The sequence below is a fragment of the Calypte anna genome, chromosome 9 (assembly GCF_003957555.1).
Source record: "Calypte anna isolate BGI_N300 chromosome 9, bCalAnn1_v1.p, whole genome shotgun sequence".
NCBI classification, from domain to species: Eukaryota; Metazoa; Chordata; class Aves; order Apodiformes; family Trochilidae; genus Calypte; species Calypte anna.
Genome location: NC_044255.1, coordinates 19,728,425 through 20,239,674, shown reverse-complemented (window position 1 = coordinate 20,239,674; position 511,250 = coordinate 19,728,425). Strand labels below are relative to the sequence as shown.

At 38.4% G+C, this 511,250-nt stretch overlaps 1 protein-coding gene across 7 annotated transcripts; it reads left to right on the top strand.

Moving 5' to 3' along the window:
• The first annotated feature begins 137,314 nt into the window (after nucleotides 1–137,314).
• Nucleotides 137,315–403,764, top strand: NLGN1 (neuroligin 1). Of its 7 annotated transcripts, none has more exons than XM_030456072.1 (7): nucleotides 137,315–137,807; nucleotides 138,246–138,305; nucleotides 229,562–229,621; nucleotides 238,804–238,956; nucleotides 394,638–394,823; nucleotides 399,373–400,162; nucleotides 401,116–403,764. In XM_030456072.1, the coding sequence occupies exons 1-7, from the start codon at nucleotides 137,315–137,317 to the stop codon at nucleotides 401,936–401,938; spliced, it is 2,565 nt and encodes an 854-aa protein (XP_030311932.1). In that variant the 3' UTR covers nucleotides 401,939–403,764. The 7 variants fall into 7 exon arrangements, with proteins under 7 accessions (XP_030311932.1, XP_030311931.1, XP_030311933.1 ...); XM_030456071.1 differs by having other exon boundaries at nucleotides 394,638–394,850; XM_030456073.1 differs by lacking the exon at nucleotides 138,246–138,305 and having other exon boundaries at nucleotides 394,638–394,850.
• Nucleotides 403,765–511,250: the final 107,486 nt, after the last annotated feature.

The following is a 511,250-nucleotide window of genomic DNA, read 5'->3' as shown; positions in this document are numbered from 1 at the left end:
ACATTCTAGGTGTCCTTAGATACCACACGTCCTGGTGTCCCACACCACCCCGTGTCCTCACCACCCTGTGCTGTTCCCTACAACCCTGGTGCTCTCTCTTGTGCCACCACCTATTGTCCCCCATGTCCCCAGCATCTCCACATGCCCAACACTCTTCATCCCTGGCCACCACCCTCTCTGCCACCACTCCTCTACCTGCATGTTGAGTTCCCAAGCTTGGTCATGACTCAGTGCCTGGAAACAGTGGCAAAACTGTGCTGTAAATGCAATGCAGTGTCACGAAAATGGAAATCCCAGGCCAAGCAGCAATACCATGGTGACAACTCTACATGGGGTAGCAAATCTGAAGTTTATTGGGTTGACATTACTGTTCTAAACTACCTGGTTGCCAATCAAGATCTGAACTTTCTTTTAAAATCATTTGTCTCAGTGTGCATCTTAGTATAACAGAAACTTTAAAAAGAAGCAAGAATTACCAAGGGGGAAGCAGGACTCTTCTAGACGTTGTCAGGTTGCTCAAGTCCCCTGATTTGTGTTAAAAAAAAAAAAAGGAAAAAAAAGTGCTAGTGCAGATAGATTGCTCAGGAGATGTATTCAAAGTTTCTAGTCCAAACAGCATAATTTTTAAGGCTAAGCATTCCCTATGCAGCAATATTTGAACCAAATGCTTTTTATGGATGCGATTAGTTCTTACAGTTGTGTGATTATGCACATGGGATCTGATTCACAGGATTGCTTCTTTCTTCCTTGACAATGAGTAGACGCAAGAAAAAAAGCCTAAAAAGGTTTCTGCTGGTTAAAAATATTCATGAAAAGTAAAACTTCAGGCTTAGAAAAGCCACATCAGGAGAAAAAATGGAGTTTCCAAATTTTTAAATTTCTGCTGTGCAAAGAGTAGTAGTGTTTAGGGCTCATAAAATAGATTAAGAGTCCAGTGTTTGGCTGTATATCAATAGGTTTTCTAGGCAGAAGAAAAGTCTTGCTGACTACATCAAGGATTCCTTTCTAGTAACAGACCTTAAAAAAAACCAAACCAAAACTAAAAAGCAGACCTACCTGAGAGATGTTCCTCAGGTATTTTTTAGTGGAGGTTGCTTTTTTTCTTCACTAAAAATATGCACCCCCAGAAAATATCTTTCTTTGGCTGAAAAATAAACAAGAAAATAAAGCAGTTGTGTTTGATTAAAATGTGACTGATCTGAGAAGCAGATTGTATTGGTCTCTGTGATACATGGTACAAGCAGAGACTTGAAATAAATAAAGCACAAGGACCTGGAGAGTTGAGACCATTCCTATCATGAGACCATGAAACAAAATTCTCAAATCCAAATGCTTCGTTTTTCATTTCCATAATACCTTGGCTCACAGACTTCCATGAAACATGTTTTTTATAGTTCTAGGGTGACTACCTGGCTCTTCCACCTTTGAAGAGACACAACACAACATTCATGTGCTCAAAGAAATTGCAGTGGGCCATGGGAGAAATCTGTGTCCTGGGAACTTCAGAGGAGATGTACAAGGGGTGTCACAGATGTTTCCTACCAATCTATGTAGGGTATGGTATGGTATGTTATATATTTATGGTATGGTATGGTGTGATATGTTATATATGTTATACCAAATGTGGTATCTTCTATAAATAAAAACTTCATTTTTTTATTTATAACTGGGCATTTCTTTTTTGGTTTGGTGATTTCCATACAGGTATCTGGTGAGTCTGTGTGGTGGTGAGGTTGGAGCTAGGGAGGTTCCCAAGGGCTGGACTCCCCTCTGGCCAAGGCTGAGCCCATCAGAGATGTTGGACGTGGGATGTGTTGGCATGTTAGTCTAAAAATCAGGATAAGGCAGGAGGGAGGATAAAATGAGGATCATCACATTTGGGCCAGTGCTGGGGAACAGGAAGCCCAAGGAAAACCAGCAGCTTCTGTCTCTGTAGCTGCTTAAGAAATAATGATAAAAAAGACCAGCAGAATGTTGGAAGAATTTAGTTCCTAATGCTGCCTGGCTCCTACTCCTCCCCTCCCTGCTATTTTTAAAGAAATTACTTTTAATATTACCCAGACATTAATGTTTGAGATTGGGTACTACTCATGCTCTATAACTGCTTTTCATAAAGGTTTTAATGGGTCCAGGCCCAATTCCACAGAGGTCAATTAGAAGATTCCAAATAAATCCTTCATTCCCTTACTTGCATTACCATGAAGATTGTGAGAGGGCTGACATTGGCCTGTACTTTTATCTCAAAATAATCCAAAAGAAGATTTTCCTATGGGGAGAACTATTGCTACATAATTTGTGGGTGGTACTTAAAGGGATGTTGCCCAGGCAAAACCACTTATCTTTAATTTAGGGCCCAATTTTCAGGCATGTTGAACACAATTCTACCTGAAGTTAAATACAGGCTTTGATAGTCAATACCTCTTAAAACCAAAACCATGATTTTAATGGGTGTCATTTTGTTTCAGGCTGGTTTTGTCCAGAATTGGAATTAAAGTAGTTTGAGAGTGCATGAGATCTGTATTTCTGCACAAATTTCAACAAAACAAAGCGATACATTACAATAAAATATGTTCTGTTTTATTTATATCATAAATTCATGCCTGTATCTGACTTTAGTGAAATTACTTTTAAAATGGACCTCAAATGTTTAAGTAACTAAAGCATCTTTCTTCATTAAAAACCAATTGGTCTGGTATGCCACTAAAAAAATTGGGAAATTCTGAATTCTTTTTTTGTTTGTTTGTTCATATTATGGATGGTTAACTGGGTAAATACTACTATGCTTCGGTGCAGAAAACTGAGTTAAAATTTTTCCTGTGTTTCTGAACAGTGGAATGGTCTGGAACAAATAATTTACTGAATTATTTTTACTGAATTTACTGAAGGCCCTAAGCCTTTGTGCTGTAAATGCCTGAGTCTCTGAACCCCCAAAGTCTAGCTTTAATCATAACTGCTTTGAGAATACTCCTTTAGTCTTCTTCAGATGCAATTTTTATAAGTACTTTTTGGCATACATTAACTGCAGAGGCACCCATTTGTCTTAAGAAATCTGAAAGGATTTCTGGTGTTTGAAACCATGCTTGAAATTGTGCTGAAAACACAGTTCTCCCAGAGACTTTTCAGCTGAATTAACTCCAATACAATCAAGCTGTGGCATGTGGGACAAGAAACATCTGGTGCTAACCTTGGCTGATCTTGCTGTAGATTGCATTCATGAGTCTGAGTGGTTTTCTGGACATATTGATGTAGCCATTCTGCACTTTTTTCAATTTATGCACTTGTGATAGCTTTGGCCATCTTGACAGCAAACCCCAGCATGCTCAGGTCAAGGACTCTGGAATGGTTAAATTTCAGTGAGAAATTACTTGTGGGCTCATTATATGTTTATTGTCTGAGGCTCCTTGTAATAGGAAATCTGTTTTGTGCATTAGCAGTGTACATCATTAGCTTTGTATATTCCAACTGGAACTATTAGAAACACATCTTCAGCAATTCAACAAAAGAAATAAGAAACCAAGCTGTGCCAGTCTTTTCATTGTCTTCCAGTTATATTATTTGTTTATGCATATATTTACTGAGCAAATGTAATGGCTAAATAGCTTCAAGATAATTCTAGTTTTTTAATTTAGAGAGAAAATCATCACTCTGTGAAGCTGAACCGACCATACAGCACTGGGGAAAAAAAAATAAAAATCCCCATCTGCCCAATACATAGCTATATATATATTTTTGTTTGTTTTTAGCTGCCCTGTGTATCTGGTATCCCCCTGTAATCTGGCAGTGCCAGATTTGTCCACTCTGATGAGAAGGATGGGAAAAATGCTGACAAAAGAAAGCCAAGCTGCTGTGATGTTGATGTCTTCTGAGTGCCAAAATACTTCTGGTATTCTAAATTTTAGAAACATAACTCTCAGCCCCCAGTGCAGAATGGGTTCACTGAGTGTGTGGTTTGACAGCTGACCTGCAACACTTATTTTTCTTCCTTGACACTAAAGCTGGGGTTCTGCAGAAGCACCAGTTTGGATGGAATTGGTTATAAAAGACTTTAACAAATATTACTATCTGTTTACAATAGGTGGCACTCAGCATGTTCTTTGAGCTTTCCAGAGGCAATTAATTAGAAGGGAGTGGTCTTGTCTTTGTATAGAAAATCTAGAGAAATGTTTTCTGCTAAAGAATTCTTTTTTCTTACATCTTCAAGTCTTAAACTTGTGTATACCAGATTTATGATGCTCTCCATTGTATTTATTGTAAATTATAAGAGTTTTTCTTAGTTGCAGGTAGCTACAGGGTTTTAAGAATCTGTAGAATTTAATGACAGAATCACTGTTTAAATAAGGAAAAAAACCAGTCTATAAAATCCTTTTGACCTTCACTGTATCCACAAGTACAGCAAACTTGTTTTACATTACATTTTAGAGAAGCTCAGTGCGTATACATTTTAAATTATGCAGTCAGTCCAGGAGAAAAACTGGTTTTCCCTTCACATCAGATACATCCAGGCATGTATTAAGCATCTTCTGAACCTATAAAGAAACATTTCTATTATGCTTAATAAATGTGGGCCTGATTCTCTTCTTTCACTGTTGTAATTTCACTGACCACCTGCATCATACCTGTGAATATGATAAATCCAGCACTTTTGTTGATCACAGTATGCAGCCTAGAGATGAGAGGGAGACTTAAACTTCTCATGGCAGTTGCATTAAATTGTGGTCCAAAACTGAAAGTTAACATTCTAAAAAATGTCTATTATAAATAGTTTATGAAGAACATTTTTTCTCTTTCAGCTATTGCTATTCAAGACTTCATTTGATTTGTGATAGTCAACATATAATTCCCAAATATGGTGTTAATGTTTCCCTGGGGATTTTATGTATTTATGTATCTGCATCCTGCTTTCTTGTGCTGTATTTGAAAACTATTTCACAATGCAATGAGGTCCTCATTTTTACAGCCAATCAAGGCTGTGACTTTCATGTAATCAACTCTCTGCTTGGATGGCAGAAGAAAGCAATGATCTATGAAAAATTAAGTTGTATTTATTTTTTAATATAGCACTCAGTATATTAGGTATATGAATCACATAAACCAGTCTAATTAAATTATCAGTCCCCACAGCAAGTCCTGTATCTTCTACAAATACATCTGAAACTGTATTAATCACATCCCTGCTTATGAATTCCCCAAGCTAAAGCTTTTGATGTTGCCTGCTAAATTCTTAACAGAAACTAAGAAAATCCAAACACTAACAGGGCAGCAGAAACCACTGTTTTTTCAGTGATAAATTCTGACTCGTGAAGTTGTCAGACTTTAAATTCTTTTAAATTCTGACTCGTGAAGTCCTGTTTGACTACCAAGAGGTATTTGCAAGCAAGTGAGGCTTTTCTTCTCTGACTGGGCTCATGTCTGGCACAAAACTCTGCAGCAACAGGGAACAAGCTAATTAAAAACCCATCCAGATTTTTCTGTGTATGTCAGCCTGCATCTTTCCCCTAGGCCAGCGGGACTCACTGTTAAAAAGGTGTGTTTGGGAACTGAAGAGCTGCTTCTCCAGCCTCATTAATCACAGCTGGAGGTGTAACAGGTATCTCACACCACCTCATCCAGGCTGCTGTCTAGCAGAGGAGGTGCAGGCTGTCTCCTGACCTGCTGCTCTCAGCTGGCAGACAGCATCTCCACTTGGACTTTCCTTCTGGATCTTGCCTGTTATCCAGGAGAATTTAATGCAGTCAAACCTGCATTATGTCAGACCTGGTACCCTTCTGGCACCATCCCAGTTAAGCCTAGCTGGAGAGGAAAAGTGTCTTCTGAAGCAATTTCCAGAAGTCTTTTCCAACCTCTATCACTCTATGATTCTATGATCAGAGGGCTGGAGCCCTTTTCTTAGGAAAAGATGCTGAGAGAGTTAAGGTGGTTAAGCCTGAAGGAAATGCTGGGAAGATCTTATAGCAGCCTTCCAGTACCTGAAGAGATCCTACAGGAAAGCTGGAGAGGGACTTTTTACATGGGTGTGTAGCAATAAGGGGTAGTGAACTGGTGAGGGTAGATTTAAGTTGGACATTAGGAAGAAATTCTTCACTGTGATGGTGCTGAGAAACTGGAGCAGGTTGCCCAAGGAAGCTGTGGGTGCTGCAGCTCTGGAATTGTTCAAGGCCAGGTTGGAAGGGGCTTGGAGCAACCTGGACTGGTGGGAGGTGTCCCTGATCATGCAGGGGGGTTGGAACTGGATGAGCTTTAAGGTCATTTCCAACCCAGACTATTCTATGATGATGATGATGAATTGTTTTCTTGTTTTCCTCCTAATATACCTCACACCAAGGTACAACAGTTTCCAGTGTGGTCTAAATCTACTGCTCAGCTTTGGAATTTGTTTCCCTTGCAATGTTGAGCCCATGTCAGGAGAGGACAGCTGCAGGAGAAAAGAATTTCTTCATGTGGTTTAAATTCTTGAAATCATTCCTTTGTTATACAGATCAAAATTCTGTACATAGAGTACATTACACTCTCAGATATAACCTGAAGAGAAAAGCTAGTGACTAACATCAGCAAATATCTCTCAGATATGTCATGGCTGGTCATGCCTATACAATAAGTGATGCTGAAATTCAGTATCCCATGGACACACCCAAAAGAAACTTCACTTTTTAAAATTCAACATGTAAGTGTACTTTGTCTTGTGACCAAAAATGACAAAAATTTGGGGTGTTCTTCCCTCCTTCCATTCATCTTAATATAAGAAAAATTAAGCTGCTTTTAAGAAACTACCTGCTTTGATAGGGCATTTGCAGTTCTCAGGGTATTGTGTACCTGAACACACAGGTTCTGAGAAGCACACAAATACAGTGGGAGATAAAGTGCTACAAATGATAAACTGAAGGCCAAGCTGATTAAAGTTATGATCAAGTTCTGATAAATGATGCTGACATACTGAATTACTTGTGTTTCTCTAACAGAGAGAAACCAGTTGTAGTTCTGCCTCTACTCTGGATCATGATCATTTGAACACACCTTCAGAGAGCCTTGTTTTGCTGCAAAGATAGTTTGGGTTGTAATTCAAGGGCTGCTCCAAATAATGTTCTGTCTGCTGGCAAAACTTTGACTATGGGTATGCTGCTGCTGTTAATTTGATGGTTTCTCAGAGGCTGTGAACTAGAGGTGAACTTACTGTTACTCATCAGTGGCTAACTCAACCACTTGACAACAAATAGACTAACTCCATTTGAGTGCCTTTAAGCATTTCCTTTGTGTATGCAGAAAGGACAGGCAAATTATCTCAAAATTAAATGTGTAGAATGACCCACTTTATTGCAGCTTAAATAACTATGGAACACACCTTTGGGAGATCCCAGATCCATGGAAAAATACATTACCTGCAAGGGTGTAATAATGCTGCGGGGTGGGGTGTTTTTCATAAGGCAGTCTAATTCAAGAGAAGTGAGTGCAGCTGACTTGTGATCTCTCTGGAGTATAATGGAGCCTCATCTGCCTCTGGTCACACAAAAAGTCTGTAATGGGGCATGAAAGTAGCTTAGTCCCTCTGTAGTATAGTAACCAATGAAAAGGGCAAGCCAGCAAAACAATAGAGCAGAGAAAGCAAGTAGAGAAAAAAAGAACTTCCTCCCTAGTTAGCTCCTCACTTTGTATTTTTATGTCGTCTGTGTTTTGAAGTCCTGGAAAAATTTTTTTCCTTTGTAGCATAATTATCTTCAACACAAAATAATCTGATATCCTGCTTAAATACAATTTTAGAAGGTTTTTGTGCACCACATTCATATCTAGCAATTGTTGGAATGATGACTTTATCAGCTGCCAATATTTGCTCATTCAATATGCGACAGAAAGGAATCTTAGCTCAAAGAGTTTTTAAAAATATTTTCTATGGAAGTTAATGCCTGAAATACATGAAACAAAGTTTTGTATAATTAATATAGTAAAAGTCTCAGTCACCAAAAGGAAATTGCAGGATGTGGGTGTCATGCAGCTACCTGTTGCCTAGCAATGTTGCATACGTGTGGCACAAGATTGATGGATATCACCCACTCAGATCGCTGGATTCAGACCTTCACCACTGAGTTGTCAGATGGAAAAACTGCCAAGAATCAGAGAGAGAAATAACAGATGGGAGGAGAACTATCACAGAGGAACTTGGTCTCAGTGTCCAGCACTGTACTACCCCCAAAAACGGGGATGTTAAATTTCATTGAGTCTGTTTTTCCAAAGGTCTGTGTCGGTATCTATGTGTATATAATATACATATAAGAAAACTTGCTTCCTAGCTAGGTATATCTGAGTAGTGCAAGTTGAGATAATGCTATCCTGAAATTAAAATGGCAATTCAGTTTCATAATTTTTAGTGACTCACACTACATTACCTCTAAGTAGGATGAACAGAAAATTCTCTGATATTATAGATAATTATAATGTTATTATAGCATTCCTGATAGCAAATGCTAAAGTTAAGATGCAACGCAGCGTTTTAAGCAACTCATACTTTCTCAAAATATACTTTTTGCTAAAATTTTCCATGATCCACTTGGCTTCAAAGTCAGCTTTTTTTCTGAGAAATCTTTCTATGGAATTAGTTCTGCCATTTTTGAACTGAGCCGAGGAGCCTCCATATGTTCTATTTTAAATTCTGGACTTGCATAATTTCATAAAATGACTAAAGATAGAAGCCTCAGACCTGACAGGTTTTATAATTCTCATTAGAGGAAGAAAATAATCTTGGTTTCAAGAAAAATTAATTAAATGTTTAAAAATAATGCCATCCAAAACAGTTTCCTGTGCAGTCTGAAGATGTTTTTTCAAGCCAAAATTGGTTTAACTACTGTTACATTAGGAGGCATGGTCTTAACTGTTTAAAGTCTTTACACTTGAGGAAAGCCCTGTTTGTTTAGCCCCATTTATTAATAAGGATTCATTAAAATAATACAAAGCACCAGAAAAATCTAATTATAAAAAGACCAAACAATCAATCCAATAGAGCATGAACTGAACAGCCATCTGTTGAACAGTCCCACTTGCAAAGATTTCAACATCCATCTTAGTCATGGAAAACAGAGGAACTAACAACACAAAAGCCAAGGAAAGCTCTCAGTAAATAATAATGAGTAAGACAAGCAAAATAAATGGGCATTACAGTTGATCCTCGTGCCCATGAAGAGTGTAGATTGCTTTTTTTTGCAAACACAACAGCAGATGGAAGAGAACAAGGGTACCAGTCCAGACTGGGAAAATTTTGCAGGTAATGGAGATAGGGATGTGGTGGCATGGAGCACAGAGGGCTGCTCTCATCAGTGTCAGACCTGCCCCAGCTCCAGTGCCAAGCCTGGACTCTGTGCCTCTAGATGACTGTTCTGCAGCTCATTTTAAGGTGGAAACACTTCCCTAATAACCCACCCAGGAAAGGGCTTTTTTGTGTTCGAAAGGAGAATCTTAATTGCATTCCCATTTTGCTGACATTTGGTGTTGTTCAAAGCATTTCTGTAAGATTTTCACAAGTATCAGATGACTTCAAACCTACAAGGAGCAGCAAGCACTGCTGCCTCCCAGGCAGTTCCTGAAACCCCCACGCAGCAGTTGCTGCTCACTACAGCCAACTCCCACCCTGAGTTTGGGACTTGGGGTCTCTTACACAGAGCCTAAGACCCAAGCAAGACAGGTGCATGAAAAGCTGTTTAGAGCCAATTAACAGAGAATGCTAAAAGGGAAGTGCTGGGGGCCTCCACTTTTCTGCAAGATTGGGCCAGCTGGGATGGTGAACTGGCACCTCTCCTCCTGAGGATCAGAAGCCCAGCTCTGCTGTTGCAGGTAGGAACCTTCTCTGTGGTTTTGAAAGAAGCAAATAGATATTTCTTTATTTCTTTTAAGATCTAACAAAGGGAAGCACTCGTAGGGTTATTCCCATTTGTGTAATCTTCTGGAGGTAGAGTGGCTGAAAAATGAAAGATTTCAGTTGTTTGCATGTGTCCTGAGTGGTTCAAAATTGTCCCTTTGAGCATGTTTTTTGACTGCGAGGAAAAATAAGGAAAGTTTGTATTTTTTGGTGAGATTCACAAGCTTTGTGGCAGGGAATGAAAACTCACAGAGAGAGCACTCAGGAGAGTCAGGAAGCTGAAGAGGAATCATTGTATCCCCTGCTCCCTTTTTAGCTAATCCTGATGTAATGCAAAATGTTTTCAATGGTCTTGAGTGGTTTTACAAACAGTAAAGCACAGAAGTACAAAAAAAGAAGAGAAAGAGGGCTTGGGGCTCTAATGAGAGGATTTTGCTGACTTTTCTGCACTGTTTCTTGACCTCAATGTGACACTTGTCTTTTTTTTTTTTAATCATTAATATGCATGCTCTTGGCAGCTGGTGATACAAAGAGATGGCTTTTATCTCCATGTAGGAGAAAATATTTCTTTGTATTTATAGCTAAGGAGCAAGGCAGGGAGCCTTGTCTTCTTCTCATAGTCATGTGGGCATCCTGAGGAAGATGTGAGCTGGAGGCACAGAAAGAATGTGTGCCATTACTCCTCATCTTCTTGTGGGTCTTCGGGTATTACTGGACTGAATTCCAGTTTGGCATTTATATCCCCCTCAAATGTTGTGGTAACATTTACTCTGAAAAAGACCAAAGTCAAGTAATGGACTAGTTCAATCTTGCTTAAGCTTGTTTAAAGACACAGACCTTTCCAGCTTGAGGAGTGTAATATTTTTGCTTCATTTTGACTAGAAGGAAGTTTTTTCTCAACTAAGAGAGTGGAAGGGTGCCAAGAGGAGCCCTGTTATTTGGCAGGCAGGAGGTAACCTTACAGTAAACAGCTGTCAACTTCACAGTCTAGCTGAATTTTAATAGCTCAAAGACTAAAGAGAGTTATGATTTTTCTTGAACCCTTGGGGTCTGGGCTGAATTACTCAGGGCTACATTTAAGCTGTCACGTTAGGGTCATGTGGCTTGTCTATATAAATTCCTCAAAGGTTCCATTAAAATGTCAGTTCTTAACTTATCTAGAACTATAAACCACTTCAGCACAGTTTAAATCTCTGACCTAGTATCAGACAATCAAAACAGAATAAAAGGAACATTTTGTGGTTGGAGGCAGTCGCTTTTAGCCATGTGCAGGTGTGTGCTGTTGCTCCCCATCGTTCCCCTCATTTTTGGTTACTCTTATTCTTTGTGAAATGGAGAGTCAGGTCTAGCCTGGATAAAACAACATTCTTGTTTACTAGGAGGATTAGAGAATTTGGCCTTACAATTTAGGTTCAGTTTGTAAATATCAAGGCCTTTTTTTCTTTTTTCCTTCAGTGTCCATAAAAGTATAAAAGGGATATAATTACCTAATGAGGTCCCTCCACTTTTAGAGAGAGACTTATTCTGATTATTAGCAGTCTCAGAATGTGGTTAGGGATTGGAAATCAGAAAGAACCATAAAAACTTTTGAATTAGGCCAGTGGCAAGTACCCTGTGAATCACAATATGGAAAAGAAAAAAGAAAAAAAGAAAATTCCCACAATTTGGAGAAGATTGTGCTGAAGCAGTGATTTATGGCCATTTCTTATGCCTAATGAAAGAACATTTAAATCTGCACTAAGGCAAGTACCTTCAGGTTACTGCTGTGGACTAGGCACACATACTTGCCTATCTGTCAGTGACAGCAGACAATTAAAGCAGTAATTTAATTGGGGATTCTGGAGCAAAGAGTGCTGGGATGAATATTGATACCTTAATGAAGGATCAAGCTGTGGTAATGTGCAGGATGATGAGCCAGGGTTTTGATTCGAGGGAAGTTAAATAGAGATGCAAAGCTACTAGTCAGTGGAAAACTCTAAATTACAGGTGCCTAGCTACGTGCAGAGTCAGAATCAGGCATGTTTGCCTGCACCTGGTATGCCTCCTGAATATACACCTGCATGATATTGGCATTTTTCTTGGCAGTTTGGATAAGCTCATGTATTTTCTAACTGTGGTTGTATACCAAAGCACTGTCTGTTACGGAAGGTGAGGGCAAATATTCTTTGTTATGCTTATGTTTTAAGCTGTGATATTTATATTATTCTGTTACTCCTACTCCATAGGAGTCAGAAATCCTGCAGCACTGCTCCAAGAATTACACGGCAGTGCTGATGAGCGTATCTTCAAAATGGACATTGTTTGGAAGATAAACTTGTGCCCTGCAGAGAAGATAAAGTGTAGATTTATTGAAGCAAACAACAACAAAGAGCTCTAAATTGGATTTTGAGTTCTTTTTATTTTAGGGTCTATAAGATCAGTCTTATTGCCCTTTATGTTGCAAGTCAAGCAGGAACAACAGGTGAAAGTTTTCCTGATCAGCCATCTTTCCTGTCCCTTGTAATCAAGCATATACTAAATTCCAGAGTGATGTGGAAAGAAATCCCATATTTCTTCACTAAAAACAAAGTAGAGAAATAACCTTGCTCCTAATGCCTTATCAGAAACAGTTTTATTTTGATACAAATGCAAGTTCATTTTCTTGATACCTCACCAAAGACTAAGAGGCACTTTCACTGCATTCAAGTTGTTTTCCAAAGACTTGAGCCTCTTCACTTAGGACTGGATTTATTGCCCCTGTTGAAATGCAGGTAAAACAGGCTTTATGCTGAAGAAAAAAGTGAAGTGGGAGGATTGGGTAGAGGTGCCTGGGGAAGGAATACACAGGAATATCTCCTCCAGGTCTGCTCCTCAATCCCTTAGCTGAAAGCAGAAGCTGTTGTGGTTGTTTTCCCATATATTCAAGTATGGCACTGCTGCTTTCAAGGAGTTACTTATGCTTCATGTGTCCTTGTTCCTTTCCCAGCTGGATCCAAGTTCTCCATTGTGCTGCCCTTTGTGGAGCTGGGATGAGCCTCAGTGTTGGGTGGTGTTTGTTGTGTTAAAGTGGATACAATAAATTGGAATTGATGCACAACACTGAATTGTCAAGGGGTAGTTGGAAGTTCAAATATCAAGAGCTAAGCTTACTGATTGCCATGGCAATCACTATTAAAAATATTTTTAGCTTATACAAAAGGTATAAAACAGAAGGGAAAGCAAAAGGCATTTGGAATGTGAAGTAAAAAGGCTTTCATTTTAAAATACATTCCATATCTCTTCAGTGAGGGAACATTTTATAAGGGAACTCTGGCTCTGATTATCTCAGATGATTAAACTTGAGATTGATAAACTTAGTATTAAGTATCTTCTCTGGGACAAAAAAAGGTGAGTGCAGGTAGGATGGTGCTGGTGTCATTTATAGTCTGATCTTCTTTTTATGGAACAAGTGGTCATGGCCTAAGCATCATGCATTATCTCTTCCTGGAATAAATCTCTTCCCCTTGCTGTCTCCTCCTGTCTCTAATGCACAGAAGGTAGCAATAGACATTTTAACTCACTCTGGACTTTAAATAATAGTTCTTTATAGGGAAATCTAACAATATTTGTCATTAATTTGCTACCAGACATTGCACTTTCACAAAGTTCATGATTGATTTCAATATATAAAAATAATAACAAAAATGTTCCAAGACAGAAAATCAAACATATTCAGGGCTTTTGCACTCCACTTCTAGGGGAAATGACAGTGCCTATTGTTGCTGTCTGTGTTGTGAAGGAGTAATTCTGTTGATAAGGAGGCATCAGCCTCTGCCAAAAAAAACATTAGAGCACATCCTTATACAGAAGTAGCAGAACTGTCCAGCTGGTTCTGCTCAGACCGTTTCTCTTTGAATTCTGGTCTGGGATAACTGGAAAAACTACAGGTGGAGTCAGAATATCCTGGCTGAGAAACACAACTTTACTTGCTACTTCCATTAATCACAATATGTTTAGACTAAACAGCTTGACCATGACTCAAGTGTGTGGGGGAGTTTCTTAGAATCATGTAAGATTAGTATGTGGTTCCTTCATTTCAGCTAGTGCCATGTTCATGCTGGATTACACAGCAACAATATAATGCTTTTCATTTATAAGAGAGTCTCTGACTCTCATAATTAAGTGTTTAGAAAGAGTGGGGGGAAAAAAACTCCAAAGGATATCTCACCCACACAGAATTTGCTCGTTAGCTTTTGGTTTTTGCATCATGAAGTGAGAACCCACAAAACCTCAACATGAGCCATTTTGTGGTAACTGTAGAACTGCAGCATTTCCTCTTTTAAAGACCTGAAACCAAGTTGGAACCATTTCTGGTAATGAGACTGGAAAGGGAAAAGTTATCTTGGCTGAATGGTTCTCCTCTGTGTTGGACTTTTATAAAGTCTCCCTGGAAGGTGGTGATTTTGGACAAAAGAATGAATTGAGTTAATAATCCCAGCAGTGAGGTAAAATGGTAGTTTACAATTATAACCAGTGTGAAAACTCTATTGTTTCTAAAAAAACTAAGGTATTGACTGAGGTTAGACTACTATAAATCTTCCTGCAAGAAATCTGTACGTATGCAAGCCTGGAAATGAAATCTACTCTGTTATGATTGAGACAGAAAAAGACCTAACTCTCAGGACTTCACTGGTCTGTAAAATAACAAAAAACATTTGGCAGGAAGGAGAAACATAGTGTGATTTGATACTCATTTTTAAAAAGGGTATTGAAGACATAGTTCCATTTAATTGAGACATTAATCCTAGAAAATTGGCTGTAACACATAACCTGAAACCTACATCATATTATTCTCCTTGTTTTCTGATACCACCAATTGAAAGCATGCCACAGAAAATAAATCCATTTTTTTTTGTCCAAAATATGAACAATTTCCAGGGAAAACCCTGAGCTGAAGAGAAATAAGGAAGGTAAAAATAAAAAACAACAAACCAGCAGCAACCACAAGAGCTAAATAAAATGACTACCTCGAACTAATAAACTGGGAACCTGAGTACTGTGTTTGACAATAATATAGGAACTATGATTTGGCTCTCAGACCTCTCAAGAAGCAGTGAAAACTGTTATGTCTTTTGTTGATGAGAAGCTGGGCATGTTGACCTCCTCATTCTCTGATGTTTCATCTCTGGATATTCAGAGCACATGGCACTTCCACTGAAATCTCTTGTTCTGGTTGCTGAAGTGTTATATAGCTATTTTCTTGTACAACTGAAGCACTGCAGAAACCAAAGCATAGATCTCAGCCATGCAGCCATAAAGGGTCCTGGGGAAACATTCAGCTAATAAAATGTACACTGAAAATCCTGAATGCTGCAGTGAAAAGTGGTCAGACTTCCTTCTGTCAATGCTCCACAGACTCTCTGTAAATGGGAATTATGGACTGCCTGTCCAATGGTTACTTCACTAACTAGTGGGGTATCCCACCAGACCATGCTGCTGGGCTAGCAGGTGACATTTGATGCCTGCATGCATAAAAACAGAGTTTTTATGTAGATTTGTAATTGCAGTGTACTCTTGCATGCAGGTATACTTCTGCATGCAGAGGCTTTTCTCCTAAAAATACATCCAAAGGACAGAGACAGTGCCAAGCCAGTCATTGCAATACCTGGATTTTAGGGCTGAGAGTCAGAGATTTAGGTACTCCAGGCAGAGTTATAGATTGCAAACTTCGAGGATGCTGCTGCTTAGCAATGCTGTGGAATTGCACCCTGGGGTTGGTGTGGCTGGCAGGAGTGTCAGCTGTGGAAGGAAACTTTGTGGTGATGCTGGAAACAAAGCTGATTCTTTCATTCCATGATAATGAATTAGATAATTTGGCTTGGCACGTGGTTTACCTCTGATCATCCAGTTGCTCATGATCTTGGCCCAGTTCTCAGCTCTTCTCTTTGTCTCCTGTGACTTTGATTCTTCTTCACTATTTCTCACAGGCAAGGAATGGATTTCTTTCCTGGACACTTAATACTGAAAAGTATTCAGGCACCTAAAATTACAGAGAGATTAAATGTGTTTACAAGTCTGGCACCTAGATTTTTAAACTGTATAAAACTGGAAAAAATGGCTTAATTTTGCTAAAATTTGTTGTCTGCCTTTCAGGAGAAGACAGCTGCTTTGATTTCTGTTGTTGGCTGAGGTCATTTAATTGACACCAAAGAAAAAGTGCATTTACTTAATTTGCATGCTGTGAACTGCCCCAAGTTTTCAGGATCACAGCTTTAGCCTAGAGACATCAGGGAAATTTTCTGTATGTTCCAAAGAAGCCATGACAATTTTTATCAACAGAAGATTTGATCTTTAATTTTTTTCATAATGGACTATCTGATCTGAATCTAAAGGACTGTAAATGACATCCTCAGGTTGGGGCAGGCTGTCCAAAGACATCGGAATCCTCCTTTCCTGTCTATATCCTTATGCAGAAGTATTTCACTAAACATTTCTCTAAATCTGCATGGAAAAATTGAGCAGCACATAGAATCTGTAGTGGGAAGACAGTTGTGTATTTTCATGCAGAATTGATGACTAGTTAGGGGAGGCAGAATTACCAACTCTAGAGAACACAGATGTTAACTGGCATAATGCCCTCTTGATGCAAATAAATACATTAGATGCTATAAAAGATTTTAAAACAGGAGAGCTCGTCTTGGCAGGAGATATATTTGCTGGATTTGTGCTATTCATTTTGTTTTATAGAATTGCTGTGGAATTGGAATAGAGTATTTGAGGAGCTTCTATATGCACTAGTGGAATGAGACTTTAAATTCATTTTATTTCTGATGTTTTTAAAGGCAAAGAAAAGTGCTTAAGCTGTGCATAGCACTTCACCTCCCTTAGTGCCCAAAGGGCCTGAACTACATCTCTAGTACACTAAACAGTGACATTCTCACCAAGTGATGAAAGGCTGGACAAATCCCCATAAGTGAGGAATTGTATGTGTCTGGAGCACTACAGATGGGAACTTCCCATTCAGAAGTTGATATTTGCATTCTTCCTTCCTCCATCATAAATATTCCTTATGATCCAAGTCTCACAGTTATCTCCACCAACTTTTCTCCTCCTGCTACTCTCCTCAAACCCTTCTTTTTACTGTGGTTATCTGAATTTCATCCCAGTTAAACCTGACAAAATGTAGTGTGACTGGTCTCCTCCCCTTCTCCTCCTACAGATCTTCTCCTGTTGCTGTCACAAAAATACTGAACATCTTGTGGGTACATCTTTACATTCTTCTATAATCAGAGGGACACAAGCATCTATTTAGGGTAATGGATTTTAAGGTCAAAACCCTGTTGATGTGGCCTGGGAAGTGTTGACAGCATGGTTTAAGGTAAAGTTGTACCCAGCTCTTTGCACCAGCTTTTTGTTCCCCAATTCTTTTTATTAAGGCAGTGGAAGGGACCCACACCTCAGCCCCTCACTTCAGTACCAGGACACAAGCACAAGTCCAAGCAGAGAGGACTTGAAGCGTGATGGAGGGGGTGGACACTGCTCTGATTTTTACAGCATTTCATATCTTTAAGTCTTGCCATTACTTTGTGACTTTCATTAGTAAGAGTGTAGAGTGAAGAGTAGGAGGAAAACGTGAGCCTTAGGTTCTTGCCTCTCTCCTAGGTGGCTGTCACATGCCCCAGCAGCTGCTTTTGTATCTTGCAGTCATCGTTTTCCCCATACGTGTCCCTTTTAACTTTCTGATCTCATTTTTCAAGTGTTTTGAAGCATTTTACCACCCCCCTTCATCCCTCCTGTTTTCCCTGATGCCAAGATGCTGGAGTTTTATGAAGCCATTGTCTCCTTAACCTCCTCTCTGTCTCCTCTACACCCTTAGCCAGCTCCCTTCACCAGTGTCTGCATTTCTGCGTCACATCAATCTCGCAACCTGACAGATGCAGCCTCTAAAATAACCTGTGCATGAGGCACACAACCTGAAAATAAACATTTATTTCAGTGGTAGGTGCGTCAGACCTGCAAATAACCTCATTTATCTAGACACGTTTATTTTAATGCTTATTGTATAAATACCACTATCTCCAAATACTCTACAATACCATCTGCCACTTGCTCTTGTATTATGCATAATTTAATGTAGCCCTATGTTACTCCAGTTTTTTTTTTATGTTGCCAAGTTCATACCTAGCTACATATTTTGACAAGGATACAAGTGTGTTATAAAGATTACAGAAAATACAACACTGAGGTTTGAAGCTTTTGGGCTAGAGGATGTTAATTCAGATAAGGTATCTGACAGTAGCACTTGTACAATGTGGATTGGTGCAGTATTTTTTCTGTACTTGTTTTGAATTTTATCAATAACTTTAATACCCAAAGGTAAAATGACAGAATTGAATGATAAGGAATAAAAGTGTAGCCCACTCACTCAGTGATTTGAGTTTTCAGTTCTCCTCAGGCTAGAGAAAACTCAATTCATGCATTTAAGTGAATCAACTTGTAACTTGCTGGACTGCTGGAGTGTTTCCGTGGACCATTACCATTGATGGGATACTGAAATGGCTGTACTTGATCAGTGTTACTGTCTTGGTTCTTGAAAAAGCCAATACACACATGAAGGAGATGGAACAAGTCCTGCTGTAAGCTGCCATGCTACCAGCATTAGTTTCTCCTGATTCCATGGGTTAATTCAATTTGTGGAGTCTGAGGTAAATTTTACCTTTGTTTCACTTTCCAGGACATACTCGGGTATTTCCATTAGTTCAGTTGTTTATAGCATGATTATTATATATAAATGCTTTGAAAACATCAACATTTGCAACAGCTGAAACTTGGTGCATTCAGTAGCACAAGTCTGGTCTCTATTTGTGAGCTGTTTTGCTGCTTGTGTTCCCTCTGGGATATCATCTCTCTTCCCTAAGTTCCCAAAGACAGTTGTTAGAGGCTGGGAAGGTGGTGTCAGGCAGGCCCTGAGGACTGAAAATAAGAAAAAAGAAATCCATTCCTGCTGACCAGAACACCCCCTGGCTCTGTGCAAGACAGGGGATTGGGCTTTTCAGCAAAATATTTATGCAAAGCCACTCTCCATCAATTCTAAACCAATCTGGGCTGGATGGCTGGTACTTTTTCATATTTAGGATAGAACAGTTCTCATTAACCCCATTTTGTGATCACAAATCCTTTTTTGGTCTGAGTGATTCTAGAGGAATTTGAGAACATCGGATCCAATAATAATGAAAAAGGAAAAAAAAAGCACAAAATATTTCAGAGTTAAAGCAGTGGGGGGAAACTATTCCTGTTGTAGACACAGAAAAGACTGGGTACAAATAAAATCCCCTCTTCTGTGGAACTAGGGAACAGGGATTCAATGTTCCCACCCTCACTGACTTTGGTAAGGTTTACACTTGCAAGAATATTTGGTACCTATCAGTTGAAAAGAAAAATTTTAGTAAATACAGTGCCAGGTAGGCAGTAGGTAGGTTTGGCTTATTTCAGAACCCTGATCTTATTAAAGTTTTATATATTGAGCAGATTTTTTGGAGCAGAGCATGAAAACTCTGTCTATTAAGGTGGTTGATTGCAAATTACAGATGGCTCTGGTGTTGCTGTCCCTAAATGTCTATTTTTTGTTGTGGTCCAGGGCACTCTGTTGCTCTTCACACTCCACCTCAGATCTATGATGGGTTCAGAAAGGAGAGGTACTAAAAATATGTAAAATTAAATTATGGCATATGTAATGTCACTGGGATGCAGTGTTTCAGCCCAGCTGTTTAAAAGGGGTATTTCTCAAGGAACCTGATTTACCCTTAAGATATGGAACAGTAATAACTGTAGTTTAACTGGGACAATATTAGCAAAAATATACACAGAACAAAACAGCCTAATGCTGGCTACAAGAGATGCTGAACACATCTGACCCCTTTGGTGTTTAGTTGTGGGGTTTGGACATGGTGTATAGTTTTTCAAAGAAAGAAATAAACCACCCTGTTTTTAGAAACAGAGCTAAAAGTTCTCATCTTTTAAGACTCTACATTATTCTGTACACTGTTAATGAAAAGTGAAGAGAGCATTGTATCTATAATGAAGTATCAGAAATTATTCATAGAAGTAAAATGAACAGCAAACTAAGATTCCAGACTGGTTTATTCCCTCAATTTTCTTTCTGAATTTTGCACTCGAAATAAAATCGAGGTGAACCCCAAAAGGAAAAATTTAAAAAAATCATAAGTACAAGGATTATTGATGAACTGTGATAGAGAGTCCTTTCTTGGGTCTATAATGTCCATTCCTGTCACATTTGCTATCAAGTTCTTGTATCACCTCTTCTTGACCATTGCACTTCCCATAGTACAGAAAAAAGGGAAAATTAGAACAACATTTCCAGTTTGTTTTTTGATGATGTGTCCTGATAAGCCCTCTCTCATTTGGAAGTGAGTGTAATTTAAGGTGAAGGCAGTTGAATTTATGTTCTCATTTTAGGTTAGATAACTATGGTACAGGAGCTTGGCTATGGCATTCAGCACCACGTTCCTCCTGCTCTTTCTGGTGACAGAGAGGAGGGTGTGAGTGATGTGTGTTGCAGGGGTCATCACACCAACAAGTTTTGCAGAGTGAAAAGCAGGCTGTCACTGAATTTGGCCAATAATGATGAATATTTACAAATTTCAAAACCTGGAATTGAGTCTGGTTTTGGTAATCATCTTAATTGGAGGTTGCTGCCTGCTTTCTACAGAGGAAATAATCTCATTTTACTTAAAATAGAAAGAAATTTGTTCTGCTGTTTTTGATAGGCTGCTTGACTACTCTATAACCCTTGTGGGAAAATATTTCACTTAAGTTCTATTTTTACCTCCTGTTTGTTTATTTTTAATTACTACTTCAGTACTCCGGGATTTACCATCGATCTTCGTCTGCCTACACAATCATACTTAGCTTGCTGAAGGGTTTGTTTATTTTTTAAGTTATATGTGCTCTTTTAACACTTCCTATCTGTGTGTCTAATTATTTGTAACAGGAGAAATTCTCCTTACTGGGAGGAAAGGTGGATTAATATTGCTGGTGTTAAGAGGGTGAGATGTCTGAACACTATTGCTGTGTTGGGGTGATGGTGTTTGTAACAGCATCTCAGGGGGATGCATGCCATGGGGTGAGGTGTTTCTGCCCCAAGGTTACCTAGGGAACACTGTAACATAAAATGCAGGAGGTTAATGTCTTTAGAAGTGTTTTAAATGCACCGAAGTTCCTTGCAAAGCAAATCCTACCAGCTTGAGAAATATCTGTTCTCTCTTCACCGAGAGAGACAGCTTCTCATAGTACTGGAGGATCTGTTCTCTGTGTAGGTTTTGCATTATCATTTAAATATGAATTCCACTATTTTGTTTTAAGTTGATGAAGTCTTACCTCCAATCAGTGTAATTCAACTGACACAATCTAAGATTGTGTCCTAAAATTCATTTTTCTCCATCTTGGAAGAAATTGCCTTTTCCCTATAAGAAAATGGGGCAAACATTTTCTGCCCTAATTAAAACAATAGTGGCAGCAAAACTGCCAACTTCTCTTCAACTCTGAATGTGTTTGAGATTGAATCTGTTGAAGATTTCTGAAGTGTGAACTGTAAATCCTTCTCTTTGAACCACACCATGAGGTTCTCCCTGATGGCCAATGCCATTCTCCTTGAGATCATGCTTGCCCTTTATTTACCAGAAGAAAATTTGTCTATGACTGTCACCTTTTGGACATTATATAGTAATAAATAGTAATTTTTGGTTTGTTATTAGTCCAAAAGCTGCTTTGACTGCCTCGCATTTACTTCTTTCCAATATTATGGGCTGAAAAATTTCTAAGGAAAGGTCTAAAGCAGGCTGATCATTGAATTATTCTGTGACTCTCAAGAGAGAACTGTAATTATAAACAGTAGAGAAAATCTATAGACAGGAGATAATTTCCCATTAAATGCAGAGGGGTAGTTGTTAGCTTATATAAATTGGTGACTTTATTGACTTCAGTGGAATCTGCTTACAGAATATGAGGATTTAGCCCTACCAGTTTTGGAAGCAAGGTCTGTAGAAGCCAATTTTATTTCAATAGCTTTAATGTTTATTCCATTGACTAATTATTACTGTTCCTTCTTTGATAATGGACCAAAAGGCTCTTCTAAGAACCTTCTGCTGAAATCACTCAGTAAGGAGAATAATGAGCTGTGACAGATCTTGTAGTTTATCACTGAGGACCAAGGAATTTTGGTCTTCTGAAAGGTATTTGGATGTACTGGAAAACTCAAGTCCCTGTTAGTCTAACCCTGAACTTGGTTCTCCTGCCTCACTGTATTTATGTATTGCCACAGAGTTAAAGTCTCACTGGAGGCTACAAAAGGTCAGCATGCTGTGCAATTAATCTAAATTACATGCACATTTCAGAACATGCCACATTGCATCATTTTGTCCATCATACAACAATTACTGTAGTTCAGGTAGAGTTCACTTTAAAAGTTTCCATTGGCCTGAAGTAAAGAGCCTTTATTTTTCCAAGAGAAGTGGTTTAAACCCCTGTATTTTCTCTAGCATGTCAAGTCTTAAACAATTACAGCTTACCCTGTGAGTCCATTTTCCCTCATACTCTGAAGTTCTCAGATTTTCTTACGTTCCCCTGACTCAGGAAAAATATTCTTTAGGAGAAGCACGTACAGTTCCCCGAACTCTACCAATTTTGAATTGCTGAACTTGGTGGCTGGTTTGCTTCTGCAGGGCTTGTAGGGAAATTTTTAAGGAAAAATCAACAGCTGATCGTACGATTTACCCAGGTTTTCATCCTAACTAAGAAAAAACCCAACAAAAACCAGTGTCTATCTTAATCCCCTTCTCCAAGATATTATCTGGGGTAAGGTGCTTTCAGCCCCATGCATGTACTACATTGGACTGCTCTGAGCAGTGCTGGTAGCAGAAGGACAGCTTCAAAATGTTGTAACCTGCACTGAGCTTCAATCCCACAGCAGCCTTTCTGCATTACAGTGCTTAAGTGTATTTCCCACCTTTTCTACTCAAAAATGTATATATATAATATACACAATATATATGTGTATATATATGTATAAAATGCATATATGTAATATATATAATATACATAATATATGTATGTTCTCTTCCACTCTAGGAGAATTTCCCTTCCATTTCAGTTAGAACTATTTTACAGGTGGAAAAAATGAAGATGGAGAACCTGGTGCTAGAAGGTGACAGCTACACTCGTGCTAGAGCTGACTTTGCATTTGCAAAGACCCCATAAAGCAGATTTCACCCTGGCCCTTGATAGATAACACCTCCCATAGAAGGCACTTGGATGGAGCTATGGAGTGACTGGTTCAGGGCATGCAGCACAGATGTTGAGATGCATGACCACAGCAGCCTGTGGTACCAGGGTTGTTGGATTTGTTGTGAGATGTACAGAGGACAGGGTCTGAGTTGTTCTTTTTCAAGCCCCATGCTGTGTTAATGGCAGTGAACAGCTGAACTCCTGTGTTGCTGTTGTAATTCCTTCCTGAGCACTACTTCCCCATTGCTTTACCTCTATTCTGTGTGTATCAACCTTTAATAGATGTCCTTCTTTCCATCAAGTCACATCCTTAAACCAAAAGGCACAGAAAAGGTTTGTTTTTCCCTCTGTGGGAGACAGAGTGTCCTTCCCTCTCCCCCAAAACACAGATCCTCAAACTCCAGCAGTTAAACTGTAATCCAGACCACTAATATTTGGGTTTGGAAGCCTCTCACAAGCACAGATGGAGCTCCACAAGGTGCAAAGCAGTGAAGAATGTTATAAATTGTTGAGTCAGGTTAAATTTAAAAAGCTAAAAGGGGAGGAAAAAGAATGAAAGGGAAGGAGGGGAAGAAGAGGCTCCAGATGGGGGTCAAATGGGATCTGACTGTGTTCCAATGTTTCTTCAAGACAAGTGGAGGAAAGTCAAGTCTTGAGGAAATATTTTAGGGCAGTACTGGACGTGATGATTTAGGGACAGGGTGTTACAGAGGCACCCATGGGAATCATCTGTCAGGGGGAGCTGGAGCCCCATCACTCCGATTCTCCTTCATGCCTGCATGCCACTGATGAGACAGGTGAATGCTGGCTTGCATCCCAGCCTCCAAAAAGGGAAAGGATGGTACCCAGGGAAGGGAGGGATGCTGCCAGGGCCTGTATCCTATGCTGTCCTACCTGGGGCTATGGTTATCAAGACTCAAGTGACTCTCCTTTGCTCCCCATTGAAGGGGTGTGGGCCAGCACTCCTGGCATGGGCTCATTTTGTGGGGACTGAGAAGGTTCCAGCCTGCCCTTCAAACTGAGGGAACTGAGGCTTGCCAAGCCACCTCTTGCTTTTTCCACAGCTCTGTGTCCCAAGTGAAGTTGTTAAATAATTGGCAGTCTGTCCTTTGTATTTCATTTGAATACCACAGTAATTCCATTTTAGACAAGCTGTGTACTTTCATCTTCCTCAATGATCTCAAATAAGCTTTTAATTTTCAGAAAAACCTCCCCATATCACCTTTCAGATCAGGGTGGGAGCTCATTTCTGTGGAATACCTGAGAGATGGCTCAGGGAGAAAGGGTTTGGAATGGTCTTAGAAGCTTCAGGGAAGCCTCCTCACATCCTGGTGTACAAGCAAGGTCCATAGCACAAACCATGGTGGAAAACACAGCTCCACCAAAACAGCAAATTCAGAAACTACTAAAACACAATTGTAAATAAGAAATATTGTCAGACAAAGAAGGACCAATTGGCCATGTCAAGGACCCTGTTTTCCTCTCAAGCTGAGAATACTCAGTGGACTTGTCTAGTTTCATGCTTGCAGTGAAGAACAAAGTTGTTTCTCCTTTTCTTTCTGGTGTTGCATCAGTGTCTCATACTGGCACAGTGTGAAATCAGAGGTTTCCTCAGCTCAGTTTATGGTATCTGTTGGTGGGAGCAATGCTGAAGCCCTGCAGTGGGGGTTTTGTGGTCTGGAAGGAGCCTGAACCTCAGCATCCATCTCAAGAGTCAGTCTAGGGTAGTAAGAAATGTAAATAGGAAAGGAATCGGGAAGCTATCAGAGAGATGGGAAGTTGGGATAAGATGACAAAACCACCACTACCAAAAACCTCAATATCAAAAGAACCCCACAACCCAAGCAAAAAGAAAACCTGAAAGAAAGTTCCAAAACCATTTTGGTTTATGATGTACATGGGTAAGAGAAGGCATGATAAGCTGCTGTGATTCAGATAACAGAAGAGGCAAGAATTAGGTAGAGCAGAGTTTAAGTTGGCAAAATGCAATTGAGTTAAGAGGAAGAAAAATTTAGGCTGCATCTCCTGAGAAAACAGACTAATTGTGAAATCCTCTACCACACTTAGATCTGGCCCCCCTGGGAAATAATGGGAAAGAATTTTTCTCAGCACAGAGAAGCCCCCAGCACTTCAGGAAGAGGTGAAGGGAACTGCAATATAGTTCAGCACCAGCAACTCCATTTCTGCACCAACAGGAAAGAATTACCTGATTTATTAGTAACAAATTTTTGTGTATCTCTGTTTCCCATATGCTGAGGACACTGAGATTGTTGGTGAAGGTTTCTGGTTACAGAGGTGATGTTACAAAGTGAGAGTTTATCAAATGGGAACAGGTCTAAAACTAATGGTTCATTCTGCATAGGCTGCCCAGCAGCCAGCAGACTGTGAGAGCTTCTTTGCCTCTCCTCTTAGCTTACGTTAGATTTCAACTACTAAATTAAAGACAGAATAAAGCTTAAGGTATTTCTTTAAGCTGTTTGCTCCCCCTGGGAAGGATTTGTGAATGTGCTTGTATTTATCACCATAGAAGTTTTCCTGTTGCTTAAAAAAGATCTATTTTCTTATCAAAAAGAGACTTAGCGTTTTCCATTGTGCACTGTAACTTATTTTCAAAACAAAAGACAATATGCACTTAAAAAGCAAATAAAATACCTGTTCACAGCATTGTCTGGCAAACTTCAAAATGCATCTAAGGCTTAAAATAATAATAATTAAAAAAAAGAAAAATAATGATATGCAACTGGATGCAATTTCTCAATTCAACATTGTGTTTCAAACTCATCTGTAGATACTGCCATTTCTATACATTTATTTAAAGTAAGTGACAGAGCTCAGATCTTGGCTCAGTGGCTTCCTGTACCTTCCACTGTGGGTAAATATGGGTTGGCTTTACCCTCAGTGTTAGCTGAAACACTTTATGCCCTCAAAAGATCAAGGGAAGGGCTGTTTCTCCAAGCTTGCTGTGTTTGACATTGGCTTTTAGTCTGGATTGAGCTGGAACTTTTCTTAATGCTCTTTATCTCAGGTTTCCATCAGTGACATTTCAAAGTTGTTGCATAAGCTGAAGCCAATCTTGCTGCAGCTAAAGGGAATATTCCATTTTCTTCTCCACCTCCATTCCTCCACCCTTGCTCTCAGGGCTTATCTGCACAGCTGATGTCAGCTGCAGCTTTTATCTCTACCTTTCCTTGAGTTGCTTCAACCTACTAAGCAAAAGAAAAAAAAAAAAAAAACACCTTAGAAAAAGAGGGATAACTTTCTGCTGGGTTTGCAAGTGAAATCAAGAAGACAAACCAGACCAAATGATGCCAGACCTGGTGCTTGGCAAGATCTGAGCAGGATGAGTGTAGAGGAAAGATAGGGACCAAGACCTCCTTCTCCCAGCAGCAAAGAATCAGGGAGCAATTAGTGCTGGGTTAACTGCTGGACTTGATGATATGAAAGGCCTTTTCCAACCAGAAAAATTTTTATGATTTAGTTACCTTGTCTCAGTCTTTCTGGCTCACTCTTTTGAGCTAAACAGACTTATTTACCTGACAGGGCTGCTGTGAAGATAAATTGCTACAGGTTCAGGGGGAGTTTAGCCAATGACTATAGAGACACTTCTACCAAAAATGAAGATGTTTTCTTGGGCTTTTCTTACTAAATACACTTCCTCTCAATTTAAGCATTTTAATGCTAAATTTCATGTCCTTGTACACATTTGGCAATTGCACTGCTGACAAAGGAGGTCTATACCTTAAGCAGATGGCTAAATGTACAGAATTCTGATCTCTAATTTTGGTCAAGGAGCTGTTTATACAGAAATAGAGAAGAATTACAGCAAGTACATAGAGACTTGTCTCTGAATTAACATTCAAATACACATATTATATTCACATCAAATAAATGAAATAATATTTCACGTAAGGCACTTTTTTTTCTGTAGGATTCTTACCCATAGTACAAACTGAACAGGATATTTGCATTTGCAGCAGTCAAATGGAAAACAAGTAGCAACTGCCTTTTACTGCATACTACATTTTAATGCATTGCCTAGTGTATATTTTCTAATTTATGTCCATTTCACACCATTGCAGTTATGCTTGTAATATGTTAAAACTAAGTGTAATTCTCCCAATAATTTATATTTAACATATTTTCATCAATTCAAAAAACAACCACAAAACAAAGCTATAGCAAGATGTAAGGTGTGAAAAGAAATGTTAAAACGTTGCTCTTTCTGTCTAGAATTCATTATTTGTTTATTTTCCATAGGGAAATAGCTGGAAGAACAGGGAAAGGAGACAGAAATGGCATGCTGCCCTTTCTTTTACCTCTAAAACTATTAATCAATTTGAAGCAGCTGAACTGGCAAAGTTGACTGAAACATTCTTGTCCATATTTTGCTCAAATTATATGCAATAAAAATGTATTAAATTTGTGAATGTCCACTCAGGTAGATAGTCCACCTCTGGTTTGACCACACAGTGTCAGCTCAGCTCCCAAAATAACACCAGCTCAGTAGTTTCAATAGCTCTGCAGGTGATGTCTACATTCCAAGAGTTCCCTCAGTGGAGGAGGGATAACATAACAGAGTTTCATTGGAGAAGCAAATCAAACTTGTTGTCTATTTGATTCAAAGCCTATTGGAGCTCTTGGTAACTTTTCACCTGATTTTCTTACTTCTCTGTGTAATTTGTTACTGGGAAGGAATCAAACCTGGCTCATTCAAGCTTAAGAAACTTGAGTTACAAAAATTAGCAACATAAGAAACAAGTTGGTAAGATGGTACAGGTTTCCCCTGGAAAACATCTACCTGACAGCCTTGAAAAATTGTGTGATTTTTTTTTTTTTTTTTTTTGTGTGCATGTGTGTGTGCCTGACTTTCATAGAATCATAGAATTGGCTGCGTTGGAAGGGACCTCAGAGATCATCGAGTCCAACCCATGAACCACCGTTGCGGTTGCTAGACCATGGCACTGAGTGCCACATCCAGTCTCTTTTTAAATATCTCCAGGGATGGAGAATCTACTACTTCCCTGGGCAGCCCATTCCAATGCTTGATCACTCTCTCCGTAAAGAAATTCTTTCTAATATATAACCTAAACTTCCCCTGGCACAACTTAAGACCATGCCCTCTTGTCTTGTTGAAAGTCGTCTGGCAAAAGAGACCGACCCCCACCTGGCTACACCCTCCTTTCAGGGAGTTGTAGAGAGTGATGAGGTCTCCCCTGAGCCGCCTCTTCTTTAGGCTGAACAGCCCCAGCTCTCTCAGCCTCTCCTCATAGGGTCTGTGCTCGAGTCCCTTCACCAGCCTAGTTGCCCTCCTTTGGACCTGCTCCAGGACCTCGATATCCTTCCTGAACTGAGGGGCCCAGAACTGGACACAGGACTCAAGCTGTGGCCTCACCAGCACTGAGTACAGGGGCAGAATCCCTTCCCTGGACCTGCTGGTGACACTGTTCCTGATCCAGCCCAGGATGCCATTGGCTTTCTTGGCCACCTGGGCACACTGCTGGCTCATGTTCAGCTTCCTGTCAATCCAGACTCCCAGGTCCCTTTCTGCCTGGCTGCTCTCCAGCCACTCTGTCCCTAGTCTGTAGCGCTCCTTGGGGTTGTTGTGGCCAAAGTGCAGGACCCGGCACTTGGCCGTGTTGAACCTCATCCCATTGGGATCATCCCAACTCTCCAATCTGTCCAGGTCCCTCTGCAGAGCCCTCCTGCCTTCCAGCTGATCGACACTCCCCCCCAGCTTAGAGTTGTCTGTGAATTTGCTGATGATGGACTCAATCCCCTCATCAAAATCATCAATGAAGATATTAAACAGCACTGGGCCCAACACTGATCCCTGGGGGACACCACTAGTGACCGGCCGCCATTTTGATGCAGCCCCGTTCAGCACCACTCTCTGGGCCCGGCCCTCCAGCCAGTTCCTAACCCAGCACTCTAAAAAGTGGCAATAAACAGTTTTCAACAATGTTGTTTCTAGAGCCCTTTTTCAGAGGAGACTCCTGTTTCAAAACACTTTAGGTTTAACATTTTGCTCAGTATCAGTAAAATTTACTGTACAAATGCTTAACCTGGCTTCTAATATAGTATAAGCACTATACTAAGTGCTTGCAGACAGTAAATGAGCCCTTTCCTGAATGACTTCTCACTTCTTGTGCAACATGAGTTTTACATTGGAAGCTTAGCTAAGGCTCATCCTCATGGGGGGTTCCAATCAACTGGTTAAAAGCTAAAGTTAATGCCTAGTTTCTCAGTGACAAATTTTTTCAGATTCATCCTGATCTGTTAAATATTATGCATTTTAATATGCAAGAAACATTAAAAATTTTGAGCAATAGCAAGCAATATTTATGGATTAATTTGTTTTTATAGGAATGTGAGTACAGGAGAGCTGTATATATAAACAGTTACTTCATTCTAGAAATATCTGGATAACCTTGGATGAAGTAACTCTTGAGAGTGGACTGTAAGAATGCAAATTATTTAAAAACAATTTTCAAGCAAGTGATTTCTTCCATCTCAGTTCATTCTAATAATATTTTTTCAAGTATTAGAAAGTGAATTCATCTTAATTTTAGATTGTTATTAGATTTAGTGTTGATGGCTGGGGATAGAATGGCTTTTACTGTCTCTAGAGTGTCACAGTAGATTGTAACAGTCTTAGATTTGAAATGTTTTTATGCTATTAAATGACTATACTAAGGTAGCATGGAAAATGAGGAATTAATTAATTGTAATCTTTAATATTCTTTGAGCTGTTCTTCTTGTTAAGTGTTTTAAAGTGAGAAATGGGAATAAAAATCACTGATGTTAATAAAAAACACTGATGTTTACTTCACAGTTATATAGAGAAGCCTCTTAACTATGGCTAACAAAACCTGGCTTCCTTTTTTCTTAATGCATTTGCATTTCTTTGTCCCAGAAAGCCAGCATAATCTGTACAGTGTAGTTCTGTGTTTGCTCCTGTAAATATTTGAATATCAGCCTTTCTGTAGGCAGTCCTTTACATATGTCTGTCAAACACAATTGGTGTTCTGCTCACATCTAGGTCTTGACTTATGTCCCATTTATTCATCATGTGCATCCTTCTGGCTTTGCAGCCCACGTATAAATTACAAGCAATTATTGACTATTTGATGCTTTTGGTCATATGTTTGTAGGCTGAAGAACCTCTGTCTAAACTCAGAACCTTTAAATGCTGCAATTAGCTTCCAGGAGCAGGGAGTACCTGTTCAGCTTTTCCATGTTTCTTATGTTCTGCTTTAGATCTCTCTTATTTAATTATTTTTTGCCATGCAGTACACAGCTGGGCTAAGATTCACCTCCCTGCCCTCCTGTGTGGTGCAGGGCAAAGCACAGGTCTGTGTTCTGAGCATCTTCAATCGGATCCACAGCCTCCTCTGTGCCTTTATTTAGGGAGCAATGCAACCAGAGTCTCCTTTCCTACTGAAAGAAAATCAATCCTCTGGACATGAAAACAGTTAGTAATGGTCTTACTTGAGTTTAATCTATACTGAATTATTCATGGTTGAGTTATCCAGGGAGAATATTACCTTTGCAGCAGGCTGCTTGAATTGCCTCTCTTGTTTATTTTCATTGGGGTGATTTACTTGAATAAGAACTTCAAGACCAGTTCCTGTATTTGCTGGATGTGAGAGCATTACATACAAGATAATCCACCATGTCAGGGGATTTTTCTTGGCTTTTGTTTTGTTTTGTTTTGTTTTTGGGGGGGTGGGGCTGGGTTGTGTGTGTCTTTTTTTTTTTTTTTTTTTCTTTTTTTACCCATTGTTGTTTGTTGTGGGTTTTTTTTTGTTTAGGGTCCCAGCATGGAGCCCCAGAGTGGATGCTAATGTGTTTGAATCTCCATGGTTCCCTGTGTGCATGCCATCTGCAGATGCTCATGTAGAGTGTTTTAAGCAGCAAACACCTGGGGTGCTATATTAAAAAATGCTCAGCATTTAAAAATCCACAGTGATGGAGTGAAATATGCTCTTGGTGTGCCATTGCTGTTAGAGCTATGAGCTAGATCCTGCAAAGTCCTAATGCTTCCTGTTGAAGTGACTGATAGCAGAGGATATTTGGGGTATGAGAGATACATGACTTACAGGTATCTTAAAAGGAGTTTAACTTTGTATTCTTCTATTTAGACATAGTCCTTCTTGGTTAATCTTCTCTTCTGTCTCTTTGAAGGACTACAGAGCAATACCCCTAGAGCAGTGGGATGAGCAATAGTTGCTACCTTTAGCCTCATGTGATGTTCCTTATTTTAGCAATAGGAGTTTGCAAACGTTCAATTCTTGTCCTCTTATGGTGCCTAGAGGTTTCAGCAAAACTCAGTTTTTGATGGATATATTCTGCAGTGGTAAGACAAGAGGAGAAGCTACAAAGAGCTGTAAGAGTGTAGTGTGTGTGTGCAACAAGGAATACAATTGCTGACTTGAATTTTACAATATTCTGTTTAATGGCCAAACATTATAAAGACAAAATCAGTAAATATTGAGCTAATTTTCACATGGATTCAGTGAGAAGTAGAATTCAAGTCCTGTTGCTTTTGATGACCCGAAAACCCTATTCAGCTTAGCACTGTGGGTTTTAAAGATCTCCCATGTCTTTGTTGATGTATTATTGATCATGGTTAGTCAGCAGTTCAGCTCTTGTTGTTCAAGGCTGCCTAAGGCAGTAAGATCACTTGTTATTAGCAGATTATATTGTTCAAGTACTTTCAGTGCCAGGCTTCCAGGCTTTTGTTTAGGAATTTGGTTGTGTGTGAGAGAGGGAAGAACTTTGAATTAGTTAATATTGCTGGTTAGCCTTTGCTACATGATGGTATGGCACAGTCTTCATAAAATGTTTGAACAGTAACACAGTGAATCTCTTTCTATATTTAGTTTATGTGACTAACAGATTAGGAAGCAAAATTCTTCTTTCTGGAATATGAGCCATCTAAATTCAGAGGTACCTTCTTGCAGAAAGCAATATCCTGGTATTGGGCTGGTCAATAAAAAACATTTAAAAAATTAAGACAGCATTCTGATACACTTTACAGTCAGAGGATCCAAGTAATTCATTTTCAGGGAGGAAGTAATTTGTATAGATATTAGTTATTACAGAGCTCAACACATTAATTATTTGGTGTTAATGATCTGTATTAATGATTGAAGAGTGTGCTTGAAGCTCAGACATGTTTTTATATTAGCCTTGAGAAAGGAGCAGTTTTGAGGCACACAGGTAAATCAGTGTTTCCAGACTTATTCCTCTTTATTTCACCTTTTTTGCTATAGCTGGGCTTAGCATGTTCCTCCTTCAGCCCCTAGAAAATGATGAATTGCCTGTCTCTTTACTCTTGGCAAACAAATGTGCATAAATATATTACTGTTATTTGCTAGAAAGTGTCTTTGTCCTGGTTTTTAGGCACATCTAATGTTCATCACGTACAGAAAGTAAATTTCATCTGCTTCACAGTTTAACTGGGAGGGAACGTAGTGGACACAGGTTTACATCCTAAACACATAAAGTTTTGCTTTGAGCGTGATGAAGTATTGAGAATGCAGCTTTGGAGACTGATGCAAAATGTATCAGATCTCTAACTTTTAGGGGAATATTGCAACTGTAACGTTGATGTGGATTTAAAAATAAAAATGGTGCAAGTAATGGGAACATTTCTTGAGGTGTGTGTGGGGGGTTTGTCTCTTTTGTTTGTTTTGGCTTTGGTTTTATTTTTGTAAATTGGTTTTCTTTAAGTTTCTGATTTAGATATCTTGGCTGGCTCTTTGCTCCTTATAACTTTACTGCTCTTGGCTTGTGCAGCTTTTTTTTTTTTTTTTTTTTTTTTTATCCAAGTGTTCCCTTTAATGAGGCTTGGGTGGTCTCTGTTCTATTATTGGAGCACTAATGAACTTTCTGAGAGTTTCCAGCTATTTACAGGGGTGGCATTTGGGTTTTTTCTTCAAAAAAAACATGCTCTGAGTAACATAAAACAGCAAAATTGCATGCACTGAAGTCACATAACCCTTTTACAGCAGGAAATTAAGCAGTTGTTGTCCCTTAACTGAGGAACTCCAGGGGTAAATACAACCCCTGAAATCTGAGCAGCCTCCCATAGCCAACTGTGGCGTAAACAATGGGTGCAGGTAGCAAAGGAGTGGGTAGAAAATCCATGATAATATATGCAGAATTCTTCTTATTCTTTTATAAATCACGATATAAGCACTTGGATAACATGGTATCTCAGCAACAACTTGACAAGAGACGAATAATACGCCCGCGGAGAATGGAAAAAATATCATTTGTCTCCAGAAAAGGTGTTTGGCATTCTGAACCTCTGTTAACATAAATTAATTTGCAGTTATACTAGCACTGTTTTTACATATGTATTTTTCATTTGCATCAAAGTGCTTCCCAGTCTTCAGGAGCACTTGCTGCTTTTCTGAGTCTTAACTGTGGAGAATGTGAGTGCAGGTTAATGTGCTGTATGCCTTAGGATCAGCCCTGGTTTCTCTCTTACATAGCATATTTAGTCTTCAGAGGAATAAACATGTTCTGAACCAGATGAAAATGAATATTTATTAAATATTGTGTTAGGATATACTTATTCACACAGGAAATGCAGCATATTATTTGAACAGTACATGGGAGTCTGAGAAGCTCAGGCAAGACTTCAGTAGAAATTGTGTATTTGTGTAGTTATTTAGCTGTTGATGACTTGGGTGTGCACTTGAAAATAGGTACAATGGAAGAAAGTGTGGTCCAGGTCCAAAGGAGGGAAACCAGGCTGGTGAAGGGACTCGAGCACAGACCCTATGAGGAGAGGCTGAGAGAGTTGGGGATGTTCAGCCTGGAGAAGAGGAGGCTCAGGGGAGACCTCATCGCTGTCTACAACTCCCTGAAAGGAGGTTGTAACCGGGTGGATGTTGGTCTCTTTTGCCAGACAACTTTCAACAAGACAAGAGGGCATGGTCTTAAGTTGTGCCAGGGGAAGTTTAGGTTGGGTATTAGAATGAATTTCTTTATGGAGAGAGTGATCCGGCATTGGAATGGGCTGCCCAGGGAAGTAGTGGATTCTCCGTGTCTGGAGATATTTAAAAAGAGACTGGATGTGGCACTCAGTGCCATGGTCTAGCAACCGCAACGGTGGTAAAAGGGTTGGACGCGATGATCTCTGAGGTCCCTTCCAACCCAGCCAATTCTATGATTCTATGATTCTAAGAGAAACAGATTTCTAAATAGTCATCTTTCTCAATAGATGTGAGATTTATAAGCAAGAAGCTGCACACTTGGTTCCCAAATGGTCTTGGTTATGTGGCAGGTAAAGATACAGTACCAGGCAATTCTTTCAGCCTGTTAGATGATCACAACATAACAAAGAAGAACTTTTTGGGAAAAACATGAAAAGAAAGGAAGAGCTATATGCTATTTTTAGCATTCATGGCTTGTGCAATAATGATTGATCATTACTGAGTATTGTTTCTAAAGCATTGTGAAAATGAAAAATGCTAGGTCTGGTGGATTGATCAATAACATGTAAACATTTACAACAATAAAATTCTATTGTTTTCTCACATCTGGAGCAGTATTTATAACATTGCACAGGGTTTTAGGAGGGAAAAAAAAATAGGCCAAGTCCCAGACATTTTTTTGCCGGTTTTCTATATACATTTTTGGTACCTAAAAGAGAGTATGGCAATAAGGGACATGTTTCAAGAAAAGCACAGAGCCTGACTCTCCATTAAAGCTATACCCACTGTTAACCTCAGTGCTGCTTCAGATAAAATAGTTTTAGTGTGATTCTACAGCCAACTTACCTGTATTACTTTCAAGCTGTGTCACCAGTATTTCAGTAGATCATCACAAACTAACATCTTCCTTTTTAATTATAACCTCCTCTAACTTTCCAAGTGTTTACATTGGTTGTGTGGCCTTGTGAAAGAAGTGGCAACACTAAAGCAAATCTCTGAGAGTAAGAAGCAGGGAGCTATAATAAACACACTTGTCAAGCATATGCAGACAGAAATGAGAACACGCTGGTGGGGTATATATGACCTGCTATAACTCTTTGTCTGAATGTGGCATATTTATCGTGATAGAGAATAAAACTTGCCCACTAAAGATGCAGGGAATAGTGTCTCAAAAGAGGCTGTTACTCTCCAGCATGACTGACCTGGATGCCTGCCTCCCAGGGATGATGGGGTGCAGCCGAAGTGGGAAGGTTCAAGCAGTTTCACTGCTGTGGTTTGTACATCTCACACTTTTGGATGTGTAGAAGATAATCCTGGCTGAGGTGCATTTCCAGCCTCTTTCTTGTATGGCTTTATGTTAACAAGACACAAACTTTACTGTAGGTGAAGTCTTTGCCTATGGTAGCTGAAGGCAGTCAACATTGCTGTCACAGCCAATGGGCTAGTAGAAGGGTTAAATCTAGACCTGGCAAGGAAAATTTGGTAGTTGCTCTAACTCATCCTGTCCTGAGTCCAACTACACACTCCTCTCTCCCTTGTCTCTCTTGACTATGAAGGGAAAAGGACTGCTGGGAGTCTTCCTTTTGAGTACATCCTTTGCTTGCTGTTTCTGTAGGGGCAGCTCAGGAGGTAATAAAACCAATGAACGAGATCAATCAAAACTTTAAAAAGCATTGCTAGAGGATAGATGTGACTGTGGAATGCACATGGGGTGTGTTGTCACTCTACATGTCCCTTGGGATGTGGTAGGGATTGCATGGAATGCTGGGCGATGCTACACAGAGCTCTCCTCCTTTCAAATCCTCCTGCAGTAGACATGCAAGTGAAATTTCAATAATAAAGAAAAGTGAAGATGTCATTCAAGTGTTATGCAAATAAATGGTTGTAAGGGAATCATATTAGAATTGTATCCTCATTTGGTTTATATGATTGAAAAGAAAAGAGATGATCCTTTGTGGAGCCTAGTACAAGGTTTGGGATAGATCCCAGCTTCTTGAGATACCTCCCTGCTTCAGCTTACCTAGGATTTGAGTTGGGTCTTTCCTCTGGTTTGAAAAGAGAGGTCTGAGTTTAGTAGGCTTCTAATTTAGGGTTTTTGTTTAGGTGGCTAAAGCTAAGAATAAACAGTAAATTCCTTCTCCAGAGCCTGGCTTGGGCCACTGCTGGAGCATCAGCCACACTTGGAAACAGCATCAACAGATTGAAGGGGTTTGGCCTTCAAAACTGCAACAGATTGAAGGAGTTTGGCTGGGGAAAGTAGTAGGAACAGGAGCAGCAGTTTGTGAGACAGCCTGGCTTATGCAAATGTAGAAATGGCAGCAGCAGTTTCTGATGGGATGTGTTGCTGGTGTATCTCCAAAAATTTTTAAACTGGCTGCTCATGTAATACCAGGGCCCTATCACCTATATGCTCAATTTATCACTGTGTCTTGGAACTGTTCCACCAGAGTAGTGGAAAACAAATGTTATCCTGCTATATAAGAAAGAGAAAGCAACCCCACTCAGCTTATTATTTACAGACCTATCTCCCTGCTTCCGACTCTATCCATAATAGATAATGAATAAATTGGTTCACAAGCAACTGTTTAAGTACTTGGAGTTAAACAACATACTGAATGATGCTCAGTCAGGATTTCATTCTCATTATTTCACTGTCATTGCTCTAAGAAATTGTTGGAGACGTTTTCCCTCCTCGTGTATCAAAGTCTATTTATAGGTGCAGCATTTATTACCCTGTCCAAGTCCCATTTGACATGACTGGCTACTCTCACGTACCAAAATTCATTTTAAATCGGTTCAAATAAAAGCAGACAATTGTTTTCAGTCACATTTGCCTTCCAGAAACCAGATGGGTTTCATTAGCAATGAACTGTCATGTATGCAATATAATACTAAGAAGTCTTGTAACTGGGCACCATATTGGCTGTTATATGTTCACTGAAAGCTGTTGTGCATGTTAATAGGAAGATAAAGTTCTTCATGCTTAAAACACATATAGTGGGGCCAAATCTCTATTAAAATTGAAAGCAAGCCTGAAATCAGAGCTTTCTCTCTTACAAACACAGCATCTCATCCTGATTTCCCCATATGCTTCTCAAGATATTTAAACACACTGAGACATCCGGGAGCAGCATCAGTGCAAGAAAGCAAAAAATTAGAAGGAAGGAGAGGTTTGAGCAAGGATGAGGTACCCTAGAGTGACCTTAATAGAACCTCTCGCTCTCAGCAGTATATTAAACTACTAAATGTCCCAAGGAGTTTTGCCACAAGCAAAGCAAAGAGGATTGTCTTTTATTTGATCACGGGTGTAAAGCTCACAGAGCAAAGGACAAATTGTGCAGTTCTGAGGCTCAGCCCGTGCTGCAGCAGGAACATTCAGCCCCACCACCATTTTCTGAATATGTAGTCGTGTCATCATTTTCTACAAAAAGTGTCCTTTTTGTGGAAAACCCCTGCTGTAGCAGGCCTCTCCACAAGGAAAACATCCATGTGGTTTTCACCTGGTTACATTTTTAAAACTTTTAATTTCTATGTGATAAAAGAACTTGGCCACTATGATTTAAGTTCTGGTTTTGTTCAGTACTAGTACTGATTCAGTTAAATTTGCTTTAGGTCAATAATGGCCAATTAGGAACCATAAGCTCTTTTGAATGGGCTCCATGTAGGAGGTTTAGTATCACTTATGCCTATCTCAATGACATCACTTCAGTAAATTCCCTAAATCCTGTAGAGGAGAGCAGCTGCTGTGCTGCGGTGAGAAAATGGGAATGAGGGGGTCTGAAGAGAGGATGTCTGAAGTCTTTTGGGTCTCTTCCCTCTGCCAGTAAATCTGTACATAGGAAATGCAGATATCAAAATGATCATGGGCAGATCTATCCACATTAAGGTCCATCAGAGTGACTGACTCAGGCTCGAGCAGTATCAGCACAGAAATCAACACCAGGCAAGGACTGGAAATGAAGATATGGCAAGTCCTGTCCTCTCAGAGGGTCTGATGGAGCTAGTAAGGGGAAAAAGCCCATCATGGTGCTGGAGAAAAGCAGGGAAGGAGCAGCTTTGGTGTGAGGTTGTTTGCTGGGTGGTAGCAGTGAATTGCTGTGCCAGCAGATGAGATCTGGGGGAGACTATTTTTAGTCTAATTGTTTTCTGAGCCATTACCCAGAAACATTTTTGAGTTGAATCATACTTAATAAGGCTTCAGCAGAACAACTTGAGTGTAGTCTTAGTCTGAATGAATTCTGGGTTTGGTGTGACTCAGGCAGGCTGTGAAGTGATACTGAAATACACTCCAGAAATGTAGACTGAGTGGCTGGAGGTTCAAGTGATATCAAGTTTCTATTAAACTCAGGAACAAACTGTGCCCTATGTTTTTCTTTTCTTATAAAGGTTACAAGTTTATGAAAATCTAATTCTGTTTTGGACCTATAGGCTGGTATTTCCTATTGTCTGGCTACCCTCATGCACATCTGTCCAGATGCAAAGTAGGGATGCAAGCTAGGCTGGTGGAGAGTATGAGAGGAATCTTGACTCTGTCTCTCCTCCTTCTGAACAAAATATATGATTCTGTCCCAAGAAAAAAAAATTTCTAATACAAAGCAACAACAAATCACTGTAGCCAGGCACAGAAGGCAGAAGTGAAGGGAAAAGTGTCTCTGAAGAGCAGTGTTTCTTGGGATTGTGATGTGTTGTATTTCTTAGGACTGCTCTTGCAGGTGAAGTTGGCAGCTCTCCCTTCTCAAGGCTGCTGGATAGAGTTACAACTGAGCCATGGGAGAGATCAGGCTGCCACAGCCCAGCCAGGGACAGGCCTGCAGAAAAGCTACATGTCCCTTCAGAACCACCAGAAGCTTGGCCTGAATAAAGCATTTGGGACTGGGTCTCTGTATCTGAATAATTTGTGCTGGTTGGGTTTTAGTTCTTTGGTTCTTGCTTTCTGTAATTTTTTATTTTTCAAAATTTATCTATGATGAGTTTGAACCAAGAGAATCCATATAGGTATGTTCCTGATAAAGGAAAAAGGGTCAGAACTGACCAGTAAGGATACAAGGCTGATATAAATTCATGTATTTAATTTACTGATGGAAATCAGCAGTACCTGGTGGCTTGGAGTCTAGAACAAAAATGGAGACATTTGTTGAGATGTCTTCTTGGTGTCCCTTATGGACTGTGGTGATATTAAAAGGGACAAATTAAGAGATAAGTTTTGGCTTTTTACTTCACTTTTTCCCTTTTGAATTCTCAGACTATATCAATAATGCCTGATGTGATTTGCAGGTTTGTGATTTTCTCCACTGATATTTTTTTTTGGCTGTCACTGAAATACATATGCACCTGTAATGGGTTTCCATATCTTAGATGTACCAGACCTCTTTGTGGTTTTATTTAACTGCTTGTCTAATAAGGCACCTCCTAGCAAAGATTTCTTCTTTCACACATCTGTTTGTTCTCTGAGATTCCATAATGAATCTCATTTGTACTATCTAAAAATAATATGAATTTTTAGACAGGCTTTGCTGGCTCTTCCTATTTACCTCCCCTGCAGTTGTGATGGTTTGCCTTTGATGACATAAATGTCATAAGCTGAAACATCTTAAAAAATCATTCCAGGGAGTTTCAGTTGAATGCTTATATCTTCTGTATTTTTATCCAAGTTACAGAGTTAGCTGTGTGATTTATCTTTATAGCAAGTTCTGTACTTGTATTCTCTCTCCAGTGTACTTGAAAGGAGAGTCTTTGTATCTCAGCAATTAATTAATGGCAAAGTGTTAAGCTTTTAATTTATGTGAAGTATTTCTATCAGGGATGCAGATGGGATCAAGCATGCAGAAGTGTCTAAATGTTTACTCAAAATCTATTCTGAAAAATGGATTCCTTTGTTCTGCTGAATCCCCATGCAGGGCTCTACAGAGGGCAAAAAAATGTCAAGGGAGATTTGGCATGGAGGCTTTCACATGCCATGGATGGGTCAGCAGGAATGACAGAACCAAAGAGTGGACCAGAAACCATGCAGAAGTGAATGAGTGGCCATGCTGTAACTCAGAACCCTTTGTTGGGCCACAGATTCTCTTTTAGGTAAAGAGAAGCTGCTTTGTCTTTATAGATTGACATCCTATGTACCAGACATCACTGAATTTCATGCAGTAATTTTTCAGTAAAAGGAATGATTCTTCTCTGCCAGCTGAAGGAGGGCTCTGTGTATCTTTTCTTTCTGCAGCTTTCCATGCTTTAAGCAGCACAGCTTTGCTCTGCCATCTTCCTCCTTGCTAAAAAGTCTGGTCAATAAGGAACATGTGTTCTCCAAGCAGATTCTGAAATATGATAGCAGGGCAACAAAAAAGAGGAAAAAAATGGAGAAATACAAATTGGTTGTGAAGGATCTTTTGATTTTGACAAAGTGGAAGGCCTCTTCCAGCAGGAGCAGAAGATGGACATGGAATATGATATATTTTTGTGTCTAATAGGATGCTTCACAGTTCCTCAGGAAATGGCTTTCTCAAGAATAGTGTAACCCCACTGCACATTCCAGTGTCTATACAAGGCTGTATTTCTGCTTCAGGATGAATTTTTTTTTTCCTTCATTGTCCATGCCTTAAAAGCTCACCCTTCTCCTTTTTCCAGACTGTACTTTTTGCATACAGAAATTAAAAAACAAGGACAGAGGGCCAAAGTAATACTGCTTCAGTGGAACCTTCTAATTTTTATGCCTAGAAGAAAACTAGAGCTTGGAAAGACACCTGGAATTTTCATATAATGCTGCTGAAATTTGATTTAAGACTTTAGGAAAACCATCCAGACCATACCTTTTTCCTTTCAATATTATCAATTCCTTTGTATACATATACATGTTATCTGTCTCAGCTTGTGAAAAATTTAAAAGGTTTGTGGAATGGGCTTTGGGAATCATTTCTTCACAGAACAAGTCAATGCAAGGATATTTCAAATTTCTGTACGACCTCCTGCCCCTTGAAAACCGGATAAAAATATACATAGGACCAAACTTAAGAGAAAGGGAAAATCTTATTCTGCTTTTATGTTAACATTTGAGCTATATTATTAAATATGCATGAACTCCCTGAATATAAACCATCTGCTGAAGGAAGGATGGCAAGTCAAAGTTCTGACTCTCATCTTCCAGAATTTCTTCCCAGGCAAGGTTTTTAGGGAGAAGTAAGAAACTTTTTGCTAGCCTAAATTAAATAGTTGAAAATGAGATTTTTGGCATATGAAACCTCATGCACAGCATGTAAAATAAATATGCTGCAAAGAAACAACACAGGACTTGGAAATTTGTAGATTTTTAATCTCCAATTTCAGATTACTACAAAGGCAGCCAAAAGAGAAACAAGGCAGAAGGAATTGCATGGGCTCCTCCTGCATCCCCCAAAAGAAATCAGCTCCTCCTGGCCATGTGTTGCTGCAGGACTTAGCATAGTGACATCTTCTCAACATGGTTTCAGCTCCCTCCTTTGCTTGGAAGCATGTAGCAATATAGGGAAGACAAGATACATAAATCAATTAATGATTAGTTGTTAATAACATAGATTTCCCCTCTGGAACAAAAGCACTTGGGGCGTTAATAGAGGTATTCTCTGATGTGGGTTTTAAAGGGAGGTTATTTCACATTCAGAATAAAGGTTAAACCTCAGAAATCCAGCAAATTAAACCACTGGATAATATTAAATATTTTTTATACTGTAGTTCTAAATATTGAAGGGAAGAGGTGTTTTTCCTGTTTCTTTCCTCTCTGGTCCCACAGATAAAGAGACTATATAGAAACAATTATACAGCTGTTTTAGTTTTGCCATTGATTCCAGTGGAAGGAACACTGGCTTTTTTGACAGGGAATAGACTTTAAATCTTGCAAGCAACCATATCAACAGTTACCTTTCCAAGTGGAAAAATACAGCTTTTCTCATGTAGCAGAAACAACCACAGGGAGTAGGTTATGTTTTATTTCTTTGATTCCAGATATCAAACAAACTGAAGCTGACTTTAACAACTCCATCCCCAATGCTTGTTCTTCATTTATGAAGGAGATACTTTCCTGTGTTAAGCTCCTGTCAATTACTGTTTCTTTTTTTTTTTTTAAATGAGGGAAAACACTTGGTAGCCCACACATACATGGTCATCAAATAGCTGAGGTAACTAAGGTAAAAAGTGTGTAAAACTAAGAATATATGCTCATTTACTTTTTTATATGGCTATAGATTGAAGAATAATTTATAGTGACTTGCTTTTCCCACTGCCTCATATTTTTAAAGATTATAAATAAGCTGTGGCTGTAGAAGTAAATTAAGTGTTCAGATGCACTGAATTTAAAATGTATTTATGGAATTAACTTTCTCTTTGATAAACATGTGCTGGTGTGTTATGGACTAGTAGGCAGTTCACCACCCTACACGTCTCTGAGATGATGACCTTCAATCTTGTAAGTTTATTTCCTTCACAAAGTCTTCCTTCTGGATAGTTGCTGTGAGATTATCCATATAAACCCGTATAGTTTTCACCTGGATTTTCCTCTCTGTAAGGCTAGAGGGAAGAAGATGTAGATTTTTTTTTTTTTTTTTTTTTTTTTTACCTTGTTGTAATCTGCAGAGTTGATTGTTGGTGAAGATAATGCTGGTTACTGCTGGTGATTTTTGTGAAGGAGAATGCTTTTCCTTTTTAAACCCATTTGATGGTGGTATCTGTTCAGCATAAAATTGCTTGATTTCCTAGAAGCTCAATTGCAGCAAAAGCAGAACCTGTGTAGTAGATGGTTATGTGGCATGATGTGCTGTGATGCTTTGCTGTGCAGGCTACACAAGGAGAAAGGTAATGAACAAATCCCTGCATAGATCCATCAGCACTTCCCTCCAAACAAGGAGGCTGCCACTTGCTATCCTCTTATTTTAAGAAAAATAGAAGGAAAAGAGAGAGAATTCCTCAGCCACAGCTGCCACTGCCTTCTGCATCATCCACCACAGCTTGCTCCAGCTTTGATGCTCCCCACCCTGAACCTGGGAACATGATTTATTTAAACTTTTAAAGAAAGATAATAGCAATATAAATAAATTTTACAGTAACCCATAATGCTTTTAATAGCATGAACGTTGATAGTGTTTTCCTAGGAAGCCTCTAGGCAATTTACAGCTCTGCTCTTAAAAAAGGAAAAGGCATAATACAGAGGCTGTGAAGGGAAAAATTTACCCCAATGCTGTGTGGATCTCTGGAGTGTAGGTCAGGTCTTATTCACTACTGGCTTCTGTTTAATTTTCTAAACATATGCATTGCATAAAATAGTTATTGTTGCCTTTGTGGATGTGGGCTAGAACTTTAAATCAAATTTATTAATCATTAACAGTCTCTTGTATGGGAACTATTAAGTAGACAGTGATTCATCATGAATGATTTCATAAATCTTCAATGCAGAGTTTGAAAGAAAACTGAAACAAAAGCCAAAGTTTGAGTAACCTTTTGCGTGGCACAAGTGGCACAGGGTATCTGCTCTTCTTGGCTCTGAGTACAACTGCATTTTTATGCTGACACAGGATCCTGCACATCTCTAGGCACAGAATACAACAAACACTGTCCCTGTATCTATTTGGTGAAAATCCTCCTCTGGCCAGAGCTGTGAAACATGACAAAGTCATTCCAGTTTTCTATGGGTATGAGATACTTGGTTCCTTTTCACTGTCCTTAATAAAAACTCCACATTTTCCTAAGGTTTTCCTCTCAACCTCTGCTTTTTTATTCCTCATCTGATCTAGCCATTCCTGTATTATTGCCTAAATATCAGATTTGGATGCCTGCACAAGATCAATCCACAGAATTTTTAATACTAACCAAGATTCTGACTTAATGGAGCAGAGTCTTGATGGGATGTGCTGGAATAATGATAGAAATGGGATAAACCTTCTTCAGGAAGGTCAGGCAAAAAAAGTGTGAACTCCATCATTTGGTAGCTGCAATCTTTGGAAAAGGAGGGAAGGAGAGAAGCAGAAATTTAATAAATTTAAGAGATTAGAGCCCTTTGGATCAGCTGACACTGCTTAACTGCAGTCAAGGACAGCAAACAAATTGTCTGTAGCAAGGTTCTGAGCCATTAGTCACCATGTCTAACAAACTAGCAGAAGGTTTATGAGGTACCAGAAAACACTTAAAAAAAATAATATGGTGCCTGTGTACAAAAGTGACACAGCTTAGCTTCAACTCTTGGGGAAAAGAAAAATAAAACAATTTAAAACATTCATTATCAGCTCTAAAGTAACAAGGAAACACATAACTGCTTCTACATGGGTTTACTGAGAATACATCACACTGAATGAGTCCAATTTGGGTTTTGTGGCCAGGCAGGAAGCTGTGGGTGTTATGCAGTGTCAGAGCTTTGCTGAGGCCTGGCTGTTTTCCTGGGAAAAGCCAGAGAGGGAAATGCTGGAGCTATGGCTGCTGGTGTGCAAGAAGAGCTGCACTTAATGCAGGATATGTAACAAATGACCAAATGACACAAAGCAAAAGAGGTTCAGAGGATGGAGGAAAGGAAAACCAAATGGGGAAACTTCTGAAAACTTCAGGCTCTTGTAGGAAAAGAGGGTCTAAGCTGGTTTCTATATTACAGGTAGTAGGCCAGCTTGCAAGCATAAGCTGCAGTAAAAAAAGATTCAGACTAGACATTAAAAAAAACCCCACAACCTGCTGCAAATTTTCTAATGATACAGATTTTTCTAGGGTGGCTGTGAAGTGTCTGTAGAGATCTTTAAGGATTGAATTAGACAAACTTGTGTCAGATGCAGCATAAGTATATTTGAGCCTTCCTTAAGGCACAGAGATATACATGATGACCTTTCTTTGTCCATCTTTCCCTATTTTCCTGTGATTCTATTAATTACATTAGGAGATCATAGTGTACTAATGTCATTTTACTCACATTTTGCTGAGGACTGGTAGCAAATCTTTCAATTCATCGTTGCTACCCTGAGAGCTCACATTGCTATCTCCCTGCTAAAGCATTTACGAAATGCAAAATGAATAAATAGTCTTGTAATGAAATGTATCCATGAAATGTAGGCCATTTCCTCTCAGAATTGAATCAGACATTACAAGTGATCAATAACTAGATTTCTGTATCTACTGAAAAGCACTGCTCTAGAGTTAAACAAATAGTCCAGAGTAAGAGAACATGGCTGATATTTTATCACTGTAACTCTCTAAAAACATTCAAATCCAGTTGGCTGTCTTAAAAGATTTGTGACTAGATAGATGGATCCTGTCTTTCAGCTGGAGGTCACTGGGTGAAATTTAGCTTAACCCCTGAATTATGAGTAATGCCTACTACCACATGCTGTCAGAGACCTCTGCAAAAGCTAATCAATCTTTTTCAGATTTCTGTGGATCTGGCAAGTATTTATGATCATCCTTTTTACAGAATAACAAAAGCACCAAGTCCAAATCCGCAGGAATATTGGCCCCTAATTCAATATTTCAGCCCACAAGCCCCCTGGGACTTCAAGTCTTCACCCAAAGTGGATTAAAACACTTAGTTGTGGGGATGTGTTAAGTGATGGTGCTGCTCCTTGTTCTGTGATACCCTTTCTACACATGAGAATCACTCTGTAGTTGCCTGGTGCTGCTCACAAGTGTCAGAGTAACACCTGGAAGTAAATGTGCCCGACCAGGGAATGGGAGTGAATGATTTTCTCTGGCTTGTCAGTCCTGGGCCAAGTGTTGTCAGCTGGGACTGCTGTGGCAGGAGGTTCAGTGTTCTGCTAAGCAAATGAATCTGTACAAATGGACATTTGGTGGTCTGATACATATGCCTGATGTTAGTCCTCTACACAGGAATCCATTCATATTTATCACTAATTGCATGTCATACAAATGGAATTTGACACGAGCAATAAGCTTTTAAAAAAAGATCAATCCACCCTTTCCAGTTTGAGGGTAGATGCTGTGTGTCATAAATGGAAATATTTCCTTTTTGAAAGCATTCCATTTAATCAGATGGAGCTTTTAAAGGTTACTTATTTCAGCTTTGTAGAAAGTTATTAATTGTGAGTCAGAAATCTGTCTGCTATTAATATGATGGGATCCAGTAATGTGACCATCAAAAAAAAGACATGCCTCCTTTTTTTAGATTGTATATGCTCTTAAATTTTCAAACTCCATTCTGGGAGTGTTGTCCAGATTTTAACATTTAAGCAAAACTCATTGGCCTCCTTTTCAGCCTTTAATTCTAATGAGGCTTATGTTTCACTGTGTGAACTGGCTCTGTTTCATCTACTGTCATTTCTGTGTTTGTTTCCATCTTGCTCTTACTGCTCTCAGAGTGATTGCTCACTGTGCTAAGGGTCCCCATCCCAGTCCCTCCCCAGTGCTTACCCTTGTGCTCACACCCCTCCTGCTTTTTTCCAAGATTAGGTCAGAGTCCCTTGGTGAGGAAAGATAAAGCAAGGTTGTTCAGAACCAGGATCTGGTTCAGCTTTCTAAAACCTCTGGACAATGTGACAGTGGACAGTTTAAAACTTGGAATTGCTTTCTTCCTTAAACACAGCTTCAGATAACTTCACCTTCTCATCCCCTCCCTCCCCCAGTGAACAGGACTGAGCTCTCCAAATCTTTTCTTATCTGCCTGAGAGCACTCCAGGCCACTCAGTTTTCCAGCTTTTTGTTCTTTGTTTCCATCTGACCTTTGCAGTTGTCTTTTCAATTGTTTAATGGTGTATACTAATGTCTTTTAAGCTACCTGACTATTAAGGACTGTCTGTATTTTACCACAATGCTTCTCATTTTCATTTTTGTTTTGTCGCCGTTCTAGCTGGAAGCCTTAATTAACCACAGACTTCACATGTGTTACCTGTTACCAAGGCAATATTGTCTTTAAATCTGAGGAGGTGGATTTGCTTTCTTTTTTATCCCAAATGCTCTCTTCTCATTTCAGATCTGCACCCCCTTAGCAACACAAAGACACGTGCTCGAGGGGATAGCTGTGACCTCAGCTTAAAAGTACAGTATTAGCAGTAGCCCAATCTGCTATAGCAATAGTCATGCCAACATGGTATGATAATTAATCTTCAGTTGGCAAATTTTTTCTTTCTTTTAAAAAAACCACCTTCATTATTATGGATACAAAGCAGTAGGGTAGGCCTGTGCATGGAGTAATCAAAACAAATTATGATTTGTGGTTAATGGGGTGATATACAGGTATACACTGCAGTATGTGCTCTATTAGAAATAACCAACCTTCCTGCTATGGTTCAAGTGGCTGGAACCTGCAATGGATTTTGCCTGGTGGAGTGTAAAGGAAAGGCAAACATGCCTCTTACCTCACCCCCAATATTTATTTATTTATTAGTGTAAGAAGACTCCTTCTTCCTTCTCAGTGGCTCTGTGTCTGTCTGCTATTTGGTGCCATCAGCTGATCCCAGCACATCCACAGTTATACCAAATAAGATGCCCTCCACCTTACCTTCTGCTGAAGAACTATTCTGACTTCTCCAGTTTTCCACCTTGAGGTCTTTAGTTAAAGTCTTGTGTGGTGGGGAGAAATTCTGCACAGATGAAAAGCAGACTGTAGAAGGACATAATAATTATACTAGCAGAAAAATGTCAGCAGCCTGACGTCCCCTATAGGGGTTTGAATCATCTTATGAAAATTGAAGCCATTAAGTAATACAAAATGTTAGAGTTTTTGTTGGGAGTGACAGAAGCAGCCAAATGTTCTTCCTGCTGTATCTTTGACATTCTGTAGTTTTTGGCTGAGTAAGAACAGCAGGCTATCTTTCTTAGTTAGCAGAGCTCAAATGCATATAAAGGTTTCTAAAGATGGTGAGATGGGGAGAAGATGTGAACCATGCTCTGGCAAAAGTACTTATCTGGTATTTTATTGTAAATTGTTTAAAAATAAATTAAAATAATAAATCTGCAGGCAAGTCCTTGGAAACAAATGAGTTCAGAGGCACTGCATTAGCTTGTCACTATCACGTGGGTTTTGCCTTTTGAATTCAGACTCAATTACAAACCCAGAATTACAAGGGCAACCTATGCAGTTTTGCTAATGGAAAAAAAAATAAAATCGAGTGCTAGAAAAATACTTAGTGAGGTGTGACCTCACTTAATTCTTATAGAATTAATACTCAGGATTTGCATAGGTTTATTGAAACGTATTGTTTATAGCTCTTTACTATGGAGTCTTTTGAAACACTGTAGACATTGCTTGCGTTTCATTGATGGGGAAATGGAGGCTCTGCTCACAGAATTTCTGTGAACTGGTTCTTGTTATTGTGAGAGGAAAAGACATTCTTTGACAAGTGTGCAAAGGAATAAAAAAATCTGCCTGTGAGTGGGAGTCCAGTTTTCCACCCTCTATCTCACTGAAAGACTGTAGGAAAAGATTGTTGCATTACATCAACGTCAAACGACATGAGAATTTTCTTTAAGTTACTTCTGAAGCTTGCACCCAGGAGACTCTTGTTCATGCAGAAGATATTTTTAGCTTTTCAAAGAAAAGACAGAGTGTAACTTCTGTTTCATTCTCACAGTCCCTTTCTACTATGTCCCATCTTTGTTGGGTCCAATGTTCTTACAGGTGAGCCCTTTCTGTCTCATTTTTCCAAACATAGCATTAATTCACTGATAAATGGGTCTTTGATGCAGAGGTCTATATAGGACACCTGTTTCTTCACCCTGTACCAGGTGCCATCAACTCCAGAGAACAGCAAAATCCCTGAAGCATCAGGGATGAAACCCCGAGGCCTGGGTTGAAACTTCTGGTTGACCCTCTAAATGATGTTTTTTATGGGCTCTTAAATCAAAGCTATTAATGGCAAAGATGTAAAAACTCTTCAAGCACCAAAAGTGTCAGGATCTCTTCCACTTACCATAGTAATAAAGAACTGCTTGTTAGGTCAGTCTGCTACTACAGAGCCAAATATTATTGTAGCTGCAAATAAACAGTGGCTGCAAGAGCAGGAGATGGTAGGGGATGGATTATGAATGATCAACATAAGGTGGGGGCAGGTCTGTCCTCCCACACTGAAGGAAAGCCTTTATTCTGAGTCTATAGGATTAGGAATTCCAGAATAAGAAGATCCAGTGGCCATGTCTGTGGAAAACACAGCCTCCTTTGTCCTTGGAGGTTGCCTCTGGATGTGTGGTTGGCCTCGGAGATTGCTTTATTTTTGTGTGTGTTGTATCCTACTGGTAGAACCAGTAAGGCCTGGGCAAAGAAAACCAAGTTCCCTTCTGGTTTAGCTAACAGTACTTTAGGTTACAAGTCCAGTGCTTTCTCAGATCTTATCTGCAGCATGAGGCTGTTTTCTGCATACTGAGCTAAGGATGTTTAGAGCTGCAACATCTTTATTGGTGGTGACTGATGCACAAGGCAGAAAGAACCATTTGGTCTGCAGATCCCAGAACCAGCCACAGACCAATCTCAGCCATGCTTATGCCATCCAGTACAATTCCAGTCAAGCAAATGGCCTTACTCTGGGTATAACGTGATGTAAATGAAATCAGACTCTGTCTCAAAGTGTACTGTTCTGACATAAAAATACCACAACCAACCAAACCAACACATTTTTAAACTAAGAGAAAGATGTAACATGGGTAACAGCTACAATGCACACCAGGCCCTCAATGACAGAAGATGACATTTTCAAGCAAACCTTAGTGTTTTAACAGACCTAAATCTGCAGACTTTGCAACAAGACAAACCCAAAACCCAGCACCTTGGAGGGATGCTATTTGTTCTTTATTTTAAAGGAAGGTTTAAATGACAAAGACCCTGTGGTTTTGCTTGCCTGCTCAGAGACAGCCTCAAGTATCCTTCTGTTCCTATAGAAATAAATGACAATAATATGCATGGTGTTGAAATGCATGGTGCTGTGCAACATAAAAATGGTCTGCCTCAGCTGCACAAGCAACAGAAATGCAGAAGTGAACCAAAACAGATCTTCCTATGCATGGACTCTGTCAGAATATAATGCTGGTCCAGCAATTAACTGAATGATAGATGCTCTCTATTAATCCCTACCCTGCTAAAGAAAGGAGAGAGAATAAGGGAGAGAGACTTATGGGTTGGAAACTAAACAGTTTTAATGAAACAGTAATGATAGCAGGAAGAAAAAATTAAATACATACAAATATACAGAAAAATTATACCCAAATGATGTTCCTCTCCTCCTCCCCCCCAGTGACTCTCACGTCACCATGGAGGCTGCAGGGCAGACCTGGGAAAGTCCAGGCTGGAATTTTGGAGCCAGCAGCACTTGGGAGCTGGAGTCAGGAATGGACTCAGGGTGGTCTGGATCAGGACCGCAGGCAGACAAAGGAATTGAATCCTCCCAGGATGCTGAAGCAGACAGATGAAGAAGAGGCAGGGAAGGGGTTTGATGCCCCAAATTTATACAGAGTAGGATGCATAGGGGATGGAATACTCTGGTCAATTTTGGTCATTTATCTTGTCTGCTCCTCCCTAAAGGAAGGTTGCAGGTGTGACCTTTTTACTCCTTCTCTCTTTCCAGACACAAGATGTTCCTCAGAACTGAGCAGTGTCCTTGGTTCTGCACACCATGCTCCATCCATAACTATAAACATGGAGCATTCTCTGTCCTAGAAGCAGACACTGACTGAGAAACTTGCTGATAATTTCAGCAAGTGCAGCTACTTACAAAAGACTGAAAGCAAAATTAGAAGACAGAAAATTACCTCTATCCTGGCCCAAACCAGGACAGAGTGAAAGGTATTCCAACTGCAAAGTACATTTAGCAGAATGCAGCTAAATAACAAGTGCCTACATCACATTCTGCAGATAGATATCTTCCGGAAGCCCTTTAAACCAAAAAGCCTTTACAGTTCTAAAAAACACATCTGTCTGTCAAAGCTGTCATTGTGCTGCAGCAGGTAAAGAAACCAAAGCTTAATTTGTAATGAAAGTTGCCCTGGCTGAAATCACAACTCTTCCCCACCATGGTTTAAGCCTCTGCTCACAATGGCAGCTGACTCTCCAACTCCTGAGAAAATGCTTTGCATTTCCTTTTGAATCACATGAATTTAATTTTATGGCAAACCCTCTCTGTTTTCTGAAACACACAGAAGAAATATAATTACTGCTGGGTGAAAGGGAATTGGAAGTAAATTGAACACATTGCTGTTGGGCACTGGTGCTGGGAAGATTTCAGCCACCGAAGCAAAAAATATCTTTAAAATCTCATTAATTATAAATGCAAAGTTTTGTAGTATTGTTCCAAGAGCGGAAGGAGACAGCAATGTCCTACTACCAAAAATAAATTTAAAAAATCCAGCATATTTTGCAGCATATGATCTCTTTGGTAAATAAGCCACTCTCTGATTTTCTGTGGTACATAACCAAAGAAACGTTCTTTGCTTTTAATTTTCAAATATTTTGAAGTGACAAAGTGATATTTTAGGAAGTTTAGCTTTGACCTCATTCTGTTCCTACAGAATTTGTTTGTCAAAGGCACAATCTGCTGGAGCTGAAACAACGTGTTAGGAATTCTTACTCAAAGTTGTGGTCCTCCCATCAGAGTCCCATATTTCTTCCCTTGAGTCAGTCTCCTCCAGTCCATTCAGCTGTACCCATTTGTTCAGAGGCAACATGTTGCTCAGCACTGAAATATTTACTCTGCTTCCATTTCTTGTGTAGACGAAGTGTTTTTTAATTTATTTGTTTGCCTTCTGATGTGCAATTGTTTTCAATTACTTTGGATACAAGTGGCACTACAGGCAAGGGAGGCTGGCAGGATCTGGTCCTTACTGCAAGCATTTCACAGTTGTAATCATCTAAATTGCCTTGTGAAATTGTTCATTAGATAAAAATTAATAAATTCTATAAATGAAATCCAACGCACTGTTAGGCTGTTGACATTAAATCTGGCATAAATATGTGGTTGTAAATTAAGTCTCTGATATACACATTGATTTGGGGCCAAATCTTGAGGTTCCTTGAACAGTTTGCAAACTGATGTTTACTCTGGCAAGTCTAATAAATGGGAGTAAAAACAGTGGCCTAAGTTGGAGCTTTGAGAGCTGTTTGTGAACATTGGATTTCTTTATGCCTGTTTCCCACCTGCTGCACACAGCAGGTGGGGAGAGAGCTCAGGGGCTTGCTGAGGACAAACTTCTCCTTTTCCCTCTTTCCAATGACCCAAAGAAATCAATGTGTAAAAAAAGTACCATTATAATGACTTCTGTCCAGAGCTGTGTGTCTGAGGCTTTGCAGTCTTGGTGGGTGGGGAGGTGATGTGACACTGGAGCTGGCAGATAACCCCAGATTAATGGCTAGCACCCAGCATTGTAATTCTTTCTTTCTTGCTCTCCTGTCTGGGCATCCCAGAGGATTTAGGCTCACAGTGCAGATCATGGCTGTCTGTGGTTTTCCTCACTGAATATTGCAACTTTTAATGTATATATACCTAGTGATGCTGTAGTAGACCCTTGCCTCAAGTTGTAGTTTGGTGAGAAAGACAGAAAGCTGAACTTAAAGCATATATTTCAGTTAAATGGCAGCAAGAAGATTATTTTATAATTTGTTACAGCATGAAACCAAAAGAACTCTTCTCAGATCAATGAGGCTTCTTCACAATTATATCAACAGCTCTGAAAACCAAGCTGAGCCTAAGGTTTGGGGGTTTTGTAGTCTCTTTAGGAAAAAAAAAAAAAAAGGTTATGAGTTGTCTTGGATGCATTAAAAAAAGGTTATAAAATGAGTGATTCTGTAAATGCAATTTTAGTCTATCGACAGATGGGGAAAATGGAGAACAGGTTGTAAAAGTAAGCTAAAACATTATTAATATTGTACTGTTACTGAGCCAACTTAGAGAGGAACTGGAAAAACACCCTATTGGTTAAGTAATCGCTACACATATGCTTTTGGAGATTAATACTTTGAATTTTCAAAGCTTTTATATAAGTCAGTCCTGCTAAAAGGATGAGCCTGCAAAAAATGCACTGGTAGCAAGTTTAAAGCATTAATAGCAATGTCAGATTCGCTCTGAGGATAATCACAACTCCTTTATATCCAGCAGATCTAGTATTCTCAGATATGGAAATAAGAATTTTGCCAATGAAAAAATGTTCAAGGAAGTGAGTAAAGGCCAAAGAATGTTGTATAATATTTTGAACCTGGGTGGTTTGTTCATGCCTTGGATTTTAGCACTATATTCTGTGCTATACATAGACCACACTGGTGATCTTTCAAAGTGACTGCATAATCATTATTCTTTCCTCCCTTTCTTGTAATGGTAACTGGATTTTTAGAGACTTTTTGTTAAGTATTAATGCTGCTTTATTCCAGGAGAGTATTAAGATATTTCAAGTATTGGGAATAGGTGTACCCTATAGTCCTCCAACTACCTACCTGGAAGTCATGTCAAAATCATATTGAGGAATAACAACATTGATTGAGAATTGGTCTACATCTGCATGATAAAAATATGTATTCAATGCTAGATAGTTTGGCTGTCTGACAAGAAATGCAGACAGGACATCAAAGTCTTCTATCCATGAGCCCTTGTATAGTTTTAGAACATCTTTATTTCATAGGATATTTACTGATATTTACTGCTCAACTTGTTAATCATTAGTGGAAAAAGGGAAAAAGTTTAGCTACTGGTCAATTTTAATTTTATGATATATGATTTCTAAACATGATGCAAGAGATGAATTTTGAGTGAGCTCAAATTTCACCTTGATTTGAGCTTCAAGTTTTTTTATCAACAAACTGCTGGGTCCTTTGTGAGAACCAGACAGGTAACTCATGGTGTTGAGCTGTGCTTGTAGAGACGTACGAGGTAAAAATGTATTTAGCTATATCACTACATCTAAACATAACAAAATATATTCCTAAAAATCTAGGGTCTTATTCTGATCTTTTGATTAATGATCATCACTGCTTGCTGGGACTGCTCATAAAGCTGTGTCTGGTGTAAGAAATGTTGTTGGTCATAGTGACAGAAACTCTTTATTAAAAAGTCCAAAAATCCCATGAAAACTATTAACCTTTGAGGGTTGTTTCTGGACACCAGGTTTCAACACATGAAACCTACGAGACTCCAGACTCCTGCTTACATAGGAGAAAAATCAGGCCCTAAAGAGGTTCCTCTTAAGTTTTTTCTCTGAGGTTGTGTTTTCTGTCTTATAAGGAAATTTAACTTTGGCACACAGCTGCCATAAGGACAGTGCTGCTGTTTAATATTATGGGTTGCACAAGTCTAAAGAGAGGACGTATATATCATGTGTGAATGTGTCATCTTTTGAATCCTAATACTAACATGGGGAATAAAAGCATCCTGCTGGATCAATGAAATAAGGTGGAAAAGACAGATTGTTTCAGGGTATCACAGTATCCCAGAATATTTATCTGTTCTTTATTTTAATGTTTTCATTTGGTCTTTTCTTGGTATTCAATGGAGGCACCTTCACACCTAAGAAGGGAGAAAATATCCTCACCCTGTTGAAAGAGAAAGCACAAAGTGCAGGAATGTGCTCTGATAGTGTGTCTTATGTATTATTATTGTATTTATAGACCATATTTATAGCAATGCTTCAGTGACTATTTGAGGTAAATTTGCTCAAGATGCTAATTTAACTCTTGAGAACATCTGCTACGATTATTACAAATAATCAAAGAATGCATTAGAATAATTCAAATAAGCTTTTTAATTTTCCTCACTGGTAATATATACATTTCCTTGAAATTTCAACACCTTCATTTCCATCATGCTGTTAATCCAGACTGGTTTTTGGTTGTGCTCAAGGAAATAACTCTGGATCTCTTTGGAACCACACCTCTGTTTCTATTAGAGTCCTTACAAGATTTCTCCTAGATGTTGTGGATTGCTTAGGAAGATGAAATAAATATTTATAGGCAAAAGAAAGGGAAAATGAAAACTGGAGTTTAAGTGTAAGCATTTCAAGAAATTGTTGAGCATTGGTTTGAGATAAAGATGTCCCTCAGGATGCCAGGAGTCTTCAGCTGCCCAGCACCCCTGAAAAGCAAGCCATTTTTATAAAGTCTGAGGTTTAAAGTTGCACTCCCTATTATAAATTTTCCAATGAGTTATCATTGATATTTCATAATATTTCATGTATAATTGTATTTACCTTACCAATGCAACTCCTCCAGGTACAAAACTTTTAAGCTACAATCATAGAATGAGTGGGTAACAGGCAGAGAAAGAAAGTATAAAGGTCTTATCTGTCTCCAAACTCCTGGACATCTGTGTTCTGATTTTTGTCTGAAGAGTGTGCATGAGGGTGTGAATTTGGGAGCTAAGCAAGCTGACAATTTCTGTTCAAAGTCATCCTTGTTGCAATTCATTTTCAGCCTTCTCAGTCTCCCTTGGACAGTTCCAAAAGACAGCTTTATTATGCAGCTTTCTTTCTCCTATTTTTGCACACATCATTTTCTGTTTGTCATGTTTAGGGCACCTTCATTTTCTGTCTCACAGAAGCAGAGATGATTGCAATTAAGTGTGGAAATCTCCTCTCTTTACTCTTCGACAGTAAAACTTGTAAATATTTTCTATTCTTCATAAATTTTAGTGGGGTTTTTCTGGTTGAGTGCTAATGTGTCAAGACCCACATGGTAACACAGAGCTACAATTAGAAGCTGGGGAAGGCTCAACTTGTATTAATAAAGTGACTTCATGTTGTCCTTGTGAGATGTATTAGCTACAAGCTGCATTACAGAATCTTCTCTTCTATATAAATCCCCAAGAAAAGATGTAAGAGCTGGAAAGAGCTGGAAGATATCTGCAGTCCTGTTTAATCACCAGAAGTAAAGGGGGAAGGTATTAGAAATACCCCTGGGGCTAATCCTGACAAATCACCTTTATTCTGAAAGGTAGAACTGATAATGTGCAACCATATTCCATCTGAGCCTCCATCCCCAGGAAAACCTGAGTGAGTCTGAAGCTGTCAGCCTTCCTCCCAGCCTTTGGGAGCTAGGTCAGCTGGATGCCCAGTTTAAAGCTCTTCAGGTATTCAGGCATTAGAGTGGTGAGGATTATTTAGATAACTTACTGGCTAGAAGGTTAAATCTGCTTCTCAGGTTGGCAACACCGAATTAATGATCACTTCAAAAATGTATGTGACTTATCTTCCAGACATGCAGAGCTCTCCCCTCCATCTCTCTGCTTCTCCCCTCCATGTCTGCTCCAACACTGAGCCTCCCTTGCTGCCCAGAGTGCTTTCTCTAGAGGGACTGAAGGGCTGATGTCCCATTTTCCAAAGCTGAAACAGCAGCACAGACTTCCAGCTGAAAACTGCATCCTGTGGAAGGCACCATGCTGTAAAGAACAGCTGCTCCCCAGCTCTGTCCTTTCCTCTCTGTAGGTCCCTTCTCTCAAAATGGCTATTGCCTGAACCAAATGGTGAATAAGTGTGTGCACACAGAAGTTCTTTTGGTACAGCAGCATGGGAGAGGTGTGTGGGGAGGGAACTGCCTTTCCCAGAGACCCTCAGAGGTGTAGCAGAGAGGGAGCATCTGTCAACCCATTTTTTGGGACACTGGCTTCTTCTCTTCCACCCAGTGCAAAGTAGCAGATGGGAGCACCTGCCTTTGCTTTTGTAGCCATCAGAACAGTGAGTAAAGATGAGATTGCATATTCCAAAATCACAAATGTTGCTCCAGAGCATAAATCAAGAGTTTGTTTTATTTGGAAACAGAAGACAAACCACATATTTTTGGGCAGTGCATTTCTCAGTTTCGAGACAAGTGTTCTGGGTCAGAACTCTGTTTGTCACACTGACTTGAGGACTTAAAAATTGCCTTGTGTTTCACAGACAGGGGCTGCCTTTGGAATCTCTACAGGACTTTCAGATTGCTCTACATCCAACACTGCCATTAAGGAATAAAACTCTTCTTCCACTTGTACCAATTTCTCAGGAGTGGAATTTTGGTTTTGCTGTAAAAACATCTGTCTGATACAAGAATTGTGAATAATCATTCCTGGTCTCAGCCTTAGATTAATCTCTGCTTTTTTCTTCATCTTCTTTGGTCATCTTCATCTTCATCTTGGTGTTGAGAGTGTAATGCCCTTCACCTTCAATCCTCAAAATTCACCTAGGAGGTACCCAATTGCTGGGACAGGATTTGGATTTGTTCACTGAAAAATACTGTGAGAAACAGTTCTCAAGGACATTTTCCAGACGAGGAAGCCCTAAAGAGTTTATTTCCAGCCTGTTTGTTCTCTTCCCACCCTTGCTCTTTGCCTACAAAGACCTCCCTGCACCTTCTGCCTCCTCCTCTCCATGTCTCTTCCTTCTCTGTAGCCATGTTAAAGACCTGCTTTGAATCTCATATTTCCCTTTGGAATTCTTCTACATCCATTTGCTTGCAGATCCCTGATCACCTCTTCCAAGAACCTTATGAGGGTTACAAGCTGTACCATACACTACCTGTATGATACAAGTATGACCAAGCTCACTCAGTGTGAGCCAGATCTGCTTTCCTTGGTCTTTTCCTGCCTTACCTGGATGGACCTTTATTTTGTCTCTTCCATGGGGTTTCATTTTCTATTTAGCAGTTTGTCAAGAAGAACACCACTGACAAAAATCTCCTTCCATTGGGTTAAATATACGAGGTGACTCTAAAATACTACTAGTTGAGAGTTGCAGAGTTATTATTTTCCCTCAGTACTCTAACTGGAAGCTGGTAAGGACTCACAGGGAAAGTTGTTATGGTGGTGTGAGCGGGGAGCTTGCTCTAGTAACCTGGTAATCTACTGAGAGCTCTCACAGAATCTATTTTTAAATAATTAAAAAAATAAATAAATCACAGCCTAACTTTTCTAGAAAAGTCCTGGAAAACAAGACTGAATAATGCTCTTGTAGCTTTTTTAATGGCTTCACTTTGTAACTTGCTCCTTATCTAGCCCTTGCTGTTTACATCTGCACACCTTATATTGATGTTTGCGTAATGAAACGCTGCTCTGGAAGATTTATGGCTGTACATTAATAGAATAATTAAAGGTTGTTGAAAGTCTCAGATGAAATGTATCTCAGGTCAGGGAAAAAAAGATTTGGAAGTGAGTGGTGGGAGGGGATGTCTCTGCACTTATGGCCTCTTCGAGCTGAAAGGATGCAGGGTGATGTAGAGGTGATGGAGATGCAGGTCCACCAGCCCTGCCCACGGTAGAGATGTGGGGGTGGGTGGGTAGAGGGTTGTACCCACGAACTGTCCCTGGGCACCACCCACAATGCGCAGCATCCCTCCCTTCCCGTACCCCCTTTCCCACCGCTGGGCTGCCCTGGGTATCCCGGGGGGTGGGAGCGATGGGCGGGGGGAGCAAAGATCCCTCCCCCAGCCTGGGGACGGACCGGCCCCGCGTCCTGCTTGGGGCAGGGAGAGGAGAGAAATCCCCGAACCTTAACCCGGTTCCGCTCGGTTTTGGGGTGGGGGTGCGCGCGCAGGTTCGGTGGGGGGGTGGGGGGGTGGGAGGAAAGGGGGGGCCGAGCATCCGAGCATCTCTCCCGCAGCGGCGGCGCGGGAGGCGGCTGCTGCTCACTTTGCTGACGGATGGATGGCTGGGAAAGATCCCGCCATCCCATTTGTGCTCTCCCTTCATACGTCTCTTCTCCTCTCTGCTGCCTTTTTTTTTTTTTTTTTTCCTTCCAAATGTCCCTGGGATTTTTGTATTTTGCATCTTTTTCTCTCTCGCTTTCCTTCCTGCTGAGGATACCTTTTTTTGGCTTGCCAAGTTTGTAGTGACACAGCTCAGATTCCCCCGCTCCCCGTTTTTTTGGATCTGTTACAGTGCCCGTTTGTATATAGACGTACCGTATTTTTTTCCCCCCTTTTTATTTTTTTTCAAGAAAATTGGAATTCTTTGGGAAGCTAATGGATACTGAGGAGGAGCCTAAAAATCTCTTTTGTGAATCTGTAAAAGAGGCGTAAGAAGAAATTCTTAAATTCAGCCAGCAATTTAGATTCCTATTAAGCACCTCGAAGTATTTATGATTGCAGAGCAGGTGCAAGCGAGGATTAGTACGAAGGTAAGGGAGCGATTTCCATCTTTAAGGCAGCAGCATTTGCTCAGGGTTGTCAGCAGCTTCTCTTTTTTTCACAGAATGCGGGCTGATTTATTTGCATTTTCGGTGCTCTTCTCCCGTTCTTCCGAGTCTCTTCTACTACGCCTGCTTGCTTTTCATCACTAAAATATACATTCCCTCTCCCTGCCTGCTCTCTGTTTGGGAGTTTCTTTGCTGTGCACATGTTTGGGCTATTATTTCCTAGCTGTTTAAAACCACCGACCTTGTGATGAAAGCGATTTCTTACCTTGCTCTTTACCCACCCAGCAGGAGTCTCGAAAAGCCCTGTAGAAAACTACCAACACAAAAGCTTTTTTTTTTTTCCCTTTCATTTTCATTTAAAAAAGGAGAGAGGAGTAGTTAAAATTGCCCCAGGGAGTAACTGGGAAGAGGTTGGAGGGGGTGGTGTGTTGGGGGGGTGTTAGCAATGAGATTCTCCCCCACCCCGAATTTGGGGCTGATTTCTGGGTCGTAGCACCCAGGTCTAGTCCGGGGGTGGAAGAAAGATCCTCGGCCTCCATCCCTCCTTCCCAAAGTTTCTGCTCCACCCCCCCGGCGCCCTTTGGCTCTGGGTGAGCAGGTGAACCCCCCCTGGGGTGAATTTCAAAGGCTGCAAGGGGCTGAGGCATTCAGAGGGATTGGGATGTGGGGGGATGTAATTCCTTCAAGGTGGCTGGGAAAGAGGGAAAGGATGCCCCGGCTTCCTTCTGGAGTGTTGCAGGCTCTTGCTTTCCATCAGCGTGCTTTACTAATTTTTGTTTTATCAGCTCCATTTAGTGATATAAATGGTAGGAGCAAGGATATCAATTACCAGCTAACTGCAGCAGTAGCCCGTGTTTTATGGGATTTAATGATTTCTCTTGTTTTGAAAAAGCTCTTGTGACGCTACCAATAAAGAACTCCATACATCATCTAAATGACTTGTGTTCCTGTAAAGGCAATTTTTAGTCTTTTGCTGCGTGTCTCCTCGTCCTGGTAATTAATGGCACTATGGGTTGTGAACATGTTTGTGGTAATCAAGGTGCCATTACTAAGAAACAGCTTTCTTGAGATGGGTTCCCTGTTTACTGACCCCCCACGGTGTGCCCTAGGGTGTCCTCTCAAACCCCAGGAAGAGATGAGATGGCTGAGTAGTGAGCATGGTACCTGAACATAACCTGTCCAGGGAAGTGACCCCATTCCTCTGCACTGAAAAGTGTGAGACCCTCTTTATTGGGCTGCTTCAGTGGTAGCAGGAGGTAATTATCATTTAGGCCTCCTGATTACATGTTTGGCTTAAAAGGTGCAGAAAACTTTTTGTCATCTCAGTAACTGTATCTTTAGCTTTTTAAATCCTCTTAATTATGAGCAGGAGCTGTGAAGTTCTGTCCCTCTGCAGAATACAGCAGTGCTCCTGCAGTGCTGTGAGGAAAGCTCCTCTTTCATCTTATTCTTTTCTGGTGCTTTATTTCCACCTTCTTCTGTATTCATGATTGTATTTTTTGATCCATTATTTACAGTCAGGAGGTACTGAAAAGGCTGGAATAAAATATTGCTGCTCTTACAGAGGGGAGCATGCTATGAGGAGAGGAATCAAGTTGGGTTATTTTAAGAGAATTTTTAAGCCACAGGGTTTACATTTACTGGAGTTTGCTTTCCACTGCCCTTGACAATCTTTAACATGATCTGGTGATGTAATATATATCTATCTGAATGTATATTATCTGCCTAGCACACTCTGTGTTCAGCTGGAGCCCACTTAATGCTGCTGGCAAACCTACCTCTGTGCAAAAAACATTAATCAGCTATTGAACAGGAGCAGGCTCAGTTCATTCAGTTCACTTGGGGGCCTGTAGTTGCCAAACATAATATAATTATATAGACATGCTGAGTCCTTCAAAAATTTGCTACCATGTATTGTTTGTTTTTTTGTTTGTTTGGAAAATAGCCATATGCAAAATCTGTCAAGAGTGAATTCCTTGTGGCCATCGAGTAGGCATTTGAGTGAGGTTAATGGAATCCAGATCTAAGAAGTTACTTCATGAAATGTGTATAGATTTTAGTCCTTTCTCTGAGCCCCTCTGAATAGAGTGTTTTATTCGCATGAAATCTCTCAGAGATGCAGAATTCAATCCTACTGTCCCCGTTCAAAGAAGAATTTCCATAAACTTCATGACTCTATATGTACAGGTGTTTCCAATGAGAATTTCTTACTGCAAACAGACAATTTAGATGGGAACTTTGATGCCAGTAGTATATATTTGGAGTTAATTTGTTAAAGTTTATCTCCATAAACTGGGAAGGGTGAAAGGGTTTTTCCTGTTGCCTCATCAGTATGGCCCCAGCCATTCCCTCTTTTCCAAGGCACCTTTAGTCAACAAGGACAGACTTGGATTTGAGCTTGTAAAATGCCTTTCCTCTGAATGGCAAGAACATTTAGAAAACTGAACTGGTGACTCACTGGAATAGTTGTCTGTATCTCTTTTTACCATTCATTATCTTTTATATGCTGTGTACATTTTAGCATAATCTAGTTCTTGAAGTGACTGGTTGTTGTTTGGATGCATTATTTACTTATTTGTTGCTATTTCATTGAGCAATAGAGTATCTTAAGTTGCAAGGGACCAATAAGGACAACTGAGTCCAAATCTATTTGAACGTGGTTGTCCCCACATGCTGTAATCATCATAATTCCTTAATCAACGGTGAGCTGCAAGCAAATGCTTGAGTTCATGAGTCAATGTAATGATTCATGATGGGAGAGAGAATATTGCTGATTGAGTTGTATGGCAAATTAAACTTCCAACTATAATTTCTGATAGAGGTACAAGACATTTCCTATTTAGTTCTTGTTGTTAAATTAGCACTGGGTGTTGTTTCAGCTAAAACAGTATCACAGAATTCTCCTAATATCATATACAGGATGGGGGGTTAGACTTTTGCAGTGGAAAACCATGGATATAGTCTTATAGTTACTAATATGACCTCTGATTCCTTTTCAACTTTAACTTGAAATCTCATGGTACTTTTCAGTACTGAGCAGCTATCAATACCATAATTTTTACTGATGGGAAAAGTACCTGGAGTGGATGACTAAACTGAGATTATGCAGGAAGTCAATAGGAGGCATAAATAACAGACCTGGGGCTTTTGTTGTTGAGTTCCAGGCCATAGCCACGAGATGAGTATAAAAATTTGCAGGAGTTGCAAGCATTTTTGAGGAAGAATGAAGGTGAATACCTAATCAAAATGTTTGCCATCTGGCAGAAATGAATTTAACTGAAAGAGTGGAGTGGATAAAAACCTTTGCCTACTTTTGATAGCAGTTTAGTACAGTGCAGCACATCAAATGTACATTTATTGCCCAGGGGCATGCTGGGGCCAGCAATCTGGCCTCAGCAAGAGACATCCAGGTGATAACCCTTCCTCTAACCTGCCCAGTGTTAGACCCTTCAGACTTGGTGTCCTGCTGGCTGTGAGGTCCATGCTGCATCTCCATCTTCCCACAAGATGCAAGAACCTGGAGACTGAGAGCATCCCAGTGCAATATGTTGGCTAGGTTATTTTTATTCTCCTACAGCTTCATCACAGTCAGCAGGATGAGCTCAATTTAGTACACTGAAGGTATGACTGTTTAAAATGATATTCATCTTTGTTTAGAAATGTCAGAACTAAAGCAAGTTGCTTTCTCAAAGATTTCTGTCTTGTGGAGTGAAACTTTTCCACAGCTGAATCACTGAGGAGAGCTCTTTTTCCTACCAGGTACATTTCCTGTGCCTGGGGATGGATTGCAGTATTTCTTTTGAGGCTTGAGGGGAGTTTTTAGAGTCTCACAGAGTTTCTCATATCATTTTTCCCACATATTTCCGAAGAATTTCCATGCTCCAAAGATAAGTTGAAATCACCAACTGATGATAAGGTTGGCATAAGTGCACACAAAGTATGGTTGTGTAGATCCCATTGCTTTAGAAGACCAGACTAAAAGCTCAGCCTTGTATAGGTGATGTATTTCCTTATGCAATGGGTTGTTAAACTTGATATCTCACTTCATTGCTTTTCAGTGCAAAAAGGAAGAGTTTATTGCTGCTGGCAGCTGGTGAGGCTTCTCCTTGGCCCAATGTATTGCAGGTCCAAACTTCAAGTGTGAACATTTGACTGTAGAGGTCCATGCAGAGGAGAGGAGTAATTGCCAGAAACCTGCTCAGCATCCCAATGGTTAAGTCTGTGCTTTTGTCATAAATAGGAGTAAGTTTTCACAAGAGAACAGTTTTAGTTATTAAAATGGTCATATTGTTGTGATACCACGTGTTGGGTTGATGCCTACACCAGGAAATGGCAATACTTGCCCATGAGTCTTACGTGGGTTGGAGAACTTTTTGCAAAGCCAGAAAAAAATAATGATTTGAAGCCTTTTTTAGCTTTTAAATATGCATCTACCTCAAGGTGTATTTTCAGGATGAAATTTTGAAGTAGTTTCATCAAGATGAAGACATTGAAAAGCGTTCTTGACAATGTGCTCTTTTTTTCTTCAGCAAAGAAAAAAAGGATCGTGCTTCAGATTCTCTGGGACCTGTTCTGGGGGAAGGTTTTCAGATACCTTTCCTCTATGAAGGAAGAGGCTAGATCCAGCCACCTGCATGGTAGGAAGAGTACAGGAAAGATGAGGGGACTGAAAGCATGAGGAATGAATCTAGAAAGAAGACATCTATCAGAAAGTGTCTTGAACTTAGTGATGATAAATTGCTACTAACTGAGCATAGTAAATGTCTTGTTCTGGGTTTCAAGCAGAAGCAGCCGTGATCACTCCTGAAATGTCTCTGTGAAAATGCAGTCCCACGTTGGCCTGATTGTGTCCATTTCAGTGGTGCTGCACTATTTTACAACAGGGCTGAAGCAGTGGAGAACTGAGATTTCACTTTTTAGTTGTCTTCATTTCTGATGAGCTGAGAAGGTAGGACTTCATAATGTGAGTTTATGTTACGTGAGAAGAAAGCAGGAATGGATCAACTACATTGATAATCAGCTTGCTACCTCCATATGCAATGAGAGGACTAGCCTCATGTTCTATAAAGAGGGGAGAAATGCTGGAAAATAAAGCACTTCTATTTGTGCGTTTCAGTAAAATAATATAAAACCAGCTATAAGATGTTTTCCAGAGCTATGTTTTTAACAGGATAGCAATTAGCATAAAATTTCCAAGGACTGGGATAAATAAATAGCAGATGCACTTATTTTTTTTATTTAGATTTTGATCTGTTTCCTATTGAGGGGAACTTTATTATACAGAGAACAGAAAAGGGGAGGGTGTGCTAAGGTACTAAGCTTTCAGCTGATAATATATTTGAGCTGCAGTTTTGCAATCCCACATTAATTCAGAAAATATTTTAAAAATGCAAGGTGATTCTTCCTCAAAGCAGTGGGAAATGTGTAAATGATAGCAACAAGTCCTGTCTTAGCTTTGCTTATCTGTGAATGTGATGTGATGATAACATGTTGTGCTTTCAGAGCTCTCTCTCTAAAGTAGATTTCACTGATTAACTCAATCATAGGTATGAAAAGAAATTATTTTATAGACTACCAAGCCCAGTCTTGTATAATACTGAGTTTCCATAATCGAGTCCTAAAATTCAATAGAGAGCAAGGTCTGGAAAACCTCGACAAGAGGATTGGTGTCAGCACCAGAGGGAGCTGCTTGCCCAGCTCTTGGCCATGGAACAAACAGCTCAAAGGCTGGAAGCGACCAGCAGAAAGGACAAAATGGCAGGGGAAAAAATCTTTTAAAGGTGAAAGTATGTTTGGTGCGTTGATTTCTTGGCCAAACCTGACATTTTTCTTATACTGTATGATTTGGATTTATAACATTCAAATTCTAATCTAGCCATGGTTTTCTAGACTGTTGTCATATCAATATATTGCATCTTACAAAGAAGGTATTTATAAATAATAATTTCGATTGGAACTATAATTTTGGATCCTCTATTTGCTATCGTAATGTAAATATATTCTATCCTTATGTATTGGACCATTAAATTGATATTCTTAGTTGGTGCAGTGTGATAGCTGGTAGGAATACTGATAATGCTAATTATTCTTTTCTTTGACTACCAACTTCCCCCCCTCTATTTTTGTCCTCTTAGTAATCCCATATAAAATATGACATTAATGTGTATTCCATTACGTTATTGAGGACTGAGTGAAATAGAATGATTTTTGACTCCTTCATTCAAGTATAGTTATTTAAGTATCTTTATGCCAGTGGAGTTCATAGCTTGCAAAGTGAAGTCAAGGCTGAGCCATGCAGAATGATGCTGTCTTTACCCATTGTAAAAAATCCAGAGTAACATCCACCTGCCCCTTTCCCCCATTCACCTTCTAGGCACTGGTGTAAAGCATTTGTACTCCATGTGCTAGGACAGACAAAAGAGGAGAGAAAGGAAATATTGCACTTTGAACAAAAGATGACTTAAGCATTTGCTTAACTGCTTCTGCAAGTTGTCCAGGGACACAGAAGTAGCCTCTGGCAGAGTGAAGAATTGAACCTGAGCCTCTGAAGCCCCAGTCTAGCACCTTGTTCATAAGATATTCCCTCTTCTCTTAACCTCCCTGGCATAAAAAGTGATCTCTCTACACTGAAGATAATAGTTTTAAAACTAGATTTGTGTCTTCTACTACTGCTGTGGTAAAATTCATTTATTTACAGGCACGCACATGCAGACACACGCACACACACAAATCCTTTCCTTAGACAGGGCTTTGCTGATAAGGCACTATAACAGTACTAAAATCAATTCATGTGGAGCTGCAAAGTTTTTAAGCTGTAGCAATTTAAGTGTATTCAATCTGTCTGCTTAAGAGATTTCCAGGACAGGTGCCTACTCGCAGAGGTGTAGGTAGAGAGTATGTGTACTCATGCACAGATATTTTTCTGCAGTGTATGTATATGTATATGCATATATGTGCAATTAGTTATTTCAAAGTCAAAATTGGAAACTAAGTTTGGTTTAGACTTTGTTAGAAATGGAGAAGCTGAGAAATGTCAGTACTCATAGAGTAGCCTGGTTATCTTTTACTTGCTAAGAAGGATCAGAAAAGCCCAATTTATTTGCTGCTAGGTCCTGTTTTAATGCACCTGCTTCCCAAATTCACATCGAAACTACATCTACTAACAAAATTCTTCTACAGTTTAATATTTTACAAGTTATGTTACCAGAATCAAGTAGCAAGCTGAGTTAGTTTTAAAGTTCCTTCTTTGAAAGCATAGAAAACATAAGTTTGGTTCAACGCTGCATTTTCCCCTTATTGCATCCTGAAATTTCTCCTTTATTAAATGGTTTGCAGATGTGTGTAACTGATAACTCAACCAGCTTGACTTATAAATCAGGAATAGGGTGGTATAATGGTCTTAGCCTGAAATGCTGAAGCTCAGTGGTTGAGTGGTAGGTATCTGTCCATGCTTCAGGTGAATAGAAGACCAGGGGATGCTGATAATGAGAGGTATTTGGGTCTCAGGGACACCTTGATTTTTAACTCAGGTAATCATATAATCATAGAATTGGCTGGGTTGGAAGGGACCTCAGAGATCATCGAGTCCAACCCATGAACCACCGTTGCGGTTGCTAGACCATGGCACTGAGTGCCACATCCAGTCTCTTTTTAAATATCTCTAGGGATGGAGAATCCACCACTTCAGTGGGCAGCCCATTCCAATGCTTGATCACTCTCTCCGTAAAGAAATTCTTTCTAATATCCAACCTAAACCTCCCCTGGCACAACTTAAGTCCATGCCCTCTTGTCTTGTTGAAAGTCGTTTGGTGAAAGAGCCCAACCCCCACCTGGCTACACCCTCCTTTCAGGTAGTTGTAGAGAGCGATGAGGTCTCCCCTGAAATGAAGAAGATGATAATGAAGTCCTTCAGTGATCTGACAAAGAAGAACTGTCCTGAGGCACCACTGAAACCAACCAGCTGGTTCCCTTTCTCTCCTAGAAGGGTTGTATATGTGTCAGTATAACTTTCCTTGTTGCTGCATCAGCAACATTGAGATAAGTAATGGAGGATCTGTAGATTTCAGTGCCTTTTCCATCTTTTATCAAATTGCAAGAACTAAATTTTTTTGCACTTTGAAACTAAAGCAAGATGTAGTGCTTGACAGTCTGTAAAAAAAAAAAGAAAAAGTGAGTCATAACCTGAAATTTTGCCATTAGGTCTTTCAGAACTATTCTTATGCTCTGCTTGCAGTCCTAAAAGGTTGTCAGAAGTTAACCAAATGCTTTTGCAAATATGTTCCCTGAGTGAGGCTATTTATCCAAGAGTCCTTTCTCAGCCAAGCGTTGAGAAAACAGTAGCTGTTGTTTGCATCTTGAAGGAAATTATTTATTACCAAGACAAAATGAGTCGTCACTAACTGAGTTCTCTGTGCAGGGTGATGTATTAAAACCCGGAGGACGATGGAAAAAAAAATCCAGGTGGAATAACTGAGCAGCAGAATGGTATTTGCAATCCAATCTAATTGTAAATTGATGCACACTGGTGGAAATACTTTCTACTATGAGAATGTCTGGTTTGTGGGTTGTCTGGGGGAAAAATCTCCCAGGATGTTATGATCTGCTCACCCTAATTTAAACAGGACTTTAAAACTACAACTAAAACTAGGCAGTGTGATTTAGCTCAACTGAGGCTTAGCCTAAAACCCATTGAAACCCGTGGAAAATTTGCCACTGATGTCAGTTGTGTTTGGATAACTCTTCAGTAGCTCTGCCAGTGTTACACTTTCCACTAAATAATGCATTCTAATGAAAAATTTTACATCCCTGTCTGTAGTGTTTCTGGAAAGAAACATTTTTCATTGCTTCCCTTTAAAAAGGTGTCCTGGGAAGCTGAATGCTCAGTTATTCATCTGGAGCTCTGCTGAACCTTCTTACCTACAATGCAGTCCTGAAGCTCAAATGGACTCTTCTCAAAGGGCAAAACACATACAAAGAGGTTGGGCTTTGTAAGCACATCCTGTGATATGAATGAATACAAATGACCGTGTGATAACTTGTCGATTAAACAGAAGAAACATTCTAGAATTTGCAACATTTGGAGGTCATTAAATCAAACTTTCAAGCTAGGTTTGTTGGTTGTTTTTTTTTCTTTTAAAGGCTGGATGATTTTATGGCCCTTAATAATATTTGTAGCTCCAGTATGCAAAGCAAGATAAGAATAATCAAATATCATGCTTCAGAGCCTAAGCTAATCACCTGCTGCGTGTGGCATAATTGCTTTAGTGCATTATGCTAGGAAAGGAGGTTCAGTTTCCCTGAAGCTTTGAGCCCCAGCTACCCCTCAGCAAAAGCACTTAAAGTTTAGTTTCCTGGCCCCTTTTGGCAGCTCTTTTGTCCATAAAATGATGCATAACTAGGGTCAGTGTTAGAACCTTGGGTTTGGATTTTCTGATTTCAAGTCATGTTAGGAGGAGTTACTGCACTTTATGTGATGGAGGATCCACGTATGTATTTTAGGGCTGGGTGCTTTTTTGGCCACTCTTTCAAAAGTGGGAAGTGCCAAATAATGGAAGAGCCAGACTTTGGGATAAATTGTTGAATTGTCTGCACACACAGAAACACAGACGTACACACATTAATTCCTATGTTCAATTACAGAGTAATCATTTTATCTATCTCTCCCAGTATCTGGATATGGAAATTGATGTGCTGCTTATATAAATAACTTGGAAAGGTTTGCAGTGCCTTGCAGGCCCCAAATTAGGCAAGTAATAAGTTATAATAGCTTTTTGATTAACTTCTTGGCAGTAGAAGTTGGATTTACCTGATACGGAGCCTGCTTCTGGCAGTGGATTAACCAGAAACCACCTGGTCAAAAGGATTAATTCTGTAATTGAATCTGTTCCTTTTAGTAACTGTGTTTTGTTTTCTTAGGCCCAGTTTGTGATGGATTCTGGCATGTGGGTATGGAGCAGGGAAAAATAAACAATTTTCCCTTCCAGTCCCTTCAGTGGAAGCTGAGTGTGCCTGCAGCTTCTGCACTCCAGTGAAGAAAAAGACCATTCCAGGAGTAGTGTCTTCTAAAAGAAAAAGAAATCCCATAAGCCTTAGGAAAAGCAAATATAAAAGTAACAGGCAGTAAGATACCCTCCCCTAAATTCTCAAGGATGCTTAAAAAACCCCAAACTAATAAGATTAAATTCCATTGATTTCAGAGTAGTTTCTGTTGAACTTCATTTGGTTTTCACTCTTAAATTAGCTTTGGGTTTTCCCAGAGCATGTGATGTGTTCTTGGAAGGCTGTTTGCCCTGCAGCTCTACCACTACATGAGATGACAAAATTGTGTTGGGTTGCTTAATGCTTTCACAGTTTGATAGGCAGCAGCCTTAGCTCCTTCTAATAGTTGCATTTAGCTGGACTTTTTCTTCTAAGAATTCATTCTGATCACCATCTGTGGTTTTTTTTTCCCCAGACAAATGAGTTTCAACTGAAAATCAGGGGCTGGTTTTCAGTATTTAGTGTAAGTGAATAAAATTTAATACTCTCATAATGTGTACCCTAGAGATCTGGAGAGAGAAGTTACAAGGAATTACAGGAGTTACAGGACTTCTGAAAGCCTGATGCAAAGCATATTCCTTGAAAGCCTCAGAAATATTTTTTTTTTTTTAAATTTTCTTCTACATTTATGTGCACTTTACATAAGTTTTTTTTTCCTTTTTTGTTTGTTTGTTTTTAAGCTGGGAAAGAGAAAAGTAGAATAATGTGTTGGAATTTTCCACTGTTCTTGAAGGGGAGAAGGGACTGGGGCTAATGAAACATCTGGAACCTCCTTAGTGCCCCACTTCAACCTGAGTAAATCTATACCCATCACTGGCTGGAGTTTTGAACTCAAGCACAGGAGTGGTATTAAATCTTCTGTTCCTTTATTATTATTATTATTATTATTAGGCTTCTTTATTTTGCATTCAAGTCAAGTTGCTGGCTCATACATGGGTAACCAAGGAAATAGTCTTCTCTCCAGAAATGAACAACAAACACATGCAAGTTCATTGTCCATGTGCAAGCCTGCAGGAAAACCTGTAACACTGCTGAAATATATGTGGCAGTTTTTTTTTTTTTTTCCCCCAGATGAATACTTTTAATAAAGCAGTTTCATAATTTCCATACAGTGGTAATCATTTTATAGCTTTCCTTTATCTGTACCTATTACTGTTCATAGACGAGCTGCTCAGTTCTGATAACCTTGTGGAAATGCATTCCAAATGTAACTCAAGATTTGTAGAATTTCATAAAATTCTCTGAATTTCCACTTCAAAGTGCTCTGGCAGAGTTTGCTATAGCTGTTAAAAGGGTATTTCTCATTTTAGTATCTTGATCTGGAAACATTTAGTTTCCTGGTGATTTCTGTTTCTCTTTTCAAGTAATATAGAGTTTTCAGAGTTATCAGTCCATAATGAAGATTTTACAATTAGCTGGCCCATCACCATAGTAGCAAAATATTGGTCTGTGGGATTACAGAGAACAGCACTGAATAAAAAAAATCAGCCTTGCAGACCTAAATCCAACTGCACAGGCAAGATTTTGCTCAGTATTTCCACACAAGAAGCCATTAACAAATCACATCTGAATAACTTTTGAAAGCAAAACCCAACCAGCACAGGAATGTGTTTATCTGCAGGCATGCTTGCTCTGGTTTTTATCCAAACTTTGTCTTTATTTCATCAACCAATCCTTTACACAGAGCCTTTAGTTTCAAAACTGGGGTTTTTTACCCTCTTGAGGTGCAGCAGTCACAAAAGAAGGTATCTGAAATGTGTGGAAGTGATAAACACTTAGGATTCCCACTGGTCCTCACTGATCTTTCCAGCTGTTCCCAAGACCCCGTCTTGTGTTGAAAGGAGTTCATTGTGTACATCTTCAGAAGTCAAACACTTGAAAAGTACAGTTTAATTTATAAAAATGTGCTTGTACTTGAATCTAAAGCAGGCTGTTAATGATTGTAATGGTAGAGTTTCTTGACAATAAATCCCAGAATAAAGTGTTTTCTTGAGCTGGCTGTTCTCAGAATATCTTTTTTGAAAGCCTTTTGGTCTCTTCTCAGGAGCTCTCTGTTGCCTTAGAGATACTCTTATATATTGTATAGATGAAATAAACCTAACAAAATTGCCTAGGGATTCTGCCACAGGCAGTAAAATAACACTCGGGTCCCACTACAAATGGTTCCAACCCCTGGTGGTTTGCCAGCCTGGTTTTGATATGCTACCTTGTAGATAAACAGAGGCATTTATTCTCTATTTTGGAAAAGTTAAAGTATTAGGTATTTATTTGGATCCAAATATGAACAGATGGATATTGCTGGTCTACAGATTTTTATTTTTTTTCCCAAGGTTACATTTGCTTTGCTCGGGTGCTAGGAGATATTTTGTACTTGCCTATCTTTTTGGTACTTTGGATGGAAAATTTTCATAGTTCATGCAGCCATAGAAATCCCCAAAGCATAAAGATACTGCCAGGATGTGAGAAATAATTTGTAATTTTTCTTCATTTTGTTTGTTTACACTAAAGCTGCTTTTAAGAGAAAAAAAACACCCTTGTAATCTGAATCAAAACCCCACTATATTCTCACTGTGCAACTTAACTGACTGATGGCACTGCCTGAGTGCATTTGAACACAGTGCTCAGCAACCCTACTTATTTTAGCCATCCTCTGGGGTGGGTTTCTGACTATCAGACAGGATTGTGCATCTCTCCCCTCATGGTTTGTGGCTTAAAGCTCACATCAATATCTGCCTTTCATCCTTAAAATCTGGAAGTGCTCTACAGAGCAGCACATATTCTTAGAATCATGGTTTCTAGGTGTGGAAACTAAGATGCAGGGAATGAGAACAACTACTCAAAGTCCCAGAAAAGGATAATATCCAGCATCACCAAGAACAGATCTACCTACAGGGATGCATTAACTTCTCAACCCACACTTGGTTTCATGCAGCTTCAGTCCAAACTTTGCCTTTCTGAGAAATTAAAAGTGAAGCCTGACTTTGCAGAAGAGCCTTGCATTCTCACAGAGTTCCTCCCTAAAGTATGAGATGCTAAAACTTACTAGAAAGAGGAATATAAACTCTCCTCTTTGAAGGATTTTTGTTTAGGGTGCTCCCAAAGAGGTAATGATGTGTATAAGCTTTCTCTGACTATATTACTAGGAATTTAAGTCTCTGAAACACTTATTAAACACTTATTAAAGGTCTTCTATTGATCAAATATGGAATAAAGTGGAGGGTTTTTTTGTCAATTACAAAACAGGTTGGAAGTCTTCAAATGCAATAGCACTAGGGTGTGATTCTGAAAGGAATCAAGTATCCTCAGTCCTTGTATTTTCAGGAAATACAAAGATTTTTACTATTTTATGGAAGACTTTAGTTTCGCAAGGGGCTATTTCTGGTGTCTATAGGATTTATTCCTTATAAATATTTAAGGACTTTTTCATAATGGGCATGTTATTCAATAGAAGTACAAAGCTTTTAATACATAATTAGTCAAGTTGTAGTCCATGTTAGATATGGGGTACATAAGAGTCTAAATACTGAGCAGCTAGAGTCAATCTGATTCTAATATAAGTAGCTGCTTTAGTTCTTCCAGGAGAAATCTGTTCTTTATCTCTCTCTGGTCTTGCATGGGTTTTTTTGTTTTGGTTTGGTTTTTTGTTTTGGGTTTTGATTTGGGTTTGGTTTTTTTTTTGAGTGAACAGTGTGTATGAGAACCTAATTCTCTGGGTGCACATGTATAATTTAATTTTTGCAAAGAAATCTCTCTCCTTCTGGCTCAAAGTTAAATGTATGCCTTAGATTACTATCAGAAAGTTTCAGTAGTAGGTGGGCTCTGCAATGAGTTTTAATCTATCCCTTTTTTTTTTTTCTCTCACATTTATTTTGATGCAATGAAATATTTTAGACTTTAAGCAGGCTTGCACTGGAAGTATCCAATTCCTACATTATTTCTCACTGCATTCATTACAGGAACTGCAGAGGATCTGGTGAGACATCTGTGTATTGTAGCAATATTTAACTCTAAAAAGCCCCTAGAAACTAGAATAAAAATGGTGACACATAAATATAAAACCTTAGCATCCCACATATATACACTACATTAATTCATTGTTGATTTCTGAAGGGAATTAGCCATCCAGCTCTTTTCACAGTCCTGTATGGAACAAGCATGAAAGAGGATTATTTTAGTGTACTGTGCTTCCTAAACCAGTCCATTATATTGGATGGTGTTAGCACTGGAGTTTTCAATCCTAGAGTATAAGTGGTTATAGCCACAAACAAAGTTCTTGGGCCCAAGAAAGTGTCTTCCAATGAGCAAAATACACAAATCTACCTAAAAAACCCCCAAAACTCAGACTCTTGGAGTGATTCTCCAAGCTGCTAGCTCAATCGACCTGTTCCTCTGTTACAAAGTGACCTCTCCAGAACTATAAATTTGTGCTAGTAACCTGCATGGGTATGGAATTTGTCCCTGCAGAGATGTGATTTTAATCTGTCATCAAGAAGGTATTTGTAGCCAGCTTTTGTGCAGTGGATTATTGATAGTGCCTCTTCCTTTATGTTTAGGATGCCCAGTGAGTGAGGGGAGCTGTAAAGAATTTCAATGGCCTGGCTCAGACCTCCCTGAAATGGCAAATAAACTGCAGAGTGGGTTGGATTCTCATCTATTTTGTAAATGCTACAGCAGCAAATAAATCCTCAGAGATACCAAGTGTGTAAGCTTCACTGAAACATGGACACTCTTCCAAAATTGCAATGAAGAGCCATCCTTTGGATTTGAAGGTGTCAAGTTGCAGGGATGGAGTGTGAATTGAGGTTGTCTGAGATGGGCTTCAGGATGGCTATTTCCAGACTTCTCATGTTGGGATGGTATGAGTGAAGCTCTAAGGCTGTGCACTGTGTACAAATGACAGCACCTTGGGCAGAACATGACAGATTTTAGCAAACAGATTAAAGGAAAGTTGAAGTGACTTTCTGCTCTTTTTGATTACTTTTCAGTGTGGGGACTTGTGCTGTTGTAACACGTGTGGAAATCTGTTGGTGCCTCAGAACCTCTGGGCTGGAAATGGAAAGGAGAAAAATAAGTGTAGAGGGTTGTTTTTTCTAATATGGAAATTGCTGAAAGATCTGAGATCTGCTGGTGGTGATGCTCTGATCACTTTGTCCTCTGCCTTAGCAGTAGTGTTGAATAAGGCTGGAAATAGTGCTTCAGTTTAAGCAGAGAAAAAGGCAAGAGCAGAACCAGCAAAGCAGCAGTAAGGAGGTGATCCAGTTGCCCACACAGTGATGTCCAGGACCACTTGAGGTGCCTCAGAACATCTAGGATGTTCTCACAGTGCTGCTTGGTGTGATGAACAGCTGGAGAACCACAGATGTCTTGGTGTTAGGAGCTATGGGCTGGCTAATGCAGCACTACAGACCTTTGTCCAGGGTGTGGGGTCCTCTCCTGATCATTTCTATTCCCAGGAAAGAAACACTGACTCTGGTGTGCTGACCAAGCCTGGTAATTGTTTCCCTCTGGGTACATTTGTTTTAGGATATATGGAGAGCATTTGTCTGGCAATCCAGATTACAAGCCATTACAGCTAGCTGTAACCCTAGACAGATGTAAATACATATATTTTTTTAATTTATTTTTATTTACAAAATTATTTTGCAAACATTCTTTGCATTATTCCTAGAAGGCATTGTGAGGATTAAGCCTCAGGTGCAGATACAACAGAAATTTCATCCTGTTGCTGCTTGTAATCAAGAGAGAGTGGAATTTAATATTGGTTCACCAGCAAACAATTTCTCTATAATGTCAAGAGTGCAAATAAAGAAGCCATTCATTTATGGTTTGTGGTTGAAACATGGATATCACTAAAGTGGAAAATGGTCAGGCATCAGCAAGTTCATTTCCTCATATCCCCAAGCAGTTAATGGGAACACTATCATTCATTATTTACCCTTTCTCTATTTAATCTGTGACCTAGAGGAAATGTGCTTTATAATCAGGAGGCAGGTTTTTGACCCATTTAATCCCAGCTGAATCCATTTATACTCAATTTAAAATATTTAGGGTTTTTTTTACTCATTAGTAGTGTCGTTCTACAGCTACGTTAAAATTGCTAGCAGCCAATTCAAGAGGATTAAGTTTTTTCAAAATAATGACATAATTTCTTAATATGAAGATGAGATTTTATGATTTCAGTCTACTATTATTTCACCTCACTAGTGATATTCATATTTTAAACTTCTGTTGCTCTGAAAAAGAAAAAAAAAAAAGGAAACTACAGCAGGTGCAGTACCTCCAGAAATTAATAAAGGATCACAGGCATTTATTTCAAGGTGGCATATGCTTTTGATAGCTCTTTTAGCAATTTTCCTGAGCTGGAACACATTGGTTTTGCTAGTCCTGAGAAGAAGTTTGCAGTATGATGGATAATGCATCATGAATAATTAGACAATGCCAGGCTGTAAATCCCGACAGAAACAATGCATCTCCAGGATTAGTTGTTTCTCCTGCAAAGGGCAGTGCACAATGATGGAGCAGAGCCATTCATTTTAGATACATTCCATTTGCAAGTAATCTTTCATGTGAAAGGCAAACAAGATGTATGATAGTTTACATGTCAATTAAAGCATGTTGGGAATGAAAGAGCGTTTTCAGAAGGCTGAAAACAAAGTTGTTGGGTTTTTTGTTGGGTTTTTTTTTTTTTTCAGATGAAGAATTAGCTCTTGGCTAGAGACTAATACCTGTGCAAAAATTAACAGTGGCCTCATTATGAACAGGCATTCCTTGGAGCCTTGCAATTAACAATGAAAATGAATGGGAAGGACTTGTCTTGTAATTAGTGCAGGTTGGGACATCTGAACTGTCCCAGCAAGAGCATCTGAACTTTCCCAGTGAAGTGAAAGAAAACTTCAAAGAAGTCATTATTCTTTCAGTCCTCTTGGCTGATTGGTTGATGGGGTTGGGATTTTTTAAAGGATTAGCTCCCTGCTGTGGCAAATAAGTACTGAAATGCTGGAAATACTGATTTTCAGAAAGACTGTTCAGAATGAAAGCTGCTTTTTCTCTCTATTAATCTTTTTCCCATGTGTCACTAGAATGTAGAAGGTGGGGAATTTGGGGAGGAATCTGCATCGTGCTAGGGGTGTGCTTTGACCTTCTGCTGATTCTGCTTCTCCTTTGTTGAACTGTGGAGTTCTCAATCCTAGAATGTCAGTCAGTTTTCTTAAATTCATGGGTCTTTAAAATTATTGGAATGGATGAAAATGCACCATTTAGAATGATATTATGGAACAGGAGGAGGCTATATTCACAAGTAGGAAGTTCTTGTCTCTCAAAAAACCTGAGAGAAAACCTGTTGTTTCAGGTCTTTTGAAAGCCCTTCTTCTCCCCTTCCTGTCCAGAGAAATAATTTCCTATAAGCATCTCCAGGTTTTTCCTTTACTCACAAGGACATGCATGCTGCATTTTTCAGTGCTGGTGCCATGCCAATAAACTAATCACAGTGTGTTCTTCTTAATGAGGTGGCAGTTTTCCTACCTCTGAAAATGAAGAATGTCAGTCTGCAGCAATTTGGCATGAGGTAGCTCTGCCCATATCACTCTCTTCCAGTAGCAATGAGAACAAAATGCTGTTATTATCCATAAGCCCAGATCGAACTTGAAGTTCTGTGTGTAATATATCTCTAGCTTATCCCCTAATCAGCAGTCTTCCTACAGAAGCCAGAAAGACCTTCTCATGAGTATTTTTGCCCAATATCAAAGAGCTGGTATACAGGAGAGGGAAGGAGTAGGTGAGAAATAAAAGGTTAATCCCTGCCCTTCTGCAGCTTGGATATCTTTGAATAATATGCACATTATTGTGTAAGCAAAATGGAAGAGAACAAGTTATGAATGTGAAAAATGAAATCAACCTTTACATAGAATTACTTGCACTTCTAGACTAATAAGCCTCAGAAAATGCAGGATGCTGCAAAATGCAGTGTAACCGTGCCAAGAATTTTCCATAGAGCTCAAGTGCTTTCCCTGGCAAAACACTCCTTGAGTTAGGGCTGCAAATGCTGTGGCAAGTGGAAAAAAAATATTGTTATTCTAAAAAATGTGTGTGATCAGAAAAGAGACTGCAAGAAATGACAGTAGTTCTATGTTCTCTGTATTTCCAGTCTCTGCTGACTCCTCTGGAAGAATAAGTGTGTGCTAACACCAATAACGGGTGCTTCCCACCAGTCAGCCTCACAGAGCCAACACATCCCTGGGAAGCAATGAGCTGAATTCTGACCTGGTTGTATTAATGAAGTTCCCAAATATAGCCTCTTTATTACGGATGATGATCCATGGTCCATAAACAGCCCAACTTGATGTTCAGATCTCGGGCAGGGTTTTAGTGGTGGAAATGAGAAAACCTTGTAAGTCAAGTGAATCTCATCAGGAGTCACAACAATGAACATTGAACTCACTGACACCACTTATAGCCTCATTTTTCAGCATATAATTGCATTTTAACAGAAATTTGCTTTGGTCCTTGTCCTTGAAGTCATCGTTGGTCATCTATAAAGCAGATACCCTTTGAGCAATGGGGAGACCAGCTCAACTCAAAGATAACATCAATGCTTCAGTAACCACGTTATTTCCAGCCTCCTCTTCCCTACAGATTGGTTCTGACACAAGGGAGAGAAACTTTCCTTTCTTTTTCATAGCACATTTTGCCTTCTTTCCTCCTTCTGTGTTTATTCCTCTCTTCCTGGATATTTGAGGAGCTCAGATTTGGGAAAATGTTTTAAGGATGTGGGACTCTTTCTGAGGACACTGGGAAATTACTGTGTGATTAAAAACTGTGCATTTACAGTTTTCTCCACTGATAACGTTTAACTTTAAAGCAATTTCCTTCCTGTTAAGGGCTGCTTTAATTTTAACAGCTGGCAATATTTTTCACCATCAAAACCATAAACCTTTTTGTAATTTGCTTAAATCTAATTTGTATTTATTTCCTTGTAGGTTCTTAATTTTTTGAATGTAACAGCTCTCAGTGGTTTCTGCCATGTACTGCTGCACTGTGCCAAATATTCAGCATTGATTTCCATTTTGACTTACATCAATGGTGCCATTAGCGTGAAATGGATGGGAAACACATCAAAAGTGATATTCTGAATGTTTTCATTCTTCAATCTGATTTTAATTAATCAGAATGCATTTAACAGGGACTACACATGGAAATCTCTGCCAGGTTTGAAAATAAGCCCTTGTGACTACGTTGGTTATGTGTTGGCTTATTAACTGTAATTTTTCTGTCCCTCTGCCATGTGTATTCCCACCTTCTGGCTTGTCCAAAGCATTGCTGCAAAAGTCTGTCCTACTTAACCCCATGATTCATTAAACTAAATCACTCCAGGTCCCTGATGATGCACTTGTATAATCTCAAATGATTCCTACTTGGTCTTGTTCTAGCAATTACCTTCTGTTCTAGAAGAAAGCAGCCAGGACTTTTCACAGCAAACTTATTCCACACGAGGCAGCAAATCTCCTGTTGTCTGCAGCCCTCCTGTGAGGCAGATGGGAAATACTGTGACAGCTTCGGTTAAGTTGAAAATGGAAGGTTTGGATGAATTCCATAGGAAGGTGAAACCCAGACTGAAATAGTGGCTCCTCAGTTTTTGTTTCCATCTTAGCTTGGGCTGGGTTTCCACAGGTTTCATATTACAGTTCAGTTGTGTCAATTGTACTCAGCTTGTGTTTTCCTGCTGCCCTACCCTACTCACTGTTGATAAGAAATGGTTATCAAATACATGTATTAGTGCTCAAACACAAGCTGCAGCTAACTCTAAAATCCATCCCTACCTTGCAGACCTTTCCAGGTATCTCACCTCACTGTTATTTTTCTCTGGCTCAGATCCACATGGGTTTAATCATTGCTTGTTACACATAGTTCTGTGTTCATCTCCTTCCATTTCCGTGTTTGGTTTGGTTTTTTTTTTCTCAAAATGTAGTTCTGCCAGAAATCTTTCCATCTTAGCTGAAGGTGCCAGTAATCACTCATCATTCAACATGTTCTGACTGCCTTCTCTCATGTTTTCTCTCAAGTTGCTTCTTCTCATCTCCTTTAGCATCCAGGCACTTCCTGACAGCAGGTTATATCATTCCATATTGGTAAAACACTATGTGAATATATAAACTGATCTGCATTATTTTTAAGAATCACGCAGCTCTGAAGAAGAGATATTTTTAAGTTCTCTAGAACTGATTTCAGTTTGGCATGTGGTGACTTCTGCTGAAATTGCAAATGTGGTTTCTCAGTTGGTTGCTGCTTGAGTCCCTCAGCTGGTTCACATCCAGCAAAGAACAGGATGAGGCAAGGTTCAGCTGATGAGTATTTGGGACAGAGAGGTGTGAATATATTCAGCTGTATAGATAACACAAGAAAATTATATTATGCTGGTTGGTTTTGCCTTAAATGTTAGGTTACAGCTCTACACTGACCTAACTTCTTCAGAGCATTTTTGTACATTTGCTCTTAAGCCTGTCTTGATGGATTTCAGATGTGTTTTGTCTGCATCTATTTGAAGAGCCCACAATCTCCTGCTTTACCTCAACAGTACTGTAAGGTTTTTCTTTCCATGTTGCATATTTGTTAAGGCAGCAAGTGTGTTGGAGTTAAGTGGACATTGTCAGATTTCTGTACAGTTTATTTGTATTCCTTGTAGAAGATGGTAAGCAAAGCTTTACAGCCTCTTTTTGAGACTTATCCTTTTTCTCTTGTTCTTTTTCCCACCTGTTGGGTTTTTTGTTTCGTTTGGTTTTTTGGGTTTTTTTGTTTGATTGGGTTTTTTTGTTCTTTGGTTTTTTGCTAGGACTTCATATTAATGTTTTTTTGTTAACTTCTCTGCTTGTGCCTCAATACCAGAGGTGATATTGGTGCTGTTCCAGGAATTGGAGTATTATTGCTACAGAGCCAGTATATTGGCAAAGAAGAGTTTTTCTTCTCTTCTCTGCCCTGGAGGATATCCATGAGCACTGCCATGCTTATAATGGGATTTTTTTTTTTTTTACACTAGCAATGTCTTTAGATCAACATATCCATGCATGGTAAAGTCCATTGGTTATCCAGTCACATGACGGTGATCATAGAATCATAGAATCGACTGGGTTGGAAGGGACCTCAGAGATCATCAAGTCCAACCCTTTCTCCACTCCCCCCGTGGTTCCCAGCCCATGGCACTCAGTGCCACATCCAGGCTCTTTTTGAAATAACTCCAGACACGGAGAATCCACTACTTCCCTGGGCAGCCCATTCCAATGTCTGATCGCCCTCTCCATAAAGAATTTCTTTCTAATATCCAACCTAAACCTCCCCTGGCACAACTTAAGACCGTGTCCTCTTGTCTTGCTGAGAGTTGCCTGGCAGAAGAGACCAACCCCCACCTGGCTCCAACCTCCTTTCAGGGAGTTGTAGAGAGTGATGAGGTCTCCCCTGAGCCTCCTCTTCTCCAGCCTCAAAACCCCCAGCTCCCTCAGCCTCTCCTCATAGGGTGTGTGCTCGAGTCCCTTCACCAGCCTGGTTGCCCTCCTTTGGACCTGCTCCAGGACCTCAATATCCTTCTTAAACTGAGGGGCCCAGAACTGGACACAGTACTCGAGGTGTGGCCTCACCAGCGCTGAGTACAGGGGCAGAATCACTTCCTTGGAGCTGCTGGCCACGCTGCTCCTGAGCCAGGCCAGGATGCCATTGGCCTTCTTGGCTACCTGGGCACACTGCTGGCTAATGTTCAGCTTCCTGTCAATCCAGACTCCAAGGTCCCTCTCTGCCTGGCTGCTCTCCAACCACTCTGTCCCCAGCCTGTAGCACTGCATGGGGTTGTTGTGGCCAAAGTGCAGGACCCGGCACTTGACCGTGTTAAACCTCATCCCATTGGAATCAGCCCAACTCTCCAGTCTGTCCAGGTCCCTCTACAGAGCCCTCCTGCCTTCCAGCTGATCCACACTCCCCCCCAGCTTAGTGTCATCTGTGAATTTGCTGTTGATGGACTCAATCCCCTCATCTAGATCATCAATGAAGATATTGAACAGAACTGGGCCCAACACTGACCCCTGGGGGACACCACTAGTGACCGGCCGCCATTTTGATGCAGCCCCGTTCAGCACCACTCTCTGGGCCCGGCCCTCCAGCCAGTTCCTAACCCAGCACAGGGTGCTCCTGTCCAAGCTGTGGGCTGACAGTTTTTTCAGGAGTATGCTGTGGGAGACGGTGTCAAAGGCTTTGCTGAAGTCCAGGTAGACCTCATCCACAGCCTTCCCCTCATCCACTATACGGGTCACCTGATGACAAAAGGAGCTCAGGTTGGTCAGGCAGGACCTGCCCTTCTTAAACCCATGCTGGCTGGGTCTGATCCCTTGTCCATCCTGCAGGTGCTGTGTGATTGCCCCCAGGATGATCTGCTCCATAACCTTGCCAGGCACTGAGGTCAGGCTGACGGGCCTGTAGTTTCCCGGGTCCTCCTTCCGGCAACATTTAGTGTAGAGATTCCTGAAACTGGGGTTTGTGTTTTGGGATTTGGTTTTGGTTTGGTTAAGTTTGGGTTTTTTTAGAGCTGGTTATAATACCAGAAACAGGCCAGCTCTGCCAGTGTGGACCTGTACAAAATGTAAGTTATCCTGTTAAGGTGTGAGAAATGCAGTGCTACAAAAAGCTGGATCTACAAAATATTTTATGTATAGTCTTGAATTCTAGAAAAGCTGGGGATATGAGCTTTTTATGAGGTGCTTAGCTTTTCTGAAAATCAAGCCTTTTTAACAACTTTAATCAGATAGATTTATTTATGTTTATTCCAGCCTCAACTTCTCATTGGGCCACTTTGAATTGGTTGAAACACAGATCCAGTTACTTCAACAAGTAGTCTTCTAAGAAAAAAAATCAAGTCGAAATCTGCTGCTTATTAGACACAGTTAAATAGTTTGAGTCTCAGCTGAACATTTCTAATTTTGTTCCACGTTTTTTCTGATAGCAGATTATTTAGGTGCCAGTTGTAATCTAACCTTCAGAAATAAGGAGGCTGGTAAGCATGGTATATTTTGGTTTTGTAAATTGTAGTATCATATTAATGTGTTGAGATGCTGTCTATTTATGATGAAAACAGCTTTCCATCATGTGTGCTTTGCCTGACTGGTTTTGTTTTCCATTGTGCAGTGCCATGTAGCACGGTGTAGAGCTGAGTATTTACTTTTTTGACAGGGTAATACAGAACATTTTCTAACTTATCTCCAGAAAATCTCCTAGAGATCTGACAAGATAATAGCTTTTACCTGTGTCCCCTGCCTTTTCCAGTTCAGTTATTAAGCCTCTTATCTGGTGCTGTGAGCTCCTTAGATAAGTGTTACTTGATTGTTTAATAACTAAGGTGCTTTTCATAATGCCTATCATGCTGCCAGAAACCACACTGTTTATCTCATTCATGTTCTGATCAATTGGGTATTAAGTAATTAGTATTTTGGGCAATCTCCAAAGGCTCTGTGCCTCTGCAGTGCCCTCCATTATGGAGAGGATGTATTCTGGCACTCAGCTGGGTTGAGGTGTGTTGTAACTAATTACTGGAGAGCAGCAACAAATACATTTCTTGGTCCATGGGACCCAAGTTGTGTGGCTTGCCAGCCATGCTGAGCCATGGAAATGAAAGTGTTCCATAGATATCAAGAATCATTTTGTTTTTCTTATGCTGAATGGGGTATAATTCTCTTGAAAATATTTAGTTGGGTGCCCTAAGCCCAAAGAGCTTCACCAGACATGTTGTTAGAGGCTATCCAAATGGCCAAGCACTCATTAAGGGTGGAGAGCACTTGGTCTGCAGCTGCAGAAGAGCAAAGGGTTTGGTGCTGAATTCCCTCTCACCAGCTGGAGCAATGCAAACCCTCCCAGCCTGCAGCAAGTGGGGGAGATCAGGGGATTTGCTGCAAAATTGCTCTGCTGCTCGGAGCAAAAATGTGAATATAAAGCCGGCCTTTGTGCCTGGATCTCTGCTGTCTCTTCTTCCCTCTCTTTGTGTGACTTAAAGAACAGACAGATCTAAGAGAGAGGAGGCTTTGTGATGATGTGGTTGGGTTGTTGGTTGGTTATGACGAACTCCCACGGTAGAATTGGCTCTGAGGGAGTCTTATATCTCATCTTCTAAAGCATATTCTCTCCTTCTGCTTGTTATAAAAGAGCTGGAAGACAAAAAAGCCCATACAATTGCACCTAATCCTCAGTCATGCTACATAACTGCAAGAGGGAACTGTAACCACAAACTTTTTTAATAAATATTTGTCCTGAGAGAGGAGGAGTGGTAATAAAAGTAAGTAACAGGTTGAGACCACTGTAAAGGCAACCAGGGCATGCTTTTATTGACAAGGAATGTGCCTGCAGCTACCATGGAGATAGATTTATATTAACAACCAAGATCATAAAAGAGATGTTGAAAAGCAAGCCCCAGACCCTGCACCTCATTAACACAGTAATGACAGAAATCTTAATAGAAGTGTGAAATACTTTGAATTTACTTGGTTTTCTTTACAGAAAAATGTAGTTATCTTCTTCCAGGCAGTTCCTACAGAGGCTGCTAAGAAAAGAGTAACAGGGGATGATTTACATTATCACCAAATTCAATCTTGAAACCAGTAATTTTGGTGTCAACCTACAGTTCCAGACAATCACTGCCATCCCTCTCCTGTGGTATTCTGTTACTGCTTACAGTGTGTACTTACCCAATGCACAGCACTGATTGGACTTGTGCTGTAATTAGTACCAATATTTTCTTCAGTAATTAGTAGTATTTTCTTCAGGATATAACGTTGCTTCTGCAGAAAGCTAAAGATAGATGAAAGATTTTCTGGTTACAAGAGGTGATAAAATTCTCTTATTTTGGTGCTTTATCTGCTTTCCAGTTGCCCAGTAGAAAGCTTGTGTGTACCAGCTTCTGACATGAGAAGGTTAAAAGTTTTTTCTTGCTATTAGAGGCACAAACAGCCCCGAGAAACCCCATCAGAGCATTCTACCTGGTTTGCAAAATTCTGGAAGATTTTTTTGAGAAAGAAGCACTGCATAGGAGCTGGAATCCCTAAGCCACATTTGACAATGGTTTTTAGCCAGCTAGGAACTGGGATGAGCAGCAGAGGCACCAGCACCCACCACAGCTGTTGGCAGCTGGAGCAGCTCCTGGCTTTGCTCTGGGGAGTGTCTGGGAGCTGCTGCCATCCCACCAGGAGAGAGGGGGGGGTCACAGTGGTTCTTGACATGGCAGCTGCCAGATTTCAGGTTGCGGTGTGCTCAGGGATCTGTCCTTCTCTTTCTGTGCCCAAGCATTGGATTCTTTTGCTATTTAATCTTTTAAAATGCTTTTTTAGCAAAGGTAATTAATTGAGTTTCAGTATTACTGAGCTGTAGAATGACATTTCTTTCATTCTTTGCAAAAGCCTGAATCAGTTAAAAGTGGATTCCTGTTACTCTTGGACTATGGAGTGTCACCTCAGCTTAAAGAAAGGGCTTTTTCTCTTCTGGCTTTGTGAACTTCTGAAAACCCAACCAGAAAATTTACTGAATAGCTGGTGCTCCACAGTGACCATAGATTTGTTTGTTTGCTTTGCTAGGAACACAGCAGATTTTAGCAACAGTTTTCTCTTGCATCCTGCAAAGGCCCCAGTCAGACACGTGTGTCCAGGGGGCTCCTTGTGCCCAGAGCCCATGGTGCAGCATCCTGGAGGCTTTTCAACCCTCCTGAATCCCTCAGAGAAATAACACTGACATGTTCATCATCTGGATTGTGTCACTAAGGGAACTACACTGATTATCATGCTGAGGCTGAAATGAGGCTGAGAAAATCTTAAACACTCCATATTGGCAAGTTGGGAAAGCTCAACTGCTTTCCTGTGAATCATTGCAGTGCTTGGTTTTAAAAAAACCCTGGCAGCAGTTCCAGTCTTCCCTTGGCTGTATGTGTTGGAGTGGAGTGTTTGGAGAAGTGAGAAAAGAAGAAGATGCAGGTTTTAGGCTTTTCAGTGTAACAGCTTACAGACAATATTGAAGTTCCTGACAATTACTGAGAGTTCTTCTGAGTGAAGCTTTTGATCATGATATTTTCATAAGGATGGCTGACTTTGTGATGAACACAGATCTTTGTGAATTCTTGGTGTTACAGTGCTGGGTTTTATACAAAAAAAAAAAATAAAAATCCAACCTTTTGCATAAATTCTCTGTAAATCCTTCTCATTAGGCAAATTGTGTTTAATTCGTTCAACCCATCTACTTGTGTGATATGGCAGTCACTTCATTAAACATCTAGATGAGAATAAACAGAAAGCAAGCTGTCTTGCAAAAAACAAGATCTCAGATAATGTTTTAAACTATATTAATTATTCCATTTTTTCTATATTAAAATAATTAAAATATAATTAGTGCTCGTAGCATAAAAATTATGGCATACAAAAACTGAAAACATTTTTAGAGCAGGCACACACAGAGATACACACACTTCATCCTTGCACAGTGACTAAAACCCAGTCACATATCAGCTGATATCCTCACATAATTTCCTCTTATATAGATTCTCATCTTTCTTACCCAAATCTGCACCTCATAAGTTATTTAGTGTAGCACGGTGAAACTGGGACCATACAGCATAAATTTAGGTGGAAGAAATATAATCTTGTAGTCAAAGCACAGCACTCTTCAGGGAGCTCTTCCTACCTAGAAGTCTGGGGGAGGGAAAGCCAAACTCCAGGGAATTTTGCACCATGTCACTGCTGGGAATGAGGCCAACATACTCCAGGTAGTAACTGCTCAGAGGAGTAGGGTTTCTGCACTCTCTCAGTCAGAAATGGGTGTCCACTGGGTTTTGCCCCAGGCAGTTTGTCTGGTTGGTCCATCATACCTTGCAGAGAGAGCTGTGACTCTCTGTAGGATACATTACTGCTCAGAACCTTGGTTTTCTTTATTTTAACCTGCAGGTCTCATGAGTCTTTGCCTAATGAGGGAAGAGTAGGAACAATGTCAAGTCAGGGGAATTCAGCCCTTCAGGCAGAAAATAATCTGAAAACAGGTGAAATGACTTTACTGCAACTACTTGGTTGTGAAAACATTAGGATTCTAAACATTAAGGTTCTAAAACATTATTTTGTAATTTGTGTGGGATGCTCATACCTTACCACCCAGGTAGCCACCTGTGCTGTAATGCTCACCACAACCCTTAATCCCTTTTCTACTGTTTCAAAGCTGAGAAGACATTTGAGCTTGCTCTTTGATAACACATAATGCTCCTCCTGACTGCATTTAAGGCTGCTATGAATATATAAATATACAAATGAAGTTGTAAGCATGATGGTCTTGCATTGGGCCAAGATGCATTCTATTCTGGCTGTTCTGTAGCTATAATATTTTCAGGTATTGCCAAACTCTTAGCTACTAAAAGTGCTTACTGGTTTAGTGAGCACTTTTACTTTGATCTTGATCTTGTCACCCCTGAAAGGTTGTTCTCAGATATTGATGAATAATGTTCTGTAAGTATCTGTGGTTTGATGCAGAGCAGGTACTATATGGAGAAGGCTGAGAGCATCTCATCCCCTGGGACATGAGCAAGGCATTGCTGAAGAGCTGCAAAGCAGTGAAAAGATAAAAGGAGCTTAATGTATTACTGCTTAAAAAAAATAGTTGTCCTTATTCTTCACCTACACAGACCCCATCCAGGCTATTGTGTTACTGCTGCTTAATTCTAGGAAAAATTCTTTGTTCTTGTGTTTTTGCTGCTTTGGTTTGGTTTGGCTTTTGTTTGGGTTTTTTTTTTGTTGGGTTTAATTTTCAGGCTTTTTTTGAGTGAGGAGGAGGGAGTAGAGTTAGGGAGAGATAAAGAATGCCTGTTAGGTATATAAATATATCATTAGAACAGAAAATCCCACAAAGAGAACTGTACTTTGCTTTCCTTTCCTGAAAGGTGTGTTGTTTTTGTTGTTTTTTTTCCCCTACCATTGCCATAGAAAAAGCAAAGTGTTAGCAACTCTTCCTAAACACTGGCCTGACTTATACTGGATGATACATTTCAGGATTTCATCTGATCAGGGCATGGAATAACAGGAAGCCTGAAAAATCATCTCCCAGAACAGAATCAAATTATCATTCCTTTTATCTCTTCAATCCCATTCAACTTTTCAGCACAGTTCCAGTTGATAGAGAGACCTTTTTTGGCTGTAAATGAAGGCAGCTGTTGGCTCATGATACCAGGCTCTAGCCAGAATTATCAGTTTGGCAGTTTAATGAGCACTGATAGTCACCTTAAACTTTTAAAAAGGCATAGAGATGTGTAATAGTTATACAGAAAATAAAAAATATATTCCCTAATTAATGGGAATAGCACTAGAATCAGAAACCTTGACAAGTTTGGGTGAGTTTCTGTATCCAAGCTTTTGAACATCTGCTTTTATCACAAAATAAGCAGAAATACTGAGGGCCCAGCAAGCAGTATGTGTTGTCATCTAGGGATTTAAAAGGAAAAGGAAAAAATGTTGACACAGTAAATGTAGGAAACACAGCATGCATAATATATATGCACATAACAACACACTAAATGTTTGGCTATTTTTTTGTTAAGATTTTTTTTTTTTTGGCAAGAGGGTGTGCCAGAAGCATGAGGGAAGCTCTGCTGAATGAAATTTGCTTTTTAGTAATAAGCATTATTTTGTCTTTTTAAAATTAGATGGAGCCACACTTTAAGTGGAAACATCCCATCTTATTTGGCTTACCTGCTCTCCAGGTACTGGAGAGCAAAACAAAACCAGGGCAGTGCATTGCCACAGAAAGAATTCTGAGTATTGTAAAGCTGGAGCAAGTACTCTTTGGTAGTTTTTAAGTGATTTGTGGAGATTAAGTGAAGTTTTTAAGTGATTGTGGCTTAAGTGGTGCACAATACATTAATGAATAAGAGCCAGGTAGCTTAAGAGGCACATCCATGCCAGATGGAGCCACAGACCTTCTTGGTCAACTGAGCAGAATTCCAATAAGAGAAATGAGGATAATTAACTTAGCCACTTGTAGCTTCACAGTGACTTGTTGTGTATGCTCACAGTGTCAGGATGAATTTTGCAGTGTTAAAGACCTACCTAAATGTGAGCAAATTCAAAATTGTGGCTAGATGTGATCTTGACAGAGAATGAACTGATTAAAGCAGCCCTTGAAAAAATGAGCATAAACAATCTGTAGATCTATACTGTATTGAACTTGACAAAACCAGGAAGATTAGAGTTTATTAAAAAAAGTCATTATACAATTTGCACTTTGCTTACTTTGAAAAGTATAAGATTGAGCAATTTTACATGAGTGAATATTAAAAATATTGGAGAGACAGGCACAGGACTGTACGGTCCTGAAATCTTTCAGCTGGGATATTTCCCATCCCAGTAAACTGAAGTATGCAACTAATTTCACCACCCCCATTATGTGCCAGTTCTCCTCAATCTGTCTCTTTTGTCTGTCATTGAAAGGAGAACATATGTTCTCTGGTAGGTTCTTTGTCACTTACCTGGTGTGATATAAGGAAAAAAAAAAAATGATGAAGCCCTGCCCAGCAAATTAACAGTATTTGTTCCTGCAGATCTGGTTTGTCAGCCCCAAATGGCTGCTCCCTCAGCTCCTGTGATAAATCCCCCATCTGTAGAAGCCCAATGTGGTGGGGCTAAGAGCCTTGCTTAGGCTTCCAGCATGCTGCTGAAATATGAATTATTTGTTAGAATAGGGTTTGGTTCTGGCAGGAGGCAAGGGGAAATTTCAAACCCTGTTTCAGAGAAAGGAGTAACGTCTCTTTGGTGTGTTAGCCAAAGTCCATCAGGTTGATAAGAAAAAAGTTTTTCCTTTATTCCAAGACAACAGATGAAATATTACTGCAGCAGTAATAGCAGCAATTTAATTATACAGGCACTTTATTAACAGACTGTGGGATAATTTACACAGCTTTCTAAGATATTTTGCATATGGAAAAAGGTCTATGACTTATGATAGCTATTTATTTAGGTCCTTTGGTGGAGTGGTTTCCATTGATGTTGATTTATTTCTTTATGTTCCTATGGCTGGATAAGTTACTAAAGAAGTGTAAAGTTAGTTTTCTAACTTGCCAACCTCATAGATGCCAACCCTTAGTAAATCCCTTCAGCTCCTGAGAACATCTCTTGCCAACCACAAGGACTACCCACGTTCTCCATTTGAAACAATAGTGTTTTAAATAATCAGATAAGTAGTTATTTTGGTGGGATTTTTTTTGCATATTTTAAGGTTGAAATGTTAATGGGTCACAGTTAATTAATTCTTTCCATCCTGACAAATGATTGCCTCCAGCAGAGCTACTCTCATGGATATAGAAATCAGAGGGTCTGCTCTCATATTATTTGGACAAGTAACTTGACCTGTCAGTCTTGTTTAATTATTACAGCTGCCATGAAGAGGCAAATGTTAAATGTCAGAAGATAATAGCCCCCTAAAATGCCATGTGAAGTGCTTTATTTATGTGGAACCTTTCCTCTGTGTGAAAGCTGTATTAATGTATACTATTTGAAAATTAATCTTGCAGATTACATCAAACAATTAGAAGGATTTGAACCCTTTTCCTCCCCATTAGCTTTTTCCAAATCTAATCTAAGCTCAGTGTCCCAGTCTGATGGGTGTCAATGGCAATAGGATGATTTCCATGTTCAGCTGATTACTTTTGAGAGTGTGTGCTTAATATAATGAGCGTGCATCACATTTTAATTAAAGGCAGTGTAAAAGGGAGTGCAGCCTCATTTCCTTTGCTAAAGTAGGAAGAGATCTTCCTCCCTCTGCTCTGATTCTGTGCAAGCCTTGTTTCTGTTCTTTTCTCCCTTCCTCTCTCTGTCGTTGTAGTTTATCTCCTCCAATAGCCTGCTGGGTCAGAACATGTCTTGGTGTTTTGTTAACTGAGTGATGCTGACATGGTGCAAGTGCTGTGAAGGGTGTGAGAAGAAGCTTGCATTTCCAAGTTTTGGGACACTTGGGAGCCATCAGTGACTGTGCTGGCACCCTGAGCTGGTGCACAAGCCTTGGGTAGCTCAAGGGGGAATGGAAGAAAATCAGGTGGATGGACCAAAGCAATGTGTCACCAGGAAGGAAAATTCTCAGGAAGGCTGAGCTTGTGTCTGTGTCTTGCAACATGGCTCTAGCACGCACTTTAAAAGCTCATTGTTTTTAGAGAATTTTACTGTGCTGCTCACCAACACAATGCCATTTCTGTGTCAGTGAAACTTCAACACAGGCAGGACTTGAGGTTACATATCTGCTCACAAAGCCCTGCCAAATAAATAATAATAATAAAATATTAGTAATCGGTTTATTGTCTGGGAGATTTCCCTGAGGGAAGGATAGGCTGCTTCTTCCAAGCTGTTTCTTTTCTCTAACACTATGAACAGATTATGAGTGAGTGTACCTTATACTTATTCATAATAGATTTGTGTCAACACAGATAATACATGTATATATCTCCTTTCATTTACAAGGGCTCAGTAGAGCATGGATCTCATTTGGGAAAGCATAATACCCTGGAACTGGGGAAAACAAGCAGCATGCACTGGATGGCTGCCCTGATCAGGGAGTTTGGAGCATCCCTTTGCTTCTTTTTCTGAGCCATGTTTATATCCCCAGCTTACACTCAAGTTCTGAGCCTCTGAGGTACTGACCAAGCCTCATCTGCAGATGTTTCCAGCAAGCATCATCATGGGATCAGTGCCTTGAAAGCCACAATGAAGTTTTCAGGCAGTGGGAATTCTCCATGCTTTAAAACTCTTCATCATCTGAAGGCAAGAGAGCAAAGGCCATGGCCATGCTGCTGCCAAAGTGTGGGCTTTGCCCTGGGTTTTCTCCTGGTAGGGTGGAGGATGCCAAGTTTTACCAATTCACAAAGCTACACAGTCTATATTCTATATTTGAATATTTTTTACCATCTGCTAGTGTTCTGATACACCTAAAAATACAACAAAATAAAAATATACCTAAAAATAATAATACACCTATACTAAAAATACTAATATACCTAAAAATACTACAAAAATTTTAGTATTACAGTATCTGTTCAGTATTTTTTTAGTATTAAACTCAACTGAGACTGCAGTATTAGTTTAGTATTTTAGTATTTGTTATATTACAAGAGAAAACACCAACACACTTAATATCAATTATGATTATACCCTCGTTTTTGATACCTCTGTGATACTTACTGTAGATGAGGAATTAATCCTGGGAATTTTCTGTCAGTTCAAGTGACTATTTTTTATTTTCTTTTTTCTTGAAGAAGTCATATGTAGTTGCCTTCTGTACAATAAGCATTTCAGTATCTCCAGGCAGTTTTATTACCCCACTGTGTTTTTAGTACAGAGCCATGACCCTGCACTGGGACAGAAGCCAAAGGATGAGCAGCATGAGATATTATAATTTGGTTTTATTTGAGACCTTTTTAACAATATAGTAATTTATGATAGCAAGCTTTCCTTTGGGAAATAGTATAGAAATGCAATTTTATCTTAAACTTCTTAACAAAAATATGGATTTGGACTAAATAATTGTTTCCTTAGGTGATATGTTTGTAGGCAGCATAGCTAATTATTCCAGACATCCTCAGTTTGTGGCATTTAGCTATAAATTAAGTTCTGTATCTGATAGCAGGGATGGTCTATGTTGAGTGCTTTGTTTAGAAAAATGTTTGAGTCAGCAGAGTCCTCTGAGATGTTGTCTCAGTGCATCTGCAATATTCAGGTGCTAAGAACCTATTTTGCTGAATCTAATTGATTCACACATTCCTCTCTGAAATTGTTTTATGTATCACATACCCGAAGATAGCAACTTTTACACATCATTTCATTTAAAATGTAGGATTCTGGGTTGTACTTGATAAACCAGGATGCTGGGAAGCACTGCATATTCATGAGTAATACCTGGAATGCCTGAAACATTTTTCTAAACAGTTAACATATATATATATATTTATATATATGTTTAATTGGAGCAATTTAATTTCTGTGCACACCATGAAAATTACATTTTGTGACCTGAAGGTTCCAAGAGGTGGCTTTTCATTTGCTTCAAAATAGGACTCCATCCTGCTGATGGGTTACAGACAGTTGTCTCCTATTTCTGAAGATTTATTTCAGCTTTTGGTGTTGTAAATGGAAATTAAAGTCAACCTTGAAAGTCATCATCTAACTTGAGCATGCACTGGGTTCTTAGTGTTATACTGTCTCTAAATAAACTGATGTCTTTCAGGCCTGTTCTCAACAGAGTTTCAAATTTAAATGTCCTTTAGAGAAGAGGGTGTCAACAAGTCTTGGTTTCTTTCTCTTTACAGAAGTTTGAGGCAATTGTTAATCAGTGGCCTTAGCCAGAAATGTCTTATTTTTATAGCCAGCTGTATTCACCTGTGATTTCTGAATTTGTAGATTTGGCATATTTCAGTGGATTTAACATGATTTTTTATAATGCTGCTGATCCTTCAGAAAACTATTTCTATAATATTAAAGGTAAATAAATAGCTTCAAAAGACCAACAGATAATTTTGTTAGCTGATATAATTTTCTAGAATTGCAGTGCTATCATATTTGAATGAATCTGCTATGAGATTTCTGGTAATTTCTGTGTCTTGGCTGACATAAGTAGATGTGGGCTTTGGCCACTAAGGTTCCATCTGATTCCAGTCCCAGCGTTACCTTCTGTTACCATCTCAAGGAAAGGGGAGAGGTATTTAATTTAAAAAACTGTATCCCATAGCACTGGTTGCACAATACATTTATCAGAGCGAGCATTTTTTAGGTTGTTCTTGTACTAAAGTATTCTTACTAAATATTAATTAAGATTATATTCAAAGTCTGAGATCTATGTTGCTTGTTCCATGGTATGAATCTGCTACCTTGTTTGAAGGTAGGTACTAAGAAGGAGATGGTAAAAGTCAGATTTTCTGCGTGTACCATTCTATCATTATACTCTGAGTATTTCCATCCCCAGAGCTTGCTGGTACTGCAGGAAAATGTCTCATTTACTGCAGATGGGCAGGCTGTGGGCGTGGAAAAGTAAACCAAACCTTTTAAAAATTGACACAGCTTGCCAGAAAGGTAGAAGGATTAGTCTCAGAAGAGCACAAGTAATAGCAAAATGAAAGAGGCCACTGAACAGAGCTGATATGCAACCCAGTTATTTCTTCCTCCTTGTAAGGCCAGAGATGCTCTGCACGGAGCCGTAAGGATCCTTAAACAGCACTGCAGCAGTGCTTACAAACCAGGAGGGATCCTTCCTCCTGGAAACATTGCAAATTCCAAGGAGCAGACAGATCCTCAGCTCAAGTGTAGTTTCCCACCAAAGCAGATAAGCATCCAAGTGCACTGATTATTCCTTTTCCTTCTGATTATTCCTTTATTCCTTTAAAACGTGAGTTTATGGGGCTCATCCTCAGCTGCTCTATTCTGTTATTCCAGCAATGATGTTAAGGAAGCTCTGGCAGTTTTTATCAGTGACATTTTGCTCCCATAGGTACTGGAACTTTCTTTTCTTTAGTCAAAGTGCAGCTGAAAGGAAAAAAAAATTCAGCTAAAGTGGAATCACACAGCTGCATATTGGAAATGGAGCATATTAATTGGATCTGTAGGAAATGAAAATTGCCTTACAGAGAAACAGAAATCAAACCTACTATTTCTCAAGTATTAGTATTATTTTTTTTTTCATTTTATTTCTTCTTTAGTCATAATCAGAGACATCTTTTTTTTTTTTTCTTTTTTCCTGTAAAAAGCAGGAATCAGTGTTTGGAGTTCCTGAGTGAAAACATGCCTATCTTTTAATGTGGGTTGTTAAACTGAGCCCTGAATGGCCTATTTATTTGCTGCTTTGTTTAAGGGGAGACTGAGTCTAATCTGTATGTACACCAAGGGCTCTCCCTCCCTCCATTTCCCTGAAAAACTGCAATTAAATCTGAGCCATAATAAGATTAAAGCATTATATTGCATATGACATAACATTTCTCTGCAGAATTATTGAGTTATATATTCTCACTGATTCTTTTACTTGAATATAGATATTAAAAAGATGACTTAATTCATCTGGTGTATCTCTTTCAGGATCATCTCTCTGTCTTAGGCTACTTATTATGCTTTTCCCAGTTTCATTTTAAACCTACCATTTCCTTGGAAGAGTATTTCACAGCCTGTTAGACCTTACTGTTAGGTGCTTTTTATATAGGCAGTTTTCTAATATTTTTAAAACACAGAAGGCAGCAATTTTTAAATCCATCTTGACCACACGAATCAGAGTAAAAGTGGTAGTGAGGCACCAAATTTCACCAAAAAATTAAGCACAATTAGAAAATGGATATTGCATGTGAGAGAATACATTCATTAGCTTTGATTTTTTTGAAATTAGTAGCAAATACCTGGGGAAATAGTTGCTTTCTTTAGAAGCACTGTTTTCTCTGCAGCTTCTCCCTGTTTCCCCTCCCAGTTTCTCTCCCATACTGTGTTAGTGAAAAGAAAGGCCACCTTTATTTGGGAAATGTAGTAAATAAAGAGGATTTTTTTCTTTTTTTAGCCCCATAAGTATGTATACAGAATGGGATAGTAAAAATGCCCTGGATTTTGGGCTAACATGCCAGAACTGCCTTTATTTACCCAGCCAGGATGTATATATGCAGCATAGACTGCAGAGACTGGAGCAGCAGAATGAAATCCCACACCACACCGACCCCATGGATTCCCTGGATCAAAAGATCCATCCTCATGATCTTTTTCACACAGGTCACACAACTTGGAATATTCCTGGAAGGCCTCCTTTAGGAATAACAACCACATCTCATGGAAAGGGCAGGCTTATTCAAGTATTTTATGTACTTTCATCATGTTCCAAACACCCATTTTCAACACAGTGTTATTCAAAGCTTTCAGTTTTACTTTCCTGACAGGAAATTCTGGCCCATGTAATATCTGAATGGTGAAATTATGGGCAGAGTTTTCCAGTGGTTGCCAAATGCAAAAGACCTATTGAAATTAAAGTGATTTAAAACTCTGGGATTTAAGTTGAAAATAATATGCAAATAAAATAAAAGTTAATACAAATGGAAAACTTCAGTTGCAATATTTAGAATTTAAATTTCTGAAAGACTTGTCATTAATTAGAACAACAATAAAGGGTGATTTTTTTTCCCAAAACCTCCATCTTTTATTAAATATGGAATTCAGTTTTGCTTAAGTAGGAATCTGTACTGTGCATACAGTTACTTGTATGTAACCTAACATGCACTTACTCAGGATGCAACTTTTTAGATTGTTAATTTATGTTATTTAAAGGTGTTAAAAATAGTTAATAGCCTGTCTTAATTCAGCAGGTTAGTTTCTTACTTTGGCTCTGTCATGCCACGTGTGAATGGAAGTTTAGTTTTGGTGATATCCTACAAAATGTAATTCTAATGAGTTGCATGAAGCTATCCCAAGAGTGCTGAGATGAAATAAGAATAGGAAAAAAAAAAAAAAAAAGAAAAAAAAAAGAGGAAAAAAAAAGGATATTTTGCTATTTAGAAATGGACATGGATGCATAGTGCAGTTGTCAGAGAAGACAAATTAGAATAAATCAGCTGGAACTGAACTCTTCAAAGGCTGCACACCTAAGGAGTACAGCAGGAACCCTACCTAACTACTTGATATTCTTGATTCACTTCAAAATTCTTGAATTAATAGATCACATATTTTTCCTACTGGTTTCTTGTCACAGATTGAAAGAGGAAGCCTGCTGGCTTTTCAGCTCCGAGCCATTTTTCCACCATTCAAGGAATTAATCGAAATGGGAAGATATTCCTCAACTCATTAAGATTTGTGAGGCACTATTGGCTCGGTAGATTTTAAACTGAACATTTAAAGGATTTTAATAGATGATCAGACTTTGATATTTTCACGTTTTATTCCAGCATTGCTAATCAGAGCATCACACAGAAATTTAAACGTAATCATTTTGAAAACAGAAGGTGCTGTCCTCTAAATTAAGTAGCTGTGATTCCAAACTGATTTGAAGTGAATCAGGAAAGAAAATAAACACCTAAACTCTGCATTCATCCTATCCAGGTCCTTCAGTCCACATCCAGCAGCACTAAAACCACATTTATGTGGTGCATCTATAATGCTGTATAATGCAAGTTCAGTAAGATAACTGCCTCCTCATTACAGTGATGCACATGGTAATGAAGCATTGCATGGTGTAATTCTAACTTCTCTCCAGGGACATTGTGCTCATTTTGAAGTCTCTTCTCACAACCTCTCTCCTGGCTGAAAAATGTGCAGAGATGAGGTGGTTTTGCTGTTCTCTGGCCTCCCTGTGAACATTCCCAAGAGATCCCCTGGCTTTGATGTCGCAGAATTTAGGGGAGAGGCAAAGAGGTGATATTTATGCCAATATTATACCTGGTATATGTCTGCATTTTGTATTTGGGTCACTGATGTCTATTAAGTGGATTTTTACAAGGGTTTACAAAGGTGTTTTCATACAGTCAGAGAGTCCAGGTGGGTGGTGGTACTGTGTGAGCTAATCTCCTAGAAGTACAGGTTAAGCAATCCCATAATTTGTGTGCTTTACAATCATCCAGCTGAGAAACTCATCCAGGAGCATGAAAGAACCCTGATGAGTAAAAGATAAGCAACATATGTAAGTACAGTCTTAGAACAGAGCCTTTAATGTTAATAGGATGTTTTGTAGGAATCTCATTAGACTGTAACTAGAATTTACATACTGAACAATACCAAGCTAAATCTTTCCTTAAGGGGTAAAAATTAAATGGAAACCTGGCTTCTTCCAGGCTTAAAATAGTAACAGAAAATAATTTTCTTCTTTGTCTTAGAGAATAGCCACAAAATTCAATGATTCTACTGCCCTGGCTCAGTGTTTTTGAGGCACTGAACCCATAATCCTTTGACCATTTTCAATATAGTCCTCTGTGATTCAATGTATAAAATTCCATCCAGTTTTGGTTTTCTGTCATCCAAAAGATTTAATTTCCTTTCCTGTTGCATTTTTTTTTGGCCAGTCGTTCAATCCTTGTTGGTTTTTTGTCACTGGAAATCACTGCTTTCTAGTAAGTGCTGGAAAATAAAGAGCTATGTCACCAGAGGAGGGAGAAAAGATTTTAAATAATAATTATAAAAAGAGTTGGGGTGTTTAAGGAACGTAAGTGAAGCTCCAAAGTCCACACAAGACTGCATATGAGTTTCAGTGAACAGGAAATCAATTTTATAGTTACATTTCCAGAGTTTGCAGCCATCTCATGTATTACACTCACTGAATGCTCCATTTCTTTCAACTATCAAGGTTACTGAACTTCAGATACACTTCTCCTACTGCGTTTACAAATCAATTAAGTCAAAAGAACAAAGCTGTTTTCACATCCTAGAGAAGCAATGCTCATTAAATTTTGGATAAGATGCAAAGACAATTACTTCTAAAAATGGATGAAATTAATTGCACTCTTGGTTTCTTTTGATCTTCTGTGGCTTACATGATGCTTGTTGGTTTTCTTCCCCCTCTCTTAAATGTAGTGATATTCCAGAGGCAGTCATAGGTTAGTGTTTAAAGGAATATTTTTATGAATAAATTTGCATGTGCTCTCCTTTAAACATCATAAGGCTGCATAAAAGAAAGCTGTCTGAGGCTTGGTGAGTCCTTGCTTGCTGCCCATCATCACTGTTGCCTTAAGCACAGTATTGTTCAGTGGGGTCAGGCTGGGATTTTGGGTGGCTGGTAATCTATCCTTGGCTATTCCTCAGCTTAAATTTGCCTTTTGTTTGGAGTATTTGGACACAAACATATTGGAAATATATTGGAAATGGGAAGGATGGAGATTTTGGTGATATTCCTACAAAATGGGGCCAGGCAGCAAAGACTACCTGAACTATGTTCATCTCTTGTCTTGTGTAGATTCTTGGTCATTATCTGGCAGGCTGGATGCTAGAAGAGAGTCTGGGAACAGAGTGTGCTTTGACACCTCCTCTTACACCTGTCTGCCCTAAGGCAGTCCCAACATAGTTTCCAAATCTTAATTTCTCTTCCTGTAAAGGAATGGTGCTGCATCCAACTGGTGGCTGTGGTGTCCTCCCAGGGGTCAGTGTTGGGCCCAGTTCTGTTTAATATCTTTATAGATGATTTAGATGAGGGGATTGAGTCCATCATCAGCAAATTTGCAGATGACACTAAGCTGGGGGGGGAGTGTGGATCAGCTGGAAGGCAGGAGGGCTCTGCAGAGGGACCTGGACAGACTGGAGAGTTGGGCTGATTCCAATGAGATGAGGTTTAACACGGCCAAGTGCCGGGTCCTGCACTTTGGCCACAACAACCCCAAGGGGAACTCCAGGCTGGGGACAGAGTGGTTGGAGAACAGCCAGGCAGAGAGGGACCTTGGAGTCTGAATTGACAGGAACCTGAACGTGAGCCAGCAGTGTGCCCAGGTAGCCAAGAAGGCCAATGGCATCCTGGCCTGTATGAGGAAAAATGTTGCCAGCAGCTCCAAGGAAGTGATTCTGCCTCTGTACTCAGCGCTGGTGAGGACACCTCGAGTCCTGTGTCCAGTTCTGGGCCCCTCAGCTCAGGAAGGAGATTGAGGTGCTGGAGCAGGTCCAGAGAAGAGCAAGGAGGCTGTGAAGGGATCCAGCACAAGTCCTGTGAGGAAGGGCTGAGGGAGCTGGGGGTGTTGAGGCTGGAGAAGAGGAGGCTCAGGGGAGACCTCATCACTCTCTACAACTCCCTGAAAGGAGGTTGGAGCCAGGGGGGGGTTGGGCTCTTTTCCCAGGCAACTCTCAGCAAGACAAGAGGGCAGGGTCTCAAGTTGTGCCAGGGGAGGTTTAGGTTGGATATTAGGAAGAAATTCTTTACAGAGGGGTGATCAGGCATGGGAATGGGCTGGCCAGGGAGGTGATGGATTCTTTATCCCTGGAGGTTTTTAGAAAGAGATTGAATGTGGCACTCAGTGCCATGGGCTGGGAACCACAGTGGCAGTGGATTAAGGGTTGGACTTGATGGTCTCAGAAGCCCTTTCTGACCCAGATGATTTTGTGATTCTGTAATATCCCTTTATTTTTTTTTTTCAGGAAAAATAGTGAGGCTCAATTAGCGTTTTGAGTTCCTGGTACTCATGCAAGTACTAATTAGTGCTGCAGATATACTACAGTCACCTCAGGATGAAGTTCTACAGAAGTGACATCCACAAGTACTGCTTGTTTAAATTTTTTCATCTCCCAGTTGATGAGTGTTTCTTCTGAGCTAGGTAACAATCTAGTGATTTGCTTTTTATGGAAGAGTCTGTTTGGTTGTTATTGTTATATGCCAACTTAAAACAAATTCCTTTTGAAAACAGCCACTCTTCTCACTAATTTTCCCCCACTGTTTAAGCATGGGGAAGTGGACACTTCTCAGCATGTAATTTTGAAAAATCATGATAATAAGCATATAATTATACACAATAAGTGTGGAGTAATAACAGAAGACCTATTGCTTAGAAGATAAACATTTTACTGGAAGTGGCTGCATGTTGGACTATTCCTGCAGTGAGTCCCAGGCTTGACTGAGCAAGTTACCTGTGGTCAGTAGAAATGTTGGCTGAGAACTGGTAATAGGATTGTGCTTTTGGTTCAAATATATGTAGGTAACATGTAGATTTCTGTGGATATCTAGATATAGTCAAGAAAAATCAAGGAAAAAAAAAAAGAAAGTCAAGGAAAGTTGCATATTGTCCTCTCTGTATATAGATGATGAGTAGCAGGAACAGGAAGACCTGGGTGGATGTTGAATGGGATGGAGGGAGGCAACAGGTCACACTGAAAGCATTTTTTATCCTGAGTATTTGCCTGCTCAGGGAGTTTTGAGGGCCAAAGCTGTTAGGACCACTGAATCAGAGACCAAAGTTCTAGAAAAGAGGACAGTCCTTCATCCCTCAGACTTTCTCCAAGGGTAATCTGTCACTCCCATAATATAAACTGCTTGGAGATATTTTATGTATATATATATTGCATCATTATAAACATCATAAAAATATATATATATTTTTACATTTATTTCCTTCCCTGTCATGCAAGGTGCATAAAAGGAAGGGGAAAAGAAACTAATTTTTTTTCCAAAGAAACCCCATTTTTTTTTCTTTTACATAGAAATAAGAACTTTTCACAATTAAGTTATTTTATTTATGAAGTTTTAATTCAGACTACTGCTGGGAATGGAACTTTTTGCATTTATCTCAGAAACCCTTCATCTGCCAAATGTGTTATAGAGGTTAATTGCTACAATCCTAAAAAACTGTAGAATCATCCCAGTCATTCTTTCTTTTGAAGGGGAAACATAAGGAAAAGTGACTCTCCCAAGGGGAGACATGGTTTAGGAGCAATAAAGCAATTGTAAAATCAGAGTACTCTTGGGTCTGAGCCAAAAGATTGTGTTTTATAACTGTGTTTGTGGTAAGGAGCTATCTATAGGGCAAGAACTGAACTCTTCTAATGGAGTTATTAATCATAAAGGGCCAAAGACCATGGATCACTTTACCAAATGTTTTCCCTAGGCAGGTGTATTAGCTGAGTAGGAGGCAAATGCCTGTTGAATAAGGGCTGAGCTTGGAGTTCAACTCTTCATCACCATGTTCTTTTGCTGGATGATTGATGAAGCTCAACTCTAATTAAATTTAAAGCCACAGATTTGGCAAAGAACAGTATCCATTAGCTGGACTGATGTCATTTCATGCCATGTGATTCATTAACAAGTAGCAGTGTATGTTTCCTGCAGTTTACCTGATGTCCTAGGACCTTAGAAGTAAAGAACAGGTTTCTTTGGTTTCTTGATATCATAGAAGCTGTCAGCTTAGGTTTTCCTAAATTTTGGGTGTTCACAGAAGGGAAATAATGTTCTTAGAAGGTTTAGTATTCTGTTTATGATTGTTTAACATTCAACATCAATGATTTTATTGCACAGACGCTGGCATTTTACTTGTTATCACTTTGGTTTTCTTGCCAGGTTCTTGCAAGGAGTGTGTTTTATGCCAGGTGCCAAATAACCTTTTGTCATCTTGCTGAATGAGGCACTGCTTTTGTTCTACAGGAAAAAAATTACATCCAGATCTTATGAGCATTAAACATACCTGTCTTCTGCCTTGTCCTCTGAAAGACACAAAATTTTGCAAGGACTAACAGTCCATCAGAATCTATACATTCCACTCAGAGAGAGGAGATACATGCCCTGAATTTCTTTAGACCACCTCAGGCCAATTAAAGATTTGTGCATATTAATAGATTTTTCTGATTTGTCCTACTCTAAGGATGGCAGCCAGGCTCTAGGGCCACGATGGGTACATAAGACAAAATGTGTCAATCTTGCCACTTGAGAAGGTCCCAAACTGTTGGAAATTTTACCTATAAATGGCTTTCTGCACTAATACCACCCATATGGCTACTTGTGCCAAATATATGTAGGATGATCATTCTGAGTCATGCTTTTCAAAAGAAAAGCCAGCTGAAAGAACACAACACAAACCTGTAAATCCTTTAATTAATTCAAGATATATTTTTTTTATTTTAAATTATCATCTATTTGCAGGATTACACATCTGCATTTTCCTTAACAGACTCAGCTGTTTTAAACCTAGCGACTAATTCCTAATTTGCTTTCACATATTCTTTGAAAAGGCAAGGAAAAGCTTAAGAATTCTTATGTAAACCAGATCATTCCAGTGAAATAATTTTATTACTGCAATCCGTTACAAACCACTTTGGTGATAAAAGAGCACATCTTGGAAAAGCAAATCTTGGAGTTTTTCAAGTGTTGTGGGAGGACGTTGTTTTGGTTTAATGCTGTTCTATTAATTCCCCTTTTCACTGGGTTTTATTCTAAATAAAATTAAGTGGAAAAAAACTCTACATGTATAAATCAACATACTCCTTCTCTCTAATACAGCCAGAGAAATGACTTGAATACTCTTCTATAGTATTTTACCAGATTACAAGAAAAACAATGTTTTGTGGTGCAAATACCACATTTTCTTTCTGTAATAAACATGTAATGGGATTTGGGTTATTCACGTGCCCTTTTAAGAAAAGTAATAATAATAATAATAATAATAATAAAAATAGTCAGAAGACCCTAGCACAGAATGCAAGCCTGATTCATTACAAATTACACATTGCTGTTTCTTAGCAGTTGAACTGAGCTTAGGAAAACCTCTCATCAAATCCGACTGCATCTGAAAGAAAGGAAGCAAGAGGTTTGGTTTCTGTAAACTGCTTTACTTAGTGGAAATCAAAGGAATTCCATAAACTGACCCCAGATGAAAGTCTGGCCATTCTACCTTCATTAGACAGTGCTGTGTCTTACTTTCATCTCCCATCTTTGCCAGTGGGGAAGTATTTGAAACTTCTTTCAAATTCAACTACTTATTCTGCAATTCTTTGGTATATATTTCCCCAAGAACAATAACAGTGCAATCCTAGAGAGTGTTTCAATGATACATGTCCAGCTTCCTCAACTCTATCTTTTCAAACAGTACTTTTTCACAGTTCCAGTGTGACTTGTTGTCACATGAAGTCATTATCCATATATCTACAAGGCACATTAACCCTGATATAGAACTATTAACTCCTAGATATTAGTTAGAATCTATATGGAAGTCCTGTGCACAATTATCCAAAATAATGTCTCACTTTTGCATGCTGTGGAGGGAATGCTGCAATTCCTCTAGCAGGAATTAAGGATCCAGCAAATATTTTAAGCAGATGCACAGTTCTGTTGAACCTAAGGCTATTTTTTGGGTTTTTTTGCTCATTCTCTACTGATCTTTCCTGGGCAGGGTTTATCTTTGCCAGATCCCTTGCTTAGCACCCATTTTCCTTGGTCCCCATCCCCTGAAGGCACAGGTTCTCCAGGCTGTCTCTAGCACTGTGTCTCCCTCCTTCCCCTTCTCCTCTTCCCCCTGGCCAGTTCACAGCACATCTCCCTCCTTCTTCTCCCCACAGCCCTACACCAGCTCCTTGTAAAACATTTGGCAGCTTGGCTGGGAAGAACTTTGTTGTGCAGCATTGGATCAGGAGGGCAGGGAGGAGGGGGGTGCCCAAAGGTTGGTCAAACCCCAGGCTGATGCTCACTGTGTGGAGGTGGCAGAGGCCACAGGCAGGGAGTATGTGGCTGCTCTTTTTTTTTTATTATTTTTCCTTGTATTTTCTGTTCCACTGACACTCCTGTCTGCATAGCAGCACGACTCCTGCATGGCCCCTCACCCTACAACTTCACAATTGCTGTGTGGGAATAAGGAATAAGACAAGGAAGGGCACAGCAAAAGGACCACTGCCACTGTGCTTTTTCCATCACGCAGCCCCAGGAGCAGCTTCTGCACAAGGCAGGTGATGCCTTGGAGTTCTCCAGGAGGATTTGCCTTCCTGGGGCTGTGAAAAAAATCAGGGAAGGAATTTAAATATCCTTAATTGTGGTGATCATGCAGATACTCCTGCCTAAAAGCCTTTCGTGAAGATGAAAATAGGTTTTCTGCTTGGTAACTGAATGAAGTCCTTTTTGTGGATGTCTGCAGCAATATAGCAAAAAGAGACGGAGCCAACAGGGGTTAGCAGCACCCAAAGGTGCAAACAGTCCTCATTTAGCTCAGTCTAAAATTTTTTGTCTTGCAGAACAAGCAGACCTTTCTTATCCTGTTGTCCAGAGGGCAGCTGCCCTCATCTTCCTGTGAGGCATTCTCTGGGCCAGTGGCTGGTGCTGGGAGAGGGTCAGGATGAGTCTCCATCCAAGTAGACAGAGCAGGTGTGACTTACTGCTGGGACAGTGGAAAACCCAATCTGAATTCCTTCCCTGCAGGACCACTGTTATCCCCAGGGTCCTCTTCTCACCTCTGCATCTGGGTCCTAACTAATTGGATCCACTTGTCAAGATGATGCAGCTCTAATTACCCTGTGTCTAAATTGCCCTGGAGGTGCCTTGGCAGAAGAGCTCTTCACCCCTGTGGGGCACATCCCACCTGTAACCTTTTAGCCATTCCTGCTTTAGTGTTGCTTTGCCTTTGCCTGCTCTTTCATTGGTTTCCAACAACTTCAACCCTGCAGTCTAATAACCAAATTTTAGAACTGCTGCCACATTAAAGCTTCTTGTCTGTTACTTTTTAACACTGGTAAGTTCCTCCTAGGTGGGGAGGTTTGTCAAATGTTTTCTGACAGTCTAAATAACCAACATCTCTGACATTTACTGCACCTCTTTGCCAGGCTTGGAGGCAAGAGGCTCAATGAAATCTGAGTTACTGAGGCATGACCTGAAACAATATTAGCTGTCCTTGATTATGCTTTGAATTTTCATGTTTCCCTCCTCCCCAGCCCCAGTGTGATCCTTTTAATGGTTGTCTTAGACTTGCTCGACAACTAATGGAAAATGAACTGACTGGTAATTTCTTGCTGTGTGTCTGCTTGGCCTGATGCCATTCTCTTCAAATGATGGCACTAAAGATGAATTTTCATTACACCTTCCTTGATTTCTCTGCTTACTTCATGTAGGACTTTTAGATGAGCATTGTTCAGCTCTGGTCTCTTACCGGGTTTAAGAAACACAATTCAGTTAATTGACAGTTTGAGTATTATCACCTTTTCTTTTAATTCCTCACTGTCATTTCTATGTGTTGAGTCTTAGGCAAATGTCTGCCCTCTTCAGCTTTAAAGATAGGTACAGGAATAATTACTGTATAGCCTTCCCATTCCTCTACATCACCTTTTTCTCCTGTCAGTTGCTTGGTGTATAATTAATCTTAAAATATCTTTCAGTATTAGTTGAGATGCTTTGCACTATTTGATGCTCATTTTTCAATTTGGCTTTCTCAAGTATTTTTGATTGCCTCAGGCTCTTGTTATAATTCATATAATCCTCTTGTATTCTAGATTCTTTATACCTTTTAACGTTGTCATTTTTATCCTTGATACTTTTTTCCCTACCTTTTGCTTCTGCACACCAGCTCCTGCTCGCGTTTGTCACACATCCTGTAGATGTTTTATTGGAACAAGCACAGCTCTTAATGTCATTCCTTTACTACACTTGGTTTTCTGGGCTCTATTTAATTCACACCAATTTTATTAAACTCGTTTCTCTGAATTCTCCCTTTTGTAAAGTCCATTATTTTTGCATTTTTATCTTCAACACAATCTAATGAATACTTTGGGTATGGATGCATCTCTTGTTTTCTAAATCCACAACAGCCTTTAAGGAAATGCTCTCTCTTCTCAACAGTTCATTTTTATTCCAGAAAACAAAGTAAAACGGGTGGCACATTAAGCTCTCCTGCTGTCTTAAATCATGAAATAATGTTTGCTGCATGTGAACTGCAGCTGAAATTGCAGTCGTCACCTAAGGCAACACTGGCTGATTTTAAAGCTTGGTAATGATAAATAAAAAGCACAGTGTTACAGTAAGCAGGTTTATTCTTTATTGCAATCAGAATTCACTCATAGAAGGACAATTTTTATACAGCTTTTGGGATCAGATTAGCCACTGTCGTTCATGAAATGTAGAAGATTTTGTTAATGCCAAGTGGGTGTGGAGATTTCCCAGCCTGATGGGAGAGCAGCCTACACCCATTTCAATAAAACTTTGCCATGGGTTTTGGCTTCACAAGGCTCAGAGCAGTGGTGAACCTGCTCCCAACTCTCAGAACCAGACCAACTTTAGTTGTAAAATAGATAATTTAAAGTAAAATCTATTGAATTAAAAGCCCAGCTCATGTGAAAGCACTGATGTTTCTTTCCCTAATTTCGTATTGCCTTTTTGCTGTGGGTGTTCTGGAGGATCTTCATGAAATTATAAAGGCCAAAATTACATTGATGTCACCAATGATCTGGGCTTTTCTGTGGTCTGCTGCACTCCATGGCATGTCATCAAATGTGTTTTGAGATTTGTATCCGAAATATATTTGTATCTGCTCTCTACAACTCCCTGAAAGGAGGGTGTAGCCAGGTGGGGGTTGGGCTCTTTTGCCAGACGACTTTCAACAAGACAAGAGGGCATGGTCTTAAGTTGTGCCAGGGGAAGTTTAGGTTGGATATTAGAAAGAATTTCTTTACGGAGAGAGTGATCAGGCATTGGAATGGGCTGCCCAGGGAAGCAGTAGATTCTCCATCCCTGGAGCTATTTAAAAAGAGACTGGATGTGGCACTCAGTGCCATGGTCTAGCAACCGCAACGGTGGTTCAAGGGTTGGACTTGATGATCTCTGAGGTCCCTTCCAACCCAGCCAGTTCTATGATTCTATGAAATCTCTTCAGAGATTACCTGGATTTTATTGTTTAGTCTTGTATAATACCATGTGCACAATCCAAAGATTTTAACCAACTGTGTGAAATCCTGTAAACATTTTTAAAAAAAAAGACCTCTTGGAATTTGAAGTTATCGTTCAATTAACAGCTTTGATGTCTTTGCAGAAGAACATTAACAGCTCTAATGCTGGAGACAGATTTCCTCTCTTGCTCAGTGACACTTTATGTTACTGCAGTTTGATGGTTTCTGGTGCTCTTACTTTCCTTAAATATGCTATTTTTAGGTGGGTTTTTTTATCCCCACAAAAATGAACTCTTTGGTGTAAGACAAAACAAAGAACAACTCTAAAGAGAATATAGGAAGCTTGATGTGGTTTTTTTTTTAGTGACAAAAGCAAAAGGCAAAGCAGGTACTTCAGTCATGCATTGTTTGGTAGAGCAGTGTTTGTAGTAGCAACTTCCAAAATAATGAGGTGTCACAATGCTACTGTTGGTATGAGAGATGGGCAAGCTTTGTGTTCTTTCTGTGAAAAGAAATCAAACATTCTCTGCCTTCCTATACTTTGTGAGTTGGTTTGTTATTTTTTTATTGTTTGGTTGGTTTGTTTTGGCTCTCCAAAACAATTCTGTGCCTCCAAATAATTGTTCTAAGTTATTGTCTGGGGGGGTTTATTTTTATCCCACTCACCTATTTCTGTAGCCTGGAAAGTGTATTAAGCTCTCATCACTTGCCTATCTTCTCCTTCCTATAATACCATCTCAGCTTTAAACCATCTTTGGTTTAAGTCATATGGTTTTGCTCATTAATGGCTTAGATAGCCAAGGATTTAATCACTTCATTCTCAGTAGATCAAGGATTCTATCAATGAGCTGTGAAATAACTGGTTATGTGCTTTTCTTAATTTCCTTTTCTTTCTTTGGAAAACACATCTTATTAACAGGAAAGTCAAGTGCAACTTTGCATACCTGAAGTGCCAGAAAATGAGCTTTCTAATAATTTCTTCTTTGCTTTCTCAGTTTTGGACATGTACTTCTAGGAAAGAGTTTTAGTATCTACACCAGTGGTTGATAACATTTGAGCAGGAAGATTGATAACTTGATCAGGAAGATGAATTTTTCTATGCCACCAACAGTTCAATTTTAGAGCAATATGGTATTAGACATTCCATGTGTCTTTATGTCTACAATATCTAGGTTTTTTTTTTTTACATCCTCCTAAGCTATTAGACTCAGTATTTTACAATGGAAGAATGTTCCACAATTTAATTACACATTTAGTACAAAATATTTCCATTTAACAGTTCCAAGCTGTCTCTTCTCTTTGAGTATAACCATTTTGGCTCAGCTCCCATCCCTAACAATGGGAGTGTCACACACAGTCCTTCAGTGTTAGAAAATGCTTTTCTTTAGTCTCCATTTATAAAGTGTCATTTCCACCTCTTATTATGCACACACTGTTTTAATTTTCATTTCTGGAATAGCCTCTACCAGTCTTATCACAGCAAGAACAATGTAACCAACAACTCCAGGGCTTTCCTAAGGAGTGTCCTTGCTTTCCAAGCATGGTTTACAAATCCCAGCATCCTAACTTTTATTTTTGCCCATTCTAATTTAGTTCATTAGGCCAGATTAGGAGATTTTATTCCTGGTAGCCATCCATAAATGTTTTGTTGCAGAAGGCTGATTTGAAAGTAATTCTTCATCCTGAGGGGGGTGGAAATTAGGTAGCTAACAGTAAAGATGTCACTAAGAATGATGATACAGCTGACTCTGATCTCATGAGTTTTGGAGATAGAAACTGGGAAGAGTCAACCTTCTATTAGACAACTCCAATACCTCCACTAGAAGAGCTGTGGGTGCAAAAAAGAAAAAGAAAAAAACCAAAAAGGCCATCTCCCCGTGTAACCAAGAAAGGAACATATCCTAGAGAATTTGAATTATTTGTCCTCATGCATTTCATCCCAAATTCAGCAGGAATTCAACCTAGATAAGCAGAGAAAACCTCAGGATTTCTGTTCAGCATGGTCATCCTGTTCTGACTGCAGGTCACAGAGTTGGGGTGATGTCCCTTTGCATCCAGAGCATGTTGCATTTCCTTCATCTTGGCTTATTGCTCTGAAGGAGAGCTGCCTTGGCAAATCAGAATACTAAGGCAATATTATGCTGTTGCTAGGCAATAACTAGGCAGTTTTTGTGCAATTTTCTACCTTCTGATGGGTGATGTAACTGGTCTAGATTCGTTATCTCATTGAAGTCCTTATCTGGACAATAGGTGGCAAAAGACAAGGCTGGTGAGATAACAGAAGTGGTGTAATTAGTATTAATTAACACAATACATCAGCAATACATGGCTTACATTGTTTATTTGACAAATCCTGGCTTCTTGTTCCAGAATTAAAATGTAAACAATTCAAAATATCACACTGCTTCTGGGAGGAAACAATGGCTCAATCTCAGATGCTAAAAAAGAAAATACTAAGCTGGGTGGGAGGAAAATAGTAATGCAAGGAGGAGTGAGATAAATCTGTGAAAATGTTTAAACAATCATATGGATATTTATTTGTTTGTTTTTAAAATATATTTAACTTTTTCCCAGGTATTGACAATATAAAGTCCTCTATAATTTGGTATTACCACATGTTGAGCTATGTCACTCTGACCCCATTCTTAGTATATATTCAGCCCAGGATGTGCTATTTACCTTCTGCAAAAATAGCATTATTCCAGTTATTACATTTGCTGATGCAGGACTACAAAGTTTATTGAGTAAAATGGAAGTGATTCCAAGGACTGCAGAGTTACTGTAGCCAGAGGCAGACACAGTGCGAGTGCAGCTTGGTTTAAATATTTTTTGTTATTATTTGATCCAAAGGACTCGTTTCAACTTTGACATCAGATAACCAGAGGGATTTTCTTCCAGAGCAGTCATGTCTGAAGGGCTTCATAAATAGAGCCTGGCACTCAGTTCAATGGTTTGGAGATAGGAAACTTTCCCTTCTGATGCCAACTCTCCTCTTCCTGCCACCCTGCTCTGCCTTCTGAGTCTCGTTTTTTTTCAGGAGGTCAAGAGATTGAAGCCTTAAATGAAGCAGGCTGTAGCAGACATAGATTTTCATCACCAATGGGATCGTGACCTTGCAGTGTATATTGAATTTAAGTTTAATACTGTAATGGATGGGCCTTGTAATAAAAATTGCTAGATGTTTTGTGGATGAGTAATAAAGAGGAGATCAAAGTACAGGACTTCAGGAATCCTGAGTGCCAAAGAATTTCAAACAATCCTGAATTCATGCTATCTTTTGGCATAGTTATTGTGGTTTGGAGAGCTTATAATAAAATTCAGGCCTTGTCCATTATTTAATTACTTTGCTACATTTTTTGGCACTTTCTTAGTGGCTTAATAGGAAGGTTGCATAAAGTGCTGCTACTGTTAAAGATCTGTGCAGCTAGGAACACAGTATTATTCCTTCTGTCCTCATGTATCACTTAAATGGAGATAAAATAGTGATTACACTTACTCTTTAAGACCATAGACTTGGATTTACTCTTAGGTCTTGCTACATATGTAACAATTTTGGCAGCCTCATTTGAGTTTGCTGAGGATACCAGGACTTGCTGCTTGGGTAACTCTGACTTGAGGTGGAGTTTTCTTTTGTTGTTACCCTGCTCATCTTTCAGCAGCAGTAAATAGTTATTCCAACAGTTAAAATAAAATAAAATAAATAAAAAAGAATAAGAAAAGTTTGAAGCCTAGAGAAGGATGTTCCCTGCTGTATGGCATTTTTTGGTGGTTGTGATTACTGACGTGGAGGATCTCTCTACTTTTTCAAAGCCTGAAGGTCAAGCAGCAGACCCATTGCATTTCTGGGTTTGTGGGGATGTATCTGCTGCTTTCACCTTTTTTTGAGAGAAGTCTAAAACTGCCTGACACAGTTGGGGTTGAGAGCAGAGTCATCCTGACGGATGCAAAATTTCTTTCCAGATGAGAGATGGCCCGGTGCAGTTTTGGAGAAGGATGTTGTGGGTTGTGAGGGTTCAGGGATACCATTCCTTGGCTGAGAAACTCACTGTATTTATTTTCCTACTACCTACTCTCATATTGCCAGCTGCCAAGACTCTCTTCCATGAGACTCCCAGGAAAGTCATGGTGAGATCGATGAGTAAGTTGGCCTTAAAGGGATTGGTAAAAAAAGGATTTCAATTACTGACTGGCCTGGCTTAAGACTGCCAATAACGCCTTCAAAATGGCAGAGAGAAAAGAATTAAAACATTTATATGGAAATAAAGGTTCTGCAGACATCAAAGTTCCATTGCTTAAAGGAGGTTTCCTAGCATTCTGACTAAATCCTGCTAAAAACCAGCAAGTTCTCCTAAAATAGATGCAACTTCCTTGTACTTTATGGACTGATATGTCCCTTGTTGTTATTTTTGTTATTAATATTAACATTTTGCTGTGTTCTGCACCGTATTTCATGTCAGCAGTCACACTAATTTAAAGCCTGGAGTAAAAGATGAGTAATTATTACAATAATACATTACATCTTAAATGTACATAATTCTCAAATAGTAAGAGCAAGCCCAGGAATGTTAGTAACTGGCTTAAAAATGGAACAGAATGAGAAAAGACAACGATGCATTAAGATCATCAAGGAAGAGGGGGAAGAAGATTGAAGTTTTCAGTGTAAACTGGAGTAACCTTGACCTTTAAAAGTTTTCAGAAATGTGTCTGCTCTCAGAACAGCCATCCTGTGAGTTTTTTATTCCACTTCTCCTTTCTCACCCTCCATCCATATACCTGTTCATCTCTCAAAAACGCCAATATAAATGTGCTGTGAATTGTGTGTGCCACATAAACGTTCCTTTTCTTTTAATCTTTCATTAGGACACAGATTTATAATGAGCAGCTGCTCCTTACCCTGTCAGTTAGAGCAGAATGGTGGCATTAGTCTTGGGAGTGCTGCATAGGGCAGATACTGGCAATGCAAAATACATTTTTCTTGGCAAATCTTGCTGAAGAATAACTATGTCCTCCTTTGAGAATATCAGCAAGGGTGAAGGGAGAACTTCTGAAGCTCTCCATTCAGTGCTGTGGTATTCCAGTCAAAAATAGGTTGTAGACTTCATTGAGATAAAACTGTGGCTAGAGAAGGGAAAGGTTTGGAAAAGGAAAAAGAGAATTTACTAGGAAGACATCCTGTGGAAAGATGCTAAAGCACTCCTGGAAAGGGATCTTCTGGTCTTTATGCTCTGTAAGAAGCAGATTTAATGTAAGCCCCTCTCCTGGAAAGAGCTGTGTTATTAGCAGTGCAAGGCATTTATACTTCTCCAGAGTAAAGCCATGATGTGTTTGTACATGCAGTGCATTAAATGAAGTTTTCTTGCATTTTGGGTTGAAAGGGAGAAGTTGCTGCAAGCCAGTTACACGGGTGGAGTTTCAGAGCAGCTGCTTCCTACTCCAGAAACAGAGTCTGGAAGGTGAGGACCTCTGCCATCTGGCAGCAGCATCACACAGCTCCCCCCTGAAACCAAAGATGAGGCACAGAATTCTGCTCTCAGGAATCTAATCTTGCTTTTCAAAAGCTAGCTCTGTGGCTGTCATGTTTTGATGGTAATGAATTTAGATGGAAATCAGTACCTTGGTCAAAAAAGGGACAAAAATGTTGAGAGGAGCCAGCTCTGATGGATGCTGCCTGAAAGATGGGAAAGGTCTGAAGCCATTAGTGATGGCTGATGCTGGAGGAGAAGCATATAAATGATGTACTGAAGCAATACATTAGGGCACAAGATGAAGCCCCTCTAGTCCTGAGAAATATATGACCAATCAAATTTCTTCTGAAGGTTTTTGCTTTCACCTAGCAAGGAGGGCTTGATGGGAATCTCTGTCAAGTATCCACTTGATATACAGTCCTTAAATGCTGCCGGATGTTTTAATTTGCAGACATTAGCAGCCCAGGAGTGGTCATGTTTTGGCTGCTAATGGAAAGAAAACTTGTTATTGATACTGGGGTTTTTTTAGTTGGGAGCATAGGTTGCTTTGCTTTGCTTTGCTTTGCTTTAGAAGAATAGTTCTCAGATATTTAGAGAAGCCCAACACAAGGTCGAGATCAATTTCAACACAATTATTTCATGATTTAAGACAGCAGGAAAGCCTAATGAGCAACCCAGTTTACTTTGTTTTCTTGAATAAAAATGAACTGTTGAGAAGCACAGGCTGAAGTTTCTGATGAATCCTGTAAATGAGCTGAGCTGTCAATTGTACACAACAGCTTCCAAAGGAGAATATCAGGTGTCTTTTGCACTTGTTTTATTATTAAAATAAAGTCCTTCAGGTCCTGAGTGGAACCTGTTGTGAAGCAGTTCTGTGCCTTTATATGACTCGGTCATCACCTGGGCTGCCTTGTTGGGTGGATTTAGAACCAGGAGAAAGGAATTATTTATTTTCTCTTGATTTGATATCCTGGTTGGCTGGGGACGTGTGGACTTCTGTAGCCCAACCAACAACCTTGATGCAGTCAGTGGGGCATCTTCACTGGCCAGACGTGTCCCTCAGTGCTTGGGAAGTGTTGTCAGAGGGTCACTGCACCCAACTTTTGAGGTCACTGTGGAATCCAGATCCTGTGCAACATTTTTCAGATTCCTGTCATACGCTATAGCAGTCATTTCGTGTCTGCCTTCCTGTTCACATCAGAAGTTCTCCCCTTCTTGATGCATTCTCTGGTTTTAGCAGTGAATGTAGATCAATCCTAGCATTACACTGCCAGCAGCAGCCATTTATTGCCTTTTCTACCTTAGATTTATGAGGGTTTTTTTGTGGGCTAGTGTGTTCCAGGCTATATTTGGACATCTTGAGTACCTATGCATTAACACATAGTGACCAAAGATTACTTGGGTTCTTTTTGTGTATTTGTGTGTTGTATTATTTAGCTGATAAGTTTCACTCTATCTGCCTGTTTCAGCCTGCATTAGTTTTTATTGCATTAATTCCACTGCCTTTCACAGAATCAGATGAAGCTGATCTCTTATTTTAGGTCTGTAGCATAATTAAGTCCATTTAAGAAATGGATACAATACATAAAGCTGTGTCTTATGCACAAATAACATACAGCAGAAAATGAGGTGCAATTTTGGTACACAGGTCCTAAATTATTTACTTTTCTATAAAAAGGAAGGCAGGAAAATCCTACTTCTAACTTCTTCCTCTGAGTTTACAATCCTTCTATCTGCCTCCCATTTTGCATGCCTTATTCAATTGGAATATTCAAATATTAAATCTGGAGGAGAGTAAGGGTTTATATCTTTCATTATTGCTCCCTTAATATTTTCATTTCCTGTCCTTTCAAACCAAGTGTTATCTTTAAAGAGCTGTGCTGTAGATGGGTTAAGGCATCAGTAAAGACATTGGGGCATAATTTGAGCAAAAATGTGTTTTCAGTTAGGTCAATCCATCACTACAGAGCTGATAGAAGTTTGGGCTATGATTCAATGAACTCAATTTTTAACAGGAAAAAATAAAATACAAAAGCTGTTCTTGTCTTAGTAGATGTCTTCTTTTCAGTAGGAGCCATAAACCTCCAGCTGTCCTCTGGCCTCAATTTTATTTACACCCAAAAACTGTTTGAGAACCATGTGTTGACTGCACGGCAATCAACATTCTGGTCAGAATGCCTTAAACCTGATTTTATGTGGGGTTTTATGCCCCTAAAAATTTAGTTACAGATACATTTCTGTTTAGCAACTCATAGCATAGGAGTTTGGATCCTCTTTCAGAAACAGTGAAACTCGTGCATTTCTTGAACCCACCATTCACTGCTAATGGCCCATAGTTCACTAAAGAAATAACATGAAACTGATGGGTTTTGGGGGAAAGAAGCCTTTTTTTTAGAGAAATCTTGTTATTGTTGTTGCTTTTTTTTGTTTTGTTTTTAATTCTGGCCTCAAACCTGCTGTGAGTAGCAAGAAGTTTAATCTAGGAGCTGGTTTGCTCTTTTTAATATAAATTACTTGCTTCGGGGTTGTTTCAGAACACAGATGTGAGATTGAGAGTAATGTATCCATGTTCCTTAACGTTGGTTTAATTTTTTTTTTCTTGATTGCATAATTTATGTGACTAGTTTTTCCTTTTATTAACAGCTTCCAATTTTTTTTTTTCTTTCTCATGTAGTCTAGGTAATATCACATCTGTATAAATCAATATAATTATGACATTATGTATGTATATTATTATTTAACCATTGCTCTCTAGGGCATAGTTATGTCACTCAGATTTTATAGAGAGTTTCTGTAGATAGTTATAATCATTGCAATCTGTTCTGTGGAAAAAGCCTGCAAATCAACATTGTCTTGGTATTTCAAGTAATAATGGTGTTGGATAGGTAAATAGCAACAGAAGCTCTGAATAAGGTGATCCTATAAGCATTGCAGGAAATAATTCACAAAAAAAAGTAACTAAAATATTGAATAATCTTCACAGAAGATGTTATTGCAAAGACTTTTTCAAGTCACCTAATGTGAGAGCCACCTGTGAATATATGACTGCAAACACAAACATATTAATATTCACTGTTGTGTATATTAATGTATGTATGCACAGGTGTCTTAGGGAGCCTGTCCAATGCACATTTTGTGCTGCCTTGAATTATTTTCTGTGTATACAGGCATGAAATTGTGTTTAAATTAAAGAGAAAGGATTGCTGGTTTGGGAGCCTTTTTTTCTGAGAAGTGACCAAAAAGTAATAATCACTTTTTGCTTTTGCACATGCTAGTTGCAGTTTTATAGTTAAACTGTGAGGAAAAGATGAGGGTAAAATCTCAATCAGGTATAGTTCACCAGCAGAATAGTTTAAAAATACCTGTGCATCACATTTTCTTCTTGTTTTTAGAATATTTATTTAGTGGGTTGACCACTACATATCAAATGAGGGTGTTGTTTTCACAAAGCTGAGACAGCACAACTGAGAATCTGTCCCTCCTCAATACTTAGGATTAAGTATTTTATTCCCTCAGGTGCCTCAATACTAGTTACAGAAGGAGCATTGCTAATGAGCAAATCCATATTTATGTGCATTTGAGTTACACAGTTTGTTGGTTTTTTTTTTTAAATAAATGCATGAAGTACCAGATGTAGATGATATAATACGGGTTTTTAATTGTTATTCATAACTGTGTAGTCTGTGGGGGTCTGAGAAGATTCTATGATGTTCATGTCAGGTTTTAACCATGTTTATGGAGAAGTGAGAAGAGTATTTGATAAATTGTCAGGGACAGAGATGCTCAAGATAGAATTCTTTTGATGCTTCTTTCACCAGCAAAGTGTAAAATGCAAACGATAGAATAGATTCTGCCCACAACTTACACCAGGCTGAATAGTATGGACCTAAGTAGAGAGGATATCTTGGGTTGTCAGGGGGAGAAGAAGAAAGCAAGACTAAGGAGATGGAATGGGAGCGAGTTGAACAGATGGAATTTAATATATTTCTCTAGGAAATGCTGATTATCAAATTATATGAAGGAATTTCCTCTTTTACTTGGAAGACAATTTGTCTTGACAAGCCTTTTTACAGAGAGCATGTTAGAAGCACAAGGGAACTGACCCACTAAGGAAGGATACTCTATGTGAGGGAATCTATGAGTTGCTTAATATGTCTCCAGTGTGTTCAGTCTGTGTTGTTTCTCTCTCTCTCTCCATTGGTCATAAGAAATATCCTCAGAATCTTCAGAGAATGGGACTGTAACTGCAGTTATTCACCAATGCAAACAACAAGTGATTTAGCTTTGCATCCTGTAGCTAAGTTTTCTTCCAAGTACTTTCTTATGGCTTCTTCCAAATATTCTGTTTCTGAGCTGTTTGTGTAAGGCCCTAAGAGGAGTCATAACAAGATAATGAGGATGATACCAGGATGCTGGGTTTTTAATAAAATTTTAAGTGAATCCTGCTTCTTCCATCCAGATCAAGGGCTCCATTTCAGCATCTCACAGCACAAAGCTGTTTCACATGGGCTGATCACTGCTGTACTTTTGGGTGTTTTTCTGGTGTTTATCATAAAATGAAAGGGCTGATGAGAATGTTTGGTATAGATGTGGAGCTGCCAACTTGAAACGTTGAAAAGCCATGGTTGTCAGCAATGAGCTTTAGTTACCTCCCTTAGGATAATCCCACACATCAGACTGACAGGACATATCTGCTGATGCTCAGACTACATATTAATGTGCTGCCCTTACTTCTTTTCATACCTCCTTTTGGTACCCTACATTACTCCTGGGTGGCTATAGCTTTTGAATACATGCACTGCTGCTGTTTTCCATTCTTATGACTTCATTCCTTTGTTGAGCAGCCTTCTGCTGTAGGGAGAAGGTCCAAAAGATTCAATATTTGCTAAACCAAATGTTTTCAAAGCTGGGTCTAGAACATCTGTGGCCTTACAGCCAGCAAATGTCCACACCCAAAACTCCTGCACCATCTGGTCTACAAAAAAAAAAACCAACAATGGAACACATGGTAGCGAGGTTAAGGGCTATAAAAACATGTAGAAAGTAGCCTCATCTTTTAACCTTAATTTTTTAATAAGGTACAGGACTTTTTTTGCACCTCTTGGTATATCTTAATTAGTTTCCTAATTCAAAGATAAAAATTGGAATAACCATGATGAGTTCTGGATTGTTATATACAATATGACCTTTTTTTCATTATCTAACATTGCCTCTGTGTGCGTTCTATGTTCCATATTTGCAAAAAATTCCTGTCATAAAGATGCCTATCTTTGGATATGTGTAGTTGCGTGAGTCAGTAAATTGTTTATTTACTCGGCGGGAGTTCACTCAGGACATTGAGGAGCTATTTCCTCCTAATTAGTTCCCCAGATTCCTCTTATAAAAAACAAAACCTTCAGCTTCAAGGAGTCTGTTTGGGGTCATTATTTTCATGATAAATGTACTCACCACCAGTCCAAATCTCCCAGAAGGGAGACTGCAGGGTAGAAGGATGCTGTGTTGCACGTTATATTCCATGATTGGTTCCAATTACTCAATTTACTCAGTATTTTCAAAAAACAATCTTAAATCATCAGTCAGACGCATCCTACTTCCAGTGCTGATGCCAGGCAGTCATTTTCCCTCAGAGCATCATTGAACATGAGCTCTCCTCAGCCTGTTTCATACTTTGATGAACTAGATGGCTGCAGGGACTGTACTGAGATTTGAGACATTTCATTTGAGATGTTGCCAGTTGTTTCCATCGCTGATAGATCTCTAGGATAGAAGTGGGCAACACTGATTTTACACCTACTCAGCACAGACTATTGACTTGTAAAACCTGCCATCATATGTTACCAAACCACTGTGACATGTCATCTTGTCAGATAGAGATGGTAATGCAAGGTGCTTTATCTTGTCTTTTAAATGGAACCCGCAGTCAAACCTAAGATAATTCTGAGAGGTTGTAATTTATTTAGAGCCTGCTAATGGGAGAAGCACCATTGGTTTTGGTCTCCAGCTCAAGAAATATTTCCTCAAAAAGAAAAATCCTTTATTTTAGACTCAAATTTTATCTCCACCTTGCATAAAAGTCTTCCTTTTCACCTGTCACAAACCCTTTCATGCTGTGTATCTTGTGATTCTTGCATCATGTTCAGCCTTTGATAACTGTTCATCTCTACCATTCAGGATGGTTAGGCACAGCTTTGTACATTCATTCATTCTCTGGCTGCTGATCTTGATCTAACAGAGTTCTTGAAGCACTGGGTTTGGGTTCCCACAGCCCAAATCCCTCCTAAATCCCAGTGATCATTTGGCTCTCCCTGACACCGAGACAGCCGGGGTAGACCAGGCACAGCAAGTTAAGCAGAATTACAGATATGAAACCCTGGACTGCTGATGTGTTCAAATGCTTCTGCAGGTACAGACTTAGCCCTGTGCCAACCTTACTGCAAAACTTTCACAAAAAAGGCTTCCAAGTGCTGCAGGTCTGACAGCACAACAGCAGTGCCCACCACAGCCCCATCACCCAGGACTGTTAATCCCCAAGTGGCAAATACTACCGAGAGATAATTCCCCCTTCAACAGGGCCTGCTGCAACATCCCCTTTGCAAGCAAATGTTTCTTAACCTCTCTTTAATTTATGTCATCTTGAAATGCAAATATTCCCAGTGTAAGAGAAATACAATTTTTGTCTATCGCAGTGGAACTTTGCCTGACTGATGCCTCGTTAAAACTTGAAAATATAATAGAAATCAGGTTGCCTACTGAAAGGAAATGCACCATTTTTAATCTTGTGATTATGAAAATATCTTGCAGACGTGCCCATTACATTTGCAATCGTAAGAGGTGTGAGCTTGCAAGTCTTTCGGGCAGTCTCTGAATTGGGTATGTGCAACACAAGCCCTGCATTATTATGAGCACTGAGAACAGTTGTGGAGAAAGAAAAGGAGAAGCTTAGAAAAACAGATGCCCTGCACTTTGAACATATTCTTTTGCAAAAAGCTGCACCCATAATGTAACGTTAGATGCCTTATTATATTTGCTCACTTCTTGAAACAAGCAGAAGCTGGAGCCTGCTCAGGCATGTAGGAAATGCAGCCACACTGACTGCACCCTCTCCTGGCTGATGTGCAGACCACAGATGGGTTTGACTGATTTTTTTTTTTTTTTCCTCAACTATCTGAATAATTTTCTCAGCCTGGAATAATATTTGCCAGCAATTTTTTTATAGTATCATTATTAAAAATAATAGGAAATTTGTTCTGTGCCTCTGCAATAGGAAAAAAAGTGAAAGGTCCAAGAGCTATAAAATGAATGAATCCCTTTGTCTTGATGGAGAAACTATCTGTTGAGAACCACTGCACTCACTTTGTGGCAAGGGAAGGTCAAAGTCTGCCCCACAGAAAGAGATTAAGGTGTATTATGCCTGTTCTGAATGCTGGTGATGTTGTTCATTAAGTTCTGTAAATGCCAGATGTGTAAAAAAAAAAAAAAAAAAGGTGTTCTGAAACCAAGACCTTCTAGGAATTTGAAAATCAAAGTGAAAGTCTTGTCTTTCTGGGTTGTGGGACTCAGTTTAGCCACACATAGGTATTGGGAAATACTTGTGTAGATTTAACTTTCAGATTCTAGCAGGTCTTCTATAAATGGCAACTGAGATTTCAGAGGCCATGTGGAGTGCAAGCTGTAGCACGACCACAGCATCCAAAGGTTGAAATATACTCCTGGGTTATGACATCAATTAAGAACCTTCTATTGCCATATCTTTCTCTTTTAATTTTTCCTTTTCCCTCCTTGTCTGACTACAAGGATGCCAGCGAAGGCTTCTTGAGGTTGTGTTTTTCTGTCATATCTGCAGATATTTTACACAGAGTAGTGGTGCTGTTTGTGTCTCCAGTGGGACATGACAGCCAGGTGCTGTAGATCTGGTACTGTGTGTGCATCTGGAATGCTTGTGTGTGCAGCCAGAGCTGTAAATACATGTCATCTAACATGCCCCCATTACACAGCTAGAATGACAAATTTTGGTTGTCTTACTCTGCTATTAAATCACCAGAACAAGTAGATTTTACAGGAGTAATATTAATGAGCTCAGCTACACTACAGTGAGATTTTTCAGAAATCACAATTGATTTGATCTGTCTTCAATTTACTTTCTTTAAAGTAATCTTGTGTTCCAAGGGACTAATGCCCTGCCACCACCTGTTAAAGATGACATCTCTTCAGGCCCCTCAGTTTAGGACATCTTTAGGTGTCTCTGCTTTGGAAATTCTTGATAATTTCTGTACTCCTTGCTTTGTCTGTGCATGTCTGTATTGTGTGGTTTGTGTTTGCACAGTGAATCAGATTTGCAGACATCATAAGCTTTAAAACAGCCTCAGATAAGCAGGTGAATGTATTGCTCCTTGTACGATGGAATTTTTACATTGATCCTATCTCCTGGATTCCCCATCATTATTGTGGCTGATTAATGCCTGCAGAACACAGGAATGTTGCTTTTACCAAGTGCTTTTCTGTTGGCTCGTTATTTTCTCGTGCTTATTGTAGCAGAATTCCATAAGCACATCCCATCGACCTCTCGGCAGCACCAGTTTGTCCCACACAGCTCTTCCCCTTCTTTCAGAGATCTGGGAATGTTCTGGAGCAAGTCGGCCCTGAGGCTGCACCTGCGAACGGCAGCGCCCGGCGGTGCCAAACAGCTGGGGCTGGCAGAGACTCTGCCTCTGGCTCCAACACTGCCTCTCCACCTCCCTTCTCCTCCTCTCTTTGGGAATCCCCAGCCTCCCCTTCCTCCTTGGGACAGGAAGATTGTATCTGCCCTAGTGGTGGACAAATCCAGATGGATTAGGTGGGACTTGGCCATAGGAAAGATGGAGTAGGATGCTCGAGGTCTCCACCCGGTTGCTGGTGAAGCAAGAACTGGGGCCTGCTCCTGAGTACCCAGTACCCAAACCCCAGCCCACTCCATTCTCATTCCAATGCAGCTCATCCAAATCAGGTTGGAAGTGTTTTGTTTTGGGTCTTTGTTTGTTTGGGGTTTTTTGGTGGGTTTTTTTTTGTCCAAGTCACATCACTTTGAGTTGTCAGGAATGAGGCTGCGTGTGTTTCAATTAATGGATCATGTTATTTGGTGCATCTGGAAAGCAATTTTAATAAACATCCTTGGCACTTTTGGCCAGTAGCCATTGTGACAGCCAGGCTAATTATATCAGTCACCAGGTTATCAGAGCAATTGTAACTGGAGGCAAACAGATGCCAAGAAAAGCTGCTAGTAAAATCATGATATATTTCACAATCATCTTATTACTCATTGATTTAAATAAGGACCTAAAATGCTTTATCAGTACTGACTGTCAAGGTTTCAGTGAGTCTTCATTCACAGAAGTTGGAGCTTTCCTTCCTAATGGAAACTGGCTGGTGAAACAACAAAAACTATTCCTCAGTAAATGCATGCAGAAAACAACTTACTGTTTTCACTTGGTAATGCTAACAGTCCAGCTTACATGTGCATTTTTCTCTTGAGGTTAGATATTAGGGAGCAATCAAAGTTCTCTGATGGGGTTCCTCTTACTTCCATTTTGTTATATCAGAGATGAAGTTGGCCCATGGTTCCCTGTCATTTGCTTTCTGGTTCTAAAAGTATAAAGTGCATTTAATACTAAACCAAAGCAACAGCTGCCACAAGAAACATCCTTGTGTACTCCAAAATTCAGTACATCATCAATAGTATATAGTCTTTTCAACTATGAGTTTAAACTAATTTAATAAAAAAAACCCTAGACATTTATTTGCTTTCACATAGTGTAAAGAAAAAACTCTTTGTATAAATGCTTTTCATGACTTTTTTTTAAAAAAAGCTCAAGCCCCATAATTTTCTGTATTTGGTAATTACAAACCAAGGTACTGGTAGATTCTGACTTCAAAGAATAACTGAATTTTGGGAAAGAACAAAGTCATAAAACTCTTCTGGAACTAAAAGTATTCACAGCCACATAAACAAGGAAATGGATTTTATAATTAATTCAGAGCTCCCTGGCAAGCACAAGTGTTGTAATGTGTTGTAATCTACTGATTAAGTTCCAGTAAGAACACTGGCAATGGCTTTCTTTATCAATATCAGTCCCTTAAAAGCACCTGAAAGAGCCTGAAATTCTGTGTCTCGGAATAGCCATGGGTGTCTGAGCATCCAGGAAAGATGGGGCAACACTGAGAGAGGGGGGAGTCTGTAGGAACAGGCTTTGTGTCTTCATTCTCAGGTCCTGCTTGTTTCCTCTCCCCAGGCAATGTGGTTTAGAAACAATACTTGAAAGAAAATCACCTTTGATAAGTATAGGCTGAATGGGCGTTTGAAACCTTCCAGCAAAGCTTTTAATCCAGTAGGATTCTACTTCACAGAACGCTTTGCCATCTATCAGGACATTGGTCATGGCTGTTAATTAAATGAAAATGCAAAATAAATCTATAGTGCAGAGATACAACATAGCCAATTAAATAGCCCAGTACAAGGTGCTAATGATAAAAAGCCAATGTCACCCAGGACAAGCTGTGTGATGTCAGAATACAGATCTTACCAGGTGACAACATGTGTGATTCCCATCACGGGCTGGGAGGAAGAAACCAGCTGCCCCTGACCACTGAGATCAGGAGTGGCAAAGGAGGGGGTGGTAAGGTCACCCAGGGTGAGAGGGACATCTGGGGACAAGTTTCTGTTGAAATACTTTGACTACATGCATCTTATCTTCCTTGACTCTTGATATGTAAAAGTCTGCCCATGCCTGAGTGAGTTCTTTGCTGTGCAAGCAAAGCATTGTGGTGTTTGTAAGTGTGGTTGTTTTAGTATAAAAGCACAATATTAAAGAAAGCAAATGATAAGGCAGTAATGATGAGGTTTTGAGGTGACTTGAGGGACTGTCAGTCCCCTGTAGCTTTGTGAAGAGCTTTAATGGCTGCTCTGTGGAGAGGGACAGTTTCTCTAAGTGTCTCTCTTCTTGGCAAGGTTAAACCAAATGAATGGCAGGAACTAAGCAGTGGCAGCTAACTAAAGGAGCTTATAGACAGGCATTATAATTTCATTAAAGATTTGACAATCAGGGGCAATCTAAAGAAAATGAATGGACAGAGGTGAGTTACCTTTAACACATTCCGTGAAATCAAAGAAAATACTTAATGAAGATACTTGCAAGAAAAAATTTAATGAGATATCCTGAGACAAGCAAATTTATGAATATTTAGCAGCTTACATATGCAAACAATTCCATGTTTTCTACCTTTTAGAAAGGTTAATCTTTTTTTCATGAGAAATACAGTCTGATAAAATGTAACTCGAAAGAAAAATATATTGCTTTCTTAAGTTGGATCTTTTAATACCTCCTGCAACTTGTGTCACACAAAAAACTTTCTTACTATTAATGCTTCAGGTGCACACTTTGGGTACCTCAGGCATGTATTTTGGTTTTGATTGCTAGTTAGTAACTATTTTCTTCTTCTTAGGTTTTGAGTGCATGTTTTGTTCTTTTAGGAAGACAGGTGCCTAGGTGGGGGTTGTATGAAAGGCTTCATGTTCTTAAAATGGAAAAAATGGAGCAGAGTTAAATTTGAGAATATTGCAGAGTTCTTGAACTTCTCCATGGATTTCCAATCTGTGAGAATTTACCTCTCTGTCTTTCCTTATTTTAATAAGTGCAAAGAACACATCTCTGTCAAGACTCAGTTGAACTAAATATTAACTAGTGCCATCCTTCAAACTAGTTTGAAGATAACCCCCAAAGTTAAAACTACTCTAGAGTTTTAGGCAGATGAAGAATGGCAGAACAGCTCAGCTGGTGTTGGCCTCTTCAGAAGTAGATTTGAGTCTGTCAGTTGCTCTGTGCCTGGTGGCAAGTGCTTGATATTCATATGCTGATTTTCTTCCTAGTTTTAAAACTTTTTCTCCCCTGTGGGGTTCCCTGGTAAGAACATGTGCAGGATTGTTCTGTTAGCAGAGTATACTCTGCCTTTTCTTCCCATATGCTTTTGGTGGCAGCAAAAGAGTTAAATTGCAGGGTACTGAAGGATGGCAGAAAATTTATCATAGACTATAATAATTATTGATACATACCAGGTGAAAAATATGCCCAGGGCACAATTACTCCAGTATACAAGAGTTTCACAGGATGAACTGCTGCTGTGGCCTGTCATTCCTGCCATGGACACCTAGATACAGCTCCTCAGGGGGACTAAGAGATATAAAGAGCCCAGTGTGGCTGGGACTGGCCTTGGTTCCACTGGGATGTGCTCCCAGGTGAGGGGTGTAAAAGCTTACAAAATTATGGGGCACCTTCAGACCTTGCCTGAGGCTGTGTGCTTGGAAATGTGAGTGGGTGTGCTGTGCTTGATTAGTGTCAATATTTTAAAACTGGGTGGATGTTAACCCAACAAAATACAGATTTTTAACACGTTGTGAGGGGTAGTCTGTCCTAAAATAACAGGAGATGTTAATGAGCTCTCTACAAGAGGCTTAACACAGGATGCTTATAATCTTTTAGTGTGCGATTGTGGCTGCTCTTAAAGAATGAATAGGCCTTTCAGAATTCAGAGGACTATTTTCCTTTTCCCTTCTGATCTGGCCTTCCTTTCTCCCCCCATACCTCGAGCTGTCAACTTTCATTCTCTACCGTGACCCTAAAAAAACATGAAGGCCGGGATGGGAGAATACTTTTTTTTTTTTTCTCCATTGAAAACAGAAAGTAGGCAATGAAAAATAATTAAAAAAGATTCAGAGCAACAGCAGGGGAAAAAAAAAAAAAAAGGAGCCACACATATCACGTGTGCAGACAGCGACAGCCTAAGTCAGTCATGGCTCCTTACTAAATTATACCCCTCGGAAATGTTTGAGTACTGCATACAGGTAGCATTTAGTGAGCAGCATCCTCCTGCACGCCCGCAGGTGTGCGCACCCTTTTTATCCCACCGGGGCACCACCTCGTCCCCCCACCACCACCCCCGACACCCCAGGGTGCCTGTGCCACCACCGGCGGGGCACCCCCCAAACCCTGCTGCCCTGCCTCTCCACGCCGCTCCGGGGGGGTTCCCCGGGGGTCGGGGCGGTGCGGGGCCGGGGTTTACCCGCGCTGTTCGCCGCGCCGCCGCTGGGGGTATCTTTGTACCATTTTTCATCCAGCAGCAATTTGGAGTGGAAACGTGTAATAGGGGAGGAAAAAAAAAAAAAAAAAAAAAAAAAAGCCAAGCAGGGTTCTCGGTGGTTTACAGCGAACCGTGCATCCAGGAGCCAAAAAAGATTCACACACCCCCATATCACAACCCCCCCCTCCTACCCCCTTCCCGCACGCACACACGCACCCCTCGGGGCACCGTCGCGGCTCCGAGATCACCCGCCGGACATCAAGCGAAAGGGATTCGTCTGGAGGGCAATTTCGGATGGGGGGAGATCTATTGGATGAGTAGGATTATCTGGTTGCAGACGGAGAGAAGTAGCGTTTGATCATTTCTATTGCCTGCCTGATGGTCGGATTTAAATGGAGGTGGCTCGGCACGGATGAGGCTGAATTCCGGAGGGGGGATTTCCAACCCCCCTTCCCCTCGCCCCGATCCCAGGAAAGGGGAGAAAAATCTATAAAAATCGGTATAATTCGAAAGTGTCCGGGGCACGATTGAGAAACCTCCAGCTCACAGCGGCTGGGAGAGAGCCGGAGGAGGCGAATCCGGTGAATTACAGTTTCAGCTGCGATTGCAGAAAAGCGGCCGTGAACTGGTAAATACTTTGATGCTCTCGGCGTGCGGGGCGAGCCCCAAACCGGGCTGGAGAGAGGGGCGGCCGGGCCGGGTCGGGTCGGGCCAGGCTCAGGACAAGGTTGGGCTGGGGGGACTGCGGGGCCGGGGCTGAGCCCGTTTGGGGTGTGGGGTTTGCAGTGCCGGGTTCCCAGCCGTGTGTGTGTGCGTGTCCGCGGGCAGGGAGATGGCATTTAAGCTGCTGCAACTCGGGGTGCGGGGCTGCGCGGAGGCTGCGGCGGTCACCCCGAGCCGTGCCGCTGGTGAGGGGGTTGCGTGGAGGCAGAAGCCTCTGCGGGGATGGGTGGGTGAGTGGGTGGGGTATTTGTGGGGGTATTTCCACCCCCTCCCCTCATCCTCCGCACCTGCCCCCTGCGCGGTTCGCCCGCCGGTTTCTGCCCCCGCCGAACTTTTCCTGCCCCGCTGCCCCGGGGGGGCCGGGGCTGAGCAGGGACGGGCACGGAGCGGCCGTGCAGCCCCCGGGGCTCGGCCACTGCCTCCGCACACCGCCGCGTCCCTCCCCGGGGCTGCCATGCCTGATGGAGGGATTTTTATTATTTTTTTTTTTTTCCCCCTCCCTCCTCCTCCTCCTTCTTCTTCTTCAGACATCTTCTCGCTCGGGTGTTAAGTACCGGGTTTTCTCACCCCCCCCTCTCCCCTCCCCGTTCCTCTTTTCCTGACGGTCGCACTAAAGCCTCGCCTTCACTTGCAGAAGGAAAATCAATTTTCAGCAGGTTTAATTAAAATTAATCAGTCAAATTACTTAATATTAATTGACTTATAATTAAAGGCAGAAAGTTACCTTGGAATCAGGAGAAAGGATATTATCTAGATTCATTTTAAGGATTCATATGATTCCAGAGCAATTACTTGATAATAATTGTTCAAATAAAGCAAAATAGAGCTTGATTAAAGTGTTGCGTTCTTGATGCTGCAGGTGACAGGAGCTGGCCAAGCTATTTTCTTCTGTAAATTTGCTGACCTTTTTAAGGCATATCATTGTAGTTTGACACTGGGTCTGCTTTCTGCAAGGCCAGTTTGGTTTAGCTCTAACAACTGTGGCATTAAAAATCCCCTGTAAAATGGGAATATATCTTATAGAAGCTATAAATATCAAAGTGAATGTTTTTAGCACATTTAGATGTTCTGTGAATTTGAAATGAAGCAGGTTCAGCGTGGTTTTTTGGTTTTGTTTTTTCCCCAGTATAAGTGTAAGAAATTGTTCAGGAAATCTTTTTTTTTTTTTTTTTTTTTTTTTTTCCCCAGTACTGCCTTCCACTGTGGCAATATTGCATTTATCCAGAGTCTTAATGGGACCAGACTGTCCATGGTAAATTCATGGACATCATTCATATCTGAAAACATGGATCTGTGGCAATGCTTAAAATAACTTTGCCAGGCTCTCTTAAAACCTATGGTGTTTTTTCAGTTTGTTTGGGTTTTCCTTTAGCATCATTGTTGGTGCATCTACAAACCATTGTTACTGGGGAGCAACACTGTGAGCCTTGGGACCTTTTCTTCTACTTTTTTTTTTTGGGGGGGTGGGGTGGGTATTGTTGGGAGGGCTGGCTTAATTGAAGCAAAGGATACTTAGGACATTTGCATGTACTTTATTATAGGCACCTGACTAATGAAGGCACCGTGTGTGATATAAATGAACATTTGAAGATAAATCCATTATTCAGGGCCCTGATTTTCAAAGATACTGATTCCCATTGACTGCACAGAGACTTGTGTGGGCTCAACAGCTGTAACACACAGCCCACTTTTGCATCTTGGAAATTAGATTTGCAGATGGGGAGCTAAAAGCTAAGTAGCCATGTTTAGATATACTGATTGTGAGGGGGGTGGTTTACTGGATTTTTTTTGTTGTTGTTTTTCTGTTTGTTTGGGGTTTTTTTCCTGGTGCACGGTGCTGGGTAGATTGCTTCTTAGCTACTTCTGATAAATAGCCCTGATTTTCTTAACTGCACCAACGTTGCAAAAGCAGTTTTGCAGTAAATGATTAGGAGGGGCACCCTCGGATACATATAAAGAGATCCCATTTATTCTGTATATTTCATGTGAATCATATGCAGGCTGTGAGGAGAAAAATGAGGCTGATGATAATCATGCTAAGTGTGCTGGGAAGCAGCGTTTGACTGAACACCTCTGTTTTGTGATTAACTGAAGTAGCAAGGAAAACCATCAGAGAGTGCTTAGGCTGTTCAAGGCAGTAAGTTGTGTAGAAGTGAGGAGAAGAGCTGTCCTCCTGATCCAGTTTGGGTTATTCTACCCCTTTTCTTGCTAGGGTAGGGTAGGAAGATAACATCCTAGCTGTTGATACTTAAACATCCTGAACAAAGTGGGTTTGCTCTGGATTATTTGGCTGGAGGTGGAGCAGTCTGCTGAGGAGGGTTATTTAAAGACTGGGACAGAGCTGTAGGCAGATAAATTGATTTGCAAATGAATGGAGGATTTGAACATGGTAATGGTGGTAGTTTTATTTTTTTATCAGTTTGCATTTTTAATATCCACTGGCATAGACACAAGCATAAACCACTCTAATTGTTCAAATGGAGTCTGGGGAAAAGAGAAGAAAGCAGAGGCTTAGATGTGGTCTCAGTTCATAATGGATTGTCTTGCCTTTCTTTATTAAAAGCAAATATACATTCTTTCCTAATAGAGATGTGGAGCTGTATTACAGATCCTTGGCTAGCTTTGAATTATTTGTTTGATGTCATATTTATTATGTTTTTTTAATCACATGAAAAAGAAACTAGTTAAAAATTAAATAGTGAAAAAGAAGGGCAAAAGAGACTGACATTCTTTGAAAACAAATAATGAAAAGAGAACATTTTGCCAGAGATTCAGTGGAAACCTTTGTGAATTATTTTTAATAAAGGATGTGTGGTAATCAATCTGATCTAGTCAGCAGCATAATTTCTGATTAGTCCCAGATATCCACCCCTGGTAAGTATAACAGGTAGTGATGAAAAATGGATCCTCAACTGATGAATAAATGCTGCTCTTAAAGCATAGTTCCATTACTGTAGCCCTGTTCCTGAGCCCTGCATTATGCAGGAATATCTGCACTCAGAGGGGATGCCTGCCCTGCTACCCAGCCATGGCAAAAGGCTTTGGAGGGTAGAGAGGGAGGGGATGGAAAAAGAAGCAGCTGATGGGGAAACTTCATAGTGTATTGCATCTTGAAAGCACATCCTGTGGTTTTAATGAGAAATTATGATATTGCATTCCCCAGAATGACTTCTGAATTATCACAGTTACAAGGGGAAATTGTGTTGACTTCTTGGTGACTCAGCTCCACGTTTCCAGCTGCCTCTCCAACTGCCCCACGGTTTTCAACAGACTTTGTTTTCATAATTATCAGTTGCCAGTTAATGATGTGCTGTGTATTATCCAGAGATGAGAAGTGACTGGTTGGCTACCTAGTACCACATTCAAGTTTTTTCTGTGAGCTCACTCTGCCCTGACACTTTTCACTAAAAACTAAAAGGTGTGCAAAGGGGCACAGGGTGTGTCAGACCATGGGGCACAATGTCTACTGGAAATACCCTTAAGGCAATCAGAATATGTAAAAATCTGGGCTGCAAACATCAATGTAATATGGTTTTTTTTTTGCTACTGTGGGCATCAGTCTAAACGTTTCTTCTTTTTTTTTTTTTTTTTCACTACTGTGGGCAAATAAAAGAAGCAACCATCAAAAGAGAAGCAATTAGAGTTCTTTTCCCCCCATTTGTTGGATTCTTCTGTTTTTCTTGTAATATTTCCTGCATACCCAATTTTAGTGCTGCCTTTGGGTAGTCTGTTACTTTCTACTGATGCTTGGTTAGGTCTTTTGCATCATAGTAAGAGAGAAGGTAATATTGGAAATTAGCAACATGTGACTGTAAAATCATAAAAGCAATCAAGGACACTTTACAAATACTGTATTTCAAGTGACTCATAGTCCTTTAACCAAGCAGAGAACCTAAGTGGCAATTTAAAAATGTATTTTCTACATCTCTTCTCTCACATCCTGCCTAGAGATGCCACTAACCAACTTGTTGAACTGGTTCTGGGAATTTAAGAAGGAGAATACATTTATGTTGCATTTTATACTTTTATTTAATTGCATCTAGTCTGAACTTTTTAACTTCAATATCTGAACTTAACAATTCTTTAAGTTCTGTTTATTTTTAGTTTCCAAAAAAGGTACTTGAAAGGAGTTAAATGTTATATAGACACATAGGGTTAGAAATACTTGCAAGGAGGAAACAACTTATTTAGGAGAAACCTTACTATAGAGATATGCTGATGTTTTGATAGCCTCAAACCTGTGGAAAATAGGCACTGTGGGATGGAAGATGGGTTGTTTCTGCAGAGATTTGGGGCCCTGAAGTAGTTGCCATGAGACCCTGATGCTGGGTTAGGAAATAGTCCTGTCACGGTCAGTATGACCAGGACATGATCAGGGGGAGAGCTGAGACTGCTTGCTCTTAAATAAGGATCTTTCTCCCTGATAGTGGTAGAAAATGAAAACAGGACAAGGAGTTGAATAATGGGAGCTACACATGAAGTCAGATGGAAAGAGTAAATCATCGTGGGCATGTAATGGTGTTATATTCTAAGCTTTTGGGAAATTTTATTTGAAATTTTTTTACAACAGTAAATATAGTCTGTGCTATATCCTATTTCTATTTCATGTGAGAGAAAAATTCCCCATCTATGGCACAACACTTTACTGCTGCCATTACTGCAGACTTTATAGATCAGAGATGTGTCAGCATGTTAGCTTTAGCTGTAATGCTTTTTTTGTGTGAAACCTTATGGGCCTTGCAGCCACTTTCTCATACTGACAATCATAAAACGTTCAAGTTCTCATATTTATTATTTAATTTGCTTCTTATATAAAGCAACAGTGCTTTTCAATACATGAATGTGAAGCCAAAAGTGAGAGGCAGGCATGAATGGGACTAATGAGTTTTAATAATGCACATATTAGAAACTGCTAAAGGAAGTTTAATTAAGAAAAACAAGTTAAGCATGAAATTCATCTTGGAACAAATACAAGTCAAGTCACAGATGTACAGAATGCTACATCACAGGAAATGGACTCTCAAGTTGATAGAATCCCTCTAATGCCAGAATTGCACTCGAAATATAGTGGGCACTCTGAAGTTCTGGGAAGCATGGTAACACCATTCAAGAGCACTTTCACAGCAGAGTTAGAGATGTCAGGTTTGTGATTTACAAATTATATTTATACCACTGTGGATTTTATGATGGGTTGGAATTTGATCTCAATTACCCTTGATGAAATTGAGACCAGAATGCCATCAAGTAGGAAAAGCATTTGCTCTTTTTTTTTTTTTCTGTGCCACAAAGAACTTCATTGGTTTTGGTTTTGTTTTAAATTCATTCTATTGAAGAGCTTCTTATTGATCTAACTCCACAACAAGGGTATTATATGCTTTGGAGCTTTTATTGTGTGGTATCCAGCTAGAAGAACAATGTATACACAAATCCGAGTTCATTCAAGCGTCTTTGTTTTCAGAGTTCTCTCTCAAGAAATGGTGGTAGCTGTATCTTAGCTGTTTTAAATCTTAAATCTTAAATAAAAAGATGGTATCCTTCTTAGGAATCTGATATGAAAGCTTGTCTTAGCTGATAAACTAGCATTGAAGATATTAGTGTTGGTATTATAATCATATTAAAGGTAGCGAACAAAATCCATTCACTTTTCTCATATGATTAACCCCAGTGAACCAAGGGTTGGCCCCAAATATATCAGGTAATGATCTTCCTTACTGATTCTACAGCTTAATGTTTCATCAGGAAGTGACAATGAAAGAACACTAAGTTTCAGGCACCTCTGGGTATGTTCTAGGATGCTCTGTTAGTGATGGGAAGCATGTGACGTTTTCTGAAGTGTTAATCAAAGAATGTTAATCCACTTGACTTTGTGATACCCAATATGTGGATTCAATACTGAAGATCAAGGATGAGAAACATCTGGGAAATACTTTTCTCTTGTGTGACCTCTGGTTAACACGAGTTCAGCTGAATTTCTACAGTAGGTCAAAACATCTTCATGTCCTCAAGCACACTACTGCCATCAACAGAATGGCCATCTGATCATTCAGCTGAGTAGTTACAGGACTCAAAAGTGAGTGTAATATGTGGTCCACTTAAGGGTTAACTGTAAGCTGCTAAAAGGAATAAAGGTTCACTTCAGTGCCCATTATATTCTAAGCCAGTGCATCTGTCATTTTTAATTTAAATCTGTATTACTTAGCTGTCTAAAACTTTACACATAAGCGACAGAGTTACCCATTCTTTCTGTTATGGGTAAAATCACCATTTCGTTACCTACTTACTGTGCAAAATGTCAGACAGCTGTAGTCTGCAGTAAAATCAGTGGCCAACCCCTGGTAACATAAACAATTACTTTAGCTAAGGAGCAGAACTATTTTAAGGAAATCATTTATTGATAGGAGTAAATGGAAGATAATAAGACTTAAGCAACTCTCTTCTTCTCATAGGTTTAATTTGTCTAATTCAAAAACAGCTTAATAGGAAATTATGATCAGAAGTCTTCCTATTTTGGCAAGCTAAATTGCAGAATTTATTAAAAGGGATCTTTTGATCAGGAAAATACTAATTAATAATTAGTTAGCACTAGTGAATATTCTCTCTAATGGGGAAGAGCAAAAATATAGTGAAGCTGAAAAATGCATGACAGTTTCAACAAGCCTTACAAGATCTACTGAGCTGAATTTGACTTTTCACTAAGTTGTGCTACACTGCACTGAATTCTGTGTGTGAATATTGTACTTTTTACTAAATTGAGGTCTCGTGTACAAAACATAACATTAAATAGAGGTAAATGTGAGGAATTAACCTCTCTGACCTGGGAGTAATACATTCACACAGCTTTGAGCTTTTGCAAATGCTTAGCATTGGGTTGTCTGCAGTCCTGTGTAGCCTAACTCTGGTCATCTCATACTTGTGTGGGGTTGGGACTGTGAATAATATCTGGTTTCTACCTTGGTCTGTGCATCCCAGGAGAGCTGGATTTGCAGCTGTTTTCTGAAGCCTCCAGGTGTGTGGCTGCTCTCAGGTGGGAAAGGGTTTTGGCACCTGGGAGCTAAGCAAACCCCACCAGAACAGGACTCTTCTGAGGTGTGTGTTTGTATTCAGGATTTCAGTCCTCTCTGGAATCATTTCATACACCTGTTTTTAAAATGCACATTAGTTAATTTCTTGAAATAAATACATGTAAATCCTTTCCCTTCACCAAGTATTTATGGAAATACCCAAGAGCATGGTCACTTTTTGAAATCCTTACTACTGCACAGAGAGAAAATATGCTGTGTTTGTTTCCCTTTGCTAACTTGAAAAGTGAAAGAAGAGATGGGAAATTCTAGGATGCCTCTCTTGAGGATCTGCCTGATCATGTTTGCAGTTGATGTGTCACACCAACCCAGTGTTCACCCTGGGTCAGGAGTCTTTTGTATAAAAGCTTCTGTTTTGCTGGGCAGGTTGCTGTTTGGCTTTGTAGCCTATTTTAGAACACAAGTTTCTTTTTAAAGACATGAAGCATCTTTGGCCTCTTAGTTCTAAGTAGAGATTGTGTAAGTAAAAATGGATGTAAATGTAGCTGGTTCTGCAAAATAGGAAGAATTAATGCTTCGAAATGGAGGGGCATTGTGTGGTGTTCAGAATTCTTACAATCCCTGAATATTTGTGCAGTTGGGATTTAGCAAAATTGAGGTGGAAAGGAATTTTGCAGCTTGAATGTCAAATCACAGAGTATACCTCTAGCTAAAAAGAGAACAGCCCATGCTGTAAGGATACAATAACTATGCCTTTACCTGTCCTGAAGGTATGGAAGCTGCAAGCCAGAAGCCTTGGGTGCCACCAAAGGTTCAACGAATCCATTGGTGCTTTAGACAGGTGGTGCAGTTCAAGACATCCCTTAAGCAGTTCAAGACATCCCTTAGGATCTGAAGCTCTGTGCAGAGGTAACACAGAGGAGTTCAACTGCTGCGTTTGCAGCTGATGTAGCCTGTTGTGGGATGCCCTGTGTCGTTGGAAATACAAAGATGCTCTGAAGTTATCTTGGAGTGTTTTCTTCTTGGCATGCTAAATGGCTCTCTAAAGAATTTCAGAATCTGAGCTATAAAGTAATTTAATTCAGAAACGAAGATAATAAAATAATGGATGAAAGGAAAAAAGCACTCTTCTGGTATAGATTGTTCTGAGAACCATGAAAGGCTTTATCAAATACCCCTTACAGTAGAATTCATTTGCGTTACCACAGGGAACAATTGTGATCCTCACATCTAGACAATAAAAAAATCTGAAAATGCTTCTCCTCCTCCTCAGACCCACAGTGTCCCAATGCTGAAGCTTTATGTCTTGCCTCCAATTGATCATCATTCCTCTTCAGTTTATTCTCCTGCCCATCTCTCTGATCATTCCTGCTCTTATTTATTGCTTCTCTCTCCACTGATACCTGTTCAAACACTTCAAATCCAGACCCCAAGGGAAAGTCCCATGTAGATCATCTGCTGGAAGACCAAAGAAAATTTTGTCCAGCATTGGCTCTGAAAAAGTAAGATGTGCTCTGGGCTGGTTTCCCTGCTTGCCTTTCCAGCTAGTGCTGGAAATAATATTTTGGCATAACAGTCTCAAAAGATTTGAGTTATATCAATCCTTTTATTTGCATGAGTTTGTGTTTTTTAATGGTACAACTTCAGGAGAGTCAGCGGCAGGCTTGAGTGTTTGACCTCTCTGAGTCACAAAAATAAATGTTTATTTAGGCCTTTAAAAAGAAAGGAAAAAATAAACAATCAAATCCAAAATTCAGTGAAAATCTGTGGATTCCAATTCTGTTTTATAATTTACTACCCTATGTAGCAAATAAATCTATTCACTGAAGTTAGCTACTACCCAATAGTTAATTAATCAGAATAGCCAAAGATATTCTTACAATTTTTGCCTCCTGTCTCTGTCTTCCAATAAAAATTTGTCCATAAGAGGCAAAACAGAGCTTTCAATCACAGAAGAGCCATTCACTGCAATGACTGAACAGATGCTGGACAAGCTTAACAATATAGCCCAGCCCTAGGATTTGCTTTGAATTGGCATTTATATTAATTTAGCATTTTGGGCATCAAAAGTTTTCTTAGATCTGAAAACAGCTCAAAGACTCTTAGAGTTAAATTAAGAAATTAATTATTATCTTGCACACTGAACCAACTCAGCAGCTTGACATGAAGAAGGATGCTCTTGTTTGGTGATGCTTTCCTGGATTCAGTTTGTCCTCAGCTCCTCCCTAGACCATGTAAATGAGAGCTACTGAGGTTAAGTTTCTGCTATTTGCAAACTGAGAAACCTCAGTGTTTCAGAAAGAACACGGGGTACATAATTCCCCTCCTCACAGAAATTTAAAAACCCTGTAGATTTTAAGACTTATGAAAAAGATTTAAATTTGTGGAGTGTTTGAATAACATTAAGGAATAAGCTTCTCTCTTTCCATGACCTTCTGTACAGTGCAGCAACGTTGTAGTAGGTGCCTTCTGCTCTGACCCCTGTCTTTGTACTCTGTCTTTACTACTTCTCAAGCCATATCCTACTACCTTCAAAGTTTGAAATGCAAAAAAGCAACAATCTTCCAAGAGGCACCTGTGGCCATATTGTTCTGTCTGAGTTCATTAAACTAAATGTAAATACGTGCATCAACTTCGGAGCATTATTTTCTGCAGCTAAATTGATGAGTTTCCAGAAAATGCTGAGAATTTGAAGCTGGAGAATGATGGCTACAAGTCTGTTTGTTAATTCAGTTTCACACTGAAGGTGTTAGAATTAGCAGAGAAAGAAAAGGAGAGGGAAAATTGTGGAAAAGCTTCGTCTATCTCCTTATTGCCTCCTGAGATAGATTGTTCAGAGCTAAAGGAACACTAGACGTGAACCAAATCTCCTGCTGTCCTATATAGCTTTTACAATCTCCTTTTTAATAACCCAAACTGCAGGGTAGTCTGACTATTAGACAAGCCATTCTTTTGAATTCTCTCCACAGTCTGTATAGACATGATAAAAAAAAAAAAAAACAATTCTCATTAAAGCTGCCAAAGCTGTTTCAAAAGCAGGTGGTTTAAAATGTTTCCTATACAAAGCAAACCACATTTCTTGTGCATTCCACATGCTTAATAGGGAGTGTAAGATTACACTGCTATGTTGTATATAACACTGCATTTTAAATAATAGGATATTGTAAGTCATGTTGGAAATATGTTTAGCATGGATATGGAGGATGTAATGATATGCAGTGAGCAATTTTCAGAAGTGCTGGAACACAGCCTTGTGTGACAACCTCTGAGCTAAAGTAGTTGAAAATAGAATCTGGAACTGAGATTATAGAGTCTCTGATCCTAACTGATTATTTTTCTAGGATACTGTGCAGTCAGCGTGTGGGCCTATGAAAGTTAAGATTTCTACTGTCCTGTGGGGACATTTATTGTTTATATTGTAAGTTATAGGTGTAGGGATTGAGTGCATTCATCATGCATTTCATTTTTCACACAAGTCAGTACTTTGAATTGGTCTGAAGTAAAAATTCAAATAGATAGCTCCATCCCTACCCTGACTGTTCATATTGATTTCCAAAACAGTTCTGAAAAAACCCACTAAAGTCCAGTAGTACTTTGGGGCAAATTCAGAGCTTGCCATTCACTTCAGTGGGAACAGATTTTAGTCCTTTATTGATGTGAACCTTTCACTCTGTAGGTGTTTTTTCATCAGCTCTCAGAAACTTCTGGATTAAGAAAACTACACCAAGTATGGTAATTCAGGTTATCATGGATAAGCACAGTAGATCATGTTATCTTTACAACTATATTCCAGTTGCCTCAATGTTTTAATCACAACTTGTATTTTTAGATGAACAGAAAATGTTTGTATGTCTTATAATCTGCTTTACTGGGACAAAATGCATTTGTCTATTCAGTATCTTAATTTCACTATCTTCTGCTTCAAGAAAGTCATTTTGACAAGTTAACTTGTGTAAACAAGGTGAAAATTGATTATCAGCTGGTTAAGTTAAATGAAATATTAGCATAAACACTTATGTAGCTTTGCAGCGCATTGCTTACTCTTTAAAAAATCAATTTTTAAACTGTGTATTCTGTGAATGCTTTTTTTCTTCTGAAAAATCTCTGCAAATTCAACAGGTGATGTTATAGATAATCCAGTAATCAGTGTTTCAGCCGCCATTTTGTGGAGCCATAAACCACTGAAAAGTTACTTACATGGTTCTAGCAACTATTAATGAATGTACATAATGTGTGAAACATCTAGTTATCACTCTGCTCATATTAGCTCCTTCATACTAATGATTTATTTTCATTTTCTCCAGGATATAGACCTGCGGCTAACTGGATTTGATTTATAAGAGGGGATTCTGCAGTAAATGGCTGCTCTCTTCATATTGCTGCTATGGAAAACAGAATTGTCAATAGGATGTAGTCTGATAAATAGTGCTGAGTGAAGATGCAGCTTCAATAAGTGTGAAATCAATGGAAGATACTTACGGCATGAAAAGCCTTTTGAGATTTTTCTGACAAGGCACCTATTTAGGAAACTCAGGCTGTTTCCTTCGGTCGCCCTGTTTTTACACCAGTGGATACAAATCAGATTGCAGCATTGTAGTGACACAACTGATGTGGGACCATGGCCTTTCCAAGATCCACGTGGCTGAACTGTGTCTGGAGAGCGACGACAGCCCGCCTGCTACACCTGGGATTGGACGCCACTTTTGCTTTTTCTATACTGGGATTTTTGCTCCATGCTGCAGCTGTGTCCTCCCAAAAATTGGATGATACCAACCCGGTGGTGACCACCAACTTTGGCAAGATAAGAGGGGTTAAGAAGGAACTTAATAATGAAATTTTGGGGCCTGTTATCCAGTTCCTTGGGGTTCCGTACGCTGCGCCTCCGACGGGGGAGCGCCGCTTCCAACCTCCTGAGCCTCCCTCTCCCTGGGCAGATATCAAAAACACCACCCAGTTTGCTCCAGTGTGTCCCCAGAACATTATAGAAGGCAGGTTGCCTGAAGTCATGCTTCCTGTGTGGTTTACTAATAACTTGGATGTAGTTTCCACTTATGTACAAGACCAGAACGAAGACTGCCTCTACTTAAATATCTACGTCCCAACGGAGGATGGTGAGTTAATAGCAGGCAAAAACAGGGAGATGTTTTTATTTTCCTGTTCTACGTTCTAACAATATTAATTCACCTGTACTGGTAGCACGCATGGCTTCCTTTGTTTGCATGCCAGTGTATTACATGTCTGCATGCTGCTTCTCTGTGTTTGCATCCGTCCTTGGTTTATGGTTTTGGTTTTCTTTCTTTCTGTCTACACTCATTTTTTTCCTCCCACAGCACGTGTAATTTTAGGCCAAAGTTGGTACCTAATTCTCATTGCCACCCGCTGACTTCTGGGAAGATGCATCAACATCTTATCCATTGCATGTGCAGGCACAACAAGTTGAGAGTCACCTAATCAAGCAGGTCATATTTGAGTTAGATAGTGGTGTTGCATGCTCCTACTGTCTGTGATGGAGCTCCATGTTATTTTCTAGTCTTCTATTCATTTTTCAGTCAAAAGAATATCCAAGGAATGTGCCAGAAAGCCCGGCAAGAAAATTTGTAGAAAAGGAGGTATGTATAAAGTGGACAAAAAACAAAAAACCAAACACCAACAAGCGGGGGAAGGATCAAAACCTTGCAAAGGAAGAACAAGTAATAGAGTTGAAAGAGGCTGATTTGCTGATGCTGTAAACTGTTAGGGACTGTTCAAATGTGGCCAGAAAGGTATTTAAAGGGAGGACTGTTTACAGCAGAGGAGAAGATAACATTTGTAGAGCCTGAACTTGGTTTCACCTGATCGTCTCTCTTGCAATATCTCATGGTGACCTTATTGGCAGGTTCTTTGTCTTGGTCTGTTGGTTTGGAGGAGTGTTGGGCACTTGTAAGTAGTTACAGTGTGTTGTATATGTGTGCACAGGAGGCAGCTCATACGCCCGGGGCCTGCTCCTATTGCCAGTGAAGTTGCTGGCACAGCTCCACACCTCTCTATCCCAGTGGTGTAGCATAATGGCTGTGATGTATTACAGCAAAGTGAAGCTGAAAATCTGCATTGAGTTACTGCATGATATGCCTTCCTTTCTTGGAACAGTGTTAATTTTCCTGAAAGGTAGATGTGAAACACTTTTCTTCTTTTGCACGCCTCTAAAAGTGAGCGTTGATTTCCTTTGCTCCGTGATTACAGCTCTCTTTGTAAAACCAGAAAGCTCTTAATAGGGGTGTAAGGAGATGTTAAAATATTGTGACATGGTACTCTGGAAACTAGGCTGCTTTTGGAAGCTTTGGAAACTTGGCTACTTCCTTTCTGTGTTAGATAGTAGGGGAGAATTTGCAGATTTCATTGTGAACTTTTGCAGATTCCTGAAGCAATTGGTGTGGGAGATAGAAGGAATATTTTGGTGCTGATTTAAAGTAGGTATTTGGTGCTACTTTAAAGTACTCATTTTATACTGGTTTACATATATTATTTTTCTTTGTTGTTTTCATAAAAATAATGTGTTATTTAATAGCTGGACTATGTTTGAATCTAGGATATTTCTTAGGTTAACAAGGAGCAATGTGGACATAGATAAGGGTTTTAAGCCCTATTTTTCATAGCAGTTGTCCCCATTATTCCAGAACAAATACATTTTAGGAAAGTGCCATAGCAGGAATTTGTTCAGAGTTGGGCAAAGTTCAACTCTGTATTAGATTCTTTTAAGACACATCTAGGCCTCTAAATGAAGGTGGTCTTATTTTCCAAGGTTTTTGGTGTTACAGCTCCTACTGACTGTTAGTTAATTATTGTTAATTGCAGCTGTTCAATGTATGCTTTTTTGATGTATAAATACACTTTCAGTGACTGAAGGCAAATTATTTTTTAATTGCCAGCCTTGGAGGCAACTTGTAATGTTTTCTATTGGGGAATTTTTACTCAATGCAGTAAAAAAGACAATTGTTTAAGCTGGATTCCCAAAAAACAAAGACAAACAGGGCACTGTGAGCAACATCACTTCTTCACACATCATTCAAGTCAGAATAAGTGCTGTCATTTATATGCCTTCAATTAATGTGCAGTGCTGCAGCACTTATCAGGCAGTTCATCAAGCGTGTGTGATTAGCTGAGCAACTTTCACTTCCTATCACCCAGACACTGATTCACAAAGTCATAAATAAAGATGCAGATCTTCATCATTGTTTTGAGAAAGCATCTTTTCCTAGGAGAGAATATTAAAACAAAAAGAAGCAGGAAAATAGCAAAAATAAAGAGTGGGGGAGCCCAGTAGATGAGAAAATTGTGTTTATTGTCCTGTGAGCCTGGAGGAGAATAGAGAGAGAGTTATTTGAAATTCAGTAGGAACCTTTCCAGATAAATTCACTGCACGCACAGCAGAATAAAAAGCAGCAGAAACCTACCTTTTCTTGTTGACAAGAGCAGAGAACTCCTGAATACCTTCAGCCTGGCAGTTGCCATAGCTGTAGTAATCTTTGTTCCCTGAATAACTCACACTCTGCTTCACCTGTGTGTAACCTAAGATTCTCCTTGGCTTGGACTATCTCCATACCTAGTAGCAAAAGGAATCAGGCTGCAGAATAAGTTGCAGCAGTCACTGCATCTTCGCAGTAACAGGAGCTTGGAAATAGCATTCATTTTGTTTGAGAAAGAAAGAAGAAAGGCTCAATATTGTCTCCCTTGCTGGGTTTTCAGGTTGCAGCAATTTCACTACATTTAGTGATGAAAATTACTGAAAAGAGGAAACATGAAAGTAGGAGGCAGACTTACACATAATCTTTTTAATCAGTAAAGAATACATAAATTAAAAGTGACTGAACCAACAACCATATGCGATCGTATATTTTGTTTGATTCTTATTGCATGAAACAGACTGAATTAGATAACTCAATTAGTATCTATACTTAATTGTCAGCTGAGGGACTGGAGAGAATTCAAACTTTTAAAGAACAGGGAGTAATCTGATGAAGATAGATGCAGAAATGAGAGGAATTCTATCCATGGGTGATGCCAGAGATGGTAATCACATGTAAGTGTTACCAGCCTTTGGTGGGATTGATGTGCACACCCCAGAGGGTACAGTCTGAGAGTCTGGAGCTGGGTGAAAAGGAGATAAAGGATATAGCAGACTTTTTTTGACATATAGGTGGGTATAATTCGATGTACTTCATTTTCAGTTTATTGATTCAGTACATAAAGATGATCTGCTTTCATTGTTTTCTTGGTGCATGTGTAGGTCAGCGGTTGTAACACTGTTTTGGGTAGGCATGCAAGCAGAAATGTCCCTGTTTGCTAGGGCTGGTTTTAGAAACTCTTCATAAAAGCATCTGATTAGTTTTGTGGTGTTTTACTATAAGCCACACTCCCTAATTCAATGTTTTAATAGAACCTAAGTTATATTGTAGGTAATGCCATTGTATGGACCGATATTAATTCTTTTGTTGGTATTTTCTGGGTTTCCTGACAAACTTTTGCTTTTTTTTTTTTTCTAGGAAATACCTGAAGAGTTTTGCACTCTCTGGTATTTCAGATCTCTGTTTCACTTTATAGTTAAAACATGAAAATTTTACATGGGATCCAGAATGTCAGGGTGACTCTTTATCTCTTAGGAGGACTGAACATCCTGCTTTAGCTGCATGCCTGTGTTTTTTAAGTACTGTGTAGCCATTTCTCTGCACTATGCCCCATGTGTTTCCTACTTTAATGACAGCTATATAAAGAAAGCTTGAAAATCATCACTACTATGACCACTAAAAGAAAGCACAGGTATTGTGTGTTGTGCACACAAATGTGCTCTTTGTTATGTAAAATCTTTGCATTGCCTGGAAATACCTGAACGTGAAAATGTGGGAGTGGAGTTTTTGTAGGGAATATGATGTATACTCAGTGTCGTGGAAGTAGGTGCAAGCAGTTTTGGGTACATTTAGTACTTGTAGGAGAATCAGGAGTGGAATAAGTAAAGAAATCACTTGATCCTTAGTTTTCTGTTTAGGAATTGTCAGTGGCTCAGAGCCCGCCCAACAGCAGTGACTTCTTCACACGTGGATTCTGTTTCTTCTGCAAGTCCCTGCAGTGAATAAATTTTAAATGCAAAGAATCATGATCTGAACTACCTCATTTGAGAGTGTAGGATTAGACAGCTCTATTAATATTTATGCCTCCTAACGGGCTACTTGATTTTCAGAGCAAAGCTCCCAACACCATACTTTCTGGGTTATGGCTGTGGTTACTATGGTCGCGGAGGAACATATATACATACAAATATATTCTTGGAAATGAAACACAACTCACAGTGCCAGAATCTCATCCTGCCTTGATCACTTATTTTTTTAAAGGAAATAATAGGTTGCATCAGTCGTGATTCACAAATGCACTGATAACTTTGAGGCTTTTAAGCTTAGCAGTATGAAATATGTTTTACAAATTGCAGAAGAAAGGAAAAGAGCCCAATTTAGCTTGTTAGTCTGTGTTCCTGTTGGGTGTTTGTTCCAATACTCCATGTAACTAGCCTAAAGCTGTTTACTTATCATCAAATCTTGGAAAAAAGGAATTAATGCAACATGTGTGGCTCCTATGGACTAATTGAATTAACTAATTTCTGTATAAGTGTTTCAGCTCTGAAATCAACCAGTAAAGGATGAGCTGAGACCCATTTAAATGTGTATTTTCACAGGCAAAATTTGTCAATTCATTAGCAGAGTCTTTTTTTCTAAATAGCTGATGTAGAAAGTAATATCAAAGTAATGGACTTGTCAGTGGCATGTTGTCAAAAATGATTGAAATACTATTTCTCCATGGTCTTATGAATGCCAAGCATGAAGTCTATGGTGTGAGCTTCCATCACTGTAGGCTTAGGTACACCAAAATACATTGCATTGCCAGTGGGCAAACCATCCATTTGCAGATCATTACCAGGAGCTCTCAGTGACTTGAGAGTGAGTGACAAAGCCCACACAGCTACCTTAGTGCATAGTTTGGTGTATATCAGCCATTACAAAGGGTATATATCTTCATTTAGTCCAATTTGAAACTTCCTAATGAATTGTTTGCCTGTTGTCTTTTTGTGTCTGGAGTTGTCTGTACCCCTTGGAAGTTTTGCCCCCCTCATCCTTGCTGGCTCCTGGGTGAAAAGCCCTCGTGCTGGCCTCATGAGCCCAAAATTATTGTTATTATTATTGCCCCAGCAACATCCACAGGCAGAAATGTAGTCCACAATCCTCAACCCTGATGCTATGCACTGAGACACCAAGATTGTTCTGTTTTTCTGTTCCTTTTTGAAGCTCTTTATTGCTGTTTTTCATTCCTCAGATGGCACAGCAGCATTGCTTATTGTACTAGTAATACATGGAAGAAGATAATGAAGCAAACATTATCTTGTACAGACCTTTTCATCCTTTCACAATCTGAAGCTGTTAGTGTCAGTTAGCAGCATTTTTCAAAGATGTGCAGTAGGTTCGTGTCATATTTGAAATAAAATACTTAAACTCTGATGTACTTTCTACAGTCCTCATTCTGGGTGAGCCAGTGCTTGACAATAGAAGACTTTGCAGGCTGCATTTTAAGACTCCAGTCATCTTGATTCCATCAACTGGTGAAAAAGTCCTGGAAATGTCTGGTTGTTGAGGCTCTGAGGTCTTGCTGACCACACAGTCACCGTGCTGTCATTGCTTTGTTCATATACCTTGACAGTGCTTATAGTTCTAACAAGTCTTAAGTTCTGATTTAATTCCAGTCCTTGTCCATTATTTTGCTTGCTGGCTTTTCATTTTCTACCTCCTCCCACGCACAGGCTCTAAAATAGTTCCCTTGCCCTGATAACACTAAATCAGATAAAAGTGGCTGGTGCTTCCTTCTTCCCCTGGGCTTTCTTGGCTTGGACCAGTTGTATTCAGTAAGCAACTGTGACAGGGTTTTCCTTTCAAGCTGCTGTTCTCTAATTTAAGGGCAGCATGGATAAATATTCTAAAAAATAGCTAAACAATTATACATTTTCAGGAGGAACACTTGAGTAACTAATACAGCTTCTGGACAGCTATTATTTTCTGCTGGCTTATGTTTTTTTCCTTGTATTATTTCTTTTCTCTGCACTCATGCTCTTAATTTCTTTGTTTCCTTACAATACTTACAGACACAAATAGTTTTAGTATTCTTTGCTTTTTTTTTTAAGCTTGAAACATGATGCCTACATGTGTCAAACCATTCTTAGGGATCATCTCAATTAGAATGTTAATAATCTGCTTATAACTTGGATATTGCTCTTGTATAATTTCTTCTTTTTTTTCAAACTCTTTTCACTTATAATTCTTTAACCCTCTTCAGTTTTACCTACTTTATGTTGTCAGATTTACATGTCTTCTCTACTTTAATATGTATAGTATTATTAATTATACTCTGCATTCAGAACCCAGCTGCTTTAATGAGCTTAATGTAAATGAGATTTGTTTTTAGGATATCTTCTGTTTTAAAGTCAATATCTCCCATTTTACTTTCTCATGCTTGTAATAATGAAGATTTATCCTGAAAAGAAGTAGCACTGAACAATACAAGGCTAAAGGAAGTGGGACAAAGCTGACTTTAAGCCATATTTGCACACATCTCCTACAAGATTGCCAAGCCCAGAGAGGGCTCCGACCAGAGCCAGGGCTGCTCTGAGTGACTGCAGAGACTGCAGGACACGTGGGACTGGCACAGTGCAGGTGCTGCAGCTGATTTTCCCTTCCAGAATTTTGCCAAAGTGTTTTGAAACACTTCAGCAGCAACTATAAATCCTATTGCTAATTCCTCTGCTGTGGGAATTCTTTTAACATCCCTTTATGCTACCTGAGCAGTAATCAGAATCTGTCTTGGTAGAGGTTTCTATATGCTTTTTATTGAGGGTGGCATTTGCCTTTCCTTTTCATATTAGTAGTGCAGTAAATACACACTAAATTTAGTGTAGGGATGTGTGTGAAGGAAAGGAGAAATTATCTGGCTGAAAAATATCTGGTTCTTCAGCTGATAAAGCTCTGGAAGAAGCATTTACTGAAACACTATTGCCTTGTCAAATGTTTGTCCACCAGGTGGGACAAAGGAAAAATAAATCCTCTGCAGGGTTTCTGTATTAGCAGGGGTATAGTCAGTAGTGTTCAGCAAAAAGACACATTTTGGGAGGAGATGGTGGCCAGGATGACTGCTGGGCTTCTGCTGGAGCACTGAGCCCTGGAGGAAAGATTGCAGCCACACAGCACCTCTCCAGGACTGCTCTGCACATGCATCCCAAATATTTCATGGTGATTCAGGATCTCTAAGATGGACAGAGACTCATAAAGCAGTTTGTATGCTGGTGTGGGTGCCAGTTACACCTTTGTTCTTTCAATGGTCACTTACAATTCAGTGTTGTGAGATGCTGATTTAGCACATGGGATTATTGGGCTTGGGCCACATTAATGTCAGTGGCTTTGATCAGACCTTACAGGGGTGAAGTACTGAGGTGTCTCAGTGTGATTACATATTTGTTTACATTTTTAAAATCTTTGTTATATTATAATGTCTGGAAAATCACACATATAGTACAAATAGAGATAATCTAGTAAGGGAAAATCTGTAGAAGAGATACAGTCACTTGGTATTTGTATTTGTTTTCTAGAAAGCTTCATTCGTTAAATTTCATGGGTTTTGTAAAGGCCTTCTTTAATTATTAGCTGAAAATCAGGTATTTATGTAATTACCATAATTATATCTACACATCTAGTGTACTTGCAATTATTTCATTAAAAATTGTAATTATTATACAATTATAGGGGATAATGACATCCTTGTAATATGTTGCAGAAGCCCTAATTAAATGGTGGCATAAATGAATTGGAAGTGATTTTGAAGTTTTGAATATTATTTTATCAGAAATGATTCATCCACATTATGAACTGGCAGTAAAACCTCTCCAAAATTGTTTTGAGAAAAGATTTCCCAGAGTTCATGGGAAAGGATATGCACCTCTGTCTTTACTTTCTGTTCTCTATGTTCTTACACCTAAAAACTGTCTGTAGGTTTTTAATGGTGTCATACATTGTTTAAAGAGAAGATTGCAGTGCTTGCTGAATCTTTCTAGAAGGCTCAGGTGAAGTCTGTACCCCAGCATCTTTCTATACAGAGGGCAAAACCTACCCAACACTTGGTTCAAGATGATGAAAAAGCTCCACTAAATATAAGGTTTTCATTATGTGCTGAGTTTTGATGGTCTGCTTATATATGGAATCTCCAAATAGTGCAGCTCCACGTGGTGGGGGAAGAGAAAAAAAAATTCTCTTGTAGCACAGCCCCGTGTGATGCTGCAAGCACAGGAGGTGGGCTAAGCAGCAGGGATACAGAGAATCCCCATGGAGCATCTCCCTTTCTCTGTTGCAGAGTGTGTGGGGAGTGACAGGCAGGGAGGGATAACATATGCCAGAATCTCCTAAAACCTCAGGATCACAGATTTCTCATCCTCTTTCACGTCAGCCTTCTGTGGTGTGCAGATGATCCCTCTTCTGGCCCTTCAGTTAATTTTAAAAGTCATCGAAAATGGCAGCGAGGCATATGTAATTGTTAAGCTTATTTTATCTTTCTGTTCTTTTGCAATCTAATAGGGTGTGTTCTGCAGTGACAGGTGGGTGCCAGCATACCTATGGAAACCATGCAGACACCCTCACCATGACAGCATCCCACTGCCAGGCTGCAGCTCTGGGTAGGCTGGAGCTGGGTACAAACCAGGATGAGGGGACCTCTCATCTCTCCTGCACCCACTGCCCTCCTCCCAGCTCCCAGCTGGGGCTCCTCCTCCAGCCTTTTCTCCCAGTTGCAGATGGGGAATGACTCATGCCCATTCTTCCCAGTCACTTCAGATGCATTCAGGCAGGTCAGACAAACCTTCTGTTTAATTCACTTCATGCACGTCAGCTCTTTTTTGCTCAAGCCTGATTGAGGAAGGTTTTGTAGGATCTACTCTAATGCAGAATTTTAATGTCCCACAAAAGGATGAGAACAAGGCTCTGAGAGGCAGGAGAGACTGGAGGTAGCAATAATGTCTTATTGTGCCCCAAACTGGGGAAGCACCCTCCATCCATGGTCTGGAGAAGAGCTTCCTGGTCCTACCATCTTGTGTTGAGGTCCCTTGCTGAGAAAGTCATCACAAGAACTGACCTGCTCATATGGTTGTGGTGGGTTTTCTAAGGGCTTCAAGCAGAAGCTCAGCATCACCATTGCTATCAAGTTGCCTTCCAGTGTCCTGCAGAGGTTTAGTTTCTGCCAGTGCTGTCTTTTGCTATTCAGTTTTTAATATATTAGTATTACCACAGTGAAGAGGCAAAACAGAACATAGCATGCAGCAGCTGTATATAGCTGAACCAATGAGAATTTAGTCTCTGAAAATCCTCATGCCCAAAGCAATAGTTTCAATGAGATAGACCCAGTGGCGAGGGAATAAGAAACATCCATTTATCTGTGTATGTGTGTGTATATAAATATATACAGGCATAAACAGATTTGAAAGCTCAAAAGAAAGCCAGTACAATTTGTCTTACTTGATTACAAAATTGATATTGATTCATATTTATTTTCAAGTGCCAAAAAGAATGTGGGGGTGGTTTTTTTAATCTGAATTTAGTTGCTGAAGGCCAGATCTAAGGTACTTACATGAGCCAAGTGAGCCAAGAATATTTTGCATATTTACCTACTCCAAGACTGCTTTCATTAATGATATAGTTCCCCATGATCTGGATAGCACTTGGGATCCAAGGAATATTGCTGTGTATGGCGTTGTAGAGGCAGGTTTACTTCAGGAAGCTTCACAAGAAACCATCAGGCTGTAAAACTAGATTTAAAAATTTTAGTCCTTTCCGTATTTCTCAAGGATGCTACACCCCGATTAAAGAACTCCTCTGTCTGAATCAAACACCTGCTGTGCTGTCTGGAACAGGAAAGAGAATCACCTTTGTTTTCTACACTTTTCAGTCATTCATTACTTACTTTTGCTGGAAACAATAACTTCTGAAACAAAAAAATAGCTGCTATATTGAAATGCTGGAGCACCTGCAGTCTCTTTTATATGAAGTCTCCCCAGATGAAGTCCTCACATAAAGGAAGAAACAAATAACGCATTGATTGTCTTTAGTTTGAAGTGCCATGAAGCCCTTGATTAACTGGCAATTCTTGCAATGTGGCAGCTGAAATTCTTGAAGCACTGAAGGGATTACCTGGCCAGGAGCACATTATGATACCAGCTCGTGGGAAACGGGTGCTGGAATTTTATAGAGACACGGATGACTGCTGAAGAGGTCACAGTAAAATTCCCCTCCCTCCCTCTGAATCTGTGAGAAGAAATCCCTGGCATCCCCTTCTGTGTGTGTTACACTCTCAGTTGGCCACGTGTGAAAGAGAACATTGCCCCTTGGGCTGTGAAGCAGCTGAGTGGTTGTGAGAGGCTGACAGCGTTTCTCTTCCTGACCCCTCTGAAAGGTGGCTGCAAAATGTGGTGCATGGGAGGGATTTGAGCTCACAGGGGTGAACTGAGAGGCAGATGAGCTGAAAGGAGCAGAATAGGGGATTTGAGAGTAAAGACACCTCCTGACACCCAGGTGGAAGCAGGTGGACACTGCCAGGGAGCGTGCAAACCAAGCAGAGAAATAGGATTAAAAGGCTCTTTCCCCTTAGGCAAAAGGAGACCAAGAAGAAGGCAGTGCACAATTCCACCATGCAGTTTTAAGTGGCAGAAACTATTTTTCTCTTCAGAGTTTGCTAACGTATATTAATTGCTCTTTTTCTGCCCGGAGTTTTGACATGCTCAACTACAAGCTAGTTTGGCTGAGCATCAGCACAATGAACAAGCAGCAGTCAAAGGTGGGAGAAAGAACCAAACGATTTACCAGAAACGCTCCATATCCTCTTCCATCCTTGACATCTGTACTGTTCAAGTGGCTGAGCTGTCACCCCGTGTCCCATACCTGGGCAGGTGTTAGAGGATGTGTCACAAAAGGTTTGACCTGAGGCAGGGAAAAAGCTTGCCCTTAATATTGCTTGATTAAAAATAGATCAACTCAGCGGGAAGTCTGAATGCTGTCGCTTCCTTAAAGAAGTACAGTGGTTTCTTTTGAATTTTAAGTGACTTTGGATTGAAATTCTGTGTGAGTGATTATCTGGCTCAGTGAATACTGTTGTTATTACTAGCAATTTGGGGTGTTAACCTCTTCACTGCTGCAATCTCTTTAAGTGCAGTGTGCCACTGTACCAGCACTCAGGAACTCCAAAGGTTAAGAAGCCATTGAAACCCACTCAGGAAATGCCATCATTTTCAGGCTGATGAAGTGCTAGCCTGGAAGAGAACAAAGAAACAATTATAATAATTACATTTACTTTATGCTTGCAACAAAGACAGTTTGAAGGAGAGCAGGCCACGGACAGCAGCTCGTTTTTGGTTCTGCCCCCATTAGTTATGTCACATCCCTGCTTTTCTTCTGTAACCCCAGAATTGTGCTGTTTAAATGGAGCACGGCTGCAGAGGGATGATTTGACACAGTGCCAAATACCCCTTGCCAGTCAGTCTGGATCCCAACTAGCTTTTCCATTCCCTCCCTCCTCCCCTGGCTAAGCAGCATCTGGCCCTCTCCCTCTGGTGAACTTGTGTGACTCTATTTCAAGTATAGATTTAGTTATTAAATCTGCAGATAAAGTATGGATCTGTTCCCCTAATCAGATAGTATGGTGATTAGAGCCATAGAAGTACTTGGAGAGATCAATTAGATTAGATTATCAAATCATTATAAGCAAACTCTTAAAGAAAAAGCAATAGAAAGTAATCCTGTGTCACTGTATTTCTTTGGAGAATATTTATGCTTCCATACTGTTTGTTTGTCTCAGTTTCCTCTACATGTGGTAGGACTGCAGTGGTGCTGAGCCTTATACTCAGAACTGGGCTGGAGGTTGGAATAAACCGATTTTGGGAGTCAAACTCTCTCTGTGATGCTGGTCATAGGGTAAAACCCATTGTTGCTTGTAGGTGAGGTGATAAAAAGATGCTCGTGGAAATCTTCCTTTATAAAGGAATTGGGCAGCTTCTTAGGGCAGCTCATGTCAGAGCTCTGGGGTTAGGCCAGAAACCTTCTGCTCTCTCACCAGCCTTTTATTCTCTCTCTTATCTCATTCTGTATTTATTATTTTGCCTGCCTAATCTTATTTCGACTACTTTTATTGCATAAGCCCGGAGTTATGAACCAACCCCAAGCTAATTCAGATAAAGCTTTGTGATTTGTTCCTTAAGAGTTTATTTTTGGTGCTCCTGTAAAAATAATTTTCCAGTGTTTACTAGCCATTTGTGTCAGTCCTAAGCCTGGAAGTTGTGTTTTCTACAGCCTGCAGTGTTGCTTCATATATAAATATGTGATATTTTCTTTATTAATATATATTTTGGTAAGTAGTCTAGTTAATGCTAATGTAATGTTTTCATGAGAGAACTGGCAGAGTAGTATACATCAAAGGCAACAATTAGTATATTTTCATTTGACTTTTTCAGCCTATTAGGTTGTTAAATTTTGCATAGAAAATCATTAGCATGTTTAATTTGGGAAGGGAGCTCTTGGAAGAGGAGTTGTGGACATAAATCACTCATTGAGGAGGCTCTCAGCAGCCAGAACTCTAAAATATCATGAAATGTTTTCCCATATCATTAACTATAGATGCAGAAAGGTGAAAAAACTGCAGGATTATCAATGTCTTAGCAGTTAACCAGTTTCTGATGGCTTTGTCTAATAAAATATAGAGCAGGATTGTATCATATTCTTTTCTTACTGAGCACTGACCTATCAGGTTGGCAGTTTTATGCCTGCTCTTCTATCAGTGAAGGTGAAGGACATTTGAATCAGGCCTGATATAGCAGGGTTCATGGTTTGGTTTGGTTTTTTCTTTCTCTAAAACTCATTCAAAACCTGTTTGCTTTGCAAGTGGTTTTGCAACTCTTGTGAATGTAGCTTCCTACTTCAGAATGAAGTTGAAGAAGTGATGGAAAAACCCTATCAAGTGCCTTTTTATCCAATCTTTATCAGGACCATGTGACCTGACATTCTGGCAATTTAGAAATAGTTACTTGGTATTAAATACATTCAGAAAGATTTGGATTTTGGCCAATTAAAGCCAAAGAGGAAAGGTCAGAAATCAACACCAAAATAGAATAAATATTAACTAAAGATTCTACCAAAGAGCAGCTAATCAGGGCTTTTGTGTGTCCTGCTGTGCCAGTATCTATTCAGGAGCTACTCATTATGTCTCTGTTCTAAAAAAAACCTAATTTTGAAGACTTCACTGCACTAAAATCAAGTAATTTACTGCCCTTTTTTTGCTGTGATTTTTATGATGTTTTGCCTGAATAAGCATTCAGTGTGAGACATGGTGGCTTCTGGTTTTATCCCTGCACTTTTTGAGCTGAAATTTCTTTGAGTAGTTTCTGTTCTTTGGTGCCAAAGTACTTGATTGCCTTCATAAACTTAGGGTATTTAGCAGCAAAACTGACATAAGTGTTAGGATTACATTATTGATTATTTTGAAGGCACAAAAATCCATAAATTCCTTTCCTTTGTGCTTCAGCTGAAAGCACCTGTACCTGTTTGCACTCCCTGGGTAAATTCTTGGCTTTATAAAAGTCAGTCATGAAATTAAAATCAAGTTTTACAAGACCAGGCCCCAATTTCCATATCTAAAAGATGAACAATCACAAACTGAGAGGGAGATACAGTGGATTTAAATCTTTTGTAGGCTTCTGAATATTGTACCTGAGACATGTAAATCACTGTTCCCTTTCTTTGTACTTTTTTCCTTATTTCCTCAAAATAATTTTGTACCTATCTTAAGTGACAGCCTTTCTTGTAATAACAAATCTTTTTTACTTTATTCTGCACTTTTTCTGTGTTTCTGGATGTCATAGTCATTATTCTTTCTGATTTGTCTTTATTTCATGTTTTCACTGCCATTTTTTTTTCATTTTACAAACATTTGCTACATTTTTAGGGCCACAAAATCATGAAGTATTCATTTGCCACTATAAGCTGTATTTTTTTTTCCCTTTATCCTGAAGATGGAGGGACTAGGACAAAGGAGTGGACTTTGCAGTCACACATAGAGACGGAAAGAACCTGCATATCATTATGAAGCTCAAAGTAAAGCACCCTGTTCTTTTTATCACATTTATTTTTTTGATCCAGGCTGTTTATGATGCTTCTGTGCTGCTTTTACAGTTCATGTAGCTGAAGAAATGCTTCCTGTCTTTTAATTCCTGCACAACTTAATCCCAGTCTTCCCTAAATGTGAGGATTTGTCAGCCAGTTACCCCCCACAGGGGTGAGAAGCATATCTTATCTTAGCCCATGAAATATTATTCATCTGCCTCTCACTTGTCTAGATGCCTTGCAGCCTCCAAATAGGTAAAAAGAAAGGGTTGCTGCAGCTTTTATTAATTATTTACATCCTGTTATCAAACATTCCTAGAGCGCCATAAATTTACAGGCTTTAGTACAGACTTGGAGAAAACAAGTTCCCTGCTGGAGAGAATTTACAGCAAAGAAAAGACAACAAGAGGTGAAGATATAAAGCCAGTGGATGTAGTAAAGTAGTGCAGGATACAAGAGTTTTGATAAGAAGGGATTGCTATAATACATGGTGTGAAGAGGGAGAGCAAGAGAGCTTGGATGTGTGCACAGAGCACCCGAAGAGGAGAAAGAGGCAGCAGTAAAAGCCAGTAAAAAATAACGTGCAGGGATTACAAGGAAAGCAAAAGGATTGACCTGATTTGTGTGTTTACCACTCAGCATCTTAGTGGTGCTCTTTCAGCTCTGGAATATAATCATTTAACTCAATGGGTGGCAGAGGCAAGAGCATGTTTGGAATGGAGGCAGACGTGGTGGGATGGGTCTCACTCTGCACTGGTTTTGAACTAGATCCCTAAAATCATGTAGAACCATTATAATTTTATCCTTTTTTTGGTTTTTTTCTAATATAATTTTAGTTTTAGATGTAAGGAAGCACAAGCACTAAGAGTTCAAGTGTAGGTAAAGAACCCAGAGCAAGAAGAGGTGAATAGACAAGATGTAGCTTACAGAAATCCCTGGATGGTGTTGGTTAAAGGTTGGACTGGATGATCTGGGAGGTCTCTTCCCACCTAAACCAAAACATTCTGATGTTGACATTATTTCCCAGTGACTTCATTCTGGTATTATGTGCTGTGTGGCAGTGTCTCCCTTGCAGTCTGCAATTGTCTCAGGTGGTACAACAGATTCCATGGAGACCACCTGGAAGAATGGAGTATTCAGTGGCACCATGGTTGATATTCAGCCATAGCATCAAAGGTTAGACATCAGGAAAAGCTTTTTCACCCAGAAAGTAGTCAAGCAATGAAACAAGGGATGTGGTCACAGCCCCAAGCTTGCCTGAGTTCAAGAAGCATTTGGATGATGCTTTCAGTCTCATGGTGTGATCCTTGGAGTACCCTACCCAGGGACAGGAGTTGAACTGGATGATCCTGATGGGTCCCTTCCAACTCAGCATATTATGATTCTATGAAATTATCACCTAGAAAAAAAACTGTGTCCCATCTTGTTCTCCTGGTTAAAAAGGGCTGCTCTAAATCCCTTCTGACCATTACTGGGGCATCACTTCTTTTCTGATCAGACGCTGTTTGTTGTGCTGAAGAGCTGTGGAGAATACTCAGAGAGTCCACTGGCATGTATTTAACATCCTGTCTTAGGAGTGCTCCTTATTTTAAGCAGAAGAGCAGGTGTTTGGGTCTGGGGATTACCCAGGGGTAGTTCAAGGTAGCCATTAATTTCAAGACTTGCCTGGTGCCATCCACTCTTATGGGGGCAGCATCTCTCCCATAGATTGCTGAAAATAGAAGGATGACTCCTACGGATTATAAAGCCCCAGGACATTACTTTGGCAGTTTAAAGTGGTTGTAAAATGTCTGTAAGTCTGGTTATAATATTCTTTGAAAATTGACATAGTGTAGTCACTGTATGAATTCTGAGCAAGACCAATATTTGTATGGTTACATACTTTCCCCCTGAGCTCAGGAGACATTACTGTTGGCCTTCTCTACTTTTAAAGATGCCTTTATTTTCTTATTTATTGTCACTTTCTGTTCACTGACTTGAAGAGGGAATATTTTAAGGTACAAGAGTGGAGGACGTGTCTAACTCTGTAGACAAAGAGATCAGCCAAAAGCTATACACGGGCATGAATACATAATCAGCAACCTTGTACCTGCCTGTTATAACAAAATAGCTTTAAAGAACAGAACATTTGACTGTGATGTAAGTTGCAGTTACTTCCCCGCCAGGGCAGCAATCCTCTCGAGGCTGTCATCTCTTGCAACTTGAGCGGTGGCTAATTGCTTTTATGAAAGCTCTAACTTCAATTATATTTTTCCTGTGTCACTTGTACAGCTTCATATTTGCATGTGGTTAGAAAGGCACTCATGCAACTCTGAAAATCTGAGGGAACCAACCCACAAAATTTAGGCTCACGTTGGAATCGTGGCGTTAAACGCACCCAAGCCACGGAACCAGCTGTATTGTGCCTCTCTCACTGTATTGTGTCTGTCACGTTTTCAGTTTGCACAGGTGGGAAAAATGCAGTGTTTTGCTAACTGTGAACACTGCCCACACCTCCTTTTGATCTGGGCTTGCACCTGGCACTGCTGAAATGCTGTTCCAATACACACCAAGTGCTTATTATTTGTTAGCTCCACTTGGTGTGAGACTTCACAGCTCCGGCACCGTGCCCAAGATGCTGACTGCTCAGGTAGATGTTAAGTGCTTGGCATTTTTTATAGGAAGAGTTGATGTCCCTGATAACTGACTTGACTGAAAGAAGAGAGGGCCTTGATATCACACCTGGGGTTCACCTTGAGCTTTGCAGAAATTCAGATTTAGATCCAGACTGTCTGGCTTGAGCCAATGCCTCCTTCGAAGAAGAGATAATTAAAACGACTTTTATGTCTTTCTTGGAGTCACCATGTCATTTGCTCTGGCAGCAGACACAAGAAAATTACTGCACTTATTGTAAATTTTCTATGTTATCTTAATGGCCCAGAAAAAAATTTAAAAGAGGTTCACATTGTGTGGAACACAGTGACAACTGCATTAATGCCAATGTTTCCATGAGCGTGGCTTTTCAATATCCAGACTCATTTTATGGTCTGAGATAGGCAGGGATGAACTACTTTATTGTTTTGCTCTCTTTCAGTGAATCAGAATACTTTTGCACAGTAATAAAACAGAGACCTGAATTAGCAAAAATCGGATCCCTAATTGACCTTGCTGCCAGTCTGATGCAATCCAGATTCTGATGTGATCTTGTCCTCCTTCTTTTGAGTAGTGAAAGAACATTCACTCTCATTCATGAAAAGCATTAGTTTTTTGAAAAAAACCAACCAAACAACAGTAAAGATATTTTCTACTTTGGGACTGTGGTGGTGTTGTAGGCGGATCTACATTTTCTTTCTCTCTTCTCTTTTTTTTTTTTTTCCCCCCTCTTTTCCCTTTTTCCTTTTCTTAAGCAGATTATCCTGTATTTTTAACAACATGATATGCTGATTAAATGGTATAACACAGAGTTGTAGTAAACTCATGATTCTGTGCTTGGTGGCTATCCTTGTAGTAGCTGAAATCATCAGCAAAATGGTGAGAGAAAATGCAAGTTGTATTTCAAAAAAACTGTTGCTAGATGAAACTAAGATGAATTTTTAGGTCTTGTAAATCAAAGTTAATTTAAAATAAAGGCAAAGAGTACATTTCATGGATTTTCAATCCTATTAATGTTTATTAAACTACAGTTCTTTAGATTTCTGTATCTCTGATACTCTGTCATACAATAACATAGGATTTTCTGAGATGAAAATTAACTTGTAACCAACTGAAATAAAAGTGAACCAATTTTTAAATTTTCCTTCCTCAGACTGAAAAGAAATTCATAAAGTAGGAAAGTCAGAAAAACATAATTATTAGTTTTGAAAAGTCCTTGCTGCTTTATACATCATGGGTAGTTTTAGGAATAAAGACGTGCCAAGGTCTCAGAAAAAGAAAAGAAAAACCCTTTAATTTTATCATCCAGCAGAGATTCCTACGGAGAGAGCTGCTTTACCCCTTTGTATGTTTTTTCTTAGTTTCTCTTAATTGAAGTTAGAACAGTCAAAATGCTGGTATCAGCTCAGGCTGAATGTGGGGAGAAAATCTCAGTGAAAACCTTGTTGCTGTTTGCCATGAACAGGTTGAAATGCTCTATTTTATCTCTGTACCCTTGTTGGATGGAGAACCTGTGCTCCCCCTTTTCCCAGGCAGACGTGGGGTAGGTGTGAGGCTGTAATTATAGACTCCAGACTGTTTCATAAGGCATTTGCATAAGAAGCCAAATTAGATTAGTTTAACATAATTCTGGTGGTTCCTAACCTCCCAGTCTTTGACTCAGCAACCTTAATGTTCTTTTAATATAGTTTGTGGAGATTAATACAGACAAAAAGTCCCCATAGGTCCTATAAATCTGATAATCACATGGAAGGAGACGCTTCTGAAAAAGAGCAGCAGAATGCGTGTTCATATGGAAATGAGAGGTTTCTTGATGGTGGCTTTCAGAAAGAACTCCTGTAAACTACCGCAAAAAGAGGGTGAAATCTTCATCCCTTTGAAATCAAAGGGATTTGCTTGAGAGTTTATGTGATTAGCACAGAAAAGAAGAGAGCTGCTGCAGAAGAGGAAAAAGGATTTATTTTTTTTTTAAGAAGCCGTTAAAGCGACATAATAAATACTGAGTTCTGTTGGTATCTCTAGTAATGTTCTGTAGGATCCTATCATGTTTCTCACAGCAGAAAATACACTTTTAGAACCATACTTATTTGCATTATTTATCATTCAAAGATAAAACTCAGAGTATTCTTTTAAAGCAAAGATTTATCATTTTTTCTCTGCTGGTTGTTGCCTCACTAGTACTGTGTGTTCCCTTGAATTCTGGGATGGCCTATGGGAAGAAAGGTAGTTACATTTCCTTACAGATTATATTAAAATTGGATTAAGAAGGCCACAATAAGAATTATCTACTTGATCTTCCACAATTAAGAATTAGTCTGGTTTAAAGCTTTAAGGTGTAAGACAGTACAGCAGTGCAAGTTCTAATTAGCATCACAGCTAATACATGTATTGGTGCCCATGTGAAATAAACGTGCCAAAGAGCATAATACATGTATTATTTTAATGCTTGGGGGGGGTTCATTGTGATGTTAATTATAGATTGGGATGAAGAAAAAAGTTGTGGGGATGTTCTCCATATTAATTAAAGCAAAATACATTAATAGATTGATTTTTTTTTCCTCCTCTATATAAATAGAGAGTCAGAAATGTCTTGCTGCCATCACCTTGCCTCCTGTTTTCTTGAAATTACAAAAAAAAATACTCTGAGTTACTTAAATTTGCCTTCTTCTTCCTAAATATTTGGCTGTACCTTTTAAGGCATTTTCAGCAATCCCAAGGCTTAGAATTATCTTAGCTGAAACTTTCACGTAGCCTTTGGCTTCAAAAGGCTTTAAGAATGACACCAAATATGGTGAAGTTTGTGATTTACAAACAAATACAGGTGAGTGTTAGTGAGAGAGTAGTGATCTGCCCCAGCCCCCACTTCTGAACCCACGATGCCCCTCAGGTTTCATCTATTTTTTTCTTGGAAAAACACAGAAGGAAAGATGCATGTACTTTTACTCCAGTTTGTTGATTTTTTTTTTTAAATGGGTTGTTACATCATCAAGAGGCTTTGGGATGGAGTGGGAACTTCCTCCCCATGTCAGGCAGGCAGTGAGCACCTCCTTGGTACCTCCTCACCTGCCCAGGCTGAGTACCTGAAGGGGCTACAAGAAAGCTGGGGAGGGACTTCTAAAAAGGGCACAGAGTGATCAGACATGGGGTAATGGTTTTAAACTGGGAGAGGGGAGATTTATTTAGACATTAGGAAGGAATTCTTTCCTGCTAAGGTGGTGAGACACTGGCCCAGGTCCCAGAGAAACCAACCAACCCATCCCATTATGATTCTATGAGAGGTTTACTGCAGTGAATACTGCTCTCTCACTTAGCCAGGGAAAGAGTTGCTTATTTTGTGGGTTATATTAGATAAGCATCTCCCTTTGGCTGCAAAATCTCCGTTGTTTCCTCCTCTAAGTCCATTTCTTCCCTTTCTCTCCCCCCCAAAAAAAACCCCCCACAAAACATAGTATGGCAGCAGAACCAGCAGCAGGGTCTCAACTACAGAGAGAGCAAAGGAAAAAAAGAGGTTAAAAGCCCTTAAAATGGCATGTCTTGGCTTAAGAAGAAGTACGTAGCAACCTCCACAGGGATGCAGCATGCTTTTCTGAAGCATTTCTTTCCCAAATACTTTTTTATGATTTTTCCATCCCAGACACCCAGTGAGTGAATGTAACCAGATTATGTAATGTGCCCCTTTGGTAAATGTGGCAGTGATGAGTTTGATAAAAGAGGAGGCAGCAACCTAACCACAGACAAAAAGTGCTCTAAGGACTACGTAGAAATTAAAAGCAGGTGCCATTTAAGGTATTGCTGTAGATCCTGCTGATACTGTTTAGTTCCCTGCTGAGGTAGAAATTTTTCTCTGCTAAAAGCCTGCACAGGAGCACTGAGGATCTCCCTGTGCAGCAGTATTACAGGACAGACATTTTAGAGGTAAACTGTTAAAGCCACCCCTTAGCTTTATTGAATTATTACAGCTCTGAGAAAAAAAAATATACTTTAGGAAAAAGCCAACTGTTAAACGGAGCACTTTTGGAGGGAATGTGTTTGCTGCAGTGTGGCATTTCATAGGTATTTATCCCAAAGTCGACTAGCAAAAGCTACAGCACGGGATGTAAGGAACAGAATTACAGGTCTGGGTTACTTCTCCTGCAAGAGCTGGCATTGAGGGCACTTTGTACAGAGCTGAGAGAGTGGCTGGAGTTGAGTCTGTGAGCAGTTGGGCTGGGGAGAGGCCAGGGGAGCTCTGTGGTGGGACCTACCAAGCTGGCCAAGGTTGAAGGAATGCTGCTGGAGCACCAGGCTCAAATTAAATCATGGCTTAGAGATGGCTGAGAAGCAAATTTCCATCTCTTCTCCACCTCATCCTTTCCCTCCCTCTCCTGCTCTCCTTTCCCTCCCTCTCCTCTTCCTCTGAAGTATAATTTACTGAATTATAGGCAGCATCCTGGAGCCTTGAGCATCCTGTGGTACTTTGTGGAGCACTGCAACAATTTATTTTGCTTTTATTACAGGGGAAAAAAAGGACTCCCATTTCCCTACACTCTGTCTGTATGCAGCTTCTGTTCCTCAGGATACAAAGGTAGAAAATGGAATGTGCTCCTGTAAAAAGTAGGTAGGAATTTGAGCCATTGTCTAGAAGCCCTGACGATAACATGAGTGCCATGGCAGGTGAATAATGAGCCACTATGCTGGGCTTCCAGCTAAATGGGGCTTTGTCCTGTCTACACAGCCAAGGCATCCAGAAGAATGCAGAGCAGTTTTCCAGTACACAATGAATCACTCAGTGAGGCCAAGTGACACTCTCTGAGCATTCGTCCCAGATATTACAGCTGTTGAAGGAAGCTTCTCATGAAACAAGGGTGGGCTCAGTCACTTTGTGACCTTACAGCTCCTGCTCTGGAGGAAACATTTGGGCTAGCTTTCTGCATTGCTTTACAACCCATAAAGCTCTGAAAATGAAATTACTGGAGTGTTAGGAAGCTATGACTTTGGGAGCTGAGCTGGTAGGATGGATGCTGACAAACCATTCGGGTAAAGTGAAAAGTTCAGGAGAGAGAAGGGTAGGAATACCAGGAAACAGGAGCTTGGTCTCTCCTGAGCCAGGAAACATATCACAGTTCTAACATACTTGGTGAAATGGACTTTTCCTTGTGTGCTCAGCTCCTGCCACAGAGGGAGCTGTGTCAGTATTTATGTAGGTGTGAACTTAGGAAGTTCTGTGAACCAAAACAGATCGTTTAAATGGTATGGATCTAAAAATAATCTTCTCGCTGGCTTTACTCTGTGGAAGAGTTCTTGGTGTTGTTGCAGTGACCTCTGTAGTGTGGTGAAATACTGTAATCTAGCTGTTAGCCCTGCTTTTGCTACTCCTAGGATCAGTAGCATAATCTGTATTTTATATTGCCCTGTATAAGCCCTCAGAATGGTCTGTGAGCAGTGACAGGTGCTCATGCATTGGCACCATGGGAATATATTATTTACAAACTATACTGGCCTTCAATTTCCATCCATTTTTCACTTGAAAATTTCATTTTGAGACAATTTCTCAGCAGTAGGTAGCCTTAGGTAAAACCATATTCCAGCTAAAGATGGAAAAAATGTTTAATTTGAACACGTATCCACTGCTGCACCATTTTCCTTACTCCAAGGATAATCAGTTTCTTAGTGCTGATAATATATGTTATTGAACATCACTTTCATTTTAATGAATTTCTGTTACGAGAGATTATGCCCCAGTAATTCACAATATTTATATACCTGCATAAATCCAAAACCAGAAGATTGCCATCAAGGGAATTATCCTTGTCCACAGCCTTTATTATGAAGAACTCTTTACCTGTAAAGCCATGTGAATATATAATTCCTATGCAGACACTTTGGGATATAAACCACATGAATGGCATAAGCATAGGATCACTTGTTAGGTCTGTGCTAATCACATGTGAGGAGCTTCTGATAATTAGAAATCATTGTGTGTGTCAGCAGCTGAGTGAGGTCTTGCACTTTGTTTCTGCCCTCAGGGTTTAAACCTAGTGTAGCCAGCAATCTTTTCCCTTGTCTATGCTTTAGTTATCATCTGTCACAGAACAGTTTTATTTCTTTTTTTTTTCCCTTTCTTTTCTTAAGATACAAATTTGGTGCAATCCTGAGGCCAAACTGTGATAAATCACATATGCATTCACAAGTTAAACAAAGATCAAGATGGTGTTAACTGGGAAAAATATAAATGCATACACATGCAAACAACAAACTGTTGTATCTTACTTACTCCAGTGTGTAAATCTGTGCCAATTTAATGGCCTATTACTGCGTGCAATAAAATATGAAATGATGCTTGGGTTACCTAACGTCAACCCTGGAGGTCTGGGCTGTTCTGCTGACCTCCTGGCTGCTCTCCAGAGGGACACAGATCTCCCCGAGGTCCTGTGCCCTCTGCCACTTTCTGCCAATGTGCTGCATGCCCTTCAGTGTCTTAACAGGGTGCAAGATGTTCCTGTTTCATCAGTGAATCCATTGCAGGACCCTCTCCAGGATCCAGGTATTTCTTGAGCTGAGGGGCCTGGCACTGAACCATTCATTTGTTCTTCCCTCAAAGCAGTGACACAGGGACAGCATTGCATTTGAAACTGGGAGATTTTTTTTTTTTTTTTTTTTTTTGTCTCCTGTATCTCGATCCCCTCCTGTGCAGCAATCAGGATCCTTCAGAGGCATTTCAGGTTGACTCGGTTGCTCTTTTAGCACTGTATGGGAATAGCTTCATTACAGTCAGTGGAACTATTCCACTGAGTAACTTATTCAGCAGGGTGAGAAAGAAGCTCACAATATGTCCCTAATAAAAGGCCAATTTTGTCTTCTTTAAATGCACGAAATTCCCATTGACTTCAGCGTAAAAGGAAACTGGGATAGCAGGTCTAATGCTAACTATAATTCTACCTGACACATTTGCCCTTTATTTTTAGCATAATTTCACTTTTAAAGGAAAGTATAGAAATACAGAGGCATTTTTCTTTTTATGTAGGGGAAAAGTGACATCACTTGTCCTTCTGTCTGGGTGCTGGAGCATTATAATGTGCCTGCCAAACCCTATGTGTAGCTTGGCCTTCATGCTAGACAGCAAAGCCTTAAGTGAATAAAAGACACAACAAAAGCCTTGTTTGAAGTAGAGCAGGAGAATGTCAGGGGCTGCAATTATGGTTGAGGATATCAGACTCTTTATTTGTCTTTTAAGTCACATTTAAAAATATTCGGATGGGACAGAGTTAAATCTGGGCCTGAAATGAACAAGGTCATCTGTAATTTATTTTTTTTTTTAGGACAGGGCAGGTACTGTTCTATGAATTTGCAATGTCCATGAGTTGGTACTGGACTGACTCCAAGTTTCATTTTGCCTAGACTTAAAGCAACAGTTTGCAACTCTTGTTCTGTGATTCCACCCTTCCCCCCTCCCCCCTCATTTAGCTGAATGAAAAAATACATGAAATGAAAATCGAGCTGTGGAGACTGCTCCCCTTTTTACAGTGCAATGTAAAAATGTAACAGCAGATGGCACCCAGGAGCATCACTGAGGGCTCCAACCTCAGCCTGCCGTGAAAATGGTGCTGGAATTGGTTTAAAACAAAAAAAACCCCAAACAAACCAGAAATCGCTTCTTCTTGCTAATGGTGAGCATGTTTAGTCCCGAGATCTCTCTTACTTCACTTGTTTAGTGCAGTCTTTGAAGCCTTCTGGAAGACGCTTGGATGCTTTTCAAATAATTGTCCTCAGTATTATAAAAAGCCCCTATACATCTGATCTCATAACTATACAAAAATCAATGAACTTCTATTAAAAATGCCAAGATACAAAGTGAAAGAGTGTGGGCACAAACCCAGTGACTTCCTTGGCACTGCAGTTTATTTCTTTTGAAAACAACTTGAGTCAGGCTTGGGATGGGGCACTTCCATTCAGTGACACTTGTTCAGCTACTACCAACATCCTGTCCAGCTGCAGGGACGTGATTAATAGATTAGTCATGTCATAAAAATAGGTCTAGAATGGTATCTTTGTATTTTAAAAATCTAATACCTTTCCCTCTTGATTGTTGCTGCTTCACAGAGACCATAAGGGCTAAGCCTGACATCCCTCTGCAGTGCCTTGCAACATGCTAAACTCTATTAATGAAAAATGCATTTTAAAAACGTGATGTATTGTTTGAAAAAAAAATTACTTTTAATTTGAAGTCCTTCTAAAAAGTAAACTATAAACCAAAATTTTCACTGCAAGGTTTATAAATGCATTTTTTTCACAATCATAATGCAGTTTTCATATGCCCTCCACTTTATATCCTGATTCCCACATTTATCTCATTTAATATGTTGGCATATTTCACTGGAATAACCAAACCCATTACTTTTGTGTTTGACAGGCAGGAAAAGAGAGGATGGAAACTTTTAAACTAATTTAGAATATGGGTTCTGTTCTTGAATTACAGATATAAACTACAATAGCTGAATGTGTTTTGGTGCACATTTGAGGAGAAATCAAACCTCCAATAATGCATTCGATGCCAGCTCAGATCCTGCTTTTGCACAGATTCTGAGTGTTGACAGAAAATGGGACCTGGATCTAAACTCCTACCCCTGTACCCCAGCTTGATCCATATTTAAAAAGAAAAGAGATCTGTAATTCAAAAGACATCACTGATAACAGATAATATACATAAATTGCATGCTGCTATGCATAAATTTACATCTTTTCATAGAGTGTTCAAAACCATTGGCCATGTATCAGCTAAAAATGTCCACTCTGATCAGCATCTTTTCACCACAGCCAGTTTTTCAAGACCTGTGTACTATGACTTCCATTGTATGAGGTCTGATTTTCTTTTGCCAGGGCAGAAAGCATGTAATATGTGTCATTTTTGGTTTCTGGCAGTTCATGACAGCTGTTATTGAATCCCAAAAAGCATAACCTGTGACTCCTAGGTGCAGGGGAGAGCCATGTGGAGCTGGACTCGAACACGATGCTTTCTTCCTGAAAACGTAAGGGCTGAATTCTTCTGGGATCAATTTGGAGTGACTCAAGATGCATTTGAATGCATCTGAGACAACATTTCACCCCTGGAACAGCGTGTTGTTGCCAGGAGAACATTAATACACCAGGCTTGTGGTTCAAATCAGGACACTCAGTCAATAGGTGGGGCCTCTGAGTTCAGCTTAAATCTCAGTACCGTTCCCATTTCCCAGTGCTTTTGATCCACTTTGTGACTTTTGGAAGGTCGTTTTTAATCTCTGTTTCTCCTACCTCTTTGCAAGTTCAAACACTTTGTAAAAATCTGCTGGGGAAATGTGATGTTTATGCAGTGTGGAGTCTATCTTAGCGTGGCATAATAATTATACTGCCAGCATTTTAGCTAACAATATGTGCTGAATGCCACCCCACTGTGAGTGATTGTAGTTTGCATTGTTGTCTTATTAAATCAGCCTGTAGTTTGTACCAGAGCTAACACATGACCCAGTTTACCTTCAAGAAAATAAAAAAGCTTCTTAGAGTTTTTTGGAGGAAAGCATCAGATCTATGGAATAACCTCTTGTTACTCCGCTAATGGGAAAACAATCACTTGACCTAGGAGAGAGGTCAATATAGGCATTATATAGAAGCTCTTAAATTAATTGGGTTAGAACTTGTGTTCTATACCTAATTTAGTAGTTGCCAATAGTATTGGCCTGAGCCTCTCACGTTCTTTGTGAACCTTCATGGCAAAATAGCAGTGACAGTTCCTTCACTCTGTCCTCGACAGTATTCACCTCCAAGGATTTTTTTCATTATTGTGTCTTTATCTTTTTATTAAAACACTCACGGTATTGCTTTTTTCTATGGTGTTTTCTTTTTGACAAAGACATCTATCAAATACAAAGCAGCTTCAGGCCACCTTCCTGTTTTGTACAAAGCATTGGATAGCCCCAGTGGTATCCACAATAAATCACTGCAAATACCACTGCAAAGTCTCGATCCACCTTTTTGCCTAATGACTGTATTGCTTGAAAGGACTTGGATAGAAAATAGTTTGCTTTTACTCAAAATAAGGCTGAAGTAATTAGATGTTCTAAGTTGTGTGAATGGTGCAAGCACCATTAGGCTCTTTTGGCACATGAAAGCAGAGCAATGGGAAAGCTACTTTAGCAAATCACATCTAAAATGGATTCAGAAGTTATTTTTGAAAGGTGTAGCAAAAAAGCATACTTTTTCTACATTGAAGTAATAAGTAGTTCAGCAAATCCTTTGCAAACTTGTCAAAATGTCATATCCAGGTGCTGGATTGGAAAATTAGTAACTGCTGAAGTGTGTGAGTGTTTAAAGGTGTCACTGTGTGTGGCAGGCTGGCGGGTTTTAGCTGCTGGCTTTAAGGAGAGATGTTAATCATTATGGCTGATATTTAAAATGTCAGAAGACCTTAGCATGAAGATAAAGGATTTAATATGAGACTCTGCTGTGTCATGTTTCCTCACAGAAAAGAAGAACAGCAGCACCTGTTCTGTTTTTTGGTTGTTTTGTTTTTTTTTTTAATTCAGTGGCACTATGATAGCTGCAGCAGCATCCCCAAAGCACAGGAGCTAACAGAGTGTGGAGCTGGGAGGTAGAGAAAAGGATGAAAAGGATGGCTTAGCTGTTCCTTGCTCTTTGGTCTGGCTCCCTTTCCTTCCATTTCTGTATATAGTTCCCACTCAGGTTAATTCTGCTCATCTTAGGAACATTTAGAAAGCCATATGTGAGTTTCTCTGCTTTGATGTTTGCTTGGAGAGCTGCTGCACTGGGACCCCTGAAGGACAGGATTTGTTAAACACAGCACAGATACAAAATGATCCATAACTGCTGAATAACCTGACTGTTCAGCCTGTTCAGAAAGCAGTTAGGCATTTTATTTAAACAAAATTATTGTGTTGGTTTAAGTATTTTAGTTAGGGATGTGGTTTTTTCCTCCCAAATTGAGTCAACAGTAAGAGCTTAGCTATCACCAGATAAAGTTATACAAAGTCATATAAATTTTTCATTTTTAAAGATGACAGAGTTCAGAGAAAGTGTTTTGTGTACTGAATAGCATTTCATATGCTAGGAAATAGACAAAAAGACAAGATTTTTGCTTATGGCAAGGTAACATAGAGACATTGTGGTTGGTGTTTCAGCTTGAAAAAGAGAATGGAAGAAAACTGCTGTCTTGATGAATATTAATTGACACTTTTTCACAATTTTTCTGTGAAACAAGCTGTTTCTTAAAACCAGTAATGAATTTCAGGACTGTTATCTTGGTACCATTATAAAGAACATTTGAGTCTCAGTGTTTTAACAGTATTTCCAGGAAGCTGTGTGCTTTCATAAAAAGTAAAATCACTTCGGATAGGGAGCAAGCCACAGATTTGGCATCTGAGTTCACAAGTTAAATTCCCTCTGATTGCTAACCTAGGAGTTTCTGATGGCCTGTGAAGTAAGTGGAAGGTCAGCTTTGTTCTCTTTGTGTTTGTGCTCCCCACTTAGCCAAGTCTGCAGCTGAAAGTGTTGTTAATGACTTTATTGACAGCTGCAGTGAAGAGAAAATGGACAATCCCAGGATGCAGTCTCTGAATATCAGCGTTAAGTTCAGACACATCAAGTATTTCTTTCTGAACTTAAGCAATATCCCAGAAGCTCAGCACCCTGGTATTTTTATCAGAAAATGCCCTTGTGTTTCTTATACCCAGAAGAAGCAGGTGCATTCCTGCAAGGGGATTTTCAGGTATGTTTCAAGCCTACCCCACTTGACCCTAAAAAAAGGGTCACTTCTGGTGCCTTCAGCTCAGTGGTGCTTCCCGTTAACTTTCCCCATTCCCTCTCAGAAAGCAGATCCTTTTCTTTTGTTGCAAGTGGGGTTTTTTCACACCCTCCCCTCTCTCAAGTCTCACCTCCATCACCTCCCATAAGCTGTCACAGTCCTCTGGAGCTGTGGAGCGTGGCTGAGCACCCAGGGCTCCTTCCCCAGGGGCTGCGTGCGAGCGCTGCGCGGCGCCTGCCAAGCACCCACCATCTGAGGCATCACTGCCAGCAGCATCCTGCCCCTGACACGCAGGGTGAGACTGAAACCTGGGGTTACTTTCAAGCCCAGGTCTGGCTGACAGATTTCATGTGCTGTGCTCACAGCTACTGTCTCTCTGTAAGGCGTTTTATTATATCCGTATGGATGGAGATGAGGGGTTGGTTGGTTTGTTTGTTTGCTTGCTTTCTCTCAAGATGATGCAAAGGAGATCAAAGGCATACATTTCATTACAGAATGCTTCACTTCCAGCAGTGGTTTAATGCCCAACCTTATAAAATTATATTTAAATGTGTTTAGCTTTTCTTCTGCATGCAGATGTGTTGCTTCCCAGGCTAAAAAAGAAATCTGATGCTCTCTCTCTCCTGATAATGTGGTACCTATTTACTTTCCCTCACTGTCTTCATTCCTCATAGCCTCTTCTTATTTTGTTCTCCCACTCATGCACTGGCATTTACTGCCCACTAGCTGAAAATCAGGGGGTTCCAAAACAGAAGATACAATACGTATGCTATAAAATTATTTTTACCATAAAATTTAATGGAAAATCTAGGTAAACCTTCACAAGCTCCCACACACTGGAAAATAGAACACAGTGCTAAAAAAGGAATAAACCTTTGGTAAAGTACTTAGCACATGGTGCTCAATACATTGGTAGCAAAGAGTTTTTATCCCTATGTGGAAAAAAATGTTGAATAATTAGCAACATAAGAAAGACAAACAATGCTTTTCCTTCTCTCAGTGATGACAGTGGATACTCTGGGTATGAGTTGTATTTCTATAAGACAAGAAGATTAAGTAAAGGCAATTTCTGCATGAGCATCATCAGGATCAAAACATTGTCAATAATTTCTTAGTGTCTAAGGCAGTTTTGACAAGTATAAACCTGACAGTCAGTGGTCAGAACACATTTAATGCATCTTTCATGTGCTGAAGTTAGTGGGGCTAAGGTCTCCCTGGGGCAATATGATGTAAAAGATGTTCATGGCATTAATTTACTCACAGACCATTAGCTCTCTGTGGATCCTAGACTTTAAAGACCTGTGTGCAAGGCACATACTCTTCAGATACCCATATTATACTGCAATCCTTCATTTTCTTAATGCAATTTCCTGGAGCTGTCCTGTTGGTCATACGATGTGCAGTGAAGAGTAGACCTCGGAAAGTCATAACTCTGAATAATAGGTCTTCCTATTTTGCACTAAATATTTTGAGTGTTTCATTCCTTAAGCAAAGAGGGGAGATGTAATTTGAAATATAAAAATGATTTGTTGTAGTCAGTTTTGACAAACAGTATCCTCTAGTGTTTCGGTGTTTTAAAGAAATTGGCACAGAAATATGAAAAGCTCATGATCGTTAAGCAGCTTTTTTTTTATGGTCTTTCTGCCTCTGTTTTCCAATTTTAATAAGGTACCTATAAAAAATGAATAATGAAGCCATATATAAACAACATTATGTAGACAGCCTTTTCTCATTAGGTTGAACACCCCAGTATTTTACAGGTAGACTTTTTTTTTAATGTTCTGAAGATAAGTTTGGGATGAAATGCCAAGAATCTATAGAAGGATACATAATGATGAAGAATTAATGTCACATACTGAATTGTGTTGCCATTTGAATGTTATATCATGCAGTTCCATGCCAGCAGATTTAACAAGTGTGTCAGCCATGGCTGTTAGAGCATCCAAAGGGTCATCTTTCTATCTGGGCAGGGTAGTCTTAATTGCTTGCAGTCAGCACATAATAAAAGATATTGTGTGGGATCTCTGGTGATCTTTTTGATCGAGAATCAGTTAAAATGAGTTGTTGTTCCTCTGACATGAGATGCAGACAAAATGAGACACACTTGACAGTTACTAATTACAGCAGGCAGCCAAAAGAGCTCTGTAGAGATACGAGGACAGAAATGGCTAAATCAGTAAACTGTGTTGACACACTCACTGAATATTTTTTAATATGCAAGGATAGCCTATTCCCAGTTCCAGTGAACCTGACAGGTGTGACTTACTGACGTGTTATGAAAATGAAGCAGAGAATATGATCTTTTTTTTTTTTTTTTTACAATTAGACTAGCTCAAAACTAATTATTCCAGCAAATTGGCATGAGCAAGCTGTCCCAGCAGGGGAAACTTGCACTTGTCTCTGTTGCTGCCTGAGTTCAAAAGCATCCTCTCACTAGATGCTTTTTAACCTCAGGATATCACCAAGAAAATGTTTCTGTTCCTTAAAACAAATGGATGCTGACTTCTGTCCCACTCCCTCACTCCTTGTGGTGCCCAGTGGGATTTCTACATCACCTTGCTTTAGAGGTGAAATTAGGGAAATGTACATCTGGGATAATTGTGCCCTCCTGTAACTCCCTTGCAGAGCTCCAAGCTCCCTCAGCATATTCCCTTCTTTGGGACAGTGGCCAAGAACAGCCCTGGTCAGATGCCTGGGGTGGAGGCAGGGAACTTGACTTGGTTGTTTTGTTTTGTTTTGATTTTTCCTTCTCTTTTGATCTCTTGTGAAAAGTGCCAAATGATCTTGTTGTGTTCTGGGTGATTCTGTGTGTGATTCATTCAGAAATGTGTCTGCCCATGGGAGGTTCCCTGGTGCCTTTTTAAGATGGATCCTGATAAAAACCTCACCCAACTGCTCCACTGTTCTGAAACTAAATCCTGAATGAGAATTCCAGGCTGTCCTTTCTTCTGGTTTGCCAGAATATTGGTGAATACTATTTAAAATAACTCTCAGATTTTACATGCCTGAACTTGTTATCCTTTACCACATCATAAAAGTTTTCCCTACAATTTCTTAGCAAGCATATTTTACTGCCTTGGACTTCTAATTGGGAAAATTGGGACTTCTTTAATGCCAGTGCTGTATTTCAGCTAATGGAAGAACCTGACACATCACTGAGACCAGCACTTTCTAGCATGCTTATCACTCTATTTTCAACCTCAGGTTGTGCTTAAGTCTTTTTCTTTTTTTCCTGTGGTCATACTTGCCAAATCACATCTGCTTTTATCTTTAGAACCTCTCTGGAATCTGACCGTGCCTCACTTTCATCTTCTGGGCACTTCATGCTTCTCACAGTGAGATAAACCTCTGTTTATTCATTATCTTGACCTTCACCTCCCCTTGTCTGTAAGCTTATTTCTGGTTTCTTTGGGCACTGTTGCACCCAGGTGTCCCCAGGATGGGACCCTCAGTGTGCACACACAGACCAGTTACATCCCTTCCCTGCCTGTATCTTTGCTTTCTCTCTGTCTGCTGTGTGAACTCCCAGGCTTGTGATTTTATCCTGTTTTTTTGGTAGTGTATACTACTCCACCATGCTGTGTGAATGGAGAGTATCATGGGACTAACACATTTTTTCTGTCCTCTAAAGAACAGCTAAAGTTACTGTGAGGTTTCTCACAAACTGCCTGCCTCTGCCTGAAGTCATACATTTCATCAGGTTTTGTATCTCTAAATTATTGACTGAATGCTACCTTACCAAAATGTGCAGGAATTAGGATCACAGCTGTATTTAGTTCAGCACTGCATAGGCTCTTCAAAAGTCTTTCTTCTGTACTAAGGTAACTTCTGAAAAACTCTGCACCGCTTTTCCTTGGTGCAATTACTCTGCTTGTAGAGGAGGTTCACCAAAAAGCAGGGAAAATGTGGATCAGTACAGTTAATAAAAATATAAATGTTTTTCAGGCAAACATCATGTGCTAACCAAAGCTGAGAGCTGAATCACAGATTCACGCTGTAAAAGATCAGAAGGAAACATCATAATCCCATTTGATTTCCTGTCCACAGACCTTTGCCCAATCAATTCTGTGATATGAAGCTGCTGTTTCTAACACAGATTAACTCAAGGCTGCATTGCTGTAGCAGAGTGAAGACTGTTTTTTTCCTGTTCTAGAAAAGGATTGTATAATTTCAGAGGAAATAGAAAATATTTCACTGGGTGATTGTTGAGCTGTTCAACAAATTGAACGTGCTATGAGCCTGGAACATGAGATACCACAGGAGAAGTTGGTGAAGGTGGAATGCAGATGGCAGTAGTACAAACTGGATAGGAATTTACCTTTTTCACTTAGACTGAGCCAAAAGCAAACTGAAAATCTCTGCACGTGCTGTGATTTCTGCATTAAAGATGAGTCTGAGAAACTTCTATTTCTCCCAAATGGGAGAAATTCCTTTTGCTTTCTATTTTGATGTAAATATCTCTTGCTATGTGTTTCATTTTTCATAGCAATACAAGATAATCTCTCCATCTCCTGAAGTTTGCATTTTTGTGGGGTTCAGGGACAGTTTTTGCATACAAATCTGTCCCTTTCTATTGAGTCAGCTATGACAGTGGTGTTCTCTGACATTTTCCTCTTACCTTAGACTGTTCTGTAGCTTTTAAAGGCAGTGAGCCATTCTGGGACTGATGTGACAAGACATGACAGGAAATTCCACTGAATAAAACAGATTATACACTAGAGATGTGCTGAACTGGCTGAAAACAATTTGGACACCAGGGGCTATGGAAGGTGCTGAGAAGATCGAGAGCAATGACATTTTCTTTTAGCTTTTATTTAAAGTGTTTTGATGCACAACTTGGTGTAAATCAGTGAGCCTGGGTTCTTCTTTGGGTTGTCCCCTTCAGATTCCTTTCTCCAAAGGGTGTGCACACGTGTGTGAGTGAACTGAGGCAGTGAGCTTCTTGTAGTTGATAATGACTCATTATGGTTTTGACTCATATTGGAAAATTTATGTCCTCAGATTTTCCAATTTGTGTTTTTCTGATAATAGTTTCACTGAATAGAAATGGGTGATGTATGTGCCCAGGTTTTAATTCATGGCTGTAATCAAGCAGTCACATACTCGAGTTGCAGAACAAATTTGCAGTCAAATGCATGCTTAGACAATCAATGGAAAGATTTTGTTGAAGCTAATTGTACTTTATGCAGTGATAAAGTATTTCTTGCAAATTAAATGCAACAATGGGAAACACAGTTGATGTGAGAAAGTATTGAAATATACCCAGAGGAAAGATGAAGAAATCCAGTAAATGAGCTGAGGATTCTTTATCAGCCATGTCCCCCAACTTTGACAATAAAGAAATTTGATTCAATTCTTCTTTTACTTCTGTCACTTTCAAATCATTGTACCTCAGCTTCTCTTCTGAGATACTTCTGATTTGGAAGTGAGATGAAGGTAGTGAATTATTGCCAATAAACTAGAATTGCCATTTTGCCCATTCAGTAACAAAACATCAATTTTATTTAACATGCCTTTAAGAATGTGAGCTGAGTGGATACATATAGTGCAGTCGTGATTCACATCATCAGGATGAGGATCCTTTTGTCTCATCTCATGGCATAAATATTTGAAAAAGCACAGAGCAGATAATATGGCAATCTGGCAGCAGTCTGCACTAAGGTCTGGGAGTCAAAGGGTTCTGCATAAGAGGAGGACATTTCTGTGAGGAGTCTGCATTCCCTGACACCATTGGGATGACAGACGTGGGAGCATCGCTGCCTTTGTGGAGCCAGGCAATCTTCCACCCACTGGCAATTGGTCAATACTATTGGGAAAAGCAGTGGAAAGCAGGGGATGATGATATTTTACACTTTATTTGATGCATTTTCCAGCAATGTATCCCTGGAATAATTTTTTTTTTTTTTTTTTTTTTTTTTTGTCAAGTAACACTCAAAGAGCGTTATTGGAGCTTTATGTTGACACTTGTTCAAATGAAAACTTCAGTAAAGGATTTAGGCAACAGCAGCTCTGCCTTTGAGATTTGGAAGAACTGAAGCTGAGCTGAATTAATATACTTGAGATCTCTGCCTTTCCTTGGTAGAAATCAGCAATGCCCATCAGCCAGTCTGTAGATTTTCTCCTTTAAAGTCAGATTGGAATATTGTAATTGTTCCTACTGACAATTTCCTGGGCCCATTGGCAAGAAACTGTCCCTAGTAATGCTCGATATACACCAGGATGTGACCTGCCAATCTTACTGGGGTTGCTGAGTTTGCTGACAGGAATCCTGTTTTGGAGGCTCTGTCAGCATCATTCCAGGTTACCTCCTACTACCTGTTAATTCTGTGCTTCGGCATAGATTGCAGTACTTGTTACAGTGTTTCTGTAGCAGGAAATTCAGTAAAACCTACAGACTGGAATACACTATCAGGCTGCAGTAATATACAGATTTTAATTGCATTTCTCAGAAAAAGTACTAAAATACTTGTCTTGAGAGAAATATAAAGTAGTTTGCAACCCGGAATGAACCCCAAAGCAGATGAATAGAAGATGTTCCTGAAAAATACAGAAATGCTGTTGTTTATTTATAGTGGGCATCTCAGCATATGTGCATTGTGCTGGTAGTACCCAGTAGCTCCAATTATTATATTTCTAGCCAGATTTTCAAAGGCACATCCGTGGTGCTGAAGGACCCAGGGAAGGGAACACAGTGGTCTCTTGCTGTGGTCAGTACCAGATGCCTCATGGCACAGCCCAGTTTTTTATACTTGGCTGGCACTGGTGGATCAGGCAAATCCATGGCTCACACATGACTAAACTTCACACCCTCATTTATGATAACAAGCCATTGTCATCCAGCCAGCCATGGAAAGGAGGTTTTTTTTTCTTATAAGAAGTATCTGTTTCTCTATCTCAGCAGCAATTTTCTATGGGGAGTAGAGAGAGACTCAGATTCCCCAAACACAGTGATTCATTTTGATTAAACTGGTCCTGTTTCAGGCTTTACTTGCAGTCGGAGAGAATCAGATTTTGTGAAGTTGGTAAAAATAATTCTGCCCCTGTGTGTGGTGTTTTCACAGTGCTGGGCAGGTTTTCTCTCCCACACAGCATTCTGTGAAACGATCTGGTGGTAGTGAGAAAAATTATCAGCTTTTGCAAATTAGAAACCAGATCTAGCCATCCATGAAGGACAGAGAGATTTCTGAAGATCTTTTAACAGGGAAGAGACAAAGAGAGAGTTTATTGAGCTCTGTATTCATGGGGTGTGCAGGATGTGCATATATCAAGCTGAGAACATTGTTCTAAGGAGGTGTTTGCATACTTCTCTAGTGGCTTGAAATGCCAGACTCAGAGCACTAAGTGGGGATATATTTTTTATGCCACAAAAGCAATCTATGCTAGCAACTGCATAATAATCTGTTAGGGTATATATGACTGATTTTATAAGTGCATGTGGTAAGGATTTTCATTACTGTAAATGAGATATTAAAAATATTTTCTTCACAGACTAAAATGTTTTCTCCCTCTCCTGTAATTCTCATTAGTTTAATAATTCAGTTATGGATATTTCTTGTGTTGTTTTAACAGAAAGGATTTGTTTAATGTGTTCTCCGAGACTAAAAGATAAAAATATATATTGAAAAGAAAATGACAGAATGGAAGATATGTATCCATATCCATAGCTGGTGCAGTTCCAAGTACTCTGTATATAGGCAATGTTCAACACTGTTGTTGCCATTACAGTTATTTACTTCAAGATTAAATTATATTTTTCTGTTTTCTGATCATTATGCATATCAATTATAATCCTAGCAAATATAATCCTACTTGTTCTTGGTATTGCTAAGAGCTGGCCCATGTCAGGTACTTAATTCATCCTCCTGAAGCACTTGATTCTCTTGCCCTAGGTTTGCTTGGTACCATGCACTGCTGGATTTTCATTTATGGTAGCTGTGTATACAGTTTATATTTAAGGCTTTCTAAAATAGCAAACTGCCCACAAAATATTGCTCTCAAGCTCTTCAGAATGGCTTTAAAAATAAAAGGAATAACCCTAAATGCCAATATTGATTCACAGTGCAGTTTAGCACCCAATACTACATATTCAGTTCTAATAGTGAATGTATAGAGACAGCATCATATTTTGTAGTATAAGTACTTCTAAGTAGCAAAGGGTCTTTCAATGTAATTAGTGGAGAATATTGAGCCCAACCAGAAATATAGGATTCATCATTAAATTCAGAAGCTTCTTTATCTCTGTGAGTCTAATCATGTGTGCAGAAGACTAATTGTTAATGGCATAGGCTTTATAGCTTTAAGCTTCCCTGTATTGTAAGTGGAATGGTCTGCTTTGTGGGAAATAATTAGGTTTTATTGTTCCACCTGTATCGAGTCCTGTTGATAATCTTATGGTTTTACCAATCCAGATTTAGAGAGCAATTAGTGGTAGTGATGATGTTTCATTTTAAATCACAAAGTACTCTTATTTTTCCTCCTTTTCCCTTTATGTTCTTTTTTCTTCTCTTGTGACAATAATAGATGTAATATCTCTAACTTTTACTAGGAGAATGTCAGTAGTTAACAAGTGAAAACCATTTGGGTTTGCAAGATGCAGATCTGAGAACATAGCTGCTTCTTCTGGCCCGGGCTTTTATGATTTGTAGGGCACCTCACCTGTGCCTTTGCAATCAGAAAATGTAAAGCCTGAAGGCAATGACAGGGTATTACATAATCATATACATTTTTCAGTGATTTACAAACTCATTGTTTGACCTTGCTGGTTTGGTTGGGTGACTTACGATGATGCTTAAGGATTAATTAGCCTTCTGGGAGTTGCTTATTCTGTCCTGAAGTCTCTGGAGCAACCCCTCTCATGGTTTTCAGTTTTAGGAAATCTCACAATTAATATAAGCTGAAGTTTTATATGAATCCAAGGGACTGTGTGTCAGGGACACTTAACAGATTTGTTGCTCGTAGCTCCAAAGGCGGGATCTCAGCACTTTTGGCATAAGTTCCAAGTCTCTTGTTGACTAATATATTTCAGAGTGAGATTCTTGCCCTGAATGCTCAGTGGGGAAAATAAACAAAATGACTTAGAATTCACTATGAGATGCATTTCACTGTGTACAGAATGGAAGATTATGTACCTTTTGTTCAGGTCTTCATTTCACATTTCTAAACATGTTCCACACAATTTCCCAAGGGTGTTGGCACTGCAGTGTGCACCCTCCACTTGCAGAGACCTCTTGCTAGGATAGTTCTAAAAAAGCAGGAAGATACTGAATTTTTTTTTTCTTTCTTGCATGAAGACAGATTATTCAAGAATTTTTAATCTTTTACCCTGTAGGTCCTGATGTTGATCTAACAATACCTAAAATATGGTTACTGACTCTTGGATATATTTTAATTTAGTTTTATTTTTATTTTCATCCTAAAGACAGACTAGTACAAATATTTGTGGGAGTTATTTAAGAGCTCCAAAGGGGGTTGTTCATTTGCAGGACTCAAGGGAAGATTTTCCCTGTGTTCATCATCGTACTATAAATCAGACACTGATGCTACTAAGGATGTAACTTTCATTAAATTACAACTTTCCCAGGAAGATGGGGAAAATGAAAACATCACAACTAGAGCTGTGGGTTCAATCATCTGAAGTGGGGAATCTATAAAATGCAGGACTAGAAGTGCATAGGTATAGGCTTGAAAACCCCTTTCCCAGCATGAATGGACTTGTATTTATTTTTCTTGTAAAGTCCCTGTGTTCCTAAAGTGCTGCTTTCTTTATGACACAGGTTCACCACAAACCCAAGGTCCTTTGGGATCCTGAGGAAAAGTGATGCTTTGTCCACATCTCCCTTGCAGTCTCATTCAGCTGAAGCTGAGCGTGGTCAATCTGATGACTGCACGGAATATAATGGCTAAATCAGGGCTTCTGAAATTTAGACAATATTTCAGTAGATAGAGCACTAATCCAGGCTTGCAAGACTGAAACTCCAGGCTCCTTGTAGCCTCAGGGAGATCAAATTCCTACCTTTCATTTCCCATTAAAGTGCCGTAGGTATTCAGCATGGAGGCCATTGTCAATTCCTGTTACATCTCTCATTCTGGAAAAAAAAAAAAAAAAAAGAAAAAAAAGCCCTCCAGGTTCTTGGACTGAACAGACACAGTATGTCTGTGGCTCAGTTACTCAGGCAGCTGTCTGGGTCAGCAGAGATCTTGGTCCAGTTCTTAATCCAGCTATGGTTTAAACAGCCACTGGGCAAAATCCTCCATGTAAAATTTATGAAGCATCCAGTAGAGAGATCAGCACCCAACCCCCTCTCTCTTGCTTCCTGGAAATGGATGTTCTAACTCCCAGATTACAGATCCTCCTGCCCCTCTTTGGTTCCAGCTGATTTATCATTGAGATGTTTTCCACAGAGCTGTGGATTGTAGAGAGTATTTCTGGTAGAGAGCAGGTGGCTGGAGCACTACAGAAAGGGACATTTGGGAACATTTACTTCTTTTACTGCATCCTTTCATCCTTTTATGCTTTTTTTTTTCTTTTTTTTCTTTGTTTTTTCTTTCCAATAGGAATGATCTTTGTTAATTTTTATTTTTAAGGGAATATTTAAGGACTGACTGTTGCATTCTTACCTTTTCCCTGCCAGCAGTCCCCACCTCCAAATCTGACATTCTGCTCCTTGTTGATCCAGAGCCAGCCAGGTTAGCCTGAAGCTAACTTTGACTTGTTAGTGAACTGGTCTTGTGTTGGCTGTCATCAGTCCCTCCCAGAATACTGAATTTTGCCACTTGTGCTACCAGAAGACACCTCTTAAAATGCCACGGGTCAGGTGCTTAAAAGTTAGGTACTGCCTGACTGGTGTAGAGGTGCCTTCTATGTTCAGATCCTTGTGGTTTTTTCTCTCTTTTACTACATTTATCATACAGGATTTGGTGAAAAAACAATGAGGATGAAAAACAAGACCAATGAAACAGGGTTGCTCTATCCCAACAATATGATAGAACAGTTAAATTAATGGCTAAATCTAATTAGGGAATGAAAAATTACAGCTTGTCTGCTGCCAATACTAAAGCAAATGAACTGTGAGATAGAGCTATGGTTACACTCCAAAATTATTTCACTATTGTTGAATCTTAAGGTGGTTTTGCTCCCTGCACTTGGAAGTAAAATAATCCTAGCAATTATGGTTTGTAATTTATGAGTGGTTTGAAATGTAGTGGCTTTTACTATAATAAATGGATTATTGTGTGTTGACAAAGTACAAGTTTAATTAACAGTGACAGATAAAGCTCTTGCATTTAGAAGCTGTTTATATTAAAAATTACCTTATAAAATGATTTTTTTTAAGCATTATAAGTACTCAGTTATGCATTACCACCTTGATATGCTACCATATGTATTCATCATTGCATGGATGTTGCTTGGAGTCACATTAAGTTTTTCTGAGACATTAGACTGTCATAATAACTGATAGATCAATGGCTTGATTTACATATTTATTATGGAGAAACCCCATGTTTTCATCAACAGAGCCTGAATTTATGCATCCTTTGTCTAAAGTTAATTTGAAAATATTAATTTTCCAGTGACAGCTCAGTCTTCTTCCTGTTTAATCACTTAATTTCCCTTTTACCTAAGAATGACATTCAGTGAAGTGAATGAGAAATTATAACTTCAGGATGTCATTGTCCCTGCTAAGAGCAAATAGCCCAAGAGTGGTGTGAGTAGCTGTTCAAAACATATCTGTCACAAAAGCAAAAGTTAATTTCTTTAATTTTTTTACTTCCCATAAAAAACTTTAAAAAATACATTCTTGCTTAGTTTATTCATTTTCTTAATGTCTAAAAATGTATATTTTATAGAAAAAATCATCCTAAAAAGAAAAAAAAGGCACCATCTGTCAGAACTAGAAATGCCATTTTACTCTGCACATTTTGTTTTCAGCATCATCTGGATCACAGTGTCTTAATCCTTCAATGCTAGGAATTTACAAGGAGAAATTCTTAATGAATCCCTGGGAATGCAGTCACTGAAGTGTTTGCATGAATAAAAAAGAGTTGTCATTTCTCTTTTTTGTTAATTCCCTGCTTTTCATTAATTTGATCCATTACCACAGTTAGTGCAGTAAAGATGTCCAAAGGGATACAAATAGGTTGAGAGGAAGAAAATTGATGAAAAAGCAGTGGCTTACAGATTTCTGTGTTGTTGCACTTTTAGGATGTAGCTGAATGGAGAAGGCAGGGAGGAAAAAAGAGGTATTAAATTGAGGAGACTGAGACATTGAAGAGTGTAAAAGGCAAGAGATGAATGGGCAAGAACAAAAGCAGGGAACATGCAAAATGGACAGGAGTCCTGGTGATTTTAGTAGTTCAGCTGTTAGAGGTGTTAGAAGGTACTTAACCCCTTGGTAGCATACTCAGACCTTTTAGAAACTAGAAAAGTTTTGTAAAGCCATCGTGGATTTCCACTGCTGTTTTTGTCCTTATGGATTCCTTCCATCAAGGCTTTTTCTCACTGTTTTCTGGTCTTTCTTTAAAATAAAGTCATTATCTGCCCATTGCAGACTGGAAGCCCAGCCTATTGCCTAAGGGTATCTCCATCAAGAGCTCCTACCTTCTTCTTGGGAAACTCCATGTGCTTTGTAAAGCTGTAAAGCAGCTAGGGAGGATTTTGCTGCTGTGAACTGAATACCTAGTTTGTCTGGTAAATAGAGTTTAAAATGGAAATGAGATTTTTGTTTGGCTTTGTTTTCATATGCCATCAGTTTAGTACATACATCAGATGTATGCTGATAGGGACAGTGGACATGATTTTAGCCTCCAGCCTGTTACTAACTTTAGTTTGTTAGAAGTTCAATCTAGTTCACTTATTTGGCTTGTTTCTGTTGCATGACTAAAGATCTAAGGGAAAAATGCTTAGAGTCCCAGCATCTGTTAATTTATTTAAAGTGCAAACAAATCAGAAGAGAGACTTCTAAACCATTTCTTAGAGGGCTTCCTCCATCCACTCCCTCCATCCACATCCATGCTTGCCTCTGTATTAGAAGTGGTTGAAATTATTTTAGATTAATGCTAACTTATAAATCAGTCATTAGAAAATTATTTTAAGTCATCAATTGTTATAACTCCTATAGCACAGTAATGTGAAAACATTCAATGCTGAGCTTAGAAATGCTTGGGTGGTATCTGTCCTCCTGTTAAACAAAAACCTGGTGGCTGTTTAAAATTGTTTGATATCATGGATGCTATCCAGGAAGCTGAAGTCTCCACAAAAATATACCACCTCTGGAGTTTGCAGGCACTACAGGAAATTTAATTGAAGCAGTTATGGTGGTGTTATAGGACATTAAACCAGAGATGTTGCTTACTCTTATTACATACCTAAAAATATTTTCCTGAAGTGCTCCCTAATAGTTTCTTATAATTTTGCCTTGGTTTTAAAAAACAATGTATTTGAGTTAAAATAGATGAAAAAATCCCTTGGTAACTCGGGTGATTACAGAGATTTTCAATTATGAATGTACACATTCACTGCCTTTTCATTTATAGTTTTCTTTTTAAATTAAGCTGTATTAAAAGATGAAGAGATGCATCTTCTCTTTTGGTTTCTCTTCATGTTCTTAAGAATTTGTTGTTCCTTTAGGTGCTTTTGCTGTTGTCTCTCTGCTATTTTTTTTTGTTTTGTTTTATTGTTCCATACTGTGAGAACAATAATACAGGACACAATTGCATTCCCCTTATCCTAAGCCTACTCACTGTCTTTCACCAAGTATGTATGTGTTATGAATGTTTCTTTTTATTTTGGGTGAGAAAATGTCTTTTATTTGACTGTGTATTCATAAACAGACACTCAAAAATAGGCATATACATTCTGGTTTCATGTCTACACAAAACTGTAACCTTGTACATTTTGCAGGAGTAGAAAGAGATGACAACATCCTCTACAGTATGTTAATGTAAGCTGAAGAAGCAACTGCAAGAGGCTTTTTTACACTTTCCAAACCACTGTTATGAAGTTGTGTGTATTTGGTAAATATTTTGTAATAACAGGAATTCCACATGAAGCCAAAAGAAGTGATTATGAAAATTGGAGGAGAAAAGAAACGTGAAATCTGCAGTGTTGCCAAACTGTTGCTGCTGATAGAAAACTGAAAATGCTGGGGGCTCAGTTCAGTGCCTGTGTGAATAACACCTTGTTATAGTCCAATCTCTTCCAAATTTACTAATGCACTTTCAATTAGCTGAATATCACAGCTGCATCTGGCACATCAGGGAGTCAGGTTTAGCTCAGCTGCCCTGCTGAGAGGCCAGAGGGCTTTCCTGCAGAAGGGAAACCAACAGGAAGCTTTAAGGTGAGGTAGTGGATTGTTATTTTTGTTTCCTACCCTTCTTCCTTCTTTTTGGATGTGCAAATGACACCAGTTTCCAGTAAGATGTATGGAGATAATTCTGACTTGTATTCACGTCACCCTTAAATGTGACCCTGTGTGATTTACAGTTGCAGTTTTAATCTTGAATTAATGTGGCTGATAGCAATTATTTGTCTTTTTAATTGAACGAAAGTAGGCAGGAGAGGTTTCCTCAATTGGTGGCTCCTGCACAAGTGTTTCTCCATTTGTTTTGAAGTGAACATCTCAGGATGGTGAGAGGAATTGAAAGACAGAGCAGTGGTGGAATTGCAGAGTTTGTTATGGACTTGGAAGACTAGGAGAGGGCAAGGCCCTGGAAAAAAAAATATGGCTTTCTACCCATGTTGCAGAAAAAGAATTTGTACAAACTATTGAATATAGTATTTTTGTAGCAAAATTATTAAGTCATCCTTGCTTTGCTTCTTTTGCAGAGGTACAGAGCACCTATTTTTATTTTACTGTATTTACAGTGGGCTGTTATGATGGTCTTTAAAAAGCTGTGGGGTGTGAAATAGGAATATATATATTTTTTACATTAAAGTTTTCAGAACTGCTTTTCCTGAGGAAACTGTCAGTGATGCCAAAAAATATCCAAGTCAGTGTGAAGCCCTTGTGCTAAAAACTCATTTTCCATTCATTTTTTCTGGCTCAGTATTTGAAATCATGATAAAGGTTGAAAGTTTAGAGGTGCCTGATACAATTATGAATGCAGGGACTGGTTAATTGGCAATACTCTGAAGGTACCATTTATAAATTATTCATTGATACATATTTCATGATTAATAGGTGGAGCTCAGTTCTTCAGCTCATTGAAAAGCAGATTCAGATTGTTTTAGTAAATTCCTAACAGATGCTGCTCCCAACAAATTCTTACAAAGCACATTATAATGTGTATAACTGAAATAACACATAGAACTTCACTGTTATTCAGTGTCACTGTTTTCTTATATGGTTTCTCACATCAGTATAACACTGAATAAAGTAGGTTTTTTTTCCTAATGAATAGAATGGTGAATAAAACCATATCCTATTTGTGAAATGCCATCTCCATTAAAATAATTGGAGAAATTTCCACAATGATCACCATATCCAAATTTCAGTGTTCAAAATTTGTATGGGTGCCTGGATATCACTCTGGAAGCAGGTTTATAGTTTGAACAATAATATTGTAGTTAATGTATATTAAAGTTACTTCATTCCTTCTCCCAAACCACTCTCAGGGAGGAAGAATTTGTTTTCAGTAGAAGTTTAAGCCTGAGTTGTGTTCATTCAATCCCTCTGCCTACACATGAAATAATTTCCTATGAAGAAGCATCCTTTGTGAGTCTCTGAAGTCCCTACAGGCTTTTGAATTTCCTTTCTTGTTGCTCCTCCATCCATGAGGGTGATGGTGGGCAATATTTTCTGCTATTGTCCATCTCCATCCTTTGTCTTACAGTCACTCAAATTCATTTTTGTTCTCTCTTAGGGGGTCTCTAATCCTGCACACATGTGCATCATGCTCTCTTGCAGTCTGCCACAGTGTCATTCAGTGAGTAGATGTTCACATCTACATTACCCATGGGTGACAGGACTGAGGTCTTGGTTTGGAAAGTGTCATTGCTGCAGTTAAAATGTCTGAACATGCTAAAAATCCAGCAGTCAGTGTGAGCTATTTTAGATTTTCACATGAATATTCAGCTATTAAAGGCACTGAGTTTACCTCCTGCGACCCTGAGAAAGTGAAAATGTTGCAATTCAAGCAGTTATGCCAAGTCCATAGATATATTTTATCTTCTCAAGGGTCCCACAGGTTATTGACACCCACATCTAGAGAATTCAGGAAAACAGATGATCAGGATTCACAGGAGGGACTAACCCAAGGTGATCAGGACATCAAAAATGTGATACAAAATTCAAGTTGCCCATGGAAACAATCATGTGGAGCAGGGGGAGAAAAAAATGTCCGTGTGCCATCAAACCAAAAGCATAGCCCCTTGCTGTGGTTTGGGGGTGGTTGCTCATTTTGGGGGTGTAGGTGCATGGATGTGTAACCTCACTGCTGAACACCTCCACGTTTACTGTCAGGAAATCTGTGCCTTAAGCTTCACAACAAACAAGGGAATTTACCCAAGAGAACTCTTCCAGAACAGCCTATGCAAGAAGCACCATGCTTTGAATTCCCAGAATTTTATTTTGTGCTTTTGCAATGTGTTATCAGCTTGGTAAACTCATCATTACAAGCAAACTTGCAGAGGGCCATGAGGCACCAAAAGAAGAGAGCTCTTGCAGAGCAATGCGTGGAAAATTTGCAAATGCATTTCCACCACTGCTCTAAGAAATGTTCTCACAACACAAGCATCAAAATTCATGGATTCTCTCTTTGTCTAAATCAGAATGCAACATATTTCATCCAGTGCATCGAATGTCCTCAAAGACACTGTGGATGAAAAGAATCCCTGGGCATTGAAATGAATTCACTCAGACAATTGGTGAAAAAATATGAAAATCATATTTTTCCCAAGACAACCACTCTATTTCCAGCTGCTCTTACAAATCTTTAGAGAAGGTCTAAAAAATACCTTCAAGAGGCTATGTTAGGAGAATAATTCATATCTATTGGACTCTAAAACCAGGGACTCAATAGAGGTTTTATTGCACACTATAATTCTGATTTCCATTAATTTCTTGTATTCCAGAGGCAACAATTTCCTGTCTCTTTCCCGTGTTGTTGGAGTAAATTTCTGATAATTTTCTTTTAGTCCCTACTGTGAATGCTGAACATCTCTTTTCTCAAGTTCTTTAAATGACTTAGTTGAACATGAACCATTTGTCTTAGCCATGTTTTCTTGAAGGTTCCTGCTCCTACACCAAAACTGAAGACAAGCTTTTATGCAAGTCTTATGTTTTTCTACTAAAATCTTCCTTGCAGACCTTACTTCAAGTCTATCCTCAGATGGTCTTGTAGTGAAATGAGGCAACCAGGTGCCACTAATTGCCAGGGAGTGAGCATGAGCTTGTGTCAGGCCCACCTGTGCCTAATTAGGATTGGCCCCCTGGTCCTGCTCATGTGCAGGGGGGGCCCACCCTAATTAGGCACAGGTGGGCTTGACACAAGCTCATGCTCACTCCCTGGCAATTAGTGGCACCTGGTTGCCTCATTTCACTACATGGTCTCATCTAAAGCAACAATAATAATGCATCCTGGGGAAGAGGACAGTTGAGCTGTTTTCAGTTTTTATGGCATTTTGCTCACCTGTGCATATGCACATGCAGCTGTATATATATATATTTTTGGTAGCCAAGTGGAAATGCAGGTGCTTCTGCAAGTCTAGCTCTCATCTCTGGTTTTTGTTTGGCTTTTGTGAGTGCATTGGTATGGCACGTGGTCAAATACAAGTAATTTTAAAACTTTTTGTTCAGATGTGGGAAAAGAGTGGCCAGCAAAAGGCTGGTGCTGTGTGGTTTTGAGTAGTGAAGGTTTTGCTCTTCTCCAAATGCTACAGCTGCTCCTGAAAATCTCGGGGCATCTGTGCTGTGACTCAGCAGCTCTGTTTTACATTTTTTAATTTCTAAAATGGTGTTGATAACTCTTTCAAATAAGGGTTGGTTTCACAACAATCTGGTGACTTTTCCAACACACCAGCTAAATGCAAATTGTTAAAATGTAAGGGAAACCTTGTTCAATCATTTATGGTGTTAAATAATGAGCCTTCATAGGGAATGCTTGGCAAGAATTTTTTAGGAGCAATAGGACAGAAATCCCCTTGGAATATTCAGATGCCTGAACACAGCAATTTTTGAAATTATATTTATTTTAAAATATAACAACTTGTTGTTTCTTAAGAACAAAGGCTCATACAGTAATATAAAAGATAATGGGAATATGGCTCACTGGAGACCTTCTTTGAACACATGTAAGTAAGTAATACTTGAAAGATAGTAGGTGTATAGCAAATTTAGCCTCCAAAGCATTAAATTTTTTCTTCAACAATCTTAGGAGACTGTTTAAGAAAGTGATCTTTTATTTGGGAGGACAGGTTGCATATGGGTAGGAAGCTTCCTAAATTACTTAAGCATCTCTCTGAAGTAATCCACTGGCTTTAATTTAAAAAAAGGTTTGTTGGCAAGGGGCTGTGAAACAACAGCTCCATGAGGTTTGACTTTTCAGTGCAGATTTCCACTGCCCTCTTTACAAGTAAAAATGTGGTGGTTTTTTTTCACCAAAAGCTTACAAGGGATTCAAAGTAATGTAGGTCTCTTGCATAATCAATGAGAATAAACTTCCTAGAGCCTAAATGGTGTCATGACTGTTGCCTTGGCCTCACTGTTACCCTCAGCTGACAGCTGGTGGGCATTAATTCAGGTGTTAGAGCACAAATAAATGGATTTGCAGAAGGAAAGTTGGTTTGCTTGATGCCAGCAGGAACTAGAGCTGGGAGCCCAGTCTTGTGCAGCCCAGTTTCCCCGGAGCTGACCAGTCTTCAGCCTGTTGGCAGGGCAGAGGAGAGGAGGAGGATGCTGGGCAGGTTGGTAGCTGCATCCAGGGTTTGGTAAGCACTGGTAAGAGCTGGTTGGAATGATGTTTAATGGCAGGAGGGATGGCACCTAAGGGAGAGGAGTGGAAGGGGAAATTTATGCCTGTTTTCAGCAGTTTCTAGGGATGTCTGTGCTCTAGTACTCTAAAATAACAGCCCTGGGCTTTTCACCATCTGTGCAAAATGTGGCTCCACCTCCACTCCTTTAATGCTTCCCAGACTCTGTGTCTGCTGGAAATACTCAGCCCTGGCTCATCAGGGGACTGGGACATTGTTATGGTAATGGGGCACAGTAAGAATTTCACTGTCAGTAGGTGCATAGGTTTTCTAAGAGCTTTTCAGTAAAGGCACAATAATAATTCAGTTCAGGTTATTTGTTAATCATCTTCTTTAATTAGGATTTTTTGCCTTTTCTGTCCTTTGCCTGCCTGCAACTCTGGGATGAGTAATTGCCACACATCTTCAGAAGGATCTCATAGCAACCAAAACTTGGTGAAGACAATAAATGAGAAGGTCTACAGACCAGCAGTTTATTTTAGCAGATGTTAATCAATGGAAGTGCAGCTCCCATTGCAGAGCTTGAATTCATTTCTTATATTTGATTTTCCCTCCAGCTACCATTACAATTTCCTTTCTATTAAATGACTTCTGATGAACAGATGACTTTAAGCTTTTCTCAGTCCTTTACTGCACTATTGTGGACTGTAGATTAAACAAAACTTACCCTGGAAGAAGTAAATTTAAGCAATGTAGTTTTATGTTGTGTTGCCAGGGTATCTCTTAGTTACCACGGATTTTTATTCATCAGCTGAACTTGATGTAATTTACTCTGAAGTGTTAATTTTATCCTTTTATGGACCTATAAAATGTTTCTAGGAAAGCGAAAAATATCACTAGCAACGAAAAAAGCAATCAAAGTCTTTTTCCAGGACTGAGGAGCACAATTTTGCAATCTCTGATATTCTCTTCCCTGCCATTCTTCTCAAAGGAATTGTATCTCTTGCCTCATATGTTTCAGGGAGCCACAAGCTTGCAGAAATAGTCATCTGGGGCTGTATTATTTGTGTTAGCTGATCAAATTTCCAAGTAACCTGACACTTTGAGGTGGTTCTCCTAATTCTTTCACTAGATGAACTGCCAACGAGATATTTTTTTATCCCAGTGCAAGGTGACTAATAAAAGCACTCTCTACATGGAGCTGATAAGAAACGAATAATCTCGCAGACAAAATACACACTCTTTGCAAGAGACAAGATTATCTCTTGTGTGATGTAGTAATACTGGGGAGTGCAATCAATTGAGAAGACATTTGTGAGACAGCAGTAGGTAGCATGTGGGGTTCTTCTAGCCTGAACCTGCTAAAAGCAGGGTGCTTTTAGGAGGTGAAGAACATAAGGAAAATGTAGGTCTTGGATAGTCTTGTTAGGAGTGTTTCTGCTGGCACAGACAGGACATGCTCTCTGTTGTACAGCTCTATTTCTGTTGTAGAAATTTCAGGCCTCATTATGAGTCATGTTGCTCCTTCTTTTCTGCTTTCTTGGATGTAAAATCTCATTCCATTTGGGAGAAATGTCCTTTCTATGGATAACTTTGTGCTATATCTATATATATTTTTTTTTTCATTCTTTCTCAACACCTTCTTCACCTGTAGGACATCCCTAGAAAACAAAAGCAATGAACAGTAACAATTTGACACAGTAACTTTGTAAGCAAAGTCAATAACATAGCTTCTAGAACTTATATTTTAAAACTTAGATTTAGTCAAATGCTCATATTGGTAGTAATACATTGGTAGATATTTTTCTTTATCAAGGGGGCATTTTTTATTTGAATACCATTTACATTAGGATTTCTAGAGTCATTTTAGAGTTTGTACAGGCTGTCCAGCTGTATTATACTTTACTCCCTGCTTTCAAACCAACTTAGAAAAAAGACACCTGCTGTAGTCAAAGCACCATCATCATTATAAAAACGTATGCAACACACATTTACTGAAAAATTGAGAGGTAGCTTGCAGTAAGAATACGTTTTTCATTAACTAGGAGAAGAATAATAGTATTAGAACTACACTATGTTCCATAAAATCCATTTATTTGCTTTGTATTGGCTATAAGATGCAATGAAACTTCAAAGAATAAGCATCTAACATATAATAGCAGAAGACATAAGATTTATTGCATAGATCAGGCTCCTCCTCTTTGCTTCTTTAAAGAAGAAAACAAGTTTTCTAAATGTGCCAATGTAACTTGTAAGTTCTTTTAAAAATAAACCCATTTCCTCTCATCCTCCACCCTCTGTGTTTTATGGTTTTTAATAAAAATATGGGATATAGGTACTCCATAGTCACTCCATATGAAAACATATCAGTATCTTTTACATAATTATTGGAAATATGCACCTACAAAGAACAGTTGTGAGATGTTAGCAGCCCTAATATCTGCCAGTCAGAAGAGAAAATCAGTGGGGTTCAATATGATATGACTCAATTCCATTCTCTTCAGTTTGGGGATTTTTATGCTGTCGTTTTCACTGCAGACTTTCAGTGTTTTACTGAGAGCAGTAAGCAGGGTGACCAGCCTGTGTGAGCCGTGATTCTTCTTGTAGAGAAACTTGTTCAGAGTTTAAGATATTAAGATAATCTAATTATTATGTATTTTTCTTTTGCTATGGTTTGAGTGTGGTTTTGAATGTACCTGCAGGTGAATGTCAGGAAAACCAGTGATGAGGTCTCAAGTATTACTTAGGTTCTGTGAATGTTCATATCAGCCTTGAGGAACAGGCTGTGTCCTCCACGTGTGTGTTCTGGACTGGACTTTTGGTCTTGGACCTTCCAGTGATTACTTAGATATTCGAGGCCATTGAATAAATGTGAGGTGACAAAAGCACATCTAGCTATGAGCACAGACTATTGCCCTTCAGAATGAGAAGGGCTTTCCTCAACTGGAGGTGGTAGAAAATGTTCCTGTAAACTACAGCATCGGGGAGGAAGCCTGAAGTGCTTGGAAGTACAGAATAAATTGACTGGTTTTTTGTCCATCCTTAAAAAAGTAATGACTAGTACTTCACTACTCAGGATCGTGTCTGTCTCACTTGGGTTCAGTTTTAGTGAGCTGCTGCTCCTCTACAAACTCATCCATAGCAGCCTGGTCCCAGAAGACCCATATGATTCTTCTTGCTGTGCTATTATCTCAGTGTCTGACTTGCCTGTATAAGCCACCTCTAATAGTCACTCAATTTAAAAATAACTTTCCCCATTTGGGAAAAGACTGGTGCTTAATTCATAAGTGCACTGCTCAGCGTTGTTGCAAAACAAAGTTAAATGAAGAAGCCCATAATGCTCCATTTGCTTGGGAGAAACCTATCTCACTTGTAAGTTAGCCCAGACTTGCAGGAGTTGAATTTGAGCCACTCAGCCTTCCAGTTCAGTCAGAACACCCCAGCAGGCAATAAATACTCTTCATTTAGCAAATAATCGAGTTGACCACCTGGCCATTTTTTCCTTCTTTCTTTCCCTCTTTCCATTAAATTTTGTCCTCTCCTTCCACTCCCAGCCTAGCCCTCCCCTGATATGTGGCCTCCCAAGGGTAAGTTCGGTTCAGCAGCACCCAAGGTATGGCTTCACATTTCTTGTGGCTGGTCCTGAGGCGATGCATTGCTCATCCTGCACATGCTCATTGGTGTTGTGCCATTTGCAGATGTAAAATCACAGATGTGCTTTCACTCCTTTGCTGACCATGGTCTCTCTTTGCATCTCAGAAATGCTGTATGATTATGTGCAGTTTTAAGAGAGGGAACTCAAGAATGGTTTGAACTCACTGCTCTTTCCAAGTTCAGAGTATCCTCACATGGCAATATGAAGACTGGAATATAAATATTCACCAGCTTGCATGCCACTACTCTTTGGTTCTTCTTGGTTTGTGTATTTGTAGGACCATGGTGGATAAAGTCAGTGCAACAGGAGTTTTCATCTCCAAAAGAAAATGTTGCCTTCTATTACGTTTGTGTTTTAATACTCCTGATTCCTTTATTAAAGTCTGCAGGGAAGGAATTTTCATTAACAGATTGGACCTTTAGATATGAACTCTAGGAACAGCAACAAAAAGCCTTGCAATTGGTTTAACTGTCTCAAGAAACAAAAACTTGAACTTGACTCTCATCTTCTGACATGAAAAAATGAAAATCTGAAAACAGCTTCTTACAAGTTTTTCTTTGGAAGTTGATACCCTGGGTCCTTATTTATTCTTTAAACTGTACTAGCTAGGAACATAAGCTGTGTAGGTGTTAAGGAAAAGAAAAACAGATTACATTACAAAGCAAGATGCACACTGAATGCATCAATAACTTCCTTTTTTTTCTCTTTTCACAGCAGTCTTTAAAAAGATGCAAATATATTCTACAATTTAGGCTTGCAATGTTTATGACAGATGTACATTAATATAAACCCCTCCTTAATACACATGTGGGTGAGCTAAATTTTGTACAGAAATAATTGAGCTAATTAAAATTGATTAAATGTTTTAATTTCTTTTAAATACAGAAACATATTTTCTACCTGTATCAGCTGTATGCCACATTCATGTTGAAATATTGGTAAGAAGTAACAGGGCTGACTACATTACATGAAAGGAAGTGAAAAATTTCCAGCCCTTTGGTTTTAATGTGAAAATATCCTGTTCAATCAAAATAATTTTTTTACTTTCCCCATGTCTCATTCTATATACTTCAGTTTTTAACATGCACATGCATGAGCATAATTTCAGGATAATGGCAGCCTTGGCATATATGGTGATTTAAATTTCAGTGTTTAGTAATGCATAATTTGGGTTTAATAAGGAACAACTATTTGTCACTTATTTTTTTTATTTTTACTTAGCTTGCTTTCCTTGGGATCTAGGTGTTCTTCCTTGGAATCTAGGCATTAAGTCTTGTACAATATCACATAATATCACATTTAATATCACTTTTTTTGTGTTTTTTTTTCTCTGTCTTTTGTTTTTTCCTCTGCTCTTGGTATCTGGTACTTGATTCATAGCATGCTCAAAACATCAATTGATTTGAAGGAATAGTGTATCAGATCCTCATTTATGTGTGCTAGCATCTTTTTTTTTTTCTTAAAACCTCTCTTTGCCCATCTTTTCAATTTGTGCAGTGTCTTTCCTTGCATCAATATTACCCAGCTTGCCACATTTTCTGTTCCCATCAGTCCTACTGTACTAATAGCATTATACTTCATGTATTTCTCAATATCTACTGCTAACGATAATTACCCAAGTCCTGCTCTGTGTGGGAGTTTTCCAGCTCTTATTAGTGACTTTTACACTATCATGAATCATGTTGTTAGTATTTAATAAATATAAGCAAAATGGATTTATATTTAACTTATTTAACTTGGCTTTTGTTTTTTTGTTTTTGTTTTTTTTTTTCAAATGGAGTACCTACAGGAGCAGGGATGTAAATTCAGTTTAAGGGGTTTGTGTTGAATGCTCTCCTATTGAAGCCAATGGAAGTTTGCCATTTTCTTCCACAAAGCTGTGATTTCCTTTGCTGTTCCCCTTCCCAGCCCCTTTCTTTTCAAATAAATTATCAGTGTGATTCAGCCCCAGCATGGTCCCTGGAAACCCTCACTTCCTCTTTCTTCTCCTTCCTGATATTTTCCTGTTCTCCACAAGCTGTAGCAAGCTTTCCTCCTTTGTGTTGCAGTTCCTACCAGAATACCCATGGCTTGTTTCTATGTTGCCATTAAATTTTGCAAGACCAGAGTTTTCATTGATCACTTTACCCCTTGACAGAGTATTTAGGAAATGCCTCTCTTAAGAGAGTATCCATAGATTTAAAAGTCAGTCGGATCTCTGCAAAATACTGCCAAAGTATTACTGCAGTGAGGGGTCCTTTGAAGAGACAAAAAGGCCTCAGCTCCCATGCAGAGAAAAGATACTTGATCTTCAGTAAAGTTTCATAGTCTTTTAGTTCAGCATTGCACAGCTTTTTTTTCTTTAGACTCTCAGGCTCCTGCCTACCTCACTGTTCAGTGAAAATGTTCCTCTTAAGGTCTAACATCTGTAATGCACATTTTGGGGAGACCAAAACAAAATCTATTCTGGGACTGGCAAAAAAAAAACCAACCCCAACTAAATAGAAATTTTGCTTCCAACTGCCTTTGCAGCTCAGCATTTCTTGCCAGATGAGCAGGGGGTTTGTATACTGAACATCTGTGTGAAAGGCTTCAGCAAAAGTCCTTTGCATCGTGGTGGAAGTGCCATGGATGAAAAGGTAAAAATTGCTTTGGTGCAGAATGAAGACATGAGGCACCTTCTCTGAGAAACTGCACAAAAACAGACTGCTCCTTGTGACTCTAGAGAGTAGGAATTTGAAGGGAACTATACAACCCTAGTAATGTTTTGGTTTGGTTTTGCTTTTTAAAAAAAAACTTTTATGAACTTAATTTCCATTTTCCTACTTGTGCAATATGTATATGAAAAATCATCCATCACTAAATTCTTCTCTATGGAACTGTGACTATCTCCAGGAGCATTTTTACAAAGAAATCTTATAAAAGAATCTTCACATTTTCCATTCGATTCTGTAATACACCAAATCTCAGGAGATATTAAATGTGTGTCTGTGGGAGAATGCAGTGTTCCTTGCATAATTTAACCAGCATTATTACTCAGCTGCCTTCTTAAAGGAATAACAATTTCAAAGCTTTTTATTTTTTGTTCTACATTCTGTGATATGATGATTTTCTACATCCTTTGCTGGTTAAATAAAAAAACTTTGAGTCTTGAAAGAGCACTACTGTTGCAGCACAAACTACACAAAGTAGAGATTATATTTGGGCCTTAAAATGTTACTGAAAAGAAAAATGCATAGTGATGGCAGAAATTATTTTTTTCCCTTATGATATTCCTTATTATTTAGTGCAGGTTTGTATAATTGTGTTTAGAGGAATGAAAGATGCTGGGTAAGAATTTAACTATGGCAGTGTTCTGTTAATCATTCCTATTTTTCCTTTGATCCTTACTAAATCAACTTTATGGCAGCACTCAAGGCAGTAGAAATTCTTTCTGAGACTCTTAAAAGCTATACCAAGCTACCTGACTATCTTGTTTCTATCTTGAATAAAAAAATCAGGGAATGAAAAACCCTGGGCTTTTTCTCCTCTACTGTAATTTTTGATGTACTTCCAGTGGACGTGGCAGAAGTGTACAGAGCTTGTGTGCTAGAGCTTACACACTCAATTCTCTGGCTGGACTTTAAGCATTTATCTTTACCTGAGAGACAGAGACCAGGAAGTATTTATGCTGTGAGATGAATAACCTGCTTAAATAGTGAAGGTGAACACTACTGAAAGCAATGATTGTGGGGTTTTGATGGCCATTTTCTATGTGGCCTGAATAATATTTCTCAGGACTGGCAGTCTGGCATTTAAGTTTAGAGGAAATTTATTCTGGTTTTGCAGGGTATGGTATTCAGATGTGAGGTGACAACACTTCTGAATGCCACTGAGTGATTACTTTGTGCTAACATCTTGGCTCATTATGAAAGAAGATTGTATGGACTGTAGTTTGGGTGTCTCTGGGACTGGCTATTTGAGGTTTAGTTTTAATTTTTTAAATTTAATTTACAGCAAAGACATTTAAGTCCTAAGCTTTTACATTAAGACTTATAAATGGCTAAGGAAAAAATTAAGTTTGGGGTGATGTGATGAAGAAGTAGCAGCAAAATATTTCATATGTGGAAATTTCCTAGGAAAATGTAGAGAGGGATTAGAAGAAAAAGATTAAACCTGGCTTTCTTTCTGAGTGAAGGAGGTGGGTCAAGATTTATTTGCTGAGAAATCAGCACAGCTCTATGCAGAATAACTGAGTTTCATGGAGATCAGCTGACAAATTTCAGCTTGAGGCTTGGTTGTAAACTAGGCAGAAATCCAGTAACAACACTACTGTTACACCCTCACAAGTGATAACTGAACCCAGATGTACACTAGATAAGTGGCAGTGAAGCTATGGGTGGCCTAGAGCAAAGCAAGAAGCTTGTGCTTTATTCCTTAAACAACTGGGTGCATTAAACATATTAATAAAATATGAACTAACTAGAAGGAGCCATTCCAGTCTGTTGGATAAATAACGTGCAACTTGAAACTTCCCTATATTTGGTATGCTGGATTTTTGTATGGTTTGTAGGTCTTGGTTAAAGTGTTAAGTACTAAATAGTAACACTGCTACTACAAGCACAAGAGTTTGAGGCAGCTGAATGGCATTCTTTGTTCCTCTTTACTCCACTTTGCTCCTCTTTTGCATGACTAAGTTTGCAGTTGTGTGTCTTTGAGTGAGTCCTGATGATCTGAACGTGATGAAGGTGCTATTGTAAGGAAGGTGTGGGAGTATTCATCCACAAGAACATTTAAAAATATACATCTACACACCATCTGGTGCAATGAGGTGTATTTCAAATTCAAAATATTTGCTTGTTCGAAGTATTTCAGAGTTAAGAATAATCTTTTTCTTTGGAAAAGACGGTTTGGCAGTTTCTAGAAAGAAATCCTTCATTTGGAGAAGGAACTTAACAGAGATATGGGTATTTTATGATTCATTTTTGGAACCCTCTCTTTATTTAAAAAAAAAAACAACCTTTTTAAAGTGCCTATTCAAGAACTGGGAAGTGCTTGAATAGCATCATTAAAATTTCATACAAACATAAGACCTTTTAGCTATGCCTTCTTGATATTTGTTTATATAAGCAGAATCTATGTTAGTTCCCATAGAATAGTTGAGTTAATATTCCTGTAATATGACCTTTTCAGAGTTTTCTAGCATAGAAGACTCCAGTCAGGATTCCCCTATGTAAATGATTTCTTCTAGTCAGAGTTCTGCATAATGTTATGTATTAGGCTATATGACCATATGTTTTTACTAACTGGTAAAAGTACTATGGAACAGTATAGGGCCAAGAACAGATGTTGAAAGACCCCGAGTAGCAGCACCTCCAGTGAACAATGAATATCTAACAATAATTTAAGACTTGTCAGCCTAGTAATGTGCACATTTAGCACATTTTAAAATGCCACTTTAATTCTGTATAGTGCTATTTATTTATCTTTTTTAATATTGTGTGCTTCAACGTTAGATGTCTTGCAGAGAGATTTTCTCGACTACAGTTGATAAAAGATTTTTTTGGAGAAGGCTTAAGACCATGTTTATAAAATCAAGGTGAAGGACATGGTTTCTTTTTTTTCTTCCAATTTGTATCTTTGCTCAGGCAGCTGTGTGCTGTTTTGCTCAGGATTAAAATGAGCCTAATGAGTTGCCAGTACAGAATTCATTTGGTTTGCATTTCACAATTTTTGCCCAAAGAATGTGCTTTTATTGGTGTTCTAGAATTTCTGCAGTGTACAAAATGTATTAGAAATAAGCTAATTCTTGTAGAGGAACTGGAGGAAAGGGTTTGCTCATTATGAAAATGCACCATTAGTGGGTTTCTTCCATTAGGGATAAACCTCCCACTAATTACACAGCATATCCACATATCTTCTATTTTCCCAGATATAAACAGGAGTACTTACTGAATAATATTTTTTAATGCATCTTTATTGATATTTTTAAAATCCTAATGTAGTAATACGTATATGCTTCACTGATAGATTCAATTCCTTTATTATTGTGCCTCACTATTTGCCACAGTTCTTTTTATTAGTGTTTTCCAGCTATCTTTTAAATTTCAGGTTTTATGCCGTGCAATCAAAATTTTTTTTCTTACATTATTGGAAACAATCTTTTCGTTGTTCAGCTTTCACTCTGCCCTTTATTCAGGGCACTTTTAAAGTGAAAGAATCTTCTTACTAATGGAATGATAGTTTGGGTTGTTTGGGATTGATTGTTTGCTGTTCCCCAGCCCCGAAATAGTGAAGAGGTCCAGTTGTCATATTGGTCTTGTTGGGAATGGGCTGTGTCTGTAACCAGAACGTGTAACTAGGCTGTCTGTGATCATTTGCAGCTTCTTAGGAGATATTCCAATAATGGCAGCAAAGATAACCCAACCCCCAACTTCCTGTGATTCTGTGATTATGTCCTCCAGACTGATATCACCTTGGATAATGTGTTTTTCTTTATATCATACATGTTCAATCCTGCTCTTTGATCTAATATAGTACTCTCCAACAAACAGTAATGATGGCTGCTGTCAGAGAGGACTTTAATCCAATCCAGGGCCTGATGTGTGAATAATTTGAAGCAGTAACACTTTCTCTCCCCAGCCCTAGCTCGGCTTCTTCCTCACTGAATGTATTTAGAGACTTTAAACATGCCAGTCATGAATCCTCCCACCTGATTTTGATAATTCTGACGTTCGTCTAATTTCTCCTCAAATAGAAGCTTTTAACTACGATTCTTATTTTTTTGTACAGACTTCTGGCATTAGCCTAAAGACGACTGATCGCTTTGTTTTTAATATGCCCTTGATAATTTGATTCATGGTGCAGTGACACCCGCAGTACGAGTTCTGCTTCTGATTATCAGTCCCTCCTTCAACCTCCCAGTGTCCTTGCGTTTTATGGAAAGACTCCCCCCATTCCTACAGTCAGTCACAGGGGGGGTTCTGTGTCCTCCTGCTGGGAGGTGCATTATTTGTAGATAAAGGATTTCCAGTTATGCTGAGAGGATGTAAAATCTCCTCAGAATGAGTTTTTGTGGGTGCTCCTGCACAAGCACCCTGGAGGCTGAAGCCCTTTCCCCTCACAGGGACCTAAAATGGCGGCTGCGCCCTTGCCTGAGACGCGTGTGGGGCTGTGCTGTCCTTGGCCCCTCTGCTCTTCATTCCTCTTCACCACAGCAATTTCTGATTAGGAATCAGAATTCTGATTATGGACAAGTACAGTTAAGTGAAGCAAACATCTATTCCACTTTTTCCCCCGCTTAAATTTATGTTCCTGATATAGCTTATTTAAGTGAAGTGTTTGAGTAACGACACAGCTTTGAGTGTCTCTTCTGCAGCCTGAGGAACACTACAGGGAAAAATGAATACATTAAAACTATGTGTAACTTCTCTGTACCTAGAACAAAAATGTCTTTAGTACAGCTGGGAGCAGATTTTTGCCCGTACTCCATTAAATTGTGATAGCTCCTCCATGCTACCTCTTAAATCTGTTGATTGTATTTCTTTGAAAAGGAATTACTGCTTCAGTCAGACATTAATCTCTCATCAGATTTTATCTTTTTTATTTACACCACTACTTGTTTTATAAAGAGCAGTTAAATAGGGTGAATTAGCAGTTTGCCAAATATAACTTTTCACAGCCTCATCATTTCCAGGGTGAGGGGACTTGGGCGCATGCTTTCCGCATTCCTTAGCAAGGAGTTTTATTTCAACTGTGGCTTGTCAACAACAGCACAGGAGGGGCAAAATCAACAGAGCCCGACCCTTCTTTGCCCTCCTTTTGTCAGGGGCACATTTTTTTCCGGCCAAGTTACAAACCACTGGGGAACAGAAGTCAGTGCCAGGGGGGGCCGGGATGCGGGGCCCTCATCGCTGCCCGCCTCACGTCCAGGGCGATGGCGGCGAGGCCACGCGCCAGGCTCGGTTGCCAGAGCGACGCCGGCCCTCTCAGCCTTGGACAGGCGACGGTGAGAGTGTTTTTAGTATAGATTTATAGGTGGAAACATGTAACGGAGTAGTATATGAGGCACCTATGGAACAAAAATGCTTGTGTCTGTGCTGCTTTAATGCTGTGAGAGCTACCTCAGAGGCAGCCGTGGTGGTGCAGGGAGAGACTGAGGTGAGGGGGGAAAGATGGCCTGTCCGATTTGATGCCTTTCTGTGTATCTTTATCTCCTCTTGAAAAATGGAAATAGGGGAAATAACCAATTGCTGCCAGTTAAGTGGATCACACCAATGCATTGGTCTGGGTCTACTTCAGCAAATCTCTAAACTCTGGAATAATGTCTGAGAATTTTATTTTTGGAGATCATTAAAGAGGGAGAAATGTGTTGGTATTGCTTCACTGAAGCCTGAGACTGTCCTGGAGAAGGATCCGGGTTAATGGGTTCCAGGATCAGCACATCCCATGGGTACTCTTCCCTCCCACACTTGGTGGTGGTTTTGTTTCCAAAACAAAGAGCTACTTCTAAGATGGCTTTCATCCCCCAGGAGAACAAATTAACTGTTCAAACAAATGTGTGTTCCCTTCAGTTGCTAAATTGCAACCTATGTGGTGACAGGAAAGAACCTTTCCACCTCAGTGGTAAAGCTTTTTAAATGCTGAATGTTAAAACCTTGCTGCTTTCACCTAAACTCAAGCTACCTGCAAGCCTGGGAGCCCTTGCAAGGCAATAGTTTACCTGGTTATAGAGACATGCTGAGGTCCCAAACAGGCCCTTGGCTGTGTTTGACCCTCCCTTTGCTTCACTTGCTACCTACTGAGATTTTTTTGCTTTGAAGTTCTTTGTCCCTGCTTGGTGACTATAGGAGATTCTTTCACTTTCTGCCTGGGCAGCACCCCATGGTGGGAGTCTGGCATCTTCTCTGTGCTTGGGGTCAGCTGCAATAGTGCACAGTGCCTGCAGTGCCCTTTTACAGGAATGTAAAATACTGATGGGTCAAAATCTGTTGTTGCATTTGGTGCTAGACTTTGTCAGTCTGTCTTTGAAGTGCCACAAGTGTCAGATTTAACTTTATAATAAAGACATTTAATTAATGAGTATTTTCCATTAAAAAAATGGAATGTCACTGCTTACTTGGATCTGTGAGAGAAAAGAGAGCTCTCTTTCTGACAGCAATATTCTCAGTGAGTTCTGAAGCAGATGTACAGTGCACTAAGTGGAAAAACTGGCTGAGGATAATATCATACCTATCTACTCGTGTAAAACCAGATCCTGTCTCCTTCACCTTATGCAGACTATGAAAGTATCGTGGAAGTTTTGATGTGGTCTGGCTCTGAAGGAAGAATTGAGTTGCCACGTGAGTTTTGGAGCTGATCTCCTCTCTTGGAAAGTTATCCAGGACCTTTCAACCACAGGTTATGTTGGTGATCTCCAGCAGTCAGAAACCAGAATTGCACAATTGCATTTATGTTCAGATTTCTCAGTTCCCACTTCAGTGCTGGCTGTCAAAAAGCCCAGCTTCCACACTGGGAAAATGACGGGATGGATTTGTCCTAAAGCAGGCACGAAAGCTTTTGTTCATGGGCTGCCTGTCAACAAAATGCTGAGATAAGCTGCTTGATGCTAGAGCTTCTGTCCTGGAGATCAATTACATTACAGACACAGTGGCAGAGTGAGAGCTCTGCACTCTCATTTGCCCCATAAATTGCTGTCTTTAAATTTTCTGGTTGTCTATTTTACCAACTTACTAAGTTGGCTGTAAGCACCATCAGCTGCTCTTATTACTTTCGGAATGCCCTGGATAAAGTGAAGTATGCTAAGAGCTTTTTAACACTGAGCATTTCCGAGGGGAGTTTGTGATGTGCGGAAGGATCTGGCCTTCTGAACGCAGTCACAGAAATGGGATGCAACAAACTCCTAATGAGGACAAGGTGCACTAATTTAAGAAGAGGGCTGAGTATAGAAATATATGTAATATAGTAATGCTACTATTACTGTTGTCATCTATAATATTGCTCAGATACAAGCATGCTATTTTCAATAGCTGGAGGGTTTAGCATAGATGAAGCACATAAATAGGTCTGCACTTAATACCTGTGATATTAACATCATGTTTTCTGTGTCATATGATAGCAATTTCAATAGGTAGTAATCTCAATCTCCTTTTTTATGAAACAATCACTCCATTTCATGTATTGCTTTCATTTACACATCTCGGGCTGTGTAGTTTTCCTACTGATTATAAGCATGCTTATATTAGTTCCTTCTACATTTACTTCTCTGAGTAAAACAGAACAAGAAAGTTTAGAGAATTAAGAATATTTAGTATGTATCAGTGATATGGAAGGAGTGTGAATGATGGATGACAGTATCTCAGCAAAAGGAGAACAACTGCCAGCTACAAGTGAAGAGGCAGAAATTAGAGCAACTGCTGAAAAATCACTGAAATTAAGGACATGCTCGTTTAGTGTGATTGGAGCATGTAAATATTAACTCTAATGATGACAACACGTAAATTGGAGTGCTCAATAAAATTTGAGCATATGAACCTGAAGTGCCACAACCTGCTTTATTGATAATATTTAAATTCATCTGCATTTAATTGGGCACACTATTTACATATCCTTTTCTGTGGTTTGCTTATCACAGTTTCCATAAGGAAAGACTTCCAACATTCACATGCCCAGGTGCATATAAACAAAACCGTTTAAAGTGCAAGATTGCCTAATGTTGGGAGCTAATTAGGATTGTGACATCTTTCATATAACTCATTCTACAAGAGTCTCTGGCTTTGCAGAAAATATGGAATATCCAAGAAAACTACAAGATAATTACAAGATCATGCTGAAGATTACTGACATAGTCAACAATTACTTTTTAATTAATAAGGATAGCACATGGAGGCAAGTATGGACAAACTTCTAAAATGTAGTTCTTGTAAATAGCTCCTTAAATCCTATAGGATTTAACATGCAGTGAATTTATGAATGTAAATGGATACTGATTTAGGAGCAAGTGTGTCTTTTGTTGTATCACCACATAGGACTTTGGAGTCTTTCAGTGTGCTTTACATTTTCAGAATTGAACTTGATGCATTCAGTATGATAATGCAAGGTTTTTTGGTTGCTAAAATTTCCCAAGTGCAAAGGCAATAATTTAGGTGACACCTTCACTTTAAGGATTCAGAAAAAAAAAAAAAGCAAAAATATCCCAAAAGTGACTTAGCAATGAGAACTTTTCTTATACCATTCAAAGAGCAGCATGCCTCAAATAACTGGGCTATTTGTTTTGGCAGAAATGTCTGTGTCTTTTGTAAGATGACAAATATTAGTACTGGAGAAAAATAACAATCTTAAAATTGCAAGAGTTAATTTTTCAGCAGTTATTTCTCTTGCTAGCATGCCTTGACTTTTATAAATGATGCACAGATGTATGTACAAGATTATCTGGCACTATCAGAGACTCTCCATATTCTTTGTAATAAGAAATCTTTAATCTCATTTTTAACATTTAGAAGTCCCTACAATGACATCAGTAGCCAAGTTATTTTTGGATTTTTTTGGATCCTAAGAGGAAAGAAACCTCTCTGTTCAGGTGAATTTGATGAAAATTCACTGTCAGGAGGATGGGGAGTCCTGGGTGCTGCCTGGGTAGCAGGTTTTCCGGCAGTGGCAATGTGATAGAACAGTTTGTCCTGATAGATGACAAGGTTTGCTTACATTAGCTCATGATTTAATAAAAGACAGGCAAAATCAAAGGGACCTTCTGTCCTTTTGTCAAAGCCCTTGTACAAAAAGAACTTTTTACATGGAAGAAGAGGCTTTGTCAGATTTCATAATTAAATGCCAGACTGTGGAGTGGGCAGAGCTACACAAAATATAAATGAAAAGTCTTTGCAAAACAAAAGCTAAACTAAAAAAGAATTTTTACATTTCATTGGAACATCTGCTTAGTGTTGAAAAAACACGTGCACAACCCTATCATTTTGTAAATACTTATTTGCTGTCATGCTATCAAACGACATTACAATACTTTGTATCCAAAAATCTCAATCTTGGGGTTGGACTTGGTGATCTCTCAAGGTCCCTTCCAACCCCTAACATTCTGTGATTCAGTTATTGTTTTGTAATTCCAATTTTTAATACGTAGAAATGTTTTTCTTGTTTCTCTTTAAATGTGTTAAACATCTAAAAACCCATCAACATCATGGCAAGCAATGCAAATTCCTTAGCTTTTCCCATTCTAATAGTGCAGAGTATGAAAACTGATCAGAGGTTTGCCATGAGGAGCTGTCACGTTCTGCAGTACAGAAGCTCTTTGCTACTGCAAAATAAAGCAGGTTGTCTGTTAGATACCTAGTTAGAAGTGCAGGACAAAACAAGACAAATCAGATCTGCTTGATCTTTGTGCAATTCAGAATGAGATTGAGTGGATTCATGGGGATGTGCTCTGCCTCAGCACGTGTGGAGGGTTTGTAGGTCCAGAGCACCTGTGTGGGTTGCAGCTCTGGGTTAATCACAGTCTGTATGGCCCTAGCTCTCAGTCCCTGAAGATGTTAATATATAGTTAACATTTGTGCCTGTAACTAAGAAGGTAGACATTGAATAAGTCTATAAAATCACAGGATCATCCCTGTCTGTGCCAGCACAGGAGTAGCTTCCTGCAATAACTCTTGTTAGAAAATAACATGAAATAGTAATATAGCCATATATCCTCCAGTAATTCAAAAGCTGAAACACTTTAAAACACTTTAAAACTACAGTGGGCTCTGAACTGCTTCTCTTTGGTGAAAGGTGCTGCTTTTTTGGTGTGGCTTTGGCATTTCAGCCTCTGCTGCTGAGATCAGCTGACTGGCCCAAGACTTACAGTTATTTTAAAATGCATAATAAACCTTGTGTAGACCAATCTCTCTCTGATACAGAATATATAGCTTGGAAAAGTATCCCGGGTTATGATGGAAGTATTCCAGGTTATTAAGGAATGTCAGAGATTCTTAAAATGCAAGCAAAGTGCTCAGAGCGAGACACATATGAAAATACTTAGGCCAGAATTAGAGTCTAAGACCTTATCAGCTGTTACCAAATCTGTATGCTGCTGCTTGTCATGAAGCTGTGCAAAGGCAGAATTCAGAACTGATTATGGAGCTGTGAATCTGGATTTTTATCCTCTGGGACAGCAGGTGACCCCTGTTAATGGGCAAGGCTGGATTTAATAATTCTGTGCTTGGTGCATTTCGTGAGTACTTATCGTATGCGTGGCTTTGGAAAGTGACATGTTAGCAAGCAATAAGCTCTGCTTGAGCCCTAGAATGTTGACAATTGCTTTTGGACATCTAAAATTTATTTTTCTTATTTATCTTTCATGTTGCTATTAATATTTAAAGCATATCAGCTACTAAGAAGAGGTCAAATGAACAGAATAGAAAATGTCTAGTGTAACCACTGAAGACAAATGCTGCAATTTTTCTTACTTTAAGCCTTTTAGTTGAACTATATTATTTTGTCATCCTGTCATATTTAAATTAGTCATTTTAATGTTAAATTTGGTATAGCTTTAATTTTTTTTTTTAATATGGACTTCAGTTAAAGATATCTAACATATCTTCAACAGCTAATACAATATATGTTCAAAAAGAGGAAGACGGGTATGTGGTGGTCATATATTTTTCTTCCATAAGTTGTCTTATATATGATCTGATAACTATCCAGTGCTTATAAAATCAAGTTGATCAAGTTGGTTTTCACATGTGACTGAACAAAAAGTCTGTGATACAGATCCTTTCATAAGTAAGAATGCAATGACCATAGCCAGCACCGAATTGGGAACTTTTATCGGATCTTCCTTCCATCTCTGTTCTGTCAATCTCTCTAAAAACTGATCTAAAGGTCACTGAAGTCAATGAAAAGACTCCTATGGACTTCACTGGGTTTGGTTCACTCTTAAATGCCAGCGAGTAAATGTGGGCTTTGCAGGATGCCTAGAGAATTTTAAAAAAATGTGGGAAAGATGGAAATAGATTGCAAAATCTTTCTCAGCACCACAGTCCCAAGAGTTCAATTCCCATTTCTATCAAAGGATCTCCAGCTCTGCTTTCTCAGTTAACCCTGTGTGTTTTTTCTCATTTCAATTGGAAAAATGATTGACAGAAACAATCAGGAACTGTTCATCACCTACATTCATTTTGGCTTAGCTGTGATCTGAAAGCAATAGGGGATTTGTCCTCCTGCCCTTCTATTACTGCATACTATAATGTAAAAACCCAGCCAGCAGCCATAATCCAGAGTTCCAGTGGAAGGAAACTGTTGTCGAGTTTTCAGTTACTCTTGTTAAAGTTTCCTTATCTTTTTTCAGGCCTTAAAACATCTTTGCCAGTCTTGACTTTAATGTTTAGCTCTTACAGTTTTGTATTCACAGCATTCTAGATTACATGTCATTTTTGAAACATGGAGGCTGCCTTTTGAAGGTTTTACTGTGTCCCTTGTAGGACAGCAAAGTGACAAGTGGGTGATGCCATCCCTTTGTAAGGTGGCTAAATCCCATTCTAGTTTCTGGTTGTCATCTCTTGGAACATGCTAAGAGATGATTTTGGATCTCTGAAAAAAGATGTAATCTCTCTGAATTACTTGTTCTGACTCCAAGGCTCTCCAAGCCTCTGTAGAAACCTCAGTAACTCTTTTTGCTTGATGTAGAGGCTCCTGTTAGTAGCAAGAACTTAGTCTGATTTTTTGAATCTTTCACTCACACTGTTTCAGGGTACAAGCACTTCTCATTATATTAGTTCCACAAATAAAAAGACTTTGCAAACGATACTTTTTGCTTTTCAGAGCTGTCGGGGTTAATTACACTCTACTTCCTCTAAGGCAAATTAAGCATGCATAAATATTTATCAGATATTTCAGAGACTTTACTGGTTTTGTTTTACATCTTGTTGCTTGATGGGCTGAGGGACTTATTAAAATAAGCCAGCAATAAGATGATTGCAGGCTGTTAGGTTGCTGTTGCAGCATTCCTGGTATCCAAGAAAAGTTACTGTTTGGAGATAAACTGTTGTTAATTGAGATTGGACATGCTGTAGTGCTTAGGTAATTCACTGGAGAGAGAAAGCTCAGTTTTGACTCTTGCTTTTCTTGTCTGCTTGTGAAACCACTGACAGGTCAGAATTCATGGGAGGGTTGGGAGGACATCACAGCTTTATTCGTCAGCTTAATGAACTTCCCAAATGTCAGCTCCTCACCACTGTGTAATGGATGAGTTTGTTCCCTTTTGCTGTTTGCTGCTATCTTGAGGATTCATCAACCTTAACTGAGTTGTCTCTATTCAGGAATACCCAACCATGTATATAGGAATTCTTTTTGCTTCTGTGGTGATTCAGGCTGTTCAGGAGAGTTTGTGTAATGCTGCTGGGCAAGTCAGACTCTCCCTGAGGTTGCTGGGCTTGGGCAATTTGAAGCAGAGAGCTTTGCTATGGTCTCAGTGATGATAATGGTAAAAAGGAAGAGAGATTTTGGAACAGAAGTCCCTATTTTGTGTGTTCCATGCTATGCTGTTATATAGAGATTCCACTACTGTCCTCTTCCTAAAAATATTTCCTTCTAAATGAATATGAGTGATGTCCATCACACATGGCTGGAATTCTCCCATATCATTTCTGACAAAGCACAGTTTGGTTATGCAATATGAGCTTTGGTTTTAGAGGGACTCTCTATTATGTTTTAATGCATAGTTTTCATCTGTCATATATCAAAAGAGGCCTAATGGTTTGGGGCTATTTTGCACTTGGGTGAGAGGTTTTTGAGTCTTCTGATTGTCATGAGGCAATTTGCAAGTTTCCCTCTTAGCCTCAGACACCTTTTACTGCTTTCACAAATAAAATGTGCTGCTAGTAATATATTCCATCAGATACTTTATTTTTGATTTGTAGGCTGTAACAGGGCAGAGCTGCTCTACATAACACAGGGACTTCACCGGGGTCATCTTCTAAAGCTTTTGAAATATTGTTTTGAAAAACACTCCTTTTCACCAATTCCAATTAACTACTGCAAAGCTGACCTTTTGAAGAAAAAAGGTATTTATAATGTCTGTGGGGGGTGAAGAAACAGCATCAAATCACTGTATTCAAAGGTTTTCTAACAGATTTTGTAAAGGATAAGTATTGATAATAATTGGAGAATAATTTTGATAAGTCATGTGAATAAACTTCATGTTGACAGTGCAAAAGCCATAATCATAATGAATAATTGGAATGTGTTAGGTGCTACTCAGAGTTTAGCTGGAAAATGTTAAATAATTTTTTGCCATATTAACTGCTTCTCATAATGTGCTACCTGTGAAACAAAATTTTATATATGTGTAAGGAAAAATCACATCAATCCACATTAGCTTCTTCTACCATTCTCTGGTGGGGAAAACACCAAAAGAGTTAAAAGCAGGAAGATAGACTGTATGACTGCTATGGTATGAGATATTTATGATCAAAATGGTATCATATGTGTGTTTTGTTCCTATATTAATTCAAATAGTGAGGGTTACTTTGCCTTGGAATGTGCAACTGGATATGCAGTAAATTTTTCATCTGGGAAAATACTGGAAGCATCAGTTTGCTGATCATTTTTACATGGCTTTAGATTATGTATGTAGAACACTGGTCAGCACAACTGTGACATATAAGGCACTTGCTTCACTAGCATTCAATTATTACAATTATAATCTTATTATATTGAATCAGCTTTTTGTTCCTTGCATTCAAGGTTTGTTTGTTTTTTTCCCTGTGGCAGTGACAGCATTGCCTTATTTAAGAGAAAGAAGAACAAGAAGCAGAGAGCATATGTAATTCACAGAGAAAAGGATATTGAGAAATTTTAGTGATGTGGTAGAATTAAATTAGGGCTCATTTACTTCTGCATAACTTTTCAAAGCTTGAATCTGGATTTAGGATTTGTGACTGCTATCAAGTTACCATAACTTCTGTTATAGTCTTGAAAAAAAACAAAATAAAAAAACAACCCCCAAAAAAACCCAAACCAAAACAAAAAAAAACCAAAAAACCCCCAAAACCATGACTGGTAGAATTTTTGGAAACAAAAGCTTTTAAATGCTTTGTTTGCAATGCTAGTCCATGATTTCTTCCTTCTGCAGACTTAGCAGGGAAAAGAAGATGTTTTTACTCAAGAGTCCTTTCCTCAGGTCAAAGTAACAACTAACTTTATGCTAAGTTGAAGCTGAAAAGAACTTTAATTCAGTTATTAGAACTTTAATCAGTTATACCAAGTAATATCTTTTTATATATTTAGCACCTACCTTCTTTTTCCAACTAGCCTGATAGGCCTATTAAAAGATACTACTTCTCTTTATAAATGTTGTTTTTCTAATGTCTGATCATTACAATGGTAACACTGTTTTAGGTGAACATCCAGAAGTGTAGATATCTATCTGAACTGTTGCTGAAATTACAGATTCATTCTCTCATGTGTAGAAATCATCATTCAGGGCTCAAACAACAGCTCATGTTTCCCTTGGTAGTGATAATTTACAGTATTCCAACAGAGGCTGGATCTGGCCTTGGCTCTGCTGTGGTTCTTACACTGCCTTGTGTTGTCTGGGGCACAAAAGCTCCAAAGGACACCCAAATATCATGTGAAATTTATGTTGCTTGATCAAAGCTGGAGGGAAAAACTGAAGAGTCATAATATTTCAGTATAAAATAATAGAATCATTGAATGAATTGGGTTGGAAGGAACCTTTGAAGTCTGACCCCACAGGTGCAGTACCCTACACTTGGCCCTGTTGAACCTCATGAAGTTCACATGGACCCACTTCTCCAGCTTGTCCAGACCCCTCTGTATGGCCTGGACAAAGTGATCATAAGTTGGGTCAAAAAATTCTTGCCAATAGATGTCTGACAAATTAAATCGGTGTCAGGTATCGCACATCAAAAAGAACAGAAACACAAAGTGTGACAGAGTGGCAGCATTTATGTCCTTCTGTAATATTTTTCAGGTCTGGTGAACTGTCTGAGCTGAAGTTTCATCTTTTTATCACAAATATCTCACCCAGTTTACATCACAGATGTTCCAAATCTGACCTTTTGGAAACTGAATTGAATGCCTCTTAAAAAAAGAGAAAATAGCCTGGGAAATCCAGATGGTGTGTCATGATCATATTACCTGATGATTTTACAGGAAGAGATGAATTTCTGGCAGGAACACATCACACATGTCACTCTGCAAACTTTGGTTGAGGCACAGCCTTGGGTTAGATGTTCTGTCAGTCAGGTGGCAGAGGTAAAACAAGGAGCTGGCACAGACATCATGAAGCATCTTCTGCATGTATGGATGACACAGACAGATTCACATATACACATACAGTGTTATTTTTTAACAAGTTCAGCTCATTTCTCTTACAGCTCAGACAGCTGAAAGTAATCTGAATGTCTTCCTGACATTAAACATTTCCACATGGTTTTATAGAAATAGGATAGAGTAGTAAGCAAGAGCTGTAATGAGCTTATATATTTATCCTATGTGAATCAAAGGATGAGTGTCACTATTGATTTGTCATTTTGCTTGTTTGGAGTAAAAGAGCTTGTACCATCAGATACCTTTACTCTGCCTGTACTTATGGTCTGGGGTGTAAAATTTCCTGGAGGGTGTTTTGCCCAGGAGGGTTACTACACACGTGTGGTTGTGTCACATGCTATAGATGTCCCACTGAACAGGGCTGATGGGGAGGCGACAAAGCTTTTGGCTTACTCTGGTGAATGTATTTAACTTGTAGCACTGCAGTGGTACTGTAGGGAGGGAGAGGGTAAATAGAGAAAACTTCTCCTTTGTGAAGTTTTCACCTGCACTGGGAATAGCAGCATTCCCAGTATTAAATCATCTTGGAGTTATGTGTCAACAGTTTGAGTGTATAGAATGCTTGACTTTGTGCCTGAAACACATTTTGGGGTGGTTTTGCAAGTATTCAGACCAAATAGACAACTGATTTCTAGGCAGAAGCCATGGTGTGTGTTAATTTCAAATAGGCATCAAGGTTTTGAAAGCCATCTTAGATCAGATCAGTGTCTTTTTGTTTGGAATGTAAAAGAGTGAAGGTGATTTTTACCAACTGTAAATGAAGGCGTTTAAAATTCTGTATCCTCAGCTCAGTCCTGTGGCTGTTCCTCTTGTGGGTTTTAGTAGTGCTATCCATATTAATAGAAGGCCTACTTTATTATAATAAAATTCTCATGTTGGCTACTGCTTCAGCAAGAAAGAAAATACTTGTCTCACTTTGCTGTAACATCTATTTTAATAGTCTTAATGCACATTATCATTATAACAAGCAACAGGAATCAATGTTACTGATTAATGTAATATTGCATGTTAATGAGCCATGTTCCTGTATCATGTAGAAGGCTATATCCTTGAGACATATTTAAATAAATAACATTTAGAAGAAAGAAGCTTTCAAATAACTAAATGGTTTTAACTTAGGTCCATAAAATCAATGAAAATGGAAGCTAAAGCTCTTGCTTATCTATTAATTCAGCACTATCCCTTCTCCAGGTCAGCGTTACAGCACACATGGGACAAAATATCCTTGAATGATTTTGTACAAGATTATTGCAGTTGCCAGACACGGGAAGATAAGGTAGAGATAGAATGATAGGCTTAGAGCCCTGATATTGGCCTGGTTTCATGAGTTTATTTCAAACCCCACATGTTGTGCAGTTCTTGTGTGTGTTATATCACTGCTGTATAGACCTTTGCTTTTCTGGCCATCTAATTTGTACAGAAGGCAACCTTAAAGCTGACAGACAGCTTTAGGTCCTTTCCAGTCCCTGTACCAAAGACAAAACTACAGGTGAAACTGTACCAATATAGTAGGAATGGGATGTGTCGTTCTCAGATGATTGTGTTAATAACAAGCAGAAAATAGGTTTCTATCACATCTAAAAATGTTAAAAAAAGAAGCGTAAATTTCATTTATAAACACACTTGTGTTTCTTAGCCTGATCCTATTTGCATTCTTGGCTTTTCATGTATCTTCACTGCAGAATCTGAGTGTTTCCCAAGCAATAACAACATAAACTGCAACACTGATCTATGTTGCACCTCATAATATTTGGGATTATATTGCTTTCTAATTTTGTTTTTCTGTTCTCACTGTCTTCTAAAAATGTCCCTCCTTTATCTTTGTCTTCCACCTTTAAGAATACTAAGCTGCAGAAGTGAATTTTACTTTATTGTTATATTTATGGTCATTGTGGACTCCTCTGGTGTGAACCCAAGCTGTTTCTCTGTGGAAATAGCCCTGTCTCCTGTAATCATAAGCGTCATCTCTGAGGATGACAGCTTCAAAGTTTCAGGGGAACATTATTCTCATGGGATGCTGGTGTTGTGAAGAGGGGGGCTTCCCACATGTATTTTAAATGAATTCCTTTGAGGGTTTTGAAGTGTAAAAGCAAGACCTGGAATTTGATGGACTGTCCTTTGGGGAATAAGTAGAGAAAGCAAGAGGGATGGGTGGTACATTTTCAGCTGTTGATATGGCTGAGGTATTAAATGGCTGCATTTTTAATTAATTGAAATTTTGCATTCACATACCAAAAAAAAAAAATAAATGCATGGCTTATCCAAGGGATCACAAGCATCAAGGTGCCACTGACTTTGAGTAGAGGACTATGCCTGCCTCTTGTATATTTACTTTCACTGCAAAGGTAATAATTTTGGAATAAAACTTTCCTTGAGCTTTGGCTAGTGGAAGCACATTGCCTCAGGGAGCCCTGTGGTATGGGAGCCTTTTGGTGTCTAAGATGTTAGGCTTTTTCTAATTATAATCTTGACAGCTTTTTAGATTTTTTTAATGCTATTAGAGCTTCTTGTTAAATATTGCATTAGCTTACTTCTTTCCACACACACCTCTCCCCACCCCACCCCCAGTTAATTGTGGTTTCTAGATAATTTATTGTAGGGTTCATATTTGATGGTTCTGGTTGTTATGTGAACAGTATGCTAGCAGGAAATATGTCTTTGTAAGTAAGGTTATATATTTCTTAAATATTTTATAAACAACACATGATAAAGAATTAATGGTAAGGTTCTGGGGAAAAAAAGAAGCAATTGAATAAAAATGAGTGTGGCTGGTAATTTAATACTAGCAGGAATGACAAAAGATTTCTCTAGTAAAACTTGTGTCATGGACCTGAATCTCTAGCTGCAGTAATTACAAATGAAATATTGATATTGTGGACAACCATATTATTCATGGAATTTGGTATTCTTTTCACTCCACAAAAGTTGCATTATTTCTGCTCTGCTCTCAGGTATCTTTCTTGGAAACATTTCTGTGCAGTCGCAAAGTGCTGTATGGCACCCAATTGCTAATAGTATGGATTTTAGTGATTCAACAGGAGGTTTATGGGGCATCTAACCTGCCAGCTGGCATTCAGAAGCTGTTGGAGCAAGGAAGCAGCATGCATTTGTTTTCCCTGGAAGTCTGTTATACCTTCGAAGAGGCTACCAAACAGGGTAGAGTTTCAATGTCTGGCCTTCATGTGAATCCCTGGTTTGGCAGCTACATGGAAGGGCCACCCTTGAACATGTTCTGCTTTTCTGTCTTGGTGTTCTCAGCACTTGTTTGTGTCCACAGGATGTCAGAGGTCACCTTCACAGTTGGTAGTGACCCAGTAAGCCAAGATGTTTTCCTGTTCTTTACAAGAGAAGCACAGCAGAATTTCTCTTGGGGACCGAGGAGAAATGTTGAATAGCTGTGAGAGGATTATTTTTACCTGAGAGGTTTAGCATGGCTCAGTGCAAAGCTTAGGGGTTACTGTTTTATAGCAAGCAGCACTGTAGTGTTAGACTGTACCCAAAGGGATCAACAGGAATGCTCTTGTTACCCCACACTCAAGGTAAGGGTTTTGCTCTGTAGATGGGAAATTGGTTACAGAGAAGATCCAGGCAAGATCTGCCTTTAAGGCAGCAGTGAAGAAAAATTCCTTAATCATGATGGACTGGATAAGTGAAAACTGAGTAAGTACTGAGCCAGATTTCTTTTTTACTGGTTAGGAATAGCTTCATTGGAATTGACTTTATAAACTCAGTAGAGTGAAAGCAGGACAAATGAGAGAAGTAGGAATTTACAGTGAGACTGCTTTCTCATTTTGTGTGATGAGTATTAGTGAGTGACTTATCTCTGGGACTTGATGAAAGCTTCACCACTTTTCTGACAAAAATTTAAAAATCCCTTCCAAATATGCTACGAAATCACTGGGAATTATAGGGGAAAAAAAAAAAAGCAGCAATTTTGATCGAGTTGAAACAAAAAACACTTACTGCTTCCTTAAAATATATATACTTTCCAGTGTTGAAGAAAATCATTCAAAAGATACAAAGCCTAGATGTGAGTTTCTGGAAACCTTGGAAAGGACTTTCAAAATCAGCTGAAAGGATAAGATTTTTTTAATTTTTTTTTTTAAAGGGGGGATTCAGGGGAATGACTGTACAGCACTGGGATCCCCACAGGAATCTTTTGTTTGAAGATGATTTACTGACCATAATGATGAAAGTTAATCATCAATTGCCAGGATAAAGTGTTCTGAGCTGCAATGATAAAGACCTGGATTTAATTCCCAATATCTTGATTCCTTTTCTTATCCTTTTGTACTTACCCTTTCATGGAACATTGCAAACAACTCTCACATGTACCCTTGGAACAGTAGCATAACACTGTTCCTAAACACTGTTTGGGACTCTCCAAACTGGAAAGAAGATTTATTGTTTACTTGGAGTTTAAAAAAAAATAAAAAATATAGGAAGGTGGTTTACAAGACAACGGCAGAAATTTGGAAAGGTTAAAGTGAGAAACAGAAGGGAGAGGGAGGAGTAGGAAGAACACAAGGTGATTTGCCTGACAGCATCTTGGAGACTTTTTTGCACACTTCAAATGGGTTTTACCTTAGGAGGCATCAGTGTCAGTTGCAGTGTTTGAAACAAGGATCTCAGCTCATTATTAGATTCTCTAGCAGAAACTTGTCTTGCCTTGACAGGGTATGAGAAACACAGGGGGTACATTCATTGCTCTTGGATGCATCCCTTTTTCCACGTAGCTTCCAGAAAAGCTGTAGGTTTTGTTTAATTTTTTTTCTTTCACTGTTGTGGCACGTACTGGTTCAAAAACATTACAATAGCTTTTTCTCAGCAAGCCTTGGAGAGTAGTTTCCAGCCAGTTAGCAAGGGAAAAATAAAAGCTTTCTTGTTTCAGGCCTTACCAAAAAGAACATGAGTATTAACATGGGGACCATGCCAGGCCCAAAGTGTGGGAGACTGAGGGCAAGTCTGAAAGAGAGGGAAGTGTTTCCAGTGCCATATCATCTGTGCCATGTACACATGCAGATCCAGGTGCAGGTCTATCTTTGCTCAGCTGGTTGTGCTTTCTACTTCTTTGTCATTATAACTGGTATATAATGCTTAAGTTAGGTTTTTTTACCAGACTGGATCCTCCATAGCCTCCTCAAAATGAAAGGAAAGACCTGTGAGAGCTCACATACAAGACCAACACACATGCATGATATTGTACCCAGTGGAAGGCACATCAGATGACAAAGATGCTTTGTCTTAGCTGAAAAATCTGCAGTTCCAAGTAGGATATTGCTCTACTATGTCATGCTTAAATGTACCTTGTAAGGGACAAAAGTGAAAAAAGCAGAAAAACTGCATTTAATTCATCCTTGTGCATAAGTGATCCTTGGCTGTGGGCTCATTACATCTCCTGCAAACCTCCAGAACAGGGCTCAGCAGGGATGTGAAGGGCACAGCTCTCTCATGCTTGCCCAATGCACAGCAGCAGGTGTGGTGTATTGTGAAATAACTGGGTTTATTCATATTCATACAGAGTGAGATTACTCTGTGCTCAAGTAGTTGTGACAAAAACCAAGTGGGAAAGCATTGCTCTGAACTCTGAAGGGAGATGAAGCAGCATTTGGAGGCTTACCTTTCCAGTGTTTTAACAATTCCCCATTTAGGGGAATACAAAAAGAAACTTTTCAGTCTTTCCACTACTAGAAGAAGTATAATAGAATTGAAGCCATGCAGATGAAGAAAGCAATTAGCAGCAGAATAAAGATAAAGGGCATCCACCCCCAGTGATGTAAAGAACCTAATTTTACTTTGATAATTTTTATAATAGAGGTTGAGTTATAAGTCTTCATAAGAAACCATTTACACTATAATTTCTTGCTGAGGTCTGTCTTATATTTCTGTGTTAATCATTAAGTTACTTTCCCCAAGGTCACAAAAAAAAAATGCAGGAAATGTCAAAGCTTATTGTAAGTGAATGGAAAAAAGAAATTTGTTCCTTGGTCTATTTTCTTGGAAGAAAGAGCTTAGTTAGAAACAAGAATGAGAAAAAATCCAGACTCTTCCCAGAAACAGAACTATTAACAACTGATCCAATGACTATCTCCACATTTTCTGCAAAATTCTGTTGAATCAAACAGCATACCACTAACCTGCTTAAAGTTGGGGGTTGGGTTTTTTTGTTTGGTTTGGTTTGTTTTGGGGTTTTTTTGGCAAATAACAGATGGATGAAGTGAATGTCGCTTCCTAGTGCTCTAAGTGTGTGCAGGCTTGGTGAAGGAGGAATGCACAATGAGAGGAGAAATTCTTAAACCACTTCTGCCACACTTTGTATGTGACCTCAAGCGAAGTATTTCATCATCCAGTTGTTTTCTGTTCTTGCAAATGGAAATGCAAAAACATTTGTACTTCACCGGTGAGTTGTCTTTTTAAATTCATTAGTTTATAAGAAATAATCTACTCAATACAACCCATGTGTTTTAAGAACAGTAATAAACACAAGAAATGTTGTAGTCAGAAAGAAGTGAGGGTCCAAAGGCAGAAGAAATGGTGCTTAACTCCCTCCTGTGCCCCTGAAACTTCCTCCAATTGGTTCTAACTCAGATCTCGGAAGACTCTGAGTCTCTATAACCCTATAAATTTCAATTAATGACAAATTTGCACAGTAGTTGAACCCTTGACTTTCTTTTCCCTCTGCTCAGCCTTTAAAACCTGCTCAAATCTTCTGTTTCTGACCACGCTGCGAGAGAATTTTGCTGAAGTCACCTTATGTTAAGGCAAAGTTCAGTCTTTAGATATATTGCTTTTCCAGTAGGTCCTCCTGGTTTTCCACTAATATCATAGGATGCCTGTATGTTAGGTTTCATCTCAACCAGTTCACTGACATATCTGTTAATTTTCTCATTTCTGCTACATATCTGTTCAGCTTCCTGTTTTCTGAAGTCTAGAAATTAATTTTAGCAGAGCTCTATCCTGTCTTATGTTCACAGAACCTGATTCATTTCAGCTGCCATCTGTTGTATATTTTGGATCTTTGCATTGTGCTTCCTATAATCTGATAGTCATAAATGTACACATTACTCCCAGGGCTATGTCACTGTATGCTTAGCAAGCCCTAAGGCATGTCAAGTAATGTTAAATTTCCTACCTTCTTGAAAAATCCAGGAGAATACACTGGTTTTTGAGATTTATATATATTTTTTTCTCCACTTTTCTCATTAAACCTAGACTTAAGACATTTTTTACAGCATTGTTTTCGACCTATTTTAAAATCTAGAATGATGAGTCACAAAGTGCATAGCTTGATATGTTAAAGAAAAAGCTTTCTATTATAAATGAAATTAAATGCAGGCTTTTAGGAAACCTTGTTTATTGCAACATTGTGTTTACAAAATCTATCAAATATTTATGGAGTAATGGGGTATAGTCTTCCAAATAGGGAATTCTTTCCTTTGGCTGTGCAGCAGAACATTGTAACTTGCATCACCTGCAGCCCCTATTTGTACAAAGATCTGTATTAGCATTGGGAAGTTTTCCAGTCCAGGAGGGCTTTTTATATGGGTAAAGTCCTTAGGAACATGATTCGTTCTTACTTTTAAATAATAGGAAGGATTCCAAACTGAATCCTACACTTACAGCCATGCTCATCCTAATGATATCTTAAAAATGATAATACAGCAGCAGGTACTTGATGAAGAGTCATTTCTTCATCCTGATAGGCAGTTCCCATGGCTTTGTTTATAACAATCTGAATTGTCATAAATCCAGTTCAGTGTTTCAGTGTATGAATCTCAAGGAGTACTGGAAGTCTTCTTTTTAATATATTTTCTTTCCTAACAAGTAGCACATAGCTGCACAGTAGAAAATTCTCAGCTTTATTCCAAATCCTCTGATAAAACAAGGAGCATGTAGACTCCTACCCAGCCACTCCAGTAACTCTTAGCCTGAAGGAGCTAAGAGTTTTATACTAAATCAAATTCTGTATAAAGGACATCACAGCCTTAGTATTACTCTTAACAAAGAGAATAGGAAAATCCTATTTTGACCATACTCATCCTTTTGTTGGAATAACTGTAGGAAACATGCAGCAAGAAGTAGTCAATCCTTTTTCGTCTTGTAGACACCTCTAACCACTGCCTAGGGAAAGGATAAGCTACATCCAATAGTACTCTCTTATTTCCATTTCTTCTTCCATATTCCTCTTGTGACCCTCTATTAATCCCTTTCATCCTCCAAAGCCCAAGGAAACCTACACATAAAGTTACTCTTATCCTTTAACTCTTCCAAAAAAAAAAAAAAAAGGCTGCAACTGCTTCTGAAAATGCTTTTTATATATGAGCAAGTGCCTGCGATATTTCTAAAAAGATTTCAGGCATGTAAGTGCTGTGTGAACTACTTATTTTTAATAGCAAAATGTTGACCTAGGATCAGTGTGTCTTTCTGAAAACACAGCAAACCAGAAATTCATCCTTTTATAAAAGGCTACCAGAGGCTTATGAACCACGTGAATTCCACTTTAGGCTTCTAAAGTAGGGCATAACTGCAACTTGCTTTTGTAATGCAGGCCTTGTCCTGGCTTTCAGGCTGTTTCATTTTTAGAGAAGACTGCATTTATATTCCTTTGGGGGTATTTCAGGGACTCATGGTTTACTAAAATAGATCTAGACTTGTAAATACAACCCCCGGCCCCCACTTATCATTTAGCTGCTATGTTCTAATGTGGGGGGTTTAATACAAGAGCTCCCCCCATCATTTTCAGATTTAACTCTATAGACAAAAAACTTCTGCACTTCTTGACTATTTCAGGAATCAAATCTGCAGCACATTTCTGAAAGTCAACTTAATGTGGTTTGTAATGCTTTTTTTAAACCCAGAACATTTCAGAATTTGCTGGTGTAACTTAAGTTTCTCTTTCACAGATGTTAATTAACCTTTGACTAATAACTATTCCTAGTTATAAGAATCTTTTATGTCTTAAATGTGATGGTGATTTTATTCTCATGAGTTTACATAATGGAAGAGCTTACTTAACGATCATACTACTGAAAGATGGAAGGAGAAATTATACTACAAAATTTAAAATGTTGACTTATATTTGTTAGCACATCCTAAGGTTAGATTAGCTGGTTCTGCTGCTATCCCATTGCTTAATCCCTGCTCCTGCAAAATATCTCAGCAAAAAAAGGTATAGTTAAGGTGTAAGTTTACAAGCTTACATTAATTTTTTTAGAATGCTTTACACAGAACTTTAAGAGCCACAATGTATAATTATTAACCTCAGTGAAAAGCACCAGCATTGCTAAGTACTTAAAAACAATCAGCTGGGACCTCTCTTAAGAAAATCTCCTTTCCCTTCTATCTTCTTTCTTAACAAATTTGAAGATTTCTCTGAATTACTTTCTCTGACCATGGCTTCTGAAGATCCTGTTGATGTAAGCAGTATGAATCCAATGACACTCACAGGAGTTACTCATGTATTTCAAGTTGCTTGAATGCTTTAATCTTAAATGCTTTGCCACTTTATTACCATAGCCTTGATTTCCCATCAGTACAACATCCTTCTGTATATGGGATATATGGGGTAATTTTCATTTCATTACTTTACTTTTGCTGAGAAACTGCTTAAAGAAATACATTCTTTGAGCCTGATTTGGACAGTTTTGTAAAGTTTGTTTTCTTTATAAAGGAAACAAACAACAAAATCACAAGATTTAAAATGTCTTGATGGCTTATGGTGGTTATGAACATACTTTGTCTTAATTTTCAACACTTCAGTATTTTATATTAGCAATAAAAAGCAAGTATGTGATCATTATGGCTTAGTGTTCAGTGTTCTGCTTAGTGCATGTCTAGGAGCTGAGATTTGCCTCTGATCACAATGTGAACTTTTTCTATTCACAGTTGCTGTTAGTCACCCAATTAGTCACCTGATTATCTTAAATTAATGCTATCAATGGATATGTTTTCAGATTTGAGTTTGAAATGTCATGTTTCTGGCAACGTGTTAATTATTCAAATATAATTTTAAAATGGAGGCTGACTTAATGTAAAATGCCCTCTTTTTCCTTCCTTATGTAAATCCAAATGATTTTGATCATTGTTCCCTACAGTTGTCCTCAAAACAAAGTTGAGAGGGAAACCTGGTAAACATGACTGTCCCAGCAGGAACTGATTTATTGAGTAATCTGTTCACAAAGGCACAGATGCAGCCACGTCCATGAACTTCTCTTCCTGCTCATTCTGTGCACCCAGTGAGTTTAAGTATGAAATCTATATAATTTCACTTGCAAGTCTGGTCTCTAGGAAAGAACTTGGATACATATTTGCAGACATCCATTGTGAGTCATCAAGTAAATCATACTCATTTTCCAAATTAGTACTGTATGCTTATCAAATATGTACTTTCCAGACAGCTGTGGTCCATTAAATGTATAATTTTCTTTTTAAGAGAATTAAAAGTCAAAGTCAAAAATGAAACTTTGGGGAAATTTTTTAGAGAAAGAATATTGGAACATTTTTTGAATTAGAAATTTTAGTTGGTGGCTACAAATTTACAGGTTCTTTTGGCCCAGCTAAATGATTGTACCATGAAAGAGAATATAGAACCTCTTGCTACCAAAAGGACAGATATTCTAGATATTTTGTTGTTCTTTTATAGATCCCAATAACATAATTTTTGCTCTCAGGGATGATGGGAGGGAAGGATCATCAAGCTTGCCACCCAAAATATGCTCTGCAGTTTATTATTTGATATAATAGATCTGACAGATGCAACTAGTTGGAAGACTTTAAAGGTTCAGCAAATTTTGCATATGACACACACTTATTTGAATCACCCATCTGTGCTCTCAATGGCATGCACTAATGTTCAATACAATAGGGTATCAGGCTATTATATAGGTACAATTCTGTGCCATATGTTCACTGTAGGGAGAGTGTATAACCCAAATAGTACACAGAAAATTCCTGGAGAAAGAATGATTTATTTTTTTTTAACTCTCAAGCTAACAAGAAATACAGAAGTTATCTGTGCCCTCCCCACAAAACATTATTTACACATACATTTCTAAAACTTTATCCTATTTCTAAATCAAAGTCAATGTTCACTGGCCCATCTGTACATCTGAAGGCATGAGTTAAAAGCTTACAGAATCTATTGAAGGTAACTGGATTATCCCCATTTTCTATGTTAAATACCATGCATTTACTGTTTAGTTAATAATCCTCTAGCTGAAGAGCTAGAATGAATCTAACATTACTAACACTTTATTGAGTCTACAATGCTAACAAACTCAAATCTTAAAATTGTGAATTTAAATTTTTTGCCTCCTGCTATGGAAATTACTCACTCTGTGTGTAGCTGTAGCAAAATGTCATTAATAATACAGCTACTGACTTTGTTATCACAGGGACCCGTGCCTGAAATCTTGGACCATCATTACATTTTATTGCTTGATACTATATAAATTCTCTCTACTTGTTAGGGAAAGGATGTACCTTGAACACCCCTAGGATTTTAAAAAAGAGAACTTTAAAACTTCAAAAAAAGAGAAACTTAGCTCAATATAAAAACTCTGGTAACTGGGCTTTATACTGTGTCCTAAACAAGTAGACTTTTGAGAGCAGGAGTGTGAGTACCATTTGTCCAATTCTGAGAAATGTTATGCTTGTATCTGCTGTGCATTTTGTTGTTTTTCTCCAGAGAGCAGAGTTATTGTCAGCAGATAAAGAATTAGAAATATCACATTGTCCCAAACCCATCAACTCTTACTTAAAGAGCTGTTGTGGAAATGGAAGCAAGGGCTACTCTGACATTTTGCTCTTAAATTTGCTATGCTTTTTGTAAATAATATATTGTAGTCCTAGACTTGACATTTTGTGAATCCATTTGATTTTGATGATCGTTTCCTGTTCCCCAGCTTCTGTGTTAAGTTCCTGAATTATTAAACAGCAAGCATGAAGGCAAAGTTTCTCCTCTAGAAGGGTTTGGAGCTTTCTGTCCATATCGGAGCCTTCAGTAGCTGTGTAAATAGTGCTCCCAAGTATCACCTCCTGTCTGGAAGTTCTGCTAGATTAGAAGTGATGTGCTGAGTTCCTTTCATGCTCCATTCACTATAAGGTTTTTATCTATCCATTTGGGAATCCTTAATATAACATGCAGAGCAAGTCAGCTCCAGTTTCAAAACAAGTACCACATGAAAACATTGAAAACATGTCAAAAATAAAAATATTTTTCTTATGACAAGTATTTGATCCCACTAATTTCAAGTGCTGGCTGTGCTGGTCTTGTTTTGTGAATGCTCCATTCCTGAGATGTTTTGAATTTTCCTGCCTATAATTATGCTCCTCTAAAAATACAGTATGTAAATAGGAGAAAATAAGTGAGGCAAGACACTTTTCTTCTGACAGTCTTTTACATAAATGCTGCCCCCTCAGTTCTCCCATGACTGTTTCTCAGAGCTATGCACTTTGATTCTGTCAAGAGGTGTGGTAATGAGAGCAGATATAATTATGTTTCTAAAAGCTGGTGACCACAGTCCCAATTAAATGGTCTTTTTAGGAGGCTTTGAAAGCTTTGAATAGTGGAGAAACGTTTAACTTGAAGTGTTTAAAAAGAATGAAGCTCCAAGTTAATGGAAAGTTGTGAACACCCAGGTTACTGGTATCAGTATATATTTTTTTTAATGCATTTCTGTTTATACTTCAGTAATACTTAGAGATTTAAATCTGTAGGAAGAATCTCCCTATAGTAAGAACTCATAGGGGAGTCTGCCTGTAAGCGTGTGCATGCAAATGTATCTCTATACCCATATATAACTAAAGGAAAAACATCCACCTTTACCTTCCAGGAAGAAACTTTGTAATGGGAATGTTTTGGAGCATTTAAACATGACTGTACATGCGGGTAGATGTAAAGCAGTAGAAGTAGTGTTTGTACTGTCTCTGTCCTTGAGATCTCAAGAGACAAACCTGACAGTAAAATCAAAGAAACTCCATGACCTGGCTACTGGCATCAGCATTAGCTGATTGGGAAGTTCTGGCTAATGCTGAAGACAAGCCTTGACAATTTAAAGGCAATGCAGCTCTGTTTCATTCAGCCTGCTGTGAATGGCTCTGTATACATGGCCTTTACCTTGGCTGATCATTGTAGAATCAGTTTTCCTTCATGCATGGCAAGAAATGCAGTGATTTGGAGTTAATATAAGGGAATGCAAGGTTGGTCAACGTGGTGCTTTGCCTCTGAAGTCCCTGGTTCTGTGCTGAGTGTTTGTGAAGAGAGGGTTGGGTTGCAACATTCTCTTCCCCTCTTTTACTTTTCTGAAGAAATTCAGCTCTGTGAGGTAGCTGGAGAATGAAGTTTTACTGACAATGGCTCATTCAGAAAATTGAGAAAATATGACTTGTAGGTTGTTTATGATCTCTGTGGTATCAAGAGTGTGGATTTCTGGATGGTAAAATACTGCACAGGTTGCAGCAGTACGGTGAATTGTATAGAGCTCAAAGCATGTGGCTTGAAAACAGATGACATGAAGTATATTGGGGAGAGGGGTGGGAGAACTTCATTCCTTCCAAACTCTATATGAAAATATTATGCACAATTAACTTGATTTTCTCTGCAATGTTCAATTACATGGTTACATGAAGACCATTTTGCTCTGCTATTTAGGCTCTGAAACTGGTTCTCAAGAGAGCTGGGCTGTATGCTCAGCTGTGCCATAAACAAAACTATATAGCTGCTGTACCACCAGCCCCTGCAGTTAATAGAATTAGTTGGGGAGAAGGCTTTTCCAGCAGAAGGCAGACTAACAGTGTTTGTTCCTAGCAAATGTAATGACTTGTGCAAGAATCCCAAAACCTATCTCTCCTGCTGAGACTGCTGCTTTGGGCCACTTTTTTTCTTTTTTTTTTCCTTTTTTTTTTTTTTTTTTCAGAGAGAGATATTGGAGGGCAAGATTACAAAGATTATTCGTATATTATATTTATTTATCCAATTGCTGGTTTGGGACGAAGTTTGTTCATTCCAAGTTTGAAGGGGACAATGAATTAAAAAGTAAAAGAAGACTGGTTTTTTTAACATTTTTTAAAATTATATTTTGCTGTTTAGATAAATATGTAAAGGAGGATCTTTTCTGATGATGTTAGTAGACAACCAAACCTACCTGTCTGAAACAAACTAACACACACAAAAAGCATATAAAAAGCAAGTCTTACCATTTTACCTAAATTGACCATGTTTTTCTCAGCTGTGTCTCTTTGTAACCTTATACAAAGGATGAATTTAGTACATCCTGACATGCACTGTTATTATAGCAGCATCACAGAGATCTTTGAAAGAAAGTCGAGATTAATGTTCATATATTGCTGGCAATTTTACATTTTCCTTTTGGAACTGAAAGTCTGGATCTTAAAAATACAGATCTTCAGTTCTATTGCACGAGGTAGATACCACTTTTTTTAATCTTGTGGTCTAAAAAGTGTTAATATCTTTCTTAAAATTACAAAGCAATGTGTTTGAGAGGTGTAGAAAACAAATGTAGCATTTTATTTGTATGTACACAGACTAAAAAAGCAATGAGTTTATAACAAAAATAATTTATTCAGAGAATTTTGTTAGTAAATTCAAGAGACTGAAATTCTATTTGTTTATTAGAGTTACAGAATAACTGGGGGAAGTTGGCAATTTGGGATACTCGTTCCTGCTCAGCCTTTATTCCTGAGGTGAACTCCTATCCCTCATGCAAAGGGGAGCAGTTCTGCTCCTGGTAGTGGATCAGTCTTTATATTATTAGGAGATTTAGCTTGTTGGCTTGAGAGAACTTACTCAGAGGCTTCAAGTTAAGCGTGTGCATAAGTCTTCATTAGGATCTGGATTGTAGTCATTACCTGTAGAGAGAGAATTGATTCATGATCTGAAAGCTCAGGTGGTGGAACAGCTGTGTAACATTGCATTCAATTCATTACAGTATGTCAGACTGGAAGATGAGTATCTGTAAACCAATATGAATTATTAATGTAAGTAGAATGTTAAAAGCTGCACGGACTTGTGATATAGGCAAGTGAGTTGGGACTGGAGTGGTGAATGCTGATGATAAAGGCCATATGACAGCTTCCAGATGTCATTTGTCATGGCTGTTACCTGTGCATTCGTCACCTCTAGAGCATTTTGCTCCCACTGCAGTGCTGCTGGTTAAATGCATGGACTTGGGTTTTCTTTGAGAACATTGGCTCTCAGGGTCTGGATCTGTTTCAAGCATCCTTTTCCTCTCATGTAATTCCAAGGGGTGGGAAGCCACTGCTTTACTGTAAGCATCTGTTCTTTTCTCTACTTCTACTGGAAATGAAACAAATAAATGTCTCTCCTTTCTTCATTATAATTTTTTCCCCCATTAGCTAGAAGCTGTGATGTCTGGAAAAATTACCAAGCTCTTAGCTCTTCCACTGAATTGCTTCCTCCTTGTGCTGAGTGTATTCCCTGCACAAGCTATGTTTTCATTGCAGCCCTATAGGGATTAGAAGGCAGTTCACCCGGGATATTAGCTTTGTATTTTATGGAAAGTTAGGAAATAAGTATCTGGGCTGCCTTTGACCCTGTCCTGGCAAATATCCTAAACGTGGAGTGAAGTTTTACCCATCCAAAACGTGATCAGGTGGGACACTGCCAGGATATCTGATGCAGGCAGACATCTGGAGGGATAAGGGGTGCACACTGGGGGCAACTTCAGTCCTGAACTTGACTCTTTGGGTGGGACCATGGCTCACCAGCCTCCTGTACTTACCCTGCCTGTGTTTCTAGTAATTCTGCAGGACTCCGTGTAAGACACTTTGCCTCCTAGAAAGGGAATTGGATTTATATAGTGGCATGTTGCAAGGGAAATGGGATTTAAAGAGGGCCTGATATGGACCTTGGGCCTGAAGGAAGGCTCAAGAGGGACTTTTTATGATAGTCCTGTCACTACAAGGGGGAATTGTTTCAAACTGAAAGATTTAGATTAGACATCAGGAAGAAATTCTTTCCTGTTAAGGTGGTGAGATACTGGTCCAGATTGCCCAGGGAAGCTGTGGCTGCCCCATCCCTGGAAGTGTTCCAGGCCAGGTCGGATGGGGCTTGGAGCAACCTGGTCTAGTGGGAGGTGTCTTTAGGAGCTTTCTTAGGAGCTAGGTGATCTTTAAGGGCTCTCCCAACCCAAACTGTTACATGATTTTGAGACTTAAGCTGCTCCACAGGTCATGTGAAAATAAAGTGCCTTCACCTCTGAAAATACACTGAATTCCAGGGTACTCCTAGAATGGGAAAGCAGGGTGAAACTCCCTCCATTCCTAGATTCTGATCTCATTTAAATGGACAAAAATCCAGTGTTTGGTAATAAAGTTCTTTCAGATTTAAGGGAGGTGAAGATCCAACCCATGCGATCAATCTTGTGAGTAAAGAGGTTTGGGATTAGATATTCTTTTTGTGTGACACTTGAGCAATCTGCTGTTATCAAAGACACAGCAGGAGTTAGTTTTGAAGCATCCGAATAGCTTCTTTAGTGACAAAGCATTTATACATGTAAATTTCCAAAGAAAGTTGGCAACCCTTTTGTGGGCTCAATTTGCACCTGTCATTCACTTGCAGATGCAAATTTGATCTACTTGCAGCTCTAATTACAGTACTTGATTGTCATCACAAATCAGGTAGTAAGATGTGAAACGACTGAGGTTTGTGGCACCATTTGTTGCTAAAACATGAGTGCAAATGTTATCATCAAAAGGCAGTGAACCGGGGCTTTTCCCTGCTGATACACTCTACAAATAAGTACAATATGGAAATAAAAGGAGCTTAAGTGAGAAAAATAACAAGGAAAGGAGTAGGCATGTGGTGAAAGCAAGACAGTAATAAGGGGAAATGTAGATTATTTTGTCTATTGCAACAAAGATAATGATACTTTTCCAGTGAAGTGTTTTTTAAGTCCCAGTTGTCACTTTTACCTTCCACATTTTTTTTCTGTAAGGAATTCTACTTCCTTTATTTTTTGCTGACAGCTTTCTAATTTTCAAGTGAAAGATGACTTTATGAAACTATTCATTAGATTAGTATTATGCCTTGTCTTCCCAATTTTTCATTGCATTTATAATAAAAATTATTATATACTTACGGTTTATTTTCAACATACAGGAATTTGAATTTTGAATTCTCCTCGCTGTTGAGGTCTGAAAATTGTTAATTAAAACTCATCATTAATTTCTTTTAAATTAAACAAGAGATAGGTACAACATGTTATTGTGCCTCAGCTAGCATCTGCTAGACTGTGATAATTCTGCACAGTTAGTTTTCTTTTTCATTTGGAGAGTCTGTTGCATAAAATGTATATTTTAAATAACAACGGATTGATTATTTTATATTTGGATCTGAGAGCAGGGCCTTAAAAGGGGAGGTAATTTCACTTCACAGATCCTCAATGCTCAATTAAACAATGAGCTCATGAAGAAGAAACGTCAATGGAAGGATGGACTCACTTATCTAAGTCAGAATATAAATATATAAATGTATTTAACATGTACACGAACAGATTCCATGGTGTTGCAAGCTACTTGGTGAATTTTTCTAATACCTGTGTTATTTCAGCCAGTGGCCTCCATCTCATTTCTTTCCCTTTTTATTGAGCAGATACCTTAACTCAAGGAATGATTATTACTATGGAGATTTCTAAATTGCTGGGTCCACAGAGTCTGCTTAACCTAATGGAAAAGGTCTTCTTTTCCACTTCCCTCATTACCAAATGAGAACATTCTGGCCTGAACAATGGATGTACTTAAGCACAGATTTATGAAGTTTAGATGATTTGTACTGTTGTTTTACAAAATGGTGTCATCTTGCAGTATGACTTTTTTTTAATGATGAAAAGCTTTTCCAGGCCCAAACTGCTAATGGCATCCGCAGCTTCCATGCCTCCCCCACACACGTGGTCCAAAAGGCCACAGATAATTTCTGCCAAATCAAGACCATGGAGAATTTATAATCAGCTTTAATGTATTTGGGAGCTAAAGTACCTTAGTCCTTCATCAAAGGGAATGATAAAAACCAGAATTAATATGACTGGACTTTAATTATTTCTGAGCGCATAATTACTCTTTAGCTAACTGGACAGGAGCTGTGTTATTTCATTTAATCTGAGCAAAGGAAAGCCATCTGCAAGCATGCAGCAGTCAACTATTGGCATTTTAAAATGCATCTTGTTACTTCCTCTGCATCGATTGCAATGCAAGCAGAATAAATATTTGAATAATACTTTCAATAATGTCAGGACTATTTTCAGAGTAAATTAGTAGAGAGTTTGATAGGAGATCCTTACCCATGCAGCATTCCTTTAGCTTTTGTAATAAAAACAAAGAATACTTTTGCCTTTAGGAGACATAAAATGCAGCAGTCACTTCTTCCCCCTTGTAAACTGACTTAGGGGTCTACTTTCCTATTACATTGGTGAGAGTTATGGGTATGCAACAATATGAGACCAAACCTGAAAGAGTCTCTTGATAGATAAATCATATTTGCATTAACATTTTAGGAGCATTGTTTGTAGTGAAATGAGGCAACCAGGTGCCACTAATTGCCAGGGAGTGAGCATGAGCTTGTGCTTCAGGACTCACCTTGTATTGGCCCCCTGGTCCTGCTCATGCGCAGTTGGGGCCCACCCTAATTAGGCACAGGTGGGCTTGACACAAGCTCATGCTCACTCCCTGGCAATTAGTGGCACCTGGTTGCCTCATTTCACTACAATTGTTATCTTTTTCCCCAGTATTTGTGGTGCCTGTTACTTTGTTGATATTTAGTATTTACTACATAAATTTTAGCAAAAATTTAGGCCAGCACAATAAGGCAGCATATCTAGTTGAAGGCTAATGTCTTAAACATAGCAAAATGGTCATTTTGTAATGGGGATTCCCAGTTTTGTAAGGGAAATGCTCAAGGAAGAGGAATAAGTGAGCTTTCACAACAGGTCAAGAGAACCTACAGTAGAATAAGAATGGAAAGTGGAAAAAAAGCTTTGAGCAATCATAATTCTGTAGGATGTATGCTCTTTTTTTTTTTTTTATTGGTGTCCAGTCCATCATATCTAAGTATCAGTATTTTTAAGATTAACTTCTGTTGCCTGAAAATAATATTAAAATGGTGGAAGAACCTAAAAGATCCATATATTGAGTAAAAGGAAATAAATCTATCTGAGGGATATCTTTAATATACCAAATCATAATTTTTTTGTAGAGTATTAATTCAAACCTACAGAAAACTATATACCTACTAAGAATCTGATTTATTTTTACTTAAGAAAGGCTATTTCTGTTCCTTTTTGCAAGATCTTTTGGTAAGATTTTATTTTGTTTTTCTGGTAGTGATTTCATCGGGTTTTTTTTTCTGTGTAAGGACTTTTTTTTTTTTTATATGATTGTACAGACCCAACCATGCTGTCCATGTAGTCTGTTATGCAGAGAATCAGCAGCAAAAGCCATTTCTTCCTGATATTAGAATGGGAATTACTGCTGAAATGGGTGGAAGTCTAATTCACAACTTCTCCTAATATTACTTTCATGATTTCAGAAAATGTCTTCAGCAGCCATGCATGGAATAGTCAGCACAGCATAAACAGCCAAGCTCAGAGTTTAGCATCCTTTTTGAGGATTCAAAGTTGAAGCCCTTGTTGCTGCTCTACACTGTTTTAGACAGCCATATGCACACTGGATCTGGAGTTTATGGTTGTTTTGGGGATTGCAGAGTAATTTACAGGCACAAGTGTCACAGCATACTTGTGTGGATGCATAAAAGTACAGTTAATACGTGGTTTCATGCCTGGTGCATGAGGACCAAACTCTGCTCTGGTTTTGAGACCTGAGATAGCATTGTAACTCCAGATAGAAGAAAATCTCTGAAGCATTTTTGGTGTGTGTTTCTCTAAGCTAGCTGAGTGGTGATGAAAGTGGTGCATTATATTTGCAGGTTGGAGTTATCTTAGGGCAGAAATCATGTCTCATCTTTCTTGATACAATTGTTAGTGATGCCTGGTGGGTCTGCCTTGTCTCCATCAGGGATGAGTCCTCCTGTTTGGAGGATGTGGCAAGCAGAGCCTCTGTATTGTATATAGATCTACAGCTGTATTAGAAACCATGCTTAATATATGACAGCTTAAAAATAGGTCAGCCCTATAAAGTGAAGGAATTGTGTATAATGTGTATTGCAACTTGATTATAAGAAAGCTGGTATGATTTTTTTTAATGGTTTTCAGAGAAATTCACAACTATGTAAATGCTAAAATGATTCAGGTGATGTTTAATAGTTAGCTTTAATTATGCTTCACTGTATTATAAAATCAGACATGATCTAAGATCAGTAATTTGCCTGGTGATGGTTGATGTACTATGGTGTTGAGATGTGGGGCAATCATCTGTAGAAAATACCTCAAAAAGGCCAGATATTATAAACATGTAACACTAACTGTCTTGGTTTCATCCTTGGGCTGTGTCTGGCTCTCCTTTATTAAGTCTTAGGTCTTAGAACTTCAAGTCAATTCTTGTTCACCATGCTGAAAACCCACCATGAAACTACTCTTACTCTTTGCATGCATCTTGTACTTTTCTGGTTTTATTCTTTCAGAAGAAAAGTTGCCATGGTATGAGAATTTGGGCAGCAAGACATTTAAATGTGTGTAATGGAATAAGGTGACATTATCTAGATGCTTTATATTGTAAAGATTACATTCAGGGCTTGTACTAGGAAAAGCTTTTGTACTCACCAAGGCTTTGTACTAAACTGAATGATTGTTGCAGGTGTGACTATAAAAATGCTCACATTTAATTTATGATGTATAGTTCTAGTATTGTATTGAGTTTAAATCTATACTCCTGGCTGACTCAGTTATTAAGGTATTCAGCATTGGTTTGCAATACTATGGTCCAGTTCCTACGTTCAGAGTTAAAATCTCATGATATTTCCTGGGTTGTTTCTCTTTCTTAAGTCCATTCACCTGGTACAAACATTTTATGATATTTTTTTTTTAAGATATTACACAAATACATGGTATTTTGCTGACAAACAGCAGGTTTAATTTTGAATGACTAATATCCTGTGAAATAACAGAGCTAGAGAGAGAGCATTTCAAATACAAATGTTTTAATACACCATAGTGCTCAGAGTTAATGCATGTCTCTTGCCTACATCTACTGCAAATATCAACACATACTGTTCATCTCTTTTGTTGCTGTTGTTTTTGTCTATTGCTATTTTATGCATGAGAAAGTTCTTGTTTTCTACTCTGTGCTTGGCTGGCTTTTTCTTTTTTTTTTACTTATTCCTGTGTTTGTACTGATTGCTTTTTTGCATGCAAATTACAGAATGTCATGGAAATGAGAGAGCTCTGAAAAAAAAGAAAAGATAATGCTGAATTCCAACTGTCTTTTGTTTGTGCGTAAGTGTGTAAAATATATGATGTGGAAATATTTTCAGAATAGCCTTTGACTTTCCTTCTGGTGTATATTTTTATTACTCAGTAAAGGAGAAGGCATTTTTCCCATTGGAAAATATGATGAATCTTTTATTACTTGTTAATAATACAGGTGCTGGGTGTGAGAGAATTTTATCTTGCCATCCATTTATAGAAATAAAGAATTATGATATTGTGTTTCTTGCCTGTATTAAAACTTCAATTCCATATTCAATGCAAAATCCTGGCCCCATTGAAATCAATGGCAAAAACCATTGCCTTCAGTTGGTCTAGGATTCCACTCTGGTTTCTAGTTTACATATGGATTTTCATCATTCTTTAGAAATATCTCAGCAGGTGGTCAAAGGTTTCAAGGGAATCTACAGTGGTGTTGAAAGGAGAATGTAATGAAGGTATCGAAAAAAGCCACAACCAAAACCAAAAACCCAAAGCAAACAATAGAAAAGCCAAACCCATGCTTATCATTGTAAAGCATTAAATGGTTCCACTTAAGGATGTGAATTAGCATTTCACAGAAAATATTGTTTTAACCAACTATCAAGACATTTCACCACCCTATTGCATCAAATGTAAGAGGTAATTTGACAGTTGTTGTCTCCAATATTCTTAATAACTACAATGAAAAACACCAATTAAATTGAGTGGATAAATGCAGTTTATGGTGGGTATGCTTTTAGTAAACAAGCTTTGATTCTTCATTTAAAAACAATAAAGCACTGGGCACTCTTTGATTCTTGTGCTAGATGTTTCTAATAGCCATACCCCCTAGGGAATGTTTTGCTGTAATGTTTGAAAAACTTAATGAAAAATGGGTTGTTATAAACTAAGATTTCCCTCCCTGCAAATGTTTTTCTTGAAACATCCATGGGAATTTAATATTCACTGTTTTTTTCCTCAGTCTTGTATATTCTTGAATTGTCTTTTTTCCTCCATTTTCTCCGTTCTTAATCCTAGGTCCCCTTACAAAGAAACAGACAGATGATTTAGGTGATAATGACGGTGCTGAAGATGAAGGTATTTTTTTGCCGCCAAACTGATTTGCATGACAAGGATCCCTGAAAATCTTTTTTCTCCCCTCTTTTTTTGACTTCTTGTCTTCTTTTGAAGAGTTACTTTTTGTTTTTTTTTTTTTTTAATTCCCATTTTTGATGTGTTTTGTCTTCTTGCTTGTTGTTATACATATTTTTTTTTATTTTTTTTTTTAAAGAATGTTGTTAAGTTCTACGTTTTGATACAAAACCGTAACAATATTTAAAGAGGAGGTTTCTTGTTTTCTTGAAATGGACTTTTGATATGTTGCATCCCACCTTTTGACTGAATTTTGTCCATACTATTTAAACTAACACTCTTTTAAAGTTTCTCTGTACACCTTTTTGCATGTTTTCTAACCCTATGTATTTCACCAAGTACGAAGATGTTTCTTTTTTTCACTGACTGATCTCAGTTTGATAAACATAGAAAATGTTGTGTTTATAAACGGAAAAATACCAAAAATTCTTAGCAAGTGTCTCTTGAGCAACTGAATTTCCCTAAATACAAAACCTTCTGCATTTACATTGCCAAGAACATATATATATATATATATAAATACGTGTAAGAGTGCCCCACCTCCCTGTAGGAAGAAGGTAGCCCTAGAACTAAAGGCAACATTTGCAGTTCGTGAGGCTCCACATGGTGAATTCAGTGGAGCTTCACTGATGTCATCTCAAGGAATTGGATCCCTTCTGTTTTCTGTAAGCACATACAGATGCCTGTCTGCTTCTGCTGACCCTTAGACAACCCTATTACCAAGTAAAATCAAAACTTTGAAATGTCAAGCATATTATTCTGTTTATGAATTATGTCTGTTAATCACATAAGATATGCAGATTTGATATTTTTTCAGGGCTATGAAAATGGTAACAAGGGGCTCTTTCTCCTGAGCAGTCTCATCCCTTCAAGTCGATGTGCTTCAAAATTCTGCATCTTAAATGCATACTTTGTATATCTTATGCTCAATGACTAAACCAAAATACAACATAAGCCTTGTAGAGTTGCTACGTGCTTCTCTGTTAGTATTTGGGTTGGTTTTTTTTTCCAGATACTAAGATGAAGCTTAACTTGTAAAGTGCAGGGCTCTTAATTGAGAAATTTTTCATCTCACAGAACATTGATGGTTAACATCATCAAACAGATGTACAGTCTTATCAGAAAAGAAGGCAAATACAAGCATTTAACTCTTCAACCAGTAACCAGAGACATTATAAATAAACCCACAAATTTCTACATGTCTGATCTACTATTTTCTACTGAATTTGTAAGTTAAGCATATGAGTGATACCCCACCAGTTGGCCCAAGATTTGCATGAAGAACCTAATTGAAAATCTCCTTTGAAAGCTCTCATATTATTCCCAGCTAAGTGTCATAATTCAGATCCTCTTAGTTCTTTGAGGCCAAGTAATTTTTTACATTAGTTCATGACAAAATGAGTTCATGACAAAATATTACAAGGGAAATTCTAGTGTATTCTCCAAGACCTGTGGTATTGAATTAGCCCTTGTAAAAGTTACTCTGTCTTGTTTTAACAGTATGTTTGAAGAAGGGTTTGAAACCTGGGTTATTCATCCAATGGACCTTAATGGTTCTCTTAAATTGCTTTGTAATTGCTGAGACAGGTGCTAATGGCTTACCACTTTTTTAGATCATCTCTGCTTAGACACACTTAAAAGTGACTTCTTAGTTTGCTAAAATTCATCAGAGGGGCTGCTATCAGAGAGCAGCTTAGCACATGGAGTCAGTCTTTGGAGAACAAGTGTCCATGTCAGAGAAAACCCATCTCCCACATTAAGAATTGGACACGAGAGGGAAAAAGAACTGTAAGAATGCAGCAGTCAAACTAGGGGGGAAGAAACACATTTACTACATTAGTAAATCTTGGTAATTTATAGGGCTGGGATTAATTTCCTCTGTCATGCAAGTGACAGTTTTATTCTCCTTTCCATGCAATAGAAGAATGCAGGCAGTAATTAGACTTTCACTGCTTCTGAGAGTCGTGGAGAGACAGGGCAAAATTAAATTGTTATGATCAGTGGATACAGAAGGCTGCAGGGATGGCTGCTGGCCTGGGAGAAACCCAGGCTGCTGAGGCCCTGCATTTCACTGTCCCCCAGGGGAGGAGGGTTAAGGGATGACCTGACCTGCCTTCTGTCATTCTGCTCTTCTGACCTGGAGTTCAAGCACTTGTTGCATGTGCAGAACTGGAGAGTTCACAAAATTCAAGTCATATGTATTGGGGTATGACTAGCAGGAAGAGAGAGCAGGAAAGGAAAAAGCTGCCATAGCTGTTTAGATTTCTGCTAACCTGCCCATCAAACCCCTCACATTTTGCAGTATAGTAGTTTTTATTCCATATTAAAAAAAAAAATAAATCTACAAATGAGTAGCTGGGGACGAAATAAAACAAATACCAAATGGAATGAATGATGAAATTGGAATATTAGGGAGACTGGGCTACCAGTGGTGAAAAACACCTTTGTCATATAACCATAGAATCCATAAACACCATCCAGTGACTTCTAAATGCCCAGGATGGTCTCTCTATTGAGATATTCAGATCTCCCATGTCTGTTTCTTCACCTTTTCTAAAAAAAGAGCTTTAATAGCAGAATCTTGCATCAAATGCCTGGACAGTATTCTGTATCATGTCACTCAAACATCATAGTTTGATTAGAAAATTTAATTTTAAAAGAGTGCTCAATAATCCTGCTCCCATCTGCTGCCACATGTCACTACCACAGCATTGCCATCCAGACCTTGTCAGCAAAAGCACTGGAATCAGTAATCAAACTTGGATCTCTGGTATGTGCTGCAACCAGTAGACCAGGCTTAATTAGATCATTTTTCATTTTTGTTTCCAAAAGACCCAAAGGCAGTGGTGCACATTACCAGCTAATGACCTGCAAATTTGCTGTTTAAAAAATGGAGGTGTTTTCAAATTCCATGAATGCGAAATGTGGGAAAAAAAATTCTATAACTGTGTATTTTCCCCAGTCTGGGTGCATTTTTGTTTCTGTATAACCCTTTCATGTCTACACTTGAAATTGCTTACCTGTTTTTTCAGTAAGTATTGAACTACCTGAGCAGGCACCAAAAACAAAAGTGGCAAAAGCAACTGCATCTGGTGAGCATTGGTTTTTTTTTCTTCTTATAGCAGTGGTGGATTTGTGTAGTTTTTGACATGCAGGTAAGCAATATCTGGTGTATATGCAGGATTTAACTTCAAGTTCCTTAGCAGTTACTAAACTGTACCTTCCCCAGTCTAGAAACAAGGCTTGGTTTAAAAAAGTAAAATAATTTGAATTAATAGATCAGTCTTAATTTTGGTCATAGTTCAACTTGATTTAATTTGACTATAGCAGAAAACAGTGACTCTTTATGCAGCCTTAATTCTTACATGAGAAAATGCTTAACATGAAACATAGCAACACAAATCATTAATCTACCTGTATACTCAGGGATCAGAACTGAACTTCTAGGCACTTAGTTCTGTATCAAGTATCCATGCAGGATTGCTCACAAGTGAATGCTTCTCATCCACCATTCTGTCATACACACCTTACCTAGCACATCAATCTCTCAATCTTAGATCCTTATTTAGTCCCCAATGCTGCTTGAGCATCTCTCAGTTTTCAATGTATTCTGTTTCAGCCCATCTCCCTGTGATAGAGGAATGCTATTATTCCATTTTTAGAAAAGAGGAATCCAGACACTAAGTTTGAGGAATGCAGGCACCATGTCCTCAGTAAAGCAGGGAACTGAGAGGACATGCTGCAGCAGCACTGTAATTGCTAGATGTTTCTACCCTTTCTGTTTCCATTCCAATCTCTCATGAGGAAAAGGAGACAGATTAGGAACAGATGTTGCTGTTTGTTCACAGGCTGTAACTGTGATGATTCTGATCATTTAGGCTGATGCTCTGTCTTGTACGGGCTATTGGACTTCATCGACTGAAGGAAATTCTTGGTCCAAAATATTTAATAATCAGACCAAACAAAAATACACTCAAATTTTACCTGCTAATGATGTAGCAGACATCTGAAAATCCCACCTTATGCTTATCAGGCTGTAGCATCACTGGCACAAAAGCTCCTGTTTCAGAATTAAGGATCTTCTCTAAAAACCCCAATCACTTCATTAGTATTAAAATAGATTGGGTTGCTAAGTTTAGGATTTCATCTTTCTTCAACTGTCATGGCAAGAAATAGGCAGAGAAACAAGTTTTCAGTCTGGCACTAGTGCATTTTTGGACTTCAGAGATCAGTAAACAGCAGAACACATTTGTCTACCTCACAAAGCAACAACATGCTCCAGCCTTAATTACTGCCTTTAATGAGTTCCGGCCAAGCTGGAGTACCACAGATCTAACCACCTCAGGTGAACTTGCTGACTGATAGACACAGGCATATTCATGATTCCTGTTCCTCCTGTCACCCATTCATGAGAGTTCTGATTCCAACTCCCAAGTACAGATTCCAACGTCGTTTGCCTATTAATTTTTTTCCAATTATATTTCCCCTTCGCACTGAGCATCTCAGTTGAGATTATCTTTAATTTGTGCACGGATGTTATTAATGCCTCAAAATGTGAGTAGTAAAACTTTTGACAGACCTTTAATACAAGCACCTCTTTGGGGCTCCATTATACTTTTAGCATTGCCAAGCATTGCTTGTACAGTCTGTCAGTTTTTGCATTTCTAACCATCATTTTTTAATAACTTAAAATTGCTACCTACCTGGCTATTCAAGTGCCACTCTAATGAGAATCTGCTCCAGTTGCTTGTCTATAAAAGCACAGGCCTTTTTTCCTGTTAGAATATACATTAATATAGTCTTCCATTAGGATCTCAAATCACTTTGATATGAAGTACCTAAGAGTTTGAGAGAGCACTAAATGATCCATTGGTTTAACAGATAAAATACAACCCTATCCACCCCCACCAAAAAAAAAAAAAAAAAGACAGACTTCTATTTTATCTAAAACTTGATGGGTGCAGGCTGTATTTTAAAATATTAAAAATCCCTAGAACTTCACTGCCATTCCAAAAGGAAGTTTAATAAGTACTTTAATAGTCTCAAGATAGTTTTATATCACATGTTAAAAACGTGGCATTAAATGGGTATTTACATATCAGCTTATTATAATAGCAGTGTATCTGTGGGGCTTCTGATAGATTTGAACTGGAAGGCCAAATACTTTCAAAAGGCTTTTAAATGATTAAGAGTTGCTTTGATTGATAACGTGCTCTATTTAAATATTTCAGTACAAAATCTTACAGTAGAGCTACACATACACACACACATATAAATATTATTTATAAGGAACACATAGGATTTACAGTAGCCAATCTAAAAGTTTTCCAGTGTTCCAGTGCTGTTTTGTGTTTGAAAAATAAAATTTACTTAATTTTCTACATCAAAATATCATTTTTTTAAAGCATTTGGAAAAACACTGCTTGTGACATCTGTGCTAAACTAATTATATTTTTGAGTTGTCTCCAGGTAGGCTTTCTTCCTCTCCCATTTTGGTTTTTCCCTGCAAATTATACTTGTTAAGTCACATGGCCAATTCACATGAGCTTCAAATGACTGCAGCTATAATTATGTTTTGTTATATATGACAATTGTGCCTGGTATTCACAGTCAGACCTGGTTCCCTGTTGTGTGATGGAACAAACATAGAATAAAAGACAGCTCTCTTCCTAAGTTGCCCATAATGTAATTAAGACCAGACATAACCAGTAGATTTGACAAACTTTTGAAAGGTGCAGAAGAGAGGACACTGTGGAAACCCTACAGTTCATGTACATGCCATATAAATCAGGTAATTCCCTGCTACACACTAAAAATTACTTAGATGTTTAAAGCCAAATAAATCCCAATACTCAAAACATCCCCTGTGTGAATAAAACCAAAGCAGAGTTGAATTTGAGAAGGATTTTCAACAGCACTATCCCTGTGTGTCTTTGAAAATGCTTGTGTGTCTTCTTTTTATTTAAAGTAATAAAATGTAAGGAAAAGTACAGTACACAACTAAATTAAATCAGTATGTAAATCTACATTTCTTGGCAACATTGCCACATTTCCACCCCAGTTCTTCAAGTTCAGAATGAGTTGCTTCCACAAATAACTTAAGCATTCATTAATAACTTAATTTGTGTGAGAAAGTGTAACTAGAGTTTACAGAGAGTGCTCCAGCACATGCACAAGAAAGACTGTAACCAGCTTGTTGGAGAAAATTAAAAACTTACCCTGTCACTTAGGGTCTGTTTTTGAGAAGTATCTGAGTCCCAAAATCTGTTATTTTCTTCGTTGTGTTAGACACTTAACTCCAAAAAGCACTTTTAAAAAGTGGATCTTTCTGCCACTTTTATAACAATATACAGCTTCACTCACAGAATATTATTTTAATACTTCTTCCTTTGAGGGAATATTTAATGTCTTTTAGGTAGGAAAAAATTCCTGATTATGGTCTGATTTTTTTTGCTCTGGTCCTTTGATCTTATTATTTAAAGAACTTTCAGTGGTTAATAACATCTGTAGCTAAATAGCATTCACCCAGCTGAATATTTGCACCTTTCAAAGATTCCTAGCTATAGACTGCAATTGATATGAAACCACTGACTGTCAGACCAAATCTCTGTCATCTCTCTTCTTCATACAAAAAGCTCCATAGCTTCTGTATAATCCATAGCCCAAAGTCCCAGTAGCCTCAGCTGAATACTGCAGAACCTCACAGATGTCTCCAGTACTAGATTATTGCCTGAAAAAACCACACAGAAGCACAATTTTTCTTTTGTAGAAGGGATTTTGCTTAAGACTGATGACTTTGGCAAAGCAGCATGAGGAAAATTCATAGGGCATGTCATCTGCTCTGACATAGCCATAGGCAGAGCTGAAAATTAGTCTTTCTTTATCTGTCTGTAATCTTTGCAAGAATATTAGTAGTAGGAAATAACAACAGTATGGTATGGGCAGAATTTACTCACACAAAGAGCTTCTTTATACATCAGACTTTATTAATGAATATGTGCTTCCTTTCTCAGATAAAGGGCACTCATTCTTTTCTAAACATCCCAATATTCTTTTCCAGATAAACAGGCCAGTGCTACCAATGTTTCATTACTGTTCACAGTTGGTACTCTGTAATTCTATGTAATTTTAATTAAAGAAGAATTCTGAGACAGTCTCCCCCTGTGCTACCACCAAGCATACAATTAACTGTGTACAATTTCTGCTGGGAACAGTCACACAGTGATTCCAGATTAATAATTTATTATTGCTTCCATGTTTGTATCAAAAAACCAAACCAAACCAAAAAAAAAACAAACAATAAATAAAGAAGAGTAAAGTACGAACAAACCATCTACTAAAAACAGTGTAAGAATCTGAAAATACATTTTCCTACGTTTACTTTTTAAACCTGAGGAGTTCCTAATTCTATCCTAAGGACAATGAAGAGGAATAATCTCCTTATCTTTACACTCTGGAAACTGCATGTTGGGAAGCCCTTGCTATGTGCTTGAGTGAGGAAAGCAATACAGGCAATTTCATGAACAACATTTTGTCATCCTTTTGGTCTTGAGTAACTGATTGTTGTAGTACTTCCAATATTGAAGATCCAATTTCTGATCTTGACTGTCCTGGCATTTTGTTCAAATTAGAGTCGATATCAAAATAATAATAGCAAATGGTTTTTTACAAACAGAGACATCTGTGCTAATCTTTTCCAGCAAATTCAAAAAGCAAGACTTTTAGCATAACTGCCCTCATTTAGTTATCTTTACAGTGCTTCAGAAACAATTCAATTCTACAGAGAGCTTACTTGAAAGTGTCTTAACCTAAGATCCCTCTAAATCAAAGCAGGAAACAATACATCTGAGATTTCTTCAAAAGCTGAAGCGAGTAATCAGGGAAGTCACTTGAATTCTGACATAATGAGAGAAAAATGTCTTCAACCCAAAACTGAGTAGAGTGCCTCACTGTGAAGTGTTCATATGCTCTTTTGCTATTGTCTTCTTGATTTTTACAGGCTATTAGAATGGGGTACTATGTTTTGGGCAGTAGAAGAGATTCAAGCACATGTAAATGAGATAAAAATACAATTTAATCAAAATATAAACATTTAAATTTGCACCCTAGCTGATTTCTTTCCAGTCCAAAAGAAGGAATCTTTTAAAATAGCATATTATCTTGCCACTACTTGTTTCTTAAAATTCACATTTACGAAGAACTTTCCTCCTGTTCAGGTATTCAAAATCTTGCTCTGGGTAGATGCATCAGTTTGCAATTAGGACTCTTTGGTAGGAGGGAAGGATAACCAAATGAATGTCTTCACTCCAAAGAAACTCAATTCAACGTGTCAATATCTAATCTTGTTGTCTGAGAGAATGGCAGAGCTTCTAAGATTTAAAAATGTTCACTCAATGTCAATTTTGAGAACCTTAAAATCTGTGTGAATGTGGGGTTGGGGATTTACAACCCCTGTTTCCAGGGAGCTATTTTTTCAAACATAACATCCAGTGCTTTTCAGAGTTCCCAAAGGTAAGAAGTTCCCACTTCACATCAGGCTACCCAGGTTACAAATAGTCATTTGAAATCTTAGGTGTTAAACAACTTGCAAATATTTTTTTAAAACTTAGACTTCAGACCTATCTTCAGATAGCTGCTTGTACACCCTCTTAATACATTATCGACCTTACTGTGCTGGGAGCAATCAGCAATTTATGTATGAGTAGAAATCCTCTTTATTTGAGTATGGTGAATCACCTTTAGCTGAAGGAACACAGAAAGGTGCACAGAGCTTTCAGAGGAGTTTGGACTTTGCCTAGATGAACTTGTACTGATGTTAATACAAATTTTATGATAAATTCATCAGGAACAGAATCAAACCACTGTCCCACTGCTTTTGAGCAAACATGTTACCATTTTCAATTCCTTCTCTGAGGCCAACAAGTGTTTAAAAAATATAAACTTTAGTTAGAAGCAAGCCTCAAAGAAACACTTATGCCCACCTGCCCTTTTCCTTATGTATAAAACGTTGCTTGAGAAACACTTCAAGAAAAATAACCTCACTAAAACTAATTAAAATATTGCATGTGTTTATTATTTATTTTTTTACTACTTTCTTGAGATAAAATGTTTCTTAATATTTTTTCCAGACATTCGGGACAGTGGGGGACCTAAGCCTGTGATGGTGTATATTCATGGAGGGTCCTACATGGAAGGCACTGGAAATTTATATGATGGCAGTGTTCTAGCAAGTTATGGGAATGTGATAGTCATCACAGTCAACTATCGCCTGGGGGTGCTTGGTAAGAAGCTTTCAGCTTTCCCTTAATCCCTGCTATCTGCAATGCAATTCTTGTTATATGTGAGAATGGTGGTTTTGTTGTTGTTGTTGTTGTTGCTCTTGGTTTCTGGGTTTAAAAAAAAAAGAAAAAAGAAACTAAAGGAATAAAACTTTGTTGTTGTTTCTTTCCCAAACAAAAGGTTTGTATTCTGGGGATGAGATATAGCATTGTGAGTACTAGCTGGAAGAACCTACTGTCATGCTTTAAGTGCTCCTGTTGCTGTGCTGTTCAGACAGAAGAGTTCTATTTTTCTCAGTGAATACCAGTGGTGCTTTACTTTATAGAGAGCTAAATTAAATGAAAATGCTATAGACAATAAGGAAGAATTCTTCTGTTGGAAGAATGAGACTAAATTTTGATTACCGTGATTTTTTCATACCTTGAAAAAGATAAGGAGGTTATGAAAACACTATTAGATAAGAGTTATACTTTTAATCTCTTTGCTTTGCTCTTCATGGCAGCTTTGAGAAGTGTTATGGCTATGATTCAAATATATCCAGTATTTTTTAGCTAGGTCAGGTTAGAGAGTGAATAGAGTTACTTTTGAATGTTTCCAATGCAATGAATAGGATATGAGTGGGATATGCTGATGCTGCTGGCAGACTTGTGGGGTATTCCTCTTGTAGCTTGAATTTCTAAAAAAGTACCCTTTGATTTTTTGTCAGCATGGACACATTAATGATACAAAATCATCAGCTCTTGATACAGTATAACCAGTTTTGTTTGGGTTTTCATCTGCATATTCAACCAAAATGTTGCTTACTAAGACTTCTGAAGGCAGGAGTTCAATTCTGGGATGATAAGAAAACTTCAGAAAATGTGCATAGGTGTAAGGGAATTCCCTGTAACATCAGCAGGGCTGTGACAAACCAGGTGTCATTCACAGCAGTGAGTTGGCTCTGAAGACAAATTAACTTTATTTTCAGTTTGTGGGCATCAGCAATGTCTGCTACTCTGTTTTTCTTTTGTGTGGTCATTTTATTTCATCGTTGCTCTGTTTCTTTGTGGTTTGCATTTAGTTATCATGATCCCCAAATTCATGGGTTCTGGTTTGCTTATTTAGGTAACTTTGTTCCAATAGTTTCATTTTTAATACCTGAATACACTTTAATTTGGGGGGCAAATAATGGATTTTGACTTTAGATTTTTGAAACTTAGTCATCTACAGTTTAGTTTTACAAGAGACTGAATAATTTCCAGAAAACTCATAACTTTTTTTGCTGGATTTATCTCCTTATTATCCAGTTGTAGTTTTCATTTGTGTTATACTTCTTTAATCAAGGAAATTCTGATATTTTGCATGTTCTTTTCCCTTTTTCTGTCTTCAGTTTCTACAGTGACTTCCAGTCCTGGAGCACATATTAGTGTATCAGTTTTTAGTCTGCAATGTGTGTTTTATTTTTACACCAGTGCTCTTGTCTTTGACGTTTCAAACAACATTTATCTATATTATATGCCAGTAGGGTATTCTCTCCAGTAATACAGTATCTGTTATATGACAGCACTGACCATTTTTGTGAATTATTTAGTCCAATTCCTAAATCACTTGCAGTTGCAGTGTTTGAAAGGGCTGGTTGCTTGAAAGATGAAAATTAATTCACCTCCATTGATGGTAATGGCTTTTCTACTTATAATTTAACACTGATCCCTGAGGTAACCAATGCTAACATCTTCCTGAGCTTAGGAGAATTTCATTTGTGTTCAGGATTTTGTGGTTCTTTGGACTCTGTGGTCTTTACAGAGCCTCTAGGGGTGGAAAGCGTATTTTCTTCTAAGTGGGACCTGTTGCAGTAAAACCTCTAAAACTCACAGTAGAACACAGTAATTGGTATGAATACTTGAAATGACTTTCAAACTAAAATACCTCTGTACCAGGCTTGTAGTTTTGTCTTAGTAAAATAAATGCATCTGTTAACTATATGTAGAAGTCATTCATATATTTTAATATGGTATAATCCCTGTAAATAATGGTGATGTATCACTAAATAGGTAGTGGAGGAACACACTAGTAATCAAAAAAGAAAATTTGCAGTTTTAGTTTTTCTGCCTTTGTTTCCTGGTGCTAAGACAGCCTCAGAGCAGAACTTCTGTATAATTGTAGTAGAGCTCAGCTTTTACTTTTGATGTTTTGAAACTCTTGTTCATCGCTGTACAGCAGCACATTACCCTTTGCAGTCACATTAAATAAGATAGGGTTTTACAAATACGTGGCTGACAAATCCTCATTTGCCCTTATCTGATCACATCCCATAAGGAGAGAGGTTCAGTTTCACTCTCCACTCTCTGTGGGACACCAAGATCTCATTTCACTGCTGTGCATCCTTCCTGGTCCAACGAAACATTTTAATGCAGATCACAAACTGAACTATAGGATGGAAGGAGGATACACAGGGATCTCTAGGTTAAGAACTGCTTTCAATTTCCTCTTTTTTCTTCTTTAAGAGACAGTTGTTCTCCCTACTGAAACAGTGAATTGTCTGGGTTGAAAGGTGGTAATAAAGAAAAAGGAAGAACTGAGTTTACTTTATATGTTTCATTTGGCATTCTGTATAATGACTGCATTGGGAAGGCAAACATTCTATACCTGTAAGACCATAATTTGTTCCAAAGAGGAATCATACCCATAAGTGAGATTGTCTTGGCTATGCTTGCTTTAATTATAAGCAAATTTCCCTTTTGAGGAGGGTACAGGAACCATTGCTGTCATTTAGTCTTGATTTATATTGTCACCCTGTAGCTGGAGGATGTTGCCTGGGACTGCTGAGTAGAAAACACCTGTCCAGGTATTCTTCCAACACTGATTTCATTTCTTTTCTTTTTTTTTTTCCATATTGTACTTTTAATGCTGGAAGTGACATGACTGATGCACAATGTTTGAAAGGCCTGATGTCCTTACTCTTACTGGTATGTTACTTCCCAAGTAACTGTACTGAAATCAGTGAGGCTCCTCAGTACAGCACTTCCCCTTGTGACAGAGCCTAATTGCCCATAATTTGAAATGATGCAATGAGGAAAAATGGTACTGGGAAATTACTAGTCATGTGCTCATTTTCTTCTGAGAAAAAGCTATTCTTTAGCTTTTTCTTTAGCTTCTAGGCTTTAGCTTAGAAGAGATCTGTTGTGTTTTCATGCCCAAACTTCAATTTTTGATTAGTGTGTTGTGTTAGCTGGTTATCTTGGGCTGTAACATTCACATCAAACTAAACTTCAGAAAGTGAAAGAAAACAGAACAAAGCAAAAATATTGTCACAAAAGCTCTTCCCTACTTTTGTAGCTGACTGTCAGAGTTTAATTGATGATATAGTGATGGACAATGAGTATTATTCTGCTTTAACATGTTTTGCTGCTCTGTGTCAGAACACATTAGCAAAATAAATTATGTTTGAATGGACGTATTGCTTCTGTGCATACCCATATCAGCCAGCAACATTTTCCTGGCTAAAGTGGGATGTGGAACACAAGGATACAGCCCTGCAGTAAGTGTTGTACCAAGCCTAACATTTTTGCCATAATCCATCTTTCTTGTCAGCAAGACATTGCACATTCCCAAGAGGCAAAAAGTAGTGCACAGCCTTCCCTGTACTAGTAACTTTATGGACATGAGTTTGTTCCCATTGCTACAGTAATTCCAGAAAGTAGCCTAGCAAATCTTTTCAAGGGATGAAGGATTATGTAGTTGACCATTTGCAGGACTGAACCCAGGGATGAGAATAGATCTGAAGTAGTTTTCATTATAACTTGGAACTACCTGCTCACTTCAGGAGTCTAATTCCATTATGATTGACTAGAAGGTTTGGTTTGATATTTTTCTCTTTCTAAATAGAATAACATAGTATTTTGTTTTCCCCCAGTGCTTTAAAATTAGGTTACTTTTGGTGTTGATCTCATGTGTCAAACTGATCAATCCTTATTTTGGTAATTTACTTTGTAGTGTTCCCATCACATAGTTCAGGATTCTTTTCCATTTTTTTGCTGCTTTGCTCTTCTCTTTATTTTGACAGTATGGTAATGCTGCTTAGAAAATTCAATAGACAATATCTTTCAAATGTGTTTCAAAATCATCTGAGAAATTTAGATATAACCCTATCAAAACCTGCTTCATGTCAGATTAAAAAAAAAGCTTTCATCAACTTCATAAGGATATTGTGATGAATTAATGTCCTGTGTCAGTTAGGCATTTTTGCATATAAATGTATCATGTTCCTGTTCTGCAACCTGGAGAGTTGTCTTTCCTCCTGAAAATAAACCTCTTCACTTCAGTAAAATAAGCATCACCCACTCACACCATACTGACTGTTCAGTGAAAGCAACAGTGGAATAAGAAGTTTTATGTTAGTGAGATATCAAACCAGATAAAAAATGTATCAAGATTCTTTTTCCTGTGTTGCTTAGACTGTGGACTTTTTTTTTATAGGCCACAATTTAATATCCAGTAAAACTGGGAAAACGTTTGATCATTAGTGTCAGTGACAAGCACATCTATTATCTTTTTATGAAACCTTAAAGGTACTGTCAGGAGATGGCATTTTATTCCAGCTTTGCTGCACCACCAAAGGGTCTCTGCTGAGCCTTTTTTCTATTATCCATTTCCTAGCATGTTTGAGTAAAAATGATAGATGAGCAGAAGATTATGTATTATTGCCTAATTAAAATTACATTACATTGAAAGTAAAGATGGGAAATTAATAGCAAAGCACATCAAAGTGTGCAGTCAAAAATCATTCATTTAAGTTTTCTGAATTGGAAGAACATGCAGAGAATATTAATTCATAAATATTTTCAGGGACCCTTGGCAGCTTCATAACCAATCTCCTTTAGACAGGAATATCAAGTTGCTTATAAATACAATTCTAACATTCTGGGGTTGCACAGTAGGGAAAGTTTCCCGAAGGCCTTATCTGATCCCACCTTAGCCTTGGGCATCACTGTTTCTTGGTATGAAGCACTCCAAATGAATTTGATGCTAGATAAAGAGAAGAAGTTAGGACAGAAAATGTATTGCAGTTATCTATTCCCTCTGGTGGTGTACTTCACAAGGTCTGATTTACACATACTTAGAATTTTAATAATGTTTTAAGACAATTCTTATTTAATATAGAAGGCAACATCAGCTCAGCCCAGTTTGCAGGAGGCCCAACCACGACTCATCTAGCTGTACAGTGTCCTAATTTCATAGGTTCGTTAATAAAATTAACATTCAGATCTCAAACCTCCTGTAATTAATGACATTTTAGTGGCTTTTTTTGTGAGCTAGTACCAGCCAAAGGGAGTCATGGATGCAGTGAAGCAGAGAAAGGAAGATTGCCATGCTTGTATCTGTACCATCAAAATGACAAAATGGACTTGCAGTAAACAATAGGCTACCGACTAGATATGTTTAAAGGGTCAACTGCAGTGCACAGCAGGCAAGATATTTATGAAATGGGAACCCTGAATATACAGTGCACTTTTAAAATGAACCATTTCTTTTCTATTTGTGTTTTTTCTAGCACAGCAAATTGACATTATCCATCTGCTTGAATAGAGGGATACACGTTTGCTTCTCTATTTTTTAAGGCACGAAGTTATCATTTTGTTTGCCATTGAATAGGTTTTTATCTTGGTACAGGTACATTTTAAATAACAGGTTTATTCTCACGTTCATCACTGGACTTCTCTTTTGGTAAACAGAAAAATAACAAACAACAAATTTTAAAACTATTCATTTTGGCATAAGAGCAGTTTGAGTCATTTCTGTCAGGAGAAATTACTTTTTGGTAAGATAAATTCCCTTGATCAATATTTAATCATATAATAAATGTATTCCAGTTTTTCTAAAAAGCAGATTTATCTCTGACAGGATAATAAACTTGAACTTGGTAATATTTGCAAAACAAGAAAGAAAAACTGTTCACAGTAGACATCTTACCCTGTCGGAAAAAATATCAAGATCTTTGACTCTATTATTTCATGTGAAGTTACAGAATTTAGGCTTAGTTACAGAATTTATGCTTTTGCCAGAATGTCAAACTTCCCAGAAAAAGATCTGGCTGACTGCAAGCCAAGAGGTGAGGAAAAATCAGGGGTTTTATGCAATCTGTACCTGGCTTCAGAGCATTCCAACACTGGAATAATCCTCTGAGTTTCCAGCTTCCTGATTTTCAACCATGGCAGGAAGACATCAAGAAATACATTTCAGCTCAGTGTCTATGTTAGATCTGTGCCCAGACTTGGTGGGCCAGGAACATTTCACTCCAGAGTTCTGTAACTCATGCCCAGAATTAAGGCAAATGAAGATTCTTCTGACACTTGTATCAGAAGTAGCAGGACAAGTAGATAGAACACATCTAAAATCCTAATTCATTGCATTTAATTATTTGCATTAAAATAGTCCCAGGTTCTCTGAAGCTTAAATCAAGCACTTCTGTTGGGATGTGGAAGGAATATATATCTTGACAGGGATTTCCATTGCAAATTTTGCTCTCATTTTTCACACATTTCAAAGGCATAAACTTGTTTAAGTTTATTTTTATGTGTTTGCAAATTAGTTTACATACATAGGTAGCAGCTCAGATACTGCTCTGATACTGCTTTGATATAATGCCTCATGATGGCTTTGAATCAATTGAACAAGATCTGTATTTTAAGGTTGTAACAGCTCTTTTTAATGGTTCAAAAGAGTAATGTGAACAGTAGTTCTAGAGGACAAAAACTCTCTTGGCAGCAATACTAGCAAGAGAGGCTCCTAAATTTTTTCTTCCATTTAATGAGTGATCCATGTGTAAATGCCTGCCTTAGCCAACAAAGAAAATTCTACAGTAAAATGTAGTAATTTGAATTAATTTCCAATGGAGAATATGGAGACTGCATTGTTTGATATATTTATTTCTTACATCCCACAATGTACTGGCAAATAAATATTATTTTGGTGCAAACTGAATTTGAATACATTATTACATAAAAAACTGTGAAATGAAGGCCTATGAAAGGCCAGAGGAAATAATGTGTATTATTTAACACCCCTTATTAAGCAAAGTATAAAAATCTACCTCAAGCAAACATAAATTATAGATACCAATGTATCTGTAGAAGTGTTTTGAGTATCTCTTGTATTGTATATATTGCAAGCTGAATGTACTTTTGAAAAAAGAAAGTTCAATTATATCTCTTAATTATTCGAAATATCTTCTCTATGTTTCAGAGGGTTTATTTTTCTCAAAATGAGAAGCAAGAAAAAGAAGTTACTGAGGTTTTTCATTGTTTTGCAGTGGTTTTGCTCTCATTTTGTGTCAAGATTTTTAATGAAATAGAATCAAAGGGGTGAGCAGAGTCTCTCTGAGGGGCTCACTACACATTCAGTAATTCAACTGGTTTTAAAAATTATTTTGGTTGTGTTTTTCTGTCAGCTCTTGGATGTTTGGTTTCATGAAACTGGAATTCATGAGGTTCATTATAAGTTGTTCATCTTCTCAACACTTTGCACCAGGACTGCATTTGAGGGATCTTATGTGTCCCAAGGAATGCTGAAAAAAAGTCTATTTTTTCCTATGTTAATTGACCATGAAGTGTTCACTAAAGAAATATAAAACATGAAAAGAAGAGGCATAGAGTCATTTAGATCCAAATAATTGCAAAAAGAAAAGGCAAACATACCCTTAACCTTTTTTCTTTAGGTTCTAATATCCCCTAAATTTGGTAAGCATTTACTTTTATCAACTCACTGACTCCACCAGAAATCATATCAGTAAATTAATTTCTTTCATGCAAATTTTGTTCCTGACTTCCTTAGGTAGAATTTATTGAATGTTTGCTGGTTTGCTTCTATGACTGAAACTTTCCTTTTGATTTCAGTGAATTCTCTAGCCCAACAGAAGATGGCTTTGCATTTCATCTGTAAGCACCAAGATGCAAGTGTGTACTTTACAGAGCCATTAATGCATGCCCCATGTGTGTTGTGAGGCGTGAGGCCAAAGGCCATGAACCACATTAATGACCCTGTAAAATACACTCCTGAGCCTCCTAATGCTGTTATAATTACTCACTTTATTATTACATGCCTCTTGAAAAAAAAAATCTCTAAATATTTTCTTTTCACTTTTATACAGTCCTTAATTAGCCAGGCGAATTTATGGCAGAGTGAAAGGGAAACGCTCACAATAAAAGGAGTATTAAGTTTCTTTTCACTGTTTCTTTCTAATAATTTAAATTATTCTTTTTTAACATTTTATGGGCTTTGTATATTCTCTGTGTTCAAAGCTTACCAACGATTTCACTCATGAGTTTCTTCTGTCACTGTAATTAATACCTGTTTGTTTGCACATTGCTCAGATTCTGTTTTATCATTAGGTTATTGAATTTATTCTGAAAAGATAACTTAAAATGGAAGTGTACTCTCTATTTCATTTATTTTCTTACCAATATGAAAGAATTTGATTGCTAATATAGATATTTTTTAATGTGGGTTTTCTTCAGATAAAGGTGTGTGCTTAAAATGTTGTTGATTAATAACAAGATATTACAGACATTTTCCAGTAACCACAGCATTCAGCTTCTGCTGCTTTGCCTGAATTCCATTTCTACAATTGTCTCTAAGCTAGATGTTATGGAAGTGATTATCACAACTCAAATCTAAGGTTGCATTCTGAAATAGTTTTAAAATTATGCATATATTTCCTTTTCTTTACCCATCATAAGCACATAATGTTGTTTTGTCATCCTTTGAAAGTTCAGTGTATATATTTTGGCTGCTTTATTTTTATAAATATTTCAGAGGGAGTGTTTTGATCTTTGGTTCAAATTCAGTCATGGTTGTAGATGGCTTTGTTGATGAGGTTCTTTTAAGAGTACTGTGTGCAAATGAATTTATAAACAAGAGTCTATTTAGTAGGTGTTGTGGAAATAGTATTGAAAAAGTATTGCCTAGAATAAATGTTCATTTTTAACCTGTTTTTCTTCAGACATACCAATTATGAAATTGTGTTACTGGCTATAGGGTATTAAAGATGTAGAGGGTCAGAAAGAGTCTGGATAATCAGAGGCACATGGTAAAAAGCCCTCCTCCTGCAGACAGTGTTGTCTTGCAGATGCTTCTAATTCCAGGTTACCACAGAGCAGCCCCTCTTGCAAAATGCTTGCAAGCAGCTGTCATTAGGAGTAATCAGCTTTGCCAGAACATTATCTGGTTTTATTAAGAGCAGCAGAAAATAGGAAATATGTGTTTTGTGCCAAAGAATCAGTGATGACGACAGGTTGCATCTGTAGGAGAACCACTTGGTGCCATACTTTTGAAAGGGGTGGGGTTGTTTTTCTGCTCCCTAGAGCACTAAAGAGAGCTAGGTCCGTGTATTTGTTTTTCTCTGTTATTCCTGTGCTTGGAAAGCACCTCTGTGGCTCACCACTGTTGAAATGTTCAGTGTTCCAGAATGACTCTGGAGAAATTTTTGATAGTGCATTAGGATTATGTGGGTATTTTTCTGCTGTTGTGTGACTCTCTTACAACAATCTAAGAAAATAATTCTGATAAGTGAGTCCTAATAGGGCTGTTTCCCTTTAAGGATTGAATGCTGGCATTTGGATGATGTAAACAGATAAACCAAGTTCCTTTGTCTGACTATAGAGGGGAGATCTGGCATGAGACTGTACTTTTCATTTACAAAAGTGCTTACTCAGTCTTTCAGTGCTAAAACTTTTGAGCCTTTTAAAAGCTTTTTCCATCATATTCTCTGTGGTTCCTCGGTGTGTCCTCCCTGGAGATCTGTCAGAGTTAGGTTAAGATAATCAATCTCACTCTGAAAGGAACAAAATTACTTTGGATGATCAGTGTGTGCTGATAGTTACTTGTAAAAGTCATCCTCCAAAGTTGCAGAACCCATCAGACACCTATTCAGAGCATGGTTCTTCTCACTGCCAAGTGAACAATATGCAGGAAGCCAAAAGAAATGAAAACCAGCATGTGAAAGGGTTTGGTTTTCACTTGCTTCAATTTAAATTTATATAGAATGAGGAAGATGACCAGACTCTTCTTCATGGTATCTAGCAAAAGGACAAGTGGCAGTGGGCACCAGTTCCACGGGAAATTCCAGTAATATAAACCTTATTTAGTCTGAGGTTGCTCATATGCTGGAATGGGTTGCCCAGAGAGGTTGTGGAGTCTCCAGTTTCAGGAGATCTTCAAATCCCACCTGGACACTGTGCTGAGCAACCCACTGTAGCTGAGCCTGGTTAAAGATTCTGTCATCTCAAGGCATAGCAGTGGGATATCAAGTATCATGAGGGGGTGGATAAATTGTTCTCTAGATGCCTACCTATCTTTTAATTCCTGATTATCCTTGTAAACCTTGTCTCTGCATAGACTGGACTCTAATGAAAATGAGTTAGCCCGTTAGAGTTGTCTTAGGCAAAAAAATATCCTTTTCTGCAGAGCAATAACCACACTGCTACCCTTTTCTGACATGAGCAGATGTATCATCTGGTTTCACACTGTGTTTCCCAGGCACAGGAAGAATTATTTATCCGACTATCCCAGTGGAGTAAACTACCTCTGTTTGGACAGTCTGGCAGCAAGAGATAATAATGTGTCTCCTGAAGACTTTTCAGTAGCTTATGTAAAAAGCAGAGGTGCAGAACATTTTTCATGATTAAGACAAACCTTTCAAGCTCTTTTGGTAAACTTGAACTTATTCTTGTATTACCCAGAAATTAAATTTTGGGGGTGAAGGATCACATGGTTGCAGTTTAGGTGAAGTCTTACACTGTGCCTTTTCCAGTTGGAATTGGAGTTTTCTTGAAACGAGCTCCTGATTTTAATGAGTCCTAAAGACTGCTTGTGAGTTGTAAGTTAATAGAAGAGTACTTCTTCTCTTCCTTGTTGGTTTTTCCTTTTAGGAAATGATCCAGTATAAGCTGAATTTATAGCCATTAAATGCTGGCTTGTTTTAGTTGGATGCCAGTTCTTTAGATTCAGCCTAACAACCACTGACCTACATCCTGTAGGTCAACCACATCCTGGTTTTTCCCTTTGCTTTCATCATGCCTGGATGTTTCCTCTCTGCTGTCACTCATCTCACTGTTCCTTTTCCACACAATTTGGCAATTCCTGAGCACATATTTTTTCACAACTCTTGACACATATTAAAAAAATCACATGCTGATGAAGACCTATTTCTTAACTAAAAACTGCATGCACTGTGGGTGAATACCTCACTTCGGGTACATTAGTGAAATTCTAAAACCTTACTTTTTGGAAGCTGATCATACACTAAAAGCAGAAAAAGGGAAAAAAAATTAAATTGCCAATTACAGCTAATAGCTTTCTGCAACTGACATGTATAAAGCAGATTGAAGGTACTTTTAATAGCAGCTTCTCAGTAAATGCAAGTAGTGAAATGCTTTGGAATGAAGAAGTTGCAAGAAGCAGGTTAAATGTCCCATGCTTAGCAACTTGCAGAGTCTAGAAGTCTGTTTTAAAGACATCTTACAACTGATAAATGGTTTTGTTTTCCCTTGAGAGTGTTTACACAAATCTGATATTATTTGCTGCTTTTCCTTAAAAAAATCCTGTAAAATAAAATTAAATAAAAAAAACAATCCTGTAAAATAATGTTAGTTTTAATTGAATACAAAGAAGAGAAACCTTCACTATGATCATTGCACTATATAAATGGATTTGTATCAAATAGTGAACAGTGTTGTTTATTTTGAAAATACTAATAATATATGAAATTACTTAAATCCAGGAATTGACTTGGAATTAACTTGTAGGCTATGTGATAACTTAAAAAAAATTTCAATGCTTTGTTTGATTCAGTTTGTGAAAAGTACATTTTCTATTATATCCAACTGTTCCCCTCCATGATACTTTCCATTTTGTCCTCCTTCATCCCTTTGGGAAGCTGCCGACTTCTTTTTAAGTTCCTTAGTTTCCCTTGGATTTTCCAAACACAATTCATGTGCTCTCAGATTTCAAGCTGTGCCATTTGAACTTGTTCCTTGCTGAGGGCAAGACTCCTCCAGCACTCTTCTGTGTCCAGCACATCATCACATTCTGGCTGATGTGGGTAACCTTGACATCCTTCTGTAATGACAACCAAATAAAAGTGTTTAAACATTTCTTTATGTTAGATTTTCCTCTTGCTTACAGTGGCACAACTCCACAGGGATGGCAGTGACATTGCCACAGTTTCAGATCAGTCTGAGGCAAGCAAATAATTGGAGACAGGAGGAAGACTTAATAAATATAAAAAGTGCAGTAGAAAATCTATACACTTGAAAAAAAAACCGAGTTCAACCATTCTTTTCCTACATCCAGTCTTTACTGATAAAATAGTTTTTGTCATTTTATGACCACTAATTATTTCTGTTGTTCCTGATTAACTATAAATATGAGTAATTCTGCTGATGGCAATTAGATTGATGTATAAAATTAACATATAATAGATCTTTATAGAATCTGAGTCTTGGAGAATAGAGGAAAGAATATTTTTTTCAGTTAAAACTACACCAGTACTGACCTTTTAATATACAAGATAGCTGCTGTTCATGTATTATGAATAGATACATCACAAATGCATAGATTGCTTTAAAAGTGTGGCCATATCTTTTAATTGTGGCCTTGATTCTAGCAAATTTAAGGCAAATAAAAACCCATAAATTTTATTAATTGTCCACTGCGTTCATGGCATCTGGCAATCTAATTCCCAGTCATATGGAAAGAACTGTATTATATTTACTGGTGCAGGATTAGCCACTGGACAGTGCTCAGTGAAGAACTAAAAGCTATTCAGAGGATTCCTTCATCACCAAATAGGAAATTAACTCAGAATATATGTTTTTATATTTATATAAATAATACATTGTGCCTGTCATGACAGTATCAACCTAAAGTTGATACGGGCTGTTAGTACTGATAGAACAACTCCATTTCAATCTGTTAGAGGTTGAAGGATGTGTGTGTTTATTCCCTTTTTTTTTTTTAGTTCCAGAGACTGCCACCCCTGAAAAGTTGCCAACTGTCACACCAGAAGTTTGAGCTGACATGTTGTTTCACACCAATGATAGGCCATTTGGGCTTCTTTTCTCTAAAAGAAACAAACAAACAAAAACCCCCCCAAAAACCCCTAAGCAACCAAACAAAAACCCCCCAAAAACCACCAACAAAAACCAAACAAAAAGAACCAACAAAAAATATTTTTAATGCCCTTTACAGTTGTTTCTCAGCAGAAGAGACAACTCTGGTAATACCCAGATTGTTCAAACTACCCCGGATTAAACAAATGCAGCTCCCTATGATTTATCCATTTGTTAATTACTCCTGCCCAATTAATGGATGACTTTCTCTTTGGGTTATTACCAAGAGATAGATGGGGCTTATGACTCTGAGACTTCCAATACTATAGCTGTTTGCTGGGTTGCAGCAGACAGATTAATGTAACATATCTCATTCCACACTTTCATCTTGATCCCATTTATTTTGTTTGTCAGCCCGGGAGCGTTGCCCTTGCTTCTTGCCTCTACCCAGCTGAGTGGAAACCATGAGGGGAAAGATTATTACTTCTTGCTTGTTTTACACCAAATAACAGGTAGCAGTGGCATTTTATTTCCCTTGATTCTCCAGTTTATACCAGGCACTTTACACCAGTGAGTGCATAATACTTAAAGCTATTACAGTACTGTGCACCCTCAGAGACTCTGTTCCAGGCTTTCTTGTCAAGGAGCTTGAGTGCTGTGTTGAGTTGTGTGACACACAGGGAAGTTGATAAAGAACCTGCAGAGATCTGAAAGTCAGAGTGTGCTCCATCCTTACATTTGCAGTAGTAATAGAAGAGAACAAACACTTTGGCATTGTCATCCACTTATTTTTCAGGTAGTTAGTCTCTTGTTCTTCCATAAAAAAGCTTAATTTCAAGTGAAAGAAAGCTTAATTTCTGGGGAAAATAAATCAAACATCATAGCTCATGATTCGTATCACATACCCCAAATAACTCATTCAAAATTTTAAAAAGTCAATAATGGTGGTTGGAAAAAACCCTACTATGTTATCTGTTATTTAAGCAATGTAACCTGTGGGCCACTTTGTTGTAAGTTTTTGTGGGACAAACATTGTTTGCTGCTTCTTTCTGGTAAAAGTTTTCAGATTCTAAAGAAGCATATGAATTATATTCTTGGAAAGTGGGAAAAGCAAATATGTAATTGTATTTTTTTTCCAGTCAGCCCTATTGCTGTACAGCTTTCAATCTTATTTTCAGAAGCTGCCTATTCCAATATTACTATTTTTGTTTTAAAGAATAATTAAATTCTAATGCCTAAGGCTATCTAAAATTGTATCAGTAAAGTAAGTCACCAAAGTGAAATGTGTCACTGCATGAGAGATGGCACAGAGATAATAGAACAGTAATATCAGAATTAGTTCTACTAATTAGCTTAGATTCATTGTTGTTTCTGGTAGCTGAGATACATGTTTAGTAGAGAGAAAACCAGGGAGATGAATGTAAGGACATGTACACATAATGCTGAATGGCATAAATCATTTGATAACAGTGTTTTGAGTTTTAAAATACCATGGTTTTTTTCCAGTACCTCTTTTTCTTCCTCTCAACTCAAAGATTTTTAACTCTCCTTTTTGATCACTCATCTATCTAAAAAGAAAAGTTCTTCCACCCCCATCACCATTAGTTCAGTAAATCTAGGTGTCATCTGCCTAACAGCATAATGAGCAGTAATAGCTCATAATGACCATAATGAGCACTAACAGCTGAACATGTCAAATATACTGGAAAAAAAGAATAGCTCCCAATGGGACTCCAGCATCCTCAAAGTGGAGTTAGGAAGGGCTACTGCAGACAGCAGTGAACTGCAATCCAACCACAGCTTGGTCCAAAAAAATCTTTCCTAGAGGAATCCAACTTGTAAGTGACAGTTTTTGATGTTATATTCAAAACAAAGTGAAACAAAACAGGTATTGAAGTTTCCAATCTACCCTGAAGGGTAAGTTCTTTTTATCAGGGCAAAACCACACTACAAAACTAAACCTGGCCACAGGGCATTATTAGAAGCACACCCTTAGGTTCTAATAGAGGGGGGACAGAATTTGGTGAGAACTTTTGGGGCATTTAAGGTAGAATGTGACCTAATACACTGCTTACCCTATGTCTATACCACAACCAGGTCTTGAGAGGAACTGCAATCACGTAGGCTACAGCAGTCCTACTAGTGTTTGCCATGTCCTAAATTCATTTCCTTGATTTATCTTACACAAAAGCTTATTGATTTTGCATTTCTCATAATTCAGCCCTTTGGGAACATTCTGAATTTTTGTAATTTTTGGTTTTTTGCTTGATTTTACTCGTGAACCATAGGAAAATATCAAGAGCTACCTAGAAAATTAAACTCTTATGAATATAATCACGTTTCCCCTGATATTAGGTGACGCTCCATGTAACAGTTACAATAACACTATTTGCTTATTAAATAGTGTTTCACATCTCTTTAAAAATTCAGCTGTGTTCTACTCAAACCTTACTTTTCCTTTTACTTCTTGTGTTGCTGACTTATTCATCACCAGTCTTGCTCCTACTGACATGTTTTACACACCAGTTTTACAGCAGTTTGAAATTAATCCCTATCACCCATCTATGCAATTGTAAGGCAATGCTCTGTAAAAACAAAGTTAGGAATTTTTTTTTATATTTTCAGAGAAGCCATTCTTTCTCTCAGGTCCCATGGGAAAATAAGAACAGCCCTGGCTTCCAAAGAGAAAAACATTAATTGTTCCTATTTATTTACAAAGAGCAGTGTGTTAACTACAGAAGTTTCATTTAGGTGTGAGACTACAAAACTAAAATGCAATGCCCAGGTTTCAATCCTGTGATAGCAGAGGCAGCAAAACTGTAGGAAAAAAATGTGATGCATTATCAAGTATATCCACAAGTAGGTTTTGGGCACTGAAGATGTTACTGAAGTAATGCTCTTGTGTAATGTTGGTGCAATTTTCTTTAGCTCAAGCCAAGTATTCATCAAGTTTTTAAGTACATGAATACTTTTCTCAGTAAGTGGTCCAGTTTGTTTCACCTCAATTAATTGCATTCATGCAGATATGTTTGCCACATTAGGGCCTGAGGGTTTAAGAGTATCAACATCTATCAAACAACAAGGAAAAGCAAGGGAATATATATTAAATAAAACAATGCTGCTTTACTAATGAGGAAGAAAAAGCAAATGTCATGGGTTTTTAAATAGCAGTGTCCCTGAGACCTGTTGGACAATCCAGTGGAGCTTTAGATGGCCACACACCCTGTGTATAGCAACAGACTGCACTGATTTTGGGAAATCTTCTGTGAAACCTATGTAGGTGGAGACTTTTCCAAAGAATTCCAGTCTGTATTGTTTCTGTGATGGGAAAAATTGTGGTTAATTTCGTACCAGTTTTTTGGTTAGGATGGTGTGTAAAAGGAGATATCAGAAATGTCTGTAATTACTAAATATTGCTTTCTAGAGAGTCATCACTGTATGTTCAGTGTTATTCTTATCATTAATTAGATCAGTCACAGAAATAGTCTTTTAAGAAAGACAGTGTGACTCCTCTCTGCTGACTGCAGGAGAGTCTGGACTTGCTTATATGTCCTTAGGTGTCACTACATGTGCAAGCATTCAGGGACACCTGGATGCTACAGTTATTAGGCAGCAACACTTGCCATGTACTTGAAGCATCAAATCACTTTATGAGATACATTTAATCTTTGTGATTTCCTTATAAAATGTACATGACCCTTGTAACCCAGGTGAGATACAGGAAAAAAGACTTTTTCAGGTTCAGCACTGGGTTTGTGAGAAGCAAAGATGACAATCCCACCTGATATTAACATATCTGAAAGCATTGGCACAAAATACCCATCTGACAGGCTGCTCAGAATTCCACTTGCTCAGATATCTCACATGCTGCTTTTGCAAATCCCTCCACCTGTGAGAAGCTAAAACATAATTTTCAGGAACTGGGGAATCTTTAAGAATAATATTTTAAGTCTTCCAAGCAGTCAGAGAAGGATGTCTTTTACAGTTGTATTTAATTTATAATGACAAGAACTTATTATTTTTTAGAGAAGCATGGGTCTCTCCAGAATATAAATAAGGTACTTTAGGGGAAATAATCTATAATTAAAGGATAAAAATATTTAGTATCACATTTATCTTTTTTCTTGTTTTTTTTCCTCGTGTTCCACTTGACAGATAACCATCTGCTTTACAGCGGTTTTTCACACACTCTTGATTCTGACCAGAAAGGATTTCTTTTAATACTGTCCTATTTCTGAAATATACATGGTCTAGGAATGCATAAAAGTGAAAAGGGTTTTAAGGGATTAGTAAAAAGGGACGAGGTGGATTCCTACATGAAATTAAGTTTTATTTTGAGCCTGTAAATAGTTATTTGAAATGTATGGAAATTGTACCCAAGCAAAAAAACTGTCTCACAGTGGACAGTGACCAAGGTCTCCAAAATATCAGCTATTTACATGTCATTGCCAACAGGCAAGTGTCAGCAGAAAAAAGCCCAACAATCTGTATGTTTTGATGAACTGCTAAGTCTGTTGCATCCAACTGAGCCTTGTCTTCATCTTTCAGCCACAGTTAGATTATATCAATCTGAAATGTGAAATACTGAGTTGTTGGGGTTTTTTTCACTTTCTAACTGATGATGTTAAATCACATGTAAATCACCTAAATAGAAATCATTATTCTCTGCAGAGATCACCACAGAGTATCCTGCAGCTTCCTTGCTCAGAATATGTCTAAATGCTAATAGTGGTTCCTTCTGTCTCTAAAATGTATGGAAAGTTTTACTGTGCTTATTGTCTCAGAAAAAAAAAAAAAGTTGTGGCAGGTCTAAAGGAAAAATGGACTTTAATACTTAGATTTATTTAGATAGAAAAGATCACAGGAACATACTGGAGTTTGGTGACTGCTTTGGGTAGCCAAGGCTTTCTCCCATTTTATCCATCTTCCCATCATTGACCATTAAATGTAATACAATAAAATCCCAGTGAAAGGAATACTGAATACAATTTTGTTCTCCACAAGACAGTAAAAAAATACAATATCCCTCTGAACCTCCTTAACTTTGTTTCCTTCAGAGTGATTCCTAAGAATAGTCCAGTCACAAGATACTCAGTATGAAGGCAGAGCACCACTTGATATCAAACACAAAAGGATGAACAACCTTTGTAAAGCAGGGGAAGGGAATAAGAGGTGATTTCTTTTTGTTTCCTACCCACTTCTTGTTTTAAAAAGATTGTGACAGAGTTTCTTGTTCTATAGAAGGGAAAATTGCTACTTATTTTATATATTATAAATCTGTCTTCATATATTAATATTTATAGTGTTTTGAGATCTTCAGAGAGAGATCCTGTGAGTGCATACTCATTCAGTCCAAAAACCCAAAGATATTACTATTAATTATTAATATTTTTAGATTTACTTTGTTACCTGAATGCAGAAATTATATACTATTTTTTTCTTAATTCAAACGAAACAAGACTTTTTTTATGTTTGCATTCTGAAAGCTTTATAAAGCAACCCTATTTGCTATTTCTCTTTTCAGAATATATCCACAAATCCAAATAGTAAGAAAATATTTACTTCCTCTTCTGGGGTCTCTATTACACCCAGTAACAATAGTCTTGGATTTAAGTATTAAACTAGTTTCAAAAACTGAGCCTCTCTCATATAGAGATTTGATTTATTTTGCCCAAATACTGCTATTTAGATAGATATTCAGTTTTCCACTTCCCGTTTTCATTTTGCTGTTTATTAAAATAGAGCATGATTTTTATCACTGGTTATCCCACTGTAAACATGCAACTTTAATTTCCAAAGGCATCTTCCTTTCTGAGTTCTATGGTAATCCTCGACCCACACATTATTGGTTTTCATTTCCTTTTGAATGTCAATTTTAAACCTTTGAGCATTGAGCCCAAATTAATTTTTTATATGGGCTCTTTATTTATCATACAGAGTCAATTGTCTAGAATAGGTCATTTATATAGTGCTGGACATTTTGCTATAACAATAGCCCTGAAAAAAACATATTTCTCCCCCTTTTTTTGGTTCCTACTCTAATGGCATTTTAGAAATAGTTTAGATAAGATTAATAAAGGTCTTTTGATAAAACTATGGCTAGAATTTTAGGGACAAGCATGATCTGGAAGATGTATTTATTGTTAGAGGTGATGTTAACTTCGTGCTTTCTATTTATGGATTTTAATACACTGCTTATGAAAGGTCTTGACTTCCTAACACTGCAGAATGACAATTTATTCTAGGACTGGTTCCTGATCAGGAAACCACAGTAAAAGCATCCATAAAGCATTCTCTCACAGGGAAGAAAACTGATTTTGAGAGATTGTGTTCAAAGGGAAAATTTAAGTTCAAAGCTATAAAATACAAATATTGTATGAATATTTATTGGCTTTAAAGCTTCTTCAGTGTCCTGTAAAGATTTTTTAATGTGCTTTCTACTAGCTAAAATTTTACTGCACAATTTATTTTTGCCAACTTATTCCTGTTAATTCCAATTGTTCTCTCATTGGACACCTCTAGGTAATGCTATGATGGCTTTCCCCTGGAGCAAGAGGTTTGAAACTTTTTAGAAGTTCTGACCTCTGTCTTTTTTTTCCCAAGATAGATCTTGATGCAAGTTTAAAAACCAGAAGTCAGCTGGCAATAGGGCTGGGTTGGCAACATGACTAAACCTAAAAGGAATGCATCTTCTAGGTCTGGAAGAAAAAGCTGTGGAGCAATACTTTTCCTGGTCAGAGTTGAGAGGCACTCTTCTGAGAAAAGACACTGCTATTATTTTTTACAAAATCAGCCCCATTACAAATAAGTCAGGAATGTTGCTTTGCTAGCTTCCTTCTTTATTCCACCTCAGATCCACTCCTAAGGAATAAAAGAGCATTACACCCTATTTTTTCCTTCTCTAAAATGTAATCAGAGCCCTTAAGTTCCCTGAGCCCCAGAGGCAACGACCCTGGGTGCAGCACTCCCAAATGCTTGGGGTGAGCTGCTGTGGCTGCAGGGCATGTTCCAAGACAGCTCCTTGTCCCCCTGGAAGCCCTGCAGCTTGCTTCCAGGACTTTGGTCTTTTACTGCAGCATGTGTTAATTTTTAGCAAACAAATAGGAGATCTTTGAGTGGCTTACTGTTTTAATATTTCATCATTTTTTCCCCTCATAAATATAGACTTAGTCCAAGCATGGAGAAAATAGAAAAATCAGCATGTCTAATATTCTACCCATCTCAGTGGAACTGTTTGAGGACACCTGGGCTTCCTTTCTAACCTTTATTAGATTATAGCAGTATACAACATAGCAATAAAGCAAGTTCTGGTCACTTTGCAGTTCCCTCTGCTTATTAGCAGAGAGTTTTTGTGTTTTCCTTGATTGAATTGATTATAGCGAAAAGCTTGTAGGAAATAATACTACTAGCAAAGCACCCTGTAGTTTCATGAAAAATGATCTGTTCTCCTCTCAGCACCTTTTGGTTTGCATGGAAAACCAAAAGCAAACCTGAAAGACTGGCTGGGCCCTTAAGACCTTCCACTTCCAGACTAAGGACTATTTACTAACATCACAAGCTCAGTAGCACTTGTGCCCAACCTAGCTACTGGCACATCAATGTTTTTATACCTAGTGGCAATGGATTTTCATAATGGAGTGCAATTGGAGTGTTAATGATGCTTGATGGTTCCCTTTTTAATTACAGTTTCAAGAAGGCAACCAGCTTGCAACTAATTTAATGTATTTCATGCTGAGTTTCAAATCATTCCACTTTATTAATAAGAATCTCATGTGATACTCTACCCATATAAAATGTTAATACTTTAGAAACCAAACTTAATTTGTCTAAAAGTTGTCAAGAGAAATTCAGCTCAAATGTTTTTCTATAACCCTCTCTAAATTAGCATTGGTGCAATGTCAGCTTTTTGCCAGTTATTTTTAATTTCCTCAGTATCCAAAAAAGTATTTACTATGTTTTGCTAATATAATGCATGTAACATAGATGGCTCAATGATGTTCTCAGGCAATGCTCTTAGACCTTCTGTAGGAAAGCAGCCCCAATTTCTGCTTGGAAAGCTGGAAGGGTTTTGTTCATCACATCATGCCTCGTTGGTTTAAAATCCAGAAACAAAACACTTCTTTTGTTCTGTATTTCATCATTATTATGGTAAATGTTCTGAGTCTTTATATCAGGTTTCTATTGGTAGCTTCCTGGAGACTCTGCCTATACTCTATTAACAATTTTTACTATTTATCCCCTTTCCCCCCCCATTTGTTTTAATAATATCTTCTTACATTGTTTAAATAGCTGCATTCAGTTTTGTTTCAAAACATGTTGTTTTGCTTAGCTGTCAGTTTTTAGATTTGTGTCTTATTTAAGTTCAAATTAGGAGGTGTTGGGAGGTTTCGGGGTCCTTTTTGGAAAGCATCATGTAAATCCCTTTTGAGTTCAATTCAGTGAAGAGGCCTGCTGGGCTAGCACAGAAACCAGGACAAGTATAACTGTGTTAGGACAGCTCTGTCTGGGTTAAGTAGCTTTACTGAACAGCAGGGCATAGGAGACTGATCAGAGGACTGTGCTAATTCAGTTAAATCCTTTTCCATTTTGGAAATGTCACATTTGGAGCTGGTATATTTCTGCATAGTGCTGTATTTTGTCATGCAAACATATCCTGATAAATCTTTCAATTCTAGGGTCTCATTCACAGATGAAACCACATTTTTTTCCCCCAGCTATAACACCCAGATAACATTGTACAGAATAAAATACAGAGTGGTGAACCCAGGCCCAATGGCTCTACTTTGAGCTGATGCCTATTATGTATGTCTATGTGTGTGAAAGTAAGTTTAATGCACTGCCAGGCTTTTAGAGATGTCTACATTTTTCTTACCCCAGAAATACATGAATAGTTGCCTGACTTCATTTTCTGAATCCAAAAAGCAGACATCTTTATCCTGCACTTTTCATTTAAGCTCATTTTCAGTTTGTTAATTTATTTTTATTTTTGTATGCATACATCTTGGAGCAGAATGGTGACTCCTTATTTTCACCTAGACTGTTTTCTCCTCCATATTCTAGAACAACTGCTCATGTGGCAGAAGGGCACAGATATTAACATAGATGGAGGTAATCTATGGTTATGAGAGCTATTAAAAGCGTCTCTCAATGTTTTTATTTTCCTAAATTGCCTCCTGTATAATCCTTTTTTGGACAACTGGGGAAGTGCTGAAGCCCTAGTGTTTTACCTTCAATATTAGAGAGATTCCAATGAACAAGTTGTTCATTTTGGGGGGGGGGAAATGTTTCTTACTACAGCTTTGGTTCAAATCCCAACATTGGGTGTGTGATCATGGCAAGGATTTGTGTTGGTTCTCTGCGTGTGTGTGTTTAATTTTATAAGAGCTGAAAATCAGGTGCTTTCAATTTTCAGTTTCTGAAGCCCACATAAGCAAAGGGATTTATTTTTTGTGATTGCTTAATTAAGTTGGATATTCACTGAAAGCTGGATATTCTAAGTTGTTAATAGCTTAGCAAGTTTTTAGGAAACTTCCAATTTGATGTGAATAGAGTCAGAGGAAACTCATTTTCTTTAACAAAATTCAGTTTGGACAGCCTTTAAGAATAATGAAATAAATAAATTGATAATGGTTTGACTTCAGCAGGTGATGAGAGCAGTTGTGTGTGTGGCACTCCTGCCACTCTTATTCCTGTAATGCCAGAGCTTGTGAGGGATTTTTGTCATGATAGAGATAACAAAAACAAGTTTTCTTAACACCAAAATACTGTCTGCTGACTTTACAGCATGCCACTACCAAGCTATGGGAAATTTGTCTCTTGTTGTTTTCACCAATACCAAATGTAACTCTGAAAATTATTCCGGGGGTGGTTTGGTAAGGACACAGTAACCAGTGCTGTGCTTCTGCAGAACTGACTCTTGTAGGTACAGTTGGAAGATTAAATTAAAGAAAATATACTGGAACAATTCTGCAGACATGGAGAGACAGATCTAATGACAAATGCAGTAGATAATACTTTGGGAGTGTTAAAGAGAGAAAAGTGCAGAATGATTACTTTCTGAAGCAAGATCTGTGCAGTGCGTTCCTTGGGGATGGTGTGGGGATGCATTTCTCTTAGGAAGAGTTTGAATTACAAATGACTCAAGCCACTTCTGAAATGTATTTACATGCACACATACATATATACATATCAATATAAAAACCACAAACAATCTGTTACAGTCAGAAAAGTAAAACACCACACACATTTCCTTTTACATCTTCCCTTTTCACCACAGTTTATCCACAACCATGTTTAAAGTCTCTGGGTTTCTCCTGTGAAATCTGTATTTCCTGGGTGTCTGGAACTGCTTTTCTTATTAGCAGTCCAGGTTCCTTTCTTTGTTTCCCCTTTCTTCTTCTATTTATATTCTTTCGTTCTTCCTCTTATTTAGTCAACATTACTTTTTTTTTTCTTTTTTCTCCATTGTCTCTCCTCTCATACTTAGCTTTTTGAGCTCTTGGCTACAAATACAAGATTAAAAGGGCAAATCTCTTAAAAGAAATGGCAATAGCTTTATGGCTCTCCTAGAAATGAAGAGAAAGTTGTTTCCTCTCCTCCCACTTTGATGATTTCACCAGGGAAGATGATGTGTTCATTTGCACAAATGGACTTTCTACTTCCCCTGACTGAAGGAGCAAATGGTGTCAGAAAAATTCTGGGATGTATGCCACTCAACTTGAGAACTGCAGAAGGCCTTAATTCCTTCAAAAGCCTGTCCATTAAATAAGCAAACAAGCAAATGAATGCTTTGTACTTTGCTGGGGTCTCTAAAAAGCCTCAGCATTGTCATTCTTGCATATTTGTTCTGATCTAATTTCTTATGGTGTGCCTACAAATCTGTAATTGTGATGCTATGAATATGCTTTGAATTGCTTTCACTGGAGCTGAATCCCAAGAATTTTCCTTGAGCAGAGGCCATTTTACAAAAAAAAAAAAACCAAAACCAAACCAAACAAACCAACAAAACAAAACAAAACAAACAAAAAACCCCCACACAAACAAAAAAACCCACAAAAACAAAAAAAAAAAAACAAAACAACAAAAAAAACCCACACCAACAAAAGCACTGCAAAAATCAGAGCTGATCCAGCAAAACCTGGTTAGAAAACAACTTGCTAGAGAGGTTCAGTAGAGTAGAGCACTTAGCAACAACCCCAAGGTGAATGTTTCCTGAGCCCCTGGCGAGACACTTACACCTAATAAAACAAGTTTGTTTTTTAAGTAGTGTACCTGAAATAACTGGGGGAGGGGGAATGAAGATGCTTTCTACAAGAAATTAAAATAGCAACATAAACAACCTCTGAATACAGTTTAATTCCCATTAATGAAATTTAATTTCAAAGATAGGATAATCTTCCAATCCTCAGCCCTGATACCCTTGTATGTTGTGAAGAAAATTAATCTAAATTAGTGGAAAAAATGCTTAATTTTTTCCACTGTCAAAAACTAGCATAACTTTAAGACCCTCTTCAGAAAACACCAAATATTTTGGTACTTGTTTTACAAGACTCTACCAAAATTTTTTAGCAGGATTACTGATAAAAGTATTCATAAACCTTGTATACCTAGCTTTTTAACGTCCTCTGAATATCTGTGCCAGTTGTAAAACTACTTCCATTGTTGCTGCATCATGGAATTAGTAAATGTCATATTTGACTCTTCCTTTCCACCAGCTTTTCCAAGCCCCCTCCACTTTGCTTATCTGTTTCTGATACAGGGGAGCTCCTGGGCCTAATAAAATAATCAAAATTAGTCCTCTAGGAAGAAGTGATATAATTTAACTGGTTACATCTCCCCATTATGCAATTAACTCTTAACTAAAAGGAGTTTTAAAAATCCCATGCATATTGCCAGCCACTAGAGGACATCGACGAGTAATTCAACATTACTTCCAAGTCCCTGGAGCTGAGACTTACCTTCATTTCTATTTTAGCCTTCATTGACACAAAGATCAAACATCCAAAAAACTGCTTCCAAGCTTGAGCCTTCCATATGGCACAACATGGCATTTCCAACCATGCCAGCAGGAGAGCTCTAATGGGTCCTGACGCTCAACATCCCAATTAAGTGTCACAATGAAAGCAGCAATTTTAGCTTGGTTAACAACAGACTTCAGAGAAGCAAGTCTTTGCTTCAAAGGAGCTTTTAATAAATGTGAAGTAAAGCATGAGAGGACTTTTATACAGATGATTAAATTGGAGAATTGTTAGCTTAAAGGTGAAGATTTTAGTAATTGAAGAGAGTCTCTCCAGCGAGACCCTGTGGAGTTGCACACAAAACATACTCGTGCATCTGCCCTGCCTGGTTGTGTCCACACCTGTCTAACAGACACACTTTTTTGTTTTTTAAAATCATACTTGAAACAAAAAAATTATCATTTTTATTTGTAGCTCACTGCCCTGGGCTGCATCACAGAGCTCTTCAGATGAGGTGGGGGTTTTATTAAATGGCAGAGGGCAGTGGCAAATAAGGTGTGAAAGTAAAAGCTTCCTTTTGAAAAATCAAGCACGCTTTTATGCTGAAATTAAAATTATTGCTTTCTTCTGACAACTCAGAGCTACTTATGCTACTTTATATACAAGTCTACTGTGCACAGTAGTCCCCCTCTTACAATCTGCATTTTCAATTAACTGCAGAATTGACATAATGTGGTAGCAGGAATGTTTCTTTTTTTTTATTGAAGTACTTTTTGGTAGTGATTTTTCATATGCGCACACACGTTCCTGAGAGATAGCTTTGCTCTTCTTTCCATGAGAGCATTCCTTAATTACTTTATGCAGCTGAATAACAGATGCATAGCAACAGTAGATCAAGAAAAAGCATTAAAGAACCTCTCTATAAAAAAGCCACTTTGTAATGGCTGGTACTGTTGAGATTAGAGATAAAATGTTTTTACAGTCCCAAGCTATTCTGAAGTGGCCTAAACCAGCTGTGGTCAGCACAAGGGGACATCCTCATCCTCACCATTCCTGAAGAGGTGTTTTGATGTCAGGTTGTGGCCTGGGATGGGTTATAGTGATTCCTGGTTCTGACACTGCTGGTTATGTACTACTAGAAGTTTTTTTCCTGCTTGATAATAGACTTTAGAGCTATTCTCCTGCTTGCTTTATTTCTGCCAAGACAATTACAATTGGAGGTTTGTTATTGTCCTGCCTGGCATAAAATGTAAAAAATTAAGAGACTGTATAATGCTTCAGCCTTTTGTTTGGATTTTTTGTGCTCTCTGTGGCACTGGGTAATGTTTTTCACATCTGTATTTCAGGCTGTGTTATGGTTCTTGACAGAAACAAATACTGTTCATTTGGTTTGCCCTTTTCTATCCTGAAATTAAAAGCATTAAGTTGAAGAAAGGGAGAGTGTTGTTGTTTAAAAACTTGCTGTTTTAAAGTGTTCAGTGGTTGACCTTTTATGAATGTCTACACTTGAACTGGAAAGCATGAGTGTGATGGAGTTATATTGGAATATTGACATAACAATAATAGTGATGACATAAAAACATGAAGAACAACAGACATGCAGAAATGCTGCCCTGATGCCTCTCTGGTTGAAATCACTTCATAGAACTCTACCTGCTGTATGTAATGGTAGTACCATTAGCTAAAGAATCTCCACAAAATGTAGTAAGCTATGGGTGTGCCTTTTTTCATCCAAAAAAGTGCTCCTCTAGCAGTTTTGGGTGAGGGAGGGAAAGTATCACTCAACAGGAGACTTCTTGTTGGAAGTATTCTTTAGGAAAAACTGTAATTGTGGGAGAAACTTCTTAACTTTAAGCATCTATAACGTCCAGGGCTACTCTAGAAACTTGCTGGTCTGGTTTGGAGTGGCTATGAAACAGTTGCATTGGCTTGCAGTAAGAAAGACCAAAGGAAGAAAAAGGACATACAGACAAGAGGGGTTTTGGGGACAATGCTAGCTAGCTATTAGAAAAATTGTTTTTACGGTATGTTTTTATTGCATGTTTTTAGCTTTGCCATCTGTTTTCTACTTACATAGCTTTGGGCTCTCCAAAACTTTTCCTCTGTTCCCTGGGGGCTCTTACTCCATCAGTCACTGTTGGTCTCACTCGTGTTTCCATGACGCTTCCTTTGCTTAGGACAGGAATCAGACAACCTTGCTTAATAGTGTTATCACATTGTAATACACTGGTAAATGTGAAAGGTATATCTGAGCACCAGTATAGATGGAGAAGGAAGGACATGTAATAAATATTTTATAGCCAGAAAGTTATGTTAACTGACCTCTATAAGATCCAGGGATTTAATTCTACAAGTGTGGCAATAGATTTGTTTTGTGGTGCACACACCACTCAAACTTGTAATCAATATGAGCAGAGTGGTGGGGCACTCTTGCATAGATTGGATCAAGTCCTTCCCAGCACTCAGATTTACATTCATAAAAATTCTTGTTCTCTGGTATAATGTTTGAAGCAGATGTAAAATAGAGAGGACTGCACAGCCCTCTGAAATTGAATGATCACTCACGTTTCAGCCAGCTACATGTGATGTGTTCTGCAAAAGCTCTTTTCCCAGGTATATGAATTAAAAGCTCAAGAGCCTCGAGGCAGGGGGCAATGCAAGAGCTAGAAGTGAATTTGCATATCCATCTCCATTACCAGGGAGCCAAGGGCTAGAATCTGTCACGCCAAGGAAGGAGTGGAGTCATATTCCCCCTAAATAGATTGCTCAAAGAGCAAGTAATCTTTGAGAACTGGTCACATAATTCTCATTTTTTGCTATTAAATGTCCACAGTAGTCCACAACTGTAGTCTCATTGCTTGGAATATCCAGTTCCAAACAGAAATGTGAGCTAAGGGGTTTATATACTTGCAGTGAAGCAGAGTGGGATGTGAGATGTAATTTCGGGGTGAATTCCCTTGCTGTTTCAGCAGAGAAGGTGGAGATATTTTTGCCTGTCTGAAGGTGAGAAGCCCTACATCATCATCACCACCTCTCATGGAAAAGAGTGGGGAACTGAAGGAGCCCCAGGGGAGGCTGCTTTTGCAAAGCAATTCCTGCAACTTCATAGAAATCTTTGTCCTCTTCACCTCAACCCTCATTTGGCACAAGTAAAATGGATTTTCCAAGGCCTGTGGGTTGCTTTGTTCCTCATTTTTCAACCATGCTAATAAGACACCAACTGAACTAGAGATTGTTGTGATGTTTTGCACAACCACACCAGTCTTACCTGTAAGTTACTACGTCATATTAAGATTTGGGATTTTGTTTTTTTCTGGGGTGACAACATCCTACAGTTACCACCCTTGGTAAAACCAAAATGAGATTAATGGATGAGATTTGTATTGTTTGATTGTGGGTTTTTTTGCTTTTTCCCTTTAGTGGTACTGTATTGGATTGCATTTGTGAAATAGGCACATCCAAGGGTGAGATTGATGACTATAAAGCAGTAAGATGTTGGCTAGAAGATTTATAGGACAGTTTGACAATTATATGAAGTTAAACAACATAACCCCCTGAGTGGAGTTGAAAGCAACACAGTTCCTGGCACAGAAAGAAAATAGTGTGAAAAAAAAATCTTCAATCTTGCTCTCCCAGGATTCAAAATGGGCTTTACATCTGTTGTCTGCAGAACTTCTGTTATGTGTCGCTGGCCTTTGCAGCCAAGAAGATGCTCTGAGTCTGCTCTGAAAGGCTACATCTCTCCTGAAAACATTAATCCAGCTTTGACAGATGCAGCTCAGCCAGAAGAAGACCAGCTTTCAGCTTCTGTGCAACTTACAAATAACGTATAGTTGTGTCCTACAGATGTTCATCCTATGGCTATACATTTAGTAGGACATACATCCCTTTTCCCAACAGTGTAGCAAGGGACAGCAGTGCCCAGTGTGTTGAGATTCCAGCAGTGGGTTTGGTTTGAGCTTGCTTTTTTACCTCCTCCCACAAAGCCTGCTTCCCTCCTGTTAGCTGAGATATATTCTGTGACACCTGTTCTGGGACAAATTACTCTTGTCCCCTTAACTTCATCTGAAATCTTCATCAGGGCTGTCTTCAAGTGCATACACAACCAATACATAACATGGATATTTTGGGTTTGTTTTGCTACACACCTATGTACAGGCAGCCCATTAAATGAATACTGACTTTCAGTGTTTCATCTACAGTAACTCACAGTGGATACTAAGAGACTTAGTGTACAGGTCACTTGATAGGGTAATTTTTTTCTAATTTCCTTAAAGGAGTTGAGACTCGCATGAGGAAGCACTTAGGATTCCCAAACAAATCTCATAAATATTAATCAAGGTCTCTATTTAAAATGGTCTGGTGTGAAGAGAGTCTGTGTCTACCTATATTTGCTCAGGAAGGCAACAGGAACAGTGGGAAGTATAACTCCATGAAAGATAAAAATCATTTTCTCTCAAGGTTGCTTTCTTCTGCTTTTACAGCTCATAATGCATTTGCCTGCCTTCAGCTCACCCATCCAAATGACCACATGCCTGTTTAGGTTTGAGAGGACAAAGCTTCCCTATCTTTGGAAGTTGCTCCCACCATTATATACTGGATTCAGCCTTAAAACTGATGAACCAGTTACTTTAGAGAAGATTAAAGCACTGGGCTCAGAGAACCTCCTACCTTCCTTAGAGCTTGTGTAAGTTATCTCAGGAGGAGAACCTGGTTTTATCCCAGAATTGTGTCTGCAAGGGGATAGCTGCTCTGACAAATTTTACTGCTGCCTCCACTAAAGTCATGGCAATTCCCAAGTGCACTTCAGGTCTTGGAAGCAGGGCTGTACCCAGTGCTCCAAAGGTAATGAGTTAGTGGGTGTATAAATTACTTGGTTCAATACAGGATCAGATGAAATGAGTATTGGTCAACATGCAAGCAACAATACAGGTGGAATAATTAAATTAGTTTCTTTTATACTGGAAACAGCAGTCTTCTAGAAAGCTTGCATCTGCAATAGCAAGGTTATCTCATGTTCTCCCTGGATTAATTTGCAGTTGCTTATCGGGGAAAAAAAAACCCCAAAACTTCAGATACAAGAAAAATGAAAAAGGCTTCACTTACAAAATCAGAGCAAATTCTGTGACTTTTATGAAAGTTATCTTAAAGAACACAGCAGAAAGGCATTAGTCTACAAGAAATAATTGGGCCATTACAGCCACCAGTACTTTCTCCTACATCCTGCCCAGCTATAAACCCAGCAGTTTCTCTCCCTTATCAGCCAACACTGAAGTGACTGAGACCTAAACAAACCTCCATTAACCTCTTCCCTAACGTCTCCTCAAGGAGAACCCACACAAAAACACACACACGTGGGGAAAAAAAAAAAAAATTAAAAAAAATTAAGGGAAAAAAAAAAAGTGCTCAGGTCAACCCCTAATTCAGCACCTGAAGGCATTTATCCCCCCTCAGTGCTCGGGAACCGGCTCTGGGCAGGCAGTGACGCCAATGGGATCCGGTCCGGTCCGGTCCTTCCCCACAGGGCCAGCACCGAGAGCCTCTCCGGTGCCACCGCTGTCTGTGGGTCCCGGTGCTTTGTCCCGTTCCTGTCGTGTGTTCCTCAGCTTGGCAAGCGAGCGTCTCAGCCCCACCGGTAAGAGCCCATGAGGTGTAAAAATTTGGTACTTTAACCGCAAGTTTGTAAAAAAAACCCAAAAAACTCCGAAGTACGACACTTTTTTTTTCTTTTTTTTCCTTTTTTTTTTTTTTTCTTTTCTAAGGCAGTGTAACAAGAGTGTTAATCTTCTGGGGACTTTTTAAATTTAAACTGCCAAATATAAAAATTAATGAGGTGTGTGAGGAGATGCAGGCTTTTGCATCTGTCTGTCAACAACTTAAATATGGGAAAAGAAAATAATCTCTTTGAATAGCATCTGATTGTGTGCTGCTTTTTTTTTTTTTTTTTTTTTTTTTTTTTTTTTTTTTTTTTTTGATTCCTATCTTGGTTCTGAGAGGCACTTGGTGCATGGAAAACGAGAGCATTTGATAACTGGCAAGACCAGCACTGTGTTTTGCAGTCTCTCAAAGAGTATTAGTTTTCAAGGACAAAATGAAAAAAAAAAAAGAAAAAAAAAAAGTGTTGCTGTTAATGTTTCTTTTAAAGTTCCAGCGGAAAGCTGCTGGGGTTGGGTGGGCAGGAGGTGCAGAGCCTGGAGGTGGAGCCCTTTGCTTGCTCTGCTTTGTGTCTCTCCTTGGGTTGTTTGCTTTGGTTTCGATGAGTTTGTTGCTGCTGGCAGACTCTAAACACAAATCAGCATACAGCTTGCTTTTTATTTTTATCTGAACTGTAAAAAGTCTTTGACTGTTTATCCTCTGTTTCTACCCAAAAGGTAAAATCCTCTAGGCCTAAACCATTCTTTTTAGTGATATTATTTTCCTTTGAATGTTTACGGTGAAGATGCAGTAAAGAGAATTCTTGTTTTTCATGCTTTCCCCTCTGGAGTTTTGTAATACACCTGAACAGTGCTGGAGCTCCTGTTTTGGGGGTTTCTTTTTAATTCTATATTAATACATGAAGCATTATTCATCTTTATATTGCACCAAACTCCTCAATTTTAATTAATTTCTTTAAGAACTTCATTCTGTACCCGCTGACATTAATTAAGAAGTTCGATTGCTTTTAGCTAGCAGTCACTCTATTTGCTTGGGGCTAGATTCACCCAGAGGAGTTACAGATTTAGCCACTGAAGTATTTGAAGCCAGGAAGGTGAGGCTGAACTTCCACCTGCCTTAGAAACACAGCTGCTTGAGTCAGGACTGCTGGGACCACTTTACCTCTGCAGCATCTGAAGCCTGATCTGCTGAGAAGCATCCTTTTAAGGGGCTACTGGTGGCCACAGAGGCTGCCTAAAGGGTTCAGGATTATGTTTTACCCTTCCTGCACAGTCTGAGGGGTTGAGTTTGAGGACTGCATCATGTATATCTGCTGAATCCACCCCAGATTTTTTCTCTCTCTCATTTGCTCCCTGACATTTTAGTTGGCTGCTGGAGTGGGGGTGACTCAAGGTGTTGTAAAAGTAGGAAATAAGAGCACAGCAGAAGGTAAGGAAAAAGGGATCTGGTTTAACAGAGGCCTTTACCTGGCAAAGACCAGACTGAACTTCAGTCCAAGTTTACTGTTGTTTTGGTGAACTAAAAAGCCATTAAATGAAATATTTTAAAAATATATAGTAAGTATACAACAAATACTGTGGCTTGTTGAGCTGGAACTGTTTTGGACAGAGCTGCAGATAGAGCCTTCAGAGTGAAGTAGATAATGGTTTTCCTTCCTTCAGCTTTTGGTGTTGATAAAACTTCACTTAAGTCTTTCTTGGATCTGATTCTGAACCAAAATATGTTGGAACTTGACTAAATATTTAGAAAGATGCAGCCTTTAAAGACTGGTGCCATGGGGATGTTGCTTTTCACTGAAATCTGTGGTTATATTTTCAGTATCTTTTAATAATAGCAGGTGGAGTTTTTGCCTTGTCGTGCTAAGAAACGGAAAATCTCTTGTACCTATGTTTGTGTGCATGTATAAGTTAATTTTGAACAGTGATCTTTAGGAGTCCTCTTTAAGAGTTTACTAAAGGGAATGGGCATTTATGTTCTTAAGTTTGCATCTAGAACAAAATAGCAAATATAAGGCATTATTTATCCTAGGCAGCAACAATAGTTTAATTTTGTCCAGGTGTTTTCTGCCACATATTACACACAGATACAGCTCATAATTTCTGTTCTTTTGTTTTGTTTTAAATTGCATAACTGCACAAATGCACCTTTTTAAGCAGGCTGGTAACTTTCTTGGACTGAGGTCATACAGAAACAGCAGCACTTGCTAAGTATATATAGATTACAAATATATTTTTAAGTCTATTTACAAAGTGATGCTCATTTTTGAAAAGACAAAGAACTTCATCTACTGCATATGGTTGATGATACTGTTAGCTTTTTTAAAAGATGAAATGATTCTGTGGTTATTGTTTATTTCCTTTATTCATTAAAAGATTAGCTGTTTTTTAAAGCTATGCCAGATGAATCGAGCAAGGGGGCAGAATAAAGTCTAAGCTGGTGCTATTTTGGTCCTGTACTCATTAATCAAGTGGAAGTGGAAAAAAAAATAATATTTGCTTTGATTCACTTAACCAGTATTGTGCTGGTGTAATTTCATAGAATTCTGAGGAGGTTTCTCTCATTTTCACCAGTGACTAAAGAGGCAAATCAGGTCTTGAATGTCTCTAGCAAAACAATTTGTTTGCCAGGAAGGCTGGATAAAATGGAGATATCACACAGGCAATATGCCTCTAGCTGCTATGCTTACCACAAGCAGCTCAAAGAGAATTATTTAATCCTTGTTTGCATAATAACTTCTGATAAATAATTCAAGAATGTATGGCCTTAAGTTTTTTTTTTTAAGGCAGTGCCTGAGGGAGAAACACAATTCTGTTCCAGTTTTAACAAGAAACCAGGAACCCCAGCAGAGTTGTTAGAGCTGTATTCAAGCTTCTCGGACATGTTTTGGTGTAAAACGTACAGTGAAATGCACAAGAGGACTTCCAGATATTTCATGGGGAGTTGTCACAGGAGGAAATACACCTCTGTGCAATGCAAATGTTGTCTGTGTGAAGCATGAGAGGAAACTAGCAGGCTAGAAGATTGCTCCTTAACAGTGAGACTTAACAGTGTAATCCATTAAATCAAATGTCTAGAGAACCATGTTCCCAAAAAGGATAATTTTTTTTCCTTATCACAACCAAATTTTTATTAACATTATTTATACATTTATTAATACAAGCTTGCTGACATTAAGTGCTTGAAATTGGCTTCTCTCTGTTTGCCCTCTCTAGTTATCTTTCACATATTAAAGTGATCCTGATTAAGGGATGAAAATGGTATTGTTATCCTTGCCTACTTTTTTCCTTCATATTTTATATTTTGGAAATTATTTATTTATAGGGCCCAAACAATTCTGTTAACCAACATAATGATTTGAATTTGTCAGATGGATTCTGATACCCTTATTACTTGCATCTGTTTACTGCAGTAGGGTTTGCTTTGAGTTAATACATAGCTGAATTTTAATCAGGAGGCTGATGCTGGTCCTTACAGCATTGATCTGAAAAGGGGAAAAAAAGTAATTATTCCTGGCAGCCTGGGGAACATCACTGGAATTAGAAAACAGTTTGTTCCAGTCTATCAGGGGTTTTGACATCCGTACCTACAATACCATATACAAACCTTGTATTTACTAATTAAAATAGCAATCAACAGCTGCTTCTGTGGATTTAGGGCAAAATCCTGTTTGTTCTTACCCAGTTCTCTGACCTAAATTTTGTTTGGTTTGTGTCAGGAGAGTTTCATATGACCATAATCTTTCATCAGCCCTATTTTTGCTTCGCTATATGAAATATACAAAAAGTGCTAAAGGTGACATTGACTTTCCTGACAGGAGGGTAGGTGAAAACTAAGCTGGAACAATTTACCTGAAGCTTTCAGTTTCTTAGCTAGCTAAAAGCATGGTCATTTCTAGACTCTTGTACTCTGCTGGCAGTTCTGATTCTTATTTCAGTTTCCTGAACTTATATACTTGTAAGGATGGATGTTGAGTGGAACTCCACAACTAAAAGACTGTGTTTATGTGGGTGGTACATACCTTTTATAGAAATTATTGCTGGACATATTTTTAATTAACTTTCTATCCCATTCCATTATTATGCAGAAAAAGGGAGTTACCACTCAAGTTTCATTGCTCAGGTAGAAAGGGAGACCCTCAGGAATGTGCTTTTCTTACCTGATGCAAATAAATGCCCTAGATTTCTTATAGAGCTTTTAATCTTTGTTAGGGTGCCTGATTTTCATGCACCTTTGATTGGAAGCAAGCAATTTGGCAAGAAATTAGTTATTCTTGCAGAAGGCTCATAAATGACAAAAGTGCAAATCTGGCAGGAGGACAAAGTGAAATGGGAACGCAGTAATTGTTCAAACATTTTGCCAGGCTCTCCCAGACAGGCTGTTAAAACACAAGTGTGGGTGACAGCTGTGTGTCTCCAGGTGAGGTTGATTTTGTTTGAAATTCTGGGTTTGTTCTATGCAGGCAATTTGGCTGTTGGAGTTTTCAACAAGGAGAAGCAGTCTGTGTAGCCTGGTTTATGTTCGGTTTTACCCCCTGTGTTTATCTGCAGAATTCCCATTGAGACTCTTTTGCTACAATGTTCCTGGAAAATCCTTTAGTATCTCATGCTGTGCTGCTTTCAAACCTGAGGTGTAACAACACCATTTTAATCTCTCCATCTGTTGATGGCTTAAGATCAGTGCTGTAAAATTGTGTATTAATATAAACCTCTCCTATGTTTTGTTTGGCATTTTTATTTCTATCTTTCTGATTATATAGAAAAAGTCTATCATAGGATCCAGTTGTACTTGTAAGTAATTTTACAGTCTTATTCCTTTGGGTCCTTTCTGCAGCATCATACTTAATCAGTATTTTATCAGATATTATACTTTTTCCTCATTTTAAGTATTAGAAAACTGCCGTTGAGTTCAGGAACCAGCTCTCCCCTAGCACCTTTGAATATTAGAGCATATGTGAGGAAGGCACATTTACTGCTTAGCTCTTATTTTTATGTACGAAAAGAATATTTTATTCTGGAGAAAATCCAACCTTGATAACTTGGAAACTAAACTGTACCTCAAAGACTTTGCACTTTAAGACCCAACACTTGGCTTTATGTGTAGAGTTATATTGGAGGCAACAGCACTGGTACCACACTTTGTTTACAGTATCAAGACCTAATTATTTGAGAGGTAACCCAATAAGAGGAGAGCACAGGGAAAGCCATTATAATGTAACAACAGTTGTTTGCTCAGACATGAAGCTATAAAGATGGTTTAAGAGGAAATGCAGATTTTTTATTTTTCTAATGTAGACCTTCATGTCAAAGTGTACTCCTAATTTTAGTGTTATCAATAACCTGCAATTTCACTGTCCATTACAGAAGTGTTGAGCTTCTCAGAGGTCCTTGGTAACTTTATGCCAATACTTTGATACCTCATCTCCTGATTCTGACACATGTTCATTTTACTTTGGATTCTCCATAGGCTGAGAATGGGCACGTAGCCAATTACTCTCTGGCTCGAGTGTCCTGCTGTGCCTCATTCCTATCTGAATGTGATTTGTTAAGTCATCCAAGGGACAAAGTAATGCTCCTGCACAAAAAAAATGTATCTTGGGTTAGAAATTCCAAGAACAATTGTTTTAACTGTACAATTATAATTTTAAATTAAATTTTGTCATACTTTCATAGGTAACTACAATACACAGCTATTGTGAAGCCCTGTTCTGATACAAACTGGCCAAGGAGTGATGACTGCAAATTATAGATGTCTTAAGCTGTTTGACATCATGGAACTTGTGATATGTTTTTCACATGTCTTCACTCTCTAAATAAAAAGACAGAAATTCAATTTAGCAATAAAATTAAGGGAATTGAGGAATGCCATAGAGTCTGATTTTATTTTTAATCCTCACTTCCTGAGCTGGTTTACTTGAGTTGGCCTTGGTCATCTTGGACTTTAGCTAGTGACAGAGAAAAGCTTCTTACTTATTCACTGGTTAGTTACATAGTGATGTGCAAAATATTTGGATCACTTAACTGTGACTAAACCAACTCTATCTTCTTTTAACATGAGTAAATAAAAATAATTTGCTTACCCCTGCTTTTGCAAGTACAAAGTTGAAGTTAACAAATAGAGGGATAGAGATGATTTTCCTTTTCTGTGCTTTTGCTAGAGAGTAACCTCTTTAAGTGATCATTGCCACCTAGGAGAAAAGTTTGGGAATCTGTCCCTGGCATAAAATTGAAAAGATGGCTTTGTACTGCTGCTCCCATGCATTGCCAGTGTTGGAATCAGCAGCCTCTAAGCAGAGCCTACAGGATAAGAAACTTCAGAGTTAATCCTGCTGTTCATCAGGTTGTGTATTGTTGTACAGAAGATCTTGTCTTGTGATCACTTATTCAAGTGAATAATTTTATTCATGCCAGTGATCTCGGTGACTGCAGGGACATTACCCACAGTGGTTTGCTGAGGCTGCCATGTGTAAATTCTGGCTGCTGCAAGTTTTATAATTAGGTATTTTTCAATTAAAGATTGCATATCAAACATATACATTGTACCTCTTCAGAACCAAAGAATAATGTGATACGTGAAGTAACACGGATGAAGGAGCTGGGACTGTCATCTTATTTTCTAAGTGACATCAATTTGTGTGGCTAACATTTTAGTAATAAAAAGAGAAATGTAAATCTGTAGCCTGCTGTGAAGGGAAGTCTGGAAGTCTACAGTTGCAATGAACACTGCAGGACCTACTCATAAATATTCATTAAACAGTGCCTTACTGATAATGAAATTTAAGTATTTAAGATAATGGAAAAAAAGTAGTTGAGAAGCCCTTTCAGACATGTTTAAATGTATGATAGCAAAGAGGTGGAGTAAGTAGGATATACTTTGACTTGCTTTTTGATCTTAAAAGATAGAATAAAAGCACTATAGGGTTAATGGCACAGAAAAGCCTTGTCCCACAGATAGGGAATCCACATTAAACCAGAATGGACATGTGTTCATTTACATCCTTTCATGACATTATGATCTTGGGACTTTTAATTTACATCAAGAAAAAAATGTGAAGTATTTTGCATCTCATCATTCACAAATTGAAGGTTGTCCTCACTGGAAAGAAACTAGCAAAGTTGCTCTTTATTTTTATTAAGACCTCCAGAAGCAGCAGTTCAAGGAGAGGATAATAAAATAGGCTCCACTGCAGATGGAAGTGATTCTGACTGTAACTGTGTCCCCACACCATTGCTTCCAGCACAAGGGTGATGCAGCCTGAGGATGCTCCATTCTGTGAGCAAGTCTGTGAGTGGCCAGTGGGACATGGGGGAGAGAAATGCTCAAATCTGTTGAGCTGCTCCTAGATGGCTTCCCTCAAAGTCAGTGACACTTTGTGTTCATCTCATCTTGTTTGAGGTGCTTTATGATGTATCCGGATTAGGACCTTGGTGACCCTAATCTGAACATGTGTCCAGTGGAAAGGAAGTGAGCCCAGGTCATCTGAGTCTGCTTTTGGTTTTTTGTCAACTCTGTAGCAAGTGTGCTCCAATATCTGATGACTCAGTTGGTGCCTGTAGGTCCAATGCATTTATTGCCTCTCAGGGTATGCTCCATGTTTAACCAGATGGAATTTCTGAAAGTTCTGGCAAGATTCTGATTTAGCCATTGCTTTGAAATGCAACTTCCAGCACTGCTTCCTTAAAATAAGTGTGATGACAGGTACTGCTGGGCTTCTGATCTCTAGAGCTTGGTTTTATTAGAACTGGGTGGTTTTTGAAATAGGGAGAACTCTGATCTGCAGGATGACACATTCAAACAAAAGATTAGAAAAGCAAATTTCTTTCCTGCCCACTGTGCCCTTGAATGAGGACATCTTTCCTTTTGCTTTCTCAAGTCCAGCAGTTTTTACTGGTCCCATGGGTTGGAGAAGCTGTGTGAAAGTTGGGTTCTCAGGCAGATATTTCCCTTTCTGTTCCCCAAGAGCTGACAGTAGTTCCTGCTCCCTGCTTGCCTTGGGAATCTTGGTGCCCGGGGCTATTGGTGCCTCCTGTGCTTTTCCTGCTGCATTTTGTGCTCCAGAAGGTCTCCAAGCCTGAGAAATGTGTTCTTCCATTGTGAGTGTAATAACCTGAAAAAAGATTAAATGTGCAGTCTTTTTAACACAATGTGACATTGAGGTTTTCTGTAGCTGCCTCTCCTCACCTGCAGCCAATCTCTCTCCAGAAGCAGGCAGAACAGATGTCAGAGCAGCTCCTCAAGTAAACCAAAGCATGGACACTTGGAAAGGCCAGGACTGATGTGGATTGAGATGCTTGTTTGCTGCCAACCCAGCCTTATGGATGTTCTTATGAGTGAGCTGAATCTTGAAGAAAGTATTTTTGGACAAATGTGTGGTGCCTTCTTGCTTAAATTGAGTCATTTACCCTGGTTGACTCAAGTGTCTGTTGAAAGAACAGGTGGAGTTAATATTTCCCCTAACATCCCATGCCCTTAGCATTGCTGTGGTATGTTGCAGTAAATCCTTTCCTGATGTCTCCATGACTTCTATAGTCTGTGTCCAGATAAATGATGCACATCTTGTATCAAACTGTGTCTGGGAATAGTATACAGTTAATACTCTAAAGGATTTAGTATATATTAGACCATTACTTCCTTGACACAAACTGTAACTAAATATATATTTGGACAATGGATAACTCATTAATTATTTAAAAAGCTGCCTTGGCTGAAAACTTTAAGTACATCTAATTAAATGTTATAAGGCAAAGTGATTTTATTCTCGGTTTAAAAAGTAGAGAAAGAAAAAACCTGTATAAAGGATTCATTATGGACAATATTTCAGTAAAACATTTGTTACTGAAATTACACTTCTTTTTTAAATAATTACCAAAGGAAGAGAACTACAAAGGCTTCTTTTTTAAAAAACAAACTCCAAACAACTCTTCTCAGTAACATGGAGTGGTAATACCACAGTACTGGTACTGAAAATGCAGTTGCAAAGATCCTGTTGTGCTGGTGGGCTGTGACTTCTTACAAACATCATCTAAGTCAGAACAGTCTCCACTGACCTGAGAAGAGACGTGGGAATATCACAGTGAGGAGAAGCAAATTCCATTTCTATTTAAAACTCTTTCACTGTTCTGCTGCCTGGAACACAGCAAGGGGGGGGCACAAGGTCTGCAAAGTGGGGACAGGGGACAAATCCCCGCTGGGAGCTTTTGCCATTGTTGCTATTGCAGAGACCTCGCGTCTGCAGGAGGCATGGAAGGGGGGGTAGAAGACCTGAGGAGTTTGGAGGGGTAACTGCTGGTAGGGATCATCAAAATACTCTTCCTGAGATTTGCTGGCAGTCAGCTTTGTGCATTAATTGTTACCCTTCCTATTCCAGAGCTGTATCTCCCTACTAGAACTGAACTTTATTTTCATAAACTTTCCCTAAGTTTTTTCTTCCGTTTCTATTTCATTTCAGGTTTTCTTTTAATTTCAAATTCTGTGAAAACTAACATTGCTAAATACACTCCCTTGCCAGGCAAGGTTCTGTACCTTTAAATGTTATGCACAATATGCCAAATTCTCTTTCTCTCGCTCTGTGTCCCCCTCAAAGAAACCAAAAATGGACAGGGAGGAAACCATGCAAATACCCTGAGACATACCTAGAGCTGCAGAGTCTTTGGAATTGTTGAGTATTACTTTATGTTCAAAGTACTGTGTCAGGTAGTTTCAACTGCCCTTTTGAAGTTGACACTCTCCCTTCAAAATAAGGACTGTTATTGAAATTATTACAATAAATTAATTCAGGTAGAAGCCATCATCTTTTTTTTTTTTCTGTCAAAAAGAGAGCATTGCTGATTTTTTAAGTCTTCTTTTGAAGAATTGATTTGTTTACCTGCACAGCTGCCATTGTAACTTCCTTGCTGGCTGTAGCTAGACTTTCTAAATTTCTGTTTGCATTGAAGATGTGTCACAAACTTCAACAAATGATCCTTAGGGTATTATAGCATCTTTTAGCCATCAGGAATTAGTGTGCTACACCTACCATTCCTACAGACTTAAGGCAAATGCCCAGTTCTTCAGTGCCATTGCTGTAATAAGGTTACAGCCTTCAGAGAGACTTCCCAGTGCAGTCACCACTGAAATTGGTGCTCTTGTTTCAGCATTATTATTACCATCATTTGTTTTGTAGGTGATAGAACAACAAAACCTAGTTTTGAAGTAGCTGTGATTGTAGTAAATTGATCAGTAGCTGTGATCAGTAGTAAATTGATCTTATTTTTACCACTTTTTTCCTACTTAAGTTCTTATTTGCCCCAATTGTCACCCTGTGAAAAAATCCTTGGTTTTGATTAAGCAAGAAAGCTAAAGGCTTGAGAATGTAGTCTGAGTCTTTGCACAAATAATTAAATATTGTTTAAGACTGCCATTCACAGTTGGGTATTTTGGTTCTCTACAAACTTAACTCTCGGTTGGAAAGATAAATATGTACTTACTGGCTCAAAGAGCAATTAGGTGCTTTTAATAATGCACTTGCAAAACTTTACATGCTGTAATTAATAAAAAGGAATTTACTTTGCTAAGCAGTTGTAAGTGAAAGACAAAGCTTTTGTCGGCAGCAATTTACAACATATACAGGAACAGAAAGCAATGATTCACAATGAGAGCTTCAAAGTGTCTGATTTAGGCTTCTAATTCTCCAGTCGAGAGGATTCAACATTCACAAATGAAAATGTTAGTTCATGTAGACTGATCCTTTAAGTTAATTAAGGTAAACAAGCCCTTGGATGGTAGCAGCAAGCCTTGCAATTGTCTGCTTTTTCTTAATAAAGGTGTAATTTTGGCAGGGAATGCTGAAATGGATGTTGCCAGAAGTTGTTACTTGTGCCTCAGCTGGGGAAGCACTGTTCAAGTTGGGAGTAATTCTGTGGAGGGTGATGGAATGCTACAAACTCTGCTTCTTTCTGGAAAAGAAACCAGAAAAGTCCCATTGGTGCTCCTTATAAATGACCAGCTGAAACAAATCTGAATGTTGATTGACACACTGCTTCAGGTTATAATAGCACATCCTCTGCACAAAAGGATGAGAACATTTTTGAAGACACCAAGTGTTGCTGGGCTTTGTGAAGAGGCAAAATCCCTCATCCTCATAACCCAAGGAGAATTGTTCTCCCAGTACTTGCAGGGTGCCCTTCTCATCTTCTTCAGGGTGGAAGCCACATGTGGGTAGGCCAACCATTTCCTTATCACATGTTTTCTTTTTTCTCACATCAGTTACCCAGCCCTATTTATAGGAGTTGTTAAGTATAATTGTGTTTTTAGCAATAACTGTGCCTACTCACTGCTTCTGTACTCTCGGGTGTGCTGTAGGAGGTGTTATATCTCTAGCTAAGTAGGTTTTTATAACTCACTTACTGCCTCTTAGAGATCCCTGTTGTACTAGTCACCTTCCCTACCATCCCCATGGTTAACTTGCTGGAATCTAGATTTAAATCAAAACTTGTGAAATGCACCAGCGAGTTTACAGCAAATTTCATAGCCCAAGAGTCATATACTATAGAATTTGAGGATCTGCTTTTCTGAAAGGATACTAGTCAGTTTTTTCACTTAACAGGGAATATTTTAGGGAAAAAAATTATGTAGTCTTAGAGCCTGAAGGAAGAGATAGGGTAAGAATAAAATGCACCTCTGGATTCATCACAGAACAGTCAAAAGTAGTCAGAAACATCAAAAGACAGTCTTATTTACAGCTCAAGCTAATTTCAGGACAGTTACACTGCTGGTGACATTATTGATATGTTTGCTTGAATGTGAAACGTTATTTAGATCAAGAACATACTGTGTGTGAACATGTGAGCATCAATAGCACTGTGATTTGCATTAAAGTGAAAGGAAAACCAAAGAAAGAAAGGAAAAAAGAGTGTCACCTTAAAGCCAGGGAGAATGACAGTGGGAAAATGGGGATAAATATCTATAATATTAGAGAGAAGTGAAAGAGAGGGTATCCTTTGACTATTGTGCTATATTTTTATTTCAATAAGAGAATAAGGCTTAGAAATTGGACCTGCCATTACAAGGGACTGGACACCCAATTTGGCTAAAAGTTGACTGACCTTAATGCTCTGTGGCTTCTCCCCAAAGTGCTAAGCACTGTGTTCTGCTTAATATTGCTCCACTTGTGTTCTCCTTGGAAATCAGATTTGGGGAGGAAAGGCCATGTTCCTTCCACTGATTTTAGAAGTGTTACTTCTTGTCAGTCTTCTGGAAAGCACCTGCTAAAGCTGTCAACCCCCTGAGTAATAACCTGAGACTTCCCTGCAGTTGGGTCACACAAAGGACTGGCTGACTGCTGCTGCACTGGGGGAAGGGTCCAGGGCTCTGAAAAATTAATTTATCCAGAATATGCTGCATTTGTAGCTCCCTTTCATTCCTAATGCTGCAGATCATCAGTGTGAAAACCTGGAGCTGTTGACTGTTTACCTCCTCTGGCCTTTCTCTTGAGAACAGTTCAGTGTATCTGTAAAACAGAAAATATGCAACACTAATAACTAGAAGTCTTCTCAATGTAAAACACAGAGATTCAGGACTTAGTTTTGATTATATAAAATTTGATTTGGGGGGATACACCTGGGATGGAACACCAAATATAAATCTAATGTTTCTGTTCCTAAAAAACCTACTAATTAACAAAGTGGGATAAGTCTGTCTGGTTTTTCCTTGGAGTATCAGGAGAATGAAATGAAGTAGCTCCTAATATGCTGTCATCCAATTACATTTATCTCTCTGTCTATAATTATTCATTGATCAGCAATGGCTGCTGGTTGTTTATACACAACAGTGTTCACATGTAGCATGGAGCATATTGAGGAATATTGCTATAATTGGAGCTCATCAATGAAAAGCACTCACGACTGTCTTAATGAGGTGATAACTAAAGGCTTTTCTTTTGTTTACTGCAGCAATAAATTTGTCAAAACAGACATAGCTCTTCCCAGCCAGCAGGAAAATGGTTTTCGGCATTAGATTGCAGGCACCATTTTTCTCTTTCTCTATAATAATATTAAAGTTGAAAAACGATTATTCCGGTCCCCCTTTATTAAACAAGCTATTACAAAGCATCTGAAGGATTTCTGCACCTTCAATTTTCCACCTAATAATAGTAAAATATATCCATTGTTGCCTTGACAGTATTAATGCTATTTTTTCCCCCAATGCCTAAAGCAATGAGTCTCACCATTTTCTTTGCCAGCTTGAAACAAATTGTCACTTTAAATTTTTAATATTAAAGACAGGGGTTTTTACTGGTTTTCACTGTGATTCATTAATTCACAGGCTTGATATTCACCAGTGGACCAGACATAGAAGTTAACTAAATCTTCACAATGGCCATTGGATTATTCTTGATAATACCAATATTTTGCACTGAGACATATCTATTAACTCTAGAATGCCAAGATACTTTAAAATATCTGTATGTCAGATATTAGGCATTTAGGCAGAGTTAATGTCATTGGCCTGTGGGGTTTTTTTTTTCTGGTTTATCATGCTGTGTTTCTGCCTCTAAATCTTCTAACACACTGGGTTTGGTATATTTGAAGGTGCTGTGTTCTCGAAGCTCTGTTGATTTATAGAGAACAGTGAATTTGTGAAGAAAGAAGTAAAATTTTTATTTTAAATGAGCATGTTCAGTTTTGCAGTCAGAAACAGGACAGAGAAATACTTCTTCCCACCCATGTGCTCTGATGTCAGGCTACAGCCATAGGCTCCCTCTGTTTCTTTGCATAGTAGGCTGTCGAAGATGGAATGATCTACACTAGAAGTTCCTTTAGATATTTATTTTTTAAATATTTATGCTGAAAACATTCCAAAAAGAAGCTAGAACTTCTTAGATTATGCAGATTCAAAGAGACTTTGGGAAGATGCATTAATATTTGCAATGCTGAGTATTTTGGTGTGCAGCTTCAATTATCTGGAGCTTGATCACTGCCTGTAATCACAATTTGTTCCTAAAACTACCCAGGCCTGTCAGCATGCTGCCTGAAATTAAACTTCTGCTTGTGCAGGGCTTATGAAAAATTGAATGGCAGTTCATTTTCACAAAACATGACAAACATAAAAGAAATTATGAATTAATTTTAAACCCTGCTAAGCAGAGTCTTATCAACTTGATGGAGCCCTTTGTCTTACAGAAGTCTGGCATCAGAGTTGATATGCTTAATTAGTATCAAGCATCTCAAAATGGCTGTGACTGACGGGGTAGATCAGTTGGTGTCCTCCTTCAACCTCTCCATGAATTGCAATTTGAAATAGAACAGTTTGAGTTAGGGAAGCTGCCTAACATAACTTTCACACCTTTACATCAAATTAAACACATGCAAATGGGATTGCTCTCGCAGATGAAGCAAAGAGTGGCACAAGCCATGAAATCAGAGATAAATAAAATCACATTTGCTGCTGTTGAGTCTCTTTAGATCTAAGATGACAGCACTCTGGTCTGGGAATATACCTCTGATTTGAATGTGAGCATAATGTGTTTTCATTCAGCACTTTGAAAAATTAACCCATCTGGCACAAGTAAACAGGAGCTTCAAATAGGTTATTAGAGAAGTCTAACAAGCCCTTTGTAAGGGGTTCAAATTAAAATAATATTTTTTTTATTAAAAACAAAGGGTGACTGGTAACAGCAGAATTTGAAAGCAGTAGGTATTTTCTATATTTAATCTTCAAATAATTTTTTTCCACAACTTTACTGAGGTAGGAATGTTACTGTGTGAAAATAAGGATTTGAGTCTCAGGCTTTAGATAAAATCTATTAATAAATTTTGTCTGCCTTATAGAGAAAGGGTAATAAAGTAAAATAATACTATTTAAGGATGTTAGAGATAATTGTAGATTCTCCATTTCTCTCATTGAAGTGGAGCTTTATAATTAATTACGCTGCTTTCCTCAAGGTAATTCCTGAACTGTGATGATGTAACAGGAGTGTGAGTTGACCTATAGAGCTGCAGACCAAGTTTAAAGTCTTTAAATGTGTCCTGTCCCTGCATATTTTTCTCAACATCTAGAGAAAAATGGAATATTGAGAAAATATTGCATAAACTTATCCTCATGGAAGAGCTGTTCAAGATATTTAGCTGAAACTGGGCTGTAAAATCTTTTGTAATTCCAAGTTTAGCTAAAATCTAACCATGTAGCCTTTTAACTTTCTTAAAGTGAAAATACTGTAAACTGGAGAAAACAACTTCATTTAATATACCTGGATTTTCTCAGCAAAATCATATTTTTATGCTGGAAGCTTTGCTCTCCCTGGAGGAACCTCAGCTTAACTCTGAACTCAGTTGTCACTGCTGGTCTTCATTTCTCATCGTTTCTAGAATTACTGTACTGTAAAAGTAATTTCTGAAATATCATTACAGATTAGGAAAAAGCTTTTTTTTTTTTCTTCTCTTTTTTTTTTTTTTTAGCTTGGAGAGCTGTGGTATGTCTGAGAAACACCTTGGTGTCAGGGGAGAAGTGTTGTTTTCTTACATTTTAAGTCTAATAGCTAAGCACTGAAAGTATTTACTCCTTATGTAACCACCAGCATAAAAATCCCATCAGCTATATATTACTGGTCATGAGCATTCTGCCTTTGTTTTAAATGAAATTACAATAAGTGCCAATGAAGCACAAGTTGGCAAATCAGTAGCAAGTGAAAGCGAGGTCCGTGTGTTCAGTGTTAAAAACTGTCACTCCTTCCTCATCTCAGGCCTTTGATTTCCACTGTCAGCACCAGGGATGGATCCTGCATGTTTTCATGTCCTCTGAATCTTTGAAAAATTGCTTCTCTGCATTTTTATGGGGTTTTATTTGCTTTTATATTTTAAAAACTGCCAAGATCATATGACAGCATCAACGTTTTCTTTCTCTTGGGCATACAGAATAAAGAAGCAAAAGTTTTCACACATCTCGTTACGAAACATTTTTCATGTGCTCAAGGGCATTGGTGCCTGCTTACACAACCTCACCCATCTGACCTTGGTGATGGTTCCTTTTTTGTGGCAGGAAAGGATTCCATTTGACTACACTGGCAGGTTTTCTTGAATCTCTAGAAATGCTCTCCTAAAAGACTTTTTCCTGCATCTCTGCAGTAAATTACATGCTTCAATGAAGTGGTGAGCACTTTAAAACGGTCACACTGATGTTTATTATGATTTTGTATGATTTTGAGTGCCATGTGATTAAAGGGATGATTTTTAAGTTTCACACTACAGCTTTGTTAATGTGCTTGGCAATTTTCATGTGGTGCCAGTGTAGGAGTCATGGAATGGTTCTTTATATCCCTAATAAACCTCTGATGAGTAGTCCTTTTCCATCTGCCTACTGCCATATGCAGGTCAGCATTTTCAGAGAAAACAGAAATCTTGATGGAAGTTTAATGTCCAGCTATGAAAACTGGGGTCTTCAGTGCTACCTTGGGTTCCCTGTCTTCATTCATATTATTTACTTTGATTTGTGAGTCCTCCACCTCTTAACCTGAGTGTGCCTAAGTTATAGCCCTAGAAATGTCTGCCAGTTTTGGCCTTGGTGGGAGAATTTTCTTCCAATTGTCTAGACAGCCAATTTGTCCCGAAAATGGAACTTCTGTCCTGAACAACAGGGAGTGGAAGAGGGCAGGACAATTGCACAGAGCAAGAGACTTGAAGCACCTGGTAAATATTTGGCCATGCAGTTCTTCCCACAGGAATGTAATCAGCTCCCTTCTCCCACCATCTGGAAGACAGAACATTTTTGCCAGCAGAAGAACTTGCTCTGCAGTCCCCATCCTGCCTGCCTTCTGTTGTTTTCTCCACAAAGAGCATTTTCTCCCTTTCTGGCTTCACAGGCTGATCCAGAATCCCACATGAGAAAGTCAATGGAGGTGGGAGTATTGTGGGATGGATATTCCTTGATTTTGTCCAAAAAAACGCAGGGAGAGAAATTACATTCTGCTCGAGCTTTTTCCAGCTTTGAAAGCATTTTAAATGCTGACCTGTGGAAAACAATGGTCGATATTGGCTTTAAAATGAAGCTGTGCTATTTTTATTCCAAATCATTTGAGCAGCCTCTAAATGTTTTGATGGAATTTCAGGGATAAAGCTGAAACACAATGGGGTACAATAGCTTGGGGTTTATTTTGGTGGGTTTTTTTCCCATTACTCAGAGTTTCCCTATAATGGAAGCTGTGGTTCCATGTGATACCCTGCTTCTAGGCTGTCATAGAACTGAGTCCTTTCTGTAATGCAGACATTAGTGATCCGTGGAAATGCATCTTTACTTATGCTGATGTGTTGTTCCTGGTGAGCAAAATGTGCTTTGATTCTTGGTTCAAAGAGTTGATCAGGGACCTTAGTCCTGCAGCATTACTTTGGAGACCTCCTTGTTGCTCATAATAGGTGTGTTACTTTCCAAAAAAAAAAAGAAAAAAAAAAGTAATTTAAAATATGGAAGTAAATGATTGCTTCCAGTTGTTTATGATGGTTTATTTTAAACATACTTAAATCTTTCACTTTGTCAGTTAAGTGAGCTCTTTATGTAACTAGGAGATTTTCATTATTGTTTTCCAACATGCAAGTGAATTCCAAGGACACTTCACTGGGCACTCTCAGGTTATAAGTGTGATGTAGGTGCAGTGTTGCAGGATCTGTTCCTGACTGGAGGAGAACTCTGCTTCCCCAACTGGAAACTGGAGAAGGCCATAAACATTATATATGTATATTATACTATTGTAGCAAACTAAGAAAAAAAGTTATTTCATGGTGGTAAGTTAAAATGGTTCCAATAATAATAATTCATGCATATTTAATCATGAAAACTGTTTCCTTTTTTTGGTCTTCATTTTGTTCAGCAGTTCTAACAATTTTCGTATATGTGATAATCAACACAAAATATTAATATTACAAAGTCAATCTATTCTTAAAAAGAATAATTAAAAAAAGGCATTTAGTCCAGACTAAAGCTTGATTGAAGTGATGTGATTTCAACTTGTCCTTTTATCTATGAATAATGGATTTTAAAAATGGAAGGAGTTGTTAAGGGCAAGATGTATTTAAAGATTGAAACTGCAAATAAAATATTGTTTAAAACAGTTAATCAGATGTTGGTTCTGGGAATTTTTGTTTCTAGTTGTCATACTCATACTGCTCTTGATGTGCCTTTTAGTTCTTAGAAGGAACTGAATCATTTGTGTTTGAGCATCTCCCAAAGAAATGCTGGACAAGTCCCTGCTGTTTTCTTATTTGTAATATTCCCACTTAATAGGGAACCTAGAGCTGAATCTCTGAGAGAGGACTGGAAACTAGACAGAGGAATAAAAGCAGCAGATGCTCAAATTGTAAAGCCTAAACTGGCAAAATCTTGAAAGTGTAATTCTGAGATCCCAAAGTCAGCACAATCTGGCAGAGTATTGCTGGTTTAGGTGGTCATTTGTCTTGCACAAAGAGAAAAGAGGGGAACTGAAGGTACTTGTAGTTATTATTCTGTAGTTTGAGACAGTTCAACTAAGTATCCAAGTCCCAGCATTCTGAAGTTCTTTCTCATCGGTTCTGAACAGAGTTTTTACAGACTTAGTCTTACAGCCTGCTATATTGGTGTGCTATTTTTAACCTCCTTTTCTGCAGTGCTGAGTGATGAAACTGAGCCATGTTGGAGCACTCTGTGGGATGCAAAACACAAGTGCCTCAGCCCTTCATTACTGCTGAGCCCAGTTTTACAATTCCCATCCTGAAAACTAAATAGACAACGTTCTTTTGAATTTGCTTCCCTCCTACAAGTTGTTCAACAGGTCATTTATACTACTTTTTATGTCTCCTGGTTCATCTCTCCTTAAAATTCCAAAAAGAAAGTGCAGAATGGATAAGAGCCCAGCTGTTTGCTCAGTCTCCTGCAAACACTGCTCACCAGTGAGTTGTGTGGATTTAATGGTATTCCTGAAAACTGGATTCAGACAGTCAGAAATACAATGTTAATTAGAAACTGTGTTTAAACCAGTATATTTTTTTCTTTTTAAAAAACTGGCTCAAAAACTGTTGCTAGTCAAATGGCACCAGCGAAGCAGTATTTGCCTAATGCAAAGCCTCTAAAATTCTTTCCTTTAAACAAAACAAAGCAAACAATTTGAAGTCCTTTTAACAGGGCTTGTTAAATGTGTACCCCAATTGTATGATAAAAATGCAAAAATAACTTTTACTAAGTCATAATCTTAAGTAACTAGTGCACCATGGAGAGATTATTTGTGGTTAAGCCTCTAGCTTCCTTCTTTGTTTTGAAAAACTTTAACAGGTATATTTCAGAATTTACATATTTGTTGAAAAACTGTAAAAAAAACCCCTGCTTTTAAGGTAGTTTCTCATGGAGAAATATGAAGCCCTGAAACATGAAGGTGAGGGGGAAGTAACAGAAATAACCACAGTGGATTTAAAATACTGCTTGATAGTTCTAGAATCAGCACAGGCAATAACATTAATGATATTTTTCATTACTGCATAAATTACCTGGTTCGTTCTGGCACTGAATAAAGGGCTGTAATAACTTCCATCTCTTGGTGTTTAAGGGTATTAGCCATCCGTTTGCTGAGAGCTTTTAATTTGCAGATATAGAAAATTATGTTTGACCCAAGTGCCTCTTAAATGCAAACCAGTGACAAATAAATATGTCCACCTAGCTGCAATTTTCTGGAATCTTTTCAGAAAAAAAACTTACATAATTTCATGTCTCTAGTTTGATTTGCATGGGATAAGAGAAGATACAGAGCAATCAAGATTCTCTTTTTTTCTCTGCCTTTTAGATTCAGGTTGAAACAGGAAATACAAAATGTGTGCTTGGGCATATTAATGAGTGGCTGCTGGATGTCCTTTGAAAAGTATGTGAAGTCTGTAAAGAGATTTTCAAAGAAAAATGAAGTTTAGTTATTTGAATTTATTGTAACCCGTGGCTTTAGAATTTATGAGTCAAGGGAAAAATTTTATTACAGGATATTAATGGTGTACAGTGAGCTCGTTGGACACGTATTGGGAAATCCAGTTTGTAGTGTTTCTGGGTGCTGCTGGAATGGGAATAAAAAACCTGATCTGATCCAATAGCTATTTTATTAAATACATGCAAGGATGTTACTATTTATTGGGGATTTTTTGGTTTTTTGGGTGTCTTTTTTTTTTAATTGAATAAAATTTTATATTTTAAATAAAAGGAATATAAATATTTCTAAAATAAATTCCTTTATTCCAGCCAGTCTGAAGAAGGATCACCAAGGAATTTTTTTAGAGGAGCCAGAGTGTGTATGGTGCAATTTGCTCCAGTGTGAAAAAGGCTATATTAAAATTGCTATTTAAAATCACACAAAGAAAGGCTGCTGTTTGAGCTACTTGTCCTCAAAGCCACAGGCATCTGTGTCCAGTGAAGAGGAATTTTTGCTTGTTAATTATATTCACATTTTGTAGCACTAATGCCTAGAAAGGTAGAGAAACAGGATTAGGGCTTGGAGGCTCGTGCATCAGTTGTTGTTTTGTGTAATGGTGTTTGGACTGTGTATATACAAGGGTCAGTTAATGTGTTTAACAGGAGTTTGTGTCTTTTCATACCTGAAAGGATTAGAATAGCAATAAACTGTGTATCTCTGTGACCTTGTGTGTGAATTTGAGTTGTTTGTAAAGGATATTCTCACTTCAAATGACTCTATAAACATTAATGAAGCCAGGCTGTGTTTTCTTGAGGTTCTTGCAAAGTTAATATTTGCAGAAGTGAAGTGTTGTAATGGAAAAGTAATGTGAGTGTAATCTTTAGGAGGTGTGAATATTGCATTAAGTTTTGCAGCCGATGGACACCATTAACAAATGTGTGGCTGGGGATGGCTGGAAATGAGTCTGTGAGAGGCCAGGCAGAGGATCTGAGGCTATGTTATTGTCCTCAAAGTTAAAGGGATTAGGAGTCCTGAATTGCCCCATATTTGCTGTCCCCAAGACTGGATTGATTGCTGATACAACTCATTTTCCAAAAGGAACCACTGGGATTTTGGCAGTGACCTCACCTCTTAATATCCAGTACGGACTGGGTATCACTGAGCAACCTCATCAGGAGTAAAGGCCCAGGCAGCATCCTCAGGTGATGTTACACGAGTTTTACACAGGTCATGGGGACTCTGAACCTTTGACTATGCCAATTCTTGGTCATTCCCATAATAATGCTGGGACTGAGGATCCAAACCTGTGCTCCCTGGAGAGCTGCCCTGGCTGGGGATGCTGCCATGCAAACTCTTGACCTCTGTGCATCACCTTCCTGAGGGCATCACCACTTCCACCAGCCAAGGGCAGCCTGGAGCTGAGGTGCTGCAAGGCCCCTGGTGATGTTATTTTTAATCTCTTCTGTCATTAAGTGCAGGAATCCCTTGATGGCTTTAATTAAATTTACAGCAGTTACTTAACACTATACACAGTACTGGCTGTAGGTGGCAAGGGTAAGGTTTGCTGAATTCACAGGTTGAGGAAGTGGAGCACTAAAACAGCTTAAGGCTTCATCAGTTCTATTTTTGCCATTCAGCATTGCCACAATCTGCAGAATGAATATGGATGACATCTGAGAAGGTTATGATAATTAGTTCAGTTGAAGTCACTCCGTGGCTCCGATTGCGTAAATTAATATTTTTAATTTTAATGGGAGGAACAACTGAAAGCACCTCCAAAGTCAGAGAATCATAAAAAAATATTGCTAGTCCTTAAGTGTGGCTTTATATGGTGATGATAATAAACTGTGTATGACATGCTAATCTAAATGTTTCCTTATTGAAAAATATGCAGAGTAAGTCTGATATGTAAATCCAGGTTATATATAAAATAATTAAAACATAGTAATTCATCAATATAATACCAGAAATCTAATGCTAGAAGCCTAGAATGGCTAGAAATGAAATTTTATCTCTTTATCTTTGAAATCAGATCAATTATTTCAAGGCTTTTTTCCGTTTCAATGTAGGTGATCTGCTCAGTTAAGCTGCTCTCTATTTGCATCATTAAAATTACCATATGTATCTTTGCTCTTGAGATATTTACATACTCTGCTTTTTCAGCAGTATCATGTGGAAGCCCCAGGATAACTTTGTTTTCTTGACAGAGGAGTTATTCTTCCTTTTATTTAATGCTTCACTGGTATTTTGGACTTCCCCGCTAACTTTTAACACTATCTGGGGGAAAAAAAACCAGAAGCTTCACTCCCTCCTGCCCTTTAGGAAGCCCCTAATCACTGAAACTCCTAAGAATGTTGTTAAAGAAAGAAAATATTTATCATTCTACATATATCTTGAAGTTTTGGAGCCACACTTACCGTGTGCAACATCTATGGATTGTGAAATTATGGTAAGAAGTTATGGTGCTGAAAAGAGTTTAAATGTAGGAATGGAACAAACAGAATTAGATTACATGGAAAATTCTAGTTATTTTGGTTTATGCCCCATAATTTCACTCATCATATCACCAAGAGACCTAAACATGCATCAAGAACCCACTGTTCTAAGGAGCTCAAAGGCTAAGACAGCAAGGATGGCAGAATATATTTGAATATCATTGAGGATGTGATTGTAGCATATTTAGACATACCTCTGCATTATTTATGAGTGATGGCAGTAATGATGGAACAACTGATTTTCATGTAAGATTGTGCAAAAATACTCTGAATCTTAAGATGAAGTTGTAGCACAAATTTGCCAACTTCATCATCACTCAATTACCACATTAAAGGAGCAGTGTTAAAGCTGGTTCAGTTCTGTCAGCCTGAACCCACGTGCCCTTGTAGATTCACAGAAGGATGAGATTTTAAGTGGAATCTGAAATCTTGTTCAGACAAAAGTTTATTTATTTGAGACTGTCAGAAGGTAACCACTAAACTGAGGATACAGCCCTGAGGAGCTGCACCGAGAAGCCTCTGAGGAGCAGGGATCAGACTTGCAGGAGAACCATGGCAGAGCAGATTAAATGAAGCAAAGTACTTTATGATGTCATTATTATATTTTAAACATTTGTTGTTATTTAATTACTGTAGCAGCTACTGTAAAAACACCTATGTAAGCTATAACACTCCTGACTGAGGGATTATCAACTTTATTGGTGTTGTCCATCCTCTGAGCACTTCTGGACTACATTGCTGCTTGCTGAGCCACTTAGACTTTCAGAGATGTTTTTAGATACATAAGAGTTGGCGAGTTCAGAGGGAACTCCTAAATGGAAATCCAGCCATTTGCAAGCTGTCCCACTCAGAGCTGTTCTGTAGCTTTAAACCTTGAACACTTGGTATCAGTTATTTTTATAACCATAGTTTAAGGAACTTACTAGATTGAACCCTTCTTCTTGTTCTTGTTCTTGTAAGTAGCTTGCTTGGATTTGGTTTCTAATTCTGCTTATTTGTATATTGGGATGTTTATTTCACAGGGAGATTATTTCCAGTAATGCATCTTAGATAAATAGGCAAGAGCAAAGCACAGACAAATCCATCACTAATACTGGCATTATCAATCATTTTTTAAATCTCCACAAACACTGAACTCTGCTCAATGTATTACTGTATATCAACTGTGATAGAGAGGTTTTTTAATAATTTTGGATGTGTCATGCTCCACTTAGAATTCTCTAGCATTTCCATGGATAAATACCAAGGCATATCTGTCATTTGCATGAATGGAAGCTGTAATTATAAATGTACTTATGGCTTGTGTTGAAGTCAGGAATGTAAAGAGGGGTGTTTACTAATGTAGGAATATAAATAGCAGTTACAAATGTTCACTCTTTAACATAGAAATTATATTTCAGACCATACGAGATGCCTTTTGTTTCTTAAGTAATAGTTTTAAGAGACTGAATTTTTAATATTTACTACATTGCAATTGAATTGTTAAAAATATAAATAAGTTTGGCAAGTATGTTGTATAAGTTGGACAAGAATGGTGTATCTAGTCATCAGACATGAGAAAAAAGTATGAGAATTGGTTTGGCAAATTTAAAATGTAAAGAATAATGAAGACCAAATCTTAGTGTTTAGGAAAGACACTGTTGTCTTGAAACATAAAGTAACTTTTGAATTAATAAAAAGTTGTAGTTTGCTTTCCACTGGAATTAAAAAAAGCAACAGATCCCCACTTAATTGTGGAATTAAATTTTCTAAACTTTACCCACCTACTATTGAAAATTCTGAAATTAATCCTAAAAGTGAGGGACCATTGCTTTGTGATCCTCTTAACACCTGTGTGCCTTACCTTCTGGGTGTGGACACAGTGAAAATTATGGCCAAGTCAGAAGTCTTCTTCCAGTAAATTCCAGAAAGAAATGATCTGAATCTAAAAATGTACAAATGTGCAGTAATAAAAGCACCACACAAGATCTTAAGTTGGCAAGAAAGCACTCAAACTTTGTTCATTTGATATTCATTTGGGTAGGAAATACCAATATATCAACATATGGATGATTGTAGGAGACTGTGGAGATGTTCTGATGTGTCTCAGTTGGCAAGGATGCTTGCCCAAGTGTGAAGGTACAGAGGAGCATCAAGCACTTGTGTTGCTGGCATTATTCAAGGGATTTACTAGACTTGAGCAACCCTTCAGGTAGCCCCGAGGCTTCTGAAATACTCTGAAGCCAGACAGATTCAACAAGAGAATCTCTTAGTTACTGTGGGAGTACCTGATGGTTCTAGTCATGATCCAGAAAGATATAATGAACTAAGATCTTGGTAAAAACGTTTCTGCAGTCAGTTATATGTCTTCCCTCTCATTGATGTCCTTCCACTGAAAACCATAAAGATGTCCTGGTTTGGGCCAGGATAAAGGTGGTTTTCTGTTTCTGTACTTTTGCTTTTAGCTAAGTCCCTTGTAAGTAGTTGCATTTGCTGAAATTAACAGCAAGTTTCTCATGCAGTGTATGTGCTTCTAGGACTGATAACACTTGATGTTTATAGTTACTGCTAGAGACTGGTATGCAGAGCCAAGGACACTGCTCAGCTCTGCAGGAAAACATTTTACCGTCCAGAAGGAGTAAAGAGGTCCCACCTGAGCCCTCCTTTGGGGAGGAACAGACAAGATAGATGCCAGAATTGACCAAACAGAGTATTCCATCCCATATACGTCACACTCAGTATAAATCTGAGGCATCACGAGGGCCGAGCCAGATCTTTCCAGATCTTTTCCTGCTTCCCTTCCTTCACCCGGCATCCTGAAAGGATCCTGTCTGTTCATCTGCCTGTGGTCCTGATCCGTGCCAGCCCATATCTGTGTGTTCCTGCCTCCAGTTCCCGACTGCTGCCGACTCCAGGAGTCCAGCCTGGACTTTCCCAGGGCTGCCCTGCAGCCTCTGTGGTGATGTGAGAGTTACTGGGGGAGAGGGGGGAGGAATGTGGTTTCCATTTTCCTGTATATTTGTATATATTTAGTAATTTTTCCTATTTATCATTACTGTTCATTAAAGTTGTGTAGTTTAGTTTCCAACCCATAAGTCTCTCTCCCTTATTCTCTCTCCTTTCTCTATCAAGGAGAGAGAGAGATTAATAGAGAGCGTCTGTTATTCGGTTTAATCGCCGGGCCAGTGTTAAACCGTGACAAAAGATAATTCCATATAATTTCTAATTAACACTATCAAGATGAGGCAATTGTCCAATGGAAAATATATTTTTGGATTAAATTTGATGAAGTTACCAAAATGGTGACACCTTTGAACCTTTATTTTTATTTTTAGCATTGATTCATGTTCTCCTGCTTTATATCAACAGTGCTTTGCAAGTACCAGGAGTTTGTCATCTGTATGGTCATGGTTGCTAAATTAAACAGGGTCCTTTTCAGAAATGAAGCTGCTTTGATTTCTGTGATGTTCATGCTGTAGATGAACTGCAAAATAAGTAACGTGCATCAGCTGCACTGTGGGTAAATTGTTCTTAAAAGCCATAAACTAAGACCAAGTTTTCCTCTTAACTAATACTGTGAGCAAAAATAATATAAAAATGTATTGTTCAACTGTGCTTAATAACAGCATTCAAATTAATAACCTTCAGTTTTTATAATGCTTTTAAAACATCTATTAAAAATTTTTAGGGAGTCTTTAAGTAAAAATTTTAACAATCCACTTACTATCCTATAAAAACTACAACAGTTTCTGTGTTCTGTGAAGTTCTGTGTTCAATACAGGCTTCACCCATTGATTTTTTTTTTTTATGACAATCAAAGTTTGTTAAAATTGCTTCAAGTAAAGGGTGCAGAATTAGTTCATATCTTTTGCTGGCATTATCTCACCCAACCAAAATCACAGTAGTAATTTAGCATATGTTTATTAACTACAAATTTATCTTGGGTGTCTAGACTCTTTGTATTAACAACACTATTCATAAACAAAAGAGATTCAGGGTCATCTTAATTAGGGAGAAGGAAATGAATTACTGAAATACCAAGTATTGCCTGAATCCTATTTACAGTTCCTTACAAACTTCTCCCAAGAAGTTGTTGCTAAGAAACACCAAGTGTGGAGCTCCTCCAGAGCAGCTTCTCCTTTACCCTTTCTGACATATTCAAAACATAAAAGAAAATATTGATTTTTATCAATATTTTTAGCAAGTCTCTATGTTCTTACAGTTTTTTAAAGAGTGGACAGAGAAATACTGGATGTTGCAGAGATGAGTGAGTTGTGTCCCCTTAGGAACACAAGGGTCATATTGTCATTTCTGTTTAAAAAGCAGCTTTTGTGACTCGGATTGTTGGAACAATTTCTCAAAAAAAAGAAAAAAAAAAGATACTTCCAGTTTCCCAAATCCATTCCAATTGGTTTAACACATGTGCTGGCAGAATAATTGATTGACACCAAGATCACTGAGCAAAGAGTGAGCTAACAAAATCAGATTAATGAACACATATGGTAATTACAACTGAAAAAACAACTGAGAATTTTTAATGTTGCCTTGGGGCAAATAATCAGATGTGTTATCAATGAACAATTAGAGTTGATAAAAGTTGCCCTCTATGTATGGGATTACCACACATAGTTACAGATGTGTTTTAAATGAAAGATTTATTAGAAGTTTCCTGCCTAAAATATGCATGACATGTAAACACATTGTTTATCATAACAAATCAAATCAAATCAATTCCTGCAGAATGCTTCATGGCAGAAGATCAAAGTTTATGCATGCTTTTAATTTATGTTCTATAAAAGATTAATTTCATGCCCTTTACTGCATGATATTAATCATTCTCCCTAATAGGGTGTTATTAATGAATATTCCCATAATGGCTATCAAAGTACTGGTATATTAATAATGGGAGTAAAAAATGAACTTTATAGCCATGAAAGCCTCTGCATTTTGCACTAGGAGACCAAACTGAGTGACATATGGAAAAAATAGAAGATACCTACCAGATAAAAGCTGCAAGGCAGTTCCTGAGGGCAGGTGGTTCTGTGATGGTGTTCTGGGAGCTGCTTATATTTTACTCTCTAATATCCCCATTCCTCCAGCACAGAGTAGGGCTCCAAAACCCATCTAGAACTCTAGTGGAATATAAAGAGAAGTACATCCTGATCAGGAGGACATAAATGTGACTACTTGGTTGCACTTTTAGTAACAGAAAAATTGCTGTTAGTGTTCAGATTTGTTTAGGGTAAGTGTGTAGTTTATTCATTTTCATTTGAACTTTCTGTGGTTGCAAGAAAAAAATGAAGAACTTGGGTTTTGTGTATCCTTATGCAAATACTTAGTATTTCGTGGGTTTGCAAGGGTTACCCATAAAAAAAACCTGTAGAATTGGGGTCTTGTTTATGTTTAGCAGCAATTTGCTCATGTATGTAGACTAAAAAGTTGAGCTAGATACAGTAACTCTACCTCATGTGAGAAACAAATAGTGCTTGAGATATTTGGCAGCTCTTCTCTGTCCCTGCCTGTCATACTTTCCTACAAGCCAAAATGGAAATTACTGCTTTTATAGAAATATAAATTCTTGTAATGATTTTTTTTTTTTTTTGTAGCTTGTAAGATCATGTGATAGTAGTGGTCATAATGCAGCTGTTGACTCCATTGGCTACTTGATCAATCCTTGCAGTCATAGTTACAGCAACATTCACCTCCTCAACATAATGGCATTTTGATTTAAAGCAGCAATTAGTAAACAACTCACAGCTGTTGTGCAAAATGTTTGTACAGTAATGCATATTCAGGAATATTTTGTACAATAACACTTATTAATTTGTTTTTTTGCAGAGAAACAACTAAATGATATTTCAGAAACTGGTGCTTGGCAAACCATGCAGTTTGTTTTTCATGGCTGGTATCAGTGATGTATGAATCTTCCTGTGTTTATTTTCTTGCTAAACACTGCAGAAAAGATTCTTAGTAGAATCTTCAAATATCTTTGTGGCAAATTTTCACGTGTGTGCTAGTTATGAGGGAGATAAAAAATCAAGGTCACAAGCTGTAAAACAGGACCTCAAGGGGTTCATTCCTCTTCACAAACAAAGGAATAAGTCTTAGACTCTTCCCATGCAATCTCTTCTGCCTTCAAACAGTGGAGATGTTAATAGTTGGGAGCAGTCTCTTCTTATAGCCAAGCCACTAACCAGATTTTCTTTTCTGGTGCATAACTGGAAGTCAGCACTGTTTGAGGAGGTTGGGCCTGAAGATTTACAGAACATACAAATCTAAATTGTTCTTTGATGCCATGATTTTGTGTACAAAAATTTCAGCCTCTGCAATTTAAGCTCACATTTGTTTGCCTCGTGTATATGTGAGATACGAGGAATAATATTCCCAGCATCTTTGCAGTCACCTCTTACGTATTTAAATGTCACTGCTCTTGGTCTTATTGGGCTATACTATTTTAATCAGAAGTTATCTCCTTTGAATTTGTTGGCTTAGATGTTGTCCAGACTTTTGGTTGAACTAACCCATCTTTCATGGAGTACTTAGTTCTATTGTGTGGGCAGCATTGTAGGCTGTACCACTAATTAATGGGATGGAAAGCTTAGCTTGTTTTCCACTACAAAATATTATGGGTATAACCCATTATGATGTCTGTATTCTCTGATAAAGCTGAGGGGTCATCAATTTACTATCCATTGTAATTCTGAGGATTTGGGAGTTTTTTGAAAGAATGAATGCACAACCAACTGTTCAGTATCTTGCATATGTGCCAGTGGTTATTCTTGTTGAAAGTAAAAAACTTCATGACATGTCCTGTAGTTATGTTCTGTTGCTTTCTTCTGTGATGCCTATGCTTTATTTAGTTGCCTTGATTTTGAAAATGTAAAGTGTGATTGTGTGCAAAGCATTTCTGAAGTAAAAATATGAAATTAACCCTTCTCACCTACAAAATTTGATTGATTTATTAATTGAACTAACCTTGAGCCAGGCCATCTTTCCAGTGTTCATAGCTTTTATAATTCTGATTACTTGAAAATCAACAAAGTAGTCAAAAGCTCAATCATTCTTCTCTCCTGCCTTAAAAAAGAACAAAGACTGAGCTTACTGAACTTCACTTGTGCTGCACAAGTTTTCAGAGGTTATGGATCCAACGAGGTGCTAGACATTGTTTTTTATCTCCAGTTGCACCTGAAAAAAGTTTACAAGTCTTGCTATAAATGGATTGTTGATCTGGCATAAAATTGTACAGCTGAGATAATGTGTTTTATGACACTTTTCCAAGCAACCTTGTCATGAACATTGACACCTTTAAGACTTCTGCAGTGCTCTATCAGCCTTGAGGAGGAACAGGCCCATTATAGCAGTGTATTTCATTTAGCTATAACTAGATTTTGTGAGATGGTCAATAAGCAGAAGCTGTTACTTAGATCAGTAAGGGCTTCCTCAGTATTAATTTTGGTTCTTATTTCATTTAGTGATACTCCAATGAACTTTTAAAAGGCAGAAAGCTGTTCCTTAAGCTTTTTCTCCTTAATGCTCATCTAACTAGTGGAACTACGAACCTGATTTTGTAAGAAATCAGATCTGATTTTTTTTTTTTTTTTCCATTGCATGACTGTGATAGAAAAATTCTATTTTTCATGCTGAGGATGTCACTGGAATTTATAAAAACCTCTGAATCTTCACTGCAGACTGAAAAGAAGAATTTCACCAAGCATAGATACAGGCTACCTAAGATCCCCTAAAAGAGGGGAGCAAGGAGAAAGGGAGTAATATGCACAAGCTGGAGAATCAATTGAGGTTTTTCAGAAGTTTTTGGGCCCCATTAGCTCTCAGTAAGGTAGCCATATGGACTGTATATGCTATTCCTCTTAAAAACATAAGGCAAATCCCTACCCTGCTGCCTATGTTTATTGATCTGGTTTTGCAGACTGATACAAATTGATGTCTGAGCCTGAAAATTCTGTCATGACTTCTTTGTTTAACAGCTCCCGATGGCACTTTTTTGTGTCAAATTGTTTAGTTTCTTCATATAATAGTTTTTCTAGCCATAGCAACCTCTCTGTAAGTCCTCCAATTGTGGTTTTTTTTTTTTTTTGTCTAACTTCAGTTTTGGTCTCCTATAACTTGTTTTAACTATAAAGATCTGGATTTTAACCATACCATGCAGAGAGAAAAAATGCTTTTTGTGGTATCTTTTCAGGTCTTGATAGTGTCTTGTAGTGTAATCAAAGAATTGTTCTCATTTAACTATTAACCAAACACATTAAGCATTAGCTATTATTTTTTTGTTCCATGATGTGTTTTGCCTTTCCTTGTAAACCATTTGTAACCTTGTAAACCAAACATGTCGTGCTATGTGCAGCCAAACACACCAGGACTTCAGTTTTGGGAAGGGTGTATGCCCTTGCTGAGTGCTTATAAAGCTTTTCCTTTTCACTTTACAGAGGGATCTGTTATGAATTTGGGATTGGACCAGAATGTTACAAGTCCAGGTCCTTTGTGAGACTCTTTTTCAATAGCTTCTGCTACTATTCTCCTCTTTTGCCTTCGTTTTCCTATTTGAAGCAATATAAACACTGAGTACAATTGTATAGTGGGTTTTTTTTCCACGAAGCTGTAATTAAAATACATAAAACTAGAGTATCCTGAGATTTTACTTGTAGTACTGGCAAGTAGTGTTTTAGAGGACAAAAAGAATGCTTAATTATGGTATTTGATAATCTTTATGGAAAGTAACTAGCAAGATGCATAGAATTTGAAGGGCATTGGGTTGCTTACGGATGAAAAATATAAAGTGTTACAGTTAAAGTTTGCTTTACTTCAAGCTGCTAATACCAGCAAAGTCTTCTTTGCAATTCAGTCATGTTTGCCTCCTTGAAATACTTGAACACAATAGTTATGAGTCCATCTAGTAGCTACTTAGCCAAGCTATGCATATTATTTCTTACACTCTTTTTTTCATAAGTTATTCTTTCCATCTTCATAATTACTACTTCTGCAGCTTTCCTTTTGCCTCACAATTTGCCAGTCTCTTCCTTGTATACACACAGCTGGAAATAAGTGCATTCTTTGTGTTGTAATTATGCTGGTGTTCTATAAATAGGGAACAGTACCTTTTTAAGTCATCATGTGCTACTGCACATTTTCAGCAATCATTTGGAAGGAAAAAAATATTTCTATGTAGTTAATGGCAAAAATATTCCCATGTAGAATATTGTTCTAGACAGCTTGCAGTAATTCTTTTCCTTCCCAGTGAGAAAAGTGTCTTGACCTATTTTTCCCCATTTGTTTAAAAAGAGTGAGGTAATTGCAATGAGTGATTAATGAAGTTTAATAGAACAAGAGGATCTCAGGGCCCCATGGATAAATAGATCTTGTCTTTCTTGCTTGGCCCTTGTTAAAATATACAAATAAGTAGGGGACATCCTGCAGCCCTTTTTGATAGCTTTTAGTGTCAGCAAGCAAATCTCAACACTGCTCTAGTTTGTGACCTATACACAGAGGAAAGGTGACACTTCAGTTCTTCTGCTTGAAAAGCTTAAGTTGTGTGACAGCCATACCTTAAGGATCCAATTAATAATTAAAAAATAAAGTTTTATGGCCAGCTAGCCATTGTGAAATTGAGTCATATGTTTCTAAAAGCCAAAAAAACCCAAACACTGTCCTTATTGCCTTAGAGTAACCATATGTGAACTATCTATAGTATCACTACAGTGAGGTCCAAAATATTAGGGCTTAGGGAAAGGACTCTGTCACATATACATGTATTTTACTTTTAGTTATGTTCTTTAACTTGTGTAGTAACTTTTGAGGTCTGTTATAGTATCTTTTGGTCAGTAGATGGTGCAGCAGGTTATAAACTTGTTGGTTTTTCCATGTGACACAGTTTCCACCATCACTTGAGTCAGTAATAAAAAATTTTAGTCCAGTCATGTTCAACTGATCTTAGTAAATTCAGATCCAATCCATTAGGCTTTAAGTATGATTAGTTATTTTTGAAGCTCATACATAATGCATGAGTGGCATTGGACATAAACTAGCAAATACACAGAATCAAATGTAGATAACGTAAATGATTAAAGTGGATGGAGATCTCTTTACTGAAATACAGACAACGGAATTGTTGAGCTTTGCTGGAGAGTCATTTTTCTGAAAATGACTTGGATTAGAAACTATTGCTTCTGGCATGAGTTGTATCCCTTTCTGCATGGAATGATACCAAAATAAATGCAGTTTATTTCCATCTGTATGCATAGTGCTGGTACTCACATGCAGTACAACTGAAGAAAAGCAAGTTAGCTGACATGTTGGAGAACACTGTAGTAAGATGATGCTGCTTGATTCGATCTTAAATTACATGAAAAGGTCCTTATGATCTATTCAAGAACTAGCAAGTCAGTTCAGTAATTAAGAATCAAATACATCATTCAGGATTTACTGAAGTTCAGTGTCTCTGCCTTGCTAATTACTGGTTTGCCCCCAATCAGCCACATCTATATTAAGTGAGCTTTCTCCTAGAGTGGAAGGAGACTACTTGTAAGATGTGTGATGTGTTCAGGGGAGTTGGAGTTTTCTTGGAGTTATCACAGGCTGAGGTTTGACACTGGGACAGCTTTCAGCTATTAGAGGCTGCTTGGGCTACTGGAGGACATGGCAGCATTTGGTTTTGGTTTGGTTTTTCTTTTTCAAGAAGACAGAGGTGGGAACAGAACTTGGCAAGGAGCTTTCATTTTTATAATAGTCTTGGCTCAAAGGAAGCTTTTTGTTAGATAGTCCTTTTGGCAAACCAAACTAATGGTTTCTGTAAGGTCTAAAAAAAGTTGATGAAATCAAATGAAGAATTTATTGTGCTGCCTGGTGCATATTCCACTGTGGTCCATACAAAACACAAAGCTTTGAGAATCGCCTGGAAGTGTCATGAACAGAGCATTAAATAGCTTTTCTTCTGGTATTTAATAATATAAAACCTAAAGACAATTTTCAGAGGTCTGGACTTGCTTTCTATTGAAATACTGTAGGACTAAGGTGTATATCAATAAACCTGCCCACTGATGCCACACATGCAATGCCTTACCTGATATTTTTCCTGTAATACAACATAGTTACAAATTCTCCTCTGACATATTTCTGAATTGCTTATTAGTTACATGGCTTATGGTTGGTGAAACACACAATTAAAAAGTTCAATCTGTGTGCACTAAGGCTTTGCTTCATCAATTTTACTAGGGTTTGGAATGAAAATTTATGAATTTATTGTTGATTTATTGTCTCTTGTCTTCAGAAAATTCATTTTGTCCTAAAAAGTGATTGCAAAAATCATCAGATCCAGTTTTTATTAAAATAAACCAGAGTGTTGTAATTGACTCTCATGAAAATTATACTGGTTCTAAACTATTAAAATGCAAAGCCTATTACTGCCTCCCATCTTTTAAGAAAAAGCAAATTACAGAGGCTCTACACCTTTTTTTTTGTTATGTGGTGGGACCATCAGTATTTAAAGCTCCCAGGTCAAAGCCACTTTCCTGGGTGATTCAATATTTGCTCAGTTTGATGGCAACAGAGGAACAAGGATGCCTGAGCTTTAAGATTCTGGGTTTTCATTATATAGCCAGAGCATATTAACAGGAAGCCTTTAAATACAATTTATGTGTGAGTAGCCCAATTGGTAGGCACATTGTGTGATGGATTAAATAAATGTAATACTTTCCCATTATTGTTCACTGAATAAGGTTCTTTTTTATTGTTTTGGTTAAAATGTGCAGAGTTATTTTGTCAAAGTGACATGTCTGTTTCCTTAAAATCTAAGTCTGTATTGGAAAAAAAATTGTGCTGTAAATTTTATAATGTGGTTAGATCAATGTTAGACAATTTTTTTTTTCCTTTTGCACCCACCATTTTTATTTGCATTCTGCTGAGCAGTTTGCATATTTCTAATTTTGATCTTACAAATTGTGTAGCTGTTGAGGCATACAAGTCTTTGGGATGTACTTTCATAAACCTTTAAATGTTCACTGAGGAATAGTGGAAATATTTTCCAACTATTGAGATACATAAATAAGAATTCTAGTACCTGTTCAAAAGTTTCTCAACACCATGCCAGAGGGTCATCGCTGGTCTTACATTCCAAATCACAGCCATTTTCAGAAATCAAGTTCTAAATTATTTTTTTTCAACTTATGTCACTTTACTCTGCTTTTCTCCCATTTGCAAGTTTGATTTACATCTCCGTTTGTCATCTGTTTCTGGCTCAGGATTTTTACTAAATATACTTGCACAGAGTAAATGAAACATTCTCTGAATTGTTCTTTCTTCAATGGCTTGGCAGAAGCATTCTGTGTAGCATTAGCTGGATGAATTTCTTTGGCAAATCGTTTCCAGCAGTTATTAATCTTACTCTGGTGTCATTATCGTTTGGGGACCCTCAAATGAAGTATTTTAATTTCTTTGGAGAAAACCACAGAAACCTACTGGAATGAAGGCAGGTTTTGAAATGGTCTGGCTAAAAAAATATGCTCAAATTTCTAGCAGAAGAGAAGCCAAATTACACAAAATATTAATGAAGATCTGCTATGAAAGTAATACTGTATTCTGGCTATGGTGATTTTACTGGATGTCAAACTTTCCATTAACCAGTGGAGGCAGAGAGGACAGGTACAAGTTAACACCATACAGTTTGCTTAAACACTGACGAGTATCATCCAATACATACATACTTTTCCTCCTGATTTTGCTGACTGAATGCTGGGAAGTGCCAGGCAGAAACCTCTCCTTCTGGGCTCTGCTGAATTCCTGGCTTTACCCCAGACTCTGATGCAGGTCCAGCTCCAGCAGTCCTTAAGGCTGTTACCATCCCTCTACCTGACAGATGTATCCCCCTACTTGACATTTAATAACAATTCATCATTAGCACTTTAGTGGCACTCAAGCTGTAAATGTAAATGAGCATTCTCATGGAGAGAAGTACTGAAGAAAATCCTGGGTTTGTTCTCATACACCTCTGGAAATAAGGCTGTGGATGCATAATCCAACGTTGCTTAAAATAATTTGAAAACGTTGAGAGATGCTTCATATCTATAATCAGATCTGCAGGCTGTTTCTTCATAATTCTCTCTTATTTTATTAGTTTCTAATGCTGTGTGCACCACATTTGAATATATATTTTCTAGAGCCATCTTGTGTAGATAACAGAATTTGATATGAATAGATTTTTGCCTCTTTGTAGTCACTAATAAAAACAACAGAGGTTCAATCAAATATTTTCCCTATTCTTTTATTGGGCTGAGAAATAAAATCCTGATAGCTTTGATTGCTTCCATTTCCTTTTTGTTGCTGGTGTTTTGTTGGTCTGTGGCCAGAAAGAAAAGCACTGCTATTGAAACCATTCCTTCTGATCAGAAACTAAGGAGATAGCCCAAAATATTTTGATCTTTCAATAAGCCTGAAACCTAAAGCCAAGTCTCCAGTGAGTCAGTTCTCATTGCCTGTATGAAAATGAACACATGCATTCTGCAGCTTTCCTTCCAAGTGATCTCTGCAAGTGATCTTCTGGCTCAGAGTTAATTCGAGTTAACTCAAGCTTCTTTCTCTTTTAAAGGATGATAAATTGTATAGTTGTACACTGCTTATAAAACAGGCCCTCCCATCCCCAGTCTCTCTGATGAAGTAGATAATAGTGAAATTCTGATTAAATGTTTCAATCCTATTTCATGGAATATACTACTTCCCAATGTTGCAATTAGAACTGCTTAAACAAGGAGATCCATTACCTTATCTATTTCAGTAAATCCATATAAACTTATAAAAGATTAATTTTGCATTAACATTCATGCTGTATTCCAGCAAAAGAGCTAATTTGAATGCTTCAGCTGATTTTAAGTGACTGTGAACATGCTATGGTACAGTGACTCTCACCTTAGTCTTTGGTGGTCAAATAAAATCCACTGCTATTTAGACACTGCTCTCATATCACTCCTTGGGTGCAGAGTACATAAGGGAGAAAAAAACCAGCTGCAGAAATCTGGTTAAAAGCTACATTTCTGTGTGGTGATTTGGAGGTGATATCTAGGTTTGTGCAGGGATTCAAGTACCAGCAAAATGATATCAAGAATTCATGCAATAGATTTAATTATTAAAAAACTAAGGCCAGATTCACTGTCTGAGCATCCAACTGGGGTTTTCATAAGACATCTAACCAAGTTTGGGACCTAAGTCCCTATTTAAATAAGTGCCCCTAGACTGTTCAGCTGCCTTCTGAGTATCCCAGTGCCTTCCTGTTTACTCTCAAAACTATATCTTTTGGCTCCAAGTCCTATAACCCCATTAACAAAACCAAGGGAGGTACCTGGTCATGTTGGTGAAGGATCCAATGCAGATTTTATCTTTCCAGATCATCTGCAAAAGGCTCCCTTACACCAAAGCAAACAGATCAGCCACAGTTCCTATTATTCTCTGCTACCCAACACAAAAATGGTGTATACCTCATGCTGCAAAGAAGCCCAGTTCAATAAAAATTGTATCAGTTTAATCAATACTAATGTTTTGTCTGCCTAAAGGAGTACTCTAAGTGCTGTTTTGAAGGAACATGGCTCATGCAAGCCTCTACCTTTTAAGAGCCTGGGCTCTCTGGCTGCATGTGTGTGTTTAAGTGCCCGTTCCCTTTTTTGCCTGCCTCTATAAACACACCATGGATGGTTCCTGGAAACCTGACTACAGAAAGATGCTGTTTCTGGGAACAGTGTTACAGAGCTGGTAATGTTGATTGGTGACTAATTAGTGTGATTCTCAGAAGTATTACTTCTGGAAGGATTTCCCAGAAGGGACTGACAACATGGGCTCTTAGTAGATGCCCAAGCCATGCTGGTGTTTTACTCCCCCCTCCCATAATTCAAAATGAAGGCAGTGGCAAATGAGAGTTATGAATTTGTTTTTCTTTTTTTTTCTAACAATAATTAGCTAAAGCATATCTCTGTTCCCTTCTTTTCAACCCTTTATCATATATTGTGCTTTTGTTACAGGAAGAACACCAAAAAGCTGAACTCAGTACTGATGGCTTTGGTTGCCTGCCTGCATGCATTGCTTCTGTGCAGGCAGGATTCAGAACTATTAAATAGGCCAGGTACACTTTACTGTAACCTTCACTAAAAAATACCTGTTCTTATGTGGGAGAACTGGTCTTGTGACACATCTCTGAATTGGCCCATGATGGCTGAAAATATCTGAGGATAATTAACAAAAGACTAAGCAAATAAAATGTAAAGAAAAAACAAAAAAATGAGGCAGGCAAAACAAGCATGGAGAAGAAAGCAGCAGCAGTGAATTGTTGTTCCAAATATAGTATAGTTTCTAGTTGGTTGGAAATCAAAATCTAGAAGACAATCTGGATTTTATCAGAAAACTTTAACATTCTTCAGTTTAAAAGTTTTATAATGTTGCTGCCAGTGGCAGATTGTGAAATGTTTGTCCATGTCTGAGGAATTAGCTCTATATGAGGAAGTGCACAAACACTGAGGAAGTTCTGTATCACATAAAAACATTGTTGGAGGTAACTCAGTTGAAATACAAGGGCTAAAATAAGCCTTACAACCTGAAAATCAGTACTAAGTTTGCCCATTTTATTATTATTATTATTATTATTATTATTTATTATTATTATTATTATTAGAGAAAGAATATTGTTAGAAAATAATTATTTTATTAGATAAATTTATCTCAGTGGCTTTAGGATTTGCTGTTGCACACTGGCTGGAGCTGGTGCAGCAGCACATCTGTAGCACTGGATTTGGTAGCAGGAGTGGGGCTCAGTTGGTGGATGCCTCAATAAAGTGCCTTAGGACAGGCCAGCTGATATTTCAGTCATTTTTGTTTTATTCAAAAAACATCTTTTGTAGGATGGGATATAATTTAAGCTCACAATCTTCTTTTGTAACTTCTGTTGTTACATCTATTCTAACATAGTTTTACTTGCAAAGCATCTGTTGTTTGTGCTTCCCTAAGGATTTTTGATGCTGTGGCCATTTGGATCAGCTGCAGGTATCGTTTACTTATCTGCCTGCTTATTGGCAAGACTTTAAAAGCAGCAAATCCACATAGGCTTGGGACAGTTTAAACAGTCCAGAGCAGCCCTCGTTCCCTCCACTGCCCCCAAGTAACTTTTCTGGGATATCCTAACACATTGATGACTGGGATAAAATAAAATATCAAATGTCTTTTGCAAGTTCCTCTGTATCTAAATCACACTCTGCTTGGTATTTATATGTCAAGGAAAAATACCAGAGTCCATTACTGTTGTGCAGGCAAAGGTTTCAAGTGCATGGGGTAATGATTTAGGGTTTCAGGGTATTAAATCTGGTTTTGCCACTGCAAGTTTTTTGGCTGAGTAACTCATAATTTAATTTTTCCTCAGTATTCCTGAGAATGTAAGGACTGGAATATTCATTGTATGCAAAGCATTTCTGTTTATGCATTTCTGACCTGTTGGTCTCTTTTACCAACAGCAACCTTGGCAGAGCACATCATCCTTAGGCACTTTTTTTTTCCTTTCTTACAAGGAAACTCTTGCAACTCAGTGATGAGTTGGCATAGTCAAATTTTTGGGCAGGCAGCAAGGGTACTGATACTTTTTTTTTTTTTTTAATGTAGCTACCCTTCTGTTCCCAGACATTTGCTGCAGAAAGTAATGAAGTAAAACACTAAAAATCGTTGGGGAGAATCAGTTTGAATTGTCTGCAGCCTACGCATTTAAATCGCCAAGAGGCCTTCTGCAGTCTCACCAGTTATCACTTTTGCACATGTTGAGCCTTTGCTGCCTGCCAGCAGCAGTTCTGTTAAGTTCTACACAGGATTTTCTCCTGATTCAATCCGTTCTAAGCTGGTAGTAGAGCTACTGATGTATTTTAATGAATTCTGTTTCACCCTTTTCCATTTATACTGGAGTTTATAGGCTGTCCTCAGAGATTTCTGTATTCATCTTATCTGGCTTTAGAAGAATACTGGAGAATCTGGTAAATGACAGCTGCTTTGGTTTTGAATTTTGCTGCAAGGCTTCAGCAAGATAGCATTGCAAGACTGAAAGTTTTTTTGTTAAGATTCCTCTTTCTCATGTTTGATTTTTGTTTTGTTTTCAGTTCTGAAACCTAGTCCAAATTATTCTGTTGTTAGGCAGCAGTATGTGCATTACTTTCTAACGATGCTAAAACCAATAAGAAACATGCCTCAGAAACTGCATATATATATGAAAAAAAACCAAATGGAAATGGAAAAATATAAAATGGAAAGGTTATTTTTGCTGTGAAATAGTTGATCTGGGATAAATACCACATCATAGACTTGAAGGGGACACCTTGAGTCACGAAGTTCATGGTTTCCAGTAGCACAGCTGAACAAAAGTAACATGACATCCCTAATATACATCAGGCTTACAGAAAAGCTTCCTTAGAACTTCATTCAGGCCCCTGCTTCTCCTTGCCAGCTCGTGTTTATTAATGCCTGTTTATGCTTGTGCTTTGGTTTTTCACATCCCCTGCTACTATTTATTCCTTTCTTCCTGTCTTTCAACCTACAGTGCATTTTATTTATAAAAGAGGTCACTGGCAATTCTTAAGAAAATATCCTGCATTTGTTATGGAGGAGATTGATAAACTGCAAATTACAGTAGCAGCAAAAAAACTTCAAACAGAGAGATCCTCCTTTTCAGTAATGTAAAATTGGTTATTTTACTCTGGAGGACAGAATCAGCAATGCAATTAGTACTGGAAAATCTTAGTGAGGTTTCTAGCTCTTCAAATTTACCGTGACATTGTGCAGAAAACAGTGATGCACTTCCCTGCAAGGTCTAGTTGTGCTCTAATTCCTCCATGGCACATATCCCAGCAAGAACCCTTCCACTTCAGATCTACAGCTTGACAGGGAGCAGTGTCAAAGCTGAAGATTCTTCCAGGTTTCTTTGTTTTTCTCGTAGAAATGCTGCTTGGGGTTTTTTGATTGTTTTGTTTGTTTTCTTTGATATGTTAAAGAAAAACCAGTTTTCTTTTAAATTCTGCAGAAGGTCTCACTTTGAGGAATATTTTATGGTTTTTGAATAACAAACTTTCCTAGTATAACCCACAAAAACAGTCTCAGATCTGTGAACCCTAAGTACCTTTTGTCTTTCCTCTGCTTATAAACCTTCCTCTTCCTATCCTGCATGAACGCAATACATTTGCCCAGACCAGGGAGAGTCTTGAAGCTTCTAAGATTGGAGCTTGAAATCCATAACTAATAATTTCATCACAGGTACAGCTTATTTTGCAGTTGTGTCACATTATAGCCCTGAAGTTTGTAAATGCCAGCACATCTTTTCAGTGCTACATTCCCTAGGGTAGGTAAGGCTTCTAGTAGTGAACAAAATTGGTTCAAGTTGCATAACTCCAAATGTGGATTTTTTTTCTTTCATTAGTTGTTAAAATTGTTTTATCTACCTATTTCTTTATGTTTTTCTTCATCTTGCCTGTGTCCAACCAGTGTAATTCAAACTGACTCTCCTGAAGGAGGATATGTTTGGTTAGTTTCAGAGCAAGAAGTTTGAAATACCACAATGCCTTTCTTTCAGAGTAAAACACACATGGTAAAAATCAGATTAGAGGCAAAATGCTAACATTTCAGAATCAATCACCCCCATATTCTAGAAAACATATGTCCTAAAACCAGAATTTCACTAGTAAGCATATTCTGGATTCTGGCTTGTGTTCATATTTGTTGCTGTTATTGGGGGATCTTCATTTATTACTACTTTACTTACATCTTTTGAAAGTTAATTTCCTGCATGGGAAAATGTTAAGCTTGATGGATTTGGAAACTGAGGTTGTTTTCCTGTCTCTAAAAGCTGGGCAGTATAGGCAGCTGTGCTATTCCCACTGTCCTGATAGGGGAAGGAATCAACCCCCTGATGGTGAAGTGGGTTTCAATGTCTGTATCAATTTCACATCTTTGGCCCCCTAAAGAAGTGTTTTGATGCAGTTACTGCAGTTTTTGCTTCCCTTAGATGGTCAGTACAGATCTTGTGTTACCAGTAGTTGTCTAAAATCATCCTTCATTGAAGGTAAAATGCAGTCGTGTTCTATACTGCATATCCAAATGTGTCTTTTTTCCTCTGTGCTAGCATAGCAGTACAGTTCTTCATTTTGGAGCTGGTACTTATTTCCTAATGAACCTCTGAAGAGACCTGGTGAGGTATTATCTCTACAGGAGATTCTCCTGGTTTTCATTGTTACTGCTCCTGGTCTACTGATGTAGTAAAGTCTCAAATATCCAGGGGAATGGCTGGGGGAGAAAGGGGAATAGCAGGAATAAGGTCAGGATAAAGGAAAAGGAAGAACTGCCATAAAAATAGCCTCTAATATATTGCTTTCAGTAACAACTTGCTAGCTGATCCCCCATTTTGAAAAAATACAGACAGATTTCTGAAGGGAGTAGAAATGTTTTCAAATAGTTACAGGTGTAGCTGAACTGAGGGAAGGTAAATGTGCTCTGCAGCCCCATGGACTGAGTGCTGTGGAGAGAACATACTTGGAGACACACCAGAAGGCTGATCAGAGATATTTCCCATAAAAGCTGAAATTTATCTGCTCACTTGAACAAAAAGCTTCAGCTTAGAAGCTTACGATTTCTTTTGCTGTTAATATTTTTTAGTTTCATTCATCTGTATACCTAACCCTGTCACATTTCAGGGGGTACTTTTAAACCAGGTATTTTAGGAATTTGCCTCTAGTTTTGCAGTACAGCCAGGACTCTTCCTGCACCTGGATTACTCCAGTAACAGACAATTGTAAAATGATTAATACACTCCAGGCCTTTTTTAAATTTTTTTTTTTATGAAAGGTGGAGAGAATAACTAATTGTTGCATGATAAATTTCTTCTCAAAATCAGCTTTTAATCTTGCTGGCTTCCATCTTACAAAATGAGGTAGGATTTGCAGTTTCTCTTCCACAGCCAGGCAAATATTTTAAAGGAAACTATTCTGGCAGGAGTAATTTTTCTGTCCTCAAATGATTTACTGTAGTTAATGAAATGCAATGTGTATTTTCTTTGCCCCTTCCTTTCCTTTATACTAGAAGATGAATCATTGTCAGAGTAGGGTTCACTGTCCCTCCCAACCATCACAGCATCTCTGCCACTGGCCTGGGCAGTTGCTGTGACCAGTCCCTACAAATACTTAGCATTTTTGTTATAGGAGTGTTGGTATAAGAATCCATATGTGTTTTGCATACTGTGACTGTGGGTGTTTCTGTGGTACATTATGTATTTACAGATACATTATAGAATAGAATGGATTGGGACTTTATTCCATGTATTACACATTGTAAATGCTAGTTCATAAGGTGTTCGTTTTCTCAGCAGAAGGCTTATGATCTCTCTGTGTTGGGGAGGCACTGATTTCACTTGGTGTGAAGGCAGGATTTGCCTCCTGTTGCTTGTCAGCTGCAAGTCCTCTATCAGCATTGCTTTGGGGATCTTGCCACCAACTGACTCGAGGTGAATAACAGCAGTTCTCTAAAGTACTGTTTCAGTCCCCTTTCAAAACCCTATTCTAGACAGTGTATGAAACAGGGACACAAATCATCATCATGCTTTTCAAGTTGTTTGCCTTCTACTGCTAAAGTTAAACATGTTTAAGGAGCGAAAGTTACCAACTTGAAAGCCTCTATCTGTTCCTGTAATGAAGGCCAGAGGGAATTTAACCCTAATTATTTTCTTCTTTGCTGGAAGCAAATGAAGTCTCTATCAGTGAGGGTGTACTGGTCATTACCAGTATGAATAAACTTCAGAAAATTGCCACTTGACATTGGAGAGTATTGTACAGATTCTACCAGCACAACCAGGGATTGAAATAGAGGCCCTGAGAGCAAAAGGTTTAACAATGCAGCAAGTCTGACAAGCAATTGAATTTAAATAATGCTATAATGCAAAACACTAGTTACTAATTACTACAATGAAGGAACTGCAGTAGAAACTTTGAATTATTATGCTGGGGCAATATTATGAGCTTGGCTTGGTCTTGCAGTATAAAATCTTGGTTTCAAATTGATTTTAACAAAACAAATGGAACAAGCAGAAAGCCTATTTGGAGTGGACACTTGAAAACAGGAATTCAATAGTTGGAGAAAATACAAGCTGTCTACCTTTCTGCTAATAAATAGAAGAGGATTGCTGTATAGCTTTCATGGTACCAGGCAGCTATAATTCTAAGCAAAGCTGAGCTCAGGTTGTGACCATTGTCCCAGGCATTTGGCTGTCTCAGTCAAAGCCAAGTTTGTGAGGCTCAGCTGTGCAATGTGCTGGGTTTTACTGAAAAAGCCCCACAATGTTCTTGAGCTTTGTGGTTGTCTAGAAGCAAAAACTTTGACAATAAGGCAATACATAATGGAAGAGGGAATATTTGAGATCATTGAAGTAATTATAGAGTTCAAAGAAAAATGACCAGTGTGAAAAGATAGAAAACTCTAGAAAAAAACCAGGGTCAGAAGGTTGCAGCTCTGCAAGACAAGGATGAGCCAACTTTAGAATCTCAGGGGCTGACACAGCCACCCTGAAGTGATGGCTGCCTGGGCAGCAGGGAGGAGTCTGCTGGTGCCTTGGAGCATGGAAACCCAATCTGGCTTCTTCACCAAAATTATTGTTTACTTCTAAATTGTATCTGATGCTCCTTGCACAGAGTCTGTGTGTGAAAAAAGACCCACAAGTAATTTTTACACAGAGGGGTGGGTAAAATGTGAGGCTGAGAGGTACAGTTGAACCAGTTTAGAAATTAAAGAAACTAGTTATGCTCAGTTTAGATGCCTTCTGTAATCAAGACCATCTTTGTTTAATTTGTGCCAACTAGATGCATTTAAAGACCATTTTGGCTGGCATACTCAGTATTTTTTTCTGAGCTTTGGTTGTTAATTTAATGTGCTGAAAGTTTAAAAAAAAAATCTGTGGTATAAAAATAGATGAGCATAACATTGAGACATAATGTTAGTGGATTCTTCCAGTGAGAGGAAAAGGCATGGAACAAAGACATGGCTTAAGAAATAGAGTAGCAATAACTAAAAAATATAAAAGAATTCAATGGAGTGGGAGGACTGGGATTTGAAAGCTGGGAGGTCAGATTATATTGCATTCCTCAGAGAAAGAAGAAAGAGCAATAGTATAGGTAGGCAAGGTATTAGAGATAGGACTGCACTCTTACTGACACCAAGGAGAGAATAAAAAGATAAAGTGAACCATAATAATAAAATACTAAAACAGAGGGGCTTATTATTTATGGTATGTACATAACTCCTGAGCAGTAATTCATGAGAGGAGTTTCTGTTCTTGAAAAGTGGTTTGAGTTTATTGAGTAAAAAACGTGAACCGTGGAGATGTGAGGCTGGGACAGAGACAACATGAGAGGAACACTCCAAGGGAACCCAGATTTACAATTTTCATTTTTCCATACCTATCCCAAAAGGTTTCTTTCCATTTTTGGGAGGGCACTGCCTGTGCTAGATAGTGTTTGAAAGGGAACCCAGACAGATGAAATGGCTGTTTTGTCACTCATTTCCAGTTTTATGCTTTTACTAAGATGTTTCTGGTTTTGCCCCAAAACAACTGCTGGCAATAGCAGCTGGGACGTGGATGTAGAGCATGGATGCCACTGAAGGCTTCTCTGTTGTCTTTTTGTGTACAGTGATTTGCAGAGTGCATGGTTTGCAGCAAGGGTAAGACACAGCTCTCAGTCAGCAGGGTCAGTTCTGAAGCTTAGAGCAATGCTTTACTTTTGTTCTTTAACAAATTTTGTGCTCTGTCTGGTGACTTCAGGAAAAAGTAAGGGGCAAGTTTGAAGAAGAAAGCTGCAGAGCCATGTGACAGCAAGATATCTCTGAATGATTACATTAATATTTGTACTCACAAAAAAATCTAGTGATATCTTAAGGTTTTCTAGAAGTGGTGTGGATGTATAGATATAAATTATATCAATTATGTCTGCATGTGTATATACACATAAGACTGTTTCACTGCCAGGAGGACTAAGAGTAGAATAAAATAAATTACCAGAGGTACTGATTGTGCATATTTCTGCACTGGGGTGACTCTGCTCTGCAACAATCCTTGTCTCTTAGTTAGAGAATGACTTCCTACTTCCATATGTGAAAAACATTGAGCAGATCCTGGTAATTAAGGTAATGTGAAAATCGATGTACTAACTCGTTTGGTTTTTCCCTGTTGCTATATATACTATATAATGAAATTCAGACTTAACAGGTTCCTAATTCAATTAGTTGCTTTGGCTATGGCCATGTGTATATTAGCTGTAAGTTTTCAAAAGGTTTTAATCTAGTAGGAGCCACTTGAACAAATGAAAACCAATTTTCATGCAACAGGAGATGCCTCCTGGTACTGCACAGTTACTCTGTCTAGATAAGAGTGAAGAGCCTTGTCTGGGTGGTTTTGAAAATGTCCAAGAACTGGGGTTTCTGTAAGATTCCTTGGGAAGCCTTTAAAAAACACAAAGCTTTAGAGAAGTTATGTTACACAACTCATGAAATGTTCTCAATAACTCAAACCATTAGGCCAAATAATTACATTTTTCCATTTTACACAGGTTTAAATGTTAATGATTTTCATTGCTAATTAATGCACAAAGAAACAAAGATATAAAATAAATGCCACTACTTGGTATCATATGCAGCAGGTGTAGGTTTCCAGTTTGTTCTCAAGCTTTTTAGATTAACTCCAGCTTTCTTCTCTCTGAAGGTTTGTGCCTTATCTCTCTGCACACATACAGAAATTTCAATTTTCTAGCCTGCCCAGGACCCTGTCCTGCAACCTTTTTACTCTCTCAGCACTGCTACACATTCCTCCTTCTTTCCACTCCTAAGTAATACACAAAAATATTTACACCTGAATTTTCTGTAATCAAGCCACAAACTGAACTTAGTCTTGTATTCTCTGTGGGTGTTTACATTCATAATGTCACCTTATGGGACATTAATGTGGGGGTTTTTTTCTGTGTGGGTTTTTTTTTCTGACAAGCCCCCCTTCCAGTCATTTATACGAATCTTGCCAGTGTGAACCTCAGTATGCTTTAGGTGTAGGGAAGCTTCAGCTTCAGTAAAATAAAACTTCGCTGCATGTGAATCTGATGAAATTAATAAGAAATGAGCTCCCAATATATTTCTGAAATGTCACGTCCTTTAGGGAATGTTTTGGTGCTGAGGGTTATCCTATATAAAACCAGCATTAAACCACACTTGCTGTTTTCTATTTTCATACACTAAGCTTCCTCATTTGCTAATTGATGGCTTGAAAAGTTCCTATTCTCCTCCTCCTTAATTAAATACAGTCATACAGTCATATTGTTATTCTTCTATAATTTCATGACCATAATAATGAAAGTATTTGGACTATGGATTGATTTCCATAGAATCTTATCTTTTTTTGTAATTTATGACCTGTTAGCGATGAAAAGAAAACCTCCCAGAATTTACAATTTAAGACCAATTTAAATTTAATTAATTAGGAGTGTAAGTCCTGGTATTTCCATTACAAGAAAATTCAGAAGCTCTGAGCACTTTATATTTTAGATTTCTCACTTTATATTTTAGAGTTCTGCAGGTGCAGAGCAGGTGATACTCCATAAAACATGTGTCCAGTTGTCTTGCTGGATAGGGATGCACAGCTGGGGGCTACCAAGTGTATTTTAAAAATGAAAGGAAAGAGATGAAATATTTTTAAGTATAGAAAAGAACATGCCAAGGTTTTAATAAGTGAATAAAGGCATCTGCCTATGACTACTTTCTACAGTGCATATAAACTTTGTACTGTCTAAGTGGCAAATGGAAAATCTAGCTGTAGTCTCCAAAATAAAATCCTAGATTTCTCTCTTAGAAGCCTTCAGTGCAGTAGTCATTGTAGCAAAATACTTAAAGAATGTTTGGCAGAGGAATGGTAATTCACAGTGTGTTTTCTTAGTCTTCAGGTTTGCTTGGTTGGGTTTGTTTCCTGTTGTGGAAAGAATTATGTTCCCCTCCTCTCTCTGTGTTGGTGCCTCCATACCATGTACTGTCTTGTGCTGATGTAGCAGTGACTACAGTGAAGTTGGATTTGATCCATAAAACTTCAAAATCAAGCTTTGTTACAGTTTAACTTCAATATTTATTAGCAGCTACGTCAGGCAGTATTTAGAGCTTTACTTAATTCTTTCTAAAATAATCTTTTTCACTTCCATATTCCAGTCCTTGTGCTTCAAATTAATTCTCTAACATAACTACCAAACGGTTCTAGTCTGCTGGATACAGGACTGAAGAGGGAGGTGAGGAGAAAAACTGATTAAGAGGAATCCATTCGTGACTTTTAAACACCAGACTAGCTCAGGATGTTTCTGAGCTACAAATTGCTAAAGACTGGGCGAGTATTTTGGAGAAGTGGGATGAAGAATTACTTTGGGGTTTTGCCCATGGCCTGGCTTGGAGACCAGAATTTTTATGGGAATTTAATTTTTTTTTTTTAAGTGCACAATAGTGAGCTTTTAAGATATAACTTTCTAAGACTGTTTCACAGGTAATCAAAACTGCATTGTATTTTTGCATTAAATCCTTGTATCTGTGCAAACTGCTTAAAAGGAGCACAGTGAGTATCAGCTTTTAGTTTTGTTGCTGTAAATCCAGAGCAATTTATAAGTTACTTCTCTGAAAGCCTTGAAAGCAGTTTGACTGTGTCAGTCTGTGTCAAAAGGAAGCAGAATTCAAATGTCCATGATGAATATGTTTTGAGTTGGTTTTGTGTATTTCCCACACTTATGCCAATACTAAAACTCTACTAGTACCTGGGATTGTGTTCAGCTCCTCATATTTCCTTTTTCATATTAGCAAAATACCTAAAATATTACACATGGCCTTGCAGGTTTAGGTAAGGTTTGAGGATACCTTATTGGGGCATCTTGGTAGATAAAGGGAGCTTTTAAGAAAGATGGTAAGAGGCTTTTTGTTAAGGGCTGTTGGAGGGGGAACTGATTTAAACTGAAAGAGTTGACATTAGGATGGACATTAAAAAGAAGTTTTTCAGAGTGAGAAGGATGAAGCACTTGTTAAACCTTATTATACCTTATTGGGGCATCTCAGTATATAAAGGGAGCTTTTAAGAAAGATGGTAAGAGGCTTTTGTCAAGGGCTGTAGTGGGGGGAACTGTTTTAAACTGAAAGAGTTGACATTAAGATGGACATTAAAAGGAAGTTTTTTACAGTGAGAAGGATGAAAGACTGGAACAGGTTGTCCAGAGAAGTTGTGGATGTCCATCATTGGAAGTATTCAATGATGAAGTATTCATCACTATAGCTGAAGTAGTGTAGCATGAGATCCAGGTTAGTTCAGATCCTGATTCTCCTCACAGATTAGCTCCGTTGACTTCATTTTATCCCCAACTTCCCCATTGTAGAGAGGAAAGAACTGAGAATGTGAAGTGCATTTAGTATAGATCCCTGTGCACAGACCTGAACACAATGAATGGAAAAAACTCTGAATATTCTAAACTGAAGATCACAATGCACCCCATTGCATGGTGGGTAACTTCAGGTATCATTCAGTGGGTTTTGAGTATAAATTACTTCAGACACAAAAAGTCTATAAGGTAATATTAAATACTCATTTGGGAGACTGTACCATGTATCAGCAATAACTGAGGTGCAATATATGTATTATATGCAGTGACTTAACATTAAACAAGACTGAATAATGTGTTCTACAGTCTACATGCTTGAGCAGTGAGATGCTTTGCATTTCTATAGCACTCTCAGTACAAAAAACCTGAATATTTTAAAATAAGTTTAAGCATTGCTGTCCTCACATTGCAGGTGGAAAATTACAGAACAGAGATTGAGCCATTGATCTTTTTTAGCAAATAATTTTGGACTATTTGGAATGGAGCCCATCATCTGATATGAATTTGGCTGCTGTGACATGCAAGATTTCTAGTGTGCCAGATGAATGAATATTTCATCTATTTTTAATTTATTTAAGATTTGAAAAATCTTTCTCTAAAGAAAACTACTGTTGTTTTTCTGAGTTTCCTAAATTAACCATTTTATTCATTTGGTCACTGAAAACATTTTTAAGAGCAGATAGCAATTTTATGACACTGACACTTTTTGGGTGTTAGGAGCTACTGAGCTACTGAGATTTTGTTTCCCTACTGCATTGTCTGTATCTTTAAATGAAACCTATCTGTCTGTTCAGGAGGTTTTGGAGAAGTTCTCACTGGGGATGTGCACCCTGGTGTTGTGTGCCATTTGTGCATCATTAAAAGGTTGTAATGGAGTTCTGCTGCACACAGATTGGAAAAGGTCAAGCAGAAAGTTGGGAGCCAATGAGGTTGGGAAGAAAAATGTGCTAGCAGCAGAGGTTGAGGGCTTCATTATATTGATGCTATGGGGTTTTCAGCAGAGTAATAACTGGGTTAGCAATAGAATGTAAATCTTCTCAGCCATTTAGTCTGAGCCTGCTTCCTCCTGATTTGTGGGGATATATTTTTACTAGAGTACAGCAAAAGTCATTATGCGTTCAAGAAAGCCACTGGTACTAGTTAATGCCTTGAAGGTAGAAAGACAGAAGATAAACACAACTGCGTGCAGCTCATCTGTAAAAGCAGGGCATTGGTGACAGAAAGAGAAGGACTGCACCAAATGGAAATGTTTGTGTAAATAATTGGAGTTGCTACACCAAGTAATTGCAGGTTTTGGTTGGCAAGGGATAATACATGCAAATACATGTGGGATAATACATGCTGGGATAATAGCTGCAAAGGTTGCTTTCATGGACTATAGAATGGAAAGCTCTAGTGGCTTTCCAGGATCACATCTAGATGGGAAGGTATCCTTCAGGCCCCCAGACTTCATCACTTTCCCCTCTTTCTCTAAAAAATCTGTCCCCTGTAATTGCAGAATTTCATCAGGTAGATCAATGTTTAACAGATCTTGTAACTTCCTTGTCTTATGATTGACTTGGAATTAATTTAAGCTATTGTGCATTCTAAAATAATATGGAGGAGTAAATCTAAACTCCACCATCTCACCTTTAGAGAATTAGAGCTAAAATACATAGAATAATGTTACTTTCCAGTTCTCTGGATATATTAAATTATGTCTGGTTTTATTTGTTACAATCTGCTCCTAGACAAGAAATATAAAGGCTGTGGGTTCATTTTACTTCTATTGGCTTACATACAAGACTTTTCTTAACTGCTGTATAAAATTAGAGGGGTTTTGATAGATATGGAAAAATTAACAACATTCTTAATGTTGGCAACTTGATTTCTTAGAAAGTGGTTTCTTTAATTCAGAGGAGATATCAGCCTGATATGGCTGATCTAAGACCTTTTTTGTTACTCATTTTAATATGTGCATACTCACTTGGGGAAGCCAAAAAAAGAAACCAAACAAATTTTTAGTTCTCATCTAATACATGTAAAATTCACCAAAATTCTTCCATTACTTTCATTACTGAGAGCATGTAATATTCCAATTTTCCTCAAAAATCTTTCAATTTATCCATAAACTTATTTAATTTTTGCCATTTAGGGAACTAACCCAAAAAGAGGAAATCTGTAGAAATGCTGCTATCACTGTTATCCACACTGAAGGCTCATAATTTTTTTACTTGAGTAGTAGGGGAACGATCAAGCACATTACTCCTAAATGGTCCTAAAAACCTAAATGTCAGTGCTCATCCCATTTCATCCCTGGCAGGTGATCTTGTAACTATTCAAATATGTATCAGTTGCAGACAGCTTTGAAAAAAAATATTCGAAGTATCTGAAGGGAAAAAACAAAACAAAACCCAACAAAACCCTGTGATTACAACAGGTTATTTGGCATCCAGTCAGCCTCCATCAGATCACTGTAAATTACCTGTCACATTATTCTCCTTCTGAACATGCTTTGTTTCAACATCCTCAGCTAAGCAGTTACATATTTTGTGCCTTTATTCTGTCACATTTTCACACTTGCTTTGCACTTCTGTTTTGTTCTAGAAAATACCATCTCTCTACAGACTGTGATAAAAGAGCTCGGAGGAGTTTTCAAAGAAAGCTTTAATCAATATCAGAGGCATATGCTTTTGTGCATTGATTATACTAAGGTGTTTAATTAATCAGCAGACAGTATTTTAATAGAGAAAAATGCTACTGAAGAAATTAGAATGGAAAATTACAGAAATTGCTTTTTAACAGCAGCTTGAAGCTTTCTCACATACCAGCCAGTGCTGTGAACCTGTGACAATCCTGCTAATCCAAAACTTTTTTCATGTTTCAAGGCTTTTATGTTCTTTCTGTCCCAAGGTGCATCACTGATTTATCTCTCTACAACTGAAAATTTCAACCCCAGATTTACACAGTATTTCTCTCAAAAATTCTAGCATCCTGTATGGCCCCTCTGCCTCAGACTTAATATGGAATTAAATCCCTAAAGTCTGTTGCAGAGCTTAGAGACATCCATGCTTTGGAGACCCCATTTGTTGGTATTTCAGGTAGAAACTTGAGAGCCAGGCTCCCAGGGGTTGTCTGATTCATTCCTCTGCCCCAAACAGGATCAACCATGCTTCTGTCATTCCTAATAGATTTTTAACATCTATCTTTGTAAGCTTCCAGAGAGGAGATGACTATATCTATTCTGTATTTATCCTTATTATTAGATATTTTTTCCCTAATTATTAGACAAAATCTGTTGTGCTTCACTCTTACTCCTGATGCTGCCTTCCATGCAGGAGGGATTAATTTCAGGAAGTATTTGTTTATTGGCAGACTGTAAGCAAGTCTGTCTTTTATATCCTATTCCTCAGCTTAAACATTTTATTTCCCATTGTTTCTTGTCATTGCCTGAACAATTCTCTCTCCTTTTTAGTTCTGTCTGTGAAGGTGGTTGCCAAAAGCAGAGGCAGTCTTCTAGATAAAGTCTTTCCAGTGCTTATTGGAGCAGAAAGGATCATTCTGCTTGTCTTAGAGGTGATACTTTTGTTTGTACATCTTGTTTTATGAAAAGGCTTTTGCTGAACATGTGATCTTTGGATAAAGACCAAAATGCAGATCCATTCTGGGCAGTAAGGGTACAAATGCCTTTGTATCACTTCATGCCTGCTGCTCCATGTCATTGCCATAGCAAATACATTAGGTTCAAAAGCTAAGGAGTCTTAAGCCCATTGTGTTGCAGCTAAAATACATTAATTTATTTATGTTTTACTTAATAAAAATGTGGTACAATCAATACGAAGACTTTCTTCAAAACTTTCAGTGCTGGATTTTACCTCCCTGTTGGGCTCCCAAGCGTTAAGAATCTGCACTACATCTGTATAGCCAGCATATTCAGGTACAAGCTTCCTTATCTTTACCCTGCCTGCTCCAACTTTAAAGTGTAGAATCCATATGGATGAAAGGATTAGAAGTGAAAATGAAGGAGTTATTGAAGTAATCAGCTGTCACTCTCTGCATTCACATAAAGCAAAGCTCTGTTCAGTATGTAACACCTTCTTTTCTAGTCATTTCTAAATCAGATTATATTGTGTGGAGGCATCATGTTTGATGCCACCTTGTATCTGGAAAACTTGGGTGCAAGAATGTAAATCACACAGTAATTATAATATTTGCTGTTTATACCCACTTCTCAAGATGTGCATCGCATCGGGTAGTAAGGCTTTCATTTAAACTTATCAGTTCTCATTTTGCTAGTATGTTAGTTAGAAATGTTTTGCTAATTACAACTGATTAAGAAACATGAGATGTCATGACTTGCATTGATAGCATCATTCTTTCAGTGAGCTATCTGGGTGGTTGACAGTGCAATTGTTTCACTGATGGAGAGTGCAAATACCTATGAAAAATGAGATACGTTGCCAAAAATAGCACCTTCAGAATAATAATTAATTAATAAACACCCGTACCTTGGACTGCTAGGAGTACATTTTATCTGTTTTCTGTTGCTTTCCCACAATCATACTCAGCGAAAAATAACTGGTTTTTGATTCCTTTTTCTTCTCTTATTACAAATATGACTCATATCTAAATAAAAACACTTGGTATGCATATCCAGGGCTACACAGAAACATGGAGTATAAAAGCTTGTTTGTAAGACAAACATTTGCTTCAGTTTAATAATCAGAAGATGCTGGGTTTGAAATTGCAGATCATTTCTGTTTCTGCTTTTTGTATTAGATTGAGGTTTGCAATACTTTTTGTTTAGAAAATGTCTATTAATGAACACTTTATATACTGTGGAAGGAGAGGCAGCTGGAGTTATGCAGGATGCAGAAACATTATTCCCATAATAACCAAATACTTTTTAATTTGGGTGGCTATTTTAGGGTAGACAGCTTTTGGAATATGGTGCAGTATGTGATCAAATGTGATCTAATACTATAATGGTTATTTTTCAGTCATAGGTCCCAGTTTAAGTCCTACACTTTCGTTGGTTATTTCATGAAAAATAAGATTAGAAATTTTATTACAATGTTGGTGTGTATCTGCTGTAGGATCCTCCTAATCACAAAGAAGTTTTGTTTTATGTGACTATATCTTCTATAAGTGCTGTTTAGGATAGCTAGGAAAAATATCATGACTTCAGAAAATACATTCCATTCCGAAAGATAGAGGCAGACTGGTTTAAATCTCTGGAAGCTGTTGTTGATCTGGAAAAGCAAAATACAGACTGCATTCTTAGCCCATTTCTTGTCAAGTGCTGGTGGTGATGAACTTGCAGGCATATGGTCAGTGTCAAATACAGCATAATGGCCCAAATGGAACTGGTTTGAAGAATTAATGTTGGGAATTCTGGTTTATATTGAGGTCTTCATTTTGAATCATACAAAATATTTTGTGAAACTGTTTTTTCTTTTCAAAAATGTATCTTAGTACTTTCAGCAACAAAATTTGCTGGAGACTGTGGATCCTGGAAAATTAATTGAGGCTGAGTTTTTTGCAACTGTGTGTTAATGAAGCTTGAAAAAAGGCTCCATTTTTCACGTTCAGCCATAAAATAGTTAGCACTTCTGTGCCCAAATTATGTAAGTGACAAAGGGAGGAATCAAGAGCCCTTCTCCCAAAGAAGCTGAATTAAACAGGCTTCAGGTCATATTGAGAATCTGTGCTTGTGCTACTTTCTAGACAACTCTTTCTAGAAAATTCTTTCCTGTAGGGCATTGTTAATAAGCCAGTAACTTGTGGTCTTACTTATTCTGTTTCCTGTTGCACTTGTGCTCCTTGGGATACCTCCCATGCCCAGCTCATACATCCTGCTCCTCCTCTATTTCTGCTGAGAGACTCAAAAGGGAATGGTATTGCATTTAACATAACTCAACAGTTTTATCTTTAGTCATTTCAGGAGACTACTGAGAACTTCTTCTTGCCAGTGCTTTCCCAATGCAAGTCTGTTGGAGTTTTGTTGTAGTGTTGTAGGATAAGGCTTTTAGCTGCAAGAGCTCATGCTAGCAAAGTGCCATACCCAGCCCTTGTTTACTGGGAAGCTATTGCAAATGGCTGTTTTTATTTTTGAAGGCTTGTCATCATTTCTGTTGAAATTTAATGGTTTGCTGCTGGGAGATGGGGTCATCAGGCCACTTATTAACTTGGCCAGAAGAAAAATAAAAATGCCTTTTGAGCTCCATCTGCAGTATTTCTTGTGTGCCTGCTATTTAATCACCTTCCTGCTATGTTCAGGATTTCCCTTATCTATATTATATGTTTTATTTAAGTGTATAGGATGAGGGGTGGTAATGATTCCTGCATTCTTATTAATGAAGCATTAGTTTCCCTACAGTATTGGAAATTACCATGGCTCAGCAGCATCAGAGATCCTTAGAATACCAAAACCCAAGCTGCTGTATTTTATACCTTTTGCTGCTGGCACCGAATTTCTACAAGGTTACTTAACCAATTAAAATGGGTTTATTACTTTAATTACCTGTCGAGTTTACTTTGTTTCCCAATTTATCAAATAAGCCTAGAATATTTTATACATGTTTACTGTGTTGCTAACAGAGGAGGCAGGTACATGCCAGATTATCTACATATTATCTACAGCTAACTCTGTCTCTGAGAACAGCATTATGAGAGTTGGGAGGAACATTTATTAAAATAGCATTTCAAGGATTCTGAATGCAAATTGTGACTTGTCTTACAGCTTCAAGTTCATCCCAGGCAGTAAACTGCAACATTGGCAAAAACCCCACATAAACATCTTGCAATTCTGATGAATTGCATTCTTTTTCTAGAAGCTTTTATAGGGGAATAAGTTTGCAACTACTACTGAGTACTTCTTGGCAGTCTTGCTGACTGAAGAAGGAATGTGAACACCAAGCAAAGACAGACCAGGTGGAACATGCAGGGCTCCAACTGTGCATGGATATGTCCTAAGTTACTTCTCCCACCTTCCCTGCTTTTCTCTTCTTTTCATCTTCAGCTCATGGTCAGTGTCTCCAGATGTTACCTAGGACTGCTCTTCTGGAGCTCTGGACTAAATGCCAGTTCTGCATTTCCTTTCTGTTTCTAGAAATGTTTCAGTAATTTCCTAAGCAAATCTTAGGATTAATTCTTGGTTCCTATTCTTTGATGCCATCCCACTTTGTGTGAGGGTTGTGGGGTTTTTTTTTTCCTTTTTTTTTTTTTTTTTTTTTTTTTTTTTTTTTTTTTGTTAATTATAAAGAAGATTTCCAGTTCTTTGGGGAAAACCTGGCTGCACAGCACCTGCCATTACACTGACCTGAGACTTTGAAGTGACGTTGTAGTGAAGGTAAATCAGAGTGTATAAACAGCAGACTGCATGAAATATGGAAAATGATTAATCTTCCTGAAACGAAAGCCTTATTTCATAGGATTCCTTTGACAGATTGAAGTTGAAAGTTAAATGAAATGTGTTCCATTAATTTTCAATGGTCCTCTTCTGTGTGTGCACTCTGTAAAACGAAGAGGAACTGCTTGGTCCTCACTGCATGAAAAGCCTTCAGCTGATTCCTTCAGGCTGTGAACCTTGCACCCAAACCCACTAAAGCTCTTCTGTATGGACTGAACTTAAACTAAAAGGCAATGAAGGGTTTGTATTTAGCACATTTTTTTTTTTTTTCTAGTTTTCAGTAAGAGCTCAGCAGTTGTGGCCTTGTTGGCTTCAGAGAAAATATCTCACACTATTGGTAGTGGAATGATCAAGGGAAGCAGTCAGACAACAGAGATAAGCTTCCAGTCTGACATCTGATGCATTATTAAAGTGAGTTTACATTGTTCAGGTGCACACTTAATATACAGCCCTCAGAAGCTGCAGTAATCACACAAAGGGGTTGTGTTTCTGGCCAAGCTTCCATATATCACAGACTCTGCTGGAAGAAGTGGAGGGAGGGAGGGAGGGGATTTGCAGTGCTTGAGGCACTTGGGTATGAATTGTGTTCTCTTCTTCTGTGACTGACAGAGGTAGAGAAGATGTTTTTTGTTAAAAAAAAAAACTTCTACACAAAAGATTATATGCCTGATCACATACATACAACCAGTTATTCAGTGCTGTGTGAAAAAAAACACCACAAAAATGTACGAAGATTCAGGTTCAGTGACCTCTAGCTGTAAGGAGTCCTTCTAGAACTGCCAACCATTAGCTTTCAGAAAACTTGAAACTGTCAGTTTTAACTTTTGAGTAGCAAATTTCTCAGCAAACAGACCATTAATCAGTTCAGACAGCTGGAGATGTAACCAATCAGAGCAAAGATTGACATCTTGATCAAAAGTACACATTTTCTTTGCTTGTATTCATCAGTGATGTGGGTTGATTTGAGCTGAGGTAGAGCCTTCCAATTTGAAACATTTCAAGTACAGTTTATAGAAGGCAACAGAATTTCTGATGGCTCTCTGTAGATTTATATGTGTTGAGGTTATTGAGGAAAAACAAACCACAAAACCACAAACAAACCTATTTATTAGTTAGATTACTGCAGACTGCTTAAGGCTGAGGGTTTATCAGGTTTTCCCCAACAGAAACACTCTCACTTTTTTTTTTTTTTTTAAATCTCAAAATAAATGCCTTAATAAAGACATTTGGTTGCACTTCTAGTGCTTTACCTGAAAACGAAACATTCAGGCTTATTAGCCTGGCATCATTAGGAACTAAATATTCCCTCTAAAAAACAAATTGAAACGCACTTAGCTGGGATAAACAGGATTCAGCCATGGCTGTTGGGAGATAGATATTACTTCTTGTAATGGGCTTTTTAAGCAGTAAGACATGAAACTTGTAATATTGTGAAATTAATATTAAGTGGATGAGGTGGGTGGAGGAACAGGACAGAGAGCTTTGGGAGGATTTGTCTTTAGCTTTAGAGACACATGGTTAGAAGCATTAGATTGTCCATGGTTTACCAAGCTCTGTTGGTGGGCAGCCTGTAGGAATGGTTTCTTCTGTTCCAATATAGTAGAGGGAAAATAAAAGTACTTAAACCACGCAGAAGAAATGGGCAGAGGAAAATCTAAGATAATTCCTGTGGTCAGCAATCCTTTGGTCCTTACATAGTTCCCTCTTTGTGTTGCATCCAGATCCCAATGTGTAGCCCTGCTGTCCAGGTTCCAGTTGCAGAGGCAAGGGCTGCAGAGTATTGTTCAAAATAACCTCAGGTATCCAAAAGATCCTGCACCTGGAAAGGCAAAATAAATCCAGCAGAGAGGTGAAGGGAAACTCCCAGCCTTGCAAATCAGCAGCTGGAGGTGGATCAAGGGTAATACGCAGAGCCTGGAAAAAAGGCTAGACATCCAAATCCTTCCCTCCAGATGAGATCCTAATCCTGTAGGATTAGTGAGATTTCTATTTAAAAAGTTAATATTTATGCTTTAATAATTAAATGTCCTAATTTCTGAAAGGGGTAAAATTACATAACAAATAATATTTTCTCAGCAAACTGTGGATTTAGGCAGGTGTACACTTTTGTCATTAACTAGCCCAGCATCCAAGTTAGCCCCCCAAGCCCCTTGTATTTAAATGTTTAGGTGTTAACCAGTTACTGTAATATTATGATGAAGAAATGTCAATACCTCAGGAGTACAGCTATATAACTGCATTCTGTGCACATTTCTGCTTTCAGCTCTATTTTTTGAGATGGGGTTTTTTGTACCCAGATAACCTCACAGATTTCACAAGAGTGCCTCTTAAATTAAGTGAGATTGGGATCAGTGGTCTCCAACTTGGGGGCTGATTTTGCTGGGTCATCTGCTGAGTTTGTGCTTTTCCTACTTCACAAAATCACTTTAATTCCAGTTAAACAATTTTGTGTTATCAGTGACCTCAAAAAGTGCTACCCTGGTTGTACAGCATAAGGTGAAGACTTTTCTCTCAGAACTAGCTCATTGAATTAGGGGGCAGATTCTGAGCCACTGTAAAGTGGCATAATAAAAATTGATCTTAGGGGAGCTGTGCCACTTGCATTGAGTGAGAACATAGCTCTTTCAAAGTCTTAAGTCTGATTTTGTTTTCATTAGCTGCATTATTATAAGGTAACAATCTATTACATGCATTTAGCTACTAGTGCAATGGTAAGCCTCCAGCACAGTACAAATCAGAAGCTACCAGTGCCTTTCATTTAGTCAGAGACCAGCTCTGAAGGCAGTCAAAGAGCCACTGATGGAGTTCAAATGCTCTTTGTCTTGCAAAAAAAAGAGCCCATTTATTCTGCCTTTTTACATTAGCATCTTCTACCTCGCTGGAAGATAAGGAGGAAAAAACCCTCTTGTTTTTAACAAAAACCAAACACTGCACACTTTGATCTTACCGAAACTTTAGGTGTATGGCAAAAAGATGCAGTTTGCAATGGCATTTAACAAGTTTTACAATTTAGAGGATAGTTTACCCCTCAGAAGTATCAGATAGCAAAGTAACTATTTCTCTGTTCTTAATTTGCTTTTATTTCTCCCACCAGCACACGTCTACTACAATGCAGAGCTGTGACAGGTGTTGCCAGCACAAGACTATGTATGGGGAACTGCTGGCAATTTCCACCAAAGATTAAATACTCAGTATCTCACATTCACAGGGTGCAACCAGCAGACGTACAAAACCCTCAACACTTGGCAGGGACTGCTTCCTGACTGTCAAAAAATTCTTAGATAGAAGTCTTAGTACCTAAGGAGGAAAGTAGTTCCAATCAGAATATCTGGTTACAGGACAACCACAGTGGACTAGTTTGCTTCTTAAACAGTAGAAAAGCATGTTAAGTTTTTAACTGATTAGGCCATAAGTCTTTGCCTTGTTCCTTTTGCATCAAATAATTCGTGTGTGCTTGTAAGAGTCTCTCTGAGCTACTCTGAAGACCCTCTTTTCTATTCTATACCCTTCTTCTGCACCTAATAAGACCCAATATGAAGTAAGCATCTTACCCCCAACTTTCAGTAATTCAAAGAGAGATCTGCTGGGGTCAAAGAGACCCTTCTCTTTTGCTTTGTTTACAGGAAATATTTGGTGTAGCACACTTGATCTCCAGAGTACTTTCTGCTAATAGGGTTTCGTAAGGACATTGCCCCCTTCTCTTTGCAAATTACTTCTGTTCTCAGCAGGATTCAAAGAGGGCCCTAGGCTGGCTGCTTTTACTAGTGGATAGATAAAATTTCATCCTTATGGCATCCAGTAGAGGACAATGTTTTTATCTCTAACTCATTGTTTATCCCATGGAATCACATTAGAGCCATTTAGTGTACAGTGCTTTTGAAGAGTTCTCTCGGAGCTGATTACACCCTTGCAAAGCTCAAGTGGCAAATTAAGTTCAATTATTATCTATTCATTTGCCTTATCTACCTGTTTCCAGGGACAGTTATTTTCTCAGCTTTACCTCTGGATTCTATCGCAAAAACGTCACCTTTAACTTTTTTCTAACCCAGAATCCCCACAGTCTGCCCATTGAAAGGGCTGTCCAATTTTATTTACTATGGACAAAGACTTCTTAAAACCTGAAAATCTGCAGTTTGCCTGCATGCCTTGGAGGGGAAAACAACACCATGAGACTCTACACCATTTAGTACTTAAGTGAATGAGGATTCTCCTAACATGACTCACAGTAAAATCCAAATTCTTCTTAAATTTCTTATTTAGACACTATTCTAAAGAATAATATCTTTCCTTCATTTACTTTTGAAGCCAGGTATGAGTTTTTATTCCTCCATTGTACACCTGGCTAGGTCTGTGGCCTTTTGCTAACCTTATTCTTAGTCACCAATTTCCAGCACCCATCACTTGTGTGAAGCTGCCTTGATTTTACTACATATTGTTGCTTGATGAAAGTTTTTTTCACTGGTTGAATGGGTAAAAGGATCAGCATTTATAATCAAAGCTGCTCTCATAGATATTAATTTAAATGGGAATGTGTAAGAATTACAAGATTCTTACAAAGGTTTCCTTATTCTATTGCTTTAATTAAAGTTTCTATGTTTACTAACTTGTTACTGCTCCTGGCAAAATAGAATGAAGGGTGTAAATGTGTACATAAATGTGTGTGTCCATGTGTATGTACATATATATATATTTATGTATATTTCTAGCCTGTTATAAAACACTTGAAGGTCTCAGAGAGGTATCTGAGAGAGCAGGAAGTGGAGCAGTAAAGCTTCTGGATACAGACACTGCTACTGCTCTGAAATTTACCCTGCAGAATAAAATAGACCATAGAAGAAATGGTGCTTTATCAGAGGATGAAGTTATTAGTTATGCTACATGACTCTGGAGCTTTTGGGCTTATTTTTTATGGTTTAAAACATGACTATATAATCCGTAGACACTGAGCAACTGCACTCCTAAGAATCTGATTTTGGTAGGAACTGAAGAGACTGATTAACCAAAATCCTAGGGTTTTATTTTCTGTATTTTATCTTTCATTAGTGTATTGTTTCAATAAAAGACACATTTCAAAATAGATTTAAACAATATGTGCCATATTTACTACTGCTGAGTCTGAAAACTAATAAGTAAAAGAAATTATGAATTAAGGGAAACTTTAAATTAAAAGAGACTTGCTGTGGCCAAAGTAAGATACCAGAATGTAATCCCATCAATGTCTACTGTTAAAAGCTGTTTGTGGTCCATTTAGCAGGTTACAAGTTTTTCCCAGATTCTTAATTTTTCCCAAGATTTTCTGGTGCAGTAAACCAGTATATTGTCATGTACTTCAGTCTGGAAGGAACTGAATATATTGTACAGTGCTTTGATTACTTGAATTGTCAAATTATCCAAAATTTATTCAGTTCTACACTTCTTTGGCATTAAAAAATCTTGCTGACTTCAACAGTAATCCCAGTATTAAAAAGAAGAAGTACACTGACTCTGTAGCTGCAAGAATATTTTTTCTTTTTTCTTTTTTTTTAATGTGAGCTGATTTTGAAAAAAAACAAATTATTCTCAAAGGCTATTTGTAAAACATTTATTTAAAGTCTGATTTTTCTGTTCATATGGAAGAAAACTGCTGATTTTCTTAGGCCAAAAGATTAGTAAAGGATACCTTTTAATATCAAGAAGAAATCAGGGCACCAAACTTCTATGTACTTCTTTGTAATTCCAGTTGAAAGGAGAGCTTCTTTCTGGAATTTGGATCATAGTTGACAATCTCCCTTATTTGCAGAATGTGCAAAAATGAACACCTGTCCTAAACTATCACACTATTTGAGATGTGTATATAGTATGTACCATAAAATAGGTTAAAAACTGGAATGTAATCAATATATGGCAGCAACACATTGCATGCCTTTAGTGCCACGTATGTGTGTGTAATGGTGCAAGAAAGTTAAAACACATGCCTGGAAAAAATCACGATTGAACTCTGTCAGCAACATACAAGCTGAAAGTAGATTTATTTAAGTAAGATGCTGTCAACTTATTCAGTTATTGCCTTGAAGTATGATGACATAATATATTTTTATTCCACATGGAGTTCTTCCAATTAGCCAGCTCTACCCTAAAACACAACACTATCACATTGCTTTGAAGGAAATTCAGCTTTTTAAAAGAAAACTTAAGTTCAAGCCTAAAAAATCCCACAAGTTATTGTAAAAGTTCTTGTTGGCTTTTCAAATTTCAGTTGTAAATCACAGAGCGTTTGAGCTGGATTTTATTTCAGTGGTTGTATCTGGTTTATATTTCATCTTGTGCACATCACTTGCGAGATTTAAGTCTCAGTGCTTTGCTGTTGAAGTGGCTTTTTTATTCCCAGCATTACCAAACACATGAAAGATTCCAAGTGAAATCTTGCTCAGTGTTGCTATTAACTTGGTCAACACGAACTATGAAGCTTTTACAGGAACCCAGTTTCAGCACCAAGTACGTCGTTCTGTGGGGTGATTTTGTTTTATATCCAAGTAGTAAGAACAAGTTGAGAACCCTACCTGTGCTACCTGCATGTAAAGCCACAAAGCTCTAAGTCTCTTTTTTAATTTCTTTTTTTTGCTGTCTTACTAAAGGGTACAAAATATGTGCATATTTTCCCAAAGAAAGCATGAAGTAAAACCACAGTCTTGCCAAAGACAAGTAATTCAGACTATTAACAAAAATAATTACACAAGTGCTTTCATATTTCAGTCAAGCATCTCATGATATAAAATATCTTGTATTTTACTAATATGTGCTTTTATTTGATTCTTGATGTTGATGGCAATAGGAGTTGCGTAGGATCTTTCATGCAAATCACTTTACTGATTTTTGAAACAGATAGAAAAGTAATCCAAACATCCACTATAAAAATATAGTATGATATGTGTAATATATTTATAATATAAGTCTGAATCTAGATGATGACTACTGAGAAGTTACTACACCATTGCATTCTGCTCCTTAGATAAAAACAAGTGTAAATACTAAATAGTTATTACACCTTATAACAACTGCCCCTTTCCACAGTATGTATGGGGCTTGTCTGGCATTTTGGCTTCAGAATGGGGCCAGGTCATGTTAGGGTTTCTTGTAGCATAAATACTTCCTGTGTGTTTTTATAGGTAAAAAAAAAATAAACCAAAAAAGCCCAACCAACCAACCAATCAACCAAAAAAACAAACAAAAAACCACAAAAAACCCCCCTCAAACCATACAACCCTATAGATTAAAAAAACCCCAATGACCTCATGTTGGTCAGGATTTCAGCTCTGGAATTAAGACACCAAAATGACTGATTTCTGCAGGGCTCAGAGAGGGGTGTTTCTCAAGCCTTTCTCTATCCAGATCATGCATTCAGCTCTGCACAGAGAATCACCTTCAGAGCCTCAGAATCGATATTCATCTGAGAATAATGAGACAAAGAAGGATCTTACATTGTGATTACCACCCGACCAAGAAACTCTTTTTTTTTAGAATTGAAAATGTTATAATTCATTTTCAAGCTTTTCATGGAAAAAGACTTGAAACCCGTCACTGCTCGCTAAGCATTGCTTAAGTTGTCCTGTAATTTGAGGTTCCTTTTTATGACACATCTGAAATAGATCTCAAGTAGGTCATAGAAAAAGAATACCATCTCTTTAAAAAAATCAATAGCTTTCAAGGCCCAGGATGGCCTCTGTGCTGAGATTAATAAAGCTTGACTATATATTCTGAATGCAAGCAATGACTTCTATTACAAGGGGAAAAATGAAAAAGCTGCTATTACTGACATAGTCAATAGATTGCACCTCAGTGTATACTGTACTTTCTACATTTTTTAATATAAATGTCTTCAGTTTCAGAGACAGGAGCACTATCAGCATTCGTTTCACTTGAGGCAATAATGTGAGAAGTTGCGTCTTGTGTAATAAATAAATAACCTGTCTTTAAAAGCATTTACTTAGATTGCTTTTCCCAAATGCTTATTTAGAGGTGCTCTGTAAGGGGCCATACATGAAGACAGCCAGGTTTATAAGGATTTTTTTTAAATGTAGTTTCTTTATTAGATACATAATGCAATTGTTTGTGGGGTGTTTTTGTTCTGCTGGTTTTAGAAGTAGTATAATGGCAGTCTTGTAGGATGGAATGATTTAATGTGGTAAACTCTAAAATGTGGCTCAAGGCCCCTCTGCTTCTCAGGAGTCCTTGGTGGCCATGAAGATCTGCCAGAAGAGGCCAAAAAGCTTTTCATCATGGCTGGCAATTGCCCCTATTTCAATTTGTCACTTAACTTTTTCTTCCATCGTATTTTTCTGGACTTCAAAGAATGGAAGAAATTTTCTCCTCTCTATAAACATGCAGTCAGATCTCAGTAATCTTTGTAGCACCCACTCATACTAAGAAATTCTCTTCTCTGTGTAAATGGATCATACTAGATGGCAATTAATTATAAAATAAGACACTGAGTTAAATTATGCCTTGTGCAGTCACTTCCCTATATGTGTCTTGGCAAATACATTTATGTGAACAAAATCTTTTCAGTCTGCTCAGGAGGCTATGGAAGGAAGTATATATTGCATAGGTAGCTTACACAAACATAACAATGAGGAATAATCAGCAAACTTTGAATGACTTCTAACAATATCTCATGTTGGAGAAGAAGTTTTCTGCTCATCCGATATCTGCCCATAACAGATTTTTGTTTTAACATAATCAGAACAATGCATCTGATATATCTCTAATGCCTCTTTTACATCATCCCAAATGTGCTGATTTCATTGCAGTGGCCTTTGATTTATACTGCTGTAAAGAAAGAGAAATCGGGCTGTAAATATATAAGGGAGGGGAAGCATAACTGTCTTAGAGTTTGAGAGAGTCTCAGTACAAAATAGGGTGAGATTTATTTAGAGTTGCTCAGGGGTTGTAGCTAGTATAATAGGCTATAAGGAAGCATAAGAAATTTAGGCTGACTGGAAGCTGCATGGTTTACTGTTCTGTGGCTTAGCTATCTGTGGCTCAAGGTGAAAACTCCCTTGTCTAATGGAGAGATGTTTCTGGTTTTGACATTCAACTGAAAAGTTTGTTCTTTATTCAGCAAAGAAAATCTCTTTTCACTAGTAATGGTGCTATGTGCAAAGTCTTCTGCAATACTTTCCTTAGGTCATACAGGGAAACCTAATTTAGAAATATTACAGAAGGCAAAACTTAACATTTTCTGTCCTAGAACTCGGCACTGATCTGATTACTTTTGACTGTGATTTCAGGTTATCTACCTAATTTGTCTACAGTGTTATTACTGGCATGTGTTTTCCCATGAGGAACATATTAATTTGGTTGTTGCCCTAGGGAGATCTAAACAAAACAGAACAAAAAACCCCACAACTAACAAAAAGAAAAATATTAAGTGCAAGAAGTCTTTGTCATGAAAAGGAACACCACATACCCAGGAAATGACAGGGTTGTGTTTAGAAGAGTTGCGGAAAAAAAAGTATTTTCAGTCTGCATTTTTCAATATAAATTGCTCATTTGGAAATGTAACACTGTGCATAATTAGATCACAGAGTTCCAATATCTGGGCTGTGTATCAGTTTGTTAAGTGATGTGGTAAAAGCTATGGGTAGTAGGAATAATGAAAGAAGCTGATGCCCACCCACAGAGCTTCTGATGGACAGAGTCTCACTCTTGCATTTGCAGTTTTCTACTGGGCAGAGGTTCTGTTTTCCTGGTGCTTTTCCACCTCTCTTCTCTGTGGCTCTTCCATGTGCAGAGAAGTCACCTGGGGCAGTAGTGATGGTTTTGATGGTGACATGGCTTCCATCTTCTGCCTCCTGTAGAGCAGGCTGGCTGTGAGAACAACCAGCCCTGAGCTGCAATTAGCCAGTGCCCACTCCTTCCCTCTCACCAGTGAGGGCAGTTCTTCATCTGGAAATAAATAAAATGAGGTTCTGTGAATCACACCATGCATGTGCATCAAAACATTATTTTAATTTCTCCTTAAGAGTGTCAGACCTGAGCCCCCCACTAACATGAAGGGACATTGTCAGAAAATTCCTTAGCAGGGGTTGCTTTCCCTTTCCTTTGGGTTCAGTGAGTAATAAGGTAGAGGCTTCATTGTGATAAGTAGGTAATGGGTGCAGTACAAACTTAAATATTTTAAAAGAAGATTGAGGCATTGATTGTTAGCACATTTTCTCATTTCTTAAGGCCCTGAAGGTGTACAGAATGGAAAATTGTGGCTTACGTGCATAAAAATTAGTTCTATAGCTTCACCAGTAGCTATGTTGTTAATTAGGTTGTTTTAACATAAAGAAAGCTGTGTAATACCACCTTTGGATTGGTTATGTTGAAAAAATTATCTTGAAAAGTGGGTTTTGTTGAAGAACAATAGATCATTATTCTTTCTTATAATTTTCACTTAATTTCCTGAATTTGTAGGTGTAGTCCTGTTACCATTGAGTGAATTTCAATAAAATTCAGGTTTGAGTTTCAAGCATTACTACAAATCCCTTGGTGTCTTGGAAGCAAAGTGTGAATGAAAAGCCTGGGCAGCTTCTATTATACCAGAGAAACAGATAATCAGACATATTCCAAGCTTTTTGAAGTACAGATCTCTGCATATTTTTTAAGAAATAGCCTCTTTTGAAAACAAAATTTTGCAGAATTTTTTTTATATATCTAAAAAAGCTAAAAAGCTGGGTGATGCATTAATATTCCACTGGATTTTGACAACGTGCACACTCAGAGATTGTTTCTTATTTAATTTTATATATCCTGGAAGCAATTTTGAAAAATAGAAGTCATTGAGAAATATCTTTACTAGAGCCATAAATCAGAGATTTATTTGCATACAAATGAAAATTCAGACCAAAATGCACTAAAAAATAACCACTAAAAATAACAGTACCATAAATTAGGGATTAACATTAAAAATATGACCCCAGGTTTCCACCCTGAAGTAAATTAGAAATTGGAAGATATTTACTTTTGGGAGATACCTTCTTTGGATTTGTTTTTAGGTTTCTGTTTTGTTTGCAATTTAAAAAAAAACAAAACCCAGTGCTTTAAAGCATTGGAAAAAATTCCAAGACAAATCTGTAGAGTTGATATTGGAGTGGTCATTATAGAGTGAGGATACTAAAGAACACCTAAGCTACAGTGGTCAAGGAAACACCACCTAATTAAAGGTGTAAGGAAGGAGTTCCACCTACAAGGAACAGATGAAAAAGCTTCTAGATGAAACGGATTGGAAAGCTGCAAATGAGATATGTAATTTTTATTAAAAATGATACAATAATTTTCCCCAAGGTAAGGTAAGCAGATGAAAAAGGACTATATGCAAAGTTTTTATAAATAGGATGTATTATTTAGAATACGCCTTCCTTTTAATTTTTTGGTCTCTGAGTGAAGGCATAACTTTAATTACACATTTGCTTCTTTCAGTGGAGACTTTTCTCTGGCCTCAGGTTTGTGTTGGTTTTGGTTTTTTTTTGATCCTAGTTTAGTCTTCAGCACCCCTGTAGTCTTGTTGACTTTGTGCCCACTTTGAGTAAGAGTTACTGAATCTGCATAGAGATTACTGAGTCAGTCTGAAGGCTGCTTATAAATGTGTACTAAAACCTGTGTAAATGACCATAAGGGCTATTTTGACATAAATCAAAGACAGGGCCTTTTAAAATTATTTGAATGAGCTGCATATTGAGCAGATTTGTTGGCAAGCTAATATCATTACTGTTGGAAATGACACTTCCATTACAACATCTATTCCTGTATATGTAGGTCACCATAGAGTTTCAATGACATTGTGTTTACATGGTCTAGTTTAATTTGTCTGAGATAAAATTGCATTGGTGGCACCATCCTCTGTCCTGATAGGATACTGAGCAAAGATAATGTCAGTGGATCTAAAGGTTACTAAGGAAGAATCAGCAGATTTTCTTTGGCTGACCAACACATCCTATCTCTGTTCCCACAACAGATCATCCTATAAAAAAAAATATGTGAGTCTATGAGCTCTTAATATTTATCTGTTATATTTTATATTTCTTTTCTTTTCTGTTTATATATGAATCACAGAATGTTTAGTTAGGAAGAGACTTCCAAGGTCATCCAGTACAACCTTTGACTAACACCACAGCCAACTCCTAAACCATGTCCTTGAGGACCAGCTCCAAATGCCTTTTAAATGCCTCCAGGGATGGTGACTCCACCACTGTCCTGGGCAGCCCATTCCCAGTATCTCAGTCTTTAGTCAGAAAGCAAGCCAAGGCTTTCTCCACCTTGCTCTAAGGTCCTTTCCTGCCATTACAGCTTTACATCCTCTTTCTTGCTTGAAAATTTGAACAGAATCACCACTGCAAACAAGGAAAATTTGAAGCCTTTAATTTACTCCAGTTCGAGATGTTCGATTGGAATTGCCTTATCTGTAATCAGCCCCCACAGTATTTGAGAAACAGCTATGATTTATTTGATTGTACCAAGCTTCAGTCACCACTTCAGATTCCCAGTTAGCTCAGCAAGAACACTTCAGATGGTGCATGAAGAAATGGGAAGTTGTGTCTAAAGATCAAAATGAAAATCAATAAAAACAAGGTTTAAGTTTTGGAGTGATACAAGAGACTAAAGCAAATATCCGCCTTCAATCTCTTTCTGCAAAATTTCTTTTGTTCTGCTTCCATGTCTGACCACTTGTGTTTTAATTTAATTTTTTTCTGAGACTGTTTTATTAATTGGCCCTGATTTGTCTGCATCTCTTCACCAGAAGCAAGGTATCACTTCTTGGGGACTTTCTAACTGGGCTATGTCCTTCATGCAGCAAGCAGTCAAATTCAATGAATGGAGGCAAATATGGTGCCCTGAAGAGAATAATCAGCTCTTGTGGATACTGCTGAGTTGGCCAATCTTAAACTTCTGCAGAGATGCACCCTAAAAATGACATGAAACATTCAGATCAGAGGCTCAGCCTACAGCTGTGGAAGGCATTGTTAAGAGATGCTTGGTGGAAATAAACTTATCATCTCTTACTCTCTAGGAGGTTTAAGTCCTCTCAAATGATAACTGTCTCTCAAACAAAGGAGAATCTCTAAAGAAATACTAAAATATGCACTTTTTGTTGTTAGTATTCTGAAGAGGTTACATTAACATACATATTTTAATATGTTATGCAGTCAAGCCTTGTGTAGTTCACCAGGAACATTATAGCAGTTTGGGGGCTGAACTCTTCTCAGGAGCAAACAGGCATTGAAGGTGACACATTGTGCCCATTTCCTGTCTGGCTGCATTAAGGAGAGGAAAATCTCATTTAACAGAAGCTCTACCTTTCTATAATGTCCATGAATGAGGGTAGAGTGTTGAATTGGGCATCAAGTCAGTAATATTTGCAAACATTGGCTTTTAATTTAGAGAATATGTCTCCAGCAAACCTGCTTGTAAATGATTCTTTTAGATCTGTGTGAATGTGAGCAAATGAAGATGTCATAAAAATTAAATAACCTCAGTTTACCCTCAGGCTGTGAGGTGTTTAAAATATGTCAAAATTTGAAGGTAAATAGGTTTAATTCCCATCATTATGAATACAGTCTTTGAGTATTGCCAGCTGTACACAGTGCCACTGAATGATTGTCTTAAATTCAGTCTGCTCTGAGTGGTGTTTAAGGGAGCTGCTAAGCTACTGTTAATATCACAGCAGCCCTTCTATGAAATTTAGAGACTACTAATTTTGCAGTTGGTCATATACATAGTACAGGGTTCAGGTATTGCATAAATTCATATTCCATGATGTGAAAGAAAACCAGTTTATTAGAATACTTATGTGTTTATTGTGATTTTATCATTCCTTCCCATTCATATTCTTCTGCATAACAGTAGAGAAACCTGCTTTGCTAGGTTGGGAGTTCCTCTTTGAAGAATCCTAGGGAGAAGTTAATAGAGAACATGAACTCTGTCATTTGAGATGTTTTAATCTGGTCACATTTGGCTGGTAAGTATTTGGTTGTAGGATACATAAAGTGCAATATAAACAATGACATTAGTTACAGTCCTGATAGGTGGAATGGAACAGGAAATCTGTTTATAGTACTGATTGATTGAATGTGCAGTGTAAAAACTCTTCAGATTTCTTATTAGCAATATTACCAGTAATTAACAAAAGAGTATTTAATGTTTAACATGGAACATTCATTTAAAAAGAAAAAAACAACAAAAAAAAATCTGGGTTGAAAATGCGAATTGTAAAACCAGTCATTTCTTCATTAAAGTTGAATGATAATTCACATGGAAACACCTGCACATCCCCTCAACAAAGAATCAAAATCTTTCCCCACATATTATGTGCATTATCCTAAGTGACCACTGTGGTTTGACTGCATCGCCCAGTACATGCAGTGAGAATGCCATGCAATGTAATCACAGAGTAATTAAAGATGACATTATACAGGTGGAATCATACAGATTTAGGTGCCTGTTAGAATTTCAGCTGTAAAATACTTGGGAAAAATGTTGTAGTGTGGCAGGAAGAACTTCTGTCAACAACAAAATTGTGAATTTCTCATAAAATCTCATGAACAAAAAACTTTCCAGAATAACGTGTGAGGCTTCCATTGTGATTAAGATAAAACCAAGGAAAGCTGAGTGCTTTTGCCAATTAATTGGTCTGTAAGAAATAAAGAGAATTTAAGTGGTATTCTCATAGATCAGTTTATTATTAGCAGTTATTTTCTGTACAGATATCTATATAAGGATGTTCCCATAAGCAACAAGTTTTTGTGGGGTTTTCTTTGTGTTGATGCCAAATTGCATGGCTTTTCTTAACAAACTGAAGGTCACTCATGCCCCAGTTATTACAAGCTGTTAAAAAGCAGAGTGAAATACTTTAAGTGTTCATTTTGCAATTGGCAGAAATACTGTGGGCTCATAAGAATCTGTGTCAGCTGCTAAAAACAAAAAAGGGGGGGAGGGTGGGGTTGGTGGTGTTTGATGTATGTAAACAGGTTTATTGATAATGTAGAGTCAGTTTTGCTAAATGTATCCTTTAATGCCAAATACTGGGGGGAAGAACAATTGTCAGAAAATTCTTTATAGTTTCCTAAAACTATAAAATAAGCAAGGAGGAGCCATAAAGCAATTGTCTTTCTTTTCATTTAACCAAATATTGAGTGATCTCTTTAGTGGGCTCATCACTCTGGGCTGTGAGTTTTGAAGTGTCAGGAAAAGTTCCACAGTTGAAGTTAATGAAGAACTCTAAGATTTGACAAGTTGATTTCCTCTGACATATACCAAATGTTTATAGTGCTTGCTTGAATTTCAAGCCAGACCATTACAGGTGCAGCAGAAATGGAGGAATAACTTCACTTAAAAGTGATGATTTTGCCAGGGAATTACACAATCATCCCATCAGTCAGAAATGTGTTTCCATTCAAGTGCAGTAATTAAATAGGCAATAGCATTATTAAGTTCACAAGTAAGAAATACAAATAAAAGCAACAAAAACTTCTCAGGGAGCAAGAGAAAGTGGAAGGTTAAGGCCTGGGCTATGGTCTGGAAGAGATTTGTAATTGCATTGTTGTCTGGGTGTTGACTGGATGATTGAACAGCCTTGGAGGTGTCCACATGCTGTCAGGCCAGGGAATTGGAGCTAATGGACAGCTAATATCATGACTGAATGGTAAAAGTGAAGCCTGATCTCTTTGAGGATGGAAAATCAATAGTCCATTAGATTTGTCAGGATGACAGAAGGAGGAAAAAAGTGTAAGTCTGCTGTATTTGCTTGCATTACCAGGGTTGTTCTAATTAAACACCCACCTCGAGATGGAGGGGAACCTGAAGAATTGAAGTAGTAATGAGATTCAGGCTTGAAGTAAATGCAGCATAAGGCATGCTGACAGACAATTCAACCTCTTTATCAGTGCTGTTTCTTTCTAGAAATAAGATCTCACATGGTAGCTATAAAATAACACTGAGCCTGCTATGAGCATAAATCTGCATTCCGTGGTTGTGTGTATTATTGTTCAAGTTCTTTTGGAGTTGTTTTCACAAAAACTGTAGATGCATTGACCAATGTAGTGCTTTACTAAGTGAAAGCTTCTGTTCCTATGAGCACATGTCCTACCTAGAACTGTTCTGCATCAGCCCTGTGTTCTTTCACTATTATCTGCTGATATCCAGCCTGACACTGGCTGATAGCCCAGTGTGTCTGGGTGCCTGCCAGCCAGCTCAGTGTCAAAGGCAGCTCTTATTCTTCTCTTTTTACTTCTTGCCATCAGAAGGTAACTAATCTACCTAATTCAATCAATATGCACATATCTTATCCAAACCTGATAGTAAATGTAATGTTTCTGGCATTGGGAATGTTAAGAATGAACCCAAATCTAACCAGGGTTCAGTGCTGTGTTAAATTGTTGATTTGGGTTAAACCTGAAATTTTCCAGGGCTTCACATCCCTCACACATCCAAATATGTAGTGTTATTATTTGTGTTATCTCATTCCTAATCAGTGAGGCTGAGCAAATGAAGAGCTTTGGGCTCAAGATTTCTTGTGGGACAAATCTTTACTTTTGTGAAGTGGCAGCCAACGTTTGCCTCTCTTCTCCCAGTCTGACCACTGCTGGATGATGGCATGAGTGTTCAGAGGCATCTTTGCATTGCTTTTTATCATTTTTCAGCAAGCAGGTTTATGGGGGAAGAAATTCCTTTGCTTGCAACCCCCTTCTTGCTCCATAGGAGAGGTGATTGCTGTTGACTGTAGCAAATTGAAGCCAATCTTCTGTGTGCTCTGTGTCTTAAAGGCAGAAGGCAGTCAGTATTACACAAAGTTAATTGCAATTTGAAATTGAAAATATATAATTTGGGTTCTTTTGGCTTGCCATTTTAAATTAAATAAGTTGTGCTATTAGTTGCTGAATGCTCCAAATGACAGAAGCAAGAAAGGGTTCCACAGGCACGTATTTCTCACCATGAATTCACTTCATACTTTTGCTTTAATTTATGAAAGAATTTGGAAACACTTTGCAAAGCTTCTTTGATCAAGGAGCATGGTTTTATACCAACTGATTTCTTGGGACTAATTTAAGTGGTAACCTCTAAATTCTTAAGTAGTCTCAGAAGTAAGACCACCTGTTTATTGTGCTTTGATTTATTTCTGTGAATAGAAGTTTCTATTAGATGTGTAGAACCAGGGCAACTTTCTGTATGTGAAGTCACTTGTGCTTTTGTTTTGACTATTGTATTTGTCTCTTATAATGAAAGGCAATTTATTCTACCCTATTCTATGTCTCTGTAATTTTGTGTACCTTAAGAGGTATGTGAGGTGTTTTTTAAGTGACAGTTTCACATAAGAGCCATCTGGTTTTTTCACACACATGTATCTCCTGTAGCTGAATGTTCATTTGCTTTGCTTCCCTTCACTATGGATTCAGCTTAATTGGAAGTCATTAAGTTAATTTCTATTATTCCAATACCCTATTTGATTCTTCCTCCACTTAAAGACCCAATGGTTGCTCTTACTTTTATCAAAAAATCCCTTCTACTTTCATTTTATTTATTTTTTCTAGTTTGCTTCCATTACTGCATTGGTTATACCAGGCTCCATATAGAGACATCAAGTTTAAGACTCCATCTCCCTTCAGTCTGAACTCAGTACAGGTTCAGATATGGGATTGCTGACAGACTTTGAGGTTTTTTTCAGAAGCAAATACCTCATAGTTTGATCTAAATTTTTTATGATTTTATTGTGATTATACTTCAATATATTACATATTTATACTTCAGTTTATTATATACGTGCATATCATTTATGAAGAAAGTCACCTGATAATTCAAATATAGATTGAGGATATTTCTTGCACTTCCATTGGTTTGTTTTGCCTAATGGATTATATATATATATATATATATATATATATATATCAAGTAACAGTGGTTTCAAAGGAGTGCTTTATAGAACCTGCCTTGACATCTGCTGCGGTTTAGAATAAAACCAGGTATTAGTATGATGAACTTGATTTAATCTTTAGAGAATGTTTAAAGAGCATTCCAGGTTCACAAGGTGTCCTGAAGATGAACAAATTGACTGGATACAGAACAAGTGTCTGAGTCAGAAAGTGTCTGACATTTTCTGGTGTGTTGTGAATGTCTCACTGAAGGGACTGGAAATCAAATGTTCTGAGACCCTCTCTGGCATGGTCAGCATTTCAGTAAGTCAGGTCTGAAAGTAGTACAGCAAAGTTCAGATTTTGCTGCAGTTTTCTTACATAGTTTGTAAACTGCTTACTCGTGTTCTGTCAGGACAGGACCTGGTTAGTGTATTGTTTCTGTGCCATTTGTAACATAAAATTGAATTTTGCATATTAGAGCTTCAGACTTTTTTTGCAATATCAAGGTTAATTATGAGCCTGAGCCTAATGCTTTCCCTAAAGAAAGAGATTTTTGAGCCTGCATTGGCAACTTGGCTTGGTTAAGAGAGCTCGTAGTCTCTGGAAGTGCAAAAAAAATAACAACTTGTCATTAAAACGTTGAGCAGTGCCAGAGCAAGTATGATTCCCATAGAAAGCATAGGACTGACACACAATTATATGTTCTTCAGTCTAAATGTGCAGAAATACAAAATAAAGGGCTTTGCTCCAGTTCAGTAATGGCCTGAAATTATCATGTTGAAATTATTACAGTGTATTTATGCAATCCTAATAATCACACATTCTAAGAACTAAACAGATTAGCTTGCCCTGGAGGTGGCAAGGCTCAGGTTATTTTTTTGAAAATAATAGATGGAGTTAATACAGAAACAAGAAAGCCCCAATGCCAGCAGCACCAATAGCCTTGAAGCAACTGCTTTGATTTCCTTACTTGCTTTGGTTTGGCATGTAAGAACTTCAGAAGTCAGAGAAGACTCCATGATAAATTCTTGAGGATGTTGGCACAATACATCTATTTTAAATGGAGTACTGATTTGTGACAGTCTGGCTGTCGAAGGACAAATGTCTTAATAGGCTGTTGCAAATGTGGCTTTGTAAATCACTGTTTTGACATAGTGGGGTTTCAGTGATGTTTCTGAACATCCCAGTTTTCAGTGCATGCTGTTCAGAATTCAGGGTTTCTATGGTAGAATAACTGAATTAGTGCTTAAGAGGAAGGCAGAAAAATGGACTTTTCATTGCACTGGGAACTTAAAGTAGCAAAAACTCAGCCTTTGTTTCGGTCATTCCTTCACTGTAAGAAGAATTAAGATAACATTGCAGAACTTTCAAGTTTTGCCTTTAAAATCATTATTAAATAATTTTGCCTTTTATCCACCAGAATTCTTTCGACAGTCTTAAGGTACTTCTGATTTTGTTTTCACTTGGGTCTGACTTAGAACAGAATTTTATAATCTAATGTTCCACCAGTGATAAATGTGAGCAAATGTAAAGAAGGCAGCACACAGGTTTTTTTAAATTTCATGACATTTTTGTTTAAATTGCTTTTGAAACACAGAGCAGCTTTCAGTGATCATCCTATGATTTCACAAATAAGAAAAAGTATGAAATAAAAGGTTTTTCATTTCAAGTACTGGTCACTTTAGAATTGGTTTTCATTTTAGATTTTATTGTGGCTCTCCCTTAAGTCCTAGATAAGCCATTGCTATGGCTAAACAGAACCATGTGAAGGTGTGGGTCAGCCTAACCAAAGGACATTTAAGCAAATATAAGTCATTCCTCTTGTTTGATTGCATTTCAGAAAGTATCCAGAGTTTAAAATTCCATATCTGTTCTTCCTGGTACATGGGAATGTGTTTTGGTTTGTGCTGTATATTTTTTTTTTTCCCAATCCTGTATCACTAGGTTGAGTTGACATTTTAAAAATCCTACTTTCAGATTTAAATCTCAGGACTGCTGATGAGTAAAAGTCAGTTTTTGTTGTAAATCACGCCCAGCATTTCCATTTCCAGTACTTGAAAGAATTGAGGTAATAAAAAAGATCAGGCCCTGAGTGACAACTTAACACCTTACTCACTAGACTGGAAGGTTATAAAGTTACAATTTTATGTGTACATACTCCAAAATTTTAAAGCAGAATATAGATAATTCCAGTAGGTCTATAAATACTTAACTGAGCTCCTCAGGCCTGTTTTGCTGATGCTGTATTCATTGGAACTATAAATTTAAAGTAGTCTGTGTCAAAGCAGCAAGTACAGTTTGTCACAAAAAAAGGAAAAATTAAAATTATTCCTTTTCTTCATATATTATTAGACATATAGAATGTTTTGGTGATTTTCCCCCTGAATCTTAAATTCATGTGATGTCAAGTTCAGTGCCATCTGGATACATGGTTTTAAGCACTTCTCAACAAGGATTTACCTGATTTCTGCTTCAGTTAAAGAAAAAAAAACTAAAAACTTACTTTAAAAGTTCTCACTGTTTGCAAAGAGAAGCAACTTGAGCATGCTGACCACATGGTGTTTAGGATCATAAATCACATTCTATTAGGTAGATTAGAAAACAAATTGTTCTTTTCAGAATATACTTCACGGAATATTAGCCATAATGCAGCATAATGGAGCTAAATCTTCAGTGGATCCATTTTAGCAAAATCTATTCAATTTCTTTTTAAAGAAGAAAGAAGTTAACATTCTCTGTGCACAGTGCATTCTGCAATGCAATTTATTAGCATTTCATTCATAGGGACTGGAATTTTTCCAGGTGCACTCAGTTGAGATTGTCTGACCTTGGATTTGAGTTCAGGTGGCACCGTCTCCCCAGTATTTTGAGTGTATTTATGTGGTCTCTACATTTTAAACAGAAAACATCGATTTGTATAGGTTGTGAAAACAGTATCTAACAGCATTTTACTGTGTGTACTAAAGAAATGGAAATAGGTAATCTCACTTTTTTTCCCCCCCAAGACTCAGCTTCTTTTGATATTGCCAATGCTTGTGTTATCTCCAGTACGTAGACTTAATGAGTGCTTTATCTTTGGCAGTAACGTGCAGGGGATAAGTGGTATTGGCCTTGAAGGGCTTTTTGACTTAATTTTCTGGATGCAAAGCCTCTGTTTCCAATAATTTATTATGTTTCAAAACCATCTCTGGGAATATAAAATGTGCACCTGAGGCTAGTTTTTATTTATTTCAAATCAATATTTGAAGCAGCTCTGTTTTCTGGCATGTAAAAATAGATATTAGTCTGCCTTATTTCTACCCCTCCCCCCAAAATAAAACCAGTATGATCATATATTGGTTTATATAACATCTTTTGTATGCATCATAGTGCATAGCAGAATTAGAAATCATGTTAAACTCCCAAAATAATTTGATGGCAGATTACGCTAAGTATTTAATCACTCCAAAAAAACCCCTCAACATCACTAACAAATGCCTCAGATGACTCTCTCATACAAAAATTGATTCTCTTGCACTGGATTTCAGACTTCATAAAGTGTATATTAAAGAGCTTAACTAGTAAATTAGAAGACAAGATAACTGCAATGGAGATAAATGAACACTGCTTAGAGAACATCAGCAAGATTTTTGCCTAATTATTTATTCTCCACCATGTCATAGAAATTAACAAAACCAACTCCATGGAAATACAGGGTTTTGAATGGGTTGGTGTTGTGTAACTGAGAGCAGAGGGTGCATGTCTGCATTTATTTGCATCTCATATTTCAGGTGCAAGGTATTTTGTCAGGTTGTGTCATTCATTAGGCATTTCTTCAGTGCTTGGTCCAGCAGCATCATTCTCTTGGTTGGGAACCCAACCCACTCAATGGGACTTCAGAAAAGAAAGGAGCATAAACTCTCTGTAAATCTGGGAGCTTCAGATAGATTTTGCCTTCTTCATATTCTCGTGGAGTGAAATCCTGTTCCAAGACTTGCTGTAATTAATGGCTAGCTTTTGGTCATTTTTCTACCCAGCTGGACAAATGGGGTAAAAACCCAGGTGAAAAAGCAATGCCATAAATCTCCTTTATGGCTTCCTATGAAAGCCAAACCTCCGGCCTGCAAAACGTATGTGCTTTACTTCACATGCCTAAAAGTCACCCTCTTGAAATCGATGGGACTTCTGAGGGGCATAGATTTAAACAAGACCATCAGTCCTTCCTCCTGGATCAAGATTTATGGATGCACTGTGTATATCTCACTGAGAAGTTTTGGCCACCAAAGCATGGGAGAGTTGCTGGATTTAGGCTTCGTGGCTGCTTGTTTGTACAGTTTGTACAACGTGCTCTGCTCCAGAGAGGGGGAAGCTTGAAGAGATGATGGCCAAGAGGGAAGTGAGTGAAAATTTTGAGAGGAGAGAGCCTACAGCCCTGGAAAAACAAAAAGATACTGAGCAGGCTGAGGAGAGGCATCCTCCAGGACTCTGGATACCAGCAAGGAAATTTCACTGGGAATTCAGGCACCAGGCAGAGCTTCCCACAATCCAGAAAGCTACACCCAGGGCAGAGGAGGAAGTGGGAATTCTTTCCTAAGGCCACTTTTTATGTGTTTTCTATTTTCTCTAATTCTTTTTAATATTTTCTGTCCTAAATAGTTAATTTTTCTGGTCTTTATGCTAATGATAATTGGCATTTTTAATTTGAAGAGACTGTCTTTTCTGTGAACTCACTCTAAGGTAAAGGTCTGAGGAGATTTACCTCAAAGTGTCAGCCAAGTTATAGTCCTCTCACAAGCCATTGAGGTGATTTAATTTCATTACTTCAGGACACTTTTTATAAGGAAAGTTAGTACATGCTGCAGTACTTTGCTAAAGCTGGGCATCCTTCTCCTTCATTGCTATGTGAGCACTTGGTAGACAAATACCATGGATGTTGCTTAATACATCTTGGTATTTTAACTGCAGTTTAAGGATATAAGATTTTTTGCTATTTTTTATTTTTTAAATATTGATTTGCCGCCTTCTGCTTATCTGACCTCTGGTAGGAATATCATATTTAGCTCTGAACTTTGCTTTTTTCTTTTTCTTTTTTTTTTTCTTTAATATCTAAAGAGCCCTAACTATTTTTTTTTTTTGAATGTGTAACATAAGCCTCATTGGATAAAAAGCAGCTCAGCATCAGAGAACCAAAGTATATTTTTCCCTTCCAGCTATCAGGGATGAACACTAGGACCAAAGGCTCTCGTTGAAAATAATTCCCTAAATAATCACTTACCTTGAGGGCATTTGATCTATATGATCTGAATGAAACTGCTGATAACTTCAGAGAAATAGAAAACTGTGTTAAAAATCATTTTCTCCTGGGGACTGAAGTCCTGTCTGTCACATGGTGGATTAGAGGCTTGGCAGCTGGCCAGCCCATCAGACAGCATGTGACTTCTTTGATGCCAATTGCATTAGCTTTCCTCTACTAATGTGCTACATAGCTTGGGAAAAAAGAAAAAGAAAAAGAAAAAAAAAAGATAAAAAAAGAAAGAAGGTCAGCATACCAGCACGTACCCCTGATATAGCAGGGGCTGCTCATAGAGAATGAAAATGCTTCAGAGTTCAAAGCTGGAGGCTGGGTGACCATTTCCTATGCCCAAGGTCCTGAGATTTTGTCCTCAAGTCCTGAGTGCACTGAGTGCTTGTCAGAGCCCTGTCCCAGGATGCAATTTACTCTGAAATTCCCAAATAGACACAGTTTGCCTTCAACCACAATGGGCTGTTATTTATGTGCAGATGCTGGGGGCTATGAACTTTCTGTAACCACTGCTGAACTCCACTCTCACTGCCTTGGTTTTATTCATTGTGAGGGCCAGAATGTGTAGGAATCCGAGCAGCTCATGGGTAAAAAAGCTGGGCTTCATGACTGATTTGAGTGCCCTCAGACAAAACGTCTGCTTTATGGACACTTTCTCCCACAGGCATCTTACTACAGATGTGTGTTACTGAGATGGATGGCAGAGCCATGTATCTGCTGACTTGCATTAACCATTCTATAGCAGAAGCATCGTGCAGGTGACAAATGACCAGAAATAATCATGGTTTAGCCATATAATTAATTGCTACATCTTTCTTCCTCCCTCAGAAATGGGGAGGAAGAGCCTAACCACTCCCAAAAGCATCTCAAGTATAATACTTGCTGGGAGGTGAAGCTTATGAAATTGAAGCAAATTACAGAAAAAGAAGCTGAGTTGAAGAAATCATCAAAAGACCACAAGATGAGCATCATATCTTAAGTGTACGTAGTCATCACAAAATAATTAGGTTTGGTGTGCAGAGAGGTATGAATCCAGCCACAAAAAGATTGAGAGCCCTCCAGTTCAGCTTCCATCCTACCCAGGATGTACTTGAGAGATCAAACACACTTTTTCTTGTTCTTCTCCCTGGATCAGCTTTTATTCTTCCCACTGTGTGAACTTTGGAAAGCTGGGAAGACTTCTGCACCACTGCTGACACAATTCCACAGCCCTCACGTTCACACTTCACTGCTGGGGACGAGTGAACTGTAACTCACAGGGTAGTGGTTGGCACAGAGTTTGGAATCCATCAGATTGATGCTGAAATCTACCTTGTGACTAGTAAAAGAACTAGAGGTGTATAAAGTGTGATAAGAAGGGAAGATATTTCATATTGAAAGATAAAAACCAAATGTTGGAGTCATTTAAATAGCTTGATTTTATCCCTTTTAAATGAAGAAACATATCTTCCATGACGTCAGTGATGACAACAGGTGAATTATGAGATTTGTCCTGAGATTACATTCTTTACTTAGCTATACACAAATTTGTATCTCCATTTTGCAGCTGAGATATACCAATAATAGCAAGAGAAAACCAATATTTCCTGTGTGCAGGTCTTGAAAGTAGTGCACCTCTGGATGGCTTATTTGTTGCTTACATCTTCAATAACCATCCAAATGTTCTGCTCATTTACAGGGCTTCTGACTTTGCAAGGTTTGTATTGAAAAAAAAATAGGACTGACCATGTCCACCCATAAATTTGAATGTGTTAGAAGACAACTGCAGAATCTTGTTAATACAAGTCATAAGTAAATTCTTTTAGGATTAATATAGGGTGTCCTGATACATCATGCTTTTTTCATGTCTTCTTTCTTCTCACCTAAGCCTCTCTGAGTACTTCACTAGTCATATTTAATTTCTCTTCTTAAGCAAGTACCATCTGAAGATTTCCAGCATTTACCTAATTTTAAATTTTTTTTTAATAGTATTTGATGTACTGTTTTGGAAGAGTACTCAGAGATTACTGGAAGCTATGTCTTTTATCTACATTGTAGACAGAGACACTTCGTAGGCTATAATTTGTGTTTTCTTATACTTCTGATGTTAAAACTTGTTTTAGAGGGGTTTTTATAACTTTTGTGCTGTATTTCTGATAAAACCCATGACAGGTCTTTGTTTCAGGCCATATGAGACATTGCACAAGGTTGTACAAAGTGACCAAAATCGGGATATGTGAAAATAAGTTTTTTTTGAGGGATAATGGGTAGATGTGAAGGGAAGAGAAAGAGTGCAAATGTGTAAATCATTCATAAGCAAAAGTTTGCACAAGCAGCACAAGTTGCAGGAATCTTAGTTCAAGTCCCTAGCTGTCTATTTGGACAACTGTTATTCCCACTGAATTTTCTGCAAACTTTATCTACAGCCTACCATTTATGTTAAACAAGACTGTTTCTTAGAGCTTGAAAATGTGGATAGAGTCTATAGTTTGGAACCTGAGTTGATAGATTTGCTCGAAACCAGGTAAGAATCACATTTAGAATTTCTTTTTCTTCAAGGTCTCAGTCTTGAAGGAGGCAGAACATATTGACATGAAATTCATAGAATTAGGGTGTATATAACCAAAGTATGCAACCCTTCAAAGAACTGACCCTAAGCTTCTAATTCACCAGACTTAAGCATTTGGAGAGACTTTGCTTTGCATATAGAGGGAATGATCACACATCAGACACCTGGCAATTTTGATGATCCTGGCTTCATAAGAATAACATTGCATACTCTATTACCAGAGGAGGAATAAATGAGAACACTGAACACAAGTGCCAAAAGGAATCCTTAATATCATATTTATGAACATCTGTCATTTTGTTCAAGTAGAAAGAAAAACGAGCTTTTGCAGAATGAAAAAACAGTTCTAAAAGGGAGACTATTGTTACCTCTTGCAGAATGTTCTTATTTTTTTAGAGTATTTTACTGCGTGCATGAGAATTTGCAGCATTATTTTTATGGCTCTGCACAAGCTCCATTGTGCATTCGGCCTTGGTATGGAGCTGAGAGGAGCTGGCTTACACATAAGGACAAAAAGAGGTGTAATGAATCATGAAACAAGACTCTTTTATTCAACAAGACATTGTCTGAGCTTTCTTTCCACATGAGGAACTGGCCATTCAAACAGAAATGACCTGCAGAATTTTTGCATGGGAAGGAAACCAAATGCACTGGGGCATATGTGGTAATAACTCTGTTGTTTCGTGATACTGTGAGATTAAATGAAACAATACTTGCATTTGGAAACTTGTCTAGGACAAAGAACAATGAAGTATTTTATCCTGAAAATGTCATCGATTCCTTTCTCCAGTAAGTTTTCAAAATCACAAGACCTTTGTTTTCAGTGTAAATGCAGGCAGAGATGTCAGGCACGAGAGAGAATAAAAGATTGAAAAGGTTGCTTTCTTCATGTCTTTGCAGCACTCCAGTTTGAGTGGAATGTACAGTTTTTTCCATTTAGCCATTCCACGCAACAGGTATGGCAGTTCAATGCCTACTTTTGCCTTTCTTCTCTCTGTAGTCACTGATGCCTCTGGTTGATTAATTTTAGAATAAAGCATTCTTAGATGAGCTCTTCCAGAGAGGGTTTTCTGTAGGCATCTGTTCTATACATCCAGGGCAAGATGGTCCCTGCATGGTCAGGCAGGCTGTGAAGTTCAGTATTACAGAAACTTTGATTTTTGCAGTCTTTTAACTTTTGGATGTGACTTCTTCACATAGGAAACACTCACTGCAAGTCAAAGTGCAACAAGCTATCAAGTCAAATTAAAACTAGAAATAAAAATGGAAAATGAAAGAATTTTTCTTCCACCTCAGAGTAGAACACTGGCTTTCGTGCACATCAAGGTCTGACCTTCAAGCTTTCACAGATAGGATTCTTTAATAGAGCAAGAAAATGAGTGACTGTAGAAAGTAGGAAAAAAGGGAGAGAGCTGCAACCCACAACAGTCCTTTGACTCACTGTTAGTTAGAGTCAGTCTGGATGTGCTGCTGCCTTTTGCCTCGCTTCCATAGGCTTTAACATGTCTGATCATTTCTTCTCTTTTATTTTTTTCTTTCATCTTTTTTTTTTTTTTCCCTACAATATGTGGTCAGTAATTTTCATTAGGAAAGGTCAGTCTACTTTTCTGCTGCAATTTCAATGTTGTCCACATTTTTTTCCCCCAAATGTCATTACATCACCTAACATTTTTATCAAGAATTGTTTGTGTTTCTAGCAGATGCCTTTAGAATACCTCTGTCTGAAGAGGTCTGCTTTTTGGTACTTAAAAATGACCTCGTTACACACTAAATGCTAAAATATTGTGGAATGCTAATGGCCATCTTCAGGTTTTGAGAACTTCCTGTTCCTTGTAAATTGTGCAAAATGAGACGTTGGGATCTTTGCAAATATCTTCTCTCATCATGTTCAAAAAATTTCAGTTAGTTTAAATGGATTAAGGTCACTGAGTTTGTCTGGAAGACCATTTATTTGAAAATAACCATTTCTGAAAATTTTTTTTCTTCTTTCACTGGCATTCTCAAGCTCTGCACAGCTCCAATGCATGTTCCCTCATAGACTCTCTTTTCATACAGGCTGCTTCTCCCTCATGCCTGCAGAGTGTTTCTATCTGCAGGATATTTCTCAAATTCCAGAAGCAGTTGCTAGCTTGGAAAAAATATACGTGAGACCTACAGCTGGGCTAGGGATGATGCTGTAGCTACCCTTCAGATACTGTCATGGAATCTAGCCTGCAAGACACCTTTTATTTTCCATGTGTGTGTCTCAGTTTTGTTATCTGCAGATGGAGTTAATGTTGCGTGGCTCTTCTTGGAGCACTTGGCACCTACAGGTAGAAAATGCTCATTTGTATGAATTTTAGCAGTTCTTAATTCATAGCCATTTAAACCACTTGGAAAACAGTTAATTGCCTTTCTGCTCTTCTACGCCTCCTTCTCCTCCCATCTGCTGCTTTTTCCTCCCACCATTCCCAATCACCTCTTCTTCTGATGAAGGTGGATTTCAGTTCCTTCTGCCCAGTGGCCCAGCTCTCTTAATCATGCCTGTGATCTCCTGGTACCTGGCTCTGGGCACCTCTACAGGTAGTTTTAGCTCCCAATGTTCCCTCTCAAAGCAATCTCTCCCTTTTCCCTGTTATGGAATATTATTTTCCTTCTGCTGTTAGATTTAACCCCAATGGGAAGTTGACAAAGTGAGTAGGATAACAAGGGTGGCCCCTCTGTCTTGTCCCTCTGGAGCTGGGATGCACTCACCTGTAGGTGGGTGCCCTGGGGTGGGATGGTCCCACTCCACAGCAAGCCCAAGAGTGTTCCCTGAAATCAGTAATTATAAAGTAGCTGAAAACCTCCCACTTTGCCAGTTCTTCAGATATAATACCATGTCAAAATTTCTGCTGTGCTGGGTAATCTGAGGACATGGTAAGTAATGTATCAGGTTATAAAGAAATAATATCTATTTTCTAAGGGCAAAATTGGTGATTTTTTTTTCCCTTGTATTTAATGGGAAACTTTTTTCCTAGTTCACTGGGACTTTTACTTGTTATTCAAGACCAAGGCAGGTATCTGGATTGTAGTGCACTTGGAAGTTGTAGGGACACTTAGAGCTGTTAAGCACATGTAATGGAAAGAAATGAGAGATAAGAGGTAGGCAAGAATTTCCCAGCAGAATGCTTTTTCTTGAAAAATAGTGTTTTAAGGAAACTCAGATGTTTCATGGAAAGTCTTTGGGGTTTTGTTAAGAACTTGTATAAAAAGGCTGTGATGTTAGAGAAGGCAGTCTGACAATTTTTGCTGCTCTTTTTCATTTAGACATAGTATTGAACAGTGTAATTCAAATACTTGGTTTTAGTTTTGAAGTCATTTTAAGAGCACCTGTTATTTGTAATTGTCAAGGCATCAGAATGCTCCACTGTAAACTAGATAGGTTGTTTTTCTGAGAAATTACCATTTTTATACAAGGAAGAAAAAACATTGGATTATTTCCAAGAAAAGTCTTGCCATTTCTCAGTGTGCTCTGCAGCAAGGGCACTTCTGGAAGAAGAGCTTGGCCAGAGTGGTTTCATGTTCCCATCCTGGTGTGCAGAAAGGGGTCTTGCCCAGACTGCACCCCTCTGATTCAGAGAGCATTTAGGAACACAAATTCTCTCCCATTACTAACTTACCTCTTTTAACTTCTGACACTTCTCTGTGAAAGATGATTTTTAAATCCAGTTTGAGTTAATTTTTTATAGCTTCTCGTCAAAGCACTTTCATTTCAATTTTTTTTTTTTTTTTTTTTTTAGGACTGGTTTAATTAAAATTAACGTAAGTCAATTCATATTGATTGAAATTACATTAAATGAGTTTGGCTTGAGCCCAAATAACATAGTCTTTTGCACCTGTTTTAAGTTAGATTGGTTTAAATTTATACCAACTGTTATGCTTTTGCCAACTGTCAGTAGTAGTCAGAACACAGAAAACTCACACTTTTAAGATGTTGTGCAGTACCAAGTAGAGAACTAATTTGAGTAGTATTACTTGTGTGTATTCATCTATGAAAAGTATCATTTGTGAAGTAAAATACCATTTATTTTAGTATAAACTTTTGAGAAACTTATCAATAACTGGCATTTGATCTTCCATTCCTTCCATCCTTCCTTCATTCCAGTACATATTTTCAATCAAATAAATGGTGATCTTTTATGTTCTCAGTTCTTTAAACGTCAGCTTTATTGTGCTCTTACTAGAACTTGCACTTGTCTGCTTCAGTGTTCTGACACACTTTCCTTTCTTCCCATGGTTTTAGTGGGAAATGCCAAATTCTTGCAAAAGAGGCTGATATAAAAGCAGGAATAACAGGGGGGGTTCTCTGGTGTGGGAAGGGGGCATTACAGGCAAGACTTCTATGCTAAAATTTTCTCTGTAATGCTAGAGCTCTCAGATGCAAGTGGAAACTGACACTTGATTTCATCTCAATTTTCCCCTTGTAGTCCTTTAAAAATGTTATTTAGGTGAAAGGCAAGTTAAAGCTCTGTTTGCAGCTACCAGTGCTTTGCTAATTTGCTCTTAAGTTGGCTAAGTCTGTAGGTAAATATCAGAGCTAATTTTGTACTTGCATCACTGTAAGCTGCAACAAATTAAATGAAATGCAAAAGAAAAAAATCCTCCTGAAAAAACTGTCAGCCCGCAGCTTGGACAGGAGCACCCTGTGCTGGGTTAGGAACTGGCTGGAGGGCCGGGCCCAGAGAGTGGTGCTGAACGGGGCTGCATCCAGTTGGCGGCCGGTCACTAGTGGTGTCCCCCAGGGATCAGTGTTGGGCCCAGTTCTGTTCAACATCTTCATTGATGATTTAGATGAGGGGATTGAGTCCATCATCAGCAAATTCGTAGACGACACTAAGCTGGGGGGGAGTGTTGATCAACTAGAAGGCAGGAGGGCTCTGCAGAGGGACCTGGACAGACTAGAGAGTTGGGCTGATTCCAACGGGATGAGGTTTAACACGGCCAAGTGCCGGGTCCTGCACTTTGGCCACAACAACCCCATGCAGCGCTACAGGCTGGGCACAGAGTGGCTGGAGAGCAGCCAGGCAGAAAAGGACCTGGGAGTCTGGATCGACAAGAAGCTGAACATGAGCCAGCAGTGTGCCCAGGTGGCTAAGAAAGCCAATGGCATCCTGGCCTGTATCCGGAACAGCATTGCCAGCAGGTCCAAGGAAGTGATTCTGCCCCTGTACTCAGCCCTCGTGAGGCCACACCTTGAGTACTGTGTCCAGTTCTGGGCCCCCCAGTTCAGGAAGGATATCGAGGTTCTGGAGCAGGTCCAAAGAAGGGCAACCAGGCTGGTGAAGGGACTCGAGCATAGACCCTACGAGGAGAGGCTGAGAGAACTGAGGTTGTTCAGCCTAAAGAAGAGGCGGCTCAGGGGAGACCTTATCGCTCTCTACAACTACCTGAAAGGAGGGTGTAGCCAGGTGGGGGTTGGGCTCTTTTACCAAACAACTTTCAACAAGACAAGAGGGCATGGACTTAAGTTGTGCCAGGGGAAGTTTAGGTTAGATATTAGAAAGAATTTCTTTACGGAAAGAGTGATCCGTCATTGGAATGGGCTGCCCAGTGAAGTGGTGGATTCTCCGTCCCTGGAGATATTTAAAAAAAGACTGGATGTGGTACTCAGTGCCATGGTCTAGCAACTGCAACGGTGGTTCAAGGGTTGGACTCGATGATCTCTGAGGTCCCTTCCAACCCAGCCAATTCTATGATTCTATGATTCTATGATTCTATGAAAGAACTGGGCTTTACCCAGGTAGGAGTTGTGCCTGTGATGAGTTTGTTCCTGTAAGAGAAAATGCTCACATCCCCCTCTGCTTATGAGCTAAGGAGATGAGTAGAGCTAAAATAAAGCGTACAGATAGCTGCAGAGGCCTGTGGCTTAGGAATTTCCAACGTAAAATTATTTTTGGGGAGCATTTTGGGGGAGGAAAGGCTGTTGTTTATTTTAGTTTTACATTTTTCCATTTTTTTTCTTCTCAGTCTCTGTCTTTCCTAAAGAAATAGCATTCTGGTGCAGAGGACTGACTGATGTAACCCAGCGTATATGAGCCATAGAAAGTAACAAAACCAGAAAATATTGAGCTGCCACAGTTTGATACAGCAATTAATACTGCTGGATTAATGTGGCAATGCAAATATTGCTGTTTAGGAAATGTTTGACCTGTTTTAATGTAGGAGGCCACACTACATCATATCAGGCTGTGCGCTGTTGTGTTGCAACACAAAATGAAGTAACAAGAAGTGACATGAACCTTCAGAAAATACCACAGTGCAGTAACCCATTTTTAATGCTGTCAGTATAAACTATGACAGCAGGTAGAAACAAATCAGATGTAACATCTGAACAGGAAAATACTGTTAAAATTACCTACAGCCTTCAGTTAATATCCGACTGTCAGGACATCTCTAGCTGGAGTATCAATTCACACTAAGTCAGGCAGTTTTGTGACGAGAGCGATTGTGAATTTCATTATAGAGATTGTCACTTCATTGTTATTTATTGATAGCTCATAGAGCATTGTGGGATAGTTAGCAATGTGAGTTTCATCTTGGTAATTTTCTTGACTAGCAATCCCACAGGCCCACCTCTCTTCCCAGGTCTAAAAGAGCAAATAACTCAGTGGTTTGATTACGCATCCCAGAAGCTTGCTCTGCATTTCACCTTGCAGCATTTTTGTTCCATTTGCTCTTAAGTTTTTCTCCTCCTGGGCTGCCCCAAAGCACGTTCCTACTGGTGTGAGAAGGATAGCAAGGTGCTTGCTAGCTTTCCTTTGTAATACTTCCCTGAAGACAAACAGCATCCAGGTTTTATGGTCCTGACATTTCGGCAGTCCTACGGCCTCTTCCCCAAACAAACCTTGCACTTGATGCCAAACTATTCAAAAAGCAAAAAGAGGACAAACTGATTCATTTTATTGTTCACCATGGAATTAAGTGGGCAACCAACTTAAGGGTATACAGATTGATTCACCAGCATTACTGCTAAGTAGAAGATTCTTTGAATCTGGGATTTTTGGACATAAATAATGTTTAAGGTAATTAACAGTGAATTTCAGGCTTGTCTTGATGACGTTATCAAACTGCAGTTCTACAGAACAAATGAGGCTTGTGCATAAATGTGTGTAAATAAAACTCCCAGTTTTACAATGGGGTTATTTTGGCATATGTTATACTGCAGTTAGGTCTCAATTACACTGCTATTAATACATCTGAACAACCCTATAATAACAAAACTTGGCTTTTCTGTTTACTCCAGTAAGTGCTTCAGCATATCAGGGCTTTCTCTTTCACATGACCTTTCTGCTGCACTTTCCTTCTCTTCACATTACCTGCTCCCTACTGAAAGGAGGATGATTTCACTGGAGAATATTCCTCAGCAACAAGCAGGTGAATCTTGCAGTCTGACCCAGTAGTGGGTGATTTGTTATCTTTGCCATGTAAGGAATTTTCACAACTTCTTTTACCACAGGTAAAGAAAATTCCTATGTTCTCAGTTTCCTAAGTAGTCCTGTCCTGGCATTACAGAAATCAGTGCTGTGACTTCAGGCAGGGAGCTAGAGGCTTTCGTGTTGGCAAACAATTCAAGAAGCAGGGCTCTAGCTGCAACAAGAGAAGTTCTGAATAGATATTGGGAAACATATTAATAATGAGGACAGTCGGACATTGGAACAAGTTGCTCAGAGATATTTCTTAATCATCATCCTTGGAGATATGAAAAACCTGAGCAGAAAAAAAAAATAAAATTGTCCTGAGCAATTTGATGCAGCTTTAAGTTAGAGTCAACTTCAAAGGGGACATGGCTTTGAAAGGTCACCTTTTCTAGGTGGCCTACAGAGGTCCCTTCTACCTTCAATTACTCTGTGATTCTTTGCCAGCAATTTCACACTGAAAAGTGTTTGGTGACCTTTTCATCTGTATTGATTTGTTGTGAAGAGTGACTTCAAAGGGTTAAATCGATTTTGTTCAGGATTGTAGGAGGAACACAAACCCTGGCCTTGGAGGAATCACTTGCTACTGGCTCATCCATTAGATAGCTAATGTTATGGATGCTTCTGAATGTACCATGAAGATCTTCTAAATTGTGTTTGCTTTCCATGTTATCTTAAAAACTGGTCTAAAACCAGAAAAACATATTCATTTTAGTTCATTATTTTTTGTGTACACTATAAAAGAATTAAGGACTAACCCAGCTTGCTGCAGGCCATCAGATTTCCTCTTTGACCTTGTCTGATATAATTTCATCTGTTTGTGCTCAAGACTGCTTAAAACCCTAAACCTATCCTGCACAGAATAAATATAGGAGAAAAACTCTTAAGAAATGCTCTTTGTTCTAGGCCCAATGGGCTGTCTTTATCCAGTAGAGCAAAGTATTTGACTAGTATCTAGTTTTGCAATAAACAGAAGCTGAAATGCAATTTACCAGCTCTTCATGAATTGTTTATTCATATCAACCCTCGGGATATTCCAGTACTATTCAATTACTCAGTATGATGCTGACAACTAGTTTATTTTTTCTTTCCTCCTAATTTCTCAAACATGCTGCTATCCTGTATTTAGATCTGAGAATTAATTATAAGAGACGTGTGAGGGTTTGGGGAAAAAAAAAAAGAAAAGTGTAGACAAGCTAAATATAATGGGCCAAATTCTACCCTGAATTATATTGATGCAGCCCAAATCATGGCAACAGAAAGACAGAATGTAGGCAATGAAATTTTACTGGATAATTGAGAGGTTTTTGCATGTGTGGCATTGCTTTCTAGATCTTATAAAAATATTCTAGGGTTTGGGGGGAATTGGTTTGGTTTTCTCCCCTGTTGTCATAGTGATACAGTAAACGTGTTTAGTAAGAAAAGAAAAAGCAAGTGTAAAAAATCCCTTGACATCAAATTATTTTTCTGGAAGGTAATATTGAGTGTTCTTTACTTTCTCCAAGAAAAACACATGGAGAGGCAAGGTTGTATTCCTAACCAGTAACATGATAGAAAATGTTTTCACCAAGGCTTCAGAATGATGAGTTAGAGTGTGTTGAAAATCCTGAGAATTTTTGTGTGCCTGGACTACCTGGAGCTTCCTGAGGGCTTCTGCTGGGACAAAAAGTGGGAAAAAAACCCTCAACAACCAAGACCTAAGAAAAAAAAAATAAAATTATAGACTCAAATGAGGGCACTAACTGAAATCCATAGCAACACTGCTGTTTGACCTGGAAAGAGACTTTGGAATAGCAGGACCTGCTTGCAGCAACATAAGATATGGAAATGAGTAGGGGTAAAAAATATGAACAGGAGAGAAGACTGATGTGTGGTTTTCAGTGAAAGTTGAGACAGCTGGTTTTGAGGGTTTTCACAGGTTAAAAATAACATTCTTTTTTTGGGTACAATGTTAAATGACATCATTCCTTTTAAAAACAGTTAAAATGCTAATTAATTAATATCCTTGAGTATTTATGATCTAAACTAGTGCTATACTTTAATATATGGTTCTGTTTTCTAAAGAGAATTTGTTCTGTTTTCTAAAACAAGGCTTTGCAGTAAGCAAAGAAGTTTAAGAGTAAAATATATCATGAATATTCTCAAAGCATCAGAGCTATTCAAACAACAGGCAATTTTCTTGGTGGTTACTCCAATTTTTAATTAATTGATATGTATTGTGTCAAGTCCTGCTCTTTTTTTCAATAGCAAGAAATTACTCTCTATGTAGTTATTAGACTTCAAGCTTTCCTACCCACTTCATGCAATTATGTCCAGAGACTCTGTGACGAACACTCTGCAATAAGCAACGTTTCTTCTTCAGCATATCTAAAGTAATTCTCTTATTGGATATGCTGATGTAGTATCTGAATCCTCAGGTTTAGAGAAATCACTTTTCTAACCTTCTTGTGACACCTCTTAGTGTTTCTGTTTATCCCTGGCACTTGCAGCAGCCCAGTAATTCCATCATAAATGTCCTCCTTCATTGCATCCCTGCTGCATTTGATTAGATCCCACTTCTGCTCGAATTCTTAGTCCCAGCTATTTACAATGGGTGGCAAAGTGTGAAAGTTTCTCTTCTGGAGCTCTGGGCTTTTAGTCTAGAAGAGCAGAGCTCTGCCTCTAGAATTCAAGTTTATTCACAAGCTAGAATTTTACATATGAATTACAAAGACTTGGAGAACAAGCTAAGCTGTCGCATCATAGTAGCCACAGTTATCTTGCCCATTCATTATGAAGCATTAATACTAATGTTCTGTTCACCCCCAACTTCAAAGCATGAAGCCAGCCTGACTAAAACTCTTGTAACAGACTCAACATCTTTCTGATCTCTGTTATCCAGCCATAATTGCCCACTGAGGAATGGCTTGTTGCTTTGGGACAGCAATCTAGAGTTCAGCAAGTCTCTTGATGCTGGTGAACATCTCCTTGGTCATCAGCAGGAGACAGCAGTGAAGAAGTTTCTCTCCCTTGCAAGTTTCAGATGACAGGATACAGCTCTAAAGTTCAGGTCTTTGCACCATGGGGCTGCAGAGTATTGCAGAACTGGCAGGAAGAAAACCATCATATTCATCATTTGAGCTTTAGAAAGTCTTCACACCCTTTCTGGCTGTTGTCCTCTATTCTGTGAAATGCAAAGTGCCTCGGAGAGAACATCATTTATTAATAAGATATACTCTTTTTGATTTGGCAGGTTACATTCCAAAAAAAGAGCCAGTGAGTCCTTATGTAATGAAACACTGAACAATTCATCTCTCACCTCCTGCCACTGCATATAGAAATGGGTGGAAATGAGTAATCCCCCTAAATGGGAGGCATTGCTCCATTACTTAAACAGTACTTGGCAGCAATCATGTAGGCTCTAAATGCTTTTTAAAAAACCAGTGCCATTCATAGACCTGTCAGTTTCAGAACTTTAACAAGTGTCCCCTAAACTCTTCAATTAATTTTTTACAGAATTAGTGTATCTTTAAAGCCAGCTCTATTTAGCTCTGTCTCTGTCTGCTACCTACTTAAACCATTATTGGGGAGTTCTTTGTCTATGCCAGAGTAGAATATGAACTTAAAGATTGCTCTTGAGTGCTATAATTCCAAAGAAGAAACGTTTGTGTTACCTGTTAGGCAAGAGCTGAAGAAACGCTAACCTGCTGCTGTACCACTGACATCATTATGACATTGTTATGACATAATTATGACATCACCATGACGTAGTTAGGAGAGACTTAGTGTCATGAATGAGAGAAGAGGGCACCTGACAGCTTTCCCAACAGCCCCTCAGCCCAGCTTGCTATGATGGCTTCAGACTGTCTGCCTGGGATGGGAAACCACTGCCCATCCTGGGCTCTGTGTCCTCCTCCAGGCAGATGTTGCTGAGGCAGCTGTGTTAATTAGGAGTTAATTGAGTTCTGTAGGCTTAATGATGTTCAGACAGAGCAGACTCTTCTTGTTTTCCATATACATTTTCTATAGGATGCATACTTGTCAGTTTAGTGAAGGGAAAGAACAAGGTTCCTACCCAGTGGGTTGTGGAAGCTGTAAGAGTATTTTCCTTAATTTCTGTGGGCACTGAACCAAAGGCTGGAATGTGGTGTATTGCAAAACCTTTTTTTTTACAAAATATATAATATATGTATATTATAAAATATATAATGTGGCCATAAGTGTCTTAGTAGAGTTTTAAATCATTTAATTTCAGTATAGTGTGGGTGGAAGTCAGGGAGTTCTTTGCTTCCTGTCATAATGCATATGAAAAGTATTTGAAATCGGAGTAGTTTGAATTATTTTCTGCAGTTGGTACTCAAAAATAATCTTTGCTAACTTGCTAGAAGTGATTGATTATTCCCTAAACACCACTTTGTAGTAGGAATGTGGAGGCTTGCTGGTGTGCTTGAAACAGCAGAACCAACACATTGCTTTATGACTTCAGCTAAGCATTAATTACTCAGGAGTTTTACCACTAAGTGTTATGGTATTGATTAATAGGTTGGAAATTGAAAGTTTTAAAACTATGAGTGCCCACATAGTGTGTGTCTGAGAGCCTGGTGAAACCTTGGAGCTCAGGTTTCAGTGCATCTCCCATCAATTCTCATTAAAGAGCTCCTGTTCTTCTCTTCCAGCATCTAAAGTGATTCCAAGAGATTTCATGGAATTCAACAGGCTCAATAAACAAAGTACCATTATTTAGCATAGGTTAAACAAGAATATAAAATACATTCAGAATTAAAGGTGTGTATTTTGGGGGCTGGAGAGGAATGACATTGATGGTTTAGGACTAAATTATTGAGATTGGTCCTGAAAGGTCATTCCACTGCCCTTTTCCTCCACTGAGGTGGCAGAAGAAGATATATTGCTCCAGTTCCTATCCTCCTGTGTGTCCTTAAACCACAAATGTGACATATTTATGTACCCATGCTGGGTTGTAAACTTCCCCAGCTGCTCTCTGGGCAAACACTGCCTTGTATTGCCTTTCCTCTGGGCATCAAACCTAGAAGAGGCTACAGGGGGCATCAGCTTTCCAAGCATTTGGTGGCAAAGTGTGTTACTGGAACGTCCTTAAAAATCTGTGATAAGGCATGATTAGCAGGAGATAAACAAAATCCAAAGTGTTGTGAACTCCAGTGAACTTTGTTCTTTCTTAAGGACAGGCAGGAAAGCCCTTAAGCTGTTCTGCTGAGCTGCTGAGGGTGAGAGCAGACATTGGGGGAAGGCTGTGTGTGTGCTGGAAACAGATATCCAGTTCCCAAGAAAGTTCCACAAAAGCAGTGGATATTTTAAAATGCCAGAAGATAAATAACTGTAGTTGTGTTATTTCATGACAAACAGGATGCAAACATTTATAACAAGTATCCCTGTTACAGTCTTCAACAGGAGATGAAATTCCTATCATTTTAACATATAAAAGCATATTAAGTTATTTGGGGGTTTTCAGTGAAAAAGACCCCTTACTGCAGCTTGGTTTTCCTTTCCCCCCCCCCCCCTTTTTTTTTCCATAGACAAAGAGATTCAGACTGAGGCTGAGTTTCTTTCTCTCTCCTCTTTTCAAAAGGTGTTTGACAAGTAATCCTGGGAGAGGGTCTCTCAGTCTTTAAAATTTTATTAAGCTGCAATATTTGGAATTTTTAGGCTAGGCTTTAGCCTTTGAGGGAGAGTATTCAATGGCATGAATCTTTTAAGCAGCAGTGCTGGAAGAGATGATTTTAGCAATTTGCCACAGATCATTTGTCAAAGGGACAATGAGGCATTTGTAAGCAATATATGATGGGAATAAGCTTCAATTTTTTCATATAGCAATGTTGGAAGAAACAGTGTTATGTCTGTGTGGTTTACATGGTACTTAAAGTAGCTCAGGCAGCCTCCAAGGGAGTGAAAAGCCAATTTTTAAAATATAAATCTCAATTCCAGGTCAAGTTGGACAAAGAAAACAAAGCCATTTAGGAAAACCACTCACAATATTTTTTTTGTCTGAATTTGTAAGCTTGTCAGTGTAGGTGAAAACCAGGCTCCATTTCGGTCTGCTTAAAGGAATTAATTCAACCCCACCTGCTATATGAGCATTGGCATTAAAGGTCTCGTCAGTGTTTCACATAGGTCAGATTCTTTTACTGTTGCTGAGATTAAGAGGATTTGTTAATTTAATTTTTCCACATAAAGTCTATATGAGCATCATTAAGTAGAACAGGAGGGGGAAAGAACTCAGGCTAAAGTTATTGTAAATCATCTGTACTACTGTGAAACAGATGTGCCTGTGTGTTTCCATCATGGGACTCACAGAAATATCTTTTGCTAATTAGACGTGTGTATACAAGCCTTAGTATACTGTAGAATGAGACTTATCCAGGTTAGGAAAGCTTGGGTGTAGAAGAGCCCAATAGATTCCTGTAAAATTTAAATTGTGTTGCAGGTTTACTGACTGCTACACAATATACAAGTGCTTCATAAGAACCACAGTGCTTGGTTTATAGTCCAGTGGCATGTTAATTCACAATGAGTTTGAAGATCCAAGCAATAATGAGTGTTTTGATATCATAAATGCCATACAGATCTATTCTGATCCATCTTATTCTATTCTAAAATTCTGCAAATAATGATGTGGGGATCCATATAAAAAAGTTTAAATTGCTTTGTGTTCTGTAAATTGAGTTCTCATTCTGCTCACCACTGAAATAAAAGACTGTACAGTGCAGCATCAGCATAGACTGCAGATGAAACTGTGAAAAATGAAGTTAGCAGCAGTGTTCTTCCCTTCTTCAGGGAAGATCTGTTGTGGTAAATATAGTGCCAAGAGAGGAAAAACCATAACCCTAACGTATCTCAGAATAATGACTTTCTCATTCATCACTGCACTAAGCCAACTGTTCTCCCCCTTGGTGTCACAGCAGTAGGGAAATTTCTGCTACAAAGATCCACAACATCTTTATCTACTCTCTGTCTTTTAACACACCCAAATGACATAATGATGGTGCCTGATGCTGGGGACTGAAAGTGTCAGCATCCATCAGCCCCAGCTCCTTCACCAGTAGTCTCTGTCATTACTAGGTACTCAGTTTGAAGATATAGACTAAACAATTTCTTGTTAAAGCTGAAGTGAAGTTCAGAAAAAGAAATTATTGGAGAATTAGAGTAAATTTGTTTTCCTTATAGATAAGTATTTAAAAACTACACTTACTATAAGACAGGTGGTAGGATTGCTCCAGCTTACTTTAAAAGTGGAGGAAATGAACAAACATGTCTCCACATCTGAAAGCTGTCCAGAAAGCCCAGTTATTCTCCTGTGTTGTAGAATATTGTGCTGGAAATGCTATACATCCATCACTGTAGAGATTAGACTGTCTTGAGCTATTTTAATTCCACTGTATTTTCAGCTGCCTTAAATGTTACAAGCACACATATGTCCTCTTGCAACCTGGTTTTTCTTTGCACTTCATTTTCCAGTGCTTTCAATCATGACAGTGAGCATGTTTGCTACTGTATTGGGTGCAAGATCTTGGTAGTTTGGGTTTCTATAGGGGGTGGCTTCTGTGAGAAGCTGCTGAAAGCTTCCCCTGTGTCCTACAGAGCCAGCACAGGCCAAATCTGAGCTCCTCAGTGATGGTGGCAGCATCACAGGGATATCATGTTTAAGAAAGGGAAAAATCTGCTGGGCAGCAGCAACTGGAGGTAGGGGGGGAGTGGGAATATGTGAGAGCAACAATTCTGTAGGCACAAAGGCCAGTGAGGAAGGAAGGGGAGAAGGTGCTTCCTGCTTAGTGCAGATATCACCTGCAGCCTGTGGGGAAGCCCATGGTGAGGCAGGCTGTCTCCTGCAGCCCATGGAGGTGAATGGTGGAGCAGATACCCACCTGCAGTCCACAGACCCCATGCCAGAGCAGGAGGATGCCCAAAGAAGGCTGTGTCTGCAGAGTCTATGCTGGAGCAGGCTCCTGGCAGGAGCGAGGAGCCCACACTTTTGAAAAAAATTCACCTATAGAAATAAAGGAAATGGATTGTCCAGTTTAATTTTAAAGTAAGTTTTTTTGCTTTCTGTCATTATTTTGCCCCTGAACACCTAAAAACCTGCCAGGTGTGCTTCTGATGAACACTTCTAGTTGAGCAGAGTGTGCATCCCTTCCCCTCAGCACTTGCCCTCTGAAACAGGACCAGTGGGGTAGCAGTCACAGACCAAAGGTCCAACCCTGGACTTTGAGGCCATGGGTGCAGCCCACAGGTTGCTGTGTAACTGTCTGGGACTGTTCTGCTCCTGTGAAGCACTAAGGGAATCCTTAGCAGGAATTTCCCCCAGGACCAGCCCCTGGGAAGCCGGGCAGGATGCTGAGCCAGAACAAGGAGAGAAGAGCCCCAGTTTCACACTGCCAAGCATCTCTGTGGGAGGGTGGAGGATTTGAGCCTGGGTCTGAAAGTCAGCTTCATGACAAAAGCCAAGTAACTAAAGAGAGAGGAATGAAGAGTATCAAGCCATATGAAAGCTCTGTGTGTGTCTGTTTGTTTTTAATAAAAGGAGAGAGCAGCAGGAGACAAATGACCTATTAATCTGTGTAAAATGAGGGCCACTGTTAAAAAAGACCTGCACCATTTGGAAATTCAGATGTAGAGGTTGTCAATGAGCCCTGCAATCTGCTAACGACAGAGAAGTGAGAAATAGTGAGGGCTTTTTGAGGTATGTTCAGAAGGAAGAGTAAGTGGCTGTGTCTCTTCCCCCGGATTTGTTGATAAAACTGAAATCAAAATGTGTCAAAGTCTCAAATTGTGTTTGATATTTTCCTACTGAACTCCCCTGCTCCAGTTTGATTCAGACAGACTACTGAGACTGGTAGGAGACTTTCAGAAATCTGGAATTTGCTCATTTAGATTCAAATGTGAACTTTCTGCACATTTAGGAAAAGTGTGTTAGAAAACATTCCAGACACATGGTGTTATGGGCCATATCAATCCCTCATGCCTAAGGAGTGAAAAGACCTTATGAAAGGATGGAAACTTTTATGTTTATGGAGTTCAGTCACTTGTGCTGCTTTTCTGCTGTGTGAAAAGAATTTCTAGCATCAAAAACTGTGCCTATTGGGTTTTTTTATGTATTCCTGATCCCTTGAATGTTTATCCATGTCTAGAGGATCTGTACTGTTTCTCTTGTTTTCCCTTTGCAATAACTGGAGTGTGTTATGACAGTTCCAGGTGCATTATTCAGTAACCAAAGGAATGATGACTATAGAAGCATTGATAACATTGTCCTCCCTGTCACCTCTCTGATTTCTCTTTCCCATTAATCCACCTGTCACAGTGTCAGTGCCCTGTTTGCACCGCTTCTTTTCTTCTCTAGTCCCTCATTTCAGCTCCTCCTTAAACATTTTCCTGTCTACTCTTTGAAGACTTTTGGGCCCAGTTCCATAACTTAATGATTCTTTGGTCTCCTTCTCTGGGGTACAGGCTATTTAAATGGGATGTCCTTTTGAATGGAGAGCTTTCTCTTGTGCTCACTGGATTCCAGTAACAGGAAATGTTGGCTAATAACAGCCTCTTTTTCCAGGCCTCTACCTCAAATTAATCCTTGGCAAAATGCAGACTTTCACAAATTTCAACCCTTACCAGATCTTTGTTTCAGACTCTGTGCCTTGAGTACTCTCAAGATGTATTAAATAATCATGTTACAAAGGAGCACTCTTGCAAGATACTATAATAATACATCACTGCAGCCTCATTGCTTAGTTGAGGTAATATATCATCATAACAGTCTCAGACAAGAAACAAAGCAACCTTCTATCATACATCTTATTTACATGAGATTTTTGAGGTGCTAGTGATATGATGGTAGCTCTGTATATCATTGAAATAATTATTAATGCCAATGGTGATGTAATTTGTTGTAATCTAAGAAACACTAATTCAGGTTTCTTTGTGGAAAGCTAATCTATTTTGCCCAGGTAATTTTGTCTTTTTTTTTTTTTTTTTTTTTTTTTGTCTTTTTTTTGTATGTATTTAATGCTACTATTGTGTTTTATTTTTCCAGCTAAGTGTTAAAAGCAAAAGAGTAAAAAAATGTATATTTTTTATATTTTTGAATACAGTATTAGAGTATTTTTCTTTTCAAGCTTGAGTTTCAAATTGTATCACAGGAAAAATTTTAGTTTGGGTTGCTAAAGAAACAAGGCTTAAGTGATTATGCCATCTGCTGTTTTTATTGTGTTGCCTCCTGTCTGCTTTCCCTTGCTAGTAGCTTGTTAATCTGTTGGTGGGTTTCTAGCAAATAGGGCTGAAAGTTAAAGCTCAAAATATGTTTTAGGTACCTAAATGCTTCATGAGATTGAGAATCCAGATATTGATCTTAATGCCCTAACTGAAGGAAAAATTACCAAGTGAATTTAATCCCATTACTAGAGAGCAAAGTTGATAGGAAATCAGGTTTTGTTACTCCTGCAGCTGCTGAAATTCTTTTGACATAGAAACATAAGAAAAGAGTTCCTCAGTTGGCATTTATGGGCAAATCCTGACTGTATTGTCTACAGCTATTGATTTTATATCTTTTAACTTCCAGCTAAAGATTCTTTCAAAGCACTTGCTTTGAAACCTGATTCCATTATTGATTACCAAACACCAATACCTTGGGGTTTATGGGATGCTCTGTCTATCACCATGAAGCAGTAAGTGATTCTTTTGAAAGTGCTTTTAATGAGGTTCACCAGTACTTGGTGTCACTTAACAGGGTGCCTCATTGTAATATTTAACCTGGATCACCAATTAGGGATTATATTTTTCATTATGTGCAGCATCCTTTTGGGTGGTTTGGATATTGCCAGTGGAGTGGTATTTTTTCTTTTTGGACAGTACATTTAGAAATATATTTCATTAGGATCTACTATTCAAAGTTGCGTAATCCAAGGAGGTGGTGGTGGTGGTATTATTATTGTTTTTGCTATCATCCTCTTATCTTTAATATATTTTGCCTGAAAGATAGGAAAAAAATATTTTCAAATGCCTCCCAAAGAAAAGCTAAAGCAAGGTATGAATGCATGTTTTTCTCCCTGTTGTATTTTTTAATAGCTGTTCTCAAAATAACTCAAAAAAGTGGAGATAAATATTTAGCATCTAAGATATGGTTTAGATGTGGAAGGAGAGAGATGAAAATGAAGGTCCCATGTCTATACTGGGAGAGCAGTGGCCTGGGTGGTCTAATCTCTGTGGATGGAGCAGCTTTTAATAGATTTATGTTCAGCAGTGCTTGGATAGCTGCAGTAAATTACATCTCATCTGCGAGCCCAGAACTATATGTATTGGCTTCATGATGTGCTCTGTTCTTTGAATGGAATTTATTTGAATTTTAGTAGTTTATTTACTTAAGGCTTTAGAAGGAACTTAAAAAAAAAAAACAAACCAACAATCCACAAGCCTCTTAATTGCACTCAGTAAATGACTCATTCATTCAGCATTAATTCATATGTAGTATATCAAACTTTAATTTCTGTTTGATTTTACTTATAATACTCCTTGGGCTTATTTCCTCACAATTTAAAAGTGACAGTTGCATTAACTTAATAACCTTTACAGAATAAATGAGAGAATAAATGAGAAAGCAGCAATGCCTTTAATAAATGCTGTTCATAAAATACAATTGTTACAGGATACTTAATTAGAAACATTGTGTGGTCAAAATAAGAATAGAAATGAATGAGACAGATAATGTTTCCTTGCTGGGAGCAACATCTTGAATGCTCATAATAATTGTAATAATTCTTGTTACAACTATCCAGACATTCTGTGTGCTTTGTAGAAATGTTTGCACTTTGCCTAACTTACAAATTCAGCAATTGGTGAATGTTTATGAAAATATAGTGAGTGGTGTTTTATTCTTAGTACTGCATTTCCTAGGAGAGTCAATGAACCTTTTTGCCAATATTCTGGCCTTTCTACAGGAAATTTCTTGAGAAAGATCATGATCTGTAGAGTTGTTTTTAGAACCTGGTGCAGAAGCCTGGTTTGTTTGCCAAGAAACATGTATGTTTCATAGTGATTTGGGCATAAAATACGTATTACTTTGATAAATGGGCTCTCTAGGTGAGTATTTCATAAGAAGATTTAATGAAGACATTGAATGAGAAGACCATTTATTATCTGGGAGAAGAGCAATGACAAAGATGAAATAGCAAAAAAGGAAAAGAACTGCTGACTAGTGAGGGACTTGATTTGACAAGAGAATTGGGAAGGAATCAAAAGAGTTTTACAGGGCTCTTGTTTAGTAGCTGAGGTGCACATTTTTAATGTATATTTCTGCTTTTTTTTCCTCTCTATTTCTGCCTGTTTGGATTTGCTCATTCAGTCAGATAAATCTCCTTGTATACAATAAGTGATAGACAAAGCTGTTAATTACTGTTAGTGATCTCTGTTGGGGATAGGACTTAATTGTAACAAGTGAAATAAAACTGACATGAGAGAGCAATCACGTCAATGACTGGAGCACACAGCCCAAAGTAACTTCTTTGGCTTTTAAGTAAAGATCATCTCTACTAGGTGTTGGTTTTAATGTCTTATTTGGGAGGTTTCTTTATAAATTTATTATAAATTATTAATAAATTAATATTTAAATGCAGCCATTCACTGCTGAGTAGGCCCAGTACATGAAAGACAGACGCATTGTGTTCTTAGAAGTCACTGACTGAAATCAGAGTATTTCATGAGCCATCCTGACCTTTACAGCTTTGTAAGCTTCATCACCTAAATATTTAGGTCCCAATGAGCACTGTAACACTGCTGACTGCTTAATTCTACGTCTGTAGTACTGTTTTACTTCAATTTGAAAAATCAATGATGTTTCCCTCTTGTCACATTAAGGTTTAGGATCTGAAAGGGAAAAGTGCTGCTCCATTCATGCCTTCAGAAAGTGCATTGCTCTCCATAGACCACAAAACGGGCATAAAATTATTTACCTGAGAGGTTCAAATAGAAATGCCAGCCAATGTTAGTAAAGTAAGCCTAAGCAAAGATAGATTTTGTTTAAAAGAAGCTTGTGAAAGGAAAACCAAACCCCCTTCAACACTGAATGGAAGGAAAATATTTATGCCTCAATGTAAGAGCAAAAAGCTTTAAAAATCAAAGAAAAGACAGGTAGTGCATTCTGAGGATCTCAGTCTTCTACTCAGGTTGAAGAGGAAGCTCTATTACAGCAATCTTGGGTAGCCCAGATCTGTGAGCAACACAGATCACAGCAACCAGAAGTGGAAAATCCTCCCAGGAAGTAATGAAGCCAGTATGGAATGCAGTGTTTTACAGTATTGGTTCTCATATATGCAGCCAGAGTCAACTGCAGGGAAAAGGCATTTTTATGAAACAAAGGGCTTACAGTTAGAACTATTGAGGAAATGTAAAATATGCTAGGAGTTGCAATGGAAAAAAAAATCCCCAAAATCTAGCTGTGGAAAAGCAAAAATACATTACTTGTCTGAAGAAGATATCATGACTTCAGAAGACAAGTTAGTTTTGAAGGAGGATTAGTGGCTCCCTTTATTTGCTTTGAGAGTATCCAGCTGAATGTAATAAAGGAGAGTGGATTTCTCCACAAAATTTCTTAATTTTTTTGAAAATACAATTAATAATGAGCAGTGCAGAAGTTCCAGTACAGAGCAGGTGGTCTGTGCAGCATTAAAGAAATATGGCCAGTCCAGTCAGGAGTCTGTATACATGTTCCTTCTATTTCCTTGTAAAAGTTGGTTAAAAGTGTACAAATGAAATATCCCACTGGTCAATAAATTGAATTCATTCAGTCTCTAATCTGAACAATATATCTTTATCATATCATTTTGCTTTATAATGGGAGTGGCAAAGGATGGCAAAGCATATTGACACTCCTGTGCTTGTAATGTCCACTGCATTTGCCCAGATGACCAATGTAGGATAAAACATTGAAACAAAAATGTGTTTGGAAAGTGATTTTCCATGATTCTTCTGGATTTATGTTGCAAAATATAACTATGGAATAACTGCCAAAATTGGTGTTTATTGAAAACCCTATTTATTGCCAGATATGGGACCTCATTAGGCTAATAGTATACTATTATGTAAATGTATTTTCTATAAATGTCTAGTAACTGTAAGTAGTTGAGTCTCTATGTCCCTAATGTAATATATCAAACAATAACTCATTTGTCAAAGAGAGACAGTTCATTAGTATTCAGCAACCATTTGGACAGACTAAAACAGCAACAGTATAAAAATTGATGTTGCGAAACTTTAACAAATGAGGGAATAAGAAAAGTGTGATTCAGGAAATTGCAGGACTGCCCTCAAGGGCCATTTTTAGGTCACTTGTCTGCATTTTAATATTACATTTGTTTTACAGAAAGTCTCCAAGTTATTAGGTTGGGAGGGAAGCCAATTTGCAACCATGACATCAGTATCCAGGGGGGTTCAGTAAATGGGAACATAACAACCCTTGGGACAGAGTCGGGGTGAAAAGGTGTAACACTACCAACTGTGGTATTATAACTCATTTTTGCAGTTAAATTACTGAATGACATAAACCTTAACTTTTAATATATTTATATACTAGAAAAATTGTTCTTGAAACATCTTGCCTTTCAAGACAAGGAAAGAAGTAGGTACGTGTGTGTATGGCTTGAATTCCAGTACTGCTTGCATCTAGTTTGAAAATCAGTGTGGATACATACAGATGTGTTTAGTTTACCAAAGGGCACATTTGCTAAGATGACAGCTACACAATCTTATGTTACAGCCATTCTACACAGGTGTTGGACAGGTGAAATTCTCATTTTCATCAAAGGTATTTTGCTGTTTCTCAAACGAGCAGTTGCTTTCCTTCTAACATCCATGGGTCTGCATGCATATCTAAGTTGTAGAGAAATAGAATATAATTGCTTAGTTAAAAGAGTCATTTACAAGGGAGATTTCAAAATATCTAAAAGTTCCTCATGACTCCTGGAAGGGTTGCTTGAACATGGATGCCTTTCATGTGAAGAGTTTGAAGGATGATGTGTATGGCCTTTAAATACCTTGCTAGGCAAAGATGCCCTTTTTTGGCTCACAGACAATAGCAGCAGCAGATTTTTTTAATTTGTACATATTTCTACATATTGCATATATTGGTTCAGAGAATAGCACTGGTGGAATACTCTTGCTTTGTCTGTTCTGGCTACCATCATTGTGTATTGAATAGAAACAGATATGTTCTAAAACTCTCCTGGTTTTGGCATGTATTTTGTGCACATATTACTTGTATTTGGGGTTTGGACCTGAAAATAAATGAACAAGATAGATAGGTACCATGGTACTGATAAGTAGTTTTCCTATCTACTTGATCCAAATACCTCTCTTGTCAAGTTTATTCATGAGGATGTGCCTGCTCATTTGATTCAATATTCTGTTCTTCTGTAATTTTTCTTGTAAGAGCACTGTAACCTCCATTCAGCAAGTCTACGATTAGCCATCTCTGGCTTTTCCAAAAATACCAAGAGCTTCACAGTTGCTGTTGAATCAGAATTAGAATAAAACCTTCTTATAATGCTTTCTCTTTTATATTCAGCACCCTCATTTCCATCTTTCACAGCTAAATCAGGTTATTTAGATTACAGCCAAGTCTGATCTAAGATGAACAAAATTATCTGTAGAGCCTATTTACATTTCTTTAATGAAACACTATGTTGGCTTTGTATTAAAAAGGGGTGGGTTTTTTGTATTTATTGTTTTTTTTTTAAAAAAAAAACAAACCCAAAACCTGAATGTGATAAGCATAAAACCCTTGTGAAGTAAATATAAGCTTAAAACTGAGCTAGTTTTTGAAGAAGAAAAATAATTATGCTTTGAGAGTAGGACACAGATGACAATTAATTAAATGTTGTGTTGCAGTGGTCACTTTATATAAAATTCAGAAGATAACAGTCCCATATTGGTATGTGAAATACATATTCCAACCACTGCAAATTACCTTTATGAATTCAAACTGCAGCTATGATAAACATCTGTAGGCTTGTTTTAAAAAGTGACAGATATCTCTGCATCTGGAATTCAACATCTGACAAATGTCCCCATAAGGAGGCTGTCGTGCAAACCATCCCCTTCCATGGACTGCTGGGATAGCAGGAGCCATGGAATGACACCAAATCTGCTGCTTTGCTCTTCTCAAGTTGGCAAGAGTAGGGCATGAGGTAACTGGCATTGTGGAAGGTGCCCAACCCTGGAGATACCCTTTTTTAGGATATATCACATCTCTTTTATTACATATTCCACAGCTGTGAAAGTGGAGCCCAAATCTAAACCAACAGAATTTAATGGGCTGGTAAATGATAGCCAAAATATGGACCTTTGATTTTGTCTTTGCCAACAGTAATGCCTTTCTCTGTGTAGAACACCTCCAGAGTGAATTCAGATGTGGCTGTCATTCTTTTTCATAAGAAATTAATATTATCTTTCTGTGCATGAAGAAGGAAATTGTGCAGCTCTATCGTTAAGTCTGTGTTTTTTCAGCCTCTGCTCTCATGATGAGAAAGATGTATCAGCCCAGTCAATCTGTAAAACCAGAGAAAATTTTCATTTGATTTAGTCCATCCTTTAATTATGCAGTAATGGACAGAGTAGGAAGTTTCTGATAATGTGACAATGTGACATGAAAATATTTGATATGTGAAAAATAACCTGCCATTTACAAGGTAGTTTAAAGACCAGACAGTTCAGAACAGATGCTAGATGGTGATAGTCTTTTCAAAATGCCATCTCTCTTCTGTCATGCTCACTCTGCTGCTTTGGTGAGCAAACAAGAAACATTACAAGTGATGAGAAGGCAGAGATCATACATTGATGGGACTGAAGCATTATCTTTGGGTTAATACACTACTGAAAAATTAAAATCTAGCCTCATATATAACTGTTTGAGAGGTAATGAGTCATTCATTGGCAGGCTGCTAATGACTGACTGTATAGCTGTCAGGTGGGGATTTTACAGAAAGCCTTAGGATAGCCATGCTAATAACAAGCTCTTTATTTATTATAACCTGAAATGTTTCTTAAAGGCAGTGTTTGATTGGAGTTGTCTGAACTATCCCTTGTTACTTTCATTTTGGAACCTCTGGTGTTTTAAGGTAGCTTTTTTTTTTTTAATTTTCAAAGAACCTCAGTGTGTCTTTTAACAGAGTTTTTCAAACACATTATTGATAAGGTATATGTGTAGTATTTTATACCAGTAGACATCAAAATAATCCTCAGAAGACAGAACTGTAATGCTCATCTCTTATGTGGGGAAAATGAGGCTTGGAGCTATGATCTCCAGCTAAGAGGAAAAGATGCAGCTGGCAAACCAGGAGAGGTTTGCCACCTACTGCTGGAGAAATGCTTTGTAACCTCACATGCTCAGGCAGTGCTCTTGAATAGCTGCTTATTTCTCAGTCATATGTTAGCTGAAACAATAAACAAGAGGAAAATCTCAAATCAATCCATATGTAGATTGGCAGTTTGCTCTTTTTACCATAGGCAGGAATTGAGCTGAGGTTCTCTACAAGATTCAAACTTGCCTCCTCGTTGGGGTGATTTTTCTTGCGTATCAGTTAGTGAATTAATACAGATGACATAATTTGGGTGTTTTTTTGGCACTTTGTTGTTGAAGGTCTTTGTGTGTTCATGTGACCAGTTCAGAGTTGCTGTGAAAGCCATAGCTGCCTTTAATGCAAGGGATTTCTGCTTAAGCACAAAAGAGACTGACCTTGGTCTGCCAAATATTCAGTCCATGTTTTTGTGTCCTCTTCAAAACAAGGCACATGTTCATCTAGGACTGAAGTCAAAGAGGAGCAACCAGGTTGACACAGGGGAGAAGGCACAAATCCCAAAGTAGTGAACTGAACTTCTAGCATGGAAATAATTCAGTTGCCTAACCAAGCTGTGTGGACACAGAGCTATCAAAGTTCTGCAATATCTCCACAGCTGTATTCCATAGAAAGTTTATTCTTAGTGAATAAGAATTCTGAGTTGTTCATGTTTACAGACCTTGATCTGATAGAGCTTAGTGTATTACCATACTCTGACTTTCCAAATCTTGAATTTCCTTGATGGTGAACTATTAAAATGCAGATTAACTAAATTCAAACAGCTTTCTTGCAGATGGGTCCTGCAAAATCCTTTTGGATTACCTGCATCCGGACATAATTCCCTAGTCTGGGGGAGTTCATTAAGGGCAGATTTAAATCTCTTAACTGGGAAAAGACCAGCAGGAAGAGTATATTGAAAAGTATTCATACTATTATGCTTGATTTAGTGATACAAACTTCCCTTCTAGGAGCTTTAAGTTTCTCATTTGCAGTAATGAACAAGATACACAAGCATGCTCCATCTCTCATGGCTTTGTGTAAGAGTGCACTTTATAACCTTGCTCTGTGGCAAAGCCAGTAGCCTGTGCTGAGAGTGCAAAGAGAAAACCATAGTTGTAATGTGTGCCCCTCTTACTTCTCACCTGCAAGAACTCCATTTTCCTCTGAGAAGAGCCATGAGGTTCAATACATAGCCATGAAGTTTTTCTCTTTCCATCTGCCATCCAACCAGTTTCAAAATCTGATTATCCCGGGGTCAGATTTAAGGTTTATTTCATTACACTTATGAAAAGAAAACCAGCCATGTTTAGACTGGAGTGATTCCCTAACTGTACTGCCACTTGGTTTTTCATAAATCGGCTTCAAAGCTCTTAAGGTTTTTTTGGAGATGTATTTAATTTAAATTTATGCAAGAGCACTGTAATGACTTCTCCTTCAGAATACAAGGGGTTTCTAATCACTTTGAACATTTAGCCCCTGATTGGGCAAAGCACTTGAATCCAGTTACTTGGGTGCTCAAACTCTTCACTGAATCAGCTCTGAAGTCCAAATGGTGAATTTTCAGTTACCTCAGGTTTTTAAACAAAGCTTGGAGTGCAGCCCTATAAGCAGGTCTCATCTTGAAGCTATTTAGCAACTATTCAGTAAATTGGAGCCCTTGATGGGGCTGGCAATACCACTTGAGCAGCAGAAACCAAGGTCTTTCCTAAAATCAGCCATCTCCATGCCTGTGTGCCATTTAAATGGCATGCACTTAGAAACAGAGAGTGATTGGGGCTGGAAGGCACCTTAAATCTCATCCAACTCCTACCCCCCTCCATGGGCAGGGACACCTCCTACTCCACCAGGTTGCTTAAAACCCCATTCAACCTGGCCTTGCACAGTTCCAGGGCCTCTGGATTTTATGCTGTATTTACACAACATAAATACAGAAGTCCTTCTGAGTTGTTTGAAAATGCTTCCCACTTGAGATCTGTAAATGTCTTACTCATTACTGCAAAGGAGAAACTTCAGAGTATTTTGATGATCTCAAGTATAGAGTCCAAACACTCTTCATAGCATCCTGATCCAATTTATTTTGATTTTGTTGTGGGTACTGAAGCCAGTTTCAAAGTACATCTATTTCCAAGCTGAAGCAGCATTCCATTGCCAGAAAAAGCTTCCAGGCACTGAGGAGTGTTCAACCCTTTGGCCTGTAGACTAAATTCTCTATGATTTAGATAAATCCTGGCAGATACATTTCAAATGTTGAACCCTGGTCTCCTCTGATGAGAATTTAGTGCATTAAAGAGTAGCACCAGTTTGTTCCTCTTACAAGGGCTGACCCTCACACCTGCTTCAGCAGTTGTAGATTCAGTCACTGTGTTCTTGAAACCAAATTTTCAACCATATTTCCTTCTAAAATGTGCTCCTCCACTCGTGTGAACAGATGTTTTTGCAGCTCCACTTGTGCAGGTTAACAACCACAACAGTAAAGTGTGTGCAGGTTTTAGAGTTTATCCCCTTGAGCTTTCATAAATGCTCTTTTCAGGCTCTAATAGTGTTGCTGATGTGTGTGTGCAGGTGTCAGTTGTGTTGAAGTCTGCTTGCAGGCATCCCAGGCTGCACAGGATTGATGAACGTGGCAACTGGGGGTTGTATAGCAGGTGCTGAAAAGCAACCCTTTTTTCTTTGGGTTTTTAGTTTTCTAGTGCTCTTTGACTGCAGAGTTATTCAATTGTATTGCAAATACAGCTATTTCATGTAGCATTATAAGCATAATGATTGCAGTTTTAATCTGTTATGGATTTGATCTCAACAAAAAAGAAAAGTTTTATTAGAGGCATTCTCTAATAATATATTTTTACCCTCAATAATGCAAGGCATTATTTGGAGTTATTTGCCAAATTAGCTCTGGTAAACAGAACAAATGCTTCACAGGCTTCTGTAGCCATTTTCAAAAGATGCTGCCAGGGTACATAAAGCATCAAAGTTTGCATTGAAGAAGGAAAATCAGTCAGTTCAGGTACTGTTTCAGCCTGAAGCTTGTTGTCATGCTTGGACGTTTGCTTGCTTTCTGAAAAGGTTGGGAGACATTTCCTCTCCTGGTCTGGGAAAAATGCATGACTGAGCCCTTCTCTAATGGTTATGTTCTCCCTGGGGAGCCCAAGATCTCTTATTTTATGTCAGTGAAGAAAGGACAGTAGATATGTAAATGTCTATAGGAATAGACAAGAGCTAGTAATCAGACTAAAATCTGGTAATTTGGTCCAGTTACATGATGGGTTAAATTAATTTTATTGTCTCTGGAAATAAAGGGGGAGTCATCACAGGGAGGTTTCCTGGATTGCAGGTTGTGATAGAAAATGCAAAAATCTTCAGCAAAGCCTGGCCCTTGCTTCTAATGCCTTATTGAAATTATATCAACACCCTTTATAAAAATGCCTTTTTCTACAGAGCTATACAGAGGATCTGAAGCATATTGTTCACTCACATACCAGGTTCTCAAACCTTCTGCAATAATTGGCAGCTAGTCTGCTTCAAGGATAAAATTTATAAAGCAGAGAAAGCCTCCCATATGCTGCCCTTTTAAGGAAAGTCTTCTCATTACTGGGAAGCAGGAACACAGCAATGGTACAATACTGTGAGGATTACTTATCAGTCATGCCATCAGCAAAGCTGCAGAAACACAGGACTAGAGAAATTAGACAGGGAGATCTTCATGTCCCTATTTCCATCAATCCAAAATTTTCTGGTGTTTTATATCTTTCGTTTTAGAAGTTCAGATCAATAGACTATGCCAGCATTTCTCTCAGGAAACTTTCCTTTGCTTTTAGCAGTTCTTATAACCAAGAAGTGTATTTGTTTCTTGTTCTTATTTTGGTGCTACTGTGTCTAGTGATAACCTTATGTGGCACCTGAATAATTCATACTGTAATGTACCTGTCATCCTTTAGGTGTTTTTTGACCAAGCTATATTCATTTTAGCTTGTGTAGTTTATACATATTTTAATCTTTTCCAAATGCTTCCCTTTACAGCATCTTAACATTTCTGTTTCCCTTTGGTGAGCTTACTCCCATTTGTTTTTCCTTTGTATTCCAGACAAGAAAGCCATACAGTGACACCTGGGTTGTTTAGTACCTTTCAACTGCTAAACAAGCTAAACAAGAGCTGCATCTGCAGAGGCAATATTTTCGGCTGCTCCATGGCAATGCAAGCCTGTGATGGACTTAAGTGGGGTAGAAGTGGAGAAATCTCTATCATCATTATCCTGCTTTTTCCCATTTCTCCCCAGCTTTAAGAGTTTACATTTTTTTTAAAGTTAATTTTTTTTCACAGTGTTTTCACACTGCCTCTATTTTATCCCTGCTGTGTTTACAAACCCCTTTCCTTTTTAGTGCCATTGGTTAATTTGATTGATCTTCTTCCTTCTTCCCTATCGCTTGTCTGCATTCACAATAAGCTGATAATCTTATTTTTTGTGATGCTTCCTTCAGTACCTTATATCACCATCCGAGTTCCCAAAAGTGGAGAGCTCATTCTTTGTTAAATTATGAAACCTTAAGGTCGTGTACAAAGCATCTAAATGAAAGAAGCAGACATTTGTAAGTAAGGAACAAAAATTTCATAAGCAACATTCAATAATCCCCAAAGAAATACAACTGACAGTTCTATGCTGATGAGTCACAGATGTACCCTCTCTGTTCCCAGCTTCTTGCTTTCTCCTTCCTGACTTTCAACACTAATTATTGAGAGTGAGAGGTTTGTTACTTTATCTTTCCAGCTTCCTTCTGTTTCTAACAAAAGTCAAAATACATTCCCAGTCTTCTAATGTTTCTTTGTTTTGAATTTGTCTTCCCACTAAATAATTGCAGCATTCTTCCCATTTAATCAAAGAGTTTCCATTTTCTCTCCTGTTAATGGGCTGGAAATTAGCAGCGTGGAGCAGTAACCTATTGTTTTGGTCTGTAGCTTAGAAAATCTATCAAAAGAAAGGGAAACACTACCTGGAGACTCAGGAATGGTCTTCAGTTTGCTTAATTCTGTTTACAGTACAAGGCTTAGTAAATTAAAACAGATTCACCTCATCAGAAGGTAACATTGTTGAAATGCTATGGCTTTTTTTTTTTCCAGATAAATACTATTTTCAAAAACTTTGGTTTTAGGATGTGATTTATAGTTTTTCCTCAAATTGACTGGCATTTATGGTTAGCAACATATAAGGTCAAAATCAATTTTAGGTTAGGTTACCACACATAGACTTTTGCATTCTGACTCTTATGTTGTTCATACTATAGTGTGAATAAGATTTTTTGGTGGCCACTTTATTGTGTCGTACTGACTGATCAGATTATGGTTATCTAATATAGAGTGGTCTCTAAAGCAACAGCTCCACAGCACTGTCAAGAGCCTGTATGTTTTACAGATGAGTCCACTATATGGAATCATGCATGTAGGATAAACAGGCAGCACAGGTTGGCTTTATCAGTGTAGAGGCCCCAGGGGTCATCCCCAACACACAAAAAATCCAATTAGAGCCACAGGGAGTTTTTTCAATCTCTTAATCGGCGTTGCAGCACTGCAGATGGATATTATTGCCCACTACTTAAACTTTATTACTCCATTTTTCTCCCTGTGGCCCTTTGCCTTGCCAGCCCACCTTGAGGAGGTGGCAGGCAGAACCATATAAAACTTTTTATGACCTTGGCATCTGCACTGTTGGGTCGCATGCAAGATAAAGAGGAAGGTGGAAAGGGAGAGGAAACCAGCAGCCCTTGAAGTTGCTTTTACAAGTGCAGTTTGCCCTGGTTCCCAATCACAAGAGCTGGCTGACCCTCCTGAACATCGCTTCACCCACCCCATAATGCCTGTAAACAGACACACAGCTTCTTGGAGGCTTAAAAGAGGAGGCTTAAAAGAGGAGGCAGGAGGATCGAGGGCACAGGAGGAGGCGGTGGCTGCGTCTGAGCTCGGGTTTGCATGGAGGTGCAGATTCATTGTGTGACCTTGCACTGAGTCACTTGACTCCCAGTGTTTCTGCTGTGCTATAAAATTGACTAAATGCAGGGCTTGAACCAGACACTGCATCCTGGGTAAATAATATGCTCAGAGAAAACATATAGGAGGAGGGGATTATGGTTTTGTATCTTAAAATACCTTTCCTGACAGAGAGGGTGGGCTGGCTATGGATGAATAATCTGTTAGTATAAATTGTTGTTATTTTCAGTGATGGCTTACCAGGTATATGTATCAAAGAGTGATACAGTCTGCTTGATTTTATGGTACATTAACTTTGCCAGAATGCATTTATTATATTTAAAACCTGCTAGGTACCTGCAGTGGGAACAAAGATGGTATAATTATTTTTTCTCTAGCTTGTTGGAAACCAAAGTCATTGAATATTAAAGATTCTAAGGGTGAAAAGTTCATTCTGTTCACCCCTCTGTGGTGAGAGTGTAGGCAAAAGGTAATCTGATTACTAAACAGTTGAAAGAAACCAATATAGTGATGAAATAACTGCTACTTTCATTTCTGCCCTTTGTGTTATTGGAGGCAGTAAACAGATGCAATAGCTGAGCTGTGAAGCACATCTTTCATTATTTTACAATAAGCATCTTCTCCAATCAATTAATCACTTTAGAATAAATAGCTGCAGGGTTTTGATTTTAAAACATATATGCAAGCTTTTGCTGCAGCAGCAATAAACAGCAGGAAATGTACCCATGTTCAATCCCTGTTTTAAATGAGGAATGCAGAGTCTATGAAATTAATGGAAATATCTTCATTAAGTTAACTGCATTCTCTGCCTCAGAAAACAATCATCTGCTCTTGAAAGTGTTGCAAAATCCCCATAAGCAAATTCATGGGAAGTGACACGTGAAGATTTCCATTTTGGATGGCTTTTCCCTACAGGTCTTGGATAAGGTCATTCTTAGATCCTAAGTCAATTACTTTCTTATCTGATCTCCTATCATTCATATGATAATAACTGTGCATTTACTCTGGTTTGAACACTGGGCCATTCCTGCTCTGCCTGTGGGGAAAAGTTGTTTGGATACTGTGAAACCTGCCCAGTCTGTGCTGTGCTGTACCATACAGGGGTCCCAAAAAGTTTGCTTTGCCAGTGTCTGAGTTTTTGACTGTCCAGCTATAGCATTCTTTTACACACTTCTTTTTTTTTTTTTTTTTTTTTTTTTTAGTATATAGCATCTTTTCTCCATGCTCTATATCTATTTTGTCATAGTTCTGGGGAAAAGACAGAAAGAAACATAAACTCCTGCATGGCCAGTTCCCAACAGCTATCAAGAAGTGATTTACTGTATTAGAGTAAATATTTTTCATGCCTTGCAGGGCATTATTTGTGTTCAGTCACTTTTAGTGTGAGATACAACAGGTTGTTGACTGTGATGTATATGTATTGTGTAGCAGTAGCTGGGGCACTGCACAGCAGTTTTTAAGAACAGTTTAGAATGAAGTAGATGCTAGTATGTATTTTAGTTTTTAACACCTATAACTAATGACACAGAGAATCTTTAGATAAAGTATGAATTTAAAGAACTGAAAAAGTTTAAGAGTATTGGAAAAAAAGTCAGTTGATGGTTTGATCAGATCCAGCTCCACAGAGACTGTGTTAGCTGCAGGTTGGCTTGACCTGCTGAGACTCTTACATAGTCTTCCATAATACTGTTAAATACTCTTCCAAACTTACAGCAATTCATTTTAATTAATTTTATTTTTGAGGTGAAGAAGGATTCAGTAGAAGCTCTTTTTTTGTATCCTAAATACAAAGAAATATATTGTTTTAAAACTACTGAGATGTAGTCCTAAACATTTAGGTGTAGTGAAATGAGGCAACCAGGTGCCACTAATTGCCAGCGAGTGAGCATGAGCTTGTGTCACACCCACCTGTGCCTAATTAGGGTGGGCCCACTCTAGCGCAGTGTCTGCCCACCCTAATTAGGCACAGGTGGGCTTGACACAAGCTCATGCTCACTCCCTGGCAATTAGTGGCACCTGGTTGCCTCATTTCACTACATTTAGGGACATCCTCATATCCTAAATCATATACGATTTTCCTATGGGACTTGGCAAAATATAATCAAAATTAGTATTTTAAAATTGAGATTCATCATTTTCTTTCAATTTGTCATTGAAAAGCAAACCTAAAGTGGGACTTTTTTGTTCTATTGGGAGAAGACAGCAGCAGTATGCAGAGTGATGCTGCATCACTGAGCCACTTTCTGAGCATTCTCTGGTTGATGTAGTCAGCCCATCACTGCTGCTCTCAGAAGCTGACAAATTAAAAGAGATGAACTTTCTTTCTTCAGTTAACTGTCTCATGAGTAAGGAACAAGAACATAAGTACTTTAACTGTCAAGTGATGTTCTACACGATTGGCTACAAATATAAAGTTATGCATGTTACGTTAGAAGTTGAGAAATCATAGAAAGATTAATCAGGCCAGCATATCAACTCATTGTATCACACTGATCCTCCACTGAAAACAGCTGGTATTTTGCTAACAGTACAGTGCCAGAAGTGGGACTTGATTTTATATTGCAGTGTCAGAGACGCCTTTGTTAACTGAAACAATCCTCAGTCAGCAGAATTAATGTATAAATACATTTTCTGACAAATCTCAAGCACAGCAAGAATGCTATCCATTGCAGTCTCACAGATGCTCTTCACACTCAGTAACTTTGTCAGGATGTTGCTTGAATCTGGTGGTAATTACTGATGTGTCATTTGGTGTATGTTGTTGAGGAAAGTCTATTAAAACTCAATTTATTTCATCAGTTAGCACCCAGCTTACATTATACAGCACGTTGAAAGAACATTTGCGCTGAAAATGAAAAGGTGGGCATGTGGCTGCAGAAAATCTTCCAAATATAATGACACAATATTTCTCCAGCTATTTCATTGCTTTGGTCTCCCAGATTCTACTTCTGGCCTCATAATTCAGAGGCAGACTCAATACCTTTTCCAGCAGAGCTTTCCTCTGTAATCCTGGGTGTGTCACTGCCCTCCTTGAGCTGTCTCCAGGTTCCTAGGAACTTGTAGTACTGCTTCCTCATTATTGCAGGGTAAGGATAAAAACATAACATACTGTAAACCATCCTGATTCCAGAGTAGTTCAGAGAAACACATAAATGTCATGGAAAGGAAGACCAGTAATAGACCAGCTATATTTTGTTCCCTCTGCCTGCTCCCTTAAGGAGCAGATCATGACTGAAAGACCAGACCTTGGGACTTGAGTTTGCTTATGCACCATATAAAAATGTCTGAGAGGAGGGAGAGATGGGAGATGTGCAAGGAGAACAGGGTATCCTTTAACTGGCTAGTGCAGGTCTTAGGGAAAAAAATTATTTTTTAAAGATTATGATACACACCAGCACAGGCAGATGTTTGCTTAAGCTGCTGAGGAACTGTGAATCATGCTGGTTTAATAAACTCTTTTTATGTTATTGCACCTTCCCAACTTTTCCTCATGTTGATTCCTTTTCTTCACACACAGCCTAAGAACACGCTTTGTTACCTCCCTAACACAGCTAAGCCCAGGGCCCTGGTGAAATTTTAATCCACTTACAATAATAAAAAACAGCTAAAATCAGTTGTTAATACCTACTGTCTGCAGCCTTTATTTTCAGATGAAGTGGGTTTTAGTTCTGTCAGTTCATACCTCCTGCCTTCAGGTGATGTAAGTGAATGAGGTTTACTGGCACAGTCCTTTTTTTTTTTTTTTTCACCTTCCATAGATAATATTTCTTTGCCTGCAATGAAACCTTTTTCCATTCTGAATAACACAGATAGCATTGTACTTTCCATGCAAAAAATATTAGGTTTAGTGACAAGCTAACATAACATAATTCTTTGAAGGCCCAAATTCTGTGACTTTTCTCTTATTGAGTGTGTGTTCCTGTACAATTAAGGAGGTTGTTTGCAGTTATTTAAGAGAAATAAGTGCAGGAGAATGGAGCCTTAAGAAGTGAACATTAGTTATCCCAAAAGGGACCTAGTGAGAATGGAAGCTAAAAAGGATATACACAGTTTAATTCATGCACCATCTGTTTTTGGGAAAATTAGCACAGATTAGATTTTCCAACTCATCTGAGGCTAAGAAAGTGTCTTTAGAACCTGTAGTATTTGCTTAAACGTTAAAAACAAATTAGAACCATTGTGCTTACTGTGTGAATACTGTGCATTTTAGTTCACTTTGTACTAAGCTATAAGAATTGTAATGGCACAACAGAAAACTGATGCCCAGGAACGAGCCACACTGCCATAAAGTTTCTTAGCTGCCTTATAAAAATTCTTGACATTCTTGTTCTCCTGAGGACTGTTTTGTTAGGAGTAACCATTTTGTATAAATTCAGTTCTTGCTGAAGGCTGAGAATTTTCTCTCTGCAACCTCTGACTTGTCTCCCTTCCCTTAGTTTGGTAGCAGGTGGATGTTTTAAGCTTCAGGACACCTAATTTCATCTGACTGGGACTGCAGAGTATTGCCTGCCCCATAAAAGGATCTCCCTACTCAAAGACTCTGCCACTGGATTGTATCAAAGCATTACTGTCTAATTGCAGATTAAAAAAGTGTTAGATTTTAAAGTACATGGCAGGAACATTAAATAGTTTAGGTTCTGATGGTTTCACTTTCCTCACATTGCTACTTCCCAGGTTTCTGTATTCTTATGGCAACAAGGTGAAAGTAGCCATGCCATAATCTCCATGTAGGCAATATTGAATACCTGGCTTCCTACTGTGGACTGAATGTAGGGGCAGTAAATGCAAAGTTAGCATCTTGTAACAGTATATTTACCTCAGCTGGACACTCTTTTTCTTTCACTGTATTTGCTGCAGAAATCTTTAAATGTAGAGCAATCTCAGTTCCTGGGAGCTGGATGGCATATGCACACATACTATTCTTTTCAAAGGTTTGTAGCATCTTACTTCATCTTCCAGCCATCTCACATCCTTAATTATCTGAAGCAGCAATGATTTTTTTGCTGCCCATTAAATATTACTTAGTTTAGCCACTTTGTTGATACTGTATATTTGATGCAGTATCTATGAACGCACTTCCTAATGTCATTCTTTTAAATACCTCCAAATCTTAAGGGCCTGGAATAACCCACTTGCTGGGTTTGAACTGACAAATTTTCTTTGCCTCAATTGTTAGATTTAGAATGGCAATGAGCCTGCTCCATCTGTAGATGGAATATACATATTTGCAGAGAATGTAATGGGGATGCATAGGATACTGCAGGGTGGAATGAAAGGATGCAACGCCTTACAGAAAGCATGCTCTGCATTTGGTTGAAGCTAGAGAAGGCAATCTTTAATTGATTCTCTAATTGTAACAAAACAATTAAAAATTACCTTTTAACAACAAAATAAATACTTGAGATCACTGTTGGAAGCAGCACAGGCATTTTTTGTGCTGGCATTATATTGATGAACGAAACCTTATTTAATGAAATCTGGAAAAGTATTCCTTTAAATAAAGGTGCTTTAACTTTGCTTTTGTGTTTTCAAGGTGTTGACTCAAAAGTGAAACTTAAGAGTACAGTACCACTTGTTCTTCTGGTCCTGCAGAAACCTTCTTTGAATTAATCAGTGATTTTTCACAGATGACATCTAATCTATCAGTATAAATTACCTTGCACTCTTGTTATGCCTTAATCGGAGGGCACCAATGTGAAATGGCAATGGATGGAGCTGCAGTGAGTCTCCCCTCTGTGAATTTTTGGTGGATTTGAGGCTTTTTTCTTCCTTTTCCTTGGACTAAGGACAGTTCTTTGGCATATTGTATTTGAATTGCTGCTAGGAAAGTTAGGTAATATGCATGTGACCAGGTATTTTATAAAATTGCTTTGAAGATAAACAGGAGTTGTGTGTATGATTTATATATTAATACATGTCTTTTATGTTCTACTATTTTGTGTAACAGCTGTACAGTCAGCAGTGGCCAAATCCCTCAGGGTCCTGCTGGGGAGAAATAGTTTAATAGCAATCATTTTTTTGGTAAATGGCAGTTACAATCTCTGTAAAGCTACCCTCATCCCATTCTTGACTTTTCTTCAGCTCCCTGCCTTTAAGACACAAAATGTGTGTTGCAGTGCAGTAAAATCATTGTGAAGAGATAAAGCATCTTGGCCTACAGAACAGGGAACTCAGACACAGCAGAAAGGAAAAATTAATCTAGGAGAGGCAGGATGACATGTAGGAAAGAAACAGGCATACAGTGATCCAGTTAACTCTTCATTACTTCACATTTTACTGGATCTGATTGATATTTATGAGAAAATTAGATTTGATTCCTTTGTCTGGGCATATGTGCTCTTAAAAATGTGCCCAGGGTTCAGGTCATGGCAAAGAAAAAGATCTGGCTAGCACAAGCCCAAGGATAGATTTTTAAAGTTTATGATGACAGCAGAAAATATAAGTAAGTTTTCAAGCATCTTATGTTACCAGTCATGTAGCTGTACTACAGGAAAAAGGAATAGTTTGCAAATATATGCATGTAATGTACAGAATCACAGAACCATAGAGTAGTTTGGGTTGGAAGAGACCTTTAAAAGCCATCTAGTCCACCCCTGGCTGCAGTGAGCAGGAAAATGTCCAAATGTATCTTTTCCCATAGTCCTGTCCAACCTGACAGTGTACATCTGTTAACAAATACCCTGCAACAGAATGTTTGTCTTCTTGTCTGTTTGCAAGTGCAGTGTGTCCACCAGCAAAGATTCTGACATGTTAATTTATCTCCTATGCATAAAATTAAAATAAAATCTGTATATAAATGCAGTGTCTCACACATCGTAAGCAGCCCAGGAAGGTGCATAATGATGTAGGATGGGACTTTACACATCTCCTGGAGTTAAGCTACAGTCTTGCACTTCTGAAATCATTAATCATATTACTAATGTGTATTTGGCAGAAAGCTACAGAAACAGGAGAGTACATTGCTAATGTTGCAATTATTTCTTTTTTTATATATATCTAAAGAATGTGATATGCAGCTGTTTCAGAAGACTTGCTTATCTGATTCTGGAACAGAGGTATGTTGGAGATACCTCTGGAAGGGTATTTTTCTTGCACTTTCATGTACTCCTACATCTTCCTTATGGGAGTTCCTAGTCCTTTTAGTCACCTTACCCCTTATCCATTACTAAAATCTGCTATTAATATTAGGATGTGCTGGTCAGCAAAGCGAGGAGCAGTGTGCTCTGCTTCATGAATATCACATATACATTAATGTTCAGAGCACTGCTGCCCACATAATTCATTCAGATTGGTTAGCTGATCTGAATTCAAGAGAGATGTCTAAGATAAAAACAAATGAGCTCTTTAAGTTTAACCGTATTGCTTAAAATTTGCTTATCTTGCTCACATTTCTAACTGAGTGGGTTTAGTTTAAAGGGCAACAGAAATTTTCTGTACATGGTAATTACCATTCAATATTAATAGAGGGTGTCAAACTGAAGTCCTAACCAAGGAACTTGCAATCCAGAGGGAATATGATTTCTTCCCTCCAATATATCCTCTGTTCTTCCACTATGCATTGGTGCATTTATACTTGTACATGTTAACATTTCCTTTTAACAAAACATGGTATAGGAATGCACAGGGAATTTCAACTGGAAACATAGCTAAATTATTACAACATTTGCCTAAACAGGTGGGTGATGCTGAAGTCTTGAGTGCTACTGCTTTCAGTAACACAGCTCTTAAAAACAAAACAAAACACATTTGTGCATATCAGACCCGTTTTTACAGGCTCTTCTGATTTACCTTTAGAGTAATTTGTTACTGCATTTTTTTTCTGATGGTCAAATTTTTTATTTTTATGGAGTGTTTTTCTTTTTGTCCAGCAAGACATCTGCCCCTTACTTTCATCCAGCCATGAAGGTGACTGGGTTATGAAACACTTAGGTGGACAAATCTCATCAGAGGGAAGGTTTGGTACCCAGGAGCCTGCAACAAGCCTTCTACTGCATCATCAGGTTATAATTGTCCTTTAAATTAAGAAAAGTTCTGTCTTGGCACTCCCTTCTGCAATAATATGAATGTTCAAGTTAGTCCAGAGCCTCAAATAATTTACACTAAGGTTTTTAACAAATATTTTAATTCTCTTAACTCTGTTATTTTATTTTCACTTCAAAAATACTGGAATCACATTAGAAAAAGATTTATCTGAATGGCAAGCAGAAATCATTACCCAGACAGATAAGCCTATAAAGCATTAAAATTTATCTTAACACAAAATACAGGGCCTGGTTATAGCATGCTCTGCCTATTTGTCTAATGGACATGTAAGAGAGAAATGGTCAAAATGAGCTCAATAAATTTCTTTCTTAAACTCACAAAAGACCTCATCCTCACTTCCATAATTCTATTAGAGTCTGCTCCTCTGGAGGAGATAAAAGAAGAGATAACCTCTCCATTCAGAATATAAAATAGCAATTGTTAGCTGATGATTGGAATATTCCAGTAGAGGGACTTAATTATGGAACAAAATTAGCTCAATCTGACCTTTTAGAGTATAATGCAAAAATAAGTTTTTTTGCAAATGTCTTCCTGGAATAACTAAAATAAAGAATAATTTACCTCACTTATTTTACAAGAGCAAAAGGTGGTAGCATATGATAGCAGCATTCTTGCAGGGATGACAATCCAAGGTTAATAATAAGACAGCTTTTGCAGAGAGGAATAATGTATTTTAATAGTCTAGCTGATATACTTTTAAAATAGAGAAGCTTTCAGACACAAATGCCCTTTTCAGCAGGAGCAGGTTCACCCCTGTGACTCCAAATTGCTGGCTTAATATCTAGATCGTGGCACAGAAATGCATAGAAGTGTGTGGTATCTCTATTAATTACATTCTGAAAGCTCCTCTTGGGATAAAGACAAAAACATATTATTGCAAGCTCTCTTTTATTTAAGTGTTAAACAAGAATAAGTGCTTGCACATACAGACCTTACAGATGGGAGGTGTTACAGCATTTCTTTATGGGTGTTTAGGTAGATGACTCTGTCTGTGTTGAGGCACTTCTTGCTAGAGCAAAAGCAACCACAAACTGGAAAGAAAAACTTCACCTGTTTTTATCAGCCCCATCTCTGATTTCATGACACTTTGAATGTTTCTAAGCTGTGCTGATACTACTGCATTTAAGGGGAAAGGGCATGAAGAGGTGGAGATATTAACTGGCTTCTTATGGTTCTGAAAAATGAGAGAGAAATGCTTCATGTCATGAAAGTCAACATCAATCACCATCCATCTTGTGCAGATCTGGAGCTCAGCCAGGGTGGGTCTTGCTGAGGAGGTGTGAGAAATTTATTTTGCATTGGAGCTGTTGTTCTGGACACAAGACATAATTTGTCTAATATAGATGAATTAGGAGGACATAACTTATATTTCTTTTCTTTTCTTTTTTTTTTTTTAATAAACTGAAAGCTCCCCCTTCTGGCACATTTCCTGAACTGAGTCCAACTTTCCTGGTAACTGCAGGAGGCATTTCTTCTTTTACTGTCTTTTCAAGATCTTTTTGACAAAGGTTCTTTGAAACTGGTGTATTTATAATTTCCCAAGGATTTCCCACTTCCCCATCAAGCTTCAGGGCTTGATGTGAACTCATTTAACAGCTGGGGATTGCCTTGAGGCTTTACCTATAATTTTCATCTGTTGCTTTTCCAAAGACTCTCTTGCTTCCCACTCTGCTACATATTATGCAGAGTATAGAAAACACTTATTTCAGAAACTGTGAGGGTTAGCATTTGTTTCCCTTCAGGGTGATCACTGTGTCTCAGCTTATACCCAGCCATCTCTTTTCTAATAAATGCCGTGGAATCACTTTGAGAACTCTCCAGGATCTTTTTTAACCAAAGCTGTAGCTCTGCTGAAGAGAAGATCATGTCCCAGGCTCAGGGGATCTGCAAGCAAGGAATGGGAGAAAAGCAAGGAGGGGCTTATTTATTGAACAGTTTTGGTAACTGCTGTAACTGCTCTCATCTCATTGCTGCCTGTGTTTCAAGAATGTTCAATGCCCAGAGTTCCTCTGACCCCTCAAATCAGTGCAGTGACTTAAGTGCTTAATATGATGAGCTGATTTCTCACTGATTTTCCAGTCATGTACTTTTGCATAGAAAGGGGAAGACCTTCCCAGCATGTGCAGCCACAGTAAATACAAGAATCCTGTATTTTCCCTTAATTCTAGCATTTTAATTTTGTTTCAGTCACTGGTCCCATCCCTCAACTCCAAGCAGGCTGAAAAAGGCTACTGAGACTGGTTAGGAGGCTTTCTTTAGATTTGCTATCATAGATTCAAAGGCATCTCCTCTCTGGTCCTGAAAAAGAATTTATGGGTTACATTTTAGTGGAAAGTGAGGACAGGAATGAATTCTTCTGTGCTGGAAGGATTATACTGGAGCCATATACAGAGACCTGCATGCCAGCTCCTCTGGCTACACAGAAGAAAACAAAAGAGAGTGAATCAGAGTAAAATAATATCAGATTCATCTCAACTCAGTACTGAGCTGCAATATTAAAATGCCAATGAATTAATTATATCTGTGACTTTGTTTCTGGGCTTTCCCTGAATATCAGGGTGAGATTTTCATCTAGGATAGTGAAGCTACTTGGCTTTTTTATACAGTGAAGTAGAGAGTGTGGCAGGGTTTAGTTGCAGAATGGTAAATATTTTAATGTCTAGTATCACAGTAACAATTTACTGTGGCTGCAGTGAATGATGTACTCCCATTAGACTTGGTACATTAGGTCTGGAAGTGGGAGAATTGCTGGCCTGGCACCTTATGCCACTTTTCTCTTCTCTCTCCATGGTAACAAAAGCCAGGATTGACCAACACAAACAAAACTGCTCACCCTACCCAGGGCACTCCATAGGCAGGGAGGCCAATGAGCTTTCTCTGCAGTTTACTGCACAGAGGGTCTGGTGGTGTCAATGTCTACACCTGTGCCAGACACCAAATGTGAGCTTGCCATTTGAGGTCAAATCATAATAAAAATAGGGTAACAAATGTCATGGTCATTGTCTGTATGGAAATAGACACATGTATGAATTTATCTGTGTTCTTGTTAAATTCTTACTTTCTATGTGTATAGGCACGTATGTATTTCTTCTTAGAAATGTATCAAAAGCTGCTTTTATTGTCATAATGAAACAGCAGGACTCCTTTGAGAACCATTTGTCTGGAAAACTACTGTAAAAGTCTTTTGAGTAGGCTGTGTGCACTCCAGAGAGTGAAATCAGTAGTACTTTGACGAGGGTAGAAGAGCCACTAATATCTAATTAATGTGGAACTAATTGTTGTAATGGTTGCATTTCTCTACAAAGCATGTGCTGAAAAACAGTTACACCACCAGTTTAGTGAGGCTCTAAATCAGTTTGATATGCAAATGGAGGTGCTGGGCTACTTCAGAACTCTGGTATAATTTAAACATTTGTTTATTAAATTGGGAAACTTGGGAATGTCCCAAATAGGATCCAAAACAATCTTTTGTCAATGGAGACTTTCTTCAGAGTTTATGTTGTTCATCTTTTAGAGGCAGGAAGCTCTAATGGCAAGAGGAACAGCAATACTAAATATGAGGGTACCTCTGGGGGCAGTGTAAAACAGCCATTCTTGCACCTGACTTGTTTCACCGTTTTGCTTCCAGTATGAATAAAGGAGAGCAATTCTTGTGCTCCAGATTAGCCCTGAGCTCTTATCTTTCTGATGTTAAGGGGTCATGGAAACAGCTTAAATTGTCTTTATCCACTTAATGTAGATTCAATTAACTCAGGTTACTGACTATGAGCTGGAGCTCAGGGAGTTGAGAGCTGCTCACATTGTTCAACTTGTCCCGTGCCATAAGCTGCATTTATTCTGGGGGTGAGAACAGAAGGAAAAGTGTGTTGCCTGGACATAACCAACCATGGTCTTAGAGAAATGAAATTGTTGCCTCTCAGCCATGCACAAAGCTCATGCCTCTGAGTGTAGAACTAAAATACACAGTTGACCAAACCACTTATAAAATGCCTGCAGCATATCTGTCTTCTAAACCTTTCCTTTTAAGCTGATGCAATCAACACAAAGTCTTTGGGACTTGTATGTCTTGACCTGTTAAGACTTAGATGAGTGTTCTGTCTGGGATGTATCTTCATGTCCCCTACAGTAAATATAACATGGTCCAAGGACTAAGTAGCAAATAATCTTTTTCTGAAAGAGTGCAAAGTAGTGAATTGTTGACCAGCAAATATGAAAAATTATTTAGTTGCTTAATATTTAATGACATTTACTTTTGAAAGCATACTTAGAAGACTGCAACAGGACTATTCACTTGCTAACCCTTTCTTTTTTCATTTATGTTGACAGGATTTTTGAGCACTGGGGACCAAGCAGCAAAAGGAAACTATGGCCTCCTTGATCTAATTCAAGCTTTGCGTTGGACTAGTGAAAATATTGGGTTCTTTGGAGGTGACCCACTAAGAATAACTGTTTTTGGATCTGGTGCAGGCGGTTCATGCGTCAATCTGTTGACTTTATCCCATTATTCTGAAGGTAACCGTTGGAGCAATTCAACCAAAGGTATTATGCAGGTTGCAAATTTTGACAATTTTGGTGTCTGCATGCCACCACCATTAGTACTATGTGATGCTCTGTATACTCTCTTTGTTCCTATGGACTGTTGAGTTCAGCTCAATATTAAGCAAACTTTTTAAAGGCTGTACAAGCTGCCTTTCCCCTCAGCTCTCCTGTGCATGTTTAAATTTTGGGTCACTTTCTTCTTTTCCTATGGAGTTTTGTAGGAAGACTTATTTAGCAGACTTCTGAACAGCATTTTCTCGGTGCATCATTTTTGTCTCTTTTTCTTTCCTACCTAAGGGTGTTCTTTTTGGAAAACCAGTCACTCATGCTCACAGTAGATGAGGTCAACTATATTCAGTCAGTCATGAAAGGCATGTTTAGTTTCTCATGAGGAGGAGAATTTAAAGCAAACTGAAATGACACCATTTATCTTTTTAGGCTAACAGCTGACATGCTTAAAATTATTATTTTGTGTGAAGGAAACAAGTGCGTAGTTCAGAAATCTTTTGTCTGAAACTGCATGAACTTCACTTGCTGTCATCTAATAAAAGAATGGTTGAATGTTTTGCATGCATGATCCAAAATTGTCAAAGCATCCAAGTTGCAAATGGATTTTCTTCTCTGTTTTTCCTATTCCATAACTAACACCTTTTCTCTCTGACTGAGGCAGATATCAGGAAATTAAAAACATGTTCTGAGGCACCTATCTTTTTTTCCTCCTTTTGTACCCAGGTTCCACAGGGTTTCTCTCATTTGCATGGCTATTCCTTATTGATCACATTACTTTTGTCCCAGTTTTCATATCTTTTTATCTGTATTTTTTAGTTTTACCAGGGACATCACACTGTGCTGTGTGCATACAATCCTCCACTGATTTATACAGCTGTATCACCATGGGGGATTAATTGGTCAGTCATAAAAAAAATAATTTCACTGACATTAAAAGAACTGCACCTACCCAAAGTCAAGATGCAGAGCCCACTGAGGTCAATAGAAGTGACAGATTTTTTAGATCAGGCCTTTGCACTACTTTAAATGAAGAAAAAAAATCTAGCTTTTACAAGAAAGGTCTAATGAGGCTGTGGTCAGAATTTCCATGTATTTCCACAATAGAATCATGTAATTTGTAATATTTTTTTTTCCATAACTACTTGGAGTTGAATTGGACACATTTAATTTATAAACTGACCTATAAGAACTATAGGTAAGGCTTAGCTCAATACATTATCCTGTGGGTTGCACTGTACCATCTTTTTTCATCAGGTTGAATGAGGAGACCTGGTTTCTCCTCACCTAACTCTTACTTCATTTTAATCATAGACTCATAAAATGGCTAATCTTGATATTCTGGATCTAACATGACATTGATGTGAAGTGCCACATAGATGGCAATATCTGATGTTGCCACTTCCCAGCAAATTTTACCCTGGCACATTCAAACACGTGGCAGAATTTTGCAAGGAGCAGAATTTCAGGAAACTGATGCAGTAATTTGCTGACATAGCAGATCAAAGGGTTTGGGAAGGGGCTGGAAAGGGCATAAGGATGTATATGTAAATTTGAACAGTAAAAGTAAGTTTTTGAGGATTTATTTTATGAAAAAGCAAAAACATGATTAACTGAAATCTGCATTAAACAGGAGGCACAACCCCACATATGTTTCACTTAGGGCTTGTTTGACCTGCCATTTAAAAGAAACCCCAAACATTAGAGTATTTGGTCAGCTTCAAATAAGAAAAGTTATTTCAAGTTTCCAAACATTTTCAGATATCTCAACATTTTCAAAACAGCTTTTGTTCTGCAGTATTAGCCAGTCTCTTTCAGAAGCTGTAGATTTGGATGCTCTCTTTGCTTCCCTCCTTTCCCTTTGAAAGGATCCCTCGTGAGTTGAGAGGAAGCATTCAGCCTGTTTCAAGATGGTGTTTGTTCAGAGCTGCCCATCTGCAAGTGGGCAGAACAGCACCCATTTTCAGCAAGTGCTTGGAAAACGTGGATAAATATATGGAAAGTATTATTATTATTTATTTTGGTGAGACTTTGAATAGGAGTCACAAAGCTATATGGTCCATTGAACATTTAAATCTTGCCATCAATCTGCATCCCATAAACTCTAATAATCATGCACAGTATCAGGTGAAAATGGAGTTCACACAAATTCTGTCAGAAATTATGTGACAGAATGAATGGATTTTTCATTCTCTGGTTCGTTTTTCACCAAATGGTTTGAGAGGAGGAATATTTCCATCAGCATTCTTCAGCAGAAGAAGGGATGTTTAGTTTCATTTCCTGAGATAACTTTATGGCCAGAGGGCCCGACCACTTTTATTTAATCCAACGTTTAATGTTTATGTAGCACTTAGCAAGCCATAGTGTTTATATCAGCAGTTTCTTAATAAGTAGCTTATATTTTCTGTCCCTGTTCAAAAATGTTTAATTAAGCAACAGTTTTACACAAGGTGCAAAATAGAAGCATTATGAAGTATCATGAAATACATCTTTTTGAAAATTCACTTTTGTCATTTGGTTACATTACAGTGACTGGATCCTCTGTGATAATTCCACTGACTTTGAGATGATTTATAGTACCTCAATATCTGACCTTGTACACATGTACATATATTTTTATTTGCTTGGTAGCTCAAGTTCTTTCTTTTTTTTTACTCATCTTTTGCAAGGAAATAGTACCTTGGATGTGTCTCCTCATAAATTTAAGGAGAGGCTTGAGTTTACATATTTCAGTCCCTACATTTGTCTGTTTTTCTAACTCTTGGATTTGGACCTAATGCAGGCTAGAATGATTTTTAAATTCCTCAGAAGCCTGTAAAATATTTCCTGCCAGCAGCTGAATCCAACCAACTTCTGAGTGTATGGACTCAGCTACTGGAATAGGTAGACAGAAATGTCTCTGACTTGGTTTAGGGGCTATGGAAGTTTTTTATCAATAGCAATGTGTTACTTATCAAAGTAAAAGCCATCTTTTGCATTGTTGGAATCAAATTCCAAAGTAACCTCAGCACCTGAACTCAAGTTTCTTTAATGGGACTGTACAGCTATTCATCAAGCACTGGACCAAAGATGCATTCTTAGAAAAATGATGTGAATGAGGCCAGGTGTCACTTCCAGTCCCTGAGGAACTCCACTAAACTCAGTGGGGTTACACCAACAAAAGTAAACCAAATTGTGACCCATGTTATCTTACATCAGCATCACTTACATGTGCTATAGACTATTTTGTATAACCCAGTGAGCCATAGGAGGTAGGGTCCAGTAGAAGATGTTTTCCAGTCATCAGTGCATAAGATGTGTGGCTGAAAGGAACTGGATGTACTTCAATGAAAATACTAAAAAAAAAAAGGGGGGGGAAGCCACTGTTACCTAAATATAATCTAAGTTTCTGATATTAGAGATGAGCAGTAAAGGAGAGCAATTTGTCTTCATTTTCTTACCCAACAACCTGCCTCAGATGGAGCAGAAAAAGGCAAAGGCCCAACACAGAGCATGGGCACACAGGTGGAGTTCTGATTGCATTCAAGTCAATAGCAAAAAAAATTGGTTGATTCACTGCCTACAAAGGGATGAGGCTGTCATCCATGATATGTTTAAAAATGCTTACAAGAAGGGAGAGGAAAACATCATTTTATAGACATTTTGATATTTCTGTGAGTAGAATTTCTGGTCTGGAGTGCTAGTTAAATCATCATAAATTCAAATTAATTACACTGAAGTCTTTGGGATTTGCAGCATGTTGATATGCAAAGTCAGATCATACTCTCTCCATCTCCCCCCTAAATGAATACCTGAACATATGTTTAAATCTCTGAATTACAAAGCTAAATAGTGTAAAATATATCGTTTCCCTTTTTATGTAATTGTTATCACTATAAACCTTCATTAAAAAAACTCATTACAAGACAAGATCTTGACTGAGACACTTACAAACTTAATAGCTGCGTGGCACCTTCTCATCTCTTACTGCAGAATATAAGCTTTTACTATGATATTCAATTCAAATCCACTGCACCTCTCAAACCAAGGTTAATCCCAAACAAAACACTGAAAAGCAGTGTATTAGGTTCATGTAACACATAGCTGTATGTACACATGGTGCTAATGGCTTGAACAGTACCCAGAAATTCAATCCATTTCAGAGACTTGTGGACTTTTCCTCCCACCTATAAATTTCTTTAACTTTAGGAATTTTCTTTAAGTTTTATCCTATATAAGGTAATGCCACTTTTTTTTTTTTTTCCTGAGTTTGTTTTGAAAATCTGTTCCTCCAGCTGCACTACACTGAGGTAGAATCATTTGCTTCAATTCCTGCACATGCTGCATTTATTTTGTATACATTACCTGTAGGTACAATGACAGCCAGTTCTCCCCATCTTCTGTATTTAAGTACCATTAGGATTCAAGTAGCTCTTCTGTCCCAGCTTTCTATTGTTTCAAAGAACCCCTTTGATTCTTTCAAGTATGTAGCTGTCTCAAGGTCACTTCAGAAGTTTTTAAATATTTCTCCCCGCAGGACTTTTTCAAAGAGCAATAGCTCAAAGTGGAACAGCTCTCTCCAGCTGGGCAGTTAGTTTTCAGCCTGCAAAATACGCCAGGATGTTGGCTACTAAAGTTGGTTGCAACATGTCAGACACTGTAGAGTTGGTAGAATGTCTCCAGAAGAAGCCTTACAGAGAACTTGTGGACCAGGACATTCAACCAGCAAGGTACCACATAGCCTTTGGACCAGTAATCGATGGCGACGTGATCCCGGATGATCCTCAGATCCTGATGGAACAAGGAGAATTCCTCAATTACGACATCATGTTGGGAGTTAACCAAGGAGAAGGCTTGAAATTTGTGGAAAACATTGTGGATAGTGAAGATGGCATATCAGCTAGTGATTTTGACTTTGCAGTTTCGAATTTTGTCGATAATTTATACGGCTACCCCGAAGGCAAAGATATACTGAGGGAAACCATTAAATTCATGTACACAGACTGGGCTGATAGACACAATCCTGAGACCAGAAGGAAAACACTGCTGGCTTTATTTACTGATCACCAGTGGGTTGCACCAGCAGTGGCCACAGCAGATCTTCACTCAAATTTTGGATCACCTACATATTTCTATGCCTTCTACCATCATTGCCAGACAGATCAGGTACCTGCATGGGCAGATGCAGCCCATGGAGATGAGGTTCCTTACGTACTAGGAATCCCCATGATTGGCCCTACTGAATTATTTCCTTGTAATTTCTCCAAAAATGATGTCATGCTAAGTGCAGTGGTGATGACATACTGGACAAACTTTGCAAAAACTGGGTGAGTAACCAAATAATGAATAGTCTTGTATGCAAACTCTGGATGTAATGATGTAGTGCTTTTCCTTGGAAGTGCCTCCATGTTTGTAGGATGAATACGAGATTAAGAACTGGGTTGGATTTTTATGTTTATTGTAGTGCCCCTTAGCTCACTTACACGTTCTAGTGGAAAGAGGGAAAAATAACTTTGTGAACTTTCTGCATGGAGCAATTGAACAAGTACTTTGTACAAAAAATAATTAAGGGATCCCCAGAAAAGTGCAAACCAAAGCATTTAACATATATGTACAGTTAAAAATGGTTACCTTAATACCTGACCTTACCCTACCACTGTTAATGTTTTAATTTCAGGAGACAAGAAACGACATAAATATTGCATTTCTATAATATAGCTTATTTTAATAATGTATTTTGGTTTAATTTGACACTTTTGTCCATAAAATACCTGTCTTCAAGCTTGAAAAAAAATTGTCCTTTTAGTAAATTTTGCTTTCACTGATCATTCAGAACACTTTTCTATCTTTGGTCTTTTACCACCTCTGGAAGGCCACAGAGCCTACACAGGAACTGAAATGCTGAGCTTTAGGTTACTAAAGAAGAAAAGAAAAACTTCTTGTCCTCTCAAGCTGTTCTCTCAGAGACATTTGTCCTCCTTATCACATTGCAGGCAATTTCTCCTCAGCAGCAAAAGGTTTCAGCATGAGGGGAGATGGCAGTTTTTGGGGGGGAACTAGGGAAGCTGTTGAAGTCTATGTAAAAGAAGGGTTCATTTGCATAATGCTGCTTCTAATCACAATTATTAAGGCCTCTGATTTTAGGAAATAACATTCTACTCTGTCCAAAGGGAGGCTCAAACATTAAGTATAAAATGTTAATTATGTTAATTTTATAATTCCTTTTGAAATACTTCATAACATCGGAGACTGTTTTGGTTTCTTTCTTTCTTTCTTTCAGTGACCCAAATCAGCCAGTGCCACAAGACACAAAATTCATCCATACCAAACCAAATCGTTTTGAAGAAGTAGCATGGACCAGATATTCTCAGAAAGACCAACTGTATCTTCACATCGGATTAAAACCACGAGTCAAAGAACATTATAGGGCCAATAAAGTGAACCTTTGGTTGGAACTGGTACCTCATCTGCACAATCTGAACGACATCTCCCAGTATACCTCTACCACAACTAAAGTGCCATCAACTGATAATACTTTCAGACCAACGAGGAAAAATTCTGTTTCTGTTACTTCAGCCTTTCCTACAGCCAAACAAGATGATCCCAAGCAACAGCCAAGCCCGTTTTCCGTGGATCAGAGGGACTATTCCACAGAGTTGAGTGTTACTATTGCCGTTGGTGCATCCTTGCTGTTCCTGAACATTTTGGCCTTTGCAGCACTGTACTACAAAAAGGACAAGCGGAGACACGACGGTCACAGGAGGTGTAGCCCACAACGCACGACTACCAATGATCTTACCCATGCACAAGAAGAGGAGATAATGTCCCTCCAAATGAAGCACACTGACTTGGATCATGAATGTGAGTCCATCCATCCACATGAGGTGGTTCTGAGGACCGCCTGTCCCCCAGACTACACCCTAGCTATGAGAAGGTCTCCTGATGATATTCCCTTAATGACACCCAACACCATCACAATGATCCCCAACACTATACCAGGGATTCAACCCCTACACACATTCAATACCTTCACTGGAGGACAGAACAATACTCTGCCCCATCCTCATCCCCACCCCCATTCACACTCAACAACCAGGGTATAGCCAGACAAGATGAAACAAACTCTATTTTTTGATGGATTACAGTAGGTGATATTACTGAAGATTACTTGGCTTTCAACCTACAAGACTCTTACTATTTAAATATGGAGGAATATTATGTGAATATACATATCAAGAACATTTGGGGTTTTGGAAAAAAATGAATTGTACATATATCAAATGAACTTAAGAAAGAAACAAAACAAAACAAAACAAAAAAAAGAAAAACAAAAAACCCAACTGTTTGCAATTGCTTGAAGCAGTTGTCCTGAATGATACTTTTTCATTCACATTCAAGTATTAATTTTTTGAAGATTTAAGTTACATAATGGAATTAGGCATGTGCAACACAAACAGGAAAGAACTATGACTGAAAATTTTAAAAACCTATAAATATGCACAAGGGACACACTAATGGAATGTCAGATAATTTTCACCAGTTTTTATTTGGACCTGTTTTATTGTGTAGACCATATTTACATATTTGAATAAGTACACAAAGCACCAATGCTGTTAAGGCCTTAGAAAGGGGCTCATGCTGAAATCTGCCAGTCCAAGAGGTTTTACAGCCTGGCAGGTACAACATTATCACATAAGTGCTGTCAGTATAAAAGTTGTGGGAATAAAGGAAACTGGATATTTTTAGCACGATGTGCATGATAATTTATATGCTTGGTGGCTGTGCTGCTGATTAAGCCGTAATTAAAATTCTTCTCATCCCATTGGAGTTTTTATTAGAAGCTTTCTCCATCAATTGGCACAACCTAAAGAAGTTTTTTTAAAGGGGCAAAAGTAATTAAAGGAAAATATTTCACTGTAGCTTCAGAACTAGAAGGAGTTGCAACAGTTGTTAAAGGTATTTATGGCACACCAGGTGTACATTGGGACTGCTATGAATCCCAGACAAAAAATTTGTATTATAAATGTTCTTTTTTCCTTTCCACCTAAATATTTTCTAACTTTAGCATAACTTTAATGGAATGTCCTTTGATGAAGGATTTATACCTTGCTGTGATTTAGTTACAATATATCTAGTTGAAAATGGTAAGGCAAAGTGTGTCCAAAATTGCAATATTTTGCAATATAAAAATGCCCCAATATTACTGCTTCGATTACACCTTTCAGTTTATTGTTTAAACTCATGTTGCATGTTAAAAATTTAGTTATAATATTTAATATAAAGTTAATTCCCTTTTTGCTATACATTAGATTTGCCATTCCAATTAATGCTCTGGACCTGATGGCAAGAGTGGAAAAAAAGAGGCTATGTAAAAATGGGGAGAGAGCCAACAAAGGGAAAATTTATGTCATGAAATGTTTGTGTGATTTGATATTAAGGTTCTAAAAATCACAAGAAATTTTTCATTCCCCTATTGCTTTCCAGTAATTATATACCATGATCCTTTCAAAACGTTTGTATATGTAATCAGATGTACATTTATATACAAGGAAATAATTGAGATGGACTTAAGAGCACATCCCTGATAAATACTTTCTCTCTTTCCTGTACTATATTTCTATTAGACTAAAGTTATGTGATTTTTTTTTTACATTTTTTCAAATTACTAGCAATTTTGATAGTTTGTAAGATAATGTGAAGAACTTTCTCTGACAAACTAACTGCAGTAACAGAAACATTTCTTTTCAATTACTCTTTTTCAAGAATGAAAGCTTATTACACACAAAAATTGTATACTACTTGATGGAAAATTTCTTTGTACTTCTTGGCCATATTACTGGTCACTGAGTGAAATAAAGATAATCTGGATAACGAATATTATTCCAATGCTAAGAGACCTGATCTTTGCTCATTAAAGAGCTAAAATGTTTATTGCTGTTTTGTCATTTTTTAATGAAGTAATGGTAACTGTCTCAAATAAAGAGTAATATCTTAAGACCAGTCTGGTTTTTGAAGACATGAACATGCCTTCTACAATGAATACAACTGCATATTTATAGCCCAGTCCCATTTACTGCTGTTTCTTACAGAAGTGCTGACGTTGTGACTCTGATTGTGTCCTAGTATTACACACAAATCTCCCCCAGTTTTCAGGAATAAGTTGAAAATACAAATACCAACCCTTGGGAAAAAAAGCCAAGGAAGAGGCCTCACTGAAATAAATCTGCAGTAGTTTGTGGCAGAAGAAAAACTCTCTGGGTTTTATTTGGGTGATGGAACTTCCATCAGAAACTGGTAGGAAGCTCAACGTGTGTTTGCTAACATCAAGTGCAAATGTTAAAATTGAAGCTGAAAGTGAAATAAAGAGGTTTTCTTTAGCTATTAAAAAAACCAAAGAAAAAAACAAAAAAATGAGAAAGAAAAAAGAAATCCATATATTTAATTAGTGAGTCTTGCAGTCCCCAGTTTTAGATCAAGCTCTTTCAGTAGAAGCATCAAAAATTGTCTTCAAAATCCAGGATGGTCTGTGTGCAATTTCTGCCTGATGTGGTTGTGCTTTTAGACTGTGACCTGCCAATGTAAACCAATAAAAAGAATTGTCTGCCATCTGATAATTATTGTTTAATAGGAAGATTGTATTTTGCTATGTTGATGAAACAAAACAAAACAAAACAAAAAAAAAAACCAAAAAACAAAAATACTGATGGCCATAAAAAAAAGGATATTCATGAAATATGATTTTTCTGTGCTTTTCTTAACTTTCTCAAAACCAGAATAACTTCTCTCTAGTTTATTTGTGGCCATATATCTCTCTATATACAGTATCTGGTAATTGTTTATTTTCATTAGCTACAAAATAAATGATTTAGGTAAACCAAGCATGACACTACACTTTATTTTTGTCAGCCAACAGTATTTAAAATGTGAAAGATGAAGGCAACACCACAAATTCTGTCACTCCTGTTTGAAAAAGTAGAAAAAAAGTGATACAGATACTGTGAATGATATTTCAGTGGCTATTTTATAATTGCATTACAGCAGCTGGCCTTCCAAAAGTAAGAATGTGTCCCACATTTTAACTGAACATTAAGAAAGACCAAGAGCTGTTTTGAAGCTGAAACAGAATAAAAAATATAGGAAATGGTTTGGGAATATCTTCATTATGCTTCATGGAATATGAGTTTGTTCTTTTTAAGGTATTTATCTGTCTGATTTGTTTTCTTTGGTAGCCTACAGGAAAGCAAAACTGAGTGTGATGTTTAATTTTGTGTATCATCCTTGGACCAGGTTTCCAGTAACATTAGGATATCAGTCAGTCTTTGGAAGTTCAGAAGAATTATAAAAAGCCTGTATTTCTTGCTTTCACACTTTTGTAAATATGTTTGCAGACCTTTTTAAGAAAATGTATTCTACCATTTTGGAAAAAAAAAAAATAACAATGGAATCATTGTCTCGTTTATCTATTAAAATTACAGGCAATATAATGTGCTGTGCTGACATTTCTAGGAGAAATAAAGCAGATAAAAAACACATTTTGCTCAGTGGTATCTCAGTTGGTTCCATGTGGCATTTTCTACCCACTGAAGCCTTTCAGGGCATGGATGAGTTACTGGAATATCCTATCCCCTAGGAAAGTGTAGTTGTTGTTTTCCTTGTCTGTATTAAAGATGGATTCCTATATCACACAACTTTAGTTATTGGTTATTTTAGTTACTGACATAGCCTGGAAAAGGGAATTATTAAGGTCTAACATTCACAGATTTAAAGACACTACTGCACAGAAGATGCTGGAAATTCTGCTGTAAACTTCACTAGGAGATGAAAGAGCTGAATATATAGGAAGCTGCCAAACATTATGGCAGTCCTTTGATGTTTGTAACTTGGTGGGATCTTTCTATGAAGTTAGTTTAAAATATTGGCCTTCTTTCCCCCCTTTTTTCTTGTAATCGAATGTTAACATATCACTGCTTTTTACTATAAGTAAACATTAGATAATTTAATTATTCTTGTGAAAACCTGCTCCCAAATAAATTAGATTAGCAGAAAATTCCCAGCAGAGGTTTTGTTATTTTTCGTTCAAAGCTCTTGTCAAAATAGCCCGTTTTGTTTTACTTTTCAGTCTCTAAGCTGAGGGACTTTCTGCAAATAACATTAAAAGTCTCTTTCTCTTTTTGAAATAATAACACTGTAAGATTAAGTTGTCCTTCTGAGGCCTCCAAATAAATGGCACATCAATGCATTTGTTTGGAGACCTGAAATTAGCAACATTCAACTCAGCATTCGAGAGCAGCAGAATCAATGAGTCAACCACCAGCCATGAGGCTCCTTTTCTCTTAGGTTCTGCTAATGTTATATAGTAATTGATTTCTTATTTACAGATTCAGTAAAAACTTAATTCTGTGAAATGGGAAATGTTTAGGACAAGGTAATAAACTTTATCTGGGGGAAAATGTTTAGAAAAAAACTTGCTGAGAATCACCTAGGAAGGAAGCATTTTTACGTGCAACCTGGCTTCATTCCTTTTTGTTGATATTATAAGTCTCAGTAACTCATACACATGCAAAACTCTAATTTCTGTAATAAGATTTAGTTGCTAGAATGAATTAAAGCATCATATGTAAATAGTGGGTTCCAGCCTATTCTGAGTTTACCTTCCTTTACTAATGGGAGAGATGAAAAACCTCATCGAAGTGCAAGGACATTTGTACAAGTAATTTCATACATTGTCTTGAAATGTTCTTTTTTTAAATTTTTATTTGAAGACAGAAGCACAATCACAGCAGTAGAAGCCATGTAAGTATTTGTTTGCCACAGAAAATGCCTTTTTGTGTGTGTATCTATGTCATCTTTATCTATATATAAATATATATGCATAGCTTTCTCTCCACATGCATACCATGTGCACTACTCCAGGCAAGATAGATTTCAAAAAACCATGAATCAAGAGGGAATTTTACCTTTCTGCTCCATGCAGAGTCAGTTCAAAGGGAAATGCAAGTGCTTGGTGTGGAGGTGACACCAGTACCTGATTCTGCATTCTCCACTGGTTCTCACCTGAAGCTCAACTGATGCCATTTTTTTTAGGACCAACTGAACTTCTGTTTATCATAGGACCACTGAAATCAGTGAAGCCCTGAGAATTTATACCAGCTATTGATCTGCTTCTGGACCTCAAAAGTTCACCAAGGCTCCTCTCACCTTCCAGTATCTTCTCATGCACATCACCACCCACTCACAGAAATTACTACAAGTAGAACTACCTGATTTATGAGCATTATCAGGCACTAAAACATGCTCTAAAGTATTATTTTTGTAAGGCCATACATGTAGAGCTTCCTATGTTAAAAAAAAAAAATATTAAAAAAAAATCCGTGGTAATTCCATTGATGCTAAGAAAAGGTTGGTATAGTTAGCAGCCTTTACATGACCTAAGTTTTATGTTGAAATCTTCTTTTTTGAAAAAGAAACATTCAGTTCTTTCTGAGCCTCAAATCTTTATGTTGACCTGTATGTCAAAGACCCAAGGGGATACTTCCCAGCAGTGTTAAGGCTGCTCTTCTCTGCTTCAGTCTAGAAGGGAAGAGACACAAAACTGAGCCACACACTTGCTGTAAATCCAGAACAGAAATAGCTGGGTTTTCTTTTTCATCTGAATTTCACCCTCTCAGTGTCAGCAATGCCAGACACTCAGTGTTTACGAACTTAACTATAGAATTATGCCACTTAAAAAAATAATAAATGTGGAGCTCCTGTGTCTCTAGGGTTGGGCAGTTACTATTCAGGTTTTCTGCTTTACAGCCATAAGAGCCAGTAGCTTTTATTCAAGTGGAAGTTGATAATACTGGCAACCACAAGTGATAATGGTAGAGTTCAATTAACAAAATGTTAGTGAAATACTGTGTGAGCTAATAACATTATTATTTAAAAAAAAAAAAAAGATACATTTTTCATGTAATTATTTTGTTCAGTTGCTGTGGAAGTTAATGAGAATTTTTTGTTGTTTACTTTACTGAAAAAAGGATCAGCTCAGAAATCTGTATGAACTCCTATGAGGTCATTGTAAAAGTTAAACAGTTATGACCACAGCTTCTAGGAGCCTTTGGATATTTCCAAACCTCCCTGAGTTATTTATCCATCTTTATTTCTGCAAAGAGAAGGGCATTTATCTAGGTATTCCCGCTTGGTGGCCCAAGACTCACCACTGTGATACTGCAAAATCAGCTAATCTACTTTTATTTTTCAGCAAATCTTGTAAGCTTGGTCTCAGCACTGGGTCAGTGTGGCAGCCTTGTTCTAGGAGTGTGATTGTGTCTGATGGTCCTGAAGGATGGAAAAGAAAAACTTGTGACTGCAAAGAAGTAATGGGCCAGACCCAGTACAATGTATCTGCCATAAATGTTCCCTGGAATAAAATGGAGGTGGGACAGAACTCTCTGGTAAGAGGCAGTTTTGGGGGGAGTGAGATGCACAATGTACCTATTTCATCTGTTAATTTGTGGAAAAAACTTTGGCAGTAATTTAAAGCAATTAAGGCTATATGAAAGGTTCTGGTTTGTTTGCAACCAAATACATTTTCAGGTATTATTTTACTGATTGCTTGTACAGTGTAGCTTTTCTACTTATCACAAGGTTATTTCTATGTATAGATGAAATTTGGCTAAGCAGATGAATAGATTTTGTTCTCATTTGCATACAGCTAAATCTAGAGCCGTTTAATGAAAGTGGAAACATGGCCCTTCACCAAAAAAAAAGGTAAGTAATGTCCACATCCAGCTACTGTTGGCCAGCTGGGAGACATTTCCATGTAAAACTATGCACTGGGTTGGTTTTTTTTTTCTATTTAAATTATGCCATAAATATATTTTTCTCTCCCCAGTCAGTAAGCAGAGTGAGTGCACCTTGACAGCTCTTCATAGAAGATGGAGATAATAGGAACCATTTGTTTCTTCTCCTGAATCATGGCTACAGGTGCTCAAGAACTGAAAAAGTGGTAGAAGAAGAAAATAAGCAAGCCAGGTTTGGGGATTTAGTGCTTTACTCACAAGAGTACGATTATATTTCCTTTTTTTCCCTCTTCCTTTAATGTGTGTGTGTTGGGGGGGGGGAGGGTTTAAGCCAAAAGCAAACTGCTTCTGTGGTAAGAGCAGTTTTATCCTTCTTCTCCACAGATGATTCATATTACTGTCTCACATAAATGCCAAAATTCCATCAGTCAGGAATGACAGGCACAGGAGGTTCACAGTGTCACTGAACTATCCTCACACATGTCAGATGGTCATTTTTCCCTTTGAAAGATGCTGGAGGTGCAAATTTGTAGAAAAAAACCCCAAACCTTGAGCTAAGGTGTTTGCTTCCAGAAGTAAGAAGAGGTTTGCAATCTCCCCAGCTTGATAGATTTAAAAGCTGAAAGAGGCAAATAATACTTTGTAGCTCATGGTCACACTTCAGTCAAGTGTTGATGTGTTTCTCTTCTGTGTGTGGCCACTGAGACCTTTAATCTGGAGTCGGTTCTGCTGCAGTTTCTCTCTCTGCTACAGCCACCCAGGGAGCTGAGCTCCTCCTGACCCTGCTGCAGGAAACAGGAAAATTTCCACTGGCTGCAACTTAGAAAGATGAGCACTTGCAATAGCAGCAGGGAATGAAGTACAGATGGGGAGCATCAAACCCTATTTTCCACTGTTTTATAACTTGAAAAAGCCTCTTGCTTCTCTTCCTAAAAACAGAAGGATGGCTTGAGAGTTTGGATATGACTGTGAGACCTTGTTTTGCTGTAGATTCCTGGATGGATGTAGGTTAGCAGGATGAAATTCTTTCTCCCTAAATTTAATACCCAGTATCAGGTGCCTATGAGGAAGCTGATGAGACTTTATGTGAAGTTAGTAACAAAATAGTAGGGAAAATTTTAATACTGGGTTAATCATAGTCTACTGCTACCTGATATTCCCTGGTGACAAAGAGGGAACCCAAGTAAGTGGAAAAATGCTATCTTTTTTGTCTTTTAGATATGCTTAACTAACTATAAGAGCCTGAAGACTTTTTCCGAGATCATGATTTATTTGTATGTATGTATATTATTGATAGATGGGTTTTTTTGGTTCTGTGGGTTATTTATTTTACTACCACAGTGCCTATGGCTAAGGAAATAGAGGAGCAGTGCTAAGAATTAAACACAAAAGGCTCTGAAGCAGCAGGAAGGGAAGAACAATCCTCACTTTAAATACTTCGTAGCACAGAAACTTTCCACTGGTCTGGGTAGCTAAGGCTGGAGCAGGTTGCATCTGCTTTCTGTGGCATAGAAAGTGTTTTTAAGAATGGATTCTGCCTTGGGAGGGGGCTAGATGGGCTGGAGGTTTTCTTCTGATTTCTTCTCTCTCTCTCTAAGTAGCTCCAAAATTCTTGAGAGTTAAGCCACAGTCATGTGGCTTACAGGAGCTGCTGTTTCCACATAATTTTATTCCATGTGCTGTTACTTTGTAAGGAGTAAAGGTCCTCGGGATTAAGTTAGCAAAGTGGAAATGCAGAATAGAGAGCTGCTGTAGGGAAGAGAAAGCAGGGAAGAAGAGGTGGAGGAAAAAAATCAGCCCAGAGAAGTGAATTTCAGGGATCAAACCACTACTGAGCAGTCTGGCACAGCAGCAGGAATGGGGGTTTCTTGTGGCACTGCTGTGTTTTGCCAGTTTGAGCTGATTTGGTCAAGTAGGCTCATACTTTGTATGGGTTTAGATGCATTTAACACACAATAGGTGTACTTAAAAAAGATGAGCTGCCTGTTCTGGTGCAGTGGGGTCCCTTTCTTATGTAGTCAGACATTCCTCTTTCTCCTATTTTTGTGTGTGTTTGGAGGCTTCAAACCTTCCCCTATGGACTGCAAGGGGTGGTGGGAACACCAATTCAGGTGTGAAAAGGATATGTGTTGTCTTTTCAAACACCATTCAAAAGCAAAGGGATTTGTATAATTGTAAGCAGCACAAAAAAAATTATTTCTGTCAGCTTAGCAGCCTCTGGTTACATGGTCACAGTGAGCTGCACTGTTTTAACCTGTGCTGAGCATGAAGATGTACAATAGACAGATGGATGTCAAGCACTTGAAGGTGGGTTTATGTGAATATTTTTAGACTTCTGTATGACCTCTGACATCTATTTCACAAGTAGGTAAGACCACAGGATTTATAAAAACATGCTGTAGAGCCAACCCTCATTTAAATAATTGTAAACTTTACTGGAGAGAGAACTGATTCTTGTCCTTGGTATCATGAAGAGCAAAATGTGCTCCCTTGTATCTTAGGAGCTCCATGAATGCCTTGGCTGCACTTGTCCAAGCCCCTGAACCTCATGCTGTGTGTTGCAATCAGATTAACTGAAGCACTAAAAACAAACAGATCAAACCAGATAAAACTGATAGCAATATTTGCCACACACTGAGGTCCGAGAGGTATAAAAGCTGGCAGATATTGATGCCTTCATTGCCTATGAAACTACTAAACATTATCCATTTAGAGGAGAGATCAATGATTATCCCCTCCCAAGAGCTGGAGCCTCTGCAGCATGATGGTAGGCAGAAGGAATAGAGGCACCTGAAATTTTTATTGCCCTTCAGTTATCTGTGGGTGATGGGTAGGACCAGAATGGCACAAACCCATTTTCTTGGTACCAACAAGCCCACTCAAGCTCCTTTGCATTCAGGCTTTCTCCCTGGCTTTGGAGAGATCCGTACCAGCACGAGCTTGTACCCAATTATGCAAGAGTTAAAACCAGCAAGTAAAAATACTAACATTTCATTTTAGAAAGTGGAGGCAGAGTGGAATAATCCAGAGCAGACAGCAGGGTCAACAGCAGGCATGGTCTGCAAATTGACTCTGTCTGGTGTGAGCAAACTAGGTAAGTGCTGATGAGGCAGGTCTGGTGATGTGCCTTTTGTGAAAACAAATTCAAGCTGCAGCCTCCCATACACAGCACAGCTGATGATGGGTTGTTACTTAAAGGTCTGGGAAAGCAGCTTGCAGATCCCAAGCTTGTCAGAAAAAACCAGCAGGAGGGGACACAAATAATGAAAACAAATGCACACGGAGAAGAGGCCAGGTAACTGAAGTGAACAGTGTGATGTGCCCTGAAAAGGATTGCAGGGAACTGTGTAAAGGCAAAGCTGACCCAGGACACCAAAACAGCTTTTGTGTCTTTATTATTTGTTGTGCTTGGGTCTTGATGGGGCAAACAGTATCAGTTATTCTTTTATTCCCCTATGCAGGGTGTCGGAGTTTGAAGATACTTCCTATCCCTGGAGAAAATTGGAGTGACAGGTAGAGCTGGTTGGAGGGGGAAGGAAAAGCAGCAGGAAGAGATGGATGTGCTGGGGGAGGCTGAAGTGCACAGACAAGTGGCATCACCAGCTGCAGGTGGGTGTTCGAGCTACTCCTGTAGTGCCTGGTGACCCCAGGACACTTTCCTTTTATTCAGTGTGAAGATGGTTTTTGGATGGCACCTAATGAATCACTTCCCATACAAAGGAGTAGCAGAAAACATCCTTCTAATCAACACAGCCCTCTCATTGCTGGTTTGGATTTTTTTCACAGGTGTTTTGTTTTTTTTTTTTAAAAAAAAGGTTTCATTTCCAGCTGTTGCATATACACAGTTCTCAAAATAGCTGAGACTTTTAAAGCCATTTTAAAGATTTTTAGGTTTTAAAGAACTTCCTGACTGGGAGATGTGACTGAATAGGACAAAGTAGTAAGGGAGGCTGATTTACTTCTTGTGGGCATGAGCCCATACTAACTAGCATGAGGAATAATTCCTATTGTTATTTAATTCCTGGTTACAGTAGGTACTAGATTTACAAAAATCTCAAGAACTCTGGGAAAATCTGCTATAATTATTACTTGACTGCCTCTGGAAAAGGCAGCTCCAGTAATTTTACATGCAGTTCCAGCAGCAGCTGTTTATCTAATGAGCTTTGGAGGACCAAATCTCCCAGCCTGACAGCTCTGAGAAATGCAGAAGCGTGGCAGAAGTGGCATTGATGTTTCAATAAGTGACATTCTTTCCTCTGTGTCAGCATAACAAAATGCCATGGAAGAGTGTTGGAGATGCCCCGTGGGAGGCACTACCTTTAAATAAGGCTTAAAGCCAGCAACTATCTTCTCATTAGGGAAGAAAGACTTTGCAGGGCACAGATGATTAATATGTGTATGTGGTTACAGACTTCAAGAAATCTATGAGAGTCATTTTGGGAAAAGAGACATTTTGGTTCTTTGCGATATGTGTGAGCATAATAAATGTCTTTTGGCTGTTTGTGTGTTGCATAGGCTTGCTCTAAACAAAGTAATTCTGATGCCTTAAACAGGAGTTCTGTTGTAGCATGGGACCTTCATTCAGGAGAAGTTCTCTGCAGATCTATCTGATGCTGATGCTTCAATAAAGGGCAGAGTATGGCTCATATCTATATAAAAGTCACAGTGTTGTCCTCTTGGTGGTTAAGCCTCTAGCCAAGCTGTTGCTTCTGGTGGCCTCAGTATCTTGTTGCCAGCAGCTGAACCCTAAAAAAATGTTCATCTTCAGGTTTAGACAAGGAGCAATCAGTTTGGTATTAAAGCTCCATTTCCCACTTGGCTTTGTTCTGATCCACGACTGTTCTCACAGTGCAGTTAAAAATAAACCTGACCTCTTTCTTTTTCTAGCTGCTGTCATCACTGTGATTCCCCACAAGATGTCCCAACTTCCCACTGTGCCCTGCTGGTTCTGCTGCCCCTCTTGCCTCTCAGTCCAAAGAGTTTCTGAACAAGAGACGTGCTTTTTGTGGAGCATGGCAAAGCTTCAGAGAGGAAAAGGAAAAATCAATACCTCTTCAAAGCAAAGTCTTTGCTTCAGTGAATATGACATTTGCCCTTTCTTCACAAGTGGGAAAAAACAACAAGGACATTTGCACCTGCAATGGAAAGAGAATGAACAACAGAGAGACCTTCCAGGTTTGACTCGTGAAGGGAAATAACTTCATGTCCATTGTCCCTATCTGGTGACATCAAAAGCAGGTGTTGGGTGTTAGGTGGTGCAGCCTGGGAGTGAAGTGGAAAGAAAAACAAAGTCAAAGATAAGTTGAAAGAATTTGGAACAAGTGATAATGGACTCTGTGAAGAAACAGGGAATGAAAGGCATGAAGGTCAGGTCCATTGCTGCACAATCAAATCAGCTATAAAATGTCACCTTCAAAGGTTGGCCATAATATTAGAAGGACCTTCCAGTAAGTTTTGCATTTTTCATTTCGACAGCTTTGCAGCAACTGGAAATGGTGACAGAGCCTCACTCACACTTCTCTAATGAACTGCTGCTCCGAGGGGTTGAAGCAGGTGAGAAATTTCCCAAGAGAAGCCAATTAAGGAAATCCATGTTTCTGCAAAATCAAAACAACTGTAAGACTCTGGTTTTGGAGGATTTACCAAAATATAAAGTAAACATAAGCCTTGCAAGTCGGCTTCAGTTATTTTTCATACTCACATTTTCATTAATTCCATAGTCAATTTTGACTGCTTTTGTTTCCAGATCCTTTTGTTTCAAAACTAGGTGTTTTTCCCAAGTTTTTCACTTCATTCTCTTTTGACTTTGCCATTTCTTAGCTAATTTTCCCAGATGTTTCGTTTTGATGTTCCTACTTCTGTGTCACTCTTCACATGCAGTTTGGTGGACCTCTTTCTTTTGGGAATAACATGCATTGTCTCACTAGGCTCTGTGAAATCGTTTCAAAATAGTCTTTTGTAAAGCATTTCTTTTCCTCGTGTGAAGCTGTGCCTTCATCTGCAGCTGCCACTATCTTTGTTATAGTCCCCACTATGCAGTGGATAATTTGCAGCACCTAACTCCCCCCCCCTGAGAGGGGATCCTGGGTCAGCTGCTGTTGTTGTAGCCCTGTAATGGAGCAGACTTCTTCCTTGGTGAATCAAATAGCATCATTTCTGAGGACCACACTGGCAGTGTAGCAGGACAGTCATGTACTCATACCCTGACCCCTGTGCTTCTGCTGGGTGAGAGTTCTGCAGCTACACGAATCAATAAAAAAGTATTGATTTCTTCACACCGTCATAAAGCTTGTCTGCTCTTATCTCCAGTTTGCAAGCTGAAAAAGGAGATTGTAAAACTACAATTGTCTTATACTTTCTCTCCCTTTTCTTCCCCTGTTCCATGCTTCTCACTCAGGAGACCAAGTTCTGCTCCTGGCAGGCACCCGGCCAGGGATCCATAGCCCCACTCCCTGTCTCACACCATCCTACTCTGTTAGTGCTCAGGTTGTAAAAACAGCTGCTTTTGAAGCTTTCTAAATGAGGAGAATTGTAGAGGTGATTGTCTCAAATGCTAAATTTGATTGACTTCTCTGGGGCTGAACTCATCCCTCTACAGGTAAGCAATGGTAGTCAAGAAAATGGGAGTGAGGAGCTTGGTCAGTCCCTGGTAGGCACCCATCATTTATCTGAAGTGCATGGACATGTCCTCCCTTCTTAAAAACTGTCCCACTGGTGAAAAATAGGTGAAGGGTAAAACAGCCTTTCCAGTAATATTTAATTTCCCAGAAAGAGTCACCTAAGGACATACCTGCCAAAAGGTGACTGGGTGGATGTCTGCTTCTGGTGCTGACACGGAGTACTTAGGAAGCTTGGCTTCAAACTTCTGGGTATGGCTGGAGGTATTTGTCAGCTGTGCAGTCAGTCTTGGGTAAATCCGAAGGTCCTGATAAACACAAGGAATGCAGTGATAAAGCAATCAAATTAGGAAAGGTTTACCCAGCAGACAGAAACACCGGTGGCTCTGAAAAACTGCATGAGACACTTTCATGTCTTCCAGGATTTCAGCAGCTAGGTCAGCATTGTCACTAGGCAGTCATGTTTGAGAAAAACAAATAAAAAGTAACCAGAAACATAGCATTTGAAGGCATCAGTCTTTGATGCCTTTGTTTCAATGGAGAATAAGGGCTTTAACACTCACCTAACTTTACCACCATTAAGATGACCTCCAGCTGCACCAATTTTGAGAAAAACACTTGCAGTATGGCAGGCAGGTAAAACTGCTATGGCTCAATGACCAACTGTGTATCTGTTATAGATATATTTAAATTGGTTTTTACTTAAAGCAAGGTTATTTGTGGAATAAGCCAGAAGCAGCCACTGCTTTCTGCTCAGCCAGCTGAGGGGTGAGGCAGAGCTGCTGACAAACACCCAAATGCCACATGGTTTATCTGCCACACTACCATTCCTGTTTGTCCCTGCCTTCATGGTTTCCAGCACATAATTCATAGATTCCCACTGTTAGGAATGTTGCACTCAGGATGTTTAGACTGGCTCTCAGGCACAGAGTATTATTAGTGGGGTCTGCAGCTGAGAACACATGGAAGGAAAAGGGAAACTCCTCTGTGGGCATCTGGGAAGAGCAGCAGTGAGCTGCTCAGATAAGTGTCCTCTGGGGGCTCTCTGCAGCACAGCAATGGTGAGGATAAAAGAAATATAATGATGGGTTTTGGCATGCTTTTCCAGTATTTATTATAAGTTTTGTTTTCAATGGGATCAACTCAAACTCCCTTTTGGATGTTCCTCTTTGTGGCATGATTACAGCTGAGTCTGGTAATTAGACAGAGGTGCTGCACCTTGTTTGTTAACCTTCTGTGCACACTTGTTATTGGACAATATTTAAGTATTTAAAATGCTAATGGTGTTTAGTATACAAACAGTGCTTTGTTTGGGGCTATGTTTTAGTTTCCTCTAATATGATCTAACAGCTACAAACTGAGGTATGAAAGGGTTGGGGGGAAGGGCTGATTTTCACCCCAGTGGTGACTGCTTTCCACCAGACCCTGCTGTCTGACATTATTGGGGCTTGCAGGTCTTGAGACTTGAGCCAGCCTTGCAATGAAGTATAGGAACATAGCCTTTATACCAAGATATACAGGCCAGCCAATATATATTTTGGGTTTCCTCCTAAGCTTCTTAAATATAGTGTTTATTGGAAGGAAAAAGAATATAATCCTTCCTAAATAAACAAACATCAACTCACATCTCTTCCCTCCCTGCCATGTGGAAATCAGGATTCTGCAGCCCACGGATTGCCAAATGAGTCATGCTGAATGAAGTACAGGAAATTCAGCCCAATCAAGCTGGTAAAACAAGTCAGATTTTAGAGATGAAGGTCTCTAAATTAGGAGGTTTCTGCTGCTGTCCTCCAGGCTCGTGACTTTGCTCCAGCACCACAGTTGCCATGGTGATTCATATAGACAAAAAGCTGCAACCTTTCAGGATCCAACCAGGTAAAAAATCAGGCCTAAATTATACTCAGAAACAAACAGAAAGCTGATAGAGATGCCAAGGAATCAATATACTGTATTCTCTGTTCTTAATACCATTTCACAGCCAGGCAGCTGCATTCTGCACATTCCCAATGCCTTTGAACACTTGAACCACATAAAGGACACTGCAGCAGCTCTGACTTGAGAAAAAAGTAACAAATCTCTTCTAAAGAAACTGGAAAAGGCCACAAATGTCTCAGCTGACCCAGACAATGCCTACTTGGATGCTACTTTTAAAAGAAAAAAAAGTCACAGTGTCTTATTAGAAGATAGATCAGATGTTTTTCAGATTCTTTGAGGTGAGGTGATGCTAAGAGGGAACCCAAGCGCTTTAGCAGCAGGCAGACAAGCATGGGGCTGTGATAGGATCTCTTGTATTTTAGAGGTAGTAGGCTGGACCTTGTTTCCATTTAAGTAGTGAATCCATCTTGTGTCTGCTCCTAGAACTATAGCACCATAAACCAGTCTGAAAATATGCTTCTCCGTAGAAAAGTAGCTAGTAAAGACAACAGAATTCTTAGCAGCTACTTTAATAGAATGGCATCATCTTAATTTTCTCATGTCCAGTCATGAAGCCAGTGATGAAAGAGATTTATCAGATTGAGAGCATAGATTTAGCACAACGAAATTTTCTTAAATCCCTCACAAATGTCATTATAAAGTGCAAAATACACCCCAAACAATGTAAACCATTTGAGTTTACACTTCTAAGAAGGATTTTCTGTCCCTGACTTCTTTTTTCTCACTTGGAGGTGCAAATGGGTGCCAGACAGGGACTCCATCTCCATCTCCACAAAGCAGTCAGCAGAGTTTCTGGATGGGCCCAACCAGAAATGCTGCATCTCTGCCAAGGCTGTGGCACTTGATCTCCCTTGTGGGGCTTTGTCAAGCCAGAAACAGCAGCCCTCAGAGAAGCTGTGAGTGTGAAGGTCTGTCAACTCTCACTCACTGGCATACTAGGACTCACCTGGACTGTCCCAAGAATTTAGCTGAGACAGTGATACTTTAAACCTTGATGAGCTTCATTGCTGGGAAGCAGTGGCCATGTCTCCTGTCAGGTACAGCATCTCTCTGCAAAGCCACATGCTGGCACATCTGCCTTTTTGGAGAGCTGCAGATACACCAAGTAAATCAAAGGTATAAGAATTTATGAAACCCAAAGTAGCACTGGATTTCTGGAATGACATCATGATTGTATATGGGTACTAATAAAAGGCAAAGGTTCCCTGAAGCCACAGGCTATAAAGTGTATTAGAGCAATGTGATTAAGACAGAGTTAAGCCATACTAAACTTTGAAGAAGGCATTCCAGAGTGACATGTTAATGGATCCCAGGAAAGATCTGTTAATGGACTAAAAATTGAGGAGCTTTTTGTGTGCAGCATTTAGGAAGAAGAAAATCACTAGTTCTCTGTGGCTGAGATTCACTTAAAAAGAAGCCAGGAAGGGGGCAAGAAGCCCAGGGCTGATCCCAGAGTGCTCCCAGTTCCCTGCACACCCACAAATGGTTTGGGTCCTTTTTCCCATCACACTGAGCATATGTGTGGGGAAAAAAACCAAAAATCAAAAAAACCCAGAAACAAACAAAAAAACCCCAAAATAACCACCACCTGATGATTTGAATCTACAAAGGTGGTTTTGGAGATGCTGAGAAGACTTCTGGGGTGAGATCCCCAGAGTGTGCCACAAGATATATCCAAGTAGTAACTGCTTTGCAATTAAAAGGCACTGCAGTTGGGCAACAGCTAAAAATAAAATGCAATGCCTTCAAAATGCCTTTCACTGATCCTAGTGAAAAACTTCATCTGGCTGGGATGAGATACTAAAATTTACACTGGAAGCCACCTAAAAGCAATCGTAATAAGGGGAAAAAATATGTCAGTAAAATGTTTGTCTTGGCCTGATCTCGCTTCTCTGAGCTCCTTTCCAAGCTGACATATTGGAAGCAACAAAACTGACAATATTTTGGCAAGCACGTGCCTCTGAAAGGCTGAAAGCATTTGAAAAAGTAATACTGTCTTGATCCTGAAAGGCTGATTTATTCTTGCCATGGTAACATAAAAGATATCATGTATTTTGTAACACGCTGAAAGCAGTGGGGGACCTTTCGTTAGCCCTTCTTATACCTCTGGCTCAGCTTTATTTTTTTAATCACCTACTTTCAGGCTCCCACAATATGAAAAAAAAAGCAGAGTAAAGGCAAAGAAATCAAGCACTTCAAATTAGTCCTTAAGCTCCCCTGCCAGTGGTCAGTTTTGCATTTGCTAACAAGCATTTTTAAAACCAACTTCTATCCCGTGGCACTGAATTCCGTGAGTAACATTTCCGTGGTGATGTTCAGATCTAATAAATTAAACCCTTCTGGTTGATTTTTAGCTTCGATAGCCTCAATCTGAACTCAGGGCTATTTCTTTTCTCTGGGGCCGTGTCCAGGTGCACCTGAGATTCTCAGGTTTCCTAATATAAACCCCAAGCTGCATTTCATGAGAATGAGACAGTGGCATCATGAACTCTGGATGTGTCCTAGGGGAGGACTGGACACCACCTGGGATAATTTCCCAGCTGCTGCTGTACCATCAGCCCCAGAGCCCTTTTCTGCAAGCTCATCCTGCAGGTTTGATGAAGGTGAGTGGTGTGCATCAGTGGTGAGATGAATTAAGAACACAGCCACCTACAATAAACAGCCATCCAGCCTTGCTGTGCTTCTGCTGGGATTTCTGCTCAGGATTCTTGAATTGTTTTTTTTTTCCTTCATCCCTGAGGCTATGAGGCACCAGGACCTGGCAGGACATGAAGGAGTCATTGCTGCTTCAGCTACCCCCCGGCTCAAGCTCCAGGTGATGGATTTCCTCTCCCCCTCTCCTGACCTGCATGTGGCAGCCCAAAACCAGGCAGAGCCCAGGTGATGGAGGTTCCTGTCGGGTAATGGCAACCAAGTGGTTTGCATTTGGCAGCTCAACTCTGAATTAGGTGCAGGAGCCAAAGTGGAAATGGTTTGGTTTAATCTCATGAGCCTCAGAGGCTGGAGGCCAGGAGCTGGGAAGAGAAACATCCCAACCCTTTAGGAGCCTCTGAGGAAAAGAAACTTCCAGAAAGAGGAAGCAAAACTGGAGAGGTGAGAATTGGGAAAGGCTTAAAAGAGGGAGACACCCATAATATTTCCTGTCATGGAGGAAGAGTCCTTCTCCCAAGAGTGAAGGGGAGTGTTTGACCACCTGAAGGGCAAGGTAGGAAGTTGTTGTATGGTTATTTTACAGATACTTCTCTATGAATGTGTCTTGAGGCAGGGGGAGCTTACAGCAGAGCATCCTCTCTTGCTTCACAAAGCAATATAATGAGTTCAAAGTAGGAATTCAGTACTGGGGGGCAGGGTCCTTTTTAAAAAAAAAAGGCAAAAAACCCCAAAATCATATATTTCTAATGAAGTCCTACAGAATAGGAAAACATCCAAATGTTATCTTCCTTGGGATACGTACCTTAATTACTTTATTAATTCAAGGCTTTCACTATATTTATATTTTGCTGTTTGTTTCTTTGGGTTTTTTTACCCTGTGTTTTTGCTGCAGCTAGCACTAAAATTTAAGATATGTGGAAAGAACTGATCTAGGACTTTTTGTTTGTTATACATCACAAGGATATATATTTTTTTAAGATTATTTCCATATTAATAACTACTTGGCTTTTTCTTCTGCCTCTTGTTTTCCCTGAGGAAATTATACCTCTTCTCTCCTTGTGGAAGGAGGGGAGTGACACAGTTGGTTTTGGTGTTGTTTTGTTTTTCTTTTTAATTAATTTTATACGAGTGTGTATTTCTTCAGTGACAATAGTACATTTTCCTAAAGCATCTAGCTTCTGTTGGGCACAGTAAATAACACAGGGTATTTATCATTCCTTTGTATTTTTTTAAAGGCGTGATAGAAAGGAAAGCCATTTAGCAATTCAGGTACAAAACTAAGATCTATGTTTTAAGAGCTGCAGGGGAGTTGGAAGAAAATTGGCTCTGGGGATGAAGTGTTATTCAGTTCATCACACACGCAAAGCCCAATTTTGCCCCTGAGGTGAAGAAACTACTTTCCCCCCTTCTATTTAACCTTGGAATTTGCAGGATTTTCCTTGCGTGCGTTACTGGTCCACTTGGCAATGTCTCTGACACATGTGATGATTTGGGCAGGGGCAATTATTTGTCTGTGAAGAATTAAGGATGAAGGGTGTAGGAACAGGGCAGGACTGATATTCAGCCTGGCTTCCCAGCCCTCCTGTTGCTGCTCTTCACAATGGGAGAATGGAGATTTAATTGTTTGTTTTGTTCTGGACCTCTAGCAATGTTCATTGCTCTTGATAAAGAATTAATTAAAATTAGTGGTGTTTGAAGTGACTCCTGTATGTGTGCACAGGACGAGCCTGGACACCCTGAACATTTGTGCAAGAGCTGTTTAAAGGGTTAGGGTGTCAGCAACACTTCTGCTATCACCCCAGCATCACCCCATCACCATCACATCCTGCTCTGTGAGTAGGACTACCTCAGGCTCTCTAGCAATGATTTGAAAATAGGGTAAATCAGCCATTAAATTAATAATTGAGAGCCTAAATCAGCTCTCATTATTTGAATAAGCGTAATGCCATAAATTATTAATAAATACATCCTAAGAGACAGGAATGGGAGTATGGTAGGTCCCCTCCTGGGCAGAGCTTCAGCAAGAATCATTTTCAGAGTCTTGGAAGCAATGTGCAGTTAGGGAGGGCATGGAGAGCAAGAGGAGAGGGGGATGTGCTGCAACAGCACCTCTTCAGTATTCCCCTTCTTTCATGTACAACTTATTACCCTTAGTGTCATCATGATGCATGGGACTGACTGTGATTGACTGCGTGCTGTGGGGAGGATGGAGCTTGAATTCTCCTCTTTGACTTTCCAGCACTTCTTTCTGGTACAGAGTAAGACTATTTTCTTGCCTTTTCCTGTTCCTCTTCAGAGCACTCTAAGAATACTAACAGCATTCTTGTTCTACTGTGCTTTGCTGAGCACCAGGCTGCAAAATCCAGCTGGCACTTGCACAGAGATTCATATGGAAAACTGTCCTGGCTTCCTCTTCTTAACCCTCTCGAAAGCCAGCCATCCTATGCTTCAAGATTATAAATTAAAAAATAAAATAAAATTACAATTATGCAAGAATATGATGTAAAAATTGCTGTTGTGTACACCTCCATAGTTAAAACTGATCTGTTAAGACTGTAGCTTGAAGATAAGAGGGCAAATCTTGTGAAAATGTTAGTATTTGCTTAGCAAAGGAAAGAGGGGAAATAGAGATGATAGCTTGGATAGAAAGAAAAATAATTTGAATAATATTCTGAGCAAAAGTGCCAGAAGGAAGTTGTACATATTTCAGAGTGACAGATTGTGCAAAGAAGCCTGGCAAAGAAAATCTTTGTAGCAAAGCTGTTAAAATGGCATTGTCTTAGAGCAGTGAAACAACTTTCTTCTTTCTCACATTTCTCTGCATGAGTTAACTTGACCCCAAGCCATTGTTTCCTATAGAGATGGAAAAACTGGATTGGCAGTGTGAGGCAAAATTATTTCAAGTCTTTCGTTTCCTGTAACCAAAAAAGTAAAACCAGACATCAGCATGTAAACAGGATGCTCAGCTGTAAATTAGAGCAAGATGTAGCTTGTTCTACATTCAGCTTTTCCAAAAATAATTCCACTTTAGTAAATAAGACATTCTGTATGTGTATCCTACTTCAACACATTTCAGATTGCCGTCAACAAACTGTAGGATCTTACTGGAAGGTGTTTGCTAAATAACAAGTAAGGCAAACTGATTAACTAAATCAGACCTCTGTTTTTGTTGCTAAGCTTTTGTGTGGAACATGCCTTTTCCAGATTTAGATAAATGCTACCAGGGATTAACTGTTCCATTTCTGAATGTGGCTGTTCCTACAGAGCAGTCTTATGGTTGAGATACTGGGACAAACAGGAGGTGGGTGTTCTAGATCTAGCACTGCATTATGGGTGGTTTGTATATTTTAAAATGTAAATTTTGGCAAGTAGGTCTGTGTTGTGGTTTTGGTGTAGGATTGCTTAGTTTTTTTAACCTGATTGGGTTTTTTCCTCCCTTCTATTTCCATTTTGTGACTGGCAAAAATATGAGCTCATTGGTTTCATAGATAAAATCACTCCATTTTCCCTTAGAAATAATTTGGACATATAAAGCCACATCTCATAAAATTAAACCACAGTTTCTCTCTCTCCACACACATACTCACCTCGTGTTAATGCTACAGTGGCAAACCAGTCAGCTACCTGTACCTGTTTGCCTCCTGACCATCCTTTATCTTCAGGCAGAAAAGTGCAAGGAGGCAATTCAGTGGGCACTGAAAACTTGCTAATTTCCTTTAGAGATGTGTGTGCATCTTGTGGCTAACACTGTCTACTTAAAAGCTTGTATATGGTCAGTCTCAGCATAGCCAGTCACAGTGTGACCAGATTAACAGGCTCTTTGCTATTGATTTACCTTGGTTGGTATCTTGGTGTAATTTGCACCTTGTCTGCACCCATAAGTGCCTGGACATCTGAAGAGTGGATGGTTTCTCACTTCTAGAAATGTAAGTGCTGCACTCGCCCCTGTAGCAGAGGTCTTGTGGATTTAAATATTGAGGTGATGTTGCTTGGTGAAAGTCATGTGTTAACAGGTTGAGTTCATTTGGATGCTAGACATGACTTGAGTGGGAAATGTTTCAAAAGGAAAATGTTTGTCCAAGGACGTTTCTTTCAAGTCTGTGAATAAAGAGAAGAGGAGGAAGAAGACGACTCAAAGGAGCAGCTACCAGCTACTAATGGTGGTCTCCTCATGAAAGTCTATTTTAAGTGGATAGACCATTGAGAACAATGATGATGTTTTCAGTCTAGAATATTTCCTTTTGGGCAGTCAGGCAGTCCCTGGAATGGCTTTGGCCACATGCCACCTTCATCTTAAGAATCATACTCTGGGCTGCAAGGAAACATTACAGCAGCAGCAGCTAAAACTGAGCACTGTGCAAACCAAATGTCTTGCTCTTAGCTGATGAATTTTGTTCTCTGCCTGCTGTGGAAAATGCTTATTATGGGTATGTTATTAAAGGTAGTTCTGTTTTTGCAAAAAATGGCAAGCCAAAACAAAAAATGATGGGGTATGAGGCTACCCAGCAACAGCCAAGAACCAGAGTAGTACCAAATGTACAGAGTAGTATCAAACCCCTGTTGTTTTTACCCAGTTCATACATGTTCTATGCTCGTTTAAGCTTTATATTCTAAGAATATTGTTCCTTACCTGGGTGGGGCTTCAGGCATCTCTGCTTACCATGTGCTCTATGATGGTATTATGGGCCCTTCAGGATGAAAACATGCAGACTTTAGAGTGGGAAATGTTTCAAAAGGAAAATGTTCAGCTTCATGTTGGTTGCAGCTTAAAATACAGACAGATTTTTGACATTCCAGTTTCTGATTTAAAGGTGCACTGGTCACCCAGTAGCTTTTAATTGGAGAGAGAAAGTCTCTAGTTAGCAGTGTAATGCTCAAGATTAGTTCTGCTTTTGTGCTGCTTTTTATCAGTAGCTTTTCCCTACAGTACAGAAAACATCAAAATGTATCACAGCAGAGGAAGCCAGTGGCACTGTGTTGTGTCACAGACATAGGTGGTTGGATGGTGCAAGAGGCTAAAGGACAGTATAAAACCTCAATTTGACTTAATTAGTATAATTACTAATTTGCAACACTTAGCTCTAATGCTCTGTTAGAGGATATCCCCACAAGCAACTAAAATGCAATGAAATAGAGTTATCTATGCCTCAAACATTCCTGGTTATTTGTAGGAGCAATGTGAGAAAGGCAAGGAAGGTCAGACTGCATTAACCATTGTGTCACCTGAATTCTAGATTTGAAAAGGAATGAAGATGTCTGGAGGTAAAGAATATATTGCTCTAAAACACTTGAAGTGAGAAAGAAAATTAACTCTGTTGTTCTTAGAACATGAGGAAAAAATTGTAAATATAGGATGTGTTTTTTGATTTGCATTTCTATGAGCAACAACAGTACAATTCTCAGTCTTTTGCAGAGTCAGCCTTTGGGCATGCAACAAAGATTAACTGCTAAAATTACAAATATCTACAGCTTCAAGCTTGTTGCTAAAGTTATTCTGGTAGATCTTTATAAAATTAAAAAGTAAAAAAAAAAAAGCTTCCTCTTTCCAAGGTCCCCTCCAATGGCATTGTTGTTCTAATAAAGTGATTAGACCTCCTTATCCCAGGTAGGGATGCTGCTAAATGAAGTTGAAATACGCATCTTGCTGGGATTATCCTCCAGGCACAATTTAAATGACCCACCAGCAAATAGATCTGCTTTAACTTGACATTTGTTGTCCTTGATGCTCTCTTCTACCAGTTTGGTAAGAGACTAATTTTTTTTTCCTTTGCATAGGCAATGTTTAAAAATAAAAAAATAAATCTGTCTTTATTCTTAGAAATTACATTCTTGTCAATGAGCCCTCCACTTTGTTTCATGTATGAACCTTAAATGATATGTTGCTTTGACAGCATTTTTATCCTTGGAAATATCCAACTATACCATCACACTTCAAAAAAATGGGATTGTTCAGAGCCATATTGTTGTCTTGCTCTATGCACTGGTGCTCAGTATGAAAGTGAACCAGACCACTGAAAAGCTCTTATACAAAGGCATCTTCAGGCTTGTGATGGTTTGAAAAGCTCTTTTATTCTACTTAGGTTCCTACCTTAGCAGTCTTAAGCAAAATGCAATGGGCAAAGCTAATTTAATCACCCTTAGCTTTAAAACCTTTGGCCACAGGGAGTAAAACTCTTAATATCCCAAGACAATAACAGCAGAAATGAGACTCCATGAAAAGACTAAACCACCCCTTCTGCCATCTGATGAAGTACTGAAGCAGTGCCATCTTTCATGTTCTTTTCTGGATTCCTTCTACTTCCCTGTACTTCAGCTCTCTTTCTCATTGTATTCAGGCTGGTATCTCCAGTTCCTGCTTGATGCATCTCCCTTTGCCCAGCATTTAACTAAAACAAGATTTTTTCCTATAAAATTGGCATGTATTTCTCTCTGCCAGTCTCAGCTATGGATTGGTTTATCCTGATTAGAATTAAAGCCCAAAGCATTGCCAGAACTGGTGAGAAGAGATCAAGTGGGATTCAGAGTCATGTGTTTTCATTTAAATTGCAATCACAGAAATGTGTTTGAAATTAAAAGGTTTAACATATTCCTTACAGTGGCCTGCATTAGGACAAGTAAATCGGGTACAAGCTGTGCTTTAAAGAAAGCTTAAGCTCTGGACAAACAACTCCCCCAGTTTATCCACTGTAATCTGGGTTGTGTTTTGGTTGTGGGTTTTTTGTGGTTTTTTGTTTTTTTTTGTTTTTGTTTTTTTTCTTTTTTTTTTAGATTTATTTTATTGGCATGACTTTAGTTGTATGAAACAACTGGGCAGCACTGATAAAAGCAGATATGATATTGATGAAATTCTGGTGGCTTATAGGGGGTGCAGTTATCTTTTAGTGTTTTTACTATTAGACTCCACTGGTTATGGTTTGCTCTGGTATGTATCTGGAAAATAATGAAGAACTACAGCTACTCAATGACAGAACAAACTTTTATACAAGCTCATGTAAACATTTTCCTTCTAAAGCTAGACTGGGACAGGGTCTCAACACACACTGCCTGTTCCAACCACCTGAAGCTCCCCTTGACTACTCCATTGCTCTCTTCCTTTCTTGTACCTGATGTAGCCTTTATATCAATGCAAGGGAAATAAAATCCATTCAAACCTTGTGTCTCACCTCTTTATTAGCTAGCAGAAGGCTAGGGTTAATCATGAAATTAGGTACAGATTTAAATGGAGGCTTCAAGAATGCTCTTACATTGAGGACTTCTACACAACAGAAGCTGCTCTGCTGTGGGTATGGTGCCTCGGGCAGGGTAGAAAATACCATAGAAACAGCAAAAAGGCTACAGCAATCTGGTGTTCCCCAGGCTTTTTTGATACTTAAACTGAATTATGGCAGGTGCAGACTTACAGAATAAGGGATGTGCAAACTCTTGCAAGGATAAGCCAGAGCAGGTGCAAGGAAAGACTCTCAGTGTGGTGTGACAGGCTTGGCAAGCTGCATGTGATGCTTCCCTGGGCATCCAAAAGCTGCAGGGTCCTGGAAATGGAGAGAGGTGTTGACTTATGAGTGTTCATTTGGCTTTAAAGTGAAACTCAACTACCCCAAGGACTTGCAGTGCAAGCCCCAAGTTGGATTCCTCTGCATGGGCTCAGCACAGCACGGGGAGGTTTTGTTGCATCAGTAGGAGAATTAAATTGAGCTGAGCTGCAGCTTCCCAAAAGGGACACAGGGGCCTGAGTCTTGCTCTGTCACTACTGCTAGGGCACAGTTTTGCTATAATTATGGCTTCGAAAATGATCTTTAATTTTTATTTTTTTTTTCCACGCTAGTCCCCTGGTGAGTTAAAACTGCAATGTCTTTGATTCTGTTGATTTATGTGAAAACTGTGCCACCGTTTTATCAGGTTTTGATTTAATTAGCCTGCTTCAGGGAGAGGATTAACATAGCAAGTATAGCCCTTATTTAAGTGCACCCAGTATTGTATAATAGGGGGAGTTTGTGCCAAGCAAACAGGCAAGCCTTGCCCAGAAGAGCTTATATTCTGGTGGCACAAAACAAAATTACATAATAAATACAAACACAGAACAGCATGGGGCCGTTGCAGTTGGTATTAAAGAGAAAGAAATTAAATTCCTCTGCTCTGTGACTTATTCCTACAATCAGGGCTCCAGAATGATGACAACCTGTTAGTGTTTCTTTTTGTAGCTTCTCTTGACATTCTCCCATTCTGAACATGGCTCCTGTTCCAATATTCCAAATATTTAGCAGGTACATTCTTATAACTTGAACTTTCATTGTTTGGTTTAGAATATCTTGTGATAATTTTGCTTCCAAGTGGGTTTCCACCACTAATGTTCCATACGGTTACTTCATTCATACAGTTGATCTAATTAGATTCCTCTATAGGGAAGCACTGCACTGGCCATAGGCTCCATGACTTTGATTGGCATGTACTTAAAATTACTTAAACAGTTCTGTAATAAATCACAAACTACATTAAGAAAGCAGTGTTAGGTATCTTCTTGAAAATAGTACAAGAGTAAATGTAGAAATGTCTCTAGAAGCTAATTAGGCTTACATTTGATTAAAAAAAATAAAATTAGATCTCTACCCATTTTTAAGCATTAATAAAAACATTTGGACAACATTCTTATTCATTATTTCCTTACTCTTCTGACAGCAAACTTGAGATTAATCCTTCCCACAATGTGAAGGCATTTTTTGTGTCTTGTCAGCGATAAGGTGATTGTGTGGAAAAACAATGATGATAAGGATCTGTAATTACTTGTGACTGATGAGCATATCTGAAATAGTTTGCTGGTATCCACTGATAGGTGTAGGAGGTAGAAAATTTCCTCTCCTGGCACAGTGCTTATTTGATGTTCAAGATGCTGCTTGCCATGAGATTTTTGGGTAGGATTGCTACACCACAGTGTGAAAATATCAGTAAAAACCATGCAGGTCTAGGGACAAGTCTGTTTAAATGTTTCCATCTTTCAAGTTGGTACAGTAGGAGTAAAGAGAAAATGAGTCCTGAGAGATGGAGAGCTCTTTCTGATGTCAGCCCTCCAATTAACTTTGTAAGGGGAAATCAGAGCATTCTTGAATAAAGGCCATCTATCTTTTCCTCCTAATGTGAGTGGTGACAACATAATTATTTTGAGTGGTGAAAGAACAAGATTCTCTCTCTCTATGAGAAGATTCAAAAGTACTGGCTTATACAAAATCAGCACCAGAAGGTTTAGTTATTATAGAAGGTTTGGTTATTTTAAGCTGAGCATTCAAAATACATATATATGAGATTTTTAACTTTTTTTGATAAGTTTGAAAAATGGTGAACTGGACAAAAAAGGCTGAGGTCTTGGAGTTCAAATAGCTCAAACAAGCTTTCAAATCTACAAATAACCCTCAAAACTACCTCTGTCTGAACGGCTTAAATGAAATACTGTTTTCTGGAAGGTTAAGAGGATAATATTTAGTTTAACTGCTATTTGGTACCTCACAAAATGATCAGTTGTAGGACAATCATTAAAATCATAGACTATAAGTTACTGTCCTTTGAAGTAAATTATATGTTCTAAGATATGTAGGTCTATATCTTTTATCACACTAAATGGAATGTGTCTGAGCCACTGGGGGGGTTTTTAGGTTGTCCCTTATTCTGCTATGCCTGCTGATTTTAAGGAAAATGTTTTGATTTAATAAAGAACAAAACCTCTTATGTTTAGTGGTTTAAAAACTGCTGTTCCATTTAAGTATCTTTTCTTGCTAAGTACTGACTACAATGCAGGTCCTGATGAAATCTACCCTTTAATTAGGGTTTGTCTCCTTCCTCATCTCCCTACAATCTCTTTCAGCTGTTACTTCTTTTGTTGAAAAACACCTGGAGGTCAGGTTATGTGAAGAAACCCCACGATGAGTTAAATGATCAAGACCCAGAAAAGCTGGAGCATTAAAGTCGGTGGTGTTCCTCCTCCATTTGGAACAAATTACCTATCCCAGCTTCAAACCTCAATGGGGGTGAATATAAATTGTTTTTTATTTAGTCTTAATGCAGTGTTAGCCACCCTACCTGGGCTCTGAGTATTTGCTGTAAGTGTGGACCCTGCAGGTTGCCAAATGACCACTAGTGATGCTCTATCTTCTGTTCCTGTGCAAGTTCTATTGCATTAGGCATCCGAGATTAGAAGCTGAATGCTGTGTTGAAATTGAGGTGGAGAAACCTGGAGAGGAGGGAGGGAAGACTATCTGGAGAATATCAGTGCATCTATCTCATGGTAAAAAGGCATAAGAGGATCTGAAACTGCCAGGCTTTGGTGAAATATTGGGTAGTTAAGAAAGAGGTTATATTCTATAAGCAAGATTAAAGGAAATTAAATTGGAGGATTAAAGCTTGGCTTCTGCACTCTCATTTTCTATTTCAATTCACAAACACCATTTAAAATGCACCACTGAAGTGATTATTCTTTAAATAATTAAAAAAAATGGGAGGCAGGTTTTCTTCTCTGTGATTTGTTGTTATAAGCTTTGTCATTGTAACTGTTTCTTGTGTGAAATAACTTGGAGTGTTGTGGATACCTGCATAATACAGATGTTGATTTTATTCACTCATTTATATCTCTTAAATGAGCTGGTTAATGGATGTATGGAAGTGTACACCCCAAACTGGTTTAATAAATTACATATTTACCTGTTAGGAACCCCAGATATTGATCTCACCAAAGCAATGACAAAATAACTTGCTTCTAGTAATGCAGGAAAATGTCCACAACTGCCTCAAGGACTTTAGGGCAATCAGTGACACTTCCCATGTTTCTCAGTAATTCTGAGAATTAATTTTTTTTCTTAACAGTAATGCTATAGATATTTTTTATTTAGGGAATAATTTTTTTGAAAGATGGGCTAGTGTGATGGATTGACTCTTCAGTGAAGCATCCTGTTCTTTCCTATTCTTATAATCTGAAAGGAGAACATGGGGGACTTAGTTGGGGAATGGGGAGAGAAGGAGCATAATAATCCTGTTTTCACTTTGCAATTATTTTTTTTAATAGGAATATTTTTTTCCTTGTATTTGTAACTGCTCTCTATCCTGGGCACCTGTCAGAAGCCACAAACTTCCAGAATGGGCTCTGTGGTCAATGAACTACAAGCTTTAAACATGTAAAAAATAATTAAGTAAACTATGCACAGGCTTTGGGGAATTATGTTTTAAAGATTAGGATATGGTTTTCCTGAGTAGAAGGAAAGAGGCTGAGTGTGTCCACTGCAGGAATGTATTGATAAGAACTGGTAGACTTGTATTTCATTTCAATATGATAGATTTCAAAAGAAAACATGATATTTCTATTAAGTCCTTTTAAGTTTAAGCTTGGGGAAAACAAAAATCCCCTGCTTTTGCTACAGTTTTTCTACTGGATAAAGTATGGATCAAGGAACAAAAAGAAACTCTGGGCTAACCACAGAGCCACACAACTTTTTATAGCTCTATACACTACTTAAATAGATAGTTTAAGATTAATTGGTTATTTTCTCCAATTGTGAAAAACGTGCACATACACATATCATGTCCTCATTCTTTCAAAGCTATTGCTATTAGCAGATTTAAAGGTAGATAGCACTAATTTTTGTTGGTTTGTACTCTAGTTTTCCAAGTGCATTATTTAAAAGGTTATTTTCCAAGGTTGCGAGGTCTAAAATGATCAGTTGGCAGCAGTTCCAGCTGTCTGCTTATTTCATTAGTTTTCTTGCTGAATCATGGATTAGTTCTGTAAAATACATATATCCAAATAATTTGCCAGTATAAAAAGCAGAGACTGCTCATAAAAAGGCATTTTAGACCTTCAAACTCCATTTGGCAGATGCTTTTAATGGTATTTAATTTCTTTTGTTTCCCTGGGTGAGGTTTCTATTATTGAACTGTGTAAAGGTTTTAGCCAATGCAAGGAAGAAAGACTTGACATTCCAGGTGTGTCTAACAGTCTTGGACTCAGTAGCTTCCTTGATTAAATTCTGCAGGAATGGATGGTAAGGAGCAGGACTGTAGGTCCCTTTTAGACCTTTCTCATGCCCGTCTGCATTGCCCTCCTTTTCCTACAGTGGTTTAAGCAGTCCTGCCAAACACAGTGATCCATGTCCTCAAGCAAGGACTGGAAAACACCCTTCATCGTTTCTATCCATAAAAGTGTGGAGTAGGTAGATTCTGTTTGTAGGCTGAACTCTTTTGAAAATGATATTGTTACATCAGTACCTATAATCTGACCCCAAAAGGCAGCATCTTAACCAGCAAGTACTAACAGAGCCACGAGATGGCACTTTTGCTTCATGGAAAGCCTGAAGAGCAATCACTTAGCAGGCTGGTATTAAAACAAGAAAGAAAAAAAACCAACCCAACTGTAACCAACAGGAGAAAAGCAAGTTAATTCTGGTGAACAGCAATTCAAAGTCAGTAGTTAAAAGCATCAAAGAGGTCCCTTTAAATCTAACCTTTTTGGTAAAGCAGAAATGTTTTCTGCCTTAGCACCTCATGTCTTAATGTCAGTCAAGTCTCTTCAATCTCAACATTTTACTTTTCTGTGATCCCATTATCACTTCATAACCTGAGATACTTTTGATGCAAGATTCATGTAAATACCCAGGCATTCTATGGATGTGCTATTTTTATGGAGTATTTCCTCTCAGCAAAGCTTTTGGAATGTTGGAAGTTTGTATTTGATTATTCTTGCATGTTCTTTTCTAGTCACGTCCCATGAAGTTTTTGCAACACGTTGCTCAGAGTTTTTTTCTTCTTCATGGTGTAAATGAGTGTTGGTTTTCCTGGATGTTGGGACATGGTTTTGCTTTTTGGTGACTCCCTTCTGCTGGAATGTGTGGTCCTGATCCCCTAGTAAAAAAAGAAAAACAAAAAAAAAAAGGATTTTCCATGTCGGATGGCTCAAGCTTCTCCCTTTGGCTACACCTCTCCTATGGGAAGTGAAGGTTTGCTTCTCCCACTGCCTGTAATCAGCCAATCCCTGGCAAAAATGTTGAGAGATGGGAAGAACTGTTAGAATAGCAGGGGGAAAGGAAGGGTTTGGGCAGCAAGGCCAACCAGGTTTTAGCAGAAGGAAATGAAACTTTAAATTTGTCGAGGTTTGGGCTGGCAATGAAAGCATATTTTTGAGTGACTTTTTGCTGTTGCTCGGAGGAATTAAGAGGCCTGTCCAGGAATACATATAAATTAAGATATATATAATTAAGATGGAGCAGAAGCATGGGACTCCAGTCAGCTTTCTGGTCACCTAATGCATTTGGACCCTTGTGTGAAAGCATGAGGAGTCATGGCTGGAGCACTGACTTGTTCTTTGAGATGATTTCTCTGTTACAGTCTTGGCTCACACTTTTGTGATATTCTGGACTATCTAAAAGTGGTTCACAGCTGGATCAAGGAACTGCAGACGTGCAAAGTCTGTTTTGAACTTCAGTCTCAGCCTTTCACGTGGAGTAGGCACAACTGGCTTAAGTTATGTGGCTCAAAAAACTCATCTCTGGACTTCTTGTGTGATTAAGAAAGTATTCAGCCATGGCTAGAACCTCCAGGTGGTCTAGACAAGAGAAGAATGTAGAAAGGAGCAGAGCTGTAACCTGTTCCTGGAGGAGAAAAGGAAATTGTGAATTAAAAAATGGATGAATCATGCTTTGAGTACATTTATTTGTACAAATAAATGCCGGATAGATTTCTGTTCCATTGGGCAAGAAAAGTATGCCTTCAACTGCAGCTGTTTTGCTTCTGCTTAATGTTGGAAAAACTGCTTTATTAATGAGGATTGTAGATTAGTTCACCTGCTCTTCAGTGATTGCATTGCTCTGTGCTTTCTGAAATTGCTTTCAGAGCTATAGCAGTCCAACCAGACTTTCCCATTAATACTTTATTAGCAGAAGCTTCTTCTGTTATAAATGCCTGAAATTTGCTTTTCTGTCTGCTACTATGTGTACCATATGCATGGAAGACTTTTGAAAGTCTTTGTTTTCTGCCTTCTCTGCAGTAGCTGTTGGGTTAAGATGGCCTTTTTTGTTGTTGTTTTGTTTTTGGTTTTAATAGTAGTTCTTATCATCCAGTAGGGAAAACATCTTGGGTTTTTTTTCTTTTCTTTTCTTTTCTTCCCTGCCCAAGGGAAGAGATATGCCATAAAAGTCCTCCTGGGAAATGCTTCTTGACACATTTCCCCCTTTTAAAATGAACATTTCTATCTCTAATTCTCTTAGGGTAAACAATACTACCCTAGCTTCAGACAGTGAAATTTAACAGGCTGTTACTTCTCCTTCCTTTGTCAAAGGAAGCAGAGCTCTGCACCTCGTGTGTTAGCATCCAGGATTACGGGACAAATTGTAGGTTTAGGATGGAATAAACAGCAAAATGCTCCCAAGCAGAACAAAGTCATTAATCTGTACTGAGGAAATTCCTTTTTATAAGGAGACAGTATTGAAATGGGACTGCATTCAAGATGAAAGTTTACCTGTGGGCACTCAGAGGCTTTGTGAAAGTGATACAATCACAGCAGCTGAGCTTCCTATAAATCCAGGCACTTGTGTCGGTTCGATCCTGTTGAGTCCGATGTGATTGGAGCTCAGGTGTCCAGAGCTGTGCTGGGTGAAACCCCTGGGTCCTGGGTGCACCTGAACACCCTCATCCCCTCCCCAGGGGGTGGGTCTGTAGGCACCAGAGTTTGTCACCACGCAACTTGTACATACACAACAAAAAGACTTAAAAGAAGGCTCGGACACCGCTTTAATCGCTTTCTGGATGGAGCGAACCCTCTCAGCCCCCGGGCGCTACCGCTGCGGACTCCGCAGCCTCGGTGTCGGTGACACCGCAGATGTCACCTGCACCACATGTTGGTTGTCCCGCCGTGTTGAAAACCTTTCCACAACTTTCCTCTCCCCACATTCCCGGACCCTGCCTGAACTGAGGGCTCCGGGGAGCCTTGGGCAGGTCAGGCCCGGCCTCTCGGGGAGGCGGCAGCAGGTAGGGAGCCCGGGGAAGGTGGGCAACCCCCCGGTGCTCCGAAGATGGAGCCGCGGGATGACGGAAAAGCATCGCACCCTCAAACCCCGGATTGCCCCGCAGCCCGGAGGGGTGGGATGGGGTGGGAGCTCCGGGCCGCTTCCTGGGGTGGCCCCTGCCCTGCCCGCCCGCCGGCGCCGCCGGGGGAGAGCGCGTTCCCCGCTTTACGGCTGCTGAAAACCTCCCTCGGACAGCGCGGGGCCGCCGTACGGCGCCGGGCACCCGGGGCGGGCGGGCAGGTAACGGAGCGGCGGCGGCGGGGGTGGAGGAGGTGGAGGTGGAAGCGGGCGGGCGAGCGAGCGAGTGAGTCCAGCTGTGGGAGTGCCAGACCCCCGGTACCGGTATCCCCCAGCCTGAGCGGGAGCCGGGGCTGCTGTGGAACCGAGCTGTCAGCTGGGGCTCGACCCGCACGCCAGCGCCGCGGGCAGAAAGAGAGAGGGAGGGGGGAAACTTTGTCAGAGCAAGGCAGTTTTGTGGGTTTTCTTTATTGTTTTTGATTCTAGTTTTTAAATTTTTTTTCTTTCTCTGAAAGTCACTCTGAACTCGGTAAAAAAAAAAAAAAAAGCCCCACAAAGTCGCTGCGAGGCGCCCGCCCCGCCGGGAGGTGAGCGGGGACCGCGCTGATGGTTCCAGCGCTGCCATCCGGTACCGAGAGGTGATTTCCCCGGCATCCGGTACCGAGAGGCGATTTCCCTGCCGGTCCGGGACCTGGTGCCTGTCAGTCATCATGCCGTTTCCCTCTCCCGGGTGGGCAGGACGGAGGTCCTGGCTGGAGCAGGCTGCAGTTTGGGGTGTAAGAGGTAAATCTGGAGTGGAAGAGCAGTGGCTGCCTCCTCCCGCTCGGCTCTACCTCTTACTTCTGAGTTAGGTCCTGGAGTTGCTGAGGGCGGTGTGTTACTCGCTTTCTTTTCGCTGAGCTGTGCAGAGAAATGGGACGCAAGCGTTGTCCCAGCTGGATTTAGGAGCGGAATTATGTTTTGCATATTCAAAAAAGAGACAGCATGTGACATCTTGAAAACTGTCAGAACAATGGGCGGGATGAAAAAAGCTTTTCCTCTCCTTCACTCTGTGTGTAGTTAGATTATTTGAGATGAATTAGTTATTTCACAGGTTTTGGTGCAGGATAATATTGTAGTCCTGCGATGTCTGACCCACAGTGTCTTGGTTTCTCCATCCATGTGGAGCTCCTTAGATTAAGTAGGTTTCTGTACTCTTAAGACCCCTTAGCTGAGATCACCTCAAATTTGCAATTAAAATTGCATCTAGGCTCTAGAGTTGACACTTGCAAACAGTGTTGAGGCATCCTGCTGACTTCAGCTGGAATTCGCAGCGTTGTTGCTGAGTCATCTGGATAGAAGTATTCAGGGAAGAAATAAAGAATTTGGATTTTACCCTAATAAGAAAAGTCTGGTTCGTGTTGGTTTATTTATTACTTGGTGCACATTTCTTGCATTTACAGGCAAATGTATTTTTTCAGTGGGTAGCATATGGAAAGCATTATCTGACTGAAACTGTAATGATGCCAGAGTCCTGTATATCAAGCAGTGCTATATATTTTTAGATTGTTAAGCTATAGAGCTCTTGGAGGAGTCCTGGTGCTTCTGTAATCCAGCATTTATCATCTGTATCATCAAAATGATGGCTGAAGAGTATGTCCTAAATTTTTGTTTTGGATTGCATTACTAGACAGTGTCTTAACTGTATCATGAGCTACCATAAAGTTATTCACCTGAAACAACCCAAAGAATGATCTTTTGTAGCAGACCTTTTGCAGTTTGCTGCAGCTGTGATTTCTTAATAAAAGCTGTCAAACTATACACAAAGCTTTTTCTGGAAGCAAAACAAACCAAAACCAAACAAACTCCTGGAAACCCCTACTTTTTTCTCCAGTTGCATCAGATTTTTCTTGTTTTAAGTGTCTAAACTTTGCAAACTTGTAACATATCCTTAAGGTAAAGCCAGTTTTCCATTGTTGAAGATGTTAGACAATATTAAAAGGCCAAATTGCCCAATAACAAAGCAGTACTTCTGTGTGCTAATTGGAGGCTGTTTTGTTTAGTCTGTAGAGTTTCATCCCAGTTGTTTATCTAGAGCAGAAACAAAGGATGTCAGAATTTCCTAAGTCGATAGAAAGATGCTCGTGGTTCAGATGAGTGTCACAAGCTGCAGATTTTTTTTGTGGTAGCAGCTTCCAATAGTCATGCTGAATCATATGACCTCCCCACTCTTCTAATCTTCACAGCTGAAGTCTTAGCTTGTCAGTTGCTGTAGTACATACCTGCACTAGTTTTTCCCCTTCTTAATTAACCTCTGGGTATGAATACACACTAGACAAAAATAGACCTTTAAAGTGATTTTTCTCCCCCTTAGTAAACAGGTTTATTTCAGCAGAGTAGCTTTTAGTGATGCACATGTAATCCTCCAGGGAATGTGTACTGTAGATCTTCATTAGGCTTAATCTGTCATATAGGCATCCTCTACATCCTCAGACTTTTTCACTGGAGCTCCTACTCCAAATGTACTTTGTTGGCTGAGTTAATATTCCTCTAATAGGATGTTTCTTTAGTGCTTAGGTTGTTGTGTTGTTTTTTCCTTCTCCCCGTCTGTGACATTGGCTTTGGTGTTTAAGGACATATGTCTATGGGTATATATATTTATAAATCAGGTTATCAGGAATATGCAATGTAATGTGAAGAAATTATTGACAAATGGCTCTGAATTAGTGATAAAATTTAGAACTGGGATCTTATAAACTGCCTTTCTGAGCCAGTAGCTCTTTGGCTTGCTGATTTGTAAAATAAGTGTCATAACACTTTGCTGAAGATATCTGTAATTAACTCAAATATGAAATCTGAGTGTTACCTCAAGCTGTGAGAAAGAGAATAGATACTTAATGTCTGGTTTTTTTGTGGGGCAAGGCTGTTTCTTTTTCCTGCCCTGTGGAGATAAAGTGGTGCCATTTTTTTTTTCACTTAGGTTTGACTTTTGTTGTGCCTTTCATCTATTGGAAGAAGTAGCTTCCTGGGACTGTTCTTGCTTCATGCATTTTGGGTGTCAGGAATGTCAGTTTATCTATTCTGGTACTGTATGCCAAAACCTCTGCTAACCTCTGTACATAAGGAACCAACTCTCTTTGCATTTTCTCTGTAGGTTGTTGCCAGTCCAGCAACCACTGACTCTGTGTGTGGATTGCCAATAGCAGGATTTGCAGAAATTCTTTTGTTGCACCTTTATGGATGTCAAACTTGGCACCCAGCACTTGCACGGAACGTGCACTGGGGTGTAGCTCACAAGACTGCTATGTTGGCTACCAGTTTCTGCAGCAAAACTGCTTGCTTGATGTTGGCATTTTTGTTTGAACTTCCTGTGTAAAGTTTGAGAAAATTGTGTGTTCTTTTGTTTGCAAAACAAAAGTTGAATCAAAACCTGTCAGGCAGGATGTTTCTTCTCTCCCTCTGTCTGCTTATATTTATCTTCCAAAAGCACTTAGATTTTATATTTATATAATAAGTATATTTCTATCAGTAGACTTTATATGAAAATATAGTTATTGTATCTTTATAAATACACTTATGTACACACATTAGTGCTTTTATATATATTTATATTTTTCCAAAATATTTACACTAGAGCAGTAAAAAAGCACTTGTTTCCCACCCCAGCCCCCAATTTCTGTAGTTGTGTCTTCTTTTTGTGTTTGGGATTTTTGATTTCATAGTTTGTTGGGGTTTTTTTTCCTTTGAAAGTAACTACTTTTAGATTCAGAACTTTTGGATTTCCAAAGCATGTCAGCATAAAACTAACATCGACGCAGCTATACTATTTAGCAGCTAAAACCCCTGGTTCCCCCCACTCCCACCATCCACTTAAATTGTAAAGTGAAGTCATGAGAAGAAACATTTTCCTCTCTCCTGTTTTTCCCTCTAATTTTCTTTGACTTTTATATTCTTTAACTGCATTGCTGAAGTAGTTGAGAGTTGAAATTTGACGCGGAAATTGCCTCCGTTGAGAAGTAAATCAGTGTTCTGACTAAGTTATGATCATCTGAAAACAATGCACTCTATTCTTGGAGTCTCAGCAATGTGCATTAAAGCACTTTGTTTCTCCTCAAATATGCATCTGCTGGTCGTGTCTGTTGGGTATGCTTGGTTAACATTGCTGTGCAGGGAAGCAGGAAAGGTCATCCTTCATTCCACTCTAAGGTTCCTATGAAGCAAAAGTCAAGTACAGCTCTTACAGTCCAGGCCAAGTGCAGCAGAGCAGGTGTTTTATATAAGCCCTCTACTAGGAATTGGCTAGGTTGGTCAGCTGGAATCTACCAGGGGAAAAAAAAAATAAAAAATAAAGACTTGAATACCTGAAAATGTAGGTAAGAAGTAATCAAATGAATGTTCGTGGACAGGGTTTGTTCTGGATTCTTGTTCAAAAACACAGTTCTGTGCAAATATCTGAGAAGCACAGAAACACATGCCAAATGCCAAAGGAGCCAAATATATGCTATTGTTTATTATTGATTTATTATTTGTGTTGAAGATTGATATCGTGATTTTATTGGCAGTGGTTGTTGATCTCAGTAAGCCTTGACTTTTAACTCAGATTGGGTAGCTCTACACTCTCCATACTATTAAATCCAGTATTCTTCCTTCATATAGAGCCAAAGGACTCTGCTGTCATACACTCTGTGGTTTCTTCTTGGGAATCAGAGGGAAATGGCCAAGCATATACTTGGAGGGAGAGAAAAAATGCAAGAGTCATCTGAGAGGCTGAATTAGTAGGATCATTGGGTCTGTTTTTCTCTCTTCATTGTAGTTTTTTAGCTTCTCCATTAGAGATTATTTTATGGGAGATCTTGAGGAAAAGCATCAATATGATCCAACTTGTATATGACTGAGCAGAAATGGACAGCATCTTTTTATTTGACATAAGTAAAATTACTCCAAGAAACCTCTGACAAGCTTAGGTGTCCATACTTTGAGGAGGATACTAAAGTCAAAGAGAATTTGGAAAAGATCTGTAAAGATTAAAAAGGTTGAAAATTTTTCCTGTGGGAGAAATTGCAAGAGCTCAATATGCTAAAATTATCAATGAGAAAGGCAAGGAGCAACTTGACTGCAATGTTTAGTTGTGTTCCTTGTGAACAGAAGTTCTATGATGAAGCAGTATAGCAAGGTTTGTTGGCTAAAATATGAGCCAGATGCTTTTGCAGTAGAAATAAGAAAGTTCTCTTCAGCAGTGAAGCTAACTTACTGCAGGAAAATCTTAATTTAAATATGATTCAACTTAGATGTACCTAAATAAAAATAGATTGAGGGCTTATATCCATGTTCTATACAAGTCAGAGTTGGATGACCGAAGTATTCTTTCTTTTACTAAGATTCCTTTTGAGTTCTCATGAAAAGACTGTGGAAATAGAGATTGTTGGAATATAGAATCTGAGTGAAAGGTGAAATAAAACAAATCAATAAAAGAATCCTGTTGCTATTGAGAAACTTTCATGGAAGAGAGTACTTGAGTTGTTTTAGAAAACTGGTGAGTAGAACCACCAGTGAGTGAGAAGTGTGGTTAACAGAAGAGCCTCCGCTGTGTGTGTCAGAGAATTATTGGAGGGTTTGCAAGGAGGGATTTGTAGATCCTGCAGAGATTTTAGGGAAATCTGTGCTATAATGCATTATCTCCTGCTGTGAAGAGCCAGCAGGAATGTTGTGGGTTTTTAGTGTGCTCAGTTTTACATGGCTTTAGGAGGCAATGCTTTCAGGAGTAGTGGAGTTGCTGGCAGCATAAGGAGAAATAAAGGAATTGTAAATCAGTAGTAAAACCTACTTTTGACACTTAAGTTTGACAGGAAGAGCACAAATCAAGCTGGAGTGCAAGTCAGGTAAGATACAACTGTGCTGTATAAACTCTTCAGCTTTTTGTAGAAGATACCAGGAATCAGCCTTCAGAGAATCATCCAAATAAAAGGACCCAAGCAAACCCACAGCACTTGGTGAAACCAGACTTTGGGCTGAAATCCCTGAAGCCAATAAAACAATTTAAACTGATTAAAGAGAATGGTGAACTGAACTGTATATGCAGTGAGGACCAGCTGGTTATCATACTTGGAGGAAATTTGAGCAAGAAAAGTCTGCAGCTGGAAGGTTTTTTGAGAGGGTGAAGCTGTTTGTGCTTTTTCCTCAAGTGATACCGTGTAAATATCCAGAAAGTTTCATGATAGATGCTAGAGAAAGGTAGACATGTGTTGCAGTATTGATCAATGTAAGAGTTGAAGATACCTCCAAAAGTGGGTTTTGTTTTTTGGTTTTTTGGGGGTTTTTTTGGACTCAGTCAAAAAAGACTAAGCACTTATCATTACAAAACTGTAATGAAAAGTATGTAATGTCTTAGAAATGGGTGGGTGATAGATGTATAAAGCACTGTTGAAAAAAAGGAAGTGATCCCAAAAATGGTGTAAAATCTCAAATTCTGCTTAAGTGTGAAAGGTGGAGATGCTTGACCATGCATTTGTTAAATCCTAACTAAGAGGATAAAGTGACTCATGGGTGTATACATATTTTCCATCAGGACTGGTTTTATTTTAAATTATTTCTTCTGTATTATATTTATTGTTATATAATGTTACAAGTAGCTTTTCTACTTTGTATTTATATTAACATTAGGCACTGCCTAAATTTGTTTCAAGCTTTGTCTTTGTAATGGTGATAAAAATTTCATTTTTATAACAGAGAGGAATATCTTTTTGTGCACTAAGACCTAAGACTGTTGTGAATATGTGTGATACAGGGCAGTATAGGCCAAGTTTGTGGTTTGAAAAGATTTAACTTTGGCAAAACCCTAGTGAGAAGTATCTGTTCAGAGAGGTGGGTAAGAAATCAAAAAAACAATTTTCAGAAAACCGTGTGTATACTGGCAATGTCGAAGTAGACTTCATTGTGTTCATCTACCCCTTACAGTCCTTATTTTACAGATGAATATGCTAAGTGCTATTCATAATTATTTGGCCATATGTTCCTGTTTTTATGCAGCTTCATTTTGTGAGCTCTTTATACAATAAAATTATTCTTTTTGTGATGGCATACAGTAAGAGTAACAAATGTTGTTTCAAATGTTATACCTTTTGCAAAAGAGCAGATGGTGCTTGTTTGTGGGGCTTTGAGTAAGTTTTTGCACTTGAAGCTACAGCTTATTCCTGATTGTCTTAAGTGAAATTAGTGTTTCTAGCTTTTCCAGAGCATACCAGGTTATATTCCAGTTGATGTCAGTGGTTTTTAAAGTCAGCAAAGTGGTGGAGTTACATCGACCCTCTGTACCTTTATTTCACTGTATTTTTTATTTCACTGTGTTTTCACTGTACCTTTATTTCACTGACCCAAGGCTGCATGCTCCCAAGTTCCTGTTTCTTCATTCATGTCTTTTTAAAAGATGAGTTTAATTCTTGATTCCTCCAGTCTGTGTGACTCTTCAGTTGACACACCTTTGGAAAACTGAAATCAATGGTGACACTCACCAGCTCCTTCAGCACCTTTGGATGCATCCCATCTACAGCCATCTTGAGACAGTTTCATGATACAAAAACCCTCAGAAAAAAAAATTGGCAGATGATTAATTTTTCAGTTTATCTTTTAATGTGAAATTAGAAAATCCACTGGTCATGCCAGGTGTGTAAAAAAATTAATTTGGTGGTGAAGTCTCAGAGGAATTAAGAGGTGGATTTGAAACATTGTATTATTAAGCATGCCTTTTTATAAATGCATGCTGAGATATTTAGGTCTGTGAATTTCAGACATTGTGCTGGATGACACTAAGGGCAGGGATTTACATTGTATTTCAGTCTAAATTAGTTAATTTCCTTGCTGTCTAAATTAGTTGTATATTGCAAAGCATCTGCAGGATGAAGGAACTATCCCTAAGGAGGAAACTGGAACCTTAGGGGTCACCTGGATGAGAAGTGAAATATTGAGTGTGCCTCTGAATAGTACAGCTGACTGTATCCAAGGCTGAATTAGGGAAGCTTGTTAAAATACTAGTGGATTGACTCATTTAGGGGTGTCTGTGGAAGAAAAGAATTGACGTATCAGACTGCTGCTTCTCTTCCCTGGGATGGGAGGCAGTTGTGAGCAGCCACTGGGACCATGCATTGAGAAAGAAAAAAGTCTTGAATAACATGATAGTTGCACGCCTCTGAAATTTTAATTTAAGTAGTGAGGTGATGCCTTAGTGGTTATTTTTTACTGTATCAATTGAGGATAAAGCCTGTGCCATATTGTTTGTCTAAGTGCTTACACAAGAGGCATATGTTGAAATACTTGGAGAAGCCTGGTCTTGTTTCCAGGCCAAAGTGTTGGCCCAGAGCTGATACGTGAGCATATGTTCAGCATGCAGAGCTACTGGTTATTCAGTTTTCTTTCTCAGTCAGACAAGCATGCAAAAACACCCAGTATTCTCCTGGGATGGAATGTGAACAAACGCAAAGATATTTTAAAATCAGATTGAATTCTTGTTTTCTTTCCAGCTGATCACATGTATTAGATGTTCGAGGAGTGTCTGCTGTTTGAAAAACAGAACTTGGGCAAATATGTCTGGCACAAGCCAGATGGTTTGAGTTTTTGTCTTCATACAAAAAAATTTAATATATATACTTGGTTTTTTTTTTTTCCTAGTGAGCAAAGATGCTGTGTAGGACATGGTGTTTCCAGGGAGGCAAAGTGAGAGAAAGCTGTGTCCCAAATCAGTTTTTTTTCCCAATATGCAGTTCTAATGCAGAGCTTTTCCTGGTTTCTTTTCCTTTGCTTCTTCAACCTTCTTCAGAATATTTTTGGAACATGCTTTTTCACATTCATCCTTGGTCAAAAATTTTTTTTTCTTCGTGTTTTCTAACAGCTGTTTTCATATATGTGCATAGAAATACTCTTTTTCCATGTGCTCTAGCTGGCTTTTCTGTACCATTAATACTCCACAATAACAAAAACTGATTCTGCCTTGACACTTGTATCTTGATGTATAGTGTATAGCAAGCACTTAATTCTGTATTTTGAAGCTGAGTTGAGAACTAACTGAAAGTATGAGAGTTTAAATTCACTATATTTGCACGAATATTTTACAGGGGTTTCAGTTTTTAAAGCAGTTCAAAAGAACACTTCAGTTTTTTAGAGCAAATGAAGTCTGCTCTGCAGGAAAAAATAGGATCTCTTTCAAGTGAATTTTTTCTTTTTTAATAATCCGAATGTTCAAATGTAAAGCACTTCAGAACCTGAAGTTTCCAGAAGCAAAAGTTTTCCTGAGTTGTGTTGAAACATAGGATAGGTTTTTGACCCTAGTGTGGAGAGTCTTTTTTTTTTCTTTCTTGTTTGCAAAAAAAACCCAAAACATACTTTTGTTTTATTGAGTAATGTACAGATTGTTCTTGCACATAAAAATTAAACATACCTCTGACTATAGGTGGTTGGTGTCTTCTGAATTTAATTATAGTTCCAGAAAGTTTTTAGAGAATAATTATAGGAATTTTGCTAGATATCTATCTGAAGAGGAATCTGTGATGTATTGAAGGAAATGCTTGTTTGTTAGGAAATACATAGTTCAAACAATTATTGAGATGTTATTTCAAATTACCAGAAAGTAACCTAAAGTGGTTTCCCTTTTGAAATATGTGTTAGTGTTTCTTTTATACACAACTGAAACAGGTGTGTTGTCCATTTGCTGACTGTCAGGGTTTGATGGAGTTGTCTTAGTATCTATGAGCAGATGTATTGACAGTCTTTGGAAGAACAGAGAGAGGTGTAAGGGATCTAATATCTAGTCTTCCTTTCAGTGAAAGATTTGTGTTACAATAGAAGAAAGGAAGGGAGAGGAAAAGTGCTGGTAATTATCAAATTATGGTTGAATTACTGTAAGTAAAATACTTGCTCTTGATGCTGCTTCTTAATGCAGAATTGGGTTTTGTGGGCTATGTCGTTGAAGCATAAATCAGAGACTTGAAGAAACTTGGTCTTGTTCCATCTTTCACAAGATTAAGTATCTTTTGAAAAAATAATACTGATGTTTAGGGACTACTTTCTGCTCTTTGTTTGGCTTGCTTGGGTTTTTTCTTCGTAAAATAAAGTGTCTTTCTAGTTGTATAATATGTTCTAAGTGGCAAAGCCTAAATAATTTATTCCTTTTCCTAGCAGAGACTTTGCATGGTTCAGTTTTGAAGTTCAACTCTTTGTAAGTTTAATGGACATACTTCTTGTTCTATTTTTGGTTGAAAGGAGCTAATTAATGACAGTTCCTAGAAGGATGAGATAGAACCATTACCAAAAAGAGAGGAAAAAATTTCTTTTGACCTTTAGTGCATAATTATTTTTAGTACCAGTTCAAAAGTCTGAAAATCACTGATGTCCTTAGAAGGCATAAAAGTGCCAGTGTAAAGGATATATCAAAGTAATTCAGATTTTCAGAATGAATATAAATGTGATTTAAAGTGAAGTTGTTGAGATACTTAGATCTTAAAGCCACATTAGTGGAAGCTTGGATTTTATTCTGGTAAAAGACTTGAGTTTACACTATTGGTTCTAGAATAAATTAACTGAAGGCTGTAGAAAAACTTCAGAGATTATAATTATGGTCTTCCCTAGGGAATATTAATACGTTCATTATCTCTTGCTCTGGAGGAATTCTGTCTAGAAACTTTTATTCAGTTATCTCGTGCAATGTGAAGTATTGCAGTGTGTTCTGTCAGTGTACCTCAATTTAAAGTGCAGAAGTGAAAAAGAACAGAATTTTATTTAAAGCCATATAGAGGAAATTGTCCTAGAGTGCTAAAAGATGTGCCTCAGAAACCAGCTCAAGATGGGGATTGACCTGTGTCTTGATTTCCTTGCAAGTGGAAGCTTGGGTAGATATTGTAAAAGCTAAAGTAAGGCAGCAATCTGGAAATAAAACTTGAATAATTCACTGAATTCTACATGTAGGAATCTTTTTTGTCTTGGTTAGCTAAATAACTCTTCCTAGAAACTTCTCTTTGTACCAAGAAGTTCCTTAATTTAGAGAGGCTAATGCAATTATTACCCCAGTCTTTCCTGGTAATCTTTTTAACATCACGGCCTTTCTTAGGACTTCATTTCTGGTAGTTCTGTAGGCACTGACTGTATCATGATGTGTGTGTGTGTGTAATTTCTGTCTTTCAGAATGTTGTTTATTGTGGTATACTAATTATATGTACTGCATTTTGTTAGTTACTGTAGCAGGTTAACACTTAAAAGGAAGTGCTAATCAAAAATAATTTATCTGCCAATCAGATATTAATTTCTGCAGACTTTGTGTGGAGAGTGGTTTATCAGGGCTTCATAATAAGAACAGCCATACTAAGTCAAGAGGGATTTTGTGTTTATCTAAGTTAATGTTATGATGAGAGATTTCTGGAACTTTTCCAGCATGCATGTTGGAAAGCTGTTAGGATTTTTGCAGTACTTGTGTGGGGTTTTTTTATGTACTGTCTTGGCTGTGTCACACGGGCTGGAACAGCAGGTCAGGCTTGAACAAGATAAATATACACAGCCTATAACTTGCAGGATTTTGCAATCAAATGTAATGAAGTTCAACTGTTGGAAAGCTTGGGTTTGTTTTTTTTTTCTTAGATTGATATTTCAATGGATTATAAACTAATATTGCACAGACTTTATTTAAAATAGCCTGCTACTAAAATACATGCCTGAATTTGGAAACTTCATTTGTAAACAGCATAGTGTTTTTCCATTCTTTAGCTGTGAAAATCTGAATAAGATTTATTCCTCCCCAAAGCCACTAACCTTTAATCTTCTGATATTGTTTTAAGCCTACACACAGGGTAGGGATGTGTGGGTGTATTAGGCAAAATAAAAAACTTCACCTGGAGTAGGCACCAATCCAAAATCAACCTGAGGTATCTGCTCTCTGAGGTGCTTTACTTTTGTAGTGACAGCATTAGTCAAGCTGATATGGGAGCAATGAAACCTTATCTCTGGATTTACAAGTTGACCACCTAGTGCTTAATTTAGGGCTGTTCTTCAGCAAAGCATTCATATTTGAGCTTACATGCTTCCTTCTGCTATGTCAACAAATTAATGAAGGATGTTTTATGAACTCTCACTGACCTCAGTTCTCAGTGAGGAGATGATGACTTTTTTCATGAATAAATCTGATAAATTCAGATGCCTGTAAATGCCTCACAAACAGCTAAAACAAAATATGGGATTCTCAGGGTTACCCCTTTAGTGCTTTGGATGCTTTAAATCTGAATTTACTCGGCTGAAGGTCAAGAGCTGTTGTGAACAGCCCCAGTGCTCACATGTGAAGGGTCCCTTCCACGTAGTCCTCATTTTCATAGCTTGGCATAAGAGCAATATTTGGGTTCTTGAAGTAAGCAGAGCATCCTAGTGTGAGAGTACAAAACTTGCATCTTCTTGCATCAGTGGGCATTGAAAAAATCTTTTCAGTTACCAGTGTAAGATCCCGTGAGGACGAAAAAGAGTGGTGTCTTTGTCTTGTTACACAGAGTAGAATATCATGTACAGGATAGACTATTTTAAAGGTTGGGCTGCAATTATGAGTACCTAAGAAAAGTCTGAATTGTTGGAATGTATTGTCATTGTGTGAAGGTAGATAGGGAGTCAGTATAAAAAAAAAGGAAAAAAATTGGAAAAGGAAGTCGGAATGCATTTTTTAATGCATTCTTTGCTTCAAGAGTAGCTTCCTGAATTGGATTACCAGTGAGAATTTGTGAAAATTTTATGCATAAGTAATAAGATTCATGAATAGTTTATTTTAATTTCATTTTTACTGAACTATTAGCTTTAGGAAGGCCCATAAGGATTCAAATAGGATTTTTTCTGAAAGTCAGCTCATAGTTATATCAAAATCTGTTTCTTTTTAACAAGCAGAGAGAGCTCCAGAGCTGCAGCTCCACATCTCTGTAATTCATGCCTGATCTCATCCAAACTGTTCTTAGGCTTCACTGGACTTAAGGTCAGACTTGCTGAAAATTTGGTAGTTTGAAGAGAATTAATTTGGTGGAAAGAGAAGACTCTGGGTGTCCTGTACTGCTGTTTTGACTAATGCAGGCTTCACTGGGAAGTTAGTTGCATCCTTTATTCTCTGTACCCCCCACATGCTTACACCACATGACAAGCTTTGACTGGAACAAATGATGAGAACAAAGGTGAATTAATGTTAATCTGTTTATAGAGTGAGTGCAGTTTGACAGGTGAATGAAAAAAATCAAACCCCAAACCACTCTGTTCATAAAGCAGTTTATAAGAATGTATTTCTAGATTACTGTCAAGTCTCTCCAACCTCATTTGAAGTTAATTGAAAAAAACATTGCGCTTGAATCGGAATTAAAATATAAAAAGCAGAGCTAATGGTTTATCTGAGTAGAAGCAATGCAATTCTGCAAACTATCTGTAGTCAAATGAGCATGGCATTCACATAAAGGAAAGCAGGATCCATGCTGTGCATCTGGATTCCTTACCTGCTGGACCTACCCAAGGAGGCTGCTTGATCCTCTGAGGCTGCAAGAGGTGTGGGCTTCCTGCCTGTTGATTTTGTGGTGTTTCTGGATGTGTTAAGGGGACTGAGGGATGTCAGAAGCAACTTTCCATGGGTTATGAGGCAGGAAACAGAACACTAGTAGTGGTGTCAGAGTGGGTATGGGCTCTTGGGAACTCCTCAGCTGACACAGTCTGTTGTTCTGTAGACCCTGTGCTTATTGGGAATGTAGGCATGGACTGTGAGAAAAGAGTTTCAGTGCCTTTGCTTTCATGTTCCTATATATAAAATGAGTGATTTTATTTGGTCTTTCAGAAACTTCATTGAAATTTTGGAAATTACAATAAAAAGCAGTGAATTAGATCTAAGAATTATAGTTTTCTATAGTCATTTGACTTTGGAAGCCTTATTTTGTCACTCTAGTTATTAGCCAACATTGTAATACTGTTGAATGGATGATGAAACTTATTCTCAGTGGCGATCAATGTATCAAGAATGAAATATGTGGGAAGACAGTTGCTAAGATAAATATAAATAACATTTAAAAAGACAAAGCACAGGTAATATAAACAAATGTAACCTTGTTTTTTTTTGCACTCAGGTCAATGATTGCAGCAGACCTATGCTTCCTTGCACTGAATATTCATGGTTTGAATAGGAAGACTAAAAATGGATAATTATGGAGGCAATCACCTTTTTTGTCAAGCTGTGATAAGATCCTTTGGGCTGGAACTTAATGCTGATCTGGTAGTAACAACATCATAGTGTCTCCAGCTTTGTGACCTGTAGTTTCTGATGTGTTCTTCAACTTCCTCTCCCAATGTGTCTTCTATCTTGAGCTCTAAGTACAATAATAGCAACAGAAAAATCTTATTTTATAATAACGAAAGCTCTGCAGATATTCATAGTGTATTATGTATGATTCCTGTGTCAGGGTTGTTTGTTTTTTTTTAAAGGAATGCTTTAGTTGGTCACCAGAGGCAGAATAACCTAAATCACTTTTTTGGATCTGTTTGTGTTCAGTTACATATTTGTATTCTGGACACTTTCCTTGTGTAGAGAGGGTATTTTGGAAAGCACAAAAAACAAAATCCCAAAAACAAATACAAAAAAGTGCCAAAACCCAACAAAATCTCAAATGCTTAAGAAATAGGAAGTGTTGTTCCATAGTGGATCACTGGGAAGAGCTGTTTATTACAGCTTTTAATCATTAAATGAGACAGTGGGGAAATGATGTGGAGACAAGCATGCTTTGTCATGAGTGGAGAATACTCTAAATTAATTGGAAGTGATAAAAGGCTTAGAAAAAAATTAAAGAGGAAGGGAGTGGTCACTTCAAGGGAAAGGAGTAATTCACTGGATTTTATTTATATGAACTGTAATGGAAGTGCAGTTACATACATCATGTCTGATGGGAATGCACTCAATGGGTAGTACTTTTATAATGTCCATTAGAACACTGGAGAGCTCATGAGTTCTAAATAAGACAAGAGCTGTTACTACCACTGAACAACTGAAAGGATCTTTTTTAATACTGATCCTGTTATACCTAGAAAGTAACCCACATCATAATGACAATTTGTATTTGTATCCTGATATGATAGTGAAAGGGGAAAAAATATCTTTGTAAAAATTCTCCACCACAATCTCCATAATCTCTACTTGAGTGAGTGTCAACCAAGTGAGAAAATGAAAAATTATAACCTGCCAAGCATCAGTGGCAGACTGAAATGAAAAATATTGCAAGTTAATAACAGTGATGCCTCAGAAAAAAATTGCTGAAATTTAACGTTGCATTATCCAAGGTCACATCTTGCACCTGATTATTTTTAGTAATTTGAGGATGAGGACTTCTACCTTTCTTGTGGAAAGTGAAGATCAGGGAAGTGCCAGGCAGAGTTTAAAACTCAAGGTTATCTCTTGAAATCAAAAATAAGTCATGAAATCATGTTTCCTGTTGGTTTGCTTACAACTAGACAAAAATTATTTCCATTGTAGTGAAGTGGGATGTCTGTGCAATCCTTTATGGCAGCAATAAAAGTCAATGTAACATGAAAAGTCACAGTGGAGTGAGGTTGATAGAGGGACTGAAAGTAGGAGAAACAGAACTTGGAAGAGGTTCTCCTGAAATGGACTCTTGCTAATGGTCAAGTGATGATTTTTATGTAATAGTGCTAAAGGAGATTGCTTGTTTTTGAGGTTTCTTGAGGCATGTGAACCTATTGCAAGCTAATACATGAAGTATACTGCAAGTGGAGTCCTGTGAAATAACCAGAGGGCTTTGCTGGAATCTGAGGTGTGAAAATCATTACTCCAGCACTTAATTTCCTCCAGCAGTCTGCACTGTTATCATTAGCAAGGTTCACTCTGTAACATGACAACATTTGCAAAGCATTTGTTTGTGAAACTTGTTCCAAGCCTCCAGTGTGCTGGTGTTTTAATGTGGCCTGTGGTCCTTTTGATGAAGGATATGCAGCATCCTCAAGTGCTGACTGTACACAGTAGTTCTAGGGAGTTTTTGTGGTCTGGTTGTTCAAAAATTTTATCTGTGGGTAATTGTTTTTCAGCTGCTGAGTTGTTGCTGAGCAGAAGAGTGCAGCACTTGTGTCTGGAGTGGAAAGTGACAGGCACTTCTGATAAGAAGATTGATGGAGTACCCTATTTCCAGCTGCCCTGTTTTCTAACTGTATGGGTCTTCATTAAAATAATAATAATAACACTTGATCATCTACATTCAAGGACTCTCCAAAAACATTCATTTTTATTCCTGTATGTTTGAGCTTTGTAAGCAAGGGCTATTCTGTGTTGAGATGGCTGAAAGCATTGCTGGAGTGCTAGGGAAGAAGCAGAGTATTAACTTGAAAAAGATGTTACTGGAAGCATTAGTGGTCCTAGCACTCAGAAACCTGGGTTGATGTCTTGGCCTCTAGAACCAGGTCTGCTGGGTGTTTGCTCAAGAGGAACGTGAGCTGAATTCCCAGTGGTGGTTCCTACTTTTCTGTGTAGCTTCCCTATCGGATCACTCATGGCTTGTCTGGCTTCTGAGATCTGACAAGATTGCAGCTTGAACTGTTTGATTTTTCTCACTGACATGCAAGGCATCATACTGAGTTAGTTCAACAGCCTTAATGTAATGCTTACTGCAATGAAACTGTAAATGTATCAATCAATCCTTATTTCAGTAAACATAAAAATGAAAATTTTTTTGACAACTTCTGTCCGTTTAATTATCTCTCTCTTTTTTTTTTTTTATCACAAAACTTCAGCTTCCCACACTTGCTTAAACTTTGTAGCCTGTCATCTAGCATATACATCAAGCTGATGCCAGCAGCACTCTCCCAAAACAAAGTTCTAACTAATGCATTTGGTCAATGTGCTGCATTCCTGCAGCAGAAGGAAGCTGAATGTTTCCTGACATATCCAGGCAGCTGTGGCTGGCAAACCTCTGGACCTAGGAGCAAAAATTTCAGGAACTATGAGACTTTGAATTTGATGTTTTCTTGTGTTCTTATTTTTCTTCCTCTACGAAGTCTTCCTTTAGGATATTTGCAATGCAAGCAAAGCAAAGATGCTTTGGTGTTGCATTCTCTACCATCACTCAGTCTTCTCTAGTGTCATGTCAAATATCCTGGCTGTGACAGGGTGTGCTTTGTCCTAGACCAGCCAGAGCAGCAGTTGTTGGATTATGTTCACATGCAAAGTGGAATCTCTTTGCTGAATTATGTGGTATTTTTCCTATTTGTACTTCTCAGGCTGGTTTATGTTTATGCAGAAGACTGTGTGTTTGTGTGTATTATTTGTCTGTGTCCTCGTATGTATGCACTTTCCACCATTTTTATGGGAGTATAAAGAAGTCTTAGTGGAAATTAAATTTCTAGTTTTCTAATTATATTTTAACATTCCAGATATTAATCTGGAATCTTAATATTTATTAAGAGATAAACATAGAGGTGAGAAGAAACAAAGCATAGATAGCTATCTATAGAGAGAGTGTAGTTACACAGATAACTATGTGTAGATAATTAAGCATGAGTTTCTACATACTTCAGACAGAGCTGGCTTAGTTGTCTCCTTGTCCTGTTCATAGCAGCAGTGTTGGTTTAGATGCTTTCTTCTGTTTCCTTTCCACTGGAATGAAATGGCAGGGCACAATTTCCATGTGCTTTTTATGTATAACCAGCTATATGGATGCGAGGTAGTCAGTGGATGGAGGAGATGGCATGTGTAGTTTATGACTTGCAGTCATCAAATGGAAGTTCTTTGCCAGCTAAGAGAGTTTCCCAGTAGGCTTTTCTCAAAATCTGTCCTTCCTTGCTGTTGTGAAAAGGCAGAGCTTTGCTCTCCTTTTTGTTTTTTAGGAAACTTAGTGCTGTTGAGCTGTCTTCAGCCAAATATAATAATAGGCTCTATGAAGGAACATTGGTGCAATTATTCACTTAGCAATGAAATTGCATGTAGCAAAAGTGCATTTTTCCTAGGTAAAGTTTAAGATTAAAGCTAGTATTTAGACTGTTTTGGTTTTTATTTTTCTAAAGCTAGTCACAGAATCACACAGAATCACAGAATCCTAGGGCTTGGAAGGGACCTCGAAAGATCATCTAGTCCAACCCCCCCTGCCAGAGCAGGGCCACAGAATAGCTTAAGTTGGTCTCAGGTGATCAGCTGATAAGGGGGTAGCACCCAGCACTTCCTAGAGGGATATAAAGAGTGCGAAGAGCTGCCCACCTTCTGCTGGTGGTCTCAGGTGAGGCCAATCATCAGCTGATAAGGGGCCACACCCAGCACTGCTGAGAGGGAGATAAAGGGTGGGAAGAGCTGCCTCACCTTCTGCTGGTGGTCTCAGGTGAGGCCAATCATCAGCTGATAGGGGGTGGCACCCAGCACTGTGGAGAGGGATATAAAGAACGTGAAGAGCTGCCCCACCTTCTACTGGTGGTCTCAGGTGAGGCCAATCAATCAGCTGATAAGAGGACGGAGCCCAGCACTGCTGAGAGGAAGATAAAGGGTGCGAAGAGCTGCCCCACCTTCTGCTGGTCTCAGGTGAGGCCAATCATCTGTTGATAAGGGGGTGGAGCCCAGCACTGCTGAGAGGGATGCAAAGGGCTGTGAGGAGCGCCAGTGACCCAGAGCACGGCAAGCAGGTATGTGGCAGGGCAGCTAGTGAGGCAGTTCACACAGGCAGGGCAAGCAGGAGGGGCACAGCCATCTCCCAGCTCTCTTGAAGGGGTAATGGTCTCCAAAAAAGCAAAACCTGGTGCTGTCAAGACGCAGGGTGTGCTCACAGAGATGGAACCCCTGAAGAGGGACAGCAAGAGGGACATAGCAGTTCAGGCCTCTGGCTGTGTGGAGTGTCTAAGCCTCATGTTAGCACCAGAGGACGGTGTGAGGGGGGTCTGTGTGATGCGAGCAGGTGAATGACTTGCTAGGCCTGGTGGCAGAGCTCGAGGAGGAGGAGGTAGAGAGACTAAGAAGTGCTAGGGACAGTGAAAGGGAAATTGACTGGTGGAGTCACAACCTTTCTAACCCAAAAGAAGTCCAGAAGGAGAAGGTGAAGCCCTGCCCCTCCTGCCATCAGGCAGTTGGAGCAAACCAGGTGGATGGGAGGGAATGGAAACTGGTCCCTCACCAGAGAGGCAAAAGAATCCCCTCCCAGCCCCCACCATCTCCCCAGGTGCCCTTAGAGAACAGAGATGAGGCCCTGGACTCAGAGAATCAGGCAGAGGACAGACAAGAGAAAGATCTGCCTGGAAGGTCTCCTGTTTGCCCCCCTGTCTACGAGAGGGGTTACAACTACAGCTACAAAGAAAAAAAGAAGGGTAGGTGTAGTTGGTGACTCCCTTCTGAGGGGAACTGAGAGCCCTGTATGACGACCGGACCCATCCCACAGGGAGCTCTGCTGCCTTCCTGAGGCCCGGGTGAGGGATATTAGTAGGAGACTCCCTCAGCTAATTGGGCCCTCTGATTATTATCCACTGTTGGTAGTCCAGGCTGGCAGTGATGACATTAATGGAAGAAGTACTAAGACAGTTAAAAAGGACTTCAAGGCACTGGGTTGTAGACTCACAAAGCTGCACTTTTTTCCTGGAAAAATCTTCTGGAACATTGTACATCTATTTATGAACACTTCTTTGAAAGCCTTGACTGTGGTTTGTATTTATGTATGAGGTGCCTTGACTGGAAATGATGTAAGATATCAAAATTATATACATTTTAATGGACACATCTGGCCTTACAGTGAATGTAAATATTTGCTTCCTTTTTGTTCTGTTTTCTCTTGGAAACATTGTTTCAAGGTTACTAACCTTGTGATTATACTTTTATAGCTGTTTTTCTGGTAGACCTGTTGGTTTCATAGGCCAACATTGTAAAGATGGGAGAGATTTAAAGCAGATTTCCTTTTTGAAGTTTGTGTGCTGATTTTTGAAGTCTGTGAAAGGAGTTCCCTGATCCATTACAAAATAATTCTTTTGCCAACAGAAAACATAATGTATTCTGGTGACACTTATAATTGCAGTACTTCCAGAACAATTACCCTGGTAGTTAATTTTCATATTGTTGGAAATCATATTTGCATGTTATATTTAATTGAAAACGGCATGCTTTGCTCTTTGCACATCTGGAAATACTCATTGGGTTTAGCTTGAGAGCAAATGTGTATTTACTTTGCAGATAAGTAAACATTTAGCTACCCTTACAGGAGAATGCATTTTAATATCTCCTGCATGTGATCCTACACCAATGCAGAGATGTGGTTTTCCACAGGTTGTGGCCAGGCCAAGTAGGGAGGGATACTGAATGCTCAGGTATTTATTCAGTATATCAGATTCCAATATGAAGTTTTGAATTGTGCCAGAAGCCAGGTTGTGGTCAGGTGTTGACCTCTTTGTCCTCAAGCTCCTTTCCTGATGTTGCCTCTCTTCAGTTACATTTTCCACACTTTTACCAGGTGAGATTCCAGCTCAGTGCTTCCAGAGAAAAAGGAAATAGAGCTCATATCTTTTGAAAAGTTGGCCTTTACTTAGCTTTTGACACTCTTCACCCTGAGCTGTGATAGAACACACCCTTTCCTTTGGCAAAGAGATAACTGAACTTTTCATATGAAACTGAAGACACACAGTTAATGATGTGCCAAAAACTGAAGTAGGAAGGATGTCCCTTTAGAGGATGAAGAATATAGGTAATGGGGTGATGTACTGGCACAGAATGAGAACACAGGTTAATGAATAAGAACTACAACCCAAACAAAAAACCAAAACCAAAACAAACCCCCACAAACAAGAAAACCAACAAAGTTTATAGCTGTGTCTGAGTGGGTGTGATTTACTTAAGCCAGGCTTGTAAGTTAAAGTGAAGGTTTTGTTGCATGAACAGAATTAGGGACTAGAGTGAAATTCCATTTTGTATGCCCTGGAGTCAGCCACTGGAGAAGAACTTATTTTGGTGTTACCAAGCTGGGTGGCAGTCATTCAGCACTGAGAAGATACCGAACTAGTCAGTCTTCCTAAGCTTTTAATATCCATCTTTTTGGGGACTAGATTTTAAAGTTTCTTCCAGCAATGCATATTGGCTTTTTTGGGTTGGTTCAGGATAAAAATGTGTATGACCTTGGCATGAAAAAAAAGAAAAAGTACAAGATCAAATTCTGTTGCATAAAACTACACCTGAACTGTTAAATAAAAATCCTTTCCTACAGATTAAGACTGCTGCTTTTCTCCTACCTTTCAAACATTTAACCACACTCTTTACATGATGCTTAAGCTTTCAAGTCAAAGTTATGAGGTGCTTCAGCCAGGCTTGAGTCTGAGAACAAGACCCAAACCAGGACACTAACAAAATGACACCAAGATTGACTTCGCTGTGCTTGCTGGCTGAAGTGAAAACTGCTGAAATATAAATCCTATATCCTGGGATTTCACTGCCTGCTGGAACTAATCTCATTAACTTAAAACCACCTGAGGCTTAAGAGAGATATACACTGCCATGAGAATTTATATTAATCTCATCCTAGGGGGAAATCCTTTCCCTCCCCCAGCTTACCTTACTTTTGACTTTGTCATTCTTGAATTACCAGGTCATTTCTCCCCCATGGGAAAGTCGTCATAGCAATGCAATTACTGTATCTGAAGTTCACTGCTATATGAATGCTGAGATACTGTTCCAGGTTTTTCTTCTTAAATAATTTCCTAAAGAAAATTGAAAAATGATATCTTTGGAGTAAGTTTCACTGAACTGCTGAGTGACAGAAAATACTCTAGAATTAAAGACGTGGCATAAGGAAAACATCTCATTGAAAATATTTAGGTGTTTATTGCCCTTGTAACTTAAATACTGAGCTTTCTTTGGCTATGACAGTTTTGAGTTGCCTTTAACTTGTAATTGGATGCAGAAAATTCAAGTACAAGGTTGGTTTTTTTAAATCCAATTAGTGTTGCCAGTGAGAGCTGTGTAGTTGTGTGGTCGATATGCTGCACTCCCATATGGATGGAGCCTAGGTCCCAAATCTACATTCAACATTAATTCCAGCAAGTAGAAATATTCCCATTGACACAGGATGATTTTTGGTGAGGCCTTATCTGACACTCTCACTGGACTTTGTAGGAAAATGAAATGACCTTGTTCATGTATCTTAATGTTTGTCTACTTATGAAAAAATAATTCAATTTTGAGTTATCCATTAAACACCTCAAACATTGATGGCTATTAAGAAGAAAAGTAATAGTAAAGCTGATTTAGCTCTCAAAACCAAGAACTAAAGGCTTAATTTCTGAGCCTGTATGCAGAAGGCCTTAATGAAATGAGAGCATTGTGGTGTGAGCCTGACCCTTGGTGTGCTGCATCCAGAAGGGAGCCCAGAGTGTGGCTGTGTTGTGGAGGTTACTTGAAGTGAAACGAAGGAGAAAAACCTGTGATTTCTCTAGAATAGCTCAAAAGATGGTTTGTGGATTTGAATGGCAAGTCTTTTGAAAATCGACGTTAATAGTGGCTTATTAGCCCTAAGTCACCATTTTAACAACCAGCCATTTGACAAGGCCCATAATAATAGATTATGTATAGGACAAGGATAAATGCAGTTGCAGACCAATGCAAGTAAGCAGAATAAGAATGTCATGCCCTGTCTCTATTTCATCCTCATGATGTGAGAAAAAAAAGTTTGTATTTTCAAAATGCTTCCTTGCTACTATGAGCAGAAGTGGGGTGTGCTTCAGGCTGTGTGATTTGGTATAACTGGTGCACTCCATCAGTGTTGGACCCTTCTTCTCCCATAAAAGTAGTGGAGTTTGGGTTGCAGTGGTCTCATTGTGGGCCAGATAAGGATTGTGCAGTGGATGTTTCCCTGCTCTTGAAAATGAGAGGTTTACACATTTAGAGCAGCAAGAGAGGCCTGTTCATCTCCTAAGTTACCCTCTGTTGTTTCAGGAAGGAGTATAGATCAGACTAACTTGACCAAGCTACTATGGTGGTAAAATTTGGGGTTAGGAGGGACAATAGGATGGTTAATGAGAAGTTTCTGGATTGAGAGGCTGTTGCTTCTGTTACTTCTGTTTATTCATTGGCCCTGCACTAAATGCTTGATGTTTCAGTTTGTAGTAAGAGAGGGATATGCACTACAATATACTTAATGTGTCCAGTAGTGTTAGTAGTAATAGCTCAGGTCAATTCGTGGTGGAGAACAATCAGGAAGTAGTGTTCATGTGTTGTCATTTGCTTAGAAGCCTGAGTTCCTAGATAAGTGGTACATCAGTTTATTCTGTGAACTTTAATTTCATATGATGCAAGGCAATAAAATTTTGAAGTTAAAGTTGAAAAGCCAAGAACAGAAGTGAGCAATCCAGTGTTTTAGAGGGCTTAGTTGTTCCTTGATGCTTAAATGGCTTTGGACATTGAAGTGATCTGGTCTGTTAATGTGAATGCCCCATCGAAGGTATTTAAGAGACTACAATGAAATGTGTATGAGGAGATAGTTAAGTTGTATTGGTATGTATGGATAAGAAGCCCATGTAACTTGCCTGGCCTAGGTAGTGCTAATTATGTACTGTTTTGATCTCGTCTAGACGTAAGTAAATGTGGCCAAGTGTTTTTGATTAATTTTATTGAATAATCGGTGAAGGTATAAATGATTATGGATAGTGTTGTCAAGAAGAGTCTCATCTGTTTCTGCTGGCTGAACTCTGGTGTACGTTTCTTTTCATTACTACATAAGTAAGTACAGCATATTGTAGTTTATTTAGTGATGGACAGGCTGTTAATTCTTAAAATAGCTAAGGAGTAAGAACCTGACACTTTGAATGATTTATGTGTTTTCTTTGTAAGCTTGTTTCTGTTTTGTAACCTTTAAAATGTGGCTTTTATGAGTGGTATCATTAAAATTTATACTCACTCTCCTATGTGATGTTAGTCATTATTGCTTTGTTGTGCCTCCAGATCACCTGTCTGATTTATAAAAACAGCATTCCTTGGAGCTAAATAGTAATTGTTTTCCTTTCTAGAGTAAATGCATGTGGACTTTGTTATTTTTCACTGGTACTCCCATACTGCAGCAGAGGTCAGAATCTGGCCTTTTTCTGCTTTCTGTCCAAATGTGAAAGGTTGCTGGGAATAACTGTGTATGTCTAAGAATGAAATATGAAGCACTGTTTAATTTAGGGGAAGAAACTGCCAGAGAATTTGTTTTGAAGTGTACTCTGTTTTTGTTAACTCAGATTGATATACTCAGTAGATTATTGAATGGTGTGTGTGGTTTTGCTAAACTAATTTTAAAATGTCTCGGTGCAGAGAGAATCTTCAGGAAGAGAATATTTGAGGAAATACTGAAAGTGAATCACACTCTTTGTTTCTCTCAACTGAGGCTGTTTAAAAGATTCTTCATAGCAGGAAGGATATAGCAAAAGGCTTTGTTACATATTTAGTCTGCATCCTCAAACTGAGGGTGCCAAAAATGTTTCTTTTAGAAGGCTCTGAAATACTTTAAAAAGTTGTGGGCTTTTTGGAGCAAATGAATCAAATGGGAAACAGTTTTGCTTGAGCCAGGGATTACTGCCCAAGCTTTCTGAAGGCTGTCAAGCACACTGCTTGGTCACTCATGAAGATGACTTATCTCTTCTTGATTTTTTTTCACAGTTTATGCAGACAGGTCATCTGACAGATTGTGGTAAAGATTAATTCATTTCAAACTGCCCATGATTTAGCCAAGTTTCATACAGAGGTGATAGGGAGTTGCTTCTGAAATACTGAGCAGTATGTGGTTTTTTCACCACAAACTTGTCTATCTCATGCAAAAGAGCAAAGAGTCAAGATGCTCTTAGCAATGCCAGTGTGGGAGGTGTGTGTTTGTCAGCTTTTTTCTTTCACAAAAAAACCTTACTGTTGTAATAATAAATGTTTTACTGGTGTTAAAAGAGGATAAAACACTTACTTCAGTGCAGCCTGAGGCTACCATGCTGTATTCAATACCGTTAGCTAATTCCATTGAAAGATGTATGATACAGTACTAGAAAACAAATTTGAACAGCAAAAGTGTTTTTGTTGGAAAGCTGAGAATGAAATAGTTCAGCTTGGAGGTTTGTCAGAGTGAGAGCACTCAAAGCATTACATCCTCAAACCAGCAGCCTCTCCTTGAAATATTCGGTATCATGCTGCATGTTGTTAAAATTTCCTGTTTGCTGCTGTTCCCAGGATGATTATTCTCTCAATATTTACATGGCAAGTTTCCTGGTACATTGCAAATTTCCCTTTTTATTTTCATAAGAAAGAAAATGAGGGCATCAGAGGTTCCTTCATTTAAGACAACAGTAGCATAATTCCTGAAGCTGGGAGGGATGCTCTCTGTGTCTGCTTTCCCTTGCCCCACACATTGCAACTGGACTTTGATTAGAGTCCTAATATCAAGCTTAAGTTGAATTTTTCTCTGTGCTACTTACAAGGATTTAAAACTGTGAGCAGATTCCATACATGAGTGTCAGTGAGATAGTGAAGAAGGCAGAAAGAAGAGCTGTGATGCTGATTAGAGGTGGCTGAGTGGAGTTTTTCATAGGGTTAATGCTTTCCAAGTTGGAGGGTATAAGACTGAAAGTGAAGGGCATGCTCCACGTTGAGGGAAAGTGGTAGAATGGTCCTAATGCAGAATCTCATTAAAGCAGCTGTCAGGATTTCTCCCTTTTACCATCACCTCCCCTATTCTGTAAGAGTCAACTGTCGTTTTGAGTGAGCATACTGCCAAAGAGGCATTTACAAATAAATGAAAAATGTCACAATTGATTTTCCTCCTTTCAGAGTACTCTGTGTCAGCTTTGTCACAAACCCTTTGTTACTCTCTTTTTCAGATCTCTTCTCTGGACATTGGAAATAACTTGGGATATTTCTGGGCTTCCTTCTGTTGACTCAGGGTAAGCTCCCTGGTTTATGACTTTTTATTAACATTAGTGCAACAATTAAATAATATTGACTTTTCAGTGCTTATAAAGGATGAAATGCTAGAAATTCTTACCAATTACCTTATGAAAGGATATCACAGGTGCCTAATACAATCCACACTTGAGAGTGCTACTACCATAACAGGTTTACTACTTAGTTTCTTCTAGATACGTATTTCTGAATTTTGGTAGCTATTTTTCAAATGTGTCACACAGGAATAAACACATAAAATACATATAGCTATTTACTGTTAGGTTTTTTTTTTCCCCTAAAGAATATGTACTTTTGAGCTGATAGTCTTTTCTTCAATATTTTCAAGTTTCTTACTCTCTTTCAATGTATATAATAAGGTTATTATGGTGCATATCACTTCTTGTAAACATGCAGAACAGTTTTGTTCTTGTGTGTTTGCTGGCTGGCTAAGTGAGCCTAATGAGCAATATCTGTGATACTGCTTTTAATGCAAAAGTGTTAGCAGAAGAATGGATGTCTGGAATTTCATTTAAAGAAATAGTTGAGATGGCTTAGATACAGTGAAGCATCTAAACTACTGTCACCTCTAATAAAAAATCTCATTTATTTTTTTCCTTGAACTTCAGTTTTGCAGTAGCAATCAGAAATACACAGTGTGTTGTACAGAAACTGCTGTGAAAATATTTTATTAGCATGTGTAGAAATGTCCATGATCCTTTAAGTAGAAGTTGAAAGCTTTTAATGGCAGACCTAGAGGTACATTTAAGAGTAATTTTTGTCCTTTATGCAATATCTGTGATACCTAAGAAGGGTCGATTGCAAATAGTAATAAGACAAGAGTTTAGGACTTCCCACTCGCCTCAAAAGTGAAAATTTGCACTGTATAGAGAGGTTGGGTTTTGTGAGTATTTCTGAAGGAACTCTCCAACAACAGTTCATGCCCATTTTGCCATCTGGCAAACAGCACAAAATCTCTATTTCAGTCCATGGTGTTTTGGTTGTAACATGTTTTAAAGTTTCTGCATTTTATCCTTGTTGCTAATTACAAGTTTTTAAAAACAGAAGAACTGAAGATGATCACATTAGTGCCATTTTTGTACTGTGGAAACTCCTAGGAAATCCAGGAAGGAACTGGACTCTTTAAGGGAAAACAAGAACAGTTTAAGATTAGTCACCTATCCTATATACAGATATTCTTTTTTATAATTATTCCTCTTTTATCTGGGAATGTAATATGGTCTGATTAGCTCTGTTACTAACACAGAAGAAATCTCTGCATATTTTTCAGCTGTTTAGAGCATTTTAAATGTGTTCCATTCACAACCAGCTTTTAGGGTTCATACATATATATATTTGGCTTAGTTAAAATGGAATGTATTGAATTTGTTTTAATGCAGATTTTATAATTAATGTCTAAACTTTACTGAAAGCTTAGAATTACTTTTTTTGTTCCTTTAACTAGAAATAAAAAAATTATTCACTAAAACTAGCATAGAGCACTTTTTATTTCCACTCTGGAGGCTTTTTTGTTTGTTTGTTTACATGTATGCAAGCTTCAGGAAAAATCTGTCTAAGGCAGTCCCTAACACTGTTGCCCAACCTTGATTTTACTCTATTTGTATTAGAAGCAAATTTGATATGTGAACCTAGTGAAGTTCAAAAACGAGTTCTGGGAGTGCAAAAACTGATGGCATAATTTCAATGAATAAAGCAGACTGTGCAAGGCTGTTATATTAGTGTAATTAATTTTTATTGTTACTGTAAACAGAGAGAAGGAAGGAAGACTTCTGAAAATGGAGTAGAACTCAGCACTCTCAGCTCTACACATCCCTCAGACTTCACCCTCCCATTTGACTTGAATGACACAGTGAATTTTTTTGAGGTAAATCTAAATGGAAGTCTGTAGCATTACAAATCTAAATGAGGCATGAACTTGTGAACAAAGGCAAATCTACAGTGCTTCTGTAATGCTTACAAACCAAGGCAAGGCATTGGCTAAATATGGCTTGGTAGATTTGCGCAACTTTAGACATTGATCACCAGTTCTCTGTATATAAACATAATACTCAAGTTTCATTTTAATACTGATGTTGGTTTGTCCCAGCTTCAGCAGAGCTGGGCATACACTGATGCATATGTGAACCTGTGTGGCAGCTGAGTGTAGATAGGAGAATTGCCACCATATGTTGGTCTAAATTTTAAGATTTCTCTCAGCTCCTGGGTGTCCCTGCAAGCAACGAATGAAATGTGCTGGTTAAGAAAATTTCCATGAGTTAGAATATGACTTCAGTGGAAGGTTGTCCAAGAGCTCTAAAAAAAAAAAAAAGAGAGAGAAAAAAAAAATGTGAACACTTCTACTGCTTACTTAGTTTTCTCAGGGACTGGCAAGTAGGGAATAAGCCCAGGAAAAGCTGAAGGGATACATAAACCATCTGCTTCAGTGAGAACCCTCAGTGAGCCAAAGACTATTGCTAGTTGAGGTTTCCAGCAGACTTACTTTCAGCCAGCAGCAAGGCAGTAGGAAAATGAATAGAGAGCTGTATCTTTTAAAATCAGTTTATGTTCTTAAGCTATAAATAAAAATGTTAAAACTACTAAAATGTCAGTGTAACTGATTGTGGTAGTTGATGTTGCATTATGTCCCATCCCACCCTCCTCTTCTGATGTGAACCTTGATACTCCTTGAGTGTCTGTGTTACTCAGCTGACTTCAGGGAGATCACTCATGGAATAAAGGAATTGTTCTTCATTTGAATGTATCTGAGGCTCTGCTTTGTTGCTGCTGCAGCTGTTACAAAGCATCATTATCCAACTGGTTTCCTCTGAGCTGTTTTGTGTAGTTGCTTTATAAACAGCATTGATCTAGTGTAGTAGAACTAATGGCAGAAAGGGTATGTGAAGAGGACGTGCCCATAAGACAGTGCTATGGGTGGATGAGTTGGGTTTAGGTAATTTGTTATTCAAACAGAAATAATGAGGTAAAATGCATTTTACTCATTTTTGTTGTGGCACGGTGGTCAAGCCTGAATCACTTCATTCTAGGGGGTTGTACAGGGCAATGGAAATTGCTAATTATTTGCTTAACTGATCCTTCTCTTGCTGTTGCCTCTAGCTGTATCATGTTAATGCTGATCAGAGAGATTAACCATCAAAAAATCCTCCAAACTGTACAGGAGAATATAATGAAGTAGCCTAATGTTGAAATAGTTTAATTGGTGCTTAATCAGCAGAGCAAGGGCAGGGGAGGAGGCTCATGTGCTGACCCCTGGGTTCCACAGGAGTCTATTCAAAGCAGTGGCTCACAAGGCATGTAGTAAGATCATCTCTGCACAGAAAGAGGCAGTGTCTTTGCATTTCCTCAAGTCATTATTTTAGCAAGAACACTTCGGGAAAGCGTTAGCAGGACCCAATGAATTTTAATTTTTGCCCCATGAAATTGTATTATTTGTTTAAGAAACAAATAATGATAATTGTAGGATTGTTTTTTTCTTGCATTTACTGGAGCAAAATTGTTTGAAATTCCATCCTGAATTGGTTCCTGAGTTTATATGCCTGCATATAGATTTGATTTACTGTAAGAAAATCAATGAATGGCTGTGGGGTTAATAGCATTGGCTGAATTTGATAAGCACATCCTTGGGCTCCTTAGAAAATTATAGCTGTAATTAATGATGGCTGAACACTCCTATGACTACTCTGTAGCTCAAGAAACTTGCCACTGATTCTGGGGGTCTTTGGTTGAGCCAAGATTTCACATGATGTCTTAATATAAAGGCAGCAAATACAGCCTTCTAACCCCTGCCATCTGTTGTTAGGAGTATTTTCTTATTTTCCACTGCTTTGGGGAAGAGTTTGGCTCAATGTTCTTGAATCGAGTATAGAGACATAATCAAGGTTTTTAACATTGAAAAAACTTGAGTTGCATGCAGGAGGTAGATTGTGACAGCCTGGTATGCTGAACTATATTGATACATAAATAAAGCAATGTTTTCATCAACAGAAATGCGTTGCTGTTTAAAGTTGATTCTCTCTATAGGGTGCCATAAAGTAATTAGAAGATCATAACAGAATCCTTCAGTATTGCATATTAATTCCTTAGAGGGATGAATTAATCTTTGGCTGCGGTAGTGTATGACTGACTATGGAAATACTATAGAACTATATATAAAAAAAAATCTGTAAAACAAAGTATATTTTTTTCTAGATTAACATATTTATTTTATAGAACTAAAAGACTGATACTTCTACTGTTTTTTACTTGGAGAAAACTGGAAGTGAAAGGATTTCTTAAAGATTGAAATGGAATGCTGTGTAAATTGCCTTTAAGAAAACTGCATTTAAAATATTTGTCCTCTTTAAGACTGAAGTCTATTGGAAAGTTTATTCCAACATGAAAAGAATCTGTTACAGATGATGATGATTTTTGCAGCTAGTGTAAGCTAATACAGCAATAGCAGCATATGGTAAAATGAAAGAATGAGAATTTTGAGCAGCTTTTTGTCCCAACGGTGGATGGAGAACTGGGTTTGTCTAGTTCAGACAGTCATACAGATTAGTCTTGATTGGGGACTTTCTTGGAAATATATATATATTTTTTTAAAGACAAATAATCTAAGCATGAGTTTGTAATAGAGGATTATGTTGGCTGGGAAGAGAGGGAAGCTGTCCATGTGCTTCCTTCTGATGGAGGAAGGTGAAAAATACTGTTCCCTAAGCTTGATCAGGAAAGATTCTGTGTGCAAACCCCTTTGATCTGACAAGTTCTCCTGCTCATAGCAGGAATTCTGAAACCCACAAGGATATTATTTTTCTCTTTCTATTGCACCTGTGTAGGATGTATTTCTAATTGTGCTATGCAGTGTATCTCACCTGAAATATTCTTTCCAGTGCATCAGAATTGTGTTTCTGCTGTGTTTCAGTTTGTACTTATAATTTTCATTATTTTGGGCATTTGCCCTTTCTTTACTAATATTCTCAGCAGCACTGGTGAAAGTAAGTTGATGGAAAGGCCCTTGCCTGTCATATCCCCAAATAAGCCCCTTTTCTTGAAGAATAAACTAGACCTTGAGGTCTAGTTTGCTGAGGTAAAGGCATTGGGAATGTGAAACAAAAAGTCAAAAGTCTAATTTAAAGGAAATTGAATTTAAGGCCAGCCTTGGCTGCGTTTCTCAGGTCAGTGCTTCCATGGCCTTGTAGAAGGTTACATTCCTTAGCACAGAGAAGGGCACGAGAGGTTCCATACCTGTGAATCAGAGCTAATGACTCTCCCAGCCTTTGGTTTCAAGCACAGTAGTGTAAAGGCTCTTTATTAATTGGCAAGTGTCTAGAGTAGTCTGCAAAAGAAATTTTCAGAGCAGCCAAGGTATGTAAACAGTATTTCTCACTTGAATATTGGAAAAGGAAAGGAAATGGGGAAGCTTATATAGATACTTCTGACCTTGCTGTAGTTCAAGGAAGAGGTGCAATATTTAGCACCTTCATGGCATTAAGTATACTTAATTCTCTAAGACTGTGCTGGTCTAAATATAGGACATGGGAGGTCAGAAGTGAGTGTTTTGTATACCTGAAGAACTATGAAGGAGATAATCATCCTGGGAGAGTTTTGACATTTTTTTAATGGAAGCAGGATCTACCCTAAATGCTGGGTTGTCAGGAAGGACATTTGTAAGTGATCAGCAATAACAGTGATGAGTTTATGTCACAGAAGGAATTCTCTAAACTATTGTCAGTTCCCTGGATTTGTTTTGGGATTGTTGGTTTGGGTGTTTTGGGTTTTTTTGTTAGAAAGAATGTGGCTATACCTGCGTGAATAAACCACCCTCATCCTGGTGATGTCAGTGACAAAGCTCTGGTGGATTTCAGCAACAAAATGAATCTATCTGGAGATTCAGGTCATGTGCATAGATACAGTACTGCTCAAAGCAAAATACTTTGCAGTCCCAATGTGAAAACTTCTGTTGCTTTAAGGCATCTCAATGCATTATGGAAAAGAGCTCATCTCTACTGAGGACTATTTTGCAATGGTTTTATTTTCAGAAATGCTAAAGACAACCAAGAAATGATGACCCATTTTTTTATTGAAAAACCTATCACCTCAACTTACCCTCTTCTTCCCCAACCCACCCCCACTGACAAATTACTTGCACAGCAAATAATAATGAAGAAGATATCCAATATGTAAGGCTTGCAAAAAATTGAACGTAAAACCCTGAGGTTTCAGTGCATTTTTTAGAGTCGGGGTTGATCTACTTGGAGGTAGGCAGGTCCAGCTTGTTGGGAAGCTTCTCTTCCAAGGTTAAATATTCCTGTTGTTTTCACCTCTGCTCTTCCAAGTCCATCTGTGCCTTCTATCAAAATCAGCTGTGCCTGCTGTTTTCTTAGAACACAGGGACTGTGGGAGTCTCTGGTTTTGTAACTGCAGACATTATAGATTTTCTGTGATTGCAATGAGCAACATTTATTAGAAGCTTTATTTTACCAGTTGCTTTTATAAAGTAAGACTTTCTCAGATAATTAGGGTCCTTTCTCCTGGATACCATTATCACTGTTTTAGTCAACATCTCTGTTAGAAAATAATTGGGTTTCAGACATACAATTACATGATCTCAATTTACCTCACCTGAAAGACAATTTTATTACATCATTTTTGTACTTTTCATGGCTCTCCTAAACTTAATCACTCTTCTTAGTTTATCTTTTCTACTTCTGTGCTCTTGTCTTCATTTATCCACCATTAGTTCCCTTCCGCTTAATGCACAAAAAAATCTACATAGTCGGTAAGTGTTAAGATACAACAAGGAGAAATACAGCAAATAGTGGGGTTACAACTAACGTGGTTTGCAGAAACGAAGCAGAAAATGGGGGATGTGGGTCTTGGCATTTTAGTTTGGTGGTTCTGCTGTGTTGTAAAAATGTATTTGCAATAAGTGTGAGAGCCTTGTTTTATAGCTTTTATAGAAATAGTTTCTTCAAATGCCAGAAGCCTTCTAGCTTTCTTTTTTTCAAGTGGGTGTTTCTTAGGCCTTTGCTATTCCTTAGAATCACCTGGGGCTTGACAAATGCACGTGTTTGTGTGACTTGTCTTCAAGCTGTACTTCAGATTTTTCTTTCACCTCCCTTTGCAATAGGAATTATTTGTTCAAATGTTTTTGCAGTTTCTTTATGATAGGCATTTCAGATACCTAGTGCTGAATAAATAAAACTGCTTTCCTAACTTAAGGAGCCTGGAATGTTGTTTTTTGCTTGTTTTTCAAAATCTGTTCTAGTACAGAATGTAGTTGGTTGTCATAGGAAAGAAGATGGCCTGGCATTGAAATGAGAACATAATTAAAATTATTTTTACTTTTCTCAGGACTTGGAACAAACTGTTACTTAAACCTTTTCTTAGAGGTATTACACCTAACAAGTTCTCTTGAGAGAGATGGTGGCAAAGCAGCTAAACTATCAACAAAATGCTGAATGGCTGCATTCCCTGGGGTTTGCTTAAACTTCAAAGTAAATATGAACTGAGAAGAAAAATAATGCAATCTGGTAAAGAAGCTGCAGCATAACTCCAGTGGCCACAGACACAGAAATGTGGCAATATAAAAATCTCTAATTTCATTATAAAACACCCTGAAGATGCTTAGCTTATATTTGTCCTTGATGAACTCTTTTCAGTGTCTTGTGATGCTGAAGTCAGTTTATGCTCCAGACTCTGTGGACTGGAAACCAGGTCTCTTTACCCGCTGTGAAAAAGGTCCTATGACCTTTTTCTGGGCTGTCTGTGTTAGATTATGACATGCTAAATGCAAAATGACCACTGAGCTGAAACAGCAGTCAAATGGGGTTATACTCCTGGTCTTAATCTTACATCAGTTTAAGGTTCACTAAACCACTGAAGCCACTTGTGGTCTGAGGTTTTCTTTCTGCTTACATGAATGTGTGTTCATAACACTGGTCTTCTGGGTTTGAAGCAAGTGGAGGGGAAACAGTACTTCTTAGGTGTTTCCATTGTCTCCTAATTTTTTTTTTTTATTTTATTTTGGTATGTCTACTAATCTGTGCAGTATTTGTTTTATTGTAATTCTCAGAATTTGCAAACACCTTCTAATATAGGTTTTGTGGTTTAGTGGAATTACAGCTTTCTCTTTTCACTTCTGAAATTTAGATTAAGATGTAGCAACTCTTGTTTGATGTTTTGAGGAGGAGCATGGTACAGGGTTCATGGTGAAAGGCATGCTTGAATTTGAAGACATAGATATTTTAACATAAAGTAGTGTTTTACCTGATTACTTTTGCTGGCTTTCTGTGTATTCTGGAATATGATACCCTCAGCTGATTCTTTTAAATAAGAACGAATGCAGCTCTTCATTGAGTTATCCAGAGACCCTAATCTGTATTATTATATTACACTCTCTATAAGGAGATGATGTGATTCATAGATTTGGACAAGAGCTTCAAAGCAGCAGGGGACAAATCTGTTGATGATTGCTGTATGCAGCTGGGCACCTCTCTTTCTCTCCCTCTTTGCAGAACACTGTGCTCCAGGTGCTGAGCAACAGGGAGAGCTCACCCAGCAAGGCTCTGGTACCCTCACTGTGTTTCTGTTCCAGGTTGCTGGAGGACAGAGGAAATTTGGTTTGGGAGTCAGGATGGCATGAGCTTGCAGGAGAATGCTGGGGCAGTCTGATGGTTTGGACCTAGGTATCAGACCACTCTAGAAATTCTGGTAAAATCCCCCCAAATATGTCACCATTACTACCCATTTACACACTCTGTCATCTTACTGTCTTGTAAGAAAGAAAGGTTCCTGAATGAAGAAGAAACTATTAGCAACTCCTATAAATATGGATGTCTTTATTAAGGAGAATATATATATACATATATATATGTATATATATGTATGTATACATGTGTGTGTTTTTCACAGACCTATAGGCAAAAAAATTTTTTTTTTTTTTTTTTTTTTTTTTTTTTTTTTTTTTTTTTTTGTTGTTGCTGTGAAGGTCAGTCTGGAGTCATTAATTTAGAAAAAAAAAAAATATTTTATTCCAGTGTTACCTACTGAAACAATGAAGCTTTATAGTCCATTAGTTTTGTATGTAAGGCTCCTATGACAATATAATTTTCATGACTGCATTAAAATGTCATTAATGTGTTTAGTAACTACTCTTCTATGATCCATTAATTATAATAGATGAATTAGATAGGAATAAAACTTATATTCTGAATTCTAAATGGCTGACTTTATTTGCAATAACTGTTAAGCATGTAATCCTCAGGTTCTGGTCTTAAACTATCTTATTTGATAATGTAACAAAACTGGTTATTCCAATGCCTTAAAAAATTAGTACTGGTAAAATCCAGTGTGTGTTGAATTGTAAAGGTTTAATTTCAGAACAATCCTTTTGGTTGGTGCTCTATTGCTGTAGTGTGCTGTGTTGCAATAAATCAATGTGAATATAAATATTCTGCTGCATCCTTCAGTAGCATGGAGTTACTGTGTTACTAGTTTGTCTTATTTACAGCACAGTTTTTGGTCACCTTTAATGAGTTTATTTCTAACTTTGATCACTATAACTAAAAGTAATTGTGGTTTCCTAAGCACTTGGTCTTGTTAAAGAAATAAATATGCATGTCAGTTTTGAGATGATTTTAGGTCAACTGTGGAAGTTAAACTTTAGAATCTTTACTCCTCAACCTTGGACATGGGTGGGAGGCAAGCTGAGACCAATGCTTTTCCCTGTTTCAGGGAGAGCAGTAAAGCAAAATTAAATAAATAGATAGACTAGCTGCATGTACACTGCATGTGGGAGTGGATCAAGTATTTGGATACTGCCATCAAAAGCAGTCTTAAAATTTTACATTGATAACCTTTCCTGGCCACCTGTGAATTGGAATTTGTTTTGTAGGAAAACAACCAACCCTGGCATGTTTTGTTGCTGCATTCTTCCTGTTGTTAGTTCTTTACATATGAACAATATTTTTTAGACTTGTCTATACTGTGGCACAACTTAAAATGGAATACATTATTCTTAGGGGGATTAGATTGATGTTAAAGTTTGTAGTAATCTGCATTAGACTCAGGATGACCTCATGATTTACTTCAAAGTTTGAATTTTTATATTTTGTTTTGGTTTTCTTTTATGGTTTCAGTGGAGCTTGAAAGAAGGCATCACAACAAGAAGATGCATGGAGGAAATTAGCAGCAAAAGTGATGTTTTGTGTCATAGCTCGTGTGCCTTTGAAGTTCAGTAGAAACAAGCAGTAGAGGAGAGCTGTTAACTTGATATCATCTCTTGCATCTTAAACATTTCAAATTAAAATGTTGTCTTGCATCTTTGCCAGAAACCCAGATAACAAAACCTCATTGTGCTGTTGTTACTGCTGTGAATGTTAATCAATTTACACTTCTAGTTTAACAGGATTTGCTCAGTTAATCTGAATGAAAATACTGCTTGCTTTGGTGTCACTCTATGTGACTACCCAGTCCTGTGACAAAACTGATTTCTGTGGAGATGCTGTTGGTCTGTATTAAGCAGCATAGTGAGCCTATGGGTACTGTTTTGAAGAAAGATGGCTTTGTGTTCAGTGCAATCCATGACTCCATAAAATAGGTGTTCCATAGACACTTTAAATGTGTACACTTTATTCTGCAGAATAAACTGCATGTTTCTGTTTTTACTGGAAGCATTACTCTGGATGCTTCATTTTTTCTCACAATCAACACATTTGTTTTTTTTTCCTCTACTCTCCCATATCCCTTGTTTCTAATTAACATCTCAAAATCACTACCTGTCCTCCTTTCTGAATAATCTGTACTTGTTGGCATTCCTGCAACACACCTCTACTGTGAAGGCAGCACCAATTAATATTCTTTTCAGTAGTTAAAAATAAAGTCTTCATATATGAAGTCTTATATCTCGAAAGTTATCTGTTTGTAAAAATGGCCTTTACCTAGAAAAATAGTCATAATCTGCAGATTCCCTGTTTGCTCTTAGGTTACCACTTCATATGTGAATATGAATTTCAAGGCCAGAGCTTAATCCCTGAAAATATTATGGTGTCTTTTACTTCCAGTTTTTACTATACTGCTTTTTCTCTCTTAAACTTGATCACCTAAAGTAATTATAATAATGAAGTGAGGCATAAGGTAAATGCAAATTCTAGGAAAGTGCTTTGAAAAATAAAAGCTTTATGTCTTGAAATTTATCACCCTTTAAAAAAAAAGCAATAAAAATATAGTACAATTTATCTTCTATAAGTAGTTAGAAAACCTCTCTTCATGAAAACTACTTCTTCATGAGACTCCTGAAATTGTATCTTCCATATGTAGATTAAGAAGTTGAATGTGTGAGATGCTATAACTTTGGCAAGCTTAAACACAGAATTATTGATCTCTGAGCTTCAATAGTACTGTGACGAGGGGTCCCCTGATATAACTTCTTGTCGTCAGTAGTATTCAACACTATAGCTGTAAGTTAATTATTTGTGGATGAATTGGCTGGCTTTACTTTTTTGGTAGTTTTAAGCATCTTGCTGTGCTTCCTTTTTCATAGAAGGAAGATGTAGGTGTAACATCAGGCCTTAAAGCAGATGGGAAGTACTATTTGTCTATTTTGAAATGCTTCAACCTTCAGGAATCAAGTTAGAAATGTGATTTCTAACTGTGTACTAAAGGTAGGAAAGAAATGAGCCCAGTAGTTTTGTGGATCTGAGAGTCAACAGCTATAGACCAAGAAGTTAAAAGCTATAACCTAATAATGGTTTTGCTTTTGGTTCAGATATTTAAATTGAGGTTGCATATCACACTAAAAGATGTGATATAGCTCAACCAGATATTTGTGGGCTCAGTGCAGTGAAGTCTTGAGTTTAATGTGGTTTGTGCAATGTAAAAGGTCAGTCTGGGTGATCATGGTTGCCCTCTATAAATGATGTTTGTTGAAAATGAACATTCAGCTGAATGCATTTGAAGAAGCACGAAACAGCATTCATTAGCAGTGGGATGTCAATGGATTACTTGGGTTGGAATAAGCAGATAATTGTGAAATGCAAGGAGAGTGGATGTATAAAATTAATGGCTTTAGGAAACTGATGAAAAAATTGCTGGTTTCATGTAAGCTTAGATGTTATGTTATATTTATCTTTTTAAACAACAACAACAATCATCTCAAACTTAACAGATCTGTAGAACTGACTGTAAGTATGAGTTTTATAGAACTAGTGGACTGTCTCTTTGCCTCCTTATATATATGGTGTACAAAACAGAACTCAGTGTCCATACAGTTTTTGTTTGAACTCCAGTGTTTTTAAAGGATCTGGTTGCCTGGAGAACAGGAAAAGGGGAGGGATTGGGAAGGGAAGGTTTAGAAGTTTGGAAACAGGCTCTTAAGTGGCTCCCAGAAGGTCTGAATGTGCTCATGCCTGTGGACACACCTGTGCTGAGTTTGGTTTATGCACTTCTGCACCTGAGTGGAGTCAAGTGACATTTAAAGAAACCTTTATACAGGCTGTTTGCTTTCTGGTGAGTTGCAGATACTTGTGAATTTATAACTTATGTGGTCATCTTTGAGTGCAGTTTAGTGAGCTAAGAAAAACTGTCAAGTCTCAAAGACAGATTAAATTGGCAGCAACATCAGTGTTACACAAAAAATGCTGAAGTCAAGCAAAGTGACAGTGTCTCTGTTGTCTTGATCATGAAAAAATAAATTCAAATTAAGTATAAATGCAGAAACTTTTATATCAAATGAATTTGCTTCACTATGCAGAGCATTTGTCTTGTTTTCTGGGTGCTTTTAGTATTCCCCTGGGTGAAAATTAGAGGTGAAATATACTGCTAGCCTGATAGGACATGGCTTTGTATCTTGTGCTTCAAAATATCCATGAACAGAACAGTGAGAGTCTTAGGAAAATGTAATTTTGTGCACTGATTAGTGACTCAATAATTCCTACCGTGTGCTAGGAGTTTAGATTAAGTTTTAAAACTAGTTTAAGCTTTAGTTAGTGGCGTAATTCTACTGTTTGCCTTATTTTTATGAGCTGCTGGTCTTTGTCCTGTTGCATTCCAAGTATTTCCATGTGGGAAGTAGCTATCTGCTGAAACACAGACAAGTTTCCAGGGGTAGTGCCTTGATTTGTACAGGAAATTTACTGGGTTTTCTGTCATGAACCCTAACAGCCTTAAAATATATTGGTATTCAGGAGTGACTTTTACCCTACCAGGAGATGTTTAAAGAGATGCCAGTGGGAAAATTGAACAGAGTAAAGCAAATTGAATTAGGTTTAAGAATTTGTGGCCTTTTTGTCCTATATATCAAATTCATTTTTCTCAAATGCTGTTCGTATTATGCTGCATATTAATTGCATATTGCATATTCTTTATTCATAATATACCACTGATGATAACACGAAAATTACATTTTAATTCCCAATGCTACCTTAATTTTAATGTTTCATTTACTTCTCTCTTTAACTAATCTTCTGTCCTCTGAACAAATTTGATTAAAATCATTGCATTTATTAAAAAGAAATGGGATAAAATAAATCAGTGTGGTCCCACAAGTAGCTAGCATTCAGAATCATTTTCTGGGAGTATGCCTTTCATTGCATGGCAGGTTCTAGGGTAGGAGATGGCTGATTAAAGCTCAGAAATAGATAGGGCATTGAAAAGTAGAAGAAATTACCTGCTTTAGTTACTGCTTTCTCACTTTCTGGGTGAGCCATTCTACTTGCACTTTCTGTCTCCTGAAGCTCTATTAATTTGTGAGCTTTGGGATGGGGTGGGAGAGAGTGAAGAGTGATTTTAGGTGATCTGTTCTGTCTACCAAAGAGGCTTTGGAGAACATTTGTGCCCCCAAAGCAACCAGTAGAGCTTTGTATATGTTCTGGCATGGGATAAAAGCTCTTAAGGTTAAATTCTCCGTTCACTAGGTAAAAGTTTTTAATGTTTAGACTTTGTTTCTTTATCCATTGAAGTGAAGATGTATTGCAGTGCTATCTAGATGAATTGCTACAACTGAGAATGTCAGTCTTGCTGGTTTTGGGGTGCAGTCAGTGTGTGGCCAGAGTCCACACTTCTTGATCTTGTGGTTCTGATCAGATGCCTCAAAATCCTCACTTTGAACCTTTAGGACAAAGGGAAAGCTGGATGAACTACGAAGTCCATAAATGTGCACTGACTCCTGACAGAAGTTATTTAATGATAAAGGATGTCTTATTTGTTCTTCTGTGTTTGAACAAGACAGAAAATCTGGTGTTTACATGTAAAAGTTGGATTAATTTCTTGTAATTTGTAGCTACGCTTATTTTGTTACTTTGATCAAATTGTTTAACCTTCTTAATTTTCCATTTAATTATCTGATTATCTTTGCCTGTTTGGTGTTATGCCTTTCTGTATAATTAGGGTGTTGTAATCCTCTTGTTTCTTGGTCTGTGAGATTGAGTTAATGATGTCTTGTGAGGAAGCATGAGACAACCTTGTTGACAGACTGGCTAAGTTGGCAGGGAGGAGCTCACTTATCTGTGAGTAAAATTTAAGCATGGGTGTTTTCCAAAACAAACATAAAAACCCATTTTTTTTAATGCTTACATTTATTCTTATGGTTGTTCCTCTCTGCTCTCATTGTGTGGCTGATTAACAGCATTTAAGAGCTGATTAAAGGCTCATGTACTGACAGCTTTTTTACACTCTGAGTTCATGAAATGAGGTTTTACCTCATCACAACCATAAAGCTGTTGCTTTGTCAGGAAAGTAAAAATCTTGTTTTCTGAAGCCCTGTGCACCTTTCTCAGTCCTTCAGTAGGGAAGGAGCTGGTTGTGTCAGATCAAGGGTGATTTTATAGCTCAGCTTGGGGGCAAAGTTAACTCTGTGGAGGGTCTACATTTGTGTGCTGAGGAATTGGATGGGATTTTATCTGTCGACATCTTCTGTTCATAGAATATAGAAATAGTATAATTATTTATTGCCTGTTTGGAAGTGAGGAAAGTCATTGTGAGATGAGGTGACATCCTGAAGTTTCCTGGTTTTAATTTTGTTGCAGTCAACCTCCTAAATTTAGTAAATGTCAAATACAGGACTATATAATGGTGCTTTTTAGCTGAATTTTACTCATTTGGGCTGTGTCTTGATAACACTTCAAAAATTGTGACATTTGGTGCTTTTGTAATAAAAAGTCTTCAGAAATATGCATGTTTTTCCTTGAAAACTATTGTGAGAAAGGAACTTTCTTGGGGATGCTGGGAGCATTTCATTGTCAAGAGTGTGGCAAAGTCTCTACATCCCATCCAGTGATAACTTCAGAGCATTCTTCAGACTGCAGAACTGTGCCTAAAAGGTGGCACTGCTTCCACAGTAGTGGGCTCAAGATCTGCAGCAAGAGGTGGTAGGAACAAGGAAGGGAAACTCGGACTTGTAGACTGTGAGTAGCCTTGTCTCTATCCACTTATAAGTCTGTCATTTACACAGTTCTTTTCTTGTCTGACAACTCTTTATAATTTTGCTCACTCTGTATTACTGATCTCCTTTCTTGCTATTACTTCATTCCTCAACATTCTTTTCATAAAATTTTGAAATCTGAAATTTCAGAAATCTATCTGAAGGGAAATATGGGTTTTGTGTTGACTAGAAGAAGGAGATTTGGCACCTCAGACTTAAAATGTTACTTTCCTTTTGCAAAGTTCTTCTGGATCAATCTGTCCAATAGTTCTCTTGTAGTTTGCAGAGATCTTCAGTTTGCATAGCTGCATGTGAAAGTGATGGCTGGTGTAAAGAATTGGTTGAGAGAGTTGCTTTAAATATTTGCTTTATTATTTCTGTCTAGACATTACTGCTGTTGTAAATGAAAGATTAGTTCCTCATTAATGTCACATGCAGAAAATCAAGTGTATATCAGTGTTTGACAATATCTCTTTTAAAATAAATTCATAAAGGATTTTGACATATTATTAACATAAACCCTTGGTAGTGCTACTGCCTGAAGACAGCTCATCCCAAAAGGAGAACACTTTGTGGTACTCATTCCCCTCATCATAGACAATGTGTATGAATTAAAAATACAGGTAGAAAACCAAAATGCTTATCACTAAGTAGTTGCCCTCATGGGTGCAGCAACTTAACTGTTGGTCTTGAGCTATTTTGCTGAATACAAAATACTGCCTTATGCACATTTTTCTTACCTGGTTATTGGTCTTGAAAACAGGAACACCTAAATAACCTTCATTGTTATAGTTCTGATAATGCATTTACAGACATCTGAAATTCTGAGAGAATGTTTTGTTTTAAGTGATACCCAGTAAAGCTATAATCTCAAATTTAGTAAGTAATCTCCAATACAGTTCAGTTGCATGCACCTTTCTAGTTTTCATTTTTACACTATGAAAAAGACAAAATATTCCCAGCTAGTAACATTTTTAGGTACCTGATTGTCCTCCATATCAGGCAGTGAGCTGAAGTCAGTAATCCTAAGAGATTATAGATCTACTTAATTACATTATGGAACTACACTCCTTGGCTGTACAGTCATTCTTTTTTATAAAGGCTTAAATATTTTTACGTATTACTGGAAAATCTGGAGTAGTTGGCTCAGTGCAGTTTAGCCCCCTGTTTTTACAAGGTGTTGTATAAACAGTAGAGAAATTCCATCACGCTTGGAGCTTGTTTTCTAAATACACCAAGCAGGTAACAAGCATGATTACAAGCACAGGGAATGCTGATCCACCACCATTTGTCTGGCAGGCCACTGAAATAAAAAAACCCAACAGATTTCTGGATGTGAATTGGTTGGGCAGTGATGCTGCTCTATGTATTATATTAACATCAGGAGGCCTTTATCAAGGACCTGATCTCTACTGTGCTTTATTGCCAAGAATCATTCCATAAAAAGACATTTGTCCAAAATAACTTGCTTATTAGATTTGATGAGGTGCAGCAGGCTGATGGAAGAGAAAGTGATATTATTAAGGCTATGGTAGTGCAATGTAGCAGTAGAGTTATAAATTAAATAAATTTATTTTCAGTTGTATAATAGATATGAGGACTAGGTTAGCAACTGTGCATCAGATATAACTGCCTGGCTTCTCTCCAATGTAGTTTGGTTCATAGTTCTTGACTGATGATTTTCAACAACTTTTATTTGAGTTTCAGGTAATTGATGAGTTTAGAAGAGAATATGCACCTTTCTAGTTACAGTTGTTCAGTGTAATAATAATACCAATTAATACCAATGTGGTTTTGCAGAGTAAATGAAAAACATTCATTTATATTGGGAGGAATACTAAAATTTTAAGGCTGTTCTCTGTGTGTAGGAGGATGATACACATTGTAAAGAAGTAGACTGTGTGCATCATTACTCTTGGTAGTGAAAGCTTTAATATATAAACACCAGTGGGGAAGGAATTAGCTTTTTTGGAAGTCTTTGTTAATGAGGACACACATGCTGAAAGACAACAAATGCTTACTTTTTTGATAGGGTTAAAAGAAATATCCAGATAAAAACTTTTATCTTATAGAACAGGTGTTCCAGTTTAGTTCTTTAGCTGGCATACTTTGACATATTGATGACATGGATTATAGTAGCTAATGGCCTGAAGATTCCTCAGGGGTGTGCATGCTGTCTTCTTCAGAAAATATGAAGGGGAAGTCAAAGACAGTTTAATTAGAAGATGTACAACACTGAGCAAAAAGAAGGATAACGTAGTTAAAATAGGAAGATGAAAGAAAAACATTTTAACCAGAGTGCCACTCTTCTGCCAGGGTGCTGGAGGAAGCCATATGCCTGCTGTCTGAGACAGCAGCTTGGAGATGGATGGGAATCTCAGCATCCACCTCTCTGCTGGTCTCTTATCTATTCTAGTGTGACAGATAATTCTGCTCAGCTTGTCAGTGGTGACAGCTGAGACTTTTTGCTTAGATGCCTTGACAGTGCTCGTATTAAGCAGCCAGGGCTGTACACTCCATTAAGTTTTTGTAAAATGAACTGTCTGCTACCTGCTGTCTCACTGATAGGTTTGTGAGCTATAATCCTCTCCAGCTGCAGGCTGCCCCAGTGAGTGCCTTCAGCCACCTGAGAGGCAGGGAGTCAGGAGACTTTTAGTAGAGTCTCAGGGCACAATCTTTCCTTACAGAGAAAAGATGGAATTCCACTGCCTGCAGAAGTTTTATAAGATGGTCAGAATATTTTGTGGAAGACAAACTGTCTTCTCTGAAATGAAAACAGACAAAAAAGGTTTTGTTAATTTTGATGTGCAAGCAGTGGCCACGTGCAAATAAGTGGAAGGTGCCACTGTGTGAGATGTGGTCTGGGTACCACCTAAATCTCATGATACTCTTGCTCTGTATACCCCTCCATGGCAGTAGGTAAGTTTGAAAATGGAGAGCGTTGAATTCAGGATTTCATTTTTGTGGAAGGGAAGTACTGAGAGAGTTGAGTTGTATCTGTAATTGCCAACAGCCAATAACTGCTTTGACACAAGGCAGTGTGTGCTGAAAAGAATGGATTGGGCAATTGAAGATGGAATTATAATAAACTGCAGCTGTTTTAGGAGAAGAACTGGCACTGAAGCTGAGCCTGATTCTCATAGCCTGACAGAGGTTTGAAAAATAGAAACAAAAGGTTTTGGCTGAAATTACAGATTAATTTGGTTGCAGCCAGGCTGTGCAATCTAGATGCTCTGTGTTTAGGGGCAGGTTGTGTTCTGTTTCTCATCCCATTACAAGTTCCTGCAGCCCCCAGAGGATTTATTCATGGATATAGCTTCTTACATGAACAGCATTACATTTGTGAGAGTTGTTACAACCATGTGTGTGTGTGGTATCAGAGTGCTGCTCTGGCAGCAGCAGTGTAATATTAATATGCTGATATTGCCTGATACAGGGCAAGCTTTACTTAGTGTAATGGTAACATCAAGTGTAAGTCCCAGCTATAACTCAGAACAGATGCAGGTCCTCGTTGTGCACTGAAATCTGAGTGGGAGGAAGCTCACTCCACCTACAGCTATTTAGTTGGGGACGTGAGTCACGAAGATGGAGAGTGAACAAAGAGGACTGTATCCGGCTTCCAGTCTCCTCTGTGCCCCTCAGAGTATTAATTTGTAGTCAATTATCCTCTCCAGGCTTGGTGCCCTTTTTCTTTCTTTGACTTTAAAAGTGTCTATTTGTATGAGCGTGGGTGTGCCAGTGAGGTTTTAATCTCCTCTGCTTTCTGGTTTGATCTGCTTTGCTTTCTGCAGAAGTAACTTTTATATGCCAGGTTTTAAAAAAATCTGGTTTTGTTCATGCCAAGATAGCCATATGCCAATATTATTCTGGAGACAATGTTTTCTTAATAAGCCCTGAAAATGGAAGTACTGGCCATACCTGCATGAGGTTCAGGTACACATCAGTGTAATTAGAACTGAGATTAGGGAATTAAAAAACAAAAACAACCCCCCTCCTTCCCCCCCAAAAGAAAACCTCTTTTGACAAGCAGTGAATTTGAACATTCATGTATGTATTTTGAGTCTCACAACAGCAATGTATAAGAAGTGCTTCATTATGAATTGGAAACATTGCTTTCCTATGGAATATATAATTAAATGTTCAAATTACATATGCCCTTGCTTATATATTTAAATTGACCTTTTCAGGTTTTCTCATACTTTATAGAGCAATGTTTATTTGTGACAGCAAGGATTGTATCACCTTCTCATACAGACTCACAAAGTATGCTTGTATTTTTCATCCTAAAGAAAAAATGCTGCCTAGTAGAAGCCTATTAATGAGTTAAAATTAGTTTGAACTCCTAAATCTGTTCCTGAATTACCAGTTAATTTATGTTGCTTTTCATTGTTTTTAAATTTACTTTTATGTACATGTACATCTCTCACCTACTGTATATTGGAGGAGAAACAGAAAACAAAAAACAAAGAAAACAGAAAACAGAAAACAAAGACTACAGAGGCCTTAAGCCCTGGTCATGAAGGCTGGGTGTCACTAGTCATCAGGGTCTTGGTGGAAAAAGCAAGAAAAATCAGTGCAGGTAGTTAATTACTGCCTGCTTCACAGGCATACCAGAAGTTATGCACTTGATCCTAAAAAAAAAAAAAAATAAAATCCTTAGATTACCTTAAATTCTGTTATTTAAGAGTTAAGTTATGGGCATAGTATATAAGATACAATTTTCTTTGCTGTGCTTCTCTTTCTTTTTTAACCCTGCAGGTTCCTACTATAAACTTTGCAAGCTTGACTCTGAGATGCAAAAGTACTGTAAAAAATTATAGGACTTCATGCAATGGAATACTAAAAAAAATGGCCAATTGTGAAAAAAATGCTGGAATATTAGAGTTGGTGGCTCTTTCCCTTTGGCATAACTTGCATTTAAAAAAACCAAACCAAACCTATTTAAATGAAGCATTCAGCAGACAAAAGTTAAACTACAAAGCTGTGTGATTCTTTTACTTGTCAGCCTCTCTAACCTTGTAGTCTCATAAATTAACTCTTCTTACGTACTAATTAATGACCTGGGAAAGGCAGATGTTGTATCCAGCTGTTAAATGGGTTTTTTTATTATTATTTTTCTAATGCTTTCTTTTTTATGGAGCCAGTTAACTCTAGCACAAAGCCTAAAATCATTTCAGGAAAGAAATTCTTAATGCAGACCTCAGGTGACGAGGAAGAGAAATGATGCTAAAAGAAGCACAAACATCTGATAATAACTAGTATTTTTGTAGCTTGTTCTAATGCATCCTTGGGATGGGAGGAGATGGGAATTTTCATCCTTTGTGCTCTGGCAGTCTGGCTATGGCAGTGGTGAGGCTCTGGTCCCCATTTAGCCAATTCTCTGCACAGTGATGGCATGGATGTGCCTGGGTGGGGATGGAGGACATGTGAGCTAGGACTGGGGATACCAATAGCTTTGGTCTCCTGGCAGAAGAAATGAACATTGTGTGGTCTATTGCAGAAGCTAAACAGCTTGCAAGGTGATAGAATGTTCTTTCACCATAGTTTTTCCTGATGCTATGGGGCTGCAGGTGAGCTCTGGGTTAGGTGGCAGCCGGGCATGCTGCTGCTGCTGGGTGTACAGCCCAGAGATGCCTTCCAGGGTCTGCCTGAGGCTCCTGCTGGGGCTGGCAGGATTGCTGGAGCATGTGCTCTGCTTCCCCTGGGTGTACACAGGGTCACAGGCTCTGTGCTGGTGAATTGAGTCATTGTTCTGAACCCAAAAATGTAAAGCACTTGTCTTCCTTCCAGACCTCTGAGGGGATTTTTAGAACTTTATGCAGCCTTCTTCTCCCATGTCAGAAACCCTTTTTTTCTCCTATGATAATAAATTGTCATTTTTGAAGTTAGGACTATGAGATAGGAGAATAGTTTCATTGACAAAAATATGGCCAAATGATAGCAAGTTTGGTTAATGATGGGCTTGGCAGCCCAAGTGTTGTTACTGCTTTTAGATATGTGCTTCTTGGAGGGCTCTGGAAGTTATACAGGCAGCTGAGGTCTAAGTTGTCTGATTTCCAAATGAAAGGGAATAGGGAGGAGGCAGGGAAGAGTTTTATGTATTAACAGATTTTGCTGGTCAGAAAGGAATTCATTGCACATGTCTGCTCTGAAATGAAGAACAGAAACAGTGAAAAAAAAGGGAGAGCAGTTGTCAAAAATTTTTAGAGATGGTGCATGTAGTGCTGCCTCTTGTCCTTATCATCAGAAGAGTTGAGTTTTTAAAAGATATTTCTTAATACTGAAATAAAATTCTCCTGCAAATCAGTGAGGGTGGAACAGACAGGGTCAGTGCTAAATTGTAACACTATGTGTTTATTTATTAATATTATGGTGATATTCATGAATGATAAAATAATTGCCAAGCACTTGGAGGAGTAGTGTTTTGTCAGCTGTTGTGTATTGATGAGACTTCTGGCAGTAGCTGTCACCTGGGTTGTACAGTAGGCACCCAGCGCATCTTCTGGAGGGTATCCTATGTTTCTGAAATGTTTCCATTGCAAGATGAAATGTGCTGTTAAACTGCATCTCCTGTTTCCTTCTACAGACTGAAAGCATGGAAATGCATTGTACTGAACTACAATAGGATTATTTGCTTTTATAAAAAATGCTTTTTTCACTTAGACTTTTCTTTGGTACATTACTAATGGACTGACAAAGAAAAAAAGCTTGAAAACTTTGGTTTTAAGTTTAGCCTGTGGCAGATTGCAGTCACAACAGACTTTAAATCTTTATTTCAGTACCTCTTAGTTTTTTAACTGTCTTGAAGTACACTGCACAAACTTTGCTACTAATAAACCCAAAGGTATGTTTGTCACTGCATTCATCTGTTCTTGGCTTCTTTAGCTCTTAGTGTCACATCATATGTTTGACATATTTTAATAATTCTCATGGTGGTTTTTGTTTTTTGTTTTTTTTTTTTAAGTTCCTGTCGACTTTTTTGCGCCTCCTCCTAAGTGTGTCAGAAAGCAGTCATTAAAATGATTTATTTTTACTCCATATGGAAGTTCTTGAGTATTCAGAAAGATTGTATGAGGGTTTTAGTGCTGACTTCATTAGCTATAATCCCGTTCTTATTCATATCCTAGCTGGCAGAACAAGTAAAATAATGTCAGACGTTTTTTCATATGTAATTTTTTTCTAACTACAGTGAGTACAAAAGGAAGAAAAAAAACCCAAACCCTTTGTCATTAATTATTACACAGGAAAAGAGAACATTTGAATTTTTAAGGATTTCTATATAGTGGGGAGCATTAGCTACGGTGCCGTGTCAAACATTTATCTGTCACTTCCGAACCAAGTGTTAGGTGAGGTAAAAAAGAAAATGCAGTTACAGCAGTAGAAAACACTTCTTAGCACAGTGTACATCTATCATTCTTACAGGGAGGGAAAAAATGTGCTCTGCATTACTTGAGGGTGCTGGGAGTAGGATGGAGGCTGGTTCTGTTATGAGAACAAATCATTTTGCCCTTCCTGTAACAGGTCATTGTTTTTACAGCTGCCTTTTTTTTTTTTCCCCCTGAATATACTGCACTTATGTGCCTGTCACTAGAAGCTTGATGGTTACCAGGAATAGAGTTCTGTGTTTGTCACTCCTGAGAAAATGTGGAGGAGAGCTGAGCAGAGAGGATTCCTCTGCTGAGAAGGGACATCTGAAGGATCCTCGTGGACAGGAGTGTTCCAGTTTGGGTTTGGCTGGAGAAGTGTGCATCTGTCCTGCAGAACAGAACAGACTCAGTTGTTCTGGGTTTGGGAAGAGAAAACAACTGAGTTTACATAATCAGGGCCCTCTTACACCATCAGGAAGTGGTGTACTGAACACTACTGAAACATGTGAATTATTTACTTTGTGAATTTTTTTACCCTGTGACATTAATCCAGTTTAAAGCTTGTTAACTCCTGTGAAATTGGAGCCGTATTATTTAATTTTGTTGAATTAAGTCTCGTATCAGGGTGGAACCAGGAGGCTGTGGATGCTTCTTGGTCATGATATCAACTTGAAATTGGCTTCAGTGAGAAAAGAGCTTAACCAGTGGTTAACTGTGAGCACCATAAAGCTTGAAGTTGTCAGTGAAACTATTCTCCTATTCTCAGTGTTGAGTACACCTTGTGTTTGTGAAGGGTTCCAGCCAGGTTTACATGCTTCCTTCTTGCATCAAAACCATGATCATCTCCATGGCCACCCTGCCTACAAAACTTACTTTCCTTTTGGCTCAAGTCCTAACAGGAAGAGTGAGTTGGGTCATGTTCCAAAAACAGACCCAGAAAAATGGTTATGGAATGGAGTTTTGAACACCTCTAACTCATTATCAAGTAACTGGTATTACTATGTGAAGGCAAGTGGCTGAAATAAAGCAAGTGGAAAAAAAAATAATAAAATGCTGAAGACTTTAAAATCTAATCTCTGAGAGTTGGTGTGGAGATGGACTGGTGTGTACAAAATGTGCTCTGCTCCTCTGTTGAATGAGAAAGAAGTGACTATAGAATGAAGAAAATGCTTTTAATTGCACTGTGTCAAAGGGATTTCAAAGACCTGACCTGTATCACAGTGATCTGTACCAAAGCTGTCAATATGATAGAAATGCCTCTAAATATCCGGAGAGATAAACAAGTATTGTCTGACATTACAAGTTTCCTAAAATCTTTTATTTGAATAGGATATTACAGACAAGCAGGATACGATACAATATTTCTAGAATCAATCCAAACCCTTACACACCTTTTTTATTTCTGATCTCTGTTAGAATCCTAGGTGTATGACAATAGGTGGATTCTTCTGATTAATGACAAGCCTGAGCCAAAATGTTTGTACAATCAATCCATCAGATTCAGTTACTCTTTATGATTGGCTTTCTGTTTAAAGTAATAAAATATTGCTATTTATTTTCTATTTGAGGGCTTAATGTTTTCACACTTTCTGAGGTTTTAAGGGCTGTGAAGAGGTGAATGATTTTGCACTTTTTAATGACCAGAGAATAATTTAAAAAAGGGAAAGAACCTTGAGTGTCCAAAAAGGCTTACCATATGTGTATTTACATGCATATATAATAATATATATATTATATATAATAATGTATGTAAATTGGTGAATATACTGCTAATGTTCACATTTATACACCTTTAAAAAAAGAAGCACAATCTCTTCACAGCAGTTTGCCACTATTTGCATTGTGGTATATAAAGGTTATCCCTTGGTCTATATTTACCCTGTTGTTAGAGTGAAGGTGACACTTAAGCATCATAAAACATTCATACGCTTTTCAGAATGCAGGATGCATTTGCAGAGTGTGCACTTTGCCTCTTTCTCTTCCTTTGCCTTGCTACAGAACCTTTGATACTAATTTCTGAAGTTCATCATTATAGTTTCTAACATGTTCAGAGCAATAAATGACATAAGTCATGTAAAAAGAAAAGATTCTCACTAGCACCCTGGAGTGTTTAAGCTGATTGGGCTCTGGCAATGGTGGTGGTTTCTATAAAAGGTTGGACACAATAGAGAAGAGTGTCTCCTATAAGGTTTTTTTGCTTTGTTTTTTCTGTGTTGTTTTTTTTTGTTTATTTGTTTGGGTTTTTTTTTTTTTTTTTTTTGCATTTATCCAGCTATTGCAATAGTAATATTTGAACACCTGTGAATGCCACCCCACTGCTCTGCTGCCCTTCAAATATAGAAATAACAACAAAAAAAATCCATTATTAAAAAAATTGGGGTGCAAATACCCAGGCAGAGGAATGGTTCAGGCATACTCGGTTCTTCATGTTCTGTGGAGCCCCTGATTTAACAGGCTGGATGTTGCACTGCTCATGGAAATGGTGCTGCTGGCTCCAGTGGGAATAAAATTAGTGTATATAGCCCTGAGTGGGAAAGCTTTTTCCTTTAATGCAGCTAAAGCTGCTTGGAATGAGCTCCTAACATTCCTGATCCTCAGCAGAGCATTAGACCACAAGGTTGATTACTTCTACCATAAACCCCTCAGTGGATATATTCTGGTTTTATTTCAGGTCTCTCCAGCTCCTCTCAGAGGAAACAGATGGCATGTAATTTATTAGCACCACCTACAACTGTTTTGTTTTGGGGTTATTTTTTTGCCAGTTTTCTGTTTAAATTTGTTTTTCTGTATTAATTCTCATGTTAGCTGTCTCTTTGATGTAATAGTTGAGTCTACTTCAGAGGGAAAGGAAAAAAAATATAATTGCATAACATGTTTCAGTTATTTTAAAAGAGATTATTTGAAAAATTGCATTATTGAATTATTCTTTGGATGATTTCTGGTACTGGTTTTGGTTTTTTAAAGTTAACTGCCTAAGAGGTGACAATATCTAGATGATTTTAGTGTTAAGGGTAAACTGTGGCATCTCTCCTTCTAGAAGGTGGCAAGGGATCAGAGTGATTCCTACTGCAAGTAATTCTGAAATACTTTGTTTAACTTAAATTTTGCAAGCCATTAGAAGCCATCAGCTGGTGACATGAAGATGCCAAAAGGTAACAGTGTCAGCTTGTGTTATTTTCTAATTCCAATTTTCTATGACAGAGTCACTCAGTTTCAGACTTCCTTGTGTAAGTGTGCTTATGCTCCTTGGTTTGTTTCCATAAATATATATATATGTAAACAAAAAACTACATACAAGATGACTTTTTTTTTTTTTTAAATAATTAGGTGGGGTAAAATATTTTTTTCTTTCTCTAGACATAGCTCACCTGTTGAGTTAAGTGAAGTGTTATTGGACTACAGATCCATAGAAAGTAGTAATTATTGTAACTGTTAGCCTAGAGAGGTGTTTAGTTTATCTCATGAGTGTGTTATTAATAGGACAACATTATTTAGGGTTGTCAGGAAAATCAATATTGAATACAGTTGCTCCATTCATTAATATTATTAGAAGTAGATGCTTTCTGGTTGGTGGTGTAAGGAGATCTATGCCAAAAAAACCCTCCTACTTGCAGAGAAGAGGGTACTGGGGAGTACCCTGAGCCTCTCTAAAGGTGAAGGGAGAAAAACCTTTGAATAATGGAACGTGGTAGCTGAGGATACAGGAATAGGGAAAGGGGAAATGAAGACAACATTTTTTGCAGTGACATTATGACAATGATTTTCATCAATCCCTAGTTGTACATGAATGAAATGTTTTATTTTGCACACTGGGAGTGTTGCTCTGTGTGCTCTGACAGCTCATTAGATCCTTGCTGTAGTAGGTGTTTGAGGAGAGCTGAAAGCTAAGGATTCAGCTAGAAAAGTGTTTGGTCTTGTGCATCACACAATGTTGATTCTGGTGCTGGCTTCAAAGTTTTAGAGAAGCATCAGTTTACTGTCTCACTGGACTGGATCTTGTCTGGCTTTAGACATGCTAAGTAATGCAGTTTTTACCTCTGTGATAAGATAGCTGGAGCCAGAAATATCTCCCAAGTCTCCATTGTGCCACTTGGAAGCTTAAGGTATAAAAATTTATGGCTGACTCTCCCAACTTGTGCCATCCTGGGGCACTCAATTACGGATCTATGAGGCTGGCTTGATATTTTTCATTTGCTAAATTTCCATGCAGTTATTCATTTCAGGACAGATTCAAAGTGTGTGCTTCTGGAAATAGTGTCCCTTCTTTCTTAAACACTGTTGGAGAAGCCTCAGGGGATGTAAAGAAATAACCAAGCTGAACCAGATCACAGAGGCTCTGTGATGCCACCTTTTCACGGGGATGATGAGGGCTTCGGCCAATGCCTGCTTGTTTAATGCCTATTATTTCCTATGTGGCCACTGAAACAACTCTTCATTTTTGTCTTTTTTTGTCATTTTTCTTTGTGTGTTTCAAAGTTTGTCAAATTTGTGATGATTTCTTGGAAATTTCAATGTCATGGGATTTATTGTTGGGCTGCTTCAGTGGCTGCTTGACTTGCTCCTGACCCAGAGTTGAAAATTTGAATGTGCTTGACTGCGAAACAGGGAACAGGGAATTTAGCCTAGGGGAATGTTGGAGTGGAGCCATTGAGGTCAGTAGGACTGCATGCCAATAAGTAACCTATTTAGAATTAATTAAAACTGTCAGTACATTGAATATTATGGACAGCTTGGACCATGTTATTTGTAAATGTCCTTCCTAGGACCCTCTCTTTATGTAATATTTAATGTACGGTGTGAACGCTTTCCTTTTTTTCCTGGCTTGTGCTGCTCAAACTGTAACTGGTTTTGCTACTGTAGATAATAATTAACCTAGAGCATTTTTGATGCTCTTTGTACAGAGGGAAGTAAACAGCTGAAATACTGCCAGGTTTGCTTTGGCTCCCCAGGAGAACCAAGGAAAGCCTGTGGGGGGGACTGTTTGGTCACCTAGAGAAGATCAGAGGACTTCATTGGAAATAAAGCCACTTCTGCTGTGTTCAGGAGCCCTGCTGCAGGCAGAGGGTGAGGACTCATGGTGTCAGACCATTTGCTCAACATCTGGCTGGCAGATGTGTGACTCAGGTGGGAGAAGCTCTATGTGCTTTTTGCCATGGCCAGAGGAAAGCTATTCCTCTGTGGAACTGAGAGTTACTGGGTTTGTATTTTAATTGAATCATTAATTATCCTTTGAGATGCTTTGTGAGTTGAAGGAGGCAGCCAGTCTGCAGATCTGTGTTTCCAAAGGTTCATCTGAAATCTTGGTTATTCAGGGCCCCCTCTGTATGCATATTTCAACATTTTGCAGGCAGGACGTTGCAGTTAGAAAGCCAGCTCTGGGATGGGAATTCCCAAACATCTTGACCTCGTTGTCACTCTTGAGTGTGAGATTTGTGTTGCACAGCATTGGGGACAGCAGCTCATGGCTCTGGGCTACATCTGGCAAGTTCTTGGGGGGGAGGTCTCAGTCCCCAGCTCAGCTTCCAGCTGGTACACGGGTTAAGGCAAGGGGTTGCCATGTACAGGTCCAGTGCACATCCTATTCCACATCCCAGTTTTTTCCTCACTTGTTACCTAATGTGTATTGCTAGCTGTAAATGCATGAACAACCTCAAGAGGACTGTTGCTGAGCATTTTAATCCTCTTTAGGTACCTTATTAGAGGTATGGTATTTTCTAGCGAAAACTTGATTGTATTTTATTTTTTTAAATAGTTGTGGTATCAAGTAATACTAATGTAAGGTGGTGTAGATAGATGTAGCTCCTATATCTCTAAATCTGTCTTTAATCCTGTCTGAAACTATGTGCTTGGCAGCTTAAGAGTCATAAATACAGAATGCAAATGTGAAACACCAGGGATGTTTACACGGAGTGCTAAGGTATGATTCATACTGAAATAGTTGTATGTGGTGAATTCATAGGTAATTAGTAGCAGAATTCATATGACTACGAGAGCTTGATAACATGTGAAAGCTCTGACAAAAACACTTGTGATACACTTTCATTAAATCTCAGGAAGAAAGTTTGAGAAGGCTCATTTACCACTGTAAGAAATAAAATGCAGAAACATTTCAGTAAACGTGTGGTAGGCAAATAGTGCAAAAGGAAATAAACAAAACCCATTAGAAACAGTTGAAAAAAACCCCACGTTTTGTAGGTCATTATTGCATAAATGTTCTTTTAAATTTCCTACATTTATTACTTCATTCCAGGAAAAAAAAGCTGGGAGGCAAAATGAAGTATAGAAGTTTGGTTGTTTTTTTTTTCCAAGGCTCTTATTTTTCCTTGAAAGCAAATCACATGCTATTCTTGCCCTTCAGCAGGTTTTTGCTTAGTTGTAATGTAACTTACAGCAGTGTGGGCAAATAGTTAATGGCAAGGAAAACAAGTACAAGCCAATTATTGGTGAAGCCATCTATGGCAGCCTTTTCTGCATTCCCCTAAAAAATAATGTGCTTAACTTCAATTATGGCTTAATTAATATGCACATTATTTCCACTACTACTAAAGCTGATGGGCACTCTGGATATAGTCATCTGCTATGTAATTTTTCTCTTTTTAAATCAGGTTTCATGTTCCTACTTAATCCATGTCATCTTGCATTCTTTGAAAAGTACAGTACATATATGTTACATTTATGTACAAATGTTTTATAAATAAATACATATCAGTTAAGGTGAGTCAAATTGTCACCTTGGTTTGCTTGGGGTGGCACTTTGGGATGCTTTATATGCAATGTGCAAAACAGGCATGGTGATCCTTCCTTCAGTTTGAGAATTTAGCCAGAGTGGAGCTGTTTTACATCACTTGAAAGTGATGTGGGCTGTTTATTTCAATGGATTATTTCCCAAATGGTAAAATAATGCTCCCAAATGGCAGTTTACAGTTGGTAATTTCCCAATAAAGGGGAAAGGGACAAATTGAATTTTGAGAGAGAGAGAAGCCAAGTAGGATAAAATGTGATGTGTCCAACATCTACATAATTAAAGGAAAGCAAAGACAAAAATGAAGATCAGAAACAAAGATATTTGAAACAGATATGTGCTAATGATTCAAGATCCTAAAATCAGAAGCTGCTGACAAGCTTCTCTTACTTTCTAAAATAAAGACTGACTAATGTCTACTGTCTTTATCTCCTGTGTTATTTTTCCCAGGATTGCAATTGCTGCTAATCTTCCCTGTCAGTGCTCTCCCAGCTGTCTTAAATCTCATGTTTCTTCCAGGCTTGCCTGAAACTGAGAGTTAGACCAATATCCTTCTCCCTGAGGTACATTTCTGGCTCTGCTGAAGGGTGGGGGTTAGAGATGGGGTCTGCTTAATGTATTTACCCAGTTTTTCTTTGAGAAAATTAGTGCTTGAGTTTACTGGAAGAATGAATCTCAAACTTCCTTTAAAATAGGATCCAGCAGCTGGGGATAAGTAGTTCACTACTTTAGACCATTTTAGTTCTGTAGTTGGTGAAAACCTGAAAGATTGATATGCATGGCATGAATTTTTACTTCTGTTTTATGGGTAAGCTTTATATACAATCAGCAGATGATGAAAACATACTTTTTAAAGAATGTTCAAGTGTTTTTAAATGAGTCTTAAAGTGTTTCTTTTTTAGAGATGAGCTATACTTATTTGCTTACCAAGTCTTTTGCAAGTCGAGAAGGGTTACTTGATTCTTTGTGTGTTTTCTCTACAAAATAGCTAAAGCAAGCTTTTAGTCAAATTATAAGATTCCTATTGAAATCTATTTAAAGATAAATTGCAGATTTTATTCTGATCATCTAGCTGCATTTTCTAGGAGATTTTGCATCTCAGAAATGTGTGCTACAGACACACTTGAATAGGAGAAGAGACGGGTAAGGGATATGGGAATGTAATAGCTGAAGCAGAAAAACAGAAATCCTGATTTTCATCCTTTTTCTTCTGATATTTCCCTCCAAAAAAACCCCTGAATTTCAAGACAAGAATCCAACCTGAGCAACATAAAGAGACAGCAGATAGTGAAGTTTGAGGTGAAGCAAACAAGCCCTTTCCTGTATCTACTCTTCTGAGAGAAAAATAAAGTCTTCATCTCTGAACAACCATGTGATAATCTGTGATGTAATAAATTGATAGCTTCAGCTTCTTGTTTTTTGGATTTTTTCCTGAGCATGCCTACTACTTAGCAGGTTATGTATTCAGTGCAAGTTTTGGAAAGCAATATAAATCGAAACACAACTTCAGGGGAATTTTTGAGTGTGCAGGCTGCCTGCTTCACAGATGGACAAAGAAGGATTTGATACACTGGCAAATTAGCCTTGAATTCCTGAGTTAGTTGTAAAGATGTGTATAACATGACTTGCCCTGAAGATGTTCCAACAAGTAGGACTTACTGGTCTGAATGTTGTTGGGTTGGCTGTTTTTTTGGGTTTTTTTTCTTTTTTTTTTTTCGTGTGTAAGTTCAGCATCTTTGCAATATTTATAGCCATCTGCTTGATGTGTTGAAGGGTCTGACTCAATTAGGTTACCTTTTAGTAGTAACAGCTCTCAGGAACAGTACAAACAGATTTGTGGTTGGCTGCTGCAGAATCAGTAGGGAAGTACATGAAGTCAGTGGTGTCTTCCTGAGAGTTTCATTACTTGTGGAATAAAATGTACAGGTAATGGAAATACCCCAATCAAAAGCTTTTTTGTCCTGCACTGTGAAACTGGAGTACTAAGGTATGACAGTAATCATGTATTTACAAAAGGATTAAACAAAACTCCACAACACAATGAATTACAAATGCCTCTGAGCTTTTGAATTTTCAAAAATCTACATTTCAGTTTTGTAGGATGGAGTTTTTTCTAAACTTCATTGGGGGTATATGTGGGGGAGTGGAATGTAACATTTTAAAAAAAAGAGATGTTTGGAAAGACCATCCAAGAATGATGGAAATCACACCATACTGTAATCCCATGGCCACAAACAAGTCATCCAATGTTTTCCAATCTGTTTCTGGTTAGTAGTAGTGCTGGGAGAGCATTCCTCTTCTGCATGATCTGCTTTAGAGAAAAATTATGTTCACAAATGACTCTTTTCACTGTGGAAATATGGGACAAATGAGGTAAACTGCAGTGACTCCATCTTGATTGTGGGTGGAGAAAGGAAAAGAACATCTCTAAAATTTTAAGGGAACTGGAAGTTGTAAACCAGAGGTATTGACTATAGAATTTTTCTGTGTGCTGAATAATCAGGATGAGATCAGAGACACAAAGCAATCTTTGACCTTTGTTGCTGTGAATAACAAGGGTTGGAAGAGGAAAAGGTGACCAAGATTTTGTACACTTGAAGTCAGCAGTGGTATAATATCAAGGAGGGCTCAACTATGCATTCCTTTATTTGTGCTGAATAAAGCCATATGGGTGAATGCAAAATGGAAGATGGGAAATAACTCAAAAATGTGAGTGCTTAAGTGAAGGGAAGGTGGCAGTGTTGATTTGGAAGAAAAATGTTGAGGATCTAACTTTTAAGCTTCTTACTCTGTTCCTGCCAAATATCTGCACCTGGGTGTAGGGCTGCCCTGTGTTCCCAGCTGTTCCTGAGAGTCAGAGGCTGGGAGGAGATGTAAACACCAAGTTCCCCATTCAGGCAGGAAAATTACTTCTGGAAAACTGTTTTCTTAGTGGAAATACATGGTATTAGTAAATATATATTTTTAGTAGTTGCATGTGTGTATCACTAGTCTTATTTTTAAAATTTTTTTCTTTCCCTGTTGCATTTGACTTTTTTTTTAGCAGCTCAAGAAAATCAATTGTATATTGAGACTCAACATTATTAACATTGACACAATGGAGCAGTTTCTGTAGTCAGGAGGTTTATTGTATGTTGATTATTGTTTAGTTAGAAGGGAAAAAATGGGAAGGGTGTGGAATTCTGCCTCCATGGAGATAAAGAGAAGCTGTCCACTCCAAAGGCTATGGCTGACTGGAACACACACAATATCAGTAACATTCTTACTTGTAATTATGTAATTTGAGTTTTAGCATCTGCCTCTTTCTTAATTGGGTAAATGACAACTGATACAAATTATTAAGACAATGACAATAATTGTAGATTGATAAATTAGAGCAACAAAGATGCTGAAACTAATTTAATTGCTCTCCTAAACCATCTTGGGCTGCAGTTGTATGGAGACTGCCATTTCTTTGTGTTGTGGAAGTCATTTTTCACTTCCAAGCTGCTTCTCAATATTCTGAAATCAGCCTGTTATTATCTTAGCATGACATTTGACCTTCAGTTCCCAGCTAGTATTGAAAGGAGGCTATCATTGGTCTTCTCTGCACAAAATAGCTGGGCAGAACATTTCTGTATACAGGAACTGTTGTTCTTGCCTTTTGAAGAGCAATTCCTTTGACTCAGAGAGTTTTTGACCTTCAAAGTAAAAGCTGTAGGTAGTGCAATTTGCCTTTACTGCAATTGTATAGAGGTTTGGGTGTGTGTGTCTTCCTTTGTAGTTTTGGGAATCATCTCCCACTTTTCCTAAGTAAACTGAAGTGATCCTTGTTGAGCTGTTTAGTCCCATTTGGACTTAGAAACGAAGTTACCAATACTGGAGAAGAAGGACTATTTAAGAAAAATATTTGAAATATTATATGAGTTTGTATAATTCTTAAAATCCTCTTTCCTATGCAAGATGCATAGATTTTTTTTTTGCCTTAAAAGAATCAAAGACCAAAAAACCCCAACAAACCTCTATTGTTGCCTCTCAACTGAAAGCTGAAGAAAAAATGTAATGTGTATGATGTGCAGATGGAAAACCTGTCCACAAAGCAGATGTGTTCCAACAACTGCAGACCTTGATTTTCCTTGGGGTTAAGCACACTGCCACCCATGTGTAGCCCTTCATTAATTTGAGGAAGAGGCTGTTCAGTAGAGATGTCAAAGCAGATCCTGGTGTTATTTTTTTATTTAAAATTGAGACGAAGTTCTGCAATTTAATTTAAGATTGGCTTTTCTGTCCAGTTGTGTAGTTACAAAAAGTGTTTTTGGTTAGTGGTTTTGCAGGAATCAGTAGAGTATATTATGAGAACAAATAAATTAATAAATTTTGCTCTCTGTTCTATTAGACTGCCTCTTGCATTCATCATAATATGTAGGTTTTCTATACCTTTCCTTGCATATGCTGACGAGGTCACTTCTGCTGTACAGGTCTCTCTTTGGGCTGTAAAATTCAGAGCAGCTCTTGGAGTATTTAAGTTGTTGATTCTTTGCTACAATTTAGTATTGCTTTTGACCCCCAGTCCTGTGTGTGACAGCTGGGATGTAGTAAATTTCATTCAGGGAAGATAAACCTGGAAATTGAAACCCTCTCAGTGACCTGCAGCTTCCTTCCCTTTCTGAGCATTTCCCTTTTGCAGGGAAGGGCTGGGGTGGAGAAGAGATGAAGGTTTTTTTATAGTAGACCTAGAAGCTTGGCTATTAGGATATCTGTATTGAAGAACAAGGATCATATGGTGTGTTTGTGTAAAGGTACTTTTGCTGCTTCTTTTCCTCACTTGATGGGTTGGCAAGAAGCTAAAAGCTGAGTTTTGTTGAAGTGTGTTGAACTTCATGTGATTCTTGGATAATCTTTGGACAAGCAGCTGAAATAGGTTTGTGGTTTAGTTTCTGGTGTTGGTTTCTCTACCCCACTCTGTGGAAACAGTTGATAGTCAGTCCTCTCGTAAAGCAGGGTGCTATTCTACTGTTTAATACAGAAAAAGCTTTGCTTTTCATTGTGGGAATAAATATATCAAGCTTATCAACAGGCTTGATGAGCTGACTTTGGTAATAGCCAAGCAACAAATTCCTGAGAAGCATTGCTGGTTTTATTTGGTCTCTTCTGAATCATAATCATTAATTATTTTTATTCCCAATAAATTATATATAACCAGAGGACAGTAAACACTTGCTAAGTGTGTTTGAATCATTGCCCTTTGCTCACACAGTGTTAATGAGAGCCTCATGCTCCGAAGTTCTGCATGTGCTCCTGCCTTTGGGTGTGGGGAAGATGCTTATTAGCTTTCTTTTACATTAGGAGAGTATAAGAGCAAGCAACCATTCACAGTTGCTTGCTGCTAAATAAAAACACATGTAAGTTCTACCCTAGTAAAGAACAATCCATGCTCTTAGAAAAAAAGCACTTTACAGAAGATGAGGAATGGATTATGTGGAGGAGATACCTACACTGTAAACTCAGCTTAAAACTATGAGAAAATAACAAGTGTCTTTCACAGGCATTAATTTAGCAGACATGACTGTCCATGTAGGGGAGAAAGGTGATGTGCTTCTGAGAAAAGAGAACTCTTTATTTATTTCTTTAGGGCTACTTGAGTGGTTTAGTTAGACACGAGACAGTTTATAAATAAGAGGATGGTAAAATTTCTTGGGGACTCATTGCTAAAAATAATTTTCAGGCTTTTGTTCTGCCTTGTCCTTTTTTCTGCCAGGACCTCATTTAATTTGTAAGACACTTGGATAGTATTTATAGAACAAAAATCTCTTAACTTGAAGTCTGGTGGTGTATTGGTATTTAAAGCAGTGATAATCCTGTTAGCAAGGAGCTTTAATTGCATGATTACAGACCAACAGAATTAGGCTCTTTGATATGCAGTCATGATAACCTGGAGATATGCTAAACTCTGAATTTAAAGGCAAGATTCCCTTCCCTGTATCCACATATTGTCAGTGCAGTAAAACTGTTTTTAAAAACATGATCTTTAAGCTCCCTTCTAATGCAAACCATCTGTGATTCTAATATTCTTCAGAGGGTTTGATGCTTGTCCCTGCACACTTTTTTGCCTGCCAATTTTTCTGGTAGGCTATATGAATTTCAGGATGTTGGTGAGGTTCAACCTCTCACTGATGGTTATTCACCTGATGCTCTGAAAAATCTTTCCCTAGGTTCAGTTTCACTGTCTTCACAATGCTTATCTCTAATGTTACTGTACGATTGAGTCCATCAGAAGTCTAAGGTACACATGAAGTTTTCTAGCAGATACCAGCAGGTTGTGCAAGTTGCTTTCACTCACAACCTGCAGTGGAAAATCCTAGCCATGGGTTCTGTTACCTCTGCTGAAGGAACACCAAAGTCCCTTAACAGAAGCCTAAAGTTTCTGGTGACAACTGCTCAGCTTGTAAACATGGGTTTGCTGTTCTAACTTATTTGTGTCCGTCTACTTGGTGTAAACTGAGAGTTTTTCTGAAACTGCCCACACCAACTGGATATTGTTCTGGATTGTTTCAGAAAGTGGGTTTTTTAAATTATTTTTGGATGTGATTTTTGGGAAGCATGAGTTCCAACAGGTGTAAGCAGGAGGAATGGTAAGGAAAATGTCTCTCCTTTCATAAAATAGTGTATGAAGTCCACAGCACTGTTCTCTAGAGGAATATATGAGTTTTTCTCTTGGTGGAGGCAGATGCATGCATTTTATGACTGAGAGTGTGCTCAGCAGCACAGTTAGGAATGATTAAATACAGCTCACAGCAACATCTTTGCTGATGATAACAGTGATTCAGCACTTGATGTTTCTGAGCCATCCCCTAATTGTCCTCAGTTTCATACACACTGAGTGTGTCCTGTGCTTTGCCCATCCTTTGCACTTGCATTCTTAGTTAAACTCCAGCAAGTTAACTCTCATTGGTCTTATACCCTGGAGATAGCAGTTGGATAGCATCATTCATTAGAACAAAACAACACAACCTACGTAGTCACTGCTGCTTTTCATTTTGAAAAAGAAAATTATAATATTGGCAGAGGGCATTTCGTGGGGATTAATGGCCCTTGGCTGTGCTGTGGCCATCAGCTCCTCCCTGCTGGTCATTAATCTGCAGGAAGTGCCCTGTGTGGAAATCATTAATGCTATATTTGGGTTCTTGGAGGGCTGAATTCTGGAACCCACACTGCTCTAATATGTGAGAGCCTGCTGGGTTTTCTTACATTTAGACCCTACTTTGTTGGGGTTTTTTTTGTTGTTGTTGTTTTTTTCCTGAGTTTATCTGAAATTTCCAAATGTTTCGGTTAATGGGAAGTGACTGCAACGCTTTGGGCCCTTTAAAAATATTTCACTGAGCAGCAACCAAGGTAAAGCTAAACTTTGCAGTGAAAATAAAGGCTCTGTGTAGCAGTTTTGGGAAGAGTGTGTATACTTGGGGGTAGTCTTTGCCTTTTAGCATTGCCTAGAGCAACAAGCAGAAGGTTTTTCTTAGCATGGGAACCTGAAGGCAGTCCTGAGAGGCAGTGAGCTTGTGCTTTCTGCTGCAAGGGAGGATTTCAGTACTTGTGGTCTGTATAAGTTGTAAACTTGTTCTCCAAGCAAAGATGGTTCCCATTTTAAAGAGATTTTTGTTTTGTTGGAAAATCAAGAGTGTGAAGAGATGCACAAATTCCCTCCTCCACAGTGTGCAAGAAATGGGGGTTCTGTTCATTCCTTGCATATAATTTCTAGTTCAGAATGCACAACCTTCTTTTATAGATCCTTCTTTTATAGATCCTTCTTTTATAGATCCTTCTTTTATAGATCCTGCCTGGTAAGTTTATTATTAATATTTTTTTTTGTAGTCTGCCCCAAAATCAGTTTAGGATTGAATACTAAATATCAGGGGAAAAAAAAATCCATCAAGGTAGGTGAGTTCAGTGTTGTGGCCAATTCATTACTATTGCCATATTTTGTTATTTAAAAAAAACGCCAAAAAACAAAGATCACCCACCCCCAACTATCTGTCTTCTACTCATTAGGGAACCATTTGATCATGCTAGAAGTATGGTTAGAAGGTTATAAGAAAGTGGAGCTCATATGACAAGAAGTAATTGCAATGTTGAGGAACTGAAATGGTGATAAAACTGGTGGATGCACACATCTAATGTTCCTGGATAATAATTTTTATTTCAGTGAATTAATTAAGAAAATCAATGTTGGGTTTTTTGTTTGTTTGTTTTGGGTTTTGGGTTTTGTGTTGGTTTTGTTGGGGTTTTTTTCCCCTTTCATTTTAAATGCCTTTTCCTTGCTCCCATCTTTCTGATTCAGGCTTTACAGACCTGTCTGCAGAGTCTTCTGCCCTCTCCTTCAGAAGCTTTGCAAATAGGCATCCTCTGCTGCCCTTTTCCCAGTTCTCAGATGTACCGTGCTGTGAAGCTGCTTTGGGTCGACAGGAAACCTTTGTATTGAACATTTCAGATCTTGAGAATGCCACAGTGAGTGTGAGTTTTGAAGACAGCAGCAAGCTTAGGGCATCCATATAAACCTTTTGATGGATTTAGTAGGTTTTCAGCAAAGAGAGCGAGCCATTTCATGAGGAGAAAAGGTCCTGCATCAGGTCTATATACATACTTTTTCAGATCTTTAGATTCAATGTGGGATTTGGATTTTTTGGCGTGAAATCAGATTCACAACTCAGTCTACAAGTCAGCCTCATTCCTCTTATCATAGAGGAAACACTGAAGTTGTTCCCTCTAGTACTGATTAGGAACTGTCAGTCTGAAATTTTTACCTAGGAAACATGATATGACAAGAAATAAGGCTCACTAATACTTTAAATAATTCTGTTCTAGCTAATTAGGTTGCATTTTTATTCCAGAAGGAAGAATAAATAATTTGTATTGAGTCAGTAAACCTGTAACAAGAAGACAGCCTGCCATGGTACTTGTGTGTCTTTTGCTTTTTGGGAATAGTTGTTTATGTTCTGCCACTTGCTGGTGAACATCATTAAATATCTGAGATAATGGAGGGAAGGCAGAAAGTTGATCTTGTTGTTGCACTCAAGAAAGTCCCTTGGTGAAAGCAAAGAAAAATGCTGTCAATAGCAGGGGAGGAATCAGAGGGCTGCCTTTTGGTTGCATAATCTTAGGAAGCTTAATCTTCCTGTGATGCTTTTCCTAACTATCTTAATATTTTCAGAGCAATATAAAACTTTCAAGTCAGAGTATGACATACTGGAAGCAGGATGATGCCCATACTTTATCTACTGCATATATTAATTCACTCCAAAGAAAGATTACTTCACTAGTTATTATTTCAGAGAGTAAAAATTCACAGCTAGTTCTGTACATTTCTTAGCTAAATTTTAGCTACTGTTTTTCTTTGCCTCATGTTTTCTACCTGCCAAGCACTTCAATGCATTATCTTAAGAAAAAGAGCTGTGATTCTGGCTTATTAATTGTAGAAAAATAAGTAACTGTCAGTAACACTGTAGAAAGTTGTTAGCCAGATACTTGTCTATATATATGTGTGTTGCTTAGTTTTGTTGGCTTCAGCAAAAATTTATCATTCTCTTTGAAATGTGGAACATCATAGAGGAAAGAAAGACTCTTAGCATTTGCAAACCCCATGATACCAGGAGAACTTGGTTTGCAATCGTAAAGAGAAGCAGTTGTGCCCAAGAGACATCGCTACTGGACTAAGAAAAATGTTTGCCAATCAGCAATATATAATGAATAATGAACAGTGTTTGTCATCTCCTGAAAGTGGGGCATTGCAATGCAAATGGTACAGCTGCTATTCTTTAATTGCAGCTGGATTAATAAAATGTACTTTTTACAGCCCATTTGCAATATACCACTGGGGAATAGTTTTTATTACCACTTTGGGTGTCTTTTAGTTAATAAATTTGTGCCTTTTGAGCATAAGTGTTTGGCTTCAAATCCCAGATACAAGTTTATTAAAAATTGTAATAGTTCTTGGAGACTATAAAATGAAATGAAGTGCACAAAATGTGCATTTCCAGTGCTTGCCTTTAAAACCATCTTTTTTACTTGACTGATTTCAGTGTTTGCAACACTAGAAAGTATTGAATTTAAGCAATTATTAAATATTTAACCAACCAGATGCACAGCATTATTTTCAAGAGATTATTTATATTTGTTAGTAATTAAAGATTCAGAATGGCACTGAGAGGTTGTGGTCATAATATCTAAGTTTTAAAACTTGCATAATGTTTATGCAAAGTAGGGGCACTGCAAGGAAGCACAACTAATACTTCAAGTCAGAACCAAGAGCAAGACAGTAGTTAAATGATCTGATTTATAGAGCAAGACTGAGCTGGTCAAAAGTAGTTGAGAAGCCTTTTAATGATAAACCCGGGTCTTACTGCTGGTTGAGTGAAATCACTCATTGAAGTTGGGGCTAAATCAGCTGTTGGCAGATTTTCCTTTCCTTATCAAAGGCAAACCCTCTGAGGAACTGTCAGGGATGCCAACCTGCCCCTGGGCAACAGTTCTTCCCAGCAAACTCCATCAGACAGCCAGGTCGTTGCATGATGACCGATGGAAAGGAGCAGCACTCAAGATGCTGCTCCCCACATCAGTGTTCTTGGATCTTTTTGTCATCTCTATTAAGCCATTGCTCCCATTCAGTTCCTACAAAGTACAGTGAAAGTAATTGCTTTCTTGAGTTTGGGGTGTGATATCCTTGCTTCTGTTTTCATATTTTTCTAGTGTAAGATGTTACACAAAGTAAGGAAGGCAGTGCAGATGTTGCTCGTTGATGCTATAGATCAGGTAGTGGCTATGGGTTTGTTTTTTCCCCTTGCTCTTTCTGCTGTTTTCTAGGCAATCCATCTGAGTAGATGTAAGTGGTGATACACTAGGCTTACAGAAGTTGAAGAAACTCTCCTAGAACTGGGACGAGATTTGTTGTCTTTAGTATTAGTTAAAGCATTTCATCTGGTGATTCCAATCATGTTGCTTTTATAGCGTAGTATTGTAACTTGCATGGTTAAATTGGGCAAGTATTGCTGAAATGAAACAGAAGAAAACCCAGTTCTACTACTGGTGTTTTAAGAGTCCTAAAACCATGCTCAGTGCCACAGTATTACTGTAGTGGCCAGATGTATTTTGGATTCCTTCATACTTTTAAAATTTAACTGTGGAAATTGGTCTGAGAAAGGAATCATCTCCCATCTTGAGTTTATTTCAAGTCTTATAAAAAATAATGAGTCACAGGACAGGATTAATGCAGCCCTTATATGGATGAATGTATAATTTAGGACAAGACTAAGGTCTAAAGAACAGAAACTTGGAGAACTTAATCTGAGCAAGCAGCAAATGTAATGCATCTTTGTCGCCTTCTGATAAATCCTCTTATCTCTGAGCATTGCATGGAAGGAAGGGATAAAAGGTGAACCTAGCTCTCAGTTAAACAGGAATTTGCTTAAAGGTGAGAGCAGAGTAAAAGGGACTGTGTTAAAATTGAACTGTAATTGCTGCATCTGTATAAGAGTTTGAAGGATCATGCACTACACAGAGCTCTGTAGAAGAGCTCCCTACCTGTAGTCCTACTTACTTGTTCCTTTTTCCTTGCTGCATGGTGGGTGAACTTGGCTAGGTTACTTTACATTAGATGATTGCACTTGTATTAAAAGACTTTTTCTTTTTTCTTTGGAAGGCAATAGAGATTTATGTGTTAAATTTTAAAGTTTTTAAGAAATCAGAGCTTGATAACTCAAAGTGAGCCATAGATGCAAGCTTGCTGTACCTCTTGCCACTGTTTTCCCTGACTTTAAATTTGGAAGAGTGAAGCAGAGAATGATCTAACCTTGGGACATGTCTCATGCAGCTGTCAGTAAAACAAGTTCTGTCTTGTAGGGGCACTCGTTATTACACCCAGACCATGGGAATCATGGCTGAACCCAGGCTTTCTGTTAGACAGCTTTTGACTTCCTAGTCTCAAGAAAAAAAATATATAATGTTTGATTTTTAATCAGATGCAGATGGATGCTCTTTATATCCAGCAATATACCAGTGGAGATGTTGCTGAAAGATCTCCTGTGAATTAATTTTTCCTGGTTGAAATGGAAAACTTGAGTGGATGAGTTAGGAGGAATTCTTCATGAGTGTTACATGAGCTGGAGGAAAAGGTTAAACTATAGAAAGTACATTAAGCTGCTAGTTCATGTTTATCCCCTCCAAAAAGTCTCTGCTCTGTATTTTCATTTTCACAGACACATTAAAAGGAAGATATTGATTTAAAGCAAAGTAGTATTTTGGATTTGCTTCTGCTGTTAGCAATCAGATTTATATTTATTATTCGGAGGCACTGTGGAAATTGGGTGTGAGCATTTATATTAAGTATTGTTCTGATTTCATCTTGTTGACTGCCCCAGCATTATACACCCTTTGAGAATGCATAGGTGCTTATGAAATTATAAATGATAAATATACACACTTATAAATGACTGTATTTAACTCCATGTCAAGAAGGACTCCCTGTCACAGTTTTTGGCTGAGCCATTGTGAATAACCCTCAGTCTTAAACACTGTCATAAAATGCTTTTTTTTTTTTGGTGTGTAGTATGAGTGTGTTTGTGTATTTAAAGCCTTTTTTTGGGTGTATTGAAAATGCAAAAATGACTTTCAGCTTTTCAGAAATAGCGGAGCAATTTTGCTTTGTTGCTGATTTGGCTTCTTGAAATGACACTTGAAAATCTTGGTTGTGTGATTCAGTTTTAGGGGTACATATCTGTGGACCTCAACAGTTCCATAAATAATTTATTTTTATACTTTAAAATATAAATGCCAAATAATTGTACATGTTTCTTTCAGGAGCATGTGCTTGACTTCAGTTATTGAGCTTTTATTAATTGGTTGTGTCACTGTCAGTGCTGGACTGTATGTGAACAAGATTTCTGTAGTAACCTTTGAATATTAATAGTGTTTTGTAATAGTAAAGCAGGAGGTGGGTGAAATTCAGGGAACTATTTGGCCACAATTAAATAGGAGGCAGAAATTCAGTTCTGGTGATGAAATTGAATTCTTGTTTGAAACAGATGCAGCAGAAGGATATGGCAGTCTTCAGGAATCATAAAATGCAGTTAACCAGCACCAGAATTTAGTCACTTGCTAATACTGTGTGTGATTTCTAATGACTCCTGTAGTTTGTCATTGTTTAACACAATCAAATCCAATTGGCCAGAAAATTTTTCTTGGATCGTCATCGTCTCTGACTGTGTTTTTACTGTTATTGTTTCAGCTTCTTTTTCATCACCCCAACCTTTACTGCTTCATAAAGTCTTAAATTAGACTTTGACAATCAGCCTATTTTATTAGAATTATCAAATAAAAAAAATATACACAGCAAAGTCAAAGGGGAGGCTTCATATTCATATTTTATTTCATGCTAAGCAGTTCCTTGAGAATTATCAAAGGCTTGGATCCTTTATTTGTAATTAAATACTCCTCACTTAAAAATCATGACTAATAAATGTCAAGTGCAAGAAGAGGCACTATTATTTAGTGCAAATCCTTGAATATGTTTTAGGGTGAAAAGTTATAGGTATGAAGTTATTAGTTTTTGAAATGTTTCAGGGTTGCCTTCGTTACAAAATCCAGAACTTAACCACTTCAGATAAAGCTCAAAAATCATTGAAAGATTTGGGGAGCTCTTCTTGCCCTACAGGAAGCTCTTGACATTTATGATAATTAGAAGTGAAGGTATCTATGGAATACTGAAGTCACTCAAATGAAAACCAAACTGATGTGCAACTGTGTGTATCCTAATCAGAGCTGGTCAGAAATGTTCAGTGAAACTGTTTTCTGTGATTGGTGATGGCTGTTTCTTTATATTTTATAGAAACTTGGAGGAAACACCAGCATAAGAACTATGGGAGCAACCTGGATTGAGGTTTAGTCTTCAAAAATGCTCTTGTGGTTGGCAGATGTGGCTTGGTTGTTGCAGAGCATGGATTTGCCATCCCTTCTCCCTCCTCTGCTGTCATGTGTGTGACTTCTAGCACCTATCCCAAACCAGACTATATACCTTATGGGTTTCTTCCTTTTATTTTTAATGAAGAATAGGAAAAAAGACCTAATTTTCATTCACTCCTCAAAAATCATAAGAAGTGGAGTAGATGGAGTAGAACTTAATTTCTTCAGTTGATCGTGGCTCCTGCGTGCCAGCTGCTTGTGTTGATCCTGATTTATCAGCAAGTCCAAGGAGCAATGGTTTTAAATTAGAGAAAAGCTGTTTTAGATTGCATGTTAGGAAAAAACTCTCTACTATGAGGGTGGTGGAAAAATGGAACAGGTTGCCCAGGCCTCATCCCTGGAAGTACTCAGGGTGATGCTTGGTGATGCTCTGAGCAACCAGATCTAGTTGAGGGTGTCCCTGGTCACTGCAGGGGGCTTGGACTAGATGACCTTTAGAAGTTCCATCCAACCCAAATTATTCTATGAGTCCATGACTGTGTTTAGGGTCAAATTTTGAAATGTTACTTCCCTATTGGACAGTATTAGCAAAATGCTTTTAGGCCTTAGTGCAGCCTAAGGGTGGCAGGAATTACATCTGACCTGCAGAGAAACATTTTTACCACTTACTTGACTATTAAGTCTGTTAAAAGTTGCAGAGCATGCCTCAAAAATACCTCCTGTTCTGTTTATGCTTGCCTGTTGCTATAACAATTGGGTGCTTTCCTGCCATACAGTGAGATAATTTCTAGATTTTCTGGGCTTTTTTTTGCTTCCTTTTTTTCTCTTCTTGATGGAAAAATAGTGCGTGGATTTTCATTTATGTAACAATTAAAGATGCATAAAAAATATATCTGTTGAACTAGTGTGGAGCAGATGCTTTAACTATTGTGTTGGATAGTAATAGCATAGCAATAGAAACAGCATTGGAATTTGAAAAGCATTTTCCTTCCAGTGATAAAAGACTCCCCTACAAAATGCTGAAATTTCTTCCCAATTTCTAGGGGTTTTTTCCATTGGACAATCTATTTGGTGGTAATGGAAACATCCAGAATAAAATACTAGTTAGCAGAGGAAGCTATGGCTCTTTATTGCTGTTATTACTTTTAATTTAGGATAAAATAATTACTTGTTAGTTATAATTTGAATTCAACTAAGAAAGTTACTTCAAAGGATTTAAGGAAACATGTTTTTCAGGGCATTTCATAAGTGATTTTCAAATTTGATAAATACAGCACTCTCCCTCCTCTGCTTGTAAATGCAAGTCTATTCTGTGTATTTTTCCATGCATTTGCTTTTTTTTTTATGCTTACTTTTCCACACGTGCCCTGGAGAAAAGCATGCAATACACTGTTACTCTGAAGCAAACTGGATTTCTGTATAGTCTGTTTCAAATTAAATGAAATTGTTTATTAGTTTTGCAGTTCTGGAGAGCAGAGGCACCCTTGGGTTTTTACTGAGCTGATGAAGGATATGTTAGCCTATACATCCAGAGAGGACTGATGCTAATTGGGCTTTTCACTTTGATAAAGTCCTTGGTTTCAATTATGATATGCAGGTCAGCTGCATCTTTTAATTAAAAAAAATAAAATTAAAATCCTGTCCTGGACTTGCCTAACTGTTGAGCAGTTTATATATGCAAGTATGCTCTCTGGTGGTAAGCCTGGTGAGCCATTTTATTGAATGCTCCACCAGTTCCAAATTTTGACATTTTATTTGAGTCTATTGCTTTTTCTAATACTTTTTATAATCATATCACATATTCTGGAGGGTTTAGAGTGTGACTTTGGAAGGGTTTTGAATTAGCAGAGGTCTGGATGTGGTATGTGCAGCTGTGTATATTGTAAAGTTCTTTTTGGTCCAATGACTGATACTCAGGACTTGAGAAGCACATGACTTCTGCGATACCATCCAGCTTGCTGTGGAATAAGGTGAAATTAGGTTAATAATGATGTGATTTAGGATGTGTTTGTATAGTCTCTGGACATAAGATAGGCAGAGGGGTTCTCATTCTGGGGCATTTTTATTGTAGTTATGGCATGATTTGTGCTTGTTATGACAGCTAAGACACTGACTGACTCAGGCTGAGTCTCAGAAGTTTGCCTGATCATCAAGAGGGAAAAAAGGCAAAACAGTACAGAATTTCTCTTACCTCCAGGTGGTATAATTCAATATATAGCTAAGTTACCTGTAAACCTCTACATATTTCTCATATTGCAGATGAGGTTTCTTCCCAGATTCATTACCTGCTGAATATTTGCATATAGATTTACTTACTGTTTTGCCTAGAGGTGACGATAGCCAAATGTCAGTAAAAGCATGAGGTTATGTTCAAGTGATCTCTGCCATTCAAGTCCTTGTATATACTTCCCTTTGAGGGGAAATAAGGTCCTAAAAAGAATTTTAGAGAACATTTCTTGAAGACTGAAATTCTGGAATCATGTTAAAGCCACAAGCACTCAGCACACTCTGTGTAAGCACAACTGCCACTCACTTTTGTGGAAGCTTTGGCAGCCTGGTGACTTAAAAATAACATTCCTGTGGTCACAGAGATTATTTGATGTGTGCTGCTGTGCATGAACATTTAATGTCACAGCAATCAATTATTCAGAAGATATGGGCTATAGTAGAATGATCTCATTTGGCACAGAAGGTAGATAATGGGTAGAAAAGAAGGAGATGGATGGGATAAGAGCATCCAGGAGTAATACCTTCCATTTGCTAGAGATTAATTTAGTTGAGGAGATGAACAGTATTTTTAAAAGAACTTTTTGATGCATACATGCTACTACTTCTGTTATTCTGTAATTTCAGTTATGTTTTCATTAATGAGAACTGAAAGCTGCAACCACATCTTTCAGTTGTCTTCCATTTTATGTAACTTTAAGGAAACGTTGCCTTTATAAGGTTGAGCACATGGCATGTTGACTCAGCTCCTCATGAGATCTTAATAAGACCCTGAGCAGAAACCTGTGCTAGAAGCTTAATATAAATATTTCATGGAGAAATTGAATAATATTTTAAGGGACAGAAGTTGTTTAAACAGCATCAGCAGTTTCCAACTATAGAAGGCAGACACCACTGGGTGCAGTGGTGACTTTGTTTGAAAGTGTCCTACATGAATCTAGAATATCAAGATGATGCTGCAGTGCTGCATTGCTAGCATATGCTGGTGATGCTGTTGTACTGCATCTAATAACTCACAGCATTCCTGGGCAAAGTCTGTTTTACCTCTAGCACATGAGTGTCTTCAGTTGAAGACTTTTTTTTCCGTGGGAGTGGCTGCAGTACTTGGCAGTCTTCTTCTGCAGTGGATTGCAACTTTCATGTTATTTTTGCTCCCTGTTGCCCTTCACGCTTCTCTTTCTCCTCCGTGTCCTCACCCACACTACCACCCTCCCTCCTCCAGTACTTAAAAATTTCAAGAGTTTGAAAACAGAGACATGTTTGAATCTGAAGTTTCAATTATCAGCTGCTCGAGAAGAAACACTTCATCTTTGGCATTGATTCAGCTTTCTGCAGTATATGTGTGTATTAAGTATAAGATGGTATATATATTTTTTTTCTTCTGGTTCAATATCTCTCTTCAAACTTTGATTCAACTGCTTTCTTGTTGGATCAGATTTTCTGTTTCTCTTTTTTTTTTACTGCAGAGCACTGACAAGATAAATACAGCATGAGGCAACAACCGCTTTTATATTATCCCCAGTGACATCACTTTGGGACGCAGAAGGATTCATGGATTAAATAATAATAAATCTATCTGCCTTTGAAATTCCTAGTTGTTGAGTGCTTGACTTTGCAGTATTAATGTGTTTTTGTTCCTGTTCAATTTTCTAAGCAGGCTGAATAATTCTGATCAGTCACATGATGCAGAATTATGTAGTGCTGACCAGCATCTTGCAGTGTGCTGGGAAGCTAGAGAAGCAAGCAGGCCCTGCTTGTTATCTTTGGAAGAGCAAGACAATGGGAGTTATACTGGTTGTACTGGTGTTTTAAGACCTGAGGACCTATTTTAAATGTGTGGTCTTTATCCTTTCTCTACCTACTTATTTTTGACAATCAAAAGTTGGAAAAAATCAGGTGCCCTCCCTTTCTACAATGAAGTTATTTCTGTGTTGGAAATAAACAGCCAGTCACCAAAGTTGGAGACAGTTTTTCTTCTAGGTGGCTGATTTGCAAATAATTAATTCAATCAGTAGCCTGCAGAACACTCTTGCTGTTTGAAGTATTTTGATTTTTGGATGTCTGCTGTATTTTCTACGTAGGTTTTCTGTATATGAACCTTGAAACAAGTTTCAGAGGTATCAGTTTTCATTGCCACATTTACCAGTTTGGCTGCAGTTCATTCTGAGCTTGATGCTAAAGGTGATTATTGTAAGTTATTGACTGTGCTTACTGTAAGAAACAGAAATCTGCCCAGCTCTGTTAGCAAAGTAGTGTGAGGCACACTGACTGGCACTGCTATGGATACTTGTGACATATGGGACTGATTGGAAATTAACTTAGTTTGTGTATTTTCAAGAATACTGTTTGGTGGAGAGGGGAATTTCTTACCTTGTGAAGAACATTGCTCTGTGTTTTAAGTGCCTATTATTTATTTTTTATCTTTCAAAAGGGAACTGGTTCTGTTCTGTGGTCCTTAAAAATGAATCCTCACATAGTGTAGAAATAACTGGTTCCTCTGGTATTTAAAATAACATTGAAAGGTCCAGCTGGAAGCCCAATGCACCCTAGGCCCCAAAGAGCTGAAAATGAAATTTAATGGCAGTGGAGGAGCAGAAGTCAACAGGAAGGTGACTGTGCCTGGCACAGTGAGCAGGAGGCACAACTCCTGATCTGTTGTCAAGCATTCACTGGAGAGTAGAGCCCAAAAAATATTTTGGGGGGGACATTTCCATGTTTTTCTGTACACCTCTCTTCCATTAGCTTGTTTCTGAGATAGGGTGGGGTGAGGTTGACCCACTCACCCACCTCCCTACAGCCCCAAACCATGGGCTGAAGGACACAGCTTCCATCCCTTGCTTGGTGTGCCTGTAGAAGGTTAAATCACACGTACACTGCATGTTAGTAGCCCCTGGGGATTTCTGTATTGATCTCTTTCTTAATAATGTGTAATAGGCTATCAGAGTGCTCCTGATCTTTCCAAAAATATTATCAGTGAGAGTCTGAAATCACAGTGCTGCTAATGCCTGGCTCTGACCTGGCTCCACCACCAACCAGCACCAGAGTACCTTTAATTTCCACTGGGACTGCTTGTGACTTTCTCAATAGAGAACAGCAAAGAAGAGAGCTCAGTGTTTGGAATGAGGTCACCTTTCCATAACCTTTCACTGAGCCATGCTGGTACCTCAGCATTGGGGTAAAAATTTTCTTTCACAATAAAACCGGTATAGAGCTTAGGTTTGGGTTTGGTTTTTTTAATTCTTTTTTCCCATTGTGAGGAAGAATGTTGGTTTTGCATTATTTGCTGAATTATTTTTTCTGCCCTTTTCCATCTTTGTTTTCCTAAGGCTCTTGTGGGAAAAGTTAAGGATGAGAATTCTGGTTTGGATGCTGAACTAAGCAAGACTTTGCAATTCTGATGTCACCTCTGTTCCACCTATTGGAACACTGATTTTTAGAAATGTATGCTCTTAAATCAGTGTGATCTTTATTGGTACATGCTGGTGACATAGTTAAGTCTGGCTGCAAATGCAAACATACATTGTAGGAGTGTAATTGGTTTAATTAGAAACCAAGCAAACAAGATTTCAGAATTAGTTATTGCCAGTTGACACCATACACACTACCTGTCTCCTGGATTACAGGAATTCATAATTACTGCTGTTAAATACGTATTTTATCCTTTTAAAGCAATGAACTGGTAGCATAAGCTAATGAAACTTTGTGTGACTGTGTTACTGTCAGTTTATTGTGTGTAAGTATTCATGGTGCTAACTGGTTCTTAGTTATCTGATTTTGCATGAACAGCAGAATTAATTGGGCTACTAAAATGAAGTAACAGCAACAATAAAAAAATTTTCTTTCTTGTGTCATCTCATGGCTATTCCTTTTTCAAATTTGTATTAGTAAAGGCATAGTTAGTCATAGTTTTTCCTTATGTTGTCTCTTTAGTAATAAAAAAAAAAAAAAAGAAAGCCATTGGGAGGAAACTAATTTAAATTTGCTCAGGAAGCAGGAGAATTGCAGGCTCTTCTGGATATTTTGAGTGAAATGCTTAATGTTTTATTTATATCTAGCATAAAAAACATGCTGACCAATAATAAGTCAGCAAAGCTCAGTATGGCTGAATTGCTCAAGCTTCATCAGCTCCTATTTTTTTCCTCTACTCCTGGACAAATGGTAGGGTATGAGCTCTGCAGTTTTCCTGCTGTATACCCCTGTGCCCAGGTTGTCCAAGGAAGATGAAAACCAGAAGATGCCAATGAACTGAGCTGAGGAATCCAGAGCACATGGGGTGATTTCAGTGTGGTGTCTTGTGGAGGGTGAGATGAGATATCACAAGTTGGGGCTGGGCAGAAACAGAGAAAGTAATTTTGGATGAGGTAGCCAGAGCACAGTGCCCTTTCCTTAGTGCAGAGCTCTGAGTTACTGCAGGACATGTAACATGCCTGAACCAGCTCATCAATTACTCCTTTGTGCATCTCCACACCACAAAACATTTTGCTATTAAAGAATTTATGGAAAGCTGTCTCCCTGCTCTTTGTCAGGGCTGAGGCTGACAAAGCCCTGTGCTCACAAGCCCTCAGTGCTTCCCTGGGCACAGGAGGAAATGTTAAACTTGCAGAGTGCCCAAAGTTCCTTTGCCCATAGAAGTCCCCTGGGAACTGCTGCTGAAGCCCTTGAGCACATGTGAAATAGCAGCTCAGCCTTTGCTGGGGAGCCAAGGATTGTTTTCATTTTTTAAATTTGGCTGTCTATGTGCTGGGGAAGATGGAAAGGTCTGGTCTAGTTTTTTCATCTGGTATGGAAAATTTCCATCGGAATCATATATATATATATATTTTATTTTTTTTCA

Bases quoted from the DNA above. Each gene is read 5' to 3' on its own strand.
- NLGN1 (XM_030456071.1), top strand. From the start codon at position 137,315: ATGGCCTTTCCAAGATCCACGTGGCTGAACTGTGTCTGGAGAGCGACG. The intron at 137,808-138,245 runs GTGAGTTAATAG...TTCATTTTTCAG, and splicing joins CTACGTCCCAACGGAGGATG to TCAAAAGAATATCCAAGGAA. The intron at 138,306-229,561 runs GTATGTATAAAG...TCTTAATCCTAG, and splicing joins GAAAATTTGTAGAAAAGGAG to GTCCCCTTACAAAGAAACAG.